Source organism: Heteronotia binoei, chromosome 1, assembly GCF_032191835.1.
Source record: "Heteronotia binoei isolate CCM8104 ecotype False Entrance Well chromosome 1, APGP_CSIRO_Hbin_v1, whole genome shotgun sequence".
Classification (NCBI taxonomy): domain Eukaryota; kingdom Metazoa; phylum Chordata; class Lepidosauria; order Squamata; family Gekkonidae; genus Heteronotia; species Heteronotia binoei.
The window spans coordinates 94,253,178-94,829,893 of NC_083223.1; positions in this window are offsets into that span (position 1 = coordinate 94,253,178).

Below are 576,716 nucleotides of genomic sequence, written 5' to 3' on the forward strand. Positions count from 1 at the left end.
GCTGTCTTGTAAGCTCTGGGTACTCTGTGATGGACAGAAGGGCACTATATGCCTTTCCCATAATCTCTCTTGGACAAAGCAGTAGACAAGTGCACCTTTAAGACTAACTAAGTTTTATTCAGAAGGTAAGCTTTCATATGCTTTAAGCAGACTTCATCAGACAGTCTGCTTAAAGCATATGAAAGCTTACATTCTGAATAAAACTTAGTTGGTCTTAAAAATGCACTTGTCTACTGCTTTGTTCTATCCCTTCAGACCAACATAGCTGCCCACTTGGATCTCTCTTGGACAGACAGGGCAGCTCACCTTCTTTATAGAGGGAGGGGGGGGACCACACAATCTTCTCCTCTAGGGAACTGAACTGATTTGTGGGGAAATCTCCAGGAAAGACCTGGAAACTGTCTCCTTTAGGAAGGGAGAGAGACCTATTCCTTGAAGAGAAAGGCAGCCCACTTTCTCCAAAAAAGGGAGGGAAGTCCTCTCCTTTGGTGGAGGAGAAGGAGAGAGCACTTAGAGCAAGCAGCCCAGGCCTTGCCTTGCAATGTAAGCAGAAGGCACCCACCCTCCTCTCCATCCTCCACCCCACCCCCACCGATGCCTGCTATTTGCAAGGCACATCCTGGACTTCTTGCTCTGCTCTGCCTTCATGCACTTGCTTCTTATGGAGCAACCCACTTCTTCTCCCAAAGCAAGTGCACCAAGGCAGAGCAGAGCAAGCAGCCTGGGGCTTGTCTTGCAATGAAAGCAGAAGGCGCCCACCGCCTCCCCCTCCTCCACACTGCCCCCACCGATGTCCACTCTTTGCAAAGCAAGCCCCAGACTGCTTGCTCTGCTCTGCCTTGATGCACTTGCTTCTTATGGAGCAGCCCACTTCTTCTCCTCCCAAGGCAAGTACACAAAGGCAGAGCAGAGCAAGCAGCCTGGGATTTGCCTTGCAATGTAAGTACAAGGCGCCTACCCCCACCCCCTCCTCCACCCCGCCCCTGCCAATGCCCAGTCTTTCAATGGAAGAGCCCTTTTCCTTCTAAGGCCAGTGCACCGAGGCAGAGCAGAGCAAGTGAGCCCGGCCTTGCCTTGCAATGCTGGTGAAGTCCCCTCTCCCCTATCCAAAGGTGTCCAGGAATCCCTCCCCACCCACCCCCACCCTACACACAACTTACTGAGCAATAGCCAGTCCATCCAGATCACCAGGCAGGCAAAAACTCCAAGTGTGGACTCAATCTCTGCCCTTATAGGGTTGAGAGGGTGGGGCCAGATTTCAAATGAACTAGCTGATACTGTAGCCTGTGAAGCTCCAGCAGTCTGAAACAGCAGAGCTGGAGAGACAGACCTAGAGAACTTCACCATGTGTGTGGCCTTATAAAGTAAAAGTAAATAAATAATGTGTATCTTCTCTCCCAGAACATGGTTCCTTTAGGTTCCCTCTGGAAATGAGCCCTGCTTATATTCCATATTCTTCTGTGTACAACATCCTATGCAGAAATCAGGGCCCTGTTCTGAAAGCACAATCAACTTTGGTTGATTATAGATTATTTGAATCAGGGTGTTTTTGTTTTGGTTGTTGTTTTGTTTGATATGTCACCAATTTACACACAACTACTGGAATTTTGATAGCAATGAGTAGTTTGAGACCACAATACAGAGAATGCTGTAGTTAATTGTAGAAAGGTGGCATCCCCACAACAGCTTTTCCATAACGTATATGTAGCAATGGTTGAAATTCTTCCAGGCAGCAGCAGAAGGCACAGTGTATAATGTATGCATGTCTTTACAATGGCGGGAAGAAAGGAACTTTCTGACATGTGATTCTTATCTCTGCCTGCAAATTAGAAACAGCTGTTTTCAAAACCATAACATTTGAGTCCCTTTTTTCTTTCTTTTCCCTTTGATGTGTTGCCACCTTTTGTGCCTGATAGGGCTCCTGTACCTTTAACAGACACCACTAGAGTGCTTGGGCCATTGCAGATGATCCTTATTATTTTGCTTGATGAATTCACAGCTGGACTTTATTGCCCTTTCTATGCTGTGATTGTGCCTGTCCCCTTGTGTCATTCTCTTATGTGACCTTGCATTGTTGGAGTGTTGAAAGTCTGCCTGTATTCTTCATGGTACACATATTTTGACAAGCCTGCTGATATTAATTGGTCTCTCAGGAGCTTTCTGTAATAAATCTGTCTTACTGGCAAACACAAGTACATATGAACTATGGTTGCCTTATCTTCACTATTCAGGGAATGCCACACAAGAGAAAAAATGTGTGGAGATATGACAAAGCTGTCCCTGAAAGGTTTCTTTCCACCTTTGCTAGTAATAACATATTGTGGAAGGAAAAAAATATATATTTAAACATTGCCCTCTACACCATAGTAGTAGGAATACCAAAATAAATATTCTAAGTGGTATACAAATTATCTGAACCAGCACTTCTTCATCTGCTGTATAAGTATGGCCTTTCTCTTTAATATCCTCTCTTACTCCCACCAGTTTTAGCATTAATATTCCGTATTCTCTCTTGGGTGCCCCAGGGCAGCTTCTCAAGCCTCAACATATTATGAGGGTATGTAGCATGTTGAAGACATAGTATAGCCCAATCAGGGCTGGTGCGTGGGAATAGGCAAAGTAGGCAGTTGCCTAGGGCTCCACCTGTCCTAGAGGGCACCACTGGGTGCCCCCTCCCAGATGCGTTACTCTGGCTCCTGACCACTGTCACCTGATCACTTGTCTTCTCCCATCACCAAGCTGCCCTCAACAAAGCCAAGCCACCCCCCTTTCCCCAATGTGCGATTTAGTCTCCCACCTTATCCTATCCCGCCATCCTCTTTCCTGGTGTGGCCAGCAAACACTTATTCTCACAATTTTTTAAATAACATATCACATTTTAAAAAATTAAAATTAAAAATCAATAAATTAAAAATGTGGAAAGTTTCATGTTTGGCGCTCTTCATTTTCCCTATATTTTTTAATAATGGGGGAGGCGCTAGTGGGTGATTCGCCTAGGGCACCAGAAAGCCTAGCACTGGTCCTGAGCCCAATCTTGTAAAGATCTTGGAAGCTAAGCAGGATTGGTACTTGGATGGACAACTGCCAAGGAAAACTGTGCAGAGGAAGGCAATAACAAACCACTTCTGCTTATCATTAGCTTTGAAGGGCCATTGCTGGGGTCATGATAAGTCAGTTGTGATTTAATGGCACATATGTATATATGTAGCATGTCAGGGTCTGCGTACTGATGAATATATATGGTATATACATGATATGTCTGTGGAAACTGTGCTTATTAGTTTCTGCAAATGTACACACATGTTAAGGTGGACAATGGAAAGTTGGTCTGAGAAAGAATTACTTGGTGTGTTTTTACATCTCTATACTGGATCACTCATATTTAATAAAAAACAGCTTTTTTTATCTATTCCCCCACATCTTCCTTTGTGGCACTCATGGAGGTGGTGAAAAGTGCTGTCAAGTCATAGCTGACTTATGGTGACCCTGTAGGATTTTCAGTGTAAAGGACAAAAAGACATGGTTTGTCATTGCATGCCTCTGCATAGCAACCCAGTCTTCCTTGGTGATCTCCCATTCAAGTACTAGCTAGGATCACCACTGCTTAGGTTCTAAGATCTGATGAGATCAGACTGACATGGACCATACAGGTCAGTGCTGAAATACTCATATCATATACCAAAACTTTAATAAAATACTAGATTAAAAATAAGTGTTGGTGTCATTTTAAAAGTCAGTTATCATAAACAATTCATTTGCATTGTTTGCTTATTTGTTTAGTTTATTTTTAGTAAATTTATATTCCACCGTACCCCAGGGATTCAGAGTGGATTACAATATAGTCAAACACTTAAAACATTAAAACCAGTAACACCAGTACATTAAAACAAATGAATTTCCTGGTTCAGAGCAGGGGACAAAGGTAAGTCATTTATTTATATCCCACCCTCCCCACCGAAGCAGGTTCAGGGCGACTCACAACATAAAACTCCACAATAGCAAAATATACAAGCTATAAAATAATACATTCAATAAAAGTATACATTCAGTAATTCAGTAATTAGTGCAATTTCCAGCTGGCTAGAAACCAATGAGGACATATTTCAGATGGGCCATTGAAGGTAAAATGCTTCAGCAAGGGAGGCCAGTTTAATTTAATTTGGATGCCCACTACCACACCCAAAGGCCTGGCGGAACAGCTCTGTCTTGCAGGCCCTAAAAAAGGCAGCAAACCTGGCAGGTCCATAACCTCTGACAGGAGCATGTTGCATCAGGTCGGGGCCAGAGCAGAAAAAGCCCTGGTCTTAGTCGAGGCTAGGCGGACATCCTTAGAGCTGGGAACAATCAGGAGGTGTTGATTTTCTGAGTGTAAAGCCCGTCAGGGCACATATGGGGAGAGGTGGTTCCTCAGATGTCTTGATCTTTAGTAGTCCAGCTTTCACCCCTTGTGGTTCAGGAATAGTTGTGGACTCCCATCCCTTCCTAAAAAAGATGTCAAGGATTTAGATGGATGTGCAGGAAGAGTGGGTTCCTTGGTGAGCTAAAGCAGAAACGAGTGCAGTCTATAAACGTTTGCACATCTCTTGAATTAGTTCATACCATTCAGATCTGTCTACTTGCTCATCCCTGTATATGCCAAAGTGGGGATAGCTTGTTGCTTGAGGTCTTAGCAAGTATTTGTGGGATTCTTTCAGGTTGGCTGAAAGGGACTCTTTTATGTCTACTTTTTGCCACTTGTGGTGAGTGTCAGAACTTGGATGAACTTCAAAAGAGTCCAATACTTGTTGCAAGTTAGGATCTTTATTAGAAGAACTACAGTACTATAGTAACGAAATAACAGTAATGGCGATTCTGGGCAGTTGGTTACATTTTATGCCCACAGCAAAGCATAATAAAACAATAATTCACACGGTCTCAAATGGTTGTCTCTTTTCCCAGCCTTCGTTATCAGCAAAGGAGGATGCCCCCCTATTGCGAAGGCCAAACGGCCTGGCTTCAAAGGGCACCTGTGGATGTTAAGCAGAGACTCTCTGCCGCCTGCCTTACTGCCCTAAATATTTGGCATAGCAGAGAGGCCCGGGTCAATGACCGCTGTCAAGCTTTCTAAGTTACAACATGGAGGCAGTTTGGCTAAAGCAAAGAAATCAAAGTTACAAGTTCTGACATACTGCCCCCCCTAAGCTCTTCGGCTTGGGCTTGTGTGGGTACAGTAGGTGAAACTTTTTGAGCAATTGTGGTGCAGATACATCAGTAGCTTTTACCCATTCATCACAGCTAGGGGGAAAATACTTCCACCTGATCAGATAGTACAACACCCCCCTCCGGACCCTAGAGTCTAGAATATCTAACACCTCATGGTGACTCTGACCCTTCACTAATGTCGGAGGCGGTTCCGGGGGGCGAGGATGGAATTGCGTAGCTCCAGGATCCTTGAGAAGAAGGCTGCAATGAAAAACAGGGTGGATCTTACTAAGGGATTTGGGTAACTCCAGTTCCACAGTCACTTTATTGATAACCTTCTTTATTTTGAATGGTCCCAGATACTTAAGGGCAAGTTTGCGGCACCCTTGCGGAAGGGGCAAGTTTTTGGTAGATAGGAACACTGTCTCTCCCTCCTTCATTTCCCACTGCGGGGCATGCTTCTTGTCAAAGTACCGCTTATACTCCCTTTTTGCCTCTTCCAGGTTTTCTTGAATCACTTTCCATCCCTCCCTTATTCCCTCCCACCACTGGAGGCAAGAAGTGGGTTCTTTTGGTCCTGCCGGAAGGGGGAGGTTTGGAAAGGCTTCCCTTCGTAGCCGTTGACTATTTGGAAAGGGGAGGTTTTGGTGGAACTATGGAGGCTGTTATTGTATCCATATTCTGCGAATGGCAGCAGTTCCACCCAATTTGTTTGTTGGTAATTAATGTAACACCTTAAGTATTGTTCGAGAAGCCCGTTTACTCTCTCCGTCTGTCCATCCGTTTGCGGGTGGTAGGCCGAGCTAAGCCCTTGTTCGATGCCGGCTAGCTTGCAAAACTCCCACCAGAAGTTGGCAACGAACTGTGGCCCGCGGTCACTAATGACCTTCTCGGGGAATGAGTGTAGGCGGACCACGTGATTAAAGAAAAGTTGGGCCAATTTTTTAGCGGTGGGTAATTTCTTGCAAGGGATGAAGTGGGCTTGCTTTGAAAAAGTGTCAACCACCACCAATATCACAGTTTTCCCTTGGGATGGAGGGAGTTCCACTATAAAATCCATTGACACCACAGCCCAGGGTCGGCTAGCCGTGGGGAGAGGGACGAGGTGGCCGGGGGGTTTCCCTCCTCTGCGTTTGGACATAATACATGTGGGGCATGCTAGCACGAATTCAGAAACGTCTCTTTTTAGTTTTGGCCACCAAAATTGTCGGGTGATGAGGTGGAGTGTTTTCACATACCCAAAGTGACCGGCCAGGCGGTTGGAGTGGCTCTGTTCTAGTACTCCCTTCCTCATAGACTTAGGCACGTAGATTTTCCCTTTGTGGAGCCAAAGTCCACCCTCCCCTTGCTCTAGCCCGTCGGGGCGCTCTGCTCCTTCTAAGTCTGCTTCCGACGCAAAGCGTTCTTTTTGTGGCAATTCCGGGGCCCCGGTCGTTTTCCCTGAACGGGTAGTGACCCCTCCCGCGACCGCTGAGGGGGGAATGAGAGAGTCGATTACTTCCTCTCGCTGGCTCTCGTGCTGGGGCATGCGCGATAGTGCATCAGCCAAAAAGTTCTTAGTGCCTGGGATGTGTTTCAGCACGAAGTCAAATTTTGCAAAGAATCCCGCCCACCGAATTTGTTTGGCTGTCAGTTTGCGGCGGCCCGTGAGAGCCTCCAAGTTTTTGTGATCGGTCCAAATTTCAAAGGGGACTCGGGCTCCCTCTAACCAGGATCTCCAAGTTTTCAAGGCAAACATTACAGCAAAAGCCTCTTTGTCCCACACCGACCAGTTTCTTTGTTCGTTTGAAAATTTGTGTGAGATCTAGGCGCAGGGACGCAGTTCCCCCTCCTCGTTCCTCTGCATCAATATGGCTCCTACGGCGACGTCGGAGGCGTCGCATTGCACCACAAAGGGTTTTAATTCATTGGGGTGAGCCAGTATTGGTTCAGAGGTGAAGAGTTGCTTAAGTTCTTGAAACGCACGGTGGCATTCCGGCGTCCAGGCCAGGCGCGCCCCGGGTTTTTTCGCCGCTTCTCCCCTCCCCTTCGTTTTTAGGAGCTCCGTGAGGGGGAGCATCACCCGGGCGAACCCCTTAATGAATCCGCGGTAGAAATTTGCGAACCCGAGAAAAGATTGTAACTGCCGTCGGGTTCGGGGCGGTTCCCAATCTAGAACAGCTTGGATTTTTGCCGGGTCCATTGCTATTCCCTCCCCCGACACTCGGAATCCCAAGTAGTCTAGTTCCGTCTTGTGGAACTCACATTTAGACAGTTTAGCATACAATTTGTTCTTACAGAGGGTAGTTAGCACTTTTCGCACGAGGGGCACATGAGATTCAAGATCTTTTGAATAGATGATGATGTCATCAAGGTACACCACCACCCCCTTAAAAAGAAATTCTCTCAACACTTCATTTATAAAGTTCATAAAAACCCCGGGTGCTCCCTGGAGCCCGAATGGCATCACTAGATACTCAAACTGTCCCATAGTTGTGTTGAACGCAGTCTTCCACTCGTCTCCTTCCTTAATCCGCACGCGAAAGTACGCGTCTCTGAGATCGAGCTTAGTGAAGATCTTGCCCTCGGCCACTGTGTTCAAAAGGTCCCTTATCAACGGGATCGGGTAAGCATTGGACATAGAAATCCCGTTTATCCCGCGAAAATCTGTGCAAAGTCTAAGCCCCCCATCCTTTTTCTTGCGGAATAGTACAGGGGCTGCATGGGGGGCCGTAGCTGGTCGAATGAAACCCCGTTTCAAATTTTTGTCAATGAACTTTCTCAGTTCCGCTTTCTCTGCCCAACCCATAGAATACAGTTTTGCCTTTGGTAGAGTCTGCCCGGGAATGAGTTCGATAGCACAGTCTGTGGGGCGGTGCGGGGGGAGTTCGTCCGCCTCCCGCTCGCTAAAGGCTTTCCTCAAGTCCCTGTATTCTTTGGGGATCGATCCTATCTCTTCGAGGGTGAGGCAGAGTCTCTCATTCTGGGGGGGTGCTTTCGGGCCCCACTCGGGTCTCCAGTGGTGGTGCTCACACCGCCAATCCGGGAACCACACTATTTGCTCTGCCCATCGAATGTCCGGTTGGTGTCTTGCTAGCCATCCCGATCCTACCACCACATCGAAGGAGCAGGAAGGGGCTATTACAAAAGTTTCCACCCCCCAGTGTTCTTCAGTTCCCACGGGGGTGGCCTGGGTCTCTAGGGTGCACGGTTCCCCCCTCATTGGTGACCCGCCCATTTGTTCAAATTGGATGGGGTGGGGAAGGGGAGACGTGGCTAACCCTAGCGCTTCTACTAAGCGGGGGGTGATAATGTCCCTTGTGCACCCAGAGTCAATTAGGGCCCGGGCGTGCATAAACCTTTTCAAGTTGGGGTTCAAAAGGGTGACTGCCATGAACAATAGCCCCCCTGTCACTCTCACCGTCAGTAGTGCCGGCGTTTTATCGACCTGCTTCGTGGCACTGATTAAAGCAGGTCGCTGTCGTTTCCCGCCGACTCCTGATCCCAAGATTCCTCACTGGATTCTTCTATGGTGGTAATATCCTCGTCAATCGCCAAGGAAGTGGCGACGGTGCCCCGACTGGGCTCCTTCGCTCATCCGCCTTTCTTCTTCGGCGCGGTGGGCGTCGGTTTGGGCTGCGTCGGAGTTGGTGTCGGCTTCCCTGGGCAGTTTGCGGCCAGGTGATTCGGATCCCCGCACCTGAAGCACTTCCGCGCCGCGGTCGAGGGGGTTGAGGTTGCGGGGCCCCGCTTCCCTTCCGTCTTGCTCAGCGAGGGACTCGACCTCCCTCCCTTTTTGCTCTGTTGCTGGCGTCGCATCCCGACGTGCTGGAGGTCGGTCTCCACCTCCCCGGCCAGTTGGATCCATCCTACCAGGGTGTCTGGTCTTCCCTGGTGGTAGCACCGGTCTAAGATGTTCGCGTTCAGGCCGTTCTTGAACGCGGTGTATTTCATTACTTCATTCCATCCCCTGGCTGCCACGCAGTGGCCCATGAACTCGGTAGCGTACTCTCGGGTGGTGCGGTTGCCTTGCTCTATCCTTTGTAGGGCCGCGATGGCTTTCTCTTCTCGCAGGGGGTCTCCGTACTGACGGAGCATCGCCTGTAGGAAGTCGGCCACGGTGGCTAGCTCGGGTTTCCGCCCCGTGTAGAGCCCCACGTACCATTTTTGAGCCGGTCCTCTCAGTCTGGAGGCGATGTGGTCTACGCGGCTTGCTTCCGTGGGGTACCCTGCTCCCCAGTGCGTGAAAAACGTGTTGCACTGGATTGTAAAGTATTCCACCGCTTCCCCGTCTCCGTCGAAGGTGATCTTCACCTCCCGGTGTCCTCCCCCGTCCCCTCCGGCCGGGGCGACGGGAGCAGGAACGACCGGAGCCACCGGCCCACCGGGTGGGGGGGCCGGGGGTCCCACCGGGTGGGGGGGCCGGGGGTCCCACCGGAGGGCCGGCTGGCGGTCCAGCGGGTGGTCCAGCCGGGGGACCTACTGGAGGACCGGCCGGGGGCCCAACCGAGGGTCCTGCTGGGGGACCGGCCGGCGGCCCCGCGGGAAGCCCTGCCGGGGGTCCGGCCGGCGTGCCTGCCGGAGGACCCACCGGTCCCCCCCCGGGATTTGTCCTGCTGCCACGACCCCTTGGAGCTTGCGGATTTGGTCGCGGACCGCTCCCAGGTTCTGCTGCATCTCCTCTGCCATCAGGGTCCTGGAGGCATGAACCTCGTCGTGGATCTCTCTCACCCAATTGAACAACTCGTTGCGTAGTGTTCGGATCGGGTCCCCTCCGCCATAAGTCCCGAGCCCCTCGTCTCTGGGCTCGTCCTCGACCCCTTCTCCCCCGCCCGTGGTGATGAGTCGGTAGCGTTGCTCCGCGGCCTCCATAGCGGCCGTAGACTTCCTCGGGCTCCAGGTTCGTGAGGGGAAGGCGTCGACGGAAAACGGCGCGGGGACTTTAATTTTCCTCCTCGCGCCAGTTACCTTCGGGTCAAGGGGTTCCTCGTCTGGTGGGATATTGGGCTCTCCGTTGTCTGGTGCCAGTGCCGCCATGGGGCCAGGTTGCCAGTTCCGATAAGCCCAAACAAAAGGATTACTGTTATAATGTCAGAACTTGGATGAACTTCAAAAGAGTCCAATACTTGTTGCAAGTTAGGATCTTTATTAGAAGAACTACAGTACTATAGTAACGAAATAACAGTAATGGCGATTCTGGGCAGTTGGTTACATTTTATGCCCACAGCAAAGCATAATAAAACAATAATTCACACGGTCTCAAATGGTTGTCTCTTTTCCCAGCCTTCGTTATCAGCAAAGGAGGATGCCCCCCTATTGCGAAGGCCAAACGGCCTGGCTTCAAGGGGCACCTGTGGATGTTAAGCAGAGACTCTCTGCCGCCTGCCTTACTGCCCTAAATATTTGGCATAGCAGAGAGGCCCGGGTCAATGACCGCTGTCAAGCTTTCTAAGTTACAACATGGAGGCAGTTTGGCTAAAGCAAAGAAATCAAAGTTACAAGTTCTGACAGTGAGATTATTTGATTTGATTTATTTGATTTGCTTTAAATAAGGCCTGGTTTTGTACTAGTTAGGCCATAGCTGCGGTTGGTTTAAACACTATGGGTTTGTGCTTCAGTTAAAAATGTTTTCATGAACCAGCTGGTCATGGCTTACCAATTGGTGAGTTAGTGAGGGAGCTCTCTTGTGGCTGGAACTTTATCAGTTTGAACCATACTGTTGTCCAGCAAGGGCGGGGGAGGATGATGGCATAATGGCACTGGTCAGCTTACCTTGGTACACAAGTCAAGCAAAGCAACTGTTAGACTAAGACCAACTGGTAGACTAAGGAGCAATGGTGGTACTGCCCCTTAATGCTAGCATACTGTCACAGCAAAGTTGATAGGGCAAGTCTCAGAAAAGTTTAAAAAATAGATCCCAGTTGAACCCTTGGTGATAGTAGGGCAAATTTTATAATTTATAAAATAAATAAGTTTTATAAACTTTCCATTTATAATTTAATAAATTTCCATAAATAATTTTCAGAATGTCTCATCGAAACATACTATGACACCTTTTTCTATCAGCGAGCACATTTTTTCCTTAACTGGGATACAAATGCAGCAGAGACTTCTTTTAATTTTGAAGGTGAATCAAGACACGATCACGTTCATACTGACATGTAAGTATGTACATAACAAAATACCCAAGCCAAAGGATACACAGAAATTGCTGTTTTGGGTAATTATTGTGATGTTCTGAATGGTATTAGGAAACCAGGATTCTTAGTGGGAAAAAAAAACAACTATCCCCAAAGAAATCCATGTTGTTTTCAACTGAGGGTGCTGCAGCATGTGCTCATCTCCTTCCTAGCAATAGCATTTCTTGTTTCCAATTGGACACTTGCAATGGAGGAGCACAGAGAACTCCAAGTCAATTGCCTTTGGAGACAAACCACAGAGAGATGTAGCTCTCTTCCCTTGGCTCCTTGAGGGGAAGCAGAGTCCATTTCTTCTTCTATGGCTGGAAAAACAGAGAGCAGGGTCAGGATGTACTAAAACAAATGACAAAAATGTCCACTGAGAACAATGGAGATACCTGAAGAACCACTGGGATGGGAGCTGAGCATGCCAACTGTCTTGCAAGGGCTCCATTGAAATATTCTACAGCCAATGTTCTCTCTAAGCTGTGGAGTCTTGTGAGCAAAAATTCTACTTTGTGTGCTATAGGCATTAAAGTTGTGAGCGATGGGAATTAAAGTTATAAACTACTGCATAAATTAGTTTGTTCTAGGGTCATTTTTCCTGAGCTGGCAAAAATGTGTGAGCTGGAGGCTAGAAAATTGTGAGCTAGTTCACACTAACTCAGCTTAGAGGGAACACTGGTGTGAGCTAGCTCATCGTTTTTTAGCCTCCAGTAACACATTTTTTGTCTTAACTCGGGAAAAATAGCCCCAGAGCAAAGTAGTTTATGCAGTAGCTCAGAACTTTAATGACAGTAGCTCACAATTTTTGCTCACAAGACTTCATGGCTTAGAGGGAATATTGGCTACATCAAACAAAAGTTGCATCAAAAATGCAGAGCAAATTTAGAGAAATCTGCTTTGGGCCTGTGTCCAGAGATAAATGACAGTATATGGGCCCAGATAGACTGCTCTGGGACTAGGATAGCAGCCCTCAGCATGGAATGATGGTCTCTGGAGTTAGGATAAGTGTTATGCAACTGGAATGACAGCCTCTAGAGTGGAATGACAACCCCTAGGACTGTTATCAATAGTTCACAACTGGAAAGAAAATTCTGGGGTCTGTAATTCCACTCAAGGGTGCTGTCATTCAAATAGAGCTTTTTATTTGATTCGATTTAGTGATTTAGGGAATAGTGATTCCACTCTGGAGGCTATAATTCCAGACTGAGGGTTTCTTGTAATCCATTCCATGTTTTCATTGCAACCATTGTGTGCTGTAACATATTTCACTGGAGCCTATGAAAGTCAGTATTTCTGGCTCCCATTATTTCCAAAGGGCCTTTAAAAATCTCTTATTGTTCCTATTGTGATAGGTATTCCTGTCGTTTATTTCCCCATCCTGATAATGGCAGACCAACAAAAAGGGATGGAGGATTTTAACAAAGGAAGGCACTTTTACTTTGTGAAAGAAAACAGTACGGAAAGATGGCAAATGTCGATTTTTCAGTGGAAAGGTAAGGAATTTTTATTGTTAGCCAGGCTCTGAAAGAGTAGGAAAAAGTAGGCAGGATATATATTTTTAATGCCAGCAGCAGCTCTCCTGCTAGGCTGCTACTTGGCTGCCATTTTAGGACTCAGTGGAGAGGTCTGTGCTGAGAGGTATCTACGTTGAGGTTTGTAAAATTGAACCTCTTGGTAAAATTCACTTGAAACTTGACAAGTCTTTAGATTATAAGGAGAAGTATGTTCTGTGCAAATTTGGTTCCATTATCTTTATAAAGAAGTGGCACAGCCATCATTATCAATTCCCTATTGAAATAATGGTGCTTAACTCCAAAATGACACAGATTTGAATCCTGAAATGGTAATGCCATATCAGGAACTTAACAAACATTGTGGGGGGAGGGGAATTCCCCTCCTCTGAAGTCTGATTCTGAAATTATAATTATTTGTTTCCCTCAGTGCATACCTTAGGGTTGCCAGGTCTGACTCAGGAAATATCTGGAGACTTTGGGGGTGGAGCCAGGAGACTTCCCCATTCCCTAAATAAATAAAAATAAAGCAGTGCAGTACCCCTGAATACAGTCTTCATTTCCTATTTTTTGCCTACCCTGGCAAATGCACTTCCACTAAATGAAAGTGAAATTTGTCATACCCTCCACACGTCTCCTTGTCAGGCTTTGGCACCATTTCCAAGCCTTTTTTTAAGGGACATACACACAGATTCACAAAGCAGCCAAAACAAACAGAATTTGCAAGCCCACACTTTTGTGATCTCACTGGGGCAATTTACTCACAGGAGTTGCTGCATGTAACAAACTGCATGTATTTCAACCAGCTTCTTCATACAGGAATAGGAAAGGAGAGCAGCCTGGGGGGGTGGAGTTTTCCTCCATCCCATAATCAGGTTCTAGCTAACTCTTTCCTATACATTTTACTATAGAAACAACTTCTGAAGTGAATGCAAACCAGAGGGACTCTGTTCTCTGCCTTTTCTCACAGTTTCACACACTCATGCTCTGCCTGCTCACCCTGCCCCCTGCTTTCCTGCTGCTGAGATTTAAAGGCACACCCATGTTCCAAAACACAAACAATTGTAACTGTCTTCTAGACTTGTCAAGGTTTAAAGGCTTATGGTGGCTGTTGGAGTGAGACTTTTCCCCCCTTGCCAGGTGACTGGTGGTGCAAAATTGGGGATCCTTCACTGGGACCGAGAACTGTCAAGCCTAGCACACCTCTTGACAATGACAGTAATTTGCTTTTCGGAATAAAAAAAATCTAGTTTTCAGCTGGTGGGCAAATAATGCTTTTTAAAAAATTGTTTTAATTTTAATTACCCAAAATAGAAAAGAAAACCCCCCAGAATATAACAGTGGTCTACAGGCTAGTTTACAGGTAACCTGTACTATGGCGTCTGTGTTGTGTAATCTCATTACCAATTTATTTTCTTTTCCTTCCATTAGGCAGAATTTAAAACATACATGTTGATGTATTATAGAGTCTTATTCTTCATATTTATGTCATTGTATTGTACATCCTATTCCCTACCACACTAGGAAATGGAGTCTTAATGGTCAGATTTCAGAAACTTGAAATGGACAAACTTCTGAGCACACACACAGTTCGAATGTCATAAGGATACATTCAGTGAAGTTCAACAGACTTCTACTTCTCCTGGACCCGTGCCAGTCTGGCTTCCGGCCGGGTCACAGGACGGAGACGGTCCTGGTCGCCTTGGTGGATGACCTCCAGCGGCAACTGGATCGAGGCGGTGTGGCAGTGCTGATGTTATTAGATTTGTTGGCTGCATTTGATACAGTCGACCATCAGTTGCTGATCCGCCGCCTCACTGACATAGGGGTAGAGGGGCTGGCCTTACAATGGCTTTCCTCCTTCCTCATGGGTCGGGGACAGAGGGTGGCGATTGGGGGTGAGCGATCCCAGAGGCGCACACTAGACTGTGGGGTGCCCCAGGGAGCAGTTCTCTCCCCGATGTTATTCAACATCTATATGCGCCCCCTCGCCCAGATTGCCCGGAGATTTGGGCTGGGTTGCCATCAATATGCAGATGACACCCAGCTCTATCTACTAATGGACGGCCGGCCCGCCTCCGCCCCGGGGAACCTGGACCGGGCTTTGCAGGCTGTTGCAACGTGGCTTAGACTGAGCGGGCTGAAGTTGAACCCAGCGAAGACAGAGGTTCTCCATGTGGGTCGTGGCACTCTGGGGAAGGAAATATCTCTCCCAGCCTTTGACGGGGCGCCTCTGAAGACGGCGCAATGGGTAAAGGGCCTGGGTGTTTTACTGGAGCCTTCATTATCAATGGAGGCCCAGATAACAGCCACTGCCAAGTCAGCATTTTTTCAGCTGAGGCGGGCGAGGCAGTTGGCTGCTTTCCTAGAGCGGTAGGACCTAGCAATGGTGATCCATGCGACGGTCACCTCAAGACTGGACTACTGTAACACTCTCTACATGGGGCTGCCTCTGTACCGGACCCGGGAACTGCAGCTAGTGCAGAATGCGGCAGCCAGGCTGCTACTTGGTCTCCCAAGACGGGAGCATATACGGCCGGGGCTACACGGACTGCACTGGCTGCCGATTGTATACCGGATCCAGTACAAAGTGCTGGTCATAACCTTTAAAGCCCTATATGGCCAAGGACCGACCTACCTGAGGGACCGTCTCTCCCCATATGAGCCCCAGAGAGCACTGAGGTCAGTAGGCAAAAACAGACTGAATATCCCTGGGCCAAAAGAAGTTAAACTTCAAAGCACCCACACTCGGGCCTTTTCAGCCGTGGCCCCACAACTCTGGAACCAGCTCCCAGAGGAGGTGCGGGCCCTGCGAAGCTTAGACCAGTTCCGCAGGGCCTGCAAGACTGCCCTCTTCAAACAGGCGTTCACCAATGACTGAGCTAATGTTTACTGCTAAATTAATAATGTTTACCGCCAATGTTAGTTTTAGGAATGTTTTGATTATTGATTGGTTGGTTTTAATGTGAACTTAATGTTTTATTATTGTACTTTTTCACTTTTAAATGTTGTTAGCCGCCCTGAGCCTGCTCCGGCGGGGGAGGGTGGGATATAAATAAAATTTTACATTACATTTTACATTACTGGACCACACCTAGGTGGATCAGTTCCTAAACAATTTCTCTAAAAGGGCTCATGTGCCAGATATCTGGCAAAGCATATAAATTTTAATTTTATTTGCTTTGCTTCTGTTTGGGAGCATGATTTCCCCTTCCCCCAGTTCAGTTGTTTGCAAGTCTTCAATAAGTAAAGTGGAATTATCATGTGCTGTTAGATTCTCTTTAGTGTGTGTGTGTGTGAATGAACTTTTCCTTGCTCTCTCATGTTTGAGCTTCAAAGACAGTGAACTCTCAGCAGGATTCCTTACTAGTTCTGTTCATGTTTGTCAGTGAAAATAGCAAGACAGATCTAAAAGTGTGAATACCAATAGTCAGAACATGTTATTAATGGTGAATAATGCTTTCTACCCTGATTTCTGTTTTTCCTGCCCAGATATGGGTCTATTCTTAACACAATCTAAACATTTCTATTTATTAGCTTTCATAGACATGCAGAGGTATTTTGCCATTGTCTACACCTTTGTGTCAGGACCCTGTTAATTCTTAGTGGTTTCCCATCCAAATCCTGACAAAGACTGACCTGCTTAGCTTCTGAGATCTGATGAGACCGGGCTAGCCTGGACTATTCATGTCAAGACCTATTGCTCTGGATAGCACACCTTCTTTTACAGTTGAGGACTTCAGGTTCTGTAGGCTATGCCAATAAGCATTATCCTGATGCATGATCCCCACTCATATGATGGGATCATGTGCTAGGATGTTTATTGACACAGCCTACAGAACCCAAGATGCTTAACTATGAGCAGGACCTTGATGGCCTTCTTTTATGGGGCTACCAAGAAGCATGAAAGTCACAGTTGTCCTGAGCTCAGGGGTGGACTTTTATTTCATATCAAATCTTTGAACTAGCTCCTAGTTGCAGCATGGTGGTAACATTATGAGCTGGGAGTTAGACAGAGTGAGGGAGACTAGGCTGACTCTCACCATGCTTTGCTCAAAAGTCATGTCATAGACATAGAGCACATGGGAGCTAACTCTTTGGCAGCATCCAGAAGCATTTAAGGGACTGGACAGAAAGGGATGTCACACTGGCATTCAAGATGACAGAAGGTGCTAAGATTAGGACAGTGATGAAGGCTGTGTATCTTACATGCAATTACTTCATGGCCCACCCCCTTCATCTTGTGTAGAGGAGTTCACTCAGAGATTCCTCAGAGAATCGCAGCTGGGATGCTGTAACCCGTGATCTCTGCTATCTGCTTCAAACCTGCCAGAATACCATTGGTCACTTGAACACCCATCTGCTGTATGAGAAGCAGATGCCAAGGCACCACCTGATCAGTGATGTACTCACTTGCTGGAATTCCATCTGTACTATGTGACTTAAATATGTTTTTTAAAAATAAACTCATAGGCCATGACTCAATGACCCTTTGCAACCTGAAACTTAATCCTGACAAAACAGAAGTATTACTGATGGAAGAAGAGTTTGACCCAGGAAATGGTTATCTACTCTTTTGTATGGGGCATTCCTCCCAAAAGGAGTGACATTGTAGTTTGCCCCCCAAGGTTAGAATGAAGAGTCAGACACAATAAACTGGATGAAACTAAGGGCCACTTTATTTAATTTTACTTAATAATTGTCAAGAGCTAAACGGCACCTGTGGCCTGATCAGAGCCAGGGGTCTGAATAGACACCTCCCCTGCCATTTAACAGGCGAGCGACCAAGCTCCTGACCAGAGCTGCACACCACAGCTCCAACCAGGAAGCTGGTTGTGGAAGAGGAAGGGCAGGTGATTGTAAGCCACTCTGAAACTTTATTTGGGTTGTAAAAAGCAGGGTATAAAAACCAACCTTATTCCTAAAAAAGCTTCTGTAATTATTTCTTTAGGTATTCTTTTGACTAGTACATTAAATTTGACTAGAGCATTACTCAACTACCTAAAATGAGATCCTTATAATGCTGCTTGGCAAGATGGAATCATGTTGAAGCTCAAATACATGGGAATTGCAATTGATGAACTGTTTTTATCTGATGAATCTTATAATTTTAGATTTATCGAACAGAGAATCTTAGATCTAGAATCTCATAAACTGTGCCCTGTCCAATTTCATCCCTGCTCTCCTGCCTCACTTGGACTTGAAAATGGCCAAATATTTATCTGAACTAGATAATCTGCAACATCGGAGAGCTTTTATGCTGGCTAGGATGAATGCATTTCCCTCCAATGTTCTCTATGGGAGATTTCTTCAAGTCCCCTTTAGCGAGAGACATTGTCTATGCAGGTCAAGCTTGCTGGATTCCATCCAGCATATTTTATTGAACTGCCAACTGTATACTAATCTCCAGAAGGTTCTGTTAGATAGTCTTTCCTTACCGTCCTACATTCAAGAAAATAGGATTGATTGCCGTTTCCTATTAAATGACAACATAATCGATATCACAAAAACTGTTGCCAAATTCTTGGCTGAAATTGTTAAAAATTATTCTAAGTAGGTTTTGTTGTGATCTTAATCTTAGTTTAGCCTTTTATGCTTTGAACAGACATATCTGATTGTTGTTTGGTTGACAAGTCTCTGTATATCTCTTTTTGTTATGCCAATAAAGGTGTGATTGGATTGGACTAGAGCATTAAATTTTGTTCAGGATTGTTGGCAATGTGACTGGGTTTCTGGAAGATGGCTTCAGATCCAAAAGCTGAATGTAAAATGTATTACACACATAGAAATAAAACCAGGAATTATCAGTTTCAAATGCTCTTTTGTGCTTCTGTAACTAAAAGCTAGTTTTTCAACCGCTCTTTTCAAAGTGAAAATGTACTAATACAATTTTTTGTTATGAAAATTCTTAGCAAATATATGGAGATATTATTCTACCAAGATGCTCACTGATGTTCAATGGATTAATTCAGTTTTGCATTTTTTTTCCTCTTCAGCATAAAGATTCAAAAACTTTATTTCAGTCTCCCTAGCACAGAGCCTGTGCACTGGCAAGTTACATGATTGGCAGCAGGTTATACAATTTTTTTGTGTCAATTCTGCTACTACCTCTGAATACATAAAAACAACAACAACATGTGATTAAGTGGAAGGACTGAAAACAATGCTTAACCAACCACACTGATATCAGTGGAACTAAAATGTGTTTGACTTTACTTGTACCACAGTCTTAGATAAAATCCTATGGCCCTGTTGTAAAACCATATGGTAGGGAAGGGACAGTATCTTGATATATAACAGTGCCCAGGTACATTGAGATAATAATTTTTTGATAAGGATGTGTTAGGAGAGCCAAATCTGTCAAAGGCACCTAGAGCTTAACATCATAATAAAATAAAATTATATAGATCATAAATTAGGATATAAAAAGGTTGGACAGTAATGAGAAAACACTGATCACAATTGGAGCCAAACCCTTGAACACTTTTTTTTTAACTTTTAACTTTTTTTATCGAATTTTTGAAATAATTATACATTAAAAATCCACATGTATGTTCTCACAGTGCTTTCTGTCAGTTGTGCTGGTTTTCCTTTTCTTTCTGTTGTGTACTCAATTCACTGGACAGGGAAAATGTTGATGTGAAATATTCCCCCCGCCCTCCATCCCTTTGTTGTATCAACTTTATTGAGATTGTGAAGAAATGCATTTTCTTTCTCCTGGGAGGTTTAAGATGAGCCAACCTTCACTTTGAGTTTTAACAGGGTTCTCCCCACCTCTGGGAAGAGAACATATCTGATTGTTGTTTGGTTGACAAGGTAGGGGGTGGGGAATCTGTGCAATGGCTTTCCAGATGCACCTCAGCTCACCTACATTGAAATGTGGATAGCTCTGGCTATAGGGATAATGGGTAGGTTAAGCTCTTTCCCTCCTAGCAAAAAAACAAAGGTTTAGAGGACTTTAGGTTAGCAAGGCTCCAGGACTAATTTCCAGGAAGAAACTGCAGGAAAAAAAATTCTTGACCAGGTGTGACCACACCAGTTGGAAGAGGAACAAATGTGATAAAACCTCCTTGCAAGAGGAAGGAGCTCTCTCGTTTTTGGTTGCTGTGTCCCTGAGCATGTACAGACCTCTCCTTTGGGAAGGCAGCCATATTTGACCATGTGCTGGCCTAAGAAGATGGAGGGAGCTTCAAGGTAATGAGAACTTTGTAGGGATTTGTAATTACCTAAGCTAAAGGTGACTGTTCTATATTTAAACATCTGATAGGGCATGCACAGAGAGAGGTACAGAGGATTTGCATTTTCCCCATTTCCTTTGCATTCCTTGCACAATTTAGTGCTGTGCTAAAAGTATGCTCATAAACATTTTTTTAAATAAATACTTTATAACTTTGGATGCTGGTCATGGTTCTCTGTACCACACAAAACTCCATCATCTTGAACACACTAGCCTTGGTGGCTAGGCTACTTTCATTGTGAACTCTGTGCATGACAGGGGATAGGCCACTCTCTTATTCTCATGTTATAAATAATAACTTGAATCCAAATGAACAATTGATCAGATCTTCATTTGATGTAAAGCAGGGGTGGCCAACGGTAGCTCTCCAGATGTTTTTTGCCTACAACTCCCATCACCCCCAGTCATTGGCTATGCTGGCTGGGGCTGATGGAAGTTGTAGGCAAAAAACATCTGGAGAGCTACTGTTGGCTACCCCTGTTGTAAAGTGATGCATTACGATTGACCTAAGAAAATCTACATGCAGTGCTATGGAAGGTGACACCAGATACTTTCCATTAAATACATTTTATGGATTAAGATATTTATCATAATGCACAAACCTTTCAATATGCTGGGTTCCATAGGAAGAGTCTGCAGATGTGTAAGGAGCATCATGTCTTTATTTTGCACAGATGTTCATAAAATTAATGTGATTTTGTAATTGCACATATAATTTGGACATTCAGAGAAGAATATTGGCTTTAATTACAAAGCTTATATGCACACAGATAAAATTGTGGTGTGATTACTATCTACATTTTTAGAGTATTAGTCAGCCAGCTCAGCAGTAGTATAAATCTTGTTTATTTCATTCAGCTAATATTTGGGTACAGGAAATGAAACATGCATAAAAGTACCTAATATTTATGCAACAATAGCCAAAACGCAGTAGAATATCTTAATAAGTGGATGTTGCTAAATTCCAGCTACCCCTGGGAAAATGCCAGTACAGTAATCTAACAGAATAATTGGCTAACAGAATAATTAAGTTTAACTGTTAATGTCAAAGATTTTTTTTAATCTTTGTAGAATGTGCTTTCTATCTGTCATTGTTTAAAATGATAAATGGTGATGCATTAAAATCCCCTATCAACTTTCCAACATTATTGTCTCACCTATTTGTCTTTTATTGCTTGTACAAGCAGGTGAAGTTTGAATCTACAAAGTGACTGCTTTCTGCATGTTAGAATTAATGGTAACTTTGAGGATTCTATTTTTTTTTTTGTTTTCATTAACAAAAGACAATTATTTCAAAAGGGAATTTTTAAAAATACCAACAAAGTTTCTTTTCTTTTTTGCAGGGATTATTTACATTTTTCATCTTAATGAAACACCATTCCATCCCTTCCTTCCAATTAGAAATCATATAAGGATATAAAAGGATATAAAAAGAGCCCTGCTGGATTAGACCAGTGGTCCATCTAATCCAGAATTCTGTTTTACACAATAGTCAACCAGTTGCCCCAACTCTTAGTGATTACAGGACCCTGAGAAAAACTAGAAGAAAGAGTAAGGGAGGAGAAAGAGCCAATCCCTCAGTCTGCCTGATTACTCAGCCATGCAGGATTTGGCCAAGCAGGGCACCTTATCCCCACATGGAGCAGAAGTCCATTAGTGGTTATTAGCCACACTGTGGGTGCGTTCACACTACACTAAATAATACCTTTTGCAACTGGATTTTTGGTATTCTTACACGGTAAAAATACAGTTGCAAAACGCATTATTTAGTGTAGTGTGAATGCCCTCCATATTGATGGAACTCTCTGTATGGTCAGTGATGCTCTGCATTCTTGATGCTTGTAGGGGACAACAGTGGGAGGACTTCTAGTGTCCTGGCCCCACTGATGGACCTCCTGATGGCACCTGGGCTTTTTTGGCCACTGTGTGACACAGAGTCTTGGACTGGATGGGCCATTGGCCTGATCCAACATGGCTTCTCTTTTTACGTTCACATGGCTGAAAGGAGCTGTTTACTAGGCATCCCAGAGGGCTCAGACTTCCAGCTCACCCCTCAATGTAGACACACATTCACTATACAGCTTATTATCCTCCTGTGAGACAGGGGATATAAATTAGTGATCTAACACTAGTTACCAATATTTTTATTTATTTACCAAAACTTTTATATCCCACCTTTCCTCATGGTTCAAGGTGGTTTATGCTTCATTAGATTTCTATGAGTCTTTTGAAAGGTCTGCTGGAGCAAGAACACCTAATTTGCAAACTGCAACTGTCCCCAAATTATCTTATGTATTCAGAAATTTTAGCTTGAAATGTCCTAAACCATGCTTAGAAATACGGAATGCTTGCAAGTATGTGTGAAAAAGGAGAAGTAGTCTGAAGAGCAAGGATTAGATATTCTGGCACTAGAATAGCTTGACCCATCCCAGAATGGGTAAAGTGCTTGAACCCCTTAGTGTAGGCCCACCTCCCAAACCAACACAATGAGATCAAGAGAGGAACCCTTAAACATCAGAGAGGATCCTTGAAAAGGACAAGATATCAGGGAACATCTGTTACTGAACAAGAATAGGAGCCCACCACATTTTTGGAGTGTTGAGGAGAAAGGGAGGGAGGGGTGAGGAAAGGACAGAGAAGGAACACAAACATCACTAGGCAAAATTATCTTCACTACACTTCCTTCCTTACACATGAAGTGAGTTCCTGATCAGATTGCCTTGATGTTTTGTACACACACCCTACAATAAACACAAAGAGCTCTCTCAGGCGGCTGCTGAACTCTCCTGTGTCTGGGGTGGCGATTAGAATGTCATCGAAAAATGACTGCACTCCGGGGATCCCTTCAAGGAGAGAGTCCATTATGCTCTGAAAAATCCCCGGAGCTATGCTGACCCCAAATTGTAGCCTCCGCACCCTAAAGGCTCCCCTGTGGGTCACGATGGTCTGTGCCTCAGCTGTCTTGGCGTCGACCGGTAGTTGCTGGTACGCTTGTGCCAAATCCAGCTTCCCAAAAATTTTGGACCCTGCTAATGCCACCAGTACGTGACTGACCACCGGGATAGGGTAGGGGTTGTCCTGGAGCGCTTTGTTTATCGTGCACTTGTAGTCAGCGCAAATTCTCACGTCCCCATTTGCCTTCACCGGTGTAACTATGGGGGTTTCCCAGGCCACGTAAGACACTGGTTCTAAGACTCCCTGGGCTGTGAGGCGGTCCAGTTCCGCCTCTATCTTAGGTTTAAGGTGAACGGGACTCGCCTCGCCTTGAGCCGGATTGGTCTGACCAGGGGATCGAGCGGCAGGGTGATGAGCGGCCCTTTGTAACTCCCCAGGGACCCGTTTAAAACTGCTGGAAACTCTCGGCAGACGTCCTCAAAACTGCTCGTCTGCACTTGCTCCACCCCCACTAGCTGGATCCCTAATGGTTGAAACCAGGCCAGCCCCAGTAGGGTGGTGAGCTGGCACTTGACCACCAGAATGTCCAGGGGACCCCTGAAGTTCTTTCTCTCTACCTGTACCCAGGCCCAGCCCACAATGTGCACTGGGTTTTTTTGGAAGTCCCTCAGAACAAAGTCAGCCGGCCTCAGGGTGAGGCGGCGGCGGGGACATAGTTTCCCAAGGGTTTCCTCCAAAATTATGGAGATGGAGGAACCCGAGTCCACCTCCATGAGGCAGGGGGCACCCTCGATGAGGACCATCATTTTGACCTTGTCGGGGGCGGAGAGGGGCAAGTTCAGTACCTGCAGGCTGGTAGATGCTGTCGTGTGGGCCTCGGTAGAATCATGATGCACTGTCAGTCACCGGTGGCTGTTCTTGGCCCGGCAAGCCCAAGCAATGTGGCCCATCTTTCCGCAGCTCCGGCAGTCCATGTTGCGGTATGGATAGTCCCTCCTCTCGTGGGGGTCGCTGCAGCTGGCGCATTTGATGGTGGGAGGTCTCTCCATTGCTCGCTGTCTCGTGGGGGCTCTTGGGTCCGCTCCTTGTGGCCGCCGGAGCTGGAAAGCCTCTTTGTCCTCCCGATCGCCCTGTGCCATCTCTTCATGGTGGACTGCCTCCCCACGTGGGTGGCTGTACGCTTTGGTGGCCCTCTCGAAGGCCATCGCCTCATTGAAGGCTTGTTGGAGGGTGAGCTCTTCCTTGGCGAAGAGCTTCTGCTGCAGCCTTTTGTCCCGGAGGCCCCAGACGAATCAGTCCCTCAGAGCCTCCTCCCGCTTGTTGAAACTGCAGTTTCCTGCAATCTGGCGGAGAGCGGCCAGTAGACTGCAGCCGTTTCCCCGGGCTTCTGATCCCTCTTGTGAAAGAGGAATCGGCGGGCGACGATGGATGGTTGGGGCGAGAAGTGCCCTGTGAGGAGTCTGACGACCTCCCCGTATGTCCTTTCGGTGAGCTTCGCTGGGGCAGAGAGACCGCATGCGATCTCGAAGGTTGCCTCTCCGCAGACGCTCAACAGGACGTCCCTCATTCGGTTGTCATCCGTGATCATGTTGGCCCACAGGTAGCACTCGACCCGTTCAGTGTAGGTCTCCCACCATTCGGGGTGGTCGGGGTTGAATTCAGCAAGATGGCCCGTCGTTATGCTAGGGTTCGCCATTGTGGCGGCAGGCGTCTCTGTTTCTTGCGGTCCTGCACCTTCCTCATCTCCAGCCAGGTCAGCTGCTTTCCACTTGGGGAAGCCTTCCTAGCTAGATCCCACCTTCGTCGCCAGTGTAATGTACTCAGAGACGAGACGTGTAGAAGGCAACATACTTTATTCGATGGTACATCACAGAACAGGGCAATGCGGGCCAGGACCCGCTTTATATACATTCGGCCCGGAACAGCCCTCCAGCTGGCCAGTCCAATCCTGGCCAGTCAAACTTTCCGCCACTGATCTTGATTGACGGAGTCTTTTCCCGCGCTGTGCAGGGCGACCAAGGGACTTCCCCTGGTCGCCTCTGCTGCATGGCCGCGCGGTGCTTTAGTAAAGCCCAAGACACTACAATAACAACCTCCAAGGCATATATGGGAGGAGACAGTCCCACAGGTATGTTGGTCCCAGGCTGTGTAAGATTTTAAATGTTAAAACTAAAACCTTGAAATGGACCTGGTATTCAATAGGCAGCCAGTGCAGACTGTGGGCGCCGACCAAATGCTCACCCATAAAGGTGATGCAGTCAGCAGGCGAGCTACCGCATTCTGCACCAGCTGCAGTTTCCAGATCAGTCTCAAGGGCAAGCCAGCATACAGTGAGTTACAGTAGTCTAGTCTGGAAGTGACCATTTCATGGATCACTGTTGCCAGGTCCTGGGGGATAGATATGGTGCTAAGTGCCTGACCTGCCAAAGATAACAAAAGGCAGACCTGGCAACCATTGTGGTCTCCATGGAAGGGGAGGCATCAAAGATCACTCCCAAGCTCCTCACCTGTTGGGCCGGCACCAATGTGGCACCGTCCACTTAATGTAGGTTTTACTGGAATGTTTATTTTGCCAGATTATGCATTTTAGAGATCCATGACTTTTGAAATAATCTGGTCTAAGCACTATGTAAGGGGGAAAAAAGAGATTGCTAGCAGAGTCTTGCAGTACCAGAGCCCAAATGGGATCTGTAAGCTTTTAAGATAAAGCTTTTTAAATTTAGCTCAAAGCTCAGTGGGATTTTTGCGAGGGGTTTTGGGCTTTCTATCATCATGTATAAAACAGCTGTAGTCAATTGTCAAATTCTGCCTTTGTGAAATAGCATGAAGCTATTAATTTTGAAGCAGAAATTGTTAATTTAAGGACCTTTCCCAAAGCAATTGTGTAGCATATTTTCAAAGATAAATTCAATATGGGATGTTTAATTTTTTATCACAAAAATGTTAAGCAACATTACTTTCCATAGCTTTGCATTACACTTTATCAGTGGGCTCATTGGACTCTATGGGGATGAGGTCCAATTGTAATGCAGTTGACCAAATAATTAATGTGCCGTGATCTCATTTTTTTTTTTAATTATATTCTTTCTCCAACTTCCCACGTTGTGCCAAAACAGAACAAGCTTCAACAAGGCTTAGCTTTCCCAATATAAAGCTGGTATTAATTTCAGAAGAAGTAACTTAAAGAAGTGTGAAAGGTGCCACATGCTAAGCAGTACACACTGCATAACTGCCATTCATATTAGTTGGAACTGTATGGGAGTTCAGTGCTAGACTGTACGTAGATTAGGGTGTATTTCATTCCAAGTGATCAAATCCTTATCAAACAGGGGCCCAAATGGGATGTGGAAACTTCTCTTCTTAAAGCTGAGAGGCCAATTGTGTGAGTAGTGAGCAATCTGCCTCACATGAGACCCCTACTTCCATGGATTATGGTGTAGTGAGAGGGCAAAAACACATGTATATCTGTAAGGTGGGCAATAAAAGTCCTTAAGCTTTAGCTAGGGAAAAAAAACCCAAACAAGTATATGGTGAAAACAGAAGGAAGCCCAGGGTTCAAATCTCACCATTTAGGGAATCAACATGGATAAACCTTAATTTCATGCATGAGCTTTAATTTGCTGCCACAGCATCTTAAATCTGCTTTCCAATTTTTTGAGGTGATTGGCCAAGAAAAGGCTTAGAGGAAAACTGTGTGCCTGCCCATCCAAAATTTGATTTGTTAAGATCCTCCCAGGAGTCAGGAGAATCCATAAAACTGTCAGACTGGCATTGGAGTCTTGTCTTAAAAACTGGAGTATCTTTGTTCAAGAGCTGGGGGTGGGGAGAGCAAGGCTGCACTCAGGCTTACAGTCTGGAAGACACTTTGCATCTGTCTTGAAACTCTTGCACCTATTCCAAGGATGGGAACATAGAGGCTCTCCTCTTTGTAAACTTTAGCTAGTATCACATTGTCTGGGAGCAGCATCCACACACCTGCACTTACCAGTGGAGAAGGAGACTGGATAGCCACCAGAGGAAATGGATTTCCTTTGGAATTTTGCTTTTAAAAATACAAGCCAGATCCTCTTGGTCAGCCTGGCATGGGAAGGCAGATAGAGGCAAAAGTTTAGAAGAATAGAATTCTACTCTCATATTAAAATCTATTTAGAAAAAGATCCTTTTGTGCATGTGTATGTGTGTGTAATAGTAACCTCACATGGAATTACTCAGCCACTTCATAACACAACTGCTATCAACTCCTGTAGATAGATGTTATTTTCTTCCAGTTTTATGTTTGATTTTTATTCTGGACTCAAATGTATCTGTTTATGAAAACTGAGACTCTTTCAGTTTTTCATTGGGATGGCCAATAAAAATGGGAGAAAATTGCTGTTTGTGTCATACCATTTAATTCTTACGAAATTTGTTAGTATGTTTAGTGTTTGAAGATGACCTGGAGTCCAGGACTGTTTTTAAAGTGACCCATTTAAACAGTACGCATAGGTTTTTGTAGAACCATATAGCTGAAATGGTGTCTTGCTGCTGTGACCCCTAAAAGCGTGGGAGTGTCACAAGCCCAGTTACCCAGACCCTGCAATGTCTGGAAAACATAGACGCTCTCACATCAGTCACATTGAGACAAGATATTTTGGGAACTTGCTAAACTACGGTGGATTTTTGTATACTAAGCAGAATATTTTACGTGCTTCCTGTGAGAATTTTTGTGTTGCTATGACTTAAGCTGAGACCTGAACCTTATAAAAAAAGGGCCGCTTGCTTTGCAAGCTAAGCATTTTCTCCTCAACACGCGTGTTGTGTGGTTCATTCCAACAGGTTTTGATCAATTATATTGTCTTTTGTAAACACATAATAGGCAAGAGCTGTGCACTATATCAAGTCCACCAGGTTTCCCTTTGAATACACTGCCATCTGCTCACTCCAAGAAAGGAATAGCTCTGTTAGTTATCGGATCTTTGATAAGCCCCAAATCATGTTATATCAAAAGGTGCAGTTCTGTCAATATAGCAACACTTACAGCAACAGTGACTTTGTGATACCTTTCACTGATTGTAGATCCCCAATTTACTCCTAAGTGGAACTGAGTATTAATCATATGCTTAACATATACTCTTCTATGGGAATCAACAAGCTTTTAATGTCCTTAACTTTGGCTAGATCAACTTCTGAGAGATATCTGTCTACTTTTATGATAATCCTTTGAGTTTTCAGTGTTTGCAGTTTCTATATATAGAGTTGTAACTCCTTTAGAAAGATTATGTTTAATTGATTAGAGCTTAGCATTTCTGAGAAATAATGTTCTTTTTATAAACTCTATCAGCAGTTTAGTGCTGTTTTTTCCCTACAATAAAACTAAAGTATTCTCTACAATAATGACTGAAATACTATTTAGTGTCATGCCTCAGCTCTTTAAAACAACCCCCTTACTGAGCTTTTAGTTAGTGAAAACTATGTTTATACCTTTGTTGTTGTTTTTAAAATGATGCTACCTCTTATGCCAGCTGTAGCACAGGCCACAAACCAAATTCATTATCCATCTCTCTCTCTCTGTGTTTTAAATACAGTAAGTCACTTCCAACTGTGCGGGCCCTGCCCCCTCCTCCAGCTGAGACTCCCTTAGTTAGTAGGGTACGCTTCTTTGAATTTAGTTGTTTTAATAGGCACCCTGCTTTTACAGTCTTAAGTGCCAAGAGGATCTCAAACTTGGGGAGTCTCCTGAGGGCACCTGGGTATAGCCATGACACTGGAAAATCCCAGGAAAGAAGCTGAGGCATGTGCTGGAATGAAAAATTGATTAAATGCAGTCTCCCTGAGCTCAAAGGCATATGGTTCTCAATAACAAATGATTTTTCAACACTGGAGACATCATCCAATATCCTGACATACCCCAGAGGTGTGTGCACAGTTCATCTCCTCCCTCCCCCCTTTTTTTAACTCAATCAGGAAGGGCATTTGAGTCATTAATTTGCCCCTCATCCTGTTTCAGGACTGATCTTGCCTTATCCAGACTTTTGTGTCCAAGCAGACTCAATCTAGAAGGGTACTCAGGTCATTAACTTGCCTTCCATCCTGTTTTAGGAGTTATCTTGCTTCACCTAGGCTCTTTGTGTCCATGCAGATTTGGCTCACAATAGCTTCATCAAGGTATTTTTCTCAATTTTCCTGCCAAAGTCTGACAATAGTTAATTTTAAACCAGCTATTGAGATCCAAACTTTTACCCAATTAAAAAATCAGGATAGCAAACCCCACCTATCCTGGGGATCTTTTGTCCATAAAAGGAGGACCCCATGCCCTAGCAAACTGTTCTTCAGATCCCTGGTTCAGATCTCTGCTGGTCAGAACTTTGTTTTCCTGCAGAGAACCCCTTCTATCCTCAGTAAGTTTTTTCTCACTTTTCCCTCCTTGCACAGCTCCTTAGAACTGTGTCTGCCCCTGAACATCTCCAAATCTCAAGCCATGGATTTTAGGATGTATGTTCCTTCCCTAAAACTGCCCAATTTCTTCCCTCCTACCCTCTTGTTGGTGCATGTGTGTGTGAGAGAGTGCTTGGAAAATCAGTTCTTACTTTTTATTTTCTTATTTTATTTTCCTTTATTTTGCATACAGTAAAGGTGTTTGTATTTGCAATCATTCTCTCTCTCACCCTCTTCATAATTTTATTTTGGGGTAGGCTACAGAGATCCATCATGGTATACACAGACTACAAGGTCCTGTGTTATTCCTTTCGGAAACTCTTTTTAAAGCTAATTTTCCCTTCTCTGGACCCAGTCAGGATAACAACTCTATGCATTAATGACCTCCAAAATGCCCCATCATTAACAGTGAAGTGGCCAAGTTTGCGGATGACACTAAATTGTTCAGGATGGTGAGAACCTGAGAGGATTGTGAGGAACTCCAAAGGGATCTGTTGAGGCTGGGTGAGTGGGCGTCAACGTGGCAGATGCGGTTCAATGTGGCCAAGTGCAAAGTAATGTACATTGGGGCCAAGAATCCCAGCTACAAATACAAGTTGATGGGGTGTGAACTGGCAGAGACTGACCAAGAGAGAGATCTTGGGGTCGTGGTAGATAACTCACTGATAATGTCAAGACAGTGTGCGTTTGCAATAAAAAAGACCAACGCCATGCTGGGAATTATTAGGAAGGGAATTGAAAACATATCAGCCAGTATCATAATGCCCCTGTATAAATCGATGGTGCGGTCTCATTTGGAGTACTATGTGCAGTTCTGGTCGCCGCACCTCAAAAAGGATATTATAGCATTGAAGAAAGTCCAGAAAAGGGCAACTAGAATGATTAAAGGGCTGGAACACTTTCCCTATGAAGAAAGGTTGAAACGCTTGGGACTCTTTAGCTTGGAGAAACGTCGACTGAGGGGTGACATGATAGAGGTTTACAAGATAATGCATGGGATGGAGAAAGTAGAGAAAGAAGTACTTTTCTCCCTTTCTCACAATACAAGAACTCGTGGGCATTCGATGAAATTGCTGAGCAGACAGGTTAAAACGGATAAAAGGAAGTACTTCTTCACCGAAGGGTGATTAACATGTGGAATTCACTGCCACAGGAGGTGGTGGCGGCCACAAGTATAGCCACCTTCAAGAGGGGTTTAGATAAAAATATGGAGCAGAGGTCCTTCAGTGGCTATTAGCCACAGTGTGTGTGTATATATAAATTTTTTTGCCACTGTGTGACACAGAGTGTTGGACTGGATGGGCCATTGGCCTGATCCAACATGGCTTCTCTTATGTTCTTATAGCCCTGCTCAGGGCTTGCTACCATGTCTGGATTCCTAATTTTAATAATTTTCCCTTAAATTGCCAAGAATGGGACAGAGTGCTTTTTGGCAACCTGAGAAAGTTCCATAGTTATTCAGTGAATATGGGAAGTTAAGGAATATACATACTGGCCAGTCATCTGGAGGTAAACAGACATCAGCTACTGTAATACTATGGGGAAGCTTTGTTATTTGGATCAAGGGGAGAAATCACAAATCAACCCTGCTTACTGTAACATATGATGATGACTCATCTTACCATCTTATAAATATTGCCATCATTCACTGACTCCTGCAGGATCAGTTTTAAGACATACTGAATCAGTCTATATGCACAGAAACCTGAAAGACCATTAAGACTTTTGAGACTCCCTATTACTCCCTATTACTCCCATGTGATGAGAATCCTTCTATGCTTTGGTCTTCTGCATATTTTATAACATTTTAAAGGCAAAATCATTCAATTTTGCAAATATCTATCAGCATCTTAATACTGATTTCCAGGGCATTTTGGAGGTAGAAAAGCCCAGCAAGAATTCATTTGCATATTAGGCCATAGCCACTGAAACCAAGCTAGCCTGAACTGCATTCCTGCTCAAAAAAAAGTCCTACTGATTTCTTTATATAGTAAGATTTCAGTACCCTACACAAAAGTAAGTGAAATTCTACTTAGTATTCAGCTCTTTAGTACTTCAGCCCTTTACAACAGTGGTGAACTGCTGGAAAGTGAAAATAATGTTTATGTATTTTCTGTTGTGCTTTATAACATTTTTGTATATATAAAAGGTGTGAGAGAGTGTACCTGCATTGTAAAACAATTAGACATACTTAAGCAATTTAAATTCAATTGATTTAATTTCTGTATACATTTCTGTGTTGAATTGTATTCATTAGTTCATATATGGAAGTTATTTTAAAGTACCATCTACAATAGTGAAAAATACATATTGTGAGACAAAGGTGCTTCAGGTATCTTTGTACCAGAGCCCAAAACTTGGACAATACTTGAGCTTCTAATGCAAATAGAGGGATATGATTTAGTAGGTATTACAGAGACTTGGTGGGATGATTCCCATGACTGGAATATAGTAGTGGATGAATATGAGTTGTTCAAGAAAAACCAAAAGGATCAAAGAGGAGACAAAGTGGCATTGTATGTGAGGAGAGGGTTTGTTTGTCAAGAAATACTGGAGGAGGGGTGGGGGCAACAGCCCAGTGGAAAACATCTGGATGAGGATAAGGGAAGGAAGAACAAAAAGCAAGTCTCAGATTCAATGGGAGCTCACAAGAGCACAGCTCCTGATCCTTTCTGAGAGTTCCACCTCCTCCTTCTGAGAGTTCTACCTCCGTGTCCATTGAATGGTATGTGCAGCTGCATAACAATCCTCAGATGAGCTCCAACACCTATTTTTCTACAAAATGACCCCTGACAAAAAGTATTGCAGCTGGAGTTTGCTACAGACCTCTTGACCAGGATGAGAAGGATGCTATCCTCCTTCAACAATTTGACAGGGTATCCAAACAACATGAATGTAGTTATGGGTGACTTCAATTACTTTGATGTGTCTAAGAGACAAACTCTGCAAAGCATCCACAGTCACGCACATTCTTGACCCATCTGGCTGACAACTTCCTTCACCAAATGGTGGAAGAAGCTACAAGGGACTTGGCCATACTTGACTTAATGCTGACCAACAGGCAAGAGATGGTGGATGAGGTGAAGGTGGTGGGGACCATAGAGGGAAGTAACCATGTCCTGTTAGTTTGTAGCCACATGTGTATGTTAGATTTCAGTAGGGCAGACTTTAATAAACTCAGAGGCACAATGAGAATTAGTATTTCATGGGCAAGACCGCTGGAAGGGAAAGAAGCAAATGAGGGGTGGGATCTCCTAAATCAAGAGCTCTTGCAAGCTCAAACCATCACTATACCAACAAGAAGGAAACATGGAAGGAGATCCCAAAAGCCAGTGTGGATGAACAGAGAACTCTGAGGTGTGCTAAGGGAGAAAAGGAAAATGATCAAGAAATGGAGACAGGGATATCTAAAGAAGAGTATCTGCAGGTTGCTAGGCACTGTAGGTCATCCATCAGAGAGGCCAAAGCTCATGGTGAGTTAAAGCTGGCCAGGGAGGCTCACTACAACAAGGAATTCTTCTTCAGTTATGTAAGGAACAAATGGAAGATAAAAGAAACATTGGGCTCACTGCTGGGCAAAAACAGAGAAACTCTGACAGTGAAAACAGAAAGGCTTAATGCCTATTTTGCCTCAGCTCCCCCCCCCCGCCCCCCCAAAGAAGAGTATAGACTCATCTAGAGATAGTAGTAAGCTAGTCTGGGTTGCTGGTTGACATGGACAGAGTGGTAGTTGAGAAGCACCTAGCTGCACTGAATAAGTTCCCTGGGCTGGGTGGTATGCACCCAAGAGTGCTCAAAGAACTTTCTAGAGAGTTTGCAGAGCCCTTGTCAATCATCTTCCAGACCTCTTAGAGGACAGGAGACATGCCACCACACTGGAGGAATGCAAATGTCATCCTAATCTTCAAAAAAGGGATAACCCAGAAAACTACAGGTCAGTCAGTCTAACCTCTGTCCCAGGGAATATACTGGATCAGATTTTAAAGGGAGGGATCCATCTTTGAGCACCTAAAGGGCAACTTGGTTATCCAGGGGAGTCAGCACGGATTTGTCCCAAACAAGTCCTGCTAGACCAACCTCATTTCCTTCTTTGATTGAGTTTGATTGAGTCATTTCCTTCTTTGATTGAGTTATGAGCTTACTGGATCAAGGGAATGCTGTTAATATTGTTTACCTGGATTTCAGTTAAGCTCCCTTCGAGAAGGATGTGGACAGAGTGGAGCAGGTGCAGAGGAGGGGAACAAGGATGATCAGGGGCCTAGAGACCAAGCCCTATGAAGAAAGGCTGAGGAATTTGGGAATGTTCAGTCTGGAGAAGAAGAGGGGGGGGGGAGTATGATTGCTCTCTATAAGTATTCGAAGAGCTGTCACTAAAAGGAGGGCATAATAATGGGTTTAGATTAAGGGCGGAAAAGTATCGGCTAGTTATTAGGAAAAACTTCTTTACTGTAAGAGTTGTTCAACCACAGAATCATGTACTGGAGGAGGTGGTGAGCTCCCTTTACTGGCAATCTTTAAGCAGTAGTTAAATGAACACTTGTCAGGGATACTGTAGGCTGATCCTGCATTGAGCAGAGGTTGGACTAGATATGGTCCCTACCAACTCTATGATTCTATGATTTTATGTTTAAGATCAATGGTGCAGCCTCATTTGGATTATAGTACATAATTCTGGTCACTGTATCTCAAAATGAACACTGCAGAGCTAGAAAAAGTACAGAAGAGGGCAGTTGATTAAGGAGATGGAACACCTTTACAATAAGGAAAGACTAAAGGGGATATGATAGATAAAATTATTCATGGTAGAGAGAGTGGACAGAAAGAACTTTTTTTCTCCCTCTCCCAAAATAACAGCTGATGAGCATTAGATTCAGGATGGACAAAAGTATGGATTTGCTGCCGGAAATATAGTGATGGTCATAGGTATTCTTAAAAGCAGATTAGATGATGATGATGATATTGGATTTATATTCCGCCCTCCACTCCAAAGAGTCTCAGAGCGGCTCGCAATCTCCTTTACCTTCCTCCCCCACAACAGAAACCCTGTGAGGTGGGTGGGGCTGGAGAGGTCTCTCACGGCATCTGCCCTTTCAAGGACAACCACTGCAAGAGCTATGGCTAACCCGAGGCCATTCCAGCAGGTGCAAGTGGAAGAGTGGGGAATCAAACCCGGTTCTCCCAGCTAAGAGTCCGCACGCTTAACCACTACACCAAACTGGCTCTCCATGGAGAGAGACCCATAGAAGCTTCATGGAGGATAGATCTATCAGTGGCTATAAGCCATGGTGACTAAAAGGAACTTCCACATATGAAGGCAGTAAGCTATTGCATTTCTGAGCTGGATAGCCAAGCTAGATCTTGGAAGCTAAGCAGGGTCACCTCTGGCTAGTATTTAGACCAGAGACCTCCAAGAAATTCCAGGGTCATGGTAGGGAGGCTGGCAATGGCAAACTACTTCTGAACATCTCTTGCCTTGAAAATCCTAAGGGATCATCATAAATCAGTTGTGACTTGTTGGCCTTTCCCACCACCAAACTTCAGAATATTAATGTTGTGAGCCAACGTTAGAGCAAGGCCTTGGCCTCTATGCTCTGTTATTGGCCCTGCAAAGCAACTGGTTGGCCACTACATACAACAGGATGATGAAATACATGGACCACTAGTCTAATCTAACAGGGATCTTCTTATGTTCTGAAGATGGGATCAGGCCAGCAAGAAATATTCTTCTCCTTTCTCCATGCATTGATTATTTCTGACGTTTGATTCTTTGGGCAGAACTACTGTTAGTGACCTTAAAGTCTGGATCCTAGAAGATCAAAGGAGCCTAAAGGCAACCAAGTAGCTCCTCAGACAAAGCATTATGAAAATCTACAGTAAGTTCAAATTTGATACCCAAGTCGTCAGATAAAGGCTCTGCAGAATGCAGGAAATCCATTGTCTAGCCATTATTTATAGTATTTCCATGCAAAACTAAATATAACTGATCTATTTTCAAAACTTCTGCAATTACAATGTTCTTTTTGAATGGATATTATCAAAGGGGCTCTTGAGAAACACATATGAATGCTGTTGTTCTGTTTTGCTTTTACTGATAAGAAGCCTCAGCCTCTTGAAGTAAAAAAATCAAAAAGCAGACCCCTTGAAAATGACAAGAAATGATCTGAATCTCTTTTGAAGTTTGATTTGAAGTAACTCTCTCAAAGAAGCCCTGCCGTTTTTATCTTTCTCTTCCTTTTCTCGTTTGCTAGATCTTTAGGCATTTCAATGATTGCCAGAAATACCAAAGTGTGTGTGTGTGTAATATACTATAGGAACTGACTTAATTTTGTTTTGTTTCAGAATGTACTAATAATATTAAGAAGAGTCTTTAAGGTGCTTTTGCACTATATCTCTGTGGTTGTTTGCTATTTGTTCAGAATTAAAGGCAGTTTTGGAAATCATTCAATGATATTTCTATTCATGCTGACTGTGATGCATGCATGGGTGCCCTTTTTTAGCTGCCGAGTCACAGCTGACTAATGGTGACCCATAGGATTTTCAAGGCAAGAGAGGTTCAGAGGTGGCTTGCCATTGCTTGCCTCTCTGCATAGTGATTTCCTTGGTAGTCTCCCATCCAAATATTAACCAGAGCTTAGCTTGCTTAGCTTCTGAGATCTGATGAGAGTGGGTTAGGCTGGGCTATCCAGGTCTGGACACATAGGTGCCTACACATTGTTAAAAAGTTTGATGCTAGGCTGTGTGGAATTTGGCACGAGGAAAATCTGAAGATGAGAAGCCTGGCTTTTGGCATGTTCATGTGGGTGAACCAGCAAAGGAGCATCTTTAAAAGGTACACTGTTTTATAATATTGTAGGGAACATAAATACTACATACTGTTTACATAAATGAAAGGGGGAAATGTTGGTTGTTTGATGGCTTTCTAGTCCCATCTGTGGTTATTCCTAATGTTTTGTTTTTTGTTTTATCATAAACATATAATGAAATCATTGGAATAAAAGGGAGCAGAGAAAAAGAAAAGGTTTCACTTTAAATTTTATAATAATTAGCTTTATTGCTAGTTTGCTATGCATTTTTTTTTTTTTTAGAAAAAATGTTCTTATCTGCATTGGCAGCACAGCTAATTAACTGTCAATAAATCAAACTGCTTTTTCCTTCATGGTAAGATCACAGTGTGATAGTTAAAACATCAAAAATAATGGCAAAATCTGTGTTAAACTACAGAAGGGAAGACACTGATCAAAGAATACTTTTAAGTGCTGGTGGGTTTTTTTTATTATTCTGATGCTGAATCCTATTGCAACACACAAGACAAATTCTTGCATGGAGGTCACAGTAAAGTCTTCAAGACTGTAGCTATGAAAAAGAGAAAGATTGTGCCTTCGATTTACTTGGAGATTCAGGACAAATACCCTGCAAAAAGCCCGGTGACCTGGAGCCAACTTGGCTGACAGGTTGGGAAAAGGCTTCATTAATTATATTTTCCAACTCATTCTTATAGTAGCTCTTTTTTAATTTTCAGACAAATAGTCCTTTGGGCAACTGAAAATGGACCTCAAAGTAACTACTATGACACTATCTTGCCGGAAAACTAATGACATGAGCATTGGCTTTGTTAATACCATCGACAAGATAGTTAAGAAGAAGTGAATGATGAAAAACATCTCCCAAATCCTTTGATTTCCTCATAACATGCAATACTGTTATCAAGTCTATGACTGAATTGCTGAAAAAGACATACAGCATAGCAGGGAACATTTTGTAGAAAAATAGGTGGAGGAATGCATCCAGGAATTGTTATGCAGCTGCACTTACTATTCAATGGACAAGGAGTTAGAACTCTCAGAAGGAGGTGGAACTTTCAGAAAGGTTCAGGAGCTGTGCTCCTGTGAGCTCCCACTGAATCCAAGGCCTGCAGCATAGGAAGAATCGTGAATAGCCATATGAAGTGACTTGAGTATGGAGCACCTGGTGACTAGAACTCATAAAATGAACTGAACTGATACAATAGGAAGCTGAATGAAGCTGTATAGGTAGTTACTAAGGGGAAAAGGTAAAGGTAGTTCTCTGCTACTAGAAGCATGCAGAGTAAATCCAAGTAACCTGAGTCTACAGATAAGGATTAGCTTATTTTCTCTGCTTTGTTTACTTAAAATATTTGTGTTGTCTTTCCACCCAAATGGGGCCCCAAAATGGCAAACATGAAACATTACAACATTTTAATATTAAAAAGATTAAAAATAAAAAAATGCAATTATTCATTTTAAAAAATGTAAATACACCCAACACCAAAAACCCAGAGGAAGCCATTAGCAGTTAATGGGGGTATGACAAACTGAACAAAAAAGTCTTCACCCAGTGGTGGAAGACAATAGAGGGAGACATTCCCTTGGGGAATGTGGCAGAATGGAGTTTTGAAACCTTGTAGTGGACACATTTTTTTTTTTAAGTTTAAACGTTCATGAGGGGCATTTCTGTGTTTCTCCTTCATTTCCCTCTCGAGAGTTCTGGCATTCCTTTTTCCAGGGGGGGAAAAAGCCCTGGAGACAGCCAAATCTTCTTGGAGAAGTAATTCCAAAGTTTTGGCTCCACAGTAAAAAAGACAGGGGAGCTGCCACCAGGGCTTTTTTTCTGGAAAAAAGTGTGCTAGAATTCTCAAGAGGGAAATGAAAGAGATACACATGGGTGCCCCTCATGAACTTTTGAACATTTTTGAGAATTTTATTTCCATGAAAAGGTTACATAACTCCATTCTGCTGCATTCCCCCAGGGAAAAAAAAGGCCCTGGTTGCCACCCATCTAACCTCACCCAAAACAGGACCTCCGAAGATGACTGGGCAAGTAGGTTCATATGCAAGAAGGCTGTCCTCAAGGTGTTCCTTTATTAAAGATTTCAGGTTTTCATGGCTGGTAACATCATTAGGGTTTGTAGAATCTTTTGGGATCAAGTGCCGTGTTCTACTGGAGAAAGTTTTCCTTCCAGACATTTCGTTCTCAGCTGCGGAGAACATCCTCAGTGGCGTTGCAGCCGGAGCAGGCGCTCAGACCTTCTAGGCTGCTGTGCATTGAGTCAATGCACTCAATGCACAGCAGCCAAGAAGGTCTGAGCGCCTGCTCCGGCTGCAACGCCACTGAGGATGTTCTCCGCAGCTGAGAACGAAACGTCTGGAAGGAAAACTTTCTCCAGTAGAACACGGCACTTGATCCCGAAAGATTCTACAAACGCTAATGTTCCTTTATTCTTCTATTTTATTTTATTTTTTTAGGGAGAGGGGGGTTGGCTGTACTCTGGATATATATTTGCTGAACCAAACAGCCACTTTTTCTAGGAAGTATATTGTTGGTCACAATATTGTACGTATGTGTGATAGTTAAGCAGATTAATTGCTATTTACAAGAAGTAATACATATGCTTTATTCATTGAATAAGATTTTCTTTATTGCTTAACAAAGCCTTTCTTACACAATGGCGTATCTGTGTATTACCTCTAACCCTGTAGTTCCCATTTTTTCCTTCATTTTGGGAATATAATCAGTGCAAGTGCTAATGCACACATTACAGGTTTGACCACAGCAGCAACTTTTGTTTCAGCCCCCACCCCAGGCCATCCTACACTCAATGTGGGAACTCATAGCAGCCCTTTTAAGAATCCAGACCCTCTACAAAATATAATAGAAGAAGGAAGGGTTCCGGTGCTGCCAGGGCCTCAGCTACTGCCTCCACAGACTGCATGACCCCTGCAGCTCATTTCTCCCCGCATGGTACTGAAGGCTGGAGGAGAATTTGGCCCATAGCCACAATGGGGCATCTTGGGGCCATGCCCTCTCACTCTACAGCCATGCCCCATAAGTTTCTATTCCCGAAAACAGTTTTTGTTTTTTGTTTTTTTAAAAAGTTGTTTATTTCTTCAGTTAATTCGTTCTGCATCCTGCCTGTGATTAGCCAGTACTGTATGGGGAGGCTGAGGAAGGAAAGAGAAACTACCCTTCTGCTTCTGGTCAGTTTCACTTCCTGCCGATCATCTGTTAAATCAGCAACCCAGCCCTGGCTTTGGAAGAGGAGCCAGAGCCTATTGTTTTGTGTATGTTATACAGTTTCATGTGGTTGCTTCCCCAATTGTGTTTCTCCATTTTGGACACTACGTGTTTTTTTTATGCCACCTTTATCTTGGTCTTTTGGGGCTTTTTGCAGCAGTGAGCCCCTGGCAGCCTGGACAATGATCTCTCTTTCAATAGGTTTAGCCATGTGAAGAATTAGATATATTTATTGATAAGTGGGAACCTACAAGGGCTTGTGGGGAGCACTTTCCCTTCCCCACTGTTTTCTCTTTCCCTTCCCAGAAAGCCTCCATAGCCTCTTTTCCTTTTCTTGTGTCAGTCCGTCCTTCGTACACCCTAGCCAGCCTACCTTTATCTATCCCCACAATTTCAGTTTCCCCTCTTTCCCTACCTCTGACACCCTATACCTAGCAAAACTATGACACAGGTATGGTGCCAAGCCAAATTGCACAGTGCGGAACCTGCAAGGACTAGCAAGGGGCACCTTATCTCCCCTATAGTCCCTTCCCCTCACTAATTGCTCTTGCCCTCCTCATGGTAATTCATATAATCTCACCTTTCCTAGCTTCCTTTTCTGCTAACCACCATTGCACCCAACTTTTAGCTGCCTCCCCATCTTCAGCTACATTAACTGGGTGTCTGCCAACTAAGTCTAGATGGAACACCACACAAGAAAAGGAACTGGAAGTATGGAACTCCTTCTCCAGGGAAATTTATCTGTTCCCCTCTGTTGTTGAATTCTGCCAGTGGGTGAAAGTTTTGTTGTTTACCCACAATAACTCCTATTGGCCATTCTCTCTATATTTATCTTTTTTTTTTTTTTAAAGCAAACTGCCTAGATATTTTAAATGCTGTTTTAATGCTTGGATGTTTACTGCCCTGAGGAACCAATTTGGGTGGAAATGCAGCATAAAATATTTTAAATAAATAAATATTACAAAAACATATTATTATTTTTATTTGTCAAATGTGTTTTTGTAATTAGTACTTAGTAATATACATACATTCACTCAATGAAAAAACACTATACTCATATTACCCTCCTCCCCAACTACAAATAGGCTACTAGAGAGGCCATGGTTTAGCTAAAACATTCCCATGAATGTATAGACTCCATTTAATATAACACACTAAACTTCTTGAAAATTCCCATTGTTTGGCATTCGATTGTGGTTTTCCAAAGGGCAGTGTTTTTTGCTTACACTCCCTCTCAGATCTCAGATTCAGTGGGAGCTCACAGGAGCACAGCTCCTGAACTTTTCTGAGAGTTCCTCCTTTTCCTACTGAGAGTTCCACCTCCTTGTACATTGAATAGTAGGTGCAGCTGCATAACAATCCCTGGATGAGCTCCACCACCTATTTTTCTACAAAACGACCCCTGCTCTCTCTCAACATCAGGTCTTATAACTTGATTATTCTATGAAAAGACCACCAGTCCCTGATTGTATGCAAGATCCACCTCACCTAGATGTGAGTATAAATTCCTGAATGTTGTTTTGCCTTTTTTTTTTTTTTACATGTAGAAGCCTGCTTTACAGAACAACTTATATCAATCAGTCTCAACTGAGTATTGGAGATGAACTCTGGTCAGTTCAAGGAGACATTTTTTAGGCTGAGATTCCTGTTATATCTTAAAACAAATGTGAGATCTAAAAATAGTTGCATTCTAGAATTAAACCAAATCAATAGTAGTTTACAAAGCCAGGCAACTATAAATAAAAAGTAGATTAACTGCCTAATCCTATGCATACTTACTTAGAAGTAAATTGCACTATATTCAATGAGGCTTACACCCCAGTAATAGGATTTAACAGTCTGAGGTGTATTTGAATATTTTTAACATATTCATTTTATTTATTTACTATAGATTTATATGCCGCCCACTCTGCAAGTGGACTCTGGGTGGCTAACAATCACGACAAAACAAATATAATGCAATTATAAAAGAATAAAACACACATAAACAATTTAAAACTACATTATTAGGTGCTATAAAAAGATTTCATAACAAAGGCGGCTTCTCCATATCTCAGTTCTCTGTTCCTTATATTACTCTATTAGTGGTCTTACAGGTGATATTGTTCAGCGACATAACAGTGGCAGCCTCCTCCCATGTTAGTTGTTGTAGACCTGATGGAAGAGTTCGGTTTTACAAGCCCTGTGGAATTGGGAGAGGTCTCACAGGACTCTCACGGCCTCTGGGAGAGCATTCCATAGCATCGGTGCTGCCACTGAGTAGGCCCTGGCTTGTGTAGAGTTTAGTCTGGCCTCCCTTGGTTCAGGGATGGATAACAGATTTTGACCTCCAGAATGCAGCTCTCTCTGGGGTATATATGGGGAAAGGCGGTCCCTTAGATAGGCAGGTCCTTGACTATATAGGGCTTTGAAGGTCAATACCAACACTTTGAAACGGATTTGGAATGTTTCTAATAACAAAACACTGAATGGCTGGAATGATAACCACTGTATCCACTTTTTCATCAGTGATGTAGAAACTGGGAATGTAATTTGTTTTAGAATAGTATATGTTCAAATAGTTATAACTGAATTGGATTCATAGAGATTCTTTAAATTTGATATATTCTATACTAAATATCAAAACTGTAAGTTTCCACTCAGCTAAAACAGTATTTTCATCTTTCTTGTGTGTGTTGATGGTATATCTACCCTTGAATTAAAACCCAGCATTCAGTAAAAATCAATTATAATTCAAAAGCTAGCAGCATCTAGCATGTATTTTCATCAAAACAACCTTAAAATCTGACAATGCTTTGTTTATCAAACTTCAGAGAAATAGCCATTTAGGTTTTCTCTAGTCTCCCCCATGAAAGCAACACAAAGACCTGAGTCATCTACAGCAGTTGGGAACTATAGACTCTTCTCTGTTCTCACAGTTTAATTTAAAATTGTCATTACATCAGATACATTAAATCCCTCCAGTTCAAAATGTAATGGGCTCACCAGTTATGAGCAGCATTTGTAAAAATTAACAAGGTTATTGCAACTTATAGGTCTTTATAAATATTTTGCAGATTTGTGTCCTTACATCATAACTTGTAAAGGGTATTTGGCAACCTATATCAAGGTACTGAGAAAGTGACTGCATGTGCTAGGCAGTTGCGTATTATTAAAGTTTGTCATCATGGATTCCCTAATGAGAAGAAGAAGTGGCACCAGCAGAGGCTCTGGTGATGAAAATATGTTATCTGTTACTGGCATTTGAGTGCTCTTTCTAGTCCTCCTCCTCAGGTGATAGAACGACTAGATCCTTAGGAACTTTAGGCTGGCCATCCTGAGTGAAAAATATGTCAGCAGAGGCACAAAAGTGTCCCTTGAACTATATATATACGTCATAACTTGTAAAGGGCATTTGGCAACCTGTATCAAGGTACTGAGAAAGTGACTGCATGTACTAGGCAGTTGTGTGATTCTTCCTTTGTTTGTTTCCAAACAAAGCATTATATATATATATATATAAATTCCAAATAGAATACATAATTTGAAAGCAATCCCAAACAGAGACATTATGTAGTGAAGTATTGCAAAGCACAGAATTGCAATTGCAAAGTGTGCATTTATGGCATCACTACAAATTACATGCAAAATCAAGCCCCATGTGTCTGTTGGCAAGGCAGTTAGTTAACAGTCACATGAGCTGGGACTGTTCCAGAAGTTTTGTTCTGTTCAAATGGTGACTGTAATCCTTCTAGATTAGCTCAGGAATCACATGGATTCTTTGTTCCCAAGGCTTGAGAATTTCATCAGCTCCCAGGAGCCTTAAAAATTGACCCTTGGATGTTTTTGCATAATTCATCTGAGTGTTTGGTCTTGCATGAAGAATGCTTCTCATTTTTGCATGATATGCACCAGTGTTCAACTAAAGTTGGCCTTGTTGAGGGGGAAAAACAAATTTTGCCATGAGCATCAAAACTCATAAAAATTCAGCTCAGCTCAACTAAGAGTTCTTCTGGTAGTGTTAATGGGAGAGAAGAAAAAGAGGAGATAAATCAATAGATTGCTGAGTGTGGCATGCAGGGGTTCTCCAATTTCCTCCACAAATGGAAAGCACTCTGTATGCGCAGCCATTTCCTACTGAGTGTGCAGCTTGATTCCTTCTTATACAGAGTCTGTGTACCCAGTCAGAACAGCTAGATCATAGCTAAGGTATGTACACTTCCCTATGGCTGCTGTTTTCATTTTGATTTTTAAGATGACTCAAATAAGTGCTTGTTCTGGCAGCTTTCTGGTAACAGCAGGGTTGCAAAAGAAACATAGCTAATTTTTATTTATTTCTTGCATTTGTTTCACTCTCTAAGAACTATCAAGATATGGGAAAAAAGATAAGGGGAAACAAACTATGTTTTAGAATCACTGTAACTGAAATATATCTGTTCATAGACTCCAGAACAAATACATGAGACATCAGGGTATGGATTAAACTACATTTATTTTATGGTTGATTACATCATTAATGAAATATCTTCTAACATTTAGTGTTGAAGTGAGCAACTCAGCATGCCTGATCATTGGAGGAGGTGCTAGAGCACTGTAGGGCTATGGTCAGACAAGTACTTTGTTCCGAAATTGTTGCTGTTCCATTCCAGTTTCTAAGTGAATGATCACACACCGACATCTACCTCCCATTCCCCAGTCATTGGCAGCCCATTCTGACCCACCATTGGAAGTCCAGTCATTATGGACTTTTATCCCACATTTCTGGATGTTTGAACTCCTCTGTTGTAAACTGAAGTCAGTTGGGAAATGTTCCCATCCATTCAATTTTGATCAGATAGAGATGTGTGCATAAGCACATAATTTTCCCTGGGTTATCAATCACCACTTGTGGATTTATTATTTACAGTTTACAGACATCTGTCTCTCTTGGGAGCTTCTCAAGACTGTGTTTTCCCCCTAAGAAAACATCCAAGGCACAGTTTAAAAAAATACTACCCCCAAATCTGAACGACATATTCCAGCAGCCTCCTCCACAATCCCATTGGTCACCAGCTATCGCTATCCTGCCAGGAATTTGAAGTGCAGCTTCTCATAAGCACTTATGTGCATACTCAGAAGACAAATGATGAAAAAAAAGATGCCTGACCGCCATCTTCATGGTTGCCTCACGGCAGTAATCTGATCAATCAATCATGGAGTGAGTTTTCACTGAAGCAGATTATGCTAAGATGTCTGATCAAAACTCTCTGTTACCAAAACAAAACAAAAACCTTAGATTACTTAGAGGCAGGGCCACATTGTGGTAAATCTGTCATCTGACCACAGCCTAAGTGTGTACAGATGTCATCTACTTGAATGCGATGCCTCTCTTTGACTGGGAGCTGCTCTCTGACCCTCCTCTCTCTCTCTTTGTCCTCTCACATTCTTCACATCACCTTCTATGGAGACACATGTTTCTACAGGTCTCTCCTGTAGTTGCAGTCAATACTCCTCTAAACTGTGGAATCTTGTGAGTAAACATTCTGTTTTGGAAGCTACTGGCATGAAAGCTGTGAGCTACTGCATAAATTAGTTTGCGTTGGGGCCATTTTTCCTGAGCTAAGACAAAAATGTGTGAGCTGGAAGCTAAAAAACTGTGAACTAGCTTACACTAACACAGTTTATTTTATTTATCATACAAGACAGTTGCTTTCCTTTTCCAATATTAGAGTTACAGGCAATTGATACAACTATAGTATAAATTTACAGACTCAGTCTCACTCTCAAAACAGTAGATACAAAATTGCCATTCACATGAAACAACAAGAGAGAATATATACAAGGTTCTGCTGCAGCCTAAACATTCATTTCAAAAGCCTCAAAAGATTTCCATAACAAACTCCATGTGTTGCAAATGCTCCTCTTCAAAAATGGTATCATAATGTCCCTGTATAAATTGATGGTGCGGTCTCATTTGGAATACTGTGTGCAATTCTGGTCACCACACCTCAAAAAGCATTGGAAAAAGTCCAGAAAAGGGCAACTAGAATGATTAAAGGATTGGAACACTTTCCCTATGAAGAATGGTTAAAACGCTTGGGGCTACCCCATGAATCAACATGGGCTGAATTACAGTGCATGCCCAAACCAGAAGCAAAAAAGTGGAGGAAAGCAGCACAAGAAGAAAAGGATGCACTGCATAATAACAACACATGGACTTTCACTGCACTACCTAAGGGTAAGAATGCCACTGGGTGTAAGAGGGTCATGAAGGTTGCGCACCGTTGTTGCATTAATCACTTTGCCAACAGAATCCAGCTAACATTGTGGTGGCCTAGACACACACCTACAGCACCTCACTTTCACGTCAACTCTAAGAGAGAAGAGTTGTTTGCACATGCATAGACAATGTTCCATTTCTGGGGATTTACCCTCCCTCCCATCCCCTGGGTTTTTAGATTTTTATGGAACCCTACTCCCCAAGTTTGCAGGGTGGGAAAATCATGCTCTAGCCACAATCAGGGGATTTAAGTATCCACAGATCAGATTACAGTTCACTATTACATATATTTTAGTGTTATAGAGTCTCCAGATTCACATGAAATATCTGATTGTCAGATGCTGAGAGAAAACAGGGGTATTAACTCTCAGGATGTGATGGGGTAGTCAATTATAAGCACTAATGCAGAGTGCTCAAAACCAAGAAATCTAAAGAAGCTGCAAAACAGATTTTGCAGATGCACAAAATATTCTATATAAATATATTTTACTTTACTTTATTTGATTTGATTTATATCCTCGCCTCCTTGCTGAGGCAGACTCAGGGTGGCTCACAGCATAAAACCACAGCAACAATTAAAATCCATACAATATTATAAAATTTCACATTCAATAATTAAAACAGTCAAAAAATGATTTGATGCTAGCCTCTTTGAAGTTATATAGTTTCAATGCCAACAGTATTTCTTCAATTTCCCTACAGTACAAGGCTCAGCGTCAGTTAAAAGCCAACCGGAAGAGAGTAGTTTTGCAGGCCTCGCGGAACTGAGCAATGTCCCACAAGGCCTTCACTTCCTCTGGCAGTTGGTTCCACCAGTAGGGGGCTACTATTGAGAAGGCTCTCTCTCTAGTGATCTTTAGTTTGGCCTCCCTCGGCCCAGGGATTGCTAATAGATCTGGAATCCAGATCTAAATACCCTCTGGGGAATGTGTGGGGAGAGACAGTCCCTAAGGTAGATAGGTCCTAGGCCATATAGGGCTTTAAAGGTGATAACCAGATTTTAACTTGAATCACAGATATTAATTTTATATGTGACAGAACTAAAGAAACACTCCAAAGATTGATTTTGATTTTTTAAAAAACCCAATTTATTAATAGCATATGGTAACAATTTCAAATTATATTGTTACTATCCCTAACCCATATGATATTTTTCTAATCCCCCCTCCCTCCTTTACTAGACTTCCGGTGATGTTATATACTTAAGTTCACTTATAAAGGTACCCTTAACCCATCAAAGTTCAATTTTCCCTTTTTCTTAAATTCATTGTTAAAAAATTGCCCAATGTCCTTTCAACTCCACTCTTTTTCTATATATCCTCTAAATTTCTTCCATTCCCTCTTAAACACTTCCAAATCATAGTCTCCAAAGATTGATTTTAAAGAACCAATAAACCTATGACTGATCCCAGAGATGTTTCAGAGCTTTAAGTTATTAAGTCCTTAAGTCTGTCCAACCACACTGGGAAAGTGGTCCTGGGTATTGCTAATTGTAGGAGGTAGTTCATTTCATAGACAGGAGACTATCACTTAAAAAAATTATGTGATGGCTACCAATATAATATTAAATGGATTATAGATGGTTGTCAGCAGAAGATGAAAAATGCTTTCTCAAATAACTCAGGCCAAGGCTTTGAACGTAATATAATCACATTTGCCTTTATCCTGAAAGTACGTTTATAATAGCAACTGGAACAGTACAAGAACATTATAATATGTTCTCCAAGGCTAGAAGATGAAAAAATTCTGAACAAATTGTAATTTCTGGGCAGTTCCAATAAGAGGTCATTAGAGTAGGACTACTGGGGGATTACTATGGCATAATGCACCTTAGTGGAATGATCCTTCTGTTCTAAGGGGGAAAGGTTGCCACTCAGCCAAATCTAATACCTATGCTATCATTTTTTTTTTGTCTCAGTCTGGACATCTAGGAGAAAGCTTACATTCAAGAACACTCCCAGACTACTGATCTTTGGGAGATGTGTGCCAATTCTAGGACTACCTGCTATGTGCTACTCCCTGTCTCATTTTAATTTCAGTGTATTTACCTCCCTCCAGTTAATTACTTCAAATAATCACTCTGGGATGAAACTACTTTATATGGTTCAGATTACAATGAGAAGTAAAGTGAAATGCCTTTAAATACATACCTGTCATCCAAAACTCCATGTAACTCCTCCAATAGTATCATGTACAGAAACCTGGAAGGAGGAAATATAGCCACGTGGCGAACCCCTCAGGAAAGCTCCTATTCAGAATAATGATAATACCGCCTGACATTCTGAAAAGATAACACAAAATCACATAATGCAGTACCCAAGATTCCCACTAGGTCCAAAAGGATATCATGGTTGATTGAACTGAAAACTTTGCAGTGGCCCAAGACAATCAACAGGACCACATTCCTGCTGTTTGTTTCTTGGTGAAGGTAAGCAGCCAGGATAACAAAGACAGTTTCAATACAAAATATTGGTCTGAGACAAAACTGAAATTGATTCAGACAATCTGCTTCATTAATGTATATCTGGAGTTGCCCTGCTAGACTCCACTCAACCATTTTGGTGAGGAATGGATAGTTTGATATAGGCCATTAAAATAAGGGGAGGATTTTCAAAACTAGCCTCACTGTAATCTTCTTTAGGCCAATAGCATTGCAAAGATACTAAGAAGTGATTTGTATTAAGAACCCATCCTAAGGAAAGTCAGGGCTTTTTTGAGCAGGAACGCACAGGAGTGTAGTTCTGGCAGGCTTGGCATCAGGGGGTGTGACCTAATAAGAAAATGAGTTCCTGCTGGGATTTTTCTACAAAAAAAAGCCCTGAGGAAAGTTATAGCTTTCAATGGACTGAGAAATATGTAACTGCTTAGGCTTGGCACAGTTACTCGTTTTCATTCTTATCCTACTGCAACATTGTATGTGGATTTTTATACTGGAAGATATTTAAAAAGCTTCTCTGCATACAAGTCTAGGGGGGGGGCGTAAAAGGCCCCAGATACACCAATTCTGTAAAGTTTGGAGAAAGTCTGGTGTGAAGCCTATGTCTATCATTCAAAGAATACACAAATATATCTGGCATTTTGCTTTATTTTGTATTTCTATCTCCATCTGATTTTTTGAGTTGGTTTCCTTGAACAAAACCAATTTTAGAGACATTTTATTCATGCACACCATACATAACTGAACATATTTTGCATAACTTTGAACACAAATTAAGTTTGTTATTTAAGTCTGTTTAGAATGTATTGTTCAGCCAATTGCTACAAGACAGCATAATTTTATAATGCCCTACATAAATGAGTGAACCACAAAGCAAAAACTGCAGCCACATTAAAAATAAAACAGATGGGATGGTTGTTGATTCAATGTCATATAGACACATTTCTTTAAGAGTAGCACCTTTCCCTAGTGCAAGGAGCCTCTGACATGGAGTCTATGGAATGCATGAGATCCAACTCATCCAACTACACAGTCAAAAGCAAATCTCAATACATATGTTCATTATTAAAATTTACAGTATACATTGATTTGCTCACCCAGAGGTGTTTTTCTTCCAGTAGTTTGTTCATGGAATGCCTGAATAGTATATAGAAAGAATACAGTTGTGAAACCATTTCTTTACCTTATGAAAAGAAACCCTCAGGGTTTTGTTTTGTTTTTGAACAGAAGCTAAAATAAAATCCACAAGAAACAATGTCAAACACAGAATGAAGTTATTAGCCGATAGTGTATACTGACCTTTTACGCTTGACCTATGTGTAAACCTGAGGATGACATATATAAAGGGCTAACTTGTATTACAAATTCAAAGAGTAGCTTACTCACAGTTACCTGTGGGCAAATTATTGTTTTGTATTATTTCAGCAAGAAGGAAAATGGATTAATTGATTGATTGGCCTTTTGATGGGCCTTTTCATCTGTTGCTTTTTATGGTAATTGGGGAGGCCGCGTTCTTTTATGCACCAAATGCATAGCAGGCCAGCTGCTTTGAGTAGCTTGCAAGGACTTGCACTTTTATATACCTAGCACCTATAGCTTTTCAGAGTAAAACATTAACATAATCCAGACATGTCCCAATTTATATACGCAGTATTGAAAAAGGAAAGAATAGCAAATATGTGATGAATATATACCACCAAAGCTCTAGTAGAAAGTTGCATAAACTATAACACTTTTATAAAATAATATTTGGCAATATAAAAACCCACAAAATATAAAAAAGCAGATTTTTCCCTTTTATTGTAAACCTAATAAAACTCTTTAAACATAAAAAAAAAAAACCAGATTCAATGATGGACATCTATGTAATTTGGCCTCCCTACCACAACCTCTCTGCTTGGGCACAGTTCTGAGAAGTTTGTGCTCAGCAGCTCTGGTCTCTGACTGTGTATTTCTGGCCAATGGCTGTCTGTTTTAACTTTTATTTTAACTGTTTAATATATTTATGTATTAACTGGTTATGTTGTTTATATATTGTAATCCACCCTGAGCTCCCTTGCTGGGAGGGTGGAATATAAATCAGCTAAAACCAGGGCTTTTTGGGGGGGTAAAAAAAAAGCCCAGCCGGAACTCATTTGCAAATTGGGCCACACACCCTGACACCAAGCCAGCGTGGACTGTGTTCCTGTGTGTTCCTGCTCAAAAAAAGCTAAAACAATCAAATAAATAAAAATAAGCATTTATTCATTTGATAGAATTTTTACCCTGCCTTTCTGGTCCCATGTGATATGAAAACAAATAAGAGAACTTGGCTGGCACTAAAAGGTCCTAGAACATCCCATGGCCCCAGAATTCTGTCTTGTTAGTCCTCTCCTCACAGCAGCTCCATTGTAGAGAGGCTGAGGCATAGGGCTCTTTAGAAACAACATTTGAGCCAGGGATTTGCCAACTCATAGTCTTAATGACAAGGTTTTTGTCTACTTTTCCCCAGTTTTCTTTTAAAACAAACACTGAAGCTTCAGTACGCACATGGAACACCCCTTTATGCAACATTTCTTTCCTTCCATTTTTCTTCATTATCCATAAAGGTCTATTACCTTCCTTGAAAATAAAAGAAGAAGAAGATGAAGATATTGGATTTATATCCTGCCCTCCACTCCGAAGAGTCTCAGAGCGGCTCACAATCTCCTTTACCTTCCTCCCCCACAACAGACACCCTGGGAAATGGGTGGGGCTGGAGAGGACTCTCACAGCAGCTGCCCTTTCAAGGACAACCTCTGCCAGAGCTATGGCTGACCCAAGGCCATGCCAGCAGGTGCAAGTGGAGGAGTGGGGAATCAAACCCGGTTCTCCCAGATAAGAGTCCGCACACTTAACCACTACACCAAACTGGCTCTCATAGGATCTCAAAGGATCTACATAGACTAGCACTGGAGTGAGATTTTATAATACGGTCACAAAATATGACCTAAAACATCATGAGGTTGTACACTGTACACATAAGTTTATATTTGCAGTGCAACCGCCATTCATAATAGGATAAGTCCCATGAAGTCAGCCATTTCTCATGTAGAACTCCATCTGACAACTGGAAGGGAGAAATTCAGCCATGGACTCAAACAAAACCAGAAAAGAAATCAAGTATAAATATCTTTTCTAAGCCATGGAATGTAATAATTCCTATTTCCCAATTAAGTTGCTAAGACTTTGCTTTATATTCCTGTTGAAGGGATAGTATTGCTATTAACTAGAAATTTTGTTAGAAATGAAGTACTGTAATTACTGGAACCAGTACTCTTCTTTCATTGTTAGATGTAGCAACTAATATCTGGATGGTATTTTATCCATTGAACAAAATAATGTTTTCAGAACTAGAAGTTAATTTAATTAATCCATTGTAATGCATACACATTAATTCACTGCAATATATTATTTCTAAAACTGGTCTACAAAATATATATTATACTTATAGGGGTTTGAGATTAAAGACAGGAAAACCTCCCAGGAAGCTTTATGCATTTTTGCCCTGGAGACCAGATGTGCTTATTTTTTTGTTGTTGTTCTTATGAATTTACTGCCTTTGCTGAAAGGAAGGGAAAACTATAGTTGCTAAAGTGTTCTGTACACACTGGTGGGCAATGAATCCATATAAGACAGAGAGTGGGGTAATTTTAAAGAGCCGACTGTATTCCCCTGTGACCTACCAGTAATAGCAGGTTGCTGATGAGAATTTAAATAACTGTATGCCTTGGCATCTGTATGTTGGGAACAGTTAGATGAGATGCTGCCACTGAAGTGCTGAGCTAGGTAGAAATCCTGAACAGAGGCCTGGAGAAGGTGATAGGATAGATAAAGGTAAATAAACTGAAGTTCAGTCTAGACAAGTGTAATGTATGGCGCTCGCAACCATTTCGTTATATCGCACCATCGAAGGAGCGTTAGTACGCGAAAGCCACGCAGGCTACGGCGTCGGCCAGATGCCTCCGCGAGTGCACGGATCACCAGCCAATCACAGCGAGTGGCGGGAAATATGGCTGGCCAGCATTGGACTGGCCAGCATTGGACTGGCCAGCAGGTAGAATAGTTCCGGAGTTGTATATAAGCGGGACCCGGCCCGCGTGTTACTCTCTCTTACCTCGTGTTTGTACCATGCAATAAACTATGTTGCCCTACTCACGTCTCTCAGACTGGTACATAACACTGGCGACGAGGATGGGATCTTAGCCCTTCGGCCAAGGGCTACGAAGGAGACTCACGGGCAACGCGCCGTCCATCGCTTCATCGCCGAATCGCCACTTCGCAACGACCGCCGCCATGGCCAGCCCCAGCGGGAACACCGGTCACATCGAAGCTTTCGACCACACGAATCCTGAGGGATGGGAATCCTATTCGGAGAGAGTCGATTGCTACCTGAGGGCGAATCGAGTAACCAAGGACGGCATGAAGCGGGACGTTCTCCTGAGCGTCTGCGGGGCCGCCACCTTCGAGATCGCAAAGGGTCTCTCGGCACCCGCTCGCCTCACGGAGAAAACGTACACACAGGTCGTCCGCCTCCTCACGGGCCATTTCCTGCCGCAGCCGTCGCGGGTGGCCCGACGGTTCCTCTTCCACAAGAGGGACCAGGCCCAGGGAGAATCAGCTGCGGACTACCTGGCCGCCCTGTGCCAGATCGCCGGAAGCTGCAACTTCCCGAATTTGGAAGAGACCCTGGCCGATCGGTTCGCCTGGGGCCTCCGCGACGAGAGGCTCCAGCAAAAGCTCTTCGCAAAGGAAGAGCTCACGCTTCAGGGCGCCTTCAGCGAGGCCGTGGCCTTCGAGCACGCCACCCGGACGTTCTCCCGGGCCAAGTCGGAAGCCGTCCACCACGAGGAGCTGGACCCCCACCACCAGGACGAGGGAGAAGCACTCCAGCTGCACCGCGCTGCAAGACCAGCCTCCCGAGCCCCACAGCGGCCCCGGGCAAACAAAAGATCGAACCAACGCAACAACGAAGGAGCGAACTGCGCTAGTTGCGGTGACCCCCACGACCGGCGGGACTGCAAGTACAGGACCTGGGACTGCAGGAGCTGCGGGAAGACTGGTCACATAGCACGGGCTTGCCGAGCCAAGTCCCACCGCCCGCGGCCGACCACGCACCACGAGGCCACCGAGTCCCACTCCACGGCCTCCACCACGCTTCAGGTACTGAACCTGCCCCTAGCCACCCCCAACAAGATTAAGGTGTCGGTCCGCATAGAGGGGGCCCCCTGCCTCATGGAGGTGGACTCGGGCTCCTCCATCTCCATAATTGCGGAGGAGACCCTGAGGCAGTTACACCCCGGCTACAGAGGACAGCTGTGGCCGGCCGATTTTGTATTGCGGGACTTTCAGAAAAACCCGGTTCAAATCGCGGGGTGGGCGAGGGTGCACGTGGAGCGAGGGTCCTTCAGAGGGCTGCTAGATATCCTGGTAGTCAAGCGACCGCTGGCCACCCTGTTGGGCCTCACATGGTTCGGGCCCTTAGGAATCAGAGTAGAGGTGTCACAAACGGCCATCGCCGGTGGGTTCGGGGAGGTGTGCAGAGAGTTCCCAGAGGTTTTTGACGGGTCGTTGGGTAGCTACAAGGGCCCGGCCATCTCCCTGCCACTCGACCCAACGGTCAGACCGACCCGGCTGAAGGCAAGGAGAGTCCCCTTCGCCCTAAAACCCAAAATCGAGGCAGAGTTGGACCGCCTAGTAGCACAAGGGGTCCTAGAGCCGGTCGATTACGCCATGTGGGAAACCCCCATAGTGACTCCGGTCAAACCGAACGGGGATGTGCGGATATGTGCCGACTACAAGTGCACAATCAACAAGGCACTCCAGGATAACCCCTACCCAGTGCCGGTTGTCAGCCATGTCCTGGCCGCCCTTGCGGGGTCCAAGATTTTTGGGAAGCTGGACTTGGCACAAGCCTACCAGCAGCTTCCAGTGGACACCAAAACAGCTGAGGCACAGATGATTGTGACCCATAGGGGGGCGTTCAAGGTGAACCGGCTACAGTTTGGGGTCAGCGTAGCTCCGGGGATCTTCCAGAGTATAATGGACGCTCTCCTCAAAGGGATCCCAGGAGTCCAGCCATTTTTCGACGACGTTTTAATCGCCGCCCCGGGCCCTGAGGAGTTCTGGCCTGGCCGCCCTTGCGGGGTCCAAGATTTTTGGGAAGCTGGACTTGGCACAAGCCTACCAGCAGCTTCCAGTGGACACCAAAACAGCTGAGGCACAGATGATTGTGACCCATAGGGGGGCGTTCAAGGTGAACCGGCTACAGTTTGGGGTCAGCGTAGCTCCGGGGATCTTCCAGAGTATAATGGACGCTCTCCTCAAAGGGATCCCAGGAGTCCAGCCATTTTTCGACGACGTTTTAATCGCCGCCCCGGGCCCTGAGGAGTTCAGCAACCGTCTCAGGGAGGTGCTCCGTCGTTTTCAAACCGCTGGACTTAAGGTGAAAAGGGAGAAGTGTTTGCTGGGGGTGCCTCGGGTGGAGTTCCTGGGATTCGCCATGGCGCAGAGGGAATCCACCCGATGGAGGAGAAAACCAGGGCCATCGTCCAAGCCCCGGCCCCCTCGTGTAAAGCGGAGCTTCAGAGCTTCCTGGGGGTGTTCAACTTTTATCACACTTTCATACCCCACAAAGCGGCCATTGCGGAACCCCTACACCGGTTACTGGACAAAAAAGCTCCTTGGGTGTGGGGGAAGAAGCAAGCCGCTGCGTTCCAGGCAGTGAAGGACGTCCTGGTCTCTAACGCGGTGCTTCACCACTTCGACGAGCGCCTTCCGGTCATTCTAGCATGCGATGCATCGCCATACGGGGTGGGCGCTGTTCTGGGGCACCAACTATCGGACGGCCGGGAGGTACCGGTCGCCTACTATTCCCGCACCCTAACGTCGGCGGAGCGCAATTACGCTCAAATAGATAAGGAAGCCCTGGCGATTGTAGCGGGGGTTCACAAATTTAATGATTATTTGTACGGTCGCAAGTTCACGATAGCGACCGACCACAAGCCGCTCTTGGGTCTGCTGGCCCCAGACCGCCAGACCCCCCAAATCTTGTCCCAAAGGGTGCTGAGATGGAACCAATTCCTAAATTCATACACCTACACATTGGTACACAGGGCGGGCAAGGCGATGGGCCACGCCGATGCACTCAGTCGTTTACCGCTGCCAGACACGGGGCCCGACCCAGCCCCAGCCCACCAGGTGATGTCCGTAGAGGCACTCCCAGACCAGCCCATCCACGCTGCCGAAGTGGCAAAGGCCACGGGAAAAGACAAAACCCTAGCAAGGGTGCTCGACTGGGTGGTGAGGGGGTGGCCAGAAAGGGACATGGGGGGAGAATTCAAGCCGTACAAAATGAGGCGGGAGGAACTTGCGGCCCACAAGGGGTGCCTGCTATGGGGAAGCCGGGTGGTGGTTCCCCCCCCCTCCAGAAAAGAGTCCTGGAATCGCTACACGAAACACACCCGGGCATAGTAAGGATGAAGGCCCTAGCCAGGAGCTATGTGTGGTGGCCCGGAATGGACGGGGAAATAGAGGACTGGGTCCGGAGGTGCAGGGCGTGCCAGGAATCGCGGCCGGACCCACCCAGCGCCCCGGTCACCCGGTGGGAGACCACAAGGAAACCATGGTCCAGACTCCACCTAGACTTCGTGGGGCCGTTCCAGGGGCAGATATTCCTAATAATGGTGGACGCCTACACAAAATGGCTGGAGGTCATCCCTGTGGCGTCCACATCCTCAGCTGCCACCATCAAAGCCCTGCGCAGGGTCCTGTGCACCCACGGCATCCCGGACACCGTGGTCTCTGACAACGGGGCCGCCTTCACCTCGGGAGAGTTCCAGGCTTTCCTCCAGAGGTACCTCATAAGGCACATCCGGTCGGCCCCCTTTTACCTGGCCACCAACGGCCAGGCGGAACGGATGGTCCGCACCACCAAAGAGGCCCTGGGCAGGATCGTGCAGGGCGATTGGGACCATAGGCTAGCAGCCTTCCTCTTTGACAACAGGGTCATCCCAAACCCTGTCACGGGGGTCAGCCCAGCAGAACTCCTCATGGGGCGCAAGCTCACCACAAGGCTTGACAGGCTGCACCCCGACCGAGCCTCGGACACAAGAGGGTCCCCAGAGGTCCGCGAGGCAGCTAGAGGGTTCTTTGCAGGGGACCCAGTGTTCGCCCGCAACTACGCGGCGGGGCCCGAGTGGTTAGCGGGGCGGGTGCTACGGGTCGGGGGTTCCCGCCACTACGAGATATCCACGGAGGGTGGCCAGATCCTACGCCGGCACATCGACCAGATGCGCTGCCGGACCCTACCCGAGGAACCCACGGAAGCCAGGGAAAAAGCCCGACCCGAGGAACCACCGACAACCCTGCCGACACCCACAACCCTGCCTCCCCCAACAGAGGCAACCCAAAACCCCGAACTCGGCCCGCAGTCCGCAGAGGTTCCGGCTCCCGAGGAGACTCCGGGGGCTGAGGCTCCCAGGACTCCGCAAGCCGCCCCACAGGGGTCGACGCGAGAGTGCCGGCCTCCCGCCTACCTCCAGGATTATGTACTAACTAGAGGGGGAGGGGTGTAATGTATGGCGCTCGCAACCATTTCGTTATATCGCACCATCAAAGGAGCGTTAGTACGCGAAAGCCACGCAGGCTACGGCGTTGGCCAGATGCCTCCGCGAGTGCATGGATCACCAGCCAATCACAGCGAGTGGCGGGAAATATGGCTGGCCAGCATTGGACTGGCCAGCAGGTAGAATAGTTCCGGAGTTGTATATAAGCGGGACCCGGCCCGCGTGTTACTCTCTCTTACCTCGTGTTTGTACCATGCAATAAACTATGTTGCCCTACTCGCGTCTCTCAGACTGGTACATAACAACAAGGCTGTGGTACTCCCAGTCAGTGAGAAAGCTGTTTGAGGGCTGAGGAGTCTGCCTGTCTTGGATGAAGTGGGCCTATGGCTTCAGGCTCAGTTCTCCTCAATGGTACGTGGCACCTTTTGTCAGTTTCAGCTGATATACCAACTATGACCCTTCCTTTAAAAGCATAATCCAGCCACAGACTGTGGATTTGTTCATGTTTAGTCAATCCTAAATCTAATTTGAAGCACAGCAAATAACAGGAAATGCATATGTAGCAAATTGTATTTGGTTCATGGTTTTGTAATCAATACTGTTTACAGAGACAAACATTTTTCAAAGTGCTTATCAAATCTGCTAGGCAACTTTCAGTTACTGTGAAAGTTGCCAGAGAAAATCACATGCATCAGAATTTAGCATATTTGTATAAAAGTAATGAAATTACTCGGATATTGCACATCAAAATAATTGAAAAAAAAATCAAAAGTTGATCATTAAGAGTACAATCCTAAGGGGGGGTGGGGAGAGCTTCAGAAGCGAACTAACTGCTACATTGACATAAGTGCGAGTTGCACCATTCTAAGTCTCCCCGTGCCAGTGCAAATGGGAGTTGTGCCCATCTACAGCCACCTCAGAGTACACCCGCCCATGGCTGCTGGCGGAGGGGCTCTGCTCCCAGCCTACAGTGCAACAGGAATGTAGGCAGCCACAACAGCATTGTTGGGGTGACCCCAGGGGCATGGCTAGCATTAGTCGACTTCCTAAGACCTTACAACCTACCACGAGAGGTGTAAAGTTATGCCAAGGAAAATGCTGCTGTATCCCATAGACACTCATTGAAGCAGAAAACAAAGGTCGTTGCCATCACTGCATGAACTTGCAAACCCCTTTGGGAGCCATGTAATTGCCTCAGCAATCCCCTTGTGCCCCGGGCTGGGCGAGCCCCCTCCCCAACACCCAATCACCTCTCTCCGCCGCCTTGAAAAACTTCTGCTCCGGCCCCGCACAACTCTTTAGGTAGAGCATGTGACATGGGAATCTGCTGCAGAGCCCTGTGCTGTGCGTACTTAGAGTGAGGGCTGGGGCACTTTGGTGGTGGAGGCTGCACAGCAAGAGCACTTAGACAGTACAGAGTGAGCTCTTTGACTTGCAAGGAGGAGAGCAAAGTCTCTCCTCTGTGGCTAACCTCTTCTGTTTCAAAGTCCCAACTGGTACCCAACCTCCAGAGGCTCACCGCTCAAGGGTGGTCGCACATGGATAGGTAAGTGCAACTGCACACCCCAAACTTGCCTCCTCCCTCCCCTCTCTTGAAGCTGGGCAGAGTGACAGCATCTCCAGCACTTGACCCTAGCAGTGAGTTTAGGCAGGGGGTGGCTGCTGCGGCCCCTACATGCTGCTGGAGAGTCCCCCTGGTCTGTCCTCTGCCTCAGTTCCACTGCTGGCAGGACACTGGGTGGAGGGGGAGTCTGGCAGCTGCTCTGATGCTTGTGGTGAGGTGGGTCAGAAACTGTACCTTTAAGAGAGTCTTTTGCCAAAACACAGCCTCACGCTGCAGCTGCTGGGGCTGATGAATCACAAGCACTCTGGGAACCCCTTTGGGTGCTCTTGGTCTCTGTCCCTGTTTTTCAGGTGGGGACTCAACAGAGAGGCTTCTGTTTGTGGTGATTCAACCCCTCCTCTACTCGATCAGCTGTTCCTGCCCTCCTCTCTAAATGGAGCTTCATGCCCTGCAAGACTGTCCAGGTTGCACGTGAGATGCTGTTGCACTTGGTTCCAGCAGAATAAAGTCTGAGCCCTACTTTGTCTCTCCTGCTTGGCATCTGCTGCATGTTTCTTGTGTCTCTCTCCCTCCCCACCTTCTCTGCCACTCTGTCAGTGGGCTCCATGAGGGAATGTCTTGGAGGGGGGGATGGTAGGAACCTATGAGCCGCCTCGCCATGAGGCTGGACAGGGGAGTGGGGGGACCTATGAGCCACTTTACTGTGAGACATATTCCGTAGCTGAATTTTTAAATACGATTGAAGCAAAACTCTACAGTTTTGTTTTATTTGCAAATATATTCTATATCCCTTTCAATAAGTTTTGGTACTACTTTTTAAAAGTTGGCCTGTCCATTGGCATCGCCAGGGGTGGAATTCTAGCAGGAGCTCCTTTTCATATTAGGCCACACACCCCTGATGTAGCCAATCCTCCAAGAGCTTACAAAAAAGAGCTTTGTAAGCTCTTGGAGGATTGCTACAACAGGGGTATGTGGCCTAATATGCAAAGGAGCTCCTGTTAGAATTTCACCCCTGGGCATCACCCATACTTTACTAACTTCACATGAAGCTGCCTTACACTGAGTCAGACCTTTGGTTTTTCAAGATGAATATTTTTAGTTCTGACTTGCAGAACCTCTCACTAGAAGTCTTTCATATCAACCACATTTTGTTTTAGTTGCTAATGCCGCAGATCAAACCTGCATGGCAAGCAGATTTTCTACCACTGAGCCACAGTCTCATCCATGTGACTTCTTTGCTCACAGTGACCTCATTTGATTGGCTACATAGCATCATAATGTTAACCTGTTTGTTATATGATCCCTGATCTGCTAAGTTGACCAATATGATTATACAGTGATATACACTTAACAGGTGTCATTTTAAATATCATTTAATAACCTGATTCTTTAAGATGCATTTTATTAGATTGCCTGATTTCCCACCACCACGGTTTGATCAAACCACTCTTCTCAACCCCTAATTTTTCAATTAATAAACAGACAGAATTATTGCTAGTTGACAAATGTCTCTCAATCACCAAGCAGGTGGTGGAGTTCTTGGCTCTAGAAGTGAAAGATGTAGGGACCAAAAGCGGTAGGGGTAGCAGATAAAGGACAACTTTGCTTTATCCTTCTGATTAAAACTTGACTGTAACTATGTTTTTTAAGTTGTTTGTACTAGAAAACTCATGAGGACTGTTTACTTCTATCTTGGCCTGTATTTTTTCTCTCCCCCCACCCCGGTTATGCCAATAAGGTTGCCTTTGAAGTAATATCACCTAATAAACATAATACCAAACAGTCTTGTAAGAGGGACAATGGTATTAAATTATCTGTAAATAATGTTGATAAATAGGAGAAGGAACAGGTATATGTAAATATTTGCACATCTAAGGGAGGAAAGGGGTATTTCTATGGCACAGACACTGAACACTGATAATATTTGGAACAGGCTATTTTTATGAATTTATAGTTTATTTCATGAGTATATGTTGCTATAACAATTCCCTCCAACTTTCCTTTTTATTTTGGCTGAGCGGCCCTTTTTTGTTCTTCTTTGTTTCACAGTCTGCTTAAATGTATATAATTTTAACCCAGTTTAGGGGACTGAGGAACAGCCAAAAATTCTTCATATTATGTCAGATTATGGCAAGAGAAGCTGATAGTAATTTAAAACAAACAAACTGATATATTTCACTTTTGAGGGGTCATGCAGGTGTCAAGCTTAAACTTAGCAGATGAACAGACAACAGGGATAACTTTGTAGAATTATAAAAATAGTTTGTCACAATAAAGTAACTGTTTCATTATACAGACAGGTCTTTAAAACAGATGGGGGAGACAGTCTCTTGACAGTCACGGCTTAAATAAATAGGCATATACTTCTTCATCTCAAAAAATTAGTTTGTGAAGGTAGGAACATACACACAAGTTCCAGTCTTCTTTCTTAAACATGTGATAGAGATCACCTCTTTTCTAGGAGCTATTTCCCTCAGGAAAGGACTATTGGTCCCACTTCCCTAATTGATCCTCCTTGGTTATCTCACTCAGCGTAACTGCAATTCAGAATTATGTCACTCTCAACTTCCTCTCTCAACTGTAGAATTCCACATGAACCTCCTGTCAATCAAGGTTCTCAAATCAGGCTAGCGCATTAACCATTCACTGTCCATTACAGTTGCATTCAAGAGTTTTGTGTTTATGGCAGATGAGTTGGCCAAAGTAATCCTTTGCTGTCTCCTGTGAATTATCACTACTACCCTTGGTTTTGTGGGCAAATCAATTACTTATAAGAAAGAGATAATTCCATAAGTTTTGCATTTCAGGTTATAGTTATGCTTTAATTTAGTGTTTGCTCTCAAAGTGAAAATTCAGCTCATAAATTTAATTGACAAATATGTCTGATTTTGCCATACCTTGATTTAGAAGAAGAAAACTGTCATAATTTATACAGTTCTATCTAGCCTTCCATAGTTAAAATTTAGACATTTAGAGACACATTTTGCCAGATGTGGATAGGACATGGTAAGATCACGTATTAGAGTTAAAGCTGAATTATAACTAATTCTCTTTGACCTGAAAATGTTCCTGCTTTGTATTAGCCTCAGGTGAATATTTTTGAAATTGGTGTACAAAATTGAATCAGCTATCCAGTCTTAGGTGAGCATGAAATAAATTATCTCTTTTCTGAATGTTCCAGTCAAACAATGTATGCAGCAATCCAGGCAGAAAACTCAGCAACCAGGTATAGAAACAGTGAGCTTCATTAGTGTTTTCAAGGGACAGGGGAAGTAACATTTGAGAAATGTGGCTTGATATGATTAACATATTTTTGCTTGGTTAAGTTACAAGTTATATGAGGAAATACTGAGGAAAAAGTGGGTCATCTCGAACATTTGGGAGATGGAATAAAAATTATGCTGGTGTAATGAAGAAGGTAAGAGAAGTCATAGATTTAAATAAGTCTAGTCACAATATTGGTGAGTTCCTAGCTGAGTTGGCAGTAATGTGTGAGTTAATGTGAGATAGGCAGGAAAAAACTTGGTGAGCTTCCTGAGGCATCACCTGTTGAAGGGAGTTCACCTGAACTAGCTGATTATCAGCTGTGTGGCCTGTGGAGAGATGTCTTCAGTGCTAGGCAACATCAACTGATTCCTGGCTTCTGTATAGTATCAGGGACATGTTTGTGGAGCTCAATACCACTTGGGTAAGGTTGCCAACTCCAGGTTGGGAAATTCATAAAATTTGGTGTAATTTTTATAATATGCATTGATTTTAATTGTTTGTTGTGATTTTATATTGTGAGCCACCCTGAGCCTGCAGGATATAAATCAAATAAATAAATAAATAGCCTGGGGAGAGTGGAGTTTGACAAGGGACAGATCTCAGCAGAATATAAGAACCAGCCCCGTAGCCAGGATTTGAAGAATTGGGGGGGCCCATGGAGGGGCCCCAACCTCCATGGCCTTCTCTCCTACCACTGCTGAGGAGGAAAGAGGCCAGCTCACTGCCATACAGCCTCCCCCTTTGCCACAGCTGCCCCAAGGTGATCCCTTCCCACCCCTCTTCCAGCAGCTCTGGTGGGGAGCCACTCAGAGGTTTAGATACGTGCCGCACGGTCTCCTGCCCTTACCTGTAGCATGATCCAGCTAGGCAAGCCCAGTGGGACAAGGGGGTGGGGGGTGGAAGGCGCCACCAAGTCATAACTGACTTCTGGGGCTACAAAACCTCCAATTCAGATTTCTTCCGATCAGAGGGCGAGCCGAGGCTGCCCAAGCGCAGCTTTCACCCTCACTTGGGTGGCCAGCAAGACCAGGTCAGAAAACCCCTGCAGGCGAACATCACCTTTCCACTGATCCCCAGCCCTGGACTGCAGCTGGGACCTCCACTTGTGTGCGCCAGCCTACCCTACCCTGCCCTGTCTGCAATGAAGCCATCCGCCCCCACCCCCGCCACCCCACTTGAGGGCCAGAACGGCCTCTTCTTGCAGGTGCCCTCTAGCCCAACGTAAGCCCAACATGGAGCTTAACTTTCAGTCCTGGGCGCTGAAAGTGCCTCGTTGTCTCTACTTGCTGTGGGGATCAGAGATTTCTTCCAGCCCCTAAGCAAGCAGAAGCAACAGGGAGCTTAACTTTCAGTCCTGGGCTCTGAAAGTGCCCCGTTGGTTCTGTTTGCTGAGGGGTCAGAGATTTCTTCCAGCCCCTAAGCAAGCAGAAGCAACTTTGAGCTTAACTTTCAGTCCTGGGCACCAGTGCCCCCTTGTTTCTGCTTGCTGAGGGGTCAGAGATTTCTTCTAGCCCCTAAGCAAGCAGAAGCAACAGGGAGCTTAACTTTCAGTCCTGGGCTCCGAAAGTGCTCTGTTGTTTCTGCTTGCTGAGGGGTCAGAGAATTCTTCCAGCCCCTAAGCAAGCAAAAACAAGGTGGAGCTTAACTTTCAGTCCTGGGCGCTGAAAGTGCCCCGTTGTTTCTGCTTGCTGAGGGGTCAGATATTTCTTCCAGCCCCTAAGCAAGCAAAAACAAGGTGGAGATTAACTTTCAGTCCTGGGCGCTGAAAATGCTCCATTGTTTCTGGTTGTTGAGGGGTCAGAGAATTCTTCCGGCCCCTAAGCAAGCAGAAGCAACTGTGTATGATCAGGTCCCCTAAGCAAGCAGAAGCAATAGTGTATGATGACAAAAGAATGGAGAAGGATGCAGCCAAGGCACTGGAGGCTGATTAGGGGCCCCTGCCTAGCAGTCAGGGGGCTTTCCTCACAGGCCCCTTCATAGCTACGGGCCTGATAGGAACACACAGTCCACTTTCCAAAGAAGCCATTTTCCCCCAGGGGAACTGATCTCTTCATCTGAAAATCTGTTGTAATTTTGGAGATCTCCATACCCAACCCAGAGGTTGGCAACCCTCAGCACAAATCTATGCAAGTTATAACGAAGCCACAACATTAGTTGGGGTGGTGAATTTGGATCCAGGGTTCGTTTGCTCTTACTCAAGCAGTATTTATTCGGCAACTTTTAGCTGACCTAAACAAACTGTGTTGTTAGAATTTAAACAGAATCAATATATGCTGCAGATCAGTTTTTATAAATCTAAGTTAACCCTGACATATGTGTCTCACATCTTCATTCTAGGAAATGTGCACCAATAGTGGGTTACAAAGACATTGGTGTCATTATACAAGCAGGATCCAATAATTTGGAATCTCAAACCCAGGGAGAAATTCTGATGGGAATATTTTTATAAGCATAATCAAAATCAGTCCCAAGAATGTCTAAGATAAGTGGAAAGAGACTCAAGGTTAACTAGAGGAAGCTTACAGGCTTCAGTCCAGCACTGTCTCACTAATTAATAATATTGGGAAATAAATGACCAAGTTCAATTGAGCTGCTAAACCATTAACCCATTAAACCAAGCACAGCCCCCCTGTTGCATATTGCCCTTCTAAGGAAGCACAGATGTCTGACATAAAAGAAAGTTTGAGCATGTGGACCATTCTTGCTTAAACTTCATGGTTAAAAGATGAACTATTCCCAGCTGAACTTTGTTTCAATATGAAAAAAAAAAACCCTCTTGAGTTCAATAAATTTATTTATCTATTTATTTCTATTCCTATCCTGCCCTTCCCACAAGTGGGCTCAGGGTGGGAAACATCATAATCAAACATTAAAAACCAGTTATATGGATTCCAAAAATAGTTAATCAATAAAGCAGTTAGCCAATTGGACAGTTAGCCAATTTAAAAGGAAAAATATCAGATAATTAGAACAGTTTAATTAAACATGTCTTTAAAATATTTACTTATATATATATTAATGTATAAAATTTAGAAGGTAGAATTCCCTTTCTTCTCTTAAGCATTGTACCTGCAAAACTCCGTATATTTTCTTCTTCCTAAAGTTCTCTCTTCTACTTTTTCATATTGTTGTACAAAGTCCACACATTTTTCAGTTCCCTGGTGATTCTCAGGAGAACAAGCTGATGTTAGATATAAAAGGACACTCCACAGCCTATACCACCACTAAATAATGCAAACAATTCAGACAGATACTCATTTTTTACATAACTTCACAGGGCTAAAGAGTTATAACAGCAAAGGTCAGAGTTAAAGGTCACCAGGCAGATGAATCCATTACACCAGGCAAAGATAAGGTGATTTCAGGTTTTCGCGGCCGGTAACATCATTAGGGTTTGTAGAATCTTTCGGGATCAAGTGCCATGTTCTACTGGAGAAAGTTTTCCTTCCAGACGTTTCGTTCTCAGCTGTGGAGAACATCCTCAGTGGCGTTGCAGCAGGAGCAGGTGCTCTGACCTTCTTGGCTGCTGTGCATTGAGTGGGGCCAGGGCTGCTGGAGAGCTGCTATTTCTAGGCTGGAGGGGGTGTGATGAAAGGGCAATTGGTTTGTGGATGTGCCCATTGTCTGGTGGGGCTTCCTGGAAGGGTAGTGATAAGGAAACTGGCCATTGAATGTGACCATTGTTCTGTATTAATTGCTGGGAGGGTTGGAAGGGGTTTGAAGATAAGGAAGATGGTTGTTGACTGTGCTGATTGTTCTGTGGAATTTGCTGGTTGTTCTGAGACTTTCTGCAATTCATAGTCTGTAGGGTGTTTTGGCACTACCCAACACAGTATCAACACCCATCTCACAGAACACAAGAGACACTGTCGCTTGTTTCAGCCAGAAAAATCAGCTGTAGCTGAACATGCACTTCAAGAAGGAGACCACATCATCCACTTTGAAAGAACTGAAGTCCTCTCTATGGTCTCACATTATCATACCCGCCTGAACAGAGAAGCTATTGATATTTACAAACACCAGCACAATTTTAACAGAAAGGAAGAAGGCATTTTCATCCACCAATCTTGGTACCCAGCTCTGCAAAACACCCTACAGACTATGAATTGCAGAAAGTCTCAGAACAACCAGCAAATTCCACAGAACAATCAGCACAGTCAACAACCATCTTCCTTATCTTCAAACCCCTTCCAACCCTCCCAGCAATTAATACAGAACAATGGTCACATTCAATGGCCAGTTTCCTTATCACTACCCTTCCAGGAAGCCCCACCAGACAATGGGCACATCCACAAACCAATTGCCCTTTCATCACACCCCCTCCAGCCTAGAAATAGCAGCTCTCCAGCAGCCCTGGCCCCACTCAATGCACAGCAGCCAAGAAGGTCAGAGTGCCTGCTCCGGCTGCAACGCCACTGAGGATGTTCTCCGCAGCTGAGAACGAAACGTCTGGAAGGAAAACTTTCTCCAGTAGAACACGCCACTTGATCCCGAAAGATTCTACAAACCCTAAAGATAAGGTGCTTTACATTCTCCTTGAAATCTGAAGACGACATCCCAAAAAGCCAATTTTTAAAAACCTGCTGGGCCATTATACGTTGCTAGTAGACTGAGTTTGGTCCTTATGTGAAATAATAATAAGTAGTATGTGCAGTTATGTTTCACTGCCATCTGGCTTTGTAATTATTAATGGACTTTGTAAAGACTTTGAAATCAAACAGTTCTGATTTTTTTTTTAAAAAAAGTGAAGTAATATTTTTATGTTCTGATCCCCTATTTTTGTCCCTTTGGAGTTGGTAGTCTTTCTCTGTGCCTTGTACCTTTAACAACAGTCACTCTACCTCATTTTGGATGTTATAATATGCATACAGGTGGAAGAGCTTGATTGAAGTTGCAAAATATGCCACATCTTGTAGATGCTTACCAGAAGGTTTGCCACTGGGAACGTTTCAGGGTTCTCAAATGCTGGGAGTGAAATCCTTCACACATATATCCGTATGCATATAGACTCTGGATATATAGTCCAGTGAATGTGTGCCAGACTGGGCTAGAGCTTGCCACCTTAGTGCTGATCCTGTCCTATGTCTGTTCATTGTGCACAGACTGCCCCAAAAAAGCTTTTAGGTTGAATCCAGACAGCTTCTTCACTTAAACTTTCACACAGTTCCCCACCTTACTTACATCCTCAATTCCACATGGTTTTTCTACAACAAAATGCCCAGAATAGCTTTGTTTGTGGTGAAAGAGTAGTTCGACATATTTTTTATCATGAGTGGGACATGACTCCTTCATCTCTAAGGAAATTTCACCAGGCTTTTTTTCCTGTAGAAATCTGGAAACTTTGGTTCTCCTCTTATTTTTGTAATGGACCAGATGCCTACCAGCCATGTACAAAGAGTTTATTATACCCTGAAGCAGACATTTTATTGGAATGTAACAAAGTTTGCTGGGAAAGTAAAGCAGCAGTAAGAAGATTTCTTGTTTTGTTAAAATGAACAAACAAATGAAGCTGAAATGGCTCTTCAGGGAAATGTGTAAGTTTTAATGTGATGAAAGCAAGGCACAGACTCCAAAGCTTGAGCAGTTAATTGTAAGAAAGTACTGTGAAGAAGCTTTCAAGAAAAAGATTTTTGTGACATTTGCCACTGAAGATTTATCTTTTCCACAGAAACCTGGCAAGTAGTTATATAAGGATTTAATAAATGTGTTTAAAAAGCATTATGTATGAAAAATGGATTTTGCGGCTGAAAGACATGCTTCAGCAAATAAACCTAATGGCTGAAGAAAATATCCATGATTTCCTAGCTGGTCTATAAAAGCTTTCTCCCACTGTCATCTTGGTTAATTTCTTTAGAATAACTTTGCTTTCTAGAATAAAAAGAGATCTTAAGTTGAAGCCTTTACTGTTTTGTAAGAAGACAACAGAAATGACATGTTCTGGACTTAACTAGTAATTAAAGGTAAAGGTAAGAACATAAGAGAAGCCAAGTTAGATCAGGCCAATGGCCCATCGAGTCCAACACTCTGTGTCACACAGTGGCAAAAAAAAATTATATATATATACACACACACACACACACACACACTGTGGCTAATAGCCACTGATGGACCTCTGCTCCATATTTTTATCTAAACCTCTCTTGAAGCTGGCTATGCTTGTGGCCGCCACCACCTCCTGTGGCAGTGAATTCCACATGTTAATCACCCTTTGGGTGAAGAAGTACTTCCTTTTATCCGTTTTAACCTGTCTGCTCAGCAATTTCATTGAATTCCCATGAGTTCTTGTATTATGAGAAAGGGAGAAAAGTACTTCTTTCTCTACTTTCTCCATCCCATGCATTAACTTGTAAACCTCTATCATGTCACCCCGCAGTCGACGTTTCTCCAAGCTAAAGAGTCCCAAGCGTTTCAACCTTTCTTCATAGGGAAAGTGTTCCAGCCCTTTAATCATTCTAGTTGCCCTTTTCTGGACTTTCTCCAATGCTATAATATCTTTTTTGAGGTGCGGCGGCCAGAACTGCACACAGTACTCCAAATGAGACCGCACCATCGATTTATACAGGGGCATTATGATACTGGCTGATTTGTTTTCAATTCCCTTCCTAATAATTCCCAGCATGGCGTTGGCCTTTTTTATTGCAAACGCACACTGTCTTGACATTTTCAGTGAGTTATCTACCATGACCCCAAGATCTCTCTCTAGGTCAGTCTCTGCCAGTTCACACCCCATCAACTTGTATTTGTAGCTGGGATTCTTGGCCCCAATGTGCATTACTTTGCACTTGGCCACATTGAATTGCATCTGCCATGTTGACGCCCACTCACCCAGCCTCAACAGATCCCTTTGGAGTGCCTCACAATCTTCTCTGGTTCTCACCACCCTGAACAATTTAGTGTCATCCGCAAACTGGCCACTTCACTGCTCACTCCCAACTGTAAATCATTTATGAACAAGTTAAAGAGCATGGGACCCAGTACCGAGCCCTGCAGCACCCCACTGGTAGTCTCCTGTGCAAGCACAAGTTGTTTTCGACTCTGGTGTGATGTTGTTTTCTTTTCATGGCAGACTTTTTTACGGGATGGTTTGCCATTGCCTTCCCCAGTCATCTACACTTACCCCCCTCCAGCAAGCTGGGTACTCATTTTACCGACCTCGGAAGGCGGGAAGGCTGAGTCAACCTGGAGCTGGCTATCTGAACTACCTTCTGCTGGGATCAAACTCAGGTTGTGAGCAGAAGGCTCTGACTGCAGTACTTCAGCTTTACATCTCTGCGCCATGAGGCTCTTCAACTAGTAATTACTTATTTACAAATATCTATCTTGATAACTCAAAAAGTAATTACAAAATCTATTTCCAATTGTTGCTTTTTGGGCTTGCTTTTCCTGTGCCCCTTATATGAAAACATAACTGAAATGCGTATGAAAGCATGCACAAACACACACACACACAAGAGAGCCACAAGGAAATATTGGAAGTGTGTTATTTTCCCCTCTCCAACTATTTCCTCTCTCTTTTTCCTGGCAGACCTATAGCCCTTTGTCCAAATATTGCAAATAAAAACAAAACAAAACATGAAGGATTCCTAATGCTTGGTTTCAAAAAGTGAACCACAATTCAAATTCAGAAGCACAAATTATCAGTGCTTAAATCCCTTCAGTAGTAAAATGTGGCGCTCACCCCTGAATGGGTGATGGATTTTTTACAAAGTAGGTGTTTATATGTATATTTTAAAAAATAGGTACTTGCTGTTCAGTTGAGCTCTTCTAATTATTTTGATGATTTGCTCCCAATTCAAATAGAGCAGAAATTTGCCCTGAAACCTTAAAATAAACATCACAGGTACTAAATATAGGCTAAACTAGGCTTTACCGACACTTAACAAATGAACTTCAGCTAATTTCCATTATGTTAGTGAAGGATCTCCAAGAGTCTAGCCCAACCCCCACCGCAAGATCAGAGCAGTAACTTAGCTGCTTTATCGTAACCTGCCCCCACCCCAAATTGGCTAACAGATGCTATCATCTACATCCCCTGATGCTGGTCAGCATGCAGGTTTAGATCCTGATGCCCAACATTGGGGGAGTACCTACTGTGGGCCTGGTCAGGACACATGTCTGGTTGGGTTACTTCTATCCCATCCATACAAACTTGAAGTGTTTGCTGATCTATTTGAATTACTGAATCTTCACTAATCTGCCAAACATCAGCTTGGACCTAATCAATTTGCCCATGGACAAAGAATATTTAAATTAGCTTGATCTATACTTGTGCTAAGAAACAGGTGAAATAAAATCCTTCTCAACAGCCAATTTGAGAAGAATCCAGAAAATTCCTCCTCGGTCCTAAAGCAACCAATACCATGCCACCATGTGAAAGGGAGGTAGGGAAAAAATATTTTACAGCAGTAGATTTGCTAGAATTAGAGGGAAGCTTTTAATAGCTCTTATATTACATGTGCTGCCTTTGTTTCTGTGAATTTGGTGGCATTCACCAGTTTGTAGCATTCTTTGTTCTGGTACATGAACCAAATTCACCGGCCCAAACAATGGTACCCAGGCAACAATGTGTGAATACTTACATGAAATCCAATTTAAACAACCAAAGATACTCAGCTATGGCATGGAGACAGAACGGACTGTTGTGTTGCCATATCACTAAGTTGACTGGGTTTAATTCAGAATTTGTGCATGTTACCAGATGCCTATTGGTAGGCAAATTGCCCTAAAAATAGGGTTCTGGGGAATTTAGAGTTGTGGACAATCAGCCTTTTAGCGAGATCTTGAGAACCTATATATACAGAAGGCATCTGCTTTGAAAATCACCCAATAATGAGGAGATTTGGTATAATAATAGGGGTTTTATTATAAAATAAAGGCAAACATACAAGGGTATAAAATCATACAACATACATAGAGGCCTAAGAAAACAGATATGAAATTGATAGAGGGGTAACAAAAGGGTTAAAACACAGACAGGGTATATGACCTGATCCTGGTGGCTTAGGGTCCAGTCACACCTAGAAGACATAGACATGCATTGCAATGTGCCATGCCTGATGCTCATTACTTAGAGTAGGGAGGAACAATCTGGTTACATATTGCTCAGGCAGAGAGAAAGCATACTTTCTCTCTGGTTATATTATTTTGGAAAGGAAGAGGTCCTCCCCAAAAAGGGGCTGGCTTGTTGGTGGGCAGTGATGCTTCTTTTCTGGGTGCCTGATTGGTTGCTCACCTTAAGCCAATGAGTAGAGCTGACTCTGGTCATCTGAATGGATCTCTGGGTAACAATAGATAGTGCTGGTTTAGTAATGTCCACCCAATAGGTTACAAAAGGTCAGGATATGTGTTAATGGTTTGGGCAGTTCAGCAAAGATACGCCTGAGGAGAGGCAAGTGTAGAAAACAAAGAATCTGTCCAGGTGTCAGACATTACCATAGCAATAGACAAAGAGACACTGAGTCGCAGAAAGAGCCAAGGAGATTGCTGATTATTCAGTAACTGAGAATTAGGGTGTGAGTGATACTTACCAGCAGTCCCCATCGTTATTATGCATCCTGTTTGGGTGGAGGTGGAAGAACTGGGTGGGGTTGCTCTGAGAGGAGGCCTCTGGGGGGTGACCAGAACAAACTCTTTGCTGGGTCCACTCCATTTTAGATGGAGTGTTTTCTTGGCTTGTTTCTGGTCAGACTCCATTTTGTTTTCAGAACTAGGAGCCCCACTCTCTCTAGGTATTGGGGTGCTCCATATTAACAGGCAGCGCCTCTCATTTACACTATTTGCCCATTAGTTAACCCTCATTCCCAGCTTTTTGGGGGCAAAACATACATACATACACATTTCCTTATTTCTGTGCAAGATTTATATTCATATTTAGAAGCTGGGAAGACCAGAAATATTTGGGCTTATATAACCTGACCTGAATAGTCCAGGCTTGCCTGATCTTGTTAGATCTCAGAAGCCAAACATGTTTGGAACTGCTGGTATTTGGATGGGAGAACTCCAATGAATACCAGGTTGTGATGTGGAGGCAGGCAATGGCAAATCATCTCTGAAGGTCTCTTGCCTTGAAGACCTCATGGGGTTGGCATATGCCACCGTGCTGAAAATAAGTTTGATTTTAAAAAAAAATTGAACTAGGCTATGTAGTATACATATTTATACAGCCCAGTTCAAACTTTTTAAAAACAAAAATTAAACTTATTTTCAGTATGTGTCAATAGCAAGCATACTCAACTATGGCTGACTTGGGATGGAGACAGAGTATCAATTTAGCTTGCTGTTGGCTGACATCATGGACTGATACATTAATCTTGAGTTTTGTAGCTGTTTTTAAAAATTATTTGTTCACAGAAACTATTATGCTCAATATTACTTGTTGTTTTGGAAATATTTGAGATGTTTAAGTCTGTAATACATTTTTGAAAATTAGTGTAATTCAAATTGATGGGATTTACTTATGAGAAAGAAGTGCCATCCTAAGCAGGGTGTAACTCCTAAATCTATTGACTTCAATGAATTTAGAAGGCTATAAAGCTATAGTCACACTTGATGGCAAGAGCGTGCGCTGAGTGCAGGTAGACCAAAGCAGTAACTTGCCTTAGCAATAGGAACGTAGATATGAAGAGCCAACATACCAGTTTGGTTGTATAACAAACCATGTATTATACAGATATTTACAGTGAAGTTATATACAGATACAGTCCAGAGTAGCAAAGTGCTTTGCCAGTAACCCATATACATAGAGAGAAAAACAACTCTGGTACTCTGCTGATTATATAGTACTGCCCACCAATCAGGTAAACTGCTGACTCATGATGACTCCTCTGGACAGATCCAGATATTGCCAGTTCTTGCATGAGCCAGGTTGAGTAGTCCTGTGACTCTTGTCATGTGATTAGCTGTCACTTTGACAGTTCTTGATCTAGCATGCGTCACAGCAGGCTACATAATACTAACAACACTTTATTGACAGCAAGTTTCATGAAAATCAGAGGAATCCACTGGAATCAATAGGCAGCAGGTGTACACAGAGCAGCAGCCCAAGTCATAGGCCCTTTTCACACTTACCAGTGGAAACCGGAAGGGAGTCGGTATTGTGCCGCTTGCAGTAATCCGAGACAGGGATGGGAGTTTTCAGACACATGTTTTTTTTTTTTTTCCGGTAGGGTTCCGTGATTGAAGCGAGCCATTTCACACTTATCCGCTCTTATCTCGCTTCCACCAGCGCCAGCCATTTTTGCCTGCCGGCTCGCGATCTCCAGCTTTTTTTTTTTTTTTGGAACGTCGGGCTAAGATCGCTATAGCGCTATAGCGACGTATCACAACAGCAACACCATAGAGATGGCTAGGCTCTATTGAGATAAGTTACCAGGTTTCAGCGGTGGCGATATCTGGCATCTTAATGGAGCCCAGACATCCCTATGGTGATGCTGTTGTGATACATCGCTATAGCGCTATAGCGATCTTAGCCCGACGTTTCAAAAAAAAAAAAAAAGCCAGAGATCGCGCGCGCTGGTGGGCGAAAAAGGGCACGAAAACTGCTCCCGGGTTAGATACTGGACATTTCACACAGCACCCCATAGCGATTTCAACCCAGAAGGAGGGGTTGAAAAGTGGAAGAAGCTGCTCTTTGTTTGTAACGACTCAGGCACGCCTCACTACCGGGACAGCCGCGGGAGTGTGTGAAAAGGTGAGAGTATTCTGGTAGCAGCCAGTTACTGAATCGGGTCTGTCTGAAATGCCAGCAGAAACCCGTTACTGTTCAGTAACTGACCAGCTTCCATACTGGAATACATAGACTGTGTGAAAAAGCCCATAGAATCACAGAGTTGGAAGGGGCCATACAGCCATCTAGTCCAACCCTCGGCTCAATGCAGCATTCCTGACAAGTGTTTGCCTAGCTGCTACTTAAAGACTACCAGTAAAGAGGCACTCATTACCTCCCTAGGTAGCTGATTCCATTGTTGAAGAATTCTTACTGTAAATTTCCCCCCTAATATGCAGCTTGTCACCCTTAATTTAAATCCATTATTGCAAGTCTTCTCCTCTGCTGCCAATAGGAACAGCTCCCTGACCACCTCTAAGCAACAGCCCTTCAAATACCAAGTGAGCAATCATGTCCCCCCTCAACCTCCTCTTCTCCGGACTGAACATTCTTAAAGTCTTACTTCAAGACACTGAACATTGTTGAAGTCTTACTTCAACAGACTACTAGGAAGAATTCCTCTTTCTGTCAAGGCTAAAAGCTACAGTCTAAGAGAGGTATTTAATATTTCACTGTCAAAGGTTCAAAAATTGGGAGAAAAAACAAACAGGAACCTCTCATATGGGATCCTCTACTAGTACATTAACTGAACAGATGCAGAGCCATGTACCACTGGAACAGAAAAACTAGAGGGCACAGGGCACAATGCCTTGCTCCATTCTTCTCCCTTCCGGATTATTTTAATTTCTGTTTCTGAAGAGAGACTGACCAATCCCTAGTATGAGCAAATGATACGGTAAAAATAGGTTTTGAGTACTTTTTTGTGACACTAAACTGGGAAAGATGTAACACAGTTGATATATAACATAACAATGTGTTTGGTTTACATAATTGTCAAACAATTTGCATAATATGCAAATTAGATAAACCAGATTTTGTGAATATAGCAGCCTTGAAAATAGGCAAGGCTGTATCCTAAACCAACAGCATTTAAATAACCAAGGAAAGTAGCTCATTTGTAAGTGGGTTCCCCCCCCCCCCCCGCCGTCAGGAAATATAATGTTTCTTGTAGAGGTGGGAGCAGCTACATAAATAATGGAAGAAGGTTTGCATGTACAACTGTTTACTTTTAAAACTGTCCTCTCTCCTGCACCTTTTATTGCAGAAATGTTTAGCAAGACAGGATTTTCTGGCACGGAAAATGAAAATGTGATGGGAAAAGTTTCAGCTGCTTAATGTCTCCATGTCAGATTGCTGAAGTTGCTATTGAAGTTATTGAACTTTTCTTTAAAAGCTTCTAATCGTCACCCTGACTTCATTTAAATAAAAAAGATAATGTTGAATGCTGTTCCAAACTATTTACATTTTAGCAGAAAGAGATGCAAATACCCTGTGGATCAAAAGCAGTAGACAACAGTTAATCACATACACTGAAAATGCACAAAGCATGGATAAGCACATTGGTATTAACTGGGATTTTAAAACAACTTTTAAAACAGAACTGAAAAGATTTTGTGTCTTTCTCTTTGTGTGTGTGTGTGCATGTGTGTGCGCGCACAGTATGCTGCATTACACTTTTCTGGTTAAAACTTATTAAATCATATCTTTCCACTTATTTCTTTTGAGAGTTTTAGATTGTACTAGCCTGAAATCCATGCTTCACTATGGCATTAAACTACTACTGTTTTCGCACACAGCTTACCTTACAGTCACAATCCTGTTCCCTCCACAGCGTCCGGTCGGATTTCCCACCATCTGCGCCGGAGTTACAGGAAGTGCCGCAGCTTCTGCGTAGCAAACGTAAATTGGGTTTTAGCGGTTTACGTTTGCTACGCAAAAGCCGCGGCACTTCCTGTAACTCTGGCACAGATGGTGGGAAATCTGACCGGACTCTGCGGAGGGAACAGGATTGTGACTGAGAGGTAAACTGTGTACGAAAACGGTATATCTTTAATTTTTGGTTTAAGTAGGAAGGGTTTTTTGGTTTTGGAAGATTTATAAACTCAATTACCATATCAACTGTTATAAAAAATGCCTATTCTGGTTTAGAGCTGACTTCCCCTTTTTGTCTGCACAACAACCCTGTGAGGTAGGAGGCTGAAGTCTGTGAGTGGTCTGAAATCAGGTGTGAACCAAAGCAGGAGGGAAACAACCTCAGCAGGGTATAATGACACAGAGTCCAGCCTGCAAAGCAGCCATGTTCTCTAGAGGAGCTGATCTCTGCTATCTGAAGAGCAGTTGTAATTCAGAGTAATCTCCACCCCTCACCTGGAGAGTGACAACAACGGTTCCCCAGGAGTGGCTGGTTTGGAGGGTGGAGTCTATGACATTGTATCTGTCTGATGTCTCACCCCTCCTCAAACCCCACCCTTTCCATGCTCTATCCCTCAAATTTTCAAGAATTTCCCAACCTGTTGTTAGCCACCCTGAGTCTGTCAGGGGAGGGCGGGATACAAATGTAATAAATAAACAAACAAACAAACCTGGATTTGGCAACCCTATCTCCTTCCCAGCAGTTGTAATAATGTTCTGTATTCAACCATGAAAGGAATACACTCCCCGAATTTTGGGTTTCTAGATCCAGGGGTACGGGCTGAGCATTGATGAGTCAGTCAGGACACATGTTCAACTGCCTGCAGTCTCCATTAACATATTTTTACCTCAGAACACAGAGCTCCACAGCAGACTAATCAGAGGGAGGGGTGTGCAAGTAGGCAACATTCTGCCAGCTGCACAGCACATCTTTAGCCCTATGAGAAAACACATTTTACCCCTTTTCACTCCCTTAGGGGTGGAATTCCTAACAATCCCTTCTTAGTGGGTACTTACACCATGGAAGGAATGCACTCCCTAAATTTTGGGTTTGGGCTGGGTGTTGGTGCTAGATGTTGGTGAGTCAGTCAGAACACTTGCTTTTATACATATAGATGGTTTTATGGTATGTTTATGCCAAGTGTAGCATAAGGGTTATTAGTATTTATTCCACACCTCTCATTTTTCATAACAACTTTTAGCAGTGCATTTATTTTGTGCCATAAAAAGAAAAAAAACACCAATGATCAATTTTATATGTTCAGACAGTACTTAATGACTCATTAGTTTTGGAGAGCCAACTATACCTGCAATCTATCCAGTAGTAACCTTGATACCCATAGATTTTGGTTGCTGTTCTTTTCTCAGTCTCAGAGCTTAAATGAGCTCAGAGGGATTGAAAGGCACAGTAGCCTCAGCACACACCCCCACCCCCTTACCCCCCCCCCCCCCCAAAAAAAGAAGAGATAACACTTTTGCTCATTAGGGACTCCGAGGCAAGGCTATCTAGTCCATTGGGCGTTTCTGTTGCGATAGCCCAGTTTTACAAGCTCAGGAAGCCATTTTCAGGGTTAGGTAGACACAAATAAGTAGATGGATAGGTAGACAGGATTTAATGTTCTGTGATATGTATTGCTTAGAATAAACTCACTAACACAACTTTTTTGTGAGGCATAATGTTACTAACCAAATAGTTACACTTTTGTTTCTTTAAAACCATGTTTTAATATCAAGTCTAATTAAGACATAGATTTGATGTGGTAAATGAGCTGGGCAGTACTGCAGAATTATGCTTATAACTGGAAGCTGTTTTCTTTGAATTTAAATTTCCTGAAGAAAGCCTTCGCATTAGCACCTTCACTTCTGGCAGGAGTTCTATACCCAACAGGCAGAAATACAACCAACAATTATTTTCCTGGTTTAGGAAGTTTCTCCTGCTGAATCTGAGAAGCCATGCTTGGAGTGAGTTAAATAGCAAGCTCACTGGGATTGGCTGGACTGCCTCCTAGCAACCAAAGAGACTTAAATAGGGGGCAGGGCAGAGACTAGGGGCTTTTTGGCTACAGTCTGCAGTTGCACAGAAAGGAGGAAGACCTGTTTGAGCATTGAGATCTGTGAAAGACGGAGCTCGTGACAAATAAAGCTCTGTTTCGAGGAGATTTTTATTTTCTTTTTAGAGGCCAAGTAAGCCTCTGGTGACAGCTCTGTTTTAGGAGTGCTAACAGGCTAGTAGTCAGACTCCTATGTAAAATCAGAACATCATACACACCCTGATAGCTGAGGGGCTGAAATTTGGTTATCAGAGGGAAGATCCAGGACAGACAAAGGCTTCAGACAAAAAGGGACTTGACTCTGAAGTTGTGGGTTAGTGATAAGTGCCCTGAGAAAGAGTCAGTGTCCAGGGATCTGGAAGCAGGGTCTGAGGTGGACCTTCAGGAATAACCAGTACCTCAGGGCATTAAGTGCATTTGAGTGTGTGGGACAGTATAGTGCCAGCCAAATTTATACTGGGAACAGCTGATTTTTGTTTTTATTTGGGTTATCCAAACTTAGGATAAGTTTTGTTTTTATTTGGGTTATCCAAACCTAGCTTTCAGTTTGTTTGTTTGAAGGCTCTGCCAGCCTTGATAAGCACCCAGTGGAAGTGCTGTGTTTATTGTACATACTGTTAAGTTCTGCAACTGATTTACTTTGTTCCTTCATTCTATTTCTGTAAATATATTCCCATCCCCTGCCTTTGAAAAACCAATAAACCTTTTATTTTGGTTTTAAAAATTAAAAACTTGTGTGTGTGCTACTTTCTGCTCAGGGTGTTCCTGTCAGATGGCCAGGCTGGTCTGTGAGGAGAAAAGTTTTTATTAAGTGACAGCCTGGACTGGGAAGAAGCCTTGGATAAGGGCTTCTTCACACCTTCATATTAGCACCTTCACTTCTGGCAGGAGTTCTATACCCAACAGGCAGAAATACAACCAAAAATTCTTTTCTTGGCTTAGGAAGTTTCTCCTGCTGAATTTTGTCTGCCTTGCAAATGTTAGAAGTAGGGCTTTTTTTTGGTAGCAGGAACTCCTTTGCATATTAGGCCACCCCCCCCCCAATGTAGCCAATCCTCCAGGAGCTTACAGAAGGCCCTGTAAGAAGAGTCCTGTAAGCTCTTGTATAATTGGCTACATCAGGAGTGTGCAGCCTAATATTCAAAGGAGTTCCTGCTACAAAAAAAAGCCCTGGGATGCATTATTTAGAGATGAATACATATTTTGCTCCTGATCAAATTTACTTCCGATAAGGGAACCACTTTTTTTCTAGACATCCACTGTTAGCTCAGTTGACTCTGAGTCCCCTTGGGTCCCAACATATAGCTCTAGCCCCGCAGCCCAAATCAACTTTTGTAGATGGTTACTAAACAGATTATTTGGCATTTACATAACATTATATCAGACTGGAAAATCATAATGCAGCATAGTTATAACCAATGTTCCCTCTAAGCTGCAGAGTCTTGTGAGCAAAAATTCTACTTTGTGAGCTACTGGCATTGAAGTTGTGAGCTACTGCATAAATTAGTGTGCTCTGGGGTTATTTTTCTTGAGCTAAGACTAAAATGTGTGAGCTGGAGGCTACTTAGTGGGAACACTGGTTATAACAATGATAAAGAAAAACTGTCTACAGGTGTTTTTACATTCAGTTTGATTCAGAGTTTTAGAGTCTTCAAATCGCCTGCCACCGATCTGCTTTAATTATTTTCCTTTTACATTGGTGGATTTGCTGCTCTCATTTTGCGTAACGAAACTTCTATATTTCCTGCTGAAAGTGTTTTAATTTGGAGTGGGGGCGTCTCTGATCAGAGGGCAGACAGAATACCACTGCTGCTGCTGCTGGAGGTGAGAACTCCATAAATCACTCCAGCCACCAACTGCTGTTTTGTGACTGGAGGGAGGGATTGGAAAGGTGGAGGAATCTCAGAGCAGAGTCCAGAACCAAGGATGAAAGTGTAACATAGTGGGTTCTATGCATCAAGGAGACGGAGTAGCAGTGATAACAAGCTCTTTATTGAGTACAGCATGGTAGATGGCTGCACTAACAAGACTGAAGAACTGGCCAATGGGGCCTAAACTATATACAACTCCAGAATCCAGCACAAGCATGTTATTGAATCATTCAAACCGGCCAGGGCCCTGTGATTGGTGCAGGGCAGTGAGTATTTGGATCCTGCTGCCCATTGTTCCCAGTTCCCCAAACTCTGTTCGTATGGCTCCAATGAGCCAGGCAGGACACCCACTTCAGTTCACATACATACATAAGTTTGCATACATAACAAAAGCCATGCAGTACCTTTTATTAGGAGCAACCAAATCGACCCAAAGCATTGTACCCACCAGGTAACGAGCTCAGCAGAACAGAGGTCTTTGGCCAGGGCTGTGAGGTTGGAACTGAGTGGAGGAGAAGGAGCCCAGTGGTTGAGCCACTGCTGCTTCCCTGCCCTTTCTGCACTGCTAGATGCACCACCTTTTCCAGAGCAGTGACTGATCTATATAAAGGGAGGGGGGCTTCTGCATTAGCAGATAATGTTCCTCTCCCAAGGGGAGGTTAAGGGCTGCTGGTAGCAGGGTGCTCTTTGAGACATTCCATGATGCCACCAGTTCCACCTCGGCCTTACTCAAGTTATCACTGTGGTGTGAGGGGAGAGTCATCTGTGCCTAGCTGCTGCTGTCAAGGAGGAGCACGGGCTGACAAAATTGCTAGCAGTGGGACATGGGAGCTCTCCTGCCTGGTGGGATGAAAAGTCCCCATCACCTTTGCCTGACAAGGTGGCTCTTTCCTGCTGGGAGAGACTCAACCGCTGCTCTCTGGATTTCCTTCCAGCTCTCTGGCCTCCATTCAGCCACTTTCCATCCACCAGAGCTCTCCTTCTTCAGACCTGATGCATTTATCATTCAGACCCCTATGGAGAAAGCATACAGCTTGGGTGCTGGAGGAGGAAGCCAGCTGCAGGGAAGACCCCAGAAGGCTGGCTGCTGCTGAGGACCAAAATGGACCCTGGGCTCAAAATACTCAAGGTGGGGGACATCAGCCTCCAGCCAGGGAGCAAGAGTGGTGTGCCAGGCAGGCTCATCCAAAGGGTGGCAGAGAGGCAGGCATGGCAACAGTGAGCACAGCATCGGTGGGCCCGAGCTGAGGCTGCCCCTGCAGGTGGTGGCAAGGATTTCTGCAGCGGCAGGAAGCCCAAGGTGATGCACTGGGAGGGGTGACCACAGTGCCTGTGGCCAGGTGGCACCCTAGGCAGCAGCCTACCTGTCCTACCGGGTAGCACTGACCCTGCTGGCAGAGGTTTCTGGAGTAAGATTTTCCCTGCTAAAAGGAATATCTTGGGCAATGAGTCTGGAACTTTGTATAGGCTCAGAGGTGATGTTTTCTTCCTGAGTATGTGATGGGGAAACGGAGGTTGGATGTTGTACAGTTTGGTAATTTGCTCTGCTGTAATTTCCTAAAGTTTTTAAACTAGCCTTTGTGCTTTTCTTAAATTCTTGTCTTTTCTCTTTTTCTAAGGAGAAAAATTAATCCAAGCAGCTACATGATGGGAAACACTGCCATTCCCTGCAGGCTCTACTGCCTTAGGAGTGGGGTGACCCTGAGAGGGAAATTGGGGTGAAATTAAGGGAAACTCCTATGGCTACCAAGAGGATGACAGGCTTGTTTTGCCCAGAAGTCCCCAAATTCTTGCCTTTTATCAGGGTCCTAACTGGCATGCGTGTGCATCTCCACAGAGAAGCTACAGGATGGGAGCTGTGATTTCAGTTCTCCTTCATAGCCTTAAATGAGCTATGAGCATAGATGTGGGCTGTTTCACATATTGGGCTGTGTTGTTGCCAGTAGCTCAAAGCTTATACCACAAGAAAGCCTTGCATTTTCCCCATTATTCACCCTGTTTGGTCAGAGTGGGATTATTGGGAAAGGAGTTTTTATTCTGGGGACTGTCTGTTTTATTTTGTTGCTGCCGTGGGACAGGAGTTTGATTCTGGAAATCATTACCAGAACCAAAATCCTTTTGGGGATGATGGTCATGGCTGGCATTGTTATGAGGGAAGTCATTAGAGCAGAAGCCATTTGGGGGCTTATTCCAGCTTCGTCCTCCTCTTTTTCCCTGAATGGGTTTTAGATTCCAGAGTCAGAAATGACTGGTGCTTGAACAGGGGATTAAAAGAGAGAGAGAGAGGAATGGCAGCTTCAGCGGGACCCTGTTGGTAGAGATTTTCTGGGAGTTCCAGGAGCCTTTCAAGGGGCACAGTGGCAACCAGGGTCTGTTGTAACTCAAACTGATGTTTTAGAGAATGAATCTCAGTATGGCAGAACTAGTGACTTATTGCTGCTTGCTCCCCCCCCCCTTTTTTTTTCTTTTTTAACTTCAGAGGCTGGGAATTGGGCAGCTTGCCTTGCCTGATCTAATTGGGCTTCGAAAGAGGCTGTCTTTGCTCTTTCCTTTTCAAGTTCTTTTGAGAAGTAGATTTTCTCAATTACAAGATCAGATTTTTCTGCTCTCAATTTATCTGCTTCCCTTACACTAGCTTCTAGCATTGTAGTGGTTTCCTCATATAATTCTTGCATGTGATTGGCAAAGGCAATCATTTAATGTGACCCACAAGCCCCAAGCAACATAGGCATCTTTTTTAGAACTGGGTGGCTTAGAAGTCTCACTTTAAAAAAAAAAAAAAAGTTTGCACAGGAGTTGGCCCTTTAAAGAAGCCAGGTTCCTAAACATTCTGGCCCTGCTTAATGAGCCATTTATCTAGCTTTTTAGGACTATGGTTTTGCTTAAACGTGATTAAAAGTTTGTAGTTCTAAAACCAAGGGTACTTAAAACCTGCACAAAAATACTACTACTTGTAAGGGAGGACTTAGTTATGATGTTGGGGAGCCCAGGTGTTCCAAAACCTGAATGGGTTGTTATTAGAATGTTACCTACTCACTGGGAGGAAGAAATTTGGGACAGGAAAGGAAAAACAAACAAACTCCTGATCAGGGAGTCCTCTGTCCACTACACTGCCGATCAGACTTCCAGCCCTTAACAGATCAGTGCACCACAACCAGGATCTTCTGACTGTGGACCCAAATAGGGACATGTAGCTCAGGGATGGGGAGCGTTTTCCCCTTAAAGAGACCTTTCCTCTACTATCCTGTAGTATTGAACTCATGAGGGCTGGATCTGATGTAAATGATATCTTGTCAGGCTGGGCCGGGCCATGTCGGGCAAGGCCAGGCCATGTTGGGCCAGGCCATGTGTGTACCTATTTAGGATTAGGTAGCAGAGATATAAACTTTATGAAGGACACAGATACAATTAAAGAATTAAAAAAAAACTTAGAACATGCTTAAAACATTGGCACTCCATCTTAAAGGTGTTTTCTTTGTATTTCTCCCATGGGATCCAGGAAACTAGGCAAGGGAAGCTCTGGCTCTTTCCTTCCGTCCCCAGGGGACCAGAAGGGAGAGGAGCCTCAGCCAATAGAAGGAAGAGAGGCTTGGCTCAGTATCTCTGCTGTGTGATTGAAAGAGCCTGGCAAAGCAAGCTATTCCTCCCCCCCCTTCCTCCCCAAGGGAGGAGCCTCAGCCAATGGAGAAAATATAGGCTTTGCTTTGTAGCTCCTGTGCAATTGAGAAAGCCTTGAAAAGCACGCTGTTTTGCAGAAAGAAGCAAGAGAGAGGGAGAAGGAAGCAGATGACAGCCAGGAGCCCTCCAGGGGGCTGATTTGGCCGCAGGGCATCAGGTAGTGTGACAAAGGCAGAAAATAAACTCAGCAGAACAGAAATCTAGTGCACTGCTGGCAATCAAGGGGCGCTACCAGAAGAAGCCCAGAATACCTGTGCGTATGACCTTAAATAGTCCATTTTCCTAACTTAGCAGAAGAGGGGTAACGCCCACTAGGGAATATCCCTGATTGGAAGGGATACCTGACCCTTGCCCTATGGATTGGTTCCCTGGGAGGACCAATGAAGTCCAGGATTCTGCTACCATGTGGGAATTTGGAGTCCAGATGCTAACTACTTGTGACACCTCTTGGAAACTTTTAGCAAGAAAAAAGGAGGAAAAGGAAAAAACAATGGATGTGGCCATTTGGCAGCTAGTCTTGATGTTGGACATTGACTTGTCAATAAGTTCTTGGGTCCATTGGTGCAACCTCCTTTCATCTGAGCCAGCAGTAGCTCATATGCATAAACGTGAGTGTGTACATGATTTGGCTGCTTTGCGGTAATGGTGGCTGGGAAGAAGATGTGTTGTCCTTTTCCACCCTCCCTCTGAAAATGGCTTTTCCTTTGTCTTCTTGGCTTTCTCAGTGTAGTGAAGCCTGGTCAGGGATGAAGGATAACTGGGACAATAGGCTTCCCGCCTGTCACTATATGTTTGTAATGTGCATTCAGAGCCTTATGCATGGCTCTGTGTTAGTCTCTGGGATAAACTTCCCATTCCTAGCAACATTTGGAAAACTGCTAGGAGTTGAAACATCGCCCATTTCAGATGACTTCCCATAGTGCACAGTCCTCAGTGGGTAGTTACGGGGGATCTTTGGGAGGCCACGGCCTGTTACTCACATATTGGGGTTTGCTGAGTATTACAACAAGGAAATACAGCAAGCCCAGAACAAAGCTGTGAAATATAACTAACATAAATTTCAACAAGTTATAATGATTATTACAGAGGTAATTAATTAGAGTTACATCCAGTCATAAATACAAAACATCATAGCAGAGAATTTCGTATAAACACTTTCAGAAAGTTCATAAAGTGCATCACACTTTTCTCTTCCAAGGTAAATAGGTCTTCTTATCTGCTCCTAACATAAGAACATAAGGGAAGTCATGCTGGATCAGGCCAATAGCCCATCCATTCCAACACTCTGTGTCACACAGTGGCATAGATAGATAGATAGATAGATAGATAGATAGATAGATAGATAGATAGATAGATAGATAGATAGATAGATAGATAGATAGATAGACAGACAGACAGACAGACAGACAGACAGACAGACAGACAGACAGACAGACAGACAGACAGACACTGTGGCTAATAGCCACGGATGGACCTCTGCTCCGTATTTTTATCTAACCCCCTCTTGAAGCTGGCTATGCTTGTAGCTGCCACCACCTCCTGTGGCAGTGAATTCCACATGTTAATCACCCTTTGGGTGAAGAAGTAATTCCTTCTATCCATTTTAACCTGACTGCTCAGCAATTTCATTGAATGCCCACGAGTTCTTGTAATGTGAGAAAGGGAGAAAAGTATTTTCTCCATCCCATGCATAATCTTGTAAACCTCTATCATGTTACTGCGCAGTTGACGTTTCTCCAAGCTAAAAAGCCCCAAAGTTTTAATCTTTCTTCATAGGGAAAGTGTTCCAGCCCTTTAATCATTCTAGTCGCCTTTTTCTGCACTTTTTCCAATGCTATAATATCCTTTTTGAGGTGTGGTGACCAGCATTGTACACAGTATTCCAAATGAGACCGCACCATCCATTTATACAGGGGCATTATGATACTGGCTGATTTGTTTTCAATTCCCTTCCTAATAATTCCCAGCATGGCGTTGGCCTTTTTTATTGCAATCGCACACAGTCTTGACATTTTCAGTGAGTTATCTACCATGACCCCAAGATCTCTCTCTTGGTCAGTCTCTGCCAGTTCACACCCCATCAACTTGTATTTGTAGCTGGGATTCTTGGCCCCAATGTGCATTACTTTGCACTTGGCCACATTAAACCTCATGTGCCACGTTGATGCCCACTCACCCAGCCTCAGCAGATCCCATTGGAGTGCCTCACAATCCTCTCTGGTTCTCACTACCCTGAACAATTTGGTGTCATCTGCAAACTTGGCCACTTCACTGCTTACTCCCAACTCCGAATCATTTATGAACAAATTAAAGAGCATGGGACCCAGTACTGAGCCCTGTGGCACCCCACTGCTTACCGTCCTCCACTGCGAAGACTGCCCATTTATACTCACTCTCTGCTTCCTATTAATTAGCCAGTTTTTGATCCACAAGAGGACCTGTCCTTTTACTCCATGACTCTGGAGCTTACTAAGGAGCCTTTGATGAGGAACTTTATCAAAAGCTTTTTGGAAGTCAAGGTAAACAACATCTATTGGGTCTCCTTTGTCCACATGTTTGTTCACCCCCTCAAAGAAATGTAACAGGTTAGTGAGGCAAGATCTTCCCTTACATAACCCATGCTGAGTCTTCCTCAATAACTCGTGTTCATCAATGTGCTTACTCATTCTGTCCTTGATAATGGTTTCTACCAACTTTCCGGTATTGAAGTCAGACTGACTGGCCTGTAATTTCCCGAATCTCCTCTGGAACCCTTTTTAAAGATGGGGGTGACATTTGCTACCTTCTAGTCCTCAGGAACGGAGGCAGATTTCAATGAAAGATTACATATTTTTGTCAGGAGATCCACAAGTTCAACTTTGAGTTCTTTCAGAACTCTTCGATGTATGCCATCCGGACCTGACGATTTATTAGATTTTAATTCGTCTATCAGTTGTAGGACCTCCTCTCTTGTCACCTCAATCTGACTCAGGTCTTTCAACACCCCTTCCAAAATAAGTTGTTCTGGAGTGGGCAAATACTTCTCATCTTCCACAGTGAAGATGGAGGCAAAAAATGCATTCAGCTTCTCAGCCATTTCCCTATCCTCCTTCAGTAATCCTTTTACTCCTTGGTCATCCAAGGGCCCCACTGCCTCGCTGGCTGGTTTCCTGCTTCTAATATATTTGAAGACATTTTTATTGTTGGTCTTTATGTTTTTTGCAATATGCTCTTCATAGTCCCTTTTTGCCTGCCTAATCACAGTCTTGCATTTGATTTGCCACAGCCTGTGTTCCCTTTTATTAATCTCACTTGGACTAGCTTTCCACTGCTTAAAGGAGTCCTTCTTACCTTTTACAGCTTCCATTACTTTGTTTGTTAACCATGCAGGCCTTTTCCTATACCCGTTTGTGCCTTTCCTAACTTGTGGTATATATTTTATCTGAGCGTCTAGGATTGTAGTTTTAAATAGCCTCCAAGCTTCCCCAAGGGTTTTGACTGTATTTACCTTTCCTTTCAATTTCCTCTTCACATGCATCATCATCTCAGAGAATTTACCCCTTTTAAAGTTAAACATGGTTGTGCTGGTCTTTTGGGGCAATGTTCTTGTTGAAAAGTGTTCTTGTTGTCCTATATTCTTGTTGAAAAGTGCTTGTGCAGTCCCAAAAGTTAAATAAAGATCTTTGATGAATTCATATAGTGGCATGTCTCATCAATTTCTGAAATTATAAGTTCTCTGATATGATGTTTTGTATCTGTGACTGGATGCCATTTTAATTAATTACCTTTATAATTATCATTATAACTTGTTGAAATTTAAGTTAATTATATTAAACAGCTTTCTTCTGGGTTTGCTCTTCTTCTATGATTCTCTCCTGATTGTAATACTCTTGAAGTTATGGCTGGATTTGAAGGCATGTTCCTGTATTCAGAAAATGATAAAGAATGTATCTTATCTAATATGCTGCTATTCATAGGGGAAAGAAAGAGGAGAAGCTAATATGAACTGGGGGGTTAAGTGGCAGGTGTGGGGGGGGGGGTGTCAAGAAACAAATTGAGCTACCAGTCCAATTCATTTGGTAAATTTTCAGAAGGGAGGGGTACCTAGCTCCTCAGTCCAGGAAAATCACTAAACCCTAAATGTCTATTACCACGGCAGATGCCCAGACTTATACTTCCCAAAAGGAGCTTCCCTCAGAGGTATAAAGTGACAGTATTGGGAGTTCCTTCCCTACTGTAAGAGTGGCATTGGGTTTCAGGAATTTACAGCTCCTTATGTGCCTAGTTACAGAAAGCATCACCTCTTTGAAAATTTCCAAATTGAATTATGCATTTAAAACAAACTAACAAACAAAACCTTTGACATCAGCATAGAATCATAGAGTTGGAAGGGACCTCCAGGGTCATCTAGTCCAACCCCCTGCACAATGCAAGAAATCCACAAATACCTACCCCAAATTCACAGGACCTTCATCGCTGTCAGATGGCCATCTAGCCTCTGTTTAAAAACCTCCAAGGAAGGAGAGCCCACCACCTCCCGAGGAAGCCTGTTCCACTGAGGAATCTCTCTAACTGTCTGGAAGTTCTTCCTAATGTTGAGCCAGAAACTATTTTGATTTAATTTCAACCCATCGGTTCTGGTCCTACCTTCTGGGGCCACAGAAAACAATTCCACACCATCCTCCATATGACACACCATATGACAGCCCTTCAAGTACTTGAAGATGGTGATCATATCACCTCTCAGCTGCCTCCTCTCCAGGCTAAACAGCCCCAGCTCTTTCAACCTTTCCTCATAGGACTTGGTCTCCAAACCCCTCACCATCTTCGTCGCCCTCCTCTGGACCTGTTCCAGCTTGTCTATATCCTTCTTAAAATGTGGTGCCCAAAACTGAACACAACACTCCAGGTGAGGTCTTACCAGAGCAGAGTAAAGTGAAACTATCACATCACGTGATCTGGACACTACTGTTGAAAGAGCCCAAAATTGCATTTGCCTTTTTAGCCACCTCATCAAACTGTTGACTCATGTTCAGCGTATGATCCACTAAGACCCCTAGATCCTTTTCGCACATACTACTGCTAAGACAAGTCTCTCCCATCCTATAACTATGCATGGGATTTTTCCTACTGAAATGCAGAACGTTACATTTATCCCTGTTAAAATTCATTGTATTGGTTTTTGCCCAATTTTCCAGCCTGTCAAGGTCATCCTGTATCCTGTTTTTGTCTTCTGTATTTGCAACCCTTACCAATTTAGTATCACACGATCTGGACCTCCAAGGAAAGAGCGCCCACCACCTCCCGAGGAAGCCTGTTCCATTGAGGAATCACTCTAATGGTCAGGAAGTTCTCACAGCATGCTGTGAGCTTTTTCGTTCCACTGGTAACTCAGTTTGGCAATACAACTAGAAGTGAACTTAAGAAACATTGACCTTCCATTTTGTTGAACAAACTTTGAGCATTTTCAACACATTGTATACTGTTTCCTTTGTCTTCTGTCTAGACATTAGGGCACAGATAGGTAGCATGTAATCTGTCAGGAGAATTCTTCCCCAGGATTAGTAATTTAGGCTAACACTATGCTGTAGTTCTCATCAAAATGCATGTAGCAAGCCCATATAAGGGGAAAGACAATCCCAACTGCAATAACTTTGATGTGATTAATTAACAGTATTCAGAATTATGCTTCTTGGCACAGCTTTCATTACCCATTGTTTCTACCGCACATAAACTTGTGATCGAAAGGAGCTGAATAACATCATTGTAGCATTACCTTTATTAATTTATAGTCCCATCAGGTTCCCAGTTTGTCCCTCTAGCACTTTTAACTGTATTTTTGATCATAATATTACAATGATATAGTTGAGGGGGAATCCATATCTGCTAACAGATTGCATTTAAAAAATACAGGAGTGGTGGCAGTGGGGACCACAGGATATTACTCTAATCCCAGTGTCCACTCTTAATCTCTCTTGTGTGGTCCTTGACATCCAAAAACAATGCAGATATTACTTCAGTTAAATGTGCAAATTCTGCTTTTGCAATCAACCTATTATGTAACATAACTACTCATAGAATACTGTTTCTGCTCTGTATTAGAAATAATGTTAAGTTGCAGATTTTTTTAAACGTAAGGCAAGAAAAAGACAAATTCTTGACAATATTGAATATTTCTCCAAAATCAGGGGGGAATAAAGGTAGCAAATTGATGGACAGAACAATAATTTACAAATTTGTACCACATCTTTATTCTGTGGATGTCAGGACATCAAACATGGAGTTTGTTGGATTTGTATATATAGGGCGTATTCGCACTCACCTTCAGCCGGCGCGACCCCCCTCTTCACCGCGCAGGATCCGCGCGGATTTCGCACTAAATGCCGCGGAGCAGCCTGAAGAGCCGGAAACTCCCGGCACAAAAGCCGCTCAAACGTAAACCGCCAAAAAGCAGTTTCCATTTATGCGGCTTTTGCAACGGGAGTTTCCGGCTCTTCCGGCTGCTCCGTGGCATTTAGTGCGAAATCCGCGCAGATCCTGCGCGGTGAAGAGGGGGGTCGCGCCGGCTGAAGGTGAGTGCGAAAACGCCCATGGTGTTTCTATATGACTGTTGTGTTGAAGGGCCTGGATACCCCAGCAAAGAATATCTGGGTCTGAGGATATATATTTCGACCAAAGGTTGACCGAAGGTAACCTATTGGCAGAGCACATCTGGAAGTAATTCCTTGTTGTATAACAGCAAAATATTGGCAAAAACAATTTGTTCCTCAAACATCTAGAAATAATGGAAATATTGGCAAAAACAATTTGTCCTCAACACATCTGGAAGTGATTTGTTGTATAATAGTGAAGATCTGGCAAAAACAAGTTCGGAGGAAAAGACTTTGACAATGCCCTCATATGGAAAATGGATCTGGCATGGAGAAATAATGCCAAATAGCCTGACTCTTATAGAATAATGTATGGATGTTTGTTTATACCCTGTTGGAGGAAAGATGAGAAAGATAAATGGGTGGAAGAGATCATTTCCTATAAGTTAAGGAGTTTTTATAGGGGACTGAGTCAATGCCATAATAACATAGAGGAAAGGAGGGGGGGGGGTAGCGAGAGAGAGAGAGAGAGAGTTATTGTCAAGTGGGAAAGCCTGTCAGAATTCAAGCATAGACACAGGGAAGGGATTTTTATTAAACTGATTTTTATAGGGCTTGTTAGATTTTCTTTATAGATATAATAGCATGCTTTAGGAAACTATAGGTGGATTTAGAGAACTATAGTGGACTGATGGTTAGTAAATCATAAGTTTGAATTGAAGAGCAAGCATAGTTACTTACACAGGACATATGTGGGATTATATAGGACTCCCTGTATACACACACAAACCTTTCTTTTTGATATTTACACATTGTGTGTGTGGGGGGGGAGATATATCTCTGAACTCTTATATGCATAAATATATATTGATTGTATGCTTTGTTATGATATATATGTATTGATTAATATGATCAGAATGGGTTAGATTGGGTTCTCAAGCACCCATGGAGAATCTTTGGTCCCAGATTTGGAGAACTGGGATCCCTGGTACCAGATGGAGATTTTCTTTTAGAGTTCATTGACCCCTCTGGTACCAATTATCAGAGCTGATATCTGGCAACAACAGGTGGTTTCCATATGTAACAGGGTTTTTTTGGTGCTTTCCAGTCAAAAGATGACCAAATTTAGCTTTCTCATCTCTGATTGGTCAGAGAGAAGGGGCAGACATCTTAAGAAAGAGTATAAATTGGGAGGAGGATTTAATTTGGCAGCAGCAGCAATACCAAGCCTCCTGAGAAGCCTGACCCCTCCATGTTCCCCATTTCTTCATAGACAATCACCCGAAGTCCTAGGAGAGGTGAGAATGAAATGCTCTTTGCTCTCTATACAATGGCTTTGCTTTTACCAAATGTAATAGGCTAGGAACCTTAGTATAGGGAAGACTTAAATAAATTCTTCATATATTTAAGAGCTTGATGTTTGGTGTCCTTCTTTCTGAAAGGTGTTCTTCCCCAAGTATTTGAATAAAGATCCCCTTTTGACATATAGTGGCAAACCCTGTATGTTTTTCCTTGTTAACAAGTTCCTCTTCATTTTTATGTTTACAACAACTCTACGACATACAGTATGTCACAGAAGTGAGTACACCCCCTCACATTTTGTAAATATTTAAGTATATCTTTTCATATGACAACACTGAAGAAACGACATTTGGCTACAATGTAAAGTTGTGAGTCTACAGCTTGTATTACAGTGTAAATGTGCTGTCCCCTCAAAATTACGCAACACACAGCCATTAATGTCTAAACTGCTGGCAACAAAAGTGAGTACACCCCTAAGTGATAATGTCCAAATGGGGCCCAAGTAGCCATTTTCCCTCCCTGGTGTCATGTGACTCATTAGTGGTACAAGGTATCAGGTGTGAAGGGGGAGCAGGTTATAGCTCTCACTCCCTCATACTGGTCACTGGAAGTTCCACATGACACCTCATGGCAATGAACTCTCTGAGGATCTGAAAAAATGAATTTTTCCTCTACATAGAGATGGCCTAGGCTATAAGAAGATTGCCAAGGTCCTGAACCTGCAGCATGGTGGCCAAGACCATACAGCGGTTTAACAGGACAGGTTCTACTCAGAACAGGCCTCCCCATGGTCGACCAAAGAAGTTGAATGCCTGTGCTCAGCGTCATATCCAGAGGTTGGCTTTGGGAAATAGACGTATGAGTGCTGCCAGCATTGCTACAGAGGTTGAAGGGATGGGGGATCAGCCTGTCAGTGCTCAGACCATACACTGCACACTGCATCAAATTGGTCTGCAGGGCTGTCATCCCAGAAGGAAGCCTCTTCTAAAGGTGATGCACAAGAATGCCCGCAAATGGTTTGCTGCAGACAAGCAGACTAAGGACATGGATTTCTGGAACCATGTCCTGTGGTCCGATGAGACCAAGATAAACTTATTTGGTTCAGATGGTGTAAAGCATGTGTGGTGGCAACTAGGTGAGGAGTACAAAGACAAGTGTGTCTTGCCTACAGTCAAGCATGGTGATGGGAATGTCATGGTCTGGTGCTGCACGAGTGCTGCTGGCACTAGCTTCCTGGATTTCAGTGCCTCAAGCTAGGAGGTGGTTGGAGGAGCTTGGCTCCAATGACCCCCCCTAATCAGGCAGTAGGAGGGGTCCTACAGCCGTAGCATCTCAAGGGGGGCCTTGTGGAGGCCCCCTGCTAGCAAGGAACTCGACAGGATCCAGAGAAACAACAGTGGTTGTTCCCTGTTTTTTCTGTCTGCTCCAGTGCTCCCACTGCCAAGATCGCCATGACGGCAGCAAGAGATAATTGCCAAACTGCTCTTCTCTTTCAATAAGCTTCTGATGCATCATTCTTCTACCTTAATCACTGGAATTCTACCATGAAAGTACGTCAGCTTTCTAACAATACTGATTAATTGGAACTGTTCCAAAATAAAGGTAAAGAGGAGGGAAATCCCCCCCCCCTTCTTTCCCGCAAGGAAGGCTTCAGAAAGCAAAGAACAAACTGGAAACTTTCAACAATTTAAACTGGACTGAGCAAAGATATTTGAATTGATTTGGTTTATAAATATATAAGCGTCAATGAGATCACCTTCTGATTACAATACGGTCTGAACAAAAATGGGATATGCTTACAAGAGAAATGTATGAGATGCTTAATTAGGACTGAAATGGTTATAACTGAAATGCAGGAGGAAAATTTGAAGCCGAAGGAAACAGGTTAACTGGGTCTTTGAACTATTCTCTAACTTTGATTAACAGACTGAGGGTTTTTTTTTTTTTATGGAGGAAATGGCAGCTCAAATCAAAGCGTGTGATATTATGATTAACATAACCTCCTTAAAGCAGGAGCTTGGTCGTTTGCAACAACAGACGGGGACTTTTATTTTGAAATACAATGAAAACAAAAATCGACATGAGCAGAGTAATAAAGAGTCCCCAGTGATGTCTGTCAAGCTGAGAAAAAAAGCTAAAGATTTGTTGGGAAAAGTCTGGAAGAAAAGCAAAATGGAGACATATAACTGCATAGTTATAAAGTTGAACTGGGAATCAACATCGACTATAGCCTGCATGGGAGGATGTGACGAAGTGGTGATCGTACCACTTTCACCAAAACGAAGGGAGATATCAAGAGGAGAAAAGGCAAATTTCAGTAAGATGATCAAATTTTGGAAAGCTTTCAAAAAGAAGAGATTTTAAACTGTTTTTGGGTTGTTGTTTTTTGCTCTGCCTTTTTTTACATTTAGCTGGTTAATATTGAATCAATGAAAGTGGCTAATAAGTGATTCCATAGTGGCAAATGAGACTTTAAGAACTGAGATGCCTTTCTTCAGTTTGTAATAATTATCTATGGAAGTTAAATAGAATAATGTAATTAAGATTGGGCTAAGGAGATTGCATGGGTTTTTATTTACCTAAAAATAATCAAGTATGGGAGATGAGGTAACAATTGCATATTAACTTGTGTTTTTCAGAGTATTATGAAAATAGGATTTACAGTCTCCAAAATTTTTAAAGAATTCTAAATGTTGAAAGTAGGTAAATCTGGGTAAATTTTAAGAAGACAGGCTACCCAAATATTTTGTAATCTAAAGTCTGCTCTTGATATTTCTGACAAGAGAAACTGTCTATAAGAAGCAGATAAACTACTGTGTTTTCTGTTTTTGCTTTCTCTCTCCGCTATAAATAAATAAATAAATTAACATTAAGGAACTATACGTTTTATGCTTATGTTAACTGCCAATATTGTTTAACTAAATGGTTAGTTTTTATTTGAAATGATGTTAAATTTAACCAGTCAGCTCTGTTTCAGGGTTGGTTCTTCAGCTTTTCTCATTTGTATGTACTGAAGATGAAAAGTTTAGATTTACATTATAAGCTACAGAATAGCTAAAAGTATATAACAAAATAAGAAGACTGTAGAATTAAAGGGTTATAATGGGCAAAACTTTTAAGGCTTTCAGATGGAAAGAATCTGGGATTTTGTCTTGAGGTAGAAATGTAACAGGTATATATGCTGCTTCTCTTTGTATTTTTGTTTATGTTTTTTTATCTTGTATCCCCTTTCCTTTTTTGCTTCTGTAACCCCGCATTTCCTACCCTTTTTATATTCAAACTTAATAAAAAATTTAAAATTGGAGTGCTGCCAGCACTGGGGAGCTACAGTTCATTGAGGACATTATCACTTAGGGGTGTACTCACTTTTGTTGCCAGCAGTTTAGACATTAATGGCTGTGTGTTGCGTAATTTTGAGGGGACAGCACATTTACACTGTTATACAAGCTGTAGACTCACTTTACATTGTAGCCAAGTGTCATTTCTTCAGTGTTGTCACATGAAAAGATATACTTAATATTTACAAAATGTGAGGGGGTGTACTCACTTCTGTGACATACTGTACATCAGATTGAAAGAGAGATTTATACAAGATGTTCTAGGATTTGGACAATGCTCTTCCCCATCTACTTCATCCCTTTGAATTTTCTAAAGTTGGGCAAAAGCACAGAGAAGCAAGGGAATTGCTCAACCCTTTCTCACTATAAGACATCAGGGTAATAAAGAGAGCCAGGAAAATACTATCTATGTAAGCTAATCAGGAGATAAAGAGTGGATTGGTCAATAAATCATTTTTGCTTAATCTTGACAGAACAAAATTTTGAGTGAAGAGGAAATGTTGCTTCTCCTCTAAACTTCTCTATTACTGTAGCTTCATGTCTCATACTGTTTATATTAACATAATTGATAGTATCAGACATGCCTGGAGCATATAATAGCAGTGTGTTGGACATTTATTTTTTTTTTGTATGTTAATGAAACAGTATAGAAAGCAGATGGTGTTACTTATAGTTACAGGAACAGTAATTAACTACTGATATTACCAATTGTCCACTGTTAGCTTTCATAAGAAGCATTTGTTTTGTTATGAATATGCGAAGAACACTCATTAATTGGATTAAACACCCACTGGACATTACTTGGAACCAGGCTATTACTAAGACATGATCCTTTTCCCCCCCATGATGAGTTACAAATGACAGATTATTATCTCTCAAAATCTAGCTTCCCAGATGAGGGCATTTCTTAATCACTCTGAACAATAGGGAAACCCTGCCTTACAGAGAAAATGCCTGACAACTTTTGGAATGAAAAGATAATTGTTTGTTTTGAACAAATGCCTTACAAACCAGGAGCAAGCAATTCACTTTCCCTAGTTATCAAACCACTGCAGACCACATGTGGACAACCACAAAACTGAATACATATCCACATATACCATTCATTGTATGAAGAAAACCAGTATGCCAATTTAATGGTAGGGCTAGAATCCTTTTCCCTCATGGGAGTTTAAAAACAAAATCATGGAAGAGCACTCAGTTGATCCCTCATCATATGGGTACTTTTCAGTTAAAGTTTGCTAATTTAGTGATAATGAGCCATCCAGTCCTAAACAAATCTACTCTGAATATTACTGAGGTATACTCAATTGGTTTCACTCCCAGGAAAAGTCTTCTTAGGATTGTACAATAGTTGGCCAATCCAGTGATTTGTTTGGATGTAAGAATTCCAAAAGTAATAAGGAACTTCCTTGCTTTCAGGACCTTTTCCATTTGCTTCAGTGGAGCCCTCAGCAGCCTTTGGACAACCTGGCAAGGATAGTTGTTGGAGGCTAAACTTTGTACAAGATTTTGTTCTGTATGAGGACTGTTGGGGAGCCTTTGTTCTTCTGGAGAGATCAACCAGAGATATGGAACATGGAGCCATTGATAAACTGATGACACATAGCCCCCTCTCCCTCTTAGATAATATGTGCAGCTAATTCCAGGATATAGTAGAGTGCTTAATGAGGAAAGATAGATAGATAGACAGACAGACAGACAGACAGACAGACAGACAGACAGACAGACAGACAGACAGACAGACAGACAGACAGACAGACAGATAGATAGATAGATAGATAGATAGATAGATAGATAGATAGATAGATAGATAGATAGATAGATAGATACAGAAAGGAAAAAAGGAGGGGGTATTATAAGTATCATATTTATTTATTATTTGTTCATCATAAGGACAAACAGCATCAGAGTAAGTATAGAACATAAGCATTTAAAATTCCTAACATTTATAGCATTCATTAACCACCTCTCTACTATGCAGAACTCAAGGCAGTTTACAGCTAAACTAAAACAACAATACAAAATGCATAAAAGGCAACAATTTAAAATCTCAGTACTGCAAATAAATTTAAAAAAATTAAATTAGCAAATATACTCCTAAATAAAACTGTCATCAGTTGTTACCTAAAGATTGAAAGAAATGCAGCCAGGTGAACCTGCCTGGGAGGATTGTTCCATTACCATAGGGCTCCCATTCTCATACCCACTGCTGTATCCTTAATGCTAGGCATCAAAATAAAGAGGCAGCATAATTTCAGTTACAAGCACACTTTATTAAGTCAATTTCTTTCTCAGTCTGGAGCTATAGTGACAGCTTCCTTTCTCCCTGTTCTTGCCCAAACCAAGACTTGGTGTGGACTAGGGCAGCCTAAAACACTAACCTGGATTAAAGGAATTTATCAAAACACCATACCCACCAGATGAAAGTCTTTGGTTGGTGAGTCTGCTAGGAGGGCCTCTCCCTGTTATCTTAATTCCTGGGCAGAATGTATAGGAGAATCCTCCATAAATTCTGGTCCCAAGCCATGTAGGGCTTTAAAGGACAAAACTCCTGAGCTGGACTCAGGAGTGGATTGGTAACCAATGTACGGTAATTGTTGTAGTTTCAGGGTAGCTGGCCTTGACCAGCAATCTAGCATTAGGGTTGCCAGCCTCCAGGTGTGGCCTTGAGATCTCCCACTTTTACAACTGATCTCCAGCTGGCAGAGATCAGCTCCCCTGAAGAAAATAGCTGCTTTGAAGGGTGGACTGTATGGCATTGTACCATGCCATGGCCCCTCTCCTTCCCAAATTCTGCCCTCCCCCAGATCCACCTCCAAAGTCTCCAGATATTTTCCAGCACAGACCTCGCAATCCTCATCTAGCTGCAGCATTCTAATTTTCTTCACGTGGGCAAGTATCTGAAATAGCTCAGAATACCTTTTATCGACTTCAATTAAGCCACCAACCAGGCCATTCCTTTAAAAAGCCCACATCTGCGTTGGTGACATTCACATTAGAGTGCTATAATACACTGTGGGTGAGTACAGACCAGCACTTTGGGTCGACTCAGAGATGCCTCTGAAATTGACCCAAAAAATCCCTGCAGATGGTAACATCTGCCACCCGTCCCTGTCCCATACTCACCCCATCCTCCAGGCTGATCTTCCCAGCTCAAAAAACTACCACTTCCAAAATGGGAGCAAGTTTCTGAGCCGACAGCCAGTCGCCCGGGCCGTATCTGGAAGTGAAAAGGCGAAAGCAAGGCGGTTTGGTGTGTGAAACTACCAAGTCACCCGAAGCCGCTTCCGCTTTTTTTTTCTCCTGAAAACCTGCCTGGAGCACATGAACACATGAGCGCCTAACTATTTGGGGTGGGGAGAGCACAGCCTCCCCACTTTAGGCTGAAGTGGCTGAATTGCCCCCCCCCATAGCTTGAGGGCTGTGGGGGTCTGTCCCCAGCTCCCCAGCCTCCACCTCCCTCCCATCCCTGCCCTTGCAATGCCTGGGAAGGGGTAGTAGAGCAGCCAGGGCTTCCCAGGGCTTGTAAAGTCCTCCCCCATCAGCTGATCAGCAGGGAAACTGGCTCTGGAGACTGGGAGCTCCCATGACAACCCTCTGGTGTGATCACAATCTGCGTGGGATGAGAGGGAGCAGCAGGGGGAAGGATAAGCCATGGACAGAGCAACCATGGCCACTGCTGCTGTCGCCTCCTCCCCCCTTCCATCCTGGATCTCATGGGGAGGAGGGGATGGCAGCAGTGTCCATGGTCACTCTGTCTATGGTTCATCCTTCCTGTTGCTGATGCCCCCTCTCACCCTGCACTGATTGTGATCACACCAGAGGGCTGTCATAGGAGCCCCCAGCCTCTAGAGCCCATTTCTCCTTCAATCAGCTGATCAGGGGGGGGCTTTACATGCCCCGGGAAGCCCCAGTTGCTCTACCATCCCTTCCCAGGCATTGCGATGGCAGGGAAGGGAGGTGGAGACTGGGAGTGCAGCACTGGAGTGCCAGTTTGGTGTAGTGGTTAAGTGTGCAGGAGAATCGGGTTTGATTCCCCACTCCTCCACTTGCACCTGCTAGCATGGCCTTGAGTCAGCCATAGCTCTGGCAGAAGTTGTCCTTGAAAGGGCTGCTGCTTTGAGAGTCCTCTCCAGCCCCACCCACCTCACAGGGTGTCTGTTGCGGGGGAGGAAGTTAAAGGAGATTGTGAGCCACTCTGAGACTCTTCGGAGTGGAGGGCAGGATATAAATCCAATATCTTCTTCTTCTTCACTCAACCAGCTGCAGAGGGGGAGTTATGGGGAGTTTGAGTGCCCCTTCAAACATCCCAAGACCCCTTGACTCCCTAAATCCTGCCCATCACCCTGCCAGCTTTTTAGGCAGTCCGTCCCCCCCCGTCTGATTGCGCCAAGCTGCCTTGGGGACGGGATGGGGCTGCCTCCCACCAGAATGTGTGGAGGCTTCGGAATGGCTCTTTTTCAGCTGGCCCAATTTGGGATGCCTCCCAGCCGCCCCAAATTGCCTGTCTGTTATCAGCCTGTATGTACCATTTAAAAAACCCTGAATTCTCTATATGTTCAAATGATCAAATGGAGACTATTGATCACATTGTGAGAAGACGAGAGTCACTTCAGAAGACAATAATGCTTGGAAAAGTTGAAAGCAGCAGGAAAAGAAGAAGACTCAATATAAGATAGAGGGACTCAATCAATGAAGCCATGGCCCACAGTTTGCCTGAGTAAGGCTGTTAATGATAGGACATAAGGTAGAAGTGGCTTGATGGCACTTATCACACACACATACCCTTGAACGTGATTCACAAATTGCAAATGACTTGAAATGCTGCTGCGAGGATCTTTACCTTACTGTTACATTGACTTCCCGTCTGTTTCTGAGCCCAATTCAAAGTTCTGATTTTGACAGTAAAAACCTAAAAAGTTTCAGTCTGGACTCTCTGAAAGATCATCCCCACCTGTAGCAATCTACTGAGGCTCTGAGATGCGTGCATGGTACTGTCCTATAGGAGTCATCCTTAGTGAAGGTTAAGACTTTTTGGAACTCATAACAGGCTTTTTCTGCTGTCATCCCAGGTTGTGGAATTCTCTTTCCCAGAAGGTGAGATTGTACCATCACTTCAGGCCATCTAGTTCAGAGTAAAGATGCTTATTTTCCAGATAGTAGGGCTGCCAATCCCCAGGTGGGGGCAGGGGATCCCCCGGTTTGGAGGCCCTCCCTCCACTTCAGGGTCATGAAAAGCAGGGGAGGGGGAGGGAAATGTCTGCTGGGCACTCTATTATTCCCCTTGGAGACCAATTCCCATAAGGTATAATGGAAAATCTGTAAGTATCTGGGGCTCTATGGAGGCTGTTTTTTTGAGGTAGAGGCACCAAATTTTCAGCATAGTATCCGGTGCCTTTCCTCAAAACACCCCAAGTTTCAAAAAGATTGGAACAAAGGGTCCAATTCTATGAGCCCCCAAAGAAGGTGCCCCTCTCCTTCATTATTTCCAATGGAGGGAAAGCATTTAAAAGGTGTGCAGTCCTTTGAAATGTGATGGCCAGAATTCCCTTCAGAGTTCAATGGTGCTTGTCACACCCTTGCTCCTGGCTCCAACCCCCGAAGTCCCCAGATATTTCTTGAGTCAGACTTGGCAACCCCACCAGATAGCCTTTGCTCTGGATTAAATATGGTATGGAATTGCTGTTATTGAGACTGCTGTGATTTTACTGCTGTGTTTTAAGTGTGCATTGTATAACCAGCCACACTGAGGATGTTAAAATACGGAAAGGTGGCTTAGAAATCTGTTACATATATGTAATGAAAGGCAAATTTTGGTACAAACACAGGTATATGTGCAAAGTGGCACCCATTCTTCAATGAAGTGAGTTGGGAAACCTAAATGAGAAAGTGTTTTATGTGCATATCATAATATATGCTGGATTCTGGATTATTGGTTTACTATGGGAACCTGCAAACCATTTACTCCAGAGTCTTTCCATTTAATTCTCCAAAACATATAATGTGATGTGTAAATGGAATGTGTGGACCTCCAGATGAATTTTGAGTCTCATCAAAACTTTTGGCTTCCCAGGTCTGACCTGGATAGGCCAGGCAAGCCTGACCTCATCAGATCTTGGAAGCTAAAATTGTATACTCTGCATAGCACCAATACTTTGTTTTAAATTGTTTTAAATTATAACCGACTGTCCTACTGTTTTATACTTGAAATTGAGATGTTGATTTTTATATGATTGTTAGCCACCCTGAGTCTGTTTGGAATGGGCGGGATAAAAATGGAAAGTAAGTAAGTAAGTAAGTAAGTAAGTAAGTAAGTAAGTAAGTAAGTAAATAAATAAATAAATAAGCAGGGTCAACTCTGGCAAGTACTTGGATTTGAGACCTCCTTGAAATGTCAGGGGGAAACATTATTCAGCCACCTCTCTAAATATCCTCCAGGCCATCAGTGATGGTCAGTCACCAGAGGTCGCCATGACTTCCATGTGCAGATACACACACAAACACAAAAACCTGTTGGCTTCCCTTTAAGTTTATTTATTTATTATTTGAATTTATAGTCCATACTCCCCAAAATGGGCTCAGGGCAGATTACAATCAAGTAGTGCTTTGTCTCAGGAGGAATCCCAACATTTTCTTTGAGGTTTGCTTTGAATAAAATGTCCTTGATGACTAACTACAAAATAAGTGGAGTTGTGATTGTGCCTGGTGTGCACGGAAACTCTCCTTTTCTATCAGTCTACCTTTGTCTTCTGCATGATCTTTACTATCTTTTAAAGCATTACAATTCATGAAACACCGAGTTGTTGGCAAGCTCTTGTGAACAGGCTTAGACAATGCATTTTCTGCTTTGACATATAGTTTTATGCTTTTCAATTCTGAATGATGTGTGAGAATGTGATTGTCAGGCTTTTTTTAGCAATATGCATCATCCTTTTTTTGTAATCTTTATCGGCATGGGACAAGAAGTGTGAAGGAAATGTTGTTTTTTGTCTTGATATGTTGTCATTTAACTGCATACTCTAAGATGTCATTCAACAATGTGTGGCACATACATGCACCTTGCAATTAATCTCTGTTTTGTTTTGATGGTCTTCAAGTAAGCTAAAGCAATGCAGTCTTGTCAGGGTAATGGAAGCTAAAATTTAATGACCTGCTCTTGGCAGTAATCCTTCACTATTTCTCTTTTGGCTCTGAATGATGAAAGGAAAGAAAAATTGTTACCTAATATGTTGCCCTAGCACTAGGGAATGATTTGAACACTATTGGTCCTACTAATAGCAAACTGGATGACCTATGTCTTTCAAAATCAAAAGGAAACGGGGTCACACAGCAATGTTATGGATTCCTGCATCCTTGTAGACTTCCCAATTATATAGGGAAATGCTACTGTTAAATTAAAAGAATCTCACTAAATACAGTACAAGGATTATTGATCATTTACAACCACAAAGGAGCTCTGGAATTATGAGTGAGTTAAGCATCAATTAAAGGGGAGCAGAGAGGGAGTGATAAAATGTGCAAACATGAACCTCCTATTGACACACATTCCCCAATGCTAATTTTCAAATATGGCCCCCAACTCTTCCATGCCACTGGGAGAATGAGTTTTTTTTAAGTATGTTTTGAATGTATTTATTTATTTCCATTTATTTATTTCATTCAATTTGCTATGCCACCCTTCCATGCAAGCCCTGCAAACTATCTTGACTCACAAAGGAAAGGTGGGGTATAAATATTTTAATAAATTCAAATAGTGCTGAGGAAGGTAACGATTGATAACACCTTCCTCTGTGCACTGCATCACTCACTGACAATCAAATTAGCAGCTTCCTGTTCATATAACCCTGAACCTCAACAATCTGTGCTTATAGGATAATTGCGCAATAGCACTAAACTGATGAATTTCATAATGGGGTAATCTGTAAGCAGGAACTCATCTTTCTGGTAAACTTATCAATTTCCAGAGCTCAGAAATTTCATTGTATTATTCTCAAGTGTGTTTCCCTCATGCCCCCACCATACAAATGCTACTACTGACTTCCTTGAGTCTGTAGGGACTGTCTGTGGTTCAGCAGAAGATAAGAGGTTTTGTAAGTAGATAATTCCAGCTATCTATCTTTGCTATCTCCTGTTATAGGATCTTGGATAAGATGTCCTTAGCAGCTCTCCCTGAGAACATAAACTGCCTCTGCAACCCAATCCAAAGAATTCATTTCAGAGTTTTCTCCAGACTATGAATATGTGCATATAACAATATTTATAGGAGTATTTGTGAGATTCTTATGTCATATTAGGCAGTGGTCTGACTGTGTAAAGCAGTTTCATATCTCATTAAGTAACTGCAATCTTTTAAATGTAGAAACACTTCAACAGCTTAGCTCTTTGTTCCTCTGAGGAAGGAGATGGAAATAAGGAAATAATTTTCATATACTTTGAAGAAAATGCCATGTTCTATTATAACTGTAAAAATATCTTTCTTTCAATAAGGATGTGAAAGCCTGTCAATAAAGATATGATAGACAGTCATGATCCCAAATGCAAAATTATACTGAAACGATATTAAAAGTTAGTAATCAATATGTAAATGTAAAATATGCACATGACTCTTGGCCACCCAGGATTTATGTTGCCTGCCTTTTGCAGGAAAGAAGTTATAAAATTGAATGTTACAGGAATCTGGTAGGATAAAAGGCTAGGCAAAGGGTCTATACCAATAAGTTACAGAGATTCATTGTCTCTTCTTGCTTTCTTCCATCAAAATTGTCATCCATGTCCATCTCGGTTCCTGCATCAACAGTTGTTGCTAACTTCCCCACAGTCTTCCCAAGGCTGAGGAGAATGAACAAGGAACACTGACTTTTCAGAGGACTGCTGATGGCTGATATGGTGTTTTTTTGTGAGCTCTTCAAAAGATGCTGCATCTTTTGAGTTGTGAGTATTGCAGAGATCCAGGCGTTCTACTTCAAGCCATTTCAGCGTTCTGTTGTATACCAGCCAAACTCTGAAAGGCACTAGGAATTTTAGCAGTTTGATCAGATTATCCTACTAATACCAGGGGGGTTTTTTTGTAGCTAGAACGTCTTTGCATATTAGACCACACACCCCTGATATTGCCAATCCTCCAAGAGCTTACAGTAGGCCCTGTACTAATAGCCCTGTAAGATCTTGGAGGATTGGCTACATCAGGGGTGTGTGGTCTAATATGCAAAGGAGTTTCTGCTACAAAAAGATCCTTGATTAATACTATATGTCCTTCTTTACATATTCCTACTGGAATACCATGGATTGACTTAGTGATGTCAGTAAAAACCTTGTTCCTGATGAAACAATGTTGAGGAGATTAAGGAAGACAATGGAGGCAGCCAGTAAATGCTAACCTTAGAATTAGAGGAAGGAGGATTTGTGCTTGGTCCTAATTTCAAGTGACAGTAAAGCCTTGTAATGCTTCTAGAACTTGCCTTCTAATAATATGGTGCATGACATGATGTCATAAAATGTGCATAATTTCACTTAAATTGGCCAATCAGCCAGTTGCATCTCCACCATTTCCTCCCTTGCTGATTACTTGAAATGTCTATTCATGCATAAACAGGAAGGAAAAAATCCAAAGGTACAATATCTTTAATTCATTTTATTTTTTACAGAGTATGAACATTAACTATACAATAATATTTAAAGAAGTACTTTGTAGATTCTTCTGTGGAGATTTTTTCAGGTAATCAAGGCAGCAGCTTGTCTTTAATCACAGCATTTCTCTGCAGTTTTCTCTATTGATAAAACAGTGCTTTTTGCTCTGTCTCAGGGGTTCTTCCATCCTACCATTTTCTGTATTGTTATACTGCTCAAATAAATCACAAGGTCTTTCCAGTTGTCACAATGCAAGTGTATTTAACCTTCTTTTATTTTTAATCATATATAATCAGTTGTGAGATTTAATCAAAACAAGACAAAGTGAAATATATATAAAATTTTGAATAGAATTGATACACCTTGTTCTAAAAAGCTTTGCAAACTAAGGGTTCAATCCAACCAAGCACTTTCACAGTGCCATCCTAAGCAGAGTTACACCCTTCTCAGGGCATTGAAATCACTTCACTCGCAATAGCAATGTAAGCAGTGTAAACCTCATTGATTTCAACTAGTAATATTTAAGGATGACTTAATTTTCCACTGAAATCTAAGTACTTCTTTAAAGTGTTCCGCTTTGTCTAGATTGGGCTTCAATTTATCTCTAGTCAGTATGATTTTAAATAAAAAGCATATAGTGCATCATACTCTGAATTATCAGAGTTTATAAGACAAAAGGTTTTAAAGACAAAAGGTTTTAAAGACCTTTTGTGCATAGTTAGGTTGCCTACATTCCATGGATTTCAGTGGGACTTATGTGGCCTAGCTGTGCATGGGACTGAAACACCGGTGTTGAACACATTTGTTATGAGGGCCGAATCTGACATAAATGAGGCCTTGTCGGGCCGGGCCATGTCAGGCAAGGCCATGTGTGTACCTATTTAAGATTAGGTAGCAGAGATATAAACTTTATAAAGGACACAGACAAACACAATTAAGCATTTTTTTTAAAAAAAGAAAAACCTTAAAATAAAATATGCTTAAAACATTAGCACTTGTTTGTCTTAAAGGCACTTTATTTGTATTTCTCCCATGGGATCCAGGGAACTGGGCAAAGGAAGCTCTGGCTCTTTCCTTCCTTCTCCAGGGGTTGAAGAAGGGGAGGAGCCTCAGTCAACAGAAGGAAGAGAGGCTTGACTCAGTAGTTCTGCTGTGCAATTGAGAGATCCTGGCAAAACAAGCTATCCCTCTTACCCTTCCTTCCCAAGGGACGAGCCTCAGCTATTGGAGAAAACAGAGGTTTTGCTCTGTAGCTCCTGTGCAATTGAGCAAGCCTTGCAAAGGACATTGTGATGCAGAAGGAAGCGAGAGAGAGAGAGAGAGAAGGAAGCAGATGACAGCCAGTTGTTCAGGGGCCTAATAGGAGTCCTCCAGGGGCCTGATTTGGCCCCCGGGCAGCATGTTTGACACCACTGCTGTAGAGTGTCAAACATGTCCTTCCTATTTCAAATGCTTTCTAAACTAGAGTAGGTATGATATTAATGGGGTAGATCATTGTTCTCAAATCTTATTCTTTACTTCCAATTTTTAAGATTTTTTTTTTTAAATAAAAGAATGATGTCTTGATTGAGGGAACTGTGACTACAGCATGAAAGCTATATAACTAGTAGGAAGTAGGTTGCTGCAGAGGAATCAGAAAGAGGTAAGGCATGTGCTTCTATAGATATGAGTTCATAGTTGGATGTGCAATTGATTTTGAATATAAATCAGTGATTTTTCCCCCTTTCTGTTCCTTCATAATGCTGTAGATTTACTGTGCCTTGTATTATACTCCCCCTGAATTCTAGTTCATATATATAATTTTTAAAATTAGTTCTTGAAAAGTGCAAATAGTTGATACTTTTGTTCCTACAGTTCATTTGCAATACCCCTTTGCTGTATGTTATTGATATGCACATGTACACGGATGCAACATTACAAACAAAAGCAATCAGTCATTATATACTTGCATATACAACTGCATCAAGATCCTTTGAATTTCTGATGGATTGATTCCATTTAAGAGAGAAGAGCAGGTAATTAAAAACTGGGAGAGAAATTTGGATCACAAGAATTTAGGAAACATGTGAAGTATAGAAAGTACCCATTAGAATAGGTCAACACAATCTGTCATCCATAGAGTTGCCAGTTTCCAAGCAGTAGGCAACCCCTTGCTACCACAACCAAGTGCCTACTGCTGATCAGTGTGGTGGCAGGGAAAAATAACAATAATGTTGCAGCCAGGCTATAAGGCTTGGTGGAATGCATTTTGGATTGCTGAATCACTAAGGTTGCTCGGCCATTGCAGTGTGTTAAGACATGAAAAAACAGTGCCATGGCAGCCACAGAGATCTGCACATTTTCTAGAGCATCAAGGGATGAGTGTGACATCATTTACAGATTTCACGGAGTGTTGGGCATGCTGTTGTTGTTTTTTTAATGACAATTTCCACATTGCAGAGGCCTGGCAACCCTCATGACCCAGAAAGCCAAAATGCATTCCATCGTGCATTGCGTCCTGCCTGCCATACGATGGCATTCTTCCATCTGCAGGCTGAGTCAGGTCACAAGTCTGAAAGTTTCATCAAACATCTGGTGGCCTGCTCTTTATATCTTGTGGCCTGAGTCAAGCTTGGTAGGTGACAGATTGTGCAGGCCTGCTTTGAATTTATCCCTGGTAGAAAAGAGTTTCATGTATTTTCTCTATCCTACAACCACACAAATTCCATTTCTGAATTCATATAAAACATTCAACAAGAACACAAAACAGTAATTTACTGAATATCATTTTTCAAAATGTTCAATAGATCGATTAGTTGGCTGTCATAATTCTCTACAAAAGTTCTGTGGCTTACATGGTACCGTGAATTGTCTTACAGTCATTGAAATCTGTTTTCTATGCTTTATTGACTAACCCCCTCCCCATACCTCTCAACTGTAAAAATATCTGAGTTATTAAAGAACTGCTGCATTTCCATCTTCCCAACAGCAGGATGCCACATTTTATATTTTTAAATCGATGCAATAAAAGAATCAGCTCGAAATACATACATTCATGCATGTGTCAAGGAGCATATTTCAGAATCTTCTGTTAACAGCATCGCCTTACATATTTAATTTTGAGAATAACTCTTATATCCAAGAACTACATATTAAATTGACATTTGCTCTTTAAATTTATGTTTAACACAAGAACTGTTTGCTTAAAAGGAAAAATAATGAGTACTTTCATAAAGAGTTCCGATACAGCTTCTGGTGAATAAAAAACATTGCAATGGATTTCCAGCAACTTTAACTCAAATCAGAATTAATGCAAATTTGGAGAGGCCTGCTAAAGAGAAAGATCTATTGCTATTAGGTTATCCTACTTAGGTATTCTGCTGTCTAAAGCAGAGATACACCAGCTGTGTACTTTTTCTGAGACACATAACATCACAAGGGCTTAGGTTTACAATGTTCAGTTGCAGGAGATAGCTTTCCTGTTTGAGGACATATGTTTAAAATAGATTATGACAACATATAAGGGGATTCCTCCTAGGCGACACTGTACTCATGGCATCTGTACTCATGGTGCCTCATTTTGCAGGACTCTGTCCAGACAGAGGATATGATTTTGCAGAACCAGTCACCCTCCTCTTTTTCCTCTGGCTTCTCTCTTTTAGTTGCAAGAGAGAAGCCCAGTCTGTCTTTCCTCTGTCTGAGGAAAAGCTCTTTGTGAACCACTGCTGAAGTGATGCAGGCCCAGAGGAATTTCCTGCAAGGACATCTTTTCACATGATAAGCTAGGGAAGGTTAGAGCCATCCAACTGCCAGGGCCTCCCCCCTGGCTTCCTAGCCACCCTGCCTCACAGCTGATTGGCACACTGGATGCCCAGACACAATACAGAACCCTGTTGGTGGTCAGAAAAAGGACCCACCAGTTGGGTCCAGATGAAAAGCCACATGAGATGTCCTATGACTGGCCCAAAAAGTGTGTCCAAATGTGCACATCTGGCTCCTGTCCTACTCCTACCCTCAACCCGTCCTTACATGTCACTCTGCTGCCTCTAAAAGCTACCACTTAGCATGTGAGGAATTTCCGAGGTGCCTTTCCCAGCTGTCTGAATGGCCAGGAAGCACCTGGGGAGAGGTGGTAAGGTGCATGAGTGCTGTCAACACTCCTCCAGAGTGCCTGCAGCCTGTCCCTGTTCTGGCAGTGGGCCACATGCTGTCTGATTACCCCAGGGGGGTCTTCTTTTTATGCTGGATAGTGCGGCCCCATGCTGGCCATGTATCCAGCCACCCTGATTCTCCAGATACATGCTCAGCCTGACAGGCATTGGCCTGGCGAGACACAGAACTTACCTTGCCCTGGACACAGTGGCAATGGAGCACATGAGATGCTCTGCTAGTTCTATCCTCAGTCATGAAGATCTAGAAAGCAGCAGTTCCCCAGTGTGCAAGAGTGCCATTTACAATGTGGAGTGGGAGAATTCATATAACTTTTCAGTTTTCTCTTTGTTGTTGTTGTTGTTCAGTCGTGCAGTCGATTCCGACTCTTTGTGATCCCATGGACCAAGTCACGCCAGGCCCTCCTGTTTTCCACCATCCTCTGAAGTTTGCTCAAATTTGTGTTAGTTGCATCAGTAATGTTGTCCAGCCATCTCATCTTTTGCCGTCCCCTTCTTCTTTTGCCTTCCGTCTTTCCCAGCATCAGGATCTTCTCCAGTGAATGCTCCCTTCTCATTTGGTGGCTAAAGTATTTGAGCTTCAGCATCTGACCTTCCAGGGAACAGTCAGGGTTGATTTCCTTTAGGACTGACTGATTTGATCTTCTTGCAATCCAAGAGACTCTCAAGATTCCTCTCCAACACCACAGCTCGAAAGCATCTATTCTTCTGCATTCAGCCTTCCTTATGGTCCAATTCTCATAGCCATACATTACTACAAGGAATACCATCGCTTTGACTATATGGACTTTTGTTGGCAGGGTGATGTCTCTACTTTTTATTATACTGCCTAGGTTCGCCATAATGAACCCCATGGACCAAGTCACTCCAGGCCTTCCTGTCTTCCACCATCCTCTGAAGTCTGCTCTCCCATAGCTGTCCTCCCAAAAAGCAAACGTCTTTTAATTTCATGGCTACAGCCACCATCTGCAGTGATCTTGGATCCCAGAAATGTGAAGTCTGTCACGACTTCCATGTCTTCCCCTTCTATTTGCCAAGGTGTGATGGGTCCAGATGCCCTGATCTTAGTTTTTTTGATGTTGAGTTTCAAGGCTACTTTTGTGCTCTCCTCTTTCACCCTCAACAAGAGGCTCTTTAGGTCCTCTTCACTTTCTGCCAAAAGAGTGGTGTCATCTTCATAGCTGAGGTTGTTGATATTTTCCCCGGCAATCTTAATTCTGGCTTGTGCTTCATCCAGGCCGGCATTCCACATGATGTATTCTGCATATAAATTAAATAAGCAGGGTGACAATATACATCCTTGTCAAACTCCTTTTCCTATTTTAAACCAGTCAGTTGTTCCATATCCTGACAGTTGCTTCTTGCCCCTTATACAGGTTTCTCAAGAGAGATGTGAGGTGGTCTGGTATTCCCATCTCTTTAAGGACTTGCCACAGTTCGTTGTGATCCCCACAATCAAAGGCTTTAGTGTAGTCAATGAAGCAGAAATAGACATTTTTCTGGTACTCCTGTGCTTTCTCCATAATCCAGCAAATGTTGGCAATTTGATCTCTACTTCCTCTACCTCTCCAAAACCCAGCTTGGACTTCTGGTAGTTCCCGATCTACATGCTGCTGAAACCTAGCTTGTAGGATCTTTAACATGACCTTGCTGGCATGTGAAATGGTGAGATAGTTTGAACATTCCTTGGCATTATCCTTCTTTGGGATTGGAATATAAACTGACCTTTTCCAATCCTGTGGCCACAGTTGTGTTTTCCAAATTTGCTGACATAACGTGTACATCGCTTTAACAGCATCTTCTTTTAGGACTTTGAATAGCTCAATTGGGGTACCATCATCTCTGCTCGCTTTGTTGTTAGTAACGCTTTCTAAAGCCATTTGTCTTCACACTCCAGGATATCTGTCTCAAGATCAGCGATTTCATCGTCATGGTTATCAAGGACGTTGAGATCCTTCTTGTATAATTCCTCTGTGTATTCTTGCCACCACTTCCTAATCTCTTCTGCTTCTGTTAGGTCCCTACCATTTTTGTCCTTTATCATGGCCATCTTTGCATGTGTCACGGCTGGGGCCGGGTCAGGCAAAGTCCAGGGGCAGTCCGAGGTCTGTAGCCAGTAAGCAGGAGGGTCCGAGGCACCAAATCCAAATCACTGTACAAGTATCGCAGGTCCGAGGTCCAGAAGCCGAGGTCAGGGAGTCCAGAAGTCACAAGCCAAAGTCAGGGAGTCCAGAAACTTGTGGGCATTCGATGAAATTGCTGAGCAGACAGGTTAAAATGGATAAAAGGAAGTACTTCTTCACCCAAAGGGTGATTAACATGTGGAATTCACTGCCACAGGAGGTGGTGGCGGCCACAAGTATAGCCACCTTCAAGAAGGGTTTAGATAAATATATGGAGCACAGGTCCATCAGTGGCTATTAGCCACAGTGTATGTGTGTATATAAAAATTTTTGCCACTGTGTGACACAGAGTGTTGGACTTGATGGGCCGTTGGCCTGATCCAACATGGCTTCTCTTATGTTCTTAAACCAAAGTCAAGCTGGAGTGGATGCTAGAACGTCAGGGAGATGACTAGTTGCTTCCACAAAGCCTCCTCCCAAAGCCTACAGCTATATAGCCCTCTGCTGGCTGTTGCCCATTTGGGCTAAGTGCTGGCTCAGAGAGGCAGCCAGGATCCTATTACAACTCAAGCATCCTTGCTCTTAGAAGGGCCAGAATCCTCTCAAAACTCAGGGCTCAGGGAGTGTCTTGCTTGTGAGCGTGCCGCCCTCCTCCGATCCCTGAGGTCCTGACGGAGGCGGTCACGCACACGCGCCACCCGAGAGGGTGAGGCAGGGGGGCTGGGATCTTCTCCAGCAGGAGGCAGGGGCACTGGTGCAGGTGGCAGGGGCACAGTTTCTTCTGCAGGCTCAACTTCCTCTGCAGGGTCCCCAGCACCCATGACAGCATGAAACGTTCCCTTGATTTCTCCAATTTTTTGAAGATCTCTTGTCCTTCCCATTCTATTATTTTCTTCTATCGCTTTGCATTGTTCCTTCAGGAAGATCTCCTTATCTCTCCTTGCTGTTCACTGAAAATCTGCATTCAGTTGGGTGAATCTTTCCTTTTCACCTTTGCCTTTCACTTTCCTTCTTTTCTCAGCTATTTGTAAAGCCTCATCAGACAGCCACTTCGCTTTCTTGCATTTCTTTTTCTTTGGGATGGTGCTAATTGCTGCCTTTTGTACAATGTCACAAACCTCCATCCATAATTCTTCAGGCACTCTATCAGCTCTAGTTCCTTATACCTATTCTTCACCTCCACTGTATATTCATAAGGGATGTGATCAAGGTCAAACCTGAATAGCCTGATGACTTCCCCAGTTTTCTTCAGTTTAAGCCTGAATTCTGCGATGAGTAGGTCATGATCTGAGCCACAGTCAGCTCCAGGTCTTGTTTTTGCTGACTGTTAAGAGCTTCTCATCTTTGACTGCAAAGTATATAATCAATCTGATTTCTCTGTTGCCCATCAGGTGATGTCCACGTGTAGAGTCACCTTTTAGGTTGTTGGAAGAGGGTGGTTGCTATGACCAGCTTGTTCTCTTGACAAAACTCTATTAGCGTTTGCCTGGCTTCATTTTGTTCTCCAAGGCCAAACTTGTCAGTTGTTCCAGTTACCTTTTGACTTCCTACTTTAGCATTCCAGTCCCCTATGATGAGGAGGACATCTTTTTTTGGTATTAGTTCTCTACCAGATCAATATTAGAACATGACAGCTTTCATTGAGATCTTTAGATGCAGATCTTCTGTGCATGATCATAGCCAGCAATGATGACAAGGAGTTTCTAGTTATTGGGGTATAGGACAGAGAAGGAAGCATGTGGAAAAGGCAGAAATTGTAAGCAATATTTTTTCTAAGCGGTGGAGTCTTGTGAGCAAAAATTCTGCTTTGTGAGCTACTAGCATTAAAGTTGTGAGCTACTGTATAAATTAGTTTGTTCTGGGGCTATTTTTCCTGAACTAAGACAATAATGTGTGAGCCATAGGCTAAAAAACTGTGAGCTAGCTCACACTAATTCAGCTTAGAAAGAACATTGATTGTAATGTATTTTGTGCTTTTTAAAACATTTAGTTTGGATTAAGAACATAAGAGAAGCCATGTTGGATCAGGCCAATGGCCCATCCAGTCCAACACTCTGTGTCACACAGTGGCCAAAAAATTTAAATTCACATTTATCTGTTCTAACCCGACTGCTCAGCAATTTCATCAAATGCCCACGAGTTCTTATATTGTGAGAAAGGGAGAAAAGTACTTCTTTCTCTACCTTCTCCATCCCATGCATAATCTTGTAAACCTCTATCATGTCACCTCGCAGTCAACGTTTCTCCAAGCTAAAGAGCCCCAAGCGTTTTAACCTTTCTTCATAGGCAAAGTGTTCCAAACCTTTAATCATTCTAGTTGCCCTTTTCTGCACTTTTTCCAATGCTATAATATCCTTTTTGAGGTGCGGTGACCAGAATTGCACACAGTATTCCAAATGAGACCGCAAAACATGGATATGAACCCATTATTATAGCTTGCAGTTTTTATAAGGGTGGCCCAGATGTTTTAAGATTGGACTCTGTCACTGAACGAGCTTCTGAAACAGTATGGGCAGCAGAATATTAGACAAAAAAATCTAGGTTCAGCATAGATTGAAGCAATTCCATGAGCATGCCATCATGAATAAAAGTCAGGAAACTGCATCAGACTTGCCTTCTGATACAACAAGGAGAGACTTGATCAAATAATGAAAACTATAGTGTGAATTTCAGTAGCATCAGATTGCAAGCCCAACTGAAAACTGTAAAGAAGTAGCGAATCTACATGCATTTAAAGAGGGTTTTGTTAGCATATTCGCCGGTATGCTCTGGATTTGTGAGGCTTAAGGATAGACAGCACACTGACTTGTGCTAACTATTTACATTTATTTACAGATATACAAGTGTATAGTTGTTCTGGTATACAATTTAACAAAGTGCTTCACCAGACACCATGTTTGAGAGCAGAGAATACACTGTACAAGTTCTTCCCAGTTATATACACATAGCTATATACAAGCACCAATCAGCACACAGTGCTGAGTCATTCTGCATAGGCACAAGTCCTTGACAGAATTGGTATGCACTTGCTGAGGGAAGCTGTCATAGATCATGAACTGTCATAGCTCATGTGCATTAGACTCCAGCCTGAAGTCTTACTAGCAAGCTTATGGAGAGCCAGTTTGGTGTAGTGGTTAAGTGTGCGGACTCTTATCCGGGAGAACCAGGTTTGATTCCCCACTCCTCCACTTGCACCTGCTAGCATGACCTTGGGTCAGCCATAGCTCTGGCAGTGGTTGTCCTTGAAAGGGCAGCTGCTGTGAGAGCCCTCTCCAGCCCCACCCACCTCACAGGGTGTCTGTTGTGGGGGAGGAAGGTAAAGGAGATTGTGAGCCGCTCTGAGACTCTTCGGAGTGGAGGGCGGGATATAAATCCAATATCTTCTTCTTCTTCTTATGCCAGCGAATATGCTAACAAAACCGGCGAATATGCTAACAAAACCGGCGAATATGCTAACATAGCATACCGGCGAATATGCTAACAAAACCCTCTTTAAATGTATGTGGAGAGCCAGTTTGGTGTAGTGGTTAAGTGTGCGGACTCTTATCTGGGAGAACCGGGTTTGATTCCCCACTCCTCCACTTGCACCTGCTAGCATGGCCTTGGGTCAGCCATAGCTCTGGCAGAGGTTGTCCTTGAAAGGGCAGCTGCTGTGAGAGTCCTCTCCAGCCCCACCCACCTCACAGGGTGTCTGTTGTGGGGGAGGAAGGTAAAGGAGATTGTTAGCTGCTCTGAGACTCTTCAGAGTGGAAGGCGGGATATAAATCCAATATCATCATCATCTTCTTCTTCTTCTTCTTCTTCTTCTTCTTCTTCTTCTTCTTCTTCTTCTTCTTCTTCTTCTTCTTCTTCTTCTTCTTCTTCTTCTATGCTGACACTCCCCCTAAGACTCAGGTGATGAGTCCCAGCCTTTGTTTCAGAGTTGCAGATTTGTCCACATTTAAACACTTAGTGAACATGTCTGCTACATTTACATCAAATGAACAGTACTGTAACATAAAATCCTCTATGCACAGTCTCCCTGACATTCTGATAACGAATGGTAATGTGTTTACTTCTTGTTTTGACACCCTGTGCATTTGCCAACTGCTGAGCAGCAGTGTTGTCACAAAATACACATATCAGTAAGTTACATTGCATGTTCAGGTCTATTAGTAGCTGATATAACTATTTCAGCTGAACAACACAATCACTTAATGCAGAATACTCTGCTTCACAAGTGCTATTGAGACGTGTGGTTGTTTCAAAGATTTCCACAATACAAGAGCTCCATGCACATATACAGCATAACCTGTTGTGGACTTTCCATCTTTTCTATCTCTCCTTCTAGAATCGCTGTAAGCTGTTACTTGTGCTGAGGTAGTGTCTAGCACTAATTTGTTTGCAGCAGTACCTTTTAGATACCTCAATACTAAAGCTCAGCGTTTGATGTTCATTAGCAAACCTGTATGCCTTCATTTCTGTCTGATAGCCTAGGAATAGAAGCTTTTTGGAGCGAGCTCCCCTTTTTCTTCTTTGGTTTAAAGGAACATTCACCCAGGCCTTGGTGCCAAAAATTCTTAAATGTCCCAAACTGGGGTTTTTGTTGTACAACACCTTGTATGGAATGTTATCTATGGACCTGGTCCGAATCCAGTTGCTTATATAGCATGCAGCCTTTAGTGCTTCAGCCCAGTAAGTGATCGATAAACCAGCATAAGCAAGCATAGACTGCATCATATCTTGCAAAACTCTCCCCTTTCTTTCAGCCACACCATTCTCCTGTGGTGTTGACAGATTTGCCACTCTGAGTTATACCTTGTGCTTGCAACCGTTTGTTAAATTCAGAAGACATGAATTCACCTTCCATGTCAGTCTGCAAAGCACATAATTCACCCTATTGTTTCTGTACCTTGCGTGCCCAATATTTTACTGTTGTGAACACCTCAGACTTCTTTTTGAGCACATACACCCATGAGAATCTGGAAAAATCATCAACTAAGATTAGGACAAACCTCTTATTAGAGTGGCTTTTGGGGTAAGGTCCTATTACATCTGCATGTACTAAAGCCAATGGTTTTGCAGACACTGTATCTCTTTTCTGACAACTGGGAATGCTTTTGATTTTGTGCGTTTGCACACTTCACAGTCAAGAAACTCTTTACATTCCTTTACTCCCTCATGCCCCACAATAGCGTTTTGCTTATAGTGTTAAAACTGGCATGCCCCAGCCTTCGGTGGAGCAAGTGCACACAATTATCATGAGGTTTGTTGTTTGTTACCACCTGTGCACCCACAGATGAATTGTCTATAACATAAGCATTGTTTTGCAACCTTCCCACAGCAAACACCCAGCCACCCTTCATTATTTTGCATGAGTTGCTGGCAAAAGTCACAGTAAAACCGGCTTTGTCCAAAGCAAGCACACTTAGTAAATTGTTTTCAAGAGCAGGAACACACAGCATTTCTTAAAAGTGTGTTGAAGTGCTGGGAATGTGATACTTCCCTGACACTGTACAGCAGAGTTCCTCCCATCAGCTAGACTCACATGTTGTAATGTTGAGGGCTGAATGTCATGAAGCAAGAATTCATCTCTGCAAAAGTTCTGAGATGCTCATCAACCTAAAATCCGTGTCCCACATGCAGCAGCCACATCTGTGACCACCAATATGGCCTGCTGGCTGTGTGAAGAGTTGTGAGGCGGCCCTCCAGCTTGGCCTCTCTTTTTCCATTCCGGGCACGATTCTCTCAGGTGTTTTGTAGATCCACAACAGAAGTATCTATGTACTTTTAGAGCAACTTGAGACGCCTCTCCATGCTTTTTACTCTCTGCTCGGCCGGTCTCGCAGCTGGCCCCTTTCACCTCCTCCACTTTGGAACGCTGCCATGTCTCTGAGGAATGCAACTCCCTCTGCCTGTTCTCCTCTTCCAGCAGACATCCAGTGATGTAAGCCAAGGTTAGTCTGTCTGCTTCTTTAGATTCTAGCGAAGTTATCAGCATATTATAATTCACAGACAGGGAACTGAGAATAATAAACACTTTATCCTCATCTGGCACAGTCTTTCCACACTGCTCCAGTTGCTGGAAGCATTCAGCCAAAATGTTTAAATGAGCCCTCACAGACTCCCCCTGTCTCAGTACATGTGATGGATAATTGTTATCAGAGACTCAGCTGTGCTTTGCACATACACAGCCTTCAGACTGCCCCACACTTGTTTAGCCTTCGGCTTACCAGATATGTGCACAAGCTGGCCGTCTGCCACACTCAAAATGATGGTCACAAGAGCTGTTTCATCCTTGACATTGTATCCAGCAGCTGAAGGGTCTGGGGGAGCATCGACATATAGCCACAGACCTTCACGCTTCAGATAATGTTCCATCTGAAGAGCCCACACATTATAATTAGTAGAAGTGAGCTTCTCCACCAGCAGAGCAGTTGGTGCCTGAGTCATGTTGTCGTCTCCGTCTGGCAGCTGGTCCTCAGAATCACTCCCGTCCTCCGTGCTGTTATCAGGAGCCTGGCTGAGCACGTCTTCCTCCTCAGCTCCAGAAGCGGCAGCTGCAGACATCCACTCAGTCACAGGTCACCACAGCAGTTCAGCCTCATTCAGAACCTCCAGCGCATGGTGCAGCGGAAGCGTGCTGGACCCATAACTCTGTTGGCATATTCGCTGGAATGCTCTGGATTTGTGAGGCTTAAAAATAGACAGCACACTGACTTGTGCGGGCCAGAAGAGGTGTGGGCCTTGTGAAACCTTGCTCAGTTCTGCAGGGCCTGCAAGACTGCTCTTTTTCAGCTGGCCTTTACTTAATGATCCTACAGCATACTGGTGAATGAATACCATCGCCATGGAAAAACTGTATGATACATAACAAAGTTTTTTATATTAATTTAATCCTGAATCTTTTTAACTATAATGATGCTTAATTTTATAAATGGTTAAGTTATAATATGTATGTTTTAATTGTTGAAATGCCTGTGCTGCGAGCCACCCTGAGCCTGCTTTGGCGTGGAAGGCGGGATACCAATTAAATATTATTATTATAACTATTTACATTTATTTGCAGATGTACAAGTTTATAGTTGTTCTGGTATACACTTTAACAAAGTGTTTCGCCAGACACCACGTTTGAGAGCAGAGAATACACTGTACAAGTTCTTCCCAGTTACATACAAATAGCTATATACAAGCACCAATCAGTACAGTGTTGAGTCATTCTGCATAGGCACAAGTACTCTGGACAGAACTGGTATGCACCTGCTGAGGGACGCTGTCAGGAACCGTCATAGATCATGAACTGTCGTAGTTCATGTGCATTAGACTCCAGCCTGAAGTCTTACTAGCAAGCATATGCTGACAGGTTTATGCATGACCTACAATACTTTTGTATTGTACTTTTGTAGAGCTATGTGCCACCATCTGGGGAAGAGACTACTTAAGGCCAGTCTTGGGTCTTCATAGCCTCTTTACATAGAGTAGTGCAAATTTAGCAGCAGGTTATGACAAGTGGAGGCTCAGAGGTTTAAGGCTAGAATCCAATTTTACAAAGTTTATTCTAAGCACACAGAGACAGGCAAATGAGGGAACTCGATAAGAGAAAGACAGAAATGGGGAAAAGCAAAATTAAAAGCACAGTTTCTAGCTAAAACAAAACTTTCAAGGATATTCTGATCTTCATACCTCCCTTGTGAGATGGAACACAGAGTCCAAGATTTGCAGAGGCCTCTTTCACAATGGGAATTCCATGAGAAGAGGCTCTATGTGAAGGAGGGAGGTTTTCATCTGTGACCCTTTGGAAAGTGGACACTTAGAGAAATGCTCCCGGGGGGGGGGGGAATCCAATCAATGAACTATTTCCCTAGGATTACGTGGCTCTTTTGGGTACTTTCTAGTACCTTAGTACTTCTGGGATAAATTGCAGGATTTTGAGTGACCTTTGACCAACCTGGATTGCGTCCACATGGGGTTATTTCCTTGCATGGAATTCAGGATGCCCAACATTTTGGGGACCTTGATTAACAGTATGCTCTTTGATTTGTGCAGTTCCCACAGCTCCTTCTTTTGAGCCAGAACAAAAAGAAAACTCCTTTGCCCCAGTTCAAAAGATGTGGGGGAGGGGTTGTGTGTGCAATATCTGTATGGAAGTTCCACCTGCAGCCAATCTAGAGAGGGTGGAAGGAGCTAAACTCTACATTCCCCTCCTTGGGGCCTTTTGTCCAATGTTTTTTTTTTTTTTTTTACAATTCACAACTTAACTGCAGTCTCCCTTTAAATGTGGCACAGCTACAGCACAGAAAGGGGGAAATGGGGGTTGCCAGGCGAGAAGTGACCCATTGTGGGACAGTACCAAATTGCATGGGAACATGGCATCTGGACTCCACCTGTACATGCCTCCACCCCACTCACTGCTTCTTCTGCAGGAAAGGAAGCTTTTCTAGCTCCTTTGTGGAAGCAGCCTTGATCTCATTGTATGTTTTCAGACAATCCATCTCTCCTGCTGCCATCTCTGCCACTCACTGGCTTGTGCTCTTCAGCAGGGCTATCCATAGTCATCCAGTGGATCCTGCTTACTCTTGCTTCCATTACTGCTTGAAGAAAGCAGGAAACAAGAATTAACCCACAAGGAGAAGCCGCAGTGACAGGAAGCTCAAGGAGTCAGCAGTGGCCTCTAATGGGTTGGTGTCCTCACGTGCTGGATAGTGTCAGATCACTGGCATTAGGTGGTATTAATGTGAAATTGTTTCCAACTTGCAATATATGACAATTTCTCCCTCCATTTTTCTATTCTCACCATTTATTTTGTTTCCCTCAACATTCTGAAAATATTTTGCCTCACCAGGAACTTCTAAATCCACCCCAAACTGGATTAATGTCTGTGACAGGGGAAAGAACTATATGTAGAACATGAATGTGCTCCCTTGAGTTATTTTCTCTTGTCCTTTTTTTAAAAAAAAAAATCAGACACAGCCCATGACATAGCAAATATGTGATCAGCAACTGTAGAAACACCCTCTTTCTGTGAACACAAGTCTCCTTCAGTGCATAATTGTACTGAGAATGTCATAGATTTTAGTGAAAACATACATATACTTATTAACCTGGGACATTGTTTTTACCTTTCAGATTACTAGAGAAGTGGATTTATTTTGGTGGTCATATTAAAGCTCCTGACTTGGTGGTCTCATTACTGTCCAGATCCCCAAACCACCGTACAATCTAACAAAAACATGACAGCTTCTGCTCAAGGGAGACATCAGCAGCTAGAACTAAAACAGCAGTCATGCTATAAGTCAGAAGCAAAATGCTTTTGCAAAGGTATAAGGATTAGGTGAAGCACAAAAAGTGTCAGCCCTGTGCCTTGGACAAGTTAGGATAGTAAATCTCCTATTTTCATAAGCACAAAAATCTCCCCAACCCCAAAAGTGAGGGAAATGTGTGTGCGTGTGTGACACACATACATACCTTGGTTTCTTTCTATATAAATATAGTTTATCTACATGACTATACATCTCCTTGTTTGTAGTGTTCCTTAAATCTTTTGTGCTGCCAAGAGCAGTGTAAATAGGTGTCAGGATACATCTAGGGTACTTCAGGGGAAAACCTGTTAATACAAGCATAGGGCATTTCACTGAAATGAAACTACAACATATAGCATAAAGTATCTGAAATTCTCAGTACTCATGAGGGCCCCACAATAATATATATATATATATATATATAATAGAGGAAGATCCATTCCTGGTTTGGAAGGATTATCTAGTAAGTAAAGAAAGTCAGAATATGTTAAGCAAAGAACTTTTGTTGTTGTTTATAGAAAACTAAGAACTTCAACAAATGGAATCACTGAGTTAGACAAGAGTAACAAAATGTATTCTGCTATAATATGAATATGCAGGGCTTTTTTGTAGCAGGAACTCATTTGCATATTAGGTCACGCACCCCTGATGTAGCCTATCCTTCAAGAACTTACAGGGCTCTTATTACAGGGCCCACGATAAGCTCTTGGAGGATTGTCTACATCAGGGGTGTGTGGCCTAATATGCAAAGGAGTTCCTGCTACAAAACCCTGTGTATATGAATGTTATTTTTCATACTATCATAAATTTAGCCTACAGCTATACAACTTCCTGAATCCTGATCCTATAAAAAGACATACAACATTCATGAAGCTCTGCATAAATGTTCCTTTTGGAAGGGCTCTGGTTTAGCTACAGCCATCAAAAAATGTGATCTGGCTATAGTGATCCATGCTATCATTACATCCAGTAATGCACTTTACGTGGGGCTGCCTTTGAAAAATGCCAAGAAACTGTCAGCTTGTCTAAAATAGAGCAGTCAGACTGCTGTCAGAGTGAAATACAAGGATTGCATCATCCCAGTACTAAAACATCTACACAGACTACCCATTTGTTTCTGGGAAGAGTTGGGGTCAGGGTCCTTGTCCAGAATGACTCAGGGTCCAGAATGACACTTGAAGGATTGCCTCCTCCACCTATATTGTCCAGCTAAGATCTGCCTCGCAAGCACTGCTCCCTGTGTTCCCACCTTCAGGGGAGAGGTGGGTGATAACAAAAAATGGTGCTTTTTCAGTAGTGGTACCTCGTTTACAAAATGCTCTTCCCCTTTGGGATGGACTGGTGCCTGTGTTGCTTTCTTTTAAGACCAGACCAAATGTTTCTGTTTGCCCAGGCTTTTAATTAAAGGGTTGGTCTTTTAACACTGTTATCATCTGCAGTTATTTTAAGCAGTCACCAGTCTGTTTTTATGGTCTATATTTTTAATGCTGAGGTTTTTTAATGCTATAATTTAATTAATACCTTTTTTTTTAAAAAAAAATATTTTATAAACTGCCTTGGGTAGACTTGCAGAAGTGGCATAAACATTTTTGATATAAATAATTATGTTAAGGAGTGTGCTGCAGTTCCATGTTCTGGTAACTGAATGAAAAAAAAATGTCTCCAGGTTTTGTGTCCCCTCCCCCCTCACCTCAGCATTAAACCTGTGAGCATGCTGGTCCTTTTGGTAGCTGACAGCATTTCTCAATGCATATTATTATTTTGCTCCACTCCCCATTCTTGAAATGGACTTTATAGATAAGACTAAATAAGACAAAAGAATAGATTTGTTTGTGTAAAGATTATTTTAAGCTGGCTGGAAGCAGTGGAAAAATCTCAGGAGAGGAAATACAAAGCAAGCAGGCTATCTGAGTGTTTCTCATCTCTCTGCAACTCCGAGAGGTTACACATAAGAAGATTAAGAAACAGCAGAGAGACACAATTGAAATGCTTCCTAATGAAAACAAATTTTTGCCTTGTTTGATGTTTAGTATCTATCATCATTTTTTGACAGCAACATAATGGGGAAAGACATTTTAATGCAATAAAATGATTGCCGCTTATAAACAAGACATTTGGTATACATTGTCTTACAAACAAAGCAAAACAAATTCAGAATCAAATGACATTGGAATAACCTAAACCCGTGAATTCGTGAGAGGCAGGTGCTGATGTCTGTCTACACTTTTGTCAGCTATTTGATTTGCACAGGAAATGAAAAATGTTGAGAACAAAATTGTTCTGATCCTTTGACCAGCAACTCTATCATTAGGTGCAGATACCCTCCTGTTGATGATGCTCAAGTAAACTGTGAATTTCATGCAAACCATATTTGACAAAGACAAGCATAAATGTTCCACAAATTCAGAACTCTGTTTACATTTTTTGTGCATGAACCTTTTATATATATATTTATATATAAAATAAATATATATATATTTATTTTTAATTTTATTTTATTTTTTAATATATTTATATATAAAATAAATATATATATATATATATATTTATTTTTATTTTTAATTTAATTTTTAATTATTTATTTATTTATATATTTATATTTATTTTTAATCTTCACTTATTGAGAACAAAGGAAACATATAAATAAAATCCTTATCTTCTGCTCAGTATGGAAGCCTGTTGGATTTCAAGTGCTTGATAGTGGCCAATATATATATATATATATATATATATATCTTCAATAAGTGAAGATTAAAAATAAATAAATAAAAAGAATGATCTTGCAACTACTTGCTGACATCTTAACCCATTGATTCAAATGGAATAACTGCATAGGATTCCACTATAAATGAGCATTCAAAAATAATTTATATCTTGTTTCAGTACCTCACAATTAGCTGAAGTGCCAATTGTTTTAAAATAAGAAGAATGTAGAATAATGAGTTGGGTTCAAGCTAAACTACTTATTTAGTCTCTCTGCTTGCTCTCATATTGTTCTTCTGAGTCTCCTATCCCCAGGAGCACCATTTTTTTGGGGGGGGGAGAGATTACAATAAGAGAAAGGAGAAAGGGAAGCTCCATAGTGCTAATGGGAAACATAGTCTGGATCCAACTCAACTTCAGTACTAATCAGTGCTTTACACATATTGTTTTCTACATATTGCTTCTATGGCTGCATCCTGACCAGATTATCAGATCAGTAATGCCAGAGAAATTCTGTTTTGAGACCATTTCCACATTAAACTTTCCTAAAAACACTCGGTTTTCAGTTCTTTTCGGGTTATTTACAGTGACATCCTAAACAGAGTTACACCCTTCCAAGTCACTGAACTTAATGGGACTCAGAAGGGTTTGACTCAGTTTAGGGCTGTGTGTTTGAGGAGTCTGGATTTTTCTGTCATTAAGCACTTTACTCAGTTCATTGTAAAGTTTCTTTATATGCAAATTGGGGCAGCACTTGCATAATGAATTATTAAATTATTTGGACAAAATGTGGGTAGAAATTCCAAACTGGATTTGAAGTGCTTTTCTTTATGATTTGAAAATTTTTTATTGGTTTTCTAGAAAGTTAAAGGGAATGGGTAAAAGGGAAATAGAAAAATGGAGTTACAAATATCAGTGCTATAATAATCTAATCTGCATGTAGTATACTATCTTAAGATACAAATATTATCACATGTTATTATCTCTTTACATTAAATCATCAGCATCTAAGTAGTATGTTTTAATGATTGTAAGTCTTATTAAAATGTCTACTTAAGCTTACGTTTTCAATATAAATAATATTATAATATAAAATACAGGAGAAAGGAGATAGAAATTCACACCATAGAATTTTAAGAGTCTTGAACGTCTAGCCAAACATATAGTTTCATCCAATATTTTCTTGCTTCCTCCTTAGATTTCCCAGCCAACAACTGGGATAAATAGTCCAACTCTGCCGTTTCTAGAATTTTCCCCACCAAGTCCAATCTCGTGGGGATCTCCTGGAGCTTCCATCTCTGTGCCAAAAGAATTCTAGCTGCTGTGTTAATGCGTGTCACCAAATGTCTCATCTCTTTGGAATAGTCATTAGGATATATATTCAATAAAAATAGTTCTGGTTTAAATTGAATCTGTGTCTTCAGAATTTTCTGTAGTAGTTCATAGACCATCTTCCAATAGTCTTTCACCACCTCATAGGTCCATTACATATGACAGAAGGACCCAACATGTTTAGTACATTTCCAACATTTGTTAGACATGTTAGTATACATCTTACACAATTTCTGCAGAGTTATGTACCATCTATAAAACATCTTGTACAGATTTTCTTTAAAGGTTACTGACTTAGTTTGATATTGAATTTCCACAACATCTCCCATTCTTCTAACATAATATTACGTCCCAGATTTTTTGCCCATTGAACCATACAATCTTTTACAATCTTGTCTTGCATATTCATCTGTAATAAATATGAGTATAGCTTGGAAATTAGTTTTTCTTGAGGACCTAAAAAATTTTTGTCAAATGGATATTGTTCTATATTAAAGTATGTTGTCTTGTCTTTGGCATATCTGGATTCAACTTGTATTCTCAACCACCAACTCATTTTAATGCCCATATTTTCTAACTCTTCCCTGGTCTTCAGTTGGTTATCAATTTTCAACAGTTCTTCATATCTATAACTCTGGTTAAGTTTCATAAGATTTGGCGGAGTAAATGCTTCCACTGCACACACTCATCTTGGATTTTTCTGATAAATTCTCGGTTTTAACCATGACCATGTGTGATACAGAGATTTCCAAAACCAATGATTCTTAAAATAAGAATCTAATCTTTGATACCATAAATACGCATGCCAACCCAAATTGAGGTCATCACCCTCTAACAACAACTGTCTCCTGTCATTCAGTAGCACCCAGTCTCTTACCCAAGGAGCACTGAAGCTCTGTAATACAATTGCGAATATGGGAGGCCCAAGCCTCCCAAAGTATTGCAATATCTTTAGCTTAATTCTTGGTTTTTTACCTTGCCAAATATAATTAGAAACCATCTTATTCAGTTCTTAAAAAAACACACTAGTTAGAAGTACTGGAATAGTTTGCAATAAAAATAACAGTCTTGGCAAAATGTTCATCTTTACTGAGCCTATTCTTTCCATTAGGGATAATTTCAAATCTTGCCATTTTCCCAAGTCTTTTTTAAATTTCTTTAAGCAGTTTATCATAGTTATCAATCTTTAAGCTGCTGCACTTATTTGAAATGAGTACACCTAAATATTTAATTTTTTTCTCATAAGAGAATCCTGATTGACTTCCGGGATCTGTCATCTTGGCTTCAGAGTTGCCTGCAGATCATCTCTCTGCAGCAACTCTGAGTCTGGCTGTTGGAGGGGCATCACAGAAATGATGCCCCCATAGAATAAGCCCGTAGTGGCTTCTTCTTTGGCATGGGACTTTTACGGGGGGGAGGGGGCCAGCAGCAGCTACCTTCTGTGTTCGTCCTGAAGCTCCACGGCCATGAAAGCTGGCATACCAGCAGAAAAAGAAGAACGCCCGATTGCTTTTTGCTTTCGCTTTCTTCAGTACGACTTTGAAGCAGCATTTTTTTACTTCTAAAGCGATGACTCTACTTAACAAGTAGGTGTTTTTTCTAATTCTACTTCCTGATGGGTCACTCTGCATAACTACAAAAGACCAGCTCAAAGCATTTAGAAGAGGCCTTGAAATGTTACGAGCAGTCTTAATTACTTAAACTGGATTGAATATAATTACTAAAATTGACCCGGACTATAATTGGACATATATACATCAAAGAGTTTACTAAGAAGTTGCAATATGACATGAGCACAAAGGAGTTATATTGCAGAGAGTTCTGTCTCTATCTCCTGACTGTATCTGAAAGAATGGTTTTTAAAACTTCAGTTGGATTTGTTGTGGAACGGGGATTAATAGGAGCTTGAAGCAAATTTACAATCTGATTTAAGAGACTGAGTTTGATAGTAGAAATGGAACAGTTTAATGCATTGTCACATGAAAAAGACATTTGCTCAAATCTTATCTCTCTGAAGGAAGATCTTATCTCATTTATGCAGCTCCTTAATGACCAAATGGAATGTTTTATGCTGACAGCTAATGAAATTGCAAACCTACAGGGGTCCGGTTCTAAAGAGAGTATATTGATGAAAGTGGAAGGGGAAAGTGATACTCTCCGAAATAAAAAAAGGAAAAGTAAGATACTCTCTTGTGATGCATTTTCAAATCTTGACTGGAAATTAAGATGCAGTAAAATCAAGCTGAGAGGGAAAAATGGCGATGAATTCTTCCTCCTGCAGTTGAGGGGGCAGGCCATGTTGAGAAGAGAAAAGTTGCACTCCAATCAACAAACCAGGATTTGGAAAGCATTTTAGAAAAAGGATTTGGGATTTTTTTTTCCTGCTTTGGTGAATGGCTGGACAAGGAACTCTGACTAAGAAGTGAAATGTGATATCAAAAGACAGACTGTGATTAAATGGACTGCCTCGGATGCAATATGGGTGCAGAAATCAAACGAACTTAAAAGTGTGAATGGCTGGACAAGGAACTTTGACTAAAAAGTGAAATGTGATATCAAAAGATAGACTGTGATTAAATGGGCTGCCTCGGATGCAATATGGATGCAGAAATCAAAGGAACTTAAAAGTTCTTAATCTTTTGGAAGAAGGACTCTGGAATCTGGGGGGTTTTTGTTTTTTTTTTCCCTTGTGAATAAATAAACATGTAACCATTAATAATGAACAGATGTTAGATTTTAAAAGAATAAGGGAGATTTTGAAGAACTATTAATGAGTGCAGTTAACATATTTCTCTATATAGTAGATGTATTCAGTTTGTCTATTTAGTGAGATTGTCTATAATGATATAAGTATAAGATCAAAGGTTGAAAAGGCAGATAGCATAATTGCTGTGGAATTGGGTAGACTTGGTAATTTGGCAGACTTGCTTTTAATATGTTATCAGGAGAAATGGGTTAGACAGAGATAGACAAAACATTCAGTTGTATTTTATGTAATTTGTTAAGGATAAAGAAATGATTTTTATGTGCTTTTTAAATAAGGATTTCGCTAAATCAACAATTTAATTTGTGCTTATAATAGGTTTGTTAAGTGCGATAAAATTGGCATTGGGACAGTTTTGAAAGAAAAAAATATTTTTTCTTAACTGGTTATATTTAATTTGTGTTTAAGAAGAAGTGTCTAGATTTATATTGTTTACTAGTTTACTAAAATAAAGTATTCCTTTTTTTAGTCTGCTAAAGGAAGAAAGGAAGGTAATATTTAAGGAGATTTTTATACTTGTAGGTAGAATGATCTGAGCATTTTATTGGGAAGTGGAATTATAATTGATATATATGTACTAGTTTCTGTTTCTGTTTTCCCCATTCTGTCAAGGCCCCCTTTCCCCCTTTCTCCCTCTTTTTTATGTATCTGCAATGCTTCTTTCCTTTTTGGTTTAAATCAATAAAACTTTTTTAAAATTGAGAATTCTGATTTTTGTTGGAGAAATTAAATTTGTTCTGTCGTCATATTCTTCGTCAAGAATTTTGTTTTATGATAATTAATCTTCAGTCCTGCCCAGTGACCAAATTGGTTAATCTTTTTATCAAACGATCAACTGAGTTTATTGGTTGCTCTAATATAAAGACCAGATTATCTGCAAAGGCTCTCAATTGTATTGTTCACCTTTAATCACCGCTTCCTGAATACTTGTATCTTCTCTTATTTGGTTATTCAGAATCTCTAAGAACAAAATAAAAAGAAGTGGTGACAGTGGGCAACCTTGTCTTGTACCTTTTTGAATAGCAATTGCTTCTGTTAGTTCACCATTCACCATCACCTTTGCCCTTTGTGAGGAATATATTGATTGTATTGTTCTCAAAAAATTCTCACCACATTCCATTCCCTTCAATTATTGCAACATAAATTGCCAATGAACGTTGTCAAGGACCTTCTCTGCATCCGGACAGATTAGTGCTAATTGTTTCTCTGGATGGTTATCATAGTGTTCCATTATGTTACATACTGTTCTAACATTATCTTTCAGATATCTTCTAGGAAGAAATCCTGCCAGGTCTTGGTGTATTGTGGTCTGTAAGACCTTCTTTAAGCATTGTGCCAATATTGCAGCAAAAATTTTGTAATCCACATTTAAAAGAGAAATTGGCAGGAAATTTTTTATATCTTTCAAATCTGCACCCTCATTTGAAATTAAAGATATTGTAGCTTCTTGCCACAAAACTGGTATTCGGGCTTCCTCTTGAATCCTTTGTTTGTCTTCATATAGTCTTTTATAAAATTGTTCTACAATCTGACGTATCTCCTGTCTGAAATTTCTCTTTACTATTTTCATCTTTCAATACCGGTATTCTTTTGGCATTCTCTTTTCTCAGTCTATAAGCCAACCACCTTCCAGGTTTGTTAGCATGTTCAAAAAAGTTTTGTCTGGCAAATCTTAATTTTTTTTCTCCATTTCCTCTACAAGCAGTAGTTTGAGTTGGTATTGTATCTTTTTAACTTTATTTTGAAACTCCGGTTTTGTGGGTTGTGCTTTTAAATTCTTTTCAGCTTCTCCTGCTTGTGACATCGGTCTTTAGAAATTTTCAGTTCTTTCTTTTTCTTGATGCTGTATCTGATTGCAAGACCCCTAAAATATGCTTTAGCAGTATCCCGGATCACTTGCATCTTTACATCTTGAGTTATATTCTGTTTAAATAAGGATTCCATTTCTACCTTGGATTCTTTAAGAAAGTCTTTGTCTTTTAAAATAGAAGTATTTAACCTCCAAGTTCTTGAGTACCTTTGATTATGGAACTGTGATCTGATATAACTCTTGTTTGGATTTCTGTCTCAGCTAAATCTTTAACCAGGTTTGTAGATAGCCAACACATATCAATTCTTGACGATGTTTGATGGCTGGCAGAGTAATATGTAAAATCTTTCGAATTTGGGTATCTTGTTCTCCATGCATCAGCTAACTCTAATTCTTCTACAAGCTTCCAAAAATTTGTTGGTAGTTGAAAACCTTCAGCTTTAATGTGCTTGTGTATTTTTTTATCCAATTGTCTATCAGGAACTGTGTTGAAGTCTCCTACTAGGCAGTATTCTGCATAGTCCAAATATGATAACCTAAGATGTAAATCTTTGAAGAATTTTTCTTGGTGATCATTCGGAGCAAAAATGTTTGCCAATATATTTTTTTTATTATCCACCATAGCTTCCACTAGTAAAATTCTTCTGTCTTCTGAAGCATACTGTAGTTGTAGATTGAATTTGTCCTTAATATATATTGCCAGTCCCCTTTTCTTTTTATTTGTATCTGTTGCTGTAAACAAATTGCCAAGTTTCTTATTTTTCAAAAAATGTTGATCTTTTGCCAAAATATGAGTTTCTTGTAAGCAAATTATATCCATTTCCAGTTTTGCTAAATATCTAAAGGTCTTCCTCGTTTTTATGGGAGAATTGTCCATTTACATTCATAGAAATTATTGATGCCATTATGGATTTTTCTTATCACTATCTTTTTTAAATCTTTTTTAGTCTGCAATCTTGTTGGGTAATTCCTTGATCCACTTGGATTGTCTTCGTCTGAGACTTCTTCTTCCTCCTCCTTTTTCTTCCCCTCTTTCTTCTCAGCTTTCTCCCAAAAAATTTGAGCTTTAAAAATAAAATTTATCCTATATCTGTTCTCTTCATAGGTAAAGAGCAAGCCTTCCAGCATTAGCCATGTTTAAGGAATTTCTCTTTCTCTCAGGAAATTTGTCATGGTTTGGTATTTTCTTCTCCTTTGTCTAACTGGCCATGGTACCTCTCTCAAAATTTTCACTATATTTCCTGCTATTTTCACTGGTTTATCTCTCACTTGCTTCAGAATATTGTCTCTAGTCTTCTTTCTTGTGAGCTTCAAATGGATTTCGCTAGGTAGTTTATTCCGCCTTGTGAAACTAGATGGTACACGCTTAACTTGATCAGACTCTTTCTCCATCTTATCAGGTGTCACCTGTAAAATTTCTGCCAGGGCTTCACTTAGTATTTTCTGTAAATCTTCAGTTTTTTCTTCTGGTACATTTTGAAACCTCAGCATATAGGCTGCTCTATCTACCTCTAACTGTAGAAGTCTACTATCATATGCATTCTGTTCTTTTTCCAGTTGTTCCACCTTTTGTGTGTTATCTGTCACCTGTGTGTCTAGGACCTTTAACACTTTATTGGTCTCTGCTGTCTGTTTTCTATTCTGTTGAAGCTCTTGTTTGATTTCTGCCATCTGCTCTCCTATACTGTCTATTTTACCAGTTAGTTGTGCTATGGCAGTTAGTAGAGTATTTTGCATTTCTTTCATGTCCCCCTGTATGGCTGAGGTGTAAACTTCCTTAGACCAGATGAAGAGCTGGGTGAAGGAGCTGGTGGTTTACCTTCTCAGTTCTCTTTTTTCCTTGGTACCTCTTTAAAGCCAGTAGCAGCTTTATTTTTCATCCTTATTAATATATTTGCACTCACAGCCACAAATTTTGTGTACTGTCCTTCCAGTAGTCTGTTTTGGAACATGATGTGGTGGCGTCCACAAGCATAGCCACCTTCAAGAAGGGGTTAGATAAAAATATGGAGCAGAGGTCCATCAGTGGCTATTAGCCACAGTGTGTGTGTGTGTGTGTGTGTGTGTGTGTGTGTGTATATATATATATATATATATATATATATATATATATATATATATATATATATATATATATATATATATATATATTTGGCCGCTGTGTGACACAGAATGTTGGACTGGATGGGCCATTGGCCTGATCTAACATGGCTTCTCTTATGTTCTTATTTATATTAGTTGAACTAGTACCTAACAAACAGTATCAATATTATGCAAAGATAATTGTTTGTTTAAAATACAACCTTCTTACTTCTATCAACAATTTGACAGACTCCAAACAGCAATAAGCCTTATATTGAACAAAGCCTTTTTACCACAATAATCTTTAGTATCACCTAGCCTAAACAGTTCAACTCACAGAAACAGTTCACTGTTGTGCTTTTTTCAGAATAAGTAGCTCAATGGAGTCCAAGTCTTAACAAGTTCATCCAACTATTCCAAGCTATAAAGTGTAATCCAGGGCTGGGTGTCCAATTTGTATAATCCACAGGCAGGAGCAAAAGTTAAGAATAACCAGAAAAAGATAAAAAATTAAAAAATCCAAGTGAACCCAAAATGAAAATAAAAAATAAAAATTCCACAAGGAGAGAAGAGAAAAAGAAAAATGGAGAGAAATAAATGAAAAGGGTAAAAAAAAATGTTCAAACCATATGTTTAAAAATGAGTCATCCAGGAAAAACCATATATAATAAACACACAAGAAGAAAAGAAAGAACCCAAGTTGAAAAACCATATCAACAATATAGCTGCATTTTATAATCCACTGCACAAATCCAGTGTGACCTTAAATGTATATTTAGGACCCACAGAGACTTATTCAATATACTTCAACATAGGCATCAAACTCCTTCCTTTTCTTATATCTTTCAGAGTCACAAAGGTTTATATAACACTGTATCTGTCCATTAAGAGTCAGTTCTTTATAGTATTCATTGGCAACTAGAATTCTTAACTGTTCTTCTCATCCACATATGCTTGCAGGCAATTTTCCAACAGCAAGATCTTCCTCCCCAAAAAAGTTTAGGACAAATCAATTCAATTCAGCCATCAAGTCTTTTATATCTTTAGAAACTGGTGTGAGTCAATCATTTTTTCCAGGGTAACATTGGGAAAGTCACCAAGGAACTTTTTGAAGCCTCCAAAAAGAAAAGGAGAGAGCTGGGTATCCCCACCCCCGCTTTCTCATCACCTTTGCCTCTGTCCGAGCTCCACTTTACTTTCGACTCTCCAGTCCCCAGGTTTCACAAATGTTCCTTCAAAGTTAAATATAAAAAGGAAGAAGAAACTTACAATCTTCGCAGAAATAATGCAGTCTGATCAGGACATGCAGAAGAGCTTGGTGGAGAAAGAAGAAAAGGTCCGGCAGTCAACCCCGATGCCATTTAGAAATGGCGATTGAGGCATCGAGGCTCACAGCGAGTTGGGCTCGGGAGACAGCCGCCACTGTCGAACCCAACCCTCAGTTCAAGCTGTCCACCTTCTGAGACCCTTCCTGAGACCCTTGTTTAGAAATACAACCTTCTTACTTCTATCAACAATTTGACAATAATAAGGGCGGACTCGGAGTGCCTCCAAGAGCATAGGCGCAGCTTGTCAGTGAGCTGCACCTTCAAGAATGCACTGGGCAGTCATGGTGTGGCCAGAGTCTACCCTGCCCTCCCCTGCTGCACAAGACCGACCCCTCAACTGCTCAATTAAAGTGCAGCTCTGGACCAGTCGATCCGAGTTGCTCTTTAGCGCGGGTCACTGACACCGGAAGCTGAAGTGCTTTTCTTTAGAGTCAGTGTTCTTATCTTTTAATTTAGTGTTTTTCTTTAGGCTCAGCTTTCCCAAAATGTGGAATGATTCCCCTCCTTTCCTGTGGTTCTTCTAGGAATTTCCACATTATGGGAAAGCTGAGTCTAAAGAAAAGCACTAAATTAAAAGATAAGAGCTACAGGAAAGCAGGGGAGTCATTCCATGTTTTGGAAAAACTGAGTCTAAAGAAAAGCACTACAAAAACTGTTTGGAATTTCATTCATGTAAATGAATTTTCTGGGTCATTACCAGGGCTTTTTCTGTAGAAAAAGCCGAGCAGGGATTCATTTGCTTATTAGGTCACGCCTCCTGACATCATCATTGTTTCACACCAGGCTTTTTTGTAGAAACAGCCCAGAATAAACTCATTTGCATATTAGGCCACACCCCCAACAACAAGCCAGCCAGAACTGTGTTCCTGCTAAAAAAAATGAAAATAAAAAAAACACCACAACACAAGAATGATCATCGAGAAAAAAAGGAAGAGGTTAGAAGTTACAAAACAAAACTAATTTTTATCTGCATGCTTGCAACTGTTCCAAAAGGTAACTGGAAAAAAGCCCACATGAAAAATCTCAGGCAGACCCAAGAAGCCTGAGAGCAGGGGCTACAGGCAAGCAATGCCTGACAGTGCACTCTCAGAGGCACTCTGAGTCTGCTCTAATAAGGGCAGACTCAGAGTGCCTCCAAGAGCATAGGCACAGCTTGCCAGTGAGCTGTGCCTTCAAGAATGCCCTGAGCAGGCATGGTGTGGCCAGAGTCTGCCCTGCCCTCCCCTGCTGCACTACCACATCTGTCCTCCCCATGAACGGGGGTTCATCAGTGGGGCAGGAGCGAGTGGGGGGCGCGGGGCAGGTGCTGGCCTTGGGTGCCCGAGGCCCTAGCACTGGGCCTAAATATGAGCAGGTGGAATATGAAAATTACTTAAGGAGACTGGCTAATTTGCAATGAAGAATTATATCTGAGTTGTTAGTATTGTCATTGTTGTCCTTAAACTATTGTCGCTTTTACCATTAGGGTTAGGTAGTCTTTTGTAGTGTCCCACAATGTATTTTTTAAAATACAAGTAAAGGGAAATTGAGCTAGGAAATCAACTTGTTTTAATGTTATCTTATGGTTTTGTTATATTATTGTATTATTTTTAATAAGTAAATAATATTAATTATTTGAAAAAAAATTAAGCTATAGTTGTTCAAAAGCTGTGAATACTAGACAGTACTTTAGAAATTACTTCATACCAACATTAAAAAGGTTGACAAATTGTAAATTAATAAAATATTTTATTTTATTTAAAAATATTTTGATATAGAGTTTAATTTCGGTTATTATTGTTTTTCCTTCTTAATAAAATTCCTTGATAACAAAATGATCACATTTATTTCCTGTATTTTTCCTTCCACACCTTTACTCTCAAGAGTATTAAAACCTTCTTTATACAGGCCCATTTTGTATAGTATTGAGTTAATACAATAATAACATAGCAAAATTATTGCTTACTTATACCTGATAAAATCACAACACAAATTGTTGCATGTGAATATGACATATTTTAATTCTAAACTAACAAATAAAATATAGGTAATACCTGTTCATTCTCATAAATGGAGATGAATAATTATCCACAATTATAAATATCTATGATGCTTTAAGTGCCAGCTTGGTATGATGTTTTAAAAGCCAGCTTGGTATAGTAGTCAGTGCATGGACTCTTATCTGGGACACCAGGTTTGATTCCCCACTCCTCCACTTGCAGCTGCTGAAATGGCCTTGGGTCAGCCATAGCTCTCAAAGAGTTGTCCTTGAGAGGACAGCTTCTGGGAGAGCTCTCTCTGCCCCATCTACCTCACAGGGTGTCTGTTGTGAGGGAGAAAGGTAAAGGAGATTGTGAGCTGCTCTGATATTCTGAGATTCAGAATGGAAGGTGGGATATAAATCCAATAACTTCTTCTTCTTTTAATGGTATTTTTCCATGTGGGCTTATTTCTGTATGGGCATTTTTCTGTGTGGGCATTTTTCCGTGTGGGCATTTATGACTTTTTTTTTCTGTGAGCTTTTTCCATGTGGGCTTTTTTCATGGAACTTTTCAAAAAATACTAAAGAATTCCCTTTATCAAAAAGCACCTCAAAAGATTAGCAGTTGTGGGATAAAATTCAAAGAAGCAAATCCCTATCATTCCCACAAAAGAGACTGGAGCTTTATTGCTTAAGGCAGCAATCAGAAACATTGCTCAGTGTTTTTCAGAAATATGCAGAACAAAGGGATAATTCTAGAGGCCTTTCATTTCTAAAAATCCATTTTAAGAACAGATTGTTTACAAAAAATTCAATCCTGACCTGACTGGGAAACTTTTTTCTTCTAAATTGTTGAATGATTCCAAATTGGTTCCAAATTGTTGAATGGTCTCTTAATCTGTAGGCCTGCAGATCATTCAGCATGATAATCATAACAAATGATAGCCAGCAGAGATATAGTTTAGGACAAACCATATTTATCATTTATCCATCCAACCATCCTACTCAAGCCTATTAATTGAGTTGGAATGTGTTTTTTAGAGTTCCCATTTGCAAATGTGGCGTAATGGTCGAGGGTGTCAAACCAGTATCTGGAAGACCCAGGTTTGAATCTTCACTCATGTCATGGAAGCTTGTGACCTTGGTAGCCTAACCTACCTCACAGGCTTTGTTATAAAGATAAAACAGAGAGAGGTAAATGATATTAGCTGCTTGGGATCCCCATTGGGAGAAAAAGCAGGCTATAAATGAATTAAATAAATTTACAAAAGCTCTGGTCAGTTTCAGTGATCAAGACAGTTTCATTCAGACACTGTTAGTGATTAAAGTAATACACTTCTGAGAAAGAAGGAAACATTTCTCAGCTGTTTAATCTGATGAATGCCAACTGTCCAAACACAAAAGCAAGCTTGAAAAATATTTTTTTTAAATTGCAAACAGAGGAAACAGAGGAAAATGGAATTGACTTGGAGTTGAAATGAGTATCATGAGCAGGAGAAATGTATATTATTTTTAAAATGTGTTGCATTACTACCTGTTCTATACCCTACCATAAATCTGCTTTCTATAAATACAATTACATCATCAAAACCACAAACAGTATAGCAGGAACAGTATATAACTACCTATGTTTAAAATTACTGGGTTGTGTGCTACAAGAAAGAAGTCAGACTTGCTTTTCAACCCTGGGAATTTCTCATGAAACCAAATCTAGTGACCCTTTATCCATCTTACCATGTCCAAGTAACTTTTCACTTTTTGTTTGGTAATTTAAGGGGGGAATATGAATGCATGATAGTTGATGAGAACTACTAGTACTTTGCATTTGTGAATAGAGTAAATATTCCTACATAAAAACACTGTTCTTAAAATGGATTTTTAGAAATGAAAGGCCTCTAGAATTATCCCTTTGTTCTGCATATTTCTGAAAAACACTGAGCAATGTTTCTGATTGCTGCCTTAAGCAATAAAACTCCAGTCTCTTTTGTGGGAAGGATAGGGGTTCCACTGCTTTTTGTTCTTTCATGTTTACAATGAACAGTGTAAGGATGATTTTTATAGATGTTCTCTTGTTTAGGAAATCCTTTGGTATTATCACTTTTCTACTATGTATCACTAAGCTTGTCATGCCTGGAAGAGGACAGGAAAGGTACAAAGCACAACAGGTATCTATACAACAGTGAGATGGATTAATTCAATAATAATTATTGTTCAAGGCTGGCTGTACTCTTACAAACTTAGGATAGAAATTTCAAATGGCTCCTGAGGAAGTTTAGGCACCCGTGCTTTAAGATCTTCCTTAATATAGCTATTGGGCACTATGCCAAGGGAACAAAGAGAGATATATTATTTATTGCCACAAGTTATTGATGATGACTTTTAACTCATAAGTGAGAGTGGAAAAAGAAACCATGTGTGAGCTAGCAAAGGTCATTCTTAATCAGTCTAAATAAATAATGTATCTAGAGCCTGCCCGTTGGGCAGTCTGTTTATGCAACATCACATTTTACATTTAAGACATTGTCTTCCTTCCCTCATCTACCCTCCCTGACATTTTATCAAGAAATTATTTCATCTATGACACAAAAAGCTTCATCATGAGCATTTTTCATATTCATATGTGTGTATGAAGAGGAATCTTTCCTGCATCAGGACAGCACAATTGAAGTTATCATTTGTATACTTCGGAATATTCTGAAGGTCGGGTTTTTAAAATGTAGTAGAATAGGAACAAGTTCATATCCATTCCATTGCTGGGGAGTGAACATTCTGAAAACCATTTTCAGGTAAAATCTTTTTCATTTCAAACATTTGATGAAGCCTACAACAATCTTGCCCTCTTCCCTCGCTTCCACACAAGATTTCCCCTTTTTTCTTCTTTCTTCTTTCTTTATTTAGTCTATGGCTGTCCCACCCCGCTCTGAAGTGCTAACTGGTATGTCACACTGGCTGTCATGGGGACTGCTGCTGAACAGTAGCAAGCAGCTAGGCCTAGGGTAGCCAACCTCCATGTGAAGCCTGAAGATCTCCTGGTATCACAACTGAACTCCAAGCAACAGATCTCTCCCCCCCCCGGAGAAAATAACTGCTTTGGAGGGTGGGTTCTATGGCATTCTATTCAGCTGAGGCCTCTCCCCTTCCCAAACTCTGGCTTCCTTAGACTCCACCACAAAATATTCAGGGATTTCCCACCAACCTGGAGCTGGCAAAGGTAGTCAGGACTGGGTCCAATGAGTTTTCCCTCAAAGGTCAAAATGGGCCTGAAAAAAATAGGCCTGGAAAGGACCTCCTCTCCTACCTGTTACTGACAGAACCAAGTTTGGTTGGATTTTACTGACAGAAAGCAACTTGATTGTCTAGCAACAGTCACTGCTTAACAGCTTCCCCAGTGGCCCAGCAGGTGGAATAGAGGAGCAGATTCAATCAGTGGGAGGAAAGAACTGGTTGACTGCTGTTTGATGTGCCAATGGCTGATGTGGTGTGCACCACAGCCAATGGGAAAACTGGAAATTGCCAGCATTCAGGGTTTATATATATCCTATAGCTATAAAAGCCTTTTTGTCTTGGAAAAATGGAGCTCTCCCATTGGTTGGGGGTGCACTCCATCAACCTTTGGCCCATTGATCATCAATCAAGAGTACTTGCATGCCATTTGTTGAGTTCGCTCCCCTCTCCCATCTGAGTGGCTGTTGATAGTCCATCAAGCTGTTCCTGTCAATAAAAGACAACCAACATTGGTGCTAGCAGCTTCTGACTTTCCCTGCTCTCCCATTGACTGAGCTGCCTGTCTCACTGCTTTGCAGAGTAGAGAAAGAAACTCTTCCCTCAATTAGCTGAGGGAGGGAGGAAAAAGGAAAGAGCCATAGAGAAAGCCTCCCTTGATTGGATGAGGGTTCCTCCCCCCACTCCAGAAGGGAAACAGACAGAGAGACTCATTGGGACCACTCCTGACTAGAGCTGCCAGTTCCCAGTTGGTGGGAAATTCCTGGAGATTTTGTGGTGGAGTCTATAGAAGCCAGAGTTTGGGGAGAGGATAGGCCTCAGCTGAATATAATGCCATAGAATCCAGGGGGAGAGAGATCTGTTGTCTGTAGTTCAGTTCTTTTACCAGGAGATCTTCAGGCTCCACCTGGAGGTTGGCTACCCTAGGCCTGGCTGCTTGCTCCTTTCCACCCACCAGAAGCCCCCTATGACAGCCAGTGTGACATAGCAGCTAGCACTTCAGAGCGGGGTCTGTCAGACCCAGCTTCTTGCTATGGTTCAGATCAAACTGGAGAGAGGAGTATGATGTAAGCTGCTTTGGTCCCCACTGTGGAGAAAGACTGTACTTCTCCTAGGTAGAACCTGCAGAAAGAGGGGAGGAGATGGAAAGCTGAAGTCAGGGAGTCCGATAAAGTTAGGCTGATGGTTGGCTGGAAAGGAGATAGGGTTGCCATGGAGAGGCACATATTCTATGGTATGCCATAACACAACCATGCCAGGCCAAAAAACACAGATCAAACTCACCCTAACACTAAATGCCACAAGGCTGAATACGACAGGAAGAGGTGGCAACAATGCATTGCAAACAAAAGAAATGCTGAACTTCAGCATCTGTGTGACTGTCATCATGCTTCCTGCACCCCTGATAAGTATTCTTCCTTCTCTCCATTCTGGGCCTATTTCAAGGCTTTGAGCCACCACAAACATGGGGACACACATACATACATGGTGGGGAGCCAACATCTGTTTCAGCTGCAGAGTGGGTGGGAGGACATTGAAGATGGGAAAGGTGAGTGAATGCCAAGTGTTGGGGTAGGTAGAAGGAAAGCAAGGATGGGGAGGTGAATGAAATCCAAGGACTGGAAGTGGGGGGGGGGGGGAGACAGCAAGGGTGGAGAGTGAGTGAATGGCATGGGTCGGAGGAGTAGAGTGCAAGGGTTCAAGGTAGTTGAGAGGAAGAGGTGGTTGGGGGGGAAAGACACCAAGGGTGAATGCCTTCACTTGAGTGGATGGGTGGAAAGACAGCATGGGGATGCAGTCTTTCTAGAGCTTGTTGTATTTTTCTTCACTATGGACCTTATTCCTGCTGGCCCAGCCTTATCTAGATAGAGAGATAGAGATAGAGATGATAGAGATAGCAACAGAGAGGAAGAGATAGATAGATAGATAGATAGATAGATAGATAGATAGATAGATAGATAGATAGATAGATAGATAGATAGATAGATAGATAGATAGATAGATAGATCAACTGGATAAGCATATGGAGCAGAGGTCCATCGGTGGCTATTAGCCACAGCTTTTTGTTGGAACTCTCTGTCTGGAGCATTGATGCTCTGTATTCTGAATGTTTGTGGGGGGGGGGGCACAGTGGGAGGGCTTCTAGTGTCCTGGCCCCACTGATGAACCTCCTGGTGGCAGCTGGGTTTTTTGGCCACTGTGTGACAGAGTCTTGGACTGGATGGACCATTGGCCTGATCCAACATGGCTTCTCTTATGTTCTTATGATGATATCCCCAGACCATTTAACCGGGATGGTCACTACCAGATCAAAAAAGGATAAAATAGGGGACAGATGGGGAGGGCAACATCTGATCAAGGAAGTGGAGGCAGAAGGAGAGGCAAAGCCAAAGGGAGTAAAGAAAGGAGAAGGGAGGTTTCAGCACCGCGAGGGAAAGCTCTATGTACCAGAGAGCCTCCGGAAGGAAGTGTTGCAATTTTGCCCTAACAGTAAAATTTCTGGACATTTTGGGTATGTAAAAACATTGTATTTGGTCAACAGACAATTTTGGTGGCCACAAATGAAAAAAGACATCTTGGAATACGTTTCCACTTGCCCGGTGTGCATCATGGCAAAAAAGAGGGGAGGGAACCCCCCCCCCCCGGCCTGCTACAGCCAATAGAAACAGCAGGGAGGCCTTGGTCAGTAGTATCCATGGATTTTATTGTGGAACTACCCATATCCCAAGGTAAAACCATAATTCTGGTAATAGTGCACACCTTCTCTAAACAAGCTCACTTTATCCCCTGCACTAAATTACCCAATGCAAAGAAATTAGCGTATTTATTCTTTCAGCACATGGTCAAAGTACATTTATTCCCCGACAAGGTCATTAGTGACAGAGGCCCGCAGTTCATTGCCAACTTCTGGTGGGAGTTTTGTAAACTGACAGGAATGGAACGGGATTTGAGCTCTGCATACCACCCACAAACAGACGGACAGTTGGAGAGGCTGAACGCGCTCCTTGAACAATGTTTAAGGTGTTATGTGAACCATCAGCAGTCCAATTGGGTGGAACTGCTACCCTTCGCTGAATATGGATATAATAACAGCATCCACAGTTCGACTAAAACCTCCCCTTTCAAAATAGTGAATGGCTACAAGGGGAAGCCTTTCCCTTTACTACCGGGGGGGTGACCCCCACCGAGACCCCCTCTTCGTTTGAACAATGGTGGGGGTCCCTGGGGAAGGGATGGAAAGTAATACAGGAGAATTTAGAAGCAGCCAAAGAGACTTACAAAAAACATTATGACACGAAGCATACTCCTGTGTGGGATTTCAAAGTGGGAGAGATGGTGTTTTTGTCAAACAAAGAACTTACCCTTGCCACAAACATCAAAGAAGTTGGTTTACCAATACCTGGGACCCTTCAAAATAAAAAAGGTTATAAATAAAGTAACGGTGGAATTAGAGTTACTAAAGTTGTTTAGTAAAATTTACCCTGTCTTTCATTGCAGCCTTTTGCGCCGGGACCCGGGGGCTACAAATTGGCACCCTCGTCCACCGGCGCCACAACCGATTCAAGTGGAGGGGCAGAGTCACCATGAGGTGCAGGAAATACTGGATGCAAGGTTGAAAAGGGGAGTGCTCTACTTTTTTATAAGATGGAAACATTTCCCCCCAAGTCACAATGAATGGGTAGAAGCATCCAATGTAAGGGCGTCTAGGATATTGAAGAAGTTTTACCTACTGCATCCAGAAAAACCCCAGAGTAATGCTTAGGGGGGGCAGTATGTCAAGCATGCAAGTTATTTTTAATATAAAGCTATATTAGTTACTTTACCACTGATGCATATCAAAGCTATGTAAACCCTTCTTTAGTTCTCACCTTCCGTAACAAATGCAGGAATTAGGGTGGCCATAATATCTGCAGGCCAGCCAGGGACACCTTGAGGGGGAAAGGTGTCCCTGTGGCATCCCTGTGGCATCGGTCCCATCGTTGTGGAACCCAGGGGGCCGGCGCAGCGGCCCGCCGAAGCAGCCTGTCACTAATAACACAGGTCGAGATGCAGGACAGGAACCCAGAAATGACCGACAGGCTGCTTCAGCGGGCCGCTGCGCCGGCCCCCTGGGTCCCACAATGATGGGACCGATGCCACAGGGACGGGCTCGAAACACTCTATAACCCCTCAAAAGAACAGCAGTCTAACTCGCTTCCCCCGAGCCCTGCTGCCATAAGCCTCAAGGGGGCTCATTTTGCGGCATCTCCCGGCGGGAGGGTGGCACCCGCACGGGACACATATCAAATGAAAGAGGGGGCGCAGGGCTATCAGAAACAGCCAGCGGAGGGAGTCAGGAGCCCACCCCACTGGGGGATCCACACCCCGAAAGTGATGAAGGTGGCACAGATAGAGCCAGCAGAGCAAACAGGACAAAATAAATAGGCTGCATTATGCAGCACAGTTGAGAAAGTGCCTTATCCCATATACTGATGAAGTAAATACAGGATTTGAGAACAAAATTGCACCAGAAGACACAAACACAAAGCTCCCTTACACTGAATCAGTGCTTGGGTCCACCAAAGTCAGTATTGTCTACTCCAGGGGTGGCCAGAGTTGCTTAACAAAAGAGCAACACAGAATAAAGGTCAGATGTTTGAGAGCCGCAAGACATGAACATCGGATATTTGAGAGCCACAGAAGGAAGGAAGGAAGGAAGGAAGGAAGGAAGGAAGGAAGGAAGGAAGGAAGGAAGGAAGGAAGGAAGGAAGGAAGGAGGGAAGGAAGGAGGGAAGGAGGGAGGAAGGAAGGAAGGAAGAAAGGAACGAAGGAGGGAGGGAGGGAAGGAAGGGAGGAGGGAAGGAAGGAAGGAGGGAGGAAGGAAGGAAGAAAGGGAGGAAGGAAGGAAGGAAGGAAGGAAGGAGGGAGGGAGGGAAGGAAGGAGGGAGGGAAGGAAGGAGGGAAGGAGGGAGGAAGGAAGAAAGGAAGGAGGAAGGAAGGAAGGAGGGAGGGAGGGAAGAAGGAGGGAGGGAAGAAAGGAAGGAAGGAAGGAAGGAAGGAAGGAAGGAAGGAAGGAAGGAAGGAAGGAAGGAAGGAAGGCCGCCCCCTCCCGCCAGCCGCCCCCCCGCTTTTGGTCCCCTCCCTCCCTGCCTGCCTGCTTACCTTCTTCCAGGGCGCAGGTGGCGGCCTCCCCTCCGGGTGGGCGGGCTGGCCAGGAGGCGCAGCGGCGGCTGGTGCTGCTGGCGGGGCTGGCAGCAGCTGAGGAGGCGGCCGAGCCCACCGACCCTGGGCCTCCCGCCACGCCACCGCAGGCGCCGCTGGCCCGCTCCCGCCAGGCCTGCAGGGAGGGTGGGGCGGGGCGCCTCGGCCTCCTCGCCGCTCGGACCCCCTCCCCCCTCGGCGGGGAGGCCGCAGCCAGGCTGCCTCCGCCACCTCCCCCCACGGGCCTCCAGCACCGGCCTCTCCGCTGCCTCCCCCTCTGCCACTGCCGCCGGGGCCCTATGCCAGCGAGAGGAGCCGGCGGGCCGCGCGCGCGGGCGGGGAAGGCGGCGAGTGAGGGAGGGAGCGTCCCTGCGTGTGCGCACAGCGATTGGCGGCGGTGTGGCGGGCCCTACGCCACCCACTCTCCTGGCCCCGTGCATGCGCAGAGCCCGCCACACCGCCGCCAATCGCCGTGCGCACACGCAGGGACGCTCCCTCCCTCCCTCGCCACCTTCCCCGCCCGCGCGCGTGGCCTGCCGGCTCCTCTCGCTGGCTAAACCGGGATCTCTAATGGTCCCGGTATAGCCAGCCCGGGAGGCGGGAATTTGCAGCCAGAAGCGGGACTTTCCCGGGTGACCGGGACGATCTGGCCACCCTAGCAGGAATGCCTGCTTTGAAGATAGTGCCTCCCGAGACAGTTCCCAAGCTCAAGCCTGGGACTCAGGATGTTTCTAACCACAAAAGATAGTCAAATCATAGTTGTAGTAATTCACACGCTCATGATAGAATTCCAAGTTATCTCTACTGTTCCCTTTCATGTATCCCTTAAAGCCAGATGCCATACACTGAAATGTATCACTTTCAAGTTGTTCCATCTATGAGCACAATGGATTATCAATAAACTAAGACTTTGTTTCCAAATCATCGCTTGGTTCTTTTGAAACTTCCATGCTTGACATTGACTCAGCTTAAGCCACCCTACCACGGCCTTCAAAGCTGGTGAAGAAATTAACTTTTTTTAGATTGCACTGATGTGGCCCATTGATCTGTACTATTATAACCCTGGGGTTCTATTATTACAATATGCCATACGTGGTTCTTCCCTAAGGTGACTTAGGAACCTCAATTAGAGGTTTCCCTAAGGTGTCAGGGAAACCTCAATTAAAATAAATTCTGCAACTTTCTGACCAAGACACATTTTTGTGATATTATTCAAGTCTTAGAACATTAAAATTTGGTGACCAATATTTTCTGGGATCAGTTTAATGCGCTGGTACTGACTGTAAAGCCGTTCATTACTTGGAATCATGGTTTCCTGTATGTACCTGTGCTACAGCTTTGTTCATCATACCAGTTCCATCTCCCTTTTATGTCCTATTAAGAAGTTTAGGCAGTGGCAGCCTTTTCAAAGTCATCTAGCTGCCAATGGAAATTAGAACCCCCCTATCCTTATGTTCAAGAGAGTTTGAAAGGCAGTTTTCCTTTCTGGCTTTCTGTTAATTTTTATGCTATTGTCTGTAGATTATTTGTGTCATTTGAAATGGTTAATGTTGTGATAAGTTTCTGATATTATTCTTATTCTCATAATATTTCTATGCCATTTTCCTCCCCCAAGTGACTCAAATCATTTGAAAGATATTTGTAGACAAGGTGATTTGAACAATATAATTAAAAGAAATAGCTAACAAAATAATAATTAAAAAATCTGGACTAGATTCTAATTCACTAAATTGGCTATTGTAGGTCATGGTTTGAGAACCAAAGGCTAAGAGTCCTTTGCCTCATGTCCAATGTTCTGATCCATATTGTGAGCACTGTTTCCACTGAGTTAATACAGAGGAATAAAATAGGAAAACATTTCAATTTGTTCTGGTATGAAATTAAATATTTTATTCCAGTATTTACCGCTGTCTTTGACACCACTAGGAGTATTTTGACCAACACTTAAGATCCCTTGCACACATGAATAAGAAGAATGATGATTAGGGTGTAAGAATGATCACCAAAACTCTTAATTGTTCCATAACATAAGATAACACACCACATGCCCAAGGCATTTTTCCTTCCAAAAGAAGTACACATATAGTACAAAAATGTCCCTAAACCAATGAAGACATAGTCATAAGTGTTACTAAATTTATGCACATTATCAGTTTTCTGCTCTTGATCCTAGTCAATCTGGACACAAAGCTGAATTAATATGGAAGCAACATTTCTGGAAGATGATCACCAAAATCTATCGATCTGTTCTTGTAACTCTTACATTTAACACTCAGATTCATATTCTCGTGATATTTTCAGTTTTTCCAAAGGTTTACATTCCATATTTCTTTAGCGTTTGAAAATGTCCAAATAAAAGTTTAAGAGTTTAGAAAGATGCAGCCTGGTCAAGATCTCTAGCAGTTCACAATGAAGGCACTGCAGATGCCTAGGAAAGGGGTGGCCAAACTGTGGCTCTTTCACACAGTAAAATTCTGTGTGAAAGAGCCACAGTAAACTGTAAATTCTTCAAGGACATGACCGCCATACACCTCACCCTTATTCTAAGTTCCCACGTAGATCAGATACATTTTACACATCCCGCCTCCTTGCAGATCATTAAAACAAGACCTCCATTAAAGTGGTCAAGTTTTGTGCTAAGGTTTTACCCACAAGGAAGCTGATAATGCAAACTTTCAATACCTAACATGTAGAAGAAGGTTTTTTATATTTTAATTTTCTTTAATGTTTATACCTATATGCCATGTGTACTAGACACAGACTCTGTTGTTATAATGTGGTTTCATCTCTGGATCATAAAGAATATATTATATATAATTCTAATAGGGTTGCCAAGTCCAATTCAAGAAATATCTGGGGACTTTGAGGATAGAGCCAGGAGACATTGGGGGTGGAGCCATAAGCAAAGTTGTGAAAAGCACAATTGAACTCCAAAAGGGAGTTCTGGCCATCACATTTAAAGGAACCACATACCTTTTAAATGCCTTCCCTACATTAGAAATAATGAAAGATAGGGGCACCTTCTTTGGGGGCTCATAAAATTGGATCCCCTAGTCCAATCTTTTTGAAACATGGAAAGCATTTTGAGGAGAGTCATCAGATGCTATGCTGAAAATTGGGTGCCTCTACCTCAAAAAACAGCCCCTCCAGAGCCCCAGATACCCCCAGATCAATTCTCCATTATACCCTATCGGAATCAATCTCCATAGGAAATAACAAAGATATCCCCCCCCCCCAATTTCTGATGACTCTGAAGCGGGGGAGGGCCTGCTCCCACCTGAGGTTTGATATTTCTACTCACAAGTTGCTGAACTTTAAATTTAAGGTTTAACTTTACCTTTTCTATGTAAACGACCTCTGAAAAGATTGTGCAACCAACGGAGGGTCTGGCCTCCTTTCACAGCCACTGGGAGCAGCCATGTTGTTCTGCCTGCTTCCCCGCCCCATTCAGCCTTAAGAGACACAGACACACAATCCCAAGAGAAAGCCTTTCCAAGTGGAGTTTGAAGCCTCCCGAGGTGGAAAGGCACATTGTGGCTGTGGGGGCAGGGCTTTCCCCCACTGGCCAGCTGATTGGGAGCGGGAAGGAGCCTGGGAAAGCGGGAGAACCCCTGGTGGGACCTGATGATTGGCAAACCTAAATTCTAATGATCCAGTCTAGGGGTATGTGTTTGAGGGTTAAGTGCCATCTGACTAACGGCAATCTTCAGGGCCTTTTTTTGTAGCAGGAACTCCTTTGCATATTAGGTCACACACCCCTGATGTAGTCAATCCTCTTGGAGCTTACAGTAGACTCTGTACTAAGTGCCCTGTGAGCTTTTGGAGGATTAGTTACATCAGGGGTGTATGGCCTGATATGCAAAGGAGTTCTTGCTACAAAAAAGTCCTGGGGTTCTTATAAATTAATGTCCTCCAAAATATCCTATCATTAACAGCCTTGCTCAGGTCTTTCAAACTGAGGGCCATGGCTTCCTTTTTACAGTCAACTCATCTCATGTTGGGTCTGTCCAAAATTTCTAAATGTGCTTTACAGAATTTCTACTAATCCATTAAATTTTCCCAATATTCTTCCCAATTTATTTTGTCTCTCTGATTTGAACACATACACTTCTGAATTATGGGTATCTTCTTTGGGATTAGCGACCCCATGGCGCAGAGTGGTAAAGCAGCAGTACTGCAGTACTGTGGTCTGAACTCTCTGCTCACGACCTGAGTTTGATTCAGGCGAAAGCTGGATTCAGGTAGCCGGACCAAGGTTGACTCAGTCTTCCATCCCTCTGAGGTCAGTAAAATGAGTACCCAGCTTGCTGGGGGGAAAGTGTAAAAGACTGGGGAAGGCAATGACAAACCACTACGTAAAAAGTCTGCCATGAAAACGTGAAAGCAACGTCACCCCAGAGTCAGAAATGACTGGTGCTTGTACAGGGGACTTATCATTGTAAAAAAAAAGGGGGGGGAGGGGAGTGTTCAAATTCTTTATCCTTAAGTATATTGGCCTTGGTTCAGTTAACATCAGATATGGTGAACATGTCTCTATTTGGGAGTATATTCCACTGAAATCAGTGGGATTTACTTCTGAATAAATACATATAGGACTGGGTTATATATTATGTCCATCAATATTATATTAGATAACTGTGATTGTCTTATTTCATTAGTTTAATTGAGATACTCACCATATCTGATGTTAACTGAACCAAGGCCAATATAAGGTGCACAGGATCTCAAACTTAATGACAAATAATAATTTGCCAGCTAGTTAAGAAAAGTAACTTCAGCTGAATAAGGAACATTTATCTGGAGGGATGGTCCCATTAGTTTTATTTGCATGTAATTTTTTTAGGGATGGAAAGTGGCATGGTGTAGCCCAATCTTGTCAGAACTTGGAAGGGACATCACCAAGAAAGGCTCTGTAGAGTAAGGCAATGGCAAATCACTGCTGCTTCTTACTTTGTCTTGAAAGGCCCTTGGTGGGGTCTCCATAAATTGGCTATGATTTGATAGCACTTTACACATACATTTTTTCCCATTAGGATCAGGACATTAGTCTCATTGATTTTCCCCCCACTATAAGCCATCAGAATTTAGTCCTTGCCATTACATAGCGCATACAGTTTTAGGTCAGATATTATCCCCAAAAGCTTTCATGTGCATCATTCTTACAAAGAATCACAAAATGCTTGAACACACCAGGAAACAGACAATACTGCCAGTAGTTTTGTGACATGTTATTTTTCATTCCTTGTTAGAGCACCCCTTTCAAAGGTATTGACTGAGCTTTCATACTGCTGAAGTCAACAGGTGTTTTTAATTGGATGCCTTTCCAAGTTTCAAGATTTGGGAATCAGACGTTCTGTGCTGTTGATTAAGTCAGATGTCTGAAGAATGGCAAACTGACAGCATCTAAAACCACCTAACAAAGCCTATGTGCTTTGGGATTTGCTTGTACTTGCTTAAATAAACACATTTAGATCTGGGAAAGATTCCTGTTAGTTAATTTTGTAATATCTTTGAAATTCATATAAGGTTAAATTCTGTGGGGAGGATTCAGACAAGCAAATTGGGTTGTCTCAATCCAGCTTTTCCATTGATGAAAAAGGAAGGAAGGGATCACTTTTGACAATTACAGAGACTATTCTGGGGCTCACAGGACCCACATGGACAAAGGTTGTGTAGGATCAGGACAACAGTAAGAAAGGGAATTAAGTGAGAAAGCTTTACAGATCCAACCCATTGACTTAGAATCCATACACAGTTGCATGGAATATGTTGAGTTTTACACCTTCCCAGGGTCCCTGCTTAGACATGTCATTGTGGCCTGCCATCCTGGCATCCACCTTTGTGTACAATCTGCCTGGCATATGAATTCCTGGGGTGCTATAAATGAAAGGTGCTCCTTTCCAAATAACCCCTCAGCAAAGAGGTATGGTCTGCCTGGTTACAGTAAGGTAGGTGCAGCTTTTCCATCCAAGCATATTAAGCATCCTTTCTTGGATTACACCTATAAAGTAATATATAAATTCACTTTCAAATGCAATAATACGTGCTTCTGGCATCGTATGAGCTATTACCTGCAAGTACAGGAGAACAAATTCAGTCCAGATATAACTTTGCTATTGCTAGCTTGCTATCAGTAAGCCATTATCAATTGTAATAACAGTAATTCGAATAATACTAGTATTCAAGTAGAAGTTCCTGAATATTCAAATCATTTGCATAGAACTTCCACCTTCCCTATGCAAAGGTGGGGTCCAGTTATAACTTTCCACCTCTGGAGATCAGTGAATCTATTGGGTTTCTGGAATGATCTTGGATATTTTCAAAATTTTAACAGTGACTCTGAAGAATCTTCTGTGGAATCCCATAATAGCAGGATTTCAGTGGTAATTGATAGGTTCAGTAATTGGCAGCCTTTTAAGCCCTCCAAGGTACTCAAACCCTGCAGTTAAGAGGGAGTTTAGGAGATTAGGGAGACATCTTGAATGACAATGGAGGAGGAGTAAAATTAATCAGACAAAACATGTAGCAGAGCTTTTTAAAACCTGTGAGGTGGTAGTAGAAGCAGAGAATCATCTATCTGAATTGTTTCAAATTGTGAGCAGCCAATTAATACCTAGGCTACAATCAGATGGCCAAGAATGAGTCATTAGCTGTGACACTTTGCCACATTGTAGAAATATGTTTTCCTATAGTCAGTTTCTTTCACATGGTAGTTTGAAAATAGATAGTTGCTTCAGGGTCAAATTAGGCCTTGTCCAGGTGCTTAGGCCCAAACTAGTGGTTGGTGGTTGGTTGGATCAGTGCAATTTTGGTGATTTGAGTTTACTATTTGTTTTGTTTTGGAATTAATATTTATTAAGTGCACATATATCAACATATTTATACATCTTATATAAATACACTTCTTTTTTGTTTGTAGTCTTTTACAAATTAGAGCCCCATGGCGTAGAGTGTTAAAACTGAAGTCCTAAACTCTGCTCACAACCTGAGTTCGATCCCCAGCAGAAGCTGGGTTTTCAGGTAGCCGGCTCAAGATTGACTCAACCTTCCATCCTTCCGAGGTTGGTAAAATGAGTACCCAGCTTGCTGGGGGGAAAGTGTAGATGACTGGGAAAGGCAATGGCAAACCATGCTGTAAAAAGTCTGCCGTGAAAACGTTGTGAAAGCAACGTCACCCCAGAATCGAAAACGACTGGTTCTTGCACAGGGGACCTTTCCTTTTCCTTTCCCTTCTACAAATCAAACTGAATACTAACAACAAATAAATGAACTCCTTCCTCTTTATCTTATTTCCTTTCTTTACCCGATTTCACCTTATCCCCATACCACTTTTCCTAAATCTTATTCTAATCATAATTATATTCTTTCTTTTTGTTTCCAAAACTTCTTTACTTCTTTCACGAACTTCCATCTTTACACACTTAAGTTTTTGAAACTTTAACTGTCTTTTCTCGTGCCTGCAAAAGAAAGCTGGACAGGGTTACCTCCAGAACTGGGTGCTGCAGAACGATCTCTACAGTCAGAGGCCTTGGGGGGCACACCCACCACCTCCTTGCTAATCCATTGGCGTTAACAGTTCAATTTCCATTTTCCATTCCCATTTATCATAACTTTATCCTGTCTTCTAACTATATATATTCTCCTATTAATTACTCTCAACTACTCTTCAAAAAAACATAGTTTTCCAATTCAAACACTTCCAGTCTTTTGTTTAATTACACTGTATATTAGTTCCTTGCCTGATGCATCATTATATGCAGTAAATGTTTGATTTTCCACATTGACCACTAGATAGCCTAGTGGTAACCATCTATACTGAATTCCTTTATCACATAAAATCTTTGTTTCTCTCAGTTTCCTCCTTGCATTAATTACTTCAGCTGGAATATCAGGAAATAAAAAAAAACCCTGTCATATCTTCAAGGCACAGTCCCTGTTTTTCTCTGGCGATTTAAAAGTTTGTTCTTCATCAGTAGTTGTTTAAATTCAACAACAACATCTGGGGAAACATTATTTTGAGCCTTTTTGGAAACGTTTAATCAGAAGCCAGAGGTGACAATCTCTTGGGAAGGGTCTGCTTCTCCTTCTGTGAGAAGAATCTGACTCAGCCATCTGTTTAAAGCTATAGTAAGATTTTCCGTCTCTCCAAAATTTACAGATATTTCACGAAGCTTGGCCTTTCTTTCTCCCAATTTTAACTCCTGAAGTATGATCTTATTTTTGGCTTAGGACTCAAAATCCTTAATGTCTTTCAAATCCTCTGCTGTCTTTTTGCCTTCTGATATGCAGCTTCAGCTTTCTTATCAGTTCTTTTCAAAGCTGCAGTGCGTTCATCCAATTTCTTGTTAATTGGTACAACTGACTGTTTAAGAAGTCCAAGTTTCCTTTTTAATTGTCCAAACTCTCCACTAAAAGACCTTATATCAGTCTTGATTTCATTCTTTATCTCCATTAGGGCATGCAGTATCTCAGTCTGTTCACTTTGGGGAGGGTTACTCCCTCCTGCCGCCATTTTGTCTAACAGAGAAGTCTCCAAGTCAGAATCTCCAGATTCTTCTAAGTCAATATTACCCTTTCTAGGAGGTCTATAGGGAGGGTTTTAAATACCTTTCTTTGCTCTAGTCCTTCCCATACTTGACTTTGATGTTCTTTCCAAAATTGGCTGTTTTTTGGGAATAGTTGTTAGTTTTCTGCAGGAATAGCAGGAGTATAGAAGGGATGCAATCGGTCTGAAGCTCAGTCGCCATGCCCCCCTTTGATTTGAGTTTATTAGATTAGCAGTCACCATGAGATATCTGTGGAGAGGGAGAGGTAACTAAACCAGATTCTATAAGACCAACAAAGTTTTATTCAGAATGTAAGCTTTTGTGTGCATGTGTACTTTATCAGACAATGAAATGGTACAGTGAGCAGAGTTACATATAGCTGGTGGGCAGTGGTTAAGCATGCAACATAGTATCATGTTTGAATATGTGGCAAAATAAAGGTGCTACTGGACTCCAACTTTGTTCTATTGCTTCAGACCAACATGGCTGCCCACCTGGATCTAAACCAGATCCTGCAGTTTATCCAGTCTCAGCTTCATTCTGGGGTATCAGTGACCACTGTTGAAGAAATCTGCTAATATTCAGCATCTCTCAGCATTTGGGTGTGTGGGATATAAATATGGAGTGGCTAGGTTACTGCTCAGCTAGGAGCCAAGGTGTAACTGCTAAGTGCTGACACAGCCTTGAGGTAGCCTCTTAGGGAACCCACAAAGAAGTCAGGTATAAGTACTTTAGTCAAAGTTTAAGTCTTTTAAAAAGTGTAATAAACTTTTGTTTAATTTATATGTGGTGTTTGTTATCTTGCTTTTTTATGATGTGGGAGGAAAATAATTGAATGGATGGAAGAAACATAACTTCAGTATTTCCTGGATGACATATATCCTTGACTCATTTCAAACTGGCTTAAGATTTGGCTTTAGAAAAGGGTTAGATTTAGTGACCCTAGTGAATAATGTCAACCTACAGATGGCCAGGGAAATGCTCCCTGTTGGTCTTATTATATCTATTAATGATGACTGATTCAGCTGATCACTCCATTCTCTTGAATTGTCTGCAATATAAAGTTGGACTTTAGCTGTTTTTCTTTTTATTTGAACAACTGTACCAATATGGTGAATAAGACTGGGGGGGGGGGAGGGCAGGTTGGTAGAAAAAGTCTGGCAGGAACTAATTTGCATATTAGGTCACACTCCCTAGCATCACCATTGTTTCACACAGGGCTTTTTTTGGTAGAAAAAGCCCAGCAGCAACTCATTTGCATATTAGGCCACACCCTCTGACACCAAGCCAGCTGGAACTGCATTCCTGTGCATTCCTGCTCAAAAAAAGCCCTGAATAAGACCCTTTGGAGCTATGATATAAGGCAACTCCACTGTCCTTTCTTGTCCCCAGGGTTATTTAATATCTATGTGTGAGGAATGAGCGGCCACTCAAGTTACACAATCCATCCTCCCTGAATAGATGTATTCAGGAAGGTTACACATTCTCACACTACCACCTGGGAACCATATTTCAATCTAGCCATCTCTGATCATGCAAATTTTTCTAACTGGATGGTTGCAATTGAAACTGAATCCATTGAAGATGGAAGTCCTGCACATGGGCTGCAGGGATTTGGGAATCAGGCTTCCAGCCTTCAATGGAACTCCACTGGTGCCAATATCAAGAGTGAAGAGGCTGGGGGTAATCCTGGATACCTCACTGACTATGGGGGACCAGGTCACCACCACCACTGCCAGGTCTGCCTTTCTCCATCTGAGGCGGATCAGGCAGTTGGTTCCATATCTCACTCCCTGCAACCTGGCTACAGTGACCCATGCAGTGGTCACTTCCAGGCTGCATTATTGTAACTTTCTCTATGCAAGGCTATCCTTGACTCTGCTTCAGGAACTGCGGCTGGTGCAGAATGCAGCAGCACAGGTGCTGACATTGTCATCTGTGCAGACACATATTCACCCTGTGCTGTGAGAACTGCACTGGCTACCTATTGAGTACCAAATCCATTTCGAGTACTGGTGCTTACCTTTAAAGCCCTATATGGCCAGGGACCAGTATACCTTTGAGATTGGCCCTTTCCATATGGACCCCATAGGACTTTACAGTCTACAAACCAACATCTCCTGGTGGTCCCTGACCCCAGGGTCATCAATCTTGCCATTTGCTGGAATGAGCTTCCATTAGAGATCATGGAGGCTGGGGCGGCTTCTGCCACCCCTCCCCCATGCAATTTGAATCAGGGAAGCAGAAGTGGCTTGGAGGCTTGCTCCCTCCGCCTGACGATTCAGATTGATCTGGAGGTATGGCAGAAGTTGTTGCCCATCTCCCCAAGTGATTTAAAGTTGGTCGGTGGGGCATAGCTGAAGGCTAAAATCAGATTTTTGCCCTCACAATTTTTGTTCCACAGACTACATAGAGAAAAAGGAGTGGACAAGAGATGGACTTCTGGGATTCTGTTCCTTCAGAATTTAACAGCTTCAATGAAAAATGTTCAAATTTTCTATGACTCATTCGTTAGCAATTGGTTGATGAAATTAAATTCTAAATTAGAGGAAAGTGATCTGAATATTGATTCCCTAGCCCTCATGTTTAAGAACGGGGCAAAAGCAATTATCAGAGACCGATTACTGAAATTGGAGTTGAAACAATCTCTGGCCAAAGTTGGGGGAACGTATATCCCAACCTTCTTTATAAGTGATTTTAAAAGTGCCACGTATCTAGAAAAGATACAGCCAATTAAGATCAGGCGGATGCTGTCCTTGGCACGCTTGAACATCCTGGACACAGCAGTACTGAGGGGCCGTTTCCATAAGATTCCGCTAGAAGACAGGATCTGTCCGTGCGGCCTGGAGGAGGTTGACACTGTTCCCCATCTTATTCTGAACTGTCTTTTCCATACAGAGGTAAGGTACAAACTTCTACGGAACCACCTAATGTTAGCTGAATCTTTAAATCAGGCTCAAGTCATGCACTTCCTCCTTGGGGACGGGTGTGATCAACTTTCCCTGGATCTTGCAAAGTTTCTATATGTTTCCGACCTTGACAGGAAGAAATTTAACACTGCTTGTATTTGAAAGAAAGTTGCCCTTGTTAAGTATTGCCTATATCAGCTAATTTTATTACTACTTTGATGGTTGTACATAGTTATTATATTGTTATGTGATATTTTAGCTTGGTGTTGTGTTGTGTTGTATTGTTATCGATGTGTTGTGTTGTTGTTGTTGATTGGCCTAGAGCCGTATTAAACTGACTGACTGACTGACTGATTGAAATTTATGGAATGGGGAAGGATTAATGCATAAACACAACAGAACTGAGGAATCAGACCATTTCTAAATAAACAACTGGAAAATCAGATCATCCCTAAATAAGTACTGATCTTACTAAACATCAATGGGTTCCTGTACTATCTTATATCATTGTACTCCCTACAACTCTGTCAGTGGTGGATGAAGTAGTTCTGATCCATCCTCCCGCTATGTTGACCCAGAATGTTGATGTAGGTTAATTAGATAATAAACCCACTTTGGTGTACTAAACCTTGTGGTTAGCAAAGTAAAGAAAGCAGTGAAGTTGTGCTAGCATTGTGGCTCTGAGGTTATGATTTTTTTTAACCAAATACAGTGAAAGAAACTGTAAGGACCAGAGTTAACAATATTCACCTAATTTCTCAGCAAAGGTACAAGGAGCAGTAGGAGGACTGAGATTAAAAGAGAGTCTTCATGGCATTATCCTCCCCACTGTGCAAGGACTCTGCATCAGTGTTTTTAGAGCAAAATTTGCTAAGCCTTTTTCAAACAGCTCTTGCTGAAGAACAGAAGAGTAACTTCTAAAGAATTGTACATCAGGCTGAAGCTACAGGCTACACACCTGAGACTGTGAAGAAATAAAAAAAAATGCCATGCTTCTGTTTTTATTAAAATACTGTTTTCAGTCTATTCCCCCTGATGCTTTCTCTACTGCACAAACCTGAAGCTCCAAATAAATTGTATGACACTTCATTTTTTGAACATTTATGCTGTGATTCTTCTATATATTTAAATGTAAATGGGCAATATGAACTTTATTGGATCATTGCTAAAAGTGCTACAAATGCATTGGGTCATTCTGTTTTGTTTTTGTTTTTAACCAACACAAGAGAAAGCATCAGGCTATATATCTCTCCAGTGGCTGCACTGAGTATAAACAATTTAAAGTAAAACAAACCTACTGTGTTTGGGATATAAAAAGGGGAAATTGGAAGCAAAAGATACAGTAATCCAATATGCCCCCCTTGCCTAGAGGCAATGGCCTTTTTGGCACAGAAAAATCAATAACATCTCACAGTTCTCCAGCTATAACAAGGCTTTAACTATTGGAGAATGTGGAGGTATTTCAAGAAGGAAATGCTTCAAAGATATATCATTCCTGGAGGTGTATTTGCTTTCCCCTCATTAAGGGCCAGATTTTGCAGACTTCATCACAGCTGTGTGAGCCACTCTGGTGAAAACAAGCTTCTAAAAGTAGAAATGGGGACCTTTTCCTGTACTTTAGCCTCTGGTGGCACAAGCTAGAGAACTAATTCATTTGTTTGTCTAAAGGAGAAAGTCTGCTAAGTGATATGCTTTTATTATAAGATTGTGAACTGTAGGGTTGCTTTTTAAAAAATAGAGCATTTATAGGGAGAGATTTATAATTCCAGCTAAGCAGTAAGCCTGTTTTCACCATCCCTGACTGCACCTGGAGCCACTATGTGGGGCACAAACTTTTTCTAGAGTAAGAATTACTCTGGTCCCAGCTTGGCATTATCAAGGTCTCTGGTATTAGGAACAGGTCCCTGACAAGAATAGTTGGGAATGGCGCTGTTACTTGTTGGCTGGTATAATAAGCTTTGCCATTAACAACTCATCATTTTGCAGATGTACTAACACCATATTATGAATGTACTCATGACTACTAACTTCCACTGTATTTCTTAAATATTCAGTTCTTTGTATGTAGTGGCCAGTGAAAAGTTGCCAGTGAAAAAAGAGTGTGGGGAGACAACTCTAATCTGGTCTCTCTGGGCAACACTAATATGGACCAACTGAACTGGGATGAGTCAGTGGAATGTGACCTTGACAAAAGCAACAATGAGGCCTGAGAAAAGACTTTGTAATAACTAATTCAAATGACTTTGGCAGGTGCAGGAAAGAGGGGACCTGTTAGGTTGAGAGGTATAATTGTTGGGGGACCAACCAACCACATCAGTGTGGCAAGGCACAGTTTTGAGAATAGCATGCTGATAATGGTTGCTATCTGATCTATCAATCAATCTTCTTTTACATATACTCAAGGAATCTTATAGTAGTGCCTGGACAAAACCTTACATTTGGTAGTTTATTCCCCCCCCCCTATTTTCATTAAAATATTTATACAGCACCTTTTCTTGACCAGAATGAGCTTGATTCCCTGTTGAAAATGCTTTCGCCTTAAGTCAGCACCTGGAATTCTAGATGTGATTACTAGCTAGAGTTCTGTTCATTTGGAAAGGGATAGATTAAGGCTAAATGCTTGCATATTACAGCAGCCACTTCTTTCATTAAGGTTTTCTATATTCCTGCTAGCGACAGGATGGGAGGGAGCCCCCAGCACCTGTTACCCCACTGACACTCCTGTGGGGAGAGGGAGAGAGAGAGAGGGAATCACTGTTGGTGTTAGAATTACATTCTAGGGGTGTTGGGAATCAAGCTTTCCTCCTGAAACCGCAACAGTTTTAGCTCAGGGTTCTTTTTATAGGGCTTCAGGTTTACCAAGAGAAGAATAAGTTAAAGACTCAGTGTTCAGGACTGCAGAATTGAAGCTTAACTGGATACAATGCACTGCAAATAAGTGCCCCAAGATAAATATTAACATACCCTGAAGTTTACAAAGCTTGGAAATAGAATGCTGACCAGTCAGAAGAAATCTAGTAAAGGACATTTCAGCCCTGCTTCTGGAGACCCTGGTTTTTATACCACTTCTCCTGAGGAACTGCATAGACATCACTGTTCTAACAGGTAGTTCTGGGAACTTGTGACTTATCCTCCTGGGGTGATCTCAGCTCCCATCCTTTAGCATGTACATCAGTGTTTCTTTTTGGTAACTGTGCTGGCACCCAGAGTCTCATGTCCTACCTCTCTCTTTCTGCATCTTCTACTCCTGAGGAGGGGGCTCCATTCCTGGGCTGAGCCCCTTTCACCAGTTTGTAGATGCCCATTTCTCTTAACCTCACTTGTTTGGTGCTGACCACCCTTTGGTTTGGTATGGACAGGCAGCTCCATATGCATGGGAGGCATCTCAAATTGTGCAACTCCAAAATGGAACAGACAAATCCACACACTCCCACATGAGGTGTTCATGTATCACACAGGGGGTGCTTTGGTGTGTTCACATGGTTGCTGCATGCCATCCCCTTAGCACAGTTTGAGTTTCCTTTTCTCCCTTACATTTTTAGTGGCCATGCACTCATGCACTTCTATGCTCATGTGCTCTGTTGCAATGATTTTTTTTAAAGAATTGCTGTGAGCACCTAGAGTGGATTGGTATAGTCACATTGCCAATCTGCCTTGCTTGCATGGTCCTGTGGTCAGACACAAGAACACTCCCAACTGGTAGCTATTGGATCTGTCTCAGAGACATCAGAGGAAGGGGTGAGTGCAAGAGTGGAATGGGCAGCAGCTGTGCCTGTCTGACCTTGACTTTTTAATCCACCTGGGGGAAGTGCTTATGTTGGCTCAAACCGGCCACCTGAATCCAGCCTTTGTTAGGTCTTATGTCTTCTATTCAGGTTCTTTTTCCAAGCAGTTGTTTCTTGAGCAAAGATGATTGATAGCTTTATCAGTTACAATTTTGTTAAAGCAGCAGCAATTGCTTCACCACACTATTCGGTGGTGAAGGTTGGAAGTGGAGCCTGGCACTCAGATCTTATTCTCTGCATGTATTCACATATGTGTGCTTTGTGTGAACCAGGTTTTTTTTTTTAAAAAAAAACCTTATCTGTTCTGATCAGGCAACATTGAACTCCCACCACTGCAAGGCAAGTAATTGTAATGATAATATTTCTCCCCACCCCCAAAAAAGAACCCTTCATCATTTAAATTAACAAATTACTGATAAATTATTATTAGCTATAAAAGCTTATATGTAAATGTCTCTTCATGCAAATGTTAATTTCCCTGTAGCATGAATAAGGCTTAAAAGGAAACAATTAAAGATGACATTTCACAAATTATACCTTGAAAAAAGACAATCTCAATGACAACAATATGCAGATAAATTCACTAGATTATTGCTGTTAGGTCTAATATCAATAATCAGCATTCAAGAAATTTATGTGCACAATAGATTGTTGCTGATGAGAGCTTTTAAATTGTTTGGATTTTGCTGCAGGTTACCTGTGTCTTTGAGCACTTGGCACTGATTGAATAGTAGATTAGAGAATAATAATTTATTTCAGAAGACTTGCGACACTGCAGTTCTTGCTTTTCCAAAACCATTCAGCTGCTCCATTGATATGCATGTTCTACTTCTACTTTAATTTTTAATGTTCACCTTTCATGTTGATTGGCTGATTTGTCTTTTCTATACTTCTGTTTACTAGTATTGCTGCAGCATTATGTTTTAATGTTCTTTTGGATATTTATTGTTTTATGGATACTTTACTATTTGATTTTCAAATGTAGTTGCCTTTGTGGTATTGTCAGGAAATCTGTTTAGAGTGTTTTCTATCATTTCCATATTATGACTTTAAGACATGATCTCATAGCCACATCTGATTGCTGTATGATGATAATTGGCAGTATGATGATCAGTGCTTTTTTTTTTTTTGGTAGAAAAAGCCCAGCAAGAGCCTATTTGCATATTAGGCCACATTGCCTGGCCTGGGAGCATGTGGCTGCCGCATAGCAGGTCAGGCCAGCTAGAGCCCTGGTCAGCCCAGGCGGAACTCTGCTCCTGTGGGCTCATAAAGGAAAAAAAGGCATGATGATGATGATGTCTTTAAATCGCCTATGTGATCCTAGATTGGCTAGCATTGCCTCTCCGCCTTTCCTATTTAAGAACAAAGTCAAAGGTTTTGATTGCTGAAAGAAATAATTGTGTACAATTTACTAGAAAGATAAGTTTGTTTAACCTTTCTTTGACATTTCATATCAAAATCAAAACTTTGCCTATGTTGTTTCAAATCTGATGTTTTATGGAAGTTTTAACAATTTATTGTTGTTTTACATTTTTTAAAAAAGCAGTCTTGTCTGCAAAGTGAATTTTCCTAGATTTTCCCAGATGTAATTCAAATGTTATCCAGTGCCTTATCTCCATCACATTTCAAATATGGTTCAGTAATTTCAATTTATTATAGCATCACACTGGTAACACTGTAGCTATGGTGGAGAAGGCATTTCTGTTATAAACCTCCATTTTTATACACTTAAGTTTCAAAGGGCTTGGAAAGGAAGTACTTGATCTTTGAGATGAAATGTCTTACAGATATTCCCAGGCTCAAGAAGAAATGAAATTTATTTAGATTTTAGATTCTTGAGATCTTAAATTTCTCCAACATAATAAACAACTTGTTTATTTTGGACCTTTTCCATTACCAAAACATAAAAATGTTTTTCATACTTCCTTTAAAAAAATTGGGGGAAAGCCTTAAAATATCATGCCTATTAATTTAGGTTATAGTTTCAACATAAATTTATACAATATTTAGATAAATGGAAATTGTAAAAAGGCCCTGTCAAGGTTTTGCTCACCTCAAACCTGGGAAGAGAAGACCTTAGCAAGGCAAAGCAAGTTACAAAATTCTAGAGAGAACTCTTACTCCAGCAGTAGCTATGGGGGGCCTGCGGGGGGGGGGGGGGTCAGGCAGCTCTATTAAAAAAACCCTTTCTTATGTAGGTCCCCTCCATTGGAGGGCCTTCAGGACTAGTGAGAGAGAGAGAGCATGGAAGCGTGGCAGAGAGAGAGAGAGGGACAGCAAGAGAGAGAATGGGAGAGCAGTAGATACAGAGGGGGGCAGTGAGGGAGAGAGTGGGAGAGCAGCAGAGAGAGAGAGAGAGGAGGCAGCGTGAGAGAGAGGGGGGCAGTGAAAGAGTGGCAGATAGTGAGAGAGAATGGCAGTGCGAGAAAGAAGGAGACAGTGAAAGAGCAGTAGATAGAAAGAGAGTGGGGGTAGTGTGAGAGAGAGGGGGACAGAGAGAGCTGGGGCTGGGCAGGCTGGCCACTGGAGGGAATAAGAAGCCAAGCCCCATGCCCCCTCCTCCACCCCAAATTTTTTAGCTCTCGGGCCCCTCCACCCCAAATTTTCTGGCTATGCGCTTGCGCTCTAGCCTGAATGCTATCTGCTACCAGTCTTTTCTGATTATTTCTCATTGTCACAAGAGTGATAAAACAAGCCTCTTGGCCTCTCAGGGAATTAACAAGAAAGTCAGCCCTGCAGGATAGGATTGCAGTCTGAGTTTCCCAAAACTACCCAGTAGGTGGTCTGGTCCAGGGCTTCTGGATTTAGGCTTTTGAAGTTACTAGAACAAGAATCCACACAAGGTTAAATATATAATTGATTTATTTAAAATAGATGAGATTGTGAAGGAGACAAAACAATAAATTCTATGCTTTTCCAGTTTAGCTAATACTGTTTAGCAGTTACAAGTTGTAATCCAAAAAGTTGTTAGGTTCAGCATCATGAGATTGTGAAGGAGACAAAACAATAAATGCTATGCTTTTCCAGTTTAGCAAATACTGCACAGTAGTTACAAGTTGTAGTCCAAAAGGTTGCCAGATTCAGCATCAAGCTCTAGTTCTCAGAGAAAAACAGGGCTGTAGGCCATACAGCAACAGCAACTTCAAGACTGATACCAAGCAAAGCTAAACTGGGCAACCACTGACATGGTTCCTGCCAAATGGACACCAAGCAAGAGCAAGGCTAACTTATAGAAAGGATTCTGATGGACTCCAGACCTGGTTGAGCCAATCAAAAACCTGAGAGGTGATGTAACTATCTTCTTGTTACTAAGACATGTGATTTGCAAGATGGAAAATAAATGAAACTTTACTGCAGGTCAGTTTGCCTCTGTTCCCAGGTATCAGAAGTCTGCATTTGCTAATTAAGAGACCACGGCAAGATTGGTCTCTTAATTGGTCATTGAAAATCAGCATATTTCAAGTCAGTGCACACATACAAACTCTACTGTGCATGTGTGTACTAGCTTGGGATAGCTCTTCATATAAACTACTACTGCTTGGAACTCAGGTGAAGCTTCTTGCCAGAGCCAACATGGCATAGTATTCAAGAGCAGAGAACTCTAATCTGGAAAATTAGGTTTGATTTCCTCACTCCTCCACATGAAGCCTGCTGGATATCCTTGGACACCACAGTTCATTCAGAACTCTCCAAGCCTCACCTCTCTGTACAGGGAGATGAAGGGAATGCAATCGTAAGCTGCTTTGAGGAGAAAGTGGGGTATAAAAACCAACTCTTCTTCTCCTCCTATAGTTGTTGCAGTTCTCTGTAGCTGTCCCTCAGTGCTATACTTACCAAGAGATGTCCTGAGGGCTTGAGAGGAGCAGGCAAGAGGTAAGCAGCTCAGCTGTATGACACTTCTTGGGTGCTGCAACTGCATACTAGTTGATGGACCAAGGAACTTATATGCAGCTAGCATCCCTGGACCCTGCCTGGTCTCTTCCTATTCTGGCAAATAAAAAGTCCCAGTGAATTGCAAGTGGTGGATTGGCTAGGCATGAACAGTGCATGTTGGAATGGCATTGTGCCCATTATCAGTAAGAAATCAAACAAATACTGCAAATAATCAAGTTTCTACCAACCATGAAAACTTCAATACATAGGGAAAATGTATGCCTAGATAGCATCTATTAAACAAGTCCCCAAATACCATTTAATTTTGTGATCCTGCAAGTGCTGCCATTTCAGAAATATAGCTATTTGCATTCTTTGTGACAGCAAAATGAATCTACTTATACAAAATAGAAAAATGTTATTATAAAAACATATTTGTTATTGATTAGTCAATCTCATTTAATTATGTTCTGCCAATGTTTATTTTTGTACTTTCTGCACCAACACACTTAATACTTTTCAGAATTTTGAGCCAGTTATCAGAAGACAAATTTATTAGTGCTTTATGTATATTTCTTTTCTGACTTGGGGCTATTTCAATGTCATTAATTCAGCAAATGAATGTAAATAGAAACACTAATTGTACATTACTTTTTTAACCTGCTTATCATCTAGAAAATTATGATTATTATATCTGGTATGCATGTGATACATATTAATTAAAGACAAACTAGTTCAGCCAATTTGAGTTGATTATTATCCCAGGCTTTTATAACAGCCTTTTTGGTCAATTCACCAACTCCTGAGTGAGCAAGTTCACCAGTCTGAAGATGCCACTTACCAACTTTAAGTGTTAACCAGATGTTGCACAAAATATCCACTCACATAGTAATTTCAATATGTGACAGTTCCTGAACCATGTTTTAATTTGCAGCTGATGCAATATATTCTGTGGGCTGTGCTGGTGGTATACATGTTCCATTATAGACTGAACTGAGCTTGAACCTAATTTTCTGTTTTCTTCAAATCAAGCTGGTATTTGAATTGAATGGATGACTCCTCCCCATGACTTCTGAACATTAGATGTTCTAAAAGATGTTCTACTCAGTATGACTGAACTATGGAATAGCAAGTTTACTTTGTTCACCAATGGCTTTGTTCCCAAGACTATATTGCCTCCATTTTGTTGGAAGAGTTGTTTTATAAAGATATGAGGTAAATGAGATGGCAGAAAATTGTAGAGCAGGAGACATGTGACTGATGCTGAGACCACTTTGCATTGAAATTGGTTAAGTGATTATCATTAGGGATACCTGACCACTCAGTAGCTCAGCTCACATCCTACACATGGGTTGTGAGCAGGGAGCCAATTGCGCAAGGAAGTATTTCTGCATGGGGATCATAGTCTGGTGTATTATGCTATACCTAAAGAATGACACAATGTTCCTTGGAAGCCCCATCATGGAGTAGTGGTCCTTGGAAGCCCCATCATGCCTTTCACGTTTCACTTGGATCTGTTTATGCATCTCAGCAGCTGCTTAATATTGACCACAGCAAGGCATTCAGTAGCAAGGCTTGGCACACAGGTGGTCACAGCAATCGAGTGCAGCATGATTGCCTGTTGAACCTGGCCTGCCACATTTGTTGCATCTCTAGTAATCACAGAGAAGGCAAACTTACATTGGTGCTTTCCTGTGCAGGAAACCATTTGTATGAATTGTTCAGACTATTTTTTAACCATAACAACAACACATATTTTCATGAGGTTTCACTAATGTAGTTGAAATTATTCTGAACTATATGCATGTTATGTCACTAAATCAGTTTCCCAGGATAGGTATCATACTTATGCTTCATGCCTCAGTCCAAATGAACAAACAGTTCAGGAGACCTTGTTCAAAAACAGGCCTCGGATTCAGCAGGAGCTCACAGGAGTGCAGTTCCTGAACCTTTCAGGCAGTTCCACCTCCTCCTTCCCACCCTGTCCATTGAATAGTAGGTACAGCTGCATAACAATCCCTGGATGTGCTCCACCACCTTTTTTTCTAGAAAACGACCCCTGGTCAAAAATAAGGTGTACTTATCAAAAAGTGCTGGGTGAAAAGAGTCCATAGTTGAACCTGAAATTCAGAAAGATGTTCAAAATGCACATTTCACAGTTTTCAGGGATGGCCTCAGTAATTCCATGGCTCTGGGCACAAGTGAAGGATGGGATTCCCCATCCACTCTGATCAAGAATATAGAAGGTCCCCAATTGAACAGGTTGCATACCAGAAATTCACCTATAAATTAGGGGGAAACTACAGAAGCACACAACAGCTCTTTACATAAAATGTTGCCTATAACACACACTAAAAAGGTAAAGGTAGTCCCCTGTGCAAGCACCAGTCGTTTCCGACTCTGGGATGACGTTGCTTTCACAATGTTTTCACGGCAGACTTTTTATGGGGTGGTTTGCCACTGCCTTCCCCAGTCATCTACACTTTCCCCCCAGCAAGCTGAGTACTAATTTTACCGACCTTGGAAGGATGGAAGGCTGAGTCAACTTGAGCCGACTGCATGAAACCAGCTTCCACTGGGATTGAACTCAGATAGTAAGCAGAGAGTTCAGACTGCAGTACTGCAGCTTTACCACTCTGTGCCACGGGGCTCTTTTTAACACACACAACAAAATAATTTAAGTAGCCATTTTTAATGCTACTCAAGGTTGGTTAAGAACATAAGAGAAGCCATGTTGGATCAGGCCAATGGCCCATCCAGTCCAACACTATATCACACAGTGGCCAGTACACACACACACACACACACACACTGTGGCTAATAGCCACTGATGGACCTCTGCTCCATGTTTTTATCCAATCCCCTCTTGAAGCTGGCTATGCTTGTAGTCGCCACCACCTCCTGTGGCAGTAAATTCCACATGTTAATCACCCTTTGGGTGAAGAAGTACTTTCTTTTATCCATTTTAGCCTGACTGCTCAGCAATTTCATTGAATGCCCATGAGTTCTTGTATTGTAAGAAAGGGAGAAAAGACTTCTTTCTCTACTTTCTCCATCCCCTGCATAATCTTGTAAACCTCTATCATGTCACCCCGCAGTCGACGTTTCTCCAAACTAAAGAGCCGCAAGCATTTTAACCTTTCTTCATAGGGAAAGTGTTCCAAACCTTTAATCATTCTAGTTACCCTTTTCTGGACTTTTTTCAATGCTATAATATCCTTTTTGAGGTGCGGTGACCAGAATTGCACACAGTACTCCAAATGAGACTGCACCATCGATTTATACAGGGGCATTATGATACTGGCTGATTTGTTTTCAATTCCCTTTGTCAAATTCCCTTGCTCTTCCATTGTCTCTCTCTACTCCCCCTATTTTTTTAAAAAAATACTCTAATTTCTTAACAAAGTAAACATATAAGAAGTGCTATTGGGATGGACTATCATAAAGTATAATTTTACAATTATAATTGCAATAATAACAATTGCAATGGAATGTCTCTGTAATTATTAATAATGTCTGCAGCAGTTATATGTATGGTTAGGAAACAAGGAAACTCCGTTTCTACACAGTTCCACCTCATATTCTTGTATGACTGGAATCAGTTTCCTTACAAAGTTAATTGTGCCTTTTGATTATTATTCCATTTTGTAATTATGAAAACATAATGACAGACACTAATGGCTGTTTACAATATTCAGATCAGTTATTCTTACAGTGGGTTGTCAGCAGTATTTATCAGCAGTAAAATGCCTCCTGTTACCTGTTTGACCATGTGTGTTCTAATGTGTAGTGATGTTCAGTGTGCTGTAAACAGCAAAGTCATTATAAAACTGTGACTTAGAAGAGACTCAGACATGAATTTGTTGTTACTTTTACTTTCAGTGACTTGGTGTTCTCTTTTCCATGACATCTCTTTATTCTTCAAAGAAAGAAAACATGGAGCCATTTCAGTGGAAAATAAAATATCTGATGGTTGTTGAACACTTTTGTGCCACATGTCAAAGAAAGATGGATGTATTGCAGCTTTGTCTAAGGCAAAGTGAAGGCAAAGAGCTGGAAGGAGTCTGTGGTCTTGTGAGACTAAGAGCTAGCTATTTGTTTCCATCTTAGAAAAATCTGTACATCAAATATGTCTTTTTGTCTCATAAGATATTATGTATTCTGCTAAAAGAGTAGTTCTGCTAAAAGAATAGTCTGCAGGCCTAGCCTTCTTTCCCTGCATTAATCTAAGAGACATTTACTATATGATAAAATTTTATACCATAGAGGTGAAAACAAGATATGAATTTGATTTGAGTATTTGCTGTAAAAATGAAGGCCATGTTTTTAAATGCACTGAATGAAGAACACATTCAGAAACAGTGAACAGAGGATATGTGTTCCTGTTCTAGGCTTCCCAACCCTCCCTCCCTGGCTGGGGACCCCAGGATTTCCACTATCTTCCCCCGCCCCCCCCCCAAAAATGGAAGCGGGGGGGGGGGAACGGCACCAAGGAGCTCGCTTGGCTTCTGGAGGCGGCGGCGAAGGGGCCATGGCGGCCACCGAGATTGCGCGCCAGGTGGTGAGTGCCAGGCAGGCGGGAGGGCACTCACGGGACCGGGGTGGGCCTCCCTTGGGTGGCTGAGCTCGGCCATCTCGCCTCCTCCGTCGTCTATTTCGCCAAGGCTGCGGGAGCCGGGGCAGCCTGGCGTGCATCTGCCTGGCAAGCAAGGGGAGGCGACGGCAGATGATGCCGGCTCTCCAGCGGGCGAGGAGGAGGTGGCTGGAATGTGCGGGGATGAGGCTGGGTGGGCGCCCGCACGGCTGCTCCGAGGGCGCGGGGCTTTGCCTTTCGGAGCCGGGAGGAGGAGGGGGGGGATGGGGCAGCCTCTGGGTACCCTGCGAGGACCCCGCGAGGACCTAGCTGTCCAGGATGAATGCCCATGTCCTCAACACACACTTCCTAGGTCACACTGTGACAGTTCCCCCCTCCCCGTTCCTAGGACATGGCTGAGAAGTGTTTCAATAACACTTCCTTTGAAAAATAATCCATCCCACTCTGTTTTTTTGGAAAACTGGGCTGTGGACAGAACAGGAAGAAGTTAATTACTGTCCAGGGGTGTGTGGTTGTGAGTTCCCAAAAGTTTGAAGAAAAAGTTTAATTTTTCATGAAAGAGAAAAGGGCTCTGATCTCCATTGGAATCCCTCCCTGTTTACACAGAGAGTTTCTATTAACAGAGTCAACAGCGAGACTCCTGATAGCTCCCTGTCTCTGGGGGAGCTGTTTTTTGAGGTAGAGGCACCAAATTTTTAATATAGTATCTAGTGTCTCTCCTCAAAGTACCCCCCCAAGTTTCAAAACGATTGGAGCAGGGGGTCCAATTCTATGAGCCCCAAAAGAAGGTGCCCGTATCCTTCATTATTTCTTATGGAAGAAAGGCATTTAAAAATGTGTGCTGTCCCTTTAAATGTGATGGCCAGAACTGTTTGGAGTTCAATTATGCTTGTCACACCCTTGTTCCTGGCTCCGCCCCCAATGTCTCCTGGCTCCACCCCCAAAGTCCCCAGATATTTCTTGAATTGGACTTGGCAACCCTATCCTGTTCCCTAAACACAAAACACACACAGCAGCCACAGCTCTTGCACTTTAAAGACTCTTTTAACCTCTTCTCCTCCTTGACTGAAATTTATCTGGAAAACTTGGAGGCAAGTGATGTTTGGGGGGAATCAGGAAAGGAGTCATAGTTTTGTGTTAGCACATTACATGCAGAAGTCTTAGCTTAAGGCAGAAAAAAATCCTCATGAGCACTTGGTTAAATGTTAGGTCTCCACCCCCAGAATTAAATGGTTGAATTCCTCCATGGCTTTCTTTTCATTAAAGGAATATCATATATCATCATCCATATATTAATAGTGAAGTCAGCCAAATCTGAGGATAATTAAGTCCAGTGACTGGACCTGTAAACAATCAAGACGGATCTTTATTAAAGTTTTGAACAAAGTCCCAGGTTTGCAGGAAAATTTGAAATCTTAAAAAAAAATACATTGCAGGGGATTTTTAAAAATCCAAATTATAAACAGAACACCTGTACTATAACAAACAGAATCCCTCAGTGACTGTTGCTAGGCAACCATAGCACTCTGTTTTGTTCCTGTGAGTAAAATGCAGGACAAGGAGACAGGGTCCTTTCCAGGGCTATTATGACCTCTGAGGGAAGACTCATCAGAGGAAGGCCTGAAAGCAACTGCTGGGTGACTTGATACCACCTGACTTCCATAACACACTTAGTCCTGGCTGCTTGCCACTGTTCAACAGCAGCCATACTATGAATACTAAGCATTATGCATGGGTATTCTTATGCTAACTAAGCTGTCAGCCCATTATCTGATTGACCAATTAGAAAGCTGTTACTAGGTGGCCCCCTAGATTGTGAACTGTCAAACACTTTAGATGAGCTGTCAAACACTTTAGATGACAGTTCACAGCTGGTGCTAGTTACTTACCTTATGTGACAGTTCACAGCTGCTATCAATCAATTGCTTTGACCAGCCAAAGCAACAGTCCTGATACTATACTGACATGGAGATAATTACTTTTACAAATATGAGGAAATCACTTTTACAAATAAGAAGGTTAACACTTAGGCAAAAACTTTCTTAAAGGAGACCAATATCTTGACACAATCCCTTCAAAGGCTAGAATTTACAACATTTATGCTACATAACAGCCTCCAAAATAGAATTTGGAAATTCCAGTTAACATTGCAAAACAAACTATGTATACATAAACATTTCATACATTCATACATATCATAGTCTGGTTGTGAATCTTGCTTCACTGCTGTTCTACTCCTAGATTCCATTTCAAAAAGATTGGATCAGGGGGTCCAATTCTAGGGGCACCCAAAGACGGTGCCCCCATCTCACCATCATTCCCTATGGGCCATTGAAGTCAATGGCAAAATAGGGTATAATGAATGGCAGCTGGGGAGCAGGGGGTTTGAGGGATAGCCCCCCAAAACTGCAGGATGGCTGCAGGAACCTCTCCCCCACAGAATCTCCAAATTTCAAAAAGATTGGACCAGAGGGTCCAATTCTAGGAGCACCCAAATTTGGCTCTTTTAACCTATAGTGGGGGAAAAAACTATCAGTCACTGTCTGAAAGTGACTCTGGTGGGGCAGGGGGGCGGCGGGTTGAGTGAGAGGCACCAAATTTCCAGGGCTGCTTTAGGTGCCTCGCCCCACCAGAACCTCCATGTTCCAGAAAGACTGGACTAGGGTTCCTATACTAGGGGCACCCAAAGAGGATCATTGTTCCCTATGGTGAGAAAAACTACCCCAAGCAGCAGTCAGATTCTCCTAGAGACTCTCTGCAGTGGAAAGTCAACTGAGGTGAGGGTGCTTGCTTGCAAGGAGCATAATAGTGCTATGTGCCCAGCAGAACAAGTGCCACTGTGGCAGAGGCAGTGCAATACATAGGATCTTAGTTCAAATTAGAGGGAAATGGGTGGCTGAGAAGCTGAATGCATTTTTTGCCTCCATCTTCACTGTAGAAGATGAGACGTGTTTATCTACTCCAAAACAACTGATTTTGGGAGGGGTGTTGAAAATCCTGAATCAGACTGAGGTGACAAGAGAGGAGGTTCTACTCCGGATAGACAAATTAAAAAGTGATAAGTCACTAGGCCTGGATGACATACATCCAAGAGTTCTGAAAGAACTCAAAGGTGAACTTGTGGATCTCCTGACAAAAATATGTAATCTTTCATTGAAATCTGCCTCTGTTCCTGAGGACTGGAAGGTAGCAAATGTCACCACCATCTTTAAAAAGGGTTGCAGAGGAGATCTGGGAAATCACAGGCCAGTCAGTCTGACTTCAATACCAGGAAAGTTGGTGGAAACTGTTATCAAAGAGAGAATTAGTAGGCACACTGATGAACAAAAATTATTGAAGAAGACTTAGCATAGTTTCTGTAAGGGAAGATCTTGTCTCACTAATGTGTTAGAGTTCTTTGAGGGGGTGAACAAACATGTGGACAAAGGGGACCCAATAGATGTTGTTCATCTTGACTTCCAGAAAGCTTTTGATAAAGTTCCTCATCAAAGGATCCTTAGTAAGCTTAATGAGGTAAAAGGACAAGTCCTCTTGTGGATCAAAAACTGGCTAATTAATAGAAAACAGGGAGTGGGTATAAATGGGCAATTTTCAGAGCAAAGGGTGGTAAGCAATGGGGTACTGCAGGGCTCAGTACTGAGTCCAATGCTTTTTAACATGTTCATTAATGATTTGGAGTAAGCAGTGAAATGGCTAAGTTTGCAGATGACACTAAATTGTTCAGGGTGGTGAGAACCAGAGAGGATTGTGAGGCACTCCAAAGGGTTCTGTTGGGGCTGGGCAAGTGGGTATCAACATGGCAAATGAGGTTCAACATGGCCAAGTGCAAAGTAATGCACATTGGGGCCAAAAATCCTAACTATAAATACAAGTTGATGGAGTGTGAACTGGCAGAGACTGACCGAGAGATCTTGGGTTTGTTTGTTTGTTTGTTTGTTTGTTTATTTATTTATTTATTCCGGGATTTATATCCCGCCCTTCCCACGAGGTTTGCGGTAGATAACTCACTGAAAATGTTGAGACAGTGTGCAACTGCAATAAAAAAGGCCAGCACCATGCTGGGGATTATTAGGAAAAGAATTGAAAACAATTAGCCAGTATCATAATGCCCCTGTATAAATTGATGGTTCAGCCTCACTTGGAATACTGTCTACAATTCTGGTCACCGCACCTCAAAAAAGATATTATAGCATTGGAAAAAGTACAAAAAAGGGCAACTAGGATGGAACACTTTCCCTATGAAGAAAGGTTAAAATGCTTGGGGCACTTTAGCTTGGAGAAACATTGACTGTGTGGTGACATGATAGAGGTTTACAAGTTTATGCATGGGATAGAGAAGGTAGAGAAGGCCCGGCCCTTCCCAGCCAAGCCGGCATCGCCGGCGTTCAGGCTGGGGGCCGTCTTTGCCCCCTCGGAAGGATGGAGCGACAGAACGCTCGGCCCGGTACATCCGGGTCTGTTTCTGGGCGTGGCGTCAGGGCTATATAAGCCCTGGCCCCGCCCAGAGCTCTTCAGTTCCTTTTGGGCTCTCTGGGTGAGAGCCATGTGCAGCATCGGTGCGCTTAAGGACTAGGCCTTGAGCGTTGGTGGACGGTGTCGACGGGTCCGAGGCACGTGCGGCAGCGGTGCGGCGCTGGCGGCGGCTGAGGCGCAAGCGGCAGCAGCAGCTGTGAGGTTCGAGCGCCGGGAGATGAGCATTGGGAGAGCTTCTCTTCTGTATTGAGTCTGGTGAAGTGCTTGGGGGTGCAATCGGCGGCCGTAGGCACTTGCGGCAGCCATTTTGAGGGGCGCACTTAGCTGGGCTGCAGGGGAGCGGAAAGAGCAGTGCGCGCGGCAGCCATTTTAAGGGCTGTTTGTTCTTTTTGGCGGCAAGGGGGAGGAGGAGTGAGTGTGGCAGCCATTTTGGTTGGGGAAAAACGAAGTTTGGATCGGCATAGAGGCTAATAATATACATCGTTGGGGTGTTTGTGGGGTCCCTTAGGTGGATAACACCCCCCACCCCCACCCTTTCTGCCCCTTACCAGGCCTGGTAGTCTGCTCCCTTCCCATTACTGTTTGGGTGTGGAGTGTCTGAGGCAGTGTGTGTGGGGGGTTACGGCTTATACAGCCACCTATCCTTCTGTGAACACCAGCACCCTCCCTCCTATTTACACTGTGCCCACTGGCAGTTGGAAGAGCCCCTCGCCGCAGAGTGTTAAGCTGCAGTACTGCAGTCCCAGGCTCTGCTCATGATCTGAGTCGATCCCTGGCGGAAGCTGGGTGTTCAGGTAGCCGGCTTGAGGTTGACTCAGCCTTCTATCGTGGAGCTGCTTGGGGTCTTGCTTGATCTTTCTCTCCCCTAGTTGGGTTGGGTGGCTAAAGGGTGCATTAACCTTCTGGGCACCCATCCACTTATTGTGTCAATTAGGCTTGACAGAGGAACTTCAGACCGGCTGGGAAGGTGTCGCACAGTTACTGCTGTGGGCCTGGCTGCTGGTTGGAGGCGTCCTGATGGCACCCATGAAAGTGCAGGGCAGGTCTAAGGGCAAACAGCCCGCCCGCCCGGCCCGGGGGCGAGGCCTGCAGCCTGGTCCCGCTGAAGAGCCGGGGCAGGGGAAGCGGGTCCGAAGGGCCATTATGGGCCAGTTAGAGGCCCTCGAGCAGGAAAGAGTTGCTAGGGGTGCTCCCATTTGGGAGGGGCGTCGTCGCACCTCTGGGCGCTCGGCGCGGCTAACTTTTGAGACGGAGGTGCTGGCCCGCTTGTCTGCTTTACAGGGTGGCACACCTGGGCCCAAACCTCAATTAGAACCGGACCAGGACGATGGCCCGGACGAGGGTCCGTCGGGTGAACAGGCAAGCGGCGGCGCATCTGGAGGCGGAGTGCAGCAGGCCCCGGGCGGGGCTGGAACGCTCTTGGGTATTGGTGGTAAGCTCCTGTTGCAGCAGACACAAGGGTGCCCCTGGGGTCCTATTCAAATGCCATCCCTCCCTCCAGCGGCGGGGGGTGGGGCTTGGCGCACTGGGCAGTCCGGAACTCCCGCCGAGCGGTGGGGTTCCGGGCTGCCTTTGGCTTGGGGCATGCAGGGCTGCACGAGTTTGGCCAGTTCGGCGTGGGGACGCGGCGGCTGCTGCTGCTGCAGGGTGGCATGAGTTTGGCCAGTTTGGCTTGGGGATGCGGCGGTGGTGGCTGCTGCAGGGCGGCATGAGTTTGGCCAGTTTGGCTTGGGGATGCGGCGGTGGTGGCTGCTGCAAGGCAGCACGAGTTCGGCCAGTTCGGCGTGGGGACGTGGCAGCAGCTGCTGCTGCTGTTGCTTCAGGGCAGCATGAGTTTGGCCAGTTCGGCGTGGGGACGCGGCAGCTGCTGCTGCTGCAGGCAGCACGAGTTTGGCCAGTTCGGCATGGGGACGCGGCGGCGGTGGCTGCTGCAAGGCAGCATGAGTTCAGCCAGTTCGGCATGGGGACGCGGCAGCTGCTGCTGTTGCTTCAGGGCAGCATGAGTTTGGCCAGTTCGGCATGGGGATGCGGCGGCTGCTGCTGCAGGGCAGCATGAGTTTGGCCAGTTTGGCTTGGGGACGTGGCGGCGGCGGCCGCTGCTGCTGCAAGGCAGCACGAGTTAGGCCAGTTCGGCGTGGGGACGCGGCGGCGGCTGCTGCTGCAGGGCAGCATGAGTTTGGCCAGTTGGGCTTGGGGACGTGGCAGCGGTGGCCGCTGCTGCTGCAAGGCAGCACGAGTTAGGCCAGTTCGGCGTGGGGACGCGGCGGCGGCTGCTGCTGCTGCAGGGCAGCACGAGTTTGGCCAGTTCCTGCTTGGGGATGCGGAGTGGTATTGCGGGGGTGCAGAGAGCCTGATTTTTGGGGGTTGGAGGGCTCACGGTGAGGCCGGAGGGCCTCCTGCCCCCCCTTTCCCCCCCCATGGTGGCTGAGCTGAGGGGGTGGTTTGAGGAGTGTGGGTTCCTTTTGCAATCTTTTGAGTTGTGGGTAGGCGCCCCCCCTCCACTTGTGGTCTTGGAGAAGGGCGTTGGCTTGGTTGCAGGGCATCTGCTTAGCAAGCCAAGGGGCCCAGTTGCTATCCCCAACAGCCCCAACTAAAAAAGGGTCCAGGCAAATGGGCATAGAAAACCTCATCTGGAGGCCCAGTGAGCTGCTGCCAGTCTGTGCAGACAATACTGAATCTGACGGACCCACGGTCTGATTCTGTATAAGGCAGCTTCATATGGTCATATGTTAGTTTAATGTTCTCCCCTTTACCTCATGGCGGGCCAGCCGGTTTAATCCCGGCTGTTATGCTGGGAGTTTGCTTCAAAGGGAATGTGCCCCAGAAAACCCTGCAATTTCAAGCACGAGTGTCCACTTTGCAGTGGGGCTCACGCCTTCTCTGCCTGTAGTAGGTCGAAGCTGAGGCCCGGGGGTAGGCGCCCCGGTTGGGGCGGTGGTGGCAGTCAGCAGCCCCCTGGAAAAGGGGCCCAGCCCCATTCGACTGATGGTACTCAGTAGATTATTGAGTAAGTACCCACGTAAAGTGGATGGCCAGTATCTGTCAGAAGGGTTTTCTTTGGGGTTTCGGATCCCTTATCAGGGGCCTAGGGCCCCCTTTTTGGCTGCTAATCTTCGTTCAGTGGCGGGTCTTGAGCATGTAGTTAGGGCTAAGATCGCCAAAGAGTGTCAGGAGGGCAGGGTCTTAGGACCCTTTGATACGCCGCCTGTACCCACATTGTGCGTATCTCCCTTGGGGGTGGCGCCTAATAAGGCGCCAGGGGAATATCGCCTCATTTTTCACCGGTCCTACCCCAGAGGGGCGTCGGTAAATTACGGAATTATGTTCGGTACGGTACACTTGCTTTGACCAGTCGGTCAAAGTACTGCGGGGTTTCAAGTACATCAAGTCGGCATTTCGCCCCTTGCCAATTCATCCCAAGGATTTCGAGCTCCTGGGGTTTTTGTTTTGAGAGTAAATTTTACATGGATCGCGCCCTCCCGATGGGGTGCTCGGTCTCCTGTGCTGCATTCGAGCGCTTTAGCTCCTTGGTTGAGTGGGCGTTACAGGATAGGACCGGGCTTAATGACACGGCGCACTACCAGGGCGACTACCTTTTGTCGGTCCAGCGGGCACAAGGTGATGCGCCCGGCTCTTACATGCTTTTCAGGAGTTGGCCATCAAGCTGGGGTGAGCAACTCGCCAACCAGTTTGTGCTTTTCTGGGGCGATAACATGGCGGTAGTACATGTTATCAACTCCTTGACCTCTAAGTCGTGTTGGTGATGAACCCGGTTAGGTTATTCACACTTTGTTACCTCCGGTGGAATATTTCGTTCCTGACAGGGCACGTACCCGGAGGCTGCAATGGGGTGGTGGACACTCTATCTCGCCAATAGATGGAGCGCTTTCGGCAGCTCGCCCTGGAAGTGGACTCGCGGCCGGCGCGAATGCCCCTGGACCTCTGGTAACTTGGGAAGCTGAAGCTGGTAGGGACATTCAGCTGGCTTTGGCACCTAGTACCAGAAGGGCTTATGGTAGAGCGGCTTCCCTATTCCGGGAGTTTCGGAGGGCCGCTGCTCTGCAGGATTGCTGGCCGATTTCGACGGCTCATATTATGCAATTCTGCGTGTTTCAGAAAGAGAGGTTTGGGGTTGAGGACTATTTGGGGCCAACTGGCGGCGTTGGCCTTTATTAGTAAAGCCCATGGGTTCGTTGAGAAGACCTACTAACAGAAGGGCATACGACAGAGCGGCTTCCCAATTCTGGGCATTTGGGAGCACCGCAGGACTGCATGTTAGTTGGCTGGTTCCGTGGCATGGGTTATGCAGTTCCCCTTTCAGGGCCGCTCTGCTTCATGCGGCCTCATTGATGGCCTTTTTCGGCGCTATGTATTAGCGAGTTGGTTGTGCAGTCTAAGACTGACATTGTGGGGCGGGCGCCCCAGGCCAGGGATGTCAACATTGGTTGGCCTGTGGAGGGCGGCAGCCTTTTGAACCAGGTGTGCCCGTTGGTCACCTAGGGGGTATTTGTGCAGGGCGGTGGTTTCATCGCCTCTTGGTTATTATCTGTTCTGACAATTTTCTGTTTTTCAGGTGCTGTGGCTCGTAGTGAGAGGCATTGTGTTCTCATCTGCGCGCACAGCAGGGTGTCCAGGCGGCCCATCAAGCCAGGCAGTCTCCAACAGGCACCCAGCTGGGCTGCAGCAACGGGGCAGTTGGGGAATGGCTGGGTCGCCGGGGACCGGTGTTGGTCAGGGATTAGGCCATCGTGGTGTGGAGAGAGGAGGGCACCTCCTCCGCACATCTGGGTCATTCACTTGGGCAGTTTCAGGGGAGCACCTATGGCCTAGCACCAAGTGTGCAGGTGGTCTGTATGAACCGCAGATGGGCTACACGGCTCAGTGCGGGGACTGCAGATCATGGAACAGCCTCACCTGAGCGTATCTTTCCATGGGGGATTGACGCTAGCACAGATGGTGAATGGCTCGGGGCCTGGCCGCTCAGCAAGAACCCGAATCTGACGGGCTTGTGCTGGGGGCAGGGTGGCTCGCCCTTTGGACAAGGCGGAGTCAGGGTGTGACCCCAGGGCTTGTCCTTCTTGGCTGGTCCTGGTATGGTCAGCTAGATCGCCATGCAAGAGTTGGAGGTGCCCCTTTCACCTGGTGGGATAGAGCGCGCTAGGCACAAGGCCAATAGGGCCCTGTAGAAAGCCATGGAGAATGGCTTGGGGATTTTCTCCCTCATCCGGCCATACGGGTCGAGGACGCCGACCTGTATCGGCCGGATGGGGTTCATCTTTCAGAGTTGGGCAACCGGGCCTTTTTAGAAGAGATGCGGCATGGTTTGCGGTCTGCTCGGGGCCATCCGTTGGGGTGCTAATGCCTAAGCAGAGGCTTGGCATTGACGGTGGCTGGAGGATGTTTTGGCCACAGTGTTTTCAGGGAAGCACCTATGGCCTAGCACCAGTGGTGCGGGTGGTCTGTAGGAACCGCAGATGGGCTATATGGCTCAGTGCGGGGAATGCAGATCATGGAGAGCCTCACCTGGGCGGATCTTTCCATGGGGGATTGATGCTAGCCCAGGTGGAGAATGGCTGGGGCCTGGCCGCTCAGCTACAACCCGAATACGGCGGGCTTGTGCTGGGGGCAGGGTGGCTCGCCCTTTGGACAAGGCGGGGTCAGGGGGTGACCCCAGGGCTTGTCCCGTTCAGGTCCCATCCCTGCCAGTTATAGGTTGATTAATTATTTAATAAAGCGGCCCGGTTTTTATACCCAACACTTTGTGTCTGTCTCTTCATTCCGACTGGGGTGGGCAAAGAAGTACTTTTCTACCTTTTTCACAATAAGAGAATTCAAAGACATTCTATGAAACTGCTGAGCAGTTGGGTTATAACTGATAAAAGGAAGTACTTATTCACCCAAAAGGTGATTAACACATGGAATGCACTGCCACATGAGATGGTGACTGCTGCCAGCATAGACAGCTTCAAGAGGGGATTGGATAAACATGGAGCAGAGGCCTATTAGTGGCTATTAGCCACAGCGTATTGCTGGAACTCTCTGTCTGGGGCAGTGATGCAGTGATGCTCTATATTCTTGGTGCTTGGGGGGGGGCGCAATGGGAGGGCTTCTAGTGTGCTGACCCCAATGGTGGCCCTCCTGATAGTGCCTGGTTTGTTGGCCACTGTGTGACACAGAGTGTTGGACTGGATGGGCCATTGGCCTGATCCAACATGGCTTCTCTTATGTTTTTATGAATCTCTCTGATCCACAAAAAGGGGTAGGGGCTTTTTGCAGGGACTGCAGCATAGAACCAGTGCATTGAATGTATTAGTGCCAAGCAGCAGAGATGGGGCATGGACTTTCTGCATGCAAAGTTGTTGCACACCCCTACAGAACAAACACCTGTGGGGAATCCTTTAATGCTGAACTTGTTCTGCTGGGAAAGTTCTATAGCTGTCATGTGCTGAGCTGCACCTGAGGATGCTCGGTCAGTGTTAAAGTTAGGTTGACTGGTGGATGGAAAGGAGAGAAGGAAGTCAGAAAATAGAGAGGTGTTGGGTGCTTTCAGTGAAGGAAAGAGGGAAAAATTGGAGAGGGGGAAATGAGACTTCCAAATCCTTGTGGGTCCCTACATAGCCTTTCCTAAAAGCACTGTCAATACAATGTATAGTATGCATATGATATAATTGTGTTAAAATTAGAGGAAATGTTTCTTGGGGGACCGTGATTTTTTTCATTCTAAAACGTTAACAACTTGCATTCCATTCCAGAGAATGTTTTCATTTCTTTATAAATCTAAGGTTTGCATTTTCTATTTAGATTAGGCAAAAGAAAAAATAAGAATAGGAAAAAAACATAATTGACTTAATTTGGTTTAATTAACTGCAGTAGAAAGAAGACAATTAGTTAACGTCTTAATGAATTATATTAGAAAATGCATGGCTCCCAGTGGGGAACAAATGATCCATGTAAAGGGGAAAATGGGGCTGGAAATACAATGAAGTCATAATGTTGCTGTTGTTGATGCAGTCAACATTTGGACACTTGTTCAAAGTAGTTGGAGTATTCTAGACCAGGAATGGGCATACCAAATGAATTGTTATGAGCTGAGCAAATCCTGTTCTTTAATCTCAGAAGGATAAGACAAGTAGCACAAATGTAGTTTCTAATGATATTTAGACCCAAACTGACTAGGCCACTTCTGATCATTTTTCTGTTGGTTATTCCATGTTTATGATTGCCCTCCATTTTCCTTTTACATTCCCCTGTGTTATGTTTAAGCTTCTCTTTCACAAGGCAATGAGAATGAGAGATGACAATGAGGGAATAGAATGATTCTGAAAATCTGTACATAACCTCATAGAACCAGAACACCTAGTTTTTGCCTATACCACACAGTTCTAGCCCAGATTATATGTGTATATCATTTTCCTCAGCCACATGCCAGTTCATTGGCTTCTTAAGACTCAGCTTATTCACTTGTAGACTGCATCCACATGTTTTCCCCCCCTCCATCTGGCTTACAAACTGCAGCAGGGGTTTTTTTTAATCACCTATGCAATGCCATCCTCTCTCTAACTGTCCACTTTCCAGAGTTTTCCACCCTTGTTACATTCTTTCTTAAGCCATATTTGGTATAATCTTTCCAGGAAAAATGCCAACCAAGCACATTAGCAAGCCATCAGAACAGGAGGGTGCATATTTTTGAAAGCCCTGCCCTTAAATTAGCCCTGTTTGCTTTTTTTTTGCTTCTGTCCCTGTGGGCACCAATCCTCCTCCATACATATGACAAAGAGGGCTTTTTAAAAGTTCTTTTGTGCTTTCCTTTGCACAGATATAAGGGAAATTCCCCTTATATCTCCACAACAAAAATGACAGCAACAAAAAGCTAGAGACTTATTTAAAGAAAAATTGGATATAAGAAGAACTACTAGATTGTGGTGGTGGATCACTATAACATAACTGTACAATAGTCTAGTAGCAATTTTTAAAGCCAGAAAAATTCCATGGTGTGCATGTGGGAGATGCAAAGACAATAGTGGTCTGACAAAGTAAAGTGTGTGCAAGACTCTTGAGTGGGTGCCCTGTTGACAATGTGAATGCCTCTGCATTCACAGCAATGATGACGGGGGAGGAGAGATAAACTTTGCCATATGGATATATTTTTAAATATTTTAAATCACTCAGCAGATGGTTAGCATCCCATACTCTTAAGTTATTAACAGTATGCAGGCTCAAGCATGCTGCATGTGCTATAGCAGGGGTGGCCAACAGTAGCTCTCCAGATGTTTTTTGCCTACAACTTCCATCACCCGCAGCCATTGGCCATGCTGGCTGGGGCTGATGGAAGATGTAGGCAAAAAAATCTGGAGAGCTACCATTGGCCACCCCTGTGCTATAGGATGATAGACTGGTACTACCTTGATACTTTTCTAGATTGCTAGACCTCTCCATCTCTCCTATGGGGGATCCTGCATTTTAGAATTCATCTTTTGGGGCAACACTTTGGCTACTAGACCAATATATATCCAAGCCTAGTAGGGAGTTGCACTGAAAATCTGTAATTTCTGCTGGAGTTACTCCTTGGGCTCTATTGTGCTTGTGCAGGCAAGGTGGGAAGCATGTGTGGTAAACTTTGTATTTGCTCTCATTGGTTTTAACTGCAGTATTTTTACTTAGAGCAGTGTTTTCGCTAGAACAATATGTGGTTGGTAGGGTTGCCAAGTCCAATTCAAGAAATATTTGGGGACTTTGGTGGTGGAGCCAAGAGCAAGGGTGTGACAAACATAATTGAATTCCAAGGAAGTTCTGGCCATCACATTTAAAGGGATCCCACACCTTTTTAAACACTTTCTTTCCATAAGAAATAATGAAGGATGGGGGCACCTTTTTGGGGGGCTCATATAATTGGACCCCCTGGTCCAATATTTTTGAAACATGGGGGGTATTTTGGGGAGAGGCATTGGATGCTATGCTGCAAATTTGGTGCCTCTACCTCAAAAGACAGCCCCCCCTCGAGCCCCAGATACCTGCAGAACAATGCTCCATTATTTCCTATGGGAATAAGTCTCCATAGGGAATAATAGAGTTCCCTGTAGCCATTTCCCCCCTCCCCCCCCCGCTTTCTGATGATCCTAAAGGGGGTGGAGGGCCTCCAAACCAGGGGATCCCCTGCCCCCACCTAGGGATTGGCAGCTCTACATAAACAGGTTCCTATACAAAGACTCTGAAAACAATGCAAAACAAGCACAGAAACACACCCTCTTACTGGCTCTACAAAGACTTCTTTCTTTCTTTCTTTCTTTCTTTCTTTCTTTCTTTCTTTCTTTCTTTCTTTCTTTCTTTCTTTCTTTCTTTCTTTCTTTCTTTCTTTCTTTCTTTCTTTCTTCCTTCCTTCCTTCCTTCCTTCCTTCCTTCCTTCCTTCCTTCCTTCCTTCCTTCCTTCTTTCTTTCTTTCTTTCTTTCTTTCTTTCTTTCTTTCTTTCTTTCTTTCTTTCTTTCTTTCTTTCTTTCTTTCTTTCTTTCTTCCTTCCTTCCTTCCTTCCTTCCTTCCTTCCTTCCTTCCTTCCTTCCTTCCTTCCTTCCTTCCTTCCTTCCTTTCTCTTGCTCTCGCACTCTCTCACACACACACTTAACTGTCTCTAGTGCCTCCACAACGAGGTCTGAAAAGTACAGGGGCTACACTGCTCTCTTTTACACACACACTTACTTGCTCTGAAACTAAAGTAAAACAAACTGAGGGGCTGTTCTCTGATGAGGTCTGCTGCTGACTCTTCCCCATGAAGTACTTCCTACTTAACTTTAAAGGCACACACACACATTTTAAAACTGCACCTGTTTGCAGGTTTCTAAACCTGCCGGAGATGTACAGGTACATGGTGGCTGTGGGGGAGGGGCTTACACCGCCAGCCAGCTGGCTGGGGGTGGGGGGGAAGCTTGTAAAACTGGGGGATCCCCCTCTGGGACATGGGGATTGGGAAGCCTAGTGGTTGGGCAATTGCCCATAGCCCAATGTCATCTTCAGCCCCAGACTGGAATTGCTGACACTGTGATGTAGTGATGTCAGAAATGGTATTGTAGAGTCATTTGATGCTATATCTACCCTGCTCCTGAAGCCCCTCTGTCACCCTAATAAACCTCCTGCCTCTCACCACTTTTAAGGAGATATTACAGACCAATTTTTTTTTCTTATGCCCTTAATTTTTCTAAGCCCACTGGCTCTTTGAAGGATAAGGCTGGCTTGTGAAATCAGGTAGGGATGGAATAATGAAAGAAGCTAGCTCAGGTTCATGTACGGGCTCGGATATACTGCGAGTCTCCATTTCTGCTTTAAGAGATCTGTACCTCTACATAAGATCTGCTAGCAGAGAGAGGAAAAAACATCACCATACCTTTGTTTGCCTCTACTGCAAGAAAGAATTTTCATGAACTATAAAACATATACACATTCTTTTCACTTTGTACAGTTCAGCAGGAAGGATTCATTGGATGATTACTACAGCTTCTGCAGTTAATCCCATGTGATTTCAGGAAATGTCAAAAATGCCAAAACATTGCACCATGTGTGTGGGATTGTGTATATATAAAAGATGAAAGGGATTCCTGCCCCTTTTAGGAGGTCCATCACTCATGTTAAATGGGTGGTAGTTTTTAATATATTTGTGGGACTTATGCGGGAGCAACTACATTGCACCTGCTTTAGACATCAAAATAATGACTGTCTGCTATTAAAAGGGTTACTCTTCTTACTACAGCAAGAACAGATGGATACAGTTACTTCTATACCTTTTTATTAATTCAAGGGTGCTTTCTTTTCACATTATTTGAACAAGCATCGTGAAGAAATATATTTCCGCTCTAGATCCTTTTTTTGATGTTCACAGGTATACAGACTTGACTAGCAATAACCTGATATTTAAATATTTATTAATCTGTCCATCCCCTATTAACTGCATGAGTTTCTATTCTAATATTCAAAGATTTTAAAATGAGGCTACCCAGCAAAGGGGTTTCTCTAAAATGAAGCAAAGACTTCCGAAATTGCAGTAAACTTTAATTTCTAGTGATAGCTGTTAATATGGGGAAGAACTCCATGAACTAGCCACTACAAAGCTATGAAATTCAAACTTCTGCAAATTCTAGTTTTAACTGCAAGCCACAATATTTTTGTAATAGAATTCCAGTAGCTTAGATAATTGAATTCTCCTATTGCATTGGATGCTCGCACCATTCGTGAGCATTCCACTGAAAACATACCAGCAGTCACTGTGTTTCAAGGACACATCATTGACAGACAGTCAGAGAATATGACATGGTTATATTCCCAGATGTATTCAGTATCATTAACTCTACTCATGCACCTATTGTTTCAGCTTTAGACAATGAGAAAATGTTTTGAAACAGTAACAATTTCCACAGCATGAATATGCAAATATGTTATAACAATTGCAGCTGCAATTTGCCTGGGTCATAACAGAAACACTTCCATTACTACATATTATAAAGGAGGTATATTCACAATTACCAGCTATTGTAAGAGACTTCCTGTGATATTTTGACATGTAAAGAAATTCATAAAAATATTTTTTAAAAGCAAAAGTTGTAAACATTTGTAGTTGTGGGGGGGGGGAATAGCTTCACAGGTGAATGAATAGAAGTCTGGTTCACAACTTTAGCACAATTTTGTTGTTCAGTCGGACAGTTGAGTCCGACACTTTGCGACTCAATGGACAAAGTCATGCCAGGCCCTCCTGTCTTCCACTATCCTCCGAAGTCTGCTCAAATTTGTGTTAGTTACATCAGTAACGCTGTCCAGCCATCTCATCTTTTGCCATCCCCATCTTCTTTTGCTTTCTGTCTTTCCCAGCATCAGGATCTTTTCCAGTGAGTGCTCCCTTCTCATTTGGTGGCCAAAGTATTGAGCTTTAGCTCAATACAGGCATATTAACAAAGGACTTTGTGGAACTACGTACTTCCTTAATCACAATCTCACTAAATATAGAACACTGACATTTTATATATGCAAGGAAGCTAGGAATCCATCATGACTTAAATTTCCAGTTTTGTAAGTGTCTTCATATTTTGACCCTTTGTATAGTAAGAGAAGGGGGGGCAGGAAACACAGAATACAAAGCTAATATTGTTTGTGAATTATATTACCCCTGCATTCTTTGGTTTAAGGCATTGAACAGAACAATACACTACAATTTCACCTAATGCTGATGCAGTCAAGCTGGAGAACTGGCAGAAAGAAGGTGAATGCTCCACACTTCATCTATCTACTGATTCTCTCCCAGTCCTTCACTCCTCCCAGTTTATTTTTGCTGCTCCACCCCCTCCCTCCCAATATGTTCAAAGACTAGAAATAATCCTAGTTAATAGGAGAATGAAAGGTTTCTGGGGAAGAACTGGTGGATGGGGTTAAAGGTTAATCACTCATTGATTCTCCCCTAGAAACTTGCCTTGCCCCTGTGTAACTACTATCGGGGTGGTGGTGGTGGAAGCATTTCTACTTTAAAAGTGAATCTATACACATGAATGCAAATGCTGCCCATAAAGAACTATGCATTGAACATAACACACTAATATTCTATTTGTATGCCTCTTACAAATGTGTCCTATTGTTATTTGGAAAAGTCATCACAGAAACTGAATTATTTCTATGACTGGCAAAACCAGAGTTACCAGTGGAAATGTATTAAAATATTAAAAACGTGTATTCTAACTTCAGATGACCCTGACTCTAATTGGTTCTCAATAACCCTAACTGGATGTCATTGAAAACAGGTCTCGTATTAGGGTTTGTAGAATCTTTCGGGCTCAAGTGCCGTGTTCTACTGGAGAAAGTTTTCCTTCCAGACGTTTCGTTCTCAGCTGCGGAGAACATCCTCAGTAGCGTTGCAGCCAGAGCAGGCGCTCTGACCTTCTTGGCTGCTGTGCATTGAGTGGGGCCAGGGCTGCTGGAGAGCTGCTATTTCTAGGCTGGAGGGGGTGTGATGAAAAGGCAATAGGTTTGTGGAAGTGCCCATTGTTTGGTGGGGCTTCCTGGAAGGGTAGTGATAAGGAAACTGGCCGTTGAATGTGACCATTGTTCTGTGTTAATTGCTGGGAGGCTTGGAAGGGGTGTGAAGATTTACAAACACCAGCACAATTTTAACAGAAAGGAAGAAGGCATTTTCATTCACCAATCTTGGTACCCAGCTCTGCAAAACACCCTACAGACTATAAATTGCAGAAAGTCACAGAACAACCAGCATATTCCACAGAACAATCAGCACAGTCAACAACCATCTTCCTTATCTTCACACCCCTTCCAACCCTCCCAGCAATTAACACAGAACAATGCTCACATTCAACAGCCAGTTTCCTTATCACTACCCTTCCAGGAAGCCCCACCAAATAATGGGCACATCCACAAACCTATTGCCCTTTCACCACACCCCCTCCAGCCTAGAAATAGCAGCTCTCCAGCAGCCCTGGCCCCACTCAATGCACAGCAGCCAAGAAGGTCAGAGCGCCTGCTCCGGCTGCAATGCCACTGAGGATGTTCTCCGCAGCTGAGAACGAAACGTCTGGAAGGAAAACTTTCTCCAGTAGAACATGGCACTTGAGCCCGAAAGATTCTACAAACCCTAATGATGTTACCAGCTGTGAAAACCTGAAATCTTTGATAAGGTCTCTTATTGTTTGTTTCATGAAGACACACTATGAAGGAGAAGAATCACAAGCTGAAAGCACATGATATTCCCTAAACTCTCTATGTCTGGACATGTACACTCTCTGGATGTAGGAGCCATATAATGCTACTAGGAGATATCTGGGGGAAGAGCAAAGAATGGCATGATAAAATAACTGCTTTTGCGAACCAGAATGTAAAATGGAAATAGGAGTCTCTTCCATACTTAAAATATACCTAAATATGTAAGTTATTCTGTTGTTTTGAGAATATGGTCATGTAATGTTCAGAACTAGAAAGCAGATGTCAAACTGTCTGTATCCTAGGCAACCATGTGAGGGAGATAGCTGAATCTATGTAATGGTAGGTAGAGATAGAAGGCATGCCAAAAAAGATCTGATAAGTCTATAATAAGAAGAATATTAGCCCTTTTTATGAGACTATGTAAGAGATACACCTTTATTTATTTAACAATGAATATCCTCCTCACAAATTCACTTTAGGTGACATATTACAAACAGAAATTCAACAAATACAATAACTCATAATAAAAAGAACAAAATCACAACATCTAGTAAAATATGTAGTGGTACACCTGACCTCAGATGGAAGATAAGTACATATGGGCAGAGGCAGTCTTTAAAGTATATAGTTCCCAGGTTGTAAAGGAATTTAACATATAAAATCAGTACCTTAGGTAGTCTGGGAAAATGTAGTCAACCAGCATAATTTTTGCAAGTCTGGAGGTTTGTGACTCCAGTGTCAAGGGGAGGGGCCAAGGCAGGCACCCCAGGCAAAATTCCTCCCTACTAACATATTCTAGTTTAGTTTACAGTTTCAACTGAAATAACACACAACCATACAATTTTAAGAAAAGTGGAACTTTTATTGGTTTCAGCTGTAGTAAGGCTTGGCACAGCATGGGGTAAGGATCCCACACATCAACTGACCTGCCTGCCGGTCGATGCTCTGCTGGTCACCTTGGGATGGCAGGTTAGGGATTCCACTAGGGCAGAAGCCCAGGGGTGGTCTCCCCTGCCACCTGAGCGTGAGGGTAATCCCCCAGTTTATATGCCCCCGGGCTGGGCGCCTCAGTCTCCCCTCATGCCAAGATCCCTTATGAGGATCCCCATACTCTGGAAGTGGACACGCAGGCTGATTTTCCAGAGAATGGATCCAGCCCCATGCTGAGACTGCCAAGTTGTGACAAAAAAATCAGAAAAGACAAACCGTACACAACCCCTGATAAAATACCTAAATAAAGGGTTGGCAGGGTGGGCCAAGCAATCCGATGGTCATGAGAGCAGGAAGAGGCGGTGCTGTGTCCTAAGTAGATGGTGGCCACCCCCTGCCCTCTGACCCACCCCAAAGACATCCTTTAGGGCCTGCATCAAGTTAGGGCGGGCCCCTGTTTCCTGTGCTTGGTCTGGCCCCGCCCCTCTCAACCAGCAAAAGGCTGCTTTGCCTCTTACCCCTCCCCATGGCCCCATAAATGGGGATCAGGGTAAATCCATATCTCTGCATATGTGACTACCACCCAACACTAGGTAGCAGGGAGGGCACAACATTTTGCCTAAGTTGCTGTTTTTAGCCTATCTTGACACCTTACAGTGGAGGGTACAGAAGCACTGATCAGCATCTGTAGATTAGCAGAATATAAGAGGAAGAAAAATCCTAAATTTATTAAAGATACAAAAAGGCATTCCTAGAAACAACTTCAACTTGCTTCTCAAAAAGTAGAAATGTATCTAGTGTCATCTGAAAAACTTTTAATTTGACCAACAAGGGCAAAATAATGCCATCCAAATATAGTGGGTCAGATTCTGTCCAGGGCATCTGACTTTATTACTAGCCTCACCTCTGTTGTGTCTATAAGAAAGACAAACTAAGCATCAAGTAAATATATGAAGATGTGAAAATGCTGAGTTTTTTGTGAGGCATATTCAAGTGCTCAAGATATGACATGTAAAAGACTGCATATCACAAGACAGCTAGTCGGGTTTAGTAGTTAGGAATAGCAAACTCTAATCTGGAGAGCTGAGTTTGATTCCCCACTCTTCCACATGCAGCCAGCTGGGTGACTTTGGGTGGTTTCACACAGGAGATTTGCCCTGACCTAGCCCTACCTCCCATTCAGATGAAAAGTGCACGATCACACAAGCACATCTGCCCTCCAAGCCGCACCCACTCTCACCCCGTCTCCAGATGCCTCCTATCCGCATCAAAAAGCTACCTGGATTATCCCGGTATCATCTCCCTGAATCAGATGTAGGTTGCATAATCGGCTACTGTTTGAATGCCCCAGGGTGACTCATAAGTGGAAGAGCTGTGTGATCATGCTGAGCCATTTCCAGCAAGGTCAGGGTTTTTTCCCCCTTCATCCCTTTCCAAGGTTCGCTTTTCCACTTCTCCGATGTGCACACACAGGGGCCTTTTTTAAAGAGACAACTCTTTCTGACTTTCAGGGTTGGAAAATGGCAAACTGAGTTGCTTTCCCTAATGGGGGCAGGCTGACACTTCTGTTCAGGGTAGTAAAAGGCAAATTAATGCCTTCTGCCTACATTTCTCAGCTAGAGAATTGTCCAAGATATGCACAGATACTTTGAGGAGTCTAACCTTGGCTGAAAGGGAGTCCCGGGGTGGGGGGGGCTCATTGTGGCTTTAAGGGATCTCCGGAGAGAAGTTGCATATTTATTTATTTATTACATTCAATTTATATCCCGCCCTCTTCGCAAGCGGACTCAGGGCGGCTCACAACATACAATACAATCAGTCCAATAAAACATATAAAACCATAATTTACTTATTTCAGTTTTAAAACCATTCTATGGCGCTGCTCCAGTACAGTATAAGTGATATTGAATTCTCGACTGTGATCACCAGCATTCTACAAGATGTCTGATGGCAGCCCTTTTCAATTAAACAGCAAAAGCCTGCTTAAACAATTCGGTCTTACAGGCCCTGCGGAACGCAGAAAAATCCCGCAGGGCCCTTATGGCTTCTGGAAGGGCCCTTATGGCTTCTGGAAGGGTGTTCCAAAGTTCTGGTGCTGCCACCGAAAAAGCCCTAGATCTCGTTACACAGAACCTGGCTTCTTTTGGGCCCTGATCACAGTGCTCTCTGGGGGAAATATGGGGAAAGGCAGTCCCGTCTGCATATTCATCGTCTGCAGAAGGTTCCAGAGTCATTAATTTGACATAAGCTCGACAGGATCCAAACCTTCTTTTACAATTTTAAACATCTAATCTACAAAGGACTGCTGTTGATTTGGATAACTATGGAAAAAAGGTACTGATTGCTATCTCTTCACTCCGGGACTAATTGAAGTTAAACAAAACAAAAGTAAAAGGTGGGAGTTGGAAATACTGAAAGCCTGAAAGGAGAAGATAAGGGGCTAAATTTGAACTTTGTAAACTTAAAATACAGTGATAAAAGAAGAAAGGAATTTATTGTTTAGTCTATCTGTGGTTGAGGAGGCAGCCCCATCGTCACAGATCTGCAGCATTCACAGTCAACACAGGAAATACGTCAGATATCGTGAGATTTCTCTACCAGTGAAACAAGATTTGAAGGCAAGAAAAGCAGGAAGTATTGGAGGAAGAAGAAGGAAGTCAACGAAGGAAATAGCCTACTCTAGGATTATAATGCCAGAGAGAAACATCGGTAGCCATTGTTGTTGGGAGGACTAAGTTTTAACATCATTTTTAGTGATTCGGACATTAAAAATTGGTGGAGTTAACAGATTTGGCAATTAAAAAATTACTGCTGTTGGATAGTAGATAACAAGATTTGAACTGGTAAAAGGGAAAAAAGTTTTTTTTAAAGTGAAGCAAAAGTTGCGACCGCCATTTTGGGAGAAATAAAAACTTTAAATATTAATATCTGAGCCTGGGAAGCTCAGAGGACAGTGAAATCGGGTGCATTGGAAAGGGCAAGCTTCACTTTATCAAACCTGATGGTTCAAATTTAATTTGGTGAGATCAAAATTTTTGATCTTGTTTTACATGTCAGACCCAAAACAAACTCGTGCTAGGTCTGCTTCAATAGAGAAAATGCAAGCTCAGTTAGATGCAATGGAAACTAGGATAATGAAGGGGGTGAAAGAAATGATAACTGCCTCTAAAAAAGAAATAAGAAAGGATATTGAGAACTCAAAGAAAGAATTAAAAAAAGAAATAGAGAATCTCAGAAATGGCACTGTGGTAATAACAAAGAAAGTACAAGAAGTGGAAGAGAGAGTGAAAACACATGATTCCACCTTGATAAAATTACAAGAAAAAGTGACAATTCATGACTGCAAACTGATGGAAACTCAGATCCACCTGAGAGGTGTACCTGAAGAATCAGACTTGAAAGAATACATAATAAAAATAATTGCAGAATTTTTGGAGGAAGATCCTGAAGGGAATAGAAATATGTATGACTATATGTATAGAGTAAATTCACTCTATGCAAAAAAGAATAATCTGCCAAGAGATGTGGTCATAAGATTTATGACAAAAGAAATGGTGGGAAAGATCATGAATAAAAACTTTGAAAAATCATTGGCAGTGGGAGGCAGTAGAGTAAGAATTATGAAAGAACTGCCAAGACTAGTGCTAACTGACAGAAAGGCATATAAAAAATTGACAGAAAAACTACGTGACAATGGAATGAGGTACAGATGGATAATACCTGAAGGTTTGAGCTTTGAACTTCAAGGGAAAAGGATTACAATCACAAATACACAGGATCTGCATAGATTTTATGAAGAAAATAAAGTATTTGCACCATGATGGATTATAAATTGATATCTTGGAATGCAAATGGACTAAATTCACCACAAAAAGAAAGGCAATGTTTCATTGGATAAAAAAACAAAATTGTAATATAATATGTTTACAAGAAGTGCATATTAGACAAAAGGATTATAAATTTCTATGGAATAAACAATTGGGACTAGAATTTTTTACATTGGCTGAACAGAAGAAGAGAGGAGTAGTCTTTTATATTAAACAAGAATTAGACCCTAAATTGGTATTTAAAGATAAAGATGGAAGATATATAGTGGTAGAAATTACTTTGAATGCCAAAAAACATAGGGCGTTTTCACACTGACCTTAATCGGCAGCGACGTCCCTCTTCACCACGCAGTATCTGCGCGGATTTCGCACCAATTGCTGCAGAGCACCCAGAAGAGCCGCAAAGTCCCGTGGCTTTTGCGGCGCAAATGGAAACCACCAAAAACCAGTTTCCACTTGCGCCTCAAAAGCCGTGGGACTGCGGCTCTTCCGGGTGCTCCACAGCAATTGGTGCGAAATCCGTGCAGATCCTGCGCGGTGAAGAGGGACGTCGCTGCCGATTAAGGTCAGTGCGAAAACGCCCATAGTTGTTGGAACTTTATGCTCCAAATGGTGCTAAGGACATTTTTTAAAAAAAATATTACACAACATCTTGAAGTGACCTATGAGTAAATTTTATTGATGGGGGACTTTAACAGAACAATTCAGAAAACGATAGATAGATCTGGGAAGAAAAAAAGTGATAAAGAAAGGAAATTGCCAAAGCCTTTTTTTGAATTGGTTAAACAGGAGAGTTTGGAAGATATATGGAGAAAGTTTAATCCTGAAGTACAGGACTATACCTTCTTTTCAGCTAGACATAGCTCTTTCTCTAGAATTGACATGTTGTGGGGTACTAAAGATTTGGGACTTATAACAAAGAAAATAGAAATATTACCTAAAATAGGAGCTGATCATAACCCAATAATGTGGATTACAAAACTGTCGAAAAAGACAAGAAGATGGAGATTAAATGAAGATTTACTACAAAATAAAGAAATGGTGACATCTCTAGAAAATGAAACCAAAGCATACTTCCAAGTAAATGACAGAGAGGATATAGAATTTCAGATGGTATGGGATGCCTACAAGGCAATAATGAGAGGATTACTAATAACATTGAATAATAAAGACAAGAGAGCAAAAGATAAACAGATGTTGGACATTCAAAATGAAACTAAGAAAAAAGGTGAATTAAGGAAAAGGCCAGGAAAAAAAGAAAATTATAAGGGAGATTACAATACTGCAAGCACAAATGAGACATCTGTTAAATAAAGAATTAGAATGGAATTTGAAAAAATTAAAACAGAAATCTTTTGAGGGAGCGAATAAACCTGGAAAATATTTGGCCTGGCAATTGAAGGAAAAGAGAGAAAGTGAAATTATTAATAAAATTGTGGCTGATGGAAGAGAGATGATAGATCAAGAAGGAATAAAGAGATTTTTTAAAATATTATGCTAAACTATTTAAAGGTGTTAAAGAAAAGATGGAAAAGATGGAAGTGTATTTGCAGAAGATTAAAATAGCACCCTTAACTGATTATATGGAAAAAGTTTTGAATGATCCAATTGAAAAAATAGAAATTGAAGTAGTGAATAATTGAATAAAAATTGGAAAGGCACCTGGACCAGATGGATTTACGGCAAAATTTTTAAAAACGTTTAAAGAAGGATTAATATCGAAACTTCAAAAATTAATGAATGTGATAAGAATAAATGGGAAAATACCAAATACATGGAAGGAAGCAGTAATTTCATTGATTCCAAAGGAAGACAGAGATGTCACTAAGGTAAAGAATTATTGACCAATTTCATTATTAAACAATGATTATAAAATATACACAAGAATCTTTGCAGAATGGCTTAAACAATATCTAATAAACTTTATAAAGGAAGACCAAGTGGGTTTTCTCCCTAAAAGGCAAATAAGAGACAATATCAGAACTGTTGTAAATATTGTAGAATACTGTGAAAGACATCCAGAGAAAGAAGTGGCATTATTCTTTGCGGACGCAGAGAAAGCTTTTGATAATTTGAATTGGTACTTTATGTTTGCAGTAATAGAGAAAATAAAATTGGGGGGAAACTTTATAAGAATGATAAAAGCAATTTATACTGAACAACGTGCAAGGTTATGTATAAATGCAGATCTTACAGAAGAAATGATAATCAGCAAAGGTACAAGGCAAGGTTGTCCGCTTTCACCGTTGTTTATAATGACTCTTGAAATTTTATTGATGCAAATACAAGATGATGAAGAAATTGAAGGAACGAGAATTAAAGGATTTTCCTATAAATATAGAGCATTTGCAGATGATATAATGTTTATAAATGAAAATCCTATGCAAGTAACACCTTTGTTGTTAGCCAAAATACAAGATTTTGGAGAATTGGCAGGACTTGATGTTAATAAAGAAAAGTCAAAAAAATTGTGTAAAAATATATAAGTAAATAAAAGGAATTGCAGAGATTAACAGGATGTGAAGTTACCCCTAAAGTAAAATATTTGGGCGTGGAAATAACAATGAAGAATATTGATCTGTTTAAAAACAATTATGAAAAGTTATTATGTAAAATGGACGAAGATATGATAAAATGGAACAAGCTTAATTTGTCATTGCTTGGTAGAATAGCTGCAATTAAGATGAACATTTTGCCGAGAATAATGTATTTGTTTCAAACTATTCCGATTGTGAAAGACAGTAAACAATTTAATAAATGGCAAAGAAAGATTTCAGAATTTGTATGGGCCGGGAAAAAAATAAGGATTAAAATGAAAGTTTTAACAGATGCTAAAGAAAGAGGAGGATTTCAACTACCAGATTTAAGATTATATCATGAAGCAGTTTGTCTAGTATGGATAAAAGGTTGGGTGACGCTGTTGAATAAAAAACTTTTAACGTTGGAAGGTCATGGAAATAAATTTGGCTGGCACGCTTATATGTAGTATGGAAAGAAAAAGCCGGATGTTTTTTTTTTCTCCCCATTATATAAGAAATAATCTACTAAATATTTGGATGAAGTATAAGAAATATGGCGATGAGAGAAAACCACTATGGATAGTGCCAGCAGAAGTAAAAGAATAACAGCTGAGACAGGAGAGGAAAAAGGGATGTCATATAATCAGTTACTAAAAATACAAAGTGGTAAAATAGAATTGAAAACTGCTGAAGAGTTGAATAATAAATATGATTGGTTTCAAATGCTACAAATAAAATGTTTGGTGGAAAGTGATGTTAAAACTGAAGGAATAAGATGAGAACAAACAGAAATGGAAAAAGTTCTGCTTGGAGATAATGAAAAATTAATTTTGAAAATCTATAAGTTACTTTTAAAATGGTCTACGGAAGATGAAGTAGTGAAATCTCAAATGATTAAGTGGGCAATTAATGTAAATAAAGAAATACAGATGGACACGTGGGAATATTTGTGGAAAAACTCTATGAAACTCTCAACATGTCAGAGTATTAAAGAAAATTGTTTTAAGATGATGTACAGATGGTATATGACTCTTAAAAAGTTGGCAAAGATGAACAATAAGATGCCAGATAGATGTTGGAAATGTAAAAAACATGAAGGTTCTTTCTACCATATGTGGTGGACTTGTGAAAGAGTGAAAAAGTATTGGCAGATGTTTCAACAAGAGATTTCTAAGATCTTGGGATACAAATTTAATAAAGTTGCAGAGACTTTTCTGTTGGGATTACAAATGGAAAAATTTCCAAAAGAAGATAGAACTTTAATTTGGCACTTGCTCTCAGCTGCTAGGGCATTGTATGCGCAGTTGTAGAAGCAAGAAAAAGTACCAGAGAAATAGGATTGGATTGTAAAAGTTATGACATGGAGTGAAATGGACAAGTTAACATGAACCTTAAGAGACTATGATTTAGAAGTATTTAAGATGGAGTGGGAAAAGTTCAGAAGATACGTAGAAAAAGTGGAAAATAAAAGGACATTGGACAATTTTTGTTAATGACTAAGTACAAGAGGGAGGAGGATATTAATTTTGGTTCTTATTAATTAAGGGTACCTTTAATAGTAAGATTTTAAGTATATAACACCACTGGGGGTCAAGTAACGGGGGGGAGGAGTGGGTAGAAAGTAATATATGGGATAGATAAAAAAAAGTAATGATGTAAGAAATTGAAATTCATTACCATATGTTACTAATAAAATTGTTTGAAACAAGAGACAACTCTTTCTGCATTGTGTCCGTGCTTGAGCCGGGATAGCAGTGTGAATGGGCAACCACTCACTGCTGCTGGAATCCTGCTGCTTCAGCATGGGCTGTCTGATAGCCCAGAAACAGTTCAAACTGTAGCGGATTTTTTTGCAACAGGATAAAATCCTGTCAGTTTCGCAATGTGAAACCAATCTTTGGCTGATTCCGCATTTGGCGTTTGCCTCCCTTTTGCTCTGTGGTTGTTCCATGTGGGTGTGATTTCCTGATTCCGCACTAGAGAATTTCTCCTGGATTCAATTCCCAATCTGTTCCGTGTGTTCTGATTCCGCATTACTGCTGGTCCCAGAGTTTCTCCCACAATCGTAGCAATTTCTCCCTCCCTCATACGTTTTCCCTTTTTTTTTAACACGCATACGTGTTCGCGTTACACCGCGATCGTCTTTGTTTGCATTACAATGTAATGCCAGTGGCATAATACTGGTAAAGTCATGTGTTTTCCTTTCGCCCTGCCATTGGCAGGTTATCTAAGCCCCGGGAAATCTGAGTCGGCGATCCACCATTTTTATCCACACACGCTGAATGTTAAGCACACAATTTTCCATTAAAAGCTATAACAAATTACAAATAGATGCATGAAGGTGTGGGTGGGGGGGAGATTTATGCTGAGGGGTTAAGGGAGAAAGTTTCCCCAACCTATCAAAAATATAAACCTATAAACATCATCAAATTCCCATTCCCATTTGAGGCCATACGGGGGGGGGCATTGATAAAGGTGGCAATCACGCATCTTTAAAGTAGTTCATTTAACATCGCTATTTATTTAGTTGTGCTGTAACGTTCTTATTTGAAAAAAAAATTATAATAGTCAGGAGTGATTTTAATCGGAGGGGGAGAGAAAGTAATCACAATGCAATGACACATTATCAAAATCACGTGGAATACCATAAAGAATGAGGGCGGGTGGAAGCAAGGGATGTATTCAGTAAAAGAAAATCGCGTTACATCATTATATATTTTTCGTGTTGTAACACGAAACGTGATTTGTTTAAAAAATTACTTTATTTCAGGAAAATATTGGATAATTTCCAAAAGGAGTAAAATTAAGGAAGTATGATGAAATAACTGGGCGGAATCATGGGCGTGGAGTTAAGTGGGTGTGTTCTACTTATGCGAGAAGTTTGACAGCACATTGGCGTGAGTTCCGCACATAAATTTCGAGCCCCGAAACCACATCAAAAATAAACTTCTCGCAAAATGACGATCTCCTAAATGCGGGGCGACACTGCTTTGAAGGTGGGTCAAACTGCCGCCCCGGGTCAAGATATGCGGAAACCAACATCTGCCTCAGGGGAAACAAAGGCTAATGCGGAATCAGCCTATGTGTCAGTCACAGTTCTCTCAGAGCAATTATCTCAAGAGCAGTTCACTTAGAGCTCTCACATCCCCACCTGTCTCTCAGGGCATGTCTGTTGTGAGAAAAGGAAGGGAAGGAGATTGTAAGACTCCAAGTGAAGGGCAGGGTATAAATCCAGCTCTTCTTCTGTTGCTGTTTCAAATAATAGCCGTGAACATGTTCCATATGAAAAGACTAAATAGTTTATTTGATACAGCAAAGTCTTCACAGGCTTCTTTCCAAGCAGTGTTCCTTTCACCCACCCATTTCTGCCCTTCAATCTTCAGGGGGCTGAGCTGTATCTCTGCCATGGGGAAGTTCCATCAGGCCTGTCCTAGTGTGGAAGCCTTATCTCACTCCAGCTCCTTTTTCAGGTTTCTCTTTCTTCCTTCTTTGCACCTCCTCAGCTTTGCTCAACCAATTTATATTCCAGATCTCCCCCATCTCTTCTGACATGGCCCTTTTTATCCTTTGGGCTATGGCCATGCTGGTTAAGTCCAGCTCCACCCTTCCCTTCTCTGCACCCTGCTGCTATCTTAACCCTTCCCTTGACTCGTCCCACTTCAGCTGGGTTTTCATAAGATTGCTGCTTCTCCTGAGGTACCCTGCCCTATCCTGAAGCATCTGCTGCCTTTTGCCCAGTACATAGAGCCTCCTGAGGCATCCACTGCCACCTTCATGTCTGTGCATTGGCTCTTTATTACAAACAGATGAACAGATGTACAGACAGGATATACATAAGCCACTGTAACATGTGAACATGGCTTAGATGTCAAAAAGTAGGATTCTAACCTAGTTTTCTTTCTCTTGCATGCTAGTATTCTATGTACAGGCAATGTTTGCGTACATAACAAGTTGCACAAACTCCTACTTAAAATAGTAACACCAAAACAGGTTTACCACCTCACTTACTGTTTGTATGAAATAAACATTTATGCTATAACAATGTATACTTATGTTGTACATTTGTTATTGATCAAAATTTGAGTAGCTGAAATCAGACACAAATCCCAAAATCATCTTTAAAACTGGCTGGAACTAATTTTCCTTTACCTGTCGTCTGGTCTCATAGCTCTGTGAACCTGTGATATGTAAGAGTCAAGTTGCACCTTCAAGACCAACAGTGTTTTATTCAAACCGTAAGCTTTCGTGTGCTAAAAGCACACTTCTTCAGACAAGGGGATCTTTTAGCACATGAAAGCTTACATTCTGAATAAAACTTGGTCTTAAAGGTGCACTTGACTCCTGCTTTGTTCAACTGCTTCAGACCAACCCGGCTTCCCACTTGGATCTATCTGTGGTATGTAGTAAGGCAAGAGAAGGGAGCAGGGCTTTTTTTTTTTAAGTAGAAATGCATAGGAATGCAGTTCCAGCTGGCTTGGCATCAGGGGTATGGCCTAATATGCAAATTAGTTCCTGCTTGGCCTTTTTCTACAAAAATAGCCCTGGAAAGGAGGATGCAGCAAGAACAGGCAGAATAATCACTTACAGTCCAGTGTGAATTCTTGTTCCATCCAACAAAAGAAAGCTGCTCAGACTAACCTGATCCAAGTTATGATTAAGCCGGCTGTATACTCTAGCTTAAAAAAAGTATGGCATATCAGCTTTCACACATGTTGATTGTGTTACAGCCTGAGATCATGCATGTCACATAAGGCATATTGCTTTGCTCAGTAACAAAAAACACACAGTACAACGATCTCAAGTTATAAAGGCTGAATTTTTAAAAAGGGAATTCTACCTTTCATATTCCCATGAATTACTACTATTTGGTTTGGCATGCATGAGTGATTTTTCAAAATACTATAGGGATTGTATTTTTTCCTAATGTTTCTGTTTTCCACATCTATAGAAACCCTGAACTGTATCTGGAAGTAGTTTTAGAGTGGATTTAGGTTAATAAACCGGTGTAATCTCAACCTGAAGGAAGTACTACTTGCTCAAGATTTAAGGTGCCACTCATTCTAGGCTGCAGTCCCCTTGAAGGAACAGGTCTGTAGTTTAACAAATTTTGAGTCCAGTGGCACCTTTAAAGATCAACAAACGTTTAGTCGAGGTATGACCTTTTGTGTGTAAGCACACTTCTTCAGATACATAGAAATAGAGGTTAACAATTCATATATAGAAACAGATGCCTCTACATTGGTGAATAGCAAATTAGCATACAGCTTCATGAAGATGTTTTGACATATGCAAAGACTAAATAGTAATAACAAGCTAAGTTTATAGGTCACAATATGTTTGGATTTGTAGTTTATTAGTGTACTTGGACCCTGGACTAGTGTTGGACAAGCAAGTGGTAACTATGACCAGGGCTGTGATCAGACTGGCAGCTTGGGGTGGTAAGCAGGTGCTGCATACAGTGGTGGAATTCTAGCAGGAGCTCCTTTTCATATTAAGCCACCCCTGATGTAGCCAATCCTCCAAGAGCTTACAAAAAAGAATTTTGTAAGCTCTTAGAGGATTGGCTACATCAGGGGGTGTGAGCTAATATGCAAAGAAGCTCCTGCTAGAATTCTACCCCTTGCTGCATATATCTCAATTCCACTCGGGAACTGAAAATTGCATTTAGACACTGCATTTCAATGCACTATTGTATAGCATGGGGGTAGTGGTGGATTGGTCACACTGTTGTTGCAAGCTCTCCACTTAGTATATCCGCCCCCCCCACCTCAATATCTCTTGGCACATGTGCATAAGTGCACCACAGATTGTGGAGAAAAAAATGCATAGAATGGATTGTGGGTTCACACTGCCAATCTGTTTTGTTTGTGCTCTCCTGCGTTCAGACATCTGGAAATGCATTCAGACATCAGGCAGAATGCATGGGGAGCCATTAGCACCAGATTTCACCTAATGTCTATTTACCCTGTCTCCAGCTCATCTTCTAATGGGGTGCTGATTACTGGGAAATGGCTGGCAGATGTGGCTGTGTGCAGGGCTGGCTCGTCCACTAGGCAAACTAGGCAGCTGCCTAGGGCACCAGGAAGCAGTGGCAGCAAATTGGGCTCCCCCCCTCCAATGCCCCAGGCAAGCACTTAGTTTGCCTTCCTCCCCACTCTGCCGCCCCTCCACCCTGCAGCCTGCTGCCATGCTCTGTTCGCTTCCCCCCCCACTTGCTGCGAGTAAAACAAAGGCCTGCCAGCTCCTCTCAGCCCGCGTCTGCGTGTTTTGTTAAGAGGCGGGGGGCAGGCTGGAGGGGGCTAGTGGCGGCCACCGCAGCAGTGGGGGGGGGCAAATAGGAAAGGAAGGGGAGGGAAGGGAGGGAGGAGGCAGGTGGGCACCGCACCTTGGTGGGGCACCGGAGTGGTGGTGGGCGACACCTGCCTAGGCATTCACGGGTCGCCACTGGCTGTGCAAACCAGCCAGTTAAATCAGTTCGGGTAACTCAACTATCTTAGGCCAAACTGCCCATCTGATCATAGCCCAGGAATGCCTTCTACCAGCTTGTAGTTGCAACCATTCCTGAACAGAAAATATCTTGCTTATCTGGTGCATTTCTGGTTACATCTAGATCAGATTATTGCAATGCACTTCATGTGGAGCTGTTTTTTGACAAGTTTTTTAGAAAATTCAAGTGGTACAGAATGCTGAGCACAGGATGTAGCCGGAAGTGGGTTGGAGGAACCATATCACTTCAGATTTGGCTTATCTATATGGGCTCCCAATCTGTTTCCAGGCACAACTCAAAGCACTGGTGCTGACCTTGAAAGCAATGTATGATCTTTTGAGAACTGGCGCCTCACTGCAGGACATGTTCGTGGAGGCTGCTCCAGCAAACAGCCTGAATCAGGCATTTGGACACCCCCCACACCTGGGGGGACCAACGGGAGACCTTGGTAAAGGTCCCCACAGCAGGTGGCTGGACAGGAGGCAGTGGGCTGAATGGCCATTTGTTACACAGGTCTCCAGTTGTCATGAAGCTCCATTGCTCTGATCTCTATCTTGGAACTAGAGGTGACTCCTGTTTTGCTTTCTAACTTTTAAAACTTTCCAGATTTGCATCTCTATACTCTAAATGTCAAGCTTTTATGAGACTTTGCCTCTTTAATCATATTTGCTTATTGGATTTAAAATTTGAAGGGGTAAAACTTTTTTTCCCCTAAGGGGCTAACCAAAACAGACACATAAAAGGGGGAAAAGGGAGAGGTTTGCTCACCCGCTCTTCCCTGAGCTGCTTGGCTTTTAAACTAAACTGGTATTGCATGTTTATAACATGAAGGAGTTCCCCTGTATCTGCTGGTTGTGCAGTTCCTGAGAGGCAAAAGGATTATAAAAATGGATGAAGGAAGGGTTTTTAGAGCTTTACTGTCTCTTCCTTCTCTGAAGATGGGCATTTGCATATGCATTGGCTTCTTATGACAGAAGCATAACTTTCTCTTTGGATCCCTCCAGATTTCTTGGGATTTCTCCTCCCTTTTTGAAAGTGCTGGCTTTTTTGCCTTGGATTACAGTTGTATTTTATGGCTGTACCCCTTTTACTCTAGGACTGTTACAGTGTTGACTACTTTAAATAGACTTGGATACATGACAAAATGTTTTGGACTTTTGGAGTAGTTTTTTTCAACTATGCAAAAGTACTTGTGGTCTTGAACTCTGGGCCTTTAGAACTCTGTATTTCTGGAATTAATATCACTCTGTTTTGCTACTGAGGATATTCTTCTTGGGACCCAATCTGAATTTGTTTAAGGTGGAACTGGGGTGAGATTGATCCTTGTTTTGAGTCTATGTGTTGTTTCTACTAAAGATCTTTCAAGCTTCTTTTTATTTAAATAATATTAGCAGTTGGAATGGGCACAGACCGGAAAATGTTGGTTCGGTTCATGAACAGAACTGGACTGGTTCACAGATCAGTTCATGAACTGAACCACAGCTTGGTTCGCGAACCAGTTTGCGAACTGGTCCAGTTTTTAAAAAGCCCCACACAGGGCTTTGAGGTTCCAAAATGGCAGGTTGTCTCCAGATCACTCTCTTCAATGTACCCACCAAGTTTGGTCCACATTGGACTTCGGGGGGCTGAGTTACAGACCCCTAAAAAGGTCATTCAGTGCAATGCTCTTCAAAGGGATGTCACCTCTGCTGGTTCTAGAGTGACAAAAACTGACCTGGGTGAAGTAGAAGCCTTCAACGCACACAATTCCTCCCTGGGGTGACCCTCCACATGGCTCACATGTTACATGCATGTCAGATTTGGCAGGATCCAAGTAGCAGACCATCAAGCAAGGTGTCTCCAGGAAACTGTTTTTGGGGGAGTTGTCCTGCACCGTTTTGAGACACTACAGTGTGGTCCTGGTTAAGCTACAGGCATCAGACTCCCAGAGTACCTCCCCAAGAACCACCCACATGGCTGCAGGTGGCTGTGTCTTCCTGGGGCCGGCCAGCCAGACCTGGCAACATGATAACTGATTGGGGCCAAGCCTTCCATCCTACCTGGGAAGGTGACAGGGACAACCAGGCCTGGCAACTGGAACTCACTGCACAGCTGTGGGAGGGGGCCCTGGTGGACTAGCTAAGGGAATGTGTGGGAATATGTGGCAGAGGAGAAAGGATGTTTTTTTGGAGGAGCAGAAAGGGTACCCCACAGCCAGGGAAGAGGGCAGTTAGCCAAGGCCCCCAGAAATCTGTAGATAGTTTGGGTGCCTAAGTGGGAGAGGAGAGAGGAAATCCCTCAGGCAGAGACTCAAGCAACGCAGGAAGAAATGAGGTGCTTTTTGCATAAGCAGAAAGGGGACCCCACAGTCAGGGAAGAGGGCAGTTAGCCAAGCCCCCCAGAAATGTGTAGGTAGTTTGGGTGCCTGAGTGGAAGAGGAGAGAGGATACCCCCCAGGCAGAGACTCAAGCAACGCAGGAAGAAATGGGGTGCTTTTTGTAGGAGCAGAAAGGGAACCCCACAGCCAGCATGCAGAGAAAGGGCAGTTTTCAGAATCCACAAAAGTGAACAGTCCACCCCCAAATCAAATCAAAAGCATGTTTTTTTAAAAAAAAATCTATCCATGTTTCCCACTTCTCACAGCAAAGAAAAAGGCAGGGGCGGCGGAGAAATGTAGCTCTGAATGCAAGGAAAGGAGAAAAAAGAGCTTTTACTCTGACAGTTTGTATAGAGGCCAGGAGATCCAACAGGTTTCCCCACCCACCCCAGTAATTCCCCCCCTCCCCTCAGCCCACCGAAAGATATTCTTGCATGTGCAAAAAGAACCAGACTTGCAAAAACCAGATGCAAACAGAGGACAGGAACACGCCTCCAGTGATTATATACATTCCCACCCCCACCCCCCATCTGGAGGAAGTCAGATCGATGCCTGTCATTGGAAATCAGACTTGCCTGTCAGCTTCAGACTGTCACTATTGGTCCCTCGATGGCTGGAAATATCCCACCCATACCCACTTTTTAGTGTGAAACTCCATGGGTGGAGTTTTTTTGCCAAGAATGCACAAGAGGTTCTGAACCGTGAAGACAGTTCAGAGACTTATTAGGGTTTGTAGAATCTTTCGGGCTCAAGTGCCGTGTTCTACTGGAGAAAGTTTTCCTTCCAGACGTTTTCCTTCCAGAGAAAACTTTCTCCAGTAGAACACGGCACTTGAGCCCAAAAGATTCTACAAACCCTAATGATGTTACCAGCCGTGAAAACCTGAAATCTTTGAGTTCAGAGACTTCCTGGTCCGAACATGTGACTTTCGTACCAAACTGTCTGAACCTCGCACAAGGTAAAGTCCAGGCCAGATTTTGTTCAGTGTTCAGGTCTGTGCCCATCCCTAATCAACAGGTTCTAATCTTAGCTATATTTGTGGTTGGATTGTTTGGGTTAACAGCCAAATTGTTTGTAAGAACTGTTGAACTGAGCATTTTATTTACTTAAGGTGGAGATTGTTGATAACTACAGTACATGGTGTTCCATAACAATAATGTCTAAAAGTAAACATCTTATATTGATAGCAGTTTTAAAGATATAAGACAGGTAACTTGGTAAAGATTTTCTTTTTATGCTTTTTGATTGGGGGGTTGTTGCAATAATGAGTAAAAGAGGTAATATATCTTATTCAAATGTCTTAATGGGCCCTCTAAGTTGGGTACCCCAAACTTACAGGAAGAAATTAAAGAGTTACAAATGACATTGATGAATGCTATGTCAGTTCTAACTGACAAGGTAGTAACCTTAGGGGAGCAAATGCAGCAAATAAAAGGTGATGTAGGAGAATATAAGAAGCAAACAACTGAGACTAAGTTGATGAAAGCCGTGGACATTAAGACGGTGAAGCCATATTAAAGTGAAAAATTTAGAGAAAAAACAAAATATGGTGAAAGCTAGGACACTTCAACTTGAAATGGAGAGAGTGGCATATTTGTTGAGATTTCAAAATGTTCCAGAATCATAAGATATTGTTAAGACAATGTTTGAGGCTTTAACTGAACTGTCACTGGAGGAAAATTGAGATATGAGATTGGCAATGCCTATCATGTCTCCTCTGCATTTGTACGGAAAAATGCATTGCCAAGAGAGGTGCATGTCAACTTTGCTAGAAGGAAGGTTAGGGATTTGGTTCTTAAACAGAGTAAAGAATCCTCAATAGTGATAAAAGGAAAACATAAGAGTTTTGAAAGAGATTCTCTGGCCAATGAGACAAAAAATAAAAGAGTACCAAGACTTAACCTATTTTTTAAGAACAAGTGAAATAGCCTATACCTGACTCAATCCAGAAGGGCTCATCTTCACCTGTGAAGGGAAAATACATAGAATTACTTCAATCCACAAAGCAGAATACTTTCTAGAAAGGTATGCCAGGAAAGAGAAGGAAGATAAAAAGGAAGAAGAAGAATGAGAGGAAGAGGAAAGGAGCAGACAATCGGATATGTCAGAAGATTAAAAGGAGTGAGCCAAGGAACGGACTGGTTGTAAAATGTGATCACAAGTAACTAAGAATAAAAAAGGTAGTGATAAGAAGTCAACATAATGGCTAAAGAACAAATTAAAACAATGGCCAAGGATCAAATTAAAATACTTTCTCTTAATGTCAATGGTCTTAACTCCACGGTTAAAAGAAGGAAAACCTTTGCTTTCCTGACTAAATTTAAAGCAGATATACTCTGGAAAGAGACTCACATAACTCAAAAAGATCAGTGTCTACTACAAAATGAAAAAATAGGTACAATCTTTCTGGCCTCAGACGCTAAACAAAAAAAAAAAAAGAGGAGTGGCATGTTATGTTAAAGAGAAATTTAACCCCCAGCTCCTTTTTGTTGCAGATGATGGTCAAATGTTGTTTTTGGAGTTAAACATAGAAGGGAGCAAAATTCTGTTGGCCAATATTTATGCTCCTAATGACCACCAAGAAAATCTTTATCAAAAATTACAGCAAAAATTGACACATTTTGATTATGATGACTACTGCATATTAGATGATGTTAATGCAATTTTTAATAAAGATCTTGACAGGAAGGTTATCTCACCAATGAAATCTAAAGGATTTACATTACCTATCCATTTTTTGAAGTTAGCAGAAGAACTAAACTTATTAGACATTTGGAGAACAACATTTCCAACATCAAGGGACTATACCTACTACTCTCATAGACATCAGTCCTGGTCCAGAATTGATATGTGTTGGATGTCATCAGGTATGATGAGTGAGTTGGACCAGGTAGAAATTCACCCAAGAGTACTATCAGACCATAGCACGTTAATTATCAGAATGAATGAATCAAGGAGGAAAGGAAGGGGTGGAATTTGAATACACAGCTCTTGAAGGACAAGCATGTTGTTCAAGAGACAAAAAAAGAATTGGACTTTTTAAAAAACAAAATATTAGCCATGAAGTAACTATGAAGACTTAGCTTTAGGTGCCCCTGTCTTCTAACATTAGGCAGGCGGCAACCCATGCAGAGAGCCTTTGTATTTATGGTACCAAAACTCTGAAAGTCTTTCCTCAGAGAACTGTCCATAGACTCAGAGAGCTTTTTTTTCCCTTCATCACCATTTTATTCTCTTAGTCTGCACCCTCATTTGCATATCCATGGTCCTCCATTCCTATTATGGATGACTCCCTCTCTACCCACTCTCCTCCCCAGATATGACCTGAAAAAGCCTTGTTAACTAGGATATCAGTTTTTAAATAGTTCAGGATGTTTGCTGCAAAACTGATTAAATAGGGGGATTGATTTATCAGAGTCTCTACTAGCGATTGGCATGAACGCAAAAATGGTGGTTCATTTTGTTTCATGGTTCATTGGGTTGCCCAATTTAGTGGTTCATTAAGTTTCATGGTTTTCCAGTTTCCCAAATGATTCCTAGTTCATTGGTTTGTTCATTTCAGAAAGGCTTGTGACACCAAACTTATGCCAAACTCTTCAGGGGACTCTCCTCTACCTACTTTCCATGTTTGGTGCAAATTTGATTTCAGGGGGCCAAGTTACAGCCCCCCAAAGCAGGTGCCCCCAGTAAACTGCTCTCCTAGGAGCTGGGGAAAGAAAGGGGAGTCACCCTGCAGCTTCGGTCAGTTTTACCTCCCAGAAAGCTTGGAAACTGACTAGATGCCATAGCTCTGCTCTCGCAGCCCCGATGAGAAATGTAAGGGTGGAGGAGAGCAGAGCTGCCACTTATAGTCAGTTTCAGTGGAAATTAATTAGAAGCACAGGGTGCTGGGGAGAGCAGAGTTGCAGGTTTAGTGTAAAGTACTGGGGTCGGCGCAGTAAGAGACCAGAGTCGGAGAGTGATTTCAGCAAGCTTTACTTCAGGAACACCAACACAGACTGAGCTCTATTCAAACCTCCCGCTCCTTTATACAATTCTTGCCCCCTTCTGATTGGACCTTAACTATGTACATGGATTGGCTATTTACAGAGGCCTAAGGGCCTATCAGGGTACAGTATGAGCCTAGATGTTGATTGGCTACTTATGTTTCAATCCTTCCCCTGATTGGGCACGCTTAGGCCTTCTCTGGAACCCTGGTGTGGAGTACAAGCTTGGCTTGTTCAGCTTCTCTCCAAAAGTAACAGTTCCCTCCAAAAGTAACAGTTCTCCATTTGAACCTAGGACACAACACCCCTCCCCCCATAGTTCCAGCTATCAGGTGACATAGTCCTGGAGATATGCCGGAGGGCGGCGGTCTCGTGTCGAGCGTCGGAGCTCCGAGGGGACTGGGCGTTCCGACTCGGTGGTTCCGCGGCTGCAGAGCTGGAGACATCTGGGGCGGCGGCCCCGGGAGACATGGGTTCAGCTGCACGGTCAGGGGTCTCCTCCTGCTGGGCCGAAGCGGGCTCTACAGAACCCTGTTCTGTGTCAGGCTCACGGGGACTTACGTTATCCGGATCTGGAGCCTCTGACCTTGGCTCCCCGGCAGGCGACCTCGGAGTTGGTCGATGTGTTGCCTCAGGAGATGTCCACCCTCCAAGGCCACTGCATAGGAGACCGGTCCGGTGACGTGGTCCACCTTTCCAGGGAGCCAGGCGGGGCCAGTGGTGGCATAGTTCCGTGCCCACACTGTCTCACCTGGGTAGAACCCTCTGGGGGCTTTAAGGTGTTCCGGCGCTGGTCGCCTGTCTGGGGCTCAGTCAGGGTGCAGCTTGTCCAGCAGGGTGGTGATGCGGCGGCCCATGAGGAGTTCGGCTGGACTGTAACCTGTGGAGGCGGTGGGTGTGGTCCGGTAGGCCATTAGGAAACACGCCATGTCTTTTGGCCAGTCTGAGGGGCCCAGACGGTTCAAGGCCTCCTTTGCCGTGCGCACCATCCGCTCTGCCTGGCCATTGGTGGCTGGATGAAACGGGGCAGAGCGAATGTGCCTGATGAGGTTCCTGGCCAAGAAGTCCTGGAACACTGCGGATGTGAATGCTGTGCCGTTGTCGGTGACGATGGTCTCCGGCAACCCGTGGGTTGCAAAGATGGCCCTCAGAGCTTTGATGGTTGCCTGCGACGATGGCAAGGGCACCTGGACCACCTCCAACCACTTGGAGTATGAATCCACTAGTATGAGTAGAGTCCGCCCATGGAAAGGGCCAGCAAAGTCCATATGCAGTCTTGACCAGGGGGTTTTGGTGGATTCCCATGATTGCACTGGGCCATGTGGGGGGTCAGGCCTTGACACCTGGCATGTCGGGCACCTTTTAACCCAAGCCTCAATTTCTGCATCGAGGCCGGGCCACCAGACATAGCTCCCTGCTAGAGCCTTCATGCGGACTATGCCCGGGTGTGCTTCGTGCAGGGCTCTCAGCACTTGGTCTTGCAAGGGTTTGGGGATGACGACTCTGTTGCCCCATAGTAGGCAGCCTTTGTGGGTGGATAGTTCGTCTTTCAGGGCTGCAAACGGAGTAAATTCCGGCCCAGTCAAGCCCTTGGGCCACCCCCTCCCCACCCAGTCCAAGACACGGGAGAGGACTGGATCACGAGCGGAGCGGGCAGCAACGTCGCGGGCGAGCAATGGCCTGTCCGGAAGCATGTCCATCAGTAGGATCTGATGAGCCGGGGCTGGATCAGGATCCACGTCAGGCAAGGGCAAGCGGCTCAGGGCGTCAGCATGGCCCATTGCCTTGCCTGGGCGATGCACTAGGGTGTAGGTGTAGCCGGCTAGAAAAATGGACCAACGGAGGACCCGTGGGGACAACACCTGAGGGGTCTGCCGGTCCGATGCAAAGAGGCCCAAGAGGGGTTTGTGGTCCGTATAGAGGGTAAAGGGCCGGCCGTAGATGTAATCATGTAATTTTTTGACGCCGGCCACGACTGCCAACCCTTCTTTGTCGATTTGGGCGTAGTTCCGCTCCGCCGACGAGAGGGTCCGCGAGTAGTACGCGATAGGGACTTCGGTCCCATCAGGGAGTTGGTGGCCCAGAACTGCCCCCACACCATAAGGGGATGCGTCGCATGCAAGGACCAAGGGCAGGGTCTCGTCGAAATGGGCAAGGACGGAGTTGGACATCAGGAGGCCCTTGATATCCTGGAAGGCTTTAGCATGCTGGCGGCCCCACGCCCAGGGTCGGTTCTTGTCTAGAAGCCGGTGCAGGGGTTCGGCCACCGCTGCCTTGTGGGGGAGAAAAGCATGATAAAAGTTTAGGAGGCCGAGGAAGGCCTGGAGTTCTTGCTTGTTGGTGGGCGCTGGAGCATCTCTGATGGCACGCAGCTTGGCGTCGGAGGGGTGGACCCCCTGGGCATCGATGGAGAACCCCAGGAATTCCACCCGATCCACGCCCAGGAAGCACTTCTCCCGTTTGACCTTGAGGCCGGCTGTTTCAAAACGTTGTAGGACTCCTCTAAGGTGGGCGGCGAATTCTTCAGGCGAGGCTGCCGCGATCAGCACATCATCGAAGAATGGAGTGACTCCGGGAAGTCCTTTTAAAAGAGAGTCCATGAGTTCCTGGAACAACCCTGGAGCCACACTCACGCCAAATTGCAACCGCTTTACTCTAAAGGCCCCCCGGTGGGTCACAATTGTTTGGGCGTTGGCCGTGGCCTCATCCACCGGCAGCTGTTGGTAAGCTTGGGCCAAGTCCAACTTGCCAAAAAATTTTGCGCCGGCTAGGGTAGCTAGAACGTGGCTGACGATGGGCACAGGGTATGCGTGGGCCTGAAGAGCCTTGTTGAGGGTGCACTTATAGTCTGCACAAATCCGCACCTCCCCACTGGGCTTGACTGGAGTCACGATGGGAGTTTCCCAGGTTGCGTGGGTGACAGGCTCTAGTATTCCCTGTGCGATCAGTTTATCCAGTTCCTCCTCAATTTTAGGCTTGAGCGCGAATGGAACTCGCCGCGCTTTAAGCCTAATAGGCCGCACTGTGGGCTCGAGGTGTAGTGTAACCGGGGGACCTGTGTAGCAGCCCAAGGTGCCATCGAAAACGGCCGGGAACTCTTCACAAACCTTGTTAAAGTCCACTCCGACAGTCTTATTGACCCCCCTGATCTCTATTCCCAGGGGCTTGAACCAGTCGAGACCCAAAAGGTTTGTAAGGTGGTTCTTGACCACTAGCACTTGTAGCTGGCCCTTGAACCCTTTGTATTGGACTGGGACCAGGCCCACTCCCAAGATAGGCACCTTATTCTTTTGGAAGTCCACTAAGGTAAACCCCGGGTCTCTGAGACGAGGCCTCAGCCTGGTGGGGATTTTAAAAAATGTCTCTGCCGCTATAATAGATGATGCTGACCCAGAGTCCACCTCCATTTGGCAGGGCACCCCCCCGATCCCTACATTGACCCGGATTTTGGAGGGCCTGACTGGCGAGGGTAGGTACTGTACCGGGTATGGGTGGGCATGGAGAGCGTCGGTCTCGAAGTCTGGCTGGCCTTCGGAGTGCGCAGATCTTTGCGGGATGCGTGCTCGGGATGTGGATCTGCAGGCACAGGCGATGTGGCCTTCCTTGTTGCAGAGTCGACAGGTGGCATTCCGGAATCGGCAGGTCTTTCGCTCGGGCTGGCCCCCGCAGCTTGCACATGCAGGTGGTGTCTTGTGTCTCATGCCCTCTGGGGCATGGGTGGTCTTCCTTCCTGCTGAACGATAGCCGGTTTGTAGAGCTTTGTCCTCGTCTGAGTCCTCTGTAGATGGTTCAGGGTTGATCTGGTGTGCCGCAGCCTGTCTTGTCAGCCGTGGCTCTGCTGATCTGCCCTTCTCCCAGCTGGTGGCCACATCGATTGCCTTTGTTAGGTCGCACTCGGAGAGGGACAGGAGTTTCTGTACTAGTTTTTCATCCCTCAAGCCCCATACAAACTGGTCGAGAAGGGCTTCGTTGAGGTCTGCGAAACTGCATCGGCTTGCCACCCAGCGCAGGCTTGTCAAGAACGCCATCGTGGTTTCGCCTGCCTTCTGTGTCCTTTGTCGGAAGTCCCAGTGCCGGGTGAGCTTGGTTGGCTGGGGCTGGAAATACTTCTCCAGAGCGCTGATGATGTCGTCCACCGGCGTCTCTGAGAGCTTCCTGGGTTGGAGAAGAGCCCTGGCTAAGTCCATGGTCTCCATGCCACACGTACTGATAAGCAGAGCTCTCTGCATGGTAGTCTCTGTAATCTTCCGGAAGGTCAGGTATGACTGGAAGCCTTCGACCCACGAGTCCCACAGCTCGGGGTGATCGATGCTAAAGGGCTGCAGGAGGTTAGCTGAAGCCTCCATTCTTGGCAGCGTGTCTGGGCGGCTTGAGAGATGGGGTGTGCGCAGAGCGGAGGTGCGGACCCAGATGGCTTGGATATAGCCACCTTTCCGTGTTCCTGGTTCTGTTGCTGGTTCTTACTGGCATCCCATCCTCGTCGCCAGTGTAAAGTACTGGGGTCGGCGCAGTAAGAGACCAGAGTCGGAGAGTGATTTCAGCAAGCTTTACTTCAGGAACACCAACACAGACTGAGCTCTATTCAAACCTCCCGCTCCTTTATACAATTCTTGCCCCCTTCTGATTGGACCTTAACTATGTACATGGATTGGCTATTTACAGAGGCCTAAGGGCCTATCAGGGTACAGTATGAGCCTAGATGTTGATTGGCTACTTATGTTTCAATCCTTCCCCTGATTGGGCGCGCTTAGGCCTTCTCTGGAACCCTGGTGTGGAGTACAAGCTTGGCTTGTTCAGCTTCCCTCCAAAAGTAACAGTTCCCTCCAAAAGTAACAGTTCTCCATTTGAACCTAGGACACAACATTTAGTCAGTTTCACTGGAAACTGTTGAGATGTGCAGGGGGTGGGGAGAGCGGAGCTGCTGCTTCTAGTCAATTTCACTGGAAACTGGCCAGAAGTATACATGCTGGCACCAGGCTATCTGGAAAAAATGAAGCAAACATGAACCAAATGACAAACCGAGAAAAAAAGATGGTGTTTGTGTTAGTGTTCAGGTGCAGCAGGATAGCCACAAATCAGAATGGGCCACAAATCAGCCATTTGTTAGCACAAATCATGATTTGTGTTTCAGATTGTGCCCATCCCTAGTCACTACCATCAAATAAGACACGCTTGGCTGGAAAATTAATTCACAACATTCCTAGCTGGGATCTGTAGGGTAGGTTTTAGGAGGAAAAAGAAGGTAGCAACAGTCCCTTTTTGCTTGGGCAGTTAGGATTCAAATCGTAAAAACAGTCACATGAGAAGGAAGCTAGCTTAGAATTCTTCTCTATGACTTCTGCCTTTCTATGTATAGAAGATACTTTTGTTAGAGGAGCATTCAATCACGTGAGCCTGCACCTGCAGTATGAAGTTGTACAAGTCACATAGAACTTCACCACCTCAGTGAGAATTAAGATTCTGAAAGTCATGGCAAAGCACTCAAGAGATCATGTAAACTATAAAGAAAGTTTATGTAGTCTTAAAATCTCCAGAAATCCAGCTCGCTTTTACTAACTGTTGTACAATGTTTCTGTATTAGTGGAATTTCTCTTTGTGTTTGGAACCAAGCTCCATTGATGAAGAAAACTGGCCAATATATCAGTATCTGCATTTTAGTTCATTGAAAAGTATAGCAAATATAATAAGGTACTTGAAAAAGTGATTACATTGCTGGTTTGAGAAGTCATGATTGCTAAAACAGAACCCTATGAGGTCATGGAGAGCCCAACTACATTCAATAGGATACATCTTATGATGACTTATTCTGAATCGAATCCTGAATTGCCTTACTGAAATAACAGATGTTCAAGATATTTCATTGAAGGGCAGAAGAGACATGATTAGTGAAAGGGAAGCCAAGAAGAAAAGTTAGCTTTAATATTAGACTTCCAACTACTGTAAACATTTCCACTGAGAATGAGGCGGCACAGCATTTCAGTCTAGATATAGCTTAGAGAATGTACAGATGAATGGCTAATTAAGAAATTATTTTGCATGAGTATCTTGAAATTTTTGTGACTCCCAACCTAAGTATACTAAGAGATATCGAACTGCTGTTGTGTTAGGCAACTGCAGCATAAGATGTTCCAAACAAAGTTTATTTTCTAAAATTAAAACATGCTCAACAGCTGCTGTATCACTCACTGTATCTGTTCAGACATAATATGACACTATCTTTACTTAGAGAGCCAGTTTGGTGCAGTGGTTAAGTGTGCGGACTCTTATCTGGGAGAACCAGGTTTGATTCCCCACTCCTCCACTTGCAGCTGCTGGAATGGCCTTGGGTCAGCCATAGCTCTGGCAGAGGTTGTCCTTGAAAGGGCAGCTGCTGTGAGAGCCCTCTCCAGCCCCACCCACCTCACAGGGTGTCTGTTGTGGGGGAGGAAGGTAAAGGAGATTGTGAGCCGCTCTGAGACTCTTCGGAGTGGAGGGCGGGATATAAATCCAATATCATCTTCTTCTTCTTCTTCTTCTTCTTCTTCTTAAAGTACAGTTAGTTTGAGAAAGTGGGATCCTGCTAACATTTGATTATTAAAATCCCGATTGCCTTCATAAAAGTTTAATTACCCTCACTCTTTCTCACACATTCCACACAGATAACCAGTTGGCATCCTGGTGTACATTAGCTAGGATGGTATTTGGGAACAAGTCGTTGTTCACTGGATGTCCCAGACATTGATTGTATTGACTTACACTGTGTAATCCATCTTGAGTCTCAGTGAGAAAGATGACTATAAATAATGTAGATAAACCAACAGCCATATGACGCATGGAACATAGACATAGTTAAGACTGACTATTGTTAAAAAAATAAGCTTCAAACACAAGCTTTGGATTGTAGTTTGATATACTCTGCCTATAGTAGGCATAGTGACCTGTATTCAGATTATGCTAGCCACAGTAAGTTTAATTTAAACTAAAGTTTTACACAACACCATGATTAAACCACTATCAGATTAGTCCCAGAACAAATTTCATATACTTCCAGACTAACAGCACAGCCACCAAGGCAGAAGCAACTGGCTGTTGGTGCAACAGCAGCGCCAATGGTCCATTCCCTAAATGGAACCCACACGGACAGAGGACCAGCCAAATGCCCCAGTGGCATGGCGTATGGGATAGGACCATGTCAACTTCTCTAGCAATTGCATGATCATTCCCTTTAAACATCACAGAGGTGGTCCTGGTGGACAAGGGGAGACCAACCAACTATAAAGTAGCAACTATAGAGACTCAGCCCTAATAGCATAGGAACAGAGGGGAATGAAACAGCTGGATTGTGCCTGCAGGGCTGTCTCTACCACTAAGCAAACTAGGTGGTTGCCTAGGGTTCTTGGAGACTGAGGGCACCAAATTGGGTACTCACCATATGACTTGGTGAGGCAACTACCCAGTGGCTGCCTCTGAGTTCCCCTGCACCTCTCAGGAGTCTCCTGAGAGGTGTGGGCTTTGTCCTTGCCTTTGCACCCCTGGGATGCAAAAGCAGAGAGAGGATCTCTCTCCCCCCCCCCCCCATGCCTGTCAGGAGTTCCCCCTCCTCATTCTATCCTATGGGCCCATAGGATAGAATGGAGGGATTGTGCTGTATCTGCAGTGCAATGCTAGAGAAGGGGTTTAAAGTTTAAATCCCTTCTCTAGCATCATGCCACAGAGGTGGCACGATCCCTCCATTCCGACTTATAGGCCCATAGGATAGAATGGACTCCATTCTTTCCTATGGACCCATGGGATAGAATGGAGGGATTGGGCCGCTGCTGCTGTGCAACTCGAGAGGGGATTTAAACTTTAAACCCCTTCTTTGGTGTGACTCCGCAGAGGGGTGTGCAAGGTTAGTTTTGGGCACAAAACACCTAGGACACAAAACACTCTAGCACTGGCCCTGCATGCCTGCAGGACATAACCACCCCCTTAAAGATCCAGGATTCCACCAAAGAGAATAATCAACACTCAGCAGCACAAAGAAGGGGAAGGGTCCCCCATCAATTGACACACCCAGAGCAACCCTAGAGTCCCACCTAGAAGCAATCAATGTGGCTGACCCCCTGGAAACTTGAAATGGGGATTTGTTGCATAGATGTGCTGGCTGAGAACACATTCTCAAGGGAAGGGGATAGAGGGTAGTTGCCAAGTTAGAAGTACTGGGCTCAGATGACTTTGTCACTTGCCTACTGCATTTGGGATTTGTTTAAAATCTACAATCCTAGGCATACTTACTGAGGAGACATTAACTCAGTGGGACTTCCAAGGAAGCATACATACAGGTTTGAACACATTACAGACACTGACTTGAATTTCTGCTTTGTCAGTTCAGAAGCAAGGGGTTTGTGAATGGCTTATTACCATCAGAATGCAGGTAATCTGAAGCTAAACACATGTGTATCTACTGGGACAGGACTCTTGGGGGGTGTCAAAACTCTCTTTGCAGTTTTTCTAACCAGCAGCCTATTGCAGGCTTCCTAGAAAGAAATCTTTACACCTAGTCTAGTCTAGTCTGGATTCAAGCCAATGCATACAAACCTTTTCCTGACCTGGTGCAACAGGGTGTCTGATTTGGTCAGTAAGAAGCAGACTTCTTCTGAAATCTAGGCTATTTGGATGCACCTGAAGTAAGGAGTGCAATGATAGAAGCAATAGAATAGAAACAAAAAACAATGGAAGAAACGCTTTACTGAATCAGATAGAAGGTCCATTTAGACTCAAGACTTCTGTATCTCATAGTGGCCAGCCAGACATCTACCAGTTTCGCACACAGCTTACCCAGCGGTCACGTTCCTCTTCTCTGCGCAGCGTCCGTCAAATTTCCCACTATCTGCGCCAGAGTTACAGGAAGTATCACAGCTTTCGCGTAGCAAACATAAACCGCTAAAACCCAGTTTACGTTTGCTACGCAAAAGCCATGGCACTTCCTGTAACTCCAGTGCAGATAGTGGGAAATCTGATGGACCGCTGCACAGAGAAGAGGAAGCTGTGTGCGAAATCAGTCATCCTATTCTTATTGTCAAGAAGAGCAAGAACAAAATGGCTTTCTCCCACTGGTGGCCACAGAAACTGCAGTTTAGTGACATGCTTTTTAATATTATATTTTTTAATATATATATATATATAATATATTATATATATATTTTAATATGGAAGTTCATTTTAGATTTCATTACAATTAGCAGCTAATAGACCTACTTTCCATGATTTTTTTCTAATCAAAATAGGCAATAAAAACAGGAAAAAAAGTTACATTTGTATAACTGGAAAGCAGACTAGCCTTTCAGTGGGGGAAATATGGTTAAAGCATTGTAGAAAAATGGAAGTAATTAAAATTTTATAAATTTTATTCAAAGAGCTGATTATAAATCCTCACACAAATACATATAATTTCATCCCTTCTCTGTTAAAATATTCTGATAATCACCTCAACTTGCAAACAGTAGCTGAACAGTAGCTAACTAAAATCTTTATTTGCTTGAATTGACTGTGTTTACTTTATGAACTTGTACATCAATTGGGAATCTCTGAATATCAAAATATTTTGATTTCTCTCTGGCTATTCAAAGAGAGGTAATTATACTGTGTATGAAATGGAGATTTAAGAACTGGAAAAATGGGAAATCTATGTAGGGCTTTTTCTCTCTTGTAGCATTGTGTGTGTATATGCGTGCATGTACTAGATTACTAGTATCATTTTTCACAAGCCAATGTATTGTAATATGAATTTCAGGGGATGGTATAATTCTACATAGCTACTATATTTCTGTTTGATTAAGGCTTATATCAGATTGAACTGACTTCATAAAAAATGTGTGAAATCTCATTTTGCTTGACTTTTTAAATAAGGGCAAGAATCAGCTCCACAGGAAAAAAACAAGAGGTTGATTCAGTTCTTTCTGTTTTCCAACTGAAGTAAATATCATCCTGAAATGATCTATTCTGGTGGCATATTATGCTGGCAATTTTCCTTGAGAGGCAGTTGACAGGTGCCAATCAAATCTACAAATTGTCGTTTTTGTTTAGCCACCCAGCATCATCTCCCTTGGAAATTCACAAGAAGGCTAATTTTGGCACATCAAGTAAACACTGTCTAAAACCAAAGTCAAAAAGTGCTTCACAAACCTGTGTTTCAGGTAGCTAAACATTCTTCAATTAATTATAAGGAGATGGCCAATTTGTGTTATAGACATTTGGCCAGGTTAGTCTGTTGAAGCTTTGGTACCAGAGAAAGGAAAATGGCATTGGTATGAATAAGCACTTGTAAAGAAATTCTATCATTTAAAAACTACTTGACAGCTGAAATGGCATTTTTAGGGACAGCACTATTCATTATAGTATCCTTTTCTACCCAAAACTTGGGGGGGAGCCATTAAGCATGCATAAAAACATTAAGATGCCAATTACCTATTCATGAAAAAAGAAAGAATAGATTTAGAAACAATTTTGGACTTTTGTGCTGAAATTCTTATGCATGCACTTCTAAGATGGATTCCTTTTTTAAAAAAAAAACACAGCAGTGAAACGTATCTCATTGGAATTAGTGGAGTTTATGTCAGAATGTTTTGAAAGATAGGTTGGTAAGTAGGTAGAGATGATAGATAGATAGAAACCCCTAGCCTCAGCCTGCAAAATCTTGCAGGTAGACAAAAGTTGGGCATGTATTCTCTAGTTTAAACAAAAAAAAAAATTGGCCCTTGCCCCTGCCCCACCTGCTAGGCAAATTCCTATTTGTCTCTCCCTCCCTCCCTTCCTCACAATTTTAATGCCTGGGAATGGGCGATAAAGTGCTGTGCTCCCTGGGCTCTTTAAAAGCTGCCCCCCCTGCCAATCAGCTGATTGGCAGGTAGAACTGCACCAGAGGCTGGCAGCTCCTATGCTGGTCCTCAGGCGCTCTCATGAGCAGTGTGGGGGCAGCAGCAGCGGGAAGGATGAGTGAGCAACCGCCACTGCCTCCTCCCCACTTCCTTCCCATGTGATCCAGGAAGGAAGTGGGGAGGAGACAGTGGAGTGTCTCACTCATCCTTCCCGCTGCCCCTGCACTGATCACAAGCACGCCTGTGGGCCAGTATAGGAGCCACCGGCCTCTAGCACAGTTTTACCTGCTGATCAACTGATCAACTGATCGGTGGGAAGGCCTTTAAAGAGCCTGCAGCACTTCACCTCCCGTTCTCAGGCATTAAAATTGTGAGAAAGAGAGGGAGAAGGAGGCGGCGGCAGGGGGCGGTGCACAGGAGGTGTGGGGTGACAGGCACCAAGGCTGCCTGGGGTGCCATGCCCTGTTTGTAGTGATAGCTGCAGCAACTCACTCTTTGATGAATACACATCTGTGGGTCTAATAATTTCTAATAATTTCTTAGGTGATTTAATGTTTAGCTGCTTTTAGTAATGTATTAGATTGCTGGTTTTTTTATTTATTTACATTGTTGTAGTCTGCCTTTCTCACTAAGACTCAAGGCACATTACAACGTAAATTAGTGCAAGCAATAAGATGAGACATCCAATAAGCAATGTAACAGGACCATGTGTGTGTTAAGTGTCATCAAGTCACTTTTGGCTTATAGTGACTCTCTGAATTAATGACTTCCAAAACATCCTATTATTAACAGCCTTATACAGGTCTTGCAAATTGAGGGCCATAGCATCCTTGATTGAGTCAATCCATCTCATGTTGGGTCTTTCATTTCCCTGTTGCCTTCAACTTTTCCTAGAATTATTGACTTTATCAGCATTATTGACTCTACCAGAGAAGAAAAAAAAAGAAGAGAAAGAAAAAAATGTGAAAAGAAAGTATAGCGGGCCTGAAATAAAGTGATATCAAAGTATGTGAAATAGTTCTGCAGAAAAGGGGGCCTCTCCCCCAGTTGCCCCCACTTGCAAATAGCAGTAGAGTTAGCAGAAAGAGGAACTAAGTATGCTGAAGCTTGCTGGAACAGTGTATTAAGTAAACGCACCTTGGAAATACCCGATGAGCAAAGTAAAGTAAGCAAAACATGTTTATGATAAGGGAAGTTGCATTAAGATGCTGTAAAGAGTAAGGCCAAAGCTAACATAATCGCCCTACCGGCTTCGACCTGCCAAGCTGCCACAGGTCCTGGGGCATCCACTCCGGCAATGGATCTGCCTCCGGGGCCAGCTGGCGAAAACGCTCCATCTGTCGGCGAGACAGGGTGTCCCCCACCCCGTTACAAACACCAGGCACGTGCTTTGCCAAAAACAGCACATTTAATTGGAGGCAGTGCAATGTAAAAGCCCTTACCAGATTCATAACTGGAATTGACCTAGATGTTAATGAATTAATGACGTGCACAACCGACAAGTTGTCGCACCAAAGATGAACAACTTTATTAGCCAGCTGTTCCCCCCAGATCAATACTGCCACCACAATAGGAAAAAACTCCAAAAATGTTAAATTTCGGCAAAGCCCACTGTCCTGCCAGTCCCGAGGCTGCTGCCCAGCACACCAGTGCCCCCAGAAAAGAACCCCGAAACCAGTAGACCCGGCCACATCTGAGGATATCTGGAGGTCTGCCTCCACTTTCATGTCCTCGCGCCAAAAAGAAACCCCATTGAATGACTCCAAGAAGGTTTCCCAGACCTCCAAATCTCTGCGCATACTGGCTGTTATACGCGCCCTGTGATGGGGAGACTGGAGGGATCCCATGGCATCACAAAAATGCCACAGGAATGCTCTCCCTGGCACAACAACTCTACAGGCAAAATTGAGATGCCCAACAAGTTGCTGTAACTCCCTAAGCGACACCTTGCGCTTAGGTTTAATGGCGGCGAGCTGCTCCCTCAGTTGTTGAACTTTTTCTCCTGGCAACCGTGACGCCTGCTGAACAGTGTCCAGCTCGATACCCAAAAAGGTCAAGCATGTAGCCGGCCCCTCGGGTTTTTCATGCGCCAAAGGAATGCCAAGCTCCTTTGCCAGCTCAGTAAACAATTTTAACAGCTGGGCGCAGTGCCCAAACCCGGCCCTGCCCACAAACAAAAAATCATCCAAGTAATGAACGATTTCTTTATGCCCAGATCTTGTCATTAATAGCCATTCCAAAAAGGAACTAAATCTCTCAAAGGCCATGCAGGATACAGAGCATCCCATGGGTAGGGCTCTATCCATGTAATATTTTCCCTCGAACTGAAACCCTAACAACTCAAACTCTTCGGGGTGAACTGGTAGCAGGCGAAATGCTGACTTAATGTTGCATTTGGCCATTTCTGCACCCGGCTTACACTCCCACACCACTTTGACTGCTTGGTCGAAGGAAGTGTACCTAACTGAACATAGGTGGTCGGGAATTCCATCATTCACCGATCCACCACTAGGATAAGAAAGATGATGAATAACCTATATTCTCCAGGTGCCCTCTTAGGCACCACACCAAGAGGAGAAACCCGTAAACATGGAACCGGGGGGTCATCAAAAGGACCGATGATTCGCCCCTCGGAGCATTCCTTTGCTATTTTTGTCCGAACGACCTGCTTGAGACCTACAATAGAACAGAGGTTGGAGGCCCAACAAGGCGCCCTAGGCCCTTGAAATGGTATCCTAAACTCCAATGAGAACCCTTCCCATAAGTATGCCCTGTCCATCTCCTTGGGGTAACCCTCCAGGAAATGCTTAAACACTTTCAGTCAAATGGGCTGGGACCCTTTTCCAGGTGTCTAAGCATTGCCCCCGCCCCCGGGGTGCTTTGCCCCCCCTTTCTGCTTTGTTTTGCTGCATGCCGAAAATGCGTGGGGCCCACTGTATAACGGGCACTCATACCTAAATTTGCAAGCTTTACGGGAACATACTCCCTGGGAAGTGAACTCCCAACACAACAACCGGGGTTGAACCGGCTGGCCCGCTGGTGAGCGGGCAACTGCGACTCCCAATTGTCTGTGCACCAGGTGACCACTGTCAGCCCTGTCCCCCAAATTGGGTTTTGCAGGGGCCATCAGTTGTAGCCACAGCTGTTGGTTGATTTGGTCCCAAGATAAGGTCAGATTAATTGCTGCCCTCATCCTAAATGTTTCATCATACTGTAACCAGGTAGCCCCCGCAAAATCCGAGTAAGCTCGATATATAATATCGGAGTATTGAAATAGTGGGGCCGCCCTACAAGGCTGAACCCTAGCAATAACTCCTGCGTAAATCAAAAACCCCGGTAGCCAATTGGCCCAGGTGCGGTCAACCTTCCTAAGCCGTAGCTTCTCCTTTTCCTTCTCATCCATTTCGTCCTTTTCTTCTCCAATTCCCTGTAAAGGAGGCTGAATACATCAACATATTCCCCCCTTAAAAATTTTTCCTGCGTTGCGGGGGTCAAATGATTCCCTAAGGGGAGTGTGGTATCCCCAAAGGGAAGAGCCAAAAAAGGCACTGACCCATAAGGACTTGGGGGATAACTCCAAGCATTCCATTGCCCCCTCGGCCACCCCATAGGTTGAGCCATGGCCATATGCCCACCCCATGGGAGAACCCCCGATGATACAGATGTGCGGCCACGCCCTGAGCTGCTGCTACCCCTGAAGAAACTACCGGTGGCTGGCAACACCTCGCTGTAGTGCCCTGGGCATGGCCCAATGAGTGGCCACCCACTGCCCACTACAGGCCCGGCTGGGCAGGGAAAACCCATTGCCCACTTTGCTCCACTGGTGTAGAAACCTGGCCCCCACTAGAGAGCCCCGTCACCACATTATAGCCCCAAGGCCCCCATGGCCACACCTGGACATGTTGTGTTGGTGCAACTGTACCTTCTCCGCCTGATGACATCACTGCCACTACTACCGTCTGGTCCGGCTGTTGCCTTTCCTCCACCAACTCTGGGTCCTCGCTTTTGTCCCCCGCCAAGGCATCCCTGCTTGTCCCGGCCTCCTTACGCCAGTCGGGCGTTGGTCTGGGTCCCATGCCCTCCTGCAATGCAGACAGTCTCGCCAGTACCTCCCGTTCAAATGTAAATGTGCCGGACTGCCCTGAAGCCCTATTGCGCCCTGACCAGGTTATAGGTGCGCCAGCCGCACCCCTTTCCCTCTCTAGGGCACCCAGCTTATTTATTATGGCCTGCCTCATCTCTGACCCATCCAGTTGCTCCTTACCCTGTGTGCCCGGGCGAGCCCGCTTATTGGGACCTTTGGCCGGCTGTTTCCCCTTGGAAGGGCCTTGCCCCTTTTTTTGGCCCCATACTGTGTTGTTCCCACTCACAAATAGCCAACCCAATGGAGAGCAAGGGGGGGGGTGTCACACCCTCCTATCCCCAATCAAAGATATGAAGCTGCCTTCTATTGAATCAGACCCAATGTAACTACGAGCCTGTATATGTGTGTGTGGGGGGGAAGGACGGGCAGGATGAACCACCCGACCAAACTGGCAAAACCACCAAGGGGGACTATCCCCCCAAAGTCCTTCCCAGTCCCCCAAGGACCCGCTACCCACTACCAGCCGCTCAGCGCCCTTATTCTCACACACAGGTCCCCACTGCCTTTAAACCAGCCTGCTGCTGAACTCCGTGTCGCTCTGCGGGTCTGTCGCTGCCGTCACACGCCAGTCCAGCCCACCCACCAACGCTCTTGGCTGCGGACGCTCGCAAAGCCTCTGTGCCCGCTGAGAGCTGCAAATGAACTGCGAAGGCTGGGCGAGGCCGGTGCTATAAATAGCCCCGATGCGCCATCCACCTGCCCTCCAGCCTCCCATCCTTCCTGGAGGCAAAAAACAGTCCCGCGGCGCGCAGCCACGTTGCGACGCGGCTGGAACGGGGCCGAAACCCCTGAGGAGTTAAGGAAGTTTTGTGAGTTAGAATGGCCCACCTTCAGTGTTGGATGACCACTCGAAGGCTCCTTTGCTAAGGAACTTACACAACAAGTGTATGCAAAGGTTTCAGGTCAGTCCGATCACCCAGACCAGTTCCCATATATTGCCCAGTGGTATAGTTTGGTTTTGAGCCCACTGAAATGGCTACAAAAGGAAGTCCTTTTCTGGAAAAAAAGAACTCTCAAGAGGGAAATGAAGGAGAAACACATGAGATTCTTTGAAGGCTGGGCGGGGCCGGGGCTATAAATAGCCCCGATGCTCCATCCGCCCGCCCTCCAGCCTCCCATCCTTCCTGGAGGCAAAAAACAGTCCCGCGGTGCGCAGCCACATTGCGACGCGGCTGGAGCAGGGCCGAAACCCCTGAGGAGTTAAGGAAGTTTTGTGAGTTAGAATGGCCCACCTTCAGTGTTGGATGACCACTCGAAGGCTCCTTTGCTAAGGAACTTACACAACAAGTGTATGCAAAGGTTTCAGGTCAGTCCGATCACCCAGACCAGTTCCCATATATTGCCCAGTGGTATAGTTTGGTTTTGAGCCCACTGAAATGGCCACAAAAGGAAGTCCTTTTCTGGAAGAAAAGAATTTTCAAGAGGGAAATGAAGGAGAAACACATGAGATTCTTTGAAACAATATTATTTTCATCATTTATTTATTATGTAGATTATCTGTAACTCCAGGGGATCCCCAGATCCCACCTGGGCTTCATCCTTAGGGCCCTGCCTGCAAGCACACACATGCACACGCATGCACACACATACACGCACAGCTTTGGCATATGGAAGCTGACAGAAAGACTGCTGAAGGGAGAAAGTTGAGGTATCATCATTTTTGGAGTTCTTCTTGGTCCATGTTAGATTTTTAGGACAGCCCAAACCTGGTAACATGCTTAACTGGCATGCTCTAGGATATAATTGGGTAGCATGCTAGTGTTGCAGGAAAAAGGACTGGTGTTCATTTTTTTTTTTAAATGAGAAACCAGGTCATGTGAAACCATACATTTTATTTTCTGTGTCTTCTGAGTATTCTATACACCAGTTCTCAAATGCCAAGTCTGCCAATCCATTGAATGGATTATCAGATTGCCATTGTAAGGTTTATACATTTATATTCTGATATTTACTGAAGCACTGTGATTTTTAATATCCAGTTAAGACACTTGAAGGCTAATGAACTAGCCCCACAAAATCAATTTTATTTACACTTGACTAAAGCCTTAGGCCAACACATGTTAACTATAAGCATAAGTGTTTCCTGTCTTTGTTAATAGAGAGGCCCAGATGTGATATAGACATTCAGTGGCTTAATTCTGTTCATTTATTTCCATAAACAATCCAACAGGCAGCTTATTGGGCTTGATATACTGCCAATATACTTCCAGAATTCAGTGTTTTAAGACTGGATTCTGCAAAGCAAAGGACAATTTAAATATGAGTATAAATCATTGCAAATCCACAATATTTGGTGATGTTTATAATCTAAACAGATTTGACTACTATGACAGGGGTTTCAGCTAGTATAAAATGTGGAAACCCATCCCTTGCCTCCAGCAGAATGGCAAAATAACTTTACAATAGCTTTTCCGGTCTGCTTCAGGTATTCAGTTCAAAGTGCTGGTATTAACCTTTCAAGTCTTTCACAACCTGATACCCTTATACCTAAAAGACTGCCTGTTTCCATATGAACCCACATAACTATTGAGATCTAATCAGCAGTAATTATTGGTGGCTTCTTCTTCAGTGAGCCAGCCCTCAACTGGCCAGCACTCCTGTGCTGAGCCCCATTTGGCTCCCCTTACCCTTGTGCTTCCTCCGAGGAGGTGAGGGTGGGCAAACCCCAGCACCTGCTCCAAGGGCAGGCAACTGATCTTCTCATCACAAGATCAAAACCATTAGTATAATAAGTCAAGCAAAAACTCCCATCAATTTCTGAATATAATGATTTCATAAATTTAATACTATAATGTAATTTTATTGCTATCATAAATGTAGAATTTCTCATATTCAAACTATTTTAGTGAGTTTTTCCATAAGATAATCCATATTCTTCCTCTAAAAATATTATCCAAACTATAGAGAACAACACTGAAAGTAAGATTTATGGCAAGCAGGTGTAATTTCATAGAAAAAGAGGTGCTGGAGCTAGTTAGCACAACTCATTTGCATATGCCACACACCCCTGACATTACCGGAAGGTGTACTTAATTATACCTGATCAGCATCTACCTTAAAATGCTTCTTGAATTATAATTGGCATAATAAAACCTAACTCCCATCATACTTTTTAAATTACTTTCTCCAATGTGGCCACAGTGGCATGATGAAGATTTCCATCTGTCTGCTTTGTATGTGTTGAAGCTAGTCCAATTCAGAAAGAATGGGTACTAAACCTATGAACTGATGACCTCTTGTCATCCTGTATCTGCCAAGTAATAGCCCCAAAACTGATCTTGAGACAAAGGCAACTCACACTTGTCCTGAAAAAGGCAACCCAGGCCACAGCCATGTGTTCAATGGAACATCTGGGACCCCAAGTGCTACCTCTTGTCCAACTAATCTGATTCAGACCTTCAATCACCGATGTGCTAAACAAGCAACTCACACTGCAGCCTTGTGTTCAAAGGAACATCCTGTGTGCCCAAACCAGGTAACATTGGTGATTCCTGGAAGTCCTCAAACCAGGTGATACCCTTTGCTGAACTGCTCTAATTTGGACCTGCAGCTTCCCAAACTTCTGGCACTTGTAGCACTTTAGCTGACATCTCTTCCTCAAAAGGCCAACAATTCATTGATGCATAATGCAGCTCAGCCTGTTGTCAACACTGTGACCTGGAAATCAACTTCACTGGGGCCAAAACACTGGGTGCCATATTGCAGCACCAGCAGCCTCCTCAAGGCAGTTGTAAATGGGTGCATTGAATCATACCATACTAGTACTTCATGCAGCTGGCCCCTCAAAGTCCATTTGATCCTAAAATGTACCAAGGTTTCTTTAAAGGTGCAGCTGTAGCCTTAGAGACCAGTGTAGTCAACTGGTTTCTAAGAAACCCAGCTGACCCTTTTGCTGTCAAATAAAATAGGAACTATTGTCCATGCTCAACTGATAGGGGCCAAACTTGTTCTAAGTCTCAGCTGTCCCTTATGTTAACACACCACTTATATTGCCTTGCATAATCAGCTCTTGTGTCAGTAGGCAATGCAACCATCACTGTAAACTGCATTAGGTCTCTAAAAAAAGGATTCCCACAACTATGTGCCAGCCAAAGAAAGGCCATTAATGATATCAAGAAACTTCAGCCATGTATTAGCAGCCCACTTTAATCTGGCCCATACCGTAATCCTGCAATGTGCATCACTATCATTTCTAGCAGAATCAGCAATGCACCTAAGGAAGCCTTTTTAAGCACAATGATCTTGCAAGTCTCCAAACTGTCTTAAAGGGTGCCTGCACTATCAGCCCATGTCAGGATTTCCTCAGACCAAGCCTTGGTCCAAATAGGTCCAAAAGGCTTTCACCACTAAAAATGTCTTCCCTATATGCTGAATCTCTTGGCTTGACTTCGCGAACGAAGATTTAAGAAAGGTGCAGTAGTCCACGTCTGCTGCAGGCTCGCTGGTGGCTGACAAGACAAATGTGGGACAGGCAGGTCCGGCCACAGTGGCTGCAGGGAAAAGTCTGATTTGGGATTGGTGCCGTAGCGGTACGATTCTTCCTCAATCTCCTTTTGTCCTCAAGACCAGCTGTGCGTGCGTTCTCAAAGGAAGAGACAGCCTGGTGGATGGTGTGCCTCCATGCTTTGCGATCTGAGGCTAGGACAGACCACTGGTGATGGTTAATGCAACAGGTACCAAGGGATTTCTTCAAGGAGTCCTTGTACCTCTTCTTTGGTGCCCCTCTATTTCGATGGCCCATGGAAACTTCGCCATACAGGGCAATTTTGGGAAGGTGGTGGTTTTCTGTCTTCTTCAGACTAACTTCTAGGCCGAATAGCTTGGCAGCCTCTGCAAAGCAGGATGTCATATGCTGCAGAGCTGAAACCGAGTGGGAGCATCATCAGCAAACAGTAGCTCTCGGATAAGTTTTTCCATTGTCTTGGAGTGGGCCTTTAGTCGCCTCAGGTTGAACAGGCTGCCATCGGTGCGATAGCGGATGTAGACACCATTGTCGTCATCTAAATCTACTGCGGCTCTTTGAAGCATCACGCTAAAGAAGATCGTAAAGAGAGTTGGCGCGAGAACCAGTGGCGTAAGGAGGGGGCGGGTCTGGGGGGTCTGGTGGGTCTGGTGGGTCTGGGGGGCCCCTTGGCAATGCCAAGGGGCCCCTCAGAAGCCGGCTGCACTCGCCGCCTTCCCCGCCCGCGGGGCCCGGCGGCGGTGGCGGAGGCCGGAGAAGCGGCAGAGAGGCCGGCGCTGGTCGCTGGAGGGCCTCCAGCGACCAGTGCCGGCCTCTCCAACACTTCCCCGGCTCCGCGACCGCCGCAAGGCCCCGCGCGCGGGCCTCCAGTGCAGGTGGAGGCTGGGGAGGGCGTCGGAGAAGCCAGCGCTGGTCGCTGGAGGCCCTCCAGCGGCCTCGCCGCCGCCGCCGGACTCACCGCCGCCGGCCTCGCCGCCGCCGCCCTGGAAGCAGGTAAGGAGGGCAGGGAGGGAGGGGGCCGAAAGCGGGGGGGGGCTGGCGGGAGGGGGCGGCCTTCCTTCCTTCCTTCCCTCCCTCCTCCCTTCTTTCCCTCCCTCCTCCCTTCCCTCCTTCCCTCCTTCCCTCCTTCCCTCCTTCCCTCCTTCCTTCCTTCCTTCCTTCCTTCCTTCCTTCCTTCCTTCCTTCCTTCCTTCCTTCCTTCCTTCCTTCCTTCCTTCCCTCCCTCCCTCGCTCCCTCCCTCCCTCCCTCGCTCCCTCCCTCCTTATGTTCTTATGTGACACAGAGTGTTGGACTGAATGGGCCACTGGCCTGATCCAACAGGGCTTCTCTTATGTTCTTATGTGACACAGAGTGTTGGACTGGATGGGCCACTGGCCTGATCCAACAGGGCTTCTCTTATGTTCTTATGTGATGCAGAGTGTTGGACTGGATGGGCAACTGGCCTGATCCAACAGGGCTTCTCTTATGTTCTTATGTGACGCAGAGTGTTGGACTGGATGGGCCACTGGCCTGATCCAACAGGGCTTCTGTTATGTTCTTATGTGACGCAGAGTGTTGGACTGGATGGGCCACTGGCCTGATCCAACAGGGCTTCTCTTATGTTCTTATGTGATGCAGAGTTTTGGACTGGATGGGCCACTGGCCTGATCCAACAGGGCTTCTCTTATGTTCTTATGTGATGCAGAGTGTTGGACTGGATGGGCCACTGGCCTGATCCAACAGGGCTTCTCTTATGTTCTTATGTGACGCAGAGTGTTGGACTGGATGGGCCACTGGCCTGATCCAACAGGGCTTCTGTTATGTTCTTATGTGACGCAGAGTGTTGGACTGGATGGGCCACTGGCCTGATCCAACAGGGCTTCTCTTATGTTCTTATGTGATGCAGAGTTTTGGACTGGATGGGCCACTGGCCTGATCCAACAGGGCTTCTCTTATGTTCTTATGTGACAATACTGACTTTGGTGGACCCAAGCACTGATTCAGTGTAAGGGAGCTTTGTGTTTGTGACTGGAGTGGACAATACTGACTTTGGTGGACCCAAGCACTGATTCAGTGTAAGGGAGCTTTGTGTTTGTGTCTTCTGGTGCAATTTTGTTCTCAGATCCTGTATTTACTTCATCAGTATCATTGTGGGACCCAGGGGGGCGGCGCAGCGGCCCGCTGAAGCAGCCTGTCGGTCACTTCCGGGTTCCTGTCCTGCATCTTGACCTGTGTTATTAGTGACAGGCTGCTTCGGTGGGTCGCTGCGCCGCCCCCCTGGGTCCCACAATGATGGGACCGATGCCACAGGGATGGGCTCGAAACACTCTATAACCCCTCAAAAGAACAGCAGTCTAGCTCGCTTCCCCCGAGCCCTGCTGCCATAAGCCTCAAGGGGGCTTATTTTGCGGCATCTCCCGGCGGGAGGGTGGCACCCGCACGGGGCACATATCAAATGAAAGAGGAGGCGCAGGGCTATCAGAAACAGCCGGCGGAGGGAGTCGGGAGCCCACCCCACTGGGGGATCCACACCCCGAAAGTGATGAAGGTGGCGCAGATAGAGCCAACAGAGCAAACAGGACAAAATAAATAGGCTGCATTATGCAGCACAGTTGAGAAAGTGCCTTATCCCATATACTGATGAAGTATATACAGGATTTGAGAACAAAATTGTTTCCGGCGGTGATATTTGGGGGATTTTTGGGGACATCACAGGAAGTGCTGTGAAGTCACTTCCTGTTTCCGGCAGTGGCATTTTGGGGGAAATGATGTCATTTGGGGGAAGTGATGCCACAGGAAGTGATGTCACTTCCTGCTTCTGGCAGGTGGCGGGGGGGAATGATGTCACAGGAAGTGATGTCACTTCCTGTTTCCGGCGGTGGCATGACGTCACCGGAAGTGACATCACTTCCTGTTTCCGGCGGCGTGCACGCACGTAGGGGGGCCCACATAAATCTTGGGCCCCGAAAGCCCTAGCTACGCCCCTGGCGAGAACACAGCCTTGCTTTACACCTGTGCCTATTGGGAAGGGCTCCGAGAGATCGTTGCAGTAATAGTGCCTAATAAAATACACTGGTAATAGCCAGACCTACTCTACATGAATCTGCTCCCTAATAACATCATATTCCTCAAGAAAGAGGGAAAGACAGTGCCATCACTTAGAATCTTTAAATGTTTAAATGCACTAGATTGCCAATGCCCTCTCCTGTAATCACTTTTTAGGCAAACTGCCAAATAATCACTTGTTAGGCAAACTGACAATATAAGTAACCTGATCAGCTCCACAATATAGTCACATGTAAAATAAACTGTCAATTTACTACCTAACCTCATGGTCCAAAATGCTGCCTATATACCTTTCCATCATCACCCCAAAGGCAACTTGTAGCTGGAACCTCAGCAAATTAATCCAGACCCTAATTACTGCCACATCCTTAGGGTCAGAGCCATGACAGTTTCCATGGACTGTGCTCCACAAACTTCACCAGGGGCTAGGGCCCAGACAAGCATCTCACAAGCAAAGCCAGGAATCATGCCCCACAAAGAGAACTCAGGGCCTATGTTCAACTCAATCATTCCATGTTCTGACTCTCCTTGAACTTTCCCCAAACAAATACAGGAGATCCAAATGCACCCTGCTCTGAATATTTAAGTTAATGGAATGAAGAAGGAATCCCCCAATTCTGTACCGTCTGGGCTGTACCCAGTGCTATCTGTTAGGTTTTCTAGAATACATAGACTAAGTGGTATATGATATGTATATATACACACACAAACACATACAGAGCTCCCAGAAAGGATCAGGGCCCTGCAGGACCTCTCTCAGTTCCACAGGGCCTGCAAGACTGAGTTATTCCATCTTGCATTTAATTGTTGAACTTGGAGCTCGATGTAGCAGTTAAAACAAGAACCTGCATTGCCTAGACCACTGGATGTAACCTGTGAAAATGAAGACAATCTAGTTATTTACTGTATTAATTACACTGTATTATTGTATGGCATTTTTGCTGTATAGCACCTCTTTATTTTACTGTTTTGTCATGTTTTATGTTTTATATTGTCATTGACCTGTTAGCTGCTTCAGTGAGAAGGGTGGGATACAAATCTAGTCACAGGGCTTTTTTTGTAGCAAGAACTCCTTTGCATATTAGGCCACACACCCCTGATGTAGTCAATCCTCCAAGAGCTTACAAGATTCTTAGTACAGGGCCTACTGTAAGCTCTTGGAGGATTGGCTACATCAGGGGTGTGTGGCCTAATATGCAAAGGTGTTCCTGTCACAAAAAAGCCCTGAAAAATAAAATAAAATAAACAGAGACAAGGGGGAAGAAGAATGGATGTGGGTTTTGGGGATTCAAGGATCATTGTATAAGTAAACCCATGTCTTCCGGAAGATTTGCTAACACGATATCTGTTGATTCTCTTATGAGATAACATTAATATTACATTAATATCACATTTAATTTAACATGTCCATGGAGCACAACCCCTTCTCCCTTGTCTGTACCTTAGTAAATCCCTGTGTCCATAGTTCCCATGAATACTGATTCACAAGTTTGTGGAAGTGTACCTGTCACGACTCAGGGGGGGTCTTACCAAGTGCTGCCACCACTCTGGGTTAAGGGTTCCCCTTGAGAAGACCCAGAGTACCCTCCCAAACCCTTCAGGCCTCCTGTAGCTCAGGCCAAATAATAGGCGTGAGGACCAGGCAGAGTGAACAACAACAAAAAGGTTTATTTCAGTGCAATATAAATTAGCAAGGTGTAATAAAACAGTAAAAGGGTGAAGGGAAAATAAATACCCTAATGCATCTGAACTTACTGTCACTACTGTCTCAGTCAGACCTAGCCTACTCACCCTTCCTCTAAGGGCAAAGGTCTCTTCCGGCACCAGCTCCTCCTCAGCTCTGCCTCCTAGGAAAATAACATCCTTTTCCTGGGCTTGGCCCTTTTATCTTCTCCTCCCAGGCTGACAGCATCAGGCACTTTAAGAGAAAAACTGCTGATGCAACATTATGTAACTCCAACTATACTAGCTAATGAGAGGCATGTGAAGCTAGTTAAGTGGGGTGTAACTTGATAGGCCAGCTCTACCATAAGAACCAGCAGCCTAGTCCTTAGCTTTTGCCTCGGCCACTCTTGGGTGAATGGAGAGGAAGGAGTGTTGGAGACGTGGAGAGCTATTTGATAACAGACTGAAACTCTGTCCGTTTGATTGATGATGGCAAAGACCCTGGTATGTGTAGACTAATCTTTTGGACTTGTGACTTTGTACTTCTCTACTGGCTGGACTGTCTAACTGTGAATTGACTACTTTGGAACTGCCTTTAACCACTCTTTTGCTCAACCCAATACAACTGTTTCAACTGGCTTACTAAGACTGTGTCTGTGTAGATTTTTCCTCGAGGCTGCTCTTATCAGCACACTCAACCGCGGAACTTCCACGCACTATCTGACATCGGTTATGGGCCCAGCGTGGTCTGCGTGAGAGTAAGCACTGTCGGCTGCAGCACTCGCCAGAAGGTCTACTCGTGAGTAAGCGAACAGTTTGGGGCGTGGCACTTTGTTGTGTTACAGGCAACCATGGAGTCCAGCGTTCATATCTCTGGCTTCTTGATACAGAGGCTTAATGGAGATAATTATGGGACATGGTCAGAGAAGGTCACTCTGTTGTTGAAGTTCCAGGGGCTGTGGGAGTACGTTGCACACCCCCCAGATATATCTACACTACATGCGGTGCGTGATGCCGAGGTAATTGCAAAGCATAAGAGCAATGACGAGAAGGCGTCTGCATTGCTAGGCTTGACCTTGGAAGATTCACAACTCATCCATATCAAAGGGTCTGACACAGCCAAGTCGTGCTGGGATGCACTAAAGGCGATATATGAGAGAGAAAGTGTTGGGTCACACATTTTCCTAATGAAAAAGCTCTTCTCCACACGTCTGGAGGCCGGTGGTGACATGATGACTCATTTGGAGCACATGACTCGTATGTTACACCAGCTGCAGGACAAGCAGGTAATTTTTACTCCCCTGCAGCAGGCCTACATACTCCTATGTTCTCTGGACAGTACGTATGACCAATTTGTGGCTAATCTTGATATTATTCCACAAGCTGATATTAACGTGTCCAGTATCACCCAACGCCTGTTGAATGAGGCTATGAGACGGAAGGACGCCGCTCACTTTCATTCAACAATGAATGTTCCTGCCCGGGAGGCTCTTAAAGGGGCAGAGTGCAAGGCAGTGGTAGCGAAAACAAAAGCTGAGCGTAAGTGCTACTTATGTGGGAGCACACTACACCTGCAACGCCAGTGTTCTTTGAACAAGAAGAAACATTCTCCAGCTGTTACCAAAGGAGGTGGGTGCAATGTAATCACTAATAATTCCTCCAGCAGCAGCCAGCAATTCATGATTGACAGTGGTGCTACGGAGCACATAGCCAAGGACAGAAAGCTCTTCGAGACTTTTACTCCTACGCAAGGTCAGAGCGTGAAGCTTGCAAATGGGCTGACTGCCAATGTAGCTGGGAATGGTCTTGTAAACATCCCGAGCCTGGGGAGGAAATTCCCAATGCTCAATGTTCCAAGCTTAAATTATAATCTGTTATCAGTTTCTGCATTGACTGAACACAATTATAAAGTTTGTTTTACAGCTACTGACTGTGATATATGTACAGGAGAAATAACTGCAAAAGCTAAGAGGAAAGGCGACCTCTACTTCCTCGAAAAGGAGCAAATAGTACAACATGTGAGTACTAATGAACCCCTGCATGATAACTGCATTCATCTTTGGCACCGCAGGCTGGGGCACCTTAATTTCCAGGCAGTGAAGAAGACGCTTCAGGCAGCTGGAATTAAGACCAAGCCGTGTGGGTGTTACATTGAATGTGAGGTGTGCAAAGCTGTGAAATCCAAGGCAGCAGCTGCAAAATCACCTAGCAAATTTCAGTCCGATGACATACTAGACCTGGTGTTTGTCGACCTGATAGGGCCATTCCCTACAAGGAGTCTGGGCGGAGCAAAATTTGCATTATGCATCGAAGACCACTTCTCAAGGTATGGATTCTGCTACCTACTTAGGTCCAAGGCAGAAACATTCCAAGCATTTCATAATTGGCTTCGGTTTGTGCACCGCAAGACAGGGAAGTACCCTAAGACTATCTTAAGTGACAACGGTACTGAATTCTGTAATGAGCGGATGATTGCTCTGTGCAGGAGGCACGGCATTGAAAGGAAATGCACCGCCCCCTACCGACCTCAGCATAATGCTTTCTGCGAACGCAGAAATCAAACCCTGACCAATATGTGCTTTTGCATGTTACAGGACAGTAATTTACCTATGAGTTACTGGGGAGAAGGCATGATGTGTGCTTCTCACATACTAAACTTGTCTTGGTCATCAGCCACAGGTATGATTCCTGCAGAGGCGTGGTACGGCAAGAAACCTTCCTTAGAGCATGTCAGGATCTTTGGGATTCCAGCATACGTCCACATCCCAAAGGAGCTCAGAAGGAAAGGGAAAAATAAAGCTGTAAGATTATTGTTTGTTGGCTACACTAACAATCACCGAGCTTTCAGGTTCTGCCACGATGGGGAGAAGAAAATAACGACTAGCGCATCGGCTAGCTTTCTTGAAAAAACCGTTGGCTGGCAACGAACGTCCTCAACTCTAATCATTCCGGCCGGAGTGAAACAAGAGCTGCTACCCGTTCCTGAGAGGGGGAGGAGGAGCCCGTCGCTTAGCAACGGAGACATCAAGGAAGAACCGTTAACTCCTTCATCGCCAGGAGCCAGCGTTTCTCTGCAACCTGAGACGGCAGCACAACAGACTGAGTCTGATGCAGCTGAGGAGCCCATTCTTCGGCGGTCCGCTCGAGAAACGAGGCCACCTGATCGCTATAGTCCAGGACAGACATGCGCTGTGATTGCTGAACCTTCGAGTTACGACAGCATACAGCACCTATCAGCAGCAGAGCAGGCTGGATGGCGCGCTGCAATGAAGTCTGAACTAGAATCCCTGCAAAACCAGCACGTCTATGAGGAAACGACTCTACCTAGCGGTCAGAGACTCATAGGGTGTAAATGGGTGTATAAGCTGAAGGCTGGCATAGATGGTACTACTCAGTACAAGGCCAGGCTTGTAGCCCAAGGTTTTTTACAGGGGGGGCAAGACTATGACGAAACTTTTGCGCCTACTTTGAAGGCCACATCACTGTTTTGTGCTCTCACTATAGCTGCCAAACAGAAATGTTTAGTTAGGCACCTTGATGTGAAAACAGCATACTTACATGCACCACTGAGGCACAACATATATATGAGAAAACCCCTAGGTGTCTCAGATGATGGTGATAATGCAAACACTTGCTGGTTGCTTAAGAAATCCCTGTATGGCTTAAAGCAATCTGGGTTCGAATGGAACCAACATTTGGTGGATAACCTTAAAATGATGGGTTATAAGCAAGGAGTTGCAGATCCCTGTGTGTTCATGAAGGGAACAGGGGAGCAACGTTCCATCATCTTAATCTTTGTTGATGATCTGGCACTAATATGCAAAACTGCCAAAATAATGAATGACACAATTGATGCTCTGAAGGCAAAATTCACTGTAAGAGATCTAGGAGAGATCAGGCAGTATGTGGGATTGGAAATTGCCAAAGTAAATGATGGGTACAAGGTATCACAGAGGGCGAAGATATCCCAATTACTAAAACAGTTCAAAATGGAACAGTGTAAAGGGGTACAAAATCCTATGCTACCATGTAATGAATCTGAATGTGAACAGAGTCCACTGTTTGATCAAGGTATATATCAATCCCTGATTGGAAGTCTGACATATCTCGCAAACTGGTCCAGACCAGATATAGCCATGGCCACTAATGTTTTGGCTAGAGCTGTTAAAGATCCTAGGCAAATGCATTGGCTAGCAGCCAAACACATATTGAGATATTTGAAACAGACCATAGACTGGAGTTTATTCCTAACACCTACTGGTGATCTTAATATGTACGCCTATGCGGATGCTAGTTTCGCTAATGATCCTAAAACTAGACAGTCCACAACAGGAATGGCTATCTTTCTGGGTGGCGCCCTAATTGGGTGGAGATCACTGAAACAAAAACATGTGTCCCTGTCCACCTGCGAGGCAGAATACGCCGCGTTGAGCGCAGTGTGTACAGAAATCATCTGGTTTAAACAACTATTGTTGGATTTTGGCATATGTCACATGAATCCCATTGTTGTAAGGGAAGACAATCAGGCAGCTATCCAGTTAGCAACCTCTCATGGAGTTAAGAACAGGTCTAAACATACAGATGTGCGCTTTCATAATGTTAAGCAATGTTTAGATGACAAACTGATAGCACTGGAATACTGTGAAACGAATGCCAACATTGCAGATGTATTTACCAAACTGCAAACCCATATAAAGCACAAAGAAAGTTGTGTATCTTTGGGGCTTAGAAAATGATACAGTGAAGTCATGTATGTATAAATGAATGTATAAGGAAACTGAAATGTTTTATGATAAGCTAACCTGTATAGTACATGTCGTTACATAAGGGGAGAATGACAGCATCAGGCACTTTAAGAGAAAAACTGCTGATGCAACATTATGTAACTCCAACTATACTAGCTAATGAGAGGCATGTGAAGCTAGTTAAGTGGGGTGTAACTTGATAGGCCAGCTCTACCATAAGAACCAGCAGCCTAGTCCTTAGCTTTTGCCTCGGCCACTCTTGGGTGAATGGAGAGGAAGGAGTGTTGGAGACGTGGAGAGCTATTTGATAACAGACTGAAACTCTGTCCGTTTGATTGATGATGGCAAAGACCCTGGTATGTGTAGACTAATCTTTTGGACTTGTGACTTTGTACTTCTCTACTGGCTGGACTGTCTAACTGTGAATTGACTACTTTGGAACTGCCTTTAACCACTCTTTTGCTCAACCCAATACAACTGTTTCAACTGGCTTACTAAGACTGTGTCTGTGTAGATTTTTCCTCGAGGCTGCTCTTATCAGCACACTCAACCGCGGAACTTCCACGCACTATCTGACACAGGCCCCACCCCTCTCTGGGCCAGTTTCCCTCCAAAACCCTTGACACCAAACAGAGGGATAGAGGGGATCCTGGGAAATGTAGGCTCTTCCCAGTACTCCTAAGCAAGCTTCCCTGGGGCCTGCAGGCCTCGTTAGTCCCAGGATCATGACAGTACCCAAAAGCTTCAAGTATCACAGTTTGTAGCTAATAGCAGAGAAACAAGGAAAAGAAATTTGAACCCTGGAATATCTGCCTAATTTCCATGGCTTGTTTCAGTCATTTTCCATAGAGGCAGCAAAATATGTTCCAAGAAATTTGCAGCAATAGCTACTAAAAATTCCTCCAGCTCAATAGACTCCTCAATAAAAGAGAGAAGTGATATTAGACAAAATGTTAAGTGATTGAATGATTTTCTCATTTTTTAAAAACAACTTTTTGTCTTGAGTCAACCAGAGGAATGACACTACTAGAAGACTAACATAGGGTAAAGGGTGCTTTATGTTTATGCAGCTTATAGAAAAAAGTATTATATTTTCTTATGCAATGCTGAGATTCCCCCCGCCCCCATCTGCCTCATTCATTTGACTTCCAGCTAAGCAACATGTTTTAAGTGAAAACACTCCACAGGAAACTCAGTGGAATTTTGGTGATGTTTCTCTGTGTTTGTGTGTCTATCTGTGTGGATAATGCTGGGATGATTTTACCTTTTGGGAAGCAAACTGAGTTTAGAAAAATTGACAATGGGAAATCAGAATGCCTGTGAACCGTATCAACCGTTTAATTTCCACAGGCTGATTGACCTTGAGCGAACTCAGACAGATAAGTAAAACTACAGCTATTTTGGTTCTTATTCTAGTTTGTGACTGAGGATCCAGTAGGTTACTCAGGTTCATAATTTCTATGGAAAAGTTACTGAAAGTTTGAATTCCTATCCTAGTAAAAAGTGCTAGCCTTTCCATCAAAGGCTTTATTAGTTTTATGAAAAGGCACCTTAAATGGATGAGCCCAGGACTTGCCCTATTTATTAGGAGCTCCTAGGGTATCATCTGGGATACCAAAACGAAGGGGCACCCAAAGGCTCTGATGAATGAAGGCTCTGTGTGGGGTCAAACCAGCCTTCCCATGGTGTTAAGTGCTCACAGGAAGTGCAATGAATTCCCTGGGCTAATATGGCTGAACATAATTGTTATTCTACTCATCATTTTGACAGAACATTATGCTTTAACTCCATAATTAACTATTTTTATACTGAACATTTATGCCATCATATATCAAATTCTGGTTATGTAAACATATACTTTGCAAATATTTCGTAGAGATGCATGCTAGATAATAATGGGAAGAATGACCATGGTGCTTTTTTTGATGTTTTACTTCCTCTCCCTATTTTCCTTCCTTTCCTATTTTTACTTCCACTTTTAGTACTTTTCTACTTCCTACTACTCAGAAGTTCTTTTTTAAAAATCCAATTTAGAAAATGATCATTGTGACAGGCTTCCACTAAAAGTATCTCTACTCTCTTTTCAGCTGTATACTCGTTTGCTACCTAAAATGACAAATGGATTCTTGCCATGCTGGCAGACTTTTCCATATCTAAATGAACAGCTGCTACTTAGTCTAAATAAATGTTCATTCCACAAGAAGAACATGTTTGGACAAAATGGGGAGGGGAACTGCATATTTCAGACAAAACTACTATAATGAAGTTATTGTAAAATTTCTGTAAGCACAAGGCCACGAGTATTTTTTGAACTGTGGAAAATAAATGTTATAATTATATAAACAAGTAAATAAAAGAGGGATTTATAATAGTGCTAATACATAGTTCAACATGATACATTTGGGAATACACAATATTAAACAGTTGAGCAAAATGAACACTTAAATGATAGGTTAATCCACATTCAGAAAGCTTTACAAGTACAGTGCAATCCCAAAGGAACAACCCTAAAGTCATGAATGTCCCTTTTCGGGAGGTTAGTCAGGCCAGGATCTAGGAAGTCATTAAGCTATCCAGTTAAGTCAGTTGCCAGTCTTTAGTTCAAAAGAAAAAGTGGAGAATACATTAAATAGGATTATTCTCCCACAGAATAAAAAGAGGATCTGAAGCATATATACAAGATACACACACACCAGGTTTTAAGAAGCAGTCATAAATAAAAGTACAGTAGACTCCTTGGTATCATTTCGAGCAATCTGTCTCTCTAGCTGATTCTGCCTCCTATTTTAAGCTAAAGGTTCATGAAAACTTTCCATAAAGCTTCATAGAACATGCTAGGATGCTGTGACTCCATTGGCATAAACAGTTTCAATTGGCAAGATTAGCTCCTTCAGACAGGGATAGTGTGACTTCTGAAAACTTTGCCATCTGTATTTTCAGAACTGCTGAGCATGCTGTCGCATACAGTGGAAACCTTTAAGTCCTCAAAAACAGAGTAGTCGGGACTAGGGATGGGCACAAACCCCATCATGAACCTAAATTCATTTTTAAAAATGCCCAGTTCATTGTTCATGAGCTGAGGTTTGTGTGATTGCATCTTCCACAAATCACCATGTTTTTTGCACACTTTTTAAATGTGCAGTTTGTGTCAGCAATTTGTAATGCAGACATGCTGGTGCTGATCAATTAATTGTCAAAGCAATGGGGGGTCAGACTTCTGCAGTCCTGGAAACACCAATATTGGCTCTCCAAAGCTCAACAGGCAGTGCTGACTGCCAACAAGACAGTTCCCATTCTGCTCTATGGGAATACAATAGATTTATACCTCCAGCTTTTTAACTTGGCAGCAGACAGTTAGGCAGACTGGGAGTTAGAGGCAGAGAGGAGAGGGAATTGGAAGTCATTCAGTCTGAACACTGGGGATGGGGGTATTTGGTGCTTACTTAAGGCTCTGAGGCACCTGTCCTGCTAAAGCCAAGCACTTTCCTTGGTGCATGGGTTTTGGGGAGACCTTAAGTCGTCCCCCCCTAAATCCAATCCTCATCAAACACGGAGAGTCAGTAAAGGAGAGTAAGCTGGAGACTTGCTGCAAATTTGGCACCTCTAGTCCACAAGGAACCTGTTCTACTGCATCAGGAATCTCGCAAAATGAAGGTTGGTAAATGCAAAGGTACATAAAGGTTCATGATTCATGAACCCTCATGAACTGTGAACTGGGACAAAACTCCATTTACCAGGTTCATGCCCATCCCAGGTCAAGACATTATGGATGTCCTAAGGTGTCATACTTAGCATAATGCAATTTACATTTGCAGGATAAATGTGTGTTGTCTGAGTGTGGAAGAAATGTTGAATAGTTCATCAATAGAGGTACATGTTCTCCAAGTCTGAGGGTCCAGATTCAACCTCTAGTTAAAAGATCTCAGGTTGCCAAATGGGACATCTGCCTGATACCCTGAAATCCTGCTGCCCAAATCTAAGCTTGTGCCAAATGCCCATTAACTGAATATAGGGCAGGGCTTCATGCCCATCTGCAAGACTAGTTTAATATGCACACTTCTGATTCAGGCTGACTAGAAAATGGAATAAAAGTTAGAAAGAAAAACAGCAGAAAATTGTGTGACTCACTCCATTAACTATTACTCTTGCAGACTGCTACTCCAAAAAAAAATCTAATTAACGCAGAGAACCTTCTCTTACAAATGGCATTGTCTGGAAATGAAGTGGTATATTGGCTATTTGTAATTAAGAATACATAGCTTGCTATAGAAGGAAAAGGCTTGTTGTCTTCTTTAATGATTTATTTTCAAGAGATAGGCATACAACTGATAGTAAGTTTATTATTCCAACCAAAGCATATCTTTGAGACAAGCACAGGGTTGAATTCTTTACATACAATTAAAGAGAATGAATATTGGAAATGAAACTTACTGCTGTTAGACCTTTGCTTACATTTGTAGAAAAGAAGAGAGGAAGAACAAGAAAGAGAGGAGTTACTAAACAAAGCGTAAAATCTCCGCCTTTATTACATTTTTCATAAGTTTGCTGAGATACTGTGGTCCAGACATATGATCATGTAAATCAGAGGCACATGGCATGTGTCCATAAGAATTGGAAGGAGGGCCTTATAACCAAGGATGAATTTAAACAAATCACCAGTGCTTGTAGAGAAAAAGTTAGGAAAGCTAAAGCTCAGTATGAGCTTAGGCTGGTCAAAGATGCTAAAAACAACAAAAACGATTCTTTTTTTATGTTCAGAGTAAGAAAAAGAGCAAGGACATGGTAGGCCCATTGCGAGGGCAAGAAAATGAAATTGTAATGGGTAATGAAGAGAGGACGGAACTGCTCCAATTCCTCCTTTTCCTCAGTCTTCTCTTCTGAGGGAAACGGTGCTCAACATGGCAAAAACAGAACATATAAGGAGGGTATGAAGTTCCAACCTAGGATCAGCATAGGGGTAGTACATAAACACCTAGTTTCTTTGAATGAAACTAAGTCCTCAGGGCCAGACGAATTGCATCCAAGGGTTCTAAAAGAACTTGCGGATGTAATTTCTGAGCCTCGCTATTATTTTTGAGAATTCTTGGAGAACAGGAGAGGTGCCGGAAGATTGGAGGCGGGTGAATGTTGTCCCCAAGAAGGGGGAAAAAATGATCCAGGTAATTTCCGATCCATCAGCTTGATGTCTTTACCTGGAAAAGTTTTAGAACAAATCATCAAACAGTAGGTCCTGGAACGTTTAGAAAGAATGGATATGATTACTAAGAGCCAGCATGGTTTTCTCAAGAACAGGTCATGTCAGACTAACCTGATCTATTTTTTTGAGAAAGTGACTACCTTGCTGGATCAGGGGAATGCTGTAGACATCATTTATCTTGATTTCAGTAAGGCTTTTGATAAGGTTCCACATACTATCCTTGTTGACAAGTTGGTAAAATGTGGTTTGGATCCTGTTACCATTAGGTGGATCTGTCACTGTTTGACAGATCGCACCCAAAGAGTGCTTGTGAATGGTTCCTCATCCTCTTGGAGAGGAGTGACAAGTGGAGTGCCTCAAGAATCTTTCCTGGGACCTGTATTGTTCAACATCTTTATCAATGATTTGGATGAAGGAATAGAGGCAATGCTTATTAAATTTGCAGATGATACTAAATTGGGAGGGGTTTCAAACACAGAAGAAGACAGAAACAGGATACAGGATGACCTTGACAGGCTGGAAAACCAGGCTAAAATCAATAAAATGAATTTTAACTGGGATAAATGTAAAGTTCTGCATTTAGGTAGGAAAAATCCAATGCATGGTTATAGAATGGGGGAGACTTGTTTTAGCAGTAGTACATGTGAAAAGGATCTAGGGGTCTTAGTGGATCATATGTTGAACATGAGTCAACAGTGTAATGCAGTGGCTAAAAAGGCAAATGCAACAGAAGTACCAATCACGTGATGTGTGATGGTTTCACTTTACTCTGCTCTGGTAAGACCTCACCTGGAGTATTGTGTTCAGTTTTGGGCACCACATTTTAAGAAGGATATAGACAAGCTAGAACGGGTCCAGAGGAGGGTGATGAAGATGGTGAGGGGTCTGGAGACCAAGTCTTATGAGGAAAGGTTGAAGGAGCTGGGGATGTTTAGCCTGGAGAAGAGGTGACTGAGAGGTGATATGATCACCATCTTCAAGTACCTGAAGGGCTGTCATATAGAGGATGGTGTGGAATTGTTTTGCGTCACCCCAGAAGGTAGGACCAGAACCAATGGGTTGAAATGAAATCAAAAGAGTTCCCGACTCAACATTAGGAAGAACTTCCTGACTGTTAGAGTGATTCCTCAGTGGAACAGGCTTCCTCGGGAGGCTCTCCCTCCTTGGAGGTTTTTAAACAGAGGCTAGATGGTCATCTGACAGCAATGAAGATGCTGTGAATTTAGGGGGAGGTGTTTGTGAGTTTCCTGGATTGTGCAGGGAGTTGGACTAGATGACTCTAGAGGTCCCTTCCAACTCTATGATTCTAACACATAAATGTTGTTATTTTATTTATTTTATTCGATTTATATCCTGCCCTACCCCACCGAGGTGGGCTCAGGGCGGCTTACAACACAAAAAGCTAACAAAGTCAATTTAAAATACATTAATAATACATTAATAATTATAATTATGCAATAAAATACATAAAAGCACACTTCAGTATGTACTATGCTACCTTCCTTAGATCAATTCTTCAATATTCCAGTATTGAATAATCTGATGTTCGAGATTTGAATGTTCAGGCATTCTGATAACAATTAATTATATGCCAACCGGAAGAGGGCTGTTTTGCAGGCCCTGCAGAACTGTTCAAGGTTCCGCAGGGCCCTCACCTCCTCCTCCTTGTTCAAGCTTCTGAAAGGCAGAAATGCAAATATTATCTCTACCAAACTGAGACAGTGTCCCTTTTGTCATTCTTTTCTCATGTGTTAGAGCTATGACAGACTTTACTTGGTACTTGTCTTAGATACATGTTGAAAGCAGTGCCAGCCTGAGGCAAAGTAGCGCCGTGCTCCATCCCCCCCCCCATCGGATGCAGCTGGTGGCGCGGCATCTACTCCTTTGAAGAGCCTGGAGGAGGCTTCTCTTCCCTCCTTCCAGAACTGGAAGTGAGGGGGAGTGAAGTCTCCTTCCGCAGGCTCTTCAAAGGAGTAGATGCCGCATCAAAGGCAGCAAGCCCAGGTGCAGAACACTCTGAGGAGGTGGAGAGGGACGACAGAGTGTGGTGCTGCCTTGCAGCACCATGAAGGGCAGGCAGACAGCAGCAGCAGTGGGGGGCAGGCTGGCTCTGATAGCATGGGGGTGGGAAGCACAAGGGAAGAGAGGGGGCGATGGCAGGGGGGAGGCAGGTAAACTGTTTGCCATGGGCACCAGGAGGGAGGGAGCCCAATTCGGTGCCCCCCCGCTTCCTGGCGGCCTAGGCAACTGCCTAGTTTGCCTAGTGGGCGAGCTGGCCCTGGTTGAAAGCAAAATGAGTTCCAATGATCAGGTAACACATTACATATTCCAAAGGGGGTATTAAACGTTCCCCAGAGAGTACTGAGGTCTGGCACCCAAAATCTCCTTAATATCCCCGGGCCCAAGGAAGTGCGTCTCAAGACAACTTGAGACAGGGCCTTTTCTACAATGGCCCCTATGTGGTGGAACCAGCTACCGGAAGAGGCGAGGGCCCTGCGGGATCTTACTCAGTTCCGCAGGGCCTGTAAGACGACCCTCTTCCGGTTAGCTTACGCCTGACTAGACTAATGTAGCTCTCTAGATATCTGTGATTACCGTATAGTTAATACTAGTTTTAAGGTTTTTAAGGTTTTTAGGTTTTTAAATGTTTGATTTAAATGTAACTATCTTATTCCGATTTTATTGTTTTATTGTTTGTTGTAAGCCGCCCTGAGCCACTCGTGGGAAGGGCGGGATATAAATCCCGGAATAAATAAATAAATAAATAAACAAACAAACAAACTCCTTTTGGGGGAGGGGCACATTATGGTGACTAAAATTAAACTCAAATTATATAATTTTGTTTCTGCATGAGTCTCTTCTTAAGAACAAAGGTAGGATATAGGTATTTCAAATAAATAAACTTTTTTCAAAGTGAAAGATTTTAAAAATCAAGTTAATAGGAGACTGGATATGCAGTCAGATGTGGTGTTATTCCAGCCTAGATGCAATGAAATCAATAGGCATAACCCAGACCAATTTTGCACTAGACCTCTAATCCTGGTTTAGCCCTGTCCTCAAACTGACATTCTACACTAAAACCATAGAATCAGAGTCATAGAGCTGGTTTCCCTGGTTCTCTGATTCTATTGTAGAATGTCAGTTTGGGGACAGTGGTCTTCTAATGGGATTGGCTTTTTAGCTAATGTTACTAAAAAGGATTCTTGTGAAAGCTCGCTGGGTGATTATTCATTTATGGACCTTTATTGGCATATTGACAGTCATACACATATAAATTAAGGTATATGATTACATATAGACTGAGTACACTCAGAAACAATACTATCTAAAATTTGGAATTTAAGAATTTCTAAAAGAATTTAGCAGCATATAAAAATAGTACTGAGGGAATTAAATCTAATATCCCATATAGATGAAGTGCAATGAAAGACAGCACTATCTAAAATTTTGAACTTTAAGAATTTCTATAAGAAATTTGGCAATAGCATTGGTGATCTCAGAGGCCAGATCTTTTAAAAGAAATTGACATTTCAACTTAATATTTAGATGACTTTTGGGATGAAGCCAAGCTGAAAGAAGATGAAGAAGATATTGGATTTATATCCCGCCCTCCACTCCGAAGAGTCTCAGAGCGGCTCACAATCTCCTTTACCTTCCTCCCCCACAACAGACACCCTGTGAGGTGGGTGGGGCTGGAGAGGGCTCTCACAGCAGCTGCCCTTTCAAGGACAACCTCTGCCAGAGCTATGGCTGACCCAAGGCCATGCTAGCAGGTGCAAGTGGAGGAGTGGGGAATCAAACCCGGTTCTCCCAGATAAGAGTCCGCACACTTAACCACTACACCAAACCGGCTCTCCAAAACCGCACACTTAACCACTACACCAAAAATTGAAAGCAATTTTTTACGGGGTAACTCATACAGAGGGCATTCCACAATTATGTTCTCTATTGTGTTCATAGAGTTGAGACCGCAAGGACATAGCCATTCTTGCCTCAGAATCTGATGGTATCTGCCATAGAGCATTCCAGAGGGGAATGCATTGACCCTTGCCAGAAGGAAGACTCTACATAGGAGAGGGATATCAAGATTATAAAAATACTAAGTTTAAAAATATGATTCCTCCATTAAATCTAGGTTGTCAAGAGGGATACCCAATTGACTTAATTTAATATCATGGAGTCTCAGGAAGTATTATGCAGTTCTTTTTGCAGAAGGAATAAGAGAGAACCCAGCTCAGTTCTAAAATAGAGCCTGAGCCATTGTGTGATATTAAGATCCAGGCCTTAGTCTCAATCAAATTTTGTCTAACTTCAGAGCAGATTGAAAAATAAGGCATGCATTTTGGGACAACCATAATTTGCCTGAGAAAGATTGCTTGGATATTCTACACATTGCGATTAAGAGCACTGAACCAAATAGGGATTCCACGCTGGGTGATTATGAACTAGTCACAAAGTTTCAGCCTAACCTACCTCACTAGGTTGTTTTGTGGATAAAAAGAAGGAGAGCAGTATAATGTGAGCTGCTTTTGTCCCCACTGTAGAGAAAGATGAAGTAAATAAGTAATACATATAGCTGAAGATAGGAAGCAAATGAAAGGTATGTTGTGAATGGCTGAGAAAGAGAGGAAAACAGGAGAGTATATAGGGGTTGCCAAGGAGAGGGAAAGAGGGTAGAGGAGAAAGTGGGGTGCCCCCCACAAGCTGTTGAGGATTACTTACCATGCAAATGGGGCCAATGGCTACCACTACACAACTGGGCCATAGTTTTCATAGGTAGAGGCTGCTGAGTGGGGGACAAAAGCTTAATACAGTGAGACAAATGAATGTACTTTGACTGTTGAGTGGAAAGGAGATAGGGCTGTCAACTCCAGGTTAGGAAATTCCTAGAGATTTGGGGGATGAAAACTAGGAATTGTGGTGCTTGAGGAGGTATAATAACATAGACTCCACCTCCAAAGTAGCCATTTCCTCCATGGGAACTAAGTTTGCCAATTCCAGGTAAGGGGTGGAGATCACCAAAAATTATAATAGAAGAGATTAGATTTACCTGCCCTTCACTCAGAGCAGTTTACAATCTCCTACCCTTCCTCTCCCCCCACAACAGACACCCTGTGAGGTAGGTAAAGCTGAAAGAGCTCTCAGAGAACTGCTCTTGAGAAAACAGCTCTGCTGAGAACTGTAGCTGATCCAAGGTCACTCCAACAGCTGCATGTGGAGGAGTAGAGAATCAAACACAGTTCTCCCAGTTTAGAGTTCGCACACTTAAACACTATACTGCTTTCCCATGGAGGAAATGCTGCTTCCGGAGGGTGGACTACAGTATTATACATTACTGAGGTTGCTTCCCTTCCCACACTTCACTGTCCCAAGGATCCACTGTCAAATCTCCATGAATTTCTCAACCTGGAGCTGACAACCTTAAACTGACCTCTGTAGTTCAGGGATCTCTTTTGATTCCAGATCTCTAGCTTCTTCCTGGAGGTTGGCAACCCTAGAAGAAGGAAGCAAGAAAGCTGGAGATGCTATAGGGGCTTTCAGGAAAAGAAAAGAAGACATAGTGAAGGAGGGGCAAATAAGATGTCTCCCTCAAGTTATTGTGGATTTTCACTTGTAGCTCATTTAATGACCAGGGGTTGAAATATATGTTTGTGAAAGTATAATCCTATGTGGAGTTATTCCCTTCTAAACCCACTGATTTTGGAAGATTTAGAAGGGAATTAGTCAGTGTATAATTTTGTTGTTAACATTTTTCCACCACTCTTGTCAAGATTTTCCCCTCCCATATTTGGTATCTCATGGGGAAAATATCACTGTAATATTTCCAAAAAATGTATACAAATGGGTGCAATGGGGCCTTTTCCAGCAAATTTGTCCATGGGCATTTAATCTGAATGAATTGTGCTGTGTTAAGCTAATTTGTAGTTTGTCCTAGCACATCTGGACTGTAATATAAAATAAGAGGTACATAATGAAAAAGTAACACTATTATTTATTCTGAAAGATGCACAGGAACTCTGCAGTCATTTATCATTAATGATACGGTGTTTCCCTCCCACTTAGCCAGATTGCTTAGAGAATTTTACTCAGCCGGGAATTGAAATAAATATTCAGAGCTAGTGTTAAGGAGGTAATGAACTTTAGGCAACCTGCACACACTTCTGGATTTTCTGGAAAGCAGATTAAGCGAGATGTTTAATTTAAAAATCTTTTCTACCCAGTCTAATCATCCTATAATCTCATCATTGTCTGAATCTGCATGGATAACTGCCAGCTATCATTTGGCATATGGGATTACTACTGCAGTCCATATGCTTTGTAACAGTTGGTGTTCAAATGGAAATTTGCGAAGTCAAATATGAATGTGGCCCAGGCAACAAAGCCTAATTACTAGCAGCTACACCAGACTGCAGGCTTTCATTCAAAATATTTTCTCATCAGTGTTTTAACCTGATCTTTTAATGATTTCATAGTTTTAAAATGTGTTAATAGGAATGGCTTCTGTGTAAAGCGATCATTATGAAACTATGTAAAGACAAAAAGGCAGAGCATAGAAGTTCATACACAGTTCAGTGCACCTAAATTTTCCTCCATGCTTCTTTCACAGGACTCTTTCTTTGAAATACCAAACAATTTCTTTAAATGCTTGTGAAATATTATTATGGATTTATAGCAAAAAGTGTTTGTAGTATTTTTTTTTTTTTGCTTTGGTGTGAATGGAATATGCATTTTCCCAGGCGACTGAGAATAAAGTCACTTGCTATTGCAGCTCCCTCTCCATTGGATGCCTCCCTGATTTCATAAGAACATAAAAACGTAAGAGAGCACAAGAGATTTCATTTTTCATGTCAAGATCACACTGAGCATTTTGGTCAAGGGGCTGATAGCACATCCCCAGTATTTGGGCCTGGTATTGTTCTACTACAGTGATTATGTGGAGGACTCTGACTTTTTAAAAATGGAGTTTATTGATTGGAATATGAGATTTAAATATAATATTAGGACTTGGCGTTTTTTAAGGGTTTTAGTTTGTTAGACTATATGCCCTCCTTGACATACCTAGCAACACCTGCTCCAAATTAGGGCAAAAACAGATTGTTAAGAGCTCCAAAAGGATCTTTTTAGACTGGGGAATGGGCATTAAAATGGAAAATGAGATTCAGTGTGAGCATATGTAAAGTGTAAAGTGATGCATACTGGGGCAAATAATCTCAGTTTTGCATATATGCTGATGGAATTTGAACTAGCAGCAACAGACCTAGAAAGGAACCTTGGGGAGGAAGTGGGCAGTTCAATGAAAATGTCAAACTTGTGTGCAGCTGCTATGAAAAAGGCACGCTGTCTGTAATTAGAACAGCAATATAGAAGAAAAGTACTGCTATCATACTGCCTTAATACAAATCTATGGTGAGCCACACTTGGAATACTGTGCACAGCTGAGGTCACTGTACTTGAAAAAGGATATTGCAGAGGTTGAAAAGGTGCTGGAAAGAGCAACCAAAATGATCAGGGGACTGAAGCAGCTGCCCTATGAGGATCAATTATAATGGTTAGGGTTGTTTAGCCTAGGAAAAAAACAGACAAATAAAGGGAGACATGTTAGTGGTTTATACAATTATGCATGGAGTGGAGACAGTGGACAGGGAAATACTCTTCTCCCTCTCCAATAATACCAAAACTTGGAGTCATCCATTAAATAATAATAATAATAATAATAATAATAATAATAATAATAATAATAATAATAATAATAATAATAATAATAATAATAATAATAATAATAATAATAATAATAATAATAAATTTTATTTATATCCCGCCCTCCCCACCGAAGCAGGCTCAGGGTGGCTCACAACATGTAAAAATTACAGTTTACAATATAAAACATCAATACAATTCAATACATAATTTATTAAATAAAACCATCATAATTAAAACCATCATTTATAATAATAATAAACTTTTATTTATAATTCAAATTAACATTTGCGGTGCTACATATCAGATTTTCCTCAGTGGGTTTGGTGGCTGGATATAGTGGGTGATTCAGGACAGGCAAAAAGAAATTTTTCTTCAGAATTTGTGGGACTGTTTGTCCAAGGATTTTGTGGAACTGATTGCCAAAGAGTCATGGCTGCCAACTTGAAAAGCTTTAAAAGGCAGTGGACATCTTCATGGATGACTGGGCTATCAATGGTTACTAATCACGATGGATATATATAGCCCCTCCAGCATGTCTCTAAATCAGTTGCCAGGAGAGCATAGACAGGATAATGCTGTTACGGCCACCTTTTTTGTGGGGTTCCTAGAGGTAGCTGGCTGGCCACCATGTGAACAGAATGTTGGACTAGATGGGCCTTTGGTCTGATCCAGCTTGGTTCTCATATTCTTCCCTCCACGTAACCAATGCTGCAAGTCATATGTGTCCAACAAGGCTGTCCAGAGTCAAATTATCTGTAAGGCCCTAATGAGCATGTGTGACTTAAAATGAATTTAAAATTGTCTTGGAAATGTGTGGAGTAGGAATGTTAGTTTCTCTGTCTTCTGGATGGGGATGGACATGGTAGGCAAAGATGGAGCAAAGAAGGTGGAGGTTACAGTGACATAGCGAATGCAGACGTGGAATTAGAGAAGGCCTCGGATCTGTCAGATGTGGCCACTGTGTCATTTTATATCATATTCAGTTATGAATGGCATAAGGTTTTCAGATTGAGAACCCCTTTATAATAATATTATAAATTATTACAAGGGAGGAAAGGTAGCATAATATAGTTTAATCTTGTCAGATCTTGAAAACTAAGTAGGGTTGATACTTGGATGAGAGACCGCCGAGAAAGACTTTGCAGAGGAAGGCAATGGCAAATCTCCTCTGCTTCTCACTTGCATTCATATCCCTATCTGGGGTTGCCATAAGTTGGCTGTGACTTGGCACATTACTCACAAGCTTCACTATCATCACTAAACTTCAGCAAATGTGCAAGCAAAGCAAACTATCAAACATAATGGCAGAGCTAGCCAATGTTCATGGCTGTTAATAACTAGTTTTGACAAATTGAAGCACATTCCTTAATTCAGTAGTAAATCCATTCAAGACTGATTGAGAGGAAAAAAAATTAAATGAAAACTAAGCTATCAATAAATTTATCAACAATCAAAATCTTCATTGTGGTGTATATGGATGAACAATTTATTTTCCACAGTTTAGAGTTTATTTTCCCCAGGTTAAGTGTGTATTATGTAAAGAAAAGATTGGATTGCCATAGACAAATAAATTAATGCTACTTAAGAAGCTTTGATCAAACCTGTTTATCTGTGTGAAAAGAAAGAAAGCCCATGAGATTACCCATGTTGCATTGCTTTTAGAATACTGTATTGTTTATATTGTTTGTAGGAGACATAAGATTATACATAGATGATACCTTACACCACAAATACTGAAGTATGGACATAGTACAAAAAGCATATATATACATATACAGTAGGTTTGCTTGCTAGCTGAGATTACTATTACAATTGGAAATGAAATATTTCTTGCTTGCATTCAGAGTCCATTTATAGGAAAGACGAAAACCTAATCCAGTGCAATCCAGATGAAAACCTAATCCTGGGGACTCTGAGTCTGAGCTCATTGAGGTAGGACCCTCTACAACATGACTTTTAGCAAGCTGGCTTGGCTCTGGTCTCAGATAGTGCAGGGGAAAGGGGTTTGTGTGAACCTGTTCCCTCTCCTCTACTCATGGTAGCCCAGTCATTCTCCCAACATCTCTGGGTCTTGCTCATATTCTTCCTCCCTGGTCTGCCTTGTGCCTGCTGCTTAAATCCTATCTCTTGGGGTGGGATGCCACTGGGCTCTCAAATCCCCTCCTTCCTGGGTAGGGCACATGTAATAGACATCCCTTACACCTAGTGGGGCACCTCCTCTCTGCCCTCACCCCCTTTCTTACTTTCAGCATCCAGCCTCCCTCCCCTTCTGGCATGCAAACAGCTACTGGTGCTCCTACCTGCCACTTCTTTCCCACCACCATTATTTCACAATCTGCCATGGCTCAGGGAGGGCTAGACATCCATAACTTGCTCCTGCATCGAGCGAAGCATACTCAATAGTGCCACCTGTGTTCTCCTCTGGCAGCCACCGGATCTTCCTCTCCACTGGTAAGTTTGGAGATGCAGGCATCCTTCCCCAACATCCATGTTTTAGCAAAGACACAAGTGTATCAGAGTGTTTCTAGTTGCAATAAAAAAGAAAATGGTCAATTAATTGAAAGCAGAAGTCAAGCTGATAGTTTTCTTAGGATATGATGTTCATTTATTATTTGAACAATACTTGTCAAGTTGATCACTCTTGGAATGTAATAGATAATATGGAAACTTTTTGCTTATTATAATAATGTAAGATGAAATAAATAAAAGAGTGAGATGTTATTTTTCTTGAGTCCTGCTGAAGACAGCTATATATCTAATATGCTATAAACTATGTAAATTAAATTGTGTTTTCATTAATGGGCCAATATGGAGCTGCCAAAAATAAGTGTTTGCTAATTGCTTCATCTATTGTATGAATTAGACAGAGAATATAGTAGGTATCCATATGGTTTTATTTAGGTCTGCATTTAGTTAAGTTTATTAACAGTCTGGAATTATGATTTTAATTTTTTGGTATGTTTTTGGTGTATTTTAATTTTTCTGCAAGCCACATTTAGCTCTGTAAGGAAGAAAGGTAGCTAATAGATGTTTAAGTAAATAAATAAATAGGAGTCAATTAAAAGTAAACAGTGATGGTATAATTTAATTTCTGGGTAGCTAATTCCCAATTAATAATTTTAATCTTAGTTATATAGATATTGCAAAGCCTATTTAATCAAGAGGGACAATCTTTTTTATGGGGCAAATCAGCTCAAGGCATTAAATAACAGAGTACATATGAAAGCAAAAATTTTGGCATGCACTGTGGAACAAATATTTGCAGTGTGATATTTTAATTACTGTATCTAACTACTGAATAATATTCTTCCAGAACATAATAGTATAGTTTCTAGGTCTGAGCTGTTTCAATGACCATTATATATGTGCATCTAAACATGTATTTGTTGACACAAAATATCCAATAAACAATTTATATGAGAGGGACAGCACTGATCAAAGTATTCCATAGTGTATTCCACAGCTGACAAAATCTTGCAATAGTCCTTTGCAGCTAAAATCTACAATCATACTTTGAAGGCATTGTAAGATTAATTTTTTTAGATATAGTCAAGTTTTCCTTCGGTGATTCAAGGTTTTACAATTAAAGCAGCAATGCTATTTATTATGACCTTCAATTTCCCCAAACCACACCTTTTAATAATATATTTTTATATATAAACACACATAGAAAACAAACATTAAAAAGTAAGATAATATAGAAGTACCACAATGGTTCATTTATACATAAACAATGATATTTTGGTCAATAAAAACATACAAATCAGTAAGTGAGAAAAACCACCAATATTATCTAATAAACTATAGCTGATAATGTTTTTCTACCTATAAAATTACATTATTCAGTGCAAGTTAATTATGTACTTTTGATTTTGATCTGGACTACATATAAATACATCTACATTCCTAACATTCTTGACAATTCTAGTGTTTCTACTGTTAGGTCACTATAAGCATAAACATTTTGAACATATGCTACTCAATTCTGTCTCTTAATCCTTTTGGAGTTACCCAAACCACACCTTTAATTTGAAGTTAGAATAAATAACAATCAGCCTAGTGCACTTGACTAGGGATGGGCATGAACCAGGAAAATGTGACTTGTTTCATGGTTTGTGGTGTGAGCCATGAACCATCATGAAAATGTAAGAGCTAAACAAACTGGAGAGGTTTGTGAAGTTTGTGATGCAGTAGCATTCCCCCCACCCAGCATACTAAAGACACCAAACTCACAGGAGATCTCTGACTGACTGTTCCAATGGAGAGGGGGGGGGGCAGTAAAAAGCAAAGACAATAGAAACCCAGCAGAACAGAATCAAAGTCCTGGAGAATCTCTGCAGTAGTAACAGAAGGTGGGGAGCATTTTCAAAAACACAGCAAAACCAGTGCAATGTGCCCAGAAGAACCAGTGCCATTGTGGCAGTGCAAGCCCAACAGGACGACGGTCAAGCCAGAGAAACTCTGCAGTAGAAACTGAAGGGGGTACATTTTTACAAGCCCAGCAGATCCAGTGCGTGTAGTAGTGCCTAGCAAAACCCATGCCATTGTGGCAATGCTAGCTCAACAAGACTGATGTCTAGCATAGAATCACAGTCCAAGCAAAGGGGAGAGAGCTTGCAAGCCCAGCACAACCAGTGCAATGTACTAGTGTCCAGCAGAACCCAATGACAATACCTGTTCAATCACAATCCAAATTGGGGAGGGGGCATTTGTGCAAGCCCAGAAGAACCAGTATAGAGTGGTCAGCATTACTAGTGCAATGCACTAGTGCCCTGCAGAACCCATTCCCAATATGGCAATGCCAGCGCAACAGGACTGATGTCAAGCACAGAATCACAATCCAAGAAAAGGGGCTGGAAGCCAAGCAGGACCCAGTACCAATGTGGCAATGACAGTTCAATAACAATCGAAGCAGGAGGGGCATTTTTGCAAGCCCAACAGAACCAGTACAATGTACAGAGTGCCCAGCAGAACCCAGTGTCACTGGCATTGGAAGCTTAAAAGCAGAGTCACAAATAAGTAAGGTCTATGCAAGATTTTGGTCTGTGCAAGAAAAGTGAACACAATGGAACCCCAGCAAAGTGGGAAGAACTTCTTGAAACTAACATGACTAGTTTGAAACTGACAACAATGTTTCCAAGGCTGGCAAATCCTGTCCCCCCTGTTGCATTTGCAGTTTGTAAACATTGTGTTTGAGTGGAGATAGTCAGTTGGGAAATTATCCATTCACAAACCAGCAAGAACCTATGCAAACTGCTTTAAAGTTTGTGGAAAGTTTCTGTTGTCCTGTCACAAACTTTAGTTTGCAAACCTCAAACTGACCATTATTCATCATGAACTTTAGCTTGTGAGCTGGTTCATGTCCATCCCTACACTTGACAATGCAATTCCCAGGTGATTTAATGCCTTGCCAAAATTATTAGTTCAGTGTTAAATTTAGTCACTGACATTATGCCTTGCTTACTTTTTTAAGTTTTTAGTGTTCCATATTCTCATAAAAATAATGGATGTGGCAAAAATTCAAGAGCAGGATGTAATCATATAGTCCTCGCTCAATAAATAAATAAACATGATTTTCATTTTATAATGAGATGTGGAAGAATGTCAGGCAAGCTGTCTGGTCCTCATCAGAGCCAAAGTTTGAAGGTTCCTCTTCATATAAAGAAGTATGACTTCTAAAAGTTGTGTAATCTATTAAAAATTGAGCTCAACATGAAATATTTAGGAACCACACAGGAACAGAATCATCACATATATGTTAAATTATGAAGACACATTTCCTAGAAGTATCATGGCTACCCAAAAGGCAGGCAGTCACCATGGAAAAAATATCTAAAATTGTATAGATAGCAGGCCAATGACAGCACACAAATGTGGCCTAGGGACATGTAAATATTGCCACATGTCACTTTTCACTGAGTCTGTAGCAGACTTCAGGGGACATGACAGCACCAGGCAGCTGCAGTTGTGTCAGTGGCTTTCTGACAGAAATCAAACATGGCAATGTACATATCTCCTCTGTGTATCAGTGCTGTCAAAAGTCTAGTCTCCACAGAGGCAGAAAGAGGCAAAATGCTGAAGTAGGGTCATAATGAGCAGTATGAGTAAGTTCTTTGAAAAGGATTTAGTTTACAAATGTTTAATTACCAAGTATAAAGCTGTTAAAACAGTGATTTGTTCTTATTTGGGTATTATTAACTTGCCTCATGGAAGAAAGGTTAGTTTATAATGCCATATTCTTAAAGACTTTTTCACATGCACGCAAAGCAAACAGAGTGGAATATTTTGCCACTCTGCCAATGTTGTTTTGGCAGATGTTAGACTGATATCTAAGTTCCAGTCTCAATTAACAATGTCTGTTAGCATATCACTGGACACGCTAAAATTTGCATTTTAGGCTTATATGAACTCATTTTATCAAAGTAAGAGATCAATATTATAAATAGCAAGTCTATTAATACTTATAGTTATTAAATATTAGGAAGTATGTAAAACATATGCAGAAAGATTATTATTTGGGTTTAATAGGTTTATTGGATTTCCAGGTACAGAGTATGGGGGAGGGGAATAGGAGGAAAGGGAAGGGTACTTGAATTTTTTAAAAAATCGTAATATTTCTATTTATACAATGCTCAACTCATAATAATAATAATAGTAATAATAATGTTTTAATTTATATCCCACCCTCACTGCCGGAGCAGGCTCATATCATCATTAGTATCTATAATCTCATAATATTCACTGCAAACAGATCTTCTAATTTAATAATACAGTACAATAGTCCTTAATATCTCTTGAAGCTCCTACTAAGACAAGAATATAATTATATATGGCAAAATTTTTCATAAATTACCTTGATGGACTTATTTTGGAAGTTTAAATATCACAACATAACCAGTTGTATAATGGTTTCCAAATTTTCTTAGTTTCACAGAGATTGGCATCTCTCAGTCTGGCTGATAGTGTATCTATTTCTGCAAATTCTAAAAGCTTAGATATTAGTTCCTCTTTTCTTGGTATTTCTTGAAGTTTCCAGTATTTGGCATATATTATTCTAGCTGCAGTCACGGCATGTATTAAAAACAATTTTGTCTGTCTGGAGTAATTTTCTGGTAGTATATTTAATAAAAAGAGCTCTGGTTGGAGTCTTATTTGTTTTTCAGAATCTTTTGTAGCTCATGGACCATCTTCCAATAAGTTTTGGTTCTGTCACATAACCACTAGATATGGTAAAAAATTCCAATTGCATTTTTGCATTTCCAGCATTTGTTTGACATATTATGATACGTTTTTGCTAATTTGTCTGAAGTTAAGCATCATCTATAAAACATCTTATATATATTTTCTTTTAAGTTCATTGATCTGGTCATTTTTATATTACATCTCCACACTTTCTCCCGAACTTCTAAATCTATATTATGACCCAAGTTTTGGGCCCACTTGACCATTCAGTCTTTAACTATCTCATCTTGCATCTTTAAATTTAAAAGAAGATTATAAAGTTTTGTTATTACCTTTGTTTCTGGTCCAAACACTATCTTGTCAAAAGGTGATTTATCTTTAGCAAAGCCAATTGTTTTATCTTTTGCAAATCTAGATTTGATTTGTAGCTTCATCCACCAGTCTAGTATAATCTCTTGTTGGCTTGGTTCTTTAATTCATCTAAATCAGAAAGAAAAGAGTCATATCTCCATATTTTTTGGAAGTCCGCCAAATTCGGTTGTTAAATCCAGATTTCTTAACTCTAGAAAACTATACATGACTTATATAAAATGTCATCTTTTTGAGAAGAAGGTACTTGATCATAATGAAAAGGGGTCCTTGATGTCTGAAGATTTCTGCTGTCCAGTTGCTCCCCACTGTAGTATATGCAGTTCCCATTTAGTGGGGAAAAGTGAAGTTCAAAGATAATGCAGAAAGAAAGCAGTGGCAGGAAAGTCTCTTTTCACACATGGAACTCACGGTAACAGGGATTGTGCGATTCACTGATCCTGTTGATGTTCTTGATGTTGCTGATGTTGATGTCAATCTTGCTGGTGTTGTGGTTGCTGCTGATCTTTTTGTTGATGTTGCTGCTGTTGACGTTGCCGATGATGATGTCAATCTTGCTGGTGTTGCTGCTGCTGATGTAGATATTGTTTCTGTTGTAGATGATTTTGTTGTTGATGTTGCTGATGCTGTTGTTGATGTTGCCAATGTTGATGCTGATGTTGATGTTACTAATGTTGCTGTTGCTGTTGTTGATGTCAAAGTTGCTGATGTTGCTGTTGTCAATGTAGCTGATGATGATGTTGCTGATGTATAAAATGTTACTGATGCCAATGTGGTTGCTGATGTTGATGTTACTAATGTTGCTGTTGATGATGTTACTAATGTGGTTGCTGATGTTGATGTTACTAATGTTGCTGTTGATGATGTTGATGCCAAAGTTGCTGATGTTGCTGTTGGCAATGTTGATGATGTTGATGAAAGAAGAATATTAACGTCAACATCACAACAGCACCATCAGCAACTTTGACATCAACATCAGCAATATCAGTATCAATATCAACAACAACATAATTAACATTGGCAACATCAGCAGCAATATGAGCAAACAACAGAAACATCATCAACAGCAACTTCAGCAACAGCAGCATCAACATCAGGCTAGTAATAAAATCCTGGTCTTCCTGTATCATGACTCTGTTGTTATGTGACTTCCTGCCTCATGCTTGCAAGTCAGTGTGTCCCATGTTACCACCTGAGGTTAAAGGCTGGTCTTGGGTTTTGATTCTTTGTCCCCCTTCTTTGTCTAAATGCGTCATTTTAAAGGTCCAGTAAAACTATTCAGCTCACTTAGATTAATCTGACAGTGATTGACTCACAGTGTACCCCAACCTTTCCATTTTAGGCAGGCAGTGGAAGAAATATAGCAAGAGTGTTATTGTTTTAAGCATGTTTGTATTTTAAGTTAAAAATAATATCTTTCTATTGTATTTGTGTTCTTTATTTATTTTATTTATTTAGACTATTTATATTCTGCCCTATCCCAGAAAGGGCTCAAGGTGGATAACAACATTATAAAAACAGTATAAATAACAATTTAAACATATCATATTTATAAAACAATACAATTTAATCTTAAACAGTTATAGGTGGTGGCTCAGTTGGGAATATGTTATAAAGTTTGTCTAGACTACCTGGTATTACATTTTATGAAACATGTGACCGAGACAACAAAGTCCCATTTTTGTCAGATCCAGCCCTCATAACAAATGAGTTTGATGCTCCTAATAGACAATGCTGATTTGCAGCCTTCCTACCTAAACTAAGGTTGGTGCCACCAAATGCAGTTCTGGACAGTGTTAGGTATTGAAACCAGCTTTGTTATTTTTGGTCCTGTATGACTTTTGAGTAATGAGTCTGGAATAAACTTTTCCTTACTAATATATTTCAAATTAACTTAATATTATTTTATAAACAACAGTCTGGTTCTTGTGTGCATTTGCCTTGGGAGCCCAAAGCATTAGCCTCAGGTTTCCTTGATACTGATCCTATATGAAGCAGGAAAAAGTTTAGAAATGCATTGCCTTATCTGTGTTCTGGATGAGTAGGAGAGAGACATTGTGGCTCCCAACCGGAGGCAGGTTGCACAGCCTTGTCTCTGGGGGCCATTTTGCCCCTTCATGAGGAGGAGGAGCAGGCAGGGCATTATGGGAAGTGAGGGCGGAGCAGGCACGCCTTAACGGCTGTCTCCGCTTTTGCCTTCCAGTCTTCATCTCATGCTCGGCCCACCCTCCCGCCCTTGAGGCAGTGTGGGCAATAGCTGGTTGCTTTTAATTTATAGGGGACTGGGTAGGAATTTTTTCATCTCTTCCTGTTTGGCTGTTGGAAGTAGTGTTTTTCGCCTACCTCACACTGCTTGTAGAAGGGATTGTGGAATTGGCTAGGGTGTGGCTGGTTTAAGTAGGCTGGTCACTTTCAGGTTGGCTGGGTTTTTTGCCTAACTTCCATTATGCAGCTCGATGAGCACCAATAGCACCCCAGTTTTGGGGCATGTGGTCTAGCTAAATCATTCCTGGGCTGTGAGAACTAGTTGAGTGATGAAACGGACTGCCTCGGGTTTGCGTGGATTGATCCGCCCTTCAGCCGTGTGGATGGGGGTTGGAACTCCAGGGCATAACCTTTGCTAGGCCATCCAGGTCTGAGCCATGCATTTTGGCTATACCTAGGGGCAGGGTGGCAATAATAATAATAATAATAATAATAATAATAATAATAATAATAATAATAATAATGTTTTATTTATACCCCGCCCTCCCTGCCGGGGCAGGCTCAGGGTGGCTTACAATCTGTCATGATGTAGTATCATGATATGACAATACAGGTAAAATCAATTCACAATATAAATACAAATACAGATACAAATATAAATTAATGTTAAAAAGCTAAAAACTATATGGTGGTGCTACAGTCTCTATTTATACAGGCAGCGTAATATTCAGTCTGGTCACGTCTTGAAGGCTTCTTGGAAGAGGACAGTTTGCAGGCCCTGCGGAACTGGTTGAGGTCCCGCAGGGCCCGCACCTCCTCCGGTAGCTGATTCCACCATTGGGGCGCTTTTATGGAGAAGGCCAGCTCCCTAGTTGTTTTAAGTTTGGCCTCCTTAGGCCCAGGGATTTCCAAAAGATTTTGTGAACTGGAACGCAGTGCCCTCTGGGGAACATATGGAGAGAGGCGGTCCCTGAGGTAGGCAGGTCCTTGGCCATATAGGGCTTTATAGGTGATAACCAGCACCTTGTAATGAACCCGGTACACAATTGGCAGCCAGTGCAGTTCCCGCAGCCTAGGCCACACGTGTTCCCACCGGGGTAGTCCCATTAGCAGCCTGGCTGCTGCGTTCTGCACCAGCTGTAGTTTCCGCGTTCGGTACAAGGGCAGCCCCATGTAGAGGGCATTACAGTAGTCTAATCTCAAGGTGACCATTGCATGGATCACTGTTGCCAGGTCACCTCGCTCCAAGAAGGGGGCCAACTGCCTTGCCCGATGAAAAAAGATGAAAAAAGGCGGATTTGGCAGTGGCCGCTATCTGGGCCTCCATTGTCAAGGAGGACTCCAATAGCACTCCCAAGCTCCTGACTTCACGCACTGGTGCCAATGCCGTCCCGTCAAAAGCTGGGAGGGGAATCCCTCCTTCCGGGGCACTGCAACCTAGGCAAAGGACCTCTGTCTTCGCTGGATTCAATTTCAGCCCGCTCAGCTTGATCCAATCAGCAACAGCTTGCAGTGCCCGGTCCAGATCTATAGGGGCATCAGCAGCCCGGCCTCCCATCAATAGGTAGAGCTGGGTGTCGTCAGCATACTGATGGCAACCCAGCCCATGTCCCCAGGTGATCTGGGCAAGGGGGCGCATAAAGATGTTAAATAGCATTGGAGAGAGGACCTCCCCCTGAGGCACCCCACAATTAAGTGCGTGCCTCTGAGACAGCTCTCCCCCAATTGCCACCCTTTGTCCCCGACCTTCAAGGAAAGAGGAAAGCCACTGCAAGGCTGACCCCTGAATCCCTGCATCGGTGAGGGGACTGGTCAGCAGCCGGTGATCGACCATATCGAACCATATACCATGTGGCAGGGGAGGGGTATTTTGTCCCCTGGCCCTGCTGTGCTGCCTGTTATGTTTATAGCCCTTGTTGTTAATTTAATAATAAAGAAAGTGGCCCTTAGTTACCCAAACTCTTGTGTCATTCTCTTCTTTCTGTCTGTGGGGGCAATGCTTTTCTCATGAAACTGAATAACAGCCCTAAATGAGGACTATTTGGACTACTATGGGGAGAATGGGAGTTATACAAGGAATTGCATAGCCTTGTTTCCCATCTTTCCCTGTTTACACAGACACACAGATTACATAGATTACACAGAATACACAGGCGTGCATGCACGCACACACAGATGCATGCTGGTCACTGAAGGAATATAGTAGAGAAAAATAAGAGTAGTTCTTGGAAAGCCAAGGACCATGGTGGGAACTCCAGAAAAGGAAAAATGGGGCTGTGTAAACAGAGTCAAGTTGGAGAAGGTGTTGTGCTCATCAGTGAGGAAGAGAATTGGTCAAAGGTGAAAAAAGGCCTCTGAGGAGGACCTATTATTCTGCTCTTCCTCTGACACTCAGGGAAGCACCCATGGTTCTCCTGCCTCCATTATATACTTATGTTAGTCCTCTGAGTTGGGATAAACTAAGGGATATTTCTAAAATAGTGTTCATAATCCAGGGCAGATTTTAATCTGAATCTTCTCATTCCTTGTATGATATCCTAATCACTACACCACACTAGCACTTCTGGTTGTACACATTTGAGGATGGATTAAATTCCCAGTTCTAAAGAATTCATGGTTTTATTTTATTATTTTAATTTCCGGATGAAATTGTAGGCACCAGTGTTACAAAAAGTAGTTTTAGATTAACCTGATACATTCCAAATGAAGAACTGTTTGAAACCCAGATTATTTTTAATAAACAATTTAAATATAACTAAATCATGTTCATGATCTTTAGCATATATATGGAGTTTATATGTTGATTGAAGCTGTGAATCAATGAAAATATATGATTTTATTGAGAATGACTGTTAAAAATTCAAACCCAAAATATAAATCAAGTTAGACAAGAAAGTTTCCTGAGTTCTTCCATGGATCTTAGAATTTTTTTAATTGTATATAAGACAACCTTTAGATGTTCAACAACATCACTTCATTATCACTTCCATGACTGGGAACATTTTGAATTTTTTGGCTATTTTCCTAGAGCTTTCAACACATTCATGTGGAGCAGTAGATTCGAATAGTTAATGGTCTCTTGGGTTTTGATAAGCTTCCTACTGACATTTAGCTTTTTCAGTCAATATCTCTTTTAAAAATCTAATCTTAAACACTTTATGCTTGAACTGGTTTTGTAAAGGACCAGGTTTGTATTAGTGATAAGATGGCAAAAGACCAGATATTTAGTAACTGAACAATAAGCACTTTTTTAATAAGCCCAGTGCACATGTTTAGCAGCTTTTATTTAAGGCCAAGGGGGAATTCTGTTTATGGCCAATTAGGCCTTTGATTATAAAGAGCATAGACTCAGGACATCCATGCTAAAGTCACATTAGAAGGATTTGCAGAGCCACACCAAATTACCATTTATGATTGAATTGAATAAAAATGCTGAGAAAACCATAGTTCCCATAATCCCCAGACATAAATTATACTTGAGGAAGACTGGCATTACAATTGCAAGTAGGAATTCTCCTTCAGGGCATCTTCTGATATAATAATCACTTCTCCACTGTCAACTGATCTTTTTCTTTTGCAGTAATAAGGTTTTGTTGTCAGAAATGGAAGAAAACTAGCCATAAAGGTGGTAGTGGAGCAATAAATGTCAACCTCTTTTTAAAGTGAGGCCAAAATTTGAATAGATTCAGAACAAAATAGGTAATGGAATGAAGCTTTTTCCAAGTATCAGGTTTGCAGAACAAGCCCCAAACCCTTAGAATGGCTATATCTAAAAAATGAATACTGTTAAGTGTAGGGAATTCTGTTTGAAAAATTGATTGATATATCTCAAACAGTTCAATGGATCGCTGGATCAAATAATCATTGAGAGGCATTTAACAAGAAAGCAAAAACCATATTTATTACTACAGGGAAAGGGTACTGGGAGGTAAAAACAACAAACACTAAGAACTACATCCTAACACATTGAAGAACACATGCTTAATGGAGGATACATCCCACTTCTTCTTGACCTCTCTGCCTGAACAAAAGAAGTCACCTGACTAACTTGATTGACAGCAGTCAGTATCTTCTTCCTAGGTCATGCAGACAATAGGGAATCAGGCACAGTGTTAACCCTATAATGACTGGAACTTTAGAACATTGCAAAGGACATACAGAACAGATACATAATTCTAACAGATGGAACCCCCCCCCCCTCCCATAATGCTACTTCTGAATAGACATGCATAGGATTGTGCTGTATGCTGTTTCATAAAGTCACATGCTGGGCTGAGAAGCAGGCTACTGAGACAAGGGATCACTAGCCTGGACTTTTGGCCTGGGAAAAACCCTCAAAGGAAATTCAGACTTATAGTAAGGGGCCAAAAGTTTTTTTAAAACAAAAAAAACCCCACAATAGTTATAAGCAAAAGTACACGTGTTTATTACAATAACATATACATATAAAAATCTTGGATGGGCTCAAATGAAGCCTCAAAAAATCATAGAAGTGACAACTGCATGCAAAAATCCCCATATATGACCAGACATGTTTCGGCTTGCAGAGGCCTTCTTCAGAGGTCAAATAGTACAAATTACAGATACAACAAAGTCCCTGTTACACTTGTAAGGCAATAAACAACTATATTGGACCCAAAATGGAATGTTCCAATCTGGAAAAGAATGACACAAAATAACCTTTTGGGAGGCCACATATATACCTGACCTTAAGTCAGCAAGCAATTACATATACTGGAAATAATAATATTGCCAATATATGCATTTCCAGTTTAGTTTCTACATAAAGTTACCTCTTCAGGGCCAGTGTAACATCAATATGTGTCAGTATGTATGCCTGGGACCCAGAATCACTATAACACTCCTTGTTAGGATGGCAGAGATGTAAACATCTGGAGGTTTATTGAAAGAGGTATATAGCTATGTGTCATCATCCTATTCAAAACAGTTACTTTCAACATACACTGTAGATGTCCCTTCCTCCATTTCTATTTTCATTTCGTTTTGATTTTCTGCTTGTCACACAATTTCTTTTACAGAAACATTAGCTTTATTAGGCATTCCCAATTTTCTTTGTTATTATTACAGATTGCACTTTTAATATATGTAATTAAAGGAAGGCCTGCCACCTTGGATTCCTTTCTTTGATGGATGATGTTGCCTTGAAATCCTACCTAGCATTTCTGTAAATTAGTTAAGATCAGGGCTTTTTTTTTTTTGTAGCAGGAACTCCTTTGCATATTAGGTCACTCACCCCTGATGTATCCAGTCTTCCAAGAGTTTACAGGGCTCTTAGTACAGAGCCTACTGTAAGCTCCAGGAGGATTGGCTACATCATGGGTGTGTGGCCTAATATGCAAAGGAGTTCCTGCTACAAAAAGAAAAGCCCTAGTTAAGATCCACTGAAGTTCAAGTCATACGTAGCTGACACTAAAGAGAAGCTTTAATTTCCTGTGTTGATATCAAACTTGCTCTTATTTAACATCACATACAATTTAAAACTAAATAAAATGTAGAAGAGTGTAACTATGGGGTCCTAAGCAGTTATACACTTCTAAATCTATTAATTTCAGTGGATTTAGAAGATTATAAATCTCTTTAGGATTTTTAGTATTACTTTAAGATTGCACTATAAGACTGTGGAAACATAGATGCAATTCAAACAATCCATGTTTTTCCCCCCATGGGAGAATGAGGTTGACCATTAGCATCATTGTTTCATTATGACTCTTTTAGATACCATACAGACATTGATTGATATTATGAAAGGCAGAGAGAAAAACAAGAGTATTTTAGCGCACCCTAGGTGACTTCCGACCCCACCTGTGAGTCAGTCATGGAGGGCGGAGGGATGCCACCAATCCAACCTGCATTTGGCTTTGCAGCCATCACTCATCTCTCTGTTGGCCTTGACTGGTCATGAATGACACAGCATATTTGGAATGTGGGGCAAAAAATCATTTGCAGTGTAAAGCAGCTGCCTTACACAGCAGCAGCAACTTATGGGTTTTTCCAAGGCTCAGATCTGGCTCACAGCTAACTTGGCTCATGCTGCTACACTTGTATGCATTGCCTTCTGAAAAGCCGCCTCGTATTGGCTACTGCAGCAGTGGCACCTGGACAGGGAGGGGATTGAAGTGGAGAAGGAAGGAAGGGAGCAGTGGCTGGTTGGGGCACAGAGACTCCTTTCCTGTGACTCAGAGGCTGCTGCCTGCAGCAGCAGCACCACCTGTAACTGCCTGTCACCCCATAGTTTCTGCCCTCCCTGCCTGCCTCTTCCCACTTCCTTGCATCACCCCTGGGCAGAGAAGAGGCTGCAGAGAAGGGAAGACAAAAAGCCCCAGCCAGCCAGCTGTTCTAGGAATTCCCTCCAACCTGACAGCACCATTTTTGCTTTCAGCTTGCTTTGTGCACCCCCATAGGCACACAGGCCAGCCATGAAGTGGTTTGGAAAGAAAGCTGCCCGCCTTGCTAAGTGGCCTGGAGTGATTGAAGGCAGTATGGGAGCCCCATGTTCTCACAGGGTGGTATATGAAGCGCACAACTTACACAGAGTAATGGCATGGCCCAATGAGTTTATGGTTGGGAGACACCACTTCCCTTAGGGACATTGTTTGCCCAGAAGGATCTGACAAGGGCTTTGCAGTCTGTGCAGACTCTACTGTGACTGGGTGATACCCTGTCCTCAGCCAACTCATCCTCCTTGGTCTCAACCTCCCTACCCACCATCAGCACCATCTGGCTGCCCCACTCACTGCTCAAGAGCCCTTCCACCATCACCACAAGTCACATGGGAATGCCCAATTTGGTGCCCCTTGAGAGCCACCTCCACAGGCAATGGCCTAAGGTTGCCTAGCAGGCACGCCAGTCTTGGATGCATGCCAAATGAATTCTAAAAACCCAAGCTACAGAAACAATTAAAAGATCATTTATCATGGAGTTGTAAAAACACACATTTCTGTGGTGTTAGGTATGCTAAAAGACTGCATTAAATAAGTTATAAAACTAGATACTATAATGAGAGGGAATTCTTGAACTGCATAATAAATGGAAGGGAGAGATAAATTAACCCACTGGATTAACTTTTGTACCAATAAAAGTTTCAGAAAGTGACAAGTAAATGTCCCTGTGACAAAAATAAAATGCATAATCATTAATAAATGATAGTTTAATCACAAAATGTTTCTGGACAATGATAAGAGTATTGAATGAAACATTTGACAGATGTGACTGAGGGCATAGATCCAAATCTCAGTAACTGTAGTTTGTGGCATGAAAACAATTTGTGGCCATGAAAATAGTTGCCCCAGAACTAGATAAACCATTCGTTAAAGCCATATGATCCATTCGTAATTATTCTGCTCTTTAACTAGAGTGCAGTTAAATAAAGGACTACATTTGCAGGCCAGTTCTGCAAAATAAATCTGAATGGTCATCCTTAGCCACATTAGATTGCAACTTTATATTAGTTGTTCTTTGTTATGATAATAAGAAAACTACCGTGTAGTAAGCACAGAGCAACCCATCTGTTCAGTAACACATATGAATATATCACTTTTTAATTTTTTTGCTCTGAGTACTACTACTACACTGTAACCCTGTTCACACTTTCAGATCATGTTCTCTGAAGTTCTGTGGGGAGGTGGAGTAAGGTCACTCTCTTGATAACAAACCTTCAGTTTTATTCGTATTTCTTTTTCCTCTTCCACCCCCAGTGATTATATGATCACCAGTATTTCTTCATTATGTATTTTCTTGAAGAGTTTCTAGGCTTTCAAAAGACAAGACATCAACAAAAGATAAGACATCTAGGAAAGCAGTGGGACACCTAATTTCCACAGTTTCACTGAAGCAAAATGGCTCGTCTCTGGGAAAATCTTCTTCACCCAGTCTCTGGCCATTATCACATAAATGAAGGCTTCTTGCTGATTAATCAGCTACATAAGAGCATGTTGTATTAGAATTTCTCAATGAAAATTCTCTGTTAGACTGAGATGATTCAGGTTGTGGACCCAGCACCAAAGGTGGGAGGAGACCGCAAGACAACTCTGCTACATGAATGCCGGAGCAATACCTGATCCCCTCGTCTGATGAAGTATGCTTAAGAGAGCACACGGAAGCTTATGTTCTGAATAAAAATTGGTTGGTCTTAAAGGTGAAACTTGACTCCTGCTTTGTTTTACTGCTTCAGACCAACATGGCTGCCCACTTGGATCTATCTAACTGAAAACCTGTTGGATTAAAAATAATCACAATTGGTTACAGTAGCTGACAGAACCTTGGCACAGCATCGGGCAGTGGATCTTAGCATCAGCTGACCTGCCTGCCAGCTGATACAACAACCAAAACTCCTGCTGTGAGATAGTACGGAATAGTAAGATATAGGATTCCATATGGGTGCAGACAACTGCATGTTTTCCCTTGTTACTTGAGACTGAGTTTAACTTGATGGTCACCAAGCTGTACATGTTGCCTGCAAGCCCTCATGCCAAAATCCATTAAGGGAATCTCCAAAGATTGAGGATCCAGCCATATGCTGATACTGTCAGAAGAGGCAGGTGAGGAATCTGCCTGGCTCCAACCAAAGCTCCTACAGCTGCAGCTAAACCCATAGTCCATGCCAAACCCCATACAGGCAAATGTCCTGTCTCCATTGAGAGAAGTAGACTGTCTTGTTGGACTATTACTTCCAGACACCGCCCCCCCCATGGTCTCAACAACCTTGCCCACCATGCCAGTGACCTTACTTCTGGCCACATCTATCTCAACTGGGTAAATGGACAATTCCAGGACCACCTCTCTAACATGTCAGCCCAGAAGAACTAGACGCTATGAAGTTGTGATTGCAGAGACTGCAGATCACCTTTTGACCTGTCATACTGAATCAAACTCCTTGTGAGATCTGAGATTGTTCTCTCCCAGTTGCATAAAGAGAGTATCAGGGACTCATCCTGGTGTACATGATGAAAAAGTGAGTCCCAAAGCATCCCACTCAAGCCAATTCAGGTGATTTGTAATGTTTCTTCCAAACCCAGGTGCTGATCCAAGCCAGTAGAGGCAGGGTAGAATCCAGCCAAAAGGATCATGCTGTGCCCCCAGACCCAGACAGACTTCCAAAGGGAAGCTGAAACTTCAATAGGATAATGTCAGCAGCCAACCTCCAAATTCTGGGAAATATAACTTTGTATGCCCTGCCACTGGCCCAGATGTAGAAAGGCTGAAACCCTAGCCCAGCAGTAGTGATAGCCATTCTAATCCTGAAAGAGTTGGACCCAAATTCCCCCAGGAGAGCCCCAAAGTTACCTGGCCAGTCCTTAGGTAAACTGGTACCTAGCAAGTAGGTAGCCATGGGCATGAATGATGAGGGAGCTCGAACAGGGGGCACACCTCCAGGAAGGTTGAGGTTGTAAATTCTGGGCATGAGCCTGGTTCTGATGCTGCAGAGAGATAAACATGTGTCCCCCAATCACTTTGGTCTGTTTTGGATTGCCTAACATCATGGTTTGCTCATATTACTCCAGTTCTGTGGCACTGGCTAGCAATTCTGCACTGGCTACCAATTAGTCTACCAAATTGTTATTACCTTATTATATGATTTTAATGTTGTAAGTTTCCACAAGACCCTTTAGTTCAGTGGTGTCTAAAAATCTAATAAATAAACAACTATCCAGCAAACCTCAGAACTGTAGACTAGGGATGTGCAAAAAAAAAAAAAAAATTCGGATTGACATGGATTCGGAAGTATACGGGGGAAAAAATTCAGAATCCCCGTATACTCCTGAATACCACATTCGGAATAGCCGCATATATGGTAGATGCACAGCTATTACCGAATATACGGCCCTATTATACCCTATGGGCCATTGAAAGCAATGGCAAATAGGGTATATTTGAAGCCGCATGGAGGGGAGGGGGTTTGAGATAGAGCCCCCAAATTTGCAGGGGACCTGCAGGGGACTCTCCCCTCCAACCCCCGCAAGTCCCAAAAAGATTGGGCCAGGGGATCCCATTCCATCATTATACCCTATGGGCCATTGAAATCAATGGCAACATAGGGCATAATTAGAGGCTGCTGGGGGGCAGGGGGTTTGAGGGAGAGCCCCCAAATTTTCAGGGGACCTGCAGGGGACTCTCCCCTCCAACCCCCCCAAGTCCCAAAAAGATTGGGCCAGGGGGTCCCTGTCTTTGGGCTCCCCAAAAGGCCCATTGCTAACAATGATGGGGAAAGCCCAATTAGCCACTTCCTCACTGTAATTGTCGTGGGAAAAGTGGCTCTGGGGAGCAGGGGGTTTTGAGGAGACCCCCCAAACTGCTGTGCAGCTTCAGGGCACTGTCCCACACAAAACCCACAAGGCCAAAAAAAATTGGACCAGGGGGTCCAATTTCTGGGGCACCCAAAGCCAAACCTAACCACATCAGAGAATCTCTATAGGACCCAAATGCACTACATCCCTCTATCTACTCTATGAACCCTGCAGGCCTGGAAGCAATATAAACCCAGTTGCCAACGTCACTGCCACACAAAACACAATCTGCTCAAGGTCTGCTCTGCAGACCTGGCTGCAGCAAACCCAGATGCCATTTCTCCAGCCCTGCCCCAAACAACACAGGGAGAGCTGGCCAACCACAACAAACCTGCTGGTTCTGGGTCTCTCACCCAGGTGCCAGCTTCCCTGCCACAGAACACACAATCTACAGATGCCAGCTCTCCAGCCCTGCCCCAAACAACACGGGGAGAGCTGGCCAACCACAACAAACCTGCTGATTCTGGGTCTCTCACCCAGGTGCCAGCTTCCCTGCCACAGAGCACACAATGTACTCTATAACAACAAGGAAGTGACCCAGCCCACACACACCCTCGCCAACCTCCACACCAACCAGAGGTAATTAAAAAAAAAAAAACCCAGCAGAATCACAAAAGGCCAAGTGTTAAAAAAGTGGCCTTTTCACCAACAAGAAAGCTCAGGCCAAATCAGTCAACAACACCCCCCCTCCCAATAACCTGAAGAGAAAAGTAACACAGCAGCAACAAATCAAACACTGAAACAGTAAAAAAAACTCAACTTTTAACAATACAGGAACTTCCCCCCCCCCCAAAAAAAAACCCTTCACCCTAACCCCAAGAAATCCAAGCCACCCAAATCAGGAGAAGTAAAAGGACACTGCACTTTTAAAAGTCCTCTCACTAAATTAAGATATGGGCAAATTAGCAAAAAAACCCCACCCCAGGCCCCCACCCCCAGCAGAACCTAACCCCAACCCCAAATAGGCTACCCTACCCACCCAGTACTCACCCACCCACCCAAATCTGGACAAGTAAAGGGACTCTAGTCCTTTTACCAACAAAAACTAAAACAAGAACCCCAAAACTGTCTTACCTTGTCTTCTCTGAGTCCAGGGAAGTAAGGCTGAGTGAGAGAGCAGCAGGCAGCAGCAGCTGAAGCCAAGGGCCAGCCACCAGCAGCAGCACAATCTCTCTCACACACACCAAGCCACACACCAACACAGCAATGGAGGAGTCCAGCAGGAAGACTCCTTAAAAAGGTTCTCTGGCCCTACAGAGAGCAATTTCAAAAAATAGCACTGCTCTCTTATTGGCCAGACAACAGTGCTTACTTGGATACCCAAGTAAGCAAAAGATCAAAATAACAACAATGTAGCTGATGGCTGGCCCATCAGCTACACAAAAGCTCTGCAAAGCATGCATTTGCAATGCATTTTGCAAATGCATGCTTAGGATTGGCTGCTGGGGCTCCTCTTCCCCCTCCCCCCATCCCTGATCCCAGAGAGGCTATGGGAGAGGCGGGAAGAGGCCACTAAAGGCGGGAAAGTACTAGGCAAGCAGCTCCTTTGAGGCTGCAGAAGCCACTTTCCCACCTTTTGCTTTGTCAGCTTTGTCAGCCGTATACTTCCGAATAGCTGTTCGGAAGCATACGGCGAGCCGTATTCGGCTGCCGCATAATAGGCGGCAATGGGAATCGGCTACAGCCGATTCCATATACAGCTGAATCAGTGTTGATTCGGCTGTATAGTCGGTTCAGCCGAACCGAATGCACATCCCTACTGTAGACAACTATATTGTGTACTCCCAGTGCCCATACATAGCAGTCTCATCAGAAGCTGGCCACCAATGCGCCCACTCTGAGGACCCCAAAAAGGTCCAACTTGAAACCAGTCTCAAATAATATGGCCTCAGATGATTATGAAAAAAAATCTCAGGCAGGCATTGGATAAGCTGGGACAGAATAGCAACTGTGATAGATCTGTAGAAGGCTCTTGGCAACCTCTTCCAAAAGAAAAAAAAGAAGAAATTGGATTTATATCCCAGCCTATACTCTGAATCTCAGAGCAGTCACAATCTCCTCTACCTTCCCCTCCCCATGGCAGACACCCTGTGAGGTAGATGGGGCTGAGAGAGCTTTATACAGCGGCTGCCCTTTCAAGGACAAATCCTGTGAAATCTATGTCTGACCCAAGGCCATTCCAGCAGGTGCAAGTGGAGGAGTGGGAAATCAAGATAAGAGTCCCAGATAAGAGTCTGCGCACTTAACCACTACACCAAACTGGCTCTATGACCCAATAGGCAGCAAAAGTAGATGTACAGATCTGGGAAACCATAGACCTTGCTGAAAAAGGAAATGGCTGCCAGGTGACCAATCATGGTTTTTTGGGGTGAGGCCCTAATTGTGCACTGAGCCCAGATATTAGAGAACCATGGTCTCAGACACTGAACATGTGTTGGGGTCCCCAGAACTGGCAGAGAAGACCAAGAAGCTCACCAAGACAAAAGAATAAACACAGATAGTGGAAGGAGTAGTTAGCAGTCAGAACCCTCTTCTCACTGAGGGGCAGTTTATGACTAGAATAATCATAAACACCCTCCTTAAAAATATCATCTCAAAAATCATGGTACCTGCCTGGCCCAAAATGACACAAAATGGATGCAAATCAGAAACAAGCCTGAATATCTAGTTTATAAGAGTGTGTAAGAGCAGCTAGCTGTCTACTGTTCCCTCCATGCCCCAGACAGAATGCATAATTTAGAACAATAAGACTGAGAACAGACGAGCATTCTGGGGTGGCTTGGAGGCATTTCAAATTGGGGCAGAGCAAAAAGAGCTGTCCCAACACCTCCACACGCTCACCCATGTGCTGCCCCCATTCCATCTGTGTGGCAGCTGGGTCCCTCCCCATGGGAAGGTGCCTCAGAAGCTGGATTCCTTGTTGTTGTTTTTCCGCAAGGGGCAAGCGCTCATGCACATTAGTGCTCCAGCACTCTGAATGGTTTCTTTAAAAAAAAAACCCTAAGAACAACTTGGGGCAGCTTGGCAGTTCCACACCGCCAAGCAGCCTCGCTTGCGTCCAGATGATGGGGAGGCAACTGACGGTCGGCTCAAAGATTTGCTACCACTTTGAAAGCTACCACTTTGAAAGTGGTAGCTTTTTGAGCCACTCTCAGGCACCTGGAGGATGGGGTGAAGACAGGAGGAGGACGGCCAGCAGATTTTTTGGGTCGACTTCAGAGTCATTTCTGAGTCAACCCAAAGTGTCAGTCTGTTAGCCTAAGTCTCCCAAAAACCTATTGTCTTATCCTTGGACTTATCCCATAAATGCCTACCCTCACTTCCCTGTATCCATTTACATTAATTTAACAATGCTTAATTTTATTCATCTAAACCATTAACCTTTCCTGCCAGGTACTTGTAGGGTCATCAGAACCTTCACACGTCATTATCCACCTCAAAAAAGCCCATTAAGTTATTGTTTTTCTGGCAAATGCATCATACCTGCCAAAGGGCACATTTTTCCTTATATCAGAAGCACTTTGCTTTCCAGCTCTCTTTCTCTCTCTCTATTGTGCATTATGTGACCACATACATCCTCCACTATGTAGGTTTCTTTTTCTCTCCTGCACAAAACAAAATGCTGTCCATTTTGCTCTTCATCTTGTTACTTCTGCAGATATCTTCATGGTTGGTAATTGTTCTTCCCCTTAAAAAAGCTTTCTCTTTTTCCTCCCTAATTCCTTCTTAGTTAGCTCTTGTAAATGTTGTGTGTGTGTATGGAGTTCTGCCCATCTCAATTTTTTTTAATTAAAACTTTTCCAGTTGAACATCTGCCTGGTCTACTTGAGAGTTCTTGCAAGGGAAAAATCCCTGCAAAATAGGTGATCCCAATTATCCTCTCTCACTCTGTCTCTTTAAAACTAATTCCCCAACTAATTAGGAGACTGGCCAAATTGAATACTTCATTCATTATGGATTGCTCTCAAGGACCCAGAGCTTTCCTAGGAATGGGGCCAGGTAGCCGTTCACTTCATGTACTGGGCTACTGAACCTTTTCTCCTGAAAGCAAAGCATCTGTTGTGCTGTTATTGATGGTAACTGGAAAAAAGCACAAAGGAAAAATTCCCAAAGGAAAAAAGCCCAAAGGAAAAAAGCCATGAACATAAAAGCTCACAGGAAAAAAGCTCCCATGGAAATATGCCCACATGAAAATAAACCCACATGGAAAAAAGCTCATACTGAAAGAAGCCCACATAGAAAAAAGCCCCCATGTAAAGCACCATAGATGTTTATAATTGTGGATGACAATTAATAATATTTTGTTGCTATTTTAGGATTAAAATAAGTCATATTCACATGCAACAAAAAGTGACCATTTTGTTATTTTTATTTTGTTATTTTAGGATTAAAATTTGTCATATTCACATGTAACAAGAAGTGACCATTTTGTTATCAATGAACTTTATTAAGAAGGAAAAACAAAAATAAAAGAAATTAAACTCTACATAGAAATATATATTTAAATAAAATTAAATACTTTAACTTTATTAATTTACAATTGGTTGGATTTCAGGTTTTCACGGCTGGTAACATCATTAGGGTTTGTAGAATCTTTCGGGCTCAAGTGCCGTGTTCTACTGGAGAAAGTTTTCCTTCCAGACATTTCGTTCTCAGCTGCAGAGAACATCCTCAGTGGCGTTGCAGCCGGAGCAGGCGCTCTGACCTTCTTGGCTGCTGTGCATTGAGTGGGGCCAGGGCTGCTGGAGAGCTGCTATTTCTAGGCTGGAGGGGGTGTGATGAAAGAGCAATTGGTTTGTGGATGTGCCCATTGTTTGGTGGGGCTTCCTGGAAGGGTAGTGATAAGGAAACTGGCTGTTGAATGTGACTTTTGTTCTGTGTTAATTGCTGGGAGGGTTGGAAGGGGTGTGAAGATAAGGAAGATGGTTGTTGACTGTGCTGATTGTTCTGTGGAATTTGCTGGTTGTTCTGAGACTTTCTGCAATTTATAGTCTGTAGGGTGTTTTGCAGAGCTGGGTACCAAGATTGGTGAATGAAAATGCCTTCTTCCTTTCTGTTAAAATTGTGCTGGTGTTTGTAAATCTCAATAGCTTCTCTGTTCAGGCGGGTATGATAATGTGAGACCGTAGAAAGGACTTCAGTTCTTTCAAAGTGGATGACGTGGTCTCCTTCTTGAAGTGCATGTTTAGCTACAGCTACAATCAGCACAGTCAACAACCATCTTCCTTATCTTCACACACCTTCCAACCCTCCCAGCAATTAACACAGAACAATGGTCACATTCAACAGCCAGTTTCCTTATCACTACCCTTCCAGGAAGCCTCACCAAACAATGGGCACATCCACAAACCAAGTCTGGTCCCTTTAGATGTGATGGCCAGAACTCCCTTTGGAGTTCAATTGTGCTTGTCACAACCTTGCTTATGGCTCCACCCCCAAAATCCCCAGGTATTTCTTGAATTGGACTTGACAACCCTATTCCATAATTATAAACATCTATGGTGCTTTACATATTTTTCCATGGGAGCTTCTTTCAGTATGGGCTTTTTCCCATGTGGGTTTATTTCCATGTGGGTATTTTTCCATGGGGACATGTTTCCATGGGGACATGTTTCCATGGGGGCTTTTATCCTGTGAGCATTTTTGTCTGTGGGGTTTTTCCTTTGGCCTTTTTTCCTTTGGGCTTTTTTCCCTAGAACCATTATTGACACCTGTGACATTCTTTGCTGAAAACATTAGTGTGCACCATGTGCATGACCTGCTCTGAGTGTGATGGTTGCTTACTGATGACCTGCATTACTGCATGGATGTCACAAAAGAACCAGATGGTACAGCAATGCCTTTAATAATCTTCCAGAAAGACAAGAGAAAAAACTGCCAGTTGGGACCCATCCTTGGCCATGGCAAGCCTCACCCAGTTGGCCAGGCTGGGAGAAGGGGCCCTAGGGAGCCTGTGCAGCTGTAGAGTCCTGCCTGAACTCTGCCTGGACTTGCCACTGGCCATAGGCAGCCTGGTCACTACAATGCTACCTCCCTCTCTGCCCCTTGTGGATCCAGGTGAGTCTAGGGCCCCTGGCTTCTTTAAAATTTCCAGCCAAAGCCACCAATCCAGAGCAACTGCCTCCAAATTGACTATCTCCTCTCTCTTACATTTTCTGTTCTTAGGGAATCTTCTCCCATTTGACCAGCCAGGTTACATCCTTGGTTATCTCCTAAACAACACCCCTTTTCTAAACTTTATACTTTTGGATCTAGCCGCATGTCCTACAGTGGATTTGGAAACCTAAGACCTGTTCTCAAAGAATGTTTCTGTTTCCTTTATTCCACGTGTTGATACAGAAGCTTTTGTAACATGCTCCAGTTTGTTTGATTCCTATGTAGTGTGGCCCATGTTTCTTTCCATATGAGTTAGTGCCCAAAATACTTGGACACCTATTTTGGTATTTAGTCCTCATCTGGACTTTATGTATATATTTGATTTATTGTCTGCCTTTCTTGCTGAGACTCTAGGCATATGAGAACTAAAACAATGCAGTCACAACAGTACTATATATAGAAAAAACAAAATTAGAGCACATTAATACAGGCTATTAAAGCAGCACTACAACACTGAAACAGCCATCCAATGGAAAGGCAGATAAATGAGGTTAATTATTCTTGTTTCATCTCATGCTGCAGCTTTTGCTGCTTGCTGCCAAAGGAGACAGGGGTGTGTAGGGATCTGTGATCTGACTGTGGTCATTTTTATGTTGGTTTCTGGCTTTGAACCTGTGGGTAGGGTGTGGGTAAGTGTGCATATGGGATAGTAAGTTATTGGAATGCTTATTTTAAGGCAGGGTTGGCCCAACTGAGACTTGGGAGCCATGTGCTGCTCTTTCACACATATTGTGTGACTCCTGGAGGTTGAGGAAAAACTTAATGCAGGCTTAATTTTAAGTAAGCATGCTTATGATCAGAACCTCAGTCAACCTCTGAGCACTGCCCCATAGGTAAGCGACTATTTCTGCCATGTGTGAAGCAGAGAAGGAGGAGAAAACAGGCAAGCTTGCAAACTCTTCCCCTCCACTATAGAGGTCACCCAGAGACCTAGAGTGGGGAAAGAGAACATAAGAGCCCAGGGAGCCACTGGAAGGAGAGATGGAATTAAAAAGGACAGTGCAGGGTTCTCTCTTAGTTTCATAGCTCTCGTAGAAGCTGTATTTACTAACACTGGTGTCAAGGCAAAGCAAGATGTGTAATGATGGAAATAGTGGCCAATGATTTATGTGGTGCATGTGTGTTTCCTTCTCCCATTGGTGCCAAAAATAATTCTCTAACCTTTCCCTATGCTGGTTTTATGGGGACTGTTATTCCCAGCTTAAGGCTCAATTGTTTGAGGAAGGTGATTATAGTTAATTATTATATATTTAGGCTTGTTATTATAGTATATTTAGGCTTGTTAGTTATTTGCAGTTACTTTTAAGTTTTTAATACAGTAATATAGTAGGGGAAAAAAGGAAATGCAAAGAAAAATCCAAAGAAAGAGAAATGCAAGAAAGCAAAGTGGCTGTCTGATGAAGCTTTAGAAATAGCTGTTGAAAGAAGGAAAGCAAAAGTGAAAAGGAAAGATTCACCTAACTGAATGCAGATTTTCAGGCAACAGCAAGGAGAGATAGGAAGCCCTTTCTGAAGGAACAGTGCAAAGCAATAGAGGGAAATAATAGAATGGGAAGGACAAGAGATCTCTTCAAGAAAATTGGAGGAATCAAGGGAACGTTTCGTCCCAAGATGGCCACAATAAAGGACAAAAATGGTAGGGACCTAACAGAAGCAGAAGAGATTAGGAAGAGGCAGCAAGAATACACAGAAGAATTATACAAGAAGGATCTCAATGTCCTTGACAACCATGACGATGAAATCACTGACCGAGCCAGACATTTGGGAGTGTGAGGTCAAATGAGCCTTAAAAAGCATTACTATCAACAAAGCAAGCGGAGATGATGGTATCCAGTTGAGCTATTCAAAGTCCAAAAAGATAATGCTGTTAAAGTTATGCACACATTATGCCATCAGATTTGGAAAACACAACAGTGGCCACGGGATTGGAAAAAGTCAGTTTATATTCCAATCCCAAAGAAGGGTAATGCCAAGGAATGTTCAAATTATCGCACCATTGCACTCATTTTACATGCCAGCAAGGTCATGTTAAAGATCCTACAAGCTAGGTTTCAGCAGTATGTGGATTGGGAACTACCAGAAGTTCAAGCTGGGTATTGGAGAGGTAGAGGAATTAGAGATCAAATTGCCAACATTCTCTGGATTATGGAGAAAGCACGGGAATATCAGAAAAACGTCTATTTATGTTTAATTGACTACGCTAAAGCCTTTGATTGTGTAGATCACAGCAAACTGTGGCAAGTCCTTAAAGAGATGGGAGTACCTGACCACCTCACATGTCTCCTGAGAAACCTGTGTAAGGGTCAAGAAGCAACAGTCAGAACAACTGATTGGTTTAGAATAGGAAAAGGAGTTCAACGAGAATGTATATTGTCACCCTGTTTATTTAATTTATATGCAGAGTACAGCATGCGGAATGCTGGCCGGGATGAAGCACAAACTGGAATTAAGATTGCCGGGAAAAACATCAACAACCTCAGATATGCAGATGACACCACTCTAATGGCAGAAAGTGAGGAGGATCTAAAGAACCCCTTGTTGAGGGTGAAAGAGGAGAGCAAAAAAGTAGACTTGAAACTCAACATCAAAAAAACTAAGATCATGGCATCTGGCCCCATCACACCTTGGCAGATAGAAGGGGAAGACATGAAAGTAGTGACAGACTTCACATTTCTGGGATCCAAGATCACTGCAGATGGTGACTGTAGCCATGAAATTAAAAGATGTTTGCTCCTTGAGAGGATAGCTATGGCAAACCTAGGCAGTATAATAAAAGGTAGAGATATCACCCTGCCAAGAAAATTCTGTGTAGTCAAATGGTATTCCCAGTAGTAATGTATGGCTTTGAGAGCTGGACCATAAGGAAGGCCGAGTGCAAAAGATGCTTTCAAGCTGTGGTGCTGGAGAAGACTCTTGAGAGTCCCTTGAACTGCAAGAAGATCAAATCAGTCAGTTCTAAGGGAAATGAACCCTGACTGTTCCCTGGAAGGTCAGATGCCAAAGCTCAAATACTTTGGCCACCAAATGAGAAGGGAGCACTCACTGGAGAAGATTCTGATGCTGGGAAAGACAGAAGGCAAAAGAAGAAGGGGATGGCAAAAGATGACATAGCTGGTCAGTGTTACAGATGTAACTAACACGAATTTGAGCAGACTTCAGAAGATGATGGAAGACAGGAGGGCCTGGCGTGACTTGGTCCATGGGGTCTCAAAGAGTCAGACTCAACTGTGCGACTGAACAACAACAAATGTAGTAGATAATAGTCATATAATGTTGTTAAATTATAGTATGTTCCTAGTTAGCAAGTGATATTAAACATTTAATTTATATATTTATATAATTTATATATTTACACATGCACACACAATTGAGAGGGGGGGAGAAGAAGAAGATGATGATGAAGATATTGGATTTATATCCTGCCCTCCACTCCGAATCTCAGAGTCTCAGAGCGGCTCACAATCTCCTTTACCTTCCTCCCCCACAGCAGACAGCCTATGAGGTGGGTGGGGCTGAGAGGACTCTCACAGGAGCTGCTCTTTCCAGGATAACCTCTACTAGAGCTATGGCTGACCCAAGGCCATTTCAGCAGGTGCAACTGGAGGAGTGGGGAATCAAACCCAGTTCTCCTAGATAAGAGTTTGCACACTTATAGGCTTGCCAATCCCCAGGTCCCAGTGGGGGTTCTTCCACTTTCCCAGACTCCTTCCCGCCCCCAGTCAGCTGGTCGGCAGGGGAAAGCCCTGCCCCCACAGGCACCATATGACTTTCCACCTCTGGAGACTTCAGTCTCCAATTGGAAAGGCTTTCTCTTGAGATGGTGTGTCTGTGTTACTTTGAAGAAGATGGCAGCAACTCGTGAGTAGAGACACCAATCCCTCACTTCAGAGTTGCCAGAAACGGGGGGAGTTCAATTATGCTTGTCACACCCTTGCTCCTGGCTCCACCCCCAAAGTCTCCTGCCTCCACTCACAAAGTCCCCAAATATTTCTTGAATTAGACTTGGCAACCTTACACACTTAACCACTACACCAAACTGGCTCTCAGAGAGAGAGACTTAGTCCTGGTGTCTTACTGTTTGCAACTTAACTAGTTTAGTGGGAATAGAGTGGGTTGTTCATTTAGGTGGAAATAAGCAGTGAGCCATTGGGTGTGATGGAGGGTGTGTCCTGAACTGGCTTGATGGCAGGATGGGGCTTCTGAAAAGAGTGCCTTTGGAGCAGAGAAACATCCTCCCTGGTAGTGGTTTTACAGAGCCTCAGGGTAGGGAGCTGGGCCTGTGTATCTCTCAGCACTTTATGTTTGGGTGAGAATAAATGAGGCTGGCAGGAACCAGGGAGGATTTTCCAGAATAAAGGCAGCCATCGACAGCCTGCCTTCAGTTAAGTATTAGCATAATTAATTATTGATGTAGATCAGCAGTTAAACCCATACTGTTGTCTTTTGTCTTCATTTGGGGTACTGAAGCAAATAGCATAATTTTACACATGCCAGTTTTATTTTCAGACATATAATGCATTATTTTGAGTTCTCTTTTCCAGCAAAACTAAACTATCCAGTCAGGAACTGCAGTTGCTATGATAAGGTAAACATAAGATACATTATGCATGGAATGTCTCATGCAGTTATAGCTAATAGTCAAAATATTAAGAACATAGGAACATAAAAGAAGCCATGTGGAGCGTGTGGCTCAGCTTTTTAAAGGGGCTTTCTTCAGTTCAGGTGACCCATTTGAACCAAACAGCTGAGCAGTGCTCTGCCACTCACCTATTCATTTTAAATTACTTTGAGCCATTTGAACCACTGCTTTCTGCTATCCATGGCTTTCCCTGGGGAGCAGAAAGCATGGTTTCAATGGTATGAAGCTATTAAAACCCCCACTTTCTGATCATCACCAAAGAGGCAGGGAGCAGAAAACAGAGGTCACAAACACATACAAACCAGTTCAGTTTGCGAACCATAGTGGTATGGGCTGTGGTTTAGTTTGTGGTTCATCCTCAAACCACAAACCTAACTGCAAAAATGCAATTTGTGCACATCCTTGTTTTTAACTTGGTAATCTGAAAATGCACATCTCTCCAATATATTGTGAAGATATTAGATCTTATATTGGTTCCTGTGCTCAGAAAATTCACACATTTAGTGAGCTGGATGAAAATCTTTTTCCTCTGATATACTGAATTGTATTTTATTTTATTTTATTTTTTTTAAAAAAGATTTTGCGGCATTCATAAATAGCATACCCACCACCAGCCTAAATTGGTAAAGCACTAATACCATCTATAGATGCCTTCGCAACATTTGGTTGCTTCTGCACACCAGATCTCAACATGCCTACAATAGCCATGCAACATTGGATAGTGAGGGTGCGGGGATTTAAACTATATTTCTCTCTCTGCTTTTAATATTATTTTTCTTAATGCCCATTCCAAGTTCTCTTGTTATTACAACTGCTGCATCGTGCATGGTTGGTATCAGTTATGTCATGTTTCAGTTACATTTGTTGTAGTTGGAAGAGCTGGAGGAAGAGGTGGTGTTCAAGGAGGAAGAGGTGGTGTTGGAGGAGGTGTTGTTGTCTGAGGAGGAAGTGTTGTTGTTGTTGAAGGAGGTGGTGGTGTTGGAGTTGTTGGAGGAGGTGTTGTTGTTGTTGGAGATGTTGTTGTTGGAGGAGGAGGTTGGTGGTGGTGATGGAGTTGTTGGAGGTGGTGCTGAATGAGGAGGTAGTGGTGGTTTTGGAGGTGGTATTGGAGGAGGAGGCGGTGATGGTGTTGGAGTTGAAGTTAAGGGAGGTGGTGTTGGAGTCAGAGGTGTTGGTGGTGGTGTTGAAGTTCGAGGAGGAGGTTTAGGTGGTGTTGGTGGAGCTGGAGGAGGAGGAGGAGGTTTAGGTGGCGGTGGTGATTGTGGTTTTGGAGCTGGAGGAGGAGGACAAGGTTTAGGTGGTGGAGTTGGAGGAGAAGGTTTAGGTGGCAGTGGTGGTGGAGTTGGAAGTTTAGGTAGTGCTGGTTTGGAGCTAGAGGAGGAGGTGGTGGTGCTGGTTTTGGAGGTGGAGTTGGAGGTGATGGAGCTGGAGCTGGAGGTGATGGTGGTGGAGCTGGAGGTGGTGGTGGTAGAACTGGAGTTGGAGGAGGAGGAGGAGGAGGTGGTGGTGGTGGAGTTGGAGTAGGAGGTGAGAGAAGAGGAGGAGGAGGTGTTATTGGTGTTGCTGGAGGAGGAGGAGGTAGTGGTGGGGATCAGGGTGATGTTGGAGTTGGAGAAGGTGGTGGTGATGGTGTTGGAGGAGGAGGTGGGGATTGAGGTGGTGTTGGAGTTGGAAAAGTTGTCATTGGTGGTGATGGTGGTGGAGGAGGAGGGAATGGATTGGTGTTAGAGCTGGAAGAGGAGTAGGTGTTGTTGTAGGAAGAGGAGGTAGTTGGGGGTGTTGGTGGTGCTGAAGGAGTAGGTGTTGGTGGTGTTGGTGTTGGAGGAGGAGGAGGTGTTGGTGGGATTGTTGGTGTTGGAGGAGGTGTTGTTGGGGTTGTTGGTGGAGTTGGAGAAGGAGGTTTTGGTGGGATTGTTGGTGGAGTTGGAGGGGGGTTGGATGTTTTGGAGGAGGAGGGGTTGGAGGAGGAGGAGGTGGTTGTGCTGTTAGAGGATGAGGTGGGGTGGTGTTGGAGTTGGAAGTGGAGGTAGTGGAGGAGGAGGAGATTATGGTGGTGTTGGAGATGGTGGTGGTGTTGTTGGAGGAAGAGTTGATGGTTGTATACAAATACTTTAAAAAATTTAATCTAGGATATATGAATGTAATAGGCCAACAAACATAAAGGCATACAAATAAAATATAACAAAACTCCAAAGCTTACTTCACTAGGCTAAAACTTTATCTGTGCACAGCAAACAAACACAGTACCTCAGGTTTCAGAGTAGCATGGCCCTGGTTCCAGCAAGTTACCAGGCATAAATCCTGGGCATCAGCTCCTTGATGACTCCAGCAGGAAGTTCAGATGTGGGGGATTTTACCCAGATATACTTCTTGCCCCTCCCAATCATCTAACAACATTCCCTAATCAGTTTATTCCACTCTTTAGCTCTCTGCAGGATCTCTCCCACTAATTAGATATTCATTATATTAATTCTGATGTCAATAGGTATAATTACAACCTGTGATTGACATCAGCTTGGCAAAAACAGTTAATCTTACAGTTTAACCCTGTGTTGGCAAATTGATGCTTCACCTCACAGCACACCTCATCCTGAAATTTGCACCATTCAGATTACTCATTGATTATACAGAAGCAGGGGCTGAGATCTCCTGCTCACTGGTGAGCTTTCTCTTTCCCTGAGGGTAAATCAAAATGCAGCTGTGTCATATGCTCACAGCTGCAGTAATTTAGACATACTTATTTTGACATTTTTTAATCATTTTGTGCTTTTTTTCCTGGATCAGCTACAGACTGATAAACTGACACACTAACAGACTCCAGCAGTTTCATTCTATTGAACCTGATCTTAACTATCTATCTATTACTTTAAAATTCAATGTCATTCTCAACCCAAAGCTGTAATTTTGAGATTGTCATTTTCAGAAAGACATAATTATCTGTGAAAAGAACCTGTGCAACAATAAAACATACAGATTTAAGTATTGTAGGGAAAGTATTAAGGCTAGGCTGCTTGTGCTCACAGGAATTCCTTCAGCATCGTTGGAGAACAACACCCCAACCCCAAATTAAATGCACTTGGAAGACAATTTTATTAATTTATTTTAATCAAATCAACTAACATCATTTTGAGGCAGAAAGGGTACCAGGCCCAATTTATGTGTAATACTCTACTAATACTCTAATACTATGAAAAATATTGCCCCAAGATTGTTTTCATGGCAAAATGGGGGTCTGAGTTCAAATCGTCTTTGTTTTAGTACAAATTCTAATAGTTACACCATACTAATCTGACAGGGTCCAACATCTATGCCAGTTTAAAAAAAAATTCCTAGCTGAGTACTGCAGGAAGCATAGTAACATTTATTTCATTTCATTTCATTTCATTTCATTTCATTTCATTTTATTTACATCTCTCCCTACCCCACCGAAGAGGTCTCAGGGCAGCTCACAACACAGAAATTCTAACAATAGGATCTAAGAATTAAAATACATAATAATTTATATAATTAAAACAACTAAAATATCAATCGATCAATGTCAGTGTGCTATCTTCCAATCTTCCTTCAGAGTATTTCAATGCCGGTCAGTTATAAGCCAACCGGAAGAGGACTGTCTTACAGGCCCTGCGAAACTGTCCAAAGTCCCACAGGGCCCTGACCTCTTCTGGTAACTGGTTCCGCCAGCAAGGGGCTGAGATTGAGAAGGCCCTATCCCTAGTTGACTTCAGCCGGGCCTCCTTTGGCCCGGGGATTACAAGCAGATTTTGAGAGCCAGATCGCAGCACTCTCTGGGGAGCATATGGGAAGAGACAGTCCCTAAGGGAGAACATGTAACTGCTGAGAATAAGGGAGAATGTTCAACTCTAATTTAGTTCCCAAGTGTATGACCTCAGTTAAGCTTTAACTTCTTAGCTACATTTTCCCTCACCTTGTGGATCTTTTCTGATGGAAGGCAGTGTATAAATCATTATGGTAAATAAATATATTCAGCCCATACATGTATTTAGGCATTCATTCAAAGACTAAACTGCTGCTCCTGGATTTGATGGAAAGGAAAAATAGAACTGGGTTTTAACATAGGGTTGCCAAGTCCAATTCAAGAAATATCTGGGGACTTTGGGGGTGGAGCCAGGAGACATTGGGGGTGTAGCCAGGAGACATTAGGGGTGGAGCCAAGATCAAGGCTGTGACAAGCATAATTGAACTGCAAAGGGAGTTCTGGCCATCACATTTAAAGGGACGGCACACCTTTTCAATTTCTTCCTTCCATAGGAAATCATGAAGGATAGGGGCACCTTCTTTTGGGGCTCATAGAATTGGACTGTCTGGTCCAATCTTTTTGAAACTTGGGGGGTATTTTGGGGAGAGGCACTAGATGCTATACTGAAAATTTGGTGCCTCTACCCCAAAAAACAGCCCCCCCAGAGCCCCAGATACCCGCAGATCAATTCCCCCATGATTTTCTATGGGAATAAATCTCCATAGGGACTAACAGAGTTCCCAGCAGACATTTCCCTCCCCTCCCCCCACTTTCTGAAGCGGGGGGAGGGCCTCCAAACCGGGGGATCCCCTGCCCCCACCTGGGGATTGGCAACCCTAGCTGAGGTCCAGGCCCTCCCCAAATCCTATCCTCCCCAGCTCCCCCCCCCCAAAAAAAGAAAAAAAAACTTAAGGAATTTCCCAACTCAGAGTTGGCAGTACTCTCCTTCCCATTGTAATTCTGCTGACTAAAAGTTATCCTTCAAAAATCTGTTGCAATTTCTGTTCCTTGGGGGCATGAGGGAACTATGGTGGCTCTTTACAAAATGGCACCTCCCAGTTGCAGTTTCCTCTCATAAAGGACTTGACTATTGTTGACAACACTTCCTGGAAGGGACAGGGCCCAAACTAGGGTTGCTAAGTCCAATTCAAGAAATATCTGGAGACTTTGGGGGTGGAGCCAGGAGACATTAGGGGTGGAGCCAAGATCAAGGCTGTGGCAAGCATAATTGAACACCAATAACAAACTAAGAGGAACGGATCCTCCATGACAATGCACAGACCAGCTTATGCAGGACCCTCAAACAATCAATTACCACCATGCTTGACATTGGGAGGTATGCCAAGTATGCCAAAGGGGTCGCCATCACCTTCCCCCGCCTGAATACGACCAGCTGTTTCTTGGGAGGGAGGGAGCCCGCTTCACTGCGCGAGGAGTAGCCAGGCCCACAGGCTCGAAGGCACGGCAAAGCAGCCCTGCGCAAGGTGCCTCTTCCAAGCCCCTGCCGCCTCCCGGCCCAGCCGCCGCCTGCTGCTCCTCCCTACCCCCCCAGGGCCCGGTGGAGCATCCCAGCAGTAGGCCCGGGCGGGCGCCCCAGCTGCAGCAGGCCGCGCAAGGCCCTCCTCCTCCGGGCCACTGGGCACCTTTGCGCGCCTGGTCGGGAAAGCAGCAGCAGCAGCGGCTGCATCGTCCCGTCGCCCCCGCGGCCCTGCTCGGCCTCTCCCTGCCTGCCTGCCTGCAAGCGGTGAGTAGCGGGGCGGCACAGACAGAGCGAGTGACAAGGAGGGTGGAGGCAGGCCAGGAGCGTGGTGAGCCATGAGTCTGGGTCCTAGAAGGACCCAGATTCGTGGCTCGCCACGCTCCTGGCCTGCCTGCAGCCTCTCCTTCTCTGATTTTAACATCAGAGGCGGAGCGGGCGATGCCGCTGCGCTGCCGCCTCTTCTCCATAGCTGCTCCTCCGAGATGGGCTCAGGCTGAGCCCATCTCGGAGGAGCAGCTACGGAGAAGAGGCGGCAGCACAGCGGCATCGCCCGCTCCGAGAAGGGGGGGCTCGCCACGCTCCTTGGCGCCATTTCCCCCCTCCCCCCGCTTCCATTTTTTGGGGGAGCGGGGGAAAAGGCTGGAAAAACTCGGGTCCCCCGCCAGGGCAGGAGGGTTGGGACCCCTATTTTAACAGCATTCATTGTATTCCAAAAAGATCTCTCCCTCTAGCTCCACAGAAACAGTGAAGATCACAGAGGATGAGAAGGGACTTTGAGTGTTCTACAAGGCCAAGGAATAGGTCCTTGGTGCTACCATGTGGCAACATTCTGTCTGGTAAGAAAAGAATCTCCACCATGCAGTTCAGAGTTCCATACATCTTAATCAGAAGGAATTTATGGTATGTTTTATCAAAGGATACTGAAAAACCCAGAAGAATGAGCAGAGTTACACTTTCCCTGTCTCGATGGAAATAGTCATTTGGAGAAACCAACCAAGTGTCAGTCACAAATTTGACCTGCATCTGAATTGCATGGCAGAATGGGGATCTGAATTTAGATTGCCTTTGTCTTAGTTTGAACTCTAACAGCTACACCTTACTAACCTGACAGGGAACAATTTCTAGAACTTCATTTTTGACTGAACATTTGAAAACTTACAATGTTCATGTATAATCTGATTTACTATGCTTCCCTGAAGGACTAATTGTTTCCCAATACATGAGCAGCCAACAGAACAAAAAGGAGGTCTCAAATCTCCAAGAATCTTGTCCATATTATTGGGGGAGGGATAGAAATTTGGCGAGGAGAAGGTGAGGAAGATTTCAACCAGATGCTTTAAATGACTTTGCCATTGCAGCCAGGATCTACCTGTGACTGGGAGAGCCCTCCCCATACATGCAGATCCTGTGGTCAGGTTCTCCTCCTGTGGCATGGTTTAAAGCGTGCTGTGGAAGGAGAAGCCATGACAGCCAGGATCTGCCGGCAGCTGTGAGAGCCCGCACTGGCACATGTAGATATGTTTCAGCCTTACAGCATGATTGGTGTGCCTGTCAGCTGTTAGATTTAAATGACTGCTAGCTGTTAACCCCCCCCCTCCACAATTTCTCTCCCCTCCAATTGGAAGGAGGAGGGACAAGAGGTATTGCTGAAATGACTTGCATCTATTTCAGCCTAACAGCTGATAGGTGCAGCAGTCCCACAGTTAGCCTGAAATGGATTCAAGCCATTTCAGCAATACCTCTTATTCCCCCTACTCCCCCCCCCCCGCACCGACAAACCACATGAACCTTCTTAAAAAATGTGGAGGATTGGGGTAGGGTCATTGATAGGATGGACATGAACCTCACTTTGCAAACCACAACCCAGCAATGTTCATGAGGAATTTAGGTTCGTGATGAGGTTCATGCCCGTCCCTAGATCAGACACACCTGATAATGAAACCTCCTGACTTGGGCTAAACTAGAGCAGATTAGGTGATTTTCCTTGATCTGTATAAAAGTTTCTGGGTCAAGCTTCCTCTCTGATCATGGTAGCTGTAGACTATCCTCACCCTCAGCTTCACAAGAACTGTTGAAGAATAAACCAGAGTTTAAAACCCCTCACAAACTTTCACCACAATCTTGCCATATTTTGAAATTTTCCCAGTTTAACACTATAAATTTTGCATGTTTAAGTACCAAAGAGATATGTAAGCAATGAAATAAAACCCCATTTAATCTGGATCTATCATATTCAGATTCTCTTTGAAAACAGCAGAAGAAAACTTTTGATCTGTGCTATTTTACCATATTCCTAAAGGTTTTTTTTTAAAACTCTAAATCAGGAATAAAAATTAAAATGGCATTTGAAGTTAATAACAAAGTCAATAGAGGTTTCAGTTTCAGCAGGTAGCCAATGTTCTATGAACAGCTTTGTTCTGAAGGTTAAAAAAAATCATTTACAATTCAAAGACACTGGACTGGAGTAGGTACAGATGCCAGTAAAATGAAGGTTTTTTACATCATGAGAAAGTCACAGAAGATACCCATGTACCTACTACTCAATACACACAGTGGTATGTATCTAATATGAAGGCCACATTGTCAGCATGACTTCGCCATCCCTTTTCTTCTCATGGATAAAGTAAATTCACAAAAACAAAACCATTAAAATACAGGGAGAAAGGAGGGGGGGGGTCACTGAGGAAACAGTGGGTAAAACAAAGAGGTAGGTTTATAAGATAATAGGCAATTTTTCAGGTATGCTGGTACCAAGCCATATAGGGCTTTACAGGACACCTTGAGTTGTACCTGGAAACAGATTGGGAGCCATTGTAGACTGTCCAATACTGGAGCAATATGGTCCCTACAACATAGTCTAGTCACCATCCTGGCTGCAGCATTCTGCAATGTTTAAAGCAAGGGTGTTGAACTCATTAGTTATGAGGGCCGCATCTGACATAAATGAGACCTTGTCAGGCCAGGCCATGTCGGGCTGGACCATGTGTGTACCTATTTAAGATTAGGTCGCAGAGATAAATTTTATAAAGGATACAGACAAGACAAAGTTTAAAAAAACACCTTAAAATATTAGCACTCGGTCTTAAAAGTGCTTTCTTTATATTTCTCCCATGCAATCCAGGGAAATGGGCAACAGAAACTCTGGTTCTTTCCTTCCTTCCCCAGGGGGCCAGGAGAGGGAGGAGCCTCAGTCAATAGAAGGAAGAGAGGCTTGGCTCAGTAGCTCTGCTGTGCAATTGAAAGACCCAGGCAAAGCAAACTCTGCCTCCCCACCCTTCCTCCCCAAGGGAGGAGCCTCAGCCAATGGAGAAAACTAGAGGCTTTGCTCTGTAGTTCCTATGCATTTCAGCAAGCCTTGCAAAGCAAACTGTTATGCAGAAGGAAGCAAAAGAGAGGAAGCAGATGACAGCCAGTTGCTTGAGGGGCTGATATGTTTGACACCCCTGGTTTATAGTTTCTGGATACTTTTCATTTGCAGCCTCACATAGATTACATTGTAATCTAATCTATATGAAACTAGGATATACCCCCACACTGGCAAGATCTTTTCTGCTCAAGAAAGCTGGTAAAAGGCCTTTCTGGATACAGTTGTCCCCTTTTTGAATCCAAAAGCCTCCCTCCTTGCATATGAACCTTTTCCTTCAAGGGGAGTACAACCCCATTCAGAACTGATCACTTGACACAGGTACAGTACAGTGTATTTGTATATATTTTGTGTGTACATGTTTTCACACACTCAAATGAGCAATCTAATTTCATCCTTACCCCATAGTGCTGTCATTTCTACATGCTCTCAGCAACCATTTATATAAATAGGGCTTTTTTGAGCCAGAAAGTACTGGAATGCCATTCCAGCTGGCCTCGGCAGCATTCCGCCTGCCTTAGCCAGTGTTCTGGCTCAGCCCAGATAGCTTCCCAGCCGACTGGCAGGGCTCAGGGTGCCAAGCTGCATTTGTTGGGTGGCCTCCCATTGTCCCGCTGGCCAGCTGGGCTTAGGGGACCCAGCCACACTTGCATGGGGGCCTCCCGATGTCCTGCTGTCTATTGGCGCTCAGGGGACCTAGCTTTGCTTGCTCAGGGGCCTCCCGATGTCCTGCTGGCCAGCAGGTCTCAGGGGTCCAAGCTGCACTGCACAGTGGGCTTCCTGAATGTCAGCAGTTTTAAAGGTGAGTTGCTCCTATCCTCTTTCTTTCCATTCCATTCCATTCCTTTCTTTCTTTTCTTTTCTTTTCTTTTCTTTTCTTTTCTTTTCTTTTCCTTTCCTTTATTTTCTCTTTCTTTCTTCCTTTTCCCCTCCTTTCTTTCACTCCCTCCATCCCTTTTCCTTCCTTTCTCTTCCCTTTCTTTTTTCTCTATTTGTTTCCAACTCCCTCCCCCTCCCTCCCTCTCCTTCCTTCCTTCCTTCCTTCCTTCCTTCCTTCCTTCCTTCCTTCCTTCCTTCCTTCCTTTCTTTCTTTCTTTCTTTCTTTCTTTCTTTCTTTCTTTCTTTCTTTCTTTCTTTCTTTCTTTCTTTCTTTCTTTCTTGTCAGACACTCAGTCAGTCTTCTCCTCAGTCTATCCTTCCTTCCTTCCCTGTGGTGGGCATTGTCTTCCAAAGGACTGCTGCTGGGGTATGTGGGTGCCTTTAAAAGATTGGTGGGAGCAGCTGCAGCTTCTGCATGGAGGGAGGGTGGCAGGTGGGGGGTGGGACTGGCTACCACAAGTTCCTCTTGCACTTGATTATCCTAGCTGGTGTGGCCTAATATGCTAATGAACTAATATGTTAATATTAAGGGTGTAGTCTGATATGCTAATAAATTCCTGCTGGGCTTTTTCTACAAAAAAAGCCCTGTAACTAGAGAGCAAATAAAGTAGTTAGTGGTCATAAACTGTGGTTATCTCATGATGCACATTTTGTACAGCCTTATGGGAGGCTTAGATCCTCTCTGATATCGTTTGATAACCTCATCCAACCATCCATAATCTGAGAGAAGAACTGATTCCTCCTACTTCCCAGATAAAAAAGTGCCTGCAAGGCAAGGAATCAAAACTCTGTCACCACAAGGAAACAATGCATCATCACCACAGCTACAACAACAAGGTTTACAAGATTATGCATGGGATAGAGAAGATAGAGAAAAAAGTACTTTTCTCCCTTTCTCACAATACAAGAACTCATGGGCACTCAATGAAATTGCTGAGCAGTCGGGTTAGAATGGATAAAGGAAGCACTTCTTCACCCAAAGGGTGATTTAACACATGGAATTCACTGCCACAGGAGGCGGTGGCTACAAGCATAGATAGCTGCAAGAGAGGATTGGATAAACGTATGGAGCAGAGGTTTATCAGTGGCTATTAGCCACAACTTATTGTTGGAACTCACTGTCTGGGGTAGTGATGCTCAGTATTCTTGGTGCTTGGAAGCGGCAACAGTGGGAGGGCTTCTAGTGTCCTGGTCCCACTGATGGACCTCCTGATGACACCTGTTTTTTTGGCCACTGTGTGACACAGAGTGTTGGACTGGATGGGCCATTGGCCATGACTTTTCTTATGTTCTTAAGTGTCTGGTAGCTATTTGACATGGGCAGCAGTAAGGTAAACAGATCCAATGCTCAATTCACAAGTGATTATGGCTATAAAACATAGTACAGTCATCTGACAAACCTGCTTATCTTGAAAGTTGTGTCATCCATAATATCTACATATTCAGGGTGCTTTTCCCTAACTACGCACAGTAACTGTAAACATCTATGTACCTGGTAATGGGATAATTTCCAGGCTGATGGAAAAGATTTCCAGGCATCCCACATTACTCATGAGAGCTTCTCAATATTCAAGAACAGATTTTTGAAGAAAAGCCCCCTTCCATGCATTCTGCTCCATTTATGGTAATTTAAACAGAAACCATTGTGTGCTGTTCTAGTTGCTTCATCTCAAAAAGGTACAGAACAAAGCAAACACAATTATCAATTCATCAGAGTATTTTCCCTACAAACCTAAATTATTAGGGCTTTTTCATTTTTTCAAAAGCAAAACTGCAGCAGAACATGATATTTAGATTTGTGAAAGATGTAGAGAATATTAATTAGTAGTTTTTAATAGTTAATTAAAATAATAGTGTACAACTGCACGGAGAGACTTTTCTGCTCTTAATGTGATTTCACAGAACTCTTTCTATGTTCTTATGACTTGTCAGCTCAATGTTGTTGTTCATTCGCACAGTCAATTCTGACTCTTTGTGACCCGATGGACCAAGTCATGCCAGGCCCTTCTGTCTTCCACCATCCTCCAAAGTCCACTCAAATTCATGTTGGTTACAACAGTAACACTATCCAGCCATCTCATCTTTTGCTGTCCCCCCTTTTTTTTTCTGTCTTTCCCAGCATCAGGGTCTTCTCCAGTGAGTGATGCCTTCTCATTTGGTGGCCAAAGTATTTGAGCTTTAGCTTCAGCATATCATCTTTCAGGGAACAGTCTGGGTTGATTTCCCTTAGTACTGACTGATTCAATCTTCTTATAGTCCAAGGGACTCTCAAGAGTCTTCTCCAGCATCACAATAAGCATGTGTTAATATTACCCTGTCCTGCTCTGGATAGCCCAGGATATCCTGATCTCATCAGATCTCAGACGCTAAACAAGATCAGCCCTGTCTAGTATTTGGATGGGAGACCTCCAAGGAACACAGGGTCATGACATGGAAGCAGGGAATGGTAAATCACCTCTGAGGATCTTTTGCCTTGAAAACCTTACAGGTTTGCCCTCAGCCACCTCTGACTTGAGGGCACTTTTCATCACCACCAATATTAACCTACTAAACCTACTAACCTACTAAATATTAACCTACTAAACAATATTAACCTATTCGGGATGCCAAAGAAATATGGCTGCTTTTTGGAAATCCAGCCATGTTTGACATGCACTACTCATCTCATGTCAATTTTAGTTGTATGACAGATTCTTAGAAAACTGGCTTAGGGGGTTTATCTACTAGGGTGTTGTGTGGAATAAAGTGACTGACTCATTTTACCCATCATTTTTACCAAAGACAGGATAAGATAATAATCTAACTGTCAAAAGGATTCTTTCATTATTTTGAAAGAGTATTTTTGTCTCTTGGAAACTTAGCCAGGTCTGTAACTAAATTATATCTATTTTTTGATGTTTAAATTTTTTCACAATTAAATATTTAGCTTGCTTTAGCAGAGCGTTATTGAAGAATCCTGAAAAAAATCCAACGTGATACATAAACAATGTGAACTAAAACAATTACATTGCTTACATTTTTTTTTAAATCCTATTTCTAGCCTGTTATTTGTCAGTTGTCCAGAGCAAAGCTATTGAAACAAAATAGACAGAATGGCAACATAATGAGTAAATGCTTTGAATAAGATATTGTAAGGGTTGTCTACACAGATAAAATCAAGGGACAGGAATTTCTTGTTCCATCCTGCACAGTTAGGAGTTACTTACAATAATATGATTGGGGATTTTGACAGTTGTTATGCTGCATGTCAGAACGATATTTGTGCTCCTCATTAGCATTGCATTCTTTACTTCATCTTCAGAAGCAAGAAAAAAAGGTGAACGAGGAGATCTCTGGAAGTTTTCAAATTAATTTTCAGGAAAGTGACATGCTCAGCATCTTTAAGAATGGATCTTTCATTATGAGCACTGCCAAAGATACCGCTATGCTGTGAGAATACACAATCAATAGAGAAAACTGGAGAATAGAATAGTAATATCTGGCAAACCATTCCCAGTTGCTTGGCAGTTTCTCCTTAAATGAGATGTTAAAGACAAGTGTGTATTTGGAAATAATCTCAGCCCTTGCTTGGTCCATTCTAAAGCAACAATCTAAGCTCCCTGTTGACCATGTTTTATGGCAGTTTGGCCAATTTCTCTTTTTCTTTTTTGTCATATCCCCCCACCCCAACCTTTTAAGTTCTTTTGCAAAATCATTACAAAAAAACTTACAAAAATCATACCAGTGCAGTGCTCATTTCCAGTTGGTTTGTTAAGTTAAAAAACATAATTTCTCATCCTTTTCTCCAAATGTTGCCATTATGCTTCAAGTTGGGTTCCTGAATATCAATTTGGATCTCTCTTGTGACTTTCTGGAATTTATCTACTTGCCTGGCTTTCCCAAGCAATAGATGAATGTGACATTTTTTCCAGCTGCCTGCTGTCTTTTCCATAGCTACTGCAACTAATGATGTGATGAAACTTGCAAATAACATGTTCAGAGTCCAAGATTGTGCTGCTTGTAATGTTTGTTTTATCTCAAGTTAAGCATCCCATATGTTGGTACTACTGATCTGTGTGATTTAAAAATAGTAGTATTTTGGGTGTATTATTTGATTCTGTGAAGTTTGCACCATTCATTATGACATAGACAGGTCTCTGGCAGACACCATTGGTGCATATTTGAAATGTATTGGATTGTTGGACTTGGTGGGAAATGAGAATTCTCAGCCTTCCAATTTAATTTTGGAGTCTAAAAACCAAAAATGTCCATAAACTTAGGCTTGAACATGTTTTCATCAAAATCCAGGCTTATGATTCCACAGTTAGAGAAGCTTAGTGGTATGAACTGGAAAAAGGCAGCACACAAACATGAGTGCATCACATGCTCCATCTTCTCACTTGTGTGACAACTATCCTAGCACTGCATGCTGCCTGCAGCCACTATCATGGTAGCAGCAAACAACTCACAGGTATGGAGACAAAGTGTTCAGCCATACTGAAAGACCTCCCTCTACATCAGTCTGCCTTCTTCTGCCTTGTGCAGCAGTGGGAAAATATGGGGAAGTGCATTGCAACAATACCATGATGTCATTTCCATTGTGTATCTGGAGGAGATGTCACACATTGCTGGGATGTTCTAGCAGTTCTAGAGCTTCTGAGCACCAGAAGTGATGTCGTAGAGTTGTGCAGTGGCACTCTGCACACACACACACACACTGGTTTGCCTGGTGCTGCAGCACCCTCCAAAAACCTCCACTTTAGTCACAGGTTACTTAGGTATGTGATAATTAAAATGCTGTGCATTCAACAATGAATAGGGAGAAAAAGTATCTTTAAGAAGTTTAAGGCTCAGTATGTGCTGTGATAGTGCAATCAGGTTTTTAAGGACAGATACACATCAGGAGTTGTGATTTCCTTTTAGGGTTGGGCATGAACTGGAAAAATGGAGGTTTGTCTCATTCATGGTTTGTGGGGTTCTTCCTGTTTACTAAACTGGTTCATTTTGCGAGGTTTGTGATGCAGCAGAATCTACCCCCCCCATGGGCTAGAGATGCTGTAAGTCTCCAGTTCACTTATCTACCTGCCCTCCAAGTTTGACAAGGATTAGGGGGGATAGGTTACAGCCCCCAGAACAGGTGACCCCAGGAAAGTGCTCTCTGGGGAAATCACAGCCACAGGTTCAGGAGTGTGTCGAATGGACCTCCTGTAAGCTGGAGGCATCAAATATACAGAGAACCTCCCCATGACAACTTGTACTTGCCCTCCAAGTTTGGTGAGGATTAGATTAGAGGGCCAGAGCAGCAGTTCCCCAAATCAGGTGTCCCCGAGAGAGTGCAAGGTCAGGAGAAATATGTCAAATGCCCCCCTGCAAGCTAGTGGCATTTAACTCATAGACTTCCCCAGGATGCCCTTCTGCCTGTCCTCCAAATTTGGTGAAGATTGATTTGGGAGGCTGAGCACTACTTGCCACCTCATTGTAGACATTATTGCTGCAGATAGTTAATCATTCTCCTCAGCCCCAGGAGTCCAAGTGGCAAAAGGGGTGGTGAGAATATAACAGGAGGTCTAGTACTGGAGGTGGTGGAGAGTTGGAAAAGCAGGATGAGGGGCAGGCACAGCAAGGGCAATTGATGATGCTAAGCCAAGAGGAGGTGCCCAGAGGTGTGGAAGCTGAAGGTCCTAGGGTCCAAACGGCAAAAAGGGGGGGTTGAATGGGAGGTCTGGTGCAGGAAGGGGGTGGAGAGTTGGAAAATAAAGATGAGGGGCAGGCACAGCAAGGGCAATTGATGATGCTAAGCCAAGAGGAGGTGCCCAGAGGCACAGAAGTCAAGAATCCAATGGTCTAAAGGGCAAAAGGGGGAGGGGATAAATTGAGGATTAAAAATCTTACTGGCTGAGCCCCTGAGTAAGTAAAGTAAAATAGTAAGTAAAATTTTATTTATATCCCGCCCTCCCCCGCCAAAGCAGGCTCAGGGCGGCCTGATGAGTAAGCATCAAACACCCTCATCCCCACTGTTTTCACACTGAGAAATGACTTCCAGTTTTTATTCCTCTCTGCCTAACTACTAGCTGCAAAGTAAAAACTGCTGCATATGAGCTGGGGGTAAATATCCATTCTGCTCCCATAGAACAGAATGGGAGCTCTCTTGTTGGCAGCCAGATCTGCCTGTCAAGCTTTGGAGGCCACTCTTGGTGTTTCCAGGGTTGCAGAAGGGCTACAGAAGTCCATCTCCCTATTGCTTTGATGATTAATTGATTGACACCAGTGTGCCTGCTGCATAAATCACTAACCGAACCACACAAACATTTGTGAAATCCAGGGAGGTTCATGGGAGGTTTATTGTGGACATGATTGCACGACCCTTGGCTCACAACCCAGACAATTTTTGTGATAAATTTAGGTTTGCGACAAGGTTTGTGCCCATCCCTATTTCCTATCTCCATGGCATGGACTTTGGAGATGTGGGTAGAGCTTATCCTTAACTTTGCCCAGAGATCCAGAATTAATAAGACTACCCCATGTATGTCATCAAGTGTCACTGCCCTTAGTAAAATAATTTTACCGTCTGTATCCTGAAGGTTCCTCCTCCTCTTTTTTTTTTAAAGGAACTGCAATTCTATACTTCTGTCCTTGCTTTGCTTCAGATTCATGAGCCCTCCAAAGCAAAGGACACAGTAAATCATCTCACATTTATCACTACTGGAGTAGAGGAGAATGAAAAACAGGCAATACAGAAAATTTAAAATATAAGATACTAAGCTGCAGATAAAAAAGAAAAAGAAGAAGAAAAAAGCCGTTTTAGACCACAGTGGATTACAATGTTGCTCACTCAACATGGAATTGTGTTGTTACTAATATCATTATACAAAACAAGGCAACATATGTGTTCTAATTTCATTTATTTAGTCTACGTGTTGGCACCCTACTGAGGTTGTTGGTTTGCGTTTTTCACATCTGGAGGAACTTAATGTGTTAAATTTCTTATACCAAGTCATCAAATCATTAACTTGACCCAGGCTATTACTTTGTATATAGAGAAGCCTATATACAGGTCAGGAGGAGACAAATCAAGAAGGTCCAGCTTGCCTGAAGCACAGTTTGTGCAAAAAAATCCTATAGACTGTTTTGTGAAAGAAGAGTTTGAATTGGATTTTGACCCTTCATAGATTTATTCAGACCAACAAACTGGATCAATTCAACCCCTTTCTGAGTGAGAACACCAACTACACACACACCACACTCTTCTTTCCTTCCCCATCCTTATTCATATTGAGACGGGGGGGGGGGGGAGAGGATGAGTTTCCGTTATTTTTTTGCTCTTCATATTAAGCGGAATTTAACAAGTAGATTCACAAAGTCCTCTGTGCTAGTTTTAGCTGCTGCAGTGCAGATTATAGTCAGCAGTATGACAAAGATCTGTTGTATCTAGTCACATATATTTTCTATGATATAAGGGAACAGTACAGAGCTTTGTCACATCTCTGAGCTCCAGGAACTGCTGACATTTGATGTGATGGAGTATTAAGACTCTGTTGTCAACCATGCTTTCTGCCTGTGTCTACCATATGTAATTAATTGTCAAATATGCATTCTTTTCCCTTGAATTTCAGGTGGAATTCAAAATCAAATATTCCTTTGGCTTACTTTGATTTACATGTTTGTATATCACAATTGTGCTGCTCTTGAGAAGACTGCTGGTGTAATATCAGTGAAGGCTTATAATGGACATACACAGGTGAGTCACATTAACACATGTTTTCATAAAGATTTAAAAATAACTGTGGGGAGAAACACCCCTACTTGACAACATTTTGTTTGTTCATTCCTTTTTGGCATTCCTTGCACCATCCCAGCTGATCCTCTTTTGCAACTCCTCCCCTTCCATTCTGCTGACCTTGGAGAGCTGCTACCAGTAGAAAGGAGGGAGTGAAGATCTCAGATCTTCCTCCTTCTGTTCTGCTGGCCTTGGAGAGCTGTCCCCAGCAGAAAGGCGAAAGGGAAGATCAGCTGATGCTGGGGCCCTGTTGGGCTATCTGGTTTGAAAATGGCCTGCAAAGCAGCTGATCCTGCAGGAAGAACTCTCTCCACAGGCTCATCTGAGATTGTCTTGGGCAGTCCCAATAACCACTCTGCTCATAAAGGGCCCTCAAAGCAACTGATCCTGCAGGGAGAACTCTCAGATCTCCCCCCCATTCACTCTGCTGGTCTCAGAGAGCTGCCCCCAACAGAATTTGGCCCCTCCCAGCCTGCTCCACTTTCAGCGGCATAGGGCGGGGGCCATTTTTTGCCTCCCCGGATGGAGTCGAGGCAAACAGTCCTTGCCCATCCGGGGACTCAGGGGGCGTGGTTCCGGGGCTTTTTAAGCCCGGACGCGCCTCCTGTGGTGCAGTTGCGTTTGGGCGTTTCTTTGGCCCACCCCCCTCCCTGCAATAGTACAATAGGCTCCTCCGGTCACCAGTTTTTACGGGGCCAGGTAGGAATTTTATCATCTCAACCGATTGGCCGGTTTGGGATGTGTTTCACCTACCTTGTACTGTTGGCATAGTTATAAGTTAATTGGTAACTTTTGGCAGAAGTTTTGTTTGATAGTTTGGTAACCGGTGAGCACCCTCAGTTTATTCCCTGTTTATGGGAATGTGGCAGGATGGTACGGCAGAAGGGCTGTACGGCTCTCTGCTGTGATGCCCGCTATAGGGTTCATCACCAGCAGTAAGAAGGAGGAGGGGAAGATCTCAGAAACAAGCTGTAAAGAAGAGCCAATGGGAATCAACAGCTCCATGCTGCCTTGACTGGGGCTAGCTCTTCTTTGAGCTTGGATTAACCTGAGATGCAAAGGGAAGCCTGCCCCAGATCTGCCGGGGCAGCCCAGAGCTTTCAGCTCCCACTGCCTCAACTGATCCTCTCATTTTTTCTTCTTCTCAGGACCATTGGACCCGAATATATTCAGGAATTCTGAATATTTCCTAATCCAAATGCCATACCAGTATTGACATTCAGAAACATCAGAAAATACCATTATTTTGGGGGTTCAATATACCCGAGTCAGAGTGACCAACAAATTTACAGTGTGAGGATAGCACTTTTTGATGGACAGGAAAACAAATTCATCTATGATACAAAAAACCAGAAGGTACTAGAAACAATGTTGCTGAAAATGATTATTAGTGATATTTACACAAGCTAGAAGCTTGCTTCTTTTCCCATCCTAGAAATTAAAGCAGGAGAATATTAGGTGCAGCTTCTATTCTGTTATCGTTCATAGGTTCAGTCTATGAGTCAAAACTGCAGATTGTCTCACCTGTAAAACTGAAGTTTGAAATATGAGAACAGTCACTTTTTCTGACTCTTTGGTTGAAATTCATAACTCCCTTCCTCTGGAGCAACATCCCATACATTTTCATAGAACTGTTCTGAAGCAAATGGGTTGTGAATTGTAGCCTTTAAGCCTCTTGAAACTCATGTAATCATTAAGTGAAACTAAAGTCTGAGGTCCTAAATTTTAATGCATGAAATGATTTGCTCTTGGGTTTTTATCACTTACAGCATTAGGAAGTGAAAGGAAATTTATCCTGAAGGACAAAGCATGTGCCTTTTAATGAAGTGTTGTCTTGGGACAAAAAGAAATCTACAAACAGATGGATTAGTTCACTGTGCTCTAAATCTAAAAGGCACTCAAGCTGCATGATATGGCTTATTCTACATATCTATATTTTGTGAAGGTCACAGGTGAAGATCTAGGATATATAATGGCAGAAGCTATGTATAACTGAAGGATTTCCAAAATAACATGTCTAATAAATATTCAGTTATCATTTTGTTTATAGGTTGTTGCTGATAATTAAAATATACTTGTAATGTGTGAATAGTGAGCCGGAAATAAGCACTGTGAGCCATGAGCACAATGTGGAAGATTTTAAAAAATACAATGTAGCAGAATCCCTTATAGGTTTTATTACAATTTGCATCAAATGCAATTTGAAACAATTGTGGCAATGCTTGCTCAGGGAAATACAAATTTTAAGAGGAGTCCAAAGAATTTTGAAAAAATTAGCAAAAATTTTTATGATACTAATACTATATAATGCAGAATGAAATGGGATATAACTGTTATACTTTGCAGCAAGCAGGGTATGTTTAATATTCCTGATACTCCAGGGCTTTTCTTGAGCAGGAATGCGCAGGAACACAGTTTTGGCTGACTTGGCATCAGCGGGTGTGGCCTAATATGCAAATGAGTTCCTGCTAGGCCTTTTCTACAAAAAAGCCCTGTGTGAAACAAAGATGATGTCAGGGGGTGTAGCCTAATATGCAAATGAATTCCTTTGGGGCTTTTTCTACAAATGAAGCCCTGGATTTCACCATATTAATTTGGGTTATCTTTAGTGTATTTTACCTCATGTCTTGTATTTTTTCAGTGCACTTTATTTATGATAAAAGCTTATATCATGATTAAGGATGGGCACAAACCAAAGCAAGCAAAATTCATCATGAATTTCCATCTGTTTGTGGTTTGTTAACTGAAGCAGTTCATAGCAGTTTGTTCATAGAGCAGAAAGCAGGGCTTTAAGGGACTTTGAGTCCATTTAAACCTCTACTTTCTGTTTCCTGCAAAAGCCACTAAAACAACTGAACTCTTTTGGGCTTTCTTGTGCAGTCTCTTTAGATTTTAAATGGACTGCACAAGAAGTCCAAAACAGCTGAGTGGCAGGGAGCAGGCTGGGTGGCAAAACCGCGTACTGACCGTATGGTGACTTGCCTGCCTGGTGTGAAGGTAGTGGACATTACGCATGTAGTAGATAGGCTGATAGACAGTGCTGGGGAGAAGCCGGTGGTCGTGGTGCATGTTGGCACCAACGATGTGGGGAAATACAGTCGTGAGGTCCTGGAGGAAAAATTTAGGCTGCTAGGTGAGAGATTTAAGGCCAGGACCTCCAAGGTGGCCTTCTCGGAAATGCTACCTGTTCCAAGTGCAGGGCAGAAGAGACAGGCACAAATTAGAAGTCTCAATGTGTGGATTAGACGATGGTGTAAGGAGAAAGGCTTTAAGTTTGTTAGGCACTGGGATGCTTTCTGGAACAAGCGGGAGCTGTACAAAAGAGACGGTCTCCACTTGTCTCCGGATGGAACCAGGCTGCTGAAACTTAAAATCAAAAAGGTGGCAGAGCAGTTTTTAAACTATATCTTGGGGGAAAGCTGACAGGAGATGAAATGTCTCTGGTTTGGGAGGACTCGTCTCAAAAAGATGAAGGGTTGGCTGCTATTTTTCTACCGGATAACAGATCTGAGTTGTCCACTGTGATGGTGACAAACAGTATGGACTGTCTGCCAGATTCTCGAGGCGGCAGGAGGGAGGTGGCGGGCCTAGCTTGCCTGGGAAATTATAGATGTTTGTATGCAAATGCTAGAAGTGTCCGAAGTAAAATTGGTGAATTGGAATGTTTAGTGTTGGGAGAAAACATAGACATTGTGGGAATTTCAGAAACTTGGTGGAATGAGGAGAATCAGTGGGGCACGGTGATTCCTGGATATAAGTTATATCGGAAGGATAGGGAGGGAAGGGTTGGAGGTGGGGTGGCTTTGTATGTCAGAGAGGATATACGGTCCAGTAAGACTGAGGTCAGAGAATTAGATTCCCTTTTAGAAATGCTTTGCGTTGAAATAGAGGGCCCAAAAGGAAATTTAACTATGGGAGTTTGTTATCGCCCACCAAATCAAAAGAGAGAGGACGATTATAATATGATGGAAGGATTAAAGATAGCGGCTAAACATAAAAACTGTGTCATAATAGGTGATTTTAACTACCCGCAGATTGATTGGGTCAATATGTGTTCTGGTCGAGAGAAAGAGATTGAGTTTCTTGATGCTCTCAATGACTGTGCTATGGAGCAGATGGTCTCAGAACCTACCAGAGGTGGGGCGATCCTGGATTTGGTCCTAAGTAATGCCCAAGATTTGGTGAGAGATGTAAAAGTGATTGCGCTGCTTGGGAGCAGTGACCATAATGTTATTGATTTCACTGTTTGTATAAATAGGGAGTTGCCCCAAAAGACCGCCACAACCACATTTAACTTTAAAAGGGGTAAATTCTCTGAGATGAGGAGGCATGTGAGGAGGAAACTGAAAGGAAAGGTAAATATGGTCAAAACCCTTGGGGAAGCTTGGAGACTATTTAAAACTATAATCCTAGAAGCTCAGATAAAATACATACCACAAGTTAGGAAAGGCACAAACAGGCATAAGAAAAGGCCTGCATGGTTAACAAACAAAGTAATGGAAGCTGTAAAAGGTAAGAAGAACTCCTTTAAGCGGTGGAAAACCAGTCCAAGTGAGATTAATAAAAGGGAACACAGGCTGTGGCAAATCAAATGCAAGACTGTGATCAGGCAGGCAAAAAGGGACTATGAGGAGCATATTGCAAAAAACATAAAGACCAACAATAAAAATTTCTTCAAGTATATTAGAAGTAGGAAACCAGCCAGGGAAGCAGTGGGGCCCTTGGATGACCATGGGGTAAAAGGATTACTGAAGGAGGATAGGGAAATGGCTGAGAAGTTGAATGCATTTTTGCCTCCGTCTTCACCATGGAAGATGAGAAGTGTTTGCCTGCCCCAGAACCACTAATGTTGGAAGGGGTGTTGAAAGACCTGAGTCTGATTGAGGTGACAAAAGAGGAGGTCCTACAACTAATAGATGAATTAAAAACTAATAAGTCACCGAGTCCAGATGGCATACATCCGAGAGTTCTGAAAGAACTCAAAGTTGAACTTGTGGATCTTCTAACAAAAATCTGTAATCTTTCATTGAAATCTGCCTCCGTTCCTGAGGACTGGAAGGTAGCAAATGTCACCCCCATCTTTATAAAGGGTTCCAGAGGAGATTCGGGAAATTACAGGCCAGTCAGTCTGACTTCAATACCGGGAAAGTTGGTAGAAACCATTATCAAGGACAGAATGAGTAAGCACATTGATGAACACAGGTTATTGAAGAATTGAAGAAGAATTGCAGATTTATACCCCGCCTTTCTTTCTGAATCAGAGACTCAGAGCAGCTTACAATCTCCTTTATCTTCTCCCCCCACAACAGACACCCTGTGAGGTGGGTGGGGCTGGAGAGGGCTCTCACAGCAGCTGCCCTTTCAAGGACAACCTCTGCCAGAGCTATGGCTGACCCAAGGCCATTCCAGCAGGTGCAAGTGGAGGAGTGGGGAATCAAACCCGGTTCTCCCAGATAAGAGTCCACGCACTTAACCACTACACCAAACTGGCTCTGAGGAAGACTCAGCATGGGTTCTGTAGGGGAAGATCTTGCCTCATTAACCTGCTATATTTCTTTGAGTTGGTGAACAAACATGTGGACAAAGGAGACCCAATAGATGTTGTTTATCTTGACTTCCAAAAAGCTTTTGATAAAGTTCCTCATCAAAGGCTCCTTAGAAAGCTTGAGAGTCATGGAGTAAAAGGACAGGTCCTCTTGTGGATCAAAAACTGGCTGAGTAATAGGAAGCAGAGAGTGAGTATAAATGGGCAGTCTTCGCAGTGGAGGACAGTAAGCAGTGGGGTGCCACAGGGCTCGGTACTGGGTCCCATGCTCTTTAACTTGTTCATAAATGATTTAGAGTTGGGAGTGAGCAGTGAAGTGGCTAAATTTGTGGATGACACTAAATTGTTCAGGGTGGTCAGAACCAGAGAGGATTGTGAGGCACTCCAAAGGGATCTGTTGAGGCTGGGTGAGCGGGCGTCAACGTGGCAGATGCGGTTCAATGTGGCCAAGTGCAAAGTAATGCACATTGGGGCCAAGAATTCCAACAACAAATACAAGTTGATGGGGTGTGAACTGGCAGAGACTGACCATGAGAGAGATCTTGGGGTCTTGGTAGATAATTCACTGAAAATGTCAAGACAGTGTGCGTTTGCAATATAAAAGGCCAACGCCATGCTAGGAATTATTAGGAAGGGAATTGAAAACAAAGCCAGTATCATAATGCCCCTGTATAAATCCATGGTGCGGTCTCATTTGGAGTACTGTGTGCAGTTCTGGTTGCCGCACCTCAAAAAAGGATATTATAGCAGTGGAGAAAGTCCAGAAAAGGGCAACTAGAATGATTAAAGTGCTGGAACGCTTTCCCTATGAAGAAAGGTTGAAACGCTTTGGGCTCTTTAGCTTGGAGAAACGTCAATTGCGGGGTGACATGATAGAGGTTTACAAGATAATGCATGGGATGGAGAGAGTAGAGAAGGGGGTACTTTTCTCCCTTTCTCACAATGGGCATTTGATGAAATTGCTGTGCAGACAGGTTAAAACGGATAAAATGAAGTACTTCTTCACCCAAAGGGTGATTAACATGTGGAATTCACTGCCACAGGAGGTGGTGGCAGCCACAAGCATAGCCACCTTCAAGAGGGGGTTAGATAAAAATATGGAGCAGAGGTCCATCAGTGGCTATTAGCCACAGTGTGTGTGTGTGTGTGTGTGTGTGTGTGTGTGTATATATATATATATATATATATATATATATATATATTGGCCGCTGTGTGACACAGAATGTTGGACTGGATGGGCCATTGGCCTGATCTAACATGGCTTCTCTTATGTTCTTACCCCAGGGCTTGTCCAATCGCAGGTAGCTCTTGCCATGTTAGTTGTGTTAATTAAATAAAGTGGCCCGTTTCCCAAAATTCTGTATCAGCCTCTTTATTCTGACTGGGGGGGGGGGGGGCAAAGAGTTCCATTAGTTATTGTTTGCTAGGGAAGACCATTAATACCAGTAGGAGTGACTGTAAGTTAAATAACAAATGCGTTAGACAAACTTGTCTCAAGACAATATTATTCACTAACAGTCATTAAGATCTGAACAGTTCAGTGCTTAATTTTTTTCCCCCCTTTTGAAATATCCCATTGTCATTAAGTCCTACCCAGGTTTGCAAATGCTGGGGATCTCTAATAAAGGGTGGTGGGAAGATGGATTTATCATTGGTCTTAGAATTTTTAATGTCAATACATCACAACTGGTGTGGACATATAGACCAGAACTTTTAATTTGTACTGAATTACATTGGGATGAATTGTGAAACTGAAATGTCAGTTTACTTAAAAAAAACCCCAACTAAACCTCCCCAACTTTCAAATGTTCTGTCCAACTCACTTTGCAAGTGCACACAGGTTGTAGGCTTAATAAGTAAAATTTGCTTATCTGTATAACTAGGATGTTATAAGTATCTCTTGTTAAATAGTTAAACAAATGATGAAAGCAGGATTGATGACTCCATGCAAATTACCTTCTTTACAAAAGCCTCTGAGATGCTCCAAATACGAAGGTGAAAGAAAATTACTATGATGGTAAGAATACCCAGCATGTGGAATATTATTCCTATGTGTAGCGGAGCATATAAAAGATAACAAATCTCTCACATTCCGTTCCATATCTGAGTATATTATGAATATCTTACATTTGTGTATGGCATGGCAACCAGTGATGTGCTCACCTTGACACATTGCAGTTCCTCTCTTGTGCATTGTGAAGAAACACATGGAACAAGCAATTGGTCTAAGTATCTCAGTATTGTCACTTTGTCTGGTAGGGTCATCATTATCAGAGGAACATTTCCAGTTTGGACCAGAGCTAACTATAACGGGAAATGACTAATACAAAAGGGAACTCACCAGGCTGAAAGCATCCCTACCCACTCAGTTTCATTGGTAGCTGCTTGTGGGAACAATGAAAATCTCAACGTGTTGATAATAGTATCAACATGATTTGGCCATAATTAAAGATGAAAGGGATATACCTTTGAATGGCCAGCTCTGTGTTTATAGACAGCAGAAGCTTCAAGAAAGATGGGAGGGGGGAATTCACTCTTTCTCCTTTCTTTCTTTCTTGCTGCTCCTGCTGCTTGCAATTAGGGCTGTGAACCTTCCATCTCCAGGCTCCACCTCCAGAAATTTCCTAACCTGGAACTGGCAACACTACTTGTGGCAGACTGTCTAGCTCTAACCTTAGTTATGCTCAGTCTTACAGAAGAATGCATAAAATATTCTACATATTCAGTATAGTATAGTACTAAGGAAACCTCTCTCTTATATATACTGATATCAAAGATTCAATTCACTGCAAGCAATTCATCTATCTCTTATTAGGACATATTTCTTCATAGGTCTCAGAATTTTTGATAAAATAGCCAGTTATAACTTACAATAGAACAATTCTGAATATTTGAATTCCTGTGAAGCTTCGTGCCATGAATGTATGTATATGCAAGAAGGATGTTTATTTTACTACAAACTGTTCAGTCCAACCTGTCATCAGTTCAGAGCTTACAGAAACTGTTTCGGTAGGCCAAGGCCACCCAGTGAAAATCAAAAGATTTGAATCCATGTGTCAGGTCTTTGGTGCCCCTCCCGGTCCCCCGGCATCGCCGTTGCCCCACCCGGGCACTCTGGGGCGTTCCCCGGAGGTCTCAGAAACAGGGGGGTGGGCACTGGGTTACTTCACCGCAGGCCCCCGTTCCCTCCTGGCTGTGCTATGGCTCCTGTCCCTCTCTCTCGCGAGGCAGCCTCTTTGCGCATCAGCCAGCTCTCCTCAGCGACCTCCTCCCTCCCTCCTTTTATGCTTCCCGACCCATCCTCCCCCCTCCCAGGACCTGCCCCTCTCTGGCTCCCCCCCCTTCAAAGCCCCAGACGCCCAGGAGAGGTGCCTCGGGGACGGGCTGACTGGGCGTGCCTCGGGCGTCCCAGCCCTCAGCGGCGTGCTGCAAGGGAGCGTCTCGTGCTGCGACGAGCTGAATGGCTCTCCCTCTTGCTCTCCGGCGTCTTGCCCCGGCCAGACCTCACGGACTCGAAGCCGGGCTCGCCGTCTGGGAGGCGTCGCTCGGGTGGCTGCTTCCGCCCCGTCAGTTGAGGTGAGGGGTGGGGCCTCCACAGGGGCTTGGAGAGGTGGGGGGGGCTCTTGGGGCGATGCCGGGGGCTTGGAGCGGCTGGCAGGCGCCGGGGGGTCTCCTCCACGCAGTCCCTGCCCGGGCTGGGCGGGACACACCCCCCCGTGTCCCTTGCTTCTCCGCTTCCTCCTCGAAGACCCGGGAGAGGTAGTCGGCCACGCGGTGGTCGGCCCCGGCTTGATGGTGCACTGTGAAAGAAAAGGGGAGAAGAGACATATACCAGCGAAGGACTCGGTCATTGGAGTCCTTCATCCTCGACATCCACAGCAGGGGGGCGTGGTCCACCACCAACCGGAAAGGGTTGTTGGTGAGGTAGAATTTCAATGCCCCGACGGCCCACTTGACCGCCAGGGCCTCCTTTTCTACGGTGGAGTACGCCCGCTCGGCGGGCAGGAGCTTGCGGCTGATGAATAGGACCGGGCGTTCGTCCCCAGGGCCCCCCTGGAGCAGGGCTGCCCCGATACCGGTCCCCGAAGCATCTGTGTGCAACACAAAGGGCTGGGAGAAGTCCGGGTTTCTCAGCACGGGGTCTCGGGAGAGGCTCGTACGCAGTGCCTCAAACGCTGCGTCTTGGGCTGGCCCCCACTGGAGGACGTTCGGGCACGCCTTCCGCAGGCAGTCCGTCAACGGGGTGGCCACTGCCGCAAAGTTGGGGATAAATTTGCTGTAATAGCCCGCAAATCCCAAGAAGCGCCGTAGCTGCTTCTTGGTGCGCGGGCGGGGCTGCTGCTCCAGGGTGACGACCTTCTCTGGCAGGGGTCGGAGTTGGCCTTTCCCTACCAGGAACCCTAGATATTTTAGCTCCTGGAAGCCGAGGCGGCTTTTCCGCGGGTTAGCGTGGAGCCCGGCGGCCTACAGGGCGTGGAGTACCTGGCGGAGGTGGAGCAGGTGGGCCTCCCAGGTGGGACTGCACACCACGATGTCGTCGATATAGGCCCGAGCGAAACCCTCGCATTGGGCTAGGGCCTTGTCCACCAGCCGCTGGAATGTGGCCACAGCCCCATTCAAGCCAAAGGGCATGCGCTTGAATTGGAACAAGCCTTGTGGGGTGGCGAAAGCGGTCTTTTCTCTGTCGGCCGGGTGCATGGGCACCTGCCAATAGCCCTTGGTGAGGTCCAGGGCAGAGAGGTACCGGGCCTCCCCCAGCTGGTCGATTAGGATATCGGCCCGCGGCATCGGGTAGGCATCGAATTTGGCCAGTTTGTTCACTTCCCGATAGTCCACACAGAAGCGCACGCTGCCGTCGGGCTTTGGCACCAGGACCACCGGGCTGCGCCACTCACTCTGTGATGGTTCGATGACGTCGAGGCGCAGCATCTCCCTTACCTCCCGGGCGATCACGTCCCAGCGCTTCTGTGGGACGGGCCTCCACCGGGCGCGTGCCACCTGGCCTGCAGGGGTTACTACCCGGTGCTTGACCAGGGTGGTCAGGCCCGGCTGGTCGGAGAATACCGTCGGGCACTCGGCCAGGACCTTCTGCAGCTCCTGTCGCTGGCTGGGGGTGAGAGCGGCGTCCAACACCGGGCCTCCCCCGGCGCCCCCCGCGGTCGTCCAGGGCAGGGTTCCGTCCGGGAGCTCGCCCGGATCTTCGGCCACGAGCCCCTGCTCCGGCCGCGCCTCCCGCCGCACCCAGGCCTTTAGGCTGTTCACATGGAGGGTCTTCCTTTGGCGAGCACGAGGCCCGCACTGGACCTCGTACGTCAGGGGACCCAGGACTCGGGTGATTTGGAAGGGTCCCCGCCACGGGTCCCCCTGGCTCTGGCCCATCGCTCCCCTGTGGACCAGGACATCGTCCCCCGCCTGGAACCCGCGGGCCCTAGCGCCCTTGTCATAACGCCTCTTCTGGACCTCCTGGGCCTGTGCGAGGTTCTCCCGGGCCTCCCGCCGCATGTCTTCTAGGCGTCCCTGCAGCTGCCTGACGTACTCCTCCGGGGCCTCTTCCGGCACTGCTCTGCCTTGCACCCACTGCTCTCCGAGCAGGCCCAGGATGCCCCGGGGTTGCCGCCCGTACAGCAGCTCGAACGGGGAATACCCCAGGGATGCCTGGGGCGTCTCTCGGATGGCAAAGACCAGCGGGTCCACATAGAGGTCCCAGGCAGTGGGGTGGTCATATGCTGTCTTCCTCAGCATGGCCTTCAGGGTCTGGTTCATCCGCTCCACCAGCCCGTCAGTCTGGGGGTGGTGGACGGAGGTGAAGAGCTGCTTGATGTGCAGCGCCTGGCACACCTGCCGCATGAGGCTCGCCGTGAAGGGTGTGCCTCGGTCTGTGAGTATCTCCTGGGGCAACCCCACATGTGCGAAATAGTGCATCAAGGCCCTGGCCACGCCCACGCTCTTCATGGTGGGCAGGGGGATAGCCTCCGGGTACCGGGTGGCGTAGTCCATGAGGACCAGGATGTAGCGGGCCCCACGAGGGGTGCGGGGTAGGGGCCCGACAAAGTCCATAGCCACTCGTTCGAACGGGACCCCCACTATGGGCAAGGGGGCTAGGGGGGCTTGCGGCTCGGCCCTAGACGCGAGGCGTTGGCAGATATCGCAGGAGCGACAGTAGGCCTGGACCTCCCGGGCTACGGAAGGCCAGAAGAAGTTGGCTAGCACCCGGGTCAGAGTACTCTTCACCCCCTGGTGGCCCGCCCATTGGTGGTCGTGGGCGCCCTTCAGGACCTCGGGCCGGTACCTGTGAGGGACCAACAGCTGCTTCCCGGGGCCCAGCCGCCCTTTTACCTCTCTGAACCACACGCCCTCTTCCCGGATGATTCGAGGGAGGCGCCGGCTCCGGCGCTCGTCTACAACCACCCCGTCTCGGACTGCTTCGTGCCGCCGCAGCGCCTCCAATTCTTCGTCTTCGGCCTGAGCCTCCACGAACTGCGGGTCCGCCGGCCACACCTCTCGGCCACCCGCCACGGGACGTTCTGCATTGGACGGGCCCTCCCCGGGGTCGCTGTCGTCTGTCTCCCCAGCGGGGGCGGCGTCATCATAACCGGCCCCGGCAGGCTGGCCTGGTCGGCCGGGGTTGGCTGCTTCCACTACGTCGCCAAAACGCGGAGCGTCCCGCCCGAGCAGTATTGGGTAGGGCAGGCTGCTTACTTTGGCGACCGGCACGCTCCAGTAGCGGCCTAAGTATTTCAGTGGGATGGACACCACCGGGCTTCTTTCGATGTGCCCATGGACGCACCGGATGGCGGCGGTGCGGATGACAGGCAGCGGGGCGGGCACCAAGTGGGCTCGTATCATAGACAGCGAGCTGCCGTTGTCGACCATGGCCTGCAGTTGCCGCCCTCCCAAGGACACCGGGATCGTCCAGGGGGGGGGGCGAGCCCCCGCCTCAGCCGTCTGCCAGGACTCTTCCCAGCTCACGTCGCACTCCATCAGGGGGCACTCGCGTTTGAGATGGCCCCACTGGCCACAGGTGAAGCAGGGCCCTATGTCTCCTGCTGGACGGCGGGCCTCCGGCGGCGGGTGCCCCTCCTTCTCCCCCTCGCGGCCTCCGGGGCGTAGACCAAGTCCGGGTAGCGCCGGGCGTGCTCCGGGCCTCCACCACCCCGGCGTGGCACGGGCCGGCGGCGTCCGCGCCCGGCCCCCCCGGTCTCCGGCCCCGGGCGCCCTCCCGGGTGTCGCTCCTGGGGCGGCCCGTCCGCCGGGTGGGGGCAAGCCCTTCCCTGGCTTGCCGCCCTCTGCGCGGAAGGGCAGGCCGCGGTGGTCGGCGGCCTGAAAGTTCTCCCACAGCTCCTGGACCTCGCTGAGACGGGTTGGCTTCCAGCAGGCCACCCAATGGCGGGTACGCGGCGGCAGCACCTGCAGCAGCTGCTCCACTACCACCAGCTCCACGATGCGCCGCCCGTCGCTGGTGGTGGGGTTGAGCCACCGGGTGGCGGCATCCTTGAGGGTCGCTATTGCTGAGCGTGGTCGCGTCTCCCCCGTAGGCAGCCAGGAACGCAGCTTCTGGCGGTGGGCCTCAGGCGTGATCTCCAGGCGGTCCAGGATGGCTGCCTTGAGCGCTGTATAGTCCGCCGCCTGAGCCCGCTCCAGGGCCTTCATGGCAGCTTGGGCCTCCCCGGTCAGGTAGGGTCCCAAAATAAAGGCCCACTGCTCTCTGGGCCAATGAGCGGCCTCAGCCACTCGCTCAAACGCTTCCAGGTATGCCTCGACATCGTCCTCCGCCCCCAGCTTCGTTAGAGGGGGCCAGGGGCTCCTCCCGGCGCCGAATGGTGTTGGCCCCGCGGGCTCCGGGCGGGCGAGGAGCGCCTGGTGAAGATCCCGCACGAGGGTGGCTTGGGCCGCCGTCTGCTGCTGGGTGACCTCCCGTAGGAGCTGCGCCTGGTGGTCTGCGAGCCACTGCCCAAACTGGGCCAAATCCACGGGGGCGGGGTTAGTGTCCATGGTGGCGGTCCGCCCCACGTGTATCACGGAGTCCTCACTTGACTCGTCCGTCGACGACTCGCTGGACTCCGGCTCAATGGTTGGGGTCGCCACTCGGCTTGAGTGCCACCCGGGCGGGGCCGGAATATGGGGGCGTGGTCGTCCTAGGCTCGGGAGAGTGCCCGCATCCTCCACCACGTTGTCAGGTCTTTGGTGCCCCTCCCGGTCCCCCGGCGTCGCCGTTGCCCCACCCGGGCACTCTGGGGCGTTCCCCGGAGGTCTCAGAAACAGGGGGGTGGGCACTGGGTTACTTCACCGCAGGCCCCCGTTCCCTCCTGGCTGTGCTATGGCTCCTGTCCCTCTCTCTCGCGAGGCAGCCTCTTTGCGCATCAGCCAGCTCTCCTCAGCGACCTCCTCCCTCCCTCCTTTTATGCTTCCCGACCCATCCTCCCCCCTCCCAGGACCTGCCCCTCTCTGGCTCCTCCCCCCTTCAAAGCCCCAGACGCCCAGGAGAGGTGCCTCGGGGACGGGCTGACTGGGCGTGCCTCGGGCGTCCCAGCCCTCAGCGGCGTGCTGCAAGGGAGCGTCTCGTGCTGCGACGAGCTGAATGGCTCTCCCTCTTGCTCTCCGGCGTCTTGCCCCGGCCAGACCTCACGGACTCGAAGCCGGGCTCGCCGTCTGGGAGGCGTCGCTCGGGTGGCTGCTTCCGCCCCGTCAGTCGAGGTGAGGGGTGGGGCCTCCACAGGGGCTTGGAGAGGTGGGGGGGGCTCTTGGGGCGATGCCGGGGGCTTGGAGCGGCTGGCAGGCGCCGGGGGGTCTCCTCCGCGCAGTCCCTGCCCGGGCTGGGCGGGACACCATGTCTCCTTAATATAAATCCAACATGGGCACATAAAATGCATGCAAGTCTGTTATCCATTTCCCATGGTTTGATGGGGTTGCAAGTTGCCCTTCCTTCAGTGTCTTTAACCATTTCAATGGAAGGGGTAGCATCTCATTGCTAAGAGAGAGAGAGAGAGAGAGCTTTCCCCCTCACTATTGAAATGAATGGCAACTGTGAAGGACCTGCATGTGCACATTGATACATGGACTACACTTCTGAGGAAGAACATGTGGTAAGTTCATAACCCATTGATCTGCAATATAAATAAATGCTTTTTCTTCTCAGTAAGGAGACATTTTATTTCCTTTTTAAAGATGAAGTGGAAAATGTAATAATCTAATCCACAAATGTATCAATATTCTAAGTTCTCTATCAATAATGAACACATAATGATAAAATGAGCCTTTCATGTAAACTGAGATGGAGAGGGAGGAGTGCTGAGACAGAAGCAGATTTATGATATTATGGTATTTTTGTTCCCTCCATTCTAAGGTAGTGAGTGATAATAAGAAATGATCTTGTTGTGAAATACACTTTGTGTGTGTGTGTGTGTATACATGTATGTATATGTATGTATGTCCTATTACTAAAACATGTAGGTTTGTTTGGAGTCTGTATATATTCAATTTCTGTAAAATGATCAGAGACTTTCAAGCAAACAAACTTTCCTGACATGATAACAGTGTTGTAAACTGCACTGTTGCAGTAAACTGCAGAAATATAATATAAAAGAATGATAATTTTTTCCAGCACAATTGTAATTTCCATGATATACTAGAGCTTTTTTGCCAACTTATGGCTCTCAGTAATTCAAAAAAAGATTAATTACAGATTCCCTGGTTGCCAAATCAGTGTAGGCTGCTCTACAGTTTGGGAAATTTATTCTTTTTAGAGAAAAAGCTGTTCAACTTTATGGAGTTTTTATAGAGTTTTTCTCTAGAGCATATTTTGTCATTTTGATGTTATGTGTAAAAAAACAGCAGATGACTTTCAGTGTTTTCAAAGCACTATGCCTGTCATCATCGACTGGATCTGTCCTATGGGAGATTTTACTAAGTTTTCTTTCTGGTGAGCCTAATTAAAAATAATCAAACATGTCCAATGCACTCTCAGTAGAGAAGAAATGCTCTCTCTCACACACACACACACACACGCACACACATATCTGTAATCTAAATTATTTGCTAAGATTCTGAACCTACAGCATAGTGATAGCATTCAAAGCCTTCAAAAATATATTGGACATTGACCAAGGGGACCTGCATTGGAATTTTTCTCTGGCATAAACCTCACAGAGTATCCTGGATACTTGTAATTCCAAAATTGCATACATGTTAGTCTGTTACACCAAAAAACAAACAGGCATCTGAGGAAGTGAGTCCACTAAATTTTATACTGGAATGAAATTTTGTTAGCATTTAAAGTGCCACTAGATTTTTAGAGAGGACAAACCTCATTTTATTAGTGAGGGAAAGATACAAATCAAGTAAAGGAATTAAAAGCTCCAGCAAACATGGTAGTGACATGGATGATTCTGCAATCTTTGAAGAATTTTAGGTACTAGGTACTGTGGGTGGGGGACAAATAATATCTGCCTGTCTCTTGTGGTTTAGTGATGTGGATGAAAAGTGGAGACCATTTAAAGCCATCCTATACTCCCTTACACATTTCCATACTGTGGCAACAATGTGGGATTAGCTAGTCACTATGAGGTGGAGCAGGATTTTTGGGGGATCACTATTGGATTAGTCAGGATAATAGACCTTTCATTTGTTTCACATTTGCTGTAGTGGAGTTGATTTATAAAAACAGGCCTGATTCTGGTTACATGGTGACCCTCCTTTCCCCTCTAAAAATGTGTATTACAATTCTGGCCATGTGCAACAAGGAGACTGTTTAATTAAGCACCGCTAAAATGATCACCTTTATGTTGCATCAGTTTTGCCTGAGAGCGAGGCAGAGCTGCCTCTTTTCCCTGCCTGAGACTCAGGCAGAGGAAATAGGTGACTCGGCCTCACTTTCAGGCTGCCTCCCTGTGAGGGAAGGCAGCCTGAGAGTGAGGCAGAGGCACAGAACCGCCTCTTTCCCCCACCTGAGATTTGAGCGGAGGAAAAAGGCAGCTCGGTCTCACTTTCAGACTGCCTCCCCTGTGAGGGGAGGCATGATGAGAGTGAGACAGAGGTGCAGAGCCACCTCTTTCACCTGCCTGGGATCCTGTGGATGAAAAGAGACAGCGCCATGGGGACCCTCTTCCGACCAATGCCCCCACCGATCGCCTGATTGGAGGAGGTCTTTAAATAGAAGGAGAGAGGCAGATCAGCTGCTTCTGCCACTTTTCTACATATTGGGGAGGCAGCAGAAGCAGCCCCACCTTACCCCTTTTCAGACCCCAATGGGGGGCAGGGATGGGGGCGCAGGTGGGGCAACAGCCTGGGACAACAAAAACTCCAGCATTGTCCCTTGTGATAATCATCATCTGGGCTATTCCACACTGGCTTTAAATTTGGCCAGTGGTTACACCAGCCTTGTTTATCACTGCCTGCCCACAAAATGTGCCAAGAGGTGCCAACCTTCATTTCTTTTCCCTAAGATTCTATGCAAATATTACATATAAATATTAGCAGCTTCCATAGCATTTTCCTAGCACCAAAGGTGTTCCATTCCAAACTACCTGCTGAGCAACCAGGGTATTCCCTTTCATGCCACCTCACCATGGAATGAATGAAGGGCTTTTACAAGAATGGACCTCCATCACACATGATGCCTCAGGGTGTTTGTCAGTTATCCCTACCTATCTTGAACAATTTGCCATATTCCTCCCAAACTACTTATGACCTAACCAGTCAAACACCATGCCAAATCATTCCACCCTAAGTGAAACAAGTGAAAAATGGTACTTCCTACATGCTAATCATGAGGAACCAAAAATTCCTGCTAAACTCCAATTGTGATATCCCCCAGAAGGACAGGTCAGTAGCATCATGGATGCAGGGAGAACTTGCTTACAAACTCTCTCCATTCTCTGGATTCTTTCCAGCTCTACCTATCAAATACCATGACTCATTTGAAAATAACAAGGGCTGGGACAACAATATCCCTTATCTTAATGGCAAGGAATGCATTTCTGCAAGGTAAATGCCAGAGCTTTTTGAGTAGAAAAAGCCCAACAGGAACTCATCTGCATATTAGGGCACACTCTCTGATGTTTCACACAGGACTTTTTTGTATAAAAAGTCCAGCATGAATTCATTTGCACATTAGGCCACACACCCTGATGCCAAGCCAGCCGGAACTGCGTTCCTGGGCATTCCTGCTAAAAAAAAAAAGCCCTGGGAAATGTTATGGAAGCGTTTAATATTTGTGATTTTCTGCTTTCTGTGCAAAAATCACATATGCAGTGATGTTGATATGCATCCCAGACAGGAAGAAGGCTTGTCATTAATTCTTCAGCTTTCATGACTGCAGATTCATTGGATCTGCAAAAAAAAAAAAGTGGCAATTGCTTGAACAATCTTCTGCAAGTGACAACTGGATGAACAAGCTCAAGCCTTGAGTATAGATAAACATATAACTTAATTTAGCAGCAATTAAATGAGAAAGTAAAGCCAACCATGCACATACAAAAACTAATCATCAAAAGCCTTAGAGAATAAACATTTTGTTAAGCTGGGATCTAAAACCTAAGAAAAGGGGAAAGGTACATAGCAGTGAAGGAGGTGGGACAATGAAACATGCCTACTATGCAACAATGGTTTGTATTGGAGGTGAAATAAATCTGTGCAGATATTCAAAATTTGTGTAAGAAACCTTAAATACTAAATACAAATTTGTACTTGGAACATCATTTGTTTTGTTTCAAATTCTAATGATAATGCTGTAGAAACTGGGATAGCTCCATAATTTTGATTTTTTTCAGACTACAAATATGAAATCACATAGCTGTGTGTCATCAGACACTGATGGGCACATTTCTGCCTATCAAATGCTGCCAAATACTAAATGCCACTTCATCATGTTATCTGTCAAATGTTGCCAGAAAAAGGGTAACATTACATGTGAGCTATCAAATTCTGCTAGGGTTGCTAAATCCAATTCAAGAAATATCTGGAGACTTTGGGGGTGGAGCCAGGAGACATTGGGGATGGAGCCAGGAACAAGGGTGTGACAAGCATAATTGAACTCCAAGGGAGTTCTGGCCATCACATTTAAAGGGACAGCACACCTTTTTAAATGTCTTCCTTCCATAGGAAATAATAAAGTGCAAAAATCTTACACCAATGAACACTAAACAGCTTTCCCCTCCCTTACAAATAAATATAGGGTATTATTAAGCAACAGGCTTTATGTCCTAGCCGTTTTTCACACTACTAGTTGAGGTAAAACCAAATTTGCCATTGCCACTCCAAGAGTCTCCTCTCCAAGATCATCCTGTTCCACCTCCTCCCTCCTGGTCTCCCAATTCATCTGTGAGAAAATGTCTGCCCATTTTTAAGTCCTGACAGAAAGTTTGAGAATTACTGTTTCAGATCATTCCTTTCTTAGAAAAAAAAAATCTCCCATTCAAATTCAAAATCCTGGGATTGTTTGGGGAGACTATGTCTATTAGTGGCTAGCCATAGCTCATGATAGATACTATATTTTCACAGGGGAATACACTAAAAGGCATGTGTATGGCACCAGTATATATATACCAACTTAATGAGAAGGGAATTAATTCTCAGAATGCAGATTAGCTTTCCCTGAATGAGGACTTCAGGGACTGGAAAGTATTGACAATAACATAAACATATTACTTTGCCTCTGCTCTGCAGCATTTCTCAAGAGGCCCCAACCTAGGGAAAAATAATGGAAAATACAAGGCTGGAGTTTTACACATTCCCAGTCTACACACATAGCAAGTCAGAATCCTTGCTTTTAGTCTGTTGGATTACATTGGATAAACCAAGATTGATTCTACACCAAGCTTTCTTTTTTTCCTCCCAATGGTGGCTATGTTGCCAGTGTGATCATCAGAAGCCACAAATAAAATAACTTTCAACCCATTTATTTTTCCTGTTTTTGTTTAATTTAATAAAATTATATTTTATTATGAACAGAGAGTTTAGTAGCAAATGTTTTTTTTCCAGATCAGTATTTTGTAGAGACACATAAAGGAAAACCTGCCAACTATCCCAAAATTGTCCCAATATATGATCATTTTATATAAATATAAATATAAATGCAGAACACACAATGTTCATCTTTTTTCTCTCTAAATAAATTACTTGTAAAGGTGAGAACAGAATTGTAGTAGGGCATAAAAGGCAAACAAATTCTATGTGGAACAGCAAATATACAGTGGTCGTTTTCGCACTTACCTTTTACTGGCGCGACCACCCTCCTCACGCCGGCGGATCTGCAGGGATTTCGCACCAGAAGCGCCGGTGCAGCCAAAAGAGCCGGCAACTTCCGTCGCGGAGCCAGCTCAAACGTTTTCCTGCTTCTTGGCGGTTTCCGTTTGAGCTGGCTCCGCGACGGAAGTTGCCGGCTCTTTTGGCTGCGCCGGCACTTCTGGTGCGAAATCCCTGCAGATCCGCCGGCGTGAGGAGGGTGGTCGCGCCAGTAAAAGGTAAGTGCGAAAACGACCAGTGTGTTGTTTTATAAGCAGCTGGGCCTCAAATGTAAACTAAGTGGCTATATATGGGGAACTTTACAGGCAACCCTCCCAATCGGGGTGGGGGGGTGTAGTAGTGAATTAGATCATGATTTGTCTTGTATTATGGACAGTAGGTAGATCAAAAAGTTCAGATAATGGAAATATAATTTGAATGCATAACTGCTACATAAACTTGACACATATAAAATGACTTTCAACCCATTTATTTTTTCCTGTTTTTAATTTAATAAAATTATATTTTTGTTTCATTTGATCAGATTATGAATAGAATACTACATTTTTGTAACATATGACATCGACACACACTAAACAATGTAGAACATATTGAAGTATTCAAATATATTAATATACTTTCATCTTCAGCTAATTGAATGAAGTAACTGGACAGTTTTATGTGCCTCTAGCAGTGTTAAACCAGAAGATAATTCTCTTGTGGGAAATTCAGTTATAAAATAATTGCTGAAATGCAGTCCTTGTAATCTGTTAGTTCACAGGTGAATATATATTTTGATGCAGTGAGAAGGTAGTGCTATAATAGACCACAACAGCCATTAAAGAGCTGCTGCTGATTTTTGGGATCAATAATTTATGGACTAAGGATTACCACTAGTAAACATTGACATGACAGACAGCAGTACAGAAAGAGCAATTATAGTCCAGTATATGTTATTAATGATTTTCACTTCATTCATTGGCATTACTTCAGACCAAGTTAATTATTCCTCAGAGCCATTTTAATATGGTCATAATTCTAGGAAAACGAATTACCCTTCCCAATGTATGTTTTCAAAAAATGAGCAATTCTGGAATTTAAAGAAGACAGTTGTCTTTTTGACAGATTTCACACCTTATTGAAAGTTGCGTTATAAACGTAATCAACAAAGTGCGGAAGAGGAGGGGGGGGAAGGAAGTACTCGTGATTTTAAGAGGGGTGCTTTGCTGTTGATTAATGTTAAAGTTTTAATTAGGAAACTCTAATATACACCCAAGAACATAACAGAAGTGAAAAATGATCATATATTATGTAGAATAGAACATTGGCCCAGCACTACAAATAATGACCCTAGCATGAGTTTAACTAGTTTATTAAAATTAGTTTATCTACATCACTCTTAATAAACATGCTGATCTTTAATGAAGGTGGGCTGTGCTAGAGAGCTTAGCCATGGTCACCTTTATTTTCACAAATCTACCCTACCTCCAAACTCAGCCAGTGGCTTCCACCAACCTTGTGGTGGAATATGTGCACATATTGTAAGAAAAGTCCGTTCCCTTCTTTTATACCTGATGTGTTATAGAGCACTAGCAGGTTTGGAAAAATGTTGCTCAGTACCCAAACCCCAACCTGCCCTAAAATCAGTGACAGTCTGTTAAGGACATGCCCTGCATCATGCCCAATGTCAGGGTGCTTGCCAGTGACTCCTTTCTACCATGAGCAACCCATCCTGTCCATGCCAAACTAGTTATGACCTAAAAAATCTATGAATAGGCCTAATAAATTTACATTTACATTCTCATTACATAAATCAGGGGTGGGGAACCTTTTTTCTGCCAATGGCCATTTATAAATTTATAACATCATTCGTGGGCCAGCAGGAACTCAGTATCATATTAGGCCACACCCCCTAATATTAGCATATTAGGTCCTGCAGTGATCTGGGGAGGCTGCTAGGCAGCACAGCTGGGACCCATGACCCCCACCAGGCAGCTGGTCCTGGGGAGCCCGTTGCACGGCCTAGCAATCTCCACTGGCCAGTCGGCACTGGGGAAGCCCCGTGCAGCGCGGCCTGACCCAGTGATCCCTGCCAGCCCTAGGGAAGCCCCTGTGCAACAAGACCTGGCCCCAAAATCTCTTCTGGCCCTGGGGATGCTGCTGTGTGCCCAACCCAGCAATCCCCGCCAGCCAGCTGGCCCCAGGATCCCCGCTGGCCAACTGGCCCCAGGGAGGCCGCTGCGCAGCGCGGCGCAGCCGAGTGATCCCAGCTGGACCTGGGCAGGCCACTGCATGCCCAGCCCAGCAATCCCTGCCATGCAGTGCCCAGCTGGCCCTGGGGAGGCTCCTGGCGGGCCAGACTTAGGGACATCTATTTCAGCAGCCTCTGGAAACTGTACACTATCCCTATAAACATTCTTTATTCAGATCATCTTGCTCATTTCCTGTTTGATGACAAATTGATTTATTTTATACAGACATTGGTTGTTACAGAAATGACAATCAGTTCATATGGAATGATTAAGACTTCAAACAATGAACATCAAGATAAGAATAAAGCCTTAAAAACACAGCCTTTAACAAAATTAATCCCAAATCCATTGACGTCAACATGCATGAAACTCTGTGGCTTTGCTGAGGTGATGGCAAACCACCTGCCTTGAAAATCCCACTGAGTTGTCATAAGTCCACTGCAACTTAACAGCACTTCACTCTCACATACTGTGAGTCTCTTAAAACTTGGTTGTCACTGTAGGTTACCAAGTCAGAAATAAAGAAATCTAAAGACAACAAATCCAATCTAATACAAACAATATCCCAGTCATTTGTGGGGAAAATCCAGCTTTCTGGAAGTAAATGAAACCACTGATGAATTCATTCTTCCAAGGTACCATAATAACTTTTTTATATGTTTTGTTGATAATATTATTGACTTTAGTTGAGATTGCTCATATATTCATGACTAAACACATGATTTCAAGCTAAATTTTCCTCAAATCACTTATCATAATTAATAAAGCAAGCAACATGCAGAAGGAGTGTAATTTGCTAATTATAAAAATGTTCCCTATAATTAGATTACGTTCACTGATTTTTAATCAGATATCTTCCAAGTCTGAAATCAATTCCTCTCCCTTTTCTGCAGGGAATAATATAATCTTGGTAAATATGCCAACAAAGTGACCTGATTGGGGCAGTAGTCTAATTATTTTTCAATAATAAGTGTTCTTCTAAAAATCAAAAAACATATAATGATGGAACTATTATTTGGCCAGTGGGAGGATGAGTACCTGAAAATGTGGAATTACTATACCCAGAAGAAGGGTTGGCTGGAACATTAATTGGTCATCCTATAGGAGGGTGGATTCATAATATCATGAAAGTCACTCTCATCTCTCACACCTTCACAGGCATCTCCACTACACTGCCCACCTATTAGGGTTGCCAGATTTCCCATTATGGTGGGAGACCTCCTGCCACAATCCATATTTTCCATTGCTGTTCCTTTTGGCAGCAGGAAAAAAAAATAGAATCACTGTCATTGTGTGTGATATGATATCACTTCTGTGGAAAACTTGTAAGTGATGATGTGTCACTAGGAATTGCCAGGAAATCTAAGGTTTTATCACAGAATCTCTAGCAATCACTAGAGTGACATGACACAACTTTCAGTTTCCCTTATAAGTGACATTACATAACATGAGACAACACCACCACCCCGTGTCCCAACAGGCGCCAGCCTTTGGCTGGTATCCCTACTATCTATCCTCCCTAGTGGCTGCATAAGATTAGACTGAGCAGAATTTTTGGGGGGTTTGATCAGCTTTTGGGGGACATCTTTTTTACCTGCTTCATGTACCTCAGAATGGTTAGGTCAATTATGCTTGGTAGTAAGACAGGTTAGGCAATAATTAGGTTAGCTGGGATAAGGCAAGTTGCTCATGATAGGTAGGGAGAGAATGGAGGCAGTGATGGAAAATATGAGGAAAATGCAGTGACAAGCATGCAATGCAAAACACAGCTTCAAACATACCATCAAACATGTAACAGGGGGTGGGGTGGTGAAGAACACTTTGGGAACCAAACAGCATCAACTATGCATTGGGGGAAGGGGATGAAGGTGGCCACTTCTCAGAAAAATTAACATACACAGTGAGAATAAACAAAGCAGGCAATACCTTGCTGGCTGCATTAGGAGCCAGGATACAAAATGCAGATATTCAAGAGAGGCTGCCAAACTCAACCCTTCCTTAAAATTATGAAAATTGAATATGATGTCAATCAGACATTTCATAACCAAGTTAAACACAGTTGGTTGTTGTATCTTTTTTGGGGGGGTAGGGTGCCATTTATCTAAAGACTAGGAGAGTGCCAAGTGGCAGGGGAAAAAACTCAAGCAAAATCAGGGGACGTGCAAAATAACAGGACACATTTTTAATTTTTTTAAAAAAACACCTGTGAATTGGGTTACCAGCTTCCAGGTGGGGCCTGGAGATCTCACACTTTTACAACTGATCTCCAGCTGGCAGAGATCAGCTCCCCTGCAGAAGAGAGAGGAGAGCTGGTAGCAGAGATTTGTGAACACATGTGTTGATCCATGAATGAATTCAGTGTACTGTGGCTCCAGTAAAAGCAGCATTGAGAGAAGACTGACGAAGGGTTACTCCTACGAAACCATAATAATCGAGGAAATACGGTCTTTTTTCTCTCTAAGAGAAGTTGTACAGAATGACGCCCCCAACTCCATCTGAGGTCCTGACTGCAAAAAGCAGCAGAAGGCAACGCCTCTAAGACCTTGACAAGGAAAATGGACTGGGGGAGCAATGAGACGGTGTGCGTTCTAATGTTTTACTGCATGTATTGTTTTATATTGCACTAATGCTTATTTACACATTTTTGTGGACTCAATACTATTTCATCATGCTGAGGCCCCTCCCCTCATCAAATCCTGCCATCTCCTGGATTTACCCCCAAAATCGCCAGGTATTTTCCAAGTTAGCCCTGGCAACCCTACCTCCAAACCCAAGTCTAAATTCGTTATGATATATTCATTAAGTCATGTTCTGCATCTTGCCTTTTTGTTCTCTGTGGAATAGATTTTGCAGGACTGTCTTAATCTTATTGAATGGCTATATAATTGGATTTTGTTTCTTCTAATTTATTCATTCTAGCAGGAGCTCCTTTGTGTATTAGGCCAGGCACCCCTGATGTAGCCAATCATCCAAGTACTTACAAAAAAGAGCCTTGTAAGCTCTTGGAGGATTGGCTGCATCAGGGGTGTGTGACCTAATATGCAAAGGAGCTCCTGCTAGAATTCCACCCCTGCATTTTATTGATAATTTACTGATTTATTTAAGGGGGGGGGGTTTGTAACAAACTCAGAATTTTTTGGGGAAATGCTTAACCTCAAATAAATGAGTTACATTTTTATCTTTTTTCTCATTCTTTTCAGAATTATTCCCCCTCCTCATTGGCTGAGTGGTCCAGGACTAGGTCTGGAGCTGCTGCAGTGGCCACTGCAATGGCTACCACCAATCCATCTCATCCAGGCAGAGGATTGGTAAAAGCCTGCAGTGAAGAATCTCTCTTCTGTTTCCCCAGTGACTCAATGGTTCATTTGAATCCACAAAAATGCAGAAACTCAGAAGCCTCAGAAATAAGCTCTGAGGTATTGATATAGAGAGGCAGAAAGAACCTCAGCCCTATCAACCTCTTGTCAGACTGGGCCAGGCTAGTAACAATGACCTCAGCTACCACAGATTTCAGTTGTTGGAGGGGAGGAGGAAGAAAAATTCCATGTCAGTGACATTAGCTACTCAGGCCATCATTAATCCCGTTCCTCCCAGCAATGTCTACTTTTACTCTTTGAGGAAACTTAGATTTGCCTTGGCCCTTATGCTAGGACTTCTTCTCTGGCACCTCTCCTTCTTTGGCATTATCTACTTTCCTTTGGATTATTTTTATTTGTATCTATCTTTTTATTGTTCATTTATTAAGCACTCTGATAGTTGTTTTATTCATCTGTTTCAGAATTTAAATATCTTCATTACATATTTGTGTAGTTTAAACATTTCATTTATAGGCCTACAAGGATGTTCATTTTTGTTTCCCCTGAAAATAATATGAAGCACTGTCTTATTAGTTGCTTGTACTACTGACTATTACAACATCATTTGTCCTCTTTTTTAACTGCTACACCAATCTCTTGTGAACCCACTGGGAACAATCCAGTCAAAATTAAGCATCTATAAGCCCCATTTATTTCAATGGAAGATAGCTAAGTACATGCTTAACTCTCACACTGAAATCAATAGGGACTTTAAAATGATTCCTTGAACAGGATTGTGCCTACTGGTAGCATTTTCTGAGTTTTGTAAGCATTACCTAAAAAAAACCTCAACCCATTAAATTATTGAAAATGATTAACACACATACACATCCACACACACACATGATGGACAAAGCAACCTGTTTGCACATTAAGCTTGCACTTGTATTTCAACAACCAGCTAAGAACCATACTTTGCACAAAGAACTGCACTTGAATAAGGGAATATATTGATCAAGCCTGAAATATTTTATATTAAGACTGGTGCATTTTATATTAAAGCTTTATATTTTTCAAGAGACCTTTAAGTTAGGAAGCATTAGAGATAACCTTGTTCCCAAAACGATAAGAGCCAATATCTCAGAAAGGAGGCACTAAAAACAAAGACAGCTTCCAATTTTTTACACCTCAAGAAGTAGGAGAGAGGTCAGCATGACAAGAAACGCTAACTCTATCATTCTAGGAAGGCCAGATCCATCCCAAAATAAGTCCCACGTTCCCATAGCAACACACTTTTCAGCTCTGGACTTGAATAGCCAGCATAAGCAAAATATGTGCCTTTTTATATTTGGCAATGGAATGTAGTTTTTAGGAACTTGCTAAAGAGACGCTTCCAGCACCATCTCAGATATCTTGGAGAAAAGGTCATCCAATGGGGAGGGGCCAAGGTTATTAGGTCATGTTTAATTAACCAATTAAGATTAATTACACCAAGTGGGACCTGCAGTCAAAATTGTATATAAACACCTGTAATGTACATGATTCTTTGAGAAAACACCAATAAATATGTTGGCATAGAGAGATCTCTGTATGTGGTGTTTTATCCTAGCTTATCGATAAACTACCTTCCTGACTCAAGGACTTTGTGACCCGATTGGACTGGGGAAACACAATACACAGGTTGTGTGCAACACACACACACACATTTACTATAAAATTGTCTATCAAAACATTGTTACATTGGACTCTGCTGTGCAGAATAGTTCTTTTCTGGATGCCAGTGGACTAATTACCAACAACACACATAACTGGTTATATTTATGAATCTAAAGAGTGTATTAAAATCAACTCAACACTCATCTAACAATAATAAATAATCAAATAAAAACATATAAAACATGTTAGGCTGGATCCTGAAATCTATTGTCACAAAGAGCACAGAGTATTCCCACCTTCAGGCATTTCTGATTCTCAGAAAGCTAATTCCCAGAACTGAGAGGCTTCAATGACAGTGTACTAACAGCCACACAAGTCAAGCAGCTGCAGCGGGGAAGGAAAAGACAGCAAAATGCTCCTTTCTTTCTCTTCTGTGAATGGAGCTATGCTCATGTAAGAGGCAGAAAGGGCAGAAAGGGCAATCTCTTGTATTTCCTTTCCCCACTATTGTCCCAACCAGCACAGCTATTAGCACACATGACTTCCTCGATCCCAGAGATAAACAATTTCTGAATCTGAAATACTTCCAGGGGGAAAGGAAAATGGGGGATGTTTCTGGACCATCGTTGCTTTCTGCAAATTGTTCCTAGGCCCTAAACCAAAACCTTACTTCATTCACATGTATCAGTGGCACCAGCTGAATGCTACATTGGTGGCAGGCCACTTGGTTCAGCATTAGAGAAACTCTTTGGTTTTCCCAAGTAATGCAAGGAAGGAGTAGATAGATATCCATGGAAATGCAGATCTTTACTCTTGCTGAAAGTGCAAAATCAAGCTCTGAACTCCCATTAAGCATCTCACTTAGAAAAATGTTTCTACTGATTTCACAATAGACAGGATAACTGGACAGTTAAACCATTTCCTGCAACTGTCTCTTCTGGATGTAAATTGGCCTTATTTGTTCAAGACAAGATTGCTTTCTCATGTACATGTGAACAGAAAGTTTTAACGAGTTTAGCAATTCCAGTTCAATCCTGTTCCACTTGACTAACTTTGTAGGTTGCTTCAAGCAGCAGTTTCTGGATATTACTTTGTTCTGAGTATTACTTTGTATAAACTTTTCCTCAGTTTTTCAGACATTCATTTAGAGGGAAGGACCCCCAGAATGAACTTCTGAACACTGGCCAGTTTTATCAAAAATTGCTTCATCTATCTCTAGCTTCCAGATACTTACCAGAGGGTCTTCTATTAACTATTTCATTCTAGTTTAACTACAGCTTCACATATCTTCTTTTAAGCCTGTAGGCTTTTTTTCCCGTTGGAAATTGTCTTTTTTTTAGCTGTAACCTCTGAGCTATTAATTCCTTAGCTAAGTTCTGACTTTGTTGTATAGTGGCAAATCTTGGACCACAACATTCTGGGGGTTCATAAACCCCGTAGTACCTATTCTAGCTTTTATAAACATTTCTGTGCTGAAACTGTCTTAATTGGCTGAATGTTATGGATTCCCTTAAAGAAAATTTATGGACAGAATTTCATGGAAGAGGTATTAAGGAGATATAATATACAATTTTCAGCACCTCACAATATGCATTTATTAGGAAACAATGAGAGATAATCTGATTTAAAACCAGCTAAATTTTGTAGGTCACTCCAAACCATTAACAGAATGTGTAAGGATGAGATCACAATAACATCTGAACTCTTTAGTGGACTTTTTATGTACATCAGAAGGATATCAGGGATGTCACAGTGAACTCAGTTCTTTTCATCTTTCAAATCTTTCCTTCAAGATGGGATGTAAATAACTGATATTGGAGAGGTCTTTACAATCTAAGTGTAACGTGTGAAAAGTGTGGTACTCTATCTCGCAATTCACCACATTTGTTGCAAATTGTATGTGTTAAATGTGTTGAAATTTGTAAACAGTTCCAGGACATTATCCTTTAGGAACATCTTTCATTCAAGCTGCAATGTGTATTAAATTGTTATGCTGGATTAATAGCCTTTGGCTAGACTTCAGGCCAACCAGTTGTAAATTGACAGTAATTCATAGATGGTGCCTTGGTGCCTGCTATTAGTTGAAGAGTAACATGTGTTTTGGTCATTTCAGATCCATGGCCTGTACTACTCTTTCATAAATCTTTTTTTCTCTGCAAGTCCATCGCTGCCACAGTTAATGGAGCTATTAATTAACTACACTATGTTAGGGCCAACCTCTAGAAACAACTGTATAAAACCTTGTTGTTACGGTATCAATATACAAAGATTTCCTAAAAAAAAATATGAATGGATGTGAATTTATAGTTCTTTATAATTCTGGGTTTTTAATGGTAACGAGTGCTAAACTATATGCCAAACCAGATTGTCTATGAGCAATCTTGCAGCTTTTTTTTTTATATAGCCCTGCTAATACAGGAAAAGTATTTTGTGTGTGAAAATAATATTTTTACAATCTAAGTCTGCCCTCATACACAAACTGGTATTATTCCATGGGATAGGAAATACAGCCACCTATCTATCTTCTTCCTTTTCACAGCAAATAAGAAACTTCATTTGTTAATTTGGATTGAGAAAATGGAATAAAGAGAAAGAGTTAAATAATGGCAGGCCATATTCCATTTTCCTGATCAAATTAGCACCCCCCATTATTAAATATATTTAGTATATCAATAAGGAGATCAAATAGATCTCTCATTATACTGCGAGTTTGGAACTTATATCAGGGATATTATTGGGAGTTCCTTAAACTCTGTTTAGAGAGGATATTTCAACAACCATTCCTTTTCCAAATTTTTGGAAAGATAAAAAGCACTGTCTTATGACTTAAGAATCCTACAGTCCTAAAAGACAGGAAAATTAGTTGGATAGATGATTACAGAAAGCAACTTTTACATTTAAGAATTCCTTCTTGGACATGGATTTTCTTTGCTTCTGGGGTTGCAATAACAGAAGCAGCACAATCAAAAGCAGCATAATCAGAAGCAGGACAAAGAAATAAGGAAACTGTTTAGCATCACTGGATGCCACTAGTTAATCATTTGTACCTGTAAAGGTAATTTTTTTTAGTTGAGAATATCACTTAATGCCAAATGGAACATAATTATATTGCATTAGGAATCTCTAAAAATGAAGAAAATGGCTTATGTTCCCCCCATGACATTATTGTACTAGATTCATGAACAATATTTCACTACTATACTTGAGGCTAGTAAACAATATTTTTTACCCTTTGAAGAACATACAAAGTGCAGATAAAATTATTTTTTTCAGAAACAACTTCAAGTATAAACTATTTAAATTTTAAAGCTTATACTCACAGCATTGGTACAAAGGCCTTTCATGCTAAAATAATTTCGTGAACAGAGTTAGTAGTAAGAAAAGAGGAAATATTACAAAATGTAAAGGCATTTAATTTTGAAAAGTAGTTTTCTGCGCGTTATTTTAAACATATGAAATCATAATTATAAGAGTATACTCTATTTTTTCCTACTTTCTTCCTGTTTTTTCCCTCTAGTTTTTAACCCAAAATTGTACAATATAGATTTAATTCCTGAATTATCCACTGAACCTTTCATATTGCTGTTTTCTATTCTGAACATGACATTTGACAGACCCTTATTAGTTGAGACACGTTACCATGGAAACTGCAATGTAGTTTTATGTTAGTATGGTTTCTACGTAAGTGTTTATCCTTTAGAGTTTCTTCTTTCTGCAAAATAAAATATGGGAAGTCATGGAACAGTGGCTCCAATCCAGTTATATAAATGGGAGAAGAGGCTTTATATGTGTAAGTGTAATCAGTTCAGCAAGGATAATACTATAAGAATCATTTCAGAGAAAGAGGAGAGACTAGGAAACTGAATCTAGACCCTCTGTTCTCACCTGCAACAGATGATTTGACTAAAACTATGCACTGACAAACCCAAGCATAGAACAAACAGAGTTGCTTTAATAGTAAGGCAAGATGTAGCACACAAAAGCATTCAAGGACTATAATGAAAAATCTGACTAAATAATATCTATCAAACTTCATGGAATGCGGCTCCCAACCAGAGGCAGGCTGCACAGCCTTGTCTCCAGGGACCGTTTTGCCCCTTTGTAAGGAGGAGGAGCGGGCACGGCATTATGGGAGGTGAGGGCGGAGCAGGCATGCCTTAGCAGCTGTCTCCACTTCTGCCTCCCAGTCTTCGCCTCGTGCTTGGGGAGCGGAGAGCTTGGACGAGTTCCTCCTGTCCTGCCCGGCACGGGGCCTTTCGGCGCGTTGGTTTTCGTGCCGCTGCGAGCAGTGGCGACGATCTCTTGGCTGAGCTTCAGAGGAAGGGGCTGTAGCTCAGTGGCAGTGGTTTCCTGGTGGCTGCAGCCGCTTTTGAGTGTCGAGGGACGGTGAGCACCCAGTTTTTGGCTGCGTGGAGGCGGCGAGAGTGCTTTTTGGCGTGGCGGTTTGCTACTGGCTGGGTTTTTTAGTTCAGCCAGCGTTTTTTCTCTGTCTTTTCCTAGGGGTTGTTCCCACTCTGTAGCTGAAAATATTGGGTCTAGCTTTGAGGCCCTCTTCAGTCCTCCTGTCCTGATTGTTGGGGTGGTCTGCACTGTAGCTGGGCGGGCTGTTTAGGGGGTCTAGCTTTGAGGCCCTCTTCATTCCCCCTGTCCTATTGTTGGGGTGGTCTGCACTGTTGCTGGGTGGGGTGGTGGCCATTTTCGCTGCTTATTACTCCCCTGTTGCTGGGCGAGACAGCAGCCATTTTCGCTGCTTATTACTTCCCTGTTGCTAGGCAGGGCGGCGGCCATTTTTTGTTAGTCTCTGCTTAGAGCCATCCCCCCCCCATTTTTTGCAGGCTAGATATTGGGGGCAAGGAAAATCAAAGGGCAAGAGCCCTGCACCAAAATCCCAGCCTTGCCGGCCAGTTTCTTATAAGCGCCTGGCGCCTCAGCCTGTCGTCTGAGGATGACTTCTTTGAGCAGAATGTGTTAGCTAGGTTGGCTGCTTTGGAGGGTTCTAGTGGCAAGCCCCATATCATAGAGGTTGGGGGTAAGAAGGGCGTTTCATCCAAAGCTGTCAAGGCTGCTGATAGGAAACGGATGCAAGAAGAGATTCTTAACTGCTTGTCTTTTCTTGAGAGCAGGTCTGGCCCTGTTGAGATGGATGGAGCATCACCTCTCCTGGTGGAAGTTCCTGATGTGGACACCCGGCAAGGTGTGCAGTTTGGTAGGGGCGAGTCTGTACAACACACTAATGTAGCTTGGGGCCATGGGGGCAGTCAGATACATTTGGGCTTGTGGCCAATAGCCAGTCTGCAGTGTTTACTAATCCTCAGCCTTGGGCTTGGGGTTTTAATTCGGCTAACCCTCTAGCGTCTTGGGGTGGCCTGCCTGGCCAGTTTCCTGGACTATCCTCAGCCCCTTGCGGTGGCTGGGGTTTTCCTTATCCCTGGGGCCCATTTTACTCTTCAGTGCCTGCTAAGGCCTTACCTTTTGGTGATCTGGCTCTTCCCTTACGGGATCACTTGTTGCCAGCCACCAAGGATAAAATATTAAAGGGTGAATTTGTGGACCTTTTTTCTCTGCTTTGCAGGGAGCTTGAGAAAAAGGATAAGGAGGACCTTGATGATAGGGAAAAGGAGAAATCAAATGGTGTAAAGTTGATAGGACCTGGGCAAATTGGGTGCCCGGTTTCATTATTTACGCCAGAATAATTTCCAGGTCTCATCCATGGAGGGCCACTTCCCATTTCCAATATTTTGATATCATATACAAGAGCAGCACCAGCTTTAGTGGCCCTGCCTGGCTTCAGTACGACAAGGAATTCAGGATGAGGGCCGCCTTGAACCCATCCCTTCAATGGGATCAAATTCAGCCACAGTTGTGGCTGCAGGTTATGTCTCCAGCGAGACCTAATCTTGGAGGTAGGTCAGACAGTGACCATGTTGTGCAGTGCACAGCCGCTGCTTCTGGTTCTCGCAGTAATGGGGGGCAGGCAGTTCAACCCCGCTTGCTTTGCTGGGAGTTCGGATCGCAGGGGGTGTGTGGAAGGAAAAACTGCCCATTTAAGCACGGGTGTCCTCTGTGCGGAGGGTCTCACTCCTTTACGAATTGTTCCTAGGGTAAACCCAGGAGGGGGCTGTGCAGGCAGGGCACTGGTGGGACAAATAAGCCTTTTGGAAAAGGGCCCCAGCCCAATAAGGGTGACAGTGCTTGAGGCCTGGCTCTGTAATTATCCTAAGGTTGAGGATAGAGTTTACTTGTTCAATGGTTTTAAGTTCGGTTTCAGAATTCCTTGTCAGGAACCCCAAAGGCCATTTATGGCCAATAACCTAAAGTCAGTTACAGGTATGGAGCATATAGTTTGACAAAAAATAGGGAAAGAATTGGCTGAGGGCAGGGTGATTGGTCCATTTCCTACACCTCCTATGAGTTCTCTGCGGGTCTCTCCTTTGAGCATTGTGCCTAAAAGGCCCCAGGGGAGTTTAGATTGATCCACCATTTTTCTTACCCTTGTGGGGAGTCGGTGAATGATGCCATACCTGAGGTATTGTGTACCGTGCGGTACACCTCTTTTGATGCAGCAGTTCACATGGTGAGGCGCTGTGGGGTGGGTGCTGAGTTGGCGAAATGCGATATAAAGTCTGCCTTTCGCCTTCTCCCTGTTCATCCTTTGGATTTTGAATTGCTGGGTTTCCAAATTGATGGGCAGTTTTACATGGATAGAGCCTTGCCCATGGGGTGTTCTGTTTCTTGTGCTGCGTTTGAGCGCTTTAGCTCTTCTTTAGAAAGGGGTGTGTGCTGTAGGGCTGGTTTAAGCAATGTGGTGCATTACCTTGATGACTTTTTGTTTGCCGGCCGCTTGGGCTCTGGCCAGTGTGCCTGCTTGCTGGCGGCCTTTACAGTGCAATCTGAGGAGTTGGGCGTCCCCCTAGCCCATGAGAAGACAGAGGGCCCTACCCAACAAATGACATTCTTAGGTGTTGAACTAGATTCCTTGCAGCAAACCTCTCACCTCCCAGGGGAAAAAAAATTGAGGCTCCAGGGGCTGGTTGCCTAGTTTTTGTTGCGGCGGAAGGCAACCTTGAAGGAGTTGCAGGAGTTAGTGGGACACCTAAACTTTGCTTCTAAGGCGGTCGCTCCTGGCTGTCCTTTCTTGAGGAGGCTGTGTGATACAATGACTGGTCTACGCCAGCTGCATCACAAAATTAGGATTTCCGGATGCATACGGGAGAACCTCTTCTTGTGGCAGGAGTTTTTGATCTCATTTAATGGTGTCTCCTTTTGAAGGGAGGATTTGAGGTTGGAAGCCGAGCTTCAAATTACATCCAATGCTGCAGGGTCCTTGGGATTTGGCATCTATTTTTGTGAACACTGGTGCGCGGAGGACTGGCCTATGAAATGGGTAGATGCCAGGTGGACCAGGGACTTGACCTTAGAGTTCTTCCCGATCTTGGTGGCCGTTTGGTTGTGGGGAAATGAGTTGGTGGACCACACAGTCCACTTTTGGTGTGACAATTTAGCTGTGGTGCATATCATCAATTCCCTCACTTCTAAATCACCCAGGGTTATGAGGTTAATTCGGGCTTTCACATTGCAATGCCTTATTTTTTTTGCCAGGCATGTGCCTGGAGTGGATAATGGGGTGGCTGACGCTCTCTCACACAAACAGATGCAGAGGTTTCATCAGCTTGCCTCAGACACAGATCTTCTTCCTACAAGGATGCCCCTGGAGATTTGGATGATTGGCGGGTCGAGGCCGGCAGAACGATAAGTATCGCTATTGCTCCTAGCACTAGAAAATCATACATAAGGGTAGTGAGCCAGTTTGAGAAGTTTAGGAGCACCATAGGTTACAGCATGGAATGGCCTCTTCCAGTGGAACATGGCCTCTTCCAGTGGAACATTTACTCCACTATTGCGTATCATTGCAGCGCAGGGGCTTAGCAGTTCGATCCATTCAGGACCGGTTGTCTGCTTTGGCTTTTGCCAGTAAAGCCATCGGGTTACAGGAACTAACTAGTGATTTCTGCATTCGGAAGATGCTCAAAGGGTGGGCCAGAGAGGCCAGGGTTAGGTTGGATGCAAGGCAACCGATTTCACCTGTAATTCTTAGGGGTTTACGGTCAGTCTGGGGCCAGGTGTGTCGGTCGGAGTATGAAACACTTCTCTTTCATGCTGCCTCCCTGGTGGCATTTTTTGGGGCTCTCCAGGTGAGTGAGCTGGTAGCTCAGTCCAGAGAGGATGTTTCTGGAAGGGTTTTATTGGCCCAAGACATTCGCATTGCTGATGGAGTGGCATATATCACAGTGCATCGTTCTAAGACTGACCAGTTGCAGTGGGGGAACACTATTAGTTTGGGCACCTGTTCCGAAGGGGAACTGTGTCCTGTAGCGGCTTTAACGTGCTATCTAGCTGCCCATGGTTCTGGGGCTGGTCTGTTGTTCCAGCATGGGGACAGTAGTCCTCTGACGAAGCATCAGTTTTGGTCTCTGACTGTCAAAGCTCTCGCCAGGCTTGGCCTGGTGGGGGGTTAAGTTTGGCACTCATTCTTTCCGCATAGGGGTGGCTTCTACGGCAGTGGCTCTGGGATACTCCCCACCATCCATTCAAAAGCTTGGTAGGTGGCGTTCCTCGGCCTATAAAGGCTATGTCCACCCTCTTGCGCTGCAGTAACTCACATCAGGTTATTGAGGGTGTGGTTATTCACTGTTTTCTTCTTTTCTCAGCTGCTATTGTTCGTGGGGAGAGACGACGTGTCCTCATATGCGGGCATAGCTTTGTGTTCTGGGCTGCCCATAGGGCCAGGAGGACTTTGGCTGGATCACAGCTGAGGCTCAGCAAGTGGGCTACCTTCGAGTGGCATGGATGGCAAGGTTTCCATTGGTTGGGCCTGTTGCCCTTGCTTTTTGAAAACGTTCATGTTTTACCACCACATGTTGTGGTGATACATTTGGGAGGAAATGATCTAGGCTTGCTCAAGGGTAAAGCCCTTGTGCTGCAGGCCAAGGATGACTTTCGAGTCATTAGGAGTTGTTGGCCTCAGGTTTTGATTGTGTGGTCGGCCATGATACCACGCCAGGTATGATGTGGAGCATGGGATCCACGGGCGATTGAGAGAGCTCACCGCAAAGCCAATTTAGAAATTAAAAAGCCCTGGTGTGTGTGTGTGGGGGGGGGGGGGGTTGGGCCACTTTCTCTCTCATCCTGGAATCCATGCTGATTGCACAGATTTATACAGGATTGATGGCGTCCATCTTTCCGATAAGGGAAATGAAGCTTTTCTGGATACTTAAAACTTGGGCTTCGGGAAGTGGTAGGCATTTAGTGGGCGCAGCTGCCTAAGCAGAGGCTTGGCCTCATGGTGGCTGGGTTTTTTGCCTAACTTCCATCATGCAGCTCGGTGAGCACCAATAGCACCCCAGTTTTGGGGCACGGGGTCTAGCTAAATCATTCCTGGCCCATGCGGACTAGTTGAGTGATGAAGCGGACTGCCTCGGGTTTGCATGAATTGATTTGCCCTTCAGCCATGCGGATGGGGGCTGAAAATCCAGGGCATAACCTTTGCTAGGCTGGCCGGGTACGAGCCATGCATTTTTGCTATACCTAGGGGCAGGGTGGCTCACCCGTCATGTGGCAGGGAAGGGGTATTTCGACCCCTGGCCCTGCTGTGCTGCCTGTTATGTTTATAGCACTTGTAGTTAATTTAATAATAAAGAAAGTGGCCTTAGTTACCCAAACCCTTGTGTCCATCTGTTCCTTCCATCTGTGGGGGCAATGCAGCTCCCAACCGGAGGCAGGCTGCACAGCCGTGTCTCTGGGGGCCGTTTTACCCCTTCGTAAGGAGGAGGAGCAGGCAGGGCATTATGGGAGGTGAGGGCGGAGCAGGCATGCCTTAACGGCTGTCTCCGCTTCTGCCTTCCAGTCTTCACTTTGTGCTCAGCCCACCCTCCCGCCCTTGAGGCAGTGTGGGCAATAGTTGGTTGCTCTTAATATATAGGGGACTGGGTAGGAATTTTTTCATCTCTTCCTGTTTGGCTGTTGGAAGTGGTATTTTTTGCCTACCTCACACTGCTTGTAGAAGGGATTGTGGAATTGGCTAGGGTGTGGCTGGTTTAAGTAGGCTGGTCACTTTCAGGTTGGCTGGGGTTTTTGCCTAACTTCCATTATGCAACTCGGTGAGCACCAATAGCACCCCAGATTTGGGGCAAGGGGTCACCTGTAGGGCTCAGGGCAGCTCACAACAGGTTGAGATACATACTATTAAAATAAATTATAAAATAAATAAATTATAATAAAATCATTAAAATTCATTATATACATACAATGTTATCTTACCTGATTCCCATCTAGCTTCTTCAGCCTTCTGTGGGTCCTGACTGACTGTTAGCTGCTCTGGAGACTCACCCACCCACCCACCCACCCACCCACTTACCCACACACACACACACACACACACACACACACACGCACACAGAGAGAGAGAGAGAGAGAGAGCACAGGGGATTTGTGACTGACAAAAAGGGATAGGACCTTTGCCTATCCAACACAGCACCTTGTTTAGGAATCCATAAAACTGTACCCTTTTTTTTCTAATCCCCTTCAAACCAGGAGATCTTTAGGAAAGAGGGAGGAAATAGCTCCCTACAAATTTGGTGCCATTTTATTTAAAAACACTGTTCTAGACCCCTGGAGAGATCCCCTGTTCTTCCCATTTTTAATCATAATTCTGGACATTTCCACACTTTGCTTTCATTTTGTTAATACACAGAATGATCTGAAAAGGCAAGGAATTTTGGGATGCATACCTGATGCATCTACTCATGGTTGTATTGGGCTCATTGGGGCACTAATTGTGCAGATATGGTCCACACTGAATTACAAATGATAAAGCCAAGAAGGATAAGGATACATGGGAAAATGATGGTTTACCTAAGATATATTAATTATAGGTTATTTTTACATTTATGAAAATAACTTTAAAAAACTAGAAGATTTTATAATAAAACGTCTTATGCTTCTATAATATATAACAGGCATCATTTGGCATAGCTTTCATAATGGGTACATGTATTTCTAAGAAGAGATAATTTCAAAACATGTAAAGTGGTCACAATACAATGGGAGAAATTGAAACAACTATTATGCTTTTGAAAACTAAGTGCTGCCTTTTAAAAATGGCATATTCTATGAAAAATCCCTATGTGATGATAATGGACAAGAATGACTGAATTACTGTCTATAGTTATTACATCTTCCATTTTCAGCTAAAATTTAATAGTTACAATTTTCAGGTCTACAAGTAAATTACTTTGGTATTAGCAAATTTCAGGGTAAGCATGAATTTGTGTCTCTATGCATGGCAAACAATAAACTCCCCCCCTCCAAATTTTTCACTGAATTAGATTGGTTTTCTCTACACTGTGAAACTTTTGGAAACTATTTTATAACAGTGTTTTTAGTCATCATGATTTATGTCACCATATTATGTACTGAGACAATATTGTGCTTATGACATTGTATTTCTTGCAAAGTTTTAGACTTTTAAAGAAATAACCGTGAACTATGTTTAAATGAATCTATCTGTTATTGATAGATACATAAAGAATTAAAATAGTTCACAAGGCCCATAATGACTAGACAGAAATAGGATCCACTAAAATAGTTCTTTTAAATTAAGCAACTGAATCTTTCCACAAGTCTAAAGTTATGCAAGGGACCTGGTTTGGGTACTAAATAATCCAAGCTGAGCATCCAGTTTTGTTTTCTTCTTTTCTTTTTCTTTTTGATTTGGTGTGTGTCTGCACCTGGAAACCATGATGATCTACTGGGGGTCTGGAGGATATTCAGAGAGGTGGCTGAATGAAGCCTGTCCCCATCCTCCCAACTGTTGATATATCAAGGATGTCTCCCATCCAAGTGCTTGACAGAATTAACCCTGTTAGCTTCTGAGATCTGATGACAGCAGGCTTGCCTAGGCTGTCCAGGTCAGGGCTGCAGTCACAGTTTCTTAAATCTGAAAGGGTTACTAATCCAAAAGAAACATCTTCTGACTTTCAGACCTAACCTTATTAGCTATTTTTCTAGTGCCACTGCAACGTCTTCAGTGCCATCCTGTGTTCAGTTTCTATTTCCGCACATTTTATTTATGTTTCTGTTCCCTTGGGACAGCTAAGAGTAGCAGAGGTTCAGCAAGGGGGTGGCATATATGTATCCACAGGCACAAGCAGACCAATATCAGTCTCTATGCTAAACAGAGTCATTTTTAACTGGTTTTTCGGTTTACTTTGTTTCCCTAATCACACTGATAGTTTACTGGCTTGAGGAGGCTCTTCTTCTATATAAGCAGGAATGCTGCTTGCTGGAGCCATTTCTTCTATTGTGTGTAAGCTTGACAGTAGAAATTTCTTGATTGTAACCAGTGGCAGCAGCATGTCAAAAGAAAAACCAGGATGGAAGGGCAGGCAGAAGTTTGTTCCCTAAGCCAAACCGCCCTCTCTGGAAACTTGATACATTTTGGGGAAAGAAACAAACACTTTATTTATATTCTCCATAATGTGAGAGTGCTCTATATCACCTTGGGGGTCAACCAAAGAACGTAAAGGTGTTCTTGCTGTTTCATTCTCCCCTGCTCTTGGTAATAGGCTCCCCTGCTTGTTTTGCAAAGCAGAACTTATTGCATTCCACCTTTAAAATATTTTTTAAACAAATGCTGACATACAGGGTGAGATAAAAGAAAGACCAGATCTCTCTCATCATCCAAATGAAGCCCTTTGGCAACTCCAATATGTATATGTTCACTCTTCACATAGAAAGTGCTAAAGAGTGAAGCATTCAATTTTATTCAAGTAAGCCTTGCAAATCCTTGATGGATGGTGGGGAGTAAGTTACACAGGGTCTGAAGAAAAATGCTTAAACTGATTAGTCTACGGGCTGCATGTGTATACAGTGTTTAACACCTTTATCTTTTCTGTTTAAAAGTACTGCCTCCCCTCACACAGATCCCAGGAACAAGAAAGGTAAGGAGAAAAATAAGTCCCCAATCTATGTATTCCAACTCTACCAGGGAGAAGTTTAATGGCCTGTTATTTGAGTAAAATCTGCAATTTTTGAAGGAAGTTCCCTTGAAAAATCACTGAGAATTTTGAGAAGTGACCTGTTTTTAAGGGGTTTTTTTTTAAGTCACATGTTGCAGAATGGTTTTTAAAAAAAAACTTGGGGGGGGGGGGATGATGTACAAAATAAGCTGAACCAAAATCCAAATCAAAATGCATAGTTTTGACTGAGAGGGATCATAGTCAGATAGGTTCTTTAATTCATTTTGGTATCTCAAGCACAGGGTTTGTTTTGCATTTCAGACAGACATACTTTTTATACCACTGACATTTTTTTTTCTATTTCAGCTATCTTAAAGAACAAATGTCCCATTTCTTTAAATGATGGTTTGATCCATCACTTTCTTCATGTTTTCTTATGTGGTTGCATTTCTGAGTTGCAAGAGAAGCTATCTAAATTGTTTATATAACTTCTTAATAAGCTCAGCTGCCCAGGGGGAGGGTGGGGTAGAAATCCAAGCAAATAAATAAATAAACGGACATTATTTTCCCCACCTGTTTTTATGGGGGGTTTTTTAAAGAAACTGAAGCCATTTCCCAACGTATCAGTACATCAATATATTGCTATTGTGCAAAACTGAATGAGAAGAACAAAAAATGTCAGGTACCATATGAAAACATGGCACCATCTGAAATTCAGAATCGAATCCAGATGTTCTGTGTAGACAATTCAAACAGCCCATCTGAAAGTGCCCCTTTGAAGCAATCGAGCTTAAGCCCATTTGACAGGGACATGGGGACAACAAAAGACTTTTTTTCAGATGTCAATGCCAGCTGATGTTTTAAGAATTGAAGAAAACAGAAAAGAATAATCCATTTGACAATTTCTTTGTTATTTGCTTAAGGAAGTAATTTTCTAGGATGTAACAGCTTTCTCCTCCCAAACATGGATATCCCAATAGTTTGTATTATTTTGGATATAAAATAAATCAAAGACTTTTAATTGCACTGGTTGCATATTGAGCACCAGATTCAGCTCAAGATTATGGTAATTCCCTTAAAAGCGCTATGTGACCAGCATACCTATGGGGCCAACTCTCCCCATGTTTGCCTCAAAGAACTTTACACTCAGCCGAACAACATTTTCTCTCCCATGGATTGCTGCCTTGACGTGGCAAGAGGGCTTGCGCGGTTCAGTGAGGCTATGGGCTATGCCATGCAGGACCACCCAAGATGGACAGGCCACAGCTGAGAACCCAGACAAAATGTGATCCATTGGAGAAGAAAATGACAAACTACTCCAGTATTCTTGCCAAGAAAACCCCATGGACAGTAATAAAAGGCTAAAAGATATGGCACTGGAAGATGAGCCTCTCAGGTCAGAAGGTGCCCAATATGTTACTGAGGAAGAGCAGAGGGCAAGTCCAAGTAACCACAGAAAGAGTGAAGCAGCTGGGCCAAAGTCGAAAGGACGCTCAGCTGTGGATGTGCCTGATGTTGAAAGAACAGTCCGATGCTGCAAAGAACAATACTGCATTGGAACATGGAATGAAAGATCTATGAATCAAGGTAAGCTGGATGTAGTCAAACAAGAGATGGTAAGACTGAACATCAACATCTTGGGAATCAGTGAACTAAAATGGATGGGAATAGATGGATTTAACTCAGCGGATCACTACATCTATTATTGTGGACAAGAGTCCCATAGAAGAAATGGTGTGGCCTTTATAATTAACAAGAGAGTGAGGAAGGCAGTAATGGGATACAATCTCAAAAATGACAGAATGATCTCGGTGCATATCCAAGGCAAACCATTCAATATCACAATAATCCAAGTCTATGCCCCAACCACTGATGCAGAAGAAGCTGAATGGACCAGTTCTATGAAGATCTACAACACCTTCTAGAATTAACAGCAAAAAAAAAGATGTCCTCTTCATCATAGGGGACTGGAATGTCAACATGGGAAGTCAAAAGGTAACTGGAACAACTGACAAGTTTGGAGAACAAAAAGAAGCCGGGCAAAGGCTAATAGAGTTTTGTCAAGAGAACAAACTGCTCATAGTGAAAACCCACTTCCAAAAACCTAAAAGGCGACTCTACACATGGACATCACCAGATGGGCAACACAGAAATTAGATTGATTATATACTCTGCAGTTAAAGATGGAGAAGCTGCTTACAGTCAGCAAAAACAAGACCTGGAGCTGACTGCGGCTCAGATCATGAGCTACTCATTGCAAAATTCAGGCTAAAACTGAGGAAGCCATTAAGCCATTCAGGTTTGACCTTGATCACATCCCTTATGAATATATAGTGGAGGTGAAGAATAGGTTTAAGGAATGAGAGTTGATAGAGTGCCAGAAGAACTATGGACGGAGGTTCATGACATTGTACAGAAGGCAGCAATCAGCACCATCTGAAAGAAAAAGAAATGCAAAAAAGCAAAGTGGCTGTCTGATGAGGCTTTACAAATAGCTGAGGAAAGAATGAAAGCAAAAGGCAAAAGTGAAAAGGAAAAATTCACCCAACTGAATGCAGATTTCCAGAGAAGAGCAAGGAGAGATAAGGAGGCCTTCCTGAAGGAACAATGCAAAGCAATAGAGGAAAATAATAGAATGGGAAGGACAAGAGAGCTCTTCAAGAAAATTGGAGAAATCAAGGGAACGTTTCGTGCAAAGATGGCCATGATAAAGGACAAAAACGGTAGGGACTTAACAGAAGCAGAAGAGATCAGGAAGAGGCAGCAAGAATACACAGAAGAATTATACAAGAAGGATCTCAATGTCCTTGACAAACTTGGTGAAATTGCTGACCTCAAGCCAGACATTCTGGAGTGTGAAGTCCAGAAAGTATTACTAACATTCTGGAGTGTGAAGTCCAGAAAGTATTACTAACAGCAAAGCAAGTGGAGATGACAGTATCCCAATTGAGCTATTCAAAGTCCTAAAAGATGATGCTGTTAAAGTGATGCATGCATTATGCCAACAAATTTGGAAAATGCAACAGTGGCCACAGGATTGGAAAAGGTCAGTATATATTCCAATCCCAAAGAAGGGTAATGCCAAAGAATGTTCAAACTATCGCACCATTGTACTCATTTCACATGTCAGCAAGGTCATGTTAAAGATCCTACAAGCTAGATTTCAGCAGTATGTCTATAAGGAACTATCAGAAGTTCAAACTGGGTTTTGGAAAGGTACAGGAATTAGAGATCAAATTGCCAACATGCTCTGGATTATGGAGAAAGCATGGGAGTATCAGAAAAATGTCTTTTTCTGTTTCATTGACTACACTAAAGCCTTTGATTGTGTGGGTCACATCAAACTGTGGCAAATCCTTAAAGAGATGGGAGTACCAGCCCACCTCCCATGTCTCCTGAGAAACCTGTATAAGGGTCAAGAAGCAATGGTCAGATATGGAACAACTGATTGGTTTAGAATAGGAAAAGGAGTTCGACAAGGATGTATATTGTCACCCTGCTTATTTAAGTTATTTGAAGAGTACATTCATGCGGAATGCCAGCCTGGATGAAGCACAAACTGGAATTAAGATTGCTGGGAAAACATCAACAACCTCAGATATGCAGATGACACCACTCTAGTGGCAGAAAGTGAAGAGGACCTAAAGAACCTCTTGTTGAGGGTGAAAGAGGAGAGCACAAAAGTAGGCTTGAAACTCAACATCAAAAAAACTAAGATCATGGCATCCAGCACCATCCCACCTTGGCCAATAGAAGGGGAAGACATGGAAGTCGTGACAGACTTCACATTTCTGGGATCCAAGATCACTGCAGATGGTGACTGTAGCCATGAAATTAAAAGACGTTTGCTCCTTGGGAGGACAGCTATGGCGTACCTGGGCAGTATAATAAAAAGTAGAGACATCACCCTGCCAACAAAACTTCATATAGTCAAAGTTATGGTATTCCCAGTAGTAATATATGGCTGTGAGAATTGAACCATAAGGAAGGCTGAGTGCAGAAGAATAGATGCTTTTTAGTTGTGGTGCTGGAGAAGAATCTTGAGAGTCCCTTGGACTGCAAGAAGATCAAATCAGTCAGTCCTAAGGGAAATCAACCCAGACTGTTCCCTGGAAGGTCAGATGCTGAAGCTGAAGCTCAAAACCTTTGGCCACCAAATGAGAAGGGAGCACTCACTGGAGAAGATCCTGATAGTAGGAAAGACAGAAGGCAAAAGAAGAAGGGGATGGCAAAAAATGAGATGGGACAGCATTACTGATGTAACAAACACAAATTCAAGCAGACTTTGGAGGATGGTGGAAGACAGGAGGGTCTGGCGTGGCTTTGTCCATGGTGTTGTGAAGAGTCGGTCTTGACTGTTCAACTGAACAAGAACAAGAGCACTTTCGGGTAGTTCCTGGCCCAAAAGATGTCTGTTTAGTCTCAACAAGAGTCAGGGCTTTCTCTACCCTGGCCCTAGCCTGGTGGAACACATTCCCATTGGAGATCCAGGCCCTGTGGGACCTACTACAGTTCTGCAAGACCTGTAAAATCAAGATGTTCTGCCAGGTCTTGATTGAGGTGAAAAATGTCAAATTCATTTTGGCCTCCCCTGCTCTCACTGCTCTCACGGCCTGCATGGTCTGTAGTGTTGCAGTGTTATAGTGCCCTTTATGACCATCCCGTCTTATGAGATTAACAAAGTGTCACCAGGCAACAGGTTGGAGTGTATGACCATCTAACTAGCTTCCTCAGGAGCAACCAAAAATCCTGGAATAACTGCCATCATAGATCTATTAGTAAATTTATTGTTAGTTGTTAATTTAGATTATTCATATTTGTGTGTATGTATATATACATATGTGTGTGTGTGTGTGTATCTCTGTGTGTGTACATATGTATATGATGTATATGTATATATATGTGTGTGTATATTCTATGTATTTGACTGATGTATTGCGATCCTCTCTGAGCCCGGGGAAGGCAGGATATAAATCAGGGGAAGGCAGGATATAAATCAGGGGTGGCCAGACTTGCTTAACATTACGCTTTTTGTCATAGGTGATAATCTATACAGAACTGAACTGCTTATTTTGGATGCTGTGAGTATTTCTTAGACAGACAGTGAAGAATTCTAAAGTCTTGCTAAACCAAACCCTTCTGTCAGAAAAATAACATAATTTCAATTTCATTTAGAATGGAGATTATCTTCATTTTTAGACCTGGCCAATCTAGCCACAGTGATTCTTCCAATGGTTGCCTTATGGCTAAACTACCGTAAGACTTCTTTTAACCTGCTTAAAGTCTCAATCTATTCAGTGGTTGGAGAGAAACTACCTGGAAACCACATATTTCCCCCCCCCCCAAGTCAGAATAAAGAGTCATACACAAGGAAGTTGGATATAACTAAGAACCACTTTATTTAAATGTAGATAATAAATGGCAAGAGCTAACTAGAACTACAGCCTAGTCAGGGCCAGGGGTTTCAACAGACACCTCCCCTGCCATTCAACGGGTGAGTGACCCAGCCCCTGGCCAGAGCTGTGCACCGCAGCTCCAACCAGACTGGCTCAGCAAGTAGGCAAAGCCCAGAAGAAATGTCCAACCACAAGCTGTACACCTCAATGGAAGGAACATTTCAGGTAATCCCCAAAAGACAGCCTTCATTCTCCCACCCCAAGTCATCCAATTCAAAGGTTGATCCTGCCAGACCCCTAATCCAACAAGAGGGGATGCTTTCTGGTCCTCCCTTCCCTCATAAGATCATCAACCACAAAAAAATCCTGCCAGAACTAAAGCCAAGCATCTGCTTAGGCCTAAGCACACACCGGGAGGCCCAAGGCCACCCGCAGCCCTTGCTGGAGGTCTCTCAAGAAGAGATTGTTACCCTTCTCCGAAAGATGAACCACATCACCTCTGTAGAGGTAGGGACACTCTCTCCCCCCTTTTTTTCCAAATTTAAAACAAATTTTATTTAATGCTTACAATTACAACCATGACATGTTCATACAGTTCACATAGACAAGATCAATCTAATGTTGAAAACAAAGTACAAGGTCTAAAAGTCAGTTGTGCAGAATATACAAAATAATTCCAAATCAAAAGTAAATCAGTTTTCTGTAAAATGAATTCTGAGGTACAATATCATGTTCCATTAAATGTGATATTAAAGGAAACCAAACAGAAACAACACATCCTTCATACTGCTCTAAATTCAATTCAAATGAGCTGCAAGCTACCTTATTGATTCCAAACAGTTCCCATAATTTCTGAAACCAATATTCTAATGATGGCAGAGAGGAGTTTATCCAGTTAGCCGCTATTGTAAGTCTAGCAGCTGCAATAAGAACGTTGATTAAATCAGAAGTGCATTTCCTAAGCGAGAGGTCTTTCCAATTGTGCAATAAAAAATGTCTGGTTCTAAAGGCAAAAGGTACCATGTAATTAGTCTTGTCTGGGTTTGAACCTGATACCAAAATTTATAAATATACTTACAATTCCACCAACCATGTATATAAGCAGCTAGTTCTTCACAATTTTTTATACAAGTAGGTGCAATAGTAGTAAGAGGGCAGGAACGCATTGTCTGGATGAAGGACAAATGAAACATATGTTTAATTTGCAGATATTGAAACCAGTGGATTTTTAAGCCTGTATTTGTTTCCAATTTTTGTTTGTTCAAGAATAAATTTTTGTCAAGTAGATCTATCTGTCAATAACACCCTGTTTTGTGCCAAGAGCTAACAAAATTGCATTCTTGGCCTAGCGGGAACCATGGTTGATTAAGAAAGGAAGTAAATAATGACAAGTCTTTAACCAACTTGTATTTTTTTCTTGAAATAATGCTTTCAAGAAAATATTATGTGCTATTTTCATTTGAGTTCAGAGTTCCATAAAATATCCACTTTATGGAATGGAGTAAGATATACTGACTCTATTAGTTCCCAATCAGCATTGCTTTTGTTTTGAATAATAAATATAGCTTGAGTGAGAATTATGGCTTCATAATACAACCACAGATCTGGATAATCCAAGCCTCCAGAGGCAGCAGGGCAAATCAAAGTTCTGTGCATTATTTTAGTATATTTATTGGACCACAAAATTTTGTTAAGCAAACTTTGCCATTTATTTAGAGTGGAATTTGGGATGAGTATAGGTAAGGCTCTGAAGATGAATAAAAATTCTGGAAGAATAATTTTTTTTTATCAAGAAGTATCAGGCTAAGAAAACCTAAGAAATAGTGCTCAAACAGCTCAAGAACTAGACTACCCCAGGTAATGATGGTTTTCCTCCTGAGTTTTTTTATGTAAAAAGAAGCTTAAAGAACCACTAAAATAATTATGCAATGACATTCTAAAAACAGGAAAAATGCCATCAACATGGACTCAGGCTAATATTATAGTAATACACAAACCTAATAAAGATCCTTTATACCCTTCCTCTTATCGTCCAATTTCTTTGTTAAACTCAGACAATAAAATCTTTACTAAAATATTAGCAAATAGGCTGAAACAAATTCTTCTTATATTAATATAGATCAGTCAGGTTTTCTTCCTAACCATAATCTAACCAACACTATCCGCAAAACAATTAATATAATCCTGTGACGGAATCAAAGGGTTAATGGAGAAGCTGAGGACTCAGAGAGCCCTGAGTCATGTGACCCGAAGGTGGAGGCCAGGGGTGCTTAGAACTCTCAAGTCCTGAGTGACAGCTAACAGCTCAGAGGTTAACTGTCAGGAAGGAAAAAATGGTCAGAAAGGGAGAGTTGGACTCAGAGAGTGTGTGAGAGAGGCTTGGTGTGAAGTGAACCTCTATATACACTCTGTGAAATCAGCCAGGTGGCTGAGCGTGAGGCATATCTCTAGGTCACGAGTGCCCTCTACAGAAGAGGAAGGTGACAGAGAGTGTCTAAGTGGAAGACCTTAATGGTCACAGACATATGATACACTACTCCTAGGAGTTTATAAGATGGCTGAGGGAGAGCCGTGGGTCTGAGGGAGTCAGGAGAGCTGGGGCTTGTCAAACCAGACAACTCGAGGGACCAGGCACTCAGAGCCCAAGAGACCAGCCTGATTAAAGTTTAGGAGAGTGGATTAATAGAAGAACTGTGTACCCTGAAATACCTCAGAGCATTGCTGGAGGGTCTAGCTGACATACTGTATAGCAAATGTTATTTTTACAAGATACAAACTAGACTCTGTATATACATCCCATCCCCCAGTTAAAGCCTATTTTGTAAATAGAGAACTATAGTTTGCTGTTATGTTCTCTGGTGCCTGTGTGCTTGGAAAAGACTTCAAATCTGCAGTGGTCCCCTGTTCATCTACCGTATCACAACCCTGAAGAGACTAATGTATATTTAGCTGCCCTGGCTGAGGCAGGAGGTGATAGGCTGGCGTCGCCATAGCAGAGGGTGTGATAAATCCAATATGGCAAATCTCAAAAATATGAATTCTCTCACTTGATGCAGAGAAGGCTTTCGACAGTGTGGAGATTCCATATCTCTTGACAGTCTTAGATCTGATGGATTTTGGCTCATACTTTAAGAATGCAATAGAAGCTTTATATAGAAATCCTATTGTTTCTTTACAAATTTATGGCCATTCTTCTCCCCCAATTCAAATTCAAAAAAGGAGCAGACAGGGCTGTCCATTGTCCCCTCTTTTATTCATAATGGCAATAGAACCTCTGGCTGAAGCTATTAGACAGCATTCAGACATTTCAGGAATTACAATAAGAGATAAATGTCACAAAGTTGTCATCTATGCAGATGATATAACAGTCTTTCTATCAAGACCCAAACAATCTTTAAAAGCTTTATAAGATTTATCCTCCTCTTTCTCCTTAATATCTGGAATCTCTTTTAACAGAGACAAATCAGAATTATATTCTATCCAAATCTCTTCACAAACCTTGTAAGATCTTAAAACTATGGGTTTTACCAAATGGACGATGACCACTTGGAGGCTATGAGGAGTTTATATTCCACCTAATCTTTCAATTCTGCTTCAGGTTAACTTTGAGGTAGGGACACTCAAAATGAATGGTAGGATGTGGCAGACAGTGGCTCAAACCCCCTTCCAAGGCTTTCCTAATTTCTCTGTTGGCCTTACGCCGGGCCCTGTCAATGTCCAAGGGGTCCCAAACACCACACTAAACAAGGTGGGGAATAATGGCCAACCAAATTATAATGGTCACAGAACATCTTTCTTTAATAGTCCTCAGATCATCTTTGGCCTGCAAAGCCAAAGGTTTGCCCTTAACCAGTCCTAGTGGATAATCCAAGTGGATAATCAATACCCAGGGAAGAGGACCAACCTTCCCTCAAAATAACAGTGGCATAAGGCCCAGCCAATGAAGACCTTGGTGCCCACACTATTCAATGGTAACCTACTGACTGTGTCTCAGCTGAGAACTGACTGAAGTTCTCCGAGTCCTATGAGCATCCCAAAACACAAAACTGTGTCCACAGATGAGAACTTGGCTCCTCCAGCCAGGAACAACAGCATCTAAAAAGAAAACAGTTAAACTAGAAAAGATAACCACAAAGCTTTTAACTACAACCCACCAAATTAGGGACCCAGAAGAGGGCGAACGAAAGATTTATAGGCCACTGAAACCATTTACCCAAGCACTGAATGTCAGACAAAGGATAACCCAAGGCAGCAGCCGTAGAGGCAGCCCCAATTCTAAAGAAGTGGGTACCAAACCGCACCTCAGACAACCCAAGCATAGTTAACACCCAAGAAATCACAGCCCAAAATTGATTTGTCAGCAGACTGCCATCCACATGACAAAATAGAAAGCCATTCCTAGGACCATGTACTGCCAAATAGCCAACCAAAGCTGAAACAGGACACAGCTCCTGATCTGAGCATGGGCCCAGCTCCAACACAGTTCCCCTCTGATGCTGGTCAGCCTTAGATCATTGAACCATGATGACATAATTACCATCCACTATCCTAAAGTCCCATACCAACAAAGCACTACCAGAAACATTGTTTCTGCAGTGTGCTACTATCTTAGTGCCACTGATTCTGAGGGCCCCAAAGAAGGCAACTAGAGAAGCAGCATGAAAAAGGATGGATTCAAAATAGTATGCACACACTGTGCTCCAACTGCCTCTCAAGCCCTTAAGAACCAAAAGGGAAATAGGCTTTCTAGCATCAGGATTAGGCCCAAACTATCTTGCCCAACCCTCAAGCATCTTCTGCAATTGGAAATCCACAGTGTCCTCCCTGTACCCCAACATTGTAATAGTGAAGGCCAGAGCAGAAAAGAAACCTCTAATGGATTGCACAGCCAGTCCCTTACCTCTCAATGTAATGCAATAATGGAGCAATTGCTCCACCAGGAGGGGCAAAACAATGTGATACCCTACCTCTGACCTAAAGTCCTCAAACTGCCACACAGCATATTCATAAGACTTCCTGGAGCTGGGCGCAATGGCGGGGCCTCTCGCTCTGCAGGCCTTGGCCCTTCAATCAGCCATAGCTACGGGGGCATTTGCACTGGCTCTCGATCAGCTTCTGGGGCCAGCTGACAAAATCTCTCCAGCTGTTTATGAGAGAGAATATGCTTGGTTAAAAACTATCCTAAGCTTCAGACAATGCAGAGTGAAGGCCTTCACCAGCTTTATCACCATTGGTGATTTGATGGAAAGGGAATTAATGATGTATACCACAGCCATATTATTGCACTAAAAATGATTTGTGCAATTGGCCATATAATTCCCCCACAGCCAAACAGCAACAAGAATAGAACTCCAGAAACATGAGATCTCTGTTCAATCCCACCTATACCCACCAGTCCGGCCACTCATCCATGCACCAATGTCTGCAGAAATAGACCCCAAAACCTGGCAGCATCAGACATGACCTGAAGCGCTGCTTCAAGCTTCATGTCTTCCATCCAAAAGGAAATCCCATTAAAGGACTTCAAAAACTCTTGCCAGACCAATAGGTTGGCACACATGTTGCCAGTAACACATGTCCTATGCTGTGGAAGATGTAGGCCAGCCATAGCGTCACAGAGACTATATTAAAAGCTACATCCCAGAACCCCAACTTTGCAAGCAAAGTTGAGATGCCCTACCAGTTGCTGAAACTTGAGTAAAGTAACCTTCCGCTTAAGAAGGTAATAAGCAACACTCTCCCTCAAATCTGAAACTTTTTCATCCGGTATTTGGGACAATTGTGCAAGAATGTCCAGCTCAATCCCAAAAAAGATAAGCTTTTGGGCTGCACCCTCCATCTTTTCATGTGCCAGTGGAACACCAAGCTACACAGCCAAGTCAAGAAAGCTAGACATTAACTTTGCACAACATCCAGTCTGGGTGGGATGGTGGCTCAGGGGTAGAGCATCTGCTTGGTAAGCAGAAGGTCCCAGGTTCAATCCCCATCATCTCCAACTAAAAAGGGTCCAGGCAAATAGGTGTGAAAAACCTCAGCTTGAGACCCTGGAGAGCCACTGCCAGTCTGAGTAGACAATACTGACTTTGATAGACCAAGGGTCATCCAAATAATGAACCACCTCCTGTAAGCCAGCTTTCTCACACACGACCCATTCAAGGAATGTACTGAAGTGCTCAAAGGTTCCACATGAGGCAGAACCTCTTCTGTTTATACATTTGAGCCTGTGCCTTGCATGGAATTGACAGGAGGGATTGGTTTCACTTTAAGCCACAAGTCTTGACAAAGGCAATGAAACGTATCACACCAGTTTTATGTGGACTGGCTATATATGAATAGACTTTTCTTCTCACTCATCAATGCCTCATTGGAGGACTGACTTGTGAAATATTTGTTTTAAGGATTCTATAAAAAATTTTGGGGCACCTTTAAGAAATGCCAGTGTGTGCAAGTTTTGTAAGAGTCATTTTGTGGACTCCTTTGTATGTTTATTGTGCCTGTGAGCAACGTTCCCTCTATGCTACAGAGTCTTGTGAGAAAAAATTCTACTTTGTGAGCTACTGGCATTAAAGTTGTGAGCTACTGGGATTAAAGTTGTAAACTACTGCATAAATTATTGTGCTCTGGGGTCATTCTTCCTGAGCTAAGACAAAAATGTGTGAGCTGGAGGCTAAAAATTTGTGAGCCAGCTCACGCTAACTCAGATTAAAGGGAACACTGCCTACGAGAACATTCTGATTTATGATTCCTTATTGTGGATGATTGTGATAAATTGTTGACTTTTAAAATAACCTTTTGTGAAAAATTTTCAGGTTAAGTAGAAAGCAGTATTTCCCAGTGTTTCTTTTTTGGAATTCCAGTTCTACGCAGGGAAATTCCCCCTTTTCTCCTATTGCACATGATAAAGAGCAACCCATAGGCAAAGCTATGTCCATATAAAATCACCCCTCAAAAGAAAAACCCAGGAGCTCATAATCAGCAGGTTAGACAGGGGGAAGGCAAAAGGCAGACTTAATGTCACATTTAGCCATCTCTGACACCATACTGCAGCATCGTACAATGTAAACGACCTGATAAAAAGTGGTGTACCTAACTGAACATAACTGCTCAGGAATGCCATCATTCACTGATGCACCCCTGGGACAGGAAAGGTGAATCAGATGAAATTCACTAGGAGCCTTCTTTGGCACAACTCCCAAAGGGGAATCTCAAAGATTAGGCATGAGAGGGTCTGAAAATAGGCTCAAAATTCTACCCTCTGCTAACTACTTGGCAATCTTATCCCTAACTACTTGCTCCGTACCCTTAAGAACATAAGAGAAGCCATGTTGGATCAGGTCAATGGCCCATCAAGTCCAACACTCTGTCACACAGTGACCAAAATACCCAGGTGCCATCAGGAGGTTCATCAGTGGGGCCAGGACACTAGAAGTCCTCCCACTGTGCCCCCAAGCACCAAGAATACAGAGCATCACTGCCCCAGACAGAGAGTTCCAACAATACATTGTGGCTAATAGCCACTGATGGACCTCTGCTCCATATGTTTATTCAATTACCTCTGGAAGCTGTCTATGCTTGTAGCTGCCACCACCTCCTGTGGCAGTGAATTCCATGTGTTAATCACCCTTTGGGTGAAGAAGTACTTCCTTTTATCCATTCATTGAGTGCCCACGCGTTATTGTATTGTGAGAAAGGGAGAAAAGTACTTTCTCTACCTTCTCTATCCCATGTATAATCTTGTAAACCTCTATCATGTCACTCCTCGGTTGATGTTTCTCCAAGCTAAAGAGCCCCAAGCATTTTAACCTTTCTTTATAGGGAAAGTGTTCCAACCCTTTGATCATTCTAGGTGCCCTTTTCTGGACTTTTTCCAATGCTATAATATCTTTTTTGAGGTGCAGTGACCAGAATTGTACACAGTATTTCAAATGAGGCCACACCATTGATTTATACAGGGGCATTATGCTACTGGCTGATTTATTTTCAATTCCCTTCCTAATAATTCCCAGCATAGTGAGCCTGCTTTGGCGGGGAGGGTTGGATATAAGTTGAATAAATAAATAAATATATAAATCAGTCAGTCTCCACCAGTTCACACCCCATCAACTTGTATTTATAGTTAGGATTTTTGGCCTCAATGTGCATTACTTTGCACTTGGCCACGTTGAACTTCATTTGCCATGTTGACTTCTGTTAAGCCAAATGCCCCCAAAACGAGGTTGGGGAATTAGTCAGGTGGGCACCTGGCTCAAACAGGGATCTTTTACCAATGTATACCAGGCTCAACCCTCCAGAGAGTGAATGCTCAATAAAAGGACTCTAATTTAATAAAACCAATTGTGATTTATTTGGAATAATATAGTTCTTTCACACAAGATAAAAATACAATACAATCACACATTCACACAGGCCTAAGAAACACAGATAGATTGATAGGGGAACATATAAGGATTCACATACAGGGTGATATTTACCATCGTAGTCTTCAAGGAAGGTTCCAATGGCGACATAATAGGACAGGGGAAATGGACCCAAAACTGTGGCCAGAATTGGGGATGGATCTAGACAGCGGAACTGGGATACTGTTAGATGCACACATGAGTGGAGTTGGGTCAGAGGTTATAAGGACTCCTTTGGCCCTTTAGGGGATGGGAGGTGACGGGGAGGAGAGATGGGGAGGTTCTGTGACGACCACGGGGCTGGGCACCATCAGGACCAATGGTGAGTTCCCTGATGACACCTGATTGGGGGTTTGCTTCGACCAATGAGCTTCACCTCTGTCCGGGGCATCCTAGAAACTTCCCGGTGGCGCCAGGGTCTGGGACGGCTCCACAGGTATCAGTATGGAAATGTTTGGGGGGGTCTGGGATTATCTGAAGAGGTGACAATAGGGAATCAAATATGCACCTAGGTCTCCCCGGTATAGATCAAAGACTGGGATGTGCCAGGAAATGCTCTCCCTCTTCCTCTTTGTTCTCTCGGGCAGGGGCCTCTGCCTAGTGTTTTGTTAGACAAAGAGCATCAATAGTTGAGCTGTTATTCCATTCATGGGCTAAACAGGTTGCTTGCAGGCCAAGGGTGACACAGGGTGAGTACGTGATCTTCCCACTAAGAAGGAATGGAGTCTAGCCTGGCAGGGTATGCTTGGATCAGGAAAGCAAGATGGATTCTGCTGTTGTTAGCCTTAGGTTCATGGAGGCAGGCTGGAAACATGGTGGCCTGGCTTCTTCCACTGCAGTGGCCAAGACTGGGCACACAAGGAGCAGCTGGAGCATGTCTGTAGTTCTGGCTCACACCCTTCAGAGATGTAGAATGCTGCTGCAAAGCTGAGGCTTATAGTATCCACATAAGCCTTATAAACTGTAAGCAAAGTCCACTTCTTAGAGCAGATGTGTGAGAGTCAAATCTCCAGGCACCCTGGCAACCATACTGGTGATCACGATGTCCATATGTATGAAAAGTAGGGGGCTTTTCCTCACACATCCACTTGCCCCGCCTCGACAGAACCCTTTGGAGTGCCTCACAATCCTCTCTGGTTCTCACCACCCTGAACAATTTAGTGCCATCTGCAAATTTAGCCACTTCACTGTTTACTCCCAACTCCAAATCATTAATGAAAAAGTTAAAAAGCATCGGACCCAGTACTGAGCCCTGAGGTACCCCACTGCTTACCACCCTTCACTGCAAAAATTGCCTATTTATACTCACTCCCTGTTTCATATTGATTAGCCAGTTTTTGATCCACAAGAAGACTTGTCCTTTTACCCCAGGACTCTTGAGCTTACTTAGGAGTCCCTTTGTAGAGAGGAAGGGGGAAAGGAGGGATTAAACAGGCTATGCAAAGGAGAGATGCCTTTTTCCCATGCCGATCCAAAGGCCTCACATTCACTGCTTGCCGGGCCTTATCAGCAGTCCTGATCTCCTTCCATATGCTGCAAAGCCTCCACTTAAAAAGATGAGCCTCCCAGCCTTTTCAGCAACCTGATCTCCAACAAAACACCAGAACAACAGCGAGAGCCTCTAGAAGAAACTGACATGACCATGAAGAAGCAAGCTGCGTAGAGCTCCTTCCTCATCAGTTGCCAGACAGAGACTGGCAAGAATGAGGAAGGTGCTGCTGTTACCACAGAAAGCTTCACCCCCGCCCCCGCCACAAGCAGGAGCCTGAACAGGATGATTTTGTCTTCCCTCTTTCCTCCAGGCAAGCAAATTAGTCCCTCTGGCCTCACAGCGAGGCTGCTGGCCAGTTGGGATGAATTACCATCTTGAGTTCCCAAAGAAAGTTTTTTAAAAAATATTTTTTAAAATTCAGCTTACAAAAATAGAGATAAAATGTGACAACAATGGCAGCAGGTCTACACTTAAGTTTCTTTAAAATGTTTCCAGATATCTACAAATAAAGAATAAGGCAAAACATAAATATCTTAAGCAAAACCAGAGAAGGGATTCCTTTTATGTATTTATTTTACTAGTGCTGTGTTTGATTTGATGATTAGTTGGGGTTCTCTTGAACTGATATAATTTTTGATTATAATTTTTATTTATTTATGCATGTTATACATTGCCTCAATTATCATAGTGGCAGAAAGTACAACTCACAAGTTTTGAAATAATAATACTTTGTGGAAATCAGTATATAGTGCAACTTTTCTAGACATAGATTTCTGATCATTGAGCTCAAAAGTTTTTGATGTAATGCAATGAAGTCAGTACCTGGAAGCAATGGATTTACCACCTTTGAATCCTAAAAAAACTGTTATCCTGCTCCCTGACCTGACATTGATATTTTTTAAATAAAACATGAAAATCAATGTCAAGTGCTAGCTAGGTTATTAATGTAACCCATAATTTGTTTCCTAATGACATGGGAATAATCATAAGTATTTAGCTGAATATCAACTCCTGTTCTGCATGAAAAAGCAAAAAAAGAAAGAAAAAACTCTCCGTGTAAAATGCAATTTTAACTTGTTGTGAATAATAAGTATCAAAATACAAAATGAATAATATCAGTACATATCACCAAGTTAAAACCTCATACGTTACTCAATGCTCCTACTGTCCTTATGTGACTGAAAGCCACTAAATAACATTCAGTCCAGTGTTAAAAGTAGGTGGTCCAACAGAGAACCAGTCCGCTTTACAAGCCGTTTTGACGCCTGCATTGTTGATAAGGATAGTACTTACTATGGCATTCCTGCTATTATGTGTGCTAATTAGAGAAAGCTAGGAATCCACTGGAGTGACTTTGTGACCAACACTGAAGTTCTCAAGCGGGCGGAGGTTACCAGCATCGAGGCACTGCCGTTGAAGACGCAGCTGCGCTGGGCAGGGCATATTTCTAGGATGGAAAACCACCGCCTTCCCAAGATTGCCCTGTATGGCGAACTCTCCACCGGCCATCGAAATAGAGGGGCACCAAAGAACATAAGAACATAAGAGAAGCCATGTTGGATCAGGCCAACGGCCCATCAAGTCCAACCCTCTGTGTCACACAGTGGCAAAAAATGTTATATACACACATACACTGTGGCTAATAGCCACTGATGGACCTGTGCTCCATATTTTTATCTAAACCCCTCTTGAAGGTGGCTATACTTGTGGCCGCCACCACCTCCTGTGGCAGTGAATTCCACATGTTAATCCCCTTTGGGTGAAGAAGTACTTCCTTTTATCCGTTTTAACCTGTCTGCTCAGCAATTTCATCGAATGTCCATGAGTTCTTGTATTGTGAGAAAGGGAGAAAAGTACTTCTTTCTCTACTTTCTCCATTCCATGCATTATCTTGTAAACCTCTATCATGTCACCCCGCAGTCGACGTTTCTCCAAGCTAAAGAGTCCCAAGCGTTTCAACCTTTCTTCATAGGGAAAGTGCTCCAGCCCTTTAATCATTTTAGTTGCCCTTCTCTGCACCTTCTCTAATGCTATAATATCCTTTTTGAGGTGCGGCAACCAGAACTGCACACAGTACTCCAAATGAGACCGCACCATTGATTTATACAGGGGCATTATGATACTGGTGATTTGTTTTCAATTCCCTTCCTAATAATTCCCAGCATGGCGTTGGCCTTTTTTATTGCAAACGCACACTGTCTTGACACTTTCAGTGAGTTATCTATCATGACCCCAAGATCTCTTTCTTGGTCAGTCTCTGCCAGTTCACACCCCATCAACTTGTATTTGTAGCTGGGATTCTTAGCCCCAATGTGCATTACTTTGCACTTGGCCACATTGAACCGCATCTGCCACGTTGACGCCCACTCACCCAGCCTCAACAGATCCCTTTGGAGTTCCTCACAATCCTCTCTGGTTCTCACCACCCTGAACAATTTAGTGTCATCCGCAAACTTGGCCACTTCACTGCTCACTCCCAACTCTAAATCATTTATGAACAAGTTAAAGAGCATGGGACCCAGTACCGAGCCCTGCGGCACCCCACTGCTTACCGTCCTCCACTGCGAAGACTGCCCATTTATACTCACTCTCTGCTTCCTATTACTCAGCCAGTTTTTGATCCACAAGAGGACCTGTCCTTTTACTCCATGATTCTCAAGCTTTCTAAGGAGCCTTTGATGAGGAACTTTATCAAAAGCTTTCTGGAAGTCAAGGTAAACAACATCTATCGGGTCTCCTTTGTCCACATGTTTGTTCACCCCCTCAAAGAAATGCAACAGGTTAGTGAGGCAAGATCTTCCCTTGCAGAACCCATGCTGAGTCTTCCTCAATAACCCGTGTTCATCAATGTGCCTACTCATTCTGTCCTTGATAATGGTTTCTACCAAATATATATGGTTTCTACCAAATATATATATATATATATATATATATATACATACACACACACACACACACTGTGGCTAATAGCCACTGATGGACCTCTGCTCCATATTTTTATCTAATCCTTGGCACCTGTCGCATCAACCATCACCAGTGGTCTGACCTAGCCTCAGATCGCAAAGCATGGAGGCACACCATCCACCAGGCTGTCTCTTCCTTTGAGAACGCACGCATAGCTGGTCTTGAGGACAAAAGGAGATTGAGGAAGAATCACACTGCTACAGCACCAACCCTAAATCAGACTTTTCCCTGCAGCCACTGTGGCCGGACCTGCCTGTCCCGCATTGGTCTTGTCAGCCACCAGCGAGCCTGCAGCAGACGTGGACTATTGCACCCTTCTTAAATCTTCGTTCGTGAAGCCAAGCCGAGAGAGAGAGAGAGATTCACAAGTTAAAATTGCATTTTACATGGAGAGTTTTTTCTTTCTGTTGTGGCTTAGTCTCTCCTCCGTGGTCCCGTTTACATTGTGAAAAAGAAAAAGAAGCTGAGTTTGCTACAATAAGAAAATCTATACTATATATCTTATTACACAGTGCAGTCACCTTTACTGCTTTTTTGTATATAGTATTATTTATCAGGTATTAATTTAGTTACTACATTTCTGGCCAAATCACATGCAATACTGGCAAAATTTCACTCAGAATTAATATAGCCTTTGGAACAAAACCATTTCCCTTCTAAATAGTGATTAGACTGGAAGATCAAGCATTCTGGGATCCCCCCCCCCTCCATCCAACAGTAACAGATGGCTAAGTTAAAGAGGAGTTCAGGAGGAACCACTGAGTGGGCTGAAGAGCTGATTAGCAGGATGGACTGAATACACACATCTGCAAATTGGCGGAATGCCTGGCACACACGATGACCTGTCACGGTTCCTGAATTCTTATAATATGAAGTCAACAATCCTCTACAGATATAAAATACATAGCATTCTTTTTTTGGAAAATTGGCACATTTTCAGAACCAAGTGCATGATTCTTCATTATGTGATCTATGCTATATAAAATATTCAAATTTATTTCATTAGCAAGCAGCTCTTGTTTAAATGACATGAGGTTGTTGTTAGCATTTCAGCAGAAGAAGATGAAAATGATGAGATCTGAATATTTTTCTCAACACACTGCTTGAAGATGTGGTTAAATATGTTACTCTTGAATTCATGTTAAAGAACAAGAACCATATTTCTCTAGAACTGAATGATATGGCACACAGGAGATCCACAATTACAGAGCCATTGATCTTCCATTTCTTTTATAATGAAATGCAGATCGGGTGTCTGTCAGTTTGCTTTCAGCAGCACCAGTGAGAGCCATATTTCTCACCTGTAGGGCTAGTATGAGTCTGATCAGGAAAAATGTGTGGTGGGAAAAAAGATTAGCACTGTCTCTCCCAATACAACTGCTATGACCGAACTAGTAGTCACTGCTTGCTGGCAGCTGCATTTGACAGTGCAAACCTAAAGTCACACCCAAGTGAAGTCAGTGTACTTAGAAGGGTGTAATTTGTTTAGGATTGCACTATCAGGCGAAGTACTGGGAAATCCAAGTATTAGGGCTCCAAGCCCCTGGGCCAGGCAGCATTTCCCCCGCCCTGGAGGTTCCAACCTGCTGCCAACATTGGGCCAGTGGGGCAAACCTTCCCTGACATCACTGGTGCAATGACATCACCCAGATGTGACATCATCATGCTGGTGGTGCTGCGTACTGGCCGCTCTAGGCGTTTTAGGGAAAACTCTATGGTTTTCCCAGATGCTCTAGCAATTTGGGAGAAGAAAACTCTATGGTACAATAGGTACCATAGAGGTTTTTTTCTCCCAAATTGCTAGAGTGTCCAGGAAAACCATAGAGTTTTCCCAGAAACGCCTAGAGCAGGCAGCACGCAGCATTGCCAGCACAATGACGTCACTTCTGGGTGACATCATTGCACCGCGGGGGACTTGATAGCCAGAAGTTGTGGGGGACTTGGTAACCCTACCAAGTATAAGTACCCCAAATAATGTGCAATTTGGGGTGTGTCAGGGCTATACTACTGTTGTGTATCGGTTGTTTTGACTGCTGGTTTGTTATGTCTGTTAGTTGACCACCTTGAAGCATACTTCGTTGCCCTCCAGGACCCTGATGCCTACATTCCAATTGTCTGGTCTTTTAGAACCAGCCAGTCAGAACTCGAGGCATTTCTCTCAGAAAATGCAAATTAAGGATCCAGGAGAGACCAATAGGGTGGATTGCTTCTCACATAAGGGACATGTTTAACTCAGGCCAAATGGATATGAGTGGTGTTGCCTGTTTGTGTTCAGTTCTGCTCTTGTTCAATAAATGTTCTTGCTTACCTCAAGCTGGCTGAACTCACTATATAATAAGTATCTAGATTTTTTTTTTTGGCACAGGTATAATTGTGTTCATTAGACTTCTTTGGAGTAATAAAGAACATTAGTAATCTATCAACCACATTTGGTTTCTTTTCCCTGCTTACATCTTGAGGCCCTGCAGTAGTTTCTGGTATGCAAAAGGGATTGCATTCCCTTTTCTTCTTTGAATTCATCCTCAAAGCCTTTCCTGAACCAAACAAGCTTTAACTCAACCACAGTTCTGTTCTTATTTGATATGCTATTCCCTACACCATTCATTATAAATTCATAAATGCTATTTCCATCTTCTCTCTCTAATATTTACTCTGTGTTTTACATTAAACATAATATTTTCTTAGATTTGGCTGAAAGTGGGACATAATATTTCATACCTAATCCTAGTAATGCTGCTAATAGCTTTTCAAAATTATTATAAGAACCATGTGAGAGATACTAAATGGGTTCTGATGGCTAGCAACATTTCTCAGAGATTTATTTAGACTCTCATTGAATTTGTCCAAAATTAAATGTGACGTGTACCTGAAGACTCCTTCTCAGTTAAAATATCTGAGGAAGTCTGAAGAAACCAAGAATCCCAATAATATTGGATAAATGTTCAGAGGCATTGGATAAATGTCCAAAGGGATAAATAAAATGTTCAGAGGGATTTGATAATTCCTTACTCCAGATCAAAGAAAAGTTACAGTATACACATATTACTTTTAAAACCCTTCTAGCACATATATGTATATACTTAACCAGAAGTTTTGGTCTTGACACAGGATTTACAAGATAAAAGGATTGTAGTTATTATCCTTGCTTCATAAACTGAGCTCATCAACACTCCCATCAGCATAATTAAAAGTACAACTAGATCTGCTGATATTCCAGATCTTCTATTTACAGTACATCTCACTACATGTTGTGGGTGTTAAGGCTATATTCCTCAGTCAGTCAATCAATTTATTGCATTAGCACATACTGCCATAGCATCAAACAACCAAATTCAACAATAAAACAGAGGTACAAGGGGGAAAAAAACAGAATACCTCATGCCTTAATACAATAAGATACATTAAAACCCAATTTTAAAAACCAGATATAAAATGTAAAACATCAGAGAAAAAGGAAAAAAAAAACTACCCAAAATGAACAATTAATGAGGTACAGTCTTCATTTTCTTTTCCATAATACCATCATAAGTCTTGCAACTTGGAGGGTAATGTGTCTATCTCTGTCATACAGCAAGAAGACTAGCTTCTCCTGATTTGACATACCAAAAAGAGAAGACAAAATACAGAAACCTATTCCGTTCAATGATAAAATCAGGACAGTAAAACAGGGAATGGTAGAGGTCCTCAATGGATGTTAAGTCACAAGTGCAGACTCTTTCCTGAAAAGGAATCTGCCTTCATTGGCCAGTAATGGCAGTAAATCAAAGCGAGCCCTCGTGAAAGCTTTCCGGTGCTTAAAATTCGTCAAATTTACAAAATATGGAAAAGGTAACAGAGGCGACAAGGGCAGCTGGCTATAGATCACAGAAGTTTTCAGTTCACCTATAATTCCCTAAGGCTATATTCCTTCTTATGCTTGGAAGAAATGTTATGTCTGAACAAGGATAGTTTCAGATGGATACATGAATCAGTCTTCAACTTGGTTTATTCAGAAGGTCAGAATATTTAGATATATTTTAGATGCACTGATGAACTTTTGTACAGTGCTACTCCTCTGGTGGATTACAGAACTTTGTGCCTGTAGTTATGTAGTTTTGGCATTTGTATGTTCAGTATTTTATCTGGATCTTCTGTATTGCTAATTGCATTAGATAATAATACCATTGCCATCAGTCTTTTGATTATGTTGGTTAACGCAAGATTGATTTTTGTTTTTGTTTTTATAGTGTCTTTTAGTACTATATTTGTTTTGGGCTAGATTTCTTTTGTTTCTAATTCAAAATTAAGAACTGCATTTCTAATTCACTGACTATTCTAAACCACTTCTTAGTTTTAATATGCTAATACAAATCCATTGGATAAATCTATTTTAACCACTTTCCGTTACAACATACAAATTTATTGTATATATCACTTTTAATTTTATGATGAACTCAACTTTTTTACTTTATTAAACATAACATTAATAGAGATAAATAATAGTACCGTGTAAGTGGCCCTTGAAGTTTCATATAACTTTAAATATTGTCATATGTGGTTGAAGTCAGCTTCCATAGTCCACCTACACACAATCAATAGTCAATGAGCTGTTGGAGAAGGTAAGAAAACTTGGAGGGGGGGGGGGTTATATTTTTCTGCTCCCTCTCCTGATTTGCAGATAATCATTATTAGATTTTTGGCTGCTGTTTAATCAGTCTACCAGTTCTCAAATTACTAATCTTGCAGCCATTTGTCTATACCAGTTCCTTATCCAGCTTTAATACTCTACACACCCCTTTCCAGGAGCCCAGCTTAGACCAACTGTGTTCCTCTCCTTTATAGAATTATCTTTATCAGTGATAGTTTCATTTCTTTATATTGGGGGAAAGATGAGAGAGATGCCTCTTCCATCAGCCTACCTAAGATCAATTACCATGTGGCTTGTTCCATCACAAAACTACTCTTCATCATTAGTCATTCAATGTGGCTGTATCACATGAGTGAGCAATACCATTTCTGTCAGCCTACTTGGGCCTCAATGGACCAGCTCTCAGAACTAGCTCTTTAGCAGTATCCAAATGAATTAATGAACCCGATTTACCAGGGGCTGAATTTGCAGATCAGACTGGAAGACAAACTTAGGAAGGTTTTCTTCTGGCTGCCAGATATCCATTTGCAAATAGGGCATTGGTTTCATGCTGGCAACATTAGGCTGGCTGACCAGTTTCATCAGCATCAGCCAGCCTATGTGAAAGATCAGTTTCCCTAGAGAAAACTGCTGCTGGGAGCAGGGGGTGGATTCTGTGGTATTACAGATCAGTGAGGTCCCTTCCCTCCCAAAATGCTACCTTCCTCAGGCTCCATCCCCTCCCAAATCTGCATGAATTTCCCAATCCAGAACTGGCAACCCTTTGAGCTTCACAGGGTTGCTGTGAGAATAAAATGGAAGAGAGGTCAGATATTGAAACCGCATTGGATCCTCATTGTAGAAAAAGATAGGGCATAAATTAAGTAAGTAGGTTAGTTAATAAGTAAATAAATAAATTCCATTATTTCTCGAATGACCTCCTTCAATGGGCAATCTGCTGAGATGTATAATTACTGTTTCTTTCTTGTATTAATTGCTGCTGTGAGTTTTTTTATGTTTAATTAATTTTAATGTTTAATGTTAATTGATTTATATTGTGTTGCCTCAAGAATCTATTGACATGCAGTAAATAAACATAAATAATAAGCAAATTAATTTCAAAAAGTATTCCTGATTAGGCTCTATATTTGTTTGTTTGTGTGTATGTATGTGCCTAGCTTACAAGTAAATGGTAGATACATGCATAGTTCCCGACATTAAAAAGATCCCCACATAGCTAATAATAATGTATGCACAGCAATAAAACAGACTGGGTTGGTTGAATTCAGAGACACGTTAAAACATAAATAGATTGTATTTTTCTGCTTATGCAAGACCTACCTCACTGATTTCCTCAGGAGATATTCAATAACAATATGTATTGATGATTATTTCTATAATTCCAAGTAAGTGCTATGTTCAAAATACCGTCCAAAAGTGTATTTTCAGGGTAAGAATATTATAAGCAAAATCATAGTATGTTATCCACCAGAAGAAAAATGACTCAGGATAGACCATGTATGACTTTGTTCAATAGAACAACATAGGCTTTTTATAATGGTTTTAATGCTTACTTTTAATGAAAGTACCAGAAAAAATTCCAGTAGATACATTCGAGTAACTGTAAGGAAGGAAATGAACATGGAGAAGTGAACCTCTCTCTTTGTCCCTCTCTTCTGGATTGATTATTAGCTACATTGCTGAATATCTTTTCTTGGGGTTTGGAGGGAGGGAATTCTGCCCGAGTGAACAAGAGCCAAGTTTTCCAAGCAGGTTGTGGGAGATTCAGGCTCAGATCCCTGCCCCACTTTGCTCTTTGGCTGAGGACAGTGCAGTTTTACAACTGCTTATAAACCCAGGAAGTCCTGAATGGCTTAGCTTTACAATCCCTATTAGGGGATGGGCTATGGCTCACTGGAAGAGCACCTGCTTGGCATGCAGAAGGTCTCAGGTTCAATCCCTGACATCTCCTGTTAAGAGGACCAGACAGTAGGTAATGTGAAAGACCTCTCTCTGCCTGAGACCCTGGAAAGCCGCTGCCAGTCTGAGTAGACAAGACTGACCTCAGTGGGCAAAGGGTCTGATTCAGTATAAGGCAGCTTCAGGTCTTCATATTTTACATACTTTATGAGGCTTCCAGGGAACATGGAAATAGAAATTGAATTTTAATCCTTACCAGATAGTATGTAACCCCCCCCCCAAAAAAAAAAAAACACTGGTTAAAGGGAGAAATATAAGAAATACAGTTGGATTTGAACTTGCACAGAATGTGTTGGAGAATAATGATGACTTGTAGAACTATTTTCCACAACTCTTTTCATTGATGTTGTTTGACCATGCCAGCCAATATTCCTCACAGGATTATTTTCAGAGATCTAAAATAGAGGCTCTTTAAAATTACTGATGAATATTTTTTTTTAAATTAACCTCCCTAAAAAGAATATATAGTTCTTCCTTGCAGAGGAGAGGGATGGTGGCTCAGTGGTAGAGCATCTACTTGGTAAGCAGAAGGTCCCAGGTTCAATCCTGGCATTTCCAACTAAAAAGGGTCCAGGCAAGTAGGTGTGAAAAACCTCAGCTTGAGACCTTGGAGAGCCGCTGCCAGTCTGAGTAGACAATACTGACTTTGATGGACCAAGGGTCTGATTCAGTATAAGGCTGCTTCATATGTTCATATATCTGACTGGTTGATGCATTTTTTAAATACTTTACAACTACATCTACTGTCCCTCAATACTGCTCACTCATATTATTAGACAGAGGCCATATTATTGACAGTTAAAGTGTTATTGGAGCTTGCCATTAACCCAGAATATATAAATTAATAAAATGTTAAAATATTTTTAACATATCCCATACAAACATTACCCACTTTTGTAAGCTTTCTAACCTATTAATATTCAATATTTTGCAAAAAATAATAATAATCTAAGAATATTTGCTTATGGTTTCAAATAAATCAAGCTGTATTGCATATGTGTAGCACTGAAATGTGAGTTTTAATGAAATATGAACATCTTTCCTCAAATTGGTTGCATTTCTAAATTTCATAGGCATACTGAAAGTAATCGGTAATGAATGTTACAATGAAATCAGATTAAATAAATCTTTCATAGGACCTAATGACATGGTAGGGACAGCTGGTATAAATTAAATCTAATTGAAGACAGCATTTTCAACGCTTCTGAAGGTTATTTATGTTTTTACTATCAAAAATAATTCAGGCCTATGTTCAGAATTTCTGGAAATGCATTGCTAAATCAATCAATTTATTCACTTCTGGAGAAGAGCCATTTTTCTTTGCTCATATCTTTTCTCTTACCAGGGCAGAGAGGAGACAGAATAATGAAGTTACTTTTCTCCTTTTAAGTATTATCACAAGACAAAATATTTGTGATTGATTTGCTACATGATGGGCCACTACTATATTGTGCTTTTTAAATAAAGGGCAAATTAACAAAACAAACAATAAGAACAAACAATAAGATTTACAGTAACTTTAATGCATCAACAAATGATTCAAAGTAGTAAGTCTGGCCCTCCCTTTAAAAAAATCCACGAAAACAAAACATTACAACCCTGCTTATGAGTACAGTGCCTGCACATGGCATAATGATGGTTGCTAAAGTTGAGTTTACAACAAGCCATAGCCATCCAGTGGGAACTTTCAAATATGGATACAGATAGTGGACCTCAGTAGTCATGGATCAAGTTTAAGTATGACTTCAAGAAATATTTGAATGTGTTGACTATATACCTCATGCAAAATGCATTGACATTATTGCCCCCCCCCCAGGCGGAATAACGAGACAAACACCGGATTGGATTAAAGGGCCACTTTATTAAACTTAACGGCAAGGGCAAAACATGGGGACAGATCAAGCCAGCGGTCAACCTGACCACCTCCTTGACCTGAAACTGGGTGAGCCCCCAGAGCCCCGGGTATGAGCCAACCCAACAGCTCAGACCCGGCCGCCCCGGCAACATGATCACCGCTCACCTGAGCTCCGCCATCCCCACAGCCGTGCAGCCTGGGATGCGGACACTCTCCGCGTGCCAGGATCCCACAGACTCCCTGGAGCCAACCTTGGGCCGTACAGCTTAACGGTCCCCCAGGGAAGCCATGCACCAAAATGGCGCGATGCTACAGGAGCTCACCAATCCCCAAAACATAATCCCAACTACAAACTGCCACGGAAAGTGCCAAGCCTCTGCTTAGGCCACTGTACCCCAAACTATAAAACCCGAACAAGCCCTTGCCATAAGTCGGCTAAAAATACCTCGTTGCCCTTCTCTGACAGATGGACCCCGTCCTCTCTGTACAATTCCGGCATACTAGATTGAATAAAAGGATGGGGCACATAACCCCCGAGACCACCATAGAGGGCTTTGCGCAAGGCCCTGTTGGCCTTTATCCTGGCGCGCGCCAAACCAGCTGGGTCCCAAGCTGTCCGCCAAACACGGCGTGGCAGCATGGCCGACCACAAGATAAGGACGCCCGGCCACCTATTGCTGATCAAAGCCAGATCCGACTGGGCCTGAATCGAAAGGGCCTTCCCCTTCATCAGACCCAAATCATTCTCTCCCAAATGTATTACCAGAATCTGCAGAGGAGAGCCACCCAGGTCCCTGAACAACAGGGGCAGGAGCCCGGGCCACCTCATACCACGGCAGCCCTGCCATGTAATTACAGCTCTGTCGCTCAGGCCCAGCTGCGAACCGATTGGCATCCGTCGGGCCTGGTGTGCCTTCCAAAACACAATGCTGTGGCCGCATATAAGGATCCTTTTTCTCTCGCCGCCAGCCACAGCACCTAGAAGAAAAATATATTAGAATTGCTGAACTAGGAATAAATAACATAACCAGCCTCAAACATTCCCCGTGGTTATAGGGGTAGAAAGAACATCCTTAAGACCACAAAGGCCGAATATAAGCTCGGTAAGCCCCAGACTTCCAACACCCCACTCGACGAATGTCCTCTCCCTCATAGCCCAGAGCTGCGGCTGCGAAAGCCGCACCGATTCTGAAGGAATGGGTACCAAATTTGCGACCCCCGAGGCCCAAATGTTGCAAAGCTGTACTCGTGATGGCCCAAAATTGGTACTTCGTCAACAGGGCCTCATCGACATGGTGGGAAAAGGGGCCGTCAGATGATCCACGCCATTCAATGTAATGCTTGATTGCAGCCACTGGGCATAACTCACACTCCGCACAAGTTCCGACCGTCACTGTGCAGCCATGCTGCTTCTGATCCGTCTTTGAACAGCGGACCCTGAACGCCACCCGGTCGCTGAATAAACTAACATCTCTAAACTGCAGGGCCCTTGCAGAAACATCATTGCGGGAGAGCGTTACCAGCTCCGATACTCTAAAGGCCCCCAAAAAGGCCGTCAATGCAGCACTGTGAAAGAGTGCCTCCTCATAAGATGACCCACAAACAAGGGCCCAAGAGGAATGAAGCCCCCTGAGGATAGATGGCGAGATAGGCTGCCTACCATCGACCCGGGGTCCAGATTCACGGGACCAACCTTCCAGCATTTTTTGTATGCGAAAATCCTTAGTTGCATCGCCATGCCCTCTGGCCTTATTCGTAAAAGCCAGTGCCGCCAGCTGGCCCCGAATAGATTTAACTGAAAGACCCCTATGCTTCTGATGCACACAAAACTGTAACAACTGCTCAACAGGAATGGGCCACACCTCAGGTAATCCTGCCCCCTTTCTGAAAACCAAAAAAGAAGAAGAAGAAGATATTGGATTTATATCCCGCCCTCCACTCCGAAGAGTCTCAGAGCGGCTCACAATCTCCTTTACCTTCCTCCCCCACAACAGTCACCCTGTGAGGTGGGTGGGGCTGGAGAGGGCTCTCACAGCAGCTGCCCTTTCAAGGACAACTTCTGCCAGAGCTATGGCTGACCCAAGGCCATTCCAGCAGGTATAAGTGGAGGAGTGGGGAATCAAACCCGGTTCTCCCAGATAAGAGTCCACACACTTAACCACTACACCAAACCGGCTCACCAAAACTGGCTAGCCGCCCGGTCATACGACCTTTGAGTGCTGGGCGCTATGGCAAGATGGATCGCCCGGCTCACTTCTTCCCTCTAATCTGCCATAATTCCGCCGGGATGCGCTCGGGCATCTGTTGGCGAGACAGAGCGTCCGCCACCCCGTTACAAGTGCCAGGAATGTGCTTAGCCAAAAACAAGATGTTCAGTTTTAAACAGCGTAACGTAAACACCCTGACAAGCCGCATGACCGCGGGGGACTTGGATGTCAGACTGTTAACAACATGAACAATGGCCATGTTGTCGCACCAGAAGTGCACTGTGCAATTGGCCAAAGCCTCGCCCCAAAGAAAAACGGCAACGACAATCGGAAAAAATTCAAGGAACGTCAAGTTCCAGCACAACTCGGAGCCCAACCAATCTTGTGGCCATTGCTCAGCACACCAGTGCCCCCGGAAATTGACCCTGAAACCGATGGAACCGGCGGCATCTGAAACGATCTTTAACTCGGCCTCAAGCTGCATATCCGCATGCCAGAAAGAAATGCCGTTGAAGTCCTTTAAGAATGTTTCCCAGACCACAAGGTCCTCTTGCATCTCCCTTGTAACATGGGTAAAATGATGCGGCAAGCGCAGGTTGACCATTCCGTCGCAGAATTGCCTCAAGAAGGCCCTGCCCAGAGCCACTACCTTACAAGCGAAGTTCAAATGACCCACCAGCTGCTGTAGTTCCAATAAGGTGACCTTACGCTTAACCAACACCGATCGGACCCGTTAACAGGCTTACTCGCTTGTCTTCGGGCAGCCTTGAAAACTGACGCACCGTATCCAGCTCGATGCCCAAAAAGAACCGTAGTTGGGCCCTCGGTTTTTTCCACGGCCAACAGTACTCCCAATTCCTCGGTTAAATCTACAAAGGCCGTTAACAACGAAAGGCACTGCCCGGAACCCGTGGGACCCATGAAAAGGTAATCATCTAAATAATGAGCCGTGTCCTGTATCCCTGTTCTAAAACGCAATGCCCATTCCAAGAAAGTGCTAAAACGCTCGAATGCGGCGCAGGAAACTGAACACTCCATAGGCAGTGCCCTATCAACATAATAACTCCCTTCGAAAGCAAAACCTAATAATTCAAAGTCCCCGGGGTGAACTGGGAGAAGGCGAAAAGCCGATTTTATATCGCACTTTGCCAACTCAGCACCCCTCCCACACCGCCGAACTATCTGTACTGCTCGGTCAAAAGAAGTATATTTCACCAAACAAAGCTCAGACAGGATTGCATCATTCACAGATCGACCCCTGGGATAAGAAAGATGGTGAATTAACCGATATTCACCTGCTGCCTTCTTAGGCACCACTCCCAAGGGGGATACCCTCAAGTTCGGTAAAGGGGGGGACTTAAACGGGCCTAACACCCTACCTTCAACACACTCTTTTCTGATTTTCTCCCTCACGATGCTCTCAAAACCCTTAACCGAACGCAAATTAGCGGAAAAGAACGGGGTCTGGGGACCTTGATATGGGATTCTGAATCCAAATAAGAACCCCTCGAACAGGTAATGCGCTTTGTTCGAATGAGGGTAAACATCTAACAACTGCCTAAGAACCCTCAGTCAAATGGGGCTGGGACCCTTTTGCAGGGTGCTGCCCAGGCCCGCCGCCTGTCCGCTTATTAGGCCAGCTTTGTTTGGACCTGGTACAGGCTGTGAAGGCATGAGGGCCTCCGCAAATCGGGCACTCGTGCTTATACTTACAGGCCTTCCTGGTGCACGAGCCTTGGGAGGTGAACTCCCAGCAAAGCAGCCGTGGCTGAACCGACTGCCCCGTGGCTGCGCGGGCGCCAGTAAAAGTTGTTGTCGATGTCTTTTGAACCAAATGGCCACTATCAGATCGCTCCCCCCCATTTGGTTTTACGGGCGCCATAAGCTGCAGCCAAAGCTGCTGGTTTATCTGATTCCACTGAAGACAAGGATTAACTGCCGCCCGCATGCGGAACTGTTCATCGTACTGGAGCCACGCCCCACCAGCAAAGTCATTATATGCCCGGTATATAATGTTGCAGTACTGGAACAACGGTGCTGCTCTCCATGGCTGGGCCCTAGCGATAACGGCCGCATAAATGAGGAAACGGGGCAGCCAATTTGCCCATGTTCTATCTACTTTTCGACGCTTGAGCTTCTCTTTGTCCTTTTTGCCAAGCTCGTCCTTTGATTTTTTCTCTAATTCCCTATAGAGAAGGCTAAATACATCTACATATTCGCCTTTAAGGATTTTTTCCCTAGTAGCAGCTGTAAGATGGTCACCCAAGGGCATGGCAGGGTCACCAAAAGGCAAAGCATGAAAATCCAATGAACTATAAGGAACAGGAGGATGCAATGGGAACCCCCAGATCGCCCCCTGATGCCCACGGTAAAGACATGGACGGGGCTTGCTGCCATCCCCATGGTAACACACCCGTCGCCGGTCCCTGCCACCGGTCCCAAGGCCACCTTCAGAACCGCTGTTCCCTGGGACTAAACCCCAAGGTAACCAAGCACTCTCCGACACAGAAGTCGAAGAAGAAGAACTTGACTGTGGCAGGAAACCGAGGGATGCCTGCCGCCCCATAAGTGGCACTGCACCTAAATAGTTGGCCCCTACCACCTGAGCTCCTCCTCCCGGCCTAGAACCAGACACTACATTGGGCCCCCAAGGGCCCCATGGCCATGCCACTCCTTGCTGTAGTGCGGGTAACTTACCATCGCCAACCGACGGCACCACCACAACCGCATCGGGCTCCTCCCTCTGATCGTCCTCTTGCGGCACTCCTTCCTTCGTCACGCCACTGGTTCCTTCTGCTCTATGCAACACAGAAAGCCGGGCCAGCACCTCCTTCTGAAAGGAGATGGTGGCTGCCCTGCCTGACCCTAAAAGGCCGGTGGCCCTCCTAGAAGGGCCAGGCAAACCTCTTGCCTCCTCCAAGGCTGCCAATTGGTCCATAATGGCCTGCCTGGTCTGGGCCTCGTCACTTTCTTCAGCCGGGGGCAGCTCAGGGGGTGGTCTTTTGGCAGGGCGCTTTGCGGGCTGTTTCCCCTTTTTATTGCCCTGGCCCTTCTTAGGCCCCATTGGTTGTTTTTTTTTTAAACTACAGCCCAACCAACCCACACTGGGCCAATGGCACAGGTATGTGTGTGGGGGAGGGAGGTGGGCCCTGTTCCTAACCAAGGGCACACACCCAGCCAATGTCCCAAGTGGAGGCCTCTGGCTACACCCACTCATGACCCCACCAACAAGGCCCGCCGGCCTACCCCCTACTATCTGGCCTAAAGAGGCCTTAAGGAACAAGAAGTGTGGGGGGGTGTACTAGATAAAGCCCAAAAAAAGGAGGGGGGAGGGCCTTCCCAGGCCCAACGCTGCCTCCCCGACGCTACCACCGCTGCCCTTCCAGAGAGTCTCCCTCTCCCCGTGACCCCTCCCAAAAAGCCCGCCGGCCCACACCCTTCTATTCGGCCTGATAAGGCCGTAAGACACCAGAAGGGTGGGGAGGAAGGGCCTCGCACAAACAAGAAAGCCCCGCAAGGCCTCACGCTGCCGTCTGGAAGCTGCTGCCGAGGGCCCTCCTCAAGGCCGACTGAACGCTGCCCGCGTCGCTGCGAGATGCCTGGGCAGCTGCCGAAGCCGTCCGCGCCACCGCTGAAGCCTCCCACGATGCACCGACGGATCCCCAGAAGACACACTGCTCTCCCCAGGCCTACAGTCAGCCAGTAGGTGACTGCTCGGGCTGAGAGCGGATTCAAACTGCGTATGAGGGGGCAGGAGCGGCCTCTTAAGGCCGCACCTCGCCCCCTCCCCTATGGGACAAACCATTGCCTCGCATCCGCGCAGGGAGGCAATGGGCGGCCCCCAGCCTCAGCGGTTGATGGACCGCTCGGCTGGGAAGGAGACGAATTATGGCTACAAATAGTCCCTCAATGGAAATAGAGGATCATCTATTACTCTCATCATTGTATTTGTATAGAGAAATTGCCAAAAATATATGCTGCATTACTTGTTGAGTTGTCCTATCACTGAAGATAGACAACACAAATATCTTCTCTCTCTCTGTTTAAGGATCAAAAGGGATTAATCCAATTTGCAATTTAGAGAGGAAGTCTGATATATTTCTAAGGAGCCATTCCTTCCCCATGCTGCCTGTAGCTATAAACCCATAAGTTTTATATAGTGGAAATAAAAAGAGCTGTCAGGCTTCAGACCTGAGAGTGCTTGCTGCTCTGACTATTTTCCAAGCATGCAAATATATATATGAATAGTTCCTACAAGAAAACATTTTAAAATGCAATTATTATACGTTTTGTTCCATCATTTGAAACCCTATGCAAGCTAGGGATGACTAAGGTACTAGCCCACTTAGTAGAACAGCTTATTAAGCTTCATTTTGCTGGGGAGAATGTATACACCACAGAAAAAAGTGGCAGTGTTTTTAATGTAGGCATTGAGATACAAAATAACCCTTGATTTTGTTATTTCTTCCACAGGCGCCCATGCATTCTTCTGACATAAGGCCCCTTCTGATTGTGCAAGACACTCAGTAGAAAGCACCTGGCATAAGGAATGAAACAGCAGGATCCAACCAATTGTTGGGTATCCCATTATGCCACCCCTTTGATAAACAGTATTTCTCTTTACAGAAGAGCAGAGCAGGCAGTCATTTCTGCCTTCCCACTGCAGATCTCCACTTTGCCCATGTGATCCTGAGATTTTGCTGATCCACATTTTCCCTGCTTTTCTACCCCTGTGATTCGCCTAAGAAGCACAAGTGGCTGTGTTTTCTCTCTGCTTTTCCACCCCTGGAGTGCAAAAGCAGGGAAAGGATCTCTCCCCACCCTCGCATGCACTTCTCAGAGACTCCAAGCGGTGCAGACAATGGGGCAACTCCTTCTCTGCAGTCACTACAGCCCGATTCCTCCATTCTTTTCTATAGGCCCATAGAATAGAATGGAGTCCATTGTATCTTATGGGTCCATAGGATAGAATAGGGAGATCGGGCTGCCATTGTGGCACAAGCCTACAGAAGGGGTTTTAAACTTTAAACCCCTTCTTTGGGGCCGCACTGCAGTGGCGGTCTGATCTCTCCATTCTATCCTATAGCAGTGACCCCAGAGAAGGGGGGTGGGTGGGCACAAGTAGTTAGCTTTGCCTAGGGTGCCAAAGGGCCAAGGGTCAGCCCTGGGGACAGTGTTTTCTGGGAGAGGGCTAAAAACCAAGCTTCATGGTGGCTGGGGGTGTCTCCTTCCTGCTTCCTCATGAAAGCAGATGGATTGAGGGATATGGTTGATCAAGAGCCACAGCAAAGATTTCTCTTGCTTGGGGGATTTCTTTTAAAATTTGCCATCACAGAATGTGTGCTGTACATTTGAATGTACTTCAATCATCTGTTAAAATTAGCACAACACAGGAAGCATGTGTGTGTATGTGTGGATATTCTTCCAAGGGCTCAACAACACATCTGCTTTACAACACAGGCAGATAAACTAGGATTGATTCTGCAGTCGCCGTTGCTCTGCCCCCAGGCTTCTGCTTTCATCAGATCAAGCAACTAATTTCCCACCAGTTTCTGTGTGGGGACATTTTGACCTGTGGCTCACTCCAATTCTCCCCTGTGGCTTCCCAATCTCTAAAAAAACAAGATTGAAAAGGCTCAGGGAAAATTGTAGGGAGCCATGGGTCAAAATGTACCCACACAGCAACTCGCGAGGAATCGGTCACTTGTTCCAATGAAAGCAGAAGCGTGGAGGCGGAGCAACAGCAACTGTAGAATCAGTCAATGACTGATGTGTCAAAAACACTGCCATAGCTCTATACAGAGAAAAGAGAGCAAACAGAGAGACAGACAGAGACAGAGAGGGGAGGGGTGCTAATTCACAAGGCAGAGCAGAGGAAGCTGCCCCAATGCAAGCATCTTTGATTGCTGAAACATTTTGCCATTGATATGCAATTTAAAACAAGAACAACAACAACACCCACATCAGCCTGCCCTTTCTGGGTGGGTTTTGGCAGACTGGTGGGTTGTACAAGAAGTCACTTTGTTATGACTACATTTTGCTTCCTCCCCCCTCCAAAAAAAAAGGTGTGGGAGAAACCATTTTTATTAGGAATGGGGAGAGGGGAAGATACAAGAGAATGCTGGGATGCTTATGGAGTTGTGTGAACATGATAAAAACATGTTTACAATAGGTAATGCAAGTGGATTTTTAAGGTAATGCTAAAGACCTCATGATTTGTTGAGGCTCAGGTGCAGAATATCTGAGAATTGCAAGAATGTTCAAGTTCATAGAGGTGGCGATATGATTTAAGGATCAGAGTACAGGCTTAGGGCTCAAAGTATTCATATGTTATTTTTAAGCAGACTTTACTAAGATAAGAAGTTGCAAGAATGAATTATTTTTAAAAAAATATTCTAAAAAGATGTTTTAAGTATAGAGAATTGTGTTTAAAGTATGGTGTTTAAAGTTATTGCTGGGAAGGGTACTGGTTCTGGTAGGTCAAGATCCTTCTTTAGTTAGCAGACCGTGCAAAGCTTTAATACAGCAGTTGCTTGTATTGAGTCTGAATGGACCATGTGCTTGCAAAGTTACAAAGTTATACAGAGCCACCATTTCTAGTTGAAACTAAACAATTACCACTTTATTACAGAAATACATGTGTGATAGTGAAAGTTAAGAGAAAGAGACTCCTCCAGCACGTTCTCTGAAAGATAAGATGAACAGTACAACCCAGGAGCAGTGCACTATGATCGCATGGGGGGAAGGTGAAGGGATGGGAAGGGAGGGATGGTGGCAGGTGGGGGTGGTGGCAGGTGAGCAGGCATAGGAGGCAGACAAACTAGGCACTTGCCTGGGGCACCGGGAGGGGGGAGCCCAATTCAGGGTCCCCACCCTCCCAGTGCCCTAGGCAACTGCCTAGTTTGCCTAGTGGGCAAGCCAGCCCTGGGGGTAAGAAACTTTTATGGACCTACGTAACTTTAATAGTACCTTTAATAGTACTGTCCTTTAATAGTACTTGTGTACTATACCCAGAAGAAACCTGTAGTGCTACTGAAGTATACTTCTGGCTAGGAGTTAAATGATCTGGTATAAAAAAGTTAACAAGATGCCTAGGCTTTCTTAAGTGCACATCTATACCTGAATCAGGCCTGACCGCAGTCATCCAGAATAATATGATTTATATGTGAGAGAAGTTGCATGGAGAACCCATGTAAAAGTCTTCCTCATGGTAATGATTTCCTGTGTGTTACTTATAAAATCAGATCAGTAATATGAGTAGCCTAAATTTGTATTGTGTTCTTTTCACTTTTTTTGAGTTCTAAGTCTTACCCCTTGGCCTTTACAGAATAATCCGGAGAGTCAGGGTACTTAAATCTGAGAAATAGAATTTGGAAAGGCACAAGGAAAATTGTGCATTGCAACTTGGCAAATAATGTGCAGTTGTAAATAATTGGTGTGTGTGTGTAAATCTTCTCAGCAATTATAATGATGGCTTGCACCTTTCAAGCAAATCATTCCAGTTAATTCACTGTCTTGCATAGTTATTCATACGGATGGTTTAAGCATGGCAATAATTTTCATGACCTTTTCATCTTGAATGGTGAATCTTTGTGCATTCCATATGGCTCACAAAACCTTCCAGGAAACTTTGGGAAATTATTATACAATTATGCATTTGCATTTGGTGCCCCCTTATTGAACAATCACATCCTTTGATTTCATTAAGAAGAACATTAATGACTAACAGTACAGTCTTAGACAGAGTTATACCACCCTAAGTCAACTGAAGTAAATGGTTTAGAAGGGCATTGTAAGTGTCATTATAAATTAAGAATTGCATTATTAAGTGTCATTTTCCTTTTGTCATTTAAACAGCATGCAGTATTTTTGTCAGATTTATTCTAGTGTAGATCTTTACTTTGGCATTCATCTCAAAGAAGGCGATTCCTATATTAATGTAAAAGAATATACTCCCCGTAAGAATTATGCTAAGTGAATTTATGTGAGGTTATCTGTTTAGCTTCCAAATACCAAAGAAAGAAGAAAAAAGTGGAGGAACGGATGAATTTAATGCTACAATGCTATTTATGAAGTTCAGTGCCTAAAAATAAATCCAATATTCAATATCTTTTGAATCTAAAACATAATTTAATAATGGACAGGTAGCATTGCCATTATAATAAACCCTAAAAGTCCCTGACCTCACCTCTATTTTCCTAGCATCTTGATTGTGTGTGTATTCTGATTGTTTTAGGTGTGATTGTATTTTTACATATTTTCCCAAGAAAACATTTTTAAAAACTATTTTAACTCTGGAGTCTTCGTTTTGATACTGATACTTTAAAGATTGGTAGAGTGGTAAACTGCAGTACTGCAGTCCAAGTTCTGCTCATGACCTTTGTTCAATCCCAGTGGAAGCCGGGTTCAGCTAACTGGCTCAAGATTGACTCAGTCTTCCATCCTTCCAAAGTTGGTAAAATGAGTATCCAGTTTGCTGGGGGTAAAGTGTAGATGATTGGGGAAAGCAATGGCAAGCCACCCTTGTAACAAAAAGCCTGCTAAGAAAATGTCATGATGTGACATCACCCCATGGGTAAGGAATGACTTGGTGCTTGCACAGGGGAATACCTTTACCTTTTTAAAACACACTGTCCCTAAGAAGAAGAAAGAAAGACTGGTAGGCAAATTAACCAAGCCTCAAATCTCTCTCTCTCTCAGATCCCTTGCATACTGTAATCTCATGACGATCAAGAGAAAAATAATGCTAGCTGGTTCAACCAACTCAACTATCAGTCTTCACAGTAGCCATCAGCAATAGTCTGCTCTGAGGAGGCACAGCCAAATATTTCAAAACCAAATGTGCCTCATCCTTGGCTGCTAATCTGTTCTAATTACCTAGTGAGGCTTTGTGCCTTGTCGGAACCCTAGTGGGCCAGAGCAAACTGCTCCCTGGCAACAATGCCAGGAATTCTACTTCTCAGTAGAGTAAGTGCTTAAATCTCTCTGTAGATTTCTTTTATATATATAGCAAACATTTATAGATGGCTGCAAATAGACTTGGGGAAAGGAAGGGGGCATTCTTTGACAGTATCAGTGAAGTGGAAGTACATGCTAGCAGCAGGCGATTGACTTCTTCAAAAAAAGGTGTAATGATGGTAGCAAGAGCCAATCATCTAAGATAATTGCCACCATTTCAGAATGCTATTCTAAAAGTTGCCTTTCTTTTAAGAATACAAGCTCATAGATGTCCAGGTTCACAAAGAAAGGAAATAATATATGGGTCTCGTGAATTATAAAGCACCTAGATGTCCTTACGTATGATATAAATAAAAATGGAAACAATAAAGAACATTACTATACGAATAAGCACAGTCCCCATCCTCACGAATGCAAGGAATTATATATTTATTGCAAAATGCTAGAGTCTTGCCACTTGATTAAAATAAATCTTTTTAGAGAACAAGAATGTTTAGTTTTAAACAATAAAACTAAAGATCTGTTGCTTTGATCGAATATTTGTGTTTGCTCTGCATTGCACCATTCTAGAACATATTTATATCTTCCTACAATATATGTTCAAAACAGATTTGCATTGGGTGCTTTTTTTCCCTTTTGGTTCTTTTTTAAAGGTTAGTTTTATATCTAAGGTAAAGCCTTTGAAAACAACTCTGTTTTGTTCAATCAAAATAGAAAAATATGAGCGAAAGCTTCATTTTCAACCTGCATTGCAGTTCTTTTTCTCTGCGCTGCAGTTCTTTGTTTGTTGTAGATTCTTTGAACTTATAGAAGATTTTTTTTTCAAAAAATAGCCAATACGGGAAACATGTCGTCAAAGCAAGTCAGAGGTGAGAATTGTTTTCACAGTGCAACAAATGAAAGTGAAACCACTTTCCCCCCTCTCTAAAAACGACATATCTTACACTATTTTACAGGAAAAGGACATTTGGGAATTTGTTGAATTGTTTCGTTAAAATATGTATTATGGATGACAGTACAGCAATATGGTAGGTAATTTGATATATATTTGAAGGAGATGTAGAATTGGTATGTCTTTGAAATGTTCATAATATGCATTATTAAAAGCATGGAACATACAAAAATGTGAAATTGCCTGGCTCAGAGTAGTTAGTTTAGTTCTGTCTGTTTGATAGCAATTTCCCATGATCCTGGTCACAAAGATCCATCTCTACATTCTAGTCTTTGCAGATTGGTACTAAGGTTTGCAGACTGGCAGTAAGGCCAGTTTGTAGTATAATTATCAGTCTTGGACATGGTTGGATTAAGCTTTTTTTTTTTTCTTTTTTGCTGACAACTGGGTGATGGTGATGCTGGTGGCTGAACTGAGACATGGCAATCTTAAGCAAGTCTTCTTAGAAGTAAGTCCTGATTTATTCAACAGGAGATAGTCCCAGGAAAGTGTTCTTAGTATTTGTAGTGTATCAGGTGCTTCAAGCAAAGACCCTTTGTTTGAGAGGCTCCTGGCACTTGCACTCAGATTGGCTGCTCTTGCAGAGCCAGCCAATCAGGAAATATCCATTTGAATGAAGCCCATGCAAATGAAGGATCCAAGTGCCTGTTTTTCTATTGGGTTATTGCTGGAGGTGTGTTTTGGGTGGAGTTTGTGTGTATATAGTTGCAGCTGGCCACATGTGTTTTCAGAGTGTGTTCTCACTAAATAAAGAGTTATGTTGAAATCACTTTAGTGGCTGAACCCACTACTTTTCAGAATTGCAACCTTAGTCTTGACAGGCTGGCTTCATGGCTAGTTGAGGTTTAACCCAAGCAGCTACTTCATACTGAATGAGACCCTTGCTCCATCTAACCCTGTATAGTCTATTTTGATTGTTATAAGCTCTCCAGGGTCCTGGGCAGCTCTGCAGGATAGTATGATCAATAGGTAATCAATGTAACCTAGAAGCACCATAAATTAATTATAGTTTGAACTTTTAACTGTAAATGTGCTTCATCAGATGGGTGAGTGACAGGTGAGTGCTTCATCAGATGGGTGAGTGATTTTGAAAAACAAAAGACTGAGAATGTCTGAAGAGGAAATAGCAAAGATGTCTCCAGAGAAGTCTGAGAAAAAATAATACAAGATGCAGGAACATAATAACAGGACCAAACTGCAGGATGGGGAAAGGCAGAGCCAGCAGCCCAGATGTTAAATATCAGCATCAGCAAGGATAAATACACAGAAGTCTCTTACATGTCAGCAATATGTGACAGTTATCTGGTTTCAGCCAGATCCTGCTAAGAAGGTGCCAGTCCCTGGAAGAAAAGAGAGCTGCAGGAACATATAAAAGATTGAATTAAGTTGAAGCAGTTCATTCACATACATCAACCTGACTCTGTGCGTGTCCCAACTTTGCCATATCAACTATTCATACAAAGTATAGGTGTGCAAGTATAAGGAACAAATTATTGTAATTCTATACGAATAAAAGTTACATGAGTCATGGATGAACCATAAATCACTTGTCTTCTTGTTCATTCTCCTAGGAGATCTCAAATCAATCATCCTAGGAAATGTCAAAGTCTTCCTTACAACAAAAACACTACCAGCCACTGAGAAGGCAAAGTCTGAGCATCTGCCACTGTGCATAATTGCCAGTGGGTGTAAGCGAAGATTTTATATCTGCCCCCTATGCTCGGTTAATGTTACTGGGGAAGGGGATTATAGCCTAAGTATCTGTTTCTAGCTGTTTATTGGATATTGCAAGCAATATCCTGGAAGGCTGTAGAGACACAGAGAACAAAATAGGTCATGAAAATGGGCTTACTCAAAAAGCCCTTTCAAAGTTAATGACAGACAGATTAGAGTCCAGTAGGTGGGAGGTAAAGGTCAACAAGATTTCAAGGGTATAAGCTTTTGAGAGTTAGTTGGATACCAGGATCTAGAAATTTTGTTGGCGTTCAAGGTACTACTAGACTTGAATCTTGCTGTTCTACTGCATACCAATACAGCTACCCACCAGAAACTAAAGGTAATTACAATGACTGACATAAACATGACAATTCCCTCTCTCATAGGAAGATAGACTAACTGCTCTGGTTGGGCAATGTTCCTGTAAGGTAAATAATTTCTCAGTCTCTGTCCCCTTGATGCCATCCACCTCCCATTGAGTTGTAAAATCAAACCAGATAGCAGAGCAACAGAATATCCATCAGACTGTTTTTTCCTCACTGTTCACAAATAGTTGTAAATCATTCTGAGGGCCTCAGAGCATTCACTTAAAAAAAAAAAAAAAGAGGCATTCACAACAACTAAACCGGGCATTCATTTGACTCAGTATTTTCAAAAATAAGGCATGAGGCAGAATTGGCTTGGAGCTTCAAAGCAGCCAGCCAATGGGGAAGGCAATAGGGAGAGGGTATATAAGATGATGCCTCTCCATCATGCTCCAGCTTTTGCCACCTGCTTGCCGAGGGAGGCAGAACATGCTACAGCTGATTGCTGGAGGAGCAAGACTTTGAGATTGTTCTGGCAGGTTGTGAGCTGTCATTATAGCGTGCATGTTAATTAAGTAGAATCTTCAGTGGTGGTGGGAGTTTTCTTACTTGTGCATAAATAGATTTTTACTTGAGCATAAATAGTGTGTGTGAGAAAGCCTGTGTGTTCCCGCGCACCCCTCCAACTCTCCTCAGAGCTGTGTTTGGCTTTTCTGCATTTCACTATTTCCTCCCTGCAGAATTTCTTTTGGGTTGGCCCTCTTTATGAAATTGGCCTCAAGGGGTCCTAGCTATCCTGCACTATCAAGCATTCATATTGTTAACAGCTAATAGTTTAGGCTGAGTGTTAGATGCTAGAATCTAGGTCAGTAGAAAGTAGGTGAAAGGAGAAGAAGATGAAGATATTGGATTTATATCCCACCCTCCACTCCAAAGAGTCTCAGAGTGGCTCACAATCTCTTTTACCTTCCTCCCCCCACAAAGATAAAGGCTATATCAGGGCAGCCTTAGCCTTATTTGGTATGAGCAGGAACCGAAAGGAGTAAAGATAACTGACCATCAGTAAATGCAGATGGTAGTTCTGGAACCCATATTATCAGATAAGATAAATGTGATATCAATTTCCAGGGAAAATGCTTTATAAACCTGGGATTTAGAGAAAGGCTGCTGCCTCCATGAGAGACAGGGGGTCTCTATGCTGGTCAAGCCATGAAATTAACAACACTTTTTAATTTCAAGCCATAAATCTAACATCTTCTGTTTGAGGCCTCAAACACATAATATAGCTCTAATATAAAATAAGACATGCTTTTATAGAATTAATTCCTTAGCAGTTATTAGAATATAAGGTAGAGTAAGTTTGTCTACAAGAATTGAGTACATGTTCATCTGAATTCTAAATGCATAACTTTCTAACTGTATCCAGAAACTGTACTAATATTATCTATTGTTTTGCCTTTTATGTATTTTCAAGCCTTCTGGCTGGAGTAGAGACTTAAGTGTAATAAAGTTTATCCGCGTCAGTTCCTGAGTTTGTTTGGGTTACTACGATGTATGAAAGTAAATTCCACCTCACCTCCCACTTTTATTATATATTTTAAATAAGTACTTACTGAGAGCCAGTTTGGTGTAGTGGTTAAGTGTGCGGACTCTTATCTGGGAGAACCGGGTTTGATTCCCCACTCCTCCACTTGCACCTGCTGGAATGGCCTTGGGTCAGCCATAGCTCTGGCAGAGGTTGTCCTTGAAAGGGCAGCTGCTGCGAGAGCCCTCTCAGCCCCACCCACCTCACAGGGTGTCTTTTGTGGGGGAGGGAGATAAAGGAGATTGTGAGCCGCTCTGAGACTCTTCGGAGTGGAGGGCGGGATATAAATCCAATATCTTCTTCTTCTTACTGGGGCTTGCATTTTCATTCAGAAGATATGTGGGGCAGTGTCCTTTAAGCCACATGGCACATGGATCCACCACTACCCCCCCCTCCAGCCTCTGCACTTGGGGCGCTGTTTTAATCTCACTCCCCACCTTTTCAGTTTAGCAATTTCCCATAGGAGAAGCAGGGCATGGAGCCTAACCTCACCCCTCTCTGCTGTGGCTCCACTGTAGGGCTATGCCCTTTCCCCACCCCTGTTCTTAGTTTCTCTCCATTCAAGGCCTAGGCAAGGCTGCAATACCCTCCCCTCTGCTTTTGTTTTTATTAAGGTAAAAAAGGTAAAGGTAGTTCCCTGTGCAAGCATCAGTCATTTCCAACTCTGGGCTGACGTCACATCACAATGTTTTCAAGGCAGACTTTTTACGGGGTGGTTTGCCATTGCCTTCCCCAGTCATCTACACTTTCTGCCCAGCAAGCTGGTTACTCATTTTACCGACCTCGAAAGGATGGAAGGCTGAGTCAGCCTTGAGCAGGCTACCTAAACCCAACTTCCATCGGGATCGAACTCAGGTTGTGAGCAGAGAGCTTGGAGTATTGCAGCTTTACCACTCTGCGCCATGGGGCTGCTTTGTTTTTATTAGTGGGGCTAATTATGGTGGGAGGGCATTTAGACTGAGGAAATAATGTAAAGAGTTAAAACCTCTATCTTTTGTCAATTGAATTAGAAGCTTCATGTAGCTGCTTTGAAATAAAGAAAATGAAGCACTAGGAAATCTGATTATGGAACTCCATCTAACACCTGTTTTAGAGCTATGATAAGACATTACATAATCATGTGAGTCACAAGCAAGGTTTTTTTTTCTAGTTTCCACAGTTTTAAAAATATTCTTGAGTGTAACTGATTTCTTGAGCCACTACAGGGAAAACAAAGTGAACAGAGGCATATCACTTTAACACTTTTTCATTTGATAAGGACCCATCCCCAGCCTCCAACAATATTTTATTTTTGAGATATCATTGACTGTCTATATTTGAGAAGCCTGTGGTCCTGTTATAGCAATTTAATGCTACCTTTTTAAAATTGCCATTTTCTATCTCTTTTATTACTGTTTTACTTCATGTGCTATAAACCTCCCACTCTCCAGAGAATATTTCAAATGGGTACTCAAACTTTCACTGTTTTTCATCCAACCTGGACACAAAGCAGTACACACAGGGAGTTGTGATGGACGTTCCAAAGGCTGCTTTATAAGACTCAAGGGAACTCTCCTGTCCCTGACATAGATAATAAAAGCACTGTAGCCCATGACCTGGAGGAAAAATAGCAAATAATTCAAGGGTGCTGTCAAAAACACAACAAACCCAACCAAGTTCCAAAACATTGCACAAAGCATTCGCTTGAGCATGAAGCCTTTTCAGCTCTCCTTGGAGTGGAAGTTATATGCTGGCTGAGGGCCCTCTAGAATAATATCCCAAATGATGTTATTCTAGCATCCCAAATGAGGGGGAGCTTCCGCTAGCAAGAAATGTTGCATTCCTTGTGAATACGGAGAAGGAATTTTGGCTCATTCACAGCAGGATCTGATCTAAGTCAGAATTATATTTCAAGAACAACAAACTGAAAATATATGGGTTCTTTGGCTGAACCCAATATGTCTTTGGTCTTCCACTCCTTCCCTAAACCAGCTTTGTTAGTTTGGAGAACACTCACTCAGTGCACCTCTGCCTGGAAGTACTGACATAACTTGAACTTTTCCAGGTCCAACAAAGTCAACCTACATGTGGAGGCAGTTGTACACAAACTTGATTCCCCTTCTGGACTGGGAACTATTTGTGATAAAGATTTCTTTATTCAGCAAATACCTGCACTAATCACCTGTCCTTGCACATACAGAAATGCATGACAGATTAGGTCTAACAACATTGTGTTTTTCAAATGCCCACCATTCACTGTATGAAGGCCTTGGGGCGGAAGTAATTGTTCCCTATAATACCAACCAGTTGTTTGGGGGACATAGTAGGTTATATTTCATTTCAGATTATCACTGTTTAATTAAAACTTACATTTTTTGTCAGAATCCCAACACTGCAGACCTAATCAGAGACACCCTTCTATGTCCATTGAAGTGAAGGGACAATGAAGGGTATGACATTGCTTAGGACTTAAGCAACTAATTGTGCATTCTGTATCCTGGCTAATTACAGGCTAGCAAAAGGCAGTGCAGTTATAATTACAGAGGTGAACATATCAGTGATTGACCTCACCTAGGAAATGTAATATGTAATTAATATATTTGTGCAAATTAAATACACTCTATTCATATTTCCAGATGTCTATATCATTTAAAATACCAAAATCCATTACCTTTAGTTCATTCAAATAAGTAAAATGAAAATTTGCTTTAATTTTTGCATTCTCTTGGTTGTAGGCACTATCATCTCTTGAATATTTTAATGTTATGTATGATTTATCTGTATATTTTTCCTATAAATATTCTCATTCATCTCCCATTGCCAAGATGTTTTCATTAATGCTGTTAGCCTAAACTTTGATAGTGGTTGATATGCCAACAGGGTCATGTAACATTACATCACGGTGGACGACAATGCATATAACCCATCATTAATTTGCAGATACAGCTAAGAATTGATAAACAGGTTAGTGCTGCCTTTTTTCAATTACATCTAGCTTTCATGCTGGTCCCTTAAGATTCTGTGGACATAACTACACTACTCAATGCAACCACAGCCTCTAGAACGGACTACTGTAGCATGGTCCTTGAGGATGGTTCAGAAGTTAAATGCTGAGAACATACGATTCCAGTGCTGTGCCAATTGCACTAGTTGCCTATGAGCTTTAAGACTCAATTCAAAATCCAAGTTATTTTCTTTAAAGCACTTTATGGTCTTGGGTCTTTATACTTTGTCAACCACATCTCTTGGCATAAACTCATGCACTAGCTGCAATCTTCAGATAGCCTTCTGAGAGCCAGTTTGATGTAGTGGTTAAGTGTGTGGACTCTTATCTGGGAGAACCAGGTTTGATTTCCCAGTCCTCCACTTGCAGCTGCTGAAATGGCCTTGGGTCAGCCATAGCTCTGGCAGAGGTTGTCGTTAAAAGGGCAGCTGCTGTGAGAGCCCTCTCAGCCCCACCCACCTCACAGGGTGTCTGTTTTGTGGGAGGAAGGTAAAGGAGATTGTGAGCCTCTCTGAGACTCTGAAATTCAGAGTGGAAGGGGGGATATAAATCCAATATCTTCTTCTTCTCCTCCTCCTCCATGTGGTACCATCAATTAGAATTTCCCTTATGGCTACACTTAGCTTGCAGGCTGGCCAAGTTGGCCTGGAGATAAATTGCTTCCTGAACCCAAAGTGGCAAACAGCACTTCCCTGGGCATATAAGAAAGGGCCACAAAAACTAAGTATTGATACAACCCTTCCCGCCCTCCTTCACATAATCTGCCTAAGTTCACAGAATCAGCATTGCTGTCCAGTGGTCATCTAGCTTCCAAGTTTTAAAAACTTCCAAAGAAGGAGAGCCCACCACCTCCCAAGAAAGCCTGTTCCACTGAAGAACCACTCTGTCAGGAAGTTCTTCCTAATGTTTAGCCAAAAACTCTTGATTTAATTTCAACTCGTTGGTTCTGGTCCGACCTTCTGAAGCAACAGAAAACAACTCCACATCACTCTATATGTGACAGCCCTTCAAGAATCTGAAGATGGTTACCATATCACCTCTCAGTTGTCTCCTCTCCAGGCTAAACATACCCAGCTCCTTCATCCTTTCCTTATAGGACTTGGTCTCCAGACCCTTTGCCATCTTCATTGCATTCCTCTGGACACGTTCCAGCTTGTCTATATCCTTCTTAAATTGTGGTGACCAAAAATGAACACAATACTCTAGATAAGGTTGAAAAAGAGCAGAGTAAAGTGATACCATCACTTCATTTGATTTAGACGCTATACTTTTTTGATCTGATAAGCTACTGATTAATTTTCCATCTCCCAAGTTGTATCTTGATTAAAGCCAATAAAGTTTGAAAGATCAAAAAAACAACAACAACAACAACACGGAGTTCACTGCCACAGGAGGTGGTGGCAGCTGCAAGCATAGACAGCTTCAAGAGGGGATTGGATAAACATATGGAGCAGAGGTCCATCAGTGGCTATTAGCCACAGTGTATTGTTGGAACTCTCTGTCTGGGGCAATGATGCTCTGTATTCTTGGTGCTTGTGGGGGGGGGTAATAGTGGGAGGGCTTCTAGTGTCCTGGCCTCATTGATGGACCTACTGATGGCACCTGGGTTTGTATGTTTTTTTGCCAGTGTGACACAGAGTGTTGGACTGGATGGGCCATTGGCCTGAGCCAACATGGCTTCTCTTATGTTCTTAAAAATGAAGTTGTCGTTTTAGCCACCGCATCACACTGTTGACTCATGTTCAGTATATGGTCCACTAACACCCCTAGATCCTTTTTGCACATAGTACTGCCGAAACAAGTGTCCCCCATCCTATAATTATGCATTTGATTTTCTTACCTAAATGCAGAACTTTACATTTATTCCTATTAAAATTTATTTTATTTGTTTTAGCCCAGTTTTCCAGCCTGTCAAGATCATTCTTGACCTAGTGTCTTCCATGGCGACACTAGGACTCTCCCAAGTAGTTACGACACCCACTCACCAGGCAGGTCACATGTTAGACTTGATCTTCGCGTCGGGAGTCTTAGTGAACGATCTTGCTTCTATAGCAGTGCCATGGTCGGATCACTATGCCCTCAAGGCTCGTGTGGACGTCCCACCCCAAACCCGTTTGGGCGGCGAGCTTATTTTAGCTCGCCCGCAGAGCCTGATGGACCCGGAACGGTTCCTGACGGCTCTGCAGGATCCCTGCCCCCCTGGCGATTCCCTCGATGACCTGGTGGAGTCCTGGAATAACAGGCTCGCTGGGGCCATCGATGAGATCGCACCTAGGCGTCCTCTGCGCCCTCGTTCAAGGCCGACACCCTGGTATAACCAGGAGTTGCGGCGGTTGAAACGGGGACTCAGACGACTAGAGAGGCAATGGCGGCGTACTCGAGACGAAGCGACTCGAACATCTTATAGAGAGTTTATGAAGTCCTATGAGATGGCAGTCAAGGCCGCAAAGAAAACATACTTTGCGGCAGAGATTGCGTCCGCAATTTCGCGCCCGGCACAACTGTTCAACACAATTCGGACCCTTACAACACTGCCACAGGGCAGACCAAACGCTAATGAATTGGAAATTGGCTGTGAGGCTTTTGCGAATTTTTTTGCGGATAAAATCGCATCGCTCCGTTCCGACTCCCCTGTCATATTAGATACAGTTAGCGAACCTGAGGCTCCGTGCCTGTCTTCGGACTGTGTACTGGACGGCTTCAGTGCGCTCAGCCTGGAAGAAGTTGACAGGATCCTCCTATCTGCACGCCCGACAACTTGTAAATTGGACCCATGCCCCTCTTGGCTTATTAAGACCTGCCAGAGGGAGCTAAGATATCCTATACGGGATATCATAAACAGATCCCTACTGGAGGGGCATTTTCCATCAGCGCTTAAGGAGGCGGTGGTCCGTCCCCTCTTGAAGAAAACAACATTAGATCCGGCCGAATTGGCACACTATCGGCCGGTCTCGAATTTGCCCTTTTTGGGCAAACTTATTGAGAGGGCAGTGGCGTTGCAGCTACAGAGTTTCCTGGAGGATGCTTCTGTCCTTGACCCCTACCAATCTGGCTTCCGCCCGGGCCATGGGACGGAGACGGTGCTGGTCGCCCTGGTGGATGACCTTCAGCGGCATCTGGATCAAGGCGGCTCGGCGGTGCTGATGCTGTTGGACCTATCGGCAGCGTTCGATACGGTCGACCATCGGCTTCTGGCGCGCCGCCTTGCCGACGCTGGGATTCAGGGGCTGGCCTTGCAATGGCTTTCCTCTTTCCTTGATGGTCGGGGACAAAGGGTGGCGATTGGGGAGGAACTGTCCCAGAGGCACACGCTTGACTGCGGCGTGCCTCAAGGGGCGGTACTTTCCCCAATGTTATTCAACATCTATATGTGCCCCCTTGCCCAGATTGCCCGAAGGTATGGGCTGGGTTGTCATCAATATGCGGACGACACCCAGCTCTATCTGCTTATGGACGGCCGGCCCGCCTGCGTCCCAGAAAATCTGGACCGGGCGTTACAGGCAGTGGCTAGGTGGCTTAGGCTGAGCGGGCTGAAGCTGAACCCGGCGAAGACAGAGGTCCTTTGCTTGGGTCGCTGCGGCCCGGGAAGGGAAATCCCCCTGCCAGTTTTTGACGGCGCGCCATTGACAGCGTCGGGCAGGGTCAAGAGCCTGGGGGTGCTGTTGGAGCCTTCTCTGACGATGGAGGCTCAGATAGCAGCCACTGCCAAGTCCGCTTTTTTTCACCTTAGGCGGGCGAGACAGTTGGCCCCCTTCCTGGAGCGCGACGACCTAGCAACAGTGATTCATGCTACGGTCACCTCGAGGCTGGACTACTGTAATGCCCTCTACATGGGGCTACCCTTGTGCCGGACCCGGAAACTGCAGTTGGTGCAGAACGCTGCTGCCCGGCTGCTATTAGGGCTCCCAAGATGGGAGCACATTCGGCCGGGGCTCCGGGATCTGCACTGGCTGCCAGTAACATTCCGAGTCCAGTACAAGGTGTTGGTCATTACCTTTAAAGCCCTGTATGGCCTAGGACCTGCCTACCTTAGGGACCGTCTCTCCCCACACGTTCCCCAGAGAGTACTACGTTCCGGCTCACAAAATCTGCTGGTAGTCCCTGGGCCAAAGGAGGCCCGCCTAAAATCCACCAGGGATCGGGCCTTCTCAACAGCGGCACCTTACTGGTGGAACCAGCTGCCGGAGGAGGTGCGGGCCCTGCGGGACCTAGGGCAGTTCCGCAGGGCCTGCAAGACAGCCCTCTTCCGGCAGGCCTATAACACCTAACTGATACTTTGGATGGAACATCTTTGGATGGAACAAAATGCTCTTATAGACCGCTGGCTTTATTTTATCTTGTTTTATTAACTATGCTTTTATTGTATCTGTAAATGTTTTAAATGGAACTGTATGAATCATTGTGTTGTGAGCCGCCCTGAGACACTTCGGTGAGAAGGGCGGGATATAAGTCCATCAAATAAATAAATAAATAAATAAATAAATTCTGACTCTGTCTTCTACCATATTTGCTACCCTTCCCTCTGCAAATTTAATAAACATTACCTCTATTCCTTCATTCCAAGCATTTATAAAGATATGAAACAATACAGGACCTAAGACAGATCCTTGAGGCATTCCACTTGTCACTCCTCTCAAATTGGATTAGCTATTTATTAATCTACTATTTCGTGATCAGTGTGGTATCTGACTGACTCCCGCCAAAGCTTCTATAGATGCAACCAAACCTATAAGCCATGCCTGATCCAATGCAGCAAGATGTCCTGTCCCTACTCTGAGAAGAGGACATCATCCAGACAAAACATTTAATTTAATTTAATTGTTTTTATTTATATATTGCCCTATCCCACAAGCGGCCTTCTGCCTAAAGGAGATGTCAGGGTGATAAATCTGGTGCCCTCCCATGGCCTTAACTACCCTGCCCACTTTATTGGTGACCTTCTTCAACCTTGTCAAGCAGGCAACTCCACTCCAGGAGCACTTTTCCAAAAAGTTCAACCAGAAGAGCTTGCTAGCAAGGAGCGTGGACTGAAGAGCACAAATGTCAGCTTCAGTCTGGAGTGCCAGGTGAAGACCATTGCAGGCTTTTAGGTAATTCTCACCAAGCTTAATGACCAAGGCATCAGGGGGCCCATCCTGCTGAAGCTAATCCAGGCAAGATGCAAAGACTTTTTGAGTTCCAGATGGCAACCCCAGATAGAAAACACTGCATCAACTCCAGTCCAATTGAAAATACTGTGCCCCGGACCAGTTTACACTGTAGTGCTGAAAAAAATTAGAAAACACATCAGCAGCCTAGTCTCAAACATTTCATAACCAGAAAAGCACCATCTGCCAACAGCCAAATGTATGAGGACTGAAGCTCCAAACCAGCAATGGTAATGGATGCCCTGATCCTAAAGCAGTGGGGCCCAAAGCTTTCCAGTGGAGAGCCCCAAGGCTGAAAAACAGGTCCTCAATATGCAGGTAAATTGGTACCTGTTGAGTGAGTTGGCATGAATGAGAAGTGGGCTGGGCTAGGCTGAGATGGCCTGTACTGGGCTTGGGCCTTCTCCGGTGGAGTGTGAAGGAACAAGTGGGGTCCCAACACTTCTGCTCCATTTTAGATCTCCTGATAATTAGTCATACCTTCACAGCATGGACCACCTATCATGCACCCCTAGTTCCCTTGAATTAGCAAACAACTCTTCAACCCTGAGCATGACAGAAAAGGCCAAGATGAAAGCTTCCTCAAACAACATGGTCTCAAATTCTGACCAGCACAGCCTGGGCAGCAGCTTGATGAACTGAGCCACGGTGTCAAATGTAATAGTTCAGTGACAGCTGGATGCCCTAGGTGACAGCCTCCAATCCTTAATGGCCTTGAGGATGGTGAAGGATGTACATTGGTCCAGAAAACCAAGAACATGTTAAAGAAAGAGATGGTTGCTATGCGCCCAACATGATCCTGGGGGTGAGGTCCTGCTCCCACATTTGAGCTAGGACTGGAAGGAATGACTGAATATATTATTTCTTGTATTATGGACTGCTCCCAAGTGCCCAGACCTCCAGAAATGGGCCTGGGTGTTGGGTTCACCTCTGGTGCCAGGATGTGGAGCCTTTTCTCCTGAAGATGAGACAAGGCACTCACAGTGTTGTTATTACCCCCTGAAGTATGCTGTGCTGAAAATATTATGTTAGAGGAGAAACAAACCAGTACAAAACTGTGCACCAAGCGCATGATACAGTCTGAGCATGATATCTGCTTACTGATGATTCATGTCATGGCTTGTTTGTCATACTAGAATGGGACTTTTTTGTTCCAGAAGTGCTCCTGCCTGATGACAGCCACCACCAAGATGAGAAAGAGTTCTAAAAAAATGATGTCACATGAAATTTCAGAACCTACCCACTGGGCTGGTTAAGGCTGAGTGCATCAATGTCTGTTATAGGAGTCCTCAAAACTAATGCCTCCCAGGCATTGGATTGAACCTGGATACCTGAACACAGATCCAATGAATCCTGTCATAAGTACACCCCATTGAAATCAGACAGAAAAAAATATATAAGGTGTTAAAATCCTCCCTTATGCCTTGGGAAAACCTTATATGATGATGAGTTGTGAAGGTCTCAGCAGGGCCACAGGTCAGATGGACCAAGAAGGCCTGCCCAGTGGACACTGTTGCTGGGAAGGGTACTGGTTCTGGTAGGTCCAGAGCACACAAAGCTTTAATGCAGCAGTTGTTTGTATTGAGTCTGAACAGACCATGTGGCTGCATGTGGTTGCAAAGTTACAAAGTCATGCAGAGCCACATTTTCTAGTTGAAACTAAACAATAACTACTTTATTACAGAAATACATGTCTGATAGTGAAGATTAAGATTAAGAGAAAGACTGAGAGAAAGAGACAGATCCTAAACTATCTGGCAGGTGGGGCTAGATGTAGAAAGAGCATCCTGAACACCGCCTCCCCTCCCCCAATCTTGAGTGCATGGCAGCAGGGAGAGGAGGGAGTTGCTTTTCCCCAGAGGTGTTCATCTGCACTTCAAAAGGACACAGTGACAATAGAGAGTAAACAGGAAGATGCTTCATGTGTGCTTTATGTACTCTGTGATCACTTGCTTCTAGAGGTTTGCGACACAGGAACTTCCAAAAACCACTCTGCATGCAAAATTCAAGTGTCTGATATTGAAGTTCCTTCAAAGTGCACTTTTTTAGAGACAACACCTGCATAATCAAAGACTTAAGAGCTCACAGTTTGTGCTCAGAAAGGTAGGAGGTCCCATTGACAGAGTCTAATTTAGGCCACTCCTGAAAAAGCCATCTTTAGATCCTAGTGACCTGACCAGCTACTACTAGGGTTGCCAGGTCCAATTCAAGAAATATCTGGAGACTTTGGGGGTGGAGCCAGGAGTCTTGGGGATGGAGCCAGGAGACATTGGAGGTGGAGCCAGGGGCAAAGTTATGACAAGCATAATTGAACTCCAAAGGGAGTTCTGGCCATTGCATTTAAAGGGACCGCACACCTTTTAAATGCATTCCCTCCATTGGAAATAGTTAAGGATAGAGTCACCTTCATAGAATAGGACCCCCTAGATCAATCTTTTTGAAACTTGGAGGGTCTTTTGAGGAGTGAAACTGGATGCTATGCTGCAAATTTGGTGCCTCTACCTTAAAAAACAGCTTCCCAGAGCCCCAGATACCAGTGGATCAATTTTCCATTATACCCTATGGCGATCTGTCTCCATAAGGAATAATGGAGTGCCCAGCAGATATTTCCCTCCCCACCCTTGCTTTCTGATGACCCTGAAGTGGGTGAAGAGCCTCCAAACTGGGAGATCTCCTGCCCCCACCTGACCATAGTGAATGGAAATGTTTGTAAGCATCAGCATTTGAATTGGATAATTCTTTTTGGAAGCTTGTAGAAGCAACTGCGAAACATGGGGTAAGTACAACCGCATCGTTTTCATCTTGTGTGCCTGGCTGTACAGAAGAAATCATCAGGAGCATTCTCCCAAAAACTCAACCTGTGGAATTACTACCTGCACCCATCTATTAAAAAATATTGGGCATTTATTGCCTTTTCAGTGACTTTGGGTGAAGGATGGATGTTCCTTTTGTATTTTCTACTGAAGAGATATATTGTTGAATATCTGAAATATCCATTGAATTTGTTTCGTAAATATTTATTTTGTATACTTTTGGAGGCTGGCTTTTGTGGAGGGTTTATAAGCCTTTTTGCCTGTCCCACATGGGGATTGGCAACCCTAACTACTGCCCAATGTTGAACTTACTGTTCCTGGAAAGATAGTTGAGAGAGCAGTAGCTGTGCAGCTGTGCAGGCTTTCTTGGATGAACCTTCGGCCCTGGAATCCCTTCCAATCCAGGTTCCACCTTGGCCATGGGATGAACATGGCTCTAATCGCTCTCACAGATGATCTCTCACAGGCAGCTGGATTGAGGTGGGCCAGTGCTGATAATATTGCTTGCTTATCAGCAGTGTTTGACTTGATTGACTATGATCTTCTGACCCATCTTGCAAACGTCGGGATCCAGGGACAGCCTTTCTCCAAGAGTGTGGTGCTAGGGGAGAGGGTTTCACCACAATACCCATTAGTATGTGGAGTTCCCCAGGGGGCTAAACTCTCCCAATGCTATTTAATATCTTTATATACCCCCTTGCCCAGCTGGTGTGGGATTATGGGTTGGGCTGTCACCAGTATGCTGATGACACCCAGCTCTATCTTTTGATAAGCTGTTAGCCAGAAGCCACCCCAGAACATCAGGCTAGGGGTTTGGAGGCTGTGGCTGGTTGGTGAAAACAGAACAGACTGAAACTAAATCCAACAAAGACAGCGGTCCTGTGGCTGCACCAGGGTGGTGGCAGATGGGTTGCCAACTCCCTTTCTTGCCCATCAAAAGGCTCCCAGTGTGTTCCACACTGCCCACCTCATGGTGACCATACTACTGCTGGTTATGAACCCCCTTGCTGCTAGCCCCAGGATTTTGCTGCCACTGCTTCCTGTTGAACAGCTGCTACCTTTAAAGGAGGAGTCAGAGAAGGAGAGATCCTGCTGCCATTGCCTTCAACTTCTGACCGAAAGGCAATGGGGTCAATAATCAGCTGTGTTTTAAAGGACCTGAGCAGAGCTTCTGCACGAAAGATGGCTATCCACTGTTGGTTTAAATGGTTGGAGAGGGAGTTTCTGCTGAAAAGTCAGGAGACAGAATGAGGCTTGAGAACATGTCTAGCCCTCTTTTATCCAGACTGGACAGAACTGAGGGACAACTCCCTTAATGAGATCCACTATCCAGAGCACTGCCCCCATTTGGCTGCATCAGGCCATGCCTGATTGGCTGGGCCAGGTGAGGGAGGCGAGGTCGTGCAGCCATGAAGCCCCACCATGTCTGGTTAGAGACCACACCACTGGCCTATCAAAACCCTGGACACTGCCACATCTCCTCACCTTCCCCCCCATACCTTCATGGGCCTGCCAACAGGACTCAAGGTTAGCCTAGGGCCCTCGGCATTTGTGCAGTGATTTACAAGAGTAGGTGCATAGTGTGTCTTTACTCTCTTCTTTCATAAAGATATGTTGGACAGTTTTCTTTATGAGGGCATATGATGAAAAGGGTTTTTTAATTTTTTTTTGTTTGTGCAAATCTGACTTAATATGATCCTATATGATTTTTAACATGATCTGTAATCTTATTTAGTTGATGGGTTGCTATATTATTGTTACTTAGTTAGCTGCCTTGATTCTAAGGAGATGAGGCAGAATATAAATATTTTGACCATTTGATGGCTTATTGAAATCTTCTTAAGGTTTCCCCCCCCCCCCCCCGGTATTAAGGTGAAAAATCACTCCAGAGACCCATAGAAGGATGTTAGCTGATAGGTCCCAGTCCTTTGTCAATCCTCAACTTGCATTTAGCATTTTGTGCCTTTGGGGTAACTAACAATCAATCAGTTTCTCTGATAGCATCTATGGTATACTATAGAAACTGGGGAAGTGCTGCAGCATCTGTCCTCTGAAACCACTGCCCCCCCCCCCCGACTGCCATAAATTGAAGGATTATAATGCTAAAACCAAGTATTCTAGATTATGACACTATCTCTAATGTTTAACTGCTGAGATGTCAGTTTAGGCCTAGATCAAGAATCTGTCTGAATCATTCTTCCTAAGTGCCTTATACATAGCAAATGAAACCTTGAGGGGTAAGCTAAATTCATCAAAGCTCTGATATTTAATATTGACAATTTACAAGGGTGTTACCAAAAACTGAAGCACTTCCAAAATTACCTATCCATTTTGTGATAGGTTGTACATATTAGGTGCTAAATTGAACAAATAATTTTAGTTACAGTATCATACTAGTCCTACCATATTCTTTATACAATATATTTAGGACTAATATGAAACTATAACTAAAGTTTTGAGGTACTTTCTGGCTTTAGGATCTATACTTAAAATCTATCACAAAATAGAAATGGCTGAAATATTCTAGTACTTTCTTTGCAGATGTTTGTTATGTAGGATAGTTCCTCTCTTTTTCCTTTGGATTTCTCAGAATCCTTATTGATTAACTGGACACTAGCTTCTGCTCTGGATGGGAAGCTGTCATAGCTGCACAAGACATAATAAGAGCCCAGGAGAAATTTTATCCCAGCAAATGCATTTTATCTAGAAACAGGCCTTTGATCACTTATCCTAGGGTAAGGATCAGTTTTCTTTGCTTGAACTTTCCTCAATGCTATTGGGAATAGTCCTGAAACATAGGCCTTGTGTACACTTTCCCTTTTTAAAAAAACTAACCCCAGCAGAATGGATGGCAGGTTCTTATAATAAAATTGGATGGTTGCTCTTGATCTCTGCAATAAATAGTATTTATTATCTTAGTTGATATTAAAATGGTTTTGATTTCATCACCAATAAAACTTTCAGCTGTCTGGAGAGTATGTGTTTCTGACCTTATTGACACATGCCTTATTTCTCTTAAGATCTTCACATAAAAATAACAGTTAAGGTCAAGAAATGGATCCAGAGATATTGAATAGAGTATTTGTGTGTTGATGGAGGGATTAGGCAGCTATTTATTTACCCTTTCTTGCTCAGTACTGGTTATATTATTCATTTTGTAGAAGGTTAATGGAGATTTATTTTTGCTCTTGTGAAAAACAATATGTATATTACACAATATTACTGTGTACAGATAATAATGTCCTGATTCCATAGCATAGAAACCAGTGAATGAGTGCCAATTCATTTTATTCATCCTTGCTTAAAAAAACCCCAGTAATAATTCCAAGTAACAAGATGGTAATTTTCAACAGTCAATGGGGTCCTATAATAAAAAATGTTAGGCTTGGTGCTGAGCTGATAGGCCTGATGTCAAAACTGGGCTTAGTTGGTAATTTGCAAACGAATGAGAGCTGCTAGTGCAAAATAATAAGACTCTCTGCTGTGAAATAATTGCAGTTTCTCCTTCCCCCTCACTTTGCAAACTTCGCACCATGATAAAGCGAAAAATGGCAACTCTATAACATTATGAAGCTCTCACCAATGTACCAAGGTGCCAAGGGCCAAATTGTCCTCTCTAATGACATGACCCTCTCTGTTTCTTAACAGCAAATCAGTGGACATCAAAGAGAGTGTTTGAAATTTTGTATGTCACAGATACAATAGGAAAAAGGTCTTTCAAGCACTATGTTGGGAAGAGTGACAAAAAAACAAGCATGGATTGTTGGTTTCTAATATTTGTAGCCAATACTGTGATAATGGTGCCAAAGGAGTGCAAGGTATTATTCTATGAAAAAATCCCGAGGCATTCTGTGTACCTTGTTCTTCCCACAACTGGAATCTTATATTGATGCATGCTACAGACACTTCTGGCCAAGTAAAAGATGCTTTAGGGAGTAATATTACATCATATTTATTCTGTTTTTTTAAAATAGAGCAACATAATGCTGAAAACTGGCTTTACAGCATTTCCCAAAACTGACCCTGAGAGCTCCGCCTCAGACATCTTTGAGTGTTACATGTTAGAGTAGATGTCAAATCAGTTTTGTTGCAGCTGCCACAACTAGTTGATACATTACAGTCATGGTGCACATCCTCATTATTACAGGTACATACAGACAAAAATATACTTGGCCATCTTGGTACCCAATTAGGGCCCTCAAGGCAGTTGACAGTTAAAAATATAATACAAATTAATTTTAAAAACAGTGCAAGATTTGGGTTTTGATATTTATTGGAGGATTAAATTAGTTATATAGAAAGATGTAATTCTTTGTTTAAAAATTGAGTGATTAACTTCTCAGGATTAAAAATAAGTTTTATTTTCTTCTTTTAGTTAATTTTGGCTCTTCTGATCCAGTGCTGATTCCTGAAATTAAGTTTTCTTCTTTCTACCTTCTTTCTAACCAGTTTGGTGTAGTGGTTAAGTGTGCGGACTCTTATCTGGGAGAACCGGGTTTGATTCTCCACTCCTCCATTTGCACCTGCTGGAATGGCCTTGGGTCAGACATAGCTCTGGCAGAGGTTGTCCTTGAAAGGGCAGCTGCTGTGAGAGTACTCTCAGCCCCACCCACCTCACAAGGTGTCTGTTGTGGGGGAGGAAGATAAAGGAGATTGTGAGCTGCTCTGAGATTCAGAGTTGAGGGCGGGATATAAATCCAATGACTTCTTCTTATGCTTCCAAATGAGCATCTTCAGTCTTCATTATGTTCAGTCTGATCAATTGCTGAAGCATTTTGAATGAACATGGATTGGCCTCTTCACTTTCAGTGATGAAAGTGGAGAAATTTTTCCACAGACCTTGAGACTGAGGTTCCTCCAGACTGACATTTTTATAGCTTTACACAAATGAAACTAATTTTATTGAATGGCTGAAGAAGAAAAGAGAGTGGTCAATGGAAGGAGTTGTGGCTGTAGTAAAGTGGTCCATATCAAAGGGGAAAGGGGACCTAGTTACACTCCTTCACCCAGGGCCCACACAACTCTGAAACATGTAAACTGAACGTGCCACACAATTGACATGGTTGTTTCAAGTCTTTTTTTAAAAAATAGGGAAAGTAGAAAAATGTATGAACTGAAACTCTGTGTGATTGGATATTCACATGAAGTACCAAATTCACATTTTATTTTACCTATCTGACAAAAAAGGTGGCAGTGAGTAATAAAATAAGTTGGCTGGCTGTCTTTATTATGAGAATGTTTAGCTGCATACCCATTACTTACTATCCCTGGTTATTCATGAGTCTGTTTTCCTGTAAATAATACATTTTTTTATAATTAGGCCTAGATTTTATTGGTATTCCTTCAGAATATTTATAGTAAAGTAACTGATACTCGATAACAGAGAAGGTATGATAGAGAAGGTATTTATCCAATTCATTCAACACTTCTCTGCAAAGAAAAATCTTAGCATTTCAGTAGAGTTTAGTTTCCTCTATAACTTGTTCCTGAATTTTAGTTAGAAAATGATGCATTTGCTAATGATGACAGAATAGCTTCAGTTCAGCTTTGTGATAATTACTGAATAAACTTTTAGTGCTCTTACAAAATGAATGTAACAGTTCTTCATGAAAACTGGCTGCTAAGGATCTATATGAATGGTTCACACATGAGGGCTCAGATCTCTGCATGGTTAGGATATACCTTAGAAAATCTTATCTTTATTTCAAATCACTGTTTATTTTCAATTCTATTACCACATAGTCACATCTACATACCCAGGATACTTTTCTGCTCAGGAAAAATGAGAAAGAAGGACCCCTTCCTCCACCCATGCTATTGTCCAAAGTTGAATTGAATTTAAAAATGTTTCTTGTTGGCCCTTAGGGAGTAGTGTGAGCCCAAACCCCCCATTTCACTTTTATACGGACATCATGATCACTAGTGTGGTTGCCAGGAAGGCTGGATTTTCAACTCATACACATCTACCCCTGAACCATCTACCCAGGCCTCTGCTGCCAGCTTCATAGCAGGCCTATGGGAACAACATGGATCCCAGTCATCAAGGCAGCACCTTCTCAGATGGATCCCAGCCTGCTATCGTGTGCAAGTCCCTGGCTTTACAGTAAAAGAGATTGCACTGCCACCGTGAGCTGTCCAGCTGTATGGTCTTCAGCTCTCCTGATGGAAGCTATTGCAAGGCTGACAACAGCAGAAATCATCTTCCTGTTCTTTCGGATGCCATGAGAGTGAAGCGGGAGCCCCACGTACCCACTATTCACCCTGAACATTTCCATAAAGCAATCAAGCTTATCTAAGGGTGTATCCTGCCAGACATTCCAAGCCTATGGTAAATGGAACATCCCACAAAGACTGTACCAGCCTAGATGGGAAGAAGACAAAGGCCCAGCCCAACCAGGATACTAGCACCACTGCGTAAACCTTAGATAACAACTTGGCTCTATATTGTCACTCTAGATAACTTTGTTCAGAGTAGTTAATCCCTTTATCACCTGTTACTTTCCAAAGGTCACCATGGAGTCTCCCTCTTTTCTGAGGTCACTGACCACATGTCCCAACATCATAGCCCACCTGATCCTGGTTTCATAGGTCATCTGATCTGACCCCCTGAGGGCACAAGGTAGTCCTTAAAAGGTCTAACCCATTGTTCCTCAGATGTGCATCTGACAGCCTACCTACTCTGCTGTGTAGACTCCCCCCCCCCAAAAAAAACCCCAACCCTGATCAGTTTTAGGTCCCCAATAGCAAGATACAACGGCTGTGTCTTGCTCCCCCATTCCTTTTTCATCGCTATTGGAGGTTTCCAAGGAAGACTACGGGAGGTATAGTATTGCCTTGCCTGTGTTTTTTCCCTTATATGTTATCCCCTATCTATTTCCTTACTGTTTTTCTTATGACTGTATGTTTGATTGAATGAGTTTATTTCCTTGTATGCTTGACTGATTTTTCTAATAAAATTCAGTTATATTTTACCAACTCCTCATTATTTAGAGGGAAATTCTGGAGGTCATCTTCTGAATACATAGATTCTATATTCCACTTAAATTCCCCAACCTCTCTTCGAGGGCAATTTGGCTTATGGTAGATAGGCAGAAGTCCCCATACCTCAGACCATCATGCACTTAAATCTTTTGGCTAATGCACCACCTACTGGGAAAAAGTGTGTCTATGTCACTGAACTTCCATACAAGATGCAGATTTTAAAATGAGTCATGGTTGAAATGCAAAATCATCTCATGAGAAAGAACAGTTCTCAGTGTAAGATTTGGAGCTGCAGGAAATAGGGAATAGAACAAGAAAAGACTAGACAGAATTATTTCCCTTTTTAAGCTTTATGCTAAAATATAATTAAAATTTAAATTAATCCCATTCATTTTCCTTAGTTTGATCTCCATTGCCCCTTGTGTTTTTGATTGTTAGGCCTTCCAAGAAAGACATTAATTTATTTATATATCCACAATTGCAGCAAAATGCATTCTGGATTTTTCTTTCTCAAGACAGTGTGCATTTGGGACATCTGGAAACAAGTTACTGCTTTTCAATTTAACACTCACCTCATTGATAACAGGTTTTGGTAAATTTTAGCTGGATCCTTAGTCTTTTACACAGTGGTTAAAATTGGTAGCAATCAGCTTCACACTTTTAGATTATTGTGAGCCATAATTACATTTGATTTTGGCTCTCCCAGTGGAATTAATCATAGCTGTCCCAAAGTCCTTCAAGCTACCTTGTATAATCTCCTGTTGACCGGTCTAACACACTATTTTCCATTTCAAAACATTCAGACAAAGCAGATCAACCATTCACCTACAGTGAGTTTGAATATGCTTCCAGATACCAATGATGTTTAATATCTTTAAAGTATTAAAAAGGTGAAGTATGCAAGTGAGTCACAACTAACTCTACTTTGTGGGTTTTTCAAGGCAAGAGATGAACACCCGTGGTTTACTACTGCCTTCCCCTTCATAGAATCTCAAGTTTTCCTCAGTGCACTCCCATGCAAGCACCAATGCTGCTTAGCTTCCAAGAACTGATGAGGCTGGATTAGTCTGAACTATTAGGAGTGCTATGCAGATGTATTTAGAGATGGGTAAATTCTCCCAAGGTCACTTTGCACTCAGTAACCCTAGCTATTTCTGTTAGTCTATGAAAAATCAGAAAATCCATGAAGTTACAAAGGACACACACACACAAAGAGGCCATGGAGGCTATAAGAAAGAAATGGACATGAACGGAGAGCACAAAGGCTACACAGAAAAAGAGAGACAAAAAGAGGCTTCCAAAACATGCAGACAGAACTCATCCTCTCTGAGGATAGCCTATCACTGTTCTGCCAAACCCACTGAAAGTAGTTCACTGGTGTCTGGCTATTAGTTGCCATGCTATTGCTGCATGAAGAGGCTAACTTCTTTATAAGCTTGTCTTTTCACTAGGTGGGAAAGAACAATGACAGTGGGTTGTGGCCTACTTCATACTGGTTTGTAGTTTGTTGTTGGCTAAGTGATAAGAGTTTGAACTTCATTTATTCATTTATTTATCTCAAGAAATGGATCTTCCGTCATACTGTTTGTATGTAAGTGTTTGTTTGTACCCTGGACTTTATTTCTGTAAAAATTAACACCCTGGATCTGTAAGTGTTTTTGGATGCTTATCCAGGACATTGTAAGTGGTTAGGTAGTGTCAGACAGCTCTGTATAGCAGTCACCAGTTAAGTGTGTTCACCTTGGATCTGTCAAGTTAACTATCTGACAGTTGGCCAACTAACTTTGACATCTGTCTTTAACAGTTCAAGATCTCAAACCCAGATCCTTGTCTGAAATTCTGACCACTATACTTGGAATCCAGCCCTCACCATGGAATTCCAAAGATAAAGCCTTCTTTTGAATAGAAACAGAATACAGATTAAAGAGAAATGCAGGGAAAAAATGGACACAGGATTTCAACTAAGATTTCAGTTACTACCTGAATGCTCAGCTCAACCCAGAATGGAGGAGGATAAAGGTGAGCAGCACTTTCACAGCAACAAACAAATAACTCTATAAGTTCTCTTCCAGGGGAGTAAGGAGTGGGAGGTAACTTTTTTCTCAACATCACCTGATTCTGAAATCAATAATAATGTTTGCTTTTAGGGGTTTTAAAAAAAAAATCGGTAAATCAAACCTATTTAGCAGCCATGATATTGTTCCTGAATTTATAAGGAACAGCACAAAGTATTGATGTTCAATTCAAACCAGCAAATGTACAGAATTCTTCAGAATCTCTAGCCAAAATATTTCACAAAAACCCTACTCCTGTATTTTTCTCACACCATTGTTATCCCTGTCTAATTGATTCAGTGCAATTTAGACTTCCTTCTTTACCACACATTTGAAGCCAATCAAAGATTATGTAGTGAATCTGACAGTGCTATGAAACTGTTGGACAATAAGACTTGTAGATGTGTGTTTGTCACTGAGAGAAAATAAAGATAATTTAGAGCAGGGGTGTCAGACTCATTTGTTACAAGGGCTAGATCTGACATAAATGGGACTTTGTGGGGCCAGGCGTTGGGTATCATAAAATATAATGCCAGGTAGTGGAGATATAAACTTTATAAAGGATACAGAGAAACACAGTTGAAGATATTATTTTTTTTACATAAAGTCAGGGGTCGTTTTGTAGAAAAATAGATGGAGGAGCTCATTAGAACAACTAATTAGCATATGCCACCCCCCCCCCCAGCCAAAAGCAACCAGATGCAAGAAAGGAGAGCCCTGGGTGAGCAAGGCCTGCTTGGGCTGGGTAGAGATCCAGCCAGCCCAAGCAGGCCTTGCTCACCTGGGGCTCTCCTGGGCTGCCCCCTTAGTAAAAAGGCCAGCAAGCCACCCACTAACCAAAATCACATAAGAAGTGGAGAAAGGGTGGTGAGGGCTTCTCCAGAGTTAATGAGGGCTGCTGGAGTGTGTGGCAAAGCCTCTGGTGGCTGGCTGGCTGTCCGCTCTCCAGGGGTTGTTATGCAGCTGCACCTACTATTCAATGGACAAGGTAAATGGGGAGGAAGAGGAGGGACCATCAGAAAGGTTCAGGAGCTGTGCTCCTGTGAGAAGCTGCTGAATCTTAGGCCTGCTCAAAATTCAAACATGCTTAAAACTCTTGCAATGTTGGAAAGGTGGAGGAATAGTGGGATTTGACAATGCAATTAAAAAAAATAAAACATCAAGAAGAAGCACGTAGCAAAAACTAAAAATATAAACCAAAAATATAAAATGCTTTGGGCTTAGGAAAAGATGAAATGTCTGGGCATTGCAAGCTTCTCCCCCTGTCTACTCAGATTGGCAGTTGCTCTTCAATGTAATATCCCCCTTTGACTGTCGGTTTCCAGGTTAGAGTACTCATTAGTCACCAGTTCTAAGGTCCACTCAGCAGAGACGGATCTGGCTCAAAGCATCAACCCTTTATTTGCAAGGTCACACAACTCCATCAAGGAACAACTTCTGAGGGGTGTGGCATCGACCGCGATGGGTATGGACACCTGAGGCAACAGCTCTGCTTCACTCCCCTCATTTTCCTATCTCCAGACACTTCATCTTGTTTAATTTTTTTGCTTTAATTAGTCATTATATAATGAGGAAGTCAAGCGCTACTAAATCAGGGGCTGCTAGCCTTTCTTCTCGTACTCTAAAGGACTTTTTCCCCCAACAGCTTTAAAGGACTTTCTGTTGTCTGCAGAGTCTCCGGGCTTGTCAGAGCATTCATCTGACGAGGAAGATAAAATGGCTGCGGAGCCTCCTCCACCCAACATTAGTTCCATGCCATTAACCAAGCAAGATCTTCTCTTCTCCTTCCAGCTCTTTGAGCATGAAATGTCAACAAAGATCTCAGATAAGATAACCTCTATACTTCAGCCGTTGGTGGACAGAACTGATAGCCTGCAACTGACTATTCAACAAGTGGCTGAAACTGCTGAGGCAGGACACAATGCCTCTATAGCCACTAATGACAACATACGCCATTTACAGGAGCATGAATCTTGGGCATGTGACAAGATCCTTACCTTGGAAAACCAACTCCAAATCCACAACCTGAAATTTAGAGGGGTGCCCGAGCAAGCTGAAAAATCTACGGATCTGATTACATTTATCTCTTCCTGAAGAAGAAAAAGTATTGGATTTATATCCCATCCTTCACTCCGAAGAGTCTCAGAGTGGCTCACAATCTCCTTTACCTTCCTCCCCCACAACAGACACCCTGTGTGGTGGGTGGGGCTGGAGAGGGCTCTCACAGCAGCTGCCCTTTCAAGGACAACCTCTGCCAGAGCTATGGCTGACCAAAGGCCATTCCAGCAGGTGCAAGTGGAGGAGTGGGGAATCAAACCAGGTTCTCCCAGATAAGAGTCCGCACACTTAGCCACTACACCAAACTGGCTCTCCAACTGGCTAGCATCAATCATAAAGTGGGAAGAGGGCTCTACTCTGCTCATCAAACGGGCCTTCCGTCTTGGTTCACTATGCCCTAATACCTTGCAGTGCCTATCCAGACATAGAGATATTGTTGTGGAACTTGCCAACAACAGCTCAAAACAACACATTTTAAGAGAGGCAGGACAAAATAGTTTTTTATTGTTATAAAATGAGAAAATACAAGTCTTCTCTGATATTTCTGCTGAATCCCTCAAGAAACGCCGTGAGTTAAAATCCATTGCCACCAAGCTGCACCAAGCTAACATCCATTTCAAATGGTCCCCGACTAGCAACATCAATGTATTCCATAAAGGTACTCTGCATACAGCATTTGATAAAGACAACGGTCATCTCCTGCTCCAGCTACTAAAACTGGAAACCCCTTCTGATTAACCTAAATCCCTCAACAAGTGGAAGAGAGACTCTGCTGCTTCACCTCAAAAAGCTTTGGAAATCTCTGCCTGATCAGCTGATCAAACTTGACTTAAGCTTCCCTAATTCTTTGTTCAACATTTCTGGTTCTTGGTTCTGTAAGACTCCTTCTATTAATTTTTTCCTCTTTATTTCTCCTTTTTGCCTTGCAACCTTAATTGGCTAATTCACCACTGACACCTTGCTACTAGTCTTAGTTTCTTTGCCGTTCTCTTGTAAGCAAAGGTTTGCTTCCCTTGTATTTATCACATAGGTTGAATGCAATACTTTTTTACTATTACTACCTGACTTGTCCAGTAGATGGCAACGTTATACAGCATTCAGCCCTTTAAAGTATATTGATGTCTTCACTGCATTTATCTTCGCAATAGTTCCTAGTAACGCTGTTTATTGTAAATCATATTATACTCAGTTCTTTCAATGTTGTTTGTCTGGAGAAGGGGGGGGAGGGGGGCGCGGTCTCTTTTTGCTCCAAGTTTAGATGAGTTCTGTGTTCTGGGTTAACGCCTAGGGGTTGGGAGAAGGGTGGGTGGGGTGGGGGACTGTACTTTTATTCTGTTGGTTCAGCCTTTTGGAACTCTCCTTATTGCATGTCACTGTCGTTTTATTGCTTACATGCATATGTCAGCTACTCACACTATTTCCTCTGGCCATGGTCTTGACCATCTGGCCTCAGTTCTTGTTCAAAGTCAATGCAAGTTTGCATAAGCTAACTTTCTGGTTTTGTTTAGTATTCAATAAGTGACTTGTGGTTGCTAAACATTATTCTGAATTATCTAAGTCTGTAGTGATTCGTATTGTGTTTCCTCTTCACGATCGTGCTTCCAGCACTCTCTGCTTTTCTAGCACCCTTTCAACCTTTCCCCATCTTTGCTCTCCCATCTCTCTTAGCCACTCTGTTCATTTCACAATTTTTCTTTTTTTAACCCCCTTTTTCTCTCACTTTCACCTCCTTTCCCTCAAGAAAAGTGTTGTGCTGTTCAAACTCATTTCTGTTTCTCTCTTCATTTCTTCCTCATGCTGTGTCTGCCTCCTTTGTTTAGTCCTACATAATGTCTCAACACCTTAAAATCATTTCAGTCAACTGTCATGGTTTAAATAATAAAATCAAGCTGAACGCATGCAATCCTCACTTCTGAAACTTAAACCCAGTGTGTTATTCCTTCAGGAAACCCACCTTCAACCTGCAGTAAATCATATTTTTAGCCTCCAACATTTTGCCTTTCAATACTTAGCCCCTGGCTCTTCCAAGTCACGGAGTGTAGCAGTTCTGATCTCCTCTCAAGTTCACTTTTCATTCCAGTCATCCTTAATAGACCCACAAGGTCACTACCTTTTTATTAATGGCACCATCGACAGCCACCCAGTTACTTTAGCTTCCCTCTATGCGCCCAATCAAGATCAACTCAATTTTCTTAAAGACACCATCTCATCTCTCACACAATTTGCTACCGGGGACATTATTTTGGGTGGCGATTTTAATCACATTTTCAATCCAATCCTTGATAGATCCAAATCTATTAATAGCTCTTCTTCTCCATATAAAGTGGCTCTACTTCTCTCCAACTTTCTCTCACAAACCGGTTTGATTGACATTTGGCATTCTCACCATCCAACTGAGCGTGACTACTCTTATTATTTCTCTCGATTCGATGTCCACACACGGATTGATTTTATTTTGATTTCTCATTCTTTGGTCCCTTGTGCAGCTTCGTCACAACTAGGTCCAAAACTATGGACTGATCATTGTTGGACAGAGTGCTCTTTGAGGCTGGGCACTTCACCTACCCCATCATTTCAATGGTCTCTTAACTCTTCCTTCCTGCGTAACGAAAGATTTGTTGCTGGCGTAGCTAAGGACATTCAAGATTACTTTGAACTCAATAAAAATGATCTGGTTTCCCTTCCCATATGCTGGGATGCCATGAAAGCATTTGTATGAGGCAGAATTATCTCCTGGGCATCTTACTATAAAAAAGAAAAAGAAAGAGCTAGATCAGCTCTTATCTCCAAGAGATGTTCCTTAGAACTCCAACACAAGGCTTCAGGCAATAGATCCATATACAAACAACTGTTAGCAGAGTGGCAAATCCTTCAGGCTCTGAAAACTACAAAGATCCAGAAAAATCTTCTTTTCTTAAAGCATAAATCCTGGTATCATAGTCTGCATTCGCTCAAAACCATCTCCTGGAAGGTACATCAGCAAATTTCAGCACATCATATCAATTGTATCAGAACCCCTAATGGTTCTACAACTTCAGACTCCAGCCAAATCTTAACTTCTTTTCACGAATTTTTCCAGTCCCTTTATAGCTCAGGAAATCTGGACCCTTCTCACATTTCTCAGTTTCTTTCTTCCTTTCAAACACTTAAGCATTTATCTGATGACCACAAAAGTTTTCTCGATAGTCCATTCACTATGCAAGAGATCTCTGTTTCTGTTAAGTCACTTAAATCTGGAAAGACCCCCGGCAGAGATGGCTTTCCAGCCAAATTTTATAAGGTTTTCCTAGACAATCCCCTTCTACACTTAACTGACACATGCAACTCTCTATTTCTACAAGGCTCTATCCCGGGTACCTGGTCAGAATCTCGAATTATTCTTATCCCTAAAAAGGGCAGAGATTTACTTGATATGAAGTCATATTGTCTTCTCTCTCTTCTAAACTCTGATGCCAAAATTTTTGCCTCTGTTTTAGTCAATAGACGCAACACCATATCTGAATATATTCACCCTAATCAATATGGCTTCATACCCAAACGCAATAGAGCCAATCTCATCAGAAAAGTCCTAAATGTTATTCATTTTGGGCAATCTCAGAAGTTGGAATCAATCGATCTGGAAAAAGCCTTTGACACTTTAGAACTCACATATCTGCACCATGTTTTGAGTATCATGGGTTTTGGAGACAATTTTCTTTGTACCATACGGACACTATATTCCTTGCCAAAGACTCATCTGAAAATCAATGGCTTGATTTCATTTGATTTTTCCTTGTCAAGAGGAACACGACAAGGCTGCCCCTTATCCCCAATCCTCTTTGCCCTAGCCATCGAACCCTTGGCTAACGCTATCCATTCCTCTAATCTTGTATCTGGGCTTCACGTTGGTCTTCTGAACAGAGGATCAATCTTTTTGCAGATCACATGATTTTATTCCTCACAAATCCAGCAGTTTCTCTGAACTCAACCAAGTCAATACCGGACACTTTTGGTTCTATATCAGGCCTTAAAGTCAATCTTTCCAAAACCGTTATCTATCCTATCTACCTATCCCCTCCCTTTTCGTATTATTTGTGCTCTGCATTTAACTTTCAATGGGTTACAAATTCATGGACTTATCTTGGAGTCAACATTCCACTCAACTTGGCCTGAATGTATCGACCTCAATCATTCCTTTATTCTACCTAAATTCATTTATCTCTTCAGAACCTTACCTATCACACTTTGTTTGAATCATTTTGCAGCCTGACACCACTCCCTTTTATCCTTTATTTGGTGTCGTAAAAGGCACAGAATTGCTTTCTCCACTTTACACAAACCTCGCTTAATGGATGGTCTTGGTGTACTCGATCTTCAACTTTACTATGATTCAACATGACTGAGATCTGCAAACTTCTTCTCCACCCTTCTCACTTCGAATGGGCAGAGATAGAAGCCCTTCAGAAATGGTCTGGTCCATGCTATCCAGACGTCTCACCCCTATCAAGAATAATGTCTTCTTGCTCTTCTCTCTCATTGTTTGGGATAAATGTCGTAAGAGTTTAGCTCCTTTTCTCTCTCCTCTCTTTACCTTTCTAAGACAAGACTGGTTTCCCCCGGTCATATCTCCCGGCTCTCTTAGCTTACAGAAATCTGCTAACCTAACCAGAGTTATGGATATCATCAAAGGTTTGCAAATGTGTGATAAAACCCATCTGGACTTCAAAGCTAAGCTAATCCTTCCATGGTACCAATATCTTCAACTCTGACATTTCCTAGAACAGCCTAACATCATAGCCGCACTACACAGACCTCTCACAGCATTCAAACTTCTTTTGAAATCAGGCATTCCCTCATTTAAATATATTATTTCTAAAATCTATCAAATCCTTCTGGCTGCTTCCAAACTGATATCAGCCAATAAATGATACTAACTTTGCTAATTAGTTCTAAATAAAGTAGCTTTTAAAAAAAATGAGGGAATGCGGCTCCCATCCAGAGGCAGACTGCACAGCCTTGTGTCTGGGGGCCGTTTTGCCTCCTCACAAGGAGAAGGAGTGGGCAGGGCATTATCAGGGGTGGGGGCGGTGCAGGCACACCAAAACGGCGGGCTCCGCTCCCTCCTCTCATTCTTCACCTCATGCTCGGGCAAGGCAGAGTACAGCGTTTGCTCTTGCCTCGCACGAGGCCTGTGGTTAGTTACCGTGGCTTTTTGGAGCCGTGTAGGTTAGGCTCACCTCTGGCGAAGATAAGGAACACGTCTCAAGCTTTGTCGGGCAGCGTGGAGTCTGGGAGCGTCTCTGGCAGCATCGTGGAATCTGCGGTTTGCTGCTGGCCGTGGCGCATTCGCGCGGCTGCCATTTTTATGCCCCCACCTGCTGTTCGGTTCTTTCTTCGGCAGCCGGCACCAGTCAGGATACATATCAATGATTTAGATAGACCATTTATTTGATATAGTCTCTCTCTCTCAGCTTGACTTCGCGAATGAAGATTTAAGAAAGGTGCAGTAGTCCACATCTGCTGCAGGCTCGCTGGTGGCTGACAAGACCAATGCAGGACAGGCAGGTCCAGCCACAGTGGCTGCAGGGAAAAGTCTGATTTGGGGATGGTGCTGTAGCAGTACGATTCTTCCTCTATCTCCTTTTGTCCTCAAGACCAGCTATGCGTGCGTTCTCAAAGGAAGAGACAGCCTGGTGGATGGTGTGCCTCCATGCTTTGCGATCTGAGGCTAAGTCAGACCACTGGTGATGGTTAATGCAACAGGTACCAAGGGATTTCTTCAAGGAGTCCTTGTACCTCTTCTTTAGTGCTCCTCTATTTCGATGGCCGGTGGAAAGTTTGCCATACAGGGCAATCTTGGGAAGGCGGTGGTTTTCCATCCTAGAAATATGCCCTGCCCAGCGCAGCTGCGTCTTCAACAGCAATGCCTCAATGCTTGTAACCTCCGCCCGCTTGAGGACTTCAGTGTTGGTCACAAAGTCACTCCAGTAGATGTTGAGGATGGTGCAAAGGCAGCACTGATGAAAGCGCTCAAGGAGTCGCAGATGATGATGGTATAAAACCCACAATTCAGAGCCGTAGATGAGGGTTGTCATCACAACCACTTTGTAAACATTGATCTTTGTGCCTTTTTTCAGATGCTTGTTGCTCCACACCCTTTTATGCAGTCGGCCAAATGCACGGTTTGCCTTTGCCAGTCTGTTGTCAATCTCCTTGTCGATCTTGGCATCTGAGGAGATGATGCACCCCAGGTAGCTGAACTGCTGGACTGTCTTCAAAACTGATTCACTCACGGTGATGCAAGGAGGGTGATAATCTTCCTGGGGTGCAGGCTGGTGGAGAACTTCTGTCTTCTTCAGACTAACTTCTAGGCTGAATAGCTTGGCAGCCTCTGCAAAGTGGGATGTCATATGCTGCAGAGCTGATACCGAGTGGGAGACAAGTGCAGCATCATCAGCAAACAGTAGCTCTCGGATAAGTTTTTCCATTGTCTGGGAACAGGCTGCCATCGGTGTGATAGCGGATGTAGACACCATCGTCGTCATCTAAATCTACTGCGGCTCTTTGAAGCATCATGCTAAAGAAGATCGTAAAGAGAGTTGGCGCAAGAACACAGCCTTGCTTTACACCTGTGCCTATTGGGAAGGGCTCTGAGAGATCGTTGCAGTGTCTAACTTGGCCTCACTGGTCTTCATGAAGCTGGATTACCATACTGAGGAACCTTGGGGGACATCCTAAATGTTCCAAGATTTGCCACAGGCCGTTCCTGCTAACGGTATCAAAAGCTTTGGTAAGGTCGACAAAAGTCACATATAGACCCTTGTTCTGTTCCCTGCATTTCTCTTGGAGCTGCCTGAGAACAAATACCATGTCGGTGGTGCTCCTGTTAGCTCTGAAGCCACACTGGCTCTCTGGGAGAAGTTCTTCTGCAATGGTGGGCACCAGTCTGTTCAGGAGTATTCTAGCAAGGATTTTGCCTGTGATGGAGAGCAGGGTTATCCCCCGGTAGTTGGAGCAATCTGACTTTTCCCCTTTGTTCTTATGTAGAGTAATGATGATTGCATCACGAAAGTCCTGTGGTAGTTTGCCTTGTTCCCAGCAGGTGACAAGTACTTTGTGAAGTGTGCTATGTAGTACTATGCCACCATGCTTCCAGATCTCTGGTGGGATTCCATCAACTCCCGCTGCCTTGCCACTTTTCAGTTGCTTGATGGCTTTAACAGTCTCTTCTAGGGTGGGGATCTCATCCAACTCTGTTTTCACTGGTTGAAGTGGGGTGAGGTGGATTGCTGAATCTTGAACTCCACAACTGGCACTGAAGAGAACCTGAAAATACTCCGACCACTGGTTCAGTATGGATACCTTGTCTGTGAGGAGCACTTGGCTGTCTGCACTACGCAAGGGACTCTGAGCCTGATATGATGGACCATATACTGCCTTCAGGGCTTCATAGAACCCTCTTAAATCACCAGTGTCTGCACACAGCTGGGTTCTCTCTGCAAGCTTGGTCCACCACTCGTTCTGAATGTCTCGAAGCTTGCGCTGGAGGTTACTACATACAGCGCGAAAGGTTGCTTTTTTCCCGGGACAGGAGGGCTGAGCAAAATGTGCTTGGTAGGCAGATCTCTTTTTCGCTAGTAATTCTTGGATCTCTTGATTGTTTTCTTCAAACCAGTACTTGTTCTTCCTTGTGGAGAACCCAAGGACTTCTTCAGAGGTCAACAGGATGGTAGTTTTTAGGTGTTCCCAGAGTGCTTCTGGAGAAGGATCTGTGAGGCAACTGGGGTCCTCAATTCTCGTCTGGAGTTTTGCCTGGAAGGTAGCTTTAACTTCGGCTGACTGAAGGCTGCCAACCTGAAAGTTCCTCCGGGGGATACCTCCTCCCCTGGGTGTAGATTTAAAGTGAAGACGGAGATTGCAGCGTACAAGACGATGATCCGTATGACATTCTGCACTGGGCGTTACTCGAGTGTGTAAGACATCTCGAAGATCTCTCTGGCGCACCAGAATGTAGTCAATAAGGTGCCAATGCTTGGACCGTGGGTGCATCCAGGTTGTCTTCAGACTGTTCTTCTGCTGGAAGATAGTGTTGGTAAAGGTGAGCTGATGCTCCGTGCAGAATTCTAGCAGGAGGCGCCCGTTATCATTGCAGTTGCCAATGCCGTGTTTGCCAGGTACTCCTTTCCAGGCTTCCAAGTCCTTACCTACTCTGGCATTGAAGTCGCCAAGGATGATCACCTTGTCCTCTGTAGGGATCTTCCGTACGAGGTAGCGTAGATCGGCATAGAACTTGTTCTTTTCTGCAGAATCTGCTTGAAGTGTTGGGGCATACACACTGAAGAGTGTTGCATGCTGCTTGTTTTGAAGTGGGAGGCACATAGACATGATGCGATCTGAGTGACCTGTTGGCAGGTTTTCGAGTTTAGAGGCAATGGAATTCCTGACCATGAAGCCAACGCCAGAAAGGCGGCTCTCAGCCTTTGACTTACCCGACCAGTAGAGGGTATAGCCAGCACCGTGTTCTTGAAGACTACCTTCCTCAGGGAAACGGACCTCACTGAGAGCTGCTATGTCGATATTCAACCTGAGAAGTTCGTGGGCAACTAGAGCAGAGCGTCGTTCAGGGCAACCACTGTCTACTGTGTCAAGCATGGTTCTGATGTTCCAACACACAAGCTTTAGTCTTTGCACACTTTGTGAGGCAGGTGCATGCCTTTTCTTTGTTGTTATTTTTCGACCGCAAGTAAGGATGCCCGTTGACCTAGCGGCTAGCCAACTGGGGGGGAGGAGATGAGCTTTATTTCGGGCCACCTTTTCTAGGCCCCTCTCCATACGGAGCAAGCAGTGCTGTCCCTAAATAAGGCTGCTTGGTCATTCAGGGTGCTGCCGAAAAATGCTTTCATCTCTGGGTCAGCATCAGGCGACCAATACCCTGAACCGCCTACATGCAGGATCGGGACTGCGGCATCCAGTGGTATCTTCCACCTGCCATTCCGCCCCTTGCCCATCGCTGCATGACTTGGTATGTTGTGGGTTGTGGATGTGGATACCCTTCAGGCCTGCGCAGAGGAATTTTTAGGTGAGGCGCAGTGTGCGCAGTACTGGCTCCACCCTTTCACCATAGGGTCATCTGCCATGGCTCAGTCAACCAGGACGCCAGCAGCGAGTCCTCCAGTTGGTAGATGTTACATTAACGAGCTCTGTCTGCCCAGGCTTGATGTTAGAGTTTTCCTTCTCTTGGCTGGCGAGGTTGGTGAGCTCAGCCTGCCCATCCGGTTATACCGCTGGACATTCGGTCGCACCATGACGTGGCAAACTCTGTGAAAACCGGGGGAGGGACCAGCGGGAAGGTGTTGCCATGGATGCAGTAATGTAGGAGAGGCCATTGCAGTGACCATCTGCCAAGCATAGCCAAACAGTGATCATGCAGCGTTCACTACACCAGGAAAGGAGAGGCGAAGTATTGTGCGTGCACTTTCCCAGGGGGAGCAGGACACCCAGAGGGAGCCCACCCCCCCATTTATTCAGATAGACCATTTATTTGTTATGGTATAACACAGTTAAATGTTATGGAATGGTGATGGCTCACAGAAAGAGCACATTTTGTGCATGTATCAAGTTCAAATTCCATCTCTGACATTTCCAGGTTTTTTTTAAAGTCTTGAGTAGCTGGACTAGGAAAGACATCTGTTTGAGACTTTGATGAGTTTCTACCAATCATAGAATCATTGACACAGATGGGTCACTGATGCATGCATCAAACTGCTTCCTATTTTGTTTAAAAAACAGAATCTATAAGATATTGTGTCTATTTATTACCTTTCAGACAAAAGCACAAAACATATGTTTGTGATGGGGGTGAAGTTGACCTTCCAAGACATGGATTGAGGCAGACAAAATCTTTTACAAATAGACCAAGCTCCTTTTTTTTAAAAAAAAGTGAAGCAGATTTCTACACCTAGATTGTTCACCATACAAATCAGAAAACATTTGAAATATACAGCAGCACTGAAGGTCATCATGCTACTATGAATATGACTTTAACAAGTGGCCTTCTACATGTTGCCATGGGAATACTTTTCACGGCTTGAGCAGCTGAAAACTGCTTATTTTTATGGAAATGCAAATTGTTTCTGTCGCTCTCTGGACAATCAAAATGTACTGAGTGCCAAAAAACAAACCATCACTTGTACAGCTTTTTGATCAACCTGATCTCATTCAGCTGCATATCCTGAAAAATTGCTTCACATTTGGCTTTTTCTGACAATTTGATGGGTCCATTGAGATAACAAAAGACTTAAAAAGACAAAAAATTCTCTTAATATTTGGCATTTCTTTGTAATGCATTCAATCTTGTATCCATCTTATCATATCTACACCAATATTCCATCCAGTATTACGATACTTATTCACACAAATTATATTCCTGCCATTTATTCAAGATTTAGCTTTAATTATCATAAGGATTTGGGTAACTTTCAAAGCAAAATTCATAACTTTGATTCGAATGTGGGTTTGAATATGTTTCAGTCCAATAGCAGAAAGGCAAAATAGCTTTAACAAATTTAGCCTTAATTAAAATGTTCTTTTAAAATATATATAAGGGAGAAACCCCCCCAAAATATTTAAAATGATCAGGAGAACCCCCTCTCCCAAATATTTAAAATGATCAAATACAAAATATTTAAAATGAGATGAATAACAACACTGTGGACTTGCATTCAGATAATTGTTATCATCAAGATATATTAGACATCACAAGTAAACTTCACAGAATGTAGGGCTATCATTCCATGTGTTCAGGCTGTTTATGAGGTCCACTCAGGACACTTCTAGCTTTTGAGGCCCCTAACCATAACAACAACAACAACAAATGACATCACATGATGGACTTTCAAGCAAGTCGTAAAAGTTACCAAATGTCAAAAACTTAAAGCTGAGGCTTCCTTTGAACTTGACACTTAGGCCAAAGTGCTCTTGTAGCCTCATTTCTGATTAACCCTGTATGTAGTGAATCCTGTCTTGTTGCACTATGATCTTCCATGGAACAATCATATACTTCTGCAGCCTCTTAAACAGACAGCTTATTTATTTATGGTCTTCAGTTAAATGTTATCCATTTTAAAGATTAGCATCAAAATGATACAAAACAAGCTTGACAAAATTAGGTTTCCTTGGTACCTCAAGGCTTTATGGAATGATTCCAATTCCATAGACAAAAAAAATGTAGATAATTTTGTAAAACACTTTCATTCCAGAAGTAAGTGAAAATAAACTAAAAGCCTACAACTATCTTTGTGCCCCCTAACCTTGGATGAAAAGCTGATATTATCATGATCGTATAGAAATCTGAGTCAGAGGCATCTCTAGAAAGACAAGTTCTGAAAGCAAAGTGGTGGCAAAGATCATTATTCAGAGTGGATTCTTTGATTTAATTGTTTTAAATAAACATGCTTTATAGAATAGAGATTAATAGTATTGGGGAAATATTTACTTTCTTAAGATAATTATACACAACCATGGTTGTAAAACGACAAATCTGTCTAGTAAAGACTTTGATTTTTTTTTCAACAGCTGTAAAAGCAAAGTCTCTTAATCATTAGTCATGCAGTTCCATATGACAAAAAATGTGGAACTGTGGAACTGTAAATCACATGATCCTGATGGAATTTGACTTCCTGGACTTATTTTATTGCCAAATATGTTCCAGTTTCTGTTCGTTGTACTGTAACACCCTGTGAGTAGCTTCTTTCTTTATTATTAAATAATGATAGTTTCTCATTCTTTGTAGCCTAATTTGTCTACAATACAATTTTTATCATTAAATAAAGTTAAAGTAATTATAATTGCCTGGTTAGCCATGTTTTATCTAGAACCTGCTCCTTGTGCCTGTTTGGCCCATTAGCTAGCACAGATCTCTAGATTCTTCTTCTTCTAGCAAAAAAAGATAAAATATGAGCACATGCTGGAAACAAATATGTCTTCCCTTTTTAGCAAATGAGGGAATCCCTACTGTTCTGCCTTCCCTTTCTTAGAACCAATAGAATTTGGGGGCTATGATTGACAAGGTCAGCAGCAGTCATTGGTAGCTTCATTTGTATTTTCTGCTTATTAAGCTCTAATTGGCTCCTAAAAGTAAGTCATTTTATGGAAAAGAATTCCATGCCTTCTCATTAATTTTAAATAAAAATAACAGTAAGATAGTAAAGAGTCTCTCTTTAAAAAAATAGAAGGATCCCTATATTTCATTGCCATACATAATAGAATGAATTGAAAAGTTTATCTCTTTCTCAGGATACAGAATTAACAGGAAAAACAAAATCACAAAATTACAAAATTATTATGGTTAGGAAGAATCTCCTTAATAAAAGGACATAATGTATTGCCAAAACTGAATTTTCTATTCCAGATGCTACCAATGTCTATACAAGAAAAAAACTTTGATGGACTGGCGGAAACAAATAAATGCATTTATTTGGAATGGTAAAAAACCAAGAATTAAATTCAAAGTGTTGCAGGACCATAAAAAAGAAGAGTATTGGTAGTTCCTAATATTAAGTTATACTATCAACTCAGCAAAGTTCTCTAGATCACAGAATGGATTAAAAACCTGAATAACAGACTAATGAAACTAGAAGCTGTGGGGCTAGAGAACAGACTGCATCACTTTCTATGGAGTGAAAAGTTAACTTCAAAAAATAAAGGACAAGGCAAAAACAACATAATTAGAGACAGTTTACCTCAGACCTGGTGTCTTTTAGAAAAAATAATCAGCCCCATGATATCTTCTATTATGTCACCAATACATGCATAGTACAATAAACATGAGAGGAAAAAAAAACATATTTTTTTAACTTACAAAGATACGATAAACTCAAAAGATGAAATTAAATCTTGGCAAAAAATACAAGAAGCAGGGAAGAAGCTACTATGGCAAGTCTACTTTCAATTAACCTCTAGATTTAAGAAAGGCCTTCTTACAGAAAGAGATGGAATAAGAAACATGACTGAATTTGAAAAGATCATCATACAACGTAACAATCATTTGCTAGGTTCACTGTATAAATTATTGCTCCAATATGATATGAAGGCAGAACAAGTTAAAATGTGCATGACAAAATAGATGCAGAGTGTTGATAAAGAGATATCCTTCCTACATTGGGAAACTCAGACCTCAGATTTAGCAGGAGTTTACAGGAGCACAGCTCCTGAATCTTTCTGAGAGTTCCCTCTCTTCCTCACCACCTTCCTTGTCCATTGAACAATATGTGTAGCTACATAACAATTCCTGGATTAGGAAAGCAGGCAGCCAGCCAGCTACCAGGGGCTTTGCCATGCCCCCAGCAGCCTTCATTAAATCCTGGAGAAGCCTGTGCCATCTTTTCTCCACTACTTATGGTGGTGGGTGGCTCCCTGGCCTTTTGACTGGGGGAGACAGCCCAGGAGACTGAGACCTGCTTGGGCTGGCTGGATCTCTAGCCAGCCCAGGCAGGCCTCGCTTGCCCAGGGCTCTCTTTTCTTGCATTGGGTTGCTTTTGGCTAGTGGGGAGTGGCATATGCTAATGTTATGCTAATGAGCTCCACCTATTTTTCTACAAAATTACCCCTGGTAAACCTATGGATGAAAGTTACAAAATTTACAGCCCGTCAGGACCTAAGAGAAAACTGGTTATAAGATGTTCTTCTTATGGTATCTTACTCTAATGGATATCCACAAAATGAACACGAATTACACAGGAACCTGTTGGAAATACAGGAAAGTAGAAGGTACATTTTACCACATGTGGTGGTCTTACAAAAAATGAAGAAATACTGTTTGAAATACATTCAGAGTTCTTAAAATTAAATTCCTGCTGAATCCAGAGACAATGTTATTGGGAATGATTCCAAAGAATGTTGAAAAAACATCACAGGATTTATTCACATATATGTTAACGGCAGTAAGAACACAGCTCACATCTATTTCAAAAACAGAAAATTGTCCAACAAAATAAATCTGGTCTCATAAAGTAGTTGAATATGCTGTAATGGCAAAGTCAATTAACCAAGTAAATATAAGATCAATAAAAGAATTTCAGCAGAAATGGAAAGCATATTATATTATAGTAAAGGTTAGTAACTGATGATAAGTCTATATCATCTGCAATTAAAAGTTAGCATCTCCTGATATAATCAGAGATAGGGAGAAATTATAGTCATCATTAATGTAAAATATTTATTCTAGTCATTCATTAATGTAATAAATTGTTGTACTAAAAAGGCTTAAAATAATAAGTAAGCAATATGTAAAATTTTGTTTCTCGAAAAAGAGTTATAAATGTCACTCCAAACCTACTATATTAAACTGTTTAAATATTGGTATGCTTAAAAATTATATAGCTATTCTGAGAAATGTATGTAATTGAGCAGATAGGATATCCTACTCTTGATCTATGTATTATATATTAGAATTGTGTCCTCAACAAATGCAAAATGAAATGACTTTTAATGATTAATGACTTTTTGACACCCTTCTTTCCTTTTTTCCTTCTGTATGATAGATAGATAGATAGATAGATAGATAGATAGATGATAGATAGATAGATAGATAGATAGATAGATAGATAGATAGAGAAGGAAGGAAGGGTTATCCTTTTCTCAGCTCCATCTCTAAGACTGAGAGCAGCTGAAAAACAAAGACATCTGTATACTTTCTACACTATAAAATAATATTAGCCAGTATTAGAGCACTGAACACCATCAGACATTAACAACATTAGCACCAAACTGTTTTAATTGTTATTTGTTGTATATTTTAATTGTATCATGATTGTTTTATTGTGATTTTATTCCTTGTGAGCCGCCCTGAGCCTGCTTCGGTTGGGAGGGTGGGATATAAATCTAATTAATAACAATAACAATAATAGTACACTGGCAAGTCAAAAGAAGCTAGTAGATGGCATTACCTACATGGAAGACATGTAATTATTCCTAGATCTGAAGAAACAGCACATTCCTGAAGAATCATTTATTAGTAATTCACATATTGCAAGCCTGAGATTTATCTTTGGAAGTTGGAAAGATTGGAAAGAATTTATAGCAGTCCTACCCCACCCCCCCATATAAAGACAGCAGTATGTAGTTTAACTAATTTCCTAATGGCCTATCTATATCCCAGGATTAGTATACATTTGTGCTAATCCGGCCCCTTCCCAGCCGAGCAGTCCATTGACTGCTGAGGCTGGGGGCCGCCCATTGCCTCCCCGCGCGGATGAGAGGCAATGGGATATCCCTGAAGAGAGGGGGCAGGGGCAGCCTTAAAAGGCTGCCCCCGCCCCCTAGTACACAGTCGAAATTCGCTCTCGGTACGGCTCAGTCACCTGTAGGCTGACTGCAGACTGTCGGGAGCGTAGCATCATCGGCTGGCCTTTCTTGCGTCGCTGGCAGCTGTCGGCTTGAGCGTCGGGGGACCCTCTGAAGAGCGGTTTGCACGGGCCCCTTCTTCTGCCTTCCCGAGCCCGTTCAGGCGCGGTTAGGCTTGGCGGGTCGGCGGCCCTTGTTCAGCGGCGCGCGCCGCCTTAAGCTTTCACCCCCCCCCCTCCGCTCTTCCCAGCTATCAGGCCGCGGCGGGCCTGAGTGAAGGCCGCCGGGCTCCTTTGCGTGCGGCGCGGCAGCGTCTCGGGGGCGGCGGGGCCCTTGGCTTGCCCCCCCTTCTCTACCAGCTGGGTCAGGGCTGGGGCGGGCTGGTTCGAGGGCCGACGGGCTCCGTCTGGGTGGTCTGGCTTCGGGTTGAGGCGGTGCGTTAGCGTTTGCGAGGCAGCGGGGGCCCAAGCCAGCTATTGGATAATCCCTCCCTCCCCCCTCACACACGTGCGCATCATTTTGCCAGGCCTGATAGGCCGGATTGTGTGGAGTTAGCGTGTTTGGTGGGTGGTGGTGTGTCGGGCAGCCAGTGGGCCTGTTCATTTCCCTCCCCTCCTTTTTTTTTTAGAAGGCATAGTTGTTGTTTGAGGGGGCCTGCCTCCCTCCTCTCGTTCACCCCTGTCTCATTTAGCCAGTGGGCTTGTGCAGGGTTTATATATATAAAAAAAATGGGTCCTAAGAAGGGGCAGGGGAACAAGAAAGGGAAACAACCTGCTAAAAAACCTGCCAAGAGGCCGCTCCCAGAAGCGCCCCCGCAGGACGAGGGGGAAGAGGCACAGACGAGGCAGGCCATTATGGCTCAATTGGCGGCATTGGAGGAAGCTCGGGGTCTGGCCGGCCCTTCTAGGAGGGCCACGGGCTTGTTGGGATCCGGTAGGGCGGCCACCATCTCCTTTCAGAAGGAGGTGCTGGCTCGGCTTTCTGTTTTGCAGGGAGCGGAAGGAAGCAGTGGTGAGTCGAAGGATGGTGCGCCGCAGGAAGAGTAGCAGAGCGAGGAACCCGATGCCGTGGTGGTGGTGCCTCCTGTGGGTGAAGGTAAGTCACCCTTGCCCCAGCGGGGAATGACATGGCCGTGGGGCCCTTGGGGGCCCAATGTAGCTTCAACCTCCCAGCCTGCTAGCGGACCCCATGCTGCAGGTGTTAATTACGCAACGGTGCCACTTGTTGGGCAACAGGTTACGCCCAGTTTGATTTCGCAGGCTGGTACTTCTTCTGCAGTTTCGGCCTCTCAGAGTTCCTATTTTCCTTGGGGGCTAGCGTCGGGGAATGATGGTTACGGGGGCGGTACGGGGACCGGTAGTCAGGGCCCGGCTTTGAGTGTGCTTCCATGGGGATGGCAGCAAGCCTCGGTTGTGTCTACACCATGGGCTGGGCATCACGGGGCTATCTGGGGGCTCCTGCATCACCCACCTGTTCCCTACGGTGCTTTGGATTTCCATGCCTTGCCCTTTGGGGACCCCGCCATGCCTCTCGGCGACCATCTTACTGCGGCCACCAGGGAAAAAATCCTAAAAGGCGAATACGTAGATGTATTCAGTCTGTTATATAGAGAATTGGAGAAGAAATCAAAAGACGAGCTTGATGAGAAAAATAAAGAGAAGCTCAAGCGTCGTAAGGTGGATAGAACGTGGGCAAATTGGTTGCCCGGGTTTCTCATTTATGCCGGTGTTATTGCCAGGGCCCAGCCGTGGAGAGCAGCTCCACTCTTTCAGTACTGTGACATTATATATCGGGCATATAATGACTTTGCTGGTGGGGCTTGGCTTCAATATGACGAGCAGTTCCGCATGCGGGTGGCGGTTAATCCTTTCCTTCAGTGGAATCAAATTAACCAGCAGCTTTGGCTGCAACTCATGGCACCCGCAAAACCAAATGTTGGGGAGTGATCCGACAGTGGTCATTTGGTGCAAAAGTCAGCAGTAACAACCTTTTCTGGGGCCCGCGCAGCCGCGGGGCAGTCGGTTCAGCCACGGCTGCTTTGCTGGGAGTTCACCTCCCAAGGCTCTTGCTCCAGGAAGGCCTACAAATATAGACATGAGTGCCCAATTTGTGCGTGCCCCCATGCCTTCACGGCATGCACCAGATCTAAACAGAGATGGCCTAATAAGCGGACCGGCGGCGGGGACCGGGCAACACCCTCCAAAAGGGCCCCAGCCCCATTCGTCTGAGGGCCCTTAAGCAGTGGTTGGAATTTTACCCCCATAGGGAGGATGCGCGTTATTTGGCGGAAGGGTTTTCTGTTGGCTTTAGAATTCCATATGAAGGCCCTCGTATGCCATTTTTCTCTTCCAATTTGCGTTCAATTAAGGGTTTGGAAAGCATTGTTAGGCAAAAGATTAGTAAAGAGTGTGCCGAAGGCCGTGTTTTAGGTCCGTTCAAGTCTCCTCCCCTGCCGAACTTGAGGGTGCCCCCCTTGGGAGTGGTACCTAAGAAAGCAGCAGGTGAATACCGGTTGATTCACCATCTTTCTTACCCTAGGGATCGATCGGTAAACGATGCTATCCCATCTGAGCTGTGTTCGGTAAAATATACTTCTTTTGACCGAGCGGTCCAGATTGTTCGGCGGTGCGGGCGGGGTGCTGAGTTGGCAAAGTGCGATATAAAATCAGCCTTTCACCTCCTCCCAGTACACCCGGGTGACTTTGAATTGCTAGGTTTTGCGTTTGATGGCAGTTATTATGTTGATAGGGCGCTCCCCATGGGGTGCTCAGTTTCTTGTTCTGCGTTTGAATGTTATAGTTCCTTTTTGGAATGGGCCTTACGGTTTAAGACGGGAATCCGGGACACCGTTCATTATTTGGACGATTGCCTCTTTGTAGGCCCTGCGGGCTCTGGGCAGTGCTTGTTTTTGTTAATGGCTTTTGAGGATTTGGCTAAGGAATTAGGGGTACCGTTGGCTCCTGAAAAAACCGAGGGTCCCGCCACGGTGCTTACTTTTCTGGGCATCGAGCTTGATACGGTGCGCCAATTTTCCAGGCTACCCGAAGACAAGCGAGTGAGCCTTTTGTCATGGATCCAAGCGGTTTTGGTTAAGCGCAAGGTTACCTTATTGGAGCTGCAGCAGCTTGTAGGCCACTTGAATTTTGCCTGTAAAGTGGTGGCCCCAGGCAGGGCCTTTTTGCGGCAATTCTGTGACGGCATGGTTAACTTGCGCTTGCCGCATCATTTTACCCGTGTCACTATGGATATGCGTGAAGATCTTCAGGTTTGGGTAACATTTTTGCAGGATTTCAACGGCATTTCCTTCTGGCGGAGGGACATGCAGCTTGAAGCCGAGTTGCAGATAGTTTCCGATGCTGCTGGTTCTATTGGCTTCGGGGTATATTTTAGGGGGCACTGGTGTGCTGAGCAATGGCCAAAGGATTGGTTGGGCACTGAGTTGTGTCGGAACTTAACGTTCCTGGAGTTTTTTCCGATTGTAGTCGCCGTATTCCTCTGGGGCGAAGCCCTGGCCAATTGCACGGTTCATTTCTGGTGTGACAACATGGCCGTCGTCCATGTCGTCAATAGGTTGACCTCCAAGTCCCCAGCAGTTATGAGGCTAGTTAGGGCATTTACTTTACGTTGTTTGGAATTGAATATTTTGTTTCTAGCTAAGCACGTTCCTGGCATTTGTAACGGGGTAGCGGACGCTCTGTCTCGCCAACAGATGGATCGTTTCCGTCAGTTAGCCCCGGAGGCCGACCTGTTGCCCCAGCGCATCCCGGCGGAGTTATGGATGATTGGAGAAAAGAAGTGAGCCGGGCGATACACCTGGCCATAGCGCCCAGCATGAAGAGGTCGTATGACCGGGCGGCTAGCCAGTTTGTGTCATTCAGGAAGGGCGCTGGTTTACCGGAAGTATGGCCCGTTCTGGTTGAACAGTTGTTGCAATTCTGCGTGCACCAGAAACAGCGGGGTTTATCTGTTAGGTCTATTAAAGGCCAGATGGCGGCCCTGGCTTTTACGAGTAAGGCCGGGGGTTACTGCGATGCCACTAAGGATTTTCGCATCCAGAAAATGTTTGAGGGTTGGTCCCGGGAGACTGGGCCTCGGGTCAATGGGAGGCAGCCTATTTCGCCTTTCATCTTGCGGGGGCTTCGTGCTTCCTGGGCCCTGGTTTGTGGGTCGGCGTATGAGGAGGCCCTTTTCCATGGTGCCTCATTGACGGCCTTTTTTGGAGCCTTTAGGGTATCCGAGCTGGTTACACTTTCCCGCAATGATGTTTCTGCAAGGGCCCTGCAGTTTAGGGATGTCACCTTATTCAGTGACCGGGTGGAGTTCAAAGTCCGCCGTTCAAAGACGGATCAGAAGCAGCATGGCTGCACTGTCAGGATTGGAACCTGCGCTGTAAGTGAATTATGTCCTGTTACGGCGCTTAAAAATTACATTGAATGGCGGGGCGTATCTGATGGCCTGCTTTTCCGCCATGCCAATGAGGCCCCCTTGACAAAGTACCAATTTTGGGCGGTCACCAGCCGGGCTTTACAACATCTGGGCCTTGGTGATTAGAAATTTGGCACTCATTCCTTCAGAATCGGCGCCGCTTCTACAGCTGCGGCGTTGGGATACGGGGGTGATGATATTCGACGAGTTGGGCGTTGGAGGTCAGGGGCCTATCGCACTTATATTAGACCTTTCAGGTCGTAAGGCCGGCGTTTGGCTACTGCCTTAGTTTCAAGGAACTGTGATGTGGTTAAGTGTTATTTCTCGTTTCAGTTCTAATAGTTTTTTCTTCTAGGGGCTGTGGCTGGCGATTCAAGGAGGAGGATCCTTATATGCGGCCACAGCATTGTCTTTTGGGCGGCACACCAGGCCGTCGGACTCCGATCGGTTCGCAACTGGGCCTGAGCGACAGAGCGGTGATCACCTGGCACAGCCGCCGTGGAATGAGGTGGCCTGGGCTCCTGCCTCTGTTGTTCAGGGAGCTGATTGGCCCTCCTCCACAGATTCTTGTAATTCATCTGGGAGAGAACGACTTGGGTTTGGTCAAGGGCAAGGCCCTTTCAATTCAGGCCCATTCAGACCTGGTTTTGATCAAAAAACGTTGGCCTGGTGTCCTTATTTTGTGGTCGGCCATGTTGCCGTGCCGTGTTTGGCGGTCAGCATGGGACCCTGAAGGTTTGGAGTGGGCTAGAATAAAGGCCAACAGGGCCTTGCGTAAGGCCCTGTTTGGGGGGCTGGGTGATTATGTGCCCCATCCTTTGTTTTTATCTAGTTTGCCCGAATTGTACCGGGATGACGGGGTACACCTATCGGAGAAGGGCAATGAGTTGTTTTTGACCGACTTGCGGCAAGGGCTGGTTCGAGTCTTATAGTTTGGGGGCACAGCAGCCTAAGCTGAGGCTTGGTGCTGTCCTTGGCAGTTTGTGGTTGGCATTATGTTTTGGGGATTGGTGAGCCCCCGTAGCATCGCGCCATTTGGTGCATGACTCTCCTGGGGAACCGCAAGCTGTACGGCCCAAGGTTGGCTCCAGGGAGTCTGAGGATCCCGGCAAGTGCTGAGTGTCCGCATCCCAGGTTGCTGTCTGTGGGGATGGCGGAGCTCAGGTTAGCGGTGATCAAGTTGCCGGGCCGGCCGGGTCTGAGCCGTTTTGGTTGGCTCACACCCGGGGCTTAGGGGGCTCGCCCAGTTTCGGGTCAAGGAGGTGGTCGCGGTTGACCCCTGGCTTGACCTGTCCCCATGTTTTGCCCTTGCCATTAAGTTAATAAAGTGGCCCTTTAACCCAACTTTGTGTCTGCCTCGTTATTCCGCCTGGGGGGGCAATCAGCAGCTTTCCATGGCTACCAGTGTTTGGTGCAAACCTTCCCTGACTCCAGACTTAGCCTGCACTACCAATGGTTTCATTTATTCTACGTTGCACATAAACCAGTGCCAATAGGTGTTTTTTGTTTGTTTGCTTGCATTGTTTTCAAATTCTTCATTCTCCACCCCAATGCATTGTTTTATTTATCAGAAATCTTTGCAATTGGATTGAATTGCTTCTATTATATTTTGTAATTTCTAAAATATACTCTATGTCTCATCCCAAAAGTACCAGCAATGAAAGTTACTCCAACTCCTGTAAGACAGGGGTGGCCAACAGTAGCTCTCCAGATGTTTTTGTCTACAACTCCCATCATCCGCAGCCATTGGCCATGCTGACCGGGGCTTATGGGAGTTGTAGGCAAAAACATCTGGAGAGCTACCGTTGGCCACCCCTGCTGTTAGAGAAGGCACACAAACAGTTCAGCATTGGGTTATAGCGCAAACCAATACCTTGTATGTGTTACAGTATCTAGTCCTGGGGCCAACAACTAGTATCACTTCCCCAGCAATCTCAAGTTCACACAAGACCCAAGAGGGCATAATTATGGTGACACATGCTGTTCTCTGCCCTCTGCCCTGATCACCATGGCAGATTGCTACACCAGTTATGGTAGGTGTAAAAGGTGCAAACCCCAAGCACACTGCCATTTAAGGAAGCTTGAAAATTTCACCTCTCCAAAATACCCTAGTGCCATTCATGGCTGGTGTCAAAACATAACCAACCTTACAATGGGATGTTCATTTAAGAACCTTTCTGAGGGTTCCCCCTCCTCCTCCCCACCTTGTCCATTGAATAGTAGGTGCAGCTGCATAACAATCCCTGGATGTGCTCCACTACCTATTTTTCTACAAAGTGATCCCTGAGTAAAAGGAATAGTAAAGTGCTAACTAGAATATAGGATAAAGGAAAACCCCACCCTCTAGACATCTCTCTCTCATAAATTGGTTGAAATACAGCAGATTATTACATTCATCAACTCTGGTGAGTAAAGCTATCTATACTGTTGACCCAAGAAGAACCCAAAGTGTAGCCATGCTTTGTGAGTGTGTGTGAGTTTTAATGGAAGTGCAACTGCTGTGGAACCATTTGAATGCAAACAAAGAGGAGGAAATTAAGACTGTATTCAGGGGAGCTGCACTCCTGTATTTTATTTATTTATGTTTAAGGAATGGGAAAGTCTCCTGACTCCATCCCCAAAGTCCCCAGATATTTACTGAGTTGGACCTGGCAACACACTCCTAAAAATCCATGTTGTTTTTCATGTTCAGGTGCTTACCATCGACAGCAGCAGATAGCGTTAGATCCTTGCATTGGATTAGGAAGCTTGCAACCAATCACCATTGGAAAGAAGTCATAGAAAGGGAATGTTTTAAGGACTGCAGCTGCTGCTATAGGCTGAACAACATTTTCAAAGGAATGAGAAATGCCATTCACCAGGAACTCTTAAAATAATACTAGTAATTAAGGTATTCCTAGAGTGGATGCCCAGCATGAAGACATGTCTCATAGCAATCAGATGATTGAGTCCTCACAAATTATCACACACTGGTACACATACACATGTTCTGTTTGAAAAATCCAAACTGTTTTCAAAGATTACAATAAGGAGGTAGGACAAGTTTTTGGCAAAGAATATAAAAGTAGAAAGTAGAAAATAGAAATTAGAAAATAGGAAAGTCTCCTGGCTCTACCCCCAAATTACTTTGTGAAAGTAGAAAATAGACCACAACAAAGAAAGATAAGCAAATGGAGAGTTTTCAGCAGAAAGGTTAAAAATGTTTTGTCAGTCAGTCACTGAAGGCGTACATAAAGAAACCAGATGAAGTAATGATTTTTAAATGCCAGAGGCCAGCACTTCCCTGATTGGTTGTTGCCACCCCTCACAGGCAATATTGGAGAGAAGTGTGCCTCGGAGTTTTAAATCAAACCTTGTTCATTCTGTTTGAAACAAAAAGGGGCTTTAGAATTGAGAGAGGACTATGGTTTATGCAAATTTGGTGCCATTATCTTTAAAAACAGCTGCACAAGACTGTGGAATTGGTTGTTGCCCCATTGAAAATAATGGTCCCAAAATTCTAGAACTTAAAACATTTAAATTCTGAATTGGTATTGCCCAACCTCCAAATAAAGAATAAACAGTAAAGGTGTCCTCCCCGAATCCCAGATCCATTTTTCTTGACACACATATTTTATTGGTTCTGTTCCCATCCAGGTCGAAGTGGAGAGAAGAGAAAGGAGCTCTATGTGTGTGTATGTGTGTTCCTTTTACAATACAGAGATGAAAAGTCTTGTTTCTGTCTTTGTCCAGCTGGGAAAGAGGAGAGAAAAATGAGCTTATTCCTCTCCCTTTCATAAACTATTACCGTTTTCTCACACAGCTTACCTCGCAGTCACAATTCTGTTCCCTCCGCAGTGTCTGTTGGATTTCCCACCATCTGCGCCAGAGTTACAGGAAGTGCCACGATTTTTGTGTAGCAAACGTAAACTGGGTTTTAGCGGTTTACGTTTGCTACGCAAAAGCTGCGGCACTTCCTGTAACTTCGGCGCAGATGGTGGTAAATCCGACCAGTCGCTGCGGAGGGAACAGGATTGTGACTGCGAGGTGAGCTGTGTGCGAAAACGGTTTATAGTTATTTTTCTGAGAGGCAACCCAAGCAATGAATTCTTAAAATATCTCTGATAGACTCAGTCTGACCGGGAATGTCAAAATAGGTAAGTTCAAGTGCCAAACATGTTTGCAGAGAAATTCATGGCATCTCTAGCAAGAACTCGGCTAGTATATAAATGTCACAATAGATAACATAAAACACCTGCACCTACCCACAATGATACAGAAATCTCACTGCACTCTGGTTAATAAACTTAATTAAAACAGAGTGTAGTGATTTAAAGTTATTACGTGTGTGTTTCTTTAAATGTTTGGTAAGTTTCATATGTACAAGGGGGAGAAGAGGGGGATGAGTGAGTGAAGTGATTGGTTGATGACTGAGAGAGTATGAGTGGAGCTAAGAAGTGTGTGTGGAAAGAGAGAAGGCAGAAGCTAGTCTGCCAGTCAACAAATAACAGTCAGTTGTGATCAGTCAGCAGTCTACAGAATCCAAGAAGCAGTCTTCTGATTAGAACTCCATATCTGTGTTGTGAAAGACATTATGACTCTATAGAAGAAAAGTAGAACACTTTAAAGAACATATTAGGGCTAGATTGAGAGCCAAACCTAATATTGTCAAAGTATATAGGACTATGACAAAGTGAAGCTGACAGAAATTTGAGTTAGGAAGAGAAAAGACGACTTGAGATTGAGGATTGTGTGAAGTGAAAGAGTGTGACACCTCAGTCAGAAGTGATTACTATTCACTGCAGAATTAAGGTATAAACTTCTTGAAACCAATACACGTTATAAAAATAAAGTTTTATTTTATATTAACCTGGAGTTCTATAATTTTAAAATGTAAGTCTTATCCTCAGGACATCATAGTCCAACAAAGGAACCTTAGAGCTTGGGCACAAACTGTGGGAAAGGTTAATAAGGTTGGAATTAAATTCCTGCTGTCAGTGTTAAAAAAACTTGGAGAGAGTAATAACAAGAAAATTAAAATATATACCATATCTAATCACACAAATTAAAAGTCATGACACGGGCTACCTATGAATCCATCTGTTTGAAAGTCTTCAACAGAAATCATAGAATCATAGAGTTGGAAGGGGCCATACAGTCCATCTAGTCCAACTTCCTCCTCCATGCAGGATCATCCTAAAGCATCTCCAACAAATAATCATACAGATGCATTTTGAAGACTGTCAATGAAGGGGAGTTCACCACCTTCCTAGGCAACTGGTTCCACCTCTGAACTACTCTGACAGTAAAAATGTTTTCCCCTAATATCCAGTTGGTACTTTTCTGCTTGTAATTTGAGCCCATTGCTTTGGGTCCTATCTTCAGCTACCAAATGGAACAGCTTCTTGCCCTTCTCTAAATGATAGCCTTTAAAATATTTAAAGAGAGCAATCATGTCCCCATGGCTGGCCCACTATGCAAACTAGGCATTTGTCTAGGGCGCCGACAAGGCAAGGGTACCAAAATTGGCCCTCACCCCCTAGGCAAATTCCTATTTGCCTCCCCCTTCCCAGTTTTAATGCCTGGGAACAGGTGGTGAAGTGCCACGCTCCCAGGGCTCTTTCAAGGCCACCCCCCACCAATCAGCTGATTGGCGGGTAAAGCCACATGGCAGCCAGCAGCTCCTATGCTGGCCTTCTGGCACACTCCCCACAATCAGTGCTGGGGCAGTGGCAGCGGGAAGGACAAGTGAGCCACTGAAAAAGCAGCGGTGGCCACTGCCTCCTCCCCAGTTCCTCCCTGGATTGTATGGGAAGGAAGCGGGGAGGAGGCAGTGGCAGCCACTCCTTTTTTAGCAGCTCACTCATTCTTTCTGCCACCACCACTCCAGTGCTGATTGTGGTGAGCGCAGCAGAAGGCCAGCATAGTTTAAGTTTACTTCAATTTATATCCCGCCCTTCCCACCAAAGTGGCTCAGGGCGGCTCACAACATATAAAATCTAACATAGAATTTTAAATTTAAAATACATAAATTACAACAGTTAAAACAGTAAAATAATAAAACATTTAAACAGCAATCTATCAAAATACTACACTGAACCTTCTATAGAATTTCTAATGCCAGTTAATTATAGGCCAGCCAGAAGAGGGCTGTCTTACAGGCCCTGCAGAACTGGCCAAGGTCCCGCAGGGCCCTCAACTCTTCTGGCAGCTGGTTCCACCAGCAAGGAGCCATTACAGAAAAGGCCCTGTCCCTGGTGGATTTCAGACGGGCCTCCTTTGGTCCGGGGATAGCAAGCAGATTTTGAGAGCCCGATCTCAGTACTCTCTGGGGAACATGTGGGGAGAGACGGTCCCTAAGGTAGGCAGGCCCTAGGCCATATAGGGCTTTAAAGGTAATAACCAGCACCTTGTATCGGACTCAGTATATTATCGGCAGCCAGTGCAGACTCCGGAGCCCCAGCCGAATGTGCTCCCTTCTTGGGAGCCCTAATAACAGCCGGGCAGTGGCATTCTGCACTAACTGCAGCTTCCGGGTTCGGCACAAGGGCAGCCGAACCCAGAAGCCACCGGCCTCTGTGCGGCTTTACCTGACAATCAGCTGATCTGCAGGAGGTGGCTTTGAAAGAGCCCTGGGAGTGCGGCGCTTCACTGCCTGTTCCCAGGCATTAAAAGGTGCCACGGAGGGGGCAGCAGGGCATGGCATGGGTGGGAGTGGTGGGCAGTGAAGCTGTCTGGGGCACCATGTGCCCTAGTGCCAGCCCTGTAAGTCCTCCCTCAATCTCATCTTCTCCAGACTTAACATTCTCAAGGCCCACAGCCTTTCCTCATAGGGTTCTTCCTCCGAGCCTTTAATCATCCTTGTTGCTCTCTTCTGCACCCACTCTATTTTGTCCACATCTTTTTTGAAGTGAGGCCTCCAGAACTGCACATAGTATTCCAGGTGTGGCCTGACCAAGGCAGTATACAGCAGAGCTATGACCTCCTATGATTTTGATACCATAGCTCTTTTGATACAACCCAGGAATGAATTTGCCTTTTTTGCCACGGCATCACACTGACTTCTCATATTTAGTTTACAGTCCACTAGTGTCCCAAGATCTCTTTCACACACACTACTTCCATCCAAGGCCATAAAATTATACAGATTGTCATACAGGCCCAATTAAACTTGGACTAGGGTTATAAACAGCATTTAAAATTGAAATCATTACCCCAAACAGATACCTTAAAGAAGAGACAATTGTATGAGGCCAACTCACTTAAACAAAGGGCCTCCATCAAAGACTACACCAAACATTTCAAAGATTGCCTGCTACTTACCAACTCGTGAAGCATGGGTGCTATAAATTGTATGCCTAATGCCCAGCACTCCTTAACATAGGGATACTCAGTCAGTCATCAATGCCAGTTAGGGTTGCCAATCCCCAGGTGGGGGCAGGGGATCCCTCGGTTTGGAGGCCCTCCCCCCGCTTCAGGGTCATCAGAAAGCGGGGGGAGGGGAGGAAAATGTCTGCTCGGAACTTTGTTATTCCCTATGGAGATTTATTCCCATAGAAAATCATGGAGAATTGATCTGTGGGTACCTGGGGCTCTGGGGGGGGGGCTGTATTTCGGGGTAGAGGCACCAAATTTTCAGTATAGCATCTAGTGCCTCTTGCCAAAGTACCCACCAAGTTTCAAAAAGATTGGACCAGGGGGTCCAATTCTATGAGCCCCAAAAGAAGGTGCCCCTATCCTTCATTATTTCCTATGGAAGGAAGGAATTGAAAGGGTGTGCCGTCCCTTTAAATGTGATGGCCAGAACTCCCTTTAGAGTTTAATTATGCTTGTCACACCCTTGATCTTGGCTCCACCCCCAAAGTCTCCTGGCTCCACCCCCAAAGTCCCCAGATATTTCTTGAATTGGACTTGGCAACCCTAATACCAGTACCTGGCTACCCTGTACCTCCCAACTGGGCAGGCTAGACCCCAGGAACAGGCTAGCTAAAGTTGGAAACATAACAAACAGTTCAAGCAGAGGACAGGTCAATTCACAATTCCACTTAACAACTTCTTAAATTTAAAAAGGCTGTGTAAGCAATCCTCTTCTGACCAAATAGAGGCAGGAGGGCCATAATTATATCTGATCCTTCACCAAAATAAAAGCAGGTCTAAGAATAGCATTTTATATACAGAACTGTTTCCTGCCTCATGCTTGAGTATGGTGCTTTCTTTACTGGAGAGCCAGTTTGGTGTAGTGGTTAAGTGCACAGACTCTTATCTGGGAGAACTAGGTATGATTCCCCACTCCTCCACCTGCACCTGCTGGAACGGCCTTGGGTTAGCCATAGATATCACAATAAGTTGTCCTTGAAAGGGCAGCTGCTGTGAGAGCCCTCTTAGCCTCACCCACCTCACAGGGTGTCTGTTGTGGGGGAAGAAGATATAGGAGATTGTAAGCCAGTCTGATTCTCTGATTCAGAGAGAAGGCCGGGGTATAAATCTGCAGTCATCATCATCATCATCACCGTTGTCTTCTTCTTCTTCACTATTTTTCAGCAGCTTCAACATGCATGAACCCAAGCTATTAATCCTTGCTGAGAACCACCATATATCTGAAAATCTACCAACAGATCACATATTTTGTTTTTCAGTGGCATATATAGGATGCAGGGGTGAAAAGAACAAAATATGGCACATTATGCTGTGCCTCCTAATATTTAGAGTTTTGTGCATGAAGGTATAAATGTGTACACACACATGCAAATGGGAAGGCGCTCCACATGCATTTGCAATGTTCAAATACTTCACAAGTATGAAATGCAGAGGCAAGGGTTTCCTCAGTCATCACCATCTGTAATAAGGGCTTTTTTTGTAGAAAAATCCCAGCAGGAATTCATTTGCATATTAGGCTATACACCCTGATGTCAAGCCAGCCTGAAATGTGTTTCTGTGTGTTTCTGCTAAAAGAAAGTCCTGTCTGTAATAGCTCAACAGAATCCAGATTTTATATGTCAATTGGCTGTTCTTAATATATATATATATATATATATATATATATATATATATATATATTAAGACTATAATATTGTACAAATCTTAGTTTTCACTTAGACAATGTTTATGTGAAACTTCTAACCTCCCTCATTACCCTCATTACCCAATATGTATAACTTTTAATTCTGTTAATTATTAAAGGACTTACACCTAACCTTTCTACATCAAATCCTATCTGTTCCCTTTACATTGAGATTTACATTTGAAAGACTCATGGAGCAATTCATATCAAGCCTTGGCTTTTCTCCTCTTACTTTTCCTGTAAGATTTCCCAGTACAATTTTCCTTTCAAATATTCAACTGAAGAAGTGGGATGTGACTCACACAAACATGTTAAAATAGATGTTCTGATTTTTTTTTAATTATTATTATAAATTAAGATGGGGGTACAGAAAAGAAAGAAGGAGAGGGGAATTATAAGCCTCAGGAGGGGGGGGGATTATAAGGAGGGGAAAATTATAAGTCTTAAATTTATCTATTATTTGTTCATCATAAGGACAAATAGCATTAGAGTAAGTATAGAACATAAGCATTTGAAATGCCTATTCAGTAATTTTTACATATTATGCTTGCTACTTAATACCTTTTATTATCATGTTACTATTGTTAATATTGTTTTACTGATATAGAAATAGATGTTGTGAGAACTTAAAGTGCTGCTGGACGCTTGTTTTGTCTTCCTACAAATACCAACTATTAGAACAGAGGTAAGTACCAAGAACTAAAGCTGCTCTATTGCTAGCCAAACCAAGGTCACTATTATTTCCAGTGTCTAATTTGTAAGAGGGAGGAATGCAGGGCTTTAATAGAGACCACACATCCATTCCTAAACTGGGGGGACCTTATGATTCGCTGGCAAGCAACTACTTGTTCCCAAGTTTCCTCTGGAAAATGGGCAGATGGCTATTGACAAGCCCTCTGAATAGTACAAGCTATTTAACATTCTCTGAAGACTGCTGTTGGAAACCTTAAGCAACAGAGACAATTGTTAATGCAATCAGTTAAGCAGGAAACGTGCAAAATACTACCCTGTGTCCAAGTCCAACACCATCTGCATTTCACACTTATAAAATCACTGCACTATATGTAAGGTTACACACACTGTGCAAATTCATGCATATATGTTCTATATATTCCACTTTTTCATGTCATTACCTTTCCTGAAAGTTTAACACACGTTTTAAAAACTCCTCCACAAAGGTAGCATAAATGCAGCCCATTCTAATAGCTAAAGCGATGTGCAATGGGAGCGGGGGGGGGGGGGGTGAGGGTGAGATAAATTTTACAAGGTCTTACCCAAATAAAAATTGGAGCTGTGTCTTAGAAAATAACAATATGGAGAAAGAAAAGTGCCCTTTCTCATTCAAATGAATATTCCCTTTCCCCTCAACAGGGCAGCGATAGCTCCAGGATTAAGTAGCACTCTGAAAATGCAAAAACTATGAAGTCCAGACCAGACTAACCTTTCTTCACAACTGGACTCTCTCCTTTTTGTATATTCTCTGAATGGAAGGTATTACTCTTGTCATCTGATGTTCTTTCCTATACTGGTCTTCAGCCATAAGCTTTGATTGGGTGTACCAATTAGGGTGTACAAATTAAAAAGCATATTCAGTTTTTGTAGTTTTGGGATCGAATAACAGGATAGTCTGCTATTGACAAGGAATTAATACAGCAATTCTTGGGCTTCAACTGTCTAGCTGAGGTAATAGACTGATCTTAATCATGATTATTGTAGCCAGGTTAAATTATTTATACAGATAAACTCTTAGACTCAATGTTATCTGTTGTTTGGAGCTATTATGTTTCAGGCTGTATACACCTATTTGGAATTTAGTCCCATTTAAATTGACAGGCTTGACTTCTGAATAAATTAAGATTGTGTCAGTGTGCGTGGAAGTTCTGCAGGTATGAGTGCCCTGATAAATGCAGCCCCCAGCAAAAGTTCTATGAAGACAAAAACTTCAGCAAGCCAGTTGAAACAGTTGTATTTGGTGTAAGGCAAAAAGAGTAGTAATAGTAGGCAGTCCAGATAGTCAATACACAGTAAGTTCAGTCCATCCAAGTTAGCAGTACACAGTCACAGTCCAAGAGAGTAGTCTACACATACCAAGTCATCATCATCATCAATCAGTCCGACAGAGTAACAGCCTCTGATCAAAATAGCTCTCCACTCCTCTGCACGTCCTCCGTATTCATCAACCCACAGAGAATGAGAGTTAGGCTCTCTGTTGATATAGTGCAGCTAGCCAATCATGTTACCCAATTCTTAACTAGCTGCACATGCTTCTCACATGCCTTTCATTAGCAGGTATAGTAGGAGTTACATAACAGTGCATCAGCACTTTTCCCCTTAAAGTGCCCAATGCTGTCATCCTCCCCCTATGTAACGACATGAGCTATACATTGCATGTAACTTTAACATTCATAGTTAAAATATTTCCACAGCATGACATTACTGCTTTTCACATTTTTTAAGACGTAAAGATAGACAGCTTTCTTTATGCTTCACATGTGTTTGAACCTTTGTAAACAAGTCTGCAACATTGTCATTGATTTCACAGTATTCAAGCACAATTAGTCTATCTTCCAAGCATTGTTTAACGTTATGGAAACGTACATCAGTATGTTTGGATCTACTCTTGACACCAAGAGTTGTTGCTAACTGTATAGCAGCCTGATTGTCTTCCCTCACAATTATGGGATTGACATGACGTATTCCAAAGTCTAATAACAATTGCTTGAACCATATGAGTTCAGTACAAATAGCGCTCAAGGCCGCGTATTCTGCCTCGCACGTAGACAGAGCCACATGTCTTTGCTTCAGTGACCGCCACCCAACCAGGGCGCCACCCAGAAAAATAGCCATTCCTGTAGTAGATTGTCTAGTATCAGGATCGTTGGTGAAACTAGCATCTGCATAAGCATGCATGGTAAGTTCTCCAGTAGGAATTATAAATAAACTTAAATCCATAGTCTGCTTTAAGTATCTTAAGATATGCTTAGCTGCTAGCCAATGTTTTTGCCTTGGCTCTTTCATTGCTCTTGCCAATACATTAGTGGCCATGGCTATGTCCGGTCTGGACCAATTAGCAAGATAAGATAAGCTGCCAATCAGGGATTGATATATCCCCTGATCGAACAGTGGACTCTGTTCGTTGTCTGACTCATTACATGGGAACATAGGACTTTGCACCCCTTTGCACTGGTCCATTTTAAACTGTTTTAGCAAATGGGATATTTTTGCCCTTTGTGATACTCTGTATCCACCATCTACCTTTTCAATCTCTAGGCCAACATATTGCTTGATTTCCCCCAGATCTCTCACAGTAAATTTGGACCTTAGAGCATCAATAGTATCATTCATTACTTTGGCAGATTTACATATTATGGCCAAGTCATCCACGAAGACTAGGATGGTGCATTGTTGCTCCCCCTTCTGCTTAGTGAACACACAGGGATCTGCAACTCCTTGCTTATAGCCTAACATTTTAAGGTTATCTACCAAATGCTGATTCCATTCGAATCCAGCCTGCTTTAACCCATACAAGGATTTCTTAAGCAACCAACAAGTATTGTCATTATCATTGTCATCGTCACCAGAGGCACCTGGTGGTTTCTTCATATACACACAGTGTCTCAATGGGGCATGCAAATAGGCTGTTTTTACATCAAGATGCCTAATCATACAGTGCTGTTTTGCTGCGATAGTTAGAGCACAGTAAAGTGAAGTGGCTTTAAGAGTTGGAGCAAAAGTTTCGTCGTAATCTTGCCCCCCTTGCAAGAATCCCTGGGCTACAAGTCTGGCCTTGTACTGAGTAGTACCATCTGTGCCAGCCTTGAGTTTATACACCCATCTGCAACCTATGAGTCTCTGACCGGGCGGTAGAGTGGTTTCTTCATAGACGTGCAGGTTACGCAGGGACTCAAGCTCAGAGCTCATTGCAGCGTGCCATCCAGACTGTTCCTCCTGTGATAAATGCTGTATGCTCTCAAAGTTAGAGGGCTCTGCAATCACAGTACATGCCTGTCCTGGACTGTAGCGATCCAGTGGCCTCGTCTCACGTGTAGACCTCCTGAGCACCGGTTCTGCAGATTCATCAGACACTGTCTGTTGTGCTGCCATCTGCTGTTGGGAAACACCAACTCCTGGAGATGCAGGGGTTAACGGCTCTTCCTTGACTCCTCCGTTGCTGAGCGACAGGCTCCTCCTCCCCTTCCTAGGAACAGGTGGTGTCTCTTGTTTCTCTGCTGTCGGCAGGATTAGAGTCATGGATGTTCGCTGCCAGCCAACAGATCTCTCAAGGAAATTTGCCGATGCGCTGGTCGTTATCTTCTTCTCTCCAGCATGGCAGAACCTGTAGGCTCGATGATTGTTAGAATAACCAACAAACAACAACTTTACCATTTTGTCTTTTCCCTTCCCTCTGAGCTCCTTTGGGATATGGACGTATGCAGGGATCCCAAAGATTTTTAAATGCTCTATGGAGGGCTTCTTGCCATACCAGGCTTCTGCAGGAATCCTTCCTATAGCAGATGACCAAGACAAATTTAGTACATGAGAAGCACACATCATGCTCTCCTCCCAGTAACTCAAGGGTAAATCACTGTCTTTTAACATAGCCATACACATGTTGTACTGGGATTGGTTCCTTCTTTCGCAGAAGGCATTGTGCTGGGGTCTATAAGGAGCTGTATATTTATGTTCAATGCCATATCTCCTGCACAAAGAAATCATTCTCTCATTGCAGAATTCAGACCCATTGTCACTGAGAATAGACTTAGGAACTTTGCCTGTCTTCCGATGCACAAAGCGAAGCCAGTTGTAGAATGCCTGGAATGTTTCCGCCTTAGACCTAAGAAGGAAGCAGAAACCATACCGGGAAAAATGGTCTTCTATGCATAAACAGAACCTTGCCCCGCCCAAACTCCTCGTAGGGAATGGGCCAATCAGGTCGAGGAACACTAAATCAAGTATCTCATTAGTCTGAAACTTGCTGGGAGATATAGTAGCTGCTGCTTTGGACTTGACAGCCTTGCATACTTCACATTCTATGAAACATCCACATGGTTTGGGGGTAATTCCAGCAGCTTGAAGAGTCTTCTTCACCGCCTGGAAATTGATATGCCCCAGTCTGCGATGCCAGAGATGTATGCAATCATCATGTGGTGGTTTATTCGTACTCACATGCTGCACTGAACGCTCCTTCTCAAGGAAATATAAGTCGCCTTTCTTTTTGGCTTTAGCAGATATGCCATCTGCACATATGTTGCAGTCTGTAGCTGTAAAACAAACTTTAAAGTGCTGTTCAGTCAAGGCTGATACTGAAAGCAAATTATAGTTCAGGCTTGGAACATTAAGCATGTGTAACTTTCTCCCAAGGCTCGGGATGTTGATAAGACCACTCCCTGCTACATTGGCAGACAGCCCGTTTGCGAGCTTCACACACTGACCTTGTGTAGGAGTGAATGTCTCAAAAAGCCTTCTATCCTTGGCAATGTGCTCCGTTGCACCACTGTCAATCATAAATTGCTGGCTACTGCAGGAGGAATCATTAATGATAACATTACACCCACCTCCTTTTGTAACAGCAGGAGAATGTTTCCTTTTGTTCAAGCTGCACTGGCGTTGTAGGTGCTTGCAACTTCCACACAAGTAGCACTTACGTACAGCACATGCTTTAGCTGCAGCTGCTTTGCATTCTGCCCCTTTAAGAACCTCCTGGGCAGGAACATTTGTTGAATGGGCTGGAGCCGCATGGAATTGAGCTGCGTCTCTCCTCCTCATCGCCTCATTCAGCAGTCGGTGGGAAATGCTGGACACAGTGAGCTCAGCTTGTGGAACAACGTCAAGGTTAGCCACAAATTGATCATAGCTCTGGTCCAGGGCACAGAGGATTATGTAGACTTGCTGCAGGGAAGAAAAAGTTACCTCTTTTTCCTGCAGTTGGAGTAAAGTGCGCTTCATGTATTCCAGGTGAGTCATCATGTCTCCGCCTGTCTCCAAACGTGCACTTAAGAGCTTCTTCATTAGGAAAATGTGGGACCCGATGCTCTCTCTCACATATAGAGCCTTTAGTGCATCCCAACACGACTTGGCAGTATTAGACCCTTTAACATGGATGAGCTGTGAATCTTCCAAGGTTAAGCCAATTAACGAGCATGCCTTATCATCATTACTCCGATGCTTGGCTATTACATCTGCATCATCAGCAGCATGTAACACAGTTAAGTCTGGCGGAGTTGCCACATACTCCCACAACCCTTGGAACTTTAACAGCATGGTGACCTTCTCTGACCATGTGACGTAGTTGTCTCCATTAAGCCTCGTAATTAGGAAGCCAGAGACATGTACGCTGGACTCCATGGATCTGCCTCATACACATACAAAGTGCCATGCCCAAAAACTGTTTGTCTTACTCACGAGTAGAATGTTGGAAAAATGCTGCAGCAGACAGAGCTTACTCCCCCGTAGACCACGCTGGGCCCATAACTGATGTCAGTGTGCGTGGAAGTTCTGCAGGTATGAGTGCCCTGATAAATGCAGCCCCCAGCAAAAGTTCTATGAAGACAAAAACTTCAGCAAGCCAGTTGAAACAGTTGTATTTGGTGTAAGGCAAAAAGAGTAGTAATAGTAGGCAGTCCAGATAGTCAATACACAGTAAGTTCAGTCCATCCAAGTTAGCAGTACACAGTCACAGTCCAAGAGAGTAGTCTACACATACCAAGTCATCATCATCATCAATCAGTCCGACAGAGTAACAGCCTCTGATCAAAATAGCTCTCCACTCCTCTGCACGTCCTCCGTATTCATCAACCCACAGAGAATGAGAGTTAGGCTCTCTGTTGATATAGTGCAGCTAGCCAATCATGTTACCCAATTCTTAACTAGCTGCACATGCTTCTCACATGCCTTTCATTAGCAGGTATAGTAGGAGTTACATAACAGTGCATCAGCACTTTTCCCCTTAAAGTGCCCAATGCTGTCAGATTGGACTTTAAGGCTGAAGTCTTATTTACATAACACTGGCAGTAAATTTCACAGACACCAATGAAACCTCTCTGAAACCAATAGGAAAAAAGTATGCACTGAACAGCAGTCCAAATCTTATTTCAGATTCACTGGGGCATTCCATTTCTACTGAAGTGAAACACCAAAACCAATATTGTATGTGTTTATGTGTGTGCATATGTGTGTGTGTGTGTGTGTGTTTTAAGCATTTAACTATCAAGGATTCAATAACTGGGACAAAAGGAAACAAGAGATTCCTACACATTCATTGAAAGGACACAGAGCCACTTACAGCTAAAGCAACAAAACTAGAGGCTACAGAGCACAGTGCCTTGATCTATTCTTTATTCCTGTTCCAGACAAGCTTTGCTATTGTCTCAGGGGAGTTTGATAAACCTCAGCTTGAACAAATTACCACATTAAGATATATTTTCTATTATTTCTTTGTGGTAGGTAACAGAAGGTCCTGCAAGGCAAATGTTAGACTATACAATAATTAATGTGCTTGATTTGCATAATTAGCCATTTACACAGTATGCAAATTAGATCACGCACATTTGGGGATCTTGAATATGGTATTCCTATCTAAGGTACTAGCTAATTTACAGGCAGTAGTAAAAGTCCATTCTCCTTATGATGTATCTATGTATTTATTTTAAAAGTATCACTTTTAAAACCCTTCTTCAAAGAACACTCTGCAGCGTTCTTGGATTAAGCCTGGTTTTCAATTGTGTACTTCTCAGAGTCAACAGGGAGAGGAAGACCGTACAGCTCAAATATGCAGAGGCAGATTACTCAAAAAAAGGTACCACTCCTATAATCCTTAGGAGAAAAAAAGAGAATACCAATGAGAAATGCAAAAACAAAGTAAAAAAGTACTCCAGTTCCCCCAACAGATGCGGTGGAAAGGGTGACGCCACACCTGTAATTTCTTGGTTATATAATTTCTTGGGTTTTTATATATAATATACAAATAAAATGTGTTAATTTTTTTAACATTTATAAAAACAGAAGAAAAATGAAACAATATAGCATAGAAATATCAAATAATCAAATATTTAACTAAAATATAAAACAATGTTTGTCTTCTAAATTTTGCATCTTAAATTCTAATCATTATGATGGCATCAATATTTTGTAGAAAGTCTAATATTTCTATAAAACTTAATAATATAGTGATAAAGAGATATAAAATACTAATTACCTAATTATCATAATCATAAATCATAATTCTCATGTGAGGTGGCCAAATGGAGTCCTCCCATTCCTTTAGTGGTGCATTTCATGCACTCCAGAAACCATTGGCTGATCACAACTCAGCCACAGCTCTCACCTCCCATATGCTGACTCCCCTGTCCTCACCTACTCTGGCCCAAGAACAAACTGCCAAAAGCAGTCTTTTCTCAGAGAGATGCATATCTCCCACACTTCTCTGTGTCCTCTCTGTCAACTGGCCTCAGAAAGGACTGCTGTTGTACTGCAGCCTCATAAAAGGTTTTGTGGCTCCCACCAGCAACAGACCTCTGCCGCCCTATCAACGGCCCACACAGACGGCCTGCCAATAGTTGCAAAGGCCACCGAAATAGTCAGGGAGCTGTCCCACCTTTCCTGTCTTTCCTGGCTCTTTTCTGTTACTCCCTGTCTCCCTCACTTCAGCCTCATCCCAGGATGGTTGGCTGAGAACAAGATAGGATTGCTAACTTCACGTTGGGAAATTCCTGGAGATTTGAGGAGTGGAGCCTGGAGAGGGTTGGGTGTGAGGAAGGGTGGGCCTCAGACAGGTACAAAGCCATCCTCCAAACCAGTCATTTCCTCCTGGGGAACCTTTGTTACCAATCTCCAGATGAGGGCTGGAGATCACTCAGAATTTCAACTGCTCTCCAGAGATCAGCTCCCCTTGAATCATAGAATCATACAGATGCCTTCCATGCGACACCCAGTTGCTCGAGGGCCTGATAGGAACCCTTCAGGGGCCTAATTCGGTCTCCGGGCCACACGTTTGACACCTCTGCTCTATGGTATACCATAACACAATCAAGCCACTTAGCAGATCACACCACAAGCTCACACTGATGCTAAATGCCAAAGGGAAAAGGCAGCAAAAATACATTGCAAACAAAAAGAATGCTGAGCTTCAACATCTGTGTGACTATCATCATGCCCCCCACCTGCCCCCATAATGATTCTTCCTTATCTCCATTTTGGGCCTCTTTCAGGGCTTTGAGCCATCATAGATACACACACACACACATACAGGGGAGAATGGAAATCCAGCATCTATTTCAGCTGCAGGGTGAGTGGGAAGACAGCGAGGGTGGGGGGGTGAGTGAATGCCAAGGGTTGAGTTCTGGAGGAAAGACAGCAAGATTGGAGGGTGAGTAAATGCCATGGATGGGTGGAGTAGTGGAGTGCCAAGGGTGTGGGGATAGTTGAGAGGAAGAGGTGGTTGGTGGGCAGTAGTTGGAGGGTGGGTGGAAAGACGCCAATGGTGGAAGGAGTGAATGCTTTCCCTTGGGTAGGTGGGAAGACAGCAAGGGGGGGCACTCACCCAGAGCCTCTTTCTAGAGCCTGCTATTATTCCTAGTGTAATGATTATAATTGAGATAATATTAACCATTTAATCAGTAGATCAATTTAATTATCTTATTATTGCAAGTGAACCCACAAACTGATATTTCTTTTCTTTTGATTTAGAAGATTATATTTATTTACTGATACTGATACACCACCAATGAATTCAGTAGGAATATATCAGTACAAGTAATTGTTCACTAACTTTATTCCTCTCCACCACTATAAAAACATGATATGTGAGTTTCCAAAACTTTCAAGTTCAAAGACTTTTAGAAAAATAAGCTTGCATTTTCCAGATTCAAGCTAATTTTGCTTTCACATTTGAATGATGATTTGGGTAGATCTGCATGCCTTACCCAATATGTGTATTATGAATTCAAAAGACTTCCTTGGCTATATAACCTAGACAGCCTTAGTAGAGGGCCAGCGGAATCTACTGAGCAAACTTTGGTTCATGATGAATGTAGAAAAAGGAAACTTTATCCATTTGTTTAGTGAAATGACAAGGCAGAATGCAAACTGACAAGAAACATATGAACTATGTAAACAATTCTACTATCAGCAAATCTTACTCCTTCATATGCCTCAGTTCCTTTGATCTGACAGGACAAAGCTCTTGTTGTTAACAGTAATGCAAAATACAGCTGGATGTCAGAATGAAAAATCCTTGTTACTGGCACCATCATACTTCCAGTCTTATTGCCTATACCATTTGATGTATCCAGTTCTTTGAAATAACTACCTTTGTCTATATATCATAGAGGGGAAATTCCAGATTAGCAGCCATGCTCCCTTTGCCTAGCTGATCAAGGCTATAGTTCAAAAGGAGGATTCCCAACATGTTAACACTATGTGTTCCAATTGATGTTCTTGTAATGCATTTCTGTGTCCCTTTGCTCCATCCCTCATTTAAGTTATTATCCTTCACTGAATAAAACACTGGTACCTCATGTCATATGGATGTTCAATTGGCAATGTTATATCACAGTGGTAAGCACATAGTTTACTTGGGTTAAATCCTCATATAAGAGGCTAGTGCCAGTAAAATTGGGTGGCAATAGTTTAGGTGGAGCAGTGTACCTGATTCAGTAAGGCATCTTCATTTAAGCAGGGATGGAAAATCATGATTGCAAAATGTGATGAGGATACATAACATCTTCAATGTCAGTTGTTTTCCTCTCCCTTCTCAGTTGTGTTTTTTCCCACCCCAAGTTTCAGACACGTGTTTATGACAGAATTTTATTTTCAACCTATGTGGCTGGGTTACTGCTTTGTGCCATTTCTGATCTTAAGGCACGTGAGCACTATTGGCTCTTGATGAGCCGTTTGCTGTCTCTTGTACAGCAGGCAGTCAGAATGCTTCTGGAGAAGTTATTGATCTCTGCCTTACTCTCAGCAGCAGGCTTTTTTCTGCAAGTTGGTCCATCCACTGTTTTTGAGAATAATGAGCCATTGGGCATTCACCTTTGGGGGTGCTGAGCTGGAATTTTTTCAGCCTCCTTCACATTGGCCAGGAAAGGGTTCTTTTCTTTTTTCTTTTTTTATCCACTCCACAGTGTTCTGGGAGTGGAAGTATTATCTTTTTTACTGCTTACAGTTTGGGCACAAACAGTATGAGTTGCTACAGCTTAGACAGAATTATTTGGCAAGCACTATGAGCCATCTAAGGGTTGAGGGAATGTTCCCCTGCCGGTCCATCATTGGCTTGAGTAGATGGGTGGGCTGGGAAGGGATTAGGAGCTAAGCAAAATCAACCAAGTCATTAGTTGCTTGGTACGCAGTTGTGCAATGAGTCTTAACACCTCTCAGTGCTATTTTACACACAGATGAGGATAAATAAAGTCAGTAGTAATGCTGGAAAAATGTGGATTCACAGTGAGTTTGCCTAAAATTCTGATAGGCACAGTTAGCTGCCTGTTAGCACCAACTTGCAGTAATGCAGGGAAGTTTAATTGATGCAGATCAGCCATTAATAAGCAGGTTAAACCACATAATGTCCTTAATGGGGTGGTGGTGAAGGCCAGGGTTTCAAATGCCATTTCAACAAAAATACCATGCTGTATAGTTTGACCAGAGTGTTTTCTACCCCAGCCTTTTATATATTTAATACTAGGAATACTATATTTAATACTAGGAATAAGCCCGTTGTGAAGGAAAATATAACGGGCTCTAGAAGGAGGCTCTGGGAGAGTGCCCCCCCCTCTTACTGTCTTCCCAAGTCAAGACATTCATTACCCCCCACCCTTGGTGTCTTCCACCCCCCAACTTCTCACCCCCACAGCCCATAATAATACCACCCACCCCAATCACCTCTTCCTCTCAACAACCCCACATTCTTGGCATTCCACTACACCCTCACATGTGACATTCACTCACCTGCACCCTTGCTGTCTTCCCACCCCCTCCCCCAACCCTTGGCATTCACTCACCGCTGGCTTCCCCACCGCCACCCCTGCATGTGTGTGTGTTTGTCCCTGTGTCTGTGGTGGCTCAAAGCCCTGAAAGAGGCCCAGGATGAAGATAAGAAAGAATAATGGGGAGAGGGGCATGATGACAGTCAAACAGACATAGAAGCTCAGCATTCTTTTTGTTTGCAGTGCATTTTTGCTGCCTTTTCCTGTCATATTTAGCTTTATGGCATTTAGCATCAGTGTGAACTTGTGGCATGATCTGAGGTTTGCTAAGTGGCTTGGTTGTGTTATGGTACACAATAGAGTATGCACTTCAAGGTGGCCATTTTCTGACTTCAGCTTTCCATCTCCTCTCCCTTACCTGGGGAAAGGGCAGTCTTTCCCCACAGTGGGGGGGGGGGGCAAAGCAGCTTACATCATTCTCCTCTCCCTCCCTTTGATTTTCACAACATCCCTGTGAGATAGGTTAGACTGAAAATCTGGTCTGAAATCATCCAGTCAGCTTCCACAGCAAGAACCTGGGTCTGGCAGATCCTTCTCTAAAGCCCTAACTCCTATGCCACACTGTCTGTCATAGGGAGGTTGCTGTTGAAAAGTAGCAAGTAGTAAGGCCTAGGATAGCCAACCTCCAGGTGGAGCCTGAAGATCTTCTAGGATCACAACTGAACTCCAGACAATCCTCATCTGTCCTGGGGTGAGGCTGAAGAAAGAACAGTGAGAGGGAGTGATAAGAAAGAGACAGCAGCCATGACTTCTAAGGAAACACTCCTGGCAGGGCCAGGCCTTGCTGCTAGTCACATAATGGTAGCAGCACAGCTCTCTGGCTATTTTGGCAGCCTTCATAGGCTTTGTGTGCTGGGAGGCCATCTATGTGGGCCATTGATGGGGCAGCAGAGGTCTGTAAGACTGTAGTAGAGCAACAGCCCTTTCTGAAGCCAGTTGACAGAGAGAACAAAAAGAAGCATTGGAGATGTGTCTGTTTCCGATGTAAGACTGTTTTGGCAGCTTGTTCAACATTCTTGGGCCTGCAGTAGGTGGGGGCAGGGGATGCAACCAATGGGAGGCCAGAGATGCTGGCTGAGCTGTGATGGGCCAATGAAGAAGATGAAGAAGATATTGGATTTATATCCCGCCCTCCACTCCGAAGAGTCTCAGAGCGGCTCACAATCTCCTTTATCTTCCTCCCCCACAACAGACACCCTGTGAGGTGGGTGGGGCTGGAGAGGGCTCTCACAGCAGCTGCCCTTTCAAGGACAACGTCTGCCAGAGCTATGGCTGACCCAAGGCCATTCCAGCAGGTGCAAGTGGAGGAGTGGGGAATCAAACCCAGTTCTCCCAGATAAGAGTCCGCACACTTAACCACTCCACCAAACTGGCTCGCCACATTACAATGGTTTGTAATGTGCACCTCTAAGCCAATGGGAGTGCTCCATTTTGCTACCACCATAGTGGAATTATTATATATGATTCTGGCCTGCTTTATCACAAAATACAGACCGTAGGGCACCTGAAGTCTCTTGAGAAAGGATTTTCAGCCTGACCCTCTGCAAGCACAAACCCAGGACTACAAACATTCACTATTTAAGACATCCCACAATTGGCAGACTCTAATACAGGATCCCTCCAATCTTACTTTCTGGAGGCTTGAAACCTATCTGATCTAAGCTGACAGTGTAACATATTTTTATCTCTCATTCCATCTGTTTTCTTCATTCCATCTGGTCCCAGTTTGTTAGCTGCTCTGTGCATACACACACTGCACATACCAAGCAGGCATAAGTGGGATTAGTATCTGATAGAAAGGTGCAGGACCTTGGACCATCCATCACTTGGGGGAGCTTCTGGTATGAATAGAATCTCTCCTTGCAGAAAAAAAAATAGTAGGAGCAGGAAAGGATGATAAAAGCAGTTAGTAGGAAGATATTATATTCCACCCACTTATTCCTCCTCTCATAGCAATTATGTTCATTAAGTCCTGCTTTAAAGCCTGGGTTACTGAAAAATTCAAATGCTACTAAAACAGTCTTGCATCCCTTAGTGAAGCTGAGTGGTGGGGGGAGTGCTGAAAATACAAGAGCAAAGCATGATAAGGGAGAGGCAGAACTTAGCTGTTGCCACGTGCATGCACCTTTCTTAATTTTTTTGTATCTAATTCTATTAAAAATGGGAATAGGTGTACATGAATATCATTGATGCCCTCTGCCTACTTTCCTGTGTTGCCAAATTCCTATCCTTGCCCACTAAACAAGTAAAATAGGTTGGACCAAGGGTTGCCAATGGGCCTGGAGAAAGATATGCCTTCAACAGAAATTTAAAGTGTGGAAATGAGAAGCATGGTGTGGAGGCAAGGTGGACTGGGAGGGGAAAAAAACAGTCCAGGGAAAGGGCTGCCCCACAGCCTGCCCTGGCCCATTCAAAGGAGGAAGGGAGAGAGAACCAGCAACTGCCCAGGCAGCCCCACTCCTATCATGGCTTAGCCTGGTGGCCCACTTCTCAACACTGGGCTGGCCCAGCTCAGCTGGGAGAGGCAGTTCATCAGCCCATCTGCAAAAGACCTGGTGGTCATAATGAGGTAAATAGCATTGACCGGTAAACAGTACCCCTTTAAGAGAAAGGACAACCCTATAAAACTCAATAAAGGAGGACACCTTTTGTGAAGGGTAATTTTCTTTGATAATTTGCAAGTAGAAATGTGTTTCTGAGAAACCAATGGGTATGAATAAATAAGAAAATAAGCATAAAATAGTTGTGATTGAGAAAAAGCATAGAAAAGCTAACACTAAAATGCCTGCAAAATATTTTGTACACCTGTCTGCCATTTTGAAAGTAGGATTACAATGACCACATTAAAGGTGGTTCCTCATGAGGACTATACTAATTTAGTTTCGTTTGGTTTATTAAATTTATAACCCGCCCTCCCCAACGAGGCAGGCTTAGGGCAACTTACAAAATTGGTCATAATAACCATAAAAGACTAACACATTGGTACCTCATAATAATAAAATCAGTCAATTAATAAAACAATTTAAAACAGTTGGTGCTAATAACATTTTGGTGTTATTCAGTTACCTTGGTGTCAATATTTCCTGTATTCCCCCTCCTGTTGTAGGTCTTGAAGGTCAGCTGAAAGAAAACCGGAAGAGTATGATCTTACAGGCCTTGAGGAACTGAGTGAGGTCCCACAAGGCCCTAACCTCTTCTGGCAGCTAATTCCGCCAGTAAGAGAGCTGCTACTGAGAAGGTGCGATCCCTAGTAGTCATCAATCTTGCCTTTCTCGGCCTGGGGATCACCAAGATATGTTGAGTTCCCAGTCTTAGTACCCTCTGGGGAACATGTGTACATGGCCATTATCCTCTAAGAATACTTTTTAAAAAGGGTTAACTGTAACAATAATATAATCATCTGTGTGATTCCTTTTTAATCAATTTTAAAAGGTGAACAAATTTCTAAAAAATGCAAGGGACTGGAAATTTTTTAAAACATAAGTATGAGAAATAGTTTTTAAAATGCTTCTGTGGTTCATTCTATCTGATCAAACCTTTCACCTTTCTGGGAGGTATTTAATAGCCTTTATCTCTGGAAATAAGAACCATCTAGTAATTTGCAAGTTCTGATAATACATCTCTGATGAAAGCTTACATAGTTATCTTCAATCTTGGTAACATTTTGGCAAAATCATTCATGAGTCATGTCTTTTACAATTTAAAATTAGCTATTTTTACATTAATTTTCAAATATATTAGTGGTATGAATAGTGACACATAAAGGAAAATATGACTGATAATATTTATCATCATCACACTGATTAGCTTAAAACCCTAGACAGGCAGAGTTGGAAGACAAGCCTTGCTTTCAGTCATTTTTTACTCACTATCGTTCTTTTATGAAGCTAACAGGCTGAGCTCTCTGACTGCATATTGAGCTTTTCCAGAAGATTAAAATAAAGCTATTTTACGGCAACCTGTAATAACCTTTCACTAATTAGTTTTCTTGACATCCCTATAGAAAAATCAAAGCAAGAACATGTGAAGGCAAGCACATTTACCCGGATTGAGTAACATCAGAATTACTATTTTCCTTTAAAATATTTTGTTTTGAGATTTTCTATTGAAAGTTAGCCTAACAAAGGAAAGGAAAGGTCTCCTGTTCAAGCACCAGTCGTTTCTGACTCTGGGATGACGTTGCTTTCACGTTTTCATGGCAGACTTTTAACAGGGTGGTTTGCCATTGCCTTCTCCAGTCTTTTACACTTTCCCCCCAGCATTTTCTGTCCTTGGAAGGATGGATGGCTGAGTCAACATTGGACCAGCTACCTGAATCCAGCTTCCACCGGAATCAAACTCAGGTTGTAAACCTAACAAAACTCAGTCTCAAATGTCTAAATACAGCTGAATTATGAAAAGGGAGGAAACAATCCCTTTTGTGGAAATAGTGGGCACCCTGAGCAGTAGTTACCATGTGATTTTGGAATTTACAGTCTTAGGGAAAGGGAAAGCTATACGCAGTCAGACTTATAGGTTGGACTTTAGAAAGGCAAACTTCGATAACCTTAGAACTATGCTGGGTAAAATCCCATGGTCAGAAATACTTAGGAAGAAGGAGGTTCAGGAGGGGTGGGAGTTTCTTAAAAGCAAAATACTGCAAGTGCAATCACAGATGATTCCTATGAGAAGAAAAAAATGGAAAAAGCCTAAAGAAGCCAAGTTGGCTCCATAAACAGCTCTCTAAAGACTTGAGAAATAAAAAAGACTCCTTTAGGAATTGGAAGGAGGGCCTTACAATCAAGGATGAATATAAAGAAATCACCAGTGCTTGTAGAGAAAAAGTTATGAAAGCTAAAGCTCAGTATGAATTTAGGCTGGCCAAAGATGCTAAAAACAACAAAAAAGTGTTCTTTTCTTATGTTCAAAGTAAGAAAAAGAGCAAGGACATGGTAGGACCATTGCGAGGGCAAGAAAGTGAAATTGTAACAGGTAATGAAGAGAGAGCGGAACTGTTCAATTCCTACTTTTCCTCCTCTTCTGAGGGAAACAGTGCTCAAAATGGCAAAAATAGAACATATAAAGAGGGTATGAAGTTCCAACTTAGGATCAGCATGGGGAAGTACATAAACATCTAGTTTCTTTAAATGAAACTAAGTCCTCAGGGTCAGATTAATTGCATCCAAGGATTCTAATAGCTTGCAGATGTAATTTCTGAGTTTCTGGCTATTATTTTTGAGAATTCTTGGAGAACAGAAGAGGTACTGGAAGACTTGGGGCGGGCAAATGTTGTCCCCATCTTCAAGAAGGGGAAAAAAGAGGATCCGGGTAACTACTGACCCGTCAGCTTGACGTCTATACCTGGAAAAGTTTTAGAACAAATTATCAAACAGTGGGTCCTGGAACATTTATAAAGAATGGATGTGATTATTAAGAGTCAGCATGGGTTTCTCAAGAACAAGTCATGTCAGACTAACCTGATCTCTTTTTTTGAAAAAGTGACTACCTTGCTAGATCAGGGGACTGCTGTGGACATTGTTTATCTTGATTTCAGTAAGGCTTTTGATAAGGTTCCACATACTGTCTTTGTTGACATGTTGGTAAAATGTGGTTTGGATCCTGTTACCATTAGGTGGTTCTGTAACTGGTTGACAGATCACACCCAAAGAATGTGAATGGTTCCTCATCCTCTTGGAGAGGAGTGACAAGTGGAGTGCCTCAAGGATCTGTCCTGCAGCCTGTATTGTTCAACATCTTTATAAACTATTTGGATGAAGGACTAGAGGAGATGCTTATTAAATTTGCCAATGATACTAAATTTGGAGGGGTTGCAAATACAGTAGAAGACAGAAACAGGATACAGGATGACCTTGACAGGCTGGAAAACTGGGCTAAAATCAATAAAATGAATTTTAACAGGGATAAATATAAAGTTCTGCATTTAGGTAGGAAAAATCCAATGCATGGTTATAGGATGGGAGAGACTTGTCTTAGCAGTAGTATGTGCAAAAAGGATCTAGGACTCTTAATGGATAATCCAGTGAACATGAGTCAACAGTGTGATGCGGTGGCTAAAAAGGCAAAGGCAATTTTGGGCTGTATCAATAGAAGTATAGTGTCCAGATCATGTGAAGTGATGGTATCACTTTACTCTGCTCTTGTAAGACCTCAGCTAGAGTATTGTTTTCAGTTTTGGGCACCACATTTTAAGAAGGATATAGACAAGCTGGAATGGGTCCAGAGGAGGGCAATGAAGATGGTGAGGGGTCTGGAGACCAAGTCCTATGAGGAAAGGCTGAAGGAGCTGGGGATGTTTAGCCTGGAGAGGAGGTGACTGAGAGGTGATGTGATCACCATCTTCAAGTACTTGAAAGGCTGTCATATAAAGGATGGTGTGGAATTGTTTTCTGTGGTCCCAGAAGATAGGACCAGAACTAATGGTTGAAATTAAATCAAAAGAGTTTCTGCCTCAACATTAGGAAAAACTTTCTGACAGTTAGAGCGATTCCTCAGTGGAACAGGCTTCCTCAATAGGTGGTGGGCTCTCCTTCCTTGGAGGTTTTTAAACAAAGGCTAGATGGCCATCTGACAGCAATGAAGATCCTATGAATTTAAGGGGCGGTATTTGTGAGTTTCCTGCATTGTGCAGAGGGTTGGATTAGATGACCCTGGAGGTCCCTTCCAACTCTATGATTCTATTATTCTAATCATCCTGCCATGCTGCTGAGTATTTGCTTCCAGTATGGTTAGAAGTAGGGCCTGTGAGATTTGGAGAAATGACTATTCAACCAGATATATTTATGGATCATATATCTTGTTTCCTTTGAGCTAGCTGACACAGTAGATTTATTATGGTGTGGTGGTGGCTCAGAGGCAGAACATCTCGTTTCAGTGTAGGTGGTCACAAGATCAGTCCCTGGAATCTCCAATGAAAATATTAGATTGTTGGTCTTACACAAGACATCTACTGTAATACTTTAATTCCTTTTTAGAAATAATTTCAGAGTTCAAAACCTAGAGAGATATGGAAAAGGAAAAATTTGGAAGCATCTCTGCTTTCAAGTTATGGCAAGCTATTGACCATACCTGAGCATCACCCACTCTAAGTGAAAATTTTGCTGCTCTAAGTTAAGATTAATTAGTTGCTGCCCCTACAATACCCTCCCCAATACACATCCTTTCATGTGCCTGAAAAGGAAATGCATCTCCTAATTTAGGGTGTTTCCTTTGTTACTAGAATAATCAAAAAGGGGAAATGGAGTGGGGGTATAAATTGCCACCCCACTTCAAACTCTGTTGTATTAATGGCAGGAATAGTGCATATGCATATGTGGAGGAAGAATTGTGTTTCCTTCAGTGGATTTTCAATTTAGCCAAAGTCTCAAGAATTATGGCACTCCTGGCAACTTTCTGAACTGTTTAGTTGGGAAGGCTCTGCTATTAATGATAAATATGCTTAAATTGTTCCTGTTGGCAAGTCTCTGCAAATTACTCATCCCTTATCACAAATCCACTTATCACAAATTTGTTTCAAATGAAGCAAATTAATTTCATATGCTTTGGAGCATGACATCCTTCAATTAATAAACAACATTTTATATTGGTTGATTTTCATCCCTGTTAAATTTACTCACCATAAACTGTTCTGATATTTTTCTGAAGCTGCTTTACTGAGGAGAGGGTTTGGGGAAGGGCAAGAACTGGTAGGACAGAAGTGCTTAGAATTAACAGTGCAGCCATAAACACAGTTAACACTGTTCTAAACCCATTGACTTCAGTGGGTTTAGAAGGATGTAACTAATTAGGATTGCACTTTAAAGATGTTACAAATTATATTGTGCACTCAGTCCAGTATTCTGCCTTTCTTAATGTTAGCAAATAGATTCAGGTGGGTAGCCATGTTGGCCTGAAGCAATAAAACAAATTTGAGTCCAGTGGCATCTTTAAGACCAATGAAGTTTTATTCACTGTATGAGCTTTCATGTGAATGCACACTTTCTCAGATATAATTCTAATAGGGTTAACTAGAGCAATGGTGGTCATTTTTATTACAGATCATAGTATTATCTCTTTTCTAGAAACGGGGCTGGATCAAGGGAGGGTACATGAGGTACCTTGCTCTTGGTAGTGCCTTCAGGGGACACCGATTTGGTGTCCATTTGCTCCCCAGGGGGCAAGTGAGAGGAGCAAGCCAGCAGCGCAGCAGATCAGCTGCTTTTCCTGCTTTTTTTCTCTTGCAGAGAGGTATCAAAAGCAGCCCAGCAACCCCCATTAGCCTCCCTCCCCATGCGATGGGAGGCAGATTGGCTCCTTTAAAGACCCCATGCGATGGGAGGCAGATTGGCTCCTCTCATCACTGGTACCTGGATCTGCCTCCCCTCCCATTTAAATGGGAAGGGAGGCAGTTCAGCTGCTTTCACCACCTCTCTGAAGGCAGAGAAGCAGTGAAAACAGCCCCATGCCTGGATCTGCCTTCCCTCTCATTTAAATGGGAAGGGAGGCAGATCAAATTGGCTTCTTTCACCTCCTCTCAGCAAGGGTGGAAAAGCAATCCAAGTTTCCCCCTCCTCCGGGGTGGGGAAGGCAGCACTCTAGCACTGGTGCTGTCCCCTCCACAATTTTTGAGTGGGGGCACATTTTTTACTCTTGTCCCCCCCCCCCCTCAAAAATATGATCTGGCCCTCTCTAGAAATCCAACAAAAGTTTTAGGAAGTAACTCTCAGGGATGGACATGAATCAGCTGATGAACTAATGTTCATGGCAAATTTTGGCCAGTTTATGGTTTGTGAATCATAGCTCATGGCTGTCAACTGGCACAAACTTCCCATGAACTTTCCAACAGTTTATGGAGGTTCATGCCAGTTGGTGCATGGATACATTTCCAGATAGACTGTCTTTACTCAAACAATACAGTAACTAAACTTCAAAGCAACAAGAGGGTGGAATTCTCCAGCCTTAGAAACACTCTTGTCAGTTTCAAACTAGTTATATCAGTTTCAATTGCACCCCCCCCACACACACTTTCTCTGAGTTTTCTTTCCATTTTTCTTGCAGATATCTTGCAAAATTGCAACCCCCTTTCTTGAATTTCTTCTGGATCTGCTTTGAGATCAGTCCATTTAATTTGCAGTTCTGCTGTCCATTTAATTTGCAGTTCTGCTGGGCATTCTTTACACTACACTGGTTGTGCTGAAAAAACGTTTCTGCCTTCAATTTGTACTTGTGGCGCAGTGGTACTGGTTCAGCTGCGTACATTGCACTGGTTCTGCTGGGGTTGCAAAAATGCCTTTCCTTCAGTTTCTACTGCACAGATTCTCTGGGACCTTTATTCTGTTCTGCTGGGTTTCTATTGCCCTTGCATTTTTGCTGTTTCCTCTTCCTTTGGAAACAGTAGAGGATAGGGGCACTTGAGAACCAGTTTGGTGTAGTGGTTAAGTTTGTGGAATCTCACTGGGAGAACTGGGTTTTATTCACCACTCCTCCACATACACCTGCTGATGTGACGTTGCATCAGCCACAAGTTTTCTCAAAGCTGTTCTCTCAAGAGAGCTCTCTCAGCCCCAACTACCTCACAGGGTGTCTCTTGTGGTGAGGGGAAGGGAAAAGAGATTGTAAGGCATGTAGAGGTGACTCAGCCAGAGATCTCCTGAATGTTTGGTGTCTCTACCTCATGCAGGATCTGTTCTATATCCTCCAGAACCACCTGCATCTGTCAAAAGACCGTCTATCAGCTGTTATATCCCAAGAAAGCACTTTCCTGGGGGCACCTTCTTTGGGGGGCCATAACTTGATCCTCACCAAATCCAATCTTCACCAAACATGGAGGGCAGTATAATTTACAGAAATCCCTGTGAGTTTGGTGTCCCAGCATAACAGGGAGGACTTCTACTACACCACAATCCTCACAAACTGGTTTATTTGACTCTTTAAAATTCATGATGGTTCACAGGTCATGAACTGGGAACACCACAAATGATGAAGTGAACCACATTTTCTCAGTTTGTGCCCATTCTTAGTAACTCTACTTTTATTAACATTTGCATTTATCACTGTACAGGAATGCCCTGACTTGGACATAGAAAAATGGCTTAAGAAAGTTGGGTTCCTATGTTTATGGCAAAACTTTCCATTTACAAAGAAAAGGAAGGGAACAGATTTTCTCAAAGTCAGTTTATTCAAATGTGGCTGCAATTTATTTTATATCAGGGAAAAGTTGATTCAAGAGATTTTGTTAGAAATGAGATGTTAAATCTTGTTTAATGGGTAAATCCCTGCTATTTCTCTCTCTCTTAATCTGTGTTTTTGATTTTTTGGGGGGTTGGTAATTTAAAAAAATGTATAATCACATATAACTCAATAAAAAGGCAAAACCCCACATCATCTCCTCCCCTCTAAAAAACCAGACAAACAAAAAATAGCTATCTTGCTATGCTGGAGGAACAGGAGTTTAAGCCTCCCTCCACAGAGGTATTCTGACCTGAAATAACTCTGTATGTTTGAGCAAATATGCAGTACCTGATGCAGGATCTTAGCTGCACAAATAACAGCCTTCTAAAATATATTTTAAATCAGAAAAATGGTTGGAGTCAAGGCTTAAACATCTCTCTTTCCATGCTACAGTCCCAATCTGAATAAGACTGCATGGTGGTTATTTAAAAGGGGGAACTTCCAGCATCTCGTCTGTTTTGGGCTTTAGTGTTAGTGTAACATGTTGGATAATTTACCTTAAACAGTAAATTGACTGCATTTTGAGCAATAATGAGAGTCCCCCTCCCCCCTTTTTTTTTGCTTTGGGACCGCTGCTTCTTTACTTTAGCAAAAAAAAAAATACTTAATACCCCTCTGGTTTTATATGTATTTGCTAACACTGCATTTTATCAGCTGTGCTGATAGAAAGGATTTCAGCAGAGTGGAACTATATTGCCTGGACCGCCCTCTCCCTGAAAGCTGCTCCTGGAAGACAAGGGACCCCCAGGAATAATATGAAGGGGCTTAGTTTTCTTGGTTTTTAGGTGAGGAATAAATGTTTCTGTCCACCATTTTGGACTTTCAGGGTTAGCTTTGGCCTTCCTTACAATGTGTGACTTTCATCCACTTGGCAGGAGAATACAGGTTGTTGACTTGTGCATATGATAGTAAGTTAACAGTTGGTAACTGATCATGGAGTGGTTTTCAACAGTGTTGTGTATGCGGACCAAAGTGAAGACTGTATAGGGTGTTCCTGCCTGGCTCATTGGAGCCATAAGAATGCAGCTTGGGGACTCGGAAGCAATGGGCACCAGGATCCAAATCCCTGCTGCCCTGCACCAATCATGAGCCCCCTGCTGGTTTGAATGACCCAATAACATGCTTGCACAAGAACCCTGAGTTGTATATAGTTGGCCCCGTTGGCCCAGTTCCTTAGTCTTGGAGTGCAGCCTACCTAATGCTGTGCCTAATAAAGAGCTGATGTTCACTACTACTTTGCCTCTTCAATGCATCAAATCCACTATATTATAAAGTGTCCCACTAATTTTAGATATTGACTTGGAAGCGACTTTTCTGTGGCAGTTTTCCCACATGACTGCAGTGCATTTTGTGTATAAAGGGTATAAAAAAGTGCTTTACTTGTAAACTATGTGTATAAGGAGTATAAAAAGTGCTTTACTTATAAACTAGTTCCCAAATAACTCCATTTTCTTTGTGTAGGAAGCTTCAAATGCAAAATGTTGGAGCGTAGGCTTTTTATATGATGTACTGCTCACTAAATATGTCTGTTTATGCAACAACTGGAAATCTGATCACTAGTCTTCCTGAACACTTTGTTTGCCTATTTTAGGGTTGATGAATGCTTTCATATGAATATGTTTACAACAACTACACCTAATATTAGTTACAAATCTAGATTTATTGGGGATGGGGAAAAGGATAAGACGTTTCCAGCACCAAAGTATAGAATTGGTTGACTGGTTGTGGATGGTTGTTGAGTTAGCAGATTGCATCTAAACAGAGTAGTGTAGTGAGCCAGTCCAGGTCTGGCAGATAGCATGCCTTTCTCATTTCTCATTCTTCAGAAAGTAGAGAAAACATTATTTTGCCTCCTCCCCGCACACATGCACACACACTAGAGATCTTTCACTGTAATCCCAAGCATGAAAAAGGATTGCCAAATAGCACCAGCTGTTTATAAAATTACCATTGTCTCCTGTGCGCATAGTTTGGTCATTTTAATTGTTACTGATTCACTGACTTTTTTCCTGCTGTAATGTAAAAATTATAACAGTATCAAACCTCAGAAACATAAATACAATATTGTACTTAATAGGCTTTGGAGAAATATTGCTATAGCTCTTATTTTATACATATGCCTCTTTATTAACTTTATTATATATACGCATCTTTATTATATATTAACTTATAAAATGCCTGTAAGTTATTACCACGTCCAGCATGTTTTGTAATTCTTAGAAAACAAAATTGCCCTTATGTTTTATGTGCAAATGGCAAACCAATTTTTATTGGTAATACTTTGGTTAGATATTGACTCTTAATTTCTTTAATTTTCCCTAATTTAATTTTATGTCTAATCATAGTTATTTACATCTTCCTTTGAATATGAATCATCTATAATAAAACATTTATTTTTCCTTAAAGAATAATAAAGAACCTCCAGAATATTCTTTTACTATCCCCTTTTGTGGCTGTTTCAGGGTTGTAGGTACACACTCAGAATCTGATTTTCTGTTCTTCTTATTGAATAAAATTAGTTCCTCACACATCAGGGAAATTCATTCTTGCTTGAAGATCAATCAGTAATTCTCTCCTTTTCCTCCCCAGAGGTGACAGTCTATTTTTTTGTCATTTGTATATGCATAAAATATTTTTTTAAAGCCTGGAAGTAAGTGAAACAAAGGGTCCATTTTGGACTCATGGGTAATTAGAAAATATTGTTTCTGAACTTTCTTTAATGAACTTGTGCATGTATTCGTCTTTGATATTTATTATCGAATCATAGAATAGAATCACAGAGTTGGAAGGGGCCATTCAGGCTACCTAGTCCAACCCCTGCTCAATGAAGGATCAGTGGAGGTGGCTTGATGTCACTGGCAAAGATGGCAAATGCCTAAGCAATCAGATCTCTTATCCATACTCCCCCCCCCCATAAATCACAAAGCAGGTGTGCTTTTAAAATATATATAAAGTAATGTGAAAAGGTGCTGGAAGAAAAGCAAAACAGCCCCCCAACAGCGAGGAAGAATGCTCTGGCACAACTTTAAAATGGTATTGGGAAAAAGGTCCCCAGAACAATCCATGGAAACACAAACAAACAAAGAACTTCTGGAACACCTTAAACTTATGGGGGAAAGTATGTTTGACCATATATCTGCTCTGGCTACCTAGTTAGAAGATATGCAGCTTTCTCTTGTTCAAACCACATGAAAGGCAGACAAAGCATTTGATATTAGGATGAAGTTGCAGGGGAAAGCAAAAACATTCCAGAAAGATATCTTTCTTATAAAAAGACTGTTTACTTACAATCCAAATGGAGGCAAAAACACTGAACTTGAAATTTAGGGTACTGAAGGAGGGGATGGAGGAAAAAATGGATTTCTGTATTTTTATGGCAATATGAAGATGTTAAATCTGGAAAAAGACTACCCATGTCTGACAAATGCTTATAGAATCGGGTCCCCCTCACTGATTAAGAAATGACAATAACCAAGAGAGATTGTTGTGACTGTTCCAGATGCCAGGGTGAGGAAATCTATTTTAACAGAGGCAAGACATAAGGGCTCTTTTAATTTTGAAGGTGATTCCATTCAAGTATATCCAGACATCCAAAGAGAAGTGATCCTAATCAGAACGACCTTAAAACCACTCACCAAAAAACTACAGGAATGTGAACAAAAATATAAGCGGCTCCCCTCAGGCAAGTTTTATAATAATCACCATGGAAAACATGATGAAGTCAGTGGGACTGAGCTATAACAAAAATTACTAGAATCTCAAATGGAACAAGAGACATAATCTTCAAAAAGAAAATGATATTTCCCAGAAACTCCAGAAAAGAATAACAACAATGGCACAGGATGATGAGAAGAAAGAATGGACTTTAAGTAGTAATAGTATTTTTATTTATAATTTTTAATATTGCACACTAAGCCAATTATAAACAGGGGTGGAAGATGGGCATAGTAGAAATTGATAGGTATTGGTTTAATATCATGGTTGATAGTCCCCCCTGAGTTCATTAGTTTTTCAGGAGATAAGAATAGCACTTCTATAACTGTCCAAGTTTTTTTCTTATGGCCTGTAAGAACATAAATAGTAAAAGCATATACAGACATAAGAGTTGCAAGTATAAGAAATGATATTGTTAGTACAGTTATAGGAGGGTATGGGAGGGAGAAGAAAAAGGGAGAGTGGATGAGGGGAGGAAGTTAATGTTTAGAAGTAATAAGAATATAGAGATAATTTTAAAAGAAATAAAAGTAAAGGATAGAATTATATATAGTAAGGGTGTGTTAGATTAGTTAATTTGTTAACAATTTAAATATTTCTGTCTGGAATCACTCACAATATAGAAACTTGGAATAAATGTGGGACCTGACTTTTACAAAGTAAAAAAGGATCAGTTTAAAATATCCCTGAGAAGTGTTTGTCCAGCTGCTGCTTGATGTCTACCAGTGAAGGAGAGCTCACAACTTCCCTAGGCAGCCAATTCCCCTGCTGAACTACTCTTACTGTAAAATAAATAAATAAATCATTCCACCTGTAATTTAGACTGATTATTGCGACTCCTATCCTTTGTTGTCAACAAGAACAGCTCCCCATCCTCCTCTAAATGACAGCCTTTCAAATGCTAAAAGAGAGCTAGTTGTCAGATCCTGCCTGTAGATAGGTAATTTGGCATCCAGAGAGAAAAGAAGCCCTAACATCTATCATAGGGACAACACACTGCCTGTCCCAGAAATTATCCCAAAAGGGGATGCCAGTCTTTTGACCAGCCTGGAAAACAATTTGGAAGTGAACCAAAATGCTGATTTGCAAACAACACTTTCCCACTTTGAAGTAATGCATAATTTATAACAATGTGTTTCTCAGGAATCGTGGTCTTGCAGCCTGCAGCGTAGCTGCTAGGCTGCTTAGACCTGTTTGCCCTCCAGGGCGGGAGAGTTGGACTGCGCCGCGTTTAGGCGCGCTTTGCTGGGGGCGGGGTTTAGCCGCGTCAACGGCTAGCTCCCCGTCCCTTCCTCAGTCCCTCGGCGATCGGAGCGTGGTCGGACGGCTGTCTTCGTCAGCGCGCTATTGGGAAGCGTTTCGGGAGCGCGTTCGGGAGGCGCGGGGCTGATCGCGAGCCTTTTCGGGGCTGGTTGTGCCGGCGGCTTTTCAGGCGCTTCGGAGGGACCTGGTCTCAGTTGTGTTGCTGTTCCTCGCGGAGTGCGGCGGCGGCGGCCTCATCGTGGAGGGGATCGACGGCGGCAGGCTGAGTGGCTTTTGGGGGTTAACGTAGTTAGCCAGACTAGCCTGGTTGCGTGGGGGTGGCTAGCCTAGCCTGGTGGAGTTTGGGTGGTCGCCGGGGTTCCTTTGTACTGCATTTGGTGTGGGCATTTATTATATGCTGCAGGAGCTTGGTAGCCCAGAGTGTTAAAGCTGCAGTACTGCAGCTTGGGCTACTCAAAATCTTTACTTGGATCCTGGTGGAAGGTTGGGCCAGGTGAGGGGCTTAAGGTGCATTGGTCTTCGCGTGCGGTGGCAGTTTGCCGGATCCCCAGCACCACCCTTGGTTATAGTGGAGCCCCTTGGGTATAGTGGAGCACCCCTTGGCTATAGTGGAGCAGCATTAGGTTGCTTTAGCTTGGGCTGCTGCTAGGCAGTTTGCTTTAGCTTGGGCTGCTGCTAGGCAGTTTGGGCTGTTGCTAGGCAGTTTGGGCAGCCATTTGGGGGTTCCTTGAGTGAGGGGCGGAAAGACAGTTGGGCGGCCATTTTGAGGTGCTGGTAGCTGGGCTGTTGCCGGGCAGTTTGGGCGGCCATTTTAGGTTCTCTGGAAAAGGGGTGAAAAGACAGTTGGGTGGCCATTTTGGGTCCCATTTTATAAGGAAGGTGGGCAAAATGTCTGGGGGTAAAGGTTCCGGCAAGTCTAAGGGCAAGAAGCCGGCACCCAGACCAGCTAAAGCTCCTGCCAGGAGGCCACCACCTCCGTCATCCTCTTCGGATGAGGAGGGTGAAGGGGCGGTGGATTTTAATATCTTGGGTAGGCTGCAGGCTTTGGAGCAGGCGGCGGGTGTTCCTTCATTAAGTGTGGGGGGCGATGTTAGGCAATCCAAAAGGGCACGGCAGGCTAATATTCTCACCAGATTGTCCATTCTTGAGGGCAGGTCTGGTGGAGTCATGCATGGCAGGGATGCCTGTTCCAGTGGCCCCGATGCAGGCGCGGTGGAGGAGGCGCGGACGTCGGGCATTGGTTTGCCGGTGGTGCCAGCTGGATTTGGAGGTAGGTCCGGTGATGGTTTGCAAGTTGGGTCTGGGCAGGTTTGGCCATGGGGAGCATGGGGACCTGCTACAACAGCCGGGCTGGGCACCTCAGGGTTAGGCTTAGGTGTGCCTACTCCTTCTGGGTCTGGGCTGGTGCAGAATTGGGCTTGGCCAGGGGGCCAGGGCATACCTTGTATGCATCCGGGTACAGGGCAGATGAGCCTGTCGGGTCCCATTTTGGGAGCACCATCGCAGTACGGGATGGTGCCTTTTACAGCCTTGCCTTTTGGTGAGGCTGCTCTGCCACTCGGGGACCATTTGCTGCCCTCCACAAGGGAAAAAAATTTGAAGGGAGAGTATGTGGATATATTTTCCCTTCTTTACCGAGAAATGGAAAAGAAAGACAAAGAGGAATTGGATGAAAAGGAGAAAGAGAAGCTGCGGAAGCGAAAGGTTGACAGAACATGGGCTAATTGGTTGCCTGGGTTCTGCATTTACGCCGGGGTAATTGCCAGGGCGCAGCCGTGGCGGGCTGCATCCTTGTTCCAATATCTGGACATTATTTATAAGGGTTATACTGCCTTTAGTGGATCAGCCTGGTTACAGTACGACCAGGAATTTAGAATGAGGGCCGCCCTATATCCGGCCCTCCAGTGGGATTGGATTCACCAGCAGCTTTGGCTGCAGGTTATGTCTCCGGCTAGACCTAACCTGGGTGACCGATCAGATAGTGGTCACTTAGTGAGTAGGGCGTCTTCATCTGCTTCGTCGAGCTCCCCCCGCGGTACAGCGGGGCAGGCGGTTCAACCCCGCTTGCTCTGCTGGGACTTTGGATCCCTGGGGGTGTGTAATAGAAAGGCGTGCCAGTTTAAACACGCCTGACCCTTGTGTGGTGGATCCCATGCCTTTGACAGCTGCCCTAAAGCCCGGGGGCGCAGGAATCCAAAGAAGCCTGGCGGGAGTGGAGGAGCTTTTCCAGCCAAGAAAGGGGCCCAGCCCGATAAGGGTGGGTCCGCTTGAGCGATGGCTGGCTAGGTATCCTAGGAGGGCTGATGCTTTGTACCTGTTGGAGGGTTTCCAGTTTGGGTTTAGGATCCCTTTTCAGGGGCCTCGAGTTCCGTTCATGTCTAAAAATCTTAAGTCTGTTCAAGGTTTGGAACAGGTTGTTAGAGACAAGATTGCTAAGGAGTTGGCTGAGGGAAGGATCCTTGGTCCCTTTTTACAGCCTCCAGTGACTACTTTGAGGGTTTCGCCTTTAGGTGTGGTACCCAAAAAGACGCCTGGTGAATTTCGTTTGATTCACCATCTGTCTTTTCCTAGGGGGCAGTCAGTGAATGATGGGATCCCAGAGCAGTTATGCTCTGTCAGGTATACCAGCTTCGACCAGGCCATCGCTGTGGTGAGGCATTGCGGGGTGGGGGCTGAGTTGGCGAAATGCGATATTAAGTCAGCGTTTCGCCTTTTGCCCATCCACCCCGATGATTTTGATCTCTTAGGGTTTTCGTTTGAGGGCCAATTTTACATGGATAGAGCATTGCCGATGGGCTGCTCTGTGTCATGTTCCGCTTTCGAGTGTTTCAGCACGTTTTTAGAATGGGCTGTACGGGAGAAAGTGGGGTTGCAGGACGTCGTGCATTATTTGGACGACTACCTGTTTGTGGGGCCAGTAGGGACAGGGCAGTGCGGCCAGCTGCTGGCTGGTTTTGCTGAGCTCTCTGCTGAGCTTGGGGTACCCTTAGCGCCGGAAAAGACGGAAGGTCCAACCCAGAGGTTGACCTTCCTGGGGATTGAGATTGACACGATTGATCAATTGTCTAGGGTGCCTTTGCAGAAAGTGGAGGAGCTGAGGGCTAGGATTAATGCATTTCTTCTTAGGAAGAAGGTCACTTTGCTGGAATTGCAGCAATTGGTGGGGCACCTTAACTTTGCTTGCAAAGTGGTTGCTCCTGGTAGGGCTTTTCTTAGGAGACTGTGTGATGCTATGGCAGGGTTGCGCTTGCCCCAGCATAGAACTAGGGTTACCTGCAGCATGAGGGATGATCTGAGGGTTTGGCAGGAATTTTTGGAGTCGTTTAACGGGGTCTCCTTTTGGAGGGAGGACTTGATGCTTGAGGCCGAGCTCCAGGTCATGTCTGATGCTGCAGGATCTTTAGGCTTTGGAGTTTATTTTCGCGGACATTGGTGCGCGGATGTTTGGCCTGATTCATGGACGCAGGTAGGGGTGAACCGAGATCTTACGTTTCTCGAGTTCTTTCCCATTTTAGTTGCGGTTTGGCTGTGGGGGAAGGATATGGCCAATCACACTGTCCATTTTTGGTGTGATAACATGGCAGTAGTCCACGTCATTAATTCCCTTTCATCCAAATCGCAGCGGGTAATGAGGTTGGTGAGGGCCTTCACTCTGCGCTGCTTGCGGCTTAATATATTGCTTTTAGCCAGGCATGTTCCTGGGGTGAGCAACGGGGTGGCTGATGCTCTATCTCGTAAACAGATGGAGAGGTTTCGTCAGCTGGCCCCGGAGGCAGACGGAGAGCCGGTGCCAATGCCTCAGGAGTTATGGCAGATTGGAGAGCCGAAGCCTGCAGAGCGATAGGTCTAGCCATTGCGCCTAGCACTCGGAAGTCTTACGAGCGGGCCGTGCGGCAGTTTGAAGACTTTCGGGCTGAGGTAGGGTATCGCAGGGTTTGGCCCCTCCCGGTGGAGGAATTGCTCCATTACTGTGTGTCGTTACGAGGTAAGGGGTTGGCCGTGCGATCTATTAGGGGGTGCCTGTCTGCGTTGGCTTTTGCAAGTAAGGCACTTGGTTATAGGGAAGATACAGCAGATTTTCGTATTCAAAAGATGCTGGAGGGGTGGGCTAGAGAGGCCGGACCCAGGGTTGACACGCGGAATCCGGTGTCTCCGTCGATTCTGCAGGGGTTAAAGAGGGTATGGGGCGTGGTGTGTGCCTCGCCTTTCGAGGCATGTTTATTTCATGCCGCGTCCTTGTTAGCCTTTTTTGGGGCGCTTAGAGTGAGTGAGCTGGTAGCTCAATCTAGAAACGATGCTTCTGGTAGGGCTTTGCAGCTGAGGGACCTGAGGTTGTTGGGGACTAAGGCGGTCATTACTGTCCGTCGCTCGAAGACGGATCAGCTGCAGCGGGGTGCTGTGCTCGAGCTGGGTAGTTGTTCAGAGCTCGAGTTGTGTCCAGTTAATGTGTTGGCTGCTTATTTGGCAGTGCGCGGGCCCAAGGACGGATTTTTGTTTATACACATGGATGGTAAGCCATTAACGAAGCACCAGTTTTGGGCGGTTACGTCCAGGGCGTTGGGTGAGTTAAGGCTATCAGGGGTGCGGTTTGGTACCCACTCCTTTAGAATTGGGGCGGCCTCGACAGTGGCTGCTATGGGGTTGCCTTCCACCTCTATTCAGAGGTTGGGGCGTTGGCGTTTTTCAGCCTATAAGGCATACATACGCCCCTTTTGCGGGCACTGAGCAAATTGGATTGTGTGCATGAGTTGGTTCCGTTTGTGTTTAATGGCTTTTCTCTTTTTAGATGCTGCTGTTCCTGGCCAGAGGAGCCGGTGCCGAGTTCTCATCTGCGGCCATAGCTACGTGTTTTGGGCTGGTCTTCAAGCACGGAGAACTGCGGTCGGCTCTCAGCTGGGACTCAGCCAGCATGCGGTCATCGAATGGCAGGGGCGCCGGGGCCTTCAGTGGCCAGGCTTACTGCTGTTGTTATTCAAAGGTAGAGTGGGTCCTCCTCCACAGGTCTTAATCGTTCACCTGGGAGATAATGATCTGGGGTTATTGAAGGGTAAGGCCTTGGTGTGGCAAGCCCGGGATGACTTCCAGCGCATCAGGGAGCGATGGCCAGAGACCACGATAGTTTGGTCAGCCATGCTGCCCCGCCAAGTGTGGCGTCATGCTGTGGACCCTGCAGCCTTAGAAAGAGCTAGGTATAAAGCCAATAAAGAAATTAAAAAATTACTTGAGAAGGGTTTGGGCCACTATTTACCCCATCCGGATATTTTGGTGAGATGTCCTGACCTCTACAGAGGGGATGGGGTACATCTCTCGGAAAAGGGTAATGTGCTTTTTCTGAGAGATTTGCAGCAAGGGTTGCGGGTGGCTTTGGGCCTCCCGGTGGGTGCTAACCCCTAAGTAGAGACTTGGCCTTATTAGTGGCAGGTTTTAGGGGTTTAGGACACTATGCGGCTAGGGGAGGACTGTGAAGCATCCCCCCCTTTGGGGGAAATTTGGGGTCTGGCATGATCGGCCTTGGGGTTTGGAGACCCGGGTTGGAGAATGCAGACTGTCCAGGAGGCTCGGCTAGAGGGTGCCTTTCTGCCGAGACGTGCGTCTGGGTTTGGGCCCTCTGGTTTGGGCCTCCCTGCTGGGCCTGCCTGGAGGGAGCTGAGCAGCTCAGCTCCGGAAGGGGGGCTGGGTCCTCGCCCGTTAATGGCAGGGGAGCGGTCGCGGTGACCCCTAGCCCTGGCCAGGCCGCTGGTGGGGTTCCCTTGCTGTTCATGTTGTAAGTTAATAAAGTGGCCCAATTTTAATCCAATGCATTGTGTCCGACTCGTTATTCCGACCTTGGTGGGCAAAGCAGAATCTCACATTGAATTAACTTCTTTCATCCCTGATCCTGCTTCCTCTTTTGCACATTTACCTTGTTAGCTTGTTAGCATATCCAGAACACCTGGAAGTTTCTCCAATCCTGTATTAATATTAATACTCACGTCCTATCTCTGAGAGATGCCATCATATTAATACCCACATCGTATCCCCGGGAGATGTCACTCCATTTGCTTGGGAAATGTCTTTGGCTATGGAACATTTAAACCTTGAAGAATTACTTTGAAAATGGTTGAATTCATTCCAAGCATCATTTACAAGTTGTCCTGTTGAACTAACCCAACTTTGTGGAAGAGTGGTTCAGGGGCGTAGACTTTTCAATTTCCAGGGGGGGGGGGACTGGGGCCCAGCCAGAGGCATTTGATCCAGTGACATCATAAGGAGGGGCGAGTGACATCACAGGGAGAGGCCTCCAATATCACTACCTATGAATTAATAGAGAAGCTCCCTCCCCATAAATTTAGGGAGCACCCACAACAATGCCCACGGACTGGGCCAAACCCAGGAATAGGTGGGAGTTTGCCAGTGGTTATAGTGATATCTCAGAGGTCTCTTGCTGTGTCCTGTTTTTGAAATTCACTTTTAGAATAGTCACTTTAAGATCTGCAAATATACATATCATGTGCATAAGACAAACCAATGGTCACAAATTTGACAGTAAAAAAAAATACAGAAAAGCTTTAGGGGAACATTTTATAAATTTCCCTGGACGTTCACTTACAGGTGTCTTGCTTCTGCCTCATTAATAAAGTATGATTGTACTGAAATTGACAAAACTATGTTTAATAAATTCATGGGTCTCTGGCCCAGGGCAGAATACAAAACAGTTTATGAGGGCTCAATTTCTGAGCAATGTACAAAGTTCAAAGTTAGTGGCAATGTTCTTCTCGCTTCAAACTCATATCCTACAAAGTGAGTACAAGTACAAGTACATTTTGAGGCAATTCAGAACAGTGCCCACGGCCCATGACCCCATACCACCTAGGATTTTATATACCTTGGCCTTTTAGAATGCTGCTTAGAAATTCCACCTTAAAAACATAGATATTCAGAACAAATCATTAATGAAAATCACATGATTCAATTTATGGGAAATGACTGCATTCCTGTGCATAGTATATTTCTGGTCTTTAGGTTCAACTTGCAAAACACATTGGGTTTCAACAAATGATCTTCAGAAAGCTGAACTACAACTTTAACTTTTATTTAACAATGCAAACTGTTTCTTTAGAAATTACTTTTAGAAATTACACTACAATCAAATATTCTCTCAATCCCCTGTTACTCCTTCTGCTCCCACAAGCATCCTCTCCTGTCTTATCCCACCTCCCCACCCCAGCAGTTGCCGCATGCTGCATGATTTGTGGCAAAACTTAAAGATTGCTTCATCTAAGTACAACACAGCTGTTAAGGTGCAGCTATTCAGAAACCCCTGTACTTAACTGACACTGAATGTGTTTTTTTTAATAGATGCTCTTTGAATGAACTCATTAGGAAGGAAATGGCATTGTACCTGTCTGAGGTTCCATCCCTTCTCAAACCCCACCCTCTCCAGACCTCACCCCTAACCTGGCGTTTTTGTAAGCTCTTTTTTGTAAGCTCTTGGAGGATTGGCTGCATTAGGGGTGTGTGGCCTAATATGTAAAGGCGCTCCTGCTAGAATTCCACCCCTGCGGGCCAGAGGGAAAGACTACGGGGAGTCAGCGAAGGGGGAAAAGAGGGAGGAGGTGACCAACTCAAGCCTCTGGCAGTTTATGGGAATCCTGGAGAGGAGTTTTTTTGGGGGGTATTTCCACATTATGCCCCCCAAATTCCTCATGCCCCCCAGCCCCCACTAGTATTTATTAACAGAAATAACATAGGAGAATGCTAATACACAAACTGCAAAAGCATAGAGTTACACTGGACTCTTTATCATCCTGGTGCCCAACGTTTCTCTAACTTCATCCAGCATTGTTTCAATTGTCCCTCACTGTAGATTTTCCCAATGTGGCCAATGTGACACTCCACTGTGACTAAAGCCTGGACAGGAAGCAGGACAGGAAGAGGAGAACATACAAGTTAGGGCTTCAGAGTGGGATCTGCCAGACCTAGGTTCTTGCTGTGGAAGCTGACTGGGTGATTTTGGACCAGGCATAGACTTCCAGCCTAACCTACCTCTCAGAGTTGTTGTTTAGATCACGTGGGGGGGGGAGAATGATGCAAACTGCTTTGACTCCCCCACTGTAGAAGCTGCAGGGAGGGGGAAGGCAATGGAAAGCTGAAGTCAGAGGGACAGATAAAGGGAAGGAGATAGGGTTGCCAACTCAAGGTTAGGGGTGGGGCCTGGAGATGGTAGGGTTTGAGAAGGGATAGGACCTCAGACAGGTACAATGCCATTTCCTTCTGGGGAGGCACTGAAGATCACTCAGATTTACAACTGTTCTCTAGATGGCAGACATTAGCTCCCATTGAGGTGGGGAGTCAATGCCTTCACTTGGGTGGGTGGGAAGACAGCAAGGGTGGTAGGCACTTGCTCAGAGCCTCCTTCTACAGCCCGTTGTATTTTTCTTCACAATGGGCCTTACTCCTAGTACAGATAATAAAGCAGTCAACAAATGTGAGAACTGAGTTGGAGCCCAGTAGCACCTTTAACACCAACAAAGTGGTATCTATAGCCCCTTCACAATGCCTTCTTGCCTTTTGATATTGTTTCAGACAGTAGAGTTTTTGAGGTTCAAACAGACACTAAACATATTTAAGTACTGATGTGTTCTGGATATCAAAACCTTAGTAATTAATCTAGAGAGCCCAAAGGTACAGCAAAAAAATTGTCAGATCTCATAATAATTACCTTTCAAGCATTCTCCTTCAACCCTCTAGGCTGGCCAGATGAAAGGACAAAATAACCACCTTTCTCCTCCTGATGGATTGCGACAAAAGAGCTTTTACCCATTATCCGTGGCGCAGAATGTTAAAGCTGCAGTACTGCAGTCCGAAGCTCTGCTCACTACCTGAGTTCGATCTCCGATGGAAGCTGGGTTTTCAGGTAGCTGACTCTAGGTTGACTCAGCCTTCCATCCTTCCAAGGTTGGTAAAATGAGTATCCAGCTTGCTGGGGGGAAAGTGTATATGACTAGGGAAGGCAATGGCAAACCACCCCGTAAAAAGTCTGCCATGAAAACATTGTTAAAGCAACATCACCCCAGAGTCCTAAATGATTGGTGCTTGCACAGGAGACCTTTTCTTTCCGAAACATTATCAAAGTTCTTTCCCCAGTCCCCACCCCTTACTTTTTCTGTCTCCAGAGATAGTGTGGGGGGGATGTTTAACTATTCTATTCCTGCTCTGCTAGCTCCTCAATTAGCATTTGTAAGAAGGAGAAGGAAATCACACCACTGACATTCTGCTTTTCAGCCTAGAGGAAAAACCACAGGGAGGGCTTACTGCTTCACACACACAGGATATACTACATTCATGTCTTTGAAGATCGTTATCTGTCCTTCTTGAAAATCTAAACCCAAAGGAGTTTGTCACTATTTGGTTGCTGAGCCCTGAAGTCCTGTACTGATTGCCAGAGGGGACTGAGCCCTCCCTGAAAAAATTCCATGGGGGCTCATACCTTGGAGCCTCCCCCCTGTAGTTTACACCTATGGAGTAGTTTCCAAAACTGGAGTAAGCTGAATGCCTGTTGTTGGGGGAGTGAATATACAATTATCAGAATATGTTGCTTGAGCACTTGGACAACTGGATGTTCTTGATGAATTGAAGCTTTGCCACTTGGACCTCAGGTCTTTGAATGGATGGTGGTATACACAGGATTAGAATTGCAACTCTTCTGTTTATTTGTATTTGTATATATTCACTACATTAGAACATAAGGAAACAATAAGTGAATACACATTTTTGTATAGTAATTTTGTCATGGTTTTTGTTTGCTGAATGCACATCACTAGCACACAGTCCTCCAGGTGCAGCCTTTTCAATGTGGTGTACAGTGGAATTATGACATCTTGTGATTTGCATGTTATGCCTCTGTTGATACATCCCAAAACCAAATTAGTCTTGTCACTGTGTCATGTTGACTGCTAATATTAAGCTTACAGTCTGCCCATTCAGTCCCTGGTATCTTCAATTAAAGATTTGACAGTAGGTGATGTGAAAGACCTCTGCCTGAGCCCCTGGAGAGTTTGATGGACCCAGGATCTGATTCAGTGTAAAGCAGCTTCATGTGTGTACATATCCGAATAACTTGTTTTCATACACTGTTACCCAGATATGTATCTTATCCAATATGCATGCTTCTCATTTTTGTTATGCAGATGAGAAGTCTGCGTTAATGTAGAATTATACATTATTAAATTACATTATTAAAATAAATACTTAAAATAAAATACACTATGTATGAGAAATTATTTAGTTTTACATCTAAATTCTCACCAAGAAGAGCTTTACGTCCTCTTTATTTTTTTAATTTTTTAAATTTATTTTTAATTTATTTTTTATATCAAAATCAGGTTTTATTGACGTTTCCATATAACCATAAACAGTATACAAGTAATAAAACCTATCCACCACCAACCCCAACCCCAACACCCCCCTCAACCCAAGGAGCATAGAGGGTAGTTTCGTAATATACAACTTATTTCCATTATCAATTCTTATTATTTACCCAAATATACAAATTATTCCATGTCTTTTTACAGTCTTGTAAATTACCTCCTCTTAGTCTAACAGTAAGAGTATCCATCTCTGCAACCTCTAGCAATTTCTGTATAAATTCATTTCTATCTGGAACTTTTGATACTTTCCAATATTTTGCATAAAGAATTCTCGCAGTAGTAATTGCATATAGCAATATTTTTTTTCATGTCTAGGAAGATTATCTTTACACACATTAAGTAAATACAATTCAGGGGCAAGCCGGGTTTTTATTTTTAATATTTTCTGTATCCACATATTAATTTGGGCCCATTATTTTTTCGCTATTTCACAATTCCACCAAATATGATATAGAGATCCTTTTACTCTCCTGCACTTCCAACAGCTGTTGGAGTATTCAGGATAAATTTTACTCAGTCTTTCCGGCGTTAGATACCATCTATACATCATCTTGTATATATTTTCTTTATATACAGTGGATTTGGTAAGCCTTAAGTTTTGATTCCATATTTTTTCCCAGTATTCCATCTCAATACTGTGTCCAAAGTCTGTCAACCACTTTACCCAGCTTTCCTTAACAACTTCGCCCTGCAGTTTAATTTCTAAAAGCCAATTGTAAAATTTTGAGATAAGCTTCTGTTTTTCCTCAATTATAATATCAAATTCATATGATGTTTTGACAAAGCCTGTTTCTTTGTCTTGTTGAAATTTCGATTTAATCTGATTCTTCAGCCACCAGTCTAGTTTGACATTGTCGTCTAAATTTAAGTCCTCTTTATTTTAATGTACTTCTTAATTTGAACAGTAGATTAGAATAGTGGTGTGATGTTATGTGATGTAATGTAATGCAATGAATATTAGAATGGTATATTGGAACATATTTCTCCGGTCTAGTAACAGAGGAGACATAACACTGCACTACAAATTATCCACCTCAAAGAAAAAGATACTATTAGTTAACTCCGAGCTTGAGAGGAGATAGATGGAGCATAACAACAAGGTCTTAGTTAATTACTCTTAGCACTCCACAATTAAGTAAGATACATTTACAGATCTAGCTTCAATTTTGACCTATATATTTGCTTCACTGTTTTCCGCCAGAATTAAACACAAACAACTGTGACCTTATAAACTTAGCTTGTTATTCCCTAGCATCTGTTAAAACATATTCATTATGTTGTATGCTAATTTGATGTACAACCTCTGCTTTATATGTATGGACTGGTAAATTCTATTGAATTGTAACTGAGGAAATGTGTGTGCACACAAAATCTTAAAACTTCAGGTGCAGCCTTCAGGTGCCACTGGACTCAAGCTTTGTTTCACTGAATTATGTTGCAAAGCATTAACCATCTGTTTGACAGGCAACAGGTAAGGCTACAAACTTTTGCTTGGCCCTTGCTTTTTGCCTAACTAATATCATATGTAGAAAAACCCATTGAAAAGGCAAAATAGAGACAAACAACAATAAGAACATAAGAGAAGCCATGTTGGATCAGGTTAATGGCCCATTCAGTCCAACACCCTATGTCACACAGTGGCCAAAAAACCCAGGTGCCATCAGGAGGTCCATCAGTGGGGCCAGAACACTAGAAACCCTTTCACTGTTGCACCCTCCAAGCACCAAGAATACAGAGCATCACTGCCCCAGACAGAGTTCCAACAATAAGCTGTGGCTAATAGCCACTGATGGACTTCTGCTCCATATGCTTATCCAATCCCCTCTTGCAGCTGTCTATACTTGCAGCCACTGCCAACCTCCTGTGGCAGTGAATTCCATATGCTACTCACCCTTTGGGTGAAGAAGTACTTCCTTTTATCTGTTCTAACCTGACTGCTTAGCAATTTCATTGAATGCCCACAAGTTCTTGTATTGTGAGAAAGGGAGAAAAGGACTTCTTTCTCTACCTTCTCTATCCCACGCATAATCTTGTAAACCTCTATTATGTCATCCTGCAGTTGACGTTTCTCCAAGCTAAAGAGCCCCAAGTGTTTAAACCTTTCTTCATAGGGAAAGTATTTCAACCCTTTAATCATTCTAGTTGCCCTTTTCTGCACTTTTTTGAGGTGTGGTGACCAGAATTGTACACAGAATTGTACACGTAATGCCACAAATTACTAAATACATTACTAAACATTTAGTACTAAATACTAAATACAGGATAGTCCACTGTTGTTTGTGGGGATCTGTGAAGTGCAATAACAATGTCCTGTCCATGAATGTTTCACACTTCTTGTCAACTATTATTTCTAGTATCCATACATCAAATAGCTATTGGAAGTTACCCTCAAATTGTCCTTGGTATATGTTCCAAAATGGAGCATTCTGATCTTTTACTTTGTTAATTAAAAAAAAAAATCACTCCATTGGCCTAAGGAAAAAAGCAATTGAAGAAATACTCCCACTTCTGTGGACTGTTGAAGAACTTTGGTATATTGAACAATGAGCAAGGACATCTCTAATGAAAAATCAAAGAAGCAATTTGAGTTACTAAATTTACATTTCAGAAAGGTTATCAATAGTCCAGTTAAATCTTGGAAGTGATATTACATTTTAATTGCCCTATAGAAATTAATTCACCTACATTAATTTTCTATGTGCCTATTCATATTGTCTCTCTATCCTTGCAATGCATGACAGAAATCCCTCATCATTAACTTGTAACAAAGATTTTGAAATTAAATATATGTAAGATCAAATATTAAAATGTCGTTTACAGTATTGAAATTGTAGTCTGTTGGGTTACAGGATGGGCTTTAGAGAGGTAGGGAAGATGACTTTCAAATGTAACAGATTGCCCTTAAATTATCAAATGGCTTCAGTTTATATATTTAAATAGTAAAAAAACCCAGAATTGATTGCTCACATTTTGCTCTACTGTGAACTTTATATTAAAATACAAGACATTCAGATTAGTTCCCTTTTGCACAATAGACATAGTTATCCAGAAGAGAGACTTGTCTCCTTTCTTTTATTGGACCAGTGCCCCATATTACCTTTTCAGTACTGAGGTACTTCTCTATTGTTATGAGGATTAGGGAATGTAATGTTAAAGCTCTGGAGTGATTGTCTTTTGTATATTAAAATTGTGGTTCTTGTTATGCTTTCAATCTATGCCAATAAAGGTACTGAACTGAACTGATGGTAAAATAAAATGCTAATACATTGCTTTTAAGTACTGCAAGCCTAAGACCTTTAAAACATGAATTCAAAATTGTTTCAGAATACACTTTCAGTAATGTTCATAAATGACAACACAGTGCCAAAAAACAAACAAACCACTATTTGTGCTCAAAATTATACAAATAAATACAATTTATATAAATGAAACTTTCCCCAAGTGTACAGTTGGTATGCATTATTCTGAAATGGGCAGAATTCTGTATTAAACAAGGAACCAAATGGAAGGTATTGAGCCATTCTGTAGGTCATAAAAATATATTAGAAGGGAAATTTTACTAACAGCCAAAGGAAGGATTGCAACTTCATAAGTGAAGAAAGTAAACTTGAGTTACCAGCTCTGTGTTGGGAAATTCCTGAAGACTTGCGGATGGAACCTGGGAGGGCGGGGGCTGGGAAGGGGAAGGACCTCAACAAAATATAATGCTGTGATCGAACCTCCAAAGCAGACATTTTTTTCTGGGGGAAATGATCTCCATCATTTGGAGATCTGTTGTAACACTGGAAGATATTCAGGCACAGCTGGAGATGACAACCTTAAGAAAGTGACCCTTGGATTCTTTCCAGATAAAGAACAGGGAATCTTCTTATTATTTTGCTTTCAGCCTTCTCTCTATTGTTTATTTATGATTCAGGTACTCAGAGAATCTATATAATCTATGAATCTATATAGCCCTGGATACTCACAAAAAGGATACAGTTTCCTTCATTTGTGGCAGATGGAAATCTTTCAGTCTGGTGGTTTGGCTGGCACCTTTTCCTTGGCAGTGGTTTGTAGGAGGGGCTTGAATAGAAAGGAGAAAGTATAAATAACTCAGCAAGAGTGTTCAGTGCATGACTGCTGTGTTTAGAACATGTTTATCCCATTTGATGTTTTTATGTGTAAAGTTTCCATTTTCTACCAGTCATTATATCTCACTGACTTTGAGTGGACTCTCTGATTCTGCAAGTGGGAACCCACAATAACTTGTGGGAAGTGCCTCATATTCCCCTCCTCCACTATTTCCTTTTCCCCTTTTTTGAAAGCCCAGATATCCTTTCCCTTTTTGGGGGGGCTGACAACCTGGAAATCTCTTGGAATCACAATGGATCTCCTAACTACAGAGATCAGTTCCTCTTAGGGTTGCAAACTCCAGGTTGGGAAATTACTGGAGATTTGCAAATGAGGCTTTGGGAAGGCAAGGTTTGGAGAGAGAAGCAACCTCTGCAGCACATGGGTTGCCAAGTCCCCTGTGTTTTCCAGTGGGGGACTTTCACGCATGCACAAAGTGCGCAAGCGATGCAATATCACCTGAAAGTGATGTCATTGCACCAGCGATGTCACTCATGTGTGCTCTAGGCATTTCTGGAAAAAACTCTATGGCAGGCATGTCCAACTTCGAACATGTCATGAACTATTTTTTCCAGACAAAAGTGCTAGTGATCTACCACCATGAAAATTAAGTTTCAAATTAGTTTCGAATTAGATTTTAACCCACCAAAGTTGGATTCCACCGCCTGCCCCCCCAATTTACAATGCACCTTCTGTCATTTACTGGTAAGCTAAATAAGCAAAAACAAAACAGAGATGAAGATCCAGAAAGAACTGTGAACAGTTTTTCTTAAATTGCTATTGTTATAACTTTCTTTAACCGTCTTAATAACTTTCTTTAACTTTTATTGAGTAATTTGTGTTAAATGTAGGTCAAGTATTGATCCAGGCTGATCTTGCGCAATCTTTAAAACTTCGCTCTTGCTAATTAGTGAGACGTCTGAGTCTGCATTTCATCCACCAGCTTTTTGAAGTTGGGTGAATATTGTGTGAGGGCCAGTCTCAGGGAATCTGGAGATGTTCATCTGTCATGTTGGAACGCTGTGTACTCTTTGTCATTTTCAGATGAGAAAACGCAGATTCACACAAATAAGTTGAACCGAAACAGAAGTGTACCGCTTCATTGCATCTTCTCAAGTTGGAAAATTTGTCTCTAGGCACTAGCTTCCAAAACGATTCTTGCTCAGCACGGGTCTTGAGAAAAATGTAATTTTTAAGGGTTACTATTTCATTTTCAAGAGATGCCTTGTTCAATGAGTAATTTGTACTGATAGCAGCTGCAGTTTCCTTAATGTCCATATCTGCTTTGAATGGGTATGACAAATACTCCACAACTTTTTTCAGTTCTTTGGAAGTCACAGAATCTTTTTTTCAAATTCCTGGATAACAGAGCAGATTTCTGTCACATACTTCTCGTTCTGAAAAACAAAATTTGGATATTGTCCCAGATGGTCCTGCATGTTAGAAAATTGCTCAAAAGTGTTGTTTGCAAGGTCAGTCATCATTAGCTCAAATTTGCTCTTGAGGATGAAACTGTATTCATCATCTCACCAATGCATTTGTTTTTACCTTGTAGTTCAATGTTCATATCACTTAGTTCACCTGTAAAAATAAGAATTCATCATACTGGCACCAATAATCAAATACCACCACACCAAACAATCATCAAAAAAACCCCCAAACACCTGTCCAGCAAACCATGAGACCAAGTGGGGCTGGTGATTTACCTCTGACCCCTCCGTGGTCTACTGGTAGATCGCGATCTACCTGTTGGACATACCTGCTCTATGGTTTTCCTGTATGCTCTAGCCATTTGGGAGGGGGAAACTCTATGATACCTATTGTACCATAGAGTTTTTCCTTCCAAATGGCTAGAGCATCTGGGAAAACCATAGAGTTTTCCCAAAAACACCTAAAGTGGCTGTCGTGCACCATTGTGATGATGTCACTTCCAGGTGGCATCATCAAACTGATGACGTTGGGGGAGGTTCTGGGTTGGGAACCTCCCAGGTGGGGGAACCCCCAACCGGACGGGGGCTTGGCAGCCCTAGCAACACATAATGCCATAGAGTCCATCATATAGGCCATAGCGTAAAAGAACTTTCAATGACAGTTAGAGGCAGAACTTAACTCTCCCAACAGGTGACACTTATGAACAAACCCATACCAGATAAGAAGGAACAAATCAGATTTTTGTACATGAGAAAGTAGTGTTGATTCATAAGGAGAGATGTTGCAGCATTTATAACTTTGTATAAGAGCTCTAAGAAGTCATATATTTTTCTCCAATACAAATCTTTTTCTGTTCATGTGTGTGGATAATGGTAGTGGATAATGTACTTGTAAAGAAATCCTGAGCATGTATTTCAAGGCAGCTAAACCCTGCAAGTGTGTATGTGTGTGAGAGAAAGAAAGAGACTGTGGCTGCTCTAATCTAACTATGTGATGAAAGGAAGATATTTAAGGAACTTTTAAATGACTTGAAACAAGCAGCTTTGGGGGTGTATAGTTCTTGAGTCAAATACCCAAGAAGATTTTTATGTGTTTTAAATCCAAGTGACTATTTTTTCACCCATTTCAATAATTGCCTCTGGTTTACAGTTGCCTAACTTTAGTATTCTCTTTCATAGCTAATATAAACTGAACTTCGGTTTTTGAAAAATAAGGTATCTCCTAATGCTGAAGAGTGATAAAAGGAGAGGTAAAACTCCCACTTGGAATGATAACCATACATTTATTTTCTTTCATATTTTATTCAGTTAACAAAAAATAGATAAGGGAACAAATCTAAAAGACGGTTAGCTCTTGACCTCAGGTCTTCCACAGCTGTCTTCTAGTTTATATTTGCTGTTATTTTATTCAACAGGATTTTAAATTAAACAGAAACTTTTCTGTATTTTGATATTTGAATAAAGATTTTTGCTTATTTGTTTGTTTCATTTGGCACCCCCCCCCGAGACTGCTCTGTCCTATCTTATGTTTTAGTTGTCATCTGTGTATTTTATATATGCATTTAATTAACACTTTGATTAGATCAATGTCCTACTTATATAATGTGCTATTTATAATTGTTAACAGCCATGGTGTTCCTAATCAAGCAAAAGGGCAGGGGCTTAATTTTTAAATAAAATAAATAAAAATTGTGCTATTATTCTGAATATCTTTTTTAAATCCTTGAAACTCTTTTGAAAAACAAAGGCTTCTGCTTCATTTGATGACTTGTCATTTTACAATTCACATTCTTGGTGAAAGACCAGTTGCAAACAAAGCACAGGCTCCAGAGGATCAGACCAAATTTCTCCTTGTGGTTTGTAGTAGTGTTTTCAAACTATTCTACTCAATAGTATAATTCACCACACAGATGAAGTTTCATAAAACAAGTTTCATATTTTCACCAAATATAATGCCAACAAAGAAGTACCAAAAACTTATGAGAATTCCACTGAATTGATTTTTTAAAAGACATGGGTTGCCATCCAGGCCCGTAGCCAGAAAATTTTAGGTGGAGGGACCCAGAGGATAAAATTTTAGGTGTGGGGGTGTGTGGGGCCCAAAATAACAATTGACACCTGGAGGTGGAGCCTTTGGGGGTGGAACCAGAAGCAAGAGCGTGGCAAGCACAATTGAACTCCAAAGGGAGTTCTGGTAATCACATTTCAAGGGACCACACTCCTTTTAAATGCCTTTCCTCCGTTTGGCATAATGAAGGATAGGGGCACCTTCTTCTGGGGCTCATAGAATTAGACCCCCTGGTCAAATATTTTTGAAACTTGGAGGGTGTTTTAAGGAGAGGCACTGGATGCTATGCTGAAAATTTGGTGCTTCTACCTCAAAAAACAGGGGGGCCCCAGAGCCCCAGATACCCACAGATCAATTTTCCATTATACTCTATGGGAATCTGTCAAAGCCACCGCTTAGAAAGAGATTCCAGCTGCCCACACACATGGACACCCCCCCCCCCCAACTTCCCATCTCTCCAAACTAGAAAGTGCACCAGAATGAAGCTAAACTGTTCAGGTGGACACTTTTCTTTAAAAGCAAAGCAAGAAAAATCTCTTGAGAAGGACTTGGGGTGACCTGTACCTGATGCACCAGCCCAGCAAGCACCTGACTCACAACCAAGGCACTCTGCATGGGCTGCTTCTATTCTTAGCCCACTTTGGGAGGGGGGAAGCATCCTGCTCCTGCTGCCTACTCAGCAACCCTTTCCTTCCCACCAGAAACAACCATTGGTTTGCACTACCTCCTTCTGCAGCCAAGTCAGAGGATTGCAAGCCAATTCCAGGGTCAATGTTTTCTTTCCCTTTTCCAGCTGCCAGTGACTTGTGACAATTTCAGAGTACTATTTTCTGATTGGAGAAAAATTCCCCCTTGGCCAATCCTGGCTCTTGCCCTGAGTTCCTCCCCACTGGGCACAGCCGAAAGTGTTTTGTAATCCTAGCAGGCACACAAGCAGATTTTTCTGGCAGATTGAGATGGGTTTGCCTTTGAAGGGTCTCTTACTCCTAACAGGCATTGCCCTCTTGCTACTGGTGCTGGCAGTGGGGCACTCCAGTGAGCCTCCCTCAGACTCGACTTCTCTTGTCGAGTCATGGTAGAGAAGGAACAATCCCAAGTGAGAGGGGAGCTTTACTGAATCTCAAATTCTCAAGAAAAGAATGCATCTTTTCCTATCAGTTGTATAAACAAGGATACTTCAGTCACTCTATAGCATTAGTGGGGCTGGAGATGGTTATTCTGCTGATTAAGGACTGAATTGGTGTATCAAGCAAGCATGGAACATAAGACATGCTCCTTTAGAAGAATGGGATATCAAGTTATTGTTTCACAGTTATCAGACATTCAGTCTGATCTGGGTGTGAGGAAATCCCAGGAGTCACAAGACAAAGTCCTCATGAGATGGCATTACATTGAGATTAATTGCTATCATGATTCTCTGGTTTGATTAAGATGGAATCTATGGCTGAGAACAGATGGGCAATCTGGGGTGGCAAGAAGGCAGCCCAAATTGGGACAGCTCAAAGAGAGCCATCCTGGAGCCTCCCCACGTTCACCCTTATGCTGCCAGCATCATGTCTGTGGGGCCATGGTCGGCTCTCCCACTAGGCAAACTAGGTGGTTGCCTAGGGCACTGGGAGGGTGGGGGCACCAAATTGGACTCCCCACCTTCCTCCCGGTGCCCCAGGCAAGCACCTAGTTTGCTTGCCTCCCCTGCCCTCTGCCGCTGCCGCCACCAGTCCCTCCATTCCCTTTCCTCCCTATGCCTCCCTCACAGCTCTGTGCCCCCACACTTCCCCCTCACTGCCATGGCACCACTCCCCCCTCCCCACTGCACCTCCTCTCTCCCTTCAGACCCTTTCCCACCCACCCCATGCCAATTTCAACACTGTAACCAGCTCTAGCGCTGCGTTCCGGCTCTCTAAAGCCCCCCCGACTGAACACTCGAATCACAGGTAAAACTGAACCATGGGGCCGGGACATGCTCATTGTCTCTCAGGAACGGTGTCCTGAAAGGGTGACCCCCGCTGCCTCCTCTCCCATACAGGAAGTGAGGAGGGGAGCGGGGATCCAGCGGAGAGTCGCCCTTTCAGGACATTGTTCCTGAGAGAACGGGAGGGTGTCCCAGCCCCGTGGCATGGTTTTACCCACAATTCAAGTGTTCGGTCAGGGAAGGGGGCTTTAGAGAGTTGGAATGCGGTGCTAGAGCCGCTTCTAGCATTGAAATTGGCCCGGGTGGGTGGGAAAGGGTCCGAAGGGAGGGAAAAGGAGGAGCGGCAGGGAGGGGGGAGGTGCAGGGGGCGCGGAGCCACGGTGGGGAAGGAAGAGGTGTAGGGGTGCTTGGGAAGCACAAGGCAGCGTGTCTGCCTAGTGTTGGATTTGTATATATGATGTTTCTGTGTGACTGTTTGTGTTGAATGGCCTGGATTCCCCAGCAAAAATATATCAGGGTCTGAGAATATATTTTGAACGAGGGAAGCTTCGACTGAAGGTTGACCCTATTTGGAAGTAATTTCTTGTTGCATAACAGCGAAATAGTGGCAAAAACAACTTGTTCTCAACACATCTGGAAATAATGGAAATATTGGCAAAAACAATTTGTTCTCAACACATCTGGAAGTGATTTGTTGTATAATAGTGAAGATCTGGTAAAAACAAGTCTATTAATCTCCCTTGTATGGAAAATGGATCCGGCACGGAGAAATAGTGCCAAACAGCCTGAATCTTATAGAATTAATGTATGGATGGATGTTTATACCCTGTTGGAGGAAAGATGAGAAGGATAAAGGGGTGGAAGAGATGATTTCCTATGTTAAGGAGTTTTCACAGGGAATTGATTCAATGCCATAATAAAATAAAGGAAAGGAGGGGGGAATAGAGAGAGAGAGAAATCTGTCTGAATTCAAGTATAGACACAGAGAAGGGATTTTTATTAAATGGATTTGTTAGATTTCCTTTATAGATATAATAGCATGCTTTAGGAAACTACAGGTGGATTTAGAGAACTATAGATGGTTCTGATGGTTAGTAATCATAAGTTTGAATTGAAGAGCAAGCATAGTTACTTACACAGAGCATATGTGGGATTATATAGGACTCCCTGTATACACACAAACCTTTCTTTTTGATATTTACACATTGGGGGTGGGGGGTAAGATATATCTCTGAAACTCTTATATGCATAAACATATATTGACTGGCTTTGTTATGATATATATGTATTGATGAATATGATCAGAATGGGTTAGATTGGGTTCTCAAGCACCCAGGGAGAATCTTTGGGATCCCTGGTACCACATGGAGATTTTCTTTTAGAGTTTATTGACCCCTCTGGTACCAATTATCAGAACTGATATTTGGCAACAATAGGTGGTTTCCTTATGTAACACGGGTATTTGGTGCTTTCCAGGCAAAAGATGGCCAAATCTAGCTTTCTCGTCTCTGATTGGTCAGAGGGGAGGGGCAGACATCTTACAGAAGAGTATAAATTGGGAGGAGGATCTAATTTGGAAGCAGCAGCAATACCAAGCCTCCTGAGAAGCCTGACCCCTCCATCTTCCCCATTTCTTCATAGACAACCACCTGAAGCCCTAGGAGAGGTAAGAATGAAATGCTCTGCTATCTATACAATGGCTTTGCTTTTACCAAATGTAATACGCTAGGGAACCTTAGTGTAGGGAAGGCTGTAGCCATGTAACTATGTAACCTTGTGATCATATATTATCCCTAACCTTTTAAATTCATGTATTGGCTAAGATTTAAAAAAAATCTTCATATATTTAAGAGCTTGAAGTTTGGTGTCCTTCTTTCTGAAAGGTGTTCTTCCCAGAGTTTTTGAATAAAGATCCCCTTTTGTCATATAGGGGTAAACCCTGTATGTTTTCCTTGTTAATACTAGAGCACCATGGGGCGTATGAAGGGATTTTTTGGGCCTACTTCAGAGATGTCTCTGAGTCGGCCCAAAGTGCCGGTCTGTAATCAGCCTACCAGTACCTTTTAGGAGTATAGGGAGCTTTTAGGGAGCTTCTAGGAGTGTAGGAAACTCTATGGGTAATAATCCAAAAATTATCCTTGTAGACATTGTGGTTAATTCATATATTTAAGTTCCAGCTTTCTCTTATACTTTATTTCCCAGATTTAAAAGTTTAGTTAGTGGAAGGATCATCTTTTAAAATTTACTGTTCAATACTTCTTTTTGCTCAGCCTAATTTAAACTGAGCTGAGAAAAAAAATGTCACATTACTTAAAGGAGGCTATTACTTATGCTGAAGACATGTCAGTTGCTCTCTAAAAGTGATATTAATAGAGACTTATTTTTCATATTTTCAGATATGCTGACAGTGTTTATGGATGACTTCTACATCTTATTTAGATTCAGAACTAATTAATAATAGAATACTTTAAAGCTTTACCCAGTTCTATCAGAGGGTTGCCCATAATGACCTATATTCTAACAAGGAAAACATGACTACTTTTGCTTTGCATACTGCTATATATATTTGTTGTGAGTTCAAGTGAATGGGAAGTATGCAAGAAACTTTATCTGAAATTTTCCAGTTCACAGTGGAATCCAGCAGATAAATTATTGTGAGTGGGCTTTTGTTGCCATTTGTATTCCATGTATCATGACACAAGGGGTTGTGCAATTCTCTTTATAGTAAAAGTTCTATAAATGTAAAGGAGTTTGGCAGAAAAGATTTTATTTATTTTACATTTCTTTTCTCTCTTAAGGTAACTTACAGCAATAGTCATGAAAGTACAGCACCACAAACCAAATAAGAATCTTTCTGCGTCCCTTTAACAATTAATACTTGTAAAATATCACAAAGGTCAAAATGGATGAGTCTTTCCACAAAGACTATCTTACAGAAATAACAGTTCTAATCAACATACAGGAGGGGACAGCAAAACAAGAACTGCTGAAAGGACACACCAGTTGATAACACAGGTTTGTACAAGCAGTCTTCATGGGATATAGTAACGACAGGACTTGCTGTGCATGTATTTATAGACTTAATTTTTGTAAAACAGTTTCTCTTTAATCTAAGACATATGGTGCATTCACCACCAGTGACCAATGGATTATCTGACATTACCTGACATCACCAACTGCTTGAAATACCTAATGAAATTCAAAACATCATTACCTTTGTAATCAACATAATTCAGTATGAAACCAAGGTCAAATGGTCCTTGACAATCTTCAGCATCAGTAATTTACATTCCTTGAAGAATTTCTAAAGGTTTTGGACAGAAATCATTGATGTAGCTCTGGACAGTCTATAGCAGTCTTTTGTATTACTCTATATGCAGTTCCTTATTAATCCACATTTTATGCACCAAATTAAAAAGTGATGTCATCTGTGAGGCTTGGCCAGGGCCTACGTATGGGTCTCAAAGAAGAAAAGAGGTCTGAATTTCCACTCCCAACAGAGGTTACAATTCAGTTCATCATTAGCTATTTTATTCAACCAGTGTCACAAAGAAAGTAGTGGGAGGTAAGTACAAATCAGTCTTTCTCTATGATGAGGTAGCCATTCCATGGAAGTACTTAAGGTCTTTTGCTGGATCCTTCGTGCTGCTATTACAAAGGCATCAAAATTCTCTCAGCTTCTGTCCCAGCATCTGGGAGTGTCACTCCTTGCAGCCACCTGGGAACCCTCTGTTTTCTAATAGACCCATTTAGCCCCACTTGGACCACATTTGTAGGAAGGCCAATTGTAGAATGAGCCCTTTCCCAAACACTACAAGTGCTCCCTGCCTGTTCGGTTCACATTCTATTTACCAGATAGGGACCAATTTTTTGTGTTGTTCTTGGAATGTTCACAAGCAGTTCAAACTTCTTCCCCAGATTAACTAAAGCAGTACAGTGTAGTGCCATCAGCAATATTTCATACCTGCACATTCTCTTCAACAAATAAGAGAAAGGAAAGAGAAAAAAAGCCATACAAGCTGGAGGATTCATGGTTTCAGGCACACTGGAGGCTAAAAGTTGCTTCTCCTGCTTTTTAAAAATAAAATTTAGTAAAATTAATAGTTGATTCCTCCCCTGCTGCCTTAATTAAACTGTAGCAATTTAGGCTTGCTACCCTAGCAACCAAAAGGGAGGCGACTTGAGTAGCAGCTGTTGGCAATTGCATGATGTCACTTTCAGAAAATCTGGGATGGAGAAAGTAGAGAAAGAAGTACTTTTCTCCCTTTCTCACAATACAAGAACTCGTGGGCATTCGATGAAATTGCTGAGCAGAAAGGTTAAAACGGATAAAAGGAAGTACTTCTTTACCCAAAGGGTGATTAACGTGGAATTCACTGCCACAGGAGGTGGTGGCGGCCACAAGTATAGCCACCTTCAAGAGGGGTTTAGATAAAAATATGGAGCACAGGTCCATCAGTGGCTATTAGCCACAGTGTATGTGTATATAAAATGTTTTGCCACTGTGTGACACAGAGTGTTGGACTTGATGGGCCGTTGGCCTGATCCAACATGGCTTCTCTTATGTTCTTATGAGAGGTAGGAATGAGGCTCCTCTGCTGGGAGACTGGGAATCTTAGGCTGTGAAAAAAACAAACATTGTGGTGTTAAAAATCCTTGTAGCCAACTTTGCATTAGGCTAATCTTTTACAATTTTTTAGAATTCAGATTAAGTATATTTATAGTGCAGCATGTAAAGCATAAGTGCCTGAATAAATGTTTGATCATTAAGATAATTGCTTCTTCTAAAACTGATAACTGTCATAAAAATTACAGCCTCTGCCTACACTACATTTCCATGCAGACCAGTCCACAACTATTGTATTAGGACACCCATAGATGTTTCAGGTCTGTCAAGTAGTACGGGGGTGGGGGGGGGGAGGAAACAAACTTCTCTGCCTGTGTTTTGTGCTCCAAATCTGAATTGTGTTCCCACAGATGCCTGGGAACTTCCAAACCAGGGGGAGAAAGTCCATGTCCTTACAATGAATGAACTAGTATGATCATCCCACATAAATCCAATGCCTTCTTACATGAGGAATGAACTGGCACATAAACAAGCTGACTGTATAGGTTAATTTATAAGCTGAAGTCCCTAATTCCAATAACTCTGAAATAGATTGCTTTGGTAATATTTCTGATTCAGCACCCAAACTCTAATATAAAGACAATAATATTAACTGGCTCCAGCTTCTGGAAGATTACTAATGCAAGGCATGAAAGAACTAAGGGGGAATATTACAGCAATACCAAGTACAACTCTCTGATTCTCAGTCTCATGAGTGCAGTTGGAATTCACTCAAGAAATTGTGACTACTCACCACATGATGTTTGCTCCCATGGCAGGAGGAGGATGGGCACAAGCATTGAGACACTATACAACCTGGTACTGGGTAGGGGTGGGGCAAGCCTATGAGACTTGGTGCTGCCCACCACCCAAACAGATTGTGTGCTGTGCTCAGTCCACCTTCCTGTCCTGTTTTCAGCGCAGGCTTAGGCTGGTCACCTATGGGGGCCAGATAGGAAATTTTTACCTTCTCTCAGACTGGCTGGGGGGTGGGTGCTATTTTCACTTACCTTGCATTGGTAGAAGTGGAGTTGGAAACTGGCAATGGTGGGCTGTGCAGTTAAATAGGTTGGTCAGTTAGTGATGTAGTGTGGGGAAGAAAGCAGAGATGGTGAACACCTGGGCACTTTCCTGTTGAAAATAAGGGGTCCACCAAGGCTTTTGGGCCTTGTGGCTCAGGGCTGGGAATGGGAATCTTCCTTTGTAGCTCTCTGGCTTGGCTTATTCTTGCATGCTGTGTAGTTGCAGGAGTGGCAGATCAGGAGTCCTGCCAATTTTCTGGGCCACTGATTGAGAGCCACAAGGATGACTTGAGATTAGGGAAGGTGTCTCACCCAACAGAGGGCAGGGAAGTTGTCAGGTGGTATATTAATACTCTTCCTGTACTAGTAGACATCTCCTCATCGTTTTCAGTTATGAATAGTTAATAAAGTGGCCCTTGTGTCTTTGTGTCCATCTCTTCTTTCCAATTATGGAGGCAATGGTTCTAAATAGTCTGTTCATATATGCAGCATGACTGAAAGACTCTAAGAGTAATGATGTTCAGATTTTTCCAATTTTTTTTATCTTGTTTTGGAATTCCTTTCTGCACTTCACTTCTGCTTTTTTCAAGATTTAAAAAGTGAGAATGGTTAAAATTGGCTTTAGAATTGGAGCACAGACTGATTTTTGGTTTCTTCTGCTCATTTGCATACCTGTCATACATTACTGATACACACTTGCACATTGACAACACCATGTGAAAATGCAACTTGTCTTGTACCAGTACTTGTACCAGTACCAAGCAAAAAGTCCTGATACAATCATACATATAAGAGGGATGGGCACGGAATGTGAAAATGGTGGTCCATTTCATTTTGTGGTTTGTTGGGTTACCTGATTTGTTAGTTCAGTTTGTTTTGTATTTTTTTATTTCCTGAACAATTCATGGTTCATTGGTTTGTTCAGTTTGGGAAGTTGTGGAATGGCCCCAAGAGGGCTACAAAGCTCAGGCACACTGCAACAAGCCTGGCATGATGACACCATCCAGAAGTGATGTTATCACACCAGGCATGTTGCTGAAGAATGTTCTATTACTCGAGGAAAAAATTCTATGATAACCATAGAGTGGTAGAGCATCTCCCTACCCTCCAGTGCACGAGGAGGATCTGCTGCCAATAATAACACAGATGAACCACCCAAAAAACAAGCCATTTCATTTTTATTTTGTGTGCAGCACCATTTGTCAAACTGATTTGTAATGAACCACAAATTGGCCATTTTTAGCATGAATTACGGTTTATGCTTCGATGTGTGTCCATGCCTAATATATAATCACATTAAGCTATGGAAAAGGGAGCATTCACAGTGCTCTGTACAAAACTGGGAAATAAGAAAATCTAACAACAACAGAAGACTAAGGTGCCACAAATGTCATTTCAGAAGGAAGATGGAGCAAATAAGAATTTCAAAAGTTAGGTAAAAACTCAGTTTTGATCCCCAAAACCAGATAAAGATTGGAAACATATTGTGTCTCTTAAGTTTCCTGCCCGTTGACCCCAGATATTAATACATGTGCTTCTGTAAAGTGCAAATGTAAAAAAAAAAATCCACTTGGATTGCATATATTGGATGAAAACAGGGCATTCAACTTCATAAAACTTCCAGTGATGTGGATGGAATTTCTTATCCCTCAAAAATCACCTGCTTAAAAAGGAGAAAGGGTAAGTATCTTTACAGTTCAGGTAATCCTTATTGAAAGTCTGCTCTCTCCTCCCGAGGAAATACCTTCTCTTGAGATTTAAAAGTTTAAGTTTTTAAGCTATCCAGGATTTTTTCTGACAAGCTTCCCCCCACCCCCAACCTATTGCCTTCAATTCATTTCCCCCTAACTACATAGGATTAAGAGTTCTGTTACAATATAAGGCTAGGTTCTATTTTCTATTCTTATATGAAATGTGGAGAAGTATTTCAGGCAGCCTTCAGCTTGATTTTATAGTAGGGCTAACTTGATAGTACAAACTTGACCTGTGCATCTCTATTATTTCCTTACGATAACACAGGTGACATTCTGAGATACTATCTTTGCCTGGTCAAAGTCTATCAACGTTCTTGATATAAATTTGTTACAAAATTGAAATGTCAAAAATGTTTTCCAATATCTCATATCAAAGGAGATCCAATATAACTGCTTACAATCAAAAGTCTTTAAAATGCAACTTCCGCCAACTATCACAGGCATTGCAAATCATCCTCAGATATATTCTGGTATGAGTCACCCTTTTTTTGGTCTTTTTTTCCCTTGTAAAGTGGGTGAGATGCATGTGGATACTTGAAAACTAAATGAGTGGAGGACAAAACAAGAGAGTATTTCTTCCAGTAATAGAGTCCCTTATTCTCGCAGAAAATGGAGGGAGTGTCATTAAAACCCCTCACATTCCAAAAAAATCTCAAATAGCCAAGGGTGGACTGTACTTATGTGGTGACAGCATAGGGAGAAACTGCACCTTATTTTCTGTACCTCAGCAGTCCCATAGCCACCATTTTAAACTTTAAAACAAAACTGCAGCAGCAATTTTGACTTCTTTGGGCAGCTGTCTAGGCAATCCAGAATGGCTGCCAAAATTCCGTGAGGTAATCTTGAAATTTCTCCAAGTTCTTTGAATGTTAAAACTTTTTAAATAAGTGTGTGTGCATTTGCAATCTATGGGTTTTCCTGGATTTTTAGAAAAATCTTTTATATCTGGGCATGTATCTTGGCTTCTTAAAAGATCCAGGAAAAATCTGATCTTGGATCATGATGCATGTTTTCTCCAGACTCTGGAGAGGGCTCACCATACCGCACCAAGTATTTATGCATAATTACTTCTAGATAATCATTGAATACAGAGAGCAATAACTTATCATGGTATCCTTCTCAACCAACTTCCAGGACTGAGACTGGAAGGCAGTGCTCTGCAATGGTTCCAGTCCTAACACAAGGATAGGTTTCAAAGTGTGATGCTGGGGGGACTGCTGCTCTGTCCTTTGGCCTCTTGATAGGGGTCATTTAATAGAAAAAGACGTGCTGGGGCTAATTAGCACAACTCATTTGCATATGCCACACACCCCTGACATCCCCAGAAGCTATACTAAATTATATCACCCCAGCATCTACCTTAAAATGTTTCTTGAATTATAATTGTCATAATAAAACCTTACTCCCATCATACATTTAAAATTATTTTCTCCTATGTGGCCACAGTGGCATGATGAAGATTTCAATCTGTCTGCTTTATATGTTTTGGTTATTTTCCCAGTTTTGGAAAATATGGGGAAACGTATTAAAAAGTTTGTCAAATCTCAGAGTTCAACAAGATTCTTACAGGGGGGTTGAATAATGAAACCCAGAAGCAAGTATTTGGGGGGGGGGGGTGTTAAGGAAGAAAGAGCACAATAAAATTTACCAGTTCTGGAGCTCTGCTCCTGTGAGCTCCTACCAAATGAGCCCTGTCTCTGGCCTGCAGGGTTCCATCTTGTCCCTCATGCTTTTCAACATCTGTGTACAGTCTGGGAGAGGTCATCTGGAGATTTGGGCTTAGTTGCCAGGCTGTAAAAACTGTGAACAGGTGCCTGGAGGCAGATTTGGAACAGATGAGGGCTAACACTCTTATTTTGTTTTGACTTAGGTTTTTAAGTGTTTGGTCTAGTTAAGTATAGGGTTAGTTTAAATATATTTCATTACTTAATTAGCCTTGGAGGGAATTTTACCATCCATCATAGGAATTAGTTAATTTAAAAGTGTGTCTTACTAGTTAGGAGAGAGGGAAGTTATAAGGAGGTTTGGGTGGTGGGAGTTTTGGGAGGAGTTTTAGTGTCGACGTTAACTGCCAGTGAATTGGATCTTTGGCAAATTGTTGAACATTGGGAATATACTGCATGTGGACACAGTGCTGCGCTGTGCCTTTAATTAATGCTGAAAATAAATGTAAATTTGAGTTCAATCAGGGAAAGTCTGGAAGTGTTTTTTCCCCACCCACCATTTAGTAAATTATTGCCTAGCTAAAGAGGATGACTTGGTAAGTGGGAGGGGTGGGTGGTAACAGTTTGTTTAGAAGTTTGCTTACTGATTGGGGCTAATTGATTGATTGAGGTTGTTGTTGCTTGGGCTCTATTGAAATAGTGGGGAAGTTGGTTTTATTAGGGCTCTGTGTTACCCTCAGCTGGATATTAGTGGGCTACTTTAGGACCAATAAGACCTAGCAGGGAGGCCATGCAAGGGTCAGGGATACCAGTAATGGGGGGGAGGGGGATATAGCTCTGGGTCTAGATGGAATTCCACTCAAAGGAATAGAAGGAGACAGAGATATGGGAATGCTCAGACTTCTTCCCACCTACATCCTATCCTGAGACATGCTGGTTGTGGGGCAAAGGAAGTATAGCATCTCTAACACTGGTGCTGTGCATTGCTAGGTCTATCAATGATAAGATCTCAGCCCTATGAGACTTTCTTGTGGACCAAAATGTAGACATGGCTTGGTGACTGAGACCTGGGTGAAGGAGGGCATCTGGGATTTTGGTTCTTCACCAGTCCCAGACAAATGGACAGGGTGTGTGTTGCACTGCTTATTCAAGAATCTTTTTCCTTCAGGGCATTCCCTTCACCATAAGTTGCTGGTGATGAATGTGTTGGCCTGACTTGGGATGCTGAGGAAAGCTTGGCTGTCTGGTTGATGTACCAGCCGCCTACCACACCACCAAACAGCCTACCTGATCTGGTGGCTGCCATGTCTGGGTGAGCATTGCAGTTTCCCAGGCTATTGGTCCTGGCGGACTTCAATGTCCATGCCGATGACATGGTGCCCTTTCAGGCCAGAGACTTAGTGTCATCCATGGAGGTGCTGGGTCTCTCACAATTTATATAAACTCCCATGCATCCAGCAGGCCACATGCTGGGCTTGATTTTTGCAGTAGGGATATCTGTGGATATGGAATCTGCTGATCTGGTACTATGGTCAGGTCACTTCACCCTGATGGTCTGGTTAAGCTTGCAGAACCCTCCCTGTTTAGGTAGCAAGCGGATTTATGCTTAACTAAGGAGCCAAATGGACCCTGAGTGGCTTCAGGAGGCTCTGTGGGATCTGAAGCCCCCTGGCACCTCATTAGATGAGCTGGTGAAGGACTGGCATAGCTGGCTCTCTGAAACCATCAATGAAATTGCCCTCTCTGCCTTTGTGCCAGATAGGTTCCATGGTATAACCTGGAGCTCTGAGGAATGAAGCAAGAGCTGAGACAGCTAGAGCGAAAGTGGTGGTGTATCCATGGCGAAGTGTCCAAAACATCTTATAGGATGTTTATGAAAGCCTATGAGGTGGCAGTGAAGACTGTAAAGAGGGATTTCTATGCAGCCTTCATTGCATTGGCAAATTCACACCTAGCCCAATTATTTAGGACTATTCAGTCATTAACTACTTTACCACAGAGCAAGCAAAATAGTAAGGATATTGGATATCGGCTGTGAGGTGTTTGTGAGAAATCTTGCAGATAAAATCATAATACTTCACCAGGACTTCCAACCACATTTGATGCAGTAATAGAACTGGAAGACCCTTGTTTGTCTTCAAGTCCTTGTTTAGACCAATTCAGCCAGCTCTCCTGGGAGGATATCGACAGGGTTCTGGCAGCTGTGAGGCCCACCACATGTCTCTTAGACTCATGACCATCCTGGCTGGTCAAGGCCTGCAGGAATAGTGTCCTGGAAGAGATTGTCAACTTGTCCCTCTTATCAGGGTTTTTTCCAGTGGGACTGAAATAGGCAGTGATATGGCTGCTCCTGAACAAACCATCACTGGACCCTATGGTTCTATCCAACTACTGCCCGATATCTAACTTATTATTCCTGGGTAAGGTGATTGAGAGAGCAGATGCCAAAGAACTCCAGGTTTTCCTGGATGAAGCATCTGTCCTGGACTCATTCTGACTTGGCCATGGGGTGGAGACGGCATTGGTCACCCTCACAGATGACCTCCAGAGACAACTGGATTGAGGTGGGTTGACATTGCTGTTATTGTTAGATCGGACAAAAGTGGTCGACTATGATATTTTGACCTCCTGCCTCGCCAACACCGGAGTGAAGGGGACTGCCTTACAATGGTCTTCCTCCTTCCTCTGGGGTCGGGAACAGAGGGTGGCAATTGGTGACACAGTCTCCCAGTGATACCCACTAGAATGTGTAGTGTCACAGGGAGAGATCTTCTTGCCAGTGTTGTTTAACATCTATATATGCCCCCTCACCCAGTTAGTGCGGAGGCATGGGATGGGTTGCCATCAATATGCTGATGACACCCAGCTCTATCTTTTGATGGATGGCCACCCAGACACTGCCCTGGAAAATCTGGGCCATGCACTGGAGGCCATAATGAGGTGGTTGGAACAGAGCTGTCTGAAATGAAATCCATCAAAGACAGAGGTCCTGTGTCTGGCCTGAGTGGGATAGGTATGGAATAAGGCTCCAGACCATTGGCAGGGCACTGTAGTTGCTGGCCTAAAGGTCTGAAGCCTTGGGGTGATCCTGGATGCCTTACTTTCCATCGAGGCCCAGGTCATTGTGGTGGTCAGGTCTGCCTTTTACTATCTATGACAGGTGAAACAGCTGGCTCCCTACCTTTCTGTCCAGGATTTGGTCACGGTGATCCATGCAACAGTCACTTCCAGACTGAATTACTGCAATTTTGCTCTAAACAGACTTGCCATTGAGTCTGACCTGAAAATTCCAGCTGGTGCAGAGCGCGGCAGTGGGTCTGCTTGCTGCAGTACCTATATGGGTGTGCATGCAGCTATACTGGATCCAGTTCAAGGTTTTGGTTTTGACCTTCAAAGCCCTGAATGGCCTGGGACCAGCATATCTGTGGGACCATCTCTTCCCATATACCCCCTGGAGAGCTTTACGCTCCATGGACCAACATTTGCTGGTAATCCATAGCCAAAAAGAAGTCCACAGCCTCAACCCAGGCCAGGGCATTTTCTGTCCTGGCCCCCACCTGGTGAAACAAGCTCCCAGTAGAGATTAGGGCCCTGCAGGGACTTTTGCAGTTCTGCAAGGCCTGTAAGACAGAGCTGTTCCACCAGGTAGGGGCTTTCAACTGAGGCAGTGGATGTTTTGTCAGTCTGTGGCCTCCCTGTCATAGCAGCCCTACTGAAATCATTCTGTCAAGTTGACCCGCTACCTTGGGGTTATGTCATTTGTTTTATACCAGCTGGGGGATGTATGGGAGGAGTGGATGTAATTTGATATCGCCATCTGCAGCATCTGAGCTCATGTTTAGAATGATATATCGTTTTATATAAATTAATCTTAACTCTGTATATTTATTGATTTTTCTTACCTGCCCTGAGCCCACTGAGGGAAGGGTGGGTTATAAATCAAATAAATAAATACTGTGTTGTGCTCTACTTGGAGCTGCTCTTGAATACTGTCTGGAAGTTGCAGTTGATACAGAATGCTGTGGTCAGAGTGTTGATTGGAGTAGGTCATGGGGACCATATTACTCCAGTATTGTTCTATCTATGCCAGCTTCCTATTTGTTTCTGAGCTCATTTCAAGGTGTTAAAAGCCTTGTTTGGCCTGAGATCAACATAATTTAAGGGCCCCCTTGTCCTATATGAACCTACCTATTCAGTCCAGTCATCTTTGGAAGCCCTGCTTTGATTGCCCCTGATACCTAAGGCTAGATGGGTGGAGACCCAGGAAGGGGCTCTCTATGTCATGGTACCAAAATTCTGAACTCCCTACCCAGGGAGATTCATCTGTCTCCTCCTATTGGTGTCTTCTGCCAGTGGGTGAATACTTTTTTGTTTCATTTGACATACCCCCAATAAGGATTATTGGCCCTCATCCTTGGATCTAGTGTTGTTTTTAATGTGTTTTTATTTATTTTTTAAATAATTTTAATGCTTTAAATTGTTCTAATGTTTTATGTGTGCTATCTTGGGGACCCTAATTGGATGGAAAGGCAGTATAAAATATTTTAAATAAAATAAACCTTGCATTTGCAGAAAGCTTCCTCATTATGTAATGAGATTGTATATGTTGATAGCTCAATGCCATTCAAGGTTACATGTCACAAAACATGCTCGATTGAGGAATGGTGCAGCAAAAACATGATAGAGAAACCTGTAGAACTCTGCCTTCTTAGTCAGAACTGGAAACATAATGCATATATTTGTCTTTGAATTTTTATGCCAATAGTCCAGAGGACAAATATCACAGAATTTTCATCACTGATAATGGGAAAACAAAAGTTTAGATTTTCAAAGACTATTTACTTCACATTGATATTAATAGGAAAATTTGACTTGCGTACCTAGAAACAACCTGTAGCATGAAGCCATTTACATTACATTTCATGTATAAACAGACTTCAAATCATGGATGATAATTTTAACATAAAATTTCTTGCTCTATTAATAATTATTACCTCACAGAACTGGGGAAATGGAGGCCTGTAACTTTCATGCATGGGTCATTCATTTTTCTCCATGCCACATTTCAGCCCACTAGGACAGACATTCTGTAACTTGTACAAGGTTCATAATCACTGATTAATATACTAGTCCTAATGACACATAGAGAAAATAACTTCTCTGCTCTGATGAGTCTTTCTAATGGATAGTCAGATTAAAATAAATGTAAGCACCTTTGATGTCTGTCAGAACAATGAAAAAATTATATATTAGAAACATTATTGCTCCTTTGCTTCAGGCTTTTAACCTGATCCAGAGACTCTTCATTGCGCTAGAAAGCAGGAAATGTGCTGTTGTTTTTATGCCCTGAATAAAATCTAGCCTTAAAACGCAGATGGGTCTCCACCAAAGGCATTTGTTGTGTCTGCTGTTCACCCCAGAAAATACAGCACAGCACACTTGTGGGCGGTGCCTGGAAGGGACAAATGCAGCCCACCTATGACAATCAGTGGCAGGAAATTTAACTGGCCAGGATTAGACCTGACCAGGAAGAAGGTTGTTCCTGGAAATGTATATAACAGGGGACCTGGCCCCGCCATGTTATCTTTGTGATGTACTCGCTAATAAAGCATGTTGCCATCTGAACGTCTCCGACTTCAGTACATTACATTGGTGACGAAGGTGGGATACCGGTGAGCAGCCTCCAGCCACCTGCAAGCCCTGCTATCCGAACTCTAGCGCTTCCACAGCCGAGGTCATGGCTACTGCTCCCGGACAAAACCTACCGACATTCAACGTCATCCAGCCTGACTTATGGGAATCATGGGTGGACCAGATTAACTAATACATAGAGCTGCACAAAATGGAGGCAATGGCAGAGAAGAAGGCGCTTCTCCTGAGTTCGTGCGTGGTGGAGACCATCCAGCTGATGAAGCAATTCATCGCGCTGACCACCATCACAAGGGCCACCTATAACCAGCTGGTCAAGACGATGACTAACCTCATGGCGCCACAGCCATCCCATCTCACATGCAGGCACGGATTCTACGCGAGACAGCAGAGACAAGCTGAGTCCGCCGCTGAGTATCTTGCAGAGCTCCGTGGATTAGCCTGAGATGCAATTTCACGGGGAACCTGGAAGAGATCCTGTTGGACCATTTTGCGGTTGGTGTGCGGGAGGAGAAAATGCACCAAAAGTTGCTAGCATACGAGGACAAAGACATCAACCTTGCAAAAGTGCTCTGATAGGCAACCGCCTTCGAACAGATGCACACCAGCCCTTCCACAAACCAGGCCACCACTGCCTCAATCTCGGACGGCTCTGACAAGGAAGGGGCACATCAGCTTCAACGCCAGCCATGCAGCAGGCTAAAAACACCAAACCGATCACGGGCAGCAGAGAAGCCAAGCACCAAGTGCACCAGCTGTGGGGACCCACACGAGCACCGAGGCGCCCCTACCATAACGTGGATTGCAGAAGCTGCAGAAAAGTGGGCCACATTGCCCGAGCTTGCAGGGCCAGATCCAACAGGAGGCCCCAGTCCGCACACCACGACTCGACAGACACACACACGATGGCCGCAAACAGCATCCAGGTAATGAATTTGCCCCAGGACACCACCGACAAGGTCAAAGTGAAGGTCTTGATCGAGGGGGGTCCCTGCCTGATGGAATTGGACACACGATCCTCCATCTCTATTTTTTCAGAGGATACCCTCAGTAAACTCTGCCCCCACAACTGGCTGGCCCTGCAGCCCATGGAGTTCATATTGCGGGACTTTCAAAAGAATCCAGTGCAGATCATGGGGTGGGCCAGAGTTAGGGTGGAGTTCAAAAAATTTAAAGGGGCCCTGGGCATACTTGTGGTGAAGCACCGGCTCACCACCCTATTGGGATTGGCTTGGTTTAAGCCCCTAGGCATCAAAATTGTAGGGGCAGACCACATACAGGCCCACAATTTTGACCAAGTGTGCTGGGAGTTCCTGGAAGTATTCGATGGGGCTCTGGGAACATACAAGGAGCCACCTATCACGTTGCAGCTGGACCCCATGGTTAGGCCCTTAAGGCTGAAGGCTTGGCGGGTCCCATTTGCACTTAAGCCAAAAATCAAAGCCAAACTGGACCGCCTTGTGGCCCAGGGGGTGCTAGAGCCCGTCTCCCATGCCACTTGGGAAACCCCCATAGTCACCCCAGTCAAGCCAAACAGGGACATGCGCATCTGTGCAGACTACAAATGCACAATTAATAAAGCACTACAGGACCACCCATATCCCGTCCCGGTGGTCAGCCATGTCCTCGCCTCCCTGGCCAGTTCCAAGATTTTTGGGAAGTTGGATTTGGCCCAAGCATACCAACAACTTCTGATGGATGAGCAAACGGCTGAGGCTCAGACCATCATTATGCACCAGGGTGCTTTCAAGGTGCGGAGGCTACAATTTGGGGTCAGTGTGGCTCCGGGAATTTTCCAAAGCTTAATCGACTCTCTCCGTAAAGGGACTCCCGGAGTACAACCCTTTTTCGATGACGTTTTGATAGTTCTGCTGCCACCTTTGAGAGGCGCTCTACCGTTTCCAGAATGCAGGTCTCAAGGTGAAGAGGGAGAAGTGCTTGCTTGTGGTGCCAAGGGTGGAGTTCCTGGGGTTTGCGGTAGATGCTGCGGGAATTCACCCAACGGCCGACAAGACCAGGGCGATAGTACAGGCCCCGGCCCCCACTTGCAGGGCAGAGCTACAAAGTTTTTGGGGGCTCCTGAACTTTTACCACTCATTCTTGTCCCACAAAGCAGCCTTGGCTGAACCCCTACACAGACTCCTAGATAAGGGCGCCCCACAGGTCTGGGGGAAAAAAGCAGGCCACGGCCTTCCAGGTGGTCAAGGACATCTTGGTTTCAAATGAGGTACTCCACCATTTTGATGAGTCCCTCCCCGTGATTTTAGCATGAGATGCTTCCCCTTACAGAGTGGGTGCCATACTGGGCCACCAACTTCCAGATGGGAGAGAGGTCTCCGTGGCCTATTACTCTAGCACTTTGACCCAGGCTGAGTGCAACTCAGGTCGGGAATGGATGAAGAGATAGAGGGGTGGGTTTGGAGGTGCCCACCTTGCCAAGAGTCCCAGCTGAATTTGCCCGGCGCCCCTGTCCACGCTGGGAATCCAGTCGGGTGCTGTGGTCCCAACTACACTTAGACTTTGCGGGGCCATACCAGGGGAAAATATTCTTTATCTTGGTGGATGCTTACACGAAGTGGCTGGAGGTCATAGCAGTTGCTTCCACCTCCACCGCAGCCGCAGTCAGAGACTTAGGGAGGGTTTTTTGCACCCACATAATCTCTGACACCATAGTGATGGACAATGGCACCGCGTTAACCTCTTGAGAGTTCCAGGAATTCCTGAATAGATACCTCATCCGCCACATATGGTTCACTCCCTTTCACCCGGCCACTAATGGCCAAGCGGAGCTCATGGTTCACACAACCAAGGAGGCCCTGGGTCGCATAGTCCAAGGTTATTGGGACCACCAATTGTCTGTCTTCCTGTTTGGGAACAGAATCAACCCCAAGCCGGCTACGGGTGTAAGCCCTGCTAAGTTACTCATGGGCAGGCGGTTAACCACCCGGCTAGATAGGTTACACCCTGACCAGGCCCTGGACCTCCTCAGCTCCCCCAAGACTAGGGAGGCCACTAGGGGGTTCTTTCCAGGGGATCCGATCTATGCCAAGAACTTTGTGAGCGGGCCAAAGGTTGTTCCTGGAAATGTATATAACAGGGGACCCGGACCCGCCCTGTTTCTTTGTGATGTACTCGCTAATAAAGCATGTTGCCATCTGAATGTCTCCGACTTCAGTACATTACAGCATTCCAATCAACTTTCACTCGTGCCCTATGCCTATGAACACTAAAAGACTATAGGGCCATAGGTAGAATTATAGAATAGAATCACTGAGTTGGAAGGGAACTCCACTGTCATCTAGTCCAACCTCCTGCAGGAACAATTCAGAAAAATCACAAATACCTCTCCCCACACACCTCCATTGACACCTGCTCCACATCCAGAAGATGGCAAATGAACAAATGAACAAAAACCTCCTGGATTCCTGGAAACTGGCCTGGAGAAAAATTGCTGCCTGCCTCCAAAGTGGCGAACAGTGTACGAATGTTCCACAAGATTTAAGCACAGATGCAACTCTACCTGCCCTCCTTCACATGATCTGCCTAAGTTCACAGAATCAGCATTGCTGCCAGATGGCCGTCTAGCCTCTGTTTAATAACCTCCAAAGAAGGAGAGCCTACCACCTCCCAAGAAACCTGTTCTGCTGATGAACCACTCTAACTATCAGGAAGTTCTTCCTAATATTTAGCCAGAAACTGTTTTGATCTAATTTCAACTAGTTGGTTCTGATCTGATTTTCTGGGACAACAGAAAACAATTCTGTATCATCCTCTATATGACAGCCCTTTAAGTACTTGAAGATGGTGATCATATCACCTCTCAGTCATTTCCTCTCCATGCTAAACACACCCAGTTCCTTCAGCCTTTCGTTGTAGGATTTAGTCTCCAGACCCCTTCTTGTTGCCCTTCTCTGGACACGCTCCAGAGGTGGGTGGGGCTGAGAGGGCTCACACAGCAGCTGCCCTTTTAAGGACAACCTCTGTCAGAGCTATGGCTAACCCAAGGCCATTCCAGCAGGTGCAAGTAGGGAACCAAACCCGGTTATCCCAGATAAGAGTCCGCACACTTAACCACTACACTAAACTGGCTCTCTTGTGTTGTGCTAGAGATCTGAGTTTAAATCCCAATTTATTTATTTCTAGAGAGAGAGAGAGAGAGAGAGATTTCAACAAGTTATTATTTACTTAGTTCAGTATTTTGGGATTCAGTATAAGATTTAAGACTGAAAATGTATTCCTTAGTGGTGAAAACAACTTTTCTCAATTGTTTTGAGTGTTTTCTGAAAGATTCTCCCAGCTGGTTACAGTTACATTGAGTTGAGTTGATTGTTAGGTATATAGGATTACCTATACAATTACTGCTCTTTTCTGTGAGTGTAAACAAGTCAAACATGATTGGCAGCCTTTTTGATATTCAGAGGTCTGAGCTCTCTACCTTGTTATTAGAATTCTGCTGTCTTTACATAAAGTGATATAGTGGAGAAGGAAGAAGATTGGTTTTCTTGTTTGTAATTAGTCCAGCAACCTGTGAACCCCATTTCAAAAATATACTTTTTATTGTACTAAGTCATGTGGAAACACCTCAAAATGATGGTTGGAATATGGTACATAGTATTTCTACAAACACAGATGTGTGCACATAAACTCAGAATGCTGACTTGTCATTCTGTAATCATTTGAAAATATTTCCACATGAGTTAACATGGGAATTACAGTGTACTTACCTAACCAGTTGTCTATCTCAAAAGCATCCATTCCAATAAATACTTCAAAATGCATTTTCCTGTAGGGTGAACAGTATAGTACATATGTTAGTGTCCTCATTAATATCCATTTGAATTTTATAATCATGATAGTTCTTTAAGCCTCATTAAAGAAAACACATTTTTTTGTTATCCCAAGATCCCTGATCGTTTCTAAAAATGCATTGTCAAGAGAAGGCATAGGAGCCATAAATGAAAAAAGAGGGGTAGTCAGTTAGCAAACTAGCAAAGCCACGAATGCTTCCTTAAACTATAACCATTATAGTTTGTTATACTGAAAGTCTTCACACAAGAACAATTGCCTTTCTGCCATGCTTATACTGAATCTTTAAGATACCATGATTGGCAAAGGAATCTAAAAGGCTTTCACATATTGACTGATCTGACACAAACTTTGATAGTTTTATAATTTGAGTAGGTTCTTTTAGGATCAGGGACAAGTGTGCCACTTCAGAACATGTTCAATTTATATATGAACTTGGGCAAAATAAACAGAGTTCACTATTGATGCCTGATATTTAGGGGTTTGAAGTTAAGTAGCTTTCTTTGTAACCTACACTTTCTGACTGATCATATTTTTGTAATGTGGTAACTTAATTATAATTTAGAAGATAAGAAGAGCTCAAGGCTATAGGAAAAGAAGGAATTTATACCCAACAGTTTAAAACTTTTGAGTTTAAAGAGAAGCGTATTAGGAACTTAATAATCTTTATCTTCTAAACAATTCGTTGTGATCTCTAACATTTTCTGTCTCATCATTTCACTGAATCTTATTTCACAGTTGCTATGTTTTCTTAATGATTTTGATAAGGACACTTCTATTTTCACTATCTACTCATATTCTAGAATTTTTGAACAGTCATCATGCATATACTTTTTTCTAACCTGAGAGGTGATAATTCTTCTGTTATCCTGATGATGATTTGAATTTCTAAACTGCCCTCCCCCGAAAGGTCAGGGCGGTATACATCATATATAACATACAATGTAGTTAAAACATCATCACAGTAAATAAGTTAATTTGTATAAAAACCAAACAATCACAGTTTCAAGTAAAAAGGTTAAGGTAGTCCCCTGTGCAAGCACCAGTCATTTCTGACTCTGGAGTGATGTTGCTTTCATGTTTTCATGGCAGACTTTTTATGGGGTGGTTTGCCATTGCCTTCTCCAGTCATCTACACTTTCCTCTCAGCAAGCCGGGTACTAATTTTACTGACCTCGGAAGGATGGAAGGCTGAGTCAACCTGGAACCAGCTACTTGAACCCAGCTTCTGCCAGGATCAAACTCAGATCATGAACAGAACTTAGGACTGCAGTACTGTAGCTTTACCACTCTGCACCATGGAGCTCTTACAATTTCCAGTAAAAACCAGTAAAACCATTAGCCTTCAGTTTTACATGGTGTTCGGCATATGGTTGCTTCCTCCAAGGGGCAGGGTCATGGGCCATATGAGATGGAAAAACTGTTGCTGTCCTCAACCATAAACCTGGTGGGACATCTCTGTTTTGCATGTCTTGTGGAACTGTTCAAGGACCAAAAAGGTGCGGACGTCTCCAGGTATAGAGTTCCACCAGGCAGGAGACAGAGCTGAGAAAGCCTTGGCTTTGGTCAAGGACAACCAGGTATCTTTTGGGCCCAGGACCACCAGCAGGTTTTGATCTTGTGAGCATAAAGCTCTTTGTGGGACATACCAGGAGAGGCAGTTCCACACGTACATTGGCCCCAGAGTGTTCCGGGCCTTAAAAGTTATAACTAAAACAATGAAGTGGAACTGGTGTTCAACTGGGAGCCAGTGCAGCTGATGAAGCATAGGTTGAATATGTGCTGTCATAGGGGGTGCCTGTCAGCACCTGAGACTCTGCTTTCTGGACCAGCTTTAATTTCTGCATCAGCTTCAAGGGTAGCTCTACAGAGAGTGCATTACAATAGTCTAATCTTGAGGTGACCATTGCATGGATCACTGTGGCTAGGTTGGAACGAGAAAGGTAAGGGACCAGTTGCCTGATCTGGTGAAGTTGGAAAAATGCCAATTTGGCAACCTTCACAATCTGGGCCTTGATAGATAAGGGGGTATCCAGAAGCATGCTCAGACACTTGACCGCTGGTACTGGTGTCAGTAACCTGCCATCAAGAGCTGCAAGTTGACTCCCACTCAGCCACAGGACCTCCATCTTTGACAGATTTAGTTTCAGCCAGCTCTAGCAGAGCAATCCAACCGCAGCCTCCAATTGTTCAACCAGATTTGGAGGGATGCTGGCCAGCTGGCTGCCAATCAACAAATACAGCTGGGTGTCAGTGTACTGATGGCAACCCAGCCCAAAACTCCTCACCAGCTGGGTTAAAGGATGCATATAGATGTTAAACAGCACAGGAGAGAGGACTGCCCCTTGAGGGACCCTGCACACCAATGGGTGTCAGGTTGATACCCTCTCTTCAAGTGCCACCCTCTATCCCCTATCATGAAGGAATCAGGTGAGCCACTCCAAGGCTACCCCACAGACTCCTACATCAGCAAGGTGTTAGGCCAACAGATCATTGTTGACCATGTCAAATGCCATTGTCAGATCGAGTAATAATAGCTGCTCTGACCCACCTCAATCCAACTGTCTCCAGAGATCATCTGTGAAGGCAACCTAGCACTGTCTCCATCCCATTGCCAGGTCCAAAGCTCAAATCTAGGGCTTTTTTAAGCAAAAACCCAGCAGGAACTCATTTGCATATTAGGCCACAACCCCTGACATCTCCATTGTTTCACACAGGGCTTTTTTATATATAGAATAAGCACAGCATATTAGGCCACACACCCCAACACCAAGCCAGCTGGAACTGCATTCCTGTATGTTCCTGCTTGAAAGAAAGAAAGAAAGAAAGAAAGAAAGAAAGAAAGAAAGAAAGAAAGAAAGAAAGAAAGAAAGAAAGAAAGAAAGAAAGAAAGAAAGAAAGAAAGAAAGAAAGGCCGACAGACTGACCGACAGACAGACCCTGAACAGATCAAAAACTGACATGTCTTTCAGGAAACTCTGGAGGTACTCTGCCACTGCTTTTTCAATTACTTTACCTAGGAAAGACAACAGATCTAACAATGACTTTTTAAAAGAATGGTGTTACCATGGCCTCTTTTAATCCCTCTGGATAGACCTCAGTGCTAAGGGACAGATTGATAATGTCCATGGGGGGGGGAGATTATATACCATCACCACTGTTGGATATGCATCTAAGAGGCATGTGGTCAGTTTGGATCCTGTTGATGTCTGTTCAAGAGAGTCAGCCAAAACTGTCATGCACTTAATCCAAAGATAGCCAAGGGGCCAAAATTCCCTTATTGTATACTATGGCAGGCAGGTTAGACTTTGCTCACAAAAATGCTCACGAATGCCTCATAGCTAATGGTTGAATCACTTAGATTTTTAGCACTCCCTGTCAGGGAGGTTAGGGCTCTAATTACTTTAAATAATTATGCCAGGAGAGAGCTAAAGGGCATGATGGAGGCTGTGAAGAAGTCTCTTTTCACAGCTTTCACTACCATCTCAATGGTTTTCATAAATTACCTATAGGATGTTCTTGCAGCTTTGTCACGAGACTGGTGCCACACTTGCTTTCATTTCATCCTCCTGAGTTCCATTGCATACCATGGAGCCAGGTTGGGACAAAAATGAAGAGGGCATTGGGAGGTGATTTCATCAATGGCTTCAGACACAGGCATTCAAGTCTTCTCTCAGCTCATCCAACGTGTCTCCCAGAGGTAACAGATCCCACAGAGTATTCTGGAAACAGTTCCTCAGCTGGCCTATCAATCACTCTCCAGGCACCAGTGTCAGCTGTTGACGATCAATCTTCTCCAAGCTCACCTCCCACTTCAAGAGTTCAAAGCAGGCTCCGGAAAGAACTTTCAGAGCAAAGGCATGAGGCATGCTGATGCTTCAGATCTCTCAGCCCTGAGTTCTAGCAGAGTCACAGCCACCCAGGGAGCAGGCTGATTGAGACTCCCATATAGCTCCCACCCAGAAACTGGTAACCTTGTGGAAGCAACAAGTCTATTCTCTGGCTTGTAGCCACTCTCCTTCCTGATCCTGACTTGCTTGATTTCCTTGGCATCCTGACCTTTTGGCTTTTGGACATTGACTTCTGATTCTGGTTTGCGATTCTGCATTGGTGACTTGGCTCCTGCTTGACTTCCTGGACTTTGACCTTGGACTGGCTTTGGACTCCTGCCTGCCTGCATTCTGAGAACATGACTCCTGGCTGCTTGCTCCTGTTCAGCAGCAGCCCCCCCATGACAGCCACTGTGATGTGGCAGTTAGGACTTCAGAGTAGGATCTGTCAAACCTAGATTCCTACTGTGGAAGCTGACTGGATCACCCACATACTTTCAGCCTAACCTGCCTCACAGGATTGTTGTGAATGAAGATTTACTACAAAATAAAGAAATGATGTAAGCTGCTTTGGTCTAGGTAGAGGTTTCAGAGAGGGGGGGGACAGAAGGAAATCAATCTACCCCCATTTATTTTGCCCCCCAACCCTTCTTTTTCAGTCTACCCCCTTCTCTGATAATGTATCCCACATTTTCCCACTTTCTCCATTTCCCTTCTCAATAGCTGCCTTCTCAACATACCTTGCCTCCCTCTATCTTCCCTTCTCTTCCCAGCACCCCCCCCCCCCCAAGACCACAACACTCACCCACAGCAGATTTCTAGAGCCCATTGTCTTTTTCCCCACAATGGGCCTTATTACTAATACAGATAATAAAAAAGTTAACAAACAGATGGAAGAACTTAGTGACTCAGCATGTGTAGTAAGATAAGAAACGGATATCTCTGTTCAGCTCTGGGAGTTCCATAGTCCTGAGTGTTGTAATAACTTCTAATTCAGCAATCTGTCATTCCACTCTGTTTCTGAAATTCCTTTGCAATAAAACAGCTACTTTGAGGTCCCCCACTGAGTGTCCTGGAAGTCTTAGGAGATCCAGTTTGGTGTAGTGGTTAAGTGTGCGGACTCTTATCTGGGAGAACCGGGTTTGATTCCCCACTCTTCCACTTGCACCTGCTGGCATGGCCTTGGGTCAGCCATAGCTCTGGCAGAAGTTGTCCTTGAAAGGGCAGCTGCTGTGAGAGCCCTCTCCAGCCCCACCCACCTCACAGGGTGTCTGTTGTGGGGGAGGAAGGTAAAGGAGATTGTGAGCCGCTCTGAGACTCTTTGGAGTGGAGGGCGGGATATAAATCCAATATCTTCTTCTTCTTCTTAAATGTTCTCCTACAAGTTTCTCAGTTTTGTGGTTCTTGATATAAGATTTGTGTCCACTTATCCTTTAGCATAGGGCTTGACCTGTTTGTCCTATAATGAGAACTGAAGGACATCTTAGTTTTCTTCCTGTTGATTTCGTTGTTGTTGTTGTTCAGTCGCACAATCAAGTCCAACTCTTTGTGACCGCATGGGCAAAATCACGCCAGGCCATCCTGTCATCTTCCATCCTCCAAAGTCTGCTCAAATTTGTGTTAGTTACACCAGTAACTCTGTCCAACTATCTCATCTTTTGCTGTCCCCTTCTTCTTTTGCCTTCTGTCTTTCTCAGCATCAGGATCTTCTCCAGCGAATGCTCCCTTCTCATTTGGTGGCCAAAGTATTTGAGCTTCAGCTTCAGCATCTGACCTTCCAGGGAACAGTCAGAGTTGACTTTCTTTAGGACTGACTGCTTTGATCTTCTTGCAGTCCAAAGGACCCTCAAGATTATTCTCCAGCACCACAGCTTGAAAACATCTATTCTTCTGCACTCGGCCTTCCTCAGTTAAAACAATTTTTATTTAGTAACATATGGTAATATCTTATTCCTGCATCATTAATAACTTCTTTTTATCTATCCCATATATTACTTTCTAACCATCCCTCCCCCCGTTACTTGACCCCCGCCAGTGTTATTTACTTATAATACTAATATTAAAAGGTACCCTTAACTAAATAAAAAAAAATTACATTCTTCTTCCTTCTAAGATTTAATCATTATCAAAAATTGTCCAATGTCCTTTTTATTTTCCACTCTTTTTCTACATATCTTCTGAACTTTTTCCACTTCTTCTTAAAAACTTCTAAGTCATAGTCTCTTAAAATTCTTGTTAATTTGTCCATTTCACTCCATGTCATCACTTTTACAATCCAATCCCATTTCTCTGAAATTTTTTCTTGCTTCCACAACTGCGCATATAATGTCCTAGCAGCTGAAAGCAAGTACCAAATTATAGTTCTATCTTCTTTTGGAAATTTTTCCATTTGTAATCCCAACAGAAAAGTCTCTGCAATTTTCTTAAATTCATATCCCAAGATCCTAGAAACCTCTTTCTGAATCTTTTGCCAATACTTTTTTGCTTTTTCACAAGTCCACCACATATGGTAGAAAGAACCTTCATGTTTTTTACATTTCCAACATCTATCTGGCATCTTATTGTTTATCTTTGCCAACTTTTTAGGAGTCATATACCATCTATACATCATTTTAAAACAGCTCTCTTTAATACTATGACTCGTCGAAAGCTTCATAGAGTTCTTCCACAAATATTCCCAAGTTTCCATCTGTATTTCTTTATTTACATTAATTGCCCACTTAATCATTTGAGATTTCCTACTTCATCTTCCGTAGACAATTTTAAAAGTAATTTATATAGTTTTGAAATTAATTTTTCATTATCTCCAAGCAGAACTTTTTCCATTTCTGTTTGCTCTTTTCTTATTCCTTCCATTTTAATATCATTATCCACTAAGCTCTTTATTTGTTGCATTTGGAACCAATCATATTTATTATTCAGCTCTTCAGCAGTTTTCAATTCTATTTTGCCACTTTGTATTTTTAATAGTTGATTTTATGACAACCACTTTTCTTCACCCGTCTCAGCTGTTATTTTTATTACTTCTGCTGGCACTATCCATAACGGTTTTCTTTCATCTCCATATTTCTTATATTTCATCCATGTATTTAGCAAATTATTTCTTATATAATGGTGAGAGAAAAAGCCATCCATCTTTTTTTCCCCATAATACATATAAGCGTGCCAGCCAAATTTATTTCCATGACCTTCCAACGCTAAGAGTTTTTTGCTTAACAGCATCATCTATTCTTTTATCCACACTAAACAAACTGCTTTGTGATATAATTTTAAATCTGATAATTGGAATCCACCTCTCTCTTTTGCATCTGTTAAAATTTTCATTTAAACCCTTGGTTTCTTCCCAGCCCACACAAACGCTGAAATTTTTCTTTGCCATCTATTAAATTGTTTACTGTCTTTCACAATTGGAATAGTTTGAAACAAATACATTATTCTTGGTAGAATATTCATTTTAATTGCAGCTATTTTGTCCAGCAATGACAAATTAAGTTTATTCCATTTTAACATATCTTCATCCATTTTACGCCATAGCTTCTCATAATTATTTTTGAGCATATCAATATTCTTCATTGTTATCTCCACACCCAAATATTTTACCTTAGATGTAACTTCACAACCCGTTAGCCTCTGCAATTCCTTTTGTTTATTTATTTGCATATTTTTACATAGAAGTTTTGATTTTTCTTTATTAATACAAAGTCCTGCCAATTCCCCATATTCTTGTATTTTAGCTAACAACAAAGGTGTGACTTGTATGGGACTTTCATTTATAAACATTATCATCTGCAAATACTCTATATTTGTAAGTAAATCCTTTTACTTTTAATCCTTCTATTTCTTTATCTTCTTGGATTTGCATCAGTAAGATTTCAAGAGTCATTATAAACAACAATGGTGAAAGCAGAAAACCTTGTCTTGTACCTTTGCTGATTATAATTTCATCTGTAAGATCTGCATTTGTACATAGCCTTGCACATTGTTCAGTATATATTGCCTTTATCATTCTTATAAAGTTTTCTCCCAACTTTATTTTTTTCATTACTGCAAACGTAAAGTCCCAGTTCAAATTGTCAAAAGCTTTCTCTGCATCCGCAAAAAATAATGCAACTTCCTTCTCTGGATGTCTTTTATAATATTCTACAATATTTACAACAGTTCTAATATTGTCTCTTATTTGCCTTTTAGGGAGAAAACCCATTTGATCTTCCTTTATAAGATTTATTAAATATTTTTAAGCCGTTCTGCCAAGATTCTTGTGTATATCTTATAATCATTATTTAATAATGAAATGTGTCTATAATTCTTTACATTCATGACATCTTTCTTCCTTTGGAATAAACGAAATTACAGCTTCTTTCCATGTATTTGGTATTTTCCCATTTAATCTTATCGCATTCATCAATTTTTGAAGTTTTGGTACTAATTCTTCTTTAAGCTTTTTTTAAAAAATTGCCATATATCCATCTGGTCCAGGTGCCTTTCCAATTTTCATTACATTAATTGCTACTTCAATTTCTGTTATTTCAATTGGATCATTCAAAATTTTTTCCATATATTCAGTTAAGGGTGCTATTTTGATCTTTTGCAAATACTCTTCGATCCTTTTTTTCTTTACTTTAACACCCTTAAATAATTTAGCATAATACTTAAAAAATTCTCTCTTTATTCCTTCTTGATCTACCATCTCTTTTCCATCAGCCACAATTTTATTAATAATTTTACTTTCTCTCTTTTTCTTCAATTGCCAGGCCAAGTACTTCCCAAGTTTGTTTGCTCCCTCAAAAGATTTCTGTTTTAATTTTTTCAAATTCCATTCCATTTCCTTATTTAACAAATGTCTCAATTGTGTTTATAATATTTGTAATCTCCCTTATAATTTTCCTTTTCCCTGGCCTTTTTCTTAATTCACCTTCTTTTTCATAATTTCATTTTGAATGTCCAACATCTGTTTATCTTTTGCTCTCTTATCTTTATTATTCAATGTTATTAATATTCCTCTCATTACTGCCTTGTAGGCATCCCATACCATCTGAAATTCTATATCTTCTCTATCATTGACTTGGAAGTAAGCTTTAGTTTCCTTTTTTAAAGATATCACTATTTCTTTATTTTGTAGTAAATCTTCATTTAATCTCCATCTTCTTGACTTTTTTGACAATTTTGTAATCCACATTATTGGGTTATGGTCAGCTCCTATTTTGGGTAAAATCTCTATCTTCTTTGTTATAAGTCCCAAATCTTTGGTACCCCACAACATGTCAATTCTAGAAAAAGAATTATGTCTGGCTGAAAAAAAGGTATAGTCCCATACTTCAGGATTGAACTTCCTCCATATATCCTCTGAATTCTCTTGTTTAACCAGCTCAAAAAAAGACTCTGGCAATTTCCCTTCTTTATCAATTTTTTTTCTTCCCAGATCTATCTATTGTGTTCTGAATTGTTTCATTAAAGTCTCCCATCAACAAAATTTGCCCATAGTTCACTTCATCAAGATGTTGCGTAACATTTTTAAAGAAAATGTCCTTTGCACCATTTGGAGCATTCAATGTAATTTCCACCGTTATATACCTTCCATATTTATCTTTAAAAACCAATTTCAAATCTAATTCTTTTTTAATATAAAAAATTACTCCTCTCTTCTTCTGTTCAGCCAATGTATAAAATTCTAGTCCCAGTTGCTTATTTCATAAAAATTTATAATCCTTTTGTCTAATGTGCACTTCTTGTAAACCAACTATGTTACAATTTTGTTTTTTTATCCAATGAAATGTTGCCCTTCTTTTTTGTGGTGAATTTAGTCCATTTACATTCCAAGATATCAATTTGTTATCCATCATGGTGAAAATTCTTTATTTTCTCCATAGAATCTATGCAATTTCTGTGTGTTTGTAATTGTAATCCTTTTCCCTTGAAGTTCAAAGCTTAAACCTTCAGGTAATATCCATCTGTATCTCATTCCATTGTCGCGTGATTTTTCTGTTAGTTTTTTATATATATTCCTGTCAGTTAACACTTGTCTTGGCAACTCTTTCATAATTTTTATTCTACTGCCTCCCACTGTCAATGTCTTTTCAAAATTTTTATTTATGATTTTTCCCACCATTTCTTTTGTCATAAATCTTATGACCACATCTCTTGGCAGATTGTTCTTTTGTGCATAGAGTGAATTCACTTTATACATATAGTCATACATATTTCTATTCCCTTCAGGATCTTCCTCCAAAAATTCTGCATTTATTTTTATTATGTATTCTTTCAGATCAGATTCTTCATCTTCTGGAACATCTCTCAGATGAATCTGTGTCTCCATCAACTTGCAGTCATGTATTATCACCTTTTCTTGTAATTTTAACAAGGTGGAATCATGTGTTTTCACTCTCTCTTCCACCTATTGTACTTTTTTTGTTATTACTACAGTCTCATTTCTGAGATTCTCTATTTATTTTTAATTCTTTTTTTGAGTCCTCAATATCCTTTCTTATTTCTTTTTTAGAGGCAGTTATCATTTCTTTCACCCCCTTAATTATCCCGGCTTCCATTGCATCTAATTGGGCTTGCATTTTCTCCATTGAAGCAGACCTAGCACGAGTTTGCTTCGGGTCTGACATGTAAAAAAGATTGAAATATTTTATCTCACCAAATTAAATTTGGACCATCAGGTTTAATAGAGTGAAGCTTGCCCTTTCCAATGAAACCAATTTTGCCATCCTCCGAGCCTCCCAGGCTCAGATATTAATGTTTAAAGTTTTTATTTTTTCCAAAATGGTGGTCGCGACCTTTGCTTCACTTTAAAAAAAAATTCTTCTTTTCCCTTTAACCAATTCAAATCTTCTTCACCACTATCCAATAGTCCTTATTTTATAATTGCCAACTCAGTTGACTCCACCAATTTTTTATTGTCTCAGTCACTTTAAAAACGTTGTTAAAACTTTGTCCTCCCAGCAATGGCCGCTGATGTTTCTCTCTGATATTATAATCCTAGAGTAGGCTGTTTACTTCTCTGACTTCCTTCTTCTTTCTCTGGTACTTCCTGCTTTTCCTGCCACCAAGTCTCATTTCTCTGATTGAGAAATCTCATGATATCTGATGTACTTCCTGTGTTGGCTGTGGGAGCTGCAAATCTATGCCAATGGTGCTTTTTCTCCAAAACTGCAAGTAGACAAAACAATAAATTCCTTTCCACTTTTTAGCATTGTCCTTTAAATTTACAAAGTCCAAATTTCTCCCCTTCTCCCCTTTTTCTTCCAAGCTTTCTAGATTTCAATTCCCCACCTTCTGATTTTATTTTGTTTAACTTTAATTAGTCCCAGAATGAAACATAGCAATCTGTACCTTTTCTGTAGTTATCCAGATCAACAACCGTCTTGTATAGCTTTACATGTTTAGCAGTATCAAAGAAGATTAGGATCCTGTCGAGCTTATGTCAAATAAATGATTCTGGAAACTTCTGCAGATGATGAAAATGCAACTCGTCTCCGGAGACCCCTCAAAGCCTCAAAGGAGCCCCCCCCCCGGGACTCCCTTTTAGACAAGGTAAATCTCCTCAAAGTTTCCTGTGCATATCTTGGACTGATCTCTGACTGAGAAAAGTAGGCAGTAGGCATTCGATTGCCTTCCACTACCCCGAACAGAAGTTCCAGCCTGCTCCCCTTCTGAGAAGCAGTTCAGCTCGGCATTTTCCAACCCCGGAAGTCCTGCACTCGGCCTTCCTTATGGTCCAACTCTCACAGCCATACATTACTACTGGGAGTACCATTGATTTGACTATATGGACTTTTGTTGGCAGTGTGATGTCTCTACTTTTAATTATACAGCCTAGGTTTGCCATAGCTGTCCTCCCAAGGAGCAAACATCTTTTAATTTCATGGCTACAGTCACCATCTACAGTGATCTTGGATCCCAAAAATGTAAAGTCTGTCGCTACTTCCATGTCTTCCCCTTCTATTTGCCAAAGTGTGATAAAGCTGGATGCCACAATCTTAGTTTTTTTTAATATTGAGTTTCAAGCCTGCTTTTGTGCTTGCTTCTTTCACCCTCAACAAGAGGTTCTTTAGGTCCTCCTCACTTTCTTTCATTAGAGTGGTATCATCTGAATATCTGAGGTTGTTGATGTTTCAGGGTGACGATATACATCCTTGTCAAACCCCCCTTCCTATTCTAAACCAATTAGTTGTTCCATATCCCATTCTGACAGTTGCTTCTTGACCCTTATACAGGTTTTTTAGGAGACGTGAGGTGGTCTGATACTTCCATATCTTTAAGGACTTGCCACAGTTTGTTATGATCCACACAATCAAAGCCTTTGGCGTCAATGAAACAGAAATAGACATTTTTCTGATGTTCCCATGCTTTCTCCATAATCCAGTGAATGTTGGCAATTTGATCTCTAGTTCCTCTACCTCTCCGAAACACACCTTGAACTTCTGGTAGTTCCTGATCGACATACTGCTGAAGCCTAGCTTGTAGGATCTTTAACATGAACTTGCTGGCATGTGAAATGAGTGCAATGGTGCAATGGTTTGAACATTCCATGGCATTACCCTTCTTTGGGATTGGAATATAAACTGACCTTTTCCAATCCTGTGGCCGCTGTTGCATTTTCCAAATTTGCTGACATAATGTGTGCATCAATTTAACTGCATTGTTTTTTTGGACTTTGAGTGGCTCAACTGGGATACCATCATCTCCGCTCGCTTTGTTGTTAGTAATGCTTTCTAAGGCCCATTTGACGTCACACTCCAGAATGTCTGGCTCAAGGTCAGTGATTTCACTGTCGTGGTTGTCAAGGACATTGAGATCCTTGTATAATTCTTCTGTGCATTCTTGCTACCTCTTCCTAATCTCTTCTGCTTCTGTTAGGTCCCTACCATTTTTGTCCTTTATCATGGCCACCTTTGCACGAAATGTTCCCTTGATTTCTCCAATTTTCTTGAAGAGATATCTTGTCCTTCCCATTCTATTATTTTCCTCTACTGCTTTGCATTGTTCCTTCAGGAAGGCCTCCTTATCTCTCCTTGCTGTTCTCTGGAAATCTGCATTCAGTTGGGTGAATGTTTCCTTTTTACCATTGCGTTTTGCTTTCCTTCTTTCCTCAGCTATTTGTAAAGCCTCATCAGACAGCCACTTTGCTTTCTTACATTTCTTTTTCTTTGGCATGGTGTTGATCTGCCTTCTGTACAATGTCACGAACCTCTGTCCATAGTTCTTCAGGCACTTTGTCTATCAACTCTAGTTCCTTAAACCTATTCTTCACCTCCTCTATATATTCATAAGGAATGTGATCAAGGTCAAACCTGAATGGCCTAATGCAGTGGCTCGCAACCTTTTTGGCATCAGGGACCGGTTTCATGGAAGTCAATTTTTCCACAGACCGGTGATGGTAGGGTGCTGGGGGTTTTGCTGCCCCAGGCTTGCCCCATGCCCTGTCCCTGCCCCCCCCCCCCCCGGAGTCTTTAAATGAGGGGTAGGTGAAGGTTGCTGCCACATTGCCCCTTTTGCCTGCATGAGATCTGGGCAAATGAAAGAGGTGGTGCTTCAGGGTGAAGCATGGTACTGTGCCTGTGCCTCACTCTGCGACCTGGTTGCTAACAGGCCACGGACTGGTACTGGTCCACGGCCCAGGGGTTGGGCACCCCTGGCCTAATGGTTTCCCCAGTTTTCTTCAGTTTAAGCCTGAATTTTGCAATAAGTAGCTCATGATCTGAGCCGCAGTCAACTCCAGGTCTTGTTTTTGCTGACTGAAAGGAGCTTCTCCATCTTTGACTGCAGAGTATATAATCAATCTGGTTTCTGTGTTGTCCATCAGGTGATGTCCATGTGTAGAGTTGCCATTTAGGTTGTTGGAAGAGGGTGTTTGCTATGACCAGCTTGTTCTCTTGACAAAACTTTATTAGGCTTTGCTCGGCTTCATTTTGTTCTTCAAGGCCAAACTTGTCAGTTCTGGTTATCTTTTGAATTCCTGCTTTGGCATTCCAGTCAGCTATGATGAGGAGGACATCTTTTTTTGGTGTTAATTCTAGAAGGTGTTGTAGATCTTCATAGAACTGGTCCACTTCAGCCTCTTCTGCATCAGTGGTTGGGGTATAGACTTGGATTACTGTGATATTGAATGGTTTGCTTTGGATACGGACCGAGATCACCCTGTTGCTTTTATAACCTGAAAAAAGTCCACACTTGTCAATTTGCTCCATTATATGTTGGAGAGATAGTTGGGGGTTCAAAATTGAAAGGACCATATCATCAGCATAACTCTTTCGTTTAAACTCATCTTCTACTTTTAGTCCTTCAGTATTAAAATTGAAGGGCTAATGTTGAAGTTCTAATGCTGGACATGGATGGTTTCTTATTTAAAAAAACTCCCAAAAACTCTTAATGCCAATGGTTAGTTTGTGGTTTGTATATATCAATAAAATAATTAGGAATACTGTATATTATTGAATTTGCCATTTGAAAACTGAAAAAAGAAATCTGGCATTTACATATATCTTCTGTTGCTGAATCAAGATGCTTACTATTTTTAGCCACTTGTGTTACAAAAGGGTAAAGACGGTGGAAGATAATTTTCAGTGAAATCCTAGGGGGGTGTGGGCGGTGCACAGGAATATTATAAGGCACTATACCCATATACCTCTGAAATATGCTAACATATCTCTGAGATGTACTGGCAGAGTGCCCTGGTCATGCTACACTTCAGCTGGTTACTGTCATAGTAATGACATAGACAATACTGGTAGGGAAAGGACCAGACCTGTGGGCATAGTAAGAGTTAATTGGCTCTCTAAGCTGCCCCCGCCCATCCAGGAATTCCTCCCAGAACCAGTGGAAAGTTATACCAGCAAGAAATGTGGTATAGCCCAGAGGTAAACATACAACAGAAAAGGCAAAAACACCCTCCCACAAGCCCTAGTGCAGCACATTAGCCAAATACAGCTGCAGCCAATTAGACCCCAATGGATACAAATACCCTCCCCTGTACCAGATCACAGTCTCCTCCAGCCCTACACAACCTAGCAATGCCCTATAGTGCAGTAGGTAGGGTGCAAAGCTTGAGATATCAGATGCGCACACTTAGAACACACGACATTGCTCTTGGGTGGCATGAGAGGCAGTTGCTCCTCTGTGCTCTGCGTATCAGCTGGCCAAGTAACCATGCAGGATTAGAGCCCTGTGTAGCAGCCATAGATGGAGTGTTTTCAGTTGCAGACCAGTTCCTTATGGGATCAGTAAGTGTTATTTGGATGGTTACCACATGTACCTTGGGGGAGTTCCCCCTGGCAAATGGAGCCTCTATTAGGTGGAACCACAGACCCTGGTGTCACCTTGATGTATGACCAGTGCAGTTTCTGCCACTGCTCCATCACCATAGACATAACTATGGCATTTAACAGGGCTTGACTTAGCATTGTGAAGTGAGTCAGGATGTACTGCACAGAAGTGAACACTTATACTAGTAATGCATGCAGAGGCTGTTTCTACACGTAGATGTCTCTTAGTGGACCAGTGCATTTAAATTTAGAATTAAAATTCTTGTTTCTGTCTTAGTTGTCATTTATAACATCCTTTCCTTCTTCACTAACAAAGCGGGATCTCTTATAAAATTCTCATATTCACAGTCTATAATTATCCTTCTTCAGATCTGCACTCTTCTGTCAGAAAGTACTGGTCCAATCAATTTGAAAGGTACTCCCCCCCTTTTTATTTTATTAGTTTGTCAGGGCACCTCTGCCCTCTCACTTGATTGTACATTTCAGAAAGTGATGCAGCAGTCAGAAGTCCTACTGAGCTCTGAAAAAAATGGTATTAATAAACACATTGATTTTCTGTTGCACTGGTAGGAGGTATTGTTAGTTTTCTCTTTGTGACTTAGATAGATTGTAATGTTACCCAGCATGTGCATCATTCATGGGCTAGACTATTAAAATGTTGGTGTTTTTAAATATGTCTGGTTGTTTCTGTGGGCTTTTGTCAAGGATGCTGAGAACTTCAATGTAGATGCAATTGCCAGTTGAATTTACCTTAATTCCTTGTTTACATGCAAGGTGAGCTCTCTCACCTGATCGCCTCAACTTTATTGTTCAATGCTCAGCTTGAAACAATGTCCCAAGCACTTATGCAATTGCATAGCAGCCATTTGTGCTCCAGAATCATGGCCCACTTGTGCCTTTGTAAGCTACAGCTCTGCAATTCAACTTACATTTACCCAGTTTTTGCACCTGCACAACTGGATTCATTCTTTAAATCAGTTGTGCAGCATTCATTGTTCTCTTTTTGTGTCTATGTTTTATGCAAGCTGGCTCTTGTATAAGAGTATCCCTTGATGAGAACAATTAGACCTTTTTGTTTGTTTGTTTTCAAGGTGGCCAATGTGTATCAGAAATAATGCACTGCAGCAAGTCCTTTTCTAGATCGTCAGAGGAGAAATTGTACCTTGAGATAGTGCAAGAACATACATGTATGAATTGATATGGATAGCTGGGCAGTCATTGATGGACACTCAGTGACACTGCCATAAGACATACAGACAGTACCATCCTAAGCAGAGTTACACCTTTTAAAGTCAATGGGTGTAGAGGATATACCTCTGCTTAGGAGGGCACTAAAAGGCACTTAGGTAATGACTGGTAATTTGAGGCAGTGGCAGTTGTAGGAGAGAGGCAGCTGCAACAAAGAAGTATTTAATCATGTGTGTACAGTAGTGCAGTTGAATGTGTCCAGCCTGAATGGACAATCTGAACACTGTATAGAATGCTCAGCTCTGCTGGCTGTGCTCAGTACCTGTCATACCAGCAGATAATTAAGCATACTTAGTATCAGAGCAGTTCTTATTCCAGACATATAGAGCCAGTGGAATCTAGCATCATTTGGCATTTAAAATTTTTGGAATCATTTCATGCACTAGAACATGTATGTATATACAACAAAGACTGTCACAGTCCTTTTGTGAGTGTACCCATATGATACACATCTGCAAACACATACCTGCTGCATTCATGTATTTTTAGCTGATTAAAACATAGACAGAATACTTTTAAAAACAAACAAACAAATCCTAGTACATAATGTGTCCCTCAGCTTTAAAACTCTTTAGCATTACCTACCAAAGCACTATAAATGCCCCTGTATTAAATAAGATCAATCCAAAGTGTGCTTGAGAAGTTCTGTGGTTCACCTTAGGCTGACTGTTTAGGACTGAGGCCAGTCAAACAAAAGGAACAGCAAAATCACAGTCAAGCTAAAGAAAATGCATACTCCTATTTTCTCCATTATATGTTGTAGTTGTAAATGTTGTAGTCTGCCATGAAAACGTTGTGAAAGCAACATCATCCTAGAGTCAGAAATGACTGGTGCTTGCACAGGGGACTACTTTTACCTTTTATGCTGAAATAGACACTGTGGCATTCTGTGAAAGAGAGGCTACAAATGCACTACCTTGGTTTTGCCTTCTACGGGATAGTTCTTCTGATGCCTTGTTGGAGTACCTCCACCTATCCTTTATTTTTACTTTTTGAAAACATTTCATATCTGTAAATAAATGAACATAATAAATATCAAGTGCTCCTTCATCCAGTTGACACAACACCTGATAGCCTGTCCCAGAGCAGCTCCCACTCAGAAAGGAGGGAATGGAGAACATTTTTACATACAGAGTAAACAACAGAAAGTATATAAACAAATCACTGTGATAATTCCACAAGAAAAAAACAAAAAGACTGACACCCACCCCTTCCCACAAGGATTGATTTGTAGAGGAATTTTTAAAACTTTATTCAACTGAACAAAGAACAAGTGAGAATTAATGTTTGTAATTGATGGTGTAATGTGTAAAAACATTGTTGGAAGTGCTAATATAAATCCCCGTTCTAGCATGTGTAATGAAGCATAAATCATGCTTCTTCTTGAATAAGTGCAAATGTGCATTCTTGTCACTGATATCTAATCAGTTTAAGAAGCTGAGTTATTTACAACCACAAGTAAGTAATGACCCTTCTTATTTATTCAGTGTGAAACAGTGCATAGTGGGATTCATTAGTCTTACCTCTTGAATGCTGACTTGGGTGGATCACAGTACTTTGAGTCATCCTTCTTCTTGAATTCTTGCTAAGATACTCATAATATCATTCTCAACACTACATCCTTTTGTTCCAGGCTTTCTCAATTCTTATGTGATATTTCTTTCAATACCTCAAGAATGATTAATTTCTATAACGCTTGCTTTCAAATCCACAAGTCCAAATTTTAAAATCCAAATATGTGCAAGTGGGTTCAAGCTACTCCATAGTGAGGAAAACAAACTGTTCAGGGGTGATGACTTGGCAGCTGCCCCCATCCTTCTCACCATGTGATGAAGGGGCAGCACCCCAATATGTGGACTGACAGGAGAAACAACCCACCTCACATGCCATCCAAGAACACAGTCAGTTGGCCAAGATGGAGGAAGTCATTAGTCAACACCAGAGAAGGTGACCCTGGCATTCAGCTGGGAGATTCCTGGCTGAGAACTCCCAATGATCCCAACCCCATTATTATGGGGGAAGGGCCAGCCAAGGTGGCAAATCCAAGAGATGGGACACCCCACCCAATGCCAAGAAGTTAGATGGGAGGCAGAGCTGCCTGCCAGCCTGAGGATTGGAGATAGCTCCTGTCCTTTCATTCTCATGCTGTGAATCAATGAGGGGATTGGTGAGAGAGGGGGGAGGAAGGACTGGGACACATAATTTAATCTGGTGGAAACAAATCGGCCAGGGAGGAAGAGCCCAGAATATACAGAGAGAATGCTTCCCAAAAACAGAGAAATCCAGTGTGGAAGAGAGGGACATGAGTGAGCTAACTCTCCTCTTTCCATGGCCTGAGGCCAAGTTAACTGACCAGCAATGAATCATGCCCTGGAGCACCCTATCCCCTCTTCCTCCAACCCAGAGTCCCTAGAGCATGACACAAACATGTTCAGAACTATTTTTTCTTCATTATTACTTTTCATATACCAGCTTTGAGTCCTTTCACAAAGAAGAAGATCCAATAGGGTCTCTCCCAAAATATCCTGGCAGAGAGAAGAATGCATCCATGCAGCATCTGAAATGCAAAAAAAAGTAGGCCCTAAAGATGCTAATACACAGAGGAACAGTAATATTAGATAGAGTGTCCTCTGGGAGGCATTCTGAGTTGTGCAATATCTCTCAGTTTTAAATGAGTCCAGAATACACTGTACAGTATCAGATCTTGGTTCTGATACAACTCATTCCAAGACTGTGCTTCCAGGTCTGATTCTAGTTTGAGATGGAATTTCACTCCAGCTTTGTTTAGCTCAAATGAAGCATGTTCCAAATACATTCCTTTAATTCTGTGAAATTTATTTTTCTTCCTTTCCCATAGTGACATCTCTGCATCAATAGCACCCCTTCCCCCATATGCGGCATAATTTAGCTCTAATTTAGCTCATGTCCTGATTGCATTTTCTCCACCCCTGTTACATATCACTGGCTTTCTTGGCAGGGATGCAGAAACAATCAATGTGACAAAGTCAGGACATGTGGTAAATGACTCATGCTATACAGAGGGGAAGCATTTGACATGATGCTGGCATTTTGGGCAGGAATGTCTATTTGTTCCCCACCCAAAAGAAGGGAAAAAACAACACTTGCAATTTTGTTTCATTCTTTTGATTAACAAAATAAAAGGGGTATGTGTGTGTGTGTGGGGGGGGATATCTGTTCATTGATTGTCTCTTCTTGAAGGCTTTCTCTCCCATATTTCTCAGGATGAACCAAGAGGGGCCACATAGGCATTACTTTTTTGGCAAGCTTCACTTTGTGTGAAGAAGTTCTCTAAAAACTATGGGAGCAATCTTAAAAATTTTTACTCAGAAAGGTTTCATTTTAGTCCATGAGACTAATTTCCAGGCTGTCGTGTCAATTACTGTCTCTATCATGTCCATTACAGAAGGTGGATTCTGTTACCGACAGCTCCATTCTCTGAGACGTTTGAGCTCCTGGAAGTTCAGAAAACCATCCCATAACCATGGGAAAACCATGCCAAAGCAAAAAGTATTATCAAACAAAGAATCTGTGATATAGAGAGACAAAGGGATCTAGAACAGGCCCTTTCTTTCTTGGCATCTACCGAGACCAAATATGTTATGAGGATGGCCAAGTACTTTTCTTATTTGGAGGTACCAGCTCACAGAAGAGCCTTTACATTGGCTCGATGCACAGCCATGCCCTCAAAAGTGTTAGAAGGGAAATATAGAAAAGTTCCGTATGAAGATCGACACTGTTCTTGTGCTATGGGAGAGGTGGAGTCGATGATTCATATTTTTTTTGATGCCCATTCCACCAAGCATATAGGGACAGGTTTGTTTCCCCGTTTGTAGTCAAACCAATAGCAGATGCCGACGGGGCGTGTTTGGAGAAACTTTTGGTGGATGCAAGTCCATCTATCTCTAGACAGATAGCTAAATTCTGCCATTACCTGGTGAAGTTCCATACTAAGAAACAAGAAATGGTAGGTTCTGTATGATCTGTTTGAATTTTAGGTTATAAACGATTTTATATATTTGGATTTAAAGGATTTTATATTAATTTGAACTGATTCTGGATTTTAAAATTGGTTAAATTATATTTTAGTTATCCCCGACCTGTATAGGTGCGGGAAAGTTTTAAGTATTTTACTGTATTTTATGTATTTTAGGAGGGGTTTTACATGATGGGCGTTTTCGCACTGACCTTCAAGTGGTGCGACCACCCTCCTCACGCCGGCGGATCTGCAGGGATTTCGCACCAGAAGCGCCGGCGCACCCAAAAGAGCCGGCGACTTCTGTCGCGAAACCAGCTCAAACGGAAACCGCCAAGAAGCAGGAAAACGTTTGAGCTGGTTTCGCGACGGAAGTCGCCGGCTCTTTTGGGTGCGCCGGCGCTTCTGGTGCGAAATCCCTGCAGATCCGCCGGCGTGAGGAGGGTGGTCGCACCACTTGAAGGTGAGTGCGAAAACGCTCAATGTGTTATAATTTTTATATTGGTCTATGACCATAATAAAAAGTTTATTCATTCACCATCCCATACTACCAAAGTATTGCCCCATGATTGCCCCAAAGTATTGCCCCATTGGATTGACAGGGGGAAATGTACCTTGCCAACCTCCAGGACTGGATTGACAGGCTAAAAAGTACTCTGCCAACCTCCAGGACTGGATTGACAGGGGAAAAGGTACCTTGCCAACCTTTAGGACTGGAATGGCAGGGGAAAAGGTAGTCTGCCAACCTCCAGGGGAAATGGTAGTCTGCCAGCCTCTTACCCTGTCTACCTTTTACCCTGTCAATTCAGTCCTGGAGGTTGGCAAGGTAAATTTTACCCTGTCAATCCAGTCCTGGAGGTTGGCAGACTACCTTTTCCCCTGCCAATCTAGTCCTGGAGGTTGGCAAAGTACCTTTTCCCCTGTCAATCCAGTCCTGAACGTTGGCAAGGTACCTTTTCCCCTGTCAATCCAGTCCTGGAGGTTGGCAGAGTACTTTTTAGCCTGTCAATCCAGTCCTAGAGGTTGGCAAGGTACATTTTCCCCTGTCAATCCAGGCCTGGAGGTTGGCAAGGTACATTTTCCCATCAATCAAGTCCTGGAGGTTGGTAAGGTACATTTCCCCCTGTCAATCCAGTCCTGGAAGTTGGCAGACTACCTTTTCCCCTGTCAATCCAGTCCTGGAGGTTGGCAAGTACATTTTTCCCTTTCAATCTCGTCCTGGAGGTTGGCAAAGTACATTTCCGCCTGTCAATCCAGTCCTGGAGGCTGGCAGGCTACCTTTTCCCCTGTCAATCCAATCCTGGAGGTTGGCAGGGTACCTTTTTGCCTGTCAATCTAGTCCTGGAGGTTGGCAAAGTACATTTTCCACCATCAATCCAATCCTGGAGGTTGGCAGATGATTGTCCATAGGAAACAATAGCAGAGCCTGGATGGGAGCCTGGATGGACCATAGGATGTAATGGGAGAGAAGATTATCCATTCCAGGTTTTTGTTGCAGCCGTTTCTGTGCTTCAGTGTATTTCAATGAAGCCCATGCAAGTCAATGGACAATCTTCTCTCCCATTATATCCTATGGACCATCCAGGCTCTGCTACTGTTTCCTATGAACCATCTTGTCATTCATTTTAACACATCCTGTGAAAAAGCTGCTGAGAGGCAAAAAGCTCCTTGAGTTTAATCCCCTTTCCCCCCCTGCTGCCAGTCTTTCCCTTACAGGGCTTCCCTCTTGTCATGTATTGACTTTAGAGTGTACTGCATGGTGAGCCCTACAGAAGGCGACCCCTGGGTCCCTGGATGTAGCTCGCCATTCACCCCGCCCACCAAGACCTGTGGCGGGAAGTTTGGATGGACCAGGATTGGCCTGGTCAAACCAGGGGGGCAGTTCCGGGCAATGTATATAAGCGGGGCCCGGCCCGCGTGCTCTCTCTCTTGTAATGTGCTCACAATAAAGAATGTTGCCTTCAAACCGTCTCGGTTCCCAGTACATTACAGTGGCAACGAAGGTGGGATCCTAGCCAGGGAAATTCAAAAGGGGCTACGCGGATACGTCGGAGACTCCAAAGGCAACCCGTCAAATGACCACCGCCGCCGCCACAGCCACCATGGCTAACCAGAGCGGAACAATGGGCCGTATCGAAGAGTTCAACCCCGCCGATCCGGAGGGATGGGAGACCTACACGGAGTGGGTCGAGTGCTACCTGCGAGCCAACAGAATAACTGAAGACTGCCTAAAGAGGGACGTTCTCCTGAGTGTCTGTGGAGCGGCCACGTTCGAGATCGCCAAGGGTCTCTCGGCCTCCGTGAAGATCACGGAGAAGTCCTATGAGGAGATAGTCAGACTCCTCACCAGCCACTTCTTGCCACAGCCCTCACGGGTGGCCTGCCGGTTCCTCTTCCACCAGAGGGACCAGGCAGCGGGAGAGATGGCCGCCGACTACCTGGCGGCTCTCCGCCAAATCGCGGGCAACTGAAGCTTTGCACAGCTGGAGGAGACCCTGGTGGACCGTTTCACATGGGGCATGCGAGATGAGAGGCTGCAACAGAAGCTATTAGCGAGGGAAGAGCTCACCCTCCAGAGCGCCTTCAACAAGGCCGTAGTGTTCGAGTGGTCCACGAGGACCTTTCCCAAAACGAGAGCCAACGCCGTCCACCAGGGAGAGATGGACTCCGACAGACTGGAGGAAGAAGAGGCACTCCAGCTGCGCCGCCAAGCAGGGACAGGCCCACGAGTGACCAAGTGTCCCCGAGCGATGGAGAGACCACCCTCGACCAAGTGCGCCAGCTGCAGCGACCCCCACAAGCGAAGAGACTGCCCCTACCGCAACGTGGTCTGCAGGAGCTGCGGCAAGATGGGTCACATCGCGAGGGCCTGCCGTGCCAGACCCCCCCCCCCCGCCACTGCCAGTCAACAAACCAGGAATCTACCGGTGAATACGCGACAGCATCAACCAGCGTCCAGGTACTGAACTTGCCCGACGAGACCCCCCACAAGGTCAAGGTCTCTGTCAGGATCGAGGGCAAGCCCTGCTTGATGGAACTGGACTCGGGTTCCTCCATTTCTATAATCTCTGAGGAATCTTTGAGGAAGCTGTGTCCACGTGGCCGGCCCAGCCTGCGGCCGGCAGGCTTTGTGCTTCGGGACTTTCAAAAGAACCCTGTTCAAGTCCTGGGTTGGGCAACAGTGGGGGTGGAATACAACGAGTTTAGGGGCAAGATCGACTTACTGGTGGTTAAACAACAGCTCACCACACTGTTGGGTCTAGCTTGGTTCCGGCCACTGGGAATAAAAATCGTGGGGGTACAGCAGCTGGCGGTGGGGGGATTTGAGGAGGTGTGTAAGGAGTTCCTACAGAGGTCCTTAATTCAACACATACAGTCCGCTCCATTCCACCTGGCCACTAACGGCCAAGCGGAATGAATGGTGTGCACCACAAAGGAAGCCCTAGGTCGCATAGTGCAAGGGGACTGGGACCACCGCTTATCCGCTTTCCTATTCGACAATAGGATAACCCCCAACCCCGTAACAGGGGTAAGCCCGGTGGGCGCAAGCTTATCACGAGACTGGATAGGCTGCACCCTGACCAGGCCTCGGACATCCGCGGGTCCCCCAAGATCAGGGAAGCGGCCCGGGGATTCTTCTCGGGAGACCTGGTGTATGCGAGGAACTACGCAAATGGCCCCAAGTGGGTGGCGGGATGGGTGCTGCGAGTCATAGGGTCCCGTTACTACGACGTAGCCACGGAGGAGGGCTGAATCTTGCGGAGGCACATCAACCAAATGCGCCGCCGCACCCTACCAGAGGAACCAGGGGCCGTAAAGGACGGAGAGGAGCCCACCACTGCGCCTCCCCGACGAACGGTCCCACCACCTGCTCTGGCCGAGCGAGAAGCAGAGCCACACCGAAACGAAGGGGACGAACACACGGCCAGAGCCCCGACCGGACAAGAGGATGAGAGCAGCCATAGGCCGGCGGTTTCCCCATGCGGGGAAACCACCACCCCGTCCGCCACAGCAGCCGGGCCCCCGACAGAGCTGGTGGCCACGCCAACCCCACAAGGGTCCCCCGGAGGTCGACCAGGGTGCGCACAGCTCCAGCTTACTTGAGGGATTATGTGTACTGAGCTAAGGGGGGAGGAGTGTTATGTATTGACTTTAGTGTGTACCGCATGGAGAGCCCTACAAGAAGGCAACCCCTGGGTCCCCGGATGTAGCTCGCCATTCACCCCGCCCACCAAGACCTGTGGCGGGAAGTTTGGATGGACCAGGATTGGCCTGGTCAAACCAGGGGGGCAGTTCTGGGCAATGCATATAAGCGGGGCCCGGCCCGTGTGCTCTCTCTCTTGTAATGTGCTCACAATAAAGAATGTTGCCTTCAGACTTCCGGGGTTGAAGCTTGGTGAGCTGTCCCGTTTCCCTGTGTGGAGCAGACCAGGATCTTTGTTTTTGGACAGAAAAGGCTTATTAAAGCCTACTGTCTACTTTTTCCAGTAAAGGAAATTGTCTACGGCATGCATGTTTATTTCGAGGGGGATTCACTTTGGCTGACGAAAGACCCCAGGAGGGGTTTTTTTTTCAGCTTTGAAGATTCCCCCGATGAAGAACTGCATTCTATCGCCTACAAAGAATCCTTGGAGTCATTAAATTGACATAAACTCACTAAGGCTTCAACTTCCTATGGACTATAACAACATCTGAGATAAAGTGGATGGGATAATGAGAGAATAGACGTCGTTAAATAAGGTAACGATCCTTATCTGCTACTCCGGGTTCAATTTAAGCTTGTTAAAAGGGAAGATCTGGGACCCAGAACTATTTTTCAATGTGGAAAATCAAGGAGAAGTGGAAGGGGGTAGAAGTGGTTTTTTTGGGCTCAAAAGAAAGCAGAAAAGTGCAGAAAAATACTTGCTGTTATGAATTCCTGTGGCTTCGGAAAAAACCTCCAGTCATAACAAAGCTGCAGTCTCTCTCCTCAAAACAGGAAGTGACGTTTTCTGTAATCATTATGAGACTTCAATGCTAGAGAGTCAGGAAGTAAGTGTGGAGTGAAGAGGAGCATCCAAGTATCTGGATACTTGCAAGAGTCAGTAACCATAGAGAAACATTGGAGGCTAGTTACAGAAAGGCCAAAATATTTTCACTAAATAACTTGAAAGTGGACTACAAAAGGATTCAAAATTTATATAAACAATCCCCTAAGGGCTAAATAGCATGGACTATGTGCTTGAAATTGGAAAATAAGCCCTAGAGGGTAAAAGGAAAACTTTTTAAAAAGAGAGGCTTGGAACTTTAAAAATTAATATCTTGAGCTAGGAAGCTTCGAGGACGGCGTTTTTAGGCTTGTTGAAAAGTGCATGGTCTGTTCTGTTAAATGCAACTACCAGATTGGGGAGTGAAGATACCAATTAAAAACCCATTATTTGTAATGGACAATCAGTAATGTCTGAGTAAAAGTTGGAATCAAGAATTACAAGGTTAAGAGCTGCCTTAGTGAGAGAGGGTAAAATGTCTAAACAAGTTTATGATCAATTGTACGCTATGGAAGGAAGAATATTGAAGGCAATGAGTGATTTAATAACTGGAAGTGAGAAGAAATTAACTAAGGAAATAAACTCCAGTGCTGAAGAGGTAAAGAAAGAATTTAAGAAGGAAATTGATGACCTAAGGAAAAAGTCTCAAGCAATAGCTAAAAAGACGGCTGACACAGAAGTGAAAATTAGAGATCAAGATGCCACCATTAAGAAAATGCAAGAAAAAGCAATACTACAAGACTGTAAGTTGATGGAGAATATGATTCGGCTAAGGGGAGTGCCTGAGAATGAACAAGAGGATATGAAGACTCATATTGTCACAATTACAGCTGAATTTTTGGAAGAAGATCCGGAGGAGATGGAGCGTTTATGTGATGAGGCATACAGAGTCAATTCAGAGCTTGCCAGAAAGCGTAAACTACCCAGGGATGTTGTGAAACAATTTTGGATAATGATTCAACAGGAGATCTCGAAAATCTTGGGTTATAACATTAGGAAAGCACCAGATGTCTTTCTGGTGGGATTACAAATGGAAAGCTTTCCGAAGCAAGACAGAACATTGTTGTGGTATTTGCTTTCAGCTGCAAGAACACTGTATGCGCAAATGTGGAAGCAAGATAGAATACCTGAAAAATGGGACTGGGCTTTAAAGGTTCTTAACTGGAGTGAAATGGACAAACTTACTAGAATCTTAAATGACATAATATGGAGAAGTTTAAAGAAGACTGGAGTAAATCCCAAAGTTACGTGGAAATATAATGGAGGGTGAAGAGTCATTTAGTCTGTCTTTTATGACAACATTAACTGAACTTTAAATGATAAAGAGGAATTGTGATTATTTAGTTAGTAAGATATAGTTACATGGTAATTATACATATATGAGTTAAGATAAGAATAAGATAGCGGGAATTCCGGAGTTGATTTTAGAACTATGAGTTTTGTGCGTAATGAATACCAAGCGAATTATAGAGTAAAGGTTATTGAAAAATTACTTTTTGTATAAAAATTGTATAATGGTGAAAAGATATTTAGTAGTGTTTGATAACATTAATTGAACTTTTAATGATAAAGAGGAATTGTGATATTGTGATAAAAGCATTAGTAGAACATGGTTATTTGGTAAACATATATATATGAGAGTTAAGATAAGACTAAGATAGGGGGAAATCTGGAATTGAATCAATAACTATGAGCGTTGTGTTTAATAAGTGCTAAGTGATTATTAGAGAATAGGTTAGTGAATGATAATTTTTTTTTTCTTTTTAAAGATTTTACAAGTGTGAATTTACCTTTAATATGCTTTTAATTTGTTTTAAGTACCGGCGGAGGTCATGAATAAGAGTGAGGGGGGAGGAAAATATGTAATGTATTGGAGAAATATATTTGAATTTGTAGAGATGAATTTATCTCAATATATTGCAAAATAAAAAGTTTGGTCACAATGTTAGGGAAACTGCTCTCAAAATGAGATTGGGGAATTAGATTGAGAGACAGTTAGCCCCAAAAAGGAATCTTTGTTATCAATTGTATACCAGGCTCAACCATTCAGATAGTCAATGCTCAATTAAGGACTCTAATTTAATAAAATCAATTGTGGTTTATTTGAAACAATAGTTCTTTCATTCAAGATACAAAGTCAATCACACATTCACACAGGTCTAAGAAATATAGAGAGATCGATAGGGACACATATCAGGGTAGACATACAGGGCGATATTTACCATCGTAGTTCTTCCAGGAAGGTTCCAATGGTGACATGAGAGGACAGGGGAAATGGACCCAAAACTGTGGCCAGAATTGGGGATGGATCTAGACAGCGGAAGGTGGGTTGCTGAATAGAAGCACACATGAGTGGAGTTGGGTCAGAGGTTAAATAGACTCTCTTAGACCCCTTAGGTGCTGGGAGGAGCAGGGGGAGGAGAGATGGGAGGTTCAAGAAGGCTGGACATTCCTTACTGACACCTAATTGGATGCCTGCTTTGGCCAATGAACTTCACCTTAGTCCAGTGAACCTGGAAATTTCCAAGCTGCAATGTTGCCTGGGTTGGCCCCAAGGTATTAGACTGGGGTAAGAATGGGAATGACTGGACACTTAAGTTTAAATGGGATTAACTAGGAGGGTGACAATAGGTAATCAAATGCTAGCCTAGGTACCACCCGGGTTAGACAAAAGACTTGATGAAGACAGGAGATGTCCTTCCTCTTTCTCATCTTCTGCTGGGCAAGATTTATTGTTCTGGTATTGCTGAGCAATTAGGATCAACAGTGGAGCTATTAATCCATTCTTAAAACAGATGGGTTGCTTGCAGGCTCAGGGTGTGTACGTGTGACTTTCCCACTAAGAAGGAATGAGTTCAGCCTGGCAGGGTAAGCTTGGGTCAGGAAAGCAAGCTGGATTCTGCTGTTGTTAGCTCTAGGTCCATGGAGCCAGGCTGGAAACATGGTGGCTTCTTCCACTGCAGTGGCCAAGACTGGGCACACAAGGAGCAGCTGGAGCATGTCTGTATTTCTGGCTAACACTCTTCAGAGACGTAGAATGCAAAGCTGAGGCTTATGGTATCCACATAAGCCAGAAACTGCAAGCAAAGTCCACTTCTTAGAGCAGAGGTGTGAGAGTCAAATCTCCAGGCACCCTGGCAACCATGCTGGTGATCATGATGTTCACATGTATGAAAAGTAGGGGGCTTTTCCTCACAGTTCCCCCCCTCAAGACCTATGTCACCATCTGGTGGCGAGGTCTTGCAATAACACAATGTCCATATCTGTAGTTGACAGGCGGCGAGTCCACGTAGCTTCAATTGTCTACCGGGGTGTACCGTCTATCTAAAAAGGTTGGAGCCACTATCTAAACTACTCAAAAATCAATTTGGAAAAATATTCCAATAGGCCAAAGGTTCCTTCCTTTGAATACTACGATGCAGGGATAACAGGCATTGGCAACGTTGTAGGGCATACAGTATTAAAACACAGGGTTACAATCATTGAAATAAAAGTTGAGTTCATAAAATCATTACTGCCATTTAAACCAGATAAATAACAAGAATTGATCTATAAATCACACACAATCATGACAATAATTGATTAGGAAAACACACAGGTACATTAGAGTTCATGGTTACAAGTGAATCCATATCTTAATCTTGAGTCTTCTTTTCTTCTTCTCCCCCCCTTGATAAGCTTCTTATACTGGGGTTTGAAGAGGATCTTCTTCCATGTACCTATTGGGTATGTGAAAGTCCTAGTGGAGGGTGAACTAAAGAGTCTTCCCACCCCCCCTAGCACCCAGCAAAATCTGTCTTTATTGTTGCTAAAAGGGAGTCTTCCTGTAACCCAGCATGTAATTGGCAATGGTGCTTTTCTGCCTGTATCACTGATGGTCCATAGAGCAACAGTGGGCTTTGAGGAAAGAACCAAAAAGGAACCAAAAACATTCACACATGACAACATGGAGATGATTCTGTACCATTGTAGGGAGCAGTGAAAGCAGATCAAAAACGCATACATTCAACCATGAAGAAAGGAGTCTTAAAAAGCTATTAGTGAAGTGTCCTCCTGTCCAGAGTATGGTGACCAGTGAGCTTTTACGTCACAAGCTTACATATGTCATGTTAGGGGCCTGCATTGGGCCAGTTTGCCTATTACACTAAGCATTCAGGACTTTAGGAGGCTTTTTCCTTGTCAAGGAAGGAAAGTAAGATACACAATACAGAAAACACAACCCAAAATATTCTTTGTTGCAACATAAAACTTAAAATAAAACATTGTGCACAATCCAGGAAAATGACCATAGTTTGGGGCGTCCCCCATATGATGAAAATAGTTCCAAAAAGAAGAGACAAAAGAAAACTTTTGCTATAGCCTTGGAATATAATAAATTGTCAAAACAATATAAAACTTCAAAAACAAAAACTGAGGCCTCAATAGAACAATGCTAGCTAGCTTTACATGAGAGGGATCATACCCAAAATGGCAGGTGAGCTAGAGCAGAGAAATTAAAACCTGGACATTAGTGAGCTGATCAGGTCCCACTAAATCCAGTTTTTCTCTAGGCTAGTTCAGCTAAAACGATCTCGGTATGGGGGTCTCACATGTGAGCATAGATTTCAACAAAAACTTAAAACTTAACAAAACAGGAATTCTGAAAAGCAACATAATGGTTACACATACATAAAACAATTCTTAACAGGACTATCAACAACCTTTAGAACTACTGAGCATGCATTAGACTTGATTTGCAGGTCCAGATTCCCTGCACATCTATATTGAAAGAAAAGATGAGCAAACTTAACAAAACAGTTACAACATCCTAGAAATCAAATTATGGTTAATTCACCTTGACAAACACATTAAACAATTCATAAAAAGAGAAAAGATGGGCAAGGCATCTGTAGTACCACGAGAAAAATGCTTAGTTGTTGCAAGGGCAAGTCAAAAGAAAGACTTGAAGCACGAAAGCATATCCCTTGAAGAAGAAACCTTTTATGGAGTAAAAGGCAAAACTAAGATGATGGCACAATGCTCCAGGTTTAAGGCTTGTGCCAGAGAATGATTTTCCTCTGTGCATACACAGAGTGCAAAGAATGTGTTGCTAGAAGGCAACATGCTGTCAGAAATACCAAATAGACCAACATTTGAACATGATACAACAAGACTTGAATTGGGGAGCCTTGATAGGCTCAGCCAACTGGTTATAGATGCAAAAATAACACAAAAGGACATTTAGTAGCAAGAAGAAAATCATGATTAGAAATGAACCCTGAGGAATCTACATTAAGAATCTAACAGGTTATTACTCCTTTCCTTGAGAACATGGGAAAATAGAAAAGGGTTTTCACTCAGAAAAAGTCTAGTCCTAACAAGATATAGGTGGAGGCAGGACCATTCAGTGGTCATTATATTGCTTAAAACCAAACAAAGACATTGAGCCCACAAAGTGGGGCCTCTTAAGAACATGTGGATACCTCTTTCCACAGGCAGACTGGATTAAACTAAAATTAAAACTCAAGATTCACCAAATAGCTACAAGGGAAGATTGATGATGCAAATGGCATTCAGAGAGAAAATGAAGATATCAATAGTTGAAGTACACTGGAGGAATCCAGATTTCTAATGGAGACCAAGAACTTTCAGGACTTCTGCCAAAACAAGAGTATTAGTTCTTGAGGCTTAAGAGAGAAAAAGCACAGGGAGAGGGTAATTTTACCCCAAGGAAGTGTACAGATGTCCTATACTTCTTGTAGGAACCAAATTCGTGAGATAAAGTTTTCTTAGCTCTAATGTTTAGCAAAGGGCCTATAGATTGCAAAGCATTTTCCTTTTACTACAAAGCACTGGGAATGCCCAATAGACTTTGAGGAGCAATTTCCTAAAAGTGTTTCCCTTAAAATTAAAAGCTACAAAACCTAAGTATAGGAGAGATTGGTACCAGTCACTAGAAAAAATATTTTAAGACCTAAAAAGGTACAGCAAAAATAAATAACAGAAAGAAAGCTTCTAATCTAAGAGAACTCTTAGTATTAGGGCAGTTTACAGGCAGGGGATTTTCTCTAGCAGAGAAGGATTGGCTGTAAGTAGATGCTGTGGGATGCCAGCTCCAGGCTGGAGATTTCTAGAAATTTTGAGTCAAATTTGAAAATCACAAGGCATGCAGTCCATTTCTTTGGACACTTATTTCCTCCAGAGGCACTAGCCTCAATGTACTGGGGGAAAGGCTATGATTTTGGGAGAGACCTCCAGGTCCCACCTGGAGACAGGCAACCTTACAAAAAAAAAAAACAAAGCAGTATGCACATCTTCCATCCAGGTATTTCTCTGGCTGGGAAGAGGCTGTCTCTGTGAGAGACTGCAATATAAAAAAAAAGTTTTGTAATGAAAAACTTTTGAAATTATATCTTTTTAGACCCAAAATCAGGAGATGAGAATTCAAAATAGCACAAAAATACCTCAACTGTATTTCCACCCCCCCTAGATGAAGAAGGCGGGGAGGGTTTTAACAGACAAACCAAAAATTCCTTCCCTCTTGCATGAAGTTTAGCTTAACAAAAGGCTAAAACAGACACAATGGATCTGGCCAGTACTCTCTTATCTGACCCTGATAAGTTTTTACAAAGAAAGGTGGAGGAGGAAAATAATGAGCTTTCTGCCTGGGTGGGGCTCAAAATTGTAACTCTTTTCCAGTTTCTTTAACTCAAGCTGAATTTGGCTGAGTTTATTTCAAGAGGGTCTGCATGAGATTTGCCAATCAGTACTACATTAGTTGTTGCTGGAGGTTCTCCTTTCTGTACTTTCAAATTTAAATGACAGACTTGCCCATTTGATGTTAGCTGTCTTGTGTTGCTGTGACCGTTGAGAAGGAGAGGCAACACTTCTTACAAGACAATGAGGCTCTCTCTCTCAAAGACACTGAGTTGCTTGTACCTTAAGGAGACCTGAGATAAACAAAAATTTAATTTCTCAGGGCAATGCATTTAAAATTCTATTCTTTTGCCTTAGTTACTTATCAAATCTTTACTGCTACAGATTTCCATTGAGCAAGAGGGAGAACAATTAGCATTTCTTCCTGATAGCAAGAGTGCTGAGCATTTGCAATACTTTAGCCAGCTCTATTCGGGCTAATCTGCAGGCACTCTGTACAAGCTCAGAGGCTATACCATTTAAAATTCATAGAACTGAGGCAATAAATATTTTCTGACTTTATAAGCAAGAGAGAGGAAGATGAACTTGGGAGTTTCACAGATTTTCATTCAGCCAATTTGAAAGCTAAAACAGTCAGTTTCTTACATTTTGCTCTGAAAGCTTTGAATTAACAAAAAACTAGTTCAGTCTCTCTTTCTCAGGTACTTGATGCTGGCATTTTTAAAGGGTTAGACTAAATACATACTACATCAAGCTCCCATTACCCTGCAGAGAAACTAACTGCAGGCTGGAACCCTTGCTGGGATTCCAGGAGATCTCCAGGCCTCACCTGGAGAAATGGCCTGGTCTAATTGTAGTCCAAGTCATTGCTTGTATGTTTTCTTATTTAGTCAAGGGAAAGGGTGCCCTTGTTACCTTTAAACCTAAATAAGGCCAGATCTCTCTGTTTTAAGAGACATTCAAGTCTAGGAGTTAGATTTTCCTTTGGGTGGGGGGAGGTTCAGAGACAAAGGAACCTTGCCTGCCCATGTGGGATTACCATTCTCTGAGTTCCACAGAATTCTGGCTTTCAAATTCCCCAAATGGGATGAGCTAAAGACAGAAAATTTCTGGCGTAAAGGGCTGAGGCTTGCTCATGTAGGAGTGTCTGGAGCAAGTCTTTGCAAAAAGGAATACCTTGTGCCATAATTGTGGAACTCTGCATAGGCTCAGAGACCACATTTCCTTCATGATTCTGGGGTAAGAGAACTGAAATAGGGACTGTTTTCTCATTTTCATGGGGGAAAGAAGTCTGGGGCTGCACAGCTGGGTTTGCCCCGCCATATTTCCTTTTATCCTGCACTTCCAGAATTTCCAGTCTCCTCTCTGTGGCCCTGCAAGACTCCAGGACATGTTGCAGGAGACTGGCAGTTTCCTTTTCTTTACTAGTTTCTAACTTTTGCTGAAGTTCCTGATTTTTCTCAGCAAGCTTTTGGATTTCTAAATCTTTTTCCTGAGTAGGATTTGTAAGTTTCCCTACCCTTTCCTTATTAGGGAAATCTTCCAAAGCAGTAGCTTTGGGGAGGCTATCTCCATTTTCTGCAAACCCTGTGGCTCTGGGAGCCATGTGCCCTGGTGGCTTCATGGCTTCTGAAAGTGCAGCAAGTAGCACATGTGTGGGCTGCTTATCAAACTGCCTCATGTCTGCTCCAGTGGCTCTAAGCTGGGACCAAGCTACCATTCTGACTTTGTCTCGAGGGGTCCGCTGAGGCCAGGGTTGCCCAGAGGCTGACTGCGTCTGCCTAGGAGCATAAGCCTGCTTGTGAAGGGGAACCTTTGGGGCAAGCTGGGGATGGCAAGAAGAGCTGGAACCAAGGCCATTGTTTTGGAACTTCCAGTTCTGGCTCTCTTTTCCATGCCCACCCTGCTCTTGATTATATTGTGCCTGAGTGAGCTGTGTTTCTAAAACAGCAACTCTTTGTTCAGAGACTTGGGCATGCTTTAAAGCATTCTCCAGTCTCCATTTGACCTCATGGAGAGAGTGGGTTAAATTTGCTATCTCCTTCTCATGCGCACTTAATCTAGCTGTGTAGTCTTCATGAACTATTTCCCTTTTTGCATAGTCAGCTTTCATTCTACTCTCTCTTTCCATAAAATTGCCAACTCTGTCAAGATTAGCCTCTAGATCTTTCCAGGTGGTGTTTACCAGGGCTGTTATGCCATAGCACCTCAAGGTGGGTATATTGAGACCTCTGATCACATCGGATATGAAATTTTGATTCTCATAATCTGGTTCCCCATTGTCTTTGGGTGATACTACCTTAGCTGCTTCTGCTAGGAATTTCTTCCTTATTAGATAGCTCACTGGACGCTCATCATGACCTTGTAAGGTCTGATGGTAGAGATCTTTTATATCCTCTCCATCCCAGGTGGCAAATAGTACCTCAGCCATCCATTCTAAGATGGTGGCATTAGACAGGTTCAGGCGATACATTACATTTCTTACTTTGTCTAGTTCAGGGCCTGAGGCGCATAATCTCAGCACATGGTTTAATTCAGTTAAGGAGGCTTCTTTGTAGTGAATTCTAGCGCTGGCCATCCACAACACTGAGGTGTCTATGTTATAGGGGCCAAGGAAGCTGGCAGTCATTTTAATGTCCTCTGCTCCCCAAGATCTGGTTTCCTTCACTACCTTTACAGATTCAGCTTCATTCTGTTTTCTGGCTGTGGTCTTTTTAGTGACCACAGGACGGACTGGGGCTGAGCTGTTTTTATTTCCTTCTACCACCTGTACTGTCTCCTTGCCGTTCCCATGTCTGGTGGTGGTCTGTCGAGTGATTACCGGACATACCAGGGCGGGGGCAGTTCCACTAACTTTGGTTGCCTCCTCATCCTCACTTTCCTCATCTGATGAAAAAGCATAGAGGGTGGATGGAGAGACCGTCGCTATAAGAGCGTTTTTACGGTCTAGCTTTTGATGCAGCAAGGCAATCTCCTTTTTACATGCCTCATGATTGGCTGCTTCTCTGTTTTTTCGGATCTTTTCTGTAACAATTTCAACGGCATGTTGCAACTTACTATTTCTGTCTTTTGTTTGTTCCAGCTCTTTGTCCAATGCTTTTAACTGCACTTGGGCCTTTTTCAGAGCGGACATGGTGTCTTGATGCACTAAGTTTAAGGTGTGTTTCTCTGCCTTAATCTCCTCTATGGTTCGACTTGCATGTTGCCAGTCGAGGTCCAAGCAATTGTTTTCCGCCACCAGTCTATTTATCTCTGCGGCGTGTTTCCTATGCAATTCTGCTTTCTCTGCCTCATGGTTTTGCCAAACTTCTGCTTTTTCTGCCTCATGGTTTTGCCGAATTGTGTCTATCTCTGTTGCATGGGTCTGCTGAGACTCTGCTTTTTCTGTCTCATGGGTCTGGAGTAAGAGTTCCTTTTCCTCTATCTGCTGATCCTTCTGGGTTAGCTGTTCCTTGAGTTGTTTAATCAAGGTTGAGCTATCCCGCAAGGCTTCAAACAAGCCCCATGTGGCAAAAAGATCTCTCTTGCCGGTGCTAATTGTTTTATTGCTACAGTTCTCCTCAAATATATCTCTAAAGGACTGAAGGGGATCAGAGCCTTGGTTAAAGATTCCCTTGTTCCAGGGGTTGTCCCCTTTCTTTATTAACCATTTTTCCAACTTGGGGACTTCTTCCTTTTTGGCAAAGATTTCCATAGCTTACAATTTAGTTCCTTTCAAAGTTCTAACTTTACTTGCAGGGCTGGTTTTCCTGCACTGTTAGGTGCCTAACCACAGGCCACCAAAATTAACTGATGCAGGAGCCTTCCCTGGCACTTTTCCTGCTTATTGGGGAGCAAAGAACTTGCAGGACACCTCTGTGTGTCTCACAAGTAAAGGAGAGAGTTGCAGGACCTTCCTTAGTTCTCTGCAACACTAACAAATGTTTGTGGCATGGGCTTATGGCCTTGCACACATTGTTGAGCTCCTCAGGAGGGGCTTTTCTCTAGCCTCTGCCTCCAAACAAATCAAAAGTTTTAAAAGTCTCAGAGCCTGAGCTTTTCCTCTGTTGGCCCTAAGCAAAAGGGAAATTTTTCGGCTGGGAAGATTGCCTATCTCCTCAGACCCGGGACAAATTTTTAACCCTAAAGGAGAGCTTCTTGCTCCTTCCACTAAATTCTCTTAAAGGCACAGCCAAGTGAAAGAACTAGCAGCATATTTCCAGATGCTTCCTGGCTCCTATGTGCTATTTTACACCTGGGCTGGCAACTTTACTTATGTTCCCTTTTTTTGTTTTGCCTACTGCCAATCTCTGATTGCGCTTCGGCTTGGGTTTAGGGGGCAGCGAGCCAATCCTATGATTGCGTCTCGGCCAGAATAGGGAGCCACGAGCCGACCCAACGATCGCGTCTTCGGGCAAAAGGGAGCCACGAGCCGACCCAACGGTCGCGTCTTCGGGCAAAAGGGAGCCACGAGCCGACCCAACGATCGCGTCTCGGGCAAATAAAATAAAAAGTTGCCCAGCAGTCAGATTGCAGCGGTCCTACGACCCGCCTGCCCTCCTGACTGTCGGGTGCCTTAGACTAGCCTTGGCCTAGACTCGTGTAAGGACTTGGGTGCGTGTGTGCAAGTGTCTGAGTGTGTATGTAGTGTGTGTGCGTGTGTGCACTAAGCTCTAAAGAAAAGGGAGAAGGGAAGGGCGCTCTTTCCAGGTCTTAAACAATCCTAGCCTGTCCTGACATTCCCTCCCACGATAGACGCGTTTAGAAGGCCTCGGGACGGCGGCCAGACTTCACGGGACTTCCCCCTTGCGTTCTATCGGGCTCAGTCCTCTTGCGAGGTGTCTGGCCTCCTAGGTGCGGCTGAGAAGTCCAGTTGAATGATAGAAATGGGGGCAGCCCAACCTACAAGTACAGAGATGCTCGCTAGAGCCTTTCACACAGAACTCATTCACTCAATCACTCACGCAATAGCCTCGCTAGCAAGACTTTCTGAACGGTGCAACCTTACGTCTGTCTGTATGAAGACACGCGTGTGTTCACACAAACAGGATAATGCCAACGCTTTCTCCACCAATTTCTGTTAGGGAAACTGCTCTCAAAATGAGATTGGGGAATTAGATTGAGAGACAGTTAGCCCCAAAAAGGAATCTTTGTTATCAATTGTATACCAGGCTCAACCATTCAGATAGTCAATGCTCAATAAAGGACTCTAATTTAATAAAATCAATTGTGGTTTATTTGAAACAATAGTTCTTTCATTCAAGATACAAAGTCAATCACACATTCACACAGGTCTAAGAAATATAGAGAGATCGATAGGGACACATATCAGGGTAGACATACAGGGCGATATTTACCATCGTAGTTCTTCCAGGAAGGTTCCAATGGTGACATGAGAGGACAGGGGAAATGGACCCAAAACTGTGGCCAGAATTGGGGATGGATCTAGACAGCGGAAGGTGGGTTGCTGAATAGAAGCACACATGAGTGGAGTTGGGTCAGAGGTTAAATAGACTCTCTTAGACCCCTTAGGTGCTGGGAGGAGCAGGGGGAGGAGAGATGGGAGGTTCAAGAAGGCTGGACATTCCTTACTGACACCTAATTGGATGCCTGCTTTGGCCAATGAACTTCACCTTAGTCCAGTGAACCTGGAAATTTCCAAGCTGCAATGTTGCCTGGGTTGGCCCCAAGGTATTAGACTGGGGTAAGAATGGGAATGACTGGATACTTAAGTTTAAATGGGATTAACTAGGAGGGTGACAATAGGTAATCAAATGCTGGCCTAGGTACCACCCGGGTTAGACAAAAGACTTGATGAAGACAGGAGATGTCCTTCCTCTTTCTCATCTTCTGCTGGGCAAGATTTATTGTTCTGGTATTGCTGAGCAATTAGGATCAACAGTGGAGCTATTAATCCATTCTTAAAACAGATGGGTTGCTTGCAGGCTCAGGGTGTGTACGTGTGACTTTCCCACTAAGAAGGAATGAGTTCAGCCTGGCAGGGTAAGCTTGGGTCAGGAAAGCAAGCTGGATTCTGCTGTTGTTAGCTCTAGGTCCATGGAGCCAGGCTGGAAACATGGTGGCTTCTTCCACTGCAGTGGCCAAGACTGGGCACACAAGGAGCAGCTGGAGCATGTCTGTATTTCTGGCTAACACTCTTCAGAGACGTAGAATGCAAAGCTGAGGCTTATGGTATCCACATAAGCCAGAAACTGCAAGCAAAGTCCACTTCTTAGAGCAGAGGTGTGAGAGTCAAATCTCCAGGCACCCTGGCAACCATGCTGGTGATCATGATGTTCACATGTATGAAAAGTAGGGGGCTTTTCCTCACAACAACAAAAAAAAAAGAATGTTGCCTTCAAACCGTCTCGGTTCCCAGTACATTACACCTCTCATGCTTCATTGTTTGAGAAGTCTCCTTCTGAGCAGAGGAAGAAGAAGAAGATATTGGATTTATATCCCGCCCTCCACTCCGAAGAGTCTCAGAGCGGCTCACAATCTTCGTTACCTTCCTCCCCCACAACAGACACCCTGTGAGGTGGGTGGGGCTGGAAAGGGCTCTCCCAGCAGCTGCCCTTTCAAGGACAACCCCTGCCAGAGCTCTGGCTGACCCAAGGCCATGCTAGCAGGTGCAAGTGGAGGAGTGGGGAATCAAACCCGGTTCTCCCAGATAAGAGTCCGCACACTTAACCACTACACCAAACTGGCTGTAGAGTTGCCAGGTCCACTTACCTATGAATGGAAAAATACAACTGTGACAATATTATTAGGAAGTAAATATAATCATATAGAGCCCCATAGTGCAGAGTGGTAAAGCTGCAGTCCTAAACTCTGCTCATGACCTGAGTTCAATCCTGGCAGAAGCTGGGTTCAGTTAGCTGGCTCAAGGTTGACTCAGCCTTCCATTCTTCTGAGGTCAGTAAAATGAGTACCCAGCTTGCTGGGGGGAAAGTGTAGATGACTGGGGAAAGCAATGGCAAACCATCCCGTAAAAAGTCTGCCGTGAAAATGTTGTGAAAGCAACATCACCCCAGGGTCAGAAACAACTGGTGCTTGCCTTTAAATATAATCATATCCAAATTCAACTGTGGCAATATTACAAGGAAGTAAATATAATAATATTCAAACAGAGATAACAATTACAAAATATTTGAAAACAATCCAATTCTGAAACATAAATCCACAGGTCACAATCTCCAATTCAGTGGATACTGTGCCATAACATTTATCAATTTGAAATATAGTCCTTGTTCCTTCTGGACAATTTCTGATGTGCAATAAAAATCCAATCATGCATTTTTCATACAAAATTCAAAACCCCATAGATCACAACAAGGGTGTCGACTGAGCACTTGTTTCAAATAGTTTTCATCTGGCAAGGGATTAATCAAGCAATCAAAGTACTATACACATTTTCCTAAGAATAATTCTTCAATGGAATCAAAGACTTCTGTGCAAACTTTTCAAAAGGCAACTTGCTCAATGGCTCAAGGCTGCTGCTGGAGGGTTCCTGATGCACTTCTGGGAGACCAAAAGTAATGCTGCACAACTTTAAGTAAAACCAGAAGTGCCATCTCTAATGTGGCGGTGACCAGAATTGCACACAGTATTCCAAATGAGATCGCACCATCGATTTATACAGGGGCATTATGATACTGGCTGATTTGTTTTCAGTTCCCTTCCTAATAATACCCAGCATGGCGGCCTTTTTATTGCAATCACACACTGTCTTGACATTTTCAGTGAGTTATCTACCACGACCCCAAGATCTCTCTCTTGGTCAGTCTCTGCCAGTTCACACCCCATCAACTTGTATTTGTAGCTGGGATTCTTGGCCCCAATGTGCATTACTTTGCACTTGGCCACATTGAACCTTCAACTTCCTATGGACTATAACAACATCTGAGATAAAGTGGATGGGATAATGAGAGAATAGACGTCGTTAAATAAGGTAACGATCCTTATCTGCTACTCCGGGTTCAATTTAAGCTTGTTAAAAGGGAAGATCTGGGACCCAGAACTATTTTTCAATGTGGAAAATCAAGGAGAAGTGGAAGGGGGTAGAAGTGGTTTTTTTGGGCTCAAAAGAAAGCAGAAAAGTGCAGAAAAATACTTGCTGTTATGAATTCCTGTGGCTTCGGAAAAAACCTCCAGTCATAACAAAGCTGCAGTCTCTCTCCTCAAAACAGGAAGTGACGTTTTCTGTAATCATTATGAGACTTCAATGCTAGAGAGTCAGGAAGTAAGTGTGGAGTGAAGAGGAGCATCCAAGTATCTGGATACTTGCAAGAGTCAGTAACCATAGAGAAACATTGGAGGCTAGTTACAGAAAGGCCAAAATATTTTCACTAAATAACTTGAAAGTGGACTACAAAAGGATTCAAAATTTATATAAACAATCCCCTAAGGGCTAAATAGCATGGACTATGTGCTTGAAATTGGAAAATAAGCCCTAGAGGGTAAAAGGAAAACTTTTTAAAAAGAGAGGCTTGGAACTTTAAAAATTAATATCTTGAGCTAGGAAGCTTCGAGGACGGCGTTTTTAGGCTTGTTGAAAAGTGCATGGTCTGTTCTGTTAAATGCAACTACCAGATTGGGGAGTGAAGATACCAATTAAAAACCCATTATTTGTAATGGACAATCAGTAATGTCTGAGTAAAAGTTGGAATCAAGAATTACAAGGTTAAGAGCTGCCTTAGTGAGAGAGGGTAAAATGTCTAAACAAGTTTATGATCAATTGTACGCTATGGAAGGAAGAATATTGAAGGCAATGAGTGATTTAATAACTGGAAGTGAGAAGAAATTAACTAAGGAAATAAACTCCAGTGCTGAAGAGGTAAAGAAAGAATTTAAGAAGGAAATTGATGACCTAAGGAAAAAGTCTCAAGCAATAGCTAAAAAGACGGCTGACACAGAAGTGAAAATTAGAGATCAAGATGCCACCATTAAGAAAATGCAAGAAAAAGCAATACTACAAGACTGTAAGTTGATGGAGAATATGATTCGGCTAAGGGGAGTGCCTGAGAATGAACAAGAGGATATGAAGACTCATATTGTCACAATTACAGCTGAATTTTTGGAAGAAGATCCGGAGGAGATGGAGCGTTTATGTGATGAGGCATACAGAGTCAATTCAGAGCTTGCCAGAAAGCGTAAACTACCCAGGGATGTTGTGAAACAATTTTGGATAATGATTCAACAGGAGATCTCGAAAATCTTGGGTTATAACATTAGGAAAGCACCAGATGTCTTTCTGGTGGGATTACAAATGGAAAGCTTTCCGAAGCAAGACAGAACATTGTTGTGGTATTTGCTTTCAGCTGCAAGAACACTGTATGCGCAAATGTGGAAGCAAGATAGAATACCTGAAAAATGGGACTGGGCTTTAAAGGTTCTTAACTGGAGTGAAATGGACAAACTTACTAGAATCTTAAATGACATAATATGGAGAAGTTTAAAGAAGACTGGAGTAAATCCCAAAGTTACGTGGAAATATAATGGAGGGTGAAGAGTCATTTAGTCTGTCTTTTATGACAACATTAACTGAACTTTAAATGATAAAGAGGAATTGTGATTATTTAGTTAGTAAGATATAGTTACATGGTAATTATACATATATGAGTTAAGATAAGAATAAGATAGCGGGAATTCCGGAGTTGATTTTAGAACTATGAGTTTTGTGCGTAATGAATACCAAGCGAATTATAGAGTAAAGGTTATTGAAAAATTACTTTTTGTATAAAAATTGTATAATGGTGAAAAGATATTTAGTAGTGTTTGATAACATTAATTGAACTTTTAATGATAAAGAGGAATTGTGATATTGTGATAAAAGCATTAGTAGAACATGGTTATTTGGTAAACATATATATATGAGAGTTAAGATAAGACTAAGATAGGGGGAAATCTGGAATTGAATCAATAACTATGAGCGTTGTGTTTAATAAGTGCTAAGTGATTATTAGAGAATAGGTTAGTGAATGATAATTTTTTTTTTCTTTTTAAAGATTTTACAAGTGTGAATTTACCTTTAATATGCTTTTAATTTGTTTTAAGTACCGGCGGAGGTCATGAATAAGAGTGAGGGGGGAGGAAAATATGTAATGTATTGGAGAAATATATTTGAATTTGTAGAGATGAATTTATCTCAATATATTGCAAAATAAAAAGTTTGGTCACAATGTTAGGGAAACTGCTCTCAAAATGAGATTGGGGAATTAGATTGAGAGACAGTTAGCCCCAAAAAGGAATCTTTGTTATCAATTGTATACCAGGCTCAACCATTCAGATAGTCAATGCTCAATTAAGGACTCTAATTTAATAAAATCAATTGTGGTTTATTTGAAACAATAGTTCTTTCATTCAAGATACAAAGTCAATCACACATTCACACAGGTCTAAGAAATATAGAGAGATCGATAGGGACACATATCAGGGTAGACATACAGGGCGATATTTACCATCGTAGTTCTTCCAGGAAGGTTCCAATGGTGACATGAGAGGACAGGGGAAATGGACCCAAAACTGTGGCCAGAATTGGGGATGGATCTAGACAGCGGAAGGTGGGTTGCTGAATAGAAGCACACATGAGTGGAGTTGGGTCAGAGGTTAAATAGACTCTCTTAGACCCCTTAGGTGCTGGGAGGAGCAGGGGGAGGAGAGATGGGAGGTTCAAGAAGGCTGGACATTCCTTACTGACACCTAATTGGATGCCTGCTTTGGCCAATGAACTTCACCTTAGTCCAGTGAACCTGGAAATTTCCAAGCTGCAATGTTGCCTGGGTTGGCCCCAAGGTATTAGACTGGGGTAAGAATGGGAATGACTGGATACTTAAGTTTAAATGGGATTAACTAGGAGGGTGACAATAGGTAATCAAATGCTGGCCTAGGTACCACCCGGGTTAGACAAAAGACTTGATGAAGACAGGAGATGTCCTTCCTCTTTCTCATCTTCTGCTGGGCAAGATTTATTGTTCTGGTATTGCTGAGCAATTAGGATCAACAGTGGAGCTATTAATCCATTCTTAAAACAGATGGGTTGCTTGCAGGCTCAGGGTGTGTACGTGTGACTTTCCCACTAAGAAGGAATGAGTTCAGCCTGGCAGGGTAAGCTTGGGTCAGGAAAGCAAGCTGGATTCTGCTGTTGTTAGCTCTAGGTCCATGGAGCCAGGCTGGAAACATGGTGGCTTCTTCCACTGCAGTGGCCAAGACTGGGCACACAAGGAGCAGCTGGAGCATGTCTGTATTTCTGGCTAACACTCTTCAGAGACGTAGAATGCAAAGCTGAGGCTTATGGTATCCACATAAGCCAGAAACTGCAAGCAAAGTCCACTTCTTAGAGCAGAGGTGTGAGAGTCAAATCTCCAGGCACCCTGGCAACCATGCTGGTGATCATGATGTTCACATGTATGAAAAGTAGGGGGCTTTTCCTCACAACAACAACAAAAAAAAAAGAATGTTGCCTTCAAACCGTCTCGGTTCCCAGTACATTACACCTCTCATGCTTCATTGTTTGAGAAGTCTCCTTCTGAGCAGAGGAAGAAGAAGAAGATATTGGATTTATATCCCGCCCTCCACTCCGAAGAGTCTCAGAGCGGCTCACAATCTTCGTTACCTTCCTCCCCCACAACAGACACCCTGTGAGGTGGGTGGGGCTGGAAAGGGCTCTCCCAGCAGCTGCCCTTTCAAGGACAACCCCTGCCAGAGCTCTGGCTGACCCAAGGCCATGCTAGCAGGTGCAAGTGGAGGAGTGGGGAATCAAACCCGGTTCTCCCAGATAAGAGTCCGCACACTTAACCACTACACCAAACTGGCTGTAGAGTTGCCAGGTCCACTTACCTATGAATGGAAAAATACAACTGTGACAATATTATTAGGAAGTAAATATAATCATATAGAGCCCCATAGTGCAGAGTGGTAAAGCTGCAGTCCTAAACTCTGCTCATGACCTGAGTTCAATCCTGGCAGAAGCTGGGTTCAGTTAGCTGGCTCAAGGTTGACTCAGCCTTCCATTCTTCTGAGGTCAGTAAAATGAGTACCCAGCTTGCTGGGGGGAAAGTGTAGATGACTGGGGAAAGCAATGGCAAACCATCCCGTAAAAAGTCTGCCGTGAAAATGTTGTGAAAGCAACATCACCCCAGGGTCAGAAACAACTGGTGCTTGCCTTTAAATATAATCATATCCAAATTCAACTGTGGCAATATTACAAGGAAGTAAATATAATAATATTCAAACAGAGATAACAATTACAAAATATTTGAAAACAATCCAATTCTGAAACATAAATCCACAGGTCACAATCTCCAATTCAGTGGATACTGTGCCATAACATTTATCAATTTGAAATATAGTCCTTGTTCCTTCTGGACAATTTCTGATGTGCAATAAAAATCCAATCATGCATTTTTCATACAAAATTCAAAACCCCATAGATCACAACAAGGGTGTCGACTGAGCACTTGTTTCAAATAGTTTTCATCTGGCAAGGGATTAATCAAGCAATCAAAGTACTATACACATTTTCCTAAGAATAATTCTTCAATGGAATCAAAGACTTCTGTGCAAACTTTTCAAAAGGCAACTTGCTCAATGGCTCAAGGCTGCTGCTGGAGGGTTCCTGATGCACTTCTGGGAGACCAAAAGTAATGCTGCACAACTTTAAGTAAAACCAGAAGTGCCATCTCTAATGTGGCGGTGACCAGAATTGCACACAGTATTCCAAATGAGATCGCACCATCGATTTATACAGGGGCATTATGATACTGGCTGATTTGTTTTCAGTTCCCTTCCTAATAATACCCAGCATGGCGGCCTTTTTATTGCAATCACACACTGTCTTGACATTTTCAGTGAGTTATCTACCACGACCCCAAGATCTCTCTCTTGGTCAGTCTCTGCCAGTTCACACCCCATCAACTTGTATTTGTAGCTGGGATTCTTGGCCCCAATGTGCATTACTTTGCACTTGGCCACATTGAACCTTATCTGCCACGTTGACGCCGACGCACCCAGCCTCAACAGATCCCTTTGGAGTTCCTCACAATCCTCTCTGGTTCTTACCACCCTGAACAATTTAGTGTTATCCACAAACTTGGCCACTTCATTGCTTACTCCCAACTCCAAATAATTTATGAACAAGTTAAAGAGCATGGGACCCAGTACTGAGCCCTGTGGCACTCCACTGCTTACCATCCTCCACTGCGAAGACTGCCCATTTATACTCACTCTCTGCTTCCTATTAATTAGCCAGTTTTTGATCCACAAGAGGCCCTGTCCTTTTATTCCATGACTCTTGAGCTTACTAAGGAGCCTTTGATGAGGAACTTTATCAAAAGCTTCCTGGAAGTCAAGGTAAACAATATCTATCGGGTCTCCTTTGTCCACATGTTTGTTCAAAAAAATGTAACAGGTTAGTGAGGCAAGATCTTCCCTTACAGAACCCATGCTGAGTCTTCCTCAATAACTCATGTTCATCAATGTGCCTACTCATTCTGTCCTTGATAATGGTTTCTACCAACTTTCCCGGTATTGAAGTCAGACTGACTGGCCTGTAGTTACCCGGATCTCCTCTGGAACCCTTTTTAAAGATAGGGGTGACATTTGCTACCTTCCAGTCCTCAGGAACGGAGGCAGATGTCAATGAAAGATTACATATTTTTGTCAGAAGATCCACAAGTTCAACTTTGAGTTCTTTCAGAACTCTTGGATGTATGCCATCCGGACCTGGTGACTTATTGGTTTTTAATTCGTTCATCAGTTGTAGGACCTCCTCTCTTGTAACCTCAATCTGGCTTAGGTCTTTCAACACCCCTTCCAAAATTAGTGGTTCTGGAGTGGGCAAACACTTTTCATCTTCCACAGTGAAGACGGAGGCAAAAAATTCATTTAGCTTCTCAGCCATTTCCCTATCCTCCTTCAGTAATCCTTTGACCCCTTCGTCATCCAAGGGCCCCACTGCCTCCCTGGCTGGTTTCCTGCTTCTAACATATTTGAAGAAATTTTTATTGTTGGTCTTTATGTTTTTTGCAATATGCTCCTCATAGTCCCTTTTTGCCTGCCTGATTACAGTCTTACATTTGATTTGCCATTGCCTGTGTTCTCTTTTATTAATCTCACTTGGACTAGCTTTCCACTGCTTAAAGGAGTCCTTCTTACCTTTTACAGCTTCCATTACTTTGTTTGTTAACCATGCAGGCCTTCTCTTATGCCTGTTTGTACCTTTCCTAATTTGTGGTATTTATTTTATCTGTGCTTCTAGGATTGTAGTTTTAAATAGCCTCCAAGCTTCCCCAAGGGTTTTGACCTTTCCTTTCAGTTTCCTCTTCACATGCCTCCATATCTCAGAGAATTTACCCCTTTTAAAGTTAAACGTGGTCATGCCGGTCTTTTGGGGCAACTCCCTATTTATACAAATAGTGAAATCAATAACGTTATGGTCACTGCTCCCAAGCAGTGCGATCACTTTTACATCTCTCACCAGGTCTTGGGCATTACTTAGGACCAAATTCAGGATCGCCCCACCCCTGGTAGGTTCTGTGACCATCTGTTCCATAGCACAGTCATTGAGAGCATCTAGAAACTCAGTCTCTTTCTCTCGACCAGAACACATATTGACCCAATCAATTTGCAGGTAGAAGTGAAATTGTCACATTGAAAACCTCAGGGGCAATGCTCTGGTTTTTGGGCAAAGCTCTATTAAAAATTTGCTCTCAAACCATACAATTTTTGCCCAAAAACCAGAGTGTCACCCACCAACAGGCTTCACTGGAAATTGCCCGAAAAAACATCAGTTCAGGGCAGGACTTTGGCAATAGCCCACCAAAGCAGTAGATTCCCTGCCTGCAATGGGAGACCAAGAACCCTAAATGGGTGTCTTAGTTTCTGATAGGTCAAGCTATCCCCTGACCTCTGCCTTCTCATTTACACTAACTAGTACACCACATTTCTTTGGAATGTTGTGGGTTTGATTCCTTGATAGAATGAATTAAGATAATTCATTTCATTAGGTTCAGTTTGTTTTATTTCAGTTTTGATCCAGTGACTAAGGTACACATATCAAACATGCTTGACCTCAGAAAATTACTGCCATTACTCTTACATACACCTAAACCTTTTAAATCACACTCTAACTGCAATATAAAGAAATTTTGCTAGTGATAATGCAAAATAAAACATGGATAATATAATAAATTAAGGATTAGTTTCCATATTCATTTTAATGATACTGAGACTATAGTCCTTTGCATACTTTCTTCAGAACAAGATGATAAATATGTACATATCAGAGGTGTTAGGATTATTGTATTTTTCTTGTATTCTGTTGATACTTAAAGGAGTAAAGTTGGCCTGACTTTTGACAATTCCTCTTTCCTGAATTATTATTCTTTATTATAACTAGTGAGCTTATCAATATAAAAGTTCAAAGCAAAAAAGTTTGAACTTTTAAAACTTGTTACAAAAGACAGCCAGAAACCCACTGTGAAGCTTTTATTAGTTCTGATTAAATCACACTTTTCAGAGTTATATAACGATCTGCTTTCATTCCCGGGAATTCCTACCCTTGTTCTTAGATTCCCTTCATGGGGACTTTGAGTCAAGCCATTTGATTTAATTGCAGTTTCTCTGCACACCTAAGGATAGCACTGCAGGAAAACACAGTTGGTGCAGGCCTTACTATTGACTTCCTTTTTTAGAGAGTGTGATGGCATGACTGATTAAAGCTTTGCTGCATATGACATACTGGCAGAGAGAGAGAGAGAGTGGTGGTAGAAATGAAGACTCTATTCCTGTTTTATTTCAACATCAGTTTATATTAATCATCTCTGTCCCTTCTTCTCTTCTTAACAAAATGAAAACCTTGTGCAAATGATGGTTAGATTTGAGGGCCACCAAGCTCACTAGTAAGTAATAGTATTAATAACCATCTGTCTCATGTCACTTCGTAAATCACAATTTTCCTTTTGTGTTGCTAATCTGAGGAATAACTACAAAGATGTGAAACCTTCTGCATCAGGGGCCTACTTCCCAGTGCACTATTCTATCTTCCTCCTCCCCCTCCAGAAGAGACACCAAAAAATAAGTCTACGTGCACATCTTAAGCAGGTCTGCATAGAAACTAACTGAAGTCTACTCAATGAGGCTTATTGCCAGAAAAGTGTTTTTAGGACTGCACTATCCAACAATCCCTCTCATGGATTGCTGCCTTGCCATGGCAAGAGAGCTTGCGCGGTTCAATGAGGCTGTGGGCTATGCCGTGCGGGGCCACCCAAGATGGACAGGCCACAGCTGAGAACTCAGACAAAATGTGATCCACTGGAGAAGGAATGGATTCTTCGGCAGCCGGCCGCCTCACAGCTCAGCTGTCGGGGGACTTTTGCCGCCCTGGAGGGTAAGGGCAGACATCGCAGCCCTGTTCGGGCACGTTTTGGAGTGGGCAGGGCTTGATTGGTTAACCGTCAAGCCCTCGTCTCCTCCTTTCAGTCCCTCGGCGTCCGATAGGCAACGTTGGAGCATGAATGCACTTTGCTGAGCTTCGGGGGATCGGGCCTTGCAAGGAGGCTGTTTGCCTTTCCTGGGCTGCTGCGGGGGATCGGGCCTTCGCGAGGAGGTTTTTCACCTCGACTGCTGTGCCCTGTGGGTCAGGTCAAGACCCGTGGGTGCTTTGGGAGGCCTGTGTCTGGACGTGAGTGGTGGAGATCATCGTGGGAGTGATAAAAAAAAAAATAATAGAGGCGGTTTGTGGCGCGCGGCGGGGACCTTGCTCAGTGGGGTTGGGTGCCTTTTGTGGGCTGTTGGTGGAGTGGCATTGGGGTGCTCATCCTGTTTCCCAGGTCTTGCCATTTACCCACCCACCCAACCCCCTCAGCACATTTCCCTCTCTTTTTTTGTGCCTAGTGGCTTGGCAGCCATTTTAGAGCTCGTTTCTCTGGCAGCCATTTTAGGTGCTGGGGCGGCCATTTCAGGATTGGTTGTTTGGTGCAAAATATTGTAGAGCTGCAGTGTTTAGGTCTGGGCTTTGGGGGCTTTTTTGAGTATTAAGCATTTGGGGCTTTTATTTGCCTTGTATTACATTAGGGATATGTCTGGGCATAAGGGTTCTAGAAAAGGTAAGGGCAAGTATCCGGCGCGTAAGGCACCTAAGCCGCCGCAGAAGCATCCTCCACCGCCTTCATCATCTGATGAGGAGGGGGAGGATGAGGTGAATGAGGCTATTCTTTTGAGGCTGCGGGCCCTGAAACAGGCTTCTGGGTTACCACGTTCTTTGATTTCTCAGAAGGGGCCTGTATCAAAAAATGGGTTTTCAGGCTGAGATACTAACTAGATTATCCATTTTAGAGGGCAGGTCTGCTGCTGCCTCTGGAGGAGCTGTGGGTTTGGGTGCCCCTGATGCAGGAGCTGGCCCTTCGTCGGGTGCTGTGGGTGCAGGTACTGCATTGGTACCTGCTGGATTACAAGGTAAGTCGGGTGATGACCCTACTGCCTTCACGGGGCTTTCTTGGACGTGGGGGCCTTGGGGTCCTGCTGCACCTAATGTGGCTGGCCTGGTTTCTGGGGGTTTAAACACTCCTTTCACTTTGGGTGGGGGGGCCAGGCTAGCTGGGCGTGGCCGCACGGTCAGTTTGGACCATTTGGGAGTTGCAGCTTCCTTAACTGGGGGTTGGGGTTTACCTTCCCCATATGGTGCGGTCCCTTTTGGTTCCATGCCCTTTGGTGATGTTGCCTTACCTTTGGGTGACCACCTTTTGCCAGCCACTAAAGAAAAGATCCTCAAGGGAGAATATGTGGACATTTTATTTCGGGAGCTCGAAAAGAAAGATAAGGAGGATCTTGATGACAAGGAGAAGGAGAAGTTGAAAAAGCGGAAGGTGGATCGGACCTGGGCTAATTGGTTGCTCGGTTTTTTTGTTTATGCTGGTGTGATAGTGCGTGCTCAGCCCTGGCGGGCGGCAGCGCTGATCCAGTACATGGACATTATATACAAAGGGTACACAATGTTTAGCGGCCCGGCCTGGATTCAGTATGACGAGGAATTCAGGATGAGGGCCGCTTTGTACCCTTCTTTACCCTGGGATCGCATCCACCAGCAACTGTGGCTGCAAGTTATGTCACTGGCTCGGCCCAATTTGGGCGACCGCTCTGACAGTGGCCATTTAGTTGCTAAGGCTTCCTCTTCTCCGGCTACTTCATCATCTTCCAGCGGTTCAGCGGGGCAGGTGGTTCAACCTCGCTTGCTTTGTTGGGAGTTCGGGTCACAGGGGGTGTGCAATCAGAAAGGTTGCCATTTCAAGCATGAATGCCCCATGTGTGCCGGCCCACATTCCTTTAGCAACTGTCCCAGAGTTCGGCCACATAAGGGCCAAAAGAGACAGGGTGGGAGTGGGGGTTCCTCCCAAGCTGGCAAAGTGCCCCAGCCCGATAAAGGTGGGACCTCTTGAGCAGTTGCTTCATAGGTACCCACGCAGGGCTGATAGTTTATATTTGTTGAAAGGTTTCACATTAGGTTTTAGGATTCCATTTCAGGGTTCTCGGGTGCCAACGTGGTCTCGGAACCATAGTTTGGTTAAAGGTTTGGAACATGTAGTGGAGGCTAAGATCACCAATGAACTGTCAGAGGGCAGCATTTTGGGCCCATTTTCTAGTCCTCCAGTAGTTAACCTGAGGGTTTCCCCTTTAGGGGTGGTACCAAAGAAGGTGATTCATCACCTTTCTTACCCCAAGGGTTCTTCCGTTAATGATGGGATTCCTGAGGAACTATGCTCAGTTAGGTATACTACCTTTGATCAGGTCGTGGGTGTCATTTGACGCTGTGGGCAGGGGGCTGAGTTGGCAAAATGCGATATCAAATCTGCATTTTGATTTCTCCCTGTCCATCCAGATTACTTTGAGCTGTTAGGTTTCTCTTTTGGAGGAAAATTTTACCTGGACAGAGCTTTGCCTATGAGCTGCTCTGTTTCATGTGCGGCTTTTGAGTGTTTCAGCACATTCCTGGAATGGGCTGTACATGAAAAAGTGGACTTACATGATGTGGTTCATTATTTAGATGACTCCCTGTTTGTGGGTCTGGGCGTTGCGCTCAGTTGTTGTCCGGTACTGGGTACTGGACAACAACTTTTGATACTGGGCATTGCGCTCAGTTGTTGTCCGGCTTTATTGAGCTGGCTGCTGAGTTGGGTGTGCCACTGGCCGAGGAGAAAACTGAGGGCCTGGCCCAATGACTTGCATTTTTAGGAATTGAGTTGGACACCCTGGCGCAATCGTCCAGAATACTATTTCAGAAGCTTGAGGATTTGAGGGTCAGTTCTTTCCTCCTTATGAGAAAGATTATGCTGCTTGAGCTTCAGCGGTTAGTTGGGCATCTTAACTTTGCTTGCAAAGTGGTTGCCCCGGGTAGGGCCTTTCTTTATAGGTACTGTGATGTGATGGCAGGCCTTCGCTCTTTTCAGCACAGGATTAGGGTTACCAGCAGCATGAGGGAGGACCTGCAGGTGTGGCAGAAGTTTTTGGAATCCTTTAATGGGATTTCATTTTGCAGAGAGGACATGAGACTTGAGGCTGAGCTTCAGGTTATGTCTGATGCTGCTGGGTCATTGGGCTTTGGGGTTTACTTCTGTGGACATTGGTGCACGGAAAGTTGGCCAGATTCATTGGTGCAGGCTGGGTTGAGTAGGGAACTCACTTTTTAAGAGTTTTTTTCCCATTTTGGTTGCGGTTTGGCTGTGGGGGAGTGATATGGCCGATTGCACGGTACATTTTTGGTGTGATAACATGGCGGTGGTTCATGTCATTAACTCCCTTTCATCCAAATTGCAACGGGTTATGAGGTTGGTGAGGGCCTTCACTCTGCGGCTTAATATCTTGTTTTTGGCCAAGCATGTTACGGGAGTGAATAACGGAGTGGCTGACGCTCTCATAAAATGATGGAGAGGTTTTGTCAGCTGGCCCTGGAGGCCGATCAAGATGCGGCGCCAATGCCCCAGGAGCTATGGCTGATTGGAGAGCCAAGGCCTGCAGAGCGATAGGTCTAGCTATCACGCCTAGCAACAGGAAGTCTTACGAACGTGCTGTACGGCAGTTTGAAGACTTTAGGGCCAAGGTAGGGTATTGCATTGTTTGGCCCCTCCCGGTGAGCAGTTGCTCCATTATTGTGTTTCCTTAAAAGGCAAGAGATTGGCCGTGCGATTGATTAGAGGACACCTGTCTGTGCTGGCCTTTGCCAGTAAGGCAGGGTATAAAGAGGAAACAGCAGACTTTTGTCTTTGAAAGATGCTGGAAAGGTGGTCCAGGGAGGTTGGGCCTAACCCTGACACCAGGAACCCTATGTCCCCTGAGATTCTTAGGGGTTTGAAGGGGGTTTGGAGTGCAGTTTGTGCATCTCACTTTGAGGCTGTTTTATTTCATGCAGCCTCTTTAGTGGTCTTTTGGGGGGCACTTAGGATCAGTGAGTTAGTGGCAAGCTCCAGGAACAACGTTTCTGGTAGGGCCCTGTCATTGAGGGATGTTAGGTTAATGGATGGTAAGGCAACTCTTACCGTTCGGCACTCCAAGATGGACCAACGGGGCATTGGGACCATTGTTGAGTTTGGTCCGTGTTCAGAGGTAGAGCTTTGCCCGGTTTCTGCATTGGCTGATTATTTGGCTGTGCGTGGAGGCTGCGAAGAGTTGTTGTTTTGTCATTCTGGAGGCAGCAGAATGAGATTTGCAGGACCTTAGAGGGTGATTTGGGCCTCTGACAAAACATCAGTTTTGGGCTGTGACGTCTAGGGCATTAGCTCTGTTGGGGTGTCTGGAGTGAGGTTTGGTACCCACTCCTTTAGAATTGGGGCGGCCTCTATGGCCGTAGCATTAGGATATTCTGCTTCGTCCATCCAACACCTTGGCCGTTGGTGGTCTCGGGCTTATAAGGGTTATAGTCGCCCTTTACTCCACTCGTAGTTTTGTTTCTGGAACTGTGGTAGTTATGGTTATGCTTTATAACTTGTCTGTTTTTCTATTTAGGTGCTGTTGTTCCTGGCCGGAGGAGCCAAGTTCTCATCTGCGAGCACAGTTATGTGTTTTGGGTGGCACATCAGGCTAGGAGAACTGCTGTTGGCTCCCAGCTGGGACTCAGCCAATTTGTTATGGTTGAATGACAGGGGCGCCAAGGTCTTCAGTGGCCTGGTTTGCTTCCGTTGTTATTTCATGGGAGTGTGGGCCCTCCTCCTCAGGTTTTGATTATTCACCTGAGGGGGAATGATCTCGGGCTGGTTAAGGGCAAGGCTTTGATCTTGCAGGCCCAAGATGATTTCAAGTACATAAGAAAGAGATGGCCTGGTACTATTATAGTTTGGTCGGCCATGATTCTGCGCTTGGTATGGCGCAGTGCTTGGAATCCAGCTGGGATAGAGAGGGCTCGTTACAGGGCAAATAAGGAGATTTGCAGGACCTTAGAGGGTGATTTGGGCCACTATTTGCCCCACCCAGATATTTCCATGAAATATCCTGACCTCTACAGAGGGGATGGGGTGCATCTCTAGGAAAGGGGTAATATGCTTTTTTTGAGGGATTTGCGGCAAGGACTTGTGTTGGTGCTTGGCCTTTCGGTGGGTGCTAAGCCCTAAGTAGAGACTTGGCCTTAGTTGTGGCAGGTTTTTATTGGGTTTATGGTTCCATGCGGCCTGGGGAGGACCGGTAAGCCTCCCCCTTTTGGGAAGTTAGGGGTCTAGCATGATTAATCTTCGGGTTGTGGTGACTTGAGGTGTGAGAAGGCAGACTGTCCTGGAGACTTGATTGGAGGGTGCCTTTCGCTGAGACGCATGTCTGGTGACTGGAGCCCTCCAGTGTGGGCCTCCTTGCTGGGCCTGCCTGACGGGAGCTGTGACACACAGCTCCAGCTGGGGGGGGCTGGGTCTCTCACCCATTAAAGGCAGGGGAGCGGTTTGTGAGACCCCTGGCCCTGACCTGGCTGCAATTTGGTTGCCCTTGCCGTTTCTGTTTAATTAATAAAGTGGCCCATAGTTTTACCAACTCATTGTGCCCGCCTCTTTATTCTGACTTGGGGGGCAAATGGCAAACCACTCTAGTATCCTTGCCAAGAAAACCCCATGAACAGAAGCAAAAGGCTAAAAGATATGGCGCTGGAAGATGAGCCCCTCAGGTCAGAAGGTGCCCAATATGCTACTGGGGAAGAGCAAAGGGCAAGTACAAGTAACCAAAGAAAGAGTGAATGGCTGGGTCAAAGCTGAAAGAACATTCAGCTGTGGATGTGTCTGATCATGAAAGGAAAGTCAGATGCTGCAAAGAACAATACTGCATTGGAACGTTGAATCTAAGATCTATGAATCATAGTAAGCTGGATGTAGTCAAACAAGAGATGGCAAGATTAAACATCAACATCTTGGGAATCAGTGAACTAAAATGGATGGGAATGGGCAAATTTAACTCAGAGGATAACTACATCTATTACTGTGAGCAAGAGTCCTGTAGAAGAAATGCTGTGGCCTTTATAGTTAACAAGAGAGTGAGAAAGGCAGTAATGGGATACAATCTTAAAAATGACAGAATGATTTCGGTCTGTATCCAAGACAAACCATTCAATATCACAGTAATCCAAGTCTATGCCCCAACCACTGATGCAGAAGAGGCTGAAGTGGGCCAGTTCTATGAAGATCTACAACACCTTCTAGAATTAACACCAAAAAAGATGTTCTCCTCAGCATAGGGGACTAGAATGCCAAAGTAGGAAGTCAAAGGGTAACCGGAACAAATGACAAGTTTGACCTTGGAGAACAAAATGAAACCGGGCAAAGGCTAATAGAGTTTTGTCAAGAGAACAAGCTGGTCATAGCGAACACCCTCTTCCAACAACCTAAAAGGCGACTCTACACATGGACATCATCTGATGGGCAACACAGAAATCAGATTGTTTATGTACTCTGCAGTCAAAGATGGAGAAACTCCTTACAGTAAGCAAAAATAAGACCTAGAGCTGACTGCGGCTCAGATCATGAGCTACTCATTGCAAAATTCAGGCTTAAACTGAAGAAAACTGGGGAAGCCATTAGGCCATTCAGGTTTAACCTTGATCACATTCCTTATGAATATACAGTGGTGAAGAATAGCTTTAAGGAACTAGAAGAACTATGGATGGAGGTTTGTGACATTGTACAGAAGGCAGCAATCAGCACCATCCCAAAGAAAAAGAAATGCAAGAAAGCAAAGTGGCTGTCTGATGAGACTTTACAAATAGCTGAGGAAAGCAGCAAAGCGAAAGGCAAAGGTGAAAAGGAAACATTCACCCAACTGAATGCAGATTTCCAGAGAACAGCAAGGAGAGATAAGGAGGCCTTCCTGAAGGAACAATGCTTATTTAAGTTATATGCAGAGTACTTCATGCGGAATGCTGGCCTGGATGAAGCACAAGCCAGAATTAAGATTGCAGGGGAAAACATCAACAACCTCACATATGCAGATGATACCACCCTAATGACAGAAAGTGAGGAGGACCTAAGGAACCTCTTGTTGAAGGTGAAAGAGGAGAGCATGAAAGTAGGCTTGAAACTCAACATCAAAAAACCTAGATCATGGCATCTGGCCCCATCACACCTTGGCAGATAGAAGGGGAAGACATGGAAGTAATGACAGACTTCACATTTCTGGGATCCAAGATCACTGCAGATGGTGACTGTAGCCATGAAATCAAAAGATGTTTGCTCCTTGGGAGGACAGCTATTGTGAACCTGGGCAGTATAATAAAAAGTAGAGACCTCACCCTGGCAACAAAAGTTCGAATGTAGTAATGTATGCCTGTGAGAGCTGGACCATAAGGAAGGCAAAGTGCAGAAGAATAGATGTTTTTGTGATGTGGTGCTGGAGAAGAATCTTGAGAGTCCCTTGGACTGCAAGAAGATCAAATCAGTCAGTCCTAAGCGAAATCAACCCAGACTGTTCACTGGAAGGTCAAATGCTGAAGCTGAAGCTCAAATACTTTGGCCACCAAATGAGAAGGGAGTACTCACTGGAGAAGATCCTGATGCTAGGAAAGGCAGAAGGCAAAAGAAGAAGGGAACAGCAAAAGATGAGATGGTTGGACAGTGTTACTGATGTAACAAACACAAATTTGAGTAGACTTCGGAGGATTGTGGAAGACAGGAGGACCTGGAGTGACTTTGTCCATGGGGTCGCAAAGAGTCGGAATTGACTGTGCGACTGAACAACAACAACAAATCCAACTTTTAAAGCCATGAATTATTTTTGAATGAAGCTTCTGGGCTTATCACCAAGGAAACTTATTTGCCAAACAATTATCCTCTGTTGTTTGTTTCAGATCTTGTTTCAGATCAATGAGGCAGGATCCCTGCTAAAGTCATCTTGCTGAAGATGCATACTACTGTAACCTTACAGGATATGTTATTATTGCCCAGCTGCAGCAGCCTGCAGTTCTCCTTTTCTCCTGACCAGGAAATGCTTTCCATTCCTGGGAAACTGTGGTCTCCTTACACTGTGGTAACTTCTAGTCTTTCAGCTACTCTTAGAGTTGCCAAGTTCAATTCAAGAAATATCTGGGGACTTCGGGGGTGGAGCCAGGAGACTTTGGGGGTGGAGCAAGGAGACATTGGGAGTGGAGCCAGGAGCAAGGTTGTGACAAGCATAATTAAACTCCAAAGGGAGTTCTGGCCAAAACATTTAAAGGGACAGCACACTTTTAAAATGCCTTCCCTCCATTGGAAATAATGGATAGGGGCACCTTATTTTGGGGCTCATAAAATTTGACCCCCTGATTCAATCCTTTTGAAACCTGGAGAGTATTTTGGGGAGAGGCATTGGATGCAATGCTGAAAATGTGGTGCCTCTAGCTCAAAAAATAGCCCCCCCCAGAGCCCCAGATACCCGTGGATCAATTCTCCATTCTACCCTATGACAGGGGTGGGGAACAGTGGCTCTCCAGATGTTTTTTGCCTACAACTCCCATCATCCCCAGCCAGCATTGCCAATGGCTGGGGCTGATGAGAGTTGTAGGCAAAAATATCTGGAGAGCCACTGTTCCCCACCCCTGCCTTATGGGGATCAGTTTCCATAGGGAAGAATGGAGTGCACAGGAGACATTTCCCTCCCCCCCCCCCCCGCTTTCTGATTACCCTGAAGTGCGGTAGGGACTCCAAACTGAGGGATCCCTTGCCTCCACCTGAGGATTGACAACAATCAATCAATCAAATTTTATTCTTATATCCCGCCCTCCCCCACCAGAAGGCGGGCTCAGGGCGGCTCACAGACATGACACGTCATGATTCAATTAAAACAAATAAGCAACATTTTAAATATAATACAGTTACATAAATAGATTAAAATAGATAAAAATAGGTGCTATAAATTCTGTCGTCCCAATTACATACTATCAAACATCAGTTACAATTGCACATAAGATGGCTAAAGTTACGATGAGTAACCCTAGTTACTCTGTATTTCAACTATTTCCTCTCTGCTATATCTACTTCTTGCCTTTCTGTGAGAATAATACCCCTATTTCCAGAACATCGTAGTCACCCATCTGGTTGCCAGGGTGCCTGGAGACTCAACTCACACACATCTACCAGGAGAACGTGGGTTTTGTCTACCAAACTGGAAGGGACTTATGAGTACTAACAGCCATAACGTTGCAGCAGCACTCTGTGTCTCTGGAGGAGTGCTAACCAGGAGAACAGATGGTTTCCAGTCGCTCCGTGCGATCCCCATCTCAACCATAGCAGCGGAGAAGGTGCACTGTCAGGAACTGTCCAGACAAGCGGTTTCCAGCCTCAACTATAGACTCCATCTTGGGAGGCTAACACCAGCAGCAGCTATCTTCCTGCAGTGCCAGACTCCATAACAGCAAAGCGGGAGGCTCACATACTCAACAGATGTCACCTATGCACAAAGCCATCAAGCTTATCGTAGGCGTGGATCCTGTCAGACCGCCTAAGCCTTTGTCCAACGGAACTCAGGACAAAGACTGGTGCCAATACATGATCGAAGAGGAGGAAGAACATCTTCACCCAGAGCCAAGTTTCTTTGTATAAACCAGGTGTTACCTAGGTAGCAATTTGGCCATCTATTGTCATCTTTTTAGATAAGTTTGATAGACTTAAGTACCCCCCACCTTAACAATTTTCCCATTCTTTCACTTAATGGTCATTCTGGAGCTTCCCCCTTGGCCCATTGTTACCTGGAAGTCCAATCAGGTAACTAAGGCCAAGTCTGCTCATTGGCTAGCTATGAGCATCCAATCAGGGACTGCCAATTAACTGGCTATTGGCTACTGCATAAGTCCAGCTTTTATGGTCATTGCAGAGCCTCACCTTTTTCTGAGGTCATGTACCAGCTGACCACTGTCATCTGCCCCTGTACCTCCCATCCCCTAAGGGCTCAAGCTAGTCCTTATAACCTGTGACCCAGCTACCCACAGGTGTGCGTCTAGCAGTACCCCAGTTCCGCTGTCTAGATACATCCCCGATTCCTGATCAGTTGAGGGTCCCCTCCCCCTAGTTCTCATTCATCGCCATTGGAGCCTTCCTTGAAGACTACGATCAGTAATTATCACCCTGTTTGTCCATCCTTATCACCCTGTTTGTGCATCTCTCTCTATTTTTCTTAGGATTGTATGTATATTTGATGAGTTTATTACCTTGTATGTGTGTCTATATTTTTCTACAATACATTTTAATTGTTTTTACTTAATTAGTATCCCTGGTAATTTTAAGCAATAATTTCTGGACGTGTATCCTGTATACATAGATTCAAAGATCCTTTTTAAGCCAGGTGCCCACCTGTCAATTCCCCAACCTTGTTTTGAGGGCATTTTGGCTTACATTTCTTACCTTACTCCTGAATAGGCCTTTTCTCTGGAATAGAATTGTATGCTTGAGTAGGCTGGTGCTAGCCATTTTTTAAAACTTTCCATCCCTAGGTCAGGGGTATCAATTGTCTGCGGGCCAGAACCAGACCAACCAGGGCTTTAATCAGGCTCCTGGGGCTCTTTTCTTTCCCCTCCTACCCTCACCGTTGAAGCTCGGAGACTGATTTGACTGATTTAGCTCCCTGCTCTTTCAGTTCCCTGCCTTTCTGCCTTGTCTGGAGAGCCAGTTTGGTGTAGTGGTTAAGTGTGCGAACTCTTATCTGGGAGAACCGGCTTTGATTCCCCACTCCTCCACTTGCACCTGCTGGAATGACCTTGGGTTAGCCATAGCTCTGGCAGAGGTTGTCCTTGAAAGGGCAGCTGCTGTGAGAGCCCTCTCAGCCCCGCCCACCTCGCAGGGTGTCTGTTGTGGGGGAGGAAGGTAAAGGAGATTGTGAGCCACTCTGAGACTCTTCGGAGTGGAGGGTGAGATATAAAACCAATATCTTCTTCTTGTCTTTTCAGGCTGCAGCACAGACAAAGCTTCAAGGGAAACGTGGAACAGACTATCCATCAACGCTGCAGGGAGATTGTGCAGTGGATTTTCCATAAAGGTCTCTGGGCCCAGATAGATAGGCTCCAGAGACCTTGATGGAAGATCCATTCCACGTTTTCCTTGCAGCGTTGTCTATGCTGCAATGTGTTTCAGGTTCCTTTATAGACAGCTGAAGCTAAGTCTTTCTGGAGTTGTGCTCAATGGACCTGACCTAGTGAGTAGTCTAAACTGAGAACCTATAGCCAGAGGGGGACATTATACTGGAGAGCCATTGCCAATCTGTGTAGACTGGGGTGGGCAGGTGGGGGGGGGGTGGAGAAGCTTGCAATGCCATTTCATTGTTTTCCCAGGCTCAGGGCATTTTATATTTTTAGTTTATGCTGAGATTCTTGTGCTTTTCTTGATGTTTTATCTTAAAAAGTGCATTTCCAAATCCCCACCTTTCCATTTTAAATAAAAGATTGCATGAGTTTTAATCATGCTTGTATTTTAAGTTAAAAATAATATCTTTGTGTTTGTGTTCTTTATAAAGTTTATGTCTCTGCTACCTCACATTACATTTTATGACACACATGGCCCAGCCTCACGAAGTCCCATTTGTGTCAGATCTGACCCTTCTAACGAATGAGTTTGATACTCCTGCCCTAGGTTGTCACTGTGGGCCTGATTTCCCCCCCCTCTCTTCTATATAGCTGAGCTGCCACTTCTCTTGGGGCTGCTCCTATGCTGCACTCTCTGCCCCCAATGGCCCCAACAGGAGGCTAGTTCATTTTCTTTTTTCCTTATTTGAAACAACTGCCTCTCTCTATCCTTGCTATGGATATATGTTATCATTCTGATTTACACAATTTCTGCACAATTTATAGCAATAATTCTCATATTGTGGGCTGTGTCTCAAAAGCAGGTTATTACTGTCTTGCAGATGGGCTGAGAAAGGAGACTCCAAAATCACCAGCTGGAGAAGACAGGTGAGACAGGGGAGCTGCTACATTCCTTCTTCTCCTTCTTCACTCTGCGCCCCTGTTCATTCTTAAGAGTTTAGCTTGTAGGAGGAGACAGGTCCTAAGTTGCGGGATAAGTTGTCAGGTTCCCAGCTTTGAACTGGACAATCCAGTATTTTCCATTTCTGGTCAGAATCTAGATGTGGCATGCTAGGAATACATTGATGACTATTACTAAAAGATTATTTGGGAACAAGAGATCTGGTGCACTACTATTAGTACTAGTAGCTAATAGAATAAACTATGAACCAGGAAGTTCCCCAGTTCAAATTTCATGTCCATCAAATGATCATTAGATGGTTTTAGGCAAATCTTTCAGTCCTCTCCCCATTTCTGTGTTACCCATATCACTTTCTCTTTAGCATGTTGTTTTTCTATTAAAAAGTTTAAAACTTTGGATGCAGTAAGCAAAAGGTCACAGAGCAAAGTTGCTTCTGTATTACTAACTGCAAGTCAATCTGTGCTGCTGTAGGAGAGAGGCCTAGAGCAGAAGCCATTGAAGAGTATCCAGGTGAAGCCCTGCATTTAAGTTAATATTTTGGACTTCCTCTTTTCTTTGTGTCACTGGGCACACCATCTGTTAGGATTTGCCTCGGTTCAGTATGCCCTTTCTGAAGAGGACATTGAAGATTATGTCTATATAAATGGTGTTATGTTCATATCACTTGTGATTTAGTTAGACTATGGGTTATAAAGTTGTTGGGTTTTATGATAAATTTAGCGTCTTGAAATTATAATGCCTTGAATGTTTTCTTTTAGAAGCAATTTCATAATCACTTGACTAGCCTCAAGAATGCTGTCATTTATTTACCTGAACCACCCCCAACTCTTCAGTTGGAGAAAAAAATTTAGGAGAGGGAACTCTGTAGCCAAGGCTCTGCTACTGTATGAGAATAGTAACCTACCTATCGTAAAAAAGGCTTTTTGCTAAGCTTACAATACAATAGACAATAATTGTAGGCAGCCTCGTTGGACATAAAGCACATATTCAAAAATCAACAACATAGGACCAACTGAAATGTTATGAAGTAGTGATCAGTTTGTTATGCTCTCCAGAACTCTTGTTCAGTACGAAAAAGGGGAGGAAGAAAAATATGTTTCAGGTCATCTTTTTCCACCCAGAACTATTTTGCATAATTAAGCATGCAACACCTGCTCTACTGTAGTTTAAAATAAATATATAATAATATTAATTTTAAAATAGAGTACAGCAACTGTTGCTATGCAGACTTAATTATATTAGATGATCTGAGTGAAAAACAGATTTCATGTGGTAACATAGGCTGCTTGGATGCAGAAACAAAAACAAAATCTTGTCCCCTTTAAATTATAAAAGCCAGCATTAATGCAGACCTTTCTCCAGCATATAGATTCTTGTAAGGCAGATAGCAAAAATAAAAATGTGGTAGCTCTTATATAAACAAAGCTGCAGATTAATTTTAGGTGATCCCTTAAGGTAAAGAGTTAACAGAACCAAAATTGCATAGGTTTATTAAGTGGTTGGAAGACACAAATCTCCAGTAACTGAAGTCTCATTAATAGATGGTAAAAAGCCTCCTTATAACAAGTGCAGAAACATCTCTGTAAGATGGTGAAATGTAATACACTTTTATTTTGTGTTTCTCAAAAAATAGACAACAACTGCAGACAGCTATTTTGGTCCATTGAAGAACTGAAAAAAGTTAGAAGTTGCATAATCTTTGTGTTAGGACCAGCAAAGCCCAGGACTACAGTCTGTAACAGTTCCAAAATGCGTGCATTCACATAATACATATGATGTGCTTTCAAAATTGGCAAGCATTATATAAATAATTAGTATTAACGTTATAATCACATTGCTAAATTGGTTTGGAACAACTTGAATGAATTGTTTGAGAACATGGGAGTCTATGTGCTGAACTAGACATTTGGCAAGTTGGGTCTGGTTTCCCCTGATCCACAGTAGCTTCAGTGAATGTCATTTTAAATATCAGAGAGATCCCTTTTCTGCTTAGAACTGCAGCATGGGATGAATGCACCCCAGCATTTTCAGAAGTGGCAATAGCCTGGGACAGGGAGTTAGTTACAGTACTGCAAGTCCAGAATTATATAGATACCTCCCTGTTGTGGTTGTTCCAGCTTCTGAAAATGGGGGAGGAGGCAAGAGCCCCTCTTTCTCCCATGCTGCAATTTCAAGCTGAAATGGACTCCATTTGATCTTTAAATGACATTCTCTGCAGCCTCTACTTCAAGGAAAGTGAGTTGGTCAAAGGTACCCAGACCAAGCTTGCCAGAAAATGCAATGCCAGATTTGGCCCTTTATTTTATTTTATTTTATTTATGACAAAATACACCTTTATGACCAAATACACCTGAAACTTAAAAAGCTGTGCTTCGGGGGCCATTTTGAACTTCAGAGTGATAGGACAGGCAAAGAAGTCTCACTTCACTCTTCCCTCTGTGAAAACTTTCCAATGGACCAAAGCCAATATTTTTTATTACAAATATAAGATTAGTATCTTCTTTTGATTGCAAAGATAAGATTAGATCACAGCAGAATCACTCCTAGAAAATAAGTATTGTGATCTTCCTTTCCTGGACAGCTGCTTTGGCTGAATGTTGTACTAATATGTGTCACCATTTACTTATGTTTTAGACACTGTCTGTTCTTTATCTGCTGCTTGCTCCTTGTCTTTGATTTACTGTGTCTGTAATTACAACGTCTATTGCTTTGGGAATTTCTTATACAGCTATGCTACTTCTTGACATTTGTTGGTTATGTGGCTTAATAAAATACACATTCTCAGTTTGGTCATCTCTTTTCTCAGAGTCTGTTGGGAATTGGTAAATTGACTCCATTCACCATCCATAATTGTGTAACTTCTTCAAAATCAATTAGAAACTTATTGGGAATTAAATCACAAATAAAAGCAAATGGCTGTGATAAAAGAAGGGAGGTCACCTTCTTTACATAGTTTTATGCATGCTAGTAAATACAATAACTCCTGAATTTGTGGTAATTAATTTCCCAAAAGGCAGGGGGAAATGGCAGCCAACCACCAGTTTTTTTTTTAACCATTTCAGCAAATGGCTTTGTCTACTTAATCCCCATTCACATTCAGCCTTCTTTCTTTTACATACATGAAGTATCACAGAATATTGGTGATAATATTAAGATATTATTAATGCTTCTTAAAATTGATTTATTCAGTGGTATTGTCTTAAAGCCTTGTGTTATAAGATGAACAACTGAAAAGGTTAGCCTTGGAAGGAGGATTTGCCACCCTTAGCTGAAGGTGCTGTTCCTTTTCTCACAGCTAATTGGGAACCCATTGGGAACATTAAACAGTCACAGTTCACTGAACTGAAGAGAAGAAAAGTGAAGAGTCCAGTTAGCCACTCTCCAGGACTGAAATGGAGTTTTTAGGAGTACAGTTAAGCAACAGGGTCTATGAAGGATTTTTTATTAAGCCCATAATGCTTGTTATATAAATAAGTGGGCCCTGGGAAGATGACTAGCCCTGGAAAAAGCCAATTATCTGTTGGTAAGTATGAATGACATATGCAGCATTTTTCTACAGGATGAACTATTTGCTCTACATCTGGTTGTTTTCAAATCCCTTTGTCAAGATAAAAAGGAGAAACAGAAGAAACTGAAAATATTTGTAAAATCTAAATAATGATCCTTATTCAAAGGGATGTTACCCACAGCAGAAATGTGGAGAAAACAGTTTCTGGCTGCCATCATAAGCAAACTACATTTCTTCTTCTGAGCTCCTTGTCCAACAGAAAGGAAGGACAGCAAGATTATTCTATTGTTCCTTTTTCTGTGTTTGTTGTTGTTGTTGTTCTGTATCATCTTGGGCAGTGTATGTTCTGGTGGCCAGCATATATCTGCAGGCAACCCTATGAAGGAATCTTTTTGGAAACCTAACAATTTGTCCAGAAACTTTTTTTTCAGGCATACCTGAAAAATGTAAACTATACCATGAAGGCAGAGATGTTGTGTGGCACTCGTAGCTTTATCCTTTGATATGTCCCTTTAACGTGAGCTCTTAGTTTGACAAAATGACTCTTATTATCTGGGGCCTGTTAATTTTGGGCCATTGGTGGGACTAGGGAGAGGCCTTTATAGAACATTGAGTTTTTTGATCCATTATTAAGATCAGCTAACTTATTCTGAACAGCTATTTTTTATTGCAATGTACATAGTGAAACAGAGGTGTGTGATCATGGGAAGTATGGTGGGGGTAGTGTTGGTGAATGAAGACAGATGGAGAAATGTTGAGGTTCCTTTGGACTGCCTGTCCAAAGAGCTGCAAGTGCTGGGTTTCCTTGAGGCCAAGTCAATTAAAACAATATCTCTGTCTAAATGCGTAATTGTTTAGTTATAGACTGGATCCACACCTAACTGCATATTTCACTTTTCTTGTCCACGCAATAAAATCCATGAAATGATGAGTGAGTAATATGTAGATTCAAAATATCCTTAACAGGTGGATAAAGGTGAATAAGTTGAATTTGAATTTAAACAGGCACAGATGATATTGGTTGAGAAAGATAGTACTGACTTGCCAAATTTTGATGGAATTTGGCTATATTTAGCTGATCACATGAAAAGTCTGTGCTCTTGCTCCAGATGCTGAAGTGAAGTAGGTTGGAACAGCAGCTGGGAATATACTTTTTCTGTCTTATTTGGGAACTGCCCTTCTATCTTTACACAGTTGGCCATAATTTTGTAACGTCTAGGTTGGATTTCTATGCCAATCTCTATGAGAGGCTCTTAAAGATAACTCAGTTCCAGCTGGTGAAAAATGTGATAATATGTTTGTTGACAGGCACCAACCATTTGGTTGGATTCCATGGAACATTTCTGCTCACACAAGAAATAATCACAAGTAGTCTTTGCATTAAGGCAATGTAATCGTACCTTTATGCATGGCTGCATATGTAACTGGCAACTGCTTATTAATTAATGATTGTTGTTATTGCTGTTATCTAATCAATACATTGATTTAGAAATTATACTCAAGGTGTGTATGGGAACATCACTAATGTAGATTTTGGAACAGAAGGAATATGTGTGTGAAATATGAAAGTGAGATAAGGTTGAAAGGCTAAAATTCCTGGGAGATTATAAATTATATGATCAGAAATGGACTAAATTATCTTGAATATAAACAGCAAGGGTGCAATTGAGGTACAAAGATTAGATCATGTGACTAAAAGAAGAAATGTTTATCAAGTTGTGATAGAAAACCAAGCAGATCAAAAGGTAAAAAGCAGGAGAAGAGCTAAAGAGGTCAAGGGGCAACATGGAATGGTGAGCTAAACTAAGCTGGTAAAATCCAGTAGGGATGTACATCTTTAAAAATTATTATTTTTCAGATTCAGATTTTGGGATGGGTCTGAATACCAGTATGGGGGCAGTATTTTGGTCTTATGATACCCCCTTTGATATACAGTTTCAGGGTTTTTCTTTTTATAGTTTCCAGAATTATTTAGGCTCCAATACTCATTATGAGGATTTTTTTTTAAATACAAGTGGGGGGAGGATGGAGTGGCTGTTTTTTAACTAAAGGACACAAGGGTTTTAGGAGACCTACTGCTACCTGTCTCCTGAGAAGTTTCAAGCAAACTGGACCAAAGGGTCAAATTCTATGGACCCCTAAATAAGGTGCCCCCAGCCATCCTCCTTGTCTCCATTGTTTCCTATGGAAAGAATCAAATATGCCAATAACCAAACACACAAGTGCAGTCACTGGTCAAAAGTTCCAAATGCAAACAGAACCAACAAGCCCAACAAAACAAAAGCCAGATCAGAGAATCCATCAGAACAATATAAGTAAAGGATACTGACGCAATCCCAATACAATAAATGTCAAATTGGAGAATCCCAGCAGGACGCAGGGTGAATATGACAGGTCCAGCACAAGCAAAAGACCTTTATTACTGAGGCTGTGGTTTCTTCTCATCCTTATAGAGAAAAAACACAATAACAATAAGAGAATGCATGAGCTTCATTTTAGGTGTTTCTGTGGAATCTGCTTGTACTTGTTTTAAATTGAGATACTTTACTTCTCTCTCTCTCTCTCTCTCTCTCTCTCTCTGATGACTTTTTATGAGAGTGGCAAGAACATTATTTTAGCAAGGGCTTGTTTAGCAGGAACACACAGGAATGCAGTTCTGGCTGTCTTGGCATCAAGGGGTGTAAGCTAATATGCAAATAGTTCTTGCTGGACTTTTTCTACAAAAAACCCCTGTGTGACACCATGGTGATGTCCTGGGGTGTGACCTAATTTGCAAATGAATTCCTGCTGGGCTTTTCTAAAAAAAAAAAAAAACAAACCCTGACTTTAGCAGTTTGGCCCCCACCCAGCCGAGCGTCTGATCGGACGCCTTAGGCTGGGGGCCGTCCATTGCCTCCCCAGAAGGAGGAGACAGTGGACACTTCCTTACTGTGAGCAGGGGCGTGGGTGGCTTTATAAGGCTGGCCCCGCCTCCCGTGGCACAGTTTGAAGCTCGCTCTCGGCCCGATCAGCTGCACATTAGCTGTGCAGTCTGCGGACCCGGAGCAGAGCGTTGGATCTTCGGCGTGTCTTTACACGCTAGGGAGCTGTGAGCGCTGGGGCTGTCGGTGCGAGGAGCCGAGGCCCGGCTGTTTCTTCTCCCCGCGGGGGTTGGCTTTGGCGGTGTGTCGGGAGGAGCGGCGTGCAGTCATCATCGGAATGCTCCCGTCGTCGTTGTGGGCGGTTTGATGGACCAGTGGCTGCTGGTCTGGGAAGGTTCCCCATCTGGCCTGAAGGGCTTGGGATAGTGTGGTCTTGTTGGGCCTTGGTTGCTGGGCGGGGTTGGCCTGCTCGACACTTGGATGGGAGGTTCATGGTTCCTGCACAGACGTATGCAGGGAAGGCCACTTTCTGTTTGTCTCTTGCCTTAAAAACCCTGTAGAGTTGCTGTATGTTAGGTGGGCCTTTACAATTCTCTCCCAGCTCAGCTCATATTAGTGGGGAGGGACGGTGGCTCAGTGGTAGAGCATCTGCTTGGGGTTTCAATCCATGGCATCTCTAAAAGAGGGTCCAGGCAAATAGGTGTAAAAAACCTTAGCTTGGGACCCTGGAGAGCCGCTGCCAATCTGAGTGGACAATGGTGACTTTTATGGACCAAGGGTCTGATTCAGTGTAAGGCAGCTTCATATGTTCATATCTCAGGATGACAAAACTCTTAAGCCTTACCCGGGCTGCACAGGATAGTGTGATTTGGAGCTCAGCAGGGCCAGCCCTGTGGGAATCTGTAGTGAGGGTAACCACCCCTACTCATCTTTGGGTCCCTGTTTGGATTGCCCAGGCTAGCTCAGCCCCATTAGACCCTGAAAGCTGGGCGAGGGGGGTCCTGGTGAGGGCTTAGGGAGACCAACATGGAGGCCCAGTGTTGGGTCGCTATTAAGATATAGGCGATGGCAAAGCATTTCTGAACAGCTCGCCAGATCGTTAAAGGACTTGGTTAAAGGACTTGGTTAATGGTTGTGAACGGGGGCTATGGTGTATGTGTAGTGGTCAGAGCCCCTGCCTGTCGTCCGTTACTCAGTGCTCGCCCTGACCTGGGTAGCCCAAAATTAGCCTGATGTCGTGAGATCTCGGAGGCTAAGCAGGGTTGGCCTTGGTTCATATTTGGATGGGAGACCACTAAGGAAGTTCAGAGTTGCTACACAGAGGCAGGCAATGGCCTGAATGTCTCTTATCTTGGGGGCATTTGTTAAGGGGTTGGGGCCTTTTGGCTGTAGACTTAGCAACTTCATGGGGCCTAAGATCAGCAGTTCTCCTCCTTTTTCTTGGCCCCCGGGGTCAGGGGGAGTAGGGTAGGCCGGTAGCGTGGGGGTCGCCGTGCCTTCGGGGGTGGGGAGCATGCCGCTGTGGGGTTGGCAGCAAACTGCCCCCCTTTGCCTCCTGTTTGGGCTACGCAATAGTGTGGGGGTTGGGGATTCCTTCCTCACCCCCGGTCCCTTATATCACAGTGGCTTTCATGCGCTACCCTTTGAGGAGCCGGCTATGTCGCTGGGTGAGCATCCTACAGTGCTACCAGGGACAAGCTATTAAAAGGGGAATACGTACACACGTTCAGCCTTTGATACAGGGTATTGGCTAAGGAAGTCCAATGAGGAGCTGGATGAGAAGGACTTTGCTGGGAGTTTACCTCCCAAGGTATGTGTGCCAGAAAGGCCTGTGGTTATAAGCATGAAGATTCATTGTGTGGCGGCCCCCATGCCTTTACAGCCTGTAATGGGTACTGGCCAAAAGGGGCCAACAAGTGGCCTGGGGGTGGGCTTAGCCTGCATCTTGAAAAAGGGGCCTAGCCCCATTCAGCTGCAGGTCTTAGAGAGTGGTTGCATGCTTCTTCGTGCGTTGAGGAGAGACGTTATTTATGGAAGGGTTATCATGAGGGTTTAGTATTTCTTATCAAGGTCATCGTACCCTGTACTCTGGCTCAAATTTGCGGTTAGTGCGCTGTTTGGAGCACGTTGTCAGGGCTAATATTAGGAGGGAGGGCGCTGAGGGGGTGTGTCCTTGGTCCTTTGGGGCCTCCCCCCCCCGGTGTCAGATTTGTGGTTTTCACCTTTGGGTGTGGTCCCTACGAAGGCAACGGAGGAGTTTCGTCTTATCCATCATTTATCCTACCCAGCGGTAGTCGGTCAATGATGCCATCACGGCTGAGCTGTGTTCTGTTAAATAAGGCGCACCATAAGGCACGCTATTTATTTGATTTGCTCTTCGTTGGCCCCACAGACTTTGGGCAATATTCATGTTTGTTAACGGCATCTGAGTGGTTGGCGGCAGCGTTAGGTGTTCCCTTGGCTAAGGAGAAGACAGAGGGTCCAGCTACAGTTTGGACTTTCTGGGGGATTGAGCTCGATACAGGGCACCAGCAATCCCCGTTGCTGCTAAATAAGTCGAGTACCGTGGGCAATTGTGTCGGCGGTGAAGATTAAGTGTAAGGTCACCCTCCTGGAGCTACAGCAGCTCGTGTGCCACCTGGATTTTACATGCAAAGTGGGGGCCCTGGGGCGGGCCTTTTTTCATCAATTTTGTGACAGCATGGCGGCCCGTGTTTACCACACCACTATACCCAAGTGACAGGGGGTAGGCACAGCGACCTCGACGTGTGGGAGATCTTTTGAGGGATTTTAACGGCATTTCCTTCTGGAGTGGTGTCATGCAATTGTAGGCTGAGTTGCAAATTGTTTTGAATGCTGCCGGCACCATTGGCTTTGGGATGTATTTTGGGGGGCATTGGTGCACCAAGCGTTGGCCAAGGGAGTTGCTCCGAGTTATGCCGTAATTTGACTTTTTTGGAGTTCTTTCCTATAGTGGTAGCTATAATTCTGTGGGGCACTTCCCAGCCAATAACATGGTGCATTTTTTGGTGTGACAACATGGCAGTCATCCAGGTTGTCAACAGCCTTACCTCTAGGTCCCTTTTGGTTACGAGGTTGGTTAGGATACTATACTGCGCTGTCTTAAGTTAAATGTTTTGTTTTTGGCAAAACACATAACAGGGATTAGTAATGGAGTGGTGGACCCCCTGTTTTGCCAACAGATGGTGTGCTTTGTCAACCAGCTTCGATGGCTGATCTTTTTTCCCGCGCGCATCCCAGACGAATTGTGGCTGATTGGAGGGATGGAGTTGGACGAGTAATTCACTGCGCCATAGCACCTAGCACGAGAAGGTCGTATGATGGGGCGGCCAGTCATTTTTCTGTTGTTCGGCAAAGGGCCAGGCTCGTGAGGCTTTGCCGGCTCCGGTGGAGCATCTGTTGCAGTTTTGTGTTTGTCAGAAGTGGAGGGGCCTCTCGGTGGAATCCATCAAGGGCCAGCTTTCAGCGGTGGCCTTCCTTGGCAAGGCCCGGGGGTATCCGGAGGAGGCTAAGGACTTCCGTATTTCAAAATGTTGGAAGGTTGGTTATGGGAGGCGGGTCGATCGGCAGACCGTTGACAGCCTATTTCCCCATCTATCCTTTGCAGGCTATATGCCACCTGGCCCCTGGTTGGTACCTCTGTGTTGAACAGGTGCTATTTCATGCAGCCGCCCCGACGGCCTTTTTCGGGGCTTTGCGGGGGTCTGGGCTAGTGGTGCTCTTTTGCACTGATACTTTGGCTAGGGCATTCCAGGTGGGGATGGTTCGTCGATCCAGGATGGATCAGAGGCAAAGGGGTCGTACGGTCACATTAGGACCTTGATTGGAAAAGGAGTTTTTTCCGGGGGCAGCCCTCGAACATTAGTTTGAGTTGAGAGGGTCGGCAAAGGGTCCATTGTTGGTCATATGACTTCACCCCCTTGAGTAAAATTCAATTTTGGACCATTACAAGTAGGTCTTTGGTAAAAATTGGGCATAGGTGGCGTGAATTCGGTACTCACTCAGTTAGGACCGGGGCAGCATCAGCAGCTGCTGCTATGGGTTATGAGGGTGATGCCGTTCGCCATGTGTGATGGTGGGGATCTGGTGCTTACCGGACCCACATACGGCCTTTACGATAGTAGGGTGATTACCTGTTTTCACCTTAGATAGCTTAAGTTCGCACTGTTGGAATGTGTCCTAATGGTTTTTTTTTTCTAGGTGCTGTAGCTGGCGTGGAAAGGAGGGGGATCTTCATTTGTGGCCACAGTATCATCTTTCGGGCGGCACATCATGCTCGACGGGCATCGGCCTGTTTTCAAGTCAGGCCTGAGTGAGCGGGCTGTCATTGAGTGGCAGGTCCGATGGGGCATGAGGTGGTTGGGGCTCCTTCCACTTCTCTTTGGGAAAGGAGTGCCCCCCCTGGCTACATTGTTGGTGATTCACTAGGGGGAGAATGATTGGGGGTTACTCAAGGGTAAGGCCCCTTTCACTTCAGGCCTGGGATGATATCACCATGATTGGTAGTAGGTGGCTGGGCATCCATCCTGTGGTTAGCTATGCTGCCACGTTGGCAGTGGCGGGCAGCTTGGAAACCAGCGGGTTTGGAGCGGGCCTGAAAGAAGGCTAACAGGGCCTTGCGGTTAGCTCTGTTGAGAGGGTTGGGATTTTATGTGCCGCATCTATTCATAGAGGCCATTGCGAGGATTTGTACAGGCCGGATGGGGTCCATTTCCATTAAAGGGCAATGAGGCCTTTTTGGCCAAGTTAAGGCAAGGGCTGGTGCATGTTCCTGGTTAGGTGGGGACAGTCACCTAAGCTGAGGCTTGGCTCTGTCTGTGGCTGTTTATTGTTGGGAACATGTTGTGTGGGGTATTGGTGAGCTCCCGCGGCACTGCACCGTTTGGGTGAATGGCATCCCTGGGGTGACCGTTAAGCTGTACGGCCCAAGGTTGGCTCCAGGGAGCCTTGGGATCCCGTCACTTGGAATTGTCCACATCACAGGCTGTATGGCTTGGGAGTGGTGGAGCGCAGGTGAACGGGATCTTGTGCCTGGCCAGCCGGGTTTGAGCCGTTGGGTTGGCTCCCACCCGGGGCCTGGGGCTCGCCCAGTTCCAGGTTAAGGAGGTGGTCTGGTTTGACCCCTGGCTTAACCTGTCCCCACTGTTTTTCCCCCTTGCCGTTTAAAGTTAATAAAGTAGCCCTTTAATCCATATTTTGTAGTCTGTCTCGTTATTCCGACTGGGGTGGCAATATATTTTTTCCACAGAAGTGCTTCCCCTAATATCTGATTACATTGCCTGGGAGAGCTGCCTCCCTTCCACCCTCATTACCTAGAAGACCTGTAAAATTGAAGAAAAATGTGTCAAGGAGCCTTTAAAAGCCCAAAATATGTTTGGTTATTCCAGAATATTTCCAGAATTTTTCAGTATTCTTGAATCTGAAAATCACCTTTATACCAAACTATACCTGGAGACTACTGATAAGGTATTTTTAGAAAATGTATACTGACTGGAAATATTTTAAAGCAAATCCCTAGCATCTAGATAAAAAGGTTAACTTCTCAAAGACAGACGGAAAACTTGAAACCCTGTATAAGACTCATGGAATATGAAGTAGGCTGGATGATTCTACCTGGGTTACCTCACACATTGGTGCACCAATTATCGCACAAATTTCCAGCTAGATATCCAGTGTCTATTCTCTTGTATTTTTTTCTGCCTCATAGAAAATTTTCTACATCACAAGGCTTTCTTCAAATTGGCATTCTTCAAATTACAAGACTTTCTTCAGCGGCAACAAGGCAAAAGACACGGTTCCTCCAGTTCCAACTTTCTTCAGACACTACAGGGGAACAGGTTACCTTCTTCTGAAACTCATGCTGGTCAAACCCAGCAGGAGTAGGTGAACATGATGGTTTGTATGTGCATATGGATATGTCCTGTTCTTCTCATATATAATTTATTATTCCATAATAAACATTACATTCATGGTGAAGTAAACTAAAAATAATGTGGTTCTCTCACTCATTTCTTGAAAGATCCCTAAATTTTTGATAAGAACATAAGAACACTAGAGAAGTCATGTTGGATCAGGCCAATGGCCCATCCAGTTCAACACTCTGTGTCACACAATGGTCAAAAAAAACAGGTGCCATCAAGAGGTCCATCAGTGAGGTCAGGACACCAGAAGCCCTCACACTGCTGCCCCTCCCAAGCACCAAGAAACAGAGCATCACTTGCCCCAGACAGAGAGTTCCAACAATACACTGTGGCTAATAGCAACTGATGGACCTCTGCTCCTTTTATTTATCCAATCCCCTCTTGAAGCTGTCAGTGCTTGCAGCTGCCACCATCACCTCCTGTGGCAGTGAATTCCATGGGTTAATAACCCTTTCGGTGAAGAAGTACTTCTTTTGATCCATTCTAAGCCGACTGTTCAGCAATTTCATTGAGTGCCCACGAGTTCTTGTATTGTGAGAAATGGAGAAAAGTACTTCTTTCTCTACCTTCTCTATCCCATGCATAATCTTGTAAACCTCTATCATGTCACCTCTCAGTCAACGTTTTTCCAAGCTAAAAAGCCCTAAGCATTTTAACCTTTCTTCAAAGGGAAAGTGTTCCAACCCTTTAATCATTCTAGTTTCCCTTTTCTGGACTTTTTCCAATACTATAATATCTTTTTTGAGGTGTGGTGACCAGAATTGTACACAATACTCCAAATGAGGCCACACCATCGATTTATACAGGGGCATTATGATACTGGCTAATTTGTTTTCAGTTCCCTTCCTAATAATTCCCAGAATAGTGTTGGCCTTTTTTATTACAGTTGCACACTGCCTCAACATTTTCAGTGAGTTATCTACCGCAACCCCAAGATCCTTCTCTTGGTCAATCTCTTCCAGTTCACACCCTATCAACTTGTATTTATAGTTAGGATTTTTGGCTCCAATATGCATTACCTTGCACTTGGCAACGTTGAACCTCATCTGCCATGTTGATGTCCACTCACCCAGCCTCAACAGATCCCTTTGGAGTGCCTCACAATCCTCTCTGGTTCTTACCACCCTGAACAATTTTGCATCATTCACAAACTTAGCCACTTCACTGCTTACTCACAACTCCAATTAATTAATGAAATCATTAATGATATTAGTACAGACCTGTTTCAGTAGCTCTCCTTTGTTAATGACAGTCTTTCATCAAATCACATAATGCTTCCAAGTGTGCAGTAATGTATTTTTTGTATACAGCAACATTGACTGGAAATGAAAAATTAAACTGTGGCCTTATTCTTACAATCCAATCCCCTCTTGAAGCTGTCAGTGCTTGCAGAATTGCAAGCAGAATTGCATTAAGTAAAAAAAAAATCTGCTATCAGATTGCATGATCCAACCCTCTATATTTACATTATGCAAATATGGCCACATATGCTTCTAGCTTTAAAACCTACCTTTTACCCCTTTCACAGCTTGGAACAGCCACTTATTAAGAACTAGGGCTGTGCCCCATGGTGCAGAGTGGTAAACTGCAGTACTGTAGTCCAAGCTCTGCTCATGACCTGAGTTCAATGCCGGAGGAAGCTGTGTTCCGGTAGCTGGCTCAAGGTTGACTCAGCCTTCCATCCTTCAGAGGTCACTAAAATGAGTACCCAGCTTGCTGGGGGTAAATGTGGATGACAGGGGAAGGCAATGACAAACCACCCCGTAAAAGTCTGCAGAGAAAATGCCATGACGTTGCATAGGATGGTAACAACTCAGTGCTTGCATGGGGCCTTTAGCAGGCCTTGAATTCAGCAAGAGCTCACAGGAGCACAGCTCCTAAACCTTTCTGAGGGTTTCCCCTCCTCCTCCCCACCTACCTTGTCCATTGAATAGTAGGTGCAGCTGCATAACAATTCCTGGATTGGGGGAGCAGGCAGCCAGCCAGCCACCAGGAGCTTTGCCACACCAGCAGCAACCCTCATTAACCCCTGGAAAAGCCCATGCCACCCTTTCTCCACTTCTTATGTGATTTTGGGCAGCAGGTGGCTTGCTGGCCTTTTGACTGTGGGGGGATGGCCAAGGAGAGTCCCATTTGAGTGAGGTCTGGTTGGGCTGGCTGGATCTCTAGCCAGCCCAAGCAGGCCTCGCTTGCCCAGGGCTCTCCTTTCTTGCATCAGGTTGTTGTTGGCTGATGGCGGGGGACAGCATATGCTAATGAGTTATGCTAATGAGCTTCACCACCTATTTTTCTACAAAACGACCGCTGATCTTTACCTTTACCTTTAGGGCTGTGCAGTCAGATATATTTGAGCTGAAATTAAACTCTAAACTAGCTGTTTTGGATCACCACAGCAGTAACTAAAATGACCAAACGCTCTGAATTCGGGGAATAATAAAACTTATCTCCTGGAATTTCAGCAATGTCTCAGTTTCAAGGAGGCACATGAGAGGGGAGGAAAAGAGTAGAAACTTGCCAGACAAATAGTTGTCAAAATGATTGTTTAATTTTTAAGGAAGTCTCATCTAACAATGACGACTAGATGGGAGGCCAGGTCTACTACCATTGGAACTAATATAGCCATTATATTCTATTGGAATTTCAGAGGCCAGGCTACACATAGGAAATTATTTCCAGTGACAGATAGACACAACCTCCAGTCTATTCAACTATTAGTTGTTAGTCAGCTAACGGTTGAGGAAAGAAGAACTTACTTAGCCAGTACTGGAAAATGACAGGTGGTAGCTAAACAGGCATCTATTCTGCCAACCCTCTCAGAAGGTTAGGAGCCTGCACACCAAGCTGGTTGGGCAGCAAAGTCTAGCAGGAAAACAGGAATTCACCTGCAAGACCTGCTTCACCCACTGTTTTCCCAAGCTGGCCAAGTAAATCTCCCTTCCCCATCAACTGTTAGCTAACAGCTGGTAGTCCAGTGAACAGAGGCCAGGCCTACCGGCCATTGGCAATAATAAGGGTATTATTTCCTATGAACATTAGATAGGAAAGATCTACCAATCAATAGGGAAGGTTACTCAATGGCTAGGAGATCTGCTGTCTGTTCAGAGGGCTATTAGCAGTTAGTTGGCATCAGTTGAAAAGCAGGGCTTCTAGTCCGTGTGAAAAAGTACAAGAAATGCTAACAGCTGTTTGGCTGGCCCAGCTTCCTCTCTTTCTCCCTCCCTCTCTCTCCTCCCTCCCTCCCTGCTCCTGCTGGCTGGGGGAAGGATTGGAAATATGGTCACAAATTCTCAGGATCCAAAATAGTACCCCCCCATTCCAAAATGGTAATGAGATGGTTTAGAAACCTCAGGATAATGAAAAGCATGAGTTCCCTAAACAACAGATTCAAAATTAACACAAACATCTTAGACATGCACATTCCTATTAATGACCACCTCTCCCTGTATGAGTCTATACCCCAGCTCTTGGCAACTATTCCTAGTGAGTACCTGCTGTGCCCTGACAAGATAATTTGGCATCATTTCCCAGCACTCTCGAGTAGACTCCTGGAGACAGTTGAGATGGCCATGCCCCTTCCTGTGCTTAGCATTCAAAGGATGTTCTGAAAACTAGCAGTCTGATATTGCTGTATAAAGCTGCTGTTAGATGGAGTAATTGTTTGCAGTACAAGACATGATTTATTTTATATTATTTAACCTGCCCTGAGTAAATGGAAAGCTGTCTAAAGTTTTTAAGCAAAACAATAAGTAAATCTGAGGATTCCTACTGTTTCTGAACCCAGAGACTGGAAAGGTCTTATGCAGTCACTGAAATCATGCAATCCAGAGCATGAAGCATTCTGAAGTTATACTGATATTGAGTTAAGTGTATGGTTAACTTAATTCAATTGAAATAGATAGGAACGAAGAGCATTCCCTAGAAATTAGAGGTGGCTTTTGTGCCCATTTCCCACCAAGGCTAATATAAGAAATGGACTTGGAAAAGCCAAGGAATTTGCAAAAGGCCCCTTTCAAACCAATTTCAAATCTGGAAGTACTTTGAAAAGTTATTACTCTTTATTACTTGTCCCCTCTTTCTTGCTCACTCCATTCCTATCCCCCTTCTACAGTATTCTATTGTTTGTCCTAGGAACAGAATTATTGTGAGTCAAACTAAAACAATCCTTTGCCGTTACTTCAACCAAGTTTCCATGTATTTTCAGGTTCAGAAGATCTGCTCTCTTCTGGCAGTTACCAGAAATAACCAGTATCTGTTTTTCCTTTTATTATACCAGGCTGATTACATTAAATATACTGGGCTTGTTCACACATGTGCATTCATTTGATGACTACAACATCATGCTGCAGTGAATTTTTGTAATGATGTTCTGTATCTAGAACAATGTCATTTCCATTACCTATAGATTTTTCCAGCAACCAATTTCTTCCTTGTGCAACCAAATGATTTTTTTTATCAGATCATTATTTTTAAAGATTACATTGGAGAGTCCTCCATGGGGAACTATTCCTTGGCAACAGATTTGTCTGGCATGATGGATCATGTTGAAGTTTAATAGAAGCTGAAAAAATGCAGATAACTTAAAATAATAATAAATCCCAGAAGGTTCTTCCTTTAAAACACTTAAGGGTCATTAAAAGCTTCAACTATGTAACAGCCACTGTTTGAATCATCATATGCACATGGAATGCAAAATAAATTTTGAACCACTTTATAATAGTAGTTTCACTAATATTCCATTCCTCTGAAAAGTTTCATTTTGTTTTCAGTACTTCATTACCTAACAGTAGAATTCATTTTCTTTTCAGTGCTAAACTCACTTTCCCCTTTGATATTAGAAACTGGTTGTAATTCAGCTCCCATATAGTGAACTGGAAAAATTGCTTTGAGATGTGAAGTAGAAAGTGGATAATGTGATGGCTTTGGACCAAGGAAACTTTGTTCCAAAATACCGGGGGAGATTCAAGAAAATTAACTTCTTAGCTTATTCTTACAGAGCTGCTCTAAAGAAGTAAGACTTATAAAGCACTTTTGTATAGAAGAAGTACACAATATATATTTCTGCAGGTTTGGTTAGAATAAATTCCAGAGAAAGAATTCACATACAGCATATTATGCTGGCTGTCTCAAAGCTTTACTGGAATATCTCTAATATAACATCAGACTAGCAGAAATATGCCAGTGGCCAGCGACCACTGTGGTGTGCCACATATATGTTAGCATACTCATCACATCTGCAAAACAACAAGCAGAGCTGGGGCAGTTAGCTTTTCTTAAAATGCTCTAATCCTGGAATCACCACCACCCCGCATCAGCAAAAAGCTATTGCAGCAAAACCATAGTGTAGCCCATAGAAACCCATGTAAGGAGAAAGGCAAGTGGCTCTCCCACATTTTCAGTTCTGCTCCAAGTCTTGGAATAGTTCAGGATTCGATTCCTGATTATGAGCATCAAAATCCCACCACTCAGCACACCCCTGCACTCAAACACAGGCCACCCCCCTGTTCTACAACCCCAGCCAGGACATCCTTAGTTCGGATGATGGTAGCACTGCATGAGACTATATCTCAGTGTCCTATTGTGCACACTTAGAGCACATAGTGTAACACTATGGTGATGGGCTGCCTTCTTTGTGCCTTACGCTATGTGAGTAGGGCTAGGAAGCCATCAGGGGGCAGTAACTACATTGGTAATTGGCTCTGCCCATGTATGCAAGTCACCAGGATATCAACAGGGCACTCCTGATTGGTTGGTGTTTCCAGGATTGCTTTCATCATAGGGTACATTTTCCAGCTCAGCAGCAGCATCTTTAATGGAACAGCTTTTTTCTTTGTAGAGGAGCCGAGGGGGATTTTTTAAAAAATGATTTCCCTTTCTTGCTGCAGACTCCCAAGATGTTCCCACTATTCCTTTGGGCTCACCAAGGAGCATGACTGGGGGGCAAACAAAGCTACAGTGAGATCGAGAAAGCAACAAGTTGCCTTCCTCTAGCATGACTCTCATATTGCCTTCCTGTTTACCGAACCAGTTCATTTCATGAGATTTGTGATGCAGTAGAATGCTCCCCCTGCAGGCTAGTGACATCAAACTCACAGTAAGTCTCCAGCTGACTCTCCTCTTCTACTAAAGGGTGACTGACTCCCTTTTCCTTCCAACCCTGTGATCCTAAGCTTCCAAGCCTCTTGAGTTCATCTTCTGGCCTCCATCTGACTCTCCCATGGGCTGGTTTCCTGGAACTCCCATCACTTCTATCAAAAGGAGAAGCACCCTCTTTTCCTTCAGATCCTATGATCCTTGACTTCCCAGCAGCTTCTCAGAATCCCCCTTCTTGGCCTGGCCTCAGCTACTGGCCTCACTCTGTCTGCACTAGTTTCCTGGAACTTCCACCACTTCTATTAAAAGGAGAACACCCTCCTTTTTTTCTTCCAACCCTGTGACCTTCAACTTCTGGCCTCCTGAAGTCCCCCTTTTTGGCCTGGCCTCATCTGCTAGCCTCTCTCTGACTATCTCATGGGCCAGTTTCCTCTTTCTCCTATATTGCCACTGGCAGCACTCCTCCATCTTTACCTCATCTCCTTGACTCCTTCTACCTCCAACCTAGGCTCTTTCATGTTTTCATCTGTGCACCCAGGAAGTCCATCCCACCACTGATTTTGCAATTAATTGATTGGTGCTGGCATGTCTGCCACATGAACTGCTGACACAACCTACACAAACCTCCGTAAAAACCACTGAAAGTCATGGAAGGTTCATTGCAGGCACAATTGCATGACCCTCAGCTCGCAAACCAAGAACGGAGCTATGTTCATGATGAAATTAGGTCGTGATGAGGTTTGTGCCCATCCCTCATTAAATCTGTGCACTGTATGCATACACAACATAAATTACAAAACCAACAGGGAAAGCAGAAAATTGAGAAACATATAAACAAACAGAAATAAAATAGGGAATATTCATTCATTTAGAGAACAGATAGATGTTATGGTTCTCAGGTAAAAACAGAACTAATCACATAGTAAATGTTCATTCACTGGCTAGCTCATAAAGTAAAGGGGATTAAAAGAAGGGAGCCTCAAACACGATTAACTTTCTGGTCTATCAGACTTTTAAAAAGCTTAATGCACTCAAAGTACAGGGTGTGAAATGGAATTCAGAGTACACACATCACAAATGGAGAACACCAATACAATCTGAGGGTAGATTCTTGATTGAGATATAGGGTAAGAAATCTGAAGTGGTTCTTTTCTCCCTAGTATATTGGGGAAGAGTTTCCAGATTAAGTAAAAGGTATGCTTCCTGACTGGTTGAAGACATGATGATGAATGATCCCAGACCTGGGGAATATCTTTAAACAAAACAAAATGAAGAGAGGCATCTGGATGAAAAGGTGTGTTGTAATCAGTCTTAGTTTCCTCACTCAACTTCAATTTGTGGCAGGAATTCCATAGTCCAAAGTAGATCACTGTTGACTAATGCTTGGATTCTATAACTTTGTTTCCTTTGCACGTCTGTCAATCTACTGTAGAGGCATCCCTCACTGCAGCACTCACTTCTGTGCTAGCATTTCTGTGATTATAAGATCAGTGTCTTCAAGGAGCCCTTATGCATGTGTCAGAAGAAGGGAGTGCCACAGTGGAGGAAAACCTTTGCAGCAGCTGAAGAAAAGTGTGATGGGAATAATCTTAGGATCCAAATCTATAAGCATTTTTGAGGTAATTCTGTATTTACTTACCAGATTCACTGCCCACTTTTCTTATTGAATCTCTAAGGGTATAAAACAGTATAAACCACAGCAATCAAATCCCATTATTGCATGAGATACATAATAACAGTGCAATAAGAGTAGAATTACAAAAAAAGTTAGAAACAAAAAGTATCAGAGATGTGTCAAATGACAGAGAGAATGGAATTACAGAATTTGAAAAAATGTAATAAGAACTGCATAATACATACAATAAGTGCCATAGACTACAGTCTTCTCTTTATAACTTCTTTAGTTCTTTCGAAAGAGGCAGCCATTATACTAAGCAGGGATGCTTGATCACCCAGTTCAACTTGTATCCAAATAACTGGTAGCAACTTTCATAGCTGAAACACAGTGTTTGTCTGTGTCTGAACAGCTCAAACACATTCAGTTGTGGAAAAAATGATAACTTTTGCGGACAACTATATACTGCTTTGCCACAACTGCTGTCCCCCCTCCCCACAACCTCTGTGTATTTATGGTTCCGTTCTCCAGTTATGAAAACCTACCTTGTTAAAATGGGGGGGGGGGGGGAGAGATTTTGATAAATGTGTTACTTAGCTATTTCTCTGTGCCTTATGACAGCATCATGTGACATCTGTCTGCGGTTGCTGGGTTATCTGGATCCCTCCTCCATTACATCTTTTGAATTGTAAGTCCTATACAGTTCAATCCTAAGAAGCCATTCTTGGGACTAAACCTCAATGAATAAAGCTGAGTATGACTGTATCTGCTTAGAGTGAGAGTTGTTTATATAGTACCTTTCAATACAAGTTCCCAGATTCATTGGCTGTTGGGAAAATTTTTTAAACAAAGGTGTATGGTTTGCCTAGGAACCTGTGATACAAATGTATGAATCTGTCATTCAAAAAAGTTCTTTATATTCTTAAAAATGTAAAATGTTTGGGGAGCCTTCTTTCATCACTCCCTTAGTTGTTCCATCAAATTTTAGATGACAGCATTATACTTATTTTACAAATGTTTCACAACTCTGACTTTTTGTTTTCTGGCAAAGAGAAGAAAAAGCTCTTAACTCCCCAAACCATGAAAAGAAAGTGTCTGTTTTTCTTTTGAAGTTCATCTGCAAATTGAACATGTTCAGCACCTGCAACTTTGTCCTCCAGCTTATAAGAACCAACTTGAACTACCAAATTTCAATTTAATCAACAAATGTGGTAAATTCTTTCACATTCCTATCAAATTTTTCTTCCCTCAAGCTTAATATCAAGAAGCAGGTATTTTAGGGCAGAGATGGATCCATAGTAAAACTGAGAGCAAAAAGCATAAGACACTCCCCTCACAACCTCTTTCAATGGCCTTAAACAAACTGCTATACACAGGGCTTTTTTTTGTAGAAGGAACTCCTTTGCATATTAGGTAAATTCTTTTACATTCCTATCAAAATTTTCTTCCCTCAAGCTTAATATCAAGAAGCAGGTCTTTAAGGGCAGAGTTTAGGCTTGCCAATCCCCAGGTCCCAGCGGGGGTTCTTTTGCTTTCCCAGGCTACTTCCCGCCCCCAGTCAACTGGCCAGTGGGGGGAAACCCCGGCCCCAGAGGACCATGTGCCTTTCCACCTCCGGAGGCTTCAGTCTCTGATTGAAAGGCTTCCTCTTGGGATGGGGTGTCTGTGTTACTTTGAAGAAGTTGGCAGAAATTCATGAGTAGAGAGGCCAATCCCTCGCTTCAGTCGCCAGAAACGGGGGGAGAGGGGAGAGGGAGGGAAACATCTGCTGAGCACTTCATTATTCCCTATGTGGAGATCGATTCTCATAGGGTATAATGCAGAATTGATCTGGAGGTTTCAGAGGCTCTGGGGGAGCTGTTTTTTGAGGTAGAGGCACCAGATATTCAGTATAGTATCTAGTGCCTCTCCCCAAAGTACCCCCCAAATTTCAAAACTATTGGACCAGGGGATCCAATTCTATGAGCCCCAAAAGAAGGTACCCCTATCCTTCATTATTTCCTATGGAAGGAAGACATTTTAAAAGATGTGCTGTCCCTTTAAATGTGATGGCCAGAACTCCCTTGAAGTTCAATTATGCTTGTCACACCCTGGTTCCTGGCTCCGTCCCCAATATCTCCTGGCTCCACCCCCGAAGTCCCCAGATATTTCTTGAATTGGACTTGACAACCCTAGCAGAGATGGATCCATAGTAAAACGGAGAGCAAAGAGCATAAGACACTCCCCTCACAACCTCTTTCAATGGCCTTAAACAAACTGCTATACACAGGGCTTTTTTTGTAGCGGGAACTCCTTTGCATATTAGGCCACACATCCCTGATGTAGCCAATCCTCCAAGAGTTTGCAGGGCCTACTGTAAACTTTTGTAGGATTGGCTACACTGGGGGGGCGGGGGGGTGTAGCCTAATATACAAAGGAATTCCTGCTATAAAAAAAGCCCTGGCTATACTATACTTGCTGCTTTAACAAGGCCTATCCATATACTATCATGGAATCATCCTGACGTCCCTTGCAAAACTGTTATAAGTAGTAATGAAATAATGTATGTGAAGCACATAAACTGTGCAAGATAAATGTGACATGCAAAATGTTATGGCATTGTTTCATCCAACACAGGGGGAGGGTGACACTTTTCATTTTTGAATTAAGCACTGGAGGCTACTGTATTCTACAATAGCTTCTGTATTGTAAAGGTCAAGCCTAACTCATAAAGAGGTTGCTATGTGCAGTTGCCTCCCACTTCTCTTCCACTTGCCAAGTTTTCCAGAAGGAGGAAGTCATGACTGCTGACTTCAAGATCCTTTTCAAAATGCATCAGGTCACTCTGCCCTGTCTCCAAATTAACTGTGACTGTTTGATCCAAGAAGGAACAAAAAAAGAAAAGAAATGCACCGAAGTGTCATATCCTAAAGTGTCAAATTAAAAATATAAAGACTCAAAAACTTGTCACCATCACCCTTGTTAATCTGCATTCAAATGATTTTTTGAACAATTTGGCCCATCTGTAATTATCTCTGTGCTTGAATAAGATGATGACAAAAACCACAGATATCTGGTGCCAGAATGAATTATAGATGAATTATTTCATTGGCATTAAACCATTCGTCTTTATTCAGCAGCAATAAAAGCATCGATGTATCATGATGAACAGTTTCTTTTGAATGATTATAATTTCATAAATCTCATGTAATAGGCTATTACATTTCATGCAAAAAAATAAAAGAGGATTTGTGC